The sequence below is a fragment of the Gobio gobio genome (assembly GCF_949357685.1).
Source record: "Gobio gobio genome assembly, chromosome: 3".
Classification (NCBI taxonomy): Eukaryota; Metazoa; Chordata; class Actinopteri; order Cypriniformes; family Gobionidae; genus Gobio; species Gobio gobio.
In genome coordinates, this window is record NC_137099.1 from 28,445,510 (window position 1) to 29,022,225 (window position 576,716).

Sequence of the window (576,716 nt, forward strand, 5' to 3'; positions counted from 1 at the left end):
CACAGTGCATAATCAATTCTATAAAAAACACCTGGGCGAGAGCGTCACCAGATTCACTTGTCTGAAGTAGCTGCGGAGACATACTCAAAGTACGAACGACATGGGAACGACAATACCCACGTCGCCATACTGAGAGGATGCCTGCAAATACATGTAGGTTGTGGAAAGTTGAACAAGCACTGTAATACAGGAAAGACTCACCCCGAAAGAACCTGAGACCCTGGGGCTGAGTCCACATCCACACTATAAAGCTTGATGAATGTAAGCAGCCATCCTGCCACAGCACAAATATCCCCTAAATACGCACCTTTTGCTAGCGCCTTTGAAGCAGCAACACTTTGGGTAGAATGGGCCATGACTCCTAGCGGAGAAGCCACCCCATGCACCTCATAGGCCAGACTGATCACATTTGAAACCCAATGAGATATTGTCTGTTTGGAAGCAGCAGAACCTTGGTTGTGCCCTCCAAAGCAGGCAAGAAGTTGATCAGATTTACGCCACTGGCCTGAGCAGTTGACATAAATATGAGGAGCCCTGACTGGACATAAGTTATTCAGCCTCTCTTGCTCCTGGGTTTCAAATGGCGTAGGAGAAAATGCCTGAAGAACAACAGGATGAAACTGTGAAAAAGGCACCTTATGGACGTAATCCGGCCTAGGGTGCAAAATCACCAGTCCATGGGCAAAATCCAGGCAGGAGGAGGTGATTGACAAAGCCTGCATGTCTCCTACCCTTTTGAGAGAGGTAATAGCAATAAGAAAAGCCACCTTAAGGGTCAGAAGCTTCACAGAGGCTGACTCAAGGGGTTCGAAGGGAGTAGTAGTAACCCTTCAAGTACCACAGATAGATCCCAAGATGGAACCTGCGGTCTGCAGATTGGCCTCAACCGTCTGGCACTGTGCAGAAAACGGGACATCAATACATGTTTACCCACTGACAATCCCTCAATTTGATTGTGGCAAGCGAAAATAGCTGCCACATGAATCTTAAGAGTTGTGGGGGTCAGCCCAGCTGACAGATGCTCCTGAAGGAACTCCAGTAATGAACTAACCGGGCAGTCAACTGGGTTTAGATGGTGTTGCTGACACCATGACAAAAATAAATGGCATTTAAAAGCATACAGCTTTCTGGTAGAAGGAGCCCTAGCATTGACAATGGTATCGATAACTTCAGTTGAGAGACCAGAATCTATTAACTTGTACCCCCTCAGTGGCCAGGCCCATAGTGTCCAAATCTCTGGTCGGGGGTGAAAGATTCACATTTACATTTATGCATTTAGCAGACGCTTTTATCCAAAGCGACTTTCAAGTGAGGAATACAGGAAGCGATCCATCATGAAGAGGCGAAGAAGTAGCATAAGCTAGAACAGGGAGGGAATAGAAGAAAATATAAATCTTTTTTGTTCGCCGAACCTGAGACAGAAGGTCCCCTCCTGGGCGCGAACACTCCGCACCAACACATGATAGCCCGATAGGTCTGGGAAGAAGTGTTTTAGTGCTAAGAACACAGCCCTCATTTCTAGGCAGTTGATGTGCCAACAGATGAAGGCCCTCCTGAAGACCCCGAGCTGAGCAGGCTTCCATGACAGCCCATAAGAGAGGCGTCCGTGTGCCGGCATCGTGGTTGAATCCCAAACCACCCCAAGAAATGTAGTTCTCTGACATGGTAACTGATTGCTTTCCTAAGATTTAGTCTCAGACCTAATTTCTCGATATGAGCGAGGACAACATCTCGATGTTGAACCGCCAACTCTTTAGCCTGGCTCCGCCCTCCTACGTACGTCCGCTCAATTTTCATTTACCTTCAGTACTACGTCTGGGACAGCTGTATATGCTTAGGTTTTCGCTCGAACAATTTTTTACCGGTCCAATCAGCGCACACAGGGAGTGGCTGAGAGCGATGACGTTGATGGTGTGCGCTAGTTTGAGTTGTAGTTCAGTAATGGCGGCAGTGAAAGATGCAAGTGTGTGGCACCGCTGACGAATGTCCAGAAGTTAAAGCCGGAGTGTGGCTAGGTGGACGAGTGAGCGAGATCGGTGTGCGTGATTGAGAATGAGACACTCCGGTCTCAAGTCCTCTCATGAGGGAGCACGGAGGCATAAAAGGATGAGAGACCGGTGAAGGACGAGAGAGGACCTGGCCTGGATTTTAAGTTGTGTTTTGTTTACATTTTGTTATGTATGTGCGCGGCAGTCGTCCATGAGGGGCTGCCACTTTTACTTTCATTTTGGGTTTATTATTTGATTAAAAGTTGTTTAACTTTCGCCGGTTCCCGCCTCCTTCTTCCCTGAACAAACGAACTCCCGTTACACGGAGCAAGAACAATCACTGCTGAGTTTTGTTGGTGGCCATGATGTTGTGGTCCGGGAAAAGTATTTTTCAGCTCGCTCCGTTAGTGGTGAAGGAGTTGGCTGAAGCCGTCCATCTACCACCACCCGCGAGAAAAGCCCAGGCTGAATTACCGACTGCTTTTGACAAACACCAATGTCGTGTGTAGGGATGAAACGGTATGGAAATTTAACATCACGATTATAGTGACCCAAATTATCACGGTTATCAATATTATCACGGTTTTGTTCAAACGAGATGAAAGTGTTCAAAAAGAACAGATGCTCACACTTAAAACATTTCAACAAGTTTTATATTTGAAATTCAACAAACAACAAATAACTAAAGCAGCTCTAAGCACTTTTTTAAGCTAGATTCTGTGGGATTTCCTTCCTTAATGGCCGTCATCAATAGCAACGCATAACACATAAATAATAATAATTTGTCGTAAATATAATCTCTAATATTATCACTGTAAATATATTCCCAAGCAATATTCTCATCAGTGTTCTATCAGACACATTTAAATCTAGCATATTTTGTGTTAGAGCCCAAACAGTATCCTAGTGAAATAATGCATATCCATATTTCCATATGATTTGACAGTTTATTTTATTAAATATCAAAATGTGTGCATCATACCTGACACCTAGATGAACACTTTACAGTCTTTTTATGACTGTCATTCTCTTCAAATGCTATTGAAGTTTGAAACGTGTATAACGTTACCAATGTTGTATGTAACTTTACAGACGGTCCCTAAATTCGCCTGCGTTATGCCAGTCATATCAGATGCGCTGTGGTTCTGCTGTTTTTTTTAAACCATTGTCGCTGCTGAAATAGAACAAAAACAGTCATCCACTGTATGATGAATGAATCTCCTGCATACATCGCTCGTTTATCTCTGATCTGAGTGCAGATTTCAGCGAGTGAGCGCGGCGCGCGCGCTCTGAACAAAACTCCGCTAATCTGAACGCCTCTGATTTAGAGACATTGCATTCATAAACTCAATAGAAACACGTGTAAGTGCTTATAATGCGCAACGCGATTATAACAGATGGCTTTTGAGAAGACTATTATAAGTTCAACAGCCAGAGTGACTAGTGTGCAGCCGAAATAACGTTACACTCGCAAATGGCGGTTGTTAATGTCAAGCCCTGATTATTATCCCTTAAATGTCACCCTAGCCTTGTCTGAATTTGTTCGTTCGCTTCACGTTATTATTTGCCAGACGTAGGTTTGGTATGAGGTCAAAGTCCACTTGCCTTGCGTTCGTAGTTTTGAAGTGTTTTCCCTATTACAGCGACTTTCTTCTGGCATGTTCTGCAGACAAGGTGACCATCTTAGATTAAGTTTCCCTCAGGACTTATGTAAAAGCCAAAATATGACCACGCCTCAGATTTGGTCCTTTTAGAAGGCAGAACAATCCCCCAAGTGCTGTCACTGCTTTCTGCCATTTATTCTCATTCAGAAAACAGCGGTGCGCCAGACTGACGCTGACTGGACAAGATTTACCGCGAGTTTTCACAACCGTGATAATCACACGCGGTTTTAATGATAATAAAATTTTATACGATATTACTAACCGTCACTAAATTTTATCGTGGTTTATCGTGAAACCGGTAATCGTTTCATCCCTAGTCGTGTGGTAATGTAATTGCTCTCCGAATCCACATCTCTGAGTTTTCAAGAATATATCACTTCAAAATTCACTGTTTATATTCTTTTTAGACCCCTGCAGAGCACCGTACGGTTGCATGAGCTGTAATTTGCATTTCTAGACTTGTATTTCTTTAAATGCTGGCAAGTGTTTACAAGAGCAAAAATATTTCATCACCGCTCAAAAAATAAAAGAAGAAAAGCACGTAAACATTTGAATTGGGCTGTTATTTACGGCAGCATTTATTCTTATCATACCAAGCATATGACATTTTATTGACAGCATACAATCATGTTATGATTGCACGAGATATGCACCACGAGAGCAGCGCGTTCCGATCACAAAACTCTCCTCTCCACTGTGAATAAATCACAATCCGAATGCACAAGGTTTTATCACTGACACTGAGGTGGTGTGCACAGTTAATGTGAGAATCAAAGGCGAACGGCGCGTGACATACGTCACGACCAAACGTTAGCGATTGGTTAGGCAGATCCAGAGAGACTCTTGGCAGATCCAATAGTCTTAAACTTCAACAGAGTTCCCGCCTTCAAGGAAGTAAATGCTTGTCAATGGAGAGTGGCCAGACTCTATGTACAAATGAAATGTACGAGAGTCTCGTAAGACCAGGCTACCAACTCTTGCGATCTGGCCAAAATGAGCCAGTCATTGATGTAGCTTTGCAACTGAATGCCCTGAAGTCACAGAAGAGCCAGAGCTGCATCCATGCATTTGGTGAAGGTTCAAGGAGACAAGGCTAGGCTGAATGGTAGAAAACAATATTGGTACACTTCCCCTCCAAAAGCGAACCATAACTTACTGGGAGTGGGTGAAATCTCTATGTGAAAATATGTGTCCTTTAGATCTATCATGACAAACCAATCCTAGGATAGGATTTGAGACAATGAGTTTTAACCTTAACATCTTGATCCTGTATATACACAATTCAAGATCTTACAGATTACAGATCTAAAATGGGAAGCAACCCCCGTCTTTCATGGGAACCAGAAAATATAGACTGTAAAGTCTCTTTCTGGTATGGGAACACGCTCTATGGCCCCTTTTGCCAGAAGGGACTCTAACTCCTGCGCAAGAAACTGACCTTAGTCTAGCTTCACTCTTGTAAAAAGCACGCCTTTGACATGCGAAGGACGATACTAGAACTGGATCCTGTAATCACTCTTTACTGTTCGAAGCACCCACTGTGAGACATGGGGCAGAAGTTTCCACACTGCCAACTTGTCTGAAAGGAAAATTCATTTTACACTTTGGTTTAAAGTGAGGGAGGGAACAATCTCTGTGCCCTGAAACAGCACACTGGCAGGAACCAACCGAGATGAACGAACATTTATGAGTGGAGACGGAGCGGAAATCCAGCCAGGAATTCCCACTCCCTGAAACACCAGAGGTGGCAGAGAGATTCCTGGAAGTAAAATGGGGAAGAGAAGTGGCATGATGGAGAAAAAACACTCCCTTCCTCTAGGGCAGACCCGGAGTGGCCATCAGGAGAATCGGGAGATAAATTGGGCTGGTAGTACTTCAACATAAAGGCAGTTTCACACGGGACATGGAAAGCGCATAGCCTAGTACACAGGACAAGGCAAGGCAAGGCAAGTTTATTTATATAGCACATATCATACACAATGGCAATTCAAAGTGCTTTACACAGAAATGGAATTAAAATACTCATAAGAAAAAAACAAAACCCTGAAACATTTCGGACAGAAGGACTTATTATTCAGGTCAGTTCTGCCCCATGCAGGCTGGGACTGTGAGTGTCGCGAGGACCCCTAATCCCTATGACGGGCCATGAGTTGCAACACTGACCTTCTGTTCATCTCTCCTTGCGCTGGGTGCAGGACGGGAGGTAGAAGGGCCAGCCTGCTGGACCCGGCGAGGGATGAACTGTTGGAATGCCTCGGATTGTTTCTTCGCTGTCTGAAACCTGTCGACGACTGTACTGACAGCATCGCTGAACAGGCCAGATGGCGAGATCGGGGTGTTCAACACAAAAGTTTTCTCTTTTTCCCTGATCCCCAAAAGGTTGAGCAACAGATGCCTCTCTGAAGCCAATAGAGCAGCCATTGAACGGCAAATGAGACAAATCTGTGGCCCTGCAGAGTTTTTTAACCCAGGCCCAGGACTTCACTGTGTCTAGTTCTTTGAGCAGATAAGACTGGTAGGCCTGTAACACCTGGTAGGCCTGTTATACGTTTCAGTGGTTCGGCCCAACAGCTGGTAAGGAAGCATTCATCAAGCTTACTAGGAAGCGCTTCCTTTTCTACTCGGGCTTTGCACACACAGAGACTAACAAGCGGCTTCTGAAAACAAGAAGCTGGTGATGCTCTCGTGCAGGTATCATTTATAGAATTGATTACGCACTGCGTTGCTTCACCTGACTGATTTGGCGTCTACTACACGTGACTCAGACACCAGCACACTCTGAAGGCGTTATAAAGACAGACCCTTTATAAACCTATACTCAAATTAATTAAATTAATTGAAAAGTGTACCATTCAAGTAGTAATAGAAGATGTTGGCCTGAGTCCAATTGATCCGTGCCTAAGCCCACATCTTCAAGTGAGCCAGGGCACGGTACGGAGCAATCACACTAGTCAAACGAACCAGATCTTTGGGTGTCAAACGTGTCATACTCAGGCACGGTTTATATCTCCAGTGTGAGAACACCCTTAGAAAGTGACTCCATGCTGTGCACTAAATTTGGTGAGAATTGATCCAAGTTAAGTCAAATTTTATTAATATAGCACATTTAAAAGCAACAGAGGTATGCCAAAGTGTTGTACAATAAGACAAAGTGCATATAAACGAAAGCATAAAAAGAAATGAGCACATGGTGCTGATTCCTTCAGTGCCCCTAATTCAGATGATCATGCGTATCCATTTCCATGTGAAAACTTTTTTATGCCAAGTTTTTGAAAAGAAAAGAAAAAACTTTTTTTTAACTTGTTTGTCCGTATCATTGTGGAGATATTGGGTGGTATGGTTTTGTGTGTGGCCCTGGCCCATAATGACTAATTGGCTTATATCTTGTGAAAACAATGTCCAAACTTGGTACAAATGGACAACATGCTGACTTTCATGAATTTCAGATTCTCGCCTCTGGGCACTAACAGCATTTTTGGTTGTTGTTGTTGTTGTTTTTTTTTTTTTTAAAGGTCAACTATTTTATCAATGGGAATATGAGAGATGAAGTCGGTAAAGTAATCTTGTCCACCAGAGGGAGACACAGGATAACTAATCGTTTACCAGTATGGGAAAGCCATTTTAATGCAACGCACGTACAGTAGGCTACCCGCAAGTGCTACGCATTATAGCACAAAAAACAAAACAAAACAATATATTGTCTCATGTTGTGTTCTATCATGCACAGTGCATATTTGTGATGATGTAAAATGAATGCAAATGAGCGGAGTTCGATGGTGATGATTTACCTTGTATACGATCATGAGTAAGCGAGCAAATGTGGCCACTGTGAAAGCCCCCCACATTACAGTTTTTTGAAGGGCTGCCAACAACAAAAATACAAATGAAGCAATATAAGAATATATTATAAGGATGTCTCTTTTCAAATACAACTTGGGTCTTTCGCTTCATTAAAATAGACGAATAACATTGTCTCTTCCTTTAATATAGACGAACAACATTGTCTCTTCCTTTAATTGTAGCAACAGCAAATACATTCGTTTAATTTTGGCAACTTGACACGTTTTCAGTATCATCAGAATACCTTATAATTTTGGAAGATCATTGATTTATTTGCAAACAAATTAAATTAGACCTTATTAAACTTTATGAAACTAATACATTTTTTTGCATTTTATTTACTACAAGTCAGTCTATTGAAGCATAGCTACACAGATTTTAAACGATGAGACCTATTTAAATTATGAGAAACTGTGATGTCAGTCATCAGAAAGAGCTTAACCTTTAAATGCTACGCAGTTTTCTTCATCCACGTAGATAAGGAGAAGCGCTTCAGTTTCAACCTCTGTCTAATTTGACAATATTTTTTGACTTGTGAGTGACAGACATAAAGAGGCTGTTCACACAGAACGTGTTTACGCTGCCGCTCAATAGTATCACTGTGCTGACGGATGCAAAAGAGGGCAGCTATATGGTCTCGAAAATGCTTTATTTTTATGTGAGATGCTGAAAAATCAGCGAGATGGTTGAAGACACTCGTCTAGCATGTTTACATAGAAAAAAATAAATACATTTCAAAACACATTCTATGCCCTGCGAAGTGGAACTCACAGGGTATTCCTGCATCTTAAGTAAGAAGTGTAATTTTATAATAATAATAATAATTAATAAATAAATAAATATATATATATATATATATATATATATATATATATATATATATATATATATATATATATATATATATATATATATATATACACACACACACACCGATCAGGCATAACATTATGAACACCTTCCTAATATGTGTTGGTCCCCCTTTTGCTGCCAAAACAGCCCTGACCCGTCGAGGCATGGACTCCACTAGACGCACGAAGGTGTGCTGTGGTATCTGGCACCAAGATGTTAGCAGCAGATCCTTAAAGTCCTGTAAATTGTGAAGTGGAGCCTCCATGGATCGGACTTGTTTGTTCAGCACATCCCACAGATGCTCGAATGGATTGAGATCTGGGGAATTTGGAGGCCAAGTCAACACCTCAAACCCGTTGTTGTGCTCCTCAAACCATTCCTGAACCATTTTTGCTTTGTGGCAGGATGCATAATCCTGCTGAAAGAGGCCACAGCCACCAGGGAATACTGTTTCCTTTCAGCAGTGGACAGCATGGGCAACCTGACTGGTCTGCAGCAATGCAGCCCAATACAGAACAAACTGTGATCTACTGTGTATTCTGACACCTTTCTATCAGAACCAGCATTAACTTCTTGAGCAATTTGAGCTACAGTAGATTGTCTGTATAATTGGACCACACGGGCCAGCCTTCGCTCCCAACATGCATCAATGACCCTTGTCCGCCGATGACCCTGTCGCCGGTTCACCACTGTTCCTTCCTTGGAACACTTTTGATAGATACTGACCACTGCAGACCAGGAACACCCCACAATGGAGTTTTGGAGATGCCCTGACCCAGTCGTCTAGCCATCACGATTTTGCCCTTGTCAAACTCGCTATAATCTTTATGCTTGCCCATTTTTCCTGCTTCTTACACATTAACTTTGAAGACAAAATGTTCACTTGCTTATACCAACCACTAATAGGTGCCGTGATAAAGAGATAATCAGTTGCTATTCACTTCACTTGCCAGTGGTCACAATGTTATGCCTGATCAGTGTGTGTGTGTATATATATATATATATATATATATATATATATATATATATATATATATATATATATATATATATATATATATATATATATATATATATATATTAGCTTATGTCATCGTACTTCTCTCTAACTTTTCTAATATGCAAGATATTTGGTCTGTGTATGATGACGCTTCAAGGTGTTCCAAAGTCTCAGTGCACAGTGTAGGGATTGTTAAATAGACTGTACATTCTCCAGTGTCACTTCTGAAGTAAATTTGTTGTCAATAATTTTAATTGGAAAATAAGACTCATGTAGGCTAAATATTTGATTATGTTTATTTCTGCATAGGGAGGCCATGCATGAAGTGTTTGACTTCCTGGTATCCATGAACCGCTTTTATATTTCTCAAGTAATTTGTAACCTTTTACTATGATTAACTTATGCTTCTGAACATCCATGTGTGAGGCCATGAAAACGAGCTCAGTAGGTAAGTTAAGGCTTTGACAATAGCCCCCTCTTGTGTATAAATAATGTATGTACATTTCAATTTCAATAAGAATGGATGCCATTTAGTGGTGAGATCCAGGACTACGATTTTTGCTGAAATATTTTTTGGGGAAGAAAATTAATAGACTGGAGTTTTATCTGGTAGATATAATGTAAAACGATCAGTGCATTTTTTACATTATACTGCTGTAAAATATATTATTAGGTACATAATGAACATAATAATAATATAATAACTAATATCTGTGGGAAGGATTGTGCTGAGTTAATGAACAACATTCTTACATGTCATTGGGTGTCATTCACTAATTTAGTGGATTAATTCTACGCATAGGAGAACCTCTCACGAAAAATGACCGCCTAATTCACAACACGTGTGAACGCACATTCATTTGTTAATAATTCGTTCTAGTGAATTCGGAGTAGGCTATTCAAAATTAGCTGCCGCTTGTACTAGGTAAATCATTTTCATAAACCACGCCCAAACATATCCATATAAGAGCTTTCAGCACAACCTTTCCTTACAGCCTTACATCGCTCTTTCGATAGATCCCAGAGCAATGCCAAGTGTGCCATTCTCAAAACCAGTTCAAAGTCAAAAACAATAAACACACTTTATACAGACCTATGATCAGCCAGCTGTACACCTGCTGCTTCATAGAAACCTCGAAGCTGAAACTATAACTCTTTCAATTTAGACTTTATGATTAAATATAGCTATTTAAGATTAAATTAAATTGTATTATTAATGTATTATATAATTTTATATATAAATAATATAATTATATTATTATATTAGATAAGGTGAAATATAACATTTTTGCGTAGGCCTATACGTGTGGTTTCAGTTGTTCCTATTTTGTTTTCCTTCATAAAAGAATACATTTTACTACGAAAATTTTGGTGAATCATCATTTGTTTGTGAAAACGTTCTTCAAGGAGGCAGAATGACTTTGTGCACAATTTATCTGGTCTAATGTGGTTGAGTCTTATGTTCTTGAGATAAGGGACAAAACATGTCCCAAACACAAAATCCCTTGTATGGTAAATTTTTTTAATATCAACACAAAAATACTTAAAAAGTCACAACTAAAGGAAATTTGTATAGCCAGGACATTCATTGCTTATACTTTTAAGTAAATTCTTTCTTTAGTATTATTTTAAAAACACACTCTATTCTTGGAAACAAATGTAATTTAACCTGTCCTCAGCATGAGGTCACAATGTAAAACAGCCAAACAAAGTGTTTAAAAATGTTACAAATTAAACAATAGTGTTACATTAAAAGGTGGAGATCTTTAAGATATCAAACCATAAGAAGTACATCTTGAATTATATTTTCCATCAAAAAATGGCTATCAAAGTTGTGTCCTCACTTTGCGTCAACTCCGTCAGGATTGTTTTATAATTGTGAATAAATCAGGCAGGGGCGGCTTTAACTTTGAGGAGCACTTACTGTTTCCTGCTCATTGTGGATCTCACAGTAGGACACATTGTCCTGGAAGTTATATATTTTTTTATATTTTATACAATATTGAAGTCTCAGCGATCACAGCTTTATCATGTCAACTCCGCCATCGCGGTGTAATAGTTTCTGTAAATAGTTGTGGGATAAATCTTGCCATTTTTTATGTTTATTAAGGCAGCTACAACTGAGGAAAAAAAGAATCAAAACTGCTTCACTGTACAACACATGGTTAAAGGGCCCATGGCATGAAATTTTCTTTTTATGAGTTTTAAAAAAAAAATTAATATGAGTTCCTCTAGCCTGTATATGGTCCCCAAGTGGCTAGAAATTTCGATAGGTGTAAACCAAGCCCTGGGTGTCCTGCTCTGCCTTTGAGAAAATGAAAGCTCAGACGAGCCGATCTGGAATCTTCCCTGTATGTCGTCATACGGGGAAACGTTACCTCCCCTTACTCTGCTTTGCCCGCCCAGAGAATTTGGAGAAAATGGATTCCGTTTATCAGTCGCGATGTCAGCACAGGCTTTACAAACAAACTTTTACCATATGGATTCGACAGCACCGCCACAAACAGTGAGTAACAGTGTTCATTAATGCCTGATCTGTGATCAGTGATTTCTGATGTGTAGCTAATCATTCGAAGCTCTTACTGTATTCATGTCGATGTCGTGTTTGCTGTTAGTTGTGGTGAAAGCATTTTGTGAGATATAGCGTTGCAATGACAAGATCACTGCATTCACACGATCAACAGACTGCATGTGTACTCAATGCTCAAGCCTTTCATGTGATGGGGAAAGATCGAAAAAGAATGCTATAATCAACACTTTGACGATTCGTTCATCTCGACGACTGTGATGGTAAAAAAACGTAGTAAAAGTATTCGAGAGGGGTTCCACATGTTACACAGTTTGTAGAATAAGGAGGAAGAAGACAGGGTCGCGTGACTGGGACTCGTGTTTATTCAGAACTCTCAGATACAAACAAAATAAACTTGCGCTCACAACGCTCTCAACAACTCCGTACAATAAAACTTTCTCAGCTATCTTGTGTGCCCAGTCCGTCTCTCTCTGGACTGGCAGTGCTTGCAGAGTCAAGACGGTGCCTCGCTAAACCACGCCCCCTCTGCCACATAATCTAATACTCCCTTCAAATGCAAAGATGTCAGCCAATCACAACAGTGGGCATTTTCACTGAAGTCTCACATCAGACCCGCCCCTTGAAACAGAGCATTCAAGCCAGAGGGCTAATATCAGAATAGAAAAAATGCTTTTTATTTCTAAATTATGACATTTTTTAATGTAAAAACCATACAAACAATATAAGTACACCTCAGGAAACATTATAAAATAATAAAAAAATCCATGCCATGGGACCTTTAAGGTGGAAAAAAATTATATTTTGTCAACTCCATCAGACTTCAACTCTATCAGGTTTTATGTCTGATGGTTGACAAGAGCTATATAATGTGATTTAATGTTTTTTTTATTTTTGTATATGGGGAATTCTTCCAATGCCGTTACATGATTCTATTTACATACTGTATATTTGGCCCCAGCTCGACCTTTGTAAGCACCGTCAGTATTTGTCAACCCCATCAGTATTTTACACCGTCAGGTGAAGGTTTTTGTTCATTTGGGAAGAAATGTCTTATTCTTTTTTCAATGTATTGTGTAAAATTTTTAAAACATCAATGGAACTACATTATATTGTCTTATTTACCTATAAGAACGTTGGTGATACATGTTTAATATTAAAAGGAGGGAGGAGAATTTAGGAACTGGATTGTTCGTAATAGTGTGAAGACAATATATTTTATGACAGCTCCTTTACTGAAAACCAATATTACATAACTGAAGACTTTACACTGTTTTTGGATTAATTAAATTAGCACGCTTTTTAGTGTGTCCGATGGAGTTGAAACAAATTCAGTTATGAAGTGAATACATATACATTCTTAGAAAACATGTTTAGAAATAAGCCTGTTCCCTTACATGGTTCATTATCTGGGACCTTTGTCTACAAAAATACAAATGTTTAATAAAGTAGTGTTAGTTTTCATATTTTAACATCTAAAACATGTTTTGGTCCTTATATCAAGAATCAGTGATGTGCCACACACAGCCTCTCGAAACAACAAATAAGCACTGGCATGAGTGTGATAGGGCAGTAGGCAAGTTGTTGAGACATGACACAAGAGAATAAGTAACAAAATGGGAGAAGAAAAAAACTACACAATTAATTGCATACATAAATCAAATCAAGACAGCGATCTGAGCAGAAGCAATGATATGATATGCCATTTCAACCTATGTTAGTCAACACAAGCGACTTTCATATCTGGTTCTAACAGAAAGAAATTATTGATCTAGGTTGAGCTACACCTCTTTGTTCACGAAGCTCCCCAAGATGTGTTGTCTTACATATTAAATCTATTCCTGTCACCCAGACGCACTTCAAACAGATGAATGTGAACATGTTTAGCTTCAGTTGTCAAATCTGACCTCTCAGTCATTTCATCCGAGCACTGATTCGGGAATGACCTGTGATGGACCTGTTCCAGTAATGCTGCAGGAGACCTCTGTACTCTCAGTTATTGATTTTGGGGGAGGTTCATGGGTTGAGGCTCCAGCAGCCCCTCATCATCACTCCCAACAGCCCCTGTGGCACCCAGCTACCCGCAGCGGGAGGTGAACCACCGCTCTCAGAGGAACCTGCCAAGACTATCAAAAAGAAGAAAAGGAAAGATTAAGGGTGGAAAAAAAAGGATGAAAAAACTGAGGGAATGAATGTGTAACTGAAAGATAAATTGATAAGAGGAACAAAGGGATGGAGGAAAGGGAAAATCCTAGCATTTAGAAGTCCTGATCAGTCGGTCCCCTAAGGTGCATTTCTTAATGAGACATTCACAAGAAGACACAGCAGTGAGAGGGAAAGGTTTCATTCTTTCTTTTAAAGCTTGAAATATTACATGACAAAAAATGGTTGGATTTTAGACGTGGAGTTGAATGTTTCTTTATGTGTGGCTGAGGAAGGCCACGCTAATTAAACCTCAGGGAGTTCTGTGCATTTGAATGTCACAGAAATAGCGGCTGCGGCAGGCGGATGTGCAAACATGTTGACTATGCACTGCAGTACGCATCAGGGCAGGAGACATCAAGTTCGTGCTAATTTGCGTGCAGCTATTCCTGCGCATGCCAGTCCTCTCTGTAGTTTTCCCCCACTGTAAGTTATTAATGTTTGTCATTAGATACATTATGCTTGAGGACAGTGACTAGAAACCAGCACATTTACATGGGACAAATATTTACAATAGCATGCTCTCGAGTATTCGAAGAAGAAAGGATCCAAACTACATTAACGCATGGTAATTAACCACAAGGGCCCCCAGATCCAGGGTGGCAGATAAATTGGTCCCTGAGATGCTTAGGACAGTCTTGAGCTAATCCTTCATTACAAAAAGATAAATGCAAACGACATCATTAGCATAAAACTGATTAGATAAAAAGTTGAATTCTTATAGTTAATTTTTGAAAGGATGGCTTTACAGGGTTTCTAATAGTATGCAAAGGGGAAAGAGTGAATAACAATGGAGAAAGTGAAATCATATATAATCTAAAATGTAAGGATGGTTTGGTTTCATACTACACAAACTCTTTTTCAAAACTGAAATAAGGATTTATTTATTTTATATTTTATCCTCAAAACATAAAAGATCAATATATATTTAATTTTATATTTAAAACATGAATTGCACATCAGTATTTATGCAATTTAAATGTATTTATGAATCCATTTATGCTACCTCTAAGCCACCATTACTCTAGTATACATTTTACATCTTATCTGCACAACCAGAAAATGCTGTTTTAAAATATTAATTCAAATGGAATTATTGAAAAATGGTCTGGTCTCAGTTATGGTGATGAACATGTATACAAGCAAATTTTTGCAACCATCATTTTTTTGTTCATAAGAAGATAATTTACAATAAATAAATTGAAATGGTTGATCCACTACTCACTGACACCAAATATAACATAGTACACACACACACATACACAAATGATCCCACCATAAAGGATCCAACTGAGCAATCACAAAAGACAGAGACGAGCGGAAATATTCTTCGAATACATGTTTAATGCTGATTCTTTAGCCTTGATCATGTGAACTGAAGTTTGCTGTGGCTACAATATACATAGTGGTGTGCATTTACGCTGACATTCCAATGTGTCTAAAATATTCTTCATGGGCAAATCAGGTCAAAACATCAAGTGCACCATTATGTAGGCTACACTCAACTAAAATACTAGCTCAAATAAAGAAACTAATCTCCCCAAAATTTGGTTCTCAGTGGTTTCTGCAATCCGCAAATTTCAATAAAAAAAAAAAAACAAGTAGTTCGGTTTGTAAGTCCTGTATCATCTTTTCTGCCAACAAATCAATGTTTTTCAGAGGCTTTATATTGCATCATTTATCTTAAAGTTTGAGGCACAGGGCTACAAGAGGGTAAGAGCAGAAAACGGGTGGAGTACTGCATAGACAAGGGGCCTCCACTGCCATGCAGGGCACACTCCATCTTACAGAAGTACCACAGTCTCTTGCTTCCTTTCTGTCTTTTTTTTCCTCTGGTCAGGCGTTTTTGCTGACTGCAGCTGTAAGTGCAGCCAGTTCCTCTGTCAGCACTTTGCCCTCCTTCATCTTCACCAGCATGGCGTCCATCAGCAGGCCTGCAGAGGGGATCTAGGGAGAGAGAGAGGGGGAAAGAAAAGAAAACCTGTCAAAAAGAAAAGAGAGGCTTTTTTCCTGTGCGTTTTTTTTGACACCAGACAGCTTCTCCAGGGTGTCTTCGGCTTTGATGACGACTCTAACCTGTGATGAAACTCAGGTTCTTCACTCTGATTAATTATGACAAGGAACAAATTCAAGGAACAGGTCACGGAGGCTTTTCTTCAATCTCCAGAAGAGGATATTTTGTGGAAAACACATTTCCTCAAAAAGTAAATGGGATTGTTTTGAGGTTTGATTTGCTGCCATGCCACTCACGGCCTGCCACTGCTCCTGGCGATGCAAGGATCGAGAAAAGGGATGATAAACACGCAGTGTGTGCGTCAGCTCTGTGCTAAAGCCAAGCGCGGAGGCTGTGTAACCTATACTCTGACTTCGCTTTCTTCTTCCACCCAAAACCTTCTCAAGGACTCTGTGGTAATTAGCATTGGGGATCAAAGGCCTGCATCATCCATAAATATTGAATTAAACTTTTCTAAAAGACACACAGTAACATGCATTTTTTATACTCTTCATTGAGCGACTTCGCACAGAAAAATAAATGGTCTTAACTCCAGCAGAATCCAGAGTGTCAGACCGAAAAGAGAGACGTGTAAACGCAAGTGCAAGAGAGATGCATCGCAAATGAAGAGGAAAGAAAGTCTCATTAGGGAGAGAGGGAGCAGAGTTTTCCCCTGGGGCAGGTAGACTGGAGTTGAAGCCGGTCTTCTGTCCTGACTTCATCAAAAGCCCGCTTGAGCGGTGCTAAACTTCAACTACAGAGGAAAGGGCTGCAGGGGTTATGGCAAAGGAATGTAATATTATTTAATTACTCTTAAAAATGTACCATTTTATTGCACAACACAGAGAAACGCTACAGCATCTGATCCCACGCTAGCCTGGGAGGGCTAAGTCACATCTTGGCTGCGCTCGCTCAAACAGGCCCACAGGGACGGCAGACTCTGTCATTATCATGTAACAGCTGCTTTAGCAGGTAATCTCCTCCCTTTGGACAGCCCTGGTGAGCTGTTCACTATTCAACAAAGCTCTCTTTTGGGCTGCGTTTTCATTAACACGCCCAGGAGTTGATTCGGAATCGACTGGCCTGGCCCGAGGAGAAGAGGGGAAAAAAAACCCTGCAACAATATGAAGGTGTTTTATAGTCCAATTAAGTGACGCTGGTTTCATAGAGTGTGAAGGCGCCTGGGGCGTAGCTACAGGGTCAGTCACAATACACTCTGAGCTTCATCCCGCTAAGACACACACCCACAAGATACTCTCTCTAAATGGATTGATCAGGCTCCTTTTGTTATCAGCCTTAAGATTAGCTTTTGTGGGGCAAACCAAGAGTAGATTGGCGTACAATCATCAAAATGTTTTGGGAAATCTACGTAAAGTGACGCTACAGGTTGAGACAAATATCTATAAAGCACAGTTGCTTCTGGCATCTCCTCCTCAGGTGCAAAAGAAACACTCAAATCTGTTGGCAAACAACTCAACGCATTTTGTCGATTCTCCCCCATCTAGACCACCATGGAGTGTGGATGAAACCCCCACCCCAAAAAATACATTGCATTCTATGATCGTATAAAGCGTTCTGATCTTTGATCTTCCGAAAATTAATTTGAAATCAACATTATTGAACATGGGAATAAAAAAAAAATAAATAAAAACAACAACCAAAACACCCAAGACCTACTAAAGTCTGCATTTGATTAGAAGATAATGAATGTGTCACATGTGGGAAAACAAGAGATCAGGTAAGAAAATCAAGCGTAGCGCCAATCTATTCTTCTGTGCCAGTAATTACCCACCCTGCAATGCCTCTCTTCTCCATTCTCCTTTTCAGGCCACTGGAGACCAATATGAAAGGGAATTGGACACTTGGGGCCACAGATACTTGTAATTAAAACTCCTTTTTTAAAATGTTGTTTCTTACATCGTCAGGTCTATACAACCTGAACCGGTAGATCTGACCTAAATACACAGTAGAATAAATATGGAGCACTCCCCAAGTCTTTGTTCCCTTTCTCTCTCATTAGGAACTGATGGAGGGGAGGGAGCCGAATAAGGATCAAACAATAGCATCACGCTCGGAGAAGAGTGGTCTGTTGACGATGCTGTCATGTTAGGTTCACTGTTGCTTGACATCGCTAGTACTCTTGAATGCATATGGAGTGACGGTCATTATATAGGAAGAGAATGATGACAAATAAAAGGTTCCACAAAAAAAAAATCTGTAGTTTAAAAGCTATTATATATGTACTTTTTGCATTTTATAGAAAAGTTTAAATTGAATGACTGTGGTGTAAACAAAAAAACTTAACATTGTTTCCAAATGTGAGTGCATTTTACTCATTAAAAAACGAATTAATGAATTGTTAATTCATACATAGAACATTTTTTGAATTTTGCAGAGAAAAAGTTTCTCTCAAAACGAATAAGCAGTGGAGCCGTTTTGAAAATTTTTGTTTTCTACTTAAGGTATTCTGTAATCTTCCATTTTTATATTGCATTTCTGTATCTCCCTGAGATATATATTTTACCTTAAAGGGCACTTATGTTCTCATTGTTAACTAAAACTAATCATTATTGTTAACTCAAATCATTTTCAGTAATTGAACTTAAAAAATATCTAAATACTAGATGAAAAAGTTTAGAAATTAGAAACTGAAATTTTAAATACTAAAATGACTTCAACTGAAATAAAAATTTCAGCTATATAGAAATATTTAAAAAACTAAAACTAATAAAATGACAAAAGCACATACAATTACTAAAACTTCCACAAATCAAGACGATACTGACCCCCAGTATATAAAGAACTCTAAAATAACACTGATACCCCCCCCAAAACATGCTCATCATAGAACAGGTGTCATTGCATGTTTGATTTTCTACATTATATTTTTGCACAAATTAAAGGATGGAAAACAACAACAAACAGTTTAAACAAAGAATTGGCTATATATATAAGGTAACACTTTATTTTAGGGTTCAATTCTCGCTTTTAACTAGTTGCTTATTAGCATGCACATTAATAGGATATTGGCTGTTTATTAGTACTTATAAAGCACATAATGCCTTATATTCTGCATGACCTTATTCTACATCCCTTAATCCTACCCAATACCTAAACTTAAACGCTAAAAAACTACCGTACTAAACATTAAATTAGGAGTTTATTGAGGCAAAAGTCAACAGTGAATATGTGTTCCCCATCCTAAAGTGTAATGTAAGTATTAAATTATATATATAATTTCAGTCATTGCATTGTAGCAGGTTTATATCACCCATAAAACAAAGAATCACCTCAAAGCACAAAACAAACATTGCAGATAAGGTCACAAGATGGAGTCAGTCCACACAAACTGAAAAGGCTCTTCTCAGCGCAATCCTAACAGAACAGAAATACTACAGCTGGAATTTGTGGACATTACAATCCAAATGATGCTGGTCATGAGATAATACAAGGATGGAGGGGGGCCACGACTTCTGAAATGACTGTGCTGTCAGGCCGAGATGAATGTGGTTGATAAATGACTAGAGGCAGGGTGGCTCAGTTCATTAGCTCTAACAGTCATTTCCATCTCTTCATAAAGGCCGTGGTGTTATAATTTACCTCTAGTCAATAATTAGGAATCCACAAATAAACGCAAGCAATTAAACGTCTACTGCTACTGGGCGAAGGGGTCCCTGGGCTAGATGAGGGTTTGCGGGTGGACACTCAGCATAGGATGGGTTATTCACGGCCTGACACATTAAGCCGCAGGGAGCACTGTGGACTAAATGCTTATAGGTTGGTGATGTTATTCCCAGGTTGTGACCCTCAAGTGAGGAAGTGTTGTTGTCTCATTAAGAGAGAAGGGAATGAGTTTAGAGGTGCTTGGAGCACGTTGTGGCAAGAAAAGAGGAAAAGAGAGATATCCAAAGAGAGAGATATGTTCATTAATGTTATTTGAAGCCAGCAAAGCGGAAACGCGCTGTGGCAAAGGCAACAGATCAGAAGCAACAGCCCGTAAGCTTTTGTGTGATTTCCTTTCCTGTGCGACTCAGACAGGCAGATAAAATGACATGAGAGTGAAAGGCACCTCTTCAAAACGCGCACACCGAGTCCCAACATTATTCTGACATGCATGAGCTTGTTACGTTGACATGTGGCACTGGAGTGATGGCTGTGCTATTGACAGGGCCACAGCAGTAATAAGAAGTCGTCACAGTGGTACCACCATTAGTGGCTGACAGTGACAGCTCGCGCTATACACAGAGACTGACAGGCGAGAGAAAAGACCTCGCTTAGGTAACACACACGCATGCATATTACCATTTCACCAAAAAGGCCGTAGTACTGACATGGAACTTTGCATACGCCAGTGGCTTTGGAGTATCATATGGAGATCAAACAACTTGGGCTCATTGGAAAAACGTGCCTCTACCAACACTTTTCTCCCAAAATGTACTTACACCTGCAATTCACTGCAGTTTCCAGCTGAAATGAACACTAGAGGGCATTAAGACACTAGGCGTTTTTATTCCCTTTGACACAAATTATGATTATGAGGGTAGATTACTTTTTTTGTGTGGTTTCTTGCACATTACTATGCCATACTACACAATACTACAACCTCACCACAGTGCATGATTTGTAAACAAATACATTTTGACGTTTGCATCACATAACCAGCTCCGCATGTATGGTTCTTCTGACGAATGTTTTACAAGTCCCGTAAAACACGAGTCATGATAAAAGAGCTCAAAGATAAAAAGCACGGTTGCTTCAGTAAATGCATTAAAACCATCGGTTAGGCTTAATCTAGCTGGTACGTTTTTTATTTTAACGCGATGGGGCATTAACCTTTTAGGTCCACTTGTCGGATTTAATTTCTATTTCTGTGCTGATATGTAAAACAATCAACGTTGGGGATAAAATGGAATGTGTTTTTAGCGCCACTCACTGGGCATTTCACTGTGAAAGTGTCGCAGAAAGTGCAAGAAGCAACGTAATAATTTCACAGGCGTGTTTTTCCAATGAGCCTGGGTTGAGATCCAAACATGCAAGTACAACATAAACAAATTGCAACCTTGACCTAGTCGTCTGTTCAAAAAAAAAAAAAACCTTAAAAAAACTCACCTGCCAATAAACTCGCTTGATCACTAGTCAGAGGAAGAGCCACCCTCCCAGTGGAACGCGTTAGGAGACGGAGGGTGGAAAAAAACAGAGGATGAGCATGTTGAAAGAAAAGAAAAACTAACGTGCGGGTCACCGTGTCGGTGTCAGCGCAGCTCTCTGGGGACTCAGGCTGGTCTCAGCCTTGTCATACAGCGAGCAGTTGTGTCGGCCGAGCCGAGAAAACGTCGATAGCAACTTGCCTGTGAAGAGTCTCCTGCGGGCCGCTGCTCTGTTTGTGTGTATGTGTATGTATGCGAGTGTGTCAATAGCAGCCTGCTGGTGGAGAGTCTCTAGTGGAGCTTGGCTCAATCTCCCTGCATCGACAGACCTGCCAGATCAATACTTGGCCCACCACTAACAAGCTGCTTCGGGGTCTTACAGCCCAGCAGAGGAAGCAAGAGAAAGAAAAAGAGAGAAAAAAAAGGAGAGAGAGACCGAGCTGCCTGATGGCAGTCTTCAGAGTCCTCTAAAGTGTCCAGCGGCGAGAGGCAGAGATGTGCAGACTGGGTATAGACAGGTCACAGAGGTCAAAGGTCAAAGCCACTAGCGCTGTAGTGACATGCCAGAGCCCGTGAATCATACATTCGCATACACACAGAGAGCAGAAATCATAAATTCTTTAATGATCTCCTAGATATTGTTGCTAAGAGATTTCACTTTATACATAGCAAACAAATCCTGTATGTAAAAATAGGCTAAAGTTTGAAATGGGAAGAAAGGGAGCTAATTCAGTCAACAACGGTTTCTTATTGAGCCTTTCACACCGGGAGCGAAGTTTATCTTTGGTGAGTATTGTTTCCCCCCCCCCCCACTAGCTATGAAGCGCACCAACCAGTAGGATTTGAGCTCTAGGTCATGTCTTTGGAGTTGATGCAGATACACATATCAGAACATTTGGTGGTGCTCAAGCACTATAAACTGGACACTGGAGCAGCAGTCTTCTTCACACTCCACACATGTTGAGCCCAAGCCTGAAAATGACTCTAAATGAAATGTTTTCAGTTCGCTTTACACTACGCGCGTAATCTACAATTAGGTGGTTTGCATAAAATACTACTCAAACATTCAGTCTCCCCATCAATATTCTTTTATCTCTATTCTGCACATATTTACAATTACCCAAATGTAATGCTTTCACTACAATTTTATATGTGCATTTTGTTCACCATTAATTACCCCTTTTATTAAATAAAAACTAAAAGTAAAAAAATAATTAATTTTATACAAATATTAATAATATTGTTATAATATAATATTGTTAACGCACACAATTCCTTTTTAAAATAAGGGAAAAAGAACAAATATGTGTGAACTAGGTTCAGCAATTTGTTTGGACAATACTGACATAAACATATATCTATATGCATATACAAAAATTGGGACAGAGGTACATTTCTAACATTTTTCTCCCTTGCACAAATATTTATTTTGAGGACTCTATGTTCTATATTTTGAGGATTTATTCAAATAAATGATGCACATTTGTAATAATTAAATGATACATTAAATAATACACATTTAGATATAATTTATGGACCTTTTATGATTAAATTCCACAAGGGAAATGACTTTACTTTAGCTAAACGTCGCATCTGCTACAATTTTTTTTTAATTATTGCTGAAATAATAGTAATAGTCCTGAACTTGCCTCTCATGCATCTGCTCTTCTGATAGCCAGATGGCAGAGCAGCTGAAAGATGCGTTCACGGCGCACCATCTATTGTACCTTGATTTTGCTTTATGTTCAGCCTGACAAATATAGACCAGTGAATAGACCATTCATCTGCGATTTGCTTCGCTTTTTCACGGTGTGAAAGGGCCCTAAAAGATGAATATGTTCATTTTAAAATCTGCAGGATATGTTTAAAAAAAACGTTCATTTGCACTAAAAGCACCACTTTAACAAAATTATGAATATTGATAAAATGTGAATACTAAAATTGGAGAAAAAAAAATGTTTGAGTTGCTAATGAAATCAAACCTGCTGCTGAAGGATGTGTTGTACATGTTCAGTCCAATCTGTGTCTGGCCCACGACCCACACACGCCTCCTCACACTGCAAATCACAAAACATGGCCGGAAATGCTGTTAAAAGCCATGAAGAAAATACTCTAAATTTCTTTTGTGTGGGTGTGTAAGAGTGCAACGGTGTCACTGGATGACCCCAAAAGCGGTCCAGCTTAAATATTTGGAAATTATATATAAAAAAAAATAAAAAAAAGTACTTTAAATACCCATGTGTACAATATTGGCAGGTCTGATCAAAATATTCAAATGTACAAATTATGCCAAATAAATGTTTAGTTGTCAATAGTAATAATAATAAATACATATTTGGAATGTCAGTTTTACTTATTTTTTCATTTGTAATACACATGCTATTCTATCTGTAACTATGTTTTGTTTCCCATAATATTCAGTCAATACTGACCTCATCTGTGTCCAGCATGTCCACCAGGTCGGTTTCTGTCATGTTGAGGATAGACGCTGCTTTCACTAGTGAGCATTTAGACATTCTGTTTCCTTCTTTTTCACTCTTTTTCTTCCTCCTCAAACGGACTTTAGCATCCTGCACATTCTGTGCCAATTCATTAGCCAGTGCCTTAAAAATAACGGTGAAAACAGACAAAAGCATAAACATATTGTCTCTTACAGTAAATGTGTAATGAACATGGTGTGATCAAGAGCTCGATGTTAAAGATGATTTCGTCAAATTGGGAGCGGCATGAACGAGTAGCCGAATGCTCTTGACTTTTGACGCAAGATGCACTAAAATTTCGAATGCTCTCGTGTTGATTTGGAGGGGAATTGCACATAAGAGACGACAAGCTGCTAAAAAACACACACTTTGATTTATTTCCTTTTTTGTATTATCATATTATAAGAGGAGCTCTCAGAAGAGAGTAAATAATGGGGAGACGAGAGGCTCTTAAAATGGCGGTGGGGAACGTTGGGTCTTATTCTTTGTTGCGCCCGTTGAGGAGCGAGCTAAATGGGAATTGTTGCTAAATACTGAGAGACAATTAAATGTTAAAGCTGCCACTGTACATGAGAAAGTCAATAAAGTGAGCTCCCCTTTGTTTCATTTTCAGCTTATTGATCGTAGCAATAATCTCTTGTATCATTCCCCATAAGCCTTGTGAAAACCTGACCTTGGAATGGACAGTCTGTGTGTGTGTGATTCCAGGTTAACCCACAGAAGTATAAGTGAGAGCAATCACACGCGGTTGATCAGAGCACAGTTCTTTGGGGCATGCTCCATTTCCCACATCTCCCCATCACCGTTATTTGTTTCATAAAGCCTCCATCATAAATACTTCAAATGGATCTTCATTATATTTCAGGGGATGCTACTGGATTACATAAAGGCTATTCTTGCGTCCTCATATTCACACACTGCGAATGTGCAGCAATGCCATTAGGAACTAAAGCATTTTAACTAGCAAATGTCTCTATCAGGTGTAAACTCTAAAAACAATCATTTATGTACATTAGGGGGAGAAAAAGATTAGATGTACTTCAAAGCCGAGGTGACTTAACAGGCTGCAATTGAGCGTAAATGTGCAGTTTGCTGCCAAGAAAAAAAAAGAAGATATTTTAAGAGAATCATTGACCTTGACATACAGTCTTGAGAGTGTTCATTTCCAGTTTTTTTTCTAATAACAAAGCTGCTTCACTGCTTATTTTTTGGCATAATATATTATTATTATTTGTTATGAAAAAAGCAGTTAAGCAGTTAAAATATATATTTTTTTCAATATCTTTAATTGCAAGAACTAAAAAAAATATATATATATTCCCCCCCCCCTCTCATCCCCCAGAACAAATAATATGAAAGATAAATAATAAAATAATTAATAATAAATAAATTGTACTTAGTATAGACGATAGTATAGACAACAGTGAGGAAAAAATTTTGTCTGATTTTGATCCATATGCAGGTCTTCTAATTCCACTTATGTTTATGGGGGAGACAGTTATGCCCTTTTCAAAATATAAAACATTAGGTTCTGTACTGAAATACATGTTTAGGGAATATTTCAATTTCAAATAGAGTATCACTCAAAGAAAAAAAACACTTCTCCTCTGGCATTCCAAAAACAGCCATTACAAAACCAGGTCTGATTTTCTTACTACAGTGATTAATTTAATTATAAAAATCATATAAAATGAATTTTTTTCCTTTAAATTCAGCTTTTTTCAATTACGATTTCAGGACATTTATCACATTTGTTTACATTAAATTTGCAAAAACTATTTTTTTTTTAATTGAATTCAGTGATTAGAAAAATGTGTATCATGGTAGATGTATATTCAACAGATAAGAACAAAAAAAGAATGTCATCATTAAGTTTTAAAAAAGATTAGTTAAATATAAATCGTATATTGTATATAATTTATTTCCCCCCTCTTGAATCTCAAAACTGTTATACAAATATGTACACTTTTTTTTTTTTTGTTGATCATCAAATAATGCAAATAATCTTTGTTAGAGGTAGAGGAAAATTCCTGTGAAATTGAGATAAATTGGTCAATGTGAACTTTCACTCCCCTTTCGCTTTGCATTTACATACACTACATAAACATTATTAAACCGGCAACATTGAAAATTCTCCAAAGGAATGCCCAGCTCATCAACAAACTGTCAAAAGAGCCTATGACTTTATTTAAAGCTTAATAGATATTCACTGTCACTAGTCAAAGGGTAGATTCAATTGACCTAAACCCAGCGCACAGAAAAATCCGGAAAGAGATTAAGCGAATTTATCACATACTCTGCACAGCTCCCCTGACCGCTTCCCGAGAGCCAACCGAACTGCAGGATAGTGTGATGGGGGCCAAGAGGAGAAGGGCTCTTACCCACAATCACCTTAGCCACAGGGCCAATTTACCAGTTCTCTTGCAGAGGAGAAGGATTAGAGGAGCGGAGGAGAAAAATTCCTCTTTAAATGACTTACCTGCATTAAACCACAGTGGATTGTATTAGAAGATAAACTATGGAGGAAATTACTGAGAAAATAAATTAGACTTTATCTTAAATCTTTTGTGACATTTGGCATTTTTCACTCTCAACACCATTTGAATGGGGAAGTAAATGTTTACCAGCAACACAAAGTAAAGGCTGGAAACAGTCGTGTTAATGAGGTGTCTTAATGACTCCATGTCATACTAATCTAATACGCTGTCTTAAAGATGTCTTTATTAGTGCAATAAGCATTTAATGCAATTTGAACTATTCCTCGAGTTTAAATGCATGAAAAAACCTTTCTCTGTTACACCTGCACTATAACACACTACATGTTATCAATTACTCATGGCCACATACATTTGCATAATTCAAACAAAGCTCTTCGGTGGATCCCCAAATGGCATTATAATCATCCCAAAAGATCACTCTTGAAGCTTCCTGACAGGATGGCATGTTCAAAGCTCATCAATCCATGACAGGGGGATGTAGGCCAGAGAGCTGGGCCGTCTACAGGGACCATCATTAACACACTAGCAGGAATCAGCTACAGGTTAACTATGTTGACTATACGAAACCACAGGCTACAAAACATGCTGGGTTTTGACGACAGATTTTTGGAATGGAATCCATGTCTTTTTCTCTAAGGTTTACACATTGATCATACCTCATATCTAACACCCTGTTTACACGTTAAGATCTGTTTGAGGTGATCTGATCACAAGTGGAGAGTGTAAATACAGGTAAAAATTTTTTTTTTGTTATCTGATCACTGAAATCACATTCAGAGGTAGCAGAAAATGCAAATGACCACCCTGCATTTGTAATGTAAATGCTAATATGTCCTGACAACAAGGGTTGCCTACTCAACTGTCATTCAACCATAATTTTAAAACAATTTACATGCAGCTAAAAAAAAATATATATATATATATATTTAAGTTAAATATTTGTTTAAAAAAAAAACAAAAAAAAAAAAACAGTGTGATGGCACTTTGATACACCTGATATCAAAATGCAACACACCAAAAAAAAATATCACATTTGTGCTTTACAATTAATTACATTTATTTAATTACTTTAAACAAAGAATTTCTCTGCGAAATTCAATTGCAAATGCTAACAGGATACGCATTTGAGACACGTTACTAGATGAAAACAGTACTATCTTTCGGCTTAAATATTAATATGATTGTTATACTCAAGACAGATCTTAATAGCAAATTTAAATAGCCTAAAGCTAAAATGATGACAGTCTATATGTCGGACAGTCCCGATACCTCAGTGAATGTGCGGAACTGGTGCAGCTGAGACTCAGCGAGGGTGAGCTTTCTCTGCAGTGTTTCCAGCGCCTGAGAGCTCTGCTCGGCCAAACCGTGCATCTGTTGGGACGCAGTCTGCTCCAGCTCAGCCATGGCCTGATCCCGTTCGCCTATCCGTGACTGGAGGACAGTCACTCTCTGCTCCTGGGGATATGCACACAGAAATCAGAAATTCCAAATAAACACTAATATAAATTCTCACAATTATTTCATGATTTAGAATATTACACTATAGATAAATAACAGATCTACAGCATAGATATCAAGTAAAATAATAGACTGAATCCACAGATCAATAGCAGAAGATGAAACTGGGGCAAAGTATGGCATTGAGGCCAAACATCAAACAAGACTAATGGTAATTAGGTGAATAATGGAGAGAAAAAACAAAACAAAAAAAAAACAACTCTTGCAAGACAATGAAGGATGAGCTGAAACAGAGCGCTTCGTTTTCAGAGTGTGTCACTAAAATTACTGTGCGATGGAAATATGGTTGATGCAGATAGTCAAAGCTCTTAAACCTTTTTCTGAAGCTCCTCTTTGAGTTTTTGGCTGGTTGTCTCATGTTGGTTTTTTTCTGCAGTGGCTACTGTCAATCTTCTCTTCAGAGAGTCGACCAGCGCTTTCCGGTTAGTTGACTCATCAGAGAGAGATTTGATCTAACAAAGAAAAGCAATTGTTATTAAATTAGACTGGGGTCACCAAGACCGAAATTTCAATTACTTCAATATTTTTAAACAGACAGTGAAATGTGGAAGTCTAGGAAGTTCAGACTCTGGATGAGTGACACGATCAATAACAGTAGAGAGAATAATTAATTCCAAGGCTGTTGCCATGGCAAGTACAGTATCTGTTGTTCGAGCAGGACCTACTTTCTTCTCCAAGTCTTCAGTTACTGCTCTGTGGCTCCTCTCGGAGTCCTGGCAAATCTTTAGTCTGCTCCGGAGATCTTCCACCAGCTGTCTTTTCATTGTCACATCCCTCTCTAAAACACAGATCCTGTACACAAACACATTCAGATAAACATTTAAGGTTTTGTTTGTTTGTTTTCGTTTTTTAATTTTCAAAGTGAGTTTTTTATGTGGACTCACTCACTTTAAAAATTAACAAATGGAAATGAATAATTAAACAGAGAGAAAACAAATAAAACGCCAGCAGTCTTGTAACCGGATTGCTCCTAAATAGTTTAAACATCTACACATCTCCGAGATATAAAAGTGTTGGAATATGTTAACATTTGAGGGCTGTTTTACGGACTGCCTCCTTGACCAGAGCTGCTGTAATGATGAGTAAAGGTCCTTTTAAATAAATATCCTCAAATTCCAGAGAGAGAGTGCCTGAAGCAAATGCACTGAATAAATGTGAGAGCTTCTTATTGGAGTGACATTAAATTAAATAAGACTGGGTGGCCTGGGGAAATGGAGTCAGGTTACCCAACAGCCATTAATGAGAAAACCCATATTGACCCCGCTGTAGAGTGGACGAAGCTGTTTCTCCTGTTGACTTACAGCCAACGCTTCACCCATCCTCCCCCACTTCACTCCATCTTTCCCAAAGCTCAAGAGAGCAAATGGCAATTAGATCTATAACATTTATTTTAGGGGTTCGCGTGCCCAAAAAGAATAGCGGGATGCTGATACTGATGACCGGCGTGAGCCTCAGAACAGCCCGTCTCGCTAAAACGTTTGCTTTCCTTTGCACTCCCCGCTTTGTCTCTTTGGTGTTGAGGTGCTAGATTGCTAATTCAGAATGCATTTTGGATGCTAATACAGTTGTAAGTGCTTTCACAGATCATGGATGCGCAGTTTGCAGTAGAAAACAAAGGAGATGAATACATTTATGATATGGAAAGACAACAGGCGGCACATGAAAGGCAGGCCTTTATGAATAAGGCAGAGACCTCTGCGCCGGATATTGACTCAGGACATGGCAGCATGCTTTGAAATTCACTTTTTTTGAAGGCAGTGCAGCAGATGTATTTTTTACAGCGTCTAGACATGTATTTCATTTAAACAAGCTGCGTGGCGTAAGGCGGCTGCCGCTCACAGGGACTCCTCATCTGTGATTTCACATGTTGTCACTGACTGGCGTGAAACCTCTGAGTTTTACCTCACTGCGGACACACGCTGTGACATTCACACAGTTCTAAGCATGCACATTCTGGAGAAAAAAAAATCTAATATTCTCAATCCATGCCTTTGTTTTCCAGTATAAATGTGAATGTACTTAAAACAAGAGTTTTCATTGAGAGGAAAAATATGCCATTTGCCTCAGATATTTTGCACTTGTTTCAAGCAAAACCTCACTAAATGTATTATTTACTATGACAGACACTTTTTCCACTGAGATGGCTAGAATCGAAAGACGCAGAGACAGCGGAAGAAAATAAAAAGCACAGGGAGATGGCATCCAGTTAACACAACAGACTGTTAGACTCGGTGCCCAGGGCAAGACATCTTATGACAATAGTGCATAACTACATGGGAAGGAAATTACACCTCCTCTCTCTGCTAGTATCTCTGCACATAGCCAGCTTCACACTTTTCAAAATCTGGTGTTGAAGTCTGCCACATGGTGGAATCAGACACTGCAAATGTGACCCAGAGCACGAGAAAGAGAGGGCAAAGAAGTGAGAATACCTCAAGACTATGAAGGAAAGAGAGGGGATAGAGCGCATTTACCTCTCGTGCAGTTCCTTCAGTGTCTGATCTCTTTCATCTAACTGAGCCCTCAGGCTCTTGTTAGCAGCAGTGTGTTTGCTCATCTCACTGCTGGCACTCTGTGGAGAGAAAGAGTCACACATTTATCCTATCATCTGATATCCCATCGTGCAGGACTCATTTATGAGTATTGAGCCATCGGGATGCTTAATGAGGATGCTGTTTCACAGAAATATACACATCTACATATGTCCTGTGCATTGGCTCTAGTTTCCTTTATAAGTTAATGATGTGACATTCATTTTTTGTCCAGATATATTCAGGTATTTAAAAAAAGATGTATATTTATTTAGATATATTATGTGTGAGGCTTAAATTAAAAGGTGAGGCTTAAAGTAAAAAAAAAGAAAAGAAACGGTCTGGAGATTCTGGCAATTAAGTACAATGTTTGATTAAAATTCTTTAGTTTGAAATATCGGTAACACTTTACAATAAGGTTCATTAGTTAACATCAGTTAACTATATTAGTTAACATCAACTAATAAAGAACTGCCCTTATAAAGCATTTATTAATCTTTGTTCATGTTAATTTCAACATTTACTAATACTTTACTAAAATCTTGTTAACATTAGTTAATGCACTGTGAACTAACATGAACAAACCATGAACAGCTGTATTTTTATCAACTAACGTTAACAAAGATGAACAAGTACAGTAACAAATGTATTGCTCATGGTTAGTTCATGATAGTTAATACATTAACTAATGTTAACTAATGAAACCTTATTGTAAAGTGTTACCGAAATATCTTTTATTATTATTGTGGTAACACTTTACAAAAAAGTTAATTTATTACCATTAGTTACATTAGTTTCATCAGTGAAAAATACTTTTAAATCATTTATCGATCTTAGTTAATGTTAATTCCAACATCCTTTTATTCATTATTATAATCAAAAGTTAATATTCTTTAATGGACCTCGGATTACATGATCTAACAATAAACAGTTGGATTTTTATTAACTATCATTAACAAACATTAATAAAAACTGTAACAAATGCTCATTTTAGTTAATATTAGTTAATGCATTAATTAATGGGACCTCTTTTAAAAAATCTTTAAAGAAGGAGTTTTTTTTCAAGACAAAAAGTGGTTCGAAGGTGACTGTCAGTAAAATACAGTACAAGATGCCTTTTGTTATCATGACAAGAGAACCATGAAGGTAATAAGAATTCCTGTTTCAATAATACATCACAGAGAGGACAGGACCCCTGAAGAACCTGATGAATGTACACCATGGTCAGTATTTTTTATATTAGATTATATAAAGACTAAAAGGTAAGGCTGGTCAAATGGAATAACTACAAGAAAATTCATAATTTGCAAAACAAAAAAATAACCTCAAATATTTGTTTCAGTTTTATTTTTTCAATGATAACGCACAGTCATATATAGGAAAAAAATATTTACTTAATGGTTATACTACTTTTTAGAGCCGATTATATTCAAATTTGGTAGCAAAAAAAAAAGAAAAAAAAAGAGAAACGGTTTAAACTTGATTTTTTCTTTTTCATTTTTTTTTGAAACTCAAAAATACAATATCTACAAATCTAAGAACTTATAGAATTGTATTGAGTGCTTATTTGTCACTGAATCTTATATTATTTATTGTCCCACTGTATATGTATCATTTATAGCATTACTTATTATGCTGGGTTTTGATCTATTTAGTGGCACATTTGCTCAATCTCTGTGAATGTGTGTCAAGGTAAGAGGCACACGCACAGAGCGTCTGAAAACTCTGACGACAGGTTGAGTTGGTGGGATGCCTGTGATCATGTGAATGATGGATATTTGTATGTGCACCTTGTCTTTAGTTGAAAGGAACGGAGGACTCGTTTATGTAGCACACATCCTGACTGCATATCACACACACCCACACACACTCTCCTGTCTCTTAAACATGACACTATCATTGAGCCTAACACAGAAATATAAAGAGCAGTGCCAGAGCCCATAAATCAGTTTGCTGATATAATACACCCAAAAGTGTCACCAGCTATTTAACACACCAACTTGTTTACAGGAGAAAATAAAATAAAATAAGGAAAACACTGTAACAGTGCAGTTAACAAAATTTTTCAAATGGAGACTTTAAAATTTGAACGTTGTTTCATGAATGACAACTTCTGCCCATCAAATCAACAGCATCATGCAAGTGTTCGTTTATGAATATGCATATATATAGCCATATTATGGTCACCATTTCTTTCAAGAGTAAGGCCAAGTCTTTCCTGTTTTATACATTCCTAAAATAACCTTAATTTAATACTACTTCTATTTATCTGAACAGTTAAATCATATTATAATAGACCTAAGATAACTTATAATTGAATAGTTGTACAAATGCAATTAGATGTTGCTTTAGCAAGCACCTCCACTACTGCACTTCACAAAGCTACAGAGTGGAAAGTGGAATAAGATGGAGTAAAATATTCATTTAAATAATATATTTGATTTAATTTATTTTGTAAAATATATTATTTTCTCATCTTACTAGTCTTACTTCTCGTCTACTACTAGAAACCACTGCATGGGTACATAAGCAAATAATACAACTATTTAACATTCTTAAATATTTTAAGGTAACCATACAAGTTAATTTAATTGTCTATCAGTCCAATGTATAAACTGGACCTATTGAACTGAAAATAACTAAGAGACCTTCAGTCGGTGAGTGAGCTGTTTGACTTGGGCCTGCAGGCGCTCCGGGTCAATGGCAGCGGGGTTCACTGGCGTTTGCTGCCGTATACGTCTCCATTGCTCTAACTCCATTTGCAGAGATGCCTTTTGTTGCTCCAGACCAGCCAGCTCGCATGCCTGCTTCTGCTCACCAACACACAAACAACAAATAAACAAATCCACATGTAGGAGCTGCGTAACAAAGGAGCAGATACATATCAATTAAGTGAGCAGCATCACAAAAAGGCAAAAGTCTGATTAAACAGTTTCTGTTTAGTTTTATGATTAAGGAGCATTTTTAGGCTCAGGACTACATAGCAGTTTGCTATTAAAGCCCTAAATCTGATTAAAGCCGTATGCTAATAAGGAGGCAGATCATTCCTCCATTTTTCTGTTGATTGTCAGTCTTAATAGAGCCATTGTCGGCTCGTCCCAGTGCACTCTGGGAGTTTATCAACACTGCGTTGAGCTGAAAGCTGAGCACCAGGGCTAATTGCACTCTCACTCACTAACACACACACACACACACACACACACAGTTACTGCATAGAGCTAAATGAATAACACAAAGCCCTGTTTGGGGAATAAAACCACAGAATTTTTAACAACACTCAGTTGTGATACTTCACTCTCTGTCCAAACATAATGATTTCTTACTGCACCTATCATAAAATATGGGGCAATACGACACACACACACACACACACACACACACACACACACACACACACACACACACACACACACACACACACACACACACACACACACACACACACACACACACACACACACACACACACACACACACACACACACACACACACACACACACACACACACACACACACACACACACACACACACACACACACACACACACACACACACACACACACACACACACACACACACACACACACACACACACTTTGGAACATCTGAAATGCCATTCATGCAACTGCTGATATCTGGGTTCTGACTTTTTAATAGAGCATTCTCTCTGTCTCTCTGTCTCTCTTTTTTTATTTTTTATAGGTTTGTGCTAATGAAAGACATGCCGGCATCACACTAAGATGTATTGATGGTGCTTCCAATAATCTGAGGGTTTATAAATGACTCTGCACTGGAGGATCATGTGGCTTTTTGTCTACATCCACACACATCCACTGGTCCCCTATAAGCCTATTAAAAGCAAAGACTTTTACATTTTATGATGCCATGGACCCCTTTTTTATGTAAAAAAACCCCATTAAGTGTGATATTATAAAGACAAAACTATTTGATGTTACAAAATTAAATAATGTATATTGTCATTGTACTAAAGTCCAAATAAATAATAAAAACATCACTGGAGATCATTAAATAAATAATGAAGTTTTAAAATAAAGATTGTAATTATTATTTCTTAATGTTTACACTAAGGCTGTCAAAAAATAAAATGTGTAAAAAATTTTATAAGTTGTATAATAATAATAATAATAATAATAATACATACAAACCTGATTACAAAAAACATCTATAGTAGTAATGATATACAGTGTGCTAAATGTTCAGTCACAGTAACAGTAACTAAACATGCATAAACATGCATACTTAGTAAAATGCATTAGTGTCGTTTTTCCTCAACGTGGACCCCAATAACCCTTTACAACCCATGCTATAAACCACTGTATGCTCATCATGGTCCAAAGTGTTTCAAAAATATGTGTATATTTTATATAATTTTTTTGCAAGAATAAATTAGCTTGAGCTGATTTGTCACGTCTACAGATCACTGATTTACGAATTGCCATGACCAGTCAGTCACCTGGAGCAGTAAATTAAACTGTCAAGCTTGTTAGAATCCAGTCACACTCGTCTCTCTCACCAAACTCGGACGAGATGTGGGGAGGTTAGTTTGGCTTAACGCTAACAGCTCCTGAAAGCCTCACTGTCAGACGAGTAGTCTAATCCTGAGGTAATCCCGACCCTTCCTAAAAAAGAAACACGGACTACACCTGCAAATTACGCAGATTACAGGCCCGGCCTGTCAAACAGGCTGTCAAGTCCCTCTTCCATGGTGATAGAAGGGGTTCTGCTACATTGCCCTCGTAATCCCACCACTATGATTAATCTGAACGGCTCAAAGGAGTGACAGCCATCTTCATGAGAAGGCTGACCTGAGTGGGGGTAGATAGGTGAATGTGTCTTACCTGTCAAAGTACATTAAGTGTATTTCCTCTGTCATCCGTAACAACATAAGCTTAGATTGAGGACACTTTTGTCACCTACATTTATTGTGTCACAGCACCAGCTTGTGGCAGGAGCACTTGTTGAATAAAATGAAAAAAATATATATGTTGATATTTTATTTAAGAAAAAAAGAAAGAGACAGCAGCTGGAAGCTCTACAGGGATATGCGCTGTGATTGACTGATGAAAGTGTCACTTCACTGTTGAGCATGTGTTCCACTTAGAGAGAACAGGGAACACACACACACACACACACTGCAGCAGATGCATTATATCAGGTGCTGCTAAAACACCCATCAACCACACTTCTAACACATGTAGGGAAGGGAGAAGCCATTCAACTCATCTAATATACATCACAGACTCTGTAATAAGAGATCCATTCTCTTCTAATACTGCATATGACATCCGTGTGATCACTACAGGAGCTCTGTGACACTTCAGCTGTGGTAGCGTATGACTCTTCTGCTTCTAGGTTTAATTGAACTTGGCCGTTTATCACAAAAGCTTTGTCTTTTCTGCCTAGGCAATATAATGAGAGAGAGAGAGAGAGAGACAGAGAGAGAGAGAGAGACATTAAAATGAGCAAAATAAAGGATCGATACCAGACCACAAAGGGCACAGGGATCAATGTGAGCTGAGAGAAGTGTGACACCCGACACGAACACTAATACAGAAGAAACACAGACTCTCACTCACACAGACGGATGGAAAAGAAAAAACAAAACAAAAAAAGCACCAGGACACGAATGAATAAAAATAATGCGCTTTTTTAGTGTGGAACTTGGCTGATAATAAAAAGTTCAAAACTGATGCAATTACTTAAATAAACAAAGGTCAAAATTTGTCAGAAACATAAATTGCACTATATTTTCTTCCAGTTAAAAGAACCGTTAAACATCATACTTGCAATCATGCTGCTGTAATGACAGTCATTTCAATATTCAGAACAAAAGCATGACTGCAAATGTGATTTCACTTTTATACAACAGATCAATAAACAATTTTAAGTTGAGTAATTTACATTTTATGCAAAATTTGACGTTATTTAGTTAATTTTCGCCAATATTATTATACCAATATAAATTGTTCCAAGAAAAAGTTAAAGCAGAATCAACCGGGTCAGTGGTCTTATTTATTATCTTACATTCGGTAATCCACAAAAGGCTGTAGTCAAACATTTTTCACTATCTGGCAGCCACCCTGACATACGCACAGAAAACGGATCCAAATGAAATATCTGTTGTTTGAAGATTTTTTTCTTTCTTTCCTCCTCTTTTTTGACACTATACCTGACCCTGTGAGGCCATAATTATATATTGCAGAATATAATATTTTATCCCATTCCTCCTATTCTAGTCTTTTTTCTCCTCTCATGTAAATTCTTTTATCTGTTTTTAATCAAATATTTGGAAGGAGAGTTCAGAATAAGAATGTGTAGAAGATAATGTGCAAAAATGGTACAGTGGGGATGGAGAGCTCTGTTGGAGCAAGGGTATTGGTTTTGTTTTTGTAGTTGTTATTATTATATTTGTAAAATGAAAATGAAAAGACTTTAATGCAGAATCAACCATTGCATTTCACAGAGCAAAAGCAGGTGTAGTTTTTCCTTTTCTGAATAAGTGTATTTTAACAAACTGGTTGAGTCAATGATTCAGTGACTTAATGCACCACTAATACATAGACTAACTATCTGGAATACTGAAATGATATGAACACTGAAGAGTCCCAGAGCTGTTGAACTAAAGATCAGCACTCTTAGAATGCCACCCGGCTAATGAAATTTCGCATTTATGGACCGAAACGTCATGTGACTTCCCATTTCTTCACTTTTTAAAGTACTACTTCAACACTCCATATAAAGATACTCCATATTTAAATGACTCAATGCACTAAATTATTTATGTTTAGACAACCAATATAATAGTGGTGTTGGACTTAAAGGGATAGTTCACCCAAAAATGAAAATTCTGTCATGAATTACTCACCTTCATGTCGCCCCCCCATAGACAGCTATTTAATAAACACTTTCAAGGCCCAGGAAGTTAAAAGAGTCCATGTGACTCCAGTGGTTCAACCTTAATTTTATGAAGCGACAAGAATACTTTTTGGGTGCAAAAACAAACAAAAATAATGACTTTACTCAACAATTTCATTATAGCCTGTGTCTCCTACACAGTTTCCGTTGTAAATCCAGCACATGCGTTGGAGACTGACACAGACTAGAACAAAATTGTTGAATAAAGTCATTATTTTTATTTGATTTTGCGGCCAAAAGGTATTCTCATCGCTTTATAACATTAATGTTGAATCACTGTAGTCACATGGACTATTTTAACAATGTATTTACTACCTTTCTGGGTCTTGAAAGTGGTAATTAAATAGCTGTCTATGGGGACGTCAGAGATTCGGATTTAATAAAAATATCTTAATTTGTGTTCCGAAGATGAACGAAGGTCTTACAGGTTTGGAATGATATGGGGGTGAGTAATTAATGACAGAATTTTCATTTTTGGGTGAACAAACCCTTTAAAGGTGCAGTATGTTGGATTGACAACTAGCGGTCGAAATAGATACTGCAGTCCAAATTCAAAATACTGGAGAGCGCTGTTTAATATTGGAGACTGCCCCCTCCTCCTCAGACTCGACGCACACATGGGTTTCCAGCTTGAGGACACAACAGGAGCGAGCACAATTGACAATGAAAGCCACACTAAGTTGATGAGTTGATTTTTTCTGCGTTTTAATATGTTCTCGTTCATAGAGGTTTAAGATGGATGCAGAGGCTTTTTAGGTCGGGTAGAATCTGCGATCTCTGACCCAGTTTGTTTGCTGGCTTCCATGGCAGTAATACGCTGTGTTTTCCAGCAACTGGCAACCTGTGGTGTCGAAATACTATTGGGTAAACTGGCAGCGTGCCATTTCGCACAGACCAAAACAAAAAGCATTCCAACACGGAACGCACAATTCAAAGTAAAATAACTGGATGCAGCATTATTTTTCAGAGAAACAATGTGAATATAGCATGTTTCTTTCATGCTTTAGTCAAAGTCAAAAAATTACATACAGCACCTTTAATATTGACAACCATCGGAATGTCAAATTACCTCGGTTACCAATTTAAACGAAGAAACACCCAATTTTCAGGGGTATCTCTTAAGAATGATGATTTTATACGGCGATCTAAAGTGTCCGATAATAGGTGGGTATCTCAAGTGAATGATTCATTTGTAATATGCCAAAAGTACTTTTCATTTATTTAGCTGTAAAAGTTTTTTTAGAGGACAATATTTGTTCTCTTATACCCCACCCGCATCTCCCTCCATCATAGGACTTAGAACATCTGCTGTGGAGAAGTGTTTTGCTCTGAAACCCCCTGTGCTGTGGGATCAGACACTATTCTAATAATTCAATCTAGAATAAAAGACCCAGCATACGGCTAGGTGAACTCATGAATATACAAAAGTATATTTGCATTCAAAGGTGCAGAGCTGGATTTGACACCCAAGTGTTAAAACCCACACTATTCCAGCTGATAGTGTGATGGTGGGCTGCTGTCTTTTTCCCTGGCTGCCATAGTTAGCACTGATGGAGCTTTATATCAACTCGTATCATATCAACATTTGCCTCGCTGCCTAATACGTATTAATGTGTCTCCCTCTCCATTTACCTGTCTCAATCTCTATATCACATTGGCCCTTTCTTACAGATTCACTGGAAACCACCCACTGGACACCCCATTACTAAAATGACTAGCCAAATGTTATAGGACAACTAAACAACACATTTTTCTGTCAGTACTTGAAAAAAAAAAAAGTTTTATGGTGATGAATATTTGCTGTTTAACGTGTTAAAAATTATTAACGATTAATGATCTTTTATTTATTTATTATTGAAGTAGCTTTTAAGATGTCTTTAGCCCACTTTCTTTAGCATTACAGTATGTAAAAATACCTATATTAAATAAAATTACTTAAAGAAGTTGTTATATTTGTAATGTTCTGTAATTTAGGCCTTGCTTTCAATTATATTGCAATATTTAATGGTTATAATTAATATTTGAATCCCCATAAATTTAAACAATTAAAAAACAATTTGGACTGGTATCTGTGATGGCATTCATTCATAGCACTTAGTAAAACGAAGCTAATAACCAAATATTTAAATATTTAAAATACTGTGTTTATATTGTTTCCACATTCATTTGGAGATTAAATGTGAACATATATTTATGACCACACGTTATACGTATGGTACAAAGTTAGGTGCAATTGTTTGTGTTTAAGTACAGAAACCTACGCGATTAATTATTATTTTTCTCTACATCCCAGTCAATACTGAAACAAATGATTGGTGAACTGCTTTAACAGACTGTTTAACAAGGAGGATGTGTCTGGTTCCTCTAAAGGTGTTTTCTTCTCTCTACGGAATTCATTCTGTCTTTCTGTTGAATCCCTGTAAAGTTTTCTTACAGAAAACCATTCTTACACAAGCCAATAATGGAAAAAAGACACAAAACTCTCAAATTAACTTAAAATACAACACACAGTCATGTTCCACACACTACTGTGATTTTCATCACCTAATCAGACGAGAGGATCAAATCTGGACACTCCACCTCTAGCCAATTAAAGAGGGTGATCACACTACAGGGCAGCAGGGGGCAGCATGTAAGGGCACTCAACCTTGCTGCCCTTTCACCACTCCATTAATAATGCATGATTCTGAGTCAAACAAACAAACAATCATATATGCGCATGTGCAAACACACACACACACACACAACGTGTCACTGCAGCAGGGTGTGTTTTGGAAAGAGAGATGGTCTGGACACTGAGGCGTTCATCTTGACCTCCTGTTCCACTCAAGAGTCTTAATCAAATCTCAAATGGGCTTGGCATTTCCAGCCTCACAGTCTAACTGGAGCCAACATACAACACTGTGCATGTGGAAACAAAATTACATGCGTATGAGCCTCATGAAGAGCCTCTTTCCACACATCACCACACAAGTACAGTATGTCCAGACAATTTATCAGTCTCATGGGGAGAACATTTGAAAATAAATGACAATAATACATACATTTGTAATAAATAATATTTTACAATAGTTAAACAAATAGTCCATAAGTGCAATTTAAATATTATGCAAAATTCACTTTTATAAGGTGTTTGGACACAGGTGTGTTTCCACAGTGTGTGTAAACAACCAGCTTATAATGGTAAAAAAATCCCAATAAAGCACAAACAGTCTGTCCAAACGAGCGGTTCCAGATTTCCTCCCACTCTTACGCAGGAGTAGGGGGAAGCCCCACCTATGATTGGTGTTGATCTACCCTATAGCCGCAGCAGTCCGCTATTTCTGTTTCCTAACTGTAGCAACTGGACTCACGGCCTCTGAACCACTGAGGACATTACGGTTGTATTTAATTTATGAAGGAAATGTGCCAAAGAAAGTTGGTAAAGTATTATATATTTGTGCAAATCATTTTACGCTGGACTGCTTCACAAACGATGGTCAGTTCAATGCTGGAATTGCACAAAAGGTTGACATTACGGTACATGCTAGTCAATGAGTTGAATCCACTTCACTCCATAACAACTACATAAATGTATTAAACCATTCAGAATTGTCCAGTTGCATTCTAAAAGTTGTAACTTCTTTTAGTCTCTGTAAAGTCTCTCCATCAGTGTTCGACTCAGGTTCGAACAAAGGCAGAAAACCCCTACTGACAATTTGGCTGCGTGAGATTCTCCAGTTTTGTTGTTGAGTATTCCTCTTCTGGAAAGGGGGCCAGGAGTAGCAGCTCATTTGCATTTAAAGGGACACACAAAAACTAGATTATCAAATCTCTATGCTAGATTATATGTATTTAGTATTATTGTGCTGTAATGGTTAATATTTGAAATATCCAAATAATTGAATGAAAAACTTGCCTTGTATCGTGAAGCTTAATGGTTGTCCTGACTTAAATTCTAACTTACAGTTCAATTTACAATGATTTTTAATACCTTAAAAAAAGTAAAAAAGAAAATAAAGTTACATTACTTAGATTGTTTTTACTTTATATTTCCTAAAATAAAACAGTAGTTAAATAATATTATCCTTAATAATGTTGTGAATCCTGTGAAGCCCTTGGAGCAGGGCCTGAAATTAACACCCGACCACGCGCCAAATATGGGTGAATTTTCACATTGGCAGGTAGCACTGTCAGTCTACCTGCCACATTGGCAGGTAGCCAATGAGAATTGAGTGATTCATTGGGCAGTTTGAGAGGATGCGACTACGTTCATGACTAAGTCTCTGACTAAGTTTGGATGTGCGAGTATTAAACTGTTGGTGAGATGGGACGAGATAATAATGCAACGCTGACGTAGACTATAGTACAATGGCAGTTGCACAGATGTGTGTGCGTCGTGTGCGTGTGTATGTTGGGAGTTGGGAAGCGGTGAGAAAATGTCCGGTGCGCGGTAACTTTACCAGTAATAATAATATTAATTTAGTTCTGTTTACCCATTAATGAACGATCCATCAACACAGCCACAAACACAGATGTGTTCACATACGAGCCGCCAGGCACGTGCAGAGGGGGGGGCTTTGGGTGCTCGAGCCCCTGCCCTTTTTCAAAATGAATCAAAAGTGCCCCTCTCAGACAAATATCAATGATAATATCGTGGTCAACAAAACTAAATAAATGTGATTATTATAACATGACAATGTATACAATAGTAACGAACGGCTCAAAAGTCGGACAATTTCTGTTGAGGCGTTGCCATAACGCGTTGCTATGGATCGCGTGCGTTTTGATTGACAGCTGATTTTCCTCTGTTCGGAAGCGGCTCTCGAGCCAAATATGGTCCTTTCAGAGAGTTTGTGGCCTTACGGGAAAAAAAGTAAACCAATATTTTTTTTCATCCATAATCAGAGCTAATGTGTTGATTTAATTACAAATCTATATATTATATATTTTAAAGTATTACACAATTCACCAATGCCCGTTTGTCATATACAAAGTTCAAATTCCATTGGGCGATGTGAAGTGGAGCGGTAATTTTCTGTTCTTATTCATAAATCGGTTGAAAATTACATGGACAGACGAACTAACGTTTGTGCACAGCAGCAGCAGCAGCAAACGTCGCATTAATGGTAGGCTAAGTGTTAAATTCACTTGTATTTATGTATATTGATACACCGTTTACCATTTCATGAAACTATCAAAGTTAACAAAAACCAAGTGCCACCGGCATACAGGCCTATTATGTGAAGATACGTGAAAGGACTTTATTATATTACCATTTTTGAATATTATGCAGCATTATGAAAGTCTCTTATGTTCATCAAGCCTGCATTTATTTGATAAAAAACAGCAATATTGTGAAATATTATTAAAATAATGTTTTTCTATTTTAAAATAATTTAAAATATAATTTATTCCTGTGATCACAGCTGTATTTTCAGCATCATTACTCCACTCTTCAGTGTCACATGATCATTCAGAAATCATTCTAATATGAGGATTTAATGTCAATGATTGAAACTGTGATACTATTTTCAAGATTCTTTGATTAATAAAAAGTTAAAAAGAACATAATGTAATAAAATTTCACAATATTAGGCTACTGTTTTTTTCTGTATTTTTGATTAAATAAATGCAGGCTTGATGAGCATAAGGATATATATATATATATATATATATATATATATATATTTACATATTGCCCCTTTTTTACATTTGAGCCCCTGCCCCTGAAGAACTCTCTGCACGGCCCTGCGAGCCGCAGTCTATCTCGTCTATCTGGACTCAGATTAGCAGCAGTCAGTGTGACTGTATGTGACACTGGACATCAATGAATAAAACGATTTTTCTAAATGTATATTGTAAGAGTTATCATTACTTATATTGATTTCGTTAATAACTTGACAGCACTTAAATGTGTATTCTTACAAGTTAAAGAACAATATGTGGGACAAGTGGATTTTTGAAGGGGCAAGTGAAAGAGATTTTTACAAGGCAGATTAAAACATCAATAACAAAAAACTAGGGAATCAACAAAAAGCAAGAATGATCCTGCATTAATTTAGCGTAAGTGGCGATCGATAGTGGATAATAATATATAGCCTAATGTATAATAAACTGACGGTAACAATGTTGCACTGTTGACGCTCGCGCAGCCTCTCGAGGAGAAATCAATGTTACTGAATGATTCAGTGTTTGAAAGAGTCGTTTGTATCAAAGATTCAATGACCTATTCATAAACGACTGCCTCATTCTTGAATTAATCAACCGTTTGAATGAATCGACTCAATGACTCACTCATTAAAACGGTCACCTGCTGCCACCTACTGGCGGTTTACTTTCACGTTTAAACATTCTTTCCAACTTTACTTATTTGTATATTCAAAAATATTTAAAACAATCCCATACATTTTTTTTAATGCAGTTGTAATTTTTCAGTGTAAATTATTTCATTTGATTGGTAACAGCCCTACAGTGTCTTATTATATTTCTAGATCAAATTTAAGAATATAAACTGAAAGCTGAAGCATAGTCTATATTTAATAAGATTATGGGAAAAAATGCCCTTTATAAAAGGTAAAAATATCAAAGATATGCAGATTTAATTATGTGTCAAAGCACGTGAACAGGCTTAATGTTGAGGAGAAAAAAATTGGCTGGTAAAAAGTCACTGTGGCAGGTGGTCAAAAAAGTTAATTTCAGGCCCTGCCCAGGAGTGAATAAAGTGTTGGTCACGCAGTACCTTTGAAAACTGTTTGCTGGTTTTGAGTTGCTGGAGAAGGGAGTCTAACTGCAGTTGTGCTTGCTCTTGTCTGTGGTTCTGCTCTGCTGAGAGCAGCTGTGTTGCTTGTTTGTCTGCCTGTAGAGCTGCGACTTGCTGCTGGAGGGACAGAAGACGCTGCTGCAAAACAGCATGGGACTTTGATATTCTCTTCTTCGTCTTCTGCAGGGAGACACCTGAGGGTGGTGGAGAGCACACAATGCTACATTCAGTCTCTGTTAAATTGTTACTAGGGTTAAATATCATTATGTCTTACATTACAAAACCAGTTGAAGTATCACAACACTTTATATCAACAAATTCAACCACTGCTTTGTTATTGTTGACTGTTGTGGCTATAACATTATTTTAGTGAATATTAGAATAATATTATACAAAATAATATCGTTATTTCTATCATTTATAATTTATAAATTAATTTCATGAAGCATTCCTTTCTGGTTAACCCCCTGAGTCTTCATGTTCATCAAAAACTGAAGGAAGATTTTGCTTTAGCAAAATTTGAATCTGAAGTCTTTAATAACAAAATAAACAATACAATATTAAAATCTTTAAATTTTAGTATGAACTTTTAGTATGTTGGGCATGGTTTTCACACGCCCCAGATACTACAAAACAGACATCAGGGCATGTTAATGTCTTTGTATTCCTTAAAATTTTTTTGTTGTGTTTTCATTTAGCTTTACACTACTGTTCTTTTTTTGTTCATTTTTGTGGAAACAGTGATGCATAATTTCAGAATTCTTTGATGAACAGAGTTCAAAAGAACAGCATTTTTAAATAGATGTTTTTTTTGTTGTAAAAACGTAAAAAATATTGACCATTGTTGTTTTTTCTCTTTAGTTTAATGCATGATTGGTGAATAAACACTCCAAAAATGTAATGGTAGTTTAGGTTAGCAAGTTATTAGCTGGGCCTTCTAGTTAAGAAAAAACTCTTTTGAACAAGTTATTATGACAATGGTCTATGGTTGTGATATGCCATTCAAGAAGGGGAACATAATTCTGCAGTGAAAATAGTATTTTGCATAAAACTGGCATTTTGAGCATTAGATACTGTGATATAACCATAATCAACACCAGTTATTTCGTACAACACCAGCAGATGCATGGGAAAACTATTTTACTGGATCTCCGTTTGATTTTGCAACTAAAATGTACCAGCATTGTGAATGAGCCTCTTGATTCTTTCCCCGCCAGCATTTTTGCCAGGGTTTTCACAAAAATGTAATGGCCCGTAGAATATTTTGTTGTATGAATATCTGAGCATGCAATATATCAAAAGGTTTTTATATATTAAACGTTTTATTCTAGCTTCATGCATTCCTTTTTTATCAACACTTAAATATGGGTTAGTTTCATAAAAAAAGCAACATTTTGAACAAAAAGCTGAGAAAATCGTGTTTTTGTCAAAGACTACATCCAGATCAGATTCAGAGTGATGATCGAACACAGATGGAGTAGATCGAGTCCATCAACACCCTCTACTGCTTGCACAGTCCTACAGCTTGTCCTGGGTCGACATTTCATTCAATAACATTAGGCAGTTTTGATTTATATGATGTTTAATGTTGATCACGTAATTTTACATATGTTTTTTTTTTTTTTACGACTTCTTCGTCTGTGTTTTTATCAGGAGATTCTGTACTCATTCAGAAGATGCACAATAGCGCCCCCTAGCGTATAAAAATGAAAACCCGGAAACGCGGAAAATTCAGTGTTTGGTGGGGAAGCGTTTTCTCACAAATAACGGAAAATTCTGTGTTTGGCAGGGAAAGAGTTAAAGGAGTGTAATTTTTGTGGATGATAAAATCATTTCTTGTCTACTTTCATATAGACAACAAAAAGCAAAGTGATCCAATGTCAACTTTTGACTCAAACAATTGTGTGAGTTTCAGGCTGGATTGAACAAATAGATAGAAGTGGGGCAGAAGGGGAAGATTATCTTTGCAATTAAATATTTCATACTTTGTTTTATGAATGACACTGATGAGAATTTGTTTCTATATTTATAATACATTCAGTTTTCTATTCTGTTTCTTAAGAATTTATATGAACAATCACTCATCACGTAAGTGCCTGAGCACAGTTGCGTCAACCAGGTTACCTTGGAATTGGATGTTTCTAGTTTGAGATTCCTCTCCAGGCCTGTCTATGGGGCAGATCAGCATGTACCTGCAGCCCTGCAGGCAGACAAGAGGTGGAAACACAACACATGACACAAAAAGCTGGGGCAACAGTTTAACATAACGTAACGTGGCGGCTCACGGCAGAGTGACACAGAGGAAGCGTTTGTAGTCACATCAAAGAGGCTTTGGCTTTTCCCCTCGTTTGTATCGAACACTATTTAAAAAGGTTTTGATCAGTCTCTCTCTCTCTCTCTCCGTGGGTTTGATCATGGATTTATTCAGAAGCTCTTTAGTGTGACACGGGCGGCGCAGTGCTCTGCTGCACTGTCACGCCGATGTGAGCCAGCACAGTTGACGAGTACACAGAGCCATTCAGGCAGGATCTAAGAGAGGGCTGACAGCTGTAGAGCTGAGAGGAAGCGAAAAGAGGAGAAGATATGGAGCTTCCATGTTCCCTGAGGGGATGGGGGAGAGCAAACGGAGCCCTGAGAGACTGAGGAGAAGAGATCGCACTTTACAGGATCAGACACCTCTGATACACATCTTCTGATCGACACAGCTGCTTAAATTCAAGCAGAAAATGTTTTTTTTTACATTGCAAATGAAAAGAGGCAATTTCCAGGTGAAGAGTGTAATTTGTTTTAACACTAAATAAGCCATTTGTAGACTGATTCTGTTCAAAAGTGTTAAAACTTTACCTCAGCAACACTGCCTCAACCAATTACATGAACTTGGGCCCAACCTTTGAGTAGATGTCATATAGAGACATCATACTACATCTTTCTGCTAAAGAGCTACCCACTTAACGCCCGTTCACACCAAGGATGCTAACAATAACGTTAACTATAAAGTTAAAATAATCATTCTAATTCTATGAGAATGAGACCGAGGAATAGATCTTACTAGATCAAAATTCTGTTTAGACTGAAACTAGGGCTGGGGCTATATGTTTGGCGACATTGGTCGTTTTCAGAAAACTCTGTTTACTCTTAACTGTACTTGTTATAGTGTGATTAGATAGATAAGAATGTATTAATATAAATAATATAATATTAATTAACATGTACTTACAATAGGATTAGGATTATGGTTTGGGTTAGTGTTAGTTGCTTGTAATTATACATAATTTACAGTTATTTACTATAGTAATGCTGCTTTCACATGCTATCGGAAATTTTCTACTTCCCATTTTAGTCATGAGTACGAGCTCGTCACATTCAAATGCTTTGTTGTCGAAAAGAACAGAAACCATGGAAGACACCAGGTTTATTTTTCCCTATTATTTGGGAACATTTTTATTAAAGCCAAAATTATATTTAGCGTCCCATTCATTGACAACCATAAACATTCATCACACTAGTCAGCTTGCTGACGATTCTGGAAATTATCGACTATTTTCGATGTGTATAATACAACACAATACGCTTCAAATGATTAGTCACATGCAAATATGCACTACTTTAACGACAAGACAAGGCGATAAAACGGTTGTGGAAAAAACAAATAAAGTATATCAGTCAAGGCAGCAATCGTTCTTCCCTCCGCCATATTTAAAATGTGTGGCCTGCCCATCTCGGGAACTTGGGTATTAAAATTAACCCCCGAACTTCCCAGTGGTAAATACGACTTGAGAGGGCATTCATGTACAATTTTTAACTCGTATTTATTATAATTCCGATAGCACGTGAAGGCAGAATTAGAACATGAAAAGTGTAGCAAGGACACGGCAAAATAAAGTGTTAAAGTAACGAATCTTCTGCAATTCTGTTTCATTAAGTTGGGAGCACAGAAATTCCATAATGTACATCACCTTTGAAATGTGTTTGTTCCTCATGAATCTATTGACTATTTTGTTCAAAACAAAACCTACTGATTTCTAGACAAATGATAACTAGTTAATTTTAAGCAACAAACATAAAACAGATAAGAAACAAGATCCTAAAAAGAAATAAAAAAAATGTTTAACAAACCTTACGAGTTTTCCGAGAAGCTCGACACGTCGGAGCAGAATATTGACTTTGCAGGCTGTCAGAGAACTGTTCACTGTCACTGTGGAGATAAAGATAAATAGATATATTGGGGACTACTATGCGATGTAGCATTCATGTGAGAACGGTTAATTAGCAGAAAACCAGACAACCCTGAAACTTAAACGGCCATGTGCGGTGCGTAACTGCTGAGGCACAGTCGGGATTTTCTGAATGCTGCGGTGCCTCAATCAAGAGCCTCTTTGAGACAGATTTGGAAAGCTTCCAGCATGCTATTTTGTTGAGGTAGTGGTGCATTTGGGTGAAATAAATCTGTGAACTGGTATCATTGGAAATCATCACACCATCCATCATGTCATAAACTCTGATGTTGTAGGTGACATAAAACTTTCATGAAATAATTACTGAAAACGCTGCTTGATTTGGAGGATGTTAAACAGCTTGTAGACATCTGGTAGAGAGCCGAACAGAGTCATTTAAAATTTATCCCATTAAATTAGAGCAAGTATAGGAAGAGGAGGAGAGAAGGGAGACACTGGAACCACGGTGGAATAGGAACGTCACAGGAAAACTCAGCTGATTGGCCAGGGTTTGCCAGGGACTCCTCCTCTGTCAGGGATGAATATGCAAAGGAATCACAAATTAAATTAACCTGCCAAACTGTCAATTTCAGGGCTCATGACGTTGGGAAAATGGCATTGGGCAGAGAGTGAGGGGCTGCGGGCGGGTTCAGGTGCTTTCTGGCGCCGGTTCAACTCTGCTGCTCAGAGGTGGCTAATTCTACATGCAAATTTCAGTCAATAAGCTCCTAGCAAGACATCCCAGGATAATTCAAAGGATCTGATTTTTTTCCCTCTTTCTGCCCCCCTCTTGCTCTTTTCTTCTCTTTTGAATACCAACTAGACAGAAGCTGGGATTCAATCACCCGTTTGCTTGTGTTTTTGCATATGCGTGCTGTCCCTACAGTCAGAAAAATAATGAGAGCTTGAGAGATGGAAAGCGAGAAAGAGACAAGGATAGTGAAAGGTGGGGGAAGTACCTGTCTGCGCTCATGTCCTCCCAGTCGTCCTTGGCGGGACTGTCCATCCTGTTCTGCGTCGAGCGCATGCGTGTTCTACTGGAGGCATCAGCCCAGGGCGTTTTAGACCTGATCTTGTTGTTAGCCAGCGTGGCAGCTTTCGCCTTGTGTTTAGCTGCAGACCGATGGAAATCCCTCTCAGCTCGAAGGACTCCAAGTTCCTGGCGGAGCTTGAGCAGCCTGTGTCTGGCCTGGACGGCAGATTTCATGGCATTTTTTGCTTCTTTCTCAGAACTCTGCAGATGGGAAAGCAGTCGGTCCCGTTCTTCTCTGGCCTGGGTCTCCTCGGCCTCCTTGCGTTGGTGCAGGAGCTGAACTCTGGCCTGCAGTTCACCTCGCTCTCCAGCCAGTGCTCTGTTCACTTCCTGTAGGGCCCGGTTATCTTCTCGCAGCCGCACGATCTCGTTCTCCAGAGAGACCATTTGACTTTGTAACTGCTCTATCTGTGGGGGTACGCAGAGGCACGTGAAAAACAAATTATCACTTCATCTTTTTGAGACGTTTGTGCTTTAAACTCTCATTTGGCCTTTATGGAGAGGTTCCGTTCCGGGGCAAGTGAACAAGCACTCTGTGATTCCCCCCAAATTTGTTACTCATGGCTAAACATAAAAGAGGGCCATTTAGGCAGCTTGTCAAATCCTGGTGGAGGGTGTGAAAGAGAGGAGGGGATGCCTGCTGGGTGTATACCCCCAGGCAAATCGCTGCCTTTTATTTAGCACTCTCGCTGCCTTACTGCCGCAGCACACCACCTTTCAAACAACATTAGGCCCCTTTACGGCTGGCTGACAACGACTCGCCCCCCTCCCACAACTCCATCAAAAATTATTTCATTTATAATGCGTTTGCAGGAGCACATAAACAGCAGTCTGCCCCTGTGGGTTATTAAGTTTAACATGGTGCTTGTCATTCGGTAATAAAGGCGATGACAGCCCCCATTACACGACCATATGGCAGCTGCTGGCACCACTCACAATGCCATCATCTGCTCCGAATTATTCAACAAACCATTTCATTCCTCTGCTCAGAATGTTCCCTCAGTCCTCACCAGCCCCTCCAGCAACAACCAAGCTAAATGTTGCTTTAAGGGAAGTCAAGTGCTTTTGAATAGACCATGAGCTTGATTTGCTCAGGCTAAATGCTAATGACAGATGATTTGCTTGTACTAAATGAGTGAAGGGCCCAGTGTCAAACATCAGCAGTGTCAGCAAACGCAAACGGAGCAGTTTAGTTTCATTCAAATGAGTCTTAAGTGTGTTTGCTATGCATAGTTTTGCAGGTTGATGGCTTAAATGAGCGACCCATACTACAGGAAAACAGGGTTGTTGTTTTTTTTTTTTTTTTTTTTTTACATCCTTTACTTTAGCACATTGGTATCTCTACGGATGTAATTTACTTTTTGCTAATATACACACATTTTTGTCCTGTAAAGTGCTTAAGAATACACAAAGGAAGTGTAATGTATAATGTAATGTTAACGTATCACGAATAAACATAAATTAAAAAGAACACAGAACAAAGATAACATAATAATAAATAGGGATGCACTGATATGACTTTTTAAAGAATGAGTCCCATAACGATACCTTCATTTTTGGTACTTGCCGATACCTTGCCAATCCATTTGTAAATTTTTAAATATTAAATATTAAATGTTGCAAATGTATATTTTCTTTAGCTATTTTCAAGCCAAATTATGCCTAAAAATGTTGCTGCTTAAAATATTGTGCAGAGAAACCAAAAGAATATGAATTAAATTAGTTGGCTTAGCAAATAACATTTTCCTTTATTATTTTCACACCTAATTCTGAAAAAACGAAGAAAAAAAAAACAGCACCTGAACACACCAAAAGGACTACAGGTGACTGTCAACTAGCACACGCGTTCAGTGCCTGCGTGTAGATATATTCATCTATATTCGTCATTCAGACTGCAGGTATACAAACCATAAACAAAGCAGCGCATGGTTACCATTTTGAATATCAATCATTCTGATCACGTTCTTTATTCCACTCCGCTCATGTTATTATGAAAATATTGCTCAGGTAAGAAGACATAAAATTATAACAGCCTTCAGTCGGTTCAGTTTTGACTAACTTGCTCACTTTCATCACTTTTGCTCTGATTCTCGTGCACTGACTGAGAGCCCATGAGGGTTCTCTCTTTCACCGACGGCCCGACGATTCTACATGTTGAATCGGCCATACAAAAAAACAGACGGCGTCCAAGAAAAAATCTGGCCTGACGTTGCCCGTAGGCCGTCCATTGGCTTGGTGTGTCCCTGGCTTTAAAATCTATAGTAGGAGCTACAGTTCCTTTCACTGTTAATATTATTGCTCTATCCTATTTTATATTTAACTTAATAACACAGTGAATACTTAGAGCTGCTCCAGCAAGGCTCAACGATAAGGATTTTTTTTCTACTAAAATTTTTAGATACCAGTGAATCAGATTACAATTACCTTATTCAATTTCTGTACCTGGAAATCAGATGTAAAATAACACTTCAAAGTCTTCACTGTATATAAAATAAACATAGATTAATCAATATTACAGTTACAAAAGTTATGCAGTCAAGAGCAGTAGGGATGGGCAATATGGACTTAAAAATATCTCACAATATTTTCTGGTATTTATTGCGATAACAATATCAATATAAATTTCTACAAGTGAGAGCTGCATGGATTCTTGAGAGCCTCGGAAAAACAAACAATGATCTAAAGTAAAACGTACCCATCATCCAATTGGCTCCTATAATAAACGGTAAAAATCCAAACACCAGCCATTCAGTTGTAGATATAGGCTACTTTTCTTCTGTAAAAGTGCAGGTAATGTTTAAATAGTGCAACTGTTCAAATCAATGACAAGTTTGAAATACACAGATTCTTTATATATTCATATTCTCGTGGTGCACACAGTAGCAAAAAAGTGCAAACCGCAAAAGTAATAATCCCAGCCATGTCTTCAGATTACAAAAAATTGCAAATAATGATTGAATGACAGAATTTGAATTTAAACTTGGTAATCATGTGCGAATGAAAATGTATGCATGCATATTTGTCATTTTAACTGAACTTAGGACTGGTGGTGGTGCTTAAGACATTGTTGGTCATTCAGTGTTTCTGTAAAACAAAACTAGCAATAATTCTGATAAGATAATACTATTCCTACGAATTCTACTACTAATAACAATATAAACCGCACAAAGTATCCATGAGCTGATGGGTTCATATATAAATCACGTTGTCTGCATTCGCTTAAACTGATTTGTTGAAATCAAAACGGTTACAGTAATAGGTGAGCACCAGCCAATGAGATTGCCGTTTGCACATTAGTTTCTTCTTGTTTATAAAGGCTGAATAGTTCCAAATGAACACAGTTATTGTACAGGAAAATACATCAAAGAATATTGTTTACACGTAGCACGTCAATTCTGCATGGTGTGCAAGACTCTCTCGCTCTCTCTTTGAGTGTGTGAGAAACGGAGCGCGCTCACACTAAAATGTTTACTGCGCGTCAAATACACTGTGCATTAATTGAGATGAACTGAAATAGTGGGCTTTACGGGTCGCTTGACAAAGAATCTGTGTACCAGTTCCAGATTGTAGAGGTAGCTTCTCATTTAGAGATAAATTCGTCCACACTTTCTGCCATAATTGTTTTCGCTCTGCACGTGAGCTGTGAATGGGTCGCGTCATCAACTAGGCTTTATCGTTATTATTGTGGGAAGACTAATTCTTATCTTGGGGAGTTTTTACCGGTATCATGTGTCATGTTAGCTTGTTTATTCATTGGCAATAGTATCGTCGTTCACTTCAGCTTTGATAAAGACCCATTCATTTCCACATCGTATAAGCCTGGAGAGTCTAAACCTCCTCCCCTTTCTGTTTCAAGCGTCAGCTCCAAACGTGTGTCCGAAAAGTAAGATAATATACTCCTAATATATGTTTGTTTCCTTTGGTTCCTCTTTTAGTGATCAATATAACCCTCGAATCTTGTCATAATTGTAATATATTCGTTAACTGTCGTGCTCGTGCTATCGAGTTGTTCAAGAGAACCGTGTTTGTGTTATTGGGATGGAAGGGATGACTTTTTCATTAAACATTCGACCTGGATTACCATAGTAACACACATTGCTTTCACTTATTGATGACATGCCCTCGGCCGGCTGGCACAGTAGATTGCGCCATAGTAGTTGTGTGGGGCGGAGCTATCAAAATAGGTGCGAGACCCTTTTGGGGTAGGGGCGTGTTTGTTTTTGGTGATTTGACATATCAACATCGGTTACCAGAAATAGCTTACCCCACCTTTAAGACTGTATCCCAGTGTTAATTTTGATAGCAATTTTAGATTTAGTTTTAGTAGTCTTTTGACTAAAATGCCATTTAGATTTAGTCATATTTTAGTCATCTACATTTGTTTTAGTTTTAGTGTAAATCTACAGTAGATACAAACTAAAATCTGATGGGTTCAGTAATGTAATGTAAGAATTTCTCTAAAATGTCCAAACCCATTATATACTCCTGGAGAAAACATCTATTAACCTGTTAATATGAATGATATTAAAGTTTGAACATGCAATACAGACAGATTTAACTGATGTCACATATAACATGTCTTTATCTTAAAATTAAATGAAACCATTTATAACATATGGTCTTCATTTCAATTAATTATATATGCATTCTTTTTAACAACTTGCAAACAAGACATTTATTTGTATAAATTAAATATAATAAATGCTTATTAAAGCTATTAAACAGCAGGGAATGCTTTTCTGTTTTTCATTTGTTTTTTGATTAATATTAAGGGCACAGACAGTGACTTTAAGACCGAATGCACAGATCCAATGCACTGACGCACATCCAATATTCTCACAACAGTTTACGTTCTCTTAAGACATAACCGACTGTGTTTGCGTCAATACTCTCACATTTTGACTTAATGTTGTGTGTATTTGTCCAGTCATACTCGCATGCTGTAAGAGGTAGACATGTGTACGGCTGCACGCTTCGTGAAAGAAAACCGTACAGAATAGTGTTCTCTTTTGCGTAGTCACACATATTCAGATCTATCCATATGTCTGCTCTTCTCTTTCTCCCAGACATTTAGATTTTTTATGGAGACGTTTTCATCTAGTTGTCAATAGATTTGTGTCATAGTTTTGTCATTTAAAACTGGTTAAAACTAAATTAACAATGATGTATCCAACATATCGCTATACACGTTTTCTTTCTCAACTGTTTACGTTAATGTCGCATCTTGATTCAAACACCTACGCGATCTAATTTCTAAGTGTCTATTATCATGGCTGTTTCACTCCGCTGACACTTGTGACGTGCAACAGGCTTTAAACCAAAGACTTTAGGGACATTGTTTACTCTTTTAAAGTAAGATCACAGCACTGCAATATTCAAATCTGCAATCACCCATGCCGCTGATCTAGAGAGAGAGCAGCTATATGTACAGATAATTAGCAGTCTTTTGTCAATTTATTCATTTTGTTATTTATGTTACAAACATTTAAATAGCAGGGGGACAAATGTGTAGATTCATGTAGCACTACACAAGACATGAAGGAGAGCTGGGCATGTGCTTCGGATGTTTGAACACAGAAAACTTCTTGAAAATGTCATGTGATTATTGTACCGCCTTCCTATAATGTAGAGAATCACTCGTTATACATAAATCATGTAACAGTTCATGTTTTTACTTGCACAAACTATTTAAAACGCACTCAATCCACTCTGAGTGTTTGCCTTATCAGCTTGCGCACAGCCTTATCGCGTGAATATCTAATTTGTTTAATATTCTGGTAATTAGATACATTTACTTCATAGACACTAGGGATGCCACAATTCTCAATATAATATTGAACCGTTCGGTACGGCCGAAGTTAAGTATTAAGTATTTTTCTACAAATTCTATCATTTGCCTCCATCCCAATATACTGAACAACGCGACATACATTCACATCACACGTTAGTGGTGGAGTTATACTCACGGAACACTAAAGTCATTTACAATCACGAAAGTTCATTATTTATATGCGTTTTAAAGCCTTGCCGGCGTGAGCGCGAATTAAACATGCGCTTTTTCCGAGCGCGCGTACTAAACGCTGGTCAAACACGTGATTACTGGACTGTCAAATACACACAAGGTTAACATAAACACAGTCGGTTATGTCTAAAGTGAAAGTAAAATCGCGTGTGTCTGTATATTAATGCACGGAGGTCTTACATTGACAGCAGCAGCCTAGTGAACACTCTGTCCTTAAAGGGACAGTTCACCTCTAAAATTATGTCATTATTTACTCACTCTAATATTGTTCCAAACCTGTATTCATTTCTCATTTTTGAGTGAACTATCCATTTAATGTTAATACAATAACAAAAGACAAAGAGAAAAATCACTCACTGCTCTTGACTGAAAAACTTTAATACAGTAGATTTAATAAGAATCAGTGTATATTTTATAGTGAAGTCTATGTAGTGTTTTATTTTTACATTTATTAATTCAATTTCATACTTACATGCTGCTGTACAGCTCTGAGCTGCCAGTGTACATCTTATATATATATATATATATATATATATATATATATATATATATATATATATATATATATATATATATATATATATATATATATATATATATATATATATAGGCCTAGTATATTATACAATACATGTGTACAAGGGTTTTTTTAAGTAAAGTTTTAAGTTTAAGTAAGGTTTTTCAATTCCTTTAAGTAAAATAAAGAAAGAGTTTTGCAATTAAAAAAGAATTTTTTCTCCTTAACCTCTTGCTGTTCCTGTCGCTTAAGAATAGAATAACAAAATACTGATGTGACAAGCCATCAGAACCGAACCAAACCGAACCGAACCGAAAACCGTGTTTAAAAACCGATGTATGTATTGAACCGTGGACTAACTGTATTGTTGCATCACTAATAGACACCCTTCTCTGATATCTCCATTGTGCTCTATTCTTGCTTTGTTGTCTATGTTAATTTGTCTGGACGCAAACACTACACACACTGCATGGTATTGGTTTTTGGTATCGGAGCATTTTAATGTATCAAATAACAAGTACACAAGCGCAGTATCACGCCTGATACCGATTCTGCTATCTGTGCATCCCTAATAACAAATGCTAATTTATAACATGCATAGTTAAAAACGAGTGGGTTTTTGTGTAGTCAAGCTATAAAGTCTTTGCCTGTCTGTCCAAGTATACTGCGCACGACACAATGTATGAATTTTTGAAGAAAAATACACATCACACCTGCCTTTCGGAGAAAGCAAACACATGACATTTTTTGAAAGACTGAGGAAACTAAGAAGTTTGACTGAAATTAAAGCAACACTTTACACTAAGGTTCCATTTGTGAGGGAGAATGTACATACAGACGGTTGTTATCACAGAATAAACCCAGACTCTTACTTACACCATTCAGGCATAACATTAAGAACACCTTCCTAATATTGCGTTGGTCCCCTTTTGCTGCCAAAACAGCCCTGACCTGTCGAGTCATGGACTCAACCAGACCCATGAAGGTGTGCTGTTATCAGGTACCAAAGATGTTAGCAGCAGATCTGCCAAAACACAGCCGCCGCCGGCTTTCCTTCTTCCCATAGTTCATCCTGGTGCCATGTGTTCTCCAGGTAAGCGACGTACACGCACCTGGCCATCCACGTGATGTAAAAGAAAACGTGATTCGTCAGACCAGGCCACCTTCTTCCATTACTCCATGGTCCATTGTGCTTTTGGCGGTGGACAGGGGTCAGCATGGGCACCCCGACTGGTCTTGGCTATGCATCCCCATATACGCAACAAACTACGATGCACTGTGTATTCTGACACCTTTCTATCAAAACCAGCATTAACTTCTTGAGCAATTTGAGCTACAGTAGATTGTCTGTTTGATCAGACCACACAGGCCAGCCTTCGCTCCCCACTTGCATCAATGAGCCTTGGCCGCCAAACTGGCTCAAATCCTTACGTTTGTCAATTTATCCTGCTTCTAACACATCAACTTTGAGGACAAAATGTTCACTTGCCCTCTAATATATCCCACTCACTAACAGGTGCTGTGATGGAAAGATAATCAGTGTTATTCACTTCATAATGTTATGCCTGATCAGTGTATTTTGCGATAACAACCAGCTGGATGTACATGATCCTGATTATTACATGGCTGCTTGAAACATAAGTCAATATTTTGTGTCTAATTATTTGCTTGAGTTTAAATATTTGAATAGGTCTTTAAACGCAAAGCTTCCGCAAAGAAAGCAGTTGCTAGCCAGCAGCAAGTTCAAACTAGATGGACATTTTAGGGATACGGTAGAGTCATACCACTTATTACACAAAGAAAGAGATATTGATTTGAGATGAAACTGTTTTAAAATCTTAACTGTTTATCATCTTATAATCTATTACAGTGTACAAAACAATTGTTACATGAGAGTAATCCACGATACCTGGATGACAAATTTAAATAATAAACACAAAATATAACTAATATAAACTAATATTTTATTAGCTCACCAAACGCAAAACTTCCATGAAGAAAAAACGTTCATAGCTAGCATATAGCGCTGACTTCAGTTAATACAGATGAGTCGTATTATTAGGTTTTTTACCGTTTGTTATCTGGGAATAACATAGAGCTGGATGGCACAATTGACCAATCAGAATCAAGTTTATTAATGAATGAATATTAATGAACTACATTAGTTAACATGAACTAACAATGAAAAATACTTTTAAAGCATTTGATAATCTTAAATGTTAATTTCAACGTTTACTAATAAAAAGTTAAAATCTACTGTTTAATGGACCTCAGCTGACAATGAACAGCTGTATATTTATAAACGAATGTAAACAAAGATTAAAAATTCTGTGACAAATGAATTGCTCATTGTTAGTTTTTAGTTAATGTATTAACTAATGCTAACTAATGGAACCCTACTGTAAAGTGTTACCAAAATTGAATTTTTAAACTGCATGTTAATGTTTATTACACCTACCAAACTGAATCTTATTGTAAAGTGTTACATTTCATACATTTTATGTCTGCCAATACTGTGTGTGTCTGTGACTCGATCTCTATGACTTTAGTTCATTGTTCTTCAAAAAATTCAGCTAAAGGCTGAACATTTCCAAAAATGAAAACAAAAGACAGTCAACGGTTGGTACCTTCTTAAAAGTCTGTTCCACTCTTCGGGTGGATGTCTTGATGGGGGTGCTGCTCCTCCTGACCTCCTCCGACGACACTTCCCGAAACAGAAGCTCAGCTGAAGGAATAAAAATTCATACCGTCACCTGACAGCCAATTCAAATAAATTATCGTTAATGACACATAATTTCTGGTCTTTTCAAAGGTATATTCAACTGATTGAGCTCTTAAAGAGGCCTTTAATGGACAGATTTAGAAAAGGTACTCGTAACCACAAATCAAAACCTTGAAGCAATCTTGCAGATTATTGTGGAGTAATACAAATTAATTTAACGTATGATGGAGTTTGTGTTTTTGACTTCATGGTAGGAACTTTGTAGCTATGCTTGTTAAAAATGGGAAAATAAACACATTTGGACTTTCTGCCGCATCAGATTAATAAAAGTTTCATGGTGAATGTGGATGCTCATTTGTCGAATGAAAATGTTGTGAAATATTTACAGTCAGTTTTTTTTTCCTGAGCTGACCTTTGGACAGTAATAAGCAAGGCTGAAATTCTAGCGAGTCACAGACCAGTCTTTCACTGTAGCATCATTCACACATTTGCCAAAATGTGCGCGCACACACACACACACACGCGCGCACACACATGTTTTTATATCATTATGTAGACTTTTTGTAGAGAGTTTTTACAATGTACAAGCTGTATGTTCTATCCCTGTCCCACTAAACATAACCCACACAGAAAACGTTCTGCACCTGAGGACAAATATAATGTAGGTTATAATACTAATTATTCCAAATTTTGCAATCCAAATATATATATTAATAAACATATTTAGAAATTTGGAGAAATATAGTCTAATTTTAAGGGCAAATAAAATATCTTACTTTTTTTGATCACCCTAGTTTTTAGCCACACTTAAAGACCACACCAGAAGGAAAATTGAAGAAATTATTACCTGTTCATTCAACACTCCCAACATCAGAAATAAAATGGGAAAAATATTTTGATAAAATGTAAATTGTATTATGCTTTTTTTATACTGTCAAGCTTTATTCCATTTCAGGACACTTCTGCTCTCTGAGAACCAAAGCTCAACATGAGTTCTGCTTCGCAGTGGATCACCATTGTCACTGCCAATCTAGAACTTCCTTCATGTCAGTCAAATTATTATGCTGTGCACAAAACGTAAAAAAAACAACAACAACCTCTTAATGCATATAAATACACCGATCAGGCATAACATTAAGACCACATACAGGCCCGTGTGGTTTGATTAAACAGACGAGCTGCTGTAGCTGAAATTGCTAAGGAAGTTAATGCTGGTTCTGATAGAAAGGTGTCAGTATACACAGTGTATCACAGTTTGCTGCATAGCCGCAAACCAGTTAGGGTGCCCATGCTGACCCCTGTCCACCGCCGAAAGCGCCAACAGTGGCCATGTGAGCATCAGAACTGGACCACGGAGCAGTGGAAAAAGGTGGCCTGGTCTGATGAATCACATTTTCTTTTACACCACGTGGATGGCTGTGTGCGTGTGCGTCGCTTACCTGGGGAACACATGGCACCAGGATGCACTATGGGAAGAAGGCAGCTGGCGGAGGCAGTGTGATGCTTTGGGCAATGTTTTGCTGGGAAACCTTGGGTCCAGCCATTTATGTGGACTTTTTTTTTTTTCAAGTTCCACATACCTAAGCATTGTTGCAGACCATGTGCACCCGTTCATGGAAATGGTATGGTGGCCGTGGCCGTGGCCTCTTTCAGCAGGATAATGCGCCCTGCCACAAAGAAAAAATGGTTCAGGAATGGTTTGAGGAGCACAACGAGTTTGAGGAGTTGACTTGGCCTCCAAATTCCCCAGATCTTAATCCAATCGAGCATCTGTGGGATGTGCTGAACAAACAAGTCCGGTCCATGTAGGCCCCACTTCGCAAACTTACATGACTTAAATGATCTTCTGCTAACATCTTGGTGCCAGATACCACAGCACACCTTCAGGGGTGTGGACCTTCAGTCCATGACCGGTCCCACCGATTAGGAACTACTGGTCTAAAGTTCACACACATCACAATTCATGCAATCACATTTATCACATCACTAGCAAACTAAATTAGTACATCATTCCGATCCTTAGAGTTTTCAAAAACACAAATCAAAAACACAAATCAAAAAGACAAATCTTGTTTTTTTTTAAATGTTACAAAAAAACAGACTACAAGGCAGTTGTCTATAGAGTTGTCGATATAGTCTACTCATGAGAAATTGACTATACTTGACCATCAGTAAGTCTACATTGATGCATGTGTAGAGTCCACACTTGCAGATCTGAGCATATGATTTATGCAGCAATCCAATGCATTATTCACAAAGTTACACATCCCCCACTCCTTGCGTGTTCATATATTAAATATTTTGGCTAATCTGACAACACGCAAGTCATCCGATTAGAGTGGCATATTCTCAGCTCTCCAGACTAAAAAAATTACTAGGATACCATTGGCTCTTAAAAAGAAACATTTAAGAGCCAAATTACTTATTATGAATGATACTTGTTATTATATTACAGAATTGTGTACATGGATGCTAAGAAGCAGTGTCATCTATGATCACTTTCTATCCCAATTTAACACAGTGGATGAAGTACCATTGGGAGATGCATTAAACATTACATTTTCACTTTGTCATTGCTAGAAGATGATCTTGTATGTGGAAGAGTTGCTAAAGACCATGTAGTACATAGTGTAGCACTAGTCCATAGATAGAAACATGTGCTTCAGTTCAATTACATAGCTCCATGGAAGCCTTATCTATCTTTTTTTTACACAATTCACTGTTTTAAAATTCAAATCGTTTTTTAAAACTAAAAAAAACAAATTTATAAAATGATAAATTCACATTTCTGCCTTTAAATTTTTTTTTAAGATAAAGAATGTGCTGCTTTGAAATGTGCAGGACTCACTTTTAATTGAATTACAGCCTTTTAAAGTTTAATAATTAATCACACTATGCCATATTGCAATTTTTTTTCTTGCTTTTCCATCACCAAATTTAAAGAGAACATATTATGTCCTTTTACAAAGTCTTGACTTAGTTTTTAGAGTCTACTAGAATACGTTTTCATGCTTGAATGTTCAAAACATAATTTTTCAAATATTTTACATAGTTGCAGTATCTCTCCAGGCTGTCAGTAACAATCTGTTTAGTTCCTGTCTCTACGAAGCCCCTCCTTCTTAAAAGCGCAATGTGCTTTGATTGGTCGGCTGGACCAATGTGATGTGATTAGTCAACCGCTATACCGTGTTTCGGAAATGTCACAATCCTTACCATAACAGTGAGTTCCACTACTAACGCCTTTCATCCAGGCCTTACCCGTTTATTTGTTTATGCCTTTTAAAGGGGTCCTTGATAATGATTTCACTTTTTTAACTTTAGTTAGTGTGTAATGTTGCTATTTGAGCATAAACAACATCTGCAAAGTTACGATGCTCAAAGTCCAATGCAAAGGGAGAGATCTGTGATGTGATCTACGAAAACCCATCACATGGTGAAATTGTACCTTTTACAGCTTTTGATACCATATGAAAGCTGGGACCAAGCCCTTTTCAAATATATTTGTATTTCTTTCAAACAAAAGTTATGGTTATCTAAAGTCGGCTGATCGCTATGATTTTTAGGAACAGAATTTTGAGAAAAACAGGTTTAAATAACCGTCATCCCTTTTTTCGCATAGACATGAAAATGGACTATCCAAACTTAAATGTCTGAAATTCAAGCATGCTTTGGAATATAGACCTAAGGTTGGTCTTGTTTTAAAGAAGACACTTATTATACAGGGAGTGCAGAATTATTAGGCACGTTGATTTTCTGATCATATTTTTTTTCCAGGCACATTTGACCAATTCCAAACCACAGTAATCCTAATAACTACTATTGATTTAGTATTTAATAATGTGCATATACACTTTAATAAGTGATATATAATTGTTCATGAAGGCTGGAAATGAAAAACACCTTATATTCAGGTGTGCAGAATTATTAGGCATGTTTTCTTTTACAGATAAATTGAGCCAAAAAAGAGATTTAACTCAGACTGAAAAGTCAAAAAGTATTAAATGCCCATGAGAAGGATCCAATACTAATGCAATACTAGACATTGCAGTTAAGGCATGACCATTGGACAGTGAAATGCTCGTTGGGTCAGCAGGATATTTTATATTTTTATAAAATATATTTTATATTTTTATTTAATTTTTTTATTTTTATCTTATTTCCTATTTTTATCTTACTTGATTTATTTATAACTCTACTTATGTTAATACTTTTTATTCTAATTTTATTCTATTTCTATTTTAATTTCCCCTTGTGTTCTTGTAACTGTTATTTGCACTGTCCATGGAGCGGACCTGTTTACATTTCACTGCCAGTTGTATATTGTGTATATAACTGTGTATGTGACAAATAAAACTCTTGAATCTTGAGGATCTGACAAAAACAGGTGGTGAAGAAAAGGCACCTGTTAACTGCAAAAGAATTAAGAATTAAGGTGAAGAATTAAGGGTGAAACCATCAGGAACCCTTTAGTCTCCAGCGCCACCATTTTCCAGAGCTGCAACCTACCTGGAGTCTCCAGAAGTACAAGGTGTCAGGATCTCAGAGACTTCAGTTAGGTAAAGAATCCTAAAAAATGACCCCCACTAGATAAGAATCACAAGCTGAAGTGTTGTAAAATACATGAAGAAGGTTTTTTTATAGGCTTTATGGACAGATAGGTTGAGAGTGACTCTTGAAGGACCAGCACCACATCCTCTAGTACCACTGTTTGAAGAATTCATCTTCCAGAATCTGGCAGTACGTTTTGGGAGTTCATTTTAGTCCATCCTGAAGTCCGTTTTGCAGAGATGTACTAAAAATGAACTCCCAAAACGTACTGCCAGATTCTGGAAGATGAATTCTTCAAACAGTGGTACTAGAGGATGTGGTGCTGGTCCTTCAAGAGTCACTCTCAACCTTTAAAACCTATAAAGCCTATAAAAAAACCTTCTTCATGTATTTTACAACACTTCAGCTTGTGATTCTTATCTAGTGGGGGTCATTTTTTAGGATTCTTTACCTAACTGAAGTCTCTGAGATCCTGACACCTTGCACTTCTGGAGACTCCAGGTAGGTTGCAGCTCTGGAAAATGGTGGCGCTGGAGACTAAAGGGTTCCTGATGGTTTCACCCTTAATTCTTCACCTTAATTCTTCATTCTTTTGCAGTTAACAGGTGCCTTTTCTTCACCACCTGTTTTTGTCAGATCCTGCTGACCCAACGAGCATTTCACTGTCCAATGGTCATGCCTTAACTGCAATGTCTAGTATTGCATTAGTATTGGATCCTTCTCATGGGCATTTAATACTTTTTGACTTTTCAGTCTGAGTTAAATCTCTTTTTTGGCTCAATTTATCTGTAAAAGAAAACATGCCTAATAATTCTGCACACCTGAATATAAGGTGATTTTCATTTCCAGCCTTCATGAACAATTATATATCACTTATACATTATTAAATACTAAATCAATAGTAGTTATTAGGATTACTGTGGTTTGGAATTGGTCAAATGTGCCTGGAAAAAAAATATGATCAGAAAATCAACGTGCCTAATAATTCTGCACTCCCTGTAGATGTCAAGTAAATTATGAAAGTAAAAAAGTTATAAAAGTTTAAGTTTATGAAAATGTAAGAATATATATTTTATAATAATATTTTATATAATATGTATTTAACAAAACATGTTTTACTCTAAAACTACAAGACAATCAAAGCCAGAAATATGAACGAATTGTGTTCAAAATTTTAGGTTGATATATAAAAAAAATCAGCTTTCAGTAAGAAAAAGTTTGGGCACCAAACTTTTTCACTAGATGACATCCAAACTCCATTACTGACCATAATATATGCACCTCCACTTCGGTTTGAGTGATATGAACCACATATTTCCATAATTTTCATACATTTTATGAAGTAGACATCCTATTCAGAAGCATAGGCAGTTTATCAGTATTTGATTTGAATTCAACCTCTAATAAATATAAAAGAACATGTGCATTATAGCTCTGCATCACAAATGACAAATCTCTATATTTTTTCCCTTTTTTTTCTAAACTTTTTATCTCGAAAAATTGACTGGATGTTATATTTTGAACTTTTTTTTTTTTCTGTGTTCATCGCTATTTCAAAACAAAGGTCTGAACTGAATATGAAAATACGAAAACTAGAATTTATCAGCTGCATCTCTACACAAGGGGACTAGCTAACGTTACTCTAAAGAGAACAGCAACTTCTAACTTTCAACTAAGTAGTGAAATAGGTTTTCTATTGTTTATCATGGGCAGTCTCTGAACTTGTGATCACCTGTTGTATGTTTAGATCGCCCAGCTAGTGTACGTTTAGAATAGCAAGTACAGCGCACCTGCAGCATATCTAACTGACTTCTCTTCAGTAACTTCTCCATCATCCGATCGTTCATCTCTGGGTGTGAAATAATCCATTATTTTATCGTTTAGGGCACTGACATCACCAGGATTAAGCATATTTAGGCGAGCGAGATCATAAAAGCGATCAGTTACTTTTGACTCCTTTGTTCTCTTGTGCTCCACCATCTTACAATATGATAACGTTGTATTAAATAAAAACTTTGCGTGCCGTAGTTTACATAGGACTGGAGGGAAATGTGCTTTGATACACATTTCTTCTACATGTACTGGGTTTATTTTGCTGGGTGAACTGTCTTTGTGGTGTTAAGAGAGCAAAAACTATGGCCGTTTTTTTTTTTTTGCACCTCCGCCGGGCATGATCTAAAACATAGAAGACGCAGTCTTTTCAGGTTTCCGCTATAAATCGCTGTTTTTCTGCACTAAACAAGTGAATTTTGCCATGATATTTTTAGAAAGAAGATGTTATAGAATAATAATGTAAGGAAAACCCAATTTTGACAAAAAATTAACATTCAACCTATTCTTCGACTTTGCTGAAAACGTTCCAGAGCGACATCCGACAGGTCTTCCCAGATCCGATCACATTTTCTTTTATATAAATCCCTTTTAAAGCACTACAACAAATGGCAGGTAGGTACTACAACGAGTTTCTTCCTGGGTTGGTGACATCACAAACCCTAAACATCTACATAAACCCTGCACCGGGAAGACGCAACAAAGGGGGTGAGGCCATGTTGGGCTGCTTTAGAGAAGAGGAAGTGTTGTTGTAGTAGAGTGTTGTTGCCATGCCGCCGAAATGCTGTTATTTTCACCACTTCACATAAGCAACTCAGGTGTTTTGAATGCGCCCCCACAAGCCTAAATAAATGCATGTCTTCTCAAATCATTTTACACCAGACAGTTTTGTGAACGAGGGTCAATACAAAGGGACAATACAAAACACAGGTTTTATTAAAAAGTTGTTACACAAGGATGGATCCGTACCAACTGTTCATGATGCAGCTTATAGAGAGATACTGGTCACGGCAGTCATGAAAGGGAGAACATGCACTTTATTACAGTTCATCTGAGTTGTTTTACGGATATAAAGTTTACCAGTTTATTAAGCACCCCAGAAACGGCATAAGGTCTGTATATATTTGTTTACTGTTAACAATCTCCATACAGCATATATTCTCTGGCTCTGTAGGCATCAATGTCCGACTCTGGTTCGAACTGAACACAGCTACTGATATTTCTGACATTTTCAGTGCATGAGATTGTACTGACACCGGAGCATGAGCTCTTGAAGCTCTGTCCTCTTCTTGAAAGGGGGCTGGGAACACCAGCACATTTGCATTTAAAGGGACACACACAAAAACGATATGAAAATAATACAAAACTGCTATAAAAATTTATATGTGGGGTATTTTGAGCTAAAACTTCACAGACACACGCTGGGGATATCAGAGACTTATTTTACATCTGGTAAAAAGGGGCATAATAGGTCCCCATTAAATGAATATTATGAGGATAATATAAGGAATATTGTGACTTGTACGTTTCTGGAAGACAATCTATGTATTTCAGAAAATTCAGAAACAGTGCTTACTGATATAGAGAATTGTGATAATTACACACTAAAGAAAGTGGAAAATGTAATGTCTTTTTTTTAAGACCTCTTGAAATTATATTTGACTTTTATTATACCATTTAAGATATTTAAGAAATGTTACGGTCTTAAATTCGATCAAACAGAATTTAAGACTTAAAAGAATCAGTTCATAAGAGTCATTTGTTCGCAAATTGGACATCACATCTTCACATGCATTCGTGGTTGCATTCAGCGGGCACAATGCAAAATAAAGCTACAGAATATCCATGGTAGAAAATGGTTAATTATAATAACTATTGCTTCCTCATGACATGGCATGGATTTATGTAGGAATGGTACCAACTTACAGAAATGTCCCTACCGAAATTTGACCAATTTTCCCCAAAGAACTTAGGGTGCTTATACACTAGAGATCGCTCTGATGGAGCGTTTGACGGATAGGAATGTACAAGCTCCTTTCTGAGGGTGTGGAAAGAGCCATGTGAGTTTGAAATCAATTGGGAATACAGCAAATTGGATTTCCGAAAGCACATCTGGACCTACCTCTCTCAAATTCTCATGGGTTAATGGTCATGTCATAATTTTATTTTGTGATTTCACTGGAACAGAAAGCGGATGAAAGATGAAAGTGTGTGTCTGCGGCAGCTGCATGTGGGGAAGGGCTCCATGCTATTGTTGCCCTGTGTCACCTATGGCCTGACTTTGCCACTGACCAGAGGGAAGGATAATACTTAATATAACAAATCTTAAAGGTAGGGTAGGCAATTTTCAGAGCAGCTAGCAATAGCAAGCTAGCTTTGAAAGCAAGAGATCCCACCCGCTCTCCAGAGCGTCCCCAAAGCAACGCCTCCTTCAAAACACATGAAGCAGATTTGGCAAAGTGTCACGAGACGAGAGATGAAGTTAAATTACCTCAAAGCACATAACATTACAATAATAATGAACATAACTTAAAGAGCACTGACCTGTACCACCTGACTGCTGCAGATGAAGTTTCGAGATTGATAGTGTTGCCATTGAAAGGCATAAATTAGAGTCACGGACCATTCCATGTATAACGTCACATGATTTCCATCTCTTCCAAATTACAGTAGTTATAGCATGAACACAGCATAAGCTCCATTCTATTCCATTGTGAAAGTGTCTTTAATCGACTTTAATTGCGAAAGTGAAAGTGCCCTTTTCGATCGTACCACAGTGCCCCCGCGAACACGATTTCTACTGAGGTCCCCCAACAACCAACCTCACGATGCCATCCCATAGAGGCATGAAATCACTCTCAAGGACCTTTTCCTGGAGCGTTCCCACCTGGTGAAATGACCTGCCTATCTCAATTTGCGCAGCCGAGTCTGTAGCCATTTTCAAAAAAACATCTAAAAGACACATCTTTTCCAGCAGCACCTGACCAATCAAGAATAGCACATATCATTATATTCATTTTCTGTTTGTCTATTTATACAAAAAAAAGTTCTGTCCTATGTGTTCTGTGCTAGATTAACTGAGACTTGTTACAGCACTTGCATATTGTTGCCCTTCACTGTTTTAGTTGCTTTTATTGCTCTCATTTGTAAGTCAGTTTGGATAAAAGCGTCTGCTAAACGACTAAATGTAAATGTAAATATAAATGTCACTTGTGATCAATTTGATGCATGTTTGATGATTATTTTCAGATTGAGCCTATTTTCAGGCATTGTGTAATATCATTGCGCCGCTGCACCCATGGTACGGCAATAAAGTTCTGTGTTTAGAAAAATCGCAACTTTTCATTTTCTGTTGGTCTTAGTACATGATGTAACTACAGAAGAGTCCAGTTTTAAATAGGAAAAATATTGAAAGTCTTTGGTCATTTTTGAGCACGATGCTAATGGTCTAATCCGATTCAATGATGCCTTTGTATGCTTAGCTATGCTAAAAGTGATACCGCCAGATACAGAAATCGGCTGAATGGATTCAAAAACGGTAAAACTCAACTGTTTAACACTAAGGGACTTGGAAAATGAGCCTATTTTCAAAAAAAGTGGAGTGTTCCTTAAAAGACAGATACAATTTTCTCAGTAAACCACTGTTTAATAAAAATAAATTAAAAGCAATTTTGTAAAACTACCAAACCCATACCGTACCGTGACTTCAAAACCTATTTGATGCATGTTTACGTACCGAACCGTCAGTCTTGTGTACAGTTACACCCCTAATATATATATGAATAAATTGATAATCTCAGGGTGTCTCCTAGGGTGTTGTATTTTTTTCCACATTTGCAAACGTTTCAGTTTGCCCATATTGAGATTTATTCCATAAAATTCCATAGATTAAACACATTTGCAGAATATGGTCCTAGGCCTCAGTAAAAACAAACCAATTTATTCATGCTGGTATTAAGTGAGCTGGGAATGATCAGTTATATCCTCCCAAAGGAAAGGATTCAGTAAGTCTATAACACAGTGAAACAGCTTAACACTCATCAGCTACATTACAGTATATTTAGCAGTGTAAGTGATGCGTGTGTGTGTGTGGGGTGGAGGGGTGGGGGGGTGGGGTATAAGACTTTGTGATGTGCGTAATACCTTGCGTTTCCTCCTGTTGACACACTTGTATGTCTTGAGCTGCAACTGTGTCCAGGGCTGCATTTAGTTTCTTCTCCAGATTAGCTCTAAACATATCCAAAAGCATCCCAATTAGATTGAGAAATGATCAAACTGTCAAGTTATTTAGATTGACTATATTAGTAATACAACAAGAAATATGGTTTATTTAAATGTCAATACCACTTCTAAAATCTATATAATAGATTTTCCTCACATGTATGCTGCAAATTCAATTAATACACAGGTATGCATTGATTTAAAGAATAAGCTATTGAAGTGTACAGTCCATTTACTGACCACAAACCCAAAGCATAACTGAGTTCAATGAGGAAACTCAAAAGCCCCCTTCCAAGCCGAAAGAACATGAGTTTTCGTTGATTGTATCACAATCGGATTGCACTTGACCACAATAAAACCCAGTTGTAATTTCATCAAAAGACACATTGTGATTGGATGACTAAAACTTTTCTTACTAATCCCTATTAACATGGTGTACTAAGAGGTTAGTAAAGAAAGAAAACAAAAGAAAAGCATTTTCATGCATCCATCAATGTTTTTAAAATGGAAAATAAATATGTTTCATGTTAAGGCAAACTCTCATGTAATGAGAGGGACATGTATGCAAGTAGCGATTAGCTCAGGCTCTATCTGATCAAACTGGAGACATCAAGACACATGGAGTAAATACAGTCTCGCCCAAAAAGCTTCCAGATACTATCCAGATACGAGACGCATGTTAATGACAGGTGTAAAGGAGGCCATAATGTTACTATGTTACTTGAAAACTATGCCTGTTGTTTCTGTGCATGAATGTACTCTATTCATTCTATACATTTTTCTTCTAGACTGTGAATGCAGTAAGTTTCTGTCAAAGTGTGTTAAGCCACAGCTTTTGAAACTTCCTCTTTTACCTTTAAATCACTTCAACTCTGACACCATCCAAATCTCTCCCCCACTGAGATAGAGATATAAAAAGAAACCCCGCTAATTAAATAGCTCTTAATTCACCAAGAAATCAAAGTGCTAAGTGACAAGAAACATAAAACCCCTGGCTGGGGTGTGAGGATTTCTTTTCACCTAGACTGAGAAGGGATTGGGGTGGGGTGCAGGGGGATCTGAACAGACAAGTAGCGAATCTAAACCCAATTAAGAACCACCAATTAGCTGTATGGGTTCTGGAGACTAATTAAAAGGGGCAAAAAGAGGCACTTTCAAGTTATTATTAGGACCCAAAAGAAGCCTGTGGAGGATTGGGGTAGGCCCCAGTGAGACATATGCACCTGAAACACACACCTAGTTCCCCTCCCATTTGTTCTAGTGCAGCGGTAGAAGAACCTCTGCTGAATTGCAGTGGCTTAGTTCATCACAGTGTAACTACTGGCAAAGAACTCTGGGTAATACTCCAGTTGTAACACAACAAGGGACCCAGTTTGTTTTTGTTTTTTTGCTAAGAAATTATCCACTAACAACTTGAGATTGTCCACAGAAATGAACATGAACTTCCTTTTTTAATCACCATGTTTCACCTATTTTGATATAAAACCTGTGCTTCTAAAATCAACTCCTTGTCGTATTGTGCTAGAGTGCAGCATATATAAGCAGCAGTGCAAAATGGTTTATTAGCATTCCAGCTGTGGAGATCAGCTGTAGGTCTCTCATGACCACACCAGCCACTCTATAAAAACTCTATACTACAGCATCTCTTTTCATGTCAACGCCATAGATTTGTATATATATATATATATATTATTTTTTTTTTTTTTGAGAGGGAGTGAAACTCTCCATCAATCCCCTCTGCTTTCCAGTCCCAGTGTGTCTTTGAACGAGTACATCATTTGAATAACAGATGTTTATTAGTATAGGGCGGTTAGCAGGCCCCTCTCTAGAGCTTCCATGCTGGTTGGATACATTTCGGTATAGGTAAAATAACAAAAGCGGAGACAGAAGGAGAAGAATACGTTAAAAAACACTGCGATTGGATATTCTCTGAAAGAGCACAAGGTGCAAGAGCACAAGTGATGATGATACATGTTGGAGGTCCATCATATCGTTTTGTTGAAATAGTCAGAGGCCTTAGAGCAATAACATTTAACAACTATATTTTCATTATAGTTAAAAACAGTAATGCACAATTCAAACAAGGTTTAAACAGCCACTATTTGCACAACATCAAAGGCTACATGGTACTGTACATCATAGCTTGAAAGACAATGAGATGAAAATTAGTATGGAGTATCATTCACTTTTACTGTTAATGTATCAACTACTGAAATGTTGGCATTGTGACACTCAAGTTATTATTTCATTGATTGTAGCATGGATGAATGCTGTATCGACCAATCAGCATCCAGGATCAAACATCTTTGTAAGGAAAAAAAAAATGGAGGGCCATTTGAATGATAGAAATAGAATGCGCACCGGAAGTGTAATAGGCCACTTTGCTTCACGTTGTAGCCGTTACAAATTGGGTGTACATTATTTTTAAATAGTCGAATGGACCCAAGTCAACTATTCCTCTTATAATGAACCACCACACCTCAAGACATTATTCAGGTATTTTATTTCAAGACATTTGTGGTATTCACACAGTAATCGTCCATGTGAGCCACATGAACATGTCAAATCCTTCACCTCGACAAAACAAAAAGCATCAAGGTTCATGTACTTTTCATCCTTTTCATCGCTGACACGCAGTGAGGAATAAGCCAGAATTTACCCGAGAAGAACAATGCGATTCAGCTGCTTGTTCAAGCGAAGGACAGCATTTCTGACGAGTAAGTAATTTATTCTTACTTTAGTTAAAGGTCCCATGACATGAAAATGTCACTTTATGAGGTTTTTTAACATTAATATGAGTTCCTCTAGCCTGTATATGGTCCCCAAGTGGCTAGAAATTTCGATAGGTGTAAACCAAGCCCTGGGTGTCCTGCTCTGCCTTTGAGAAAATGAAAGCTCAGACGAGCCGATCTGCAATCTTCCCTGTATGTCGTCATACAGGGAAAGGTTACCTCCCCTTACTCTGCTTTGCCCACCCAGAGAATTTGGAGAAAATGGATTCAGTTTATTTTAGTCGCAATGTCAGCACAGGCTTTACAAACAAACTTTTGCAATATGGATTCGACAGCACCGCCACAAACACTAAGTATCAGTGTTCATTTATGCCTGATCCATGATCAGTGATTTCTGATGTGTAGCTAATTATTCAAGTTCATACAGACTTTCTTTCTAAATCATTTAATACTGTTTATGCATCAGTGAATCAAGCCAGTGACTAAACGATAGGGGTGTAACGGTACACAAAACTGACGGTTCGGTACGTACCTCGGTTTTGAAGTCACGGTTCGGTACGGATTCGGTACAGCAGTTTTACAAAATTGCTTTTTATTAATTTTTATTCAACAGTGGTTTAATGAAAAAAAAAAATTGTGTCTGTCCTTAAATTAATTCAGTTATAACTAAAAGTTCCTTAAAGATGTAAACTATATAGGGAGCCCTTACTTACATATTGCTATTAAAGATTAACAACAGAGCCCAAACTATTAGCCTAAATTCAGTTGCTTTTTTATTTTTAGATATAATAATCAACACTCATAAGCTTCACATAAGGCAGTTTTTGCATTAACTTCTAAATCTAAGTATTATAATTTTTTCTCCAATTTGTTGTTGAAATATAATCATTTAGTGGCTGTAATTTTCATGACAGGTTTATTTAAACATACATTGAATAAACAAGACATCACTAACAGGCTAAGTAGTATGAATATAGGCTAATATAATGAATATATAGGCTAATATAGTGCATGTATTCAGTGAAAGAGTTAATCTCTTTAGTGAACTAACAGCTGTGAACACAGGTAAACGTGATTCTACACGACATTGTTTATAAGCTGTTTTATTGTCTTTCCGCGGTTGAAACACAGATGGAGCGATTACACAACATATGATACGTTTCAGTAAGTTGTAATGTATCCTCAACATACCTTAAGATATTCATTTATATTTATTCTTTCTCAAGCGGCAGCGCACGGCGCGCAAGTGAAGGCGATCATCTCTTCCTGATCACGTTCACTCGCGCGCCGCCGCTTGAAGTTGAACTGATACGTGTCTATCAGTCACGTCACATTAAAGAACATTAAAGCGGCATTTATCGTTTGAATTTCGTGATAAAATGGACTGAATACTCAATATGTTCGTATGGGATCTAGGATTGAAGTGTGTTCCGCGCTTTAAACAAGCCGACTGTTAACTGTTAAAGATTGCATTCATAACCATTCGGTACACACGCGCACCGAACCGAGAGCCCTGTACCGAAACGGTTAAATACGAATACGTGTACCGTTACACCCCTACTAAACGATAAACTTCACATTGTTTCTCTTAGTAGCATGAAACAAATCTGTTATTTAAATTGTGATTAGACTAGAGAGAGCAATCAGAGAACACTCTGTATAATGTTCGGAGCTGACAATCACACATCACGAGTATCTGCACACTTGCCCAAACTGCCACTATAATGAATGACGCTTTTATGCTGCACAACGAAGCTCTTCCTGTATTAATCAGTCCTTCCAGAAAAATGCGGCTTTTTTTTGTGATTGTTGCGGGCAAAAATCCTTGATTATGCGGCACGTTTTCTTAAAAAATGCGATGAAAAATGCGGGAACTTGCAAAAACTGCGGTTTGATGAGAGAGAAAAAAAGCACTACATCCCAGAAAGTGCTGGAATATTTAAGTTCTCATCTTGTTTTATTGAAGACCTTAATAATGGCTCAAATTTACAAAACATTTAGTCAATCAAGTTCTGTAGCTTTACAAAAGGAATATGCTACAACTTCTGAAAAAATTAATAAATAACTTCCTGTTTTACAGATGTCGCTATACAAAACAGACATTTGAGTGCTTCCAATGCACAAAGTGCAATCTCTTAAAGGGTTAGTTCACCTAAAAATGAAAATTCTGTCATTAATGACTTCCCTTTATGTTGTTGGACACAAATATATTACATATATTTTAGTAATATATATTTAGTAATATTATATTTTATAATATACAAGATATTTTAGTTGAATTCCGATGGCTCAGAAAGGCCTCCATTGGCACAATGTACACTCTCAAGACCCATAAAGGGTAGCCTACTAAAGACGTCGTTACAAAGTCCATCTCACTACAGTGGTTCTACAATAACTTTATGAAGCGACGATAATAGTTATTGTGTGCAAAAAAAACTAAATAACGACTTATATAGTGATGATTTCAAAACACAGCATCATGATGCTATGATTCATCGAGTCGATTCATGATTCGGATCGCGTGTCAAACTGCTGAAATACGTGACTTTGGCGATCCAACCCGCTGAATCGACTCATTGATTCATAACGCTTCAAACCGCTGAATCGACTCATTGATTCATAACGCTTCAAACCGCTGAATCGACTCATTGATTCATAACGCTTCAAACCGCTGAATCAACTCATTGATTCATAACGCTTCAAAGCTGTGTTTTGAAATCAGTCAGCACACAGGGGAACTGCTTTGCTCTTTTGCTGTTATTTTTGTTGGCCAATGGGAGTTTGTGCTTCATCATGGTTTCACCGGTATCTATGGTTTCTCCACGGGGTTTGAAGCTTTTCGATGACGTTCGCGTCGGGTAATCACGTCACTTCAAAACGTTCCCATGGCAATAGGCGGAAATGGCGGCTCTTGTGTGAAGTAAACGAAAATTTTTCAACTTTCTGCTAATATATATGACTTTTTTTGCAACGAAAATGCGGGGATTATGAAATCATGATAGCCCCGCATATTTTGCACGCGGAAATAGGCAATTTATGCGGCGAAAGTGCGGCGTATTTGAAAAAATGCGGCCCCCGCATGAATATGCGGACTTCGCATAATCGCGTTTTCTGGAGGGACTGATTAATGTCGATATTGTGTTTGCTATTAGTTGTGGTGAAAGCATTTTGTGAGAGAAAATTCTGCATTCAGATCACTGCATTCACGCGATAAACAGTCCCTCTACTCAATGCTCATCACAGCAGCCTTTCATGTGATGGGAAAAGATAAAAAAAATAATGCTATAATCAACACTTTCACTATTCGTTAATCTCGACAGCTGTAATGGTAAAAAAAAAAAACGTGGTAAAAGTATTCGAGAGGGGTTCCACATGTTACAAAGTTTGTAGAATAAGGAGGAAGAAGACAGTGTCGGCATGACTGGGACATGTGTTTATTCAGAACTCTCGGATACAAACAAAATAAACTTGCACTCACAGCGCTCTTAACAACTCAGTACAATATAACTTTCTCAGCAATCTTTATCAAGCTCTCCATCTCTCTCTGGCAGTGGTTACAGACATCTGGAAATGTGCCTCCATGTGACGGTGTGGTGAAACACCGTCTTAACCGAAGAAGATGAATGCCTGATTCTGTAGCCCCGCCCACCAATTTGTGCACAACATTTTATAGATAAATAACATAGGCCTACATGGAGCTAAACCGGATCAAACTTCCAAGCAATAAACATGCTGCATAAGCTTCATTCGGATTCCAATATTATGAATGCATGGATAAACTTTATTTTTAATGAATAGTCAGCTCACGTGGGTAAGACATTGCGCGTTTGTTCCTTCATTTCACCACGGCTTTGTTTGTAAACAAGAGACTGGATTTGCAGACAGGATGAGATTACATGAATGAATGAAGCAACACGCTTATGTGAGTAAAAATGTTTTTTATATGTGATAGTATTGCATTGTTACAGATCGTTTGATATCTATTGATTATATGTACGTGTCTAACTGAACATAACTTAACACGCAGTCACAGGCTGGGGAATCCTTTATTTGAGGCGTTGTTGGTTCATTGTGCTGCGATTCGTGATCAGACTCGGACATGGATGGGCCCGAGCTCGCAAAGCCCAACATCCCGGGGCTATGTGTTTTCCAGACGGGCTACCGAAACGTATCACCGGCCTGCCGACAGGCTATCTTAAATAGTAGGGCTGGGCGATATATCGATCTAAAAAAATATATTGATATATTTTTAGACGCAATATGGAATTAGACCATATCGCATATATCGATATAGTTCAAATTTGCGCTGCTCCCCGCGCAACCGCCCCTGGGGGGAGGGGGCAGGCACAGAGCCACTCTTCAACAAACATGGAGGAAACAACTACGTCTGCGGAGCGCGCTGAGGAATTGGTTAGTAAAAGAAAAAGCAGTGGCTCAGTAATTTGGAGATGGTTCGGATTCAAAGTATCAGAAGAGCAACAACATCACGTTTTTTGTAGGGAGTGCAATAAACAAGTTACAGCCAGGGGTGGAAGCACTACAAATCTTTTTCACCACCTAAAACAGTGGCACAAACTGCAGTACGAAGAGTCTTTGAAACTGCACGCTGCAGAAGCCACAGCCGCAAGCCATCGACAACCCGAAAAAGCTCCAGCCCCAAAACAAAGCTCACTGCAAACTTAATTTTCCCGCAATGTGCCTTATGAAAAGAAAAGTGTCAAGTGGTGTACTATAACTAAAGCGGTGTCCTATCACATTGCTAAAGATATGGTCACCGTTGCAACTGTGGATCAAGTCGGATTCCAAAAGCTACTGAAAACTATGGACCCGAGATATGAGCTTCGCAGTCGCAACTACTTTGCACGAGAAGCACTGCCACAAATGTACACTGAAATCAGACAGAGCCTTGCTGACCGGCTCGCTAACGTGACCCATTTTGCGTTGACCAGCGATATGTGGTCGAGCGTCGGACGTGTGAGCCTTACATGAGCGTGACAGTTCACTTCATTCAAAACTGGGAGATGAAAACAGCGTGTCTGTAGCAGTATTCTTTTGTAATGTTCGTTATTTGCATCTGTGGATTTGTTAGAAAGGAGAATAAAATCTGTTATTGGATTTTAATAAGCCATTCATAGCTGTAAAACAATTTTGTTTTGATATTGTACTTTTCTCATAGAAATATATTTATTTCGGAAAAAGATTGGCCTATTTTATAGGCTATTTTTAAGATATTTTTTTTATTTAAATGTGCACCTTATGGAGCTTTGATTTCGAAAAAGGTACTCCTGTCCTATTGTTATACAGTATTTTTTTTTTTTTTTACATTTTATTGTTATTTGAACAGCTGAGCATGTAATTATGAACCAGGTGAAGAAACCTGTGTACTATTTATTCATTTGATTTTGCAACTGTTCACTGAAATGGCCGGTTTCAATAAAACTACTTGTGACGTCATATGTGGCTTTGACTTTGACTGAACATTTGCTCTCACTTTGCGGAAAAAATATCGGGATATATATCGTATATCGATATTCAGCCTAAATATATCGGGATATGACTTTTTGTCCATATCGCCCAGCCCTATTAAATAGTGAAATAACATTCCTTTCTTGATGTGCGTTGTTCACTCTCTTGACTTGATCTTGAAGGAAAAATACAATCGCGGTTTTGAAGTTTTGATCATGCTGATTTGTCTGACTCTGCAGTGAGGCTTGTGCGTGCGTTAGTGATGTACGGTTTGCAGTTATATCCACCGATCAGGCGGGCCAAGTGATAAAAAATAACATTCCAATTAGTAATGAGCGATAGAAAAGATATGCAATATAAACAATACAAATTTGGCCCACGATAGAGATTTTAATTGCGATAATGCATGTTGATGACGCAATCTACCCGCAAAAGTTTGAGCCACGAGCTGCAACTGGCTGCAACGCATCATCGTATTCGTCATCTTGAGTAAACATGACTGAAAGTGAAATGGGGGACCTGGTGAAAAGATCGGTGCAACATCCATTATTTGGACTTGGTTCGGATTTAAGCCATCCAACAAGCAGCAGCAAACTATACTCTGTAGAGTGTGTGGAGCAACAGTTCTGGCTAAGACAGGTAACACAACTAATCTGTTCTACCACCTCAAATAATTGCCTAATACTGGAAGTATTTCCCTAATTCACAGTATCCGTTCCTTTATTAACAGGACACCAGTTTTAATTTCATTAAGAGAACAGAATGTTTAAAACCAAATATGTTACATTAGGATGCAGGTAAGAAACTTTGTTTGAAATATGTTTTTATTTAAAGAATCTGTGCATTACACAAAATAATTTTCTTTTCCTAATAGTTTCCTTAAAGTATTGTCAGTACAGTGTCTGTTCCTTAACTAAAAAGACACCAGTTTTTCCTGTTCTCTGCATCTTGGGTGGCATTTAAGAACCAAGGACATTCAAGTAGAAATTTTAAAAAAATACTGACGCTCGCACGCACTAACAGGAACACACACAGAGTAACAACAGAGCTCAGTATTTTGGCTGAATAATACGGTTTCTTTCTCGCAAAACCTTATAATATGCCCCCTGAACACTTTTCATATATGGCGCGTGTCTCCCTGCATCATTGTGTGATACTTTTGTAACCTTTTTGTAAAGTTTTAGCCTGGTGGCCATTCACTGCCATTATATTCCAATTAACTGTGGGTGGATGAGAGATAAATCATTGTGTTTGTTTGATAAATACATTTTGCAAGCCCTGTGGGCGAATCATTCTGGTTGCCGTTTTCCCACACGCTTTCGTGTACTCACGAGGGAGCCGAAGCTCATTATAATATGCAAAGCTTATCCAATCCTAGCAGTGGGCGTTTACTTCTAAGTCTTCAGTGTGACACGCCCATAAAAACAGAGCGTTCCATGAGAGAGGCTCAAAACCAGGGTAGAAAATAGCCTAATACTTATTCATTATGATGTTTCAAAACAAAATGTGCTTTTTCTTTTTTAAAGAAAACAAACATGATGCGCGATCTGCAGCCTCTCTGTCAATGAAGTCCAATCTGATACTTGTCAGAAAATGAACTAACTTAGTGAATACTTGTAACACAAACATGAGACATATGTCTAAAGAAACATTGAAATGTCAGGTTTTAAAATAATGTAAATCAAATCAAAAGTGTATGTAATCTGTTTGAAAAGAGAGAGATTTCAGTCGTTAGCCAGCCTCTTCATTAGTGCTAATGTGGCCACGCCCACGGAGCATGTGTTCTTTTGAAAAGTCAAATACTGACACGATCCATGCGAACAGAGTCAACGCTCACATCAACTCAAACAAACACATCAGGTTTAGTGCATGCACTTTACATCGTTTTGAGACACAGTGAGGAATAATCCAGTAATAATTTACCTCAGAAGAAAAGCTGTTTATTTCTAGAAGCAATGGATCCAGCCGAGGATTTGTGAGGTAAGTTTATTCTGTTAGTGTCTGTGAATATTAAACCGCAAAAAGACCATTTAAATATGAATCCTGCATGTGTCTGTGTGACGTATGATTATGAAGTGTTTCCTGTAAAATAGCCTAGTGTCACATCAATAAAGCTTTTGTTCGCAAATTTCTGCTCAGATGCTATAAATAGGCTAAAATAGTCTACCAGTCAAACATTTTGTGTACAATACTTCTTGTAGCTATTAAAAACATATTGTTTCATATCGATCTTTAAAATATTATAGCCTAATGTTATTTTTTTATTTAATCTATGTTGATTATGAAAAGTGAACAGCATGAGTAAGAAAAGACACATCATAAGATGTGCAATATGTTGGGAGACATGGAGTGGGTCAGACATGATTTTGACCACTTAATTAAGTTCTGTTTTGTAGAAAGTATTTCTTTAAAGTTAATTTCGTTTTGTAAAACATGTATCTTAATTTGTTTCAATGTTTCGTCAGCCAATTGCCTAGATTGAATAAATAAGAAGGAACTATAGCAGACAATAGCCTATAATATGCGTGATCATGCATTGCATGGCGCGTCTCATAAATGAACCGAAACGCGAAATTATATTTGAGTATTGTGTGTATCGGATAGTTTACAAAATCAAATGATTTAGAAATAATTTTTGCCATTGAAATGACTGGGAAAAAGGGTCCCAATCAACCTGAATTCACCCTATACTCGTTGAAATCATAATTGCATTGCATTATGTTGTTTTAAATCCCAAATATTTTACTTGTAACATTTTTATAAGTATTTATAAGTATTTCACACTTTGCAAATGTCTCTGTATGTCTTCTGCCTCTGGTCCAGACACTTAGAACTTGGTCAACCTGCTTTTGTCTCACTGCCATTAAGACTCAGGACATGCTGTAATTGTTACTGTTTCGCTGGACGAAGACTCTGAATGTAGTGTTTGTTAATGTCTCTGTCCTCACAGACTGGAGGCTCAGATTGTGGTCATATCTATTGCTGCCTCACAAGCTGTAGACTCCGAGCATGGAATCTGTTTGTCTCACCTTTGCAGGCTGAACGGCATATCCGTGATATGGCCAGATTTACTAACAGCTTGCGCCAGCGCAAACCCACTTTTGACTTTACAAAAAAATTACTGTCAGGATTTACTAGAGAACATGAAGTGAAAAATTTGCACTAAAAAGGCACAGTTATTTTTGTGGCTGACCTTATTGCATATGCATTTGAGGGAGTTTCCTTTTCAGACGCAAAATGTATGGGAGGAGAATATTTAAATGATTCACGCAAGGTGATTTACTAAGGTTTGCACTTGTCATTTTACTGGTATTTGCGGCATTACTTTAGCCTGGCTCCGCCCTCCTACGTACTTCCGCTCAACTTTAATTTTCCTTCAGTATTCCGTCTGGGACTGCGGTATATTCTTAGGTTTTCTCCGAACAAATTTTTACCGGTCCAATCAGCGAACAGAGGGAGTGGCTGAGAACGATGACGTTGATGTTGTGCGCTAGTTTGAGTTGAAGTTCAGTAATGGCGGCGGAGAAATATGCGAGCGAAGCCATTCATTCCGTTGTGGCAACGCTGCCGAATATCCAAAGTTAGAGCCGGAGCAAGAGCAATCTTTGCTGAGTTTTGTTGGTGGCCATGATGTTGTGGCCCTCCTCTCCACAGGGTTCGGGAAAAGTTTGATTTTCCAGCTTGCTCCGTTAGTGGTGAAGGAGTTGGCTGAAGCCCTGTTCGGACGATAATTGTTTCTCGTGGGGTCGAAAGGTATTGTCATCATTTACAGGGGCTAGTCAGTGATTGTATTGCCGTCGGTCTCCCACCACCCACGTAAAAATCCCCGGCCGAAAAACCTACTGTTTTAGACAAACACCAAGGTTGTGTGGTAATTTAATTGCTGTCCGAGTTGTCAAGAACATTCATGTGTTCAGAATTCAATGTTTATATCCTTTTGACCACTGCAGAGCACCGTGCGGTTGCACTTCACTGTAATTTGGATGAATTTCTAGACTTATTTTTCTTTAAATGCTGGCAAGTATTTATAAGAGCAATATATTTCAAAAGCACGTAAACATTTGAATTGGGCCGTTATTTACAGCAGCATTTATTCTTATCAAGCATATGACATTTTATTTACAGCATACAATCAACTCTCCCCTCCACTGTGAATAAATCACAATCCGAATGCACAAGGTTTTATCACTGAGGTGGTGTGCAGTGTGCACATTTATTTTTACGGACTTCCATGTGAGAAATAAAGGTGAACGGCGCATGATAGTTTTAAACTTCAGCAGAGTACCCGCCTTCAAGGAAGTAAACGCTTGTCAATGAAGAGTGGCCAGACTCTTTGTACAAATGAAATGTACAAGAGTCTGGTAAGACCAGGCTACCATTATTTACCACCCCAAAAAAAACTTTTGCGCTGCTCTTGGTTGATTGTGTTGGTCATTATGGACATGATCCAGCTGAGCCTGTGTACTTTAATTTGTGCGTCGTCAGTAGATCACGTGCAGAACTTTCCACACCCATCTGTGCTTTTTTGGAATTGCGTTCTCACCAAGAGGCAACCTCCCGCAGTTTCTCTTGAAGCCAATACGGAAGTGACATATACTGCAAACCATCAACTGGCCGCAAGGGACAGGCTCCAGAAGGGAGCAGAATCTCATTGAGCACCATGTTAAAATGGCCAACTTTACAACAGATTAAAACATGTTTACAGCCTGGTTTAAATTGTGGTTTTGGTCTATACGGCTAAGTTTGCCCTTCATGACAACTGTGAGGGGGGTGAATTTTTTTTATAACTCATTCATTTACATTATATAAAGCATTAAAGTTCTGCATAATTAAGGGCTTGGCCACTTCGAGTGACAGGTGGATAGCCATTTATCTGCTGTCTGTTAGTCATCGCGTCACTTCAGCTCCGCCCACGTCCCGCCTTTTTGCCCATTTTCTGTTATCCGGGAGTGACGCGCGATGACGTGCTGCCAAGACGGCAACGGCCATCTTGTCCATACTTTGCGCTTCAGAACGGCTCATCAGAATCCTTTGGGTGACGTCACGGACACTACATCCATATTTTTTTACAGTCTATGGTTCTCACGCTAATTTGCCCTCTTAGTAAATCTGGTCCACAGTCTCCATAGATGGGAGACTCAGAACATGGGTGCATCTGTTAATGTCTCACTGGATGATCCAGAGTCATCCAACAAGGAATGTCTGTTGAAAGGATACATTTATCCCTTTCCGATGAGGAGGAGATTGCAATTTGGCGCTTCTCAATTCCAGTGCTATAATTGGTTGCTAGCATCAGAGTAATAAAAAATGCACTGGGTAGATAAGTTCAGACAACTCATTTATGACATGGTTGACATCTGTTAGTGCACAGTAACCATTTTATCTTAAAGAAACAAACAAAAATAACAACTTTATTGAAGATTTCTTCTCTTTTGTGCCAGTCTCCTATGCTGTTTACGTTGCATCCCCAGTGCAGTGCTTCCGGGTTCTATGTCTGAACGGCGACGGCAATTGGCCAAAGCTGTTCATGTGAGCACGACGACACATGCGTGTAATGCTGACGCAGGAGCTGGCCAATACACTGGCGCTGCACTGTGTTTACTATATGAACAGCGTAGGAGACTGACACCGAAGAAATTAAATTCTTCAATAAAGTCATTTTAACATTAATGTTCAACCACTGGAGTCACATGGACTATTTTAACGATGTCTTTACTTCCTTTCTGGGCCTTGAAAGGGGTCGTTGCGAGGGGATCAGGGAGGGGTAGGAAATCAAGTTTATAGTTTATACGTTATATACCTAGTTTATATACACCACCCCGTGTTTCCGGGACTGTCAAAAGTGCGTGAATATAATGCACACAATTGAATGTCGGTTGCTAAGCATGTAGTTTAACATTTTAACACTGCATTGTTTCAAACTGTAAAAGTTTGGCACCGCAATGCAGAATTAACACCGCAACAGCGGTGCTCCAGAGCAGGGCTTCATAACCCTGGGAACTAACCCCCCTTTTAAATTACATGTGTGAAATGTCCCGGGGTTAAAAGCAGGGTTAAGGAAGACGATAACCCGGGGTTAAGCACAGTGTGAAAAACCCTTATGCTTACTTCAAACATCTTTAGAGACAAATATTTTTTTTCTATTTTTACCAAAATAGGGTGCTCCACAATGCTCATGTTTCATTCATACTCGTAGCTGGAGGGCGCCCTCACACAGAAAGTCCACAAGAGAGTCTACTTATAGGAGTAAGAATACTTATGACGTTCCACTGTAACTGAATAAAATGCAGATAGAGATGTTTTGACTGATTAAACATGAAAAGAAAAAACACACGATCGCGACAGTATATGGTTTATCTTCGAGCCATCTCGGGTTTTTCATAAGAAAATTATATTTATACATTAATACTATACTATAGTGCAATGCTAATCTACATAACCTTTATCACTGTATAGAACACTATTCAATAATATAACTTCTGCCTCATTCTGTGATAAAAAGCCACATCATTTTACAGAACAATATGCTGTAAATGTAATGCAAATGAATATAATAAAATATTGTAAGTGTTTGCTTTGGTATCAGTACAGTGACAATATATAAGCCAATTATTTTGTTTTAGTTACACATTATATAATATCATATCACATTTTCACACAGTATAAATGGGTATGCATACATGAATATGTAGTAGTCTTTATATTTTTGGAAAGGGATCCCTCGCAAAGGTGGTTTTCCCCATGATCCAAAGACATGCTGCATAGGTGAAACTGACACCATAAATTGCCTGTAGGTGTGAGTGAGTGTGTGAATGTGTGAGTGTGTGTGTGCTAACCTTGCAATGGACTGGCCATCCATCCAGGATGTTACCAAGAAGCTGGGATAGGCTCCAGCATCCCCACGACCCTACACAGGACAAGCGGTTTGGAAAATAGATGGATGGATGGTCCCTTGCAAGGAGATCATTAAAATTGGGGGCCCTTAGCATGAAAAAAGTTTGAAAAGCACTACTAGAGGTCATTGACATCACATGCATTACTGTCAGGCAAATTTTGCATGATTTAGATTTAGCCTAAAGTCTTGTTTGCGGCAAACATTTGCACTCTGTGTGAATAGGCCCACATCCATTGCAACGTAACATAAGCATGGGGACAGCATAATCTAGGGAACTGAAAAGTGTTGCCATCAAGGATAGAGTTCCTAAAATTAGCATTTATAAAACTATAAGACACTTCCATTTAAATGTTAACATCCAGAATAATTGAGCTAAGATGCAAGCCAAGATATATTTCATTAACATCTACTACTAGTTTCCTATTCTAAAAATGAGCTAAAAGAAGCAGCAAAACATTCAATCATTGAATGGTGAGCTGCATATTTTAGGGCATCATTAATCAAACAAATAATTAATGGAGGGGGCAAAAGTTGTGCTAGTCTTCAAAACAGACATCAAGCATTCTGACTTTATACGTTCTTCCATTTCTGTCTCTCTGTCTGGGACCCAGGGCAAAAAGACACTCATTACTCCTAATACCTTATAGCAATCAAGATGAAAAGCAAAAAACAGCGGCACAAGAAGGGTAAACTTTATTAAACTTCATTAAAGTCAAAGTCGGGGATCATGTCTGTAATGGTCACACTCAGTGGAGGGCGAGCAGCGTAAATCATCTCAAAGGCTTTTTTCCAGCTTAATGGCTGGGTAATTTATACTTTGATGTCGTTTGAGTGTAGCTATCACTGTCTAAGGGCTGTTTATTCTGTTTATGAGGCCTAAATAATTCCTCGCTCTTTTTACCCATAAACCCTAAGCAACAATTAACAAGTGTGGACATCCCGAGTAGAGAGATGCATAATGAGGAAGAAAGAGCAGATGAAAAAAAAGGCCCTAAGAGTGGGGGGAGAGATTACAAATGGGCACAGTGCAAATGATACCAAAGCAAATCCAGTCATGTTTCGCTACAAAACAAGATATTTTAATCTCAAAGCATCCAACACTCAGCTTTAGTTGCCCCAGCAATTGACTGAATTGCTCAATTGATATTGAATGCTCTCTCCAGAGAGCTATCCAGACCTGTTTCTGACAATGGGTGTGGGTCGGCTGTGCAAGCACTCCTCTGTTATTAAACACAGGCATTCATAGGTCGTTCTGTTTCCCTGCTGATTTTAATTTGCTATTAGCAGTCGGCACATGCGTCCCTAGGGCAAAAAATCTAAATGATTTTCTAAATGCACACAAAAATATACAGACATATAGAGACAGTCTTGCACAAATAAAGGCAATGTGTTAATGTAAATGCTTATTTTTGTCTATTAATTTAATCCAAAATACAAATGCAAAAATGCAATAACATATACTAAGAGTCAAATAAAACTCTTCTGTGATGAGCCTCTTTTTCTTAATTTGTGTATTAAAATTATTTTGGGAGCAGGCAAGAAAATATGGACTGCCTGATGGCCCAGGGCCAGCGTGAAAGACACTCGGAAGTTGGGGCTACATCAAAGAATATGATTATTTTGTACAATTCAATCATAGTCAATAATGTCAGGAATGCCCCACTTTAGTTGCATAAGATGCATAAACTGAAGTTGAAAAGTGAATGAACAAGTAAACTGGAGCATTTGCTAGTGGGCTAATTAACTCACCCAAGCGTATCTTATACATATGCGATAAATCAAATACATACACAACATAACTTGATTCTGCGCAATATGACATAAATGCCAAAGTGAACAAACTAAAGAACGAGTTATAAACCGCAGATTCTGTAGCAGCGCACTACAACGGTATACATATAAATAAAATAAAATAACAAACAGACAATGAACTAATTAACATTGCACTTTTTCATCAGTTATTTTTGATCACTAAAATGACATGCCATTTTAGTCAGACTAAAAGTGAACGAATATTGATTAATATTATTGAAATATATAATATTATTGGGTTATACGTAACCCAAAATCATATGTAACCAACATGAATACAAATATTACATGTATAATAACTCCCCATATATGCTTTTAACTAAAATAATTTTCCTTTTCTTTACCATGTCACTGACCCATATAACGAGATGCCCAAAAAAGACATTTGAACTCCATATCCGCTGGAAAGTGTGCAGAATAGACCGAAAAAAAGCTTGCGACTGTGAAAAGCGCTGGAAGGAAATGAGGGCAGCAAGATAAGGCAGAGGCGGCTTACTGCTGCTCTGTAAGTATCCGGCAGCAATCTCTGCTGGCAATTAAGACAGCCTAAAACTACAGGCCGCAATAAGGTAATTAACCATTAGCAGATCATCGCGATGCTTATGAGTGCAACCTTCACAAGCACAATCATCCTAATACGGTCAGTAAAACGGCAACCTGCCATCTTCTGCCAGCGCAGACCCGTTGCCACGGCCCATCCTTAATTGTCGGCCATCAACAGTAATTTAGCTTGTTGTCCCACATAACAGCTTGATAAACAAGACCAGCCTAATTACATCTTGCACGTTTCGACCCATTCAAACAATAAATAAAGCAAGGTTAAGTGCAAACGAATGGAAGTCAGGAAGAGGAAGAAACCGAGAGCGTGCAGGGGACCCGTGCTTCCATAATCACACAGTCGGTAATGTTCGTCTCGGGCAAGTGGAGATCAAAGACAGTCCTCCCTTTCCACCCCAACATTGTAGGCTTTTTTTCCCTAAAGCCCCCCGAAAGCACGAGTTAGGCCGGCCTAACTTTGCTCAGTGCTCGCTGGAACGGGCATGACAGGGATCACGGCTAACCCCGAAGGACAGGTGCTGCGTGGCTGGAAAGAGAGCAGCTCCCTCGTGCTCCTCGCAGGTCACTTCCAAGCAGCGCGTTAGTGCGAGCGCGGCGGCAGAAGGCCCTTAACGGGGAGTGTTGGCTGCTAGCCTGTAATTAGCTTGGACAGCTCAGGCTCAAAGAGAGAGAGGGAGGCAGCCAGGCTACATCATAATGAGCTCAGCTGGGATTAGGAGGACAGGCAGCAGGCAAGGTGGGGGCGTGAAAAGAGTGAGCCCTCCTGTACGAGCGAGCCGGGGGTAGAGATCAAGCAGGGGAGGGCCAGGCCGCAGTGGCTGGCAGGGTTAGACCCCTCAGCAAAGGATGGGCCAAATGAGGCCTGGCAAGGAAAGGGCCAAGGCGGCCTAATGAAGCGCGACACCTCCAGCAGACGAGATCAGCAGTAATTAACACACACGCGCACACTGACTGTCACCGAATGTACCCCCAAAAAAACTCAAGGGAGCAAACCTCAAGACAGGAATGTCAGTGTGTTTAGCTGCTATAAATGTCTGGAGTTGCACCAAGCATCTGTATTCAGTGTTCGGGTGCTGTTTTTTATTTTATAAAACTTTTTTTATAGCCATGGTGGTATAGAACGTGCGACAGTCAGAAAAATATTTCAATTCCCGGACAATGGATCAAAAGATTTAACCTACTAGCTTTAGAAGTACGTGCAGCGAGCCAAAATTTCAGTCCTGGTGGAAATCACTGTAACTTTGCGTTGTAAATGTGCTAAAAATCTTTGAAATGGACAGCTGTTTCCCCAAGTTATGTTTGAATTGACAATATAATTTGCCTTGAAGTCTTGTGTCTGCAGTCAACTACGTGAATTTGCAGTAGAATCCTGCTGGGTGCTAATAATAACTGTGATGGCTCTACAGGACCTGACAAAACGACAGACACTTACTTGTCAGACAGTAGCTTCTTGTTCTCCTCCTTATAGAACACCAGTTTGTTCCATAAATCCTCGCTGTCCTGCTGAAGTTGTGTTTTGCGTTTTAACCTGAAACATGGAGAGAGAAAATAAACAAACAAACAAATAAACTCAAATTTAAGAATAAAATAAAAATACTGCTCCAAAAACTCCTGCCAAAATAAATATAAGATTATGTCCATACAATTGTTATTATAGGGGCTTATTATATTTACATGCACATATTACCAAACCCTACTAAATGTAGCCTATTTTTTTATTAATTTTCTTAAAGGGAAGAGAATATGCTAAGGCATGATCATGTATGTATTTAGCAGAAATGTATTAGAATACACTATACAGCAAACATTGTCATAAAAACCTCTAATACTACATTGCCTTAAGATTCACCTTCATATACCATTCAACTTGGCTGATTTTCTGATGGTCTTTGCACCAACCAACATCACTTCAGAATATTGGACAATTTGAGAAAAATTAATTCAAGGGCTTGTTTGGTCTCCTTTAACTAGAATGCTAGTTTGCATAGTTTTATTTGTATAAATTGTTGAATTAAACATTAATTTAACCAAACTTCAAGCTATAGAACACAGTTGAATCATTTACATTGTTACTGTCCTAATGAAAATAATATTATAACATGACAAAATCATTGCATAACTACAGTGAATAACTGCACAAGGCAAATTAAGTTGATTGATTCAACATGTGCTTAAAGCAACACTCCACTATTTTTGAAAATATGCTAATTTTCCAACTTCCCTAGAGTTAAACAGTTGAGTTGCACCGTTTTCGAATCTATTCAGCCAATCTCCGGGTCTGGCGGTGGCCTTTTAGCATAGCTTAGCATAGATCATTGAATCTGATTAGACCGTTAGCATCTCGCTCAAAAATGACCAACATTTTAAAAACCTATTTAAAACTTGACTCTTCTGTAGTTACATTGTGAGACCGACGGAAAATGAAAAGTTTTCTTGGCCAATATGGCTAGAAACTATACTCTCATTCCTGCGTAATAATCAAGTAACTTTACAGCCGTACCATGAGTGCAGTGGTGCAATGATATTACGCAGCGCCTGAAAATAGGCGAACTTCCGTCAACATAACAAACGTGACAACCTGCTTACACAGGGAGCGTGCTGGGGACTATTTTCAGGCCCTGCATAATATAATTTCGCCGCTGCACTCATGGTACGGCAGTAAAGTTCTTTGATTATTACGCAGGAATGAGAGAATAGTTCCTAGCCATATTGACCTAGAAAATCACAACTTTTCATTTTCCGTCGGTCTTAGTACACAATGTAACTACAAAAAAGTCAAGTTTTAAATAGGAAAAATATCTAAACTCTTTGGTCATTTTTGAGCAAGGTGCTAACGGTCTAATCAGATTCAATGATCTATGCTAAGCTATGCTAAAATTGCTACCGCCAGACCCGGAGATCGGCTGAATAGATTCGAAAACGGTAAAACTCAACTGTTTAACTCTAGAGGAGTTGGAAAAGGAGCCTATTTTCAAAAATAGTGGAGTGTTCCTTTAATACAGCATACATCTGTATTCAAATTTTAGAATGAACACGTCTAATGTCCTGATATGATGTCTACTGTGATGAGGATTAACATAACTCACTCACACTTTTAATAAGAAGAGAAAATCTCAGACTTTAATATTAAAGGGGGGAAAATGACATGCATAGAACATTCGCATTGAATGAATGTACATTGTAAGAGAGACTTGTTCGGTATGGGTTTACACATTTAAATCAGATGACATCCCATTAATTCAATAGAATGTGTGGGAAACCCAATATGCCAGAGCACTGGCTTCACTTGTTATGATGTCATGTCATGAGTAGTATGTCTAAAATATGACTATTCAAACTAGTCACATTGCAAAATAAAATGCAGATTAGAACTGAAAATGGTATATTCAGAATGTTTTTTGCTGTTCACACTGACAAACAAACAAACAACACAAACAAATAAATACATTGAGCATTTCTCACATGTGAGGGGAAATATTTAAATCAGATTTGGTTAATTATGTTCAGCTTTGTTCATTAAAAATTAAAATGACCAAGTTCCATTCCTTTCATTGATACTGTAATAAAAAGGAACAACAAAAGGTCTCTCTCACTTTGCACACTACCTTTAAGTCAATATTACACAAGCAGAACAGCTCTACAACACAAATACTATTTAAACCCTATTCCACAGACACTTTCCTCTCATCACGTCCTTGAACCTACTGTATGGCAGAGGTGTATGCCTTTGGGTTCTGTGGGAGCAGCCCTACATCATGTGAAAACATTCACCCTGAGAAGCCACTCCTCAGCTAACAGCTTAACAAGCAGCAGCCCGGAGATCTTCCGTCTTAATCCATTGTGAAATTCAGTATTAACGCTGTGAATGGCCTCCTGAAGGACATACTCATGAAATAGACCTTAGAGAAAGACATCTCCATTCCCCTCAAGCCTCCTTCACCTCTATCCGCTTCAATATACAGCGACCAAGTAAACTGCAAGAACTTTTCCGAAAAGGCAGTGGCTAATTTCTTTGATTCAGCGAATCTGTTTATGAGTGCAACTTTGATCAGCGTGTGGATGTTTTAATAAGTTTTAATTTTATTTGCGCATCCCAACGCACCCGGTCTGTTTTACAAACTTGAAAATCCCTTCTGGAGAAAGAGAGGGTATGTTTTTATGTTTTGCTAATAGTGGTAGCGCTAATCGTGAGTGACGTCGTGGGTTACACAGGGCTGCTGCATTCTAATGAGATGTTAGTCTACAGCCAAGCGCCGAGAATCCTGCTGGGGCTTGCTTTCGCTTGCACTAATACATGTGTAATAACGCTAACTCCTACAATATATTTGGATTGATGCACGCCTGACCATCAGAAATGGTTCTTCAGCCAAAAGATGCAGCTTAGGCTAGCGGCTCGCTAAACAATTTTCCACTGCTTTTCAGGCATTAGGCTAATTTGCATAACTGTTCAAAACAAGTTTGTTCAGCAGGTACCCTGCAAACTCAACTCTCTGAGGAGTTAATGGCACAACCAGCTCTGTACGGAATATGAACGTTCCTGTAACAAGACTGGAAAGCTTAATAAAACAAGAGCTCTTTGGAAAAGTAAGTGTTTTTTCTCCCTTATCAAAACTAAGAGGAAGGAGATTATCAGAGACTCTTTCTCTTTTGTGCCTCTGTTACAATCTCACACACACAGTTGAGGTGGGTAAATTCACACTCCTTTCACACGGGATCGCGTTGCACTCCTGTTTTCTTTAATTAACCCAAAGAGAGCACAGCTGACAAGGTCAACACTTGCATCCCATGTGGATACTCAACATACGCTTCCATTATATATGTTTAAAACGCTTGTAGAAAAAAAGGGGAAAATGTTAAGGGGGTTGGGGAAATTGTCATGACATTTTGCTGCTTCTAGGGGTTTAGGTTAAAACCAAAGACTCAAAGGAGGGAATCAAAACCTTTTCTTTCAATCTTAACTCCCGCTTTTTTTCTTCCTCTCTATTCTGCCGATATATAGTCACCTTGGCCTTTTCAGGATGAAGTACTTCTGCAACCCTCTTCCTATGAGTAAAAGCCTGTGCTGCATTTCACAGAGATTAGCGCAAGAGTGGGAGACACTTTTTAAAAGTCAGTAAAAACTAGTTATTAATAGAGTCGCTATCCTCCCATTTTATCCTAAAAACGCAATTACAGGTTTTTTAAAGGGGTCATATAATGGTACATGCACTTTTTAGTTGATTATACGGAAATGTGTGTTGGCAGTGCCTGTACACAACCATCCTATAATGATAAAAATACATCCAGTGTTTTTTTTTAATCTCCTTATATGTTTTCCCCTGTCTCAAATCGAGCTGTCTGATCGTGTGGCGTTACACGGTGTACGCCCCTCCTACGATTGTTAATTGACAGCAGCGTTTCAACACAGACCCGCCCTGAGCGAGCTGTCATCAGTCCGCCATTGTTGATACTCTGGAGCAGAATGGCGTCTAAGCGATTGTGGTGTTGTGTTGTTGGGTGTAATAACGAACACAGCAGTCATTTTGATGTTCCTAAATCCGAACCGCTGAAGACCCAGTGGCTGCTGAGTTTTGTTTGAGAAGGGAATATTCCCCCGATCAACGTCAATGTTTGCGCAAATCATTTCTCAGTAGACTGCTTTATAAACGAGCATCAGTATAAAGCAGGTTTTGCTAATAAGCTGCTCTTGAAAAAAGGATCGTGTTCCTGCTGCACCTCAGGAAGAAGTGAGTGTAACGTTTTATTAACCTTTATATTAATCTTTGCAAATCGCTTGCACACTTCACGACGAATGAGGCTAAAGTTTACAGGGTAAGTTACATTACGGCATGCTTTCTGTGAATGACGTTCTCAATATAATTCATAATCCCACGTTTATAATGAACAACGCGTTATGTTTGTTATTACAAACTGTGTACTCGGGTGATAAAGTTAACGTGGTAACACTACACTAAGCTTACTTTTGTACATGGTTTATAACGGTGTCTGTTACTGATTAAGAAGAAATGTCAAAAAAAAAATCTTATAACATAACATCAATCTGTCAATGAACTAACGTATACATCAGTAAACACATAGCATTCGTATCTCACTACGCTACCCTGCCAGTACAAAGATAGATCAAAGTGACATGACATTAACCAACCATTCAGAAACGTCCTGTTCGAACTTCGTTGGGTTCGTCATCTTGTTCCGGGTCCGACTCCGGTTCAAATTGATAAGGTTGCTCAGATGTGTCCTCAGAGACTCCCGCTGCCATTATTTCTCGAAAATATACCCTCAACTGTTGTCAAGGCAAAACTCCACGTGTGTTGTGGTGGGTCGAACCGAACGCCCCACAGAGCAGAGGGGGCGGGGTGAGCAAAGCTCATTATCATTTAAAGTCACATACACTGAAATGACTTGCTGAAAACAGAGCTGGTTTTGACCAGGTAAAATTAGTGTTTTCTTACAATACTAATGAGAATTTTTAATTAAAGTATATTACAAACTTTTCATTTAGACACTAAAGAATCATATTAACTTGTACAAAAATGGCATTCTATGACCCCTTTAATACATTTATTAGGACACATTTCTCAATACTTGTGTCACTTTTGAAAACTTTTCACAGTCTCTTTACCAACTTTCAGCTTGGCACAGCAATACTGATAGCGAGCATACTGTTGGTGCCCACGATGAATATGTAAATATTAGATGAATACGTAAATATTAGGGATGTAACGATACATCGTATATCAAGTTATCGCAATATAAAAATGCGCCGATATGTATCGTTGATGTAAACTACGATGATTCGCGAGTTTTATCCAAGGCTCAGCTTACTGTATTTATAAGGTATAATTCACTCAAAAATGTAAATTGTCATCATTTGCCCTCTTGTCGTTTCAAACCTATACGATTTAATAACACAAATGAAGATATTTTTCAAGAAACCAGAAAGATTTCTGTACCTCCTGTCCATTCCTCTCAAACTTAAAAGATCCATAAAATGTAATTGTAAAAATAATAAATCTTGTGGTCTAATCCAAATCCAAGTCTTCTGAAGAGACAAGATGGATTTATATGATGAACAGATTTACAGCGACGCATAGGCCTATACTGTAGTAAACACGTTGGACGTTCAAATGATTGCGCGATGCATGAAAATAACATGAGAGTGAGTAAATGCAGAACTTACCATTTACAGTTTGGGAATAGTCCTTTTGACACCCTTTCTTGTGATTAGAACTGTAATTGATTGCATTGATCATCTGAAGCGCACACGCTGCCGGAATGACACACCTCATAGTGAAAGCGCAAACATCCTTTAAAACCACCATATCACATTTAGTTTTAATAGTATGATTATTCAAAGCGTTTTAGATGGTTTATTCTTATATTTATAGTGCATTAATAGCAGGAGAGGTGGAACATAGCGAGCACCGGGAGAGTCTGTGTGCGCGCGGCACGAGTAGGCTACTGTATGAGGGAACAGAGTTTCAGTGACATTACTACATTAAACAACTATATATAATGTTAAATATCACATATAATAATGCAATGGGGGAATATTTGTGTGTCATGATAATAATATAATAACAATAATATTATTTACATAATAATAAAAAAACATCTTTATTTTGACTTAAAATATTGTGATAAATATCGTATCATGAGTTTAGTATCGTGATAGTATTGAATCGTGACACAAGTGTATCGTTACACCCCTAGTAAATATTGTTTGTGTGAACACTTTCCTCTCAATAAAAAAATAAACACAACAACAGCGGTGACAAAACTGCAGTTAAGAAAGCATCTCATCATAGTGACATGGATTTGTTAACATGTGATCTGCAAGCAGCTTTATAGTACTATTAAACTTGAAAAAACTGTGTCAGTGTCACTTTCAATTACAAGTAAAACTTACATTTCTACTATACAGCAGCTCTCTAGTGTGTTCATGTTTTTACTTGTGTCTGACCTGGATGTATTGAACAAAGGAAATGAACTGGAGAAGATGTGCCATGTCAAACAAGGCTGAACACACCTAACAATTACGTAATGACCATGGACCAATGGTAGTTGGAAGGTGTTAACCAGTGTTAACTTTTCTGTAAAGTTTGCTTTGGAAAGCTGTTTCCAACTCCCAAAACAAACTTAGTTTGTTTTGGCCTAATTTTGTTCAAAATGGAAGTATATCAGGCCTTAAAAACACTAACAACAGGTAGCATTATACTATATTTTCGTTTGTACAATTTATTTACAAAACAAGAATGATACCTCATACTATTTAGAATTCACAGCAATATATGTTACATGGTCCTTGTTTACATTATGGTACAACATAATATCTAATTTGTGCCCTTTTGTATAGATGGTCTTTAAATAAATATTAACATCTGTGTAGCTGTTCGCTACATCTAATTGTTTTGATAGCATTTCATAATTTCTTAGATATAGAATATATTTATATGGCATTACTGTAAATGTACTTTACAGTCTTGTTCAGCTTAACTTAAGTTAAACTGTTTTGAAAAAAAAAAGTATGTAACCATGCAAATTAGCCTGTAGGTGCATATAGAAATTTGGTGGTTGAAAAAACATTGAATGTACTTTGTGTCAAAGCAATGGAATATGATCCAACAGTCAAGCCCACATAGAGCTCACTGTGTGAAGAGTTTTAAAAAAGTACATTATATTATTATGTGCAAATATCAAGTTTTAAATTGTAAGTACTTACAAGTCATGGGTATCTTCAGCTTTCTTCAGCTGCTCTGTCACTGTTCTGTAGTTGGTTTGAATGAAGCGTAAACGGTCATGATGTTTGGCATAGGCTCCTCGCAGATCCTCATTCTCTTTAGTCTGTGGATTATAGATGAGCAGGCATACATAAACTTTTGTATGCCTTAGATGAATTCAAAAGCTCAAACGTGCACATAATGATGTCATCACATACAGGTAAGAAATGAGTTCTGTAATAAGGACATGCAGGTCTTAAAATAACAAAAAAATCAGTCTTGAAATACATCATCTGAACAATGTTTTAAGGTGTGTTAACCGTAGTATAAGCGGAATAATTGACTATGGGCTGTTGAATTATTGAAACATAATGCACACCCGAGGTGTAACTGCTTCGCACCGTGGCCGCATTACTACCTCGATTGTGCATTATTTTTCAAAAAATTCAACGGCCCGTTGTCACATAATGGGGAATGTTACATAATGAACATGCACAGTGTTGTTTTTGTGGGAACTTCAAAATAGAGTGAATAATTCCTTTTATTTAGATTTTTATACTGCAGTTTAAGAAGATTTTTACCAGGAGTGTAACGATATTCAAACCGAACCAAAAAACAGCGATACACCACCCACGGTACGAACCGCAATACTCTCATGTCGAACCGAACGCACCCCGCCCCCTGCTGCCCCGGCCCAGCTCTCACTTCACCTTATGCCACAAAATTATTTTTTTCTTTCTTCACATTTGATTAAATAGTAATTAGTACACTTTTAACAACTAATAAGAGCTGTATTTATAATAATAATATTTACAAAATATTGAACCCTGCCTCCACAGCAAACCGAACCGAACCGAGGCTCCAAAACCGTGATATGAACCGAACTGTGGCATTGGTGTATCGTTACACCTATTTTTTACATTTAAATCTGGACTAAAACATGCCCAAGATATTGATTGAAAATGTTATGATTCTTTATTAATGTTCAGTAACACTTTACAATAAGGTTCTATTATTTAACATTAGTTCATTAGTTAACATTGTTGGAACCTTTTTCCTCGTCGAAGTAGAGACCAGGAGACGTTGGGATATCTCTCAAGCAGAAGTTACTCTTTATTGAGTAGTCATCCAAAAAGTCTAACTAAAACAGTATACACTATGGTTTATATACATTTTAGGGGGAGGTATACACACTGTAGAGGTGGAGACAATCTAAACAAAGCAATGAAATGTTGTATCCAGGTAAAGGGACACGCCCCAGACATTAGAGTGTCACCCGTTCTAATCCAATCAGCATAACAGTGTCATCCAAATGCATAGATGCTAATCCAATTACTCTGACAGTATTGCCCATACCTGTCACATCTGTTCTGTGTTTTGCACTTTTGGGACTTTTATGTTGAAGTTATTTGTGACTAGGTTCTGTGTTCTTTTCTGTGTCCTGTTCCTGTGGAAGTTTTGTAGTTCTTTGTAGTTTTTCCATGTCGATTAGTTTTCCCAGGTGTTCCCATTCACCACACCCCTTGTTATCTCATTTAGCTAATCTCCCCTGTGTGTGTATATAAAGCCCATGTTTTCTCTGGTTCTCTGTCGGTCGTTGTTCAACAGTTTAATGTTGCTGTTATGCAGGTATTCGCTGTTCTCGTGTTTTCTTTGTGTTTGTTCAGTGTTATTTTGTTCCTGTTTTTTGATTGTTTATTTAATTAAATTCTCCCCTGCAATTTGGATCCTGTCTCTCTCTACCTGCCGTCTGTTTATTCCCCGTTCCGTGACAGAACGACCGACCCAAGTATGGATCCAGCGGGGAGAATAACGCATCTCTGTCAAGGAGAGCAAAGCACTGAGGACTATGTGCTGGAATTTATCAGGCTGGCACGCCTGACTAAAATGAGTGAAGCATGCCTGATGATCTTCTTTCGTGGGGGACTGTCAGAGCCACTCCGTTCACGCATGCCACTATGGGATCCTGACTGGACACTGGAGTGCTACGCGGCCTGTGCACTTCAGCTGAGCGGCTCAGCATTGGTGGCGGGGGTCACCAGGTCGGAGATACCGGTGGCCATGATCTCAGTGGAGGAGGACTTTAGGGCAACCCAGAGATACGGGAGACTGGCTTCGAGGCTGGAAGACACGGCACTTTGCTCTGTGCGAGCTGCTAACATCCTTGCGGTGAGGATTTCAGCCGGGATGGCCATCACACCTGGGCCATCTACCCGTACCCAGAGCCCAGAGAGGTCTCCGCTGCCTGCACCGAGCCCAGAGAGGTCTCCGCCGCCTGCACCGAGCCCAGAGAGGTCTCCGCTGCCTGCACCAAGCCCAGAGAGTCCAGAGAGGGCTCCGGCCCGTGCAGAGAGTCCAGAGAGGGCTCCGGCCCGTGCAGAGAGTCCAGAGAGGGCTCCGGCCCGTGCAGAGAGTCCAGAGAGGGCTCCGGCCCGTGCAGAGAGTCCAGAGAGGGCTCCGGCCCGTGCAGAGAGTCCAGAGAGGGCTCCGGCCCGTGCAGAGAGTCCAGAGAGGGCTCCGGCCCGTGCAGAGAGTCCAGAGAGGGCTCCGGCCCGTGCAGAGAGTCCAGAGAGGGCTCCGGCCCGTGCAGAGAGTCCAGAGAGGGCTCCGGCCCGTGCAGAGAGTCCAGAGAGGGCTCCGGCCCGTGCAGAGAGTCCACAGAGGGCTCCGGCCCGTGCAGAGAGTCCAGAGAGGGCTCCGCCGCCTGCACAGAGCCCAGAGAGGGCTCCGTACCAGTTTTTGTCCCAGCCCAGTAATCTGCAGTCAGCCCAAGTTCGCTACCAGTCTGTGTTCAAGCCCAGTTGCCTGTTGTCTGCACAGCTCCGTGACCAACCTGTGTCAGTCAAACCACATGACCAGTCTGTTCCTCCCAGGCCACCTGACCCATCTGTGGTATACTGGCCACCTGACCAGCCTATGCCCCCTAAGCCACCTGACCAGCCTGTGTCACCCAAACCTCCTGACCAGCCTTTTCCACCCAGGCCACCCGATCTGCCCCAGGTCCCACCCAGCTTCCAGTGCCCACTCCTGACCCTCCATCCCTCCCCCTGTTCCGCCACCACTTCACCTCCCTCCGTGACTGGTTCTGGAGCGTCTGGAAGCCGCTCCTTTGAGGGGGGGTAATGTCACATCTGTTCTGTGTTTTGCACTTTTGGGACTTTTATGTTGAAGTTATTTGTGACTAGGTTCTGTGTTCTTTTCTGTGTCCTGTTCCTGTGGAAGTTTTGTAGTTCTTTGTAGTTTTTCCATGTCGATTAGTTTTCCCAGGTGTTCCCATTCACCACACCCCTTGTTATCTCATTTAGCTAATCTCCCCTGTGTGTGTATATAAAGCCCATGTTTTCTCTGGTTCTCTGTCGGTCGTTGTTCAACAGTTTAATGTTGCTGTTATGCAGGTATTCGCTGTTCTCGTGTTTTCTTTGTGTTTGTTCAGTGTTATTTTGTTCCTGTTTTTTGATTGTTTATTTAATTAAATTCTCCCCTGCAATTTGGATCCTGTCTCTCTCTACCTGCCGTCTGTTTATTCCCCGTTCCGTGACAATACCTTCACATTATCATAAAGACAAAGGCACTACTGTGCCCTGAGCTTGTCATGCTAAATGGTCAGGAAGTGCATAAAGACAAAAGGACCAATGTCTTAAACACCTGGGCTGATTAACTTGATCTTCTTAGAATGTCGTCAATCTTTACCTCAAAATGTAAAACTCTATGTACATAACGTTTTCAGTTTATATACTATTACATTGGAACCTAGAGAAAACACAGACAGTTCCGTTCATTGGTAGAAGAATGTGAGTGTGCAGAACTGCTTGTGTTTCAGTGCGTGCGGATGGAATAAAATAATTTGTAACTTTCAATGTACTGCACAACTGCTCCTGATGTAAAACGCAACATTTCTGAATTTATTTGACGTTTTAACTAACTTTTTGTGTCATTTTTGGGGAGAAATTTTAATAAACATCCCAATAGTGTGCACTCTAGCGAGTTTGGTTGTTTAGCAAAAGTATAGCAAAACTGATTTTTTGCGAGTGTGATGGCATTGGCTTTATGGCGTGTTCAAAACATAGATCAAAGTGTTAACTTCTGGTTCAACCAATGGTAGGACTTTGGGGCAGGCCACTGGGGGTCAAGGTAGCTTCGGCAGTTACGCTGTTTTCATGTCAGAAAGAATGTATTTATGAGTTAAAATGCACATGAACATCAGCACAACTCGTAATTGTGACTTTTGGTAACTTTGGATTTCCTTAAAGGAACACTTCACCATTTTTAGAAATAGGGCTTATTCAACTTCTTTCCTACATTTAGATATGTGGGCAAATGCATTTTTGTCTCAGTGCATGCATTGTTTTAGTTTGGCAGGGTCGCCGCTAGCTTAGCTTAGCATAATGAATGGAATCCTATGTTGCCAGCTAGCATGTCCCGAGTAAAAGTGATCCCAAAAAAAATTCGTATTTTGCATATTCCTGCGTATTCACAACGAGTACAAATAGCGATGCAGATTAAGACTAGGCGATTTCCTAGGCAGATATTGACTTATTATGGGACTATATTATGTTTGTGACATCAGAAAAAACAGCGATTTAAAACCAAGTCTTATTTTCTAATGAGAAAATACTCAGAAATGGTGTTGACTTATGAATTTGCACATGGTTTGTCTTAAAGCATATTCAAACCAGCGCCGCCGCTCCAACCACGCGCATCAAGTGCAGCGCGTAGGGCACCAAGTGCTAAGGGGGCACCACAAGAAGACCCATTAGCCCCCCCCTTTACTAAAATGATAATTAAGATTTTTGTTAAAACATTTAAGATATTACGATACTTTATTTTGGCCTGAAATTTGACCAGACTCTGGGCTTGAAAAAAGGAATGCCCGACAGTTTAAGCCTGGCCAATTTAAACATTCAACATAAAAGAGAACTCAATCCAGTACTCGTGCACTGTGTGAGAAGTTTTTTGTGTGCACACATCCAGATAGCTGCCTTTCAGACAGCCCACAAATACTAAATTGAGTTCTCTTTCACGTCTTCTTGCACTTGAATGGACAAATTCACACAAAATGATGTCAAAATGCTCATCCTTACCTAGTATCCTAGTAAACATAGTCAGTTATGGCTTAAGTGAACAAACAGTATAGTGGATCATAGCATTCGGTCTTCAAGTGACAGGAGCCTAATAAAACTGCTACTATCTGTGTTATTTTAATGTTAATTTAAAAAAAAAATCACTCACTGCTCTTGACTGAATAACTTTTATTACTTTAATAAGGAATAAATATATTTAATTTATAGAGAGAAGACTTGCATTTGATTACTTTATTTCGATTTCTGAACCTGAAAACTACTCTTAGACCAGCCTGAAAAACCTGAAATGTACTGTTTATATAATGAAACTTTGTTCAATTGTATTTCTTTGTACAACTGTTTGGTTTTCATTAATAGTGTTTGAAATGTATTAGTTAGGCTAGGCTAGTAGTTTTTGCTGTGGTGTCGAAAATTGGAATAGAGAATTGTGAAATCTCACTAGTATCTAAAATTTTGGTAACATGGTAAAATTATTTTATTTATTTATTTATTTTCAAATGTATTTATTATTTTATTGTGGTGGGGCCAGTGAAACATTTAGCAGGGCAAGTAAACATTTTGTAGAAAAAATCCTTAGAGTTGAGCCCTGAAATAGAATTTAAGACATTGTTAAATATGTCACAACTGCGATATGTAATGTCTCAACTGTGAGACATGAACCAAATCATTATGACCAGTCACAGGTGAAGTGAATATTGTTGATCATCTCCTAACCAGGCCACATATTAAAGTCTGGGTAGATTAGATGGTAAGCAAACAATACATTCTTGTAATCAATGTATTGGATGCAGGAGAACTGGGCGGGAAGAAAGATCTGAATGACTTTGACAAGGACCAAATTGTTATTATGTCTGAAGCGTAAAGGCTTATGGGTTGCTCCCAGTCAGCAGTGGGGAGAAAATTAGTGGTCCAAGGAGGGACAAACCACAATCGGGTGACAGGGTGTTGGGCACTCATCAATTCAAAAGGGCAACGAATGCTATCCTGTCTGGTCTGAGCCAACAGGAGGTCTACTGTGGCACAAGTCACACAAAATTGTAATGATGGTTATGGGAGGAATGTGTCACAAACACAGTGCATTCCACTTTGCTGCAAATGGGGCTGCGAAGCCACAGACCAACCAGAGTGCCTATGATGTCTCCGTCGAAAGCACCCACAATGGGCACGTGAGTGTAGGAACTGGACCTTGAAGAAGTGGAAGAAGGTCGCCTGGTCCAATGAGTCCTGTTTTCTTTTACACCACATGTATGTGTGCGCCGTTTACCTGGGGAAATAATGGCACCAGGATGCACTGTTGGGACAATGACAAGCAGGTGGAGGAAGTTCTCTGGGCAATGCTGGGAAACCCTGTGTTAGGCCATTCACGAGGACGTAAATTTGACTCATGCAACCTACCTAAACATTGTTGCAGAGCAGGTACACCCCTTCATGACAATTGTGTTCCCTGGTGGAAGTGGTATGCACAATGCACATTATTCAGGAATGGTTTGAGGAACATGATGAAGAGTTCAGGCTGTTGCCCTGGCCTCCAAATTCCCCTGATCTGAATCCAGTTGAGCAACTGTGGGATGTGCTGGACCAACAAGCTCGATCCACGCCGGCTCCACCTCTCAACCTACAGGACTTGAAGGATCTGCTGCTAACGTCTTGGTGCAAGATACCACAGCACACCTTCAGGGGTCTTGTAGAGTCGATGCCTTGGTTGGTCAGCGCTGTTTTAGCAGCATGCGGAGGACCAATAACAAATTAGGCACGTGGTCAATGTTTTGGCTCATCGGTGTAGTCACATTACAAGAAAGTACAAGATATAGCTGTTCTACATTGACAAAATTACTTTAGTGCCACTACTGCAGTAGAAAATAACAGGAACAACAAATAATCTCATTGGTGGGTCAGTTTTCCTTACAGTCCACCCCCTGCAGCACCTAAAACTGCAGCACAACTACAAGTTTGTTCAGAGAATAGTAAATGCTTAGTGACTGCTGCTTTTCTCACAACAATTCACACAAGATCCCCTATCAAAATACACACAAATGCATCGGTGAGCATTCAACCATCATCTCATGTTTGGACATATGCATTCCACATAATGCCTAGATTGTTTAGAAAGTGTTTTGGAAAGAAAACATAGGTAAAACCTTAAAGGCACTGTTCTAGGGGTGTACTTTAGACTATGCAAATAAGTTCCATATGGAGAAAGAAGGGTGAGCCATATTATAATCTATTCCACATCAGAAAGGGTATGCTTTTAATAAAAGTATGCTCTCAACAGACACACCTTGTTCAGAGTCTCCAGCCTGTGAGGTTCAAACAATACCAGATACAATCATATTCTGAGTTTCTGCTCCCAACCCCACAACAAGGTTATGCTCCCAATAGCAAAATCAAGGAACATTTCTCACCAGTGGAAGATGTAGCCACCAGATCAATCAACCAAGCACGCAGAACATAAACAGCAATAACAAAACCTCTTTCCACAGACCTAGACATTAGCGTTTACGGTCAGTATATAATGATCTAATGTGCAACATCTAATGATATTGCATAACTAATGTCAGTTTGACAAAAAAGTGAGCCTAAGCCCACACACCATGTATGCCCCGTTGTTTTACTTTTAAATGTAAAAAAAACTAAAACAAAAGACAATGCATGAGAGAAATTGTTTGTTTCCCAGCAAATGCAGATGTTTGTTACTGTCATGTTCAGCCATTTGAATGTCAAGCTCTTGACTTATTTGGGATAATGTATTGATACTGTTTTGCAAACACTGGTATTCAAATAAAAAAACACTGCTGTACAAAAGCCCACTTTTTTTTTTTACATCAGGTGATAAGAAGTTTTGTAAGTAATTGTAAGTGTTTTCAAATTAAATTTAATAAAACAAATGCAACCTAAATTTATTTGACCAAAATACAACTTTTATTTGTCAACCTGAATATCAAGAGCAATAACTTAATTCAGTATTTTTTTAGAAATTATGGTTATTTTAATTTTTTTGCTGTGGCTACACAACATTTTATGTTTTTTTTTTTTTTTACTAAGTTTAAGTTGCAAGTAATTTTTTTATGCTATTAATTTTGTTCTACAGACAAAACTGCATCCTATAAATTCAGAATTGGCAGTGATTTCTTTCAAAAAAGAATGTTATCAAGTATTCTTCTATTTTGATCTGCAGTCTAATAAAAGTTAAACAGAAAAAAAGAAAACGGTGGCATCCCTGCACCTGGATACTTATTGATTTAAATATTCTATATAATGAATAAAAAACATGACAATTTTAAATAAAAAAATGATATATACACAATTATTTATATATAATATAGTTTTGTTGCAAATGGATAAAGATTTTTCATATATCGCTTTGAATATATCAGCTCGTCTGTCAACATGCACGCCGGAGTTTGCACTGTTGGCATATTGGGAGAGTTGTACTTTTGCTATAGACTAATAAAATGACAATTCAAATATACACATAACATTTTGAAAATACTTCTGTAGTCATTTTTATTTCGTTATAACCAACCTAAGGTAACTTTGAAACTCTAGAACCAAAAATAAAAAAATTAACCTTACCGTTTTTGCTCAGACCGAACCAATTCTTTTTTCATCCTTGATTTTAGACATACATGAAAAATAAAAAATACAGTATAGCTTGACTACAGGTTTAAAAACAGAGCTACAAATGTTATAATTAAGCAAATTATCATTGCAATTATCATACATTTATCATTCTGACAATCACCACCAGAATGCCACCTTCACCATGAACTTAAAATTGGGTTTTATTCAATTTTCTTCAACAGTTCTCGCAAATTTTTATTTATTTACTTCAAACACAAATTCGATAAGAACAGATTGGAAATTATTAATTATTAAGCTAATGTTTTCTGTATATAGCAATATTTTTTAAGCCGATTATTGCTAGGATATTTTTTACATATAGTCCAGCCCTACTTAACATTTGCTACAACTAAATCGGACCAGATGATAATACCACTGCAGAATATTTACAGTGAATCCGGAAAGTATTTATAGCGCTTCACTTTTTCCACATTTTGTTATGTTACAGCCTTATTCCAAAATTCATTCAATTCATTATTTTCCTCAAAATTCTAAAAACAATAACCCATAATCACAGCGTGAAAAGTTTGTTCGAAATCTTTGCAAATTTATAAAAATAAAAAGGTTTTTTAAAAAATCACACCAATTACAGGCATTTTCTCCCATTCTTCTTTGCAGTACCTCTCGAGCTCCATTAGGTTGGATGGGGAGTGTGTCGGTGCACAGGCATTTTCAGATCTCTACAGAGATGTTCAGTCGGGTTCAAGTGTGGGCTCTGGCTGGGCCACTCAAGGAAATTCACAGAGTTGTCCCGTAGCCACTCCTTTGTAATCTTGGCTGTGTGCTTAGGGTTGTTGTCCTGTCGGAAGATGTACCTTCACCCCAGTCTGAGGTCCAGAGCGCTCTGGAGCAGGTTTTCAACAAGGATGTCGTACATTGCTGCATTCATCTTTCCCTCGATCCTGACTAGTTTTCCAGTTCCTGCAGCTGAAAAACATCCCCACAGCATGATGATGCGACCACAATGCTTCACTGTAGGGATGGTATTGGCCAGGGGGGGTGCTTGGTTTCCTCCAGACATGACACTTGCCATTCAGGCCAAAGAGTTCAATCTTTGTTTCATCAGACCAGAGAATTTTGTTTATCATGGTCTGAGAGTCCTTCAGGTGCCTTTTGGCAAACTCCAGATGGGCTGTCATGTGCCTTTTAATGAGGAGTGACTTCTGTTTGGCCACTCTACCATACAGGCCTGATTGGTGGAGTGCTGCAGCTTGGTCACCTCCCTGACTAAAGCCCTTCTCCACCAATTGCTCAGTTTGGCCGGGCAGCCAGCTGTAGGAAGAGTCCTGGTGGTTCCACACTTCTTCCATTTACAGCTGATGGAAGCCACTGTGCTCATTGGGACCTTCAATGCTGCAGAAAATGTTTTGTACCCTTCGCCAGATCTGTGCCTCGATACAGTCTCAGAGGTCTACAGACAATTCTTTGGACTTCCTGGCTCGTTTAACTGTGGGACTTTATATAGACAGGTGCGTGCCTTTCCAAATCATGTCCAATCAACTGAATTTACTGCAAGTGGACTCCAATCAAGTTGTAGAAACATCTCAAGGATGATTAGTGGAAACAGGATGCACCTGAGCTAAATTTTGAGTGTCATGGAAAAGGATGTGAATACTTATGTACATGCAATTTTTTTTTTTTTTTTAATACATTTGTAAAGATTTCAAACAAACTTCTTTCACTTTGTCATTATGGGGTATTGTTTGTAAATTTTTGAGGAAAATAATGAATTAATCCATTTTGGAATAAGGATGTAACATAACAAAATGTGGAAAAGATGAAGCACTGTGAATACTTTACGTATGCACTGTAGCACCCAAAATCTGGAACAGCCATCCTAGAGATGATCACAGTGAAGCCCTGAATGTAAGTGGAGATCATGACAACTAGACGAGCCCCAGAGATAGATCCTGGACCCTCAGCCAAGACCACGAGAACCAGACATGCCCTCTGCGCAGACCCCTATGGCCAGCGTCACCTCCTCGTCACCATATGCCAGCGTGATGTATCCCAATCTTCAAGAGACTTCTGATAGCCTAGAATCAATTTGGCCAGATGAGAACTTGGGTTTTTTCTCCATTCTTTCACATGATGGAGTTTTGTTTCCTTGCCACTGTCGCCTTTGGTTTGCTTAGTTGGGGACACTTAATATTCAGAAATATTATTGACTTGACTGAACTGAGCTGGAGGACGACATCACTGTTTCTCCAGAGTTGCTTTATAGCTGATTTGAACACATTTCATGATGAACTTTATTGAACCCAACTGATTCAACACTAACACTAACCCAACTGATTCAACACTGAACGACAACACTTTTGTCTTTGTAGAGCTGCTTTACGGCAGAATTGTATTTTGTTTGCACCATTGGTCTTTATTTTGCTTTTTATCACTGTGAAGCTGCTTTAAAACAATCTGTATTGTATAAAGAGCTATATAAACAAAGGTGACTTGACTTAAAGCTGCTCTATGTAACTTTTGGCGCTCTAGCGGTTAATAAACAAAACTGTATGCATCTTGCGGAAGAACATTGTAGCCGGAGCTACTACTGAATCCACTTTTGCTAGTTTAACCCTCTGAACCGAGAAACACGCCTGCGCATTTTGCTGGATTTTTCCACATGGCAGTGTAAAACAACTTAAAATACTCCGTCATTTTTGGCCTCATAGACATGAATGATATGTCTTTACAAAGCTTAAAGTGAAATAAAAATAAAAAAAGCTCAGAATAAAAACTAAATGTTGTTCCTTTCACTAAATAAAGAAAACAAACAGGATCTGCGTTCTCCCGTCTGTCTCCCTGTGATGTCCATTCTAAAATGCATCTGAAAATTAACTCAGAACTCAGAGAAAACTTGCCACACAAACACAACAGATATGCCTTTATAAAGCTTGGAATGTCTACTTTTAAATTAAGTCATTTATATAAAAAACAAATATTCTCTGTTTAAGTAATCCGTAGGAAAACAGCGAGAGGTACAGTTTCTCAAGCGGCTGCTCATTATCTGTAATGTGACCACACCCACGCGCGCGCAAAGCGATTCACATGAAAATCGTCCACCTCAAAACAAAGACTCGTCTGTATTCTTCTGCTTTTCGTAGAGTTTGGAAGACACGCTGAGTTTACCTGGATTTAGGCTACCTCAGAAGAAGAACGTGATTTTAACATGAGAATTTTTAAGGTAAAATATTTCTTCTCACTTATATTAGCGTTACTGATGCATAAACGTCAAATTATAGGCTACTAGTTTAACTATTGCCAGAATAAAATGTGTGAAATCAACGGAAACATGTTGAAATATGAAATAGGTTGGCAACCTTTCAATGCTAAATAAAGATACATGTACGGCAATGCAATTTAAAATGCAATTTATTCTGGTCTTCAGTGTCACATGATCCTTCAGAAATCATTGTAATATGCTGATTTGCTGCTCAAGAAACATTTATGAATATTATGAATGTTGAAATCAGTTCTGTACAAATTTTTCAGGATTATTTAATTAATAGAAAGTTCAAAACAACAGCATTTATCTGAAATAGAAATCTATTGTAACATTATAAACTACCATTCAAAAGTTTGGGCTGAGAAAGAGTTTAGATTTTTTGTTGCTGTTTTGTTTTTTGAAAAAAATTAATAATTGTATTCACAAAGATGCCTTTTATTGATCAAAAAACAGTAAAAGACATTTATAATGTTTCAAAATCTTTTTATTTCGGATAAATGTTATTCTTTTGAACTTCCCTCTGGGTTAACCCTTTGATTTATCAAAGAATCCTGAAAAAATACACAACTGTTTTCAACATTCATAAAGATAAGAAATGTTTGTTGAGCATATATATCAAATCATCAGATTAGAATGATTTGTAAAGGATCATGTGACACTGAAGACTGGAGTAACGATGATAAATTAAACTTTGATCACAGGAATAAATTACAAATGTATTCACATAAAAAAAAATATTTTAAATTGTAAAAATATTTCACACTATTACTGTTTTTACTATTTTGGATCAAATAAATCCAGCCTTGGTGAGCAGAAGAGACTTATAAAAAAAAAGATCTAAAACTTTTGCACGGGATTGTAGGTCTAAAGTCTTTGTAAAGAAAATGTATAGTCAGATTACTTCTTTTAAGTTAAACGTGATTTTGTGAATAAGCTACAAACAATACATTCAATCATTAAGCCTCCTCACATTCATTATAGTTCCCGCTGTCACATTCCTCATTGATATTCAGGGTAGGAGTCGTTGACGCCTCAGGTGTGAATCACTGCAATATTCATATTGATCCACACCCTCCCCGCATACAGCCGATCTGACAATAAGGGTCTTGCAAAAGTTAAATGACTGTATTGTTTTGTATGAATGAGCGATCAAAATGGCTTTCAAATTATTTTGAAGAAAAAACTCTAGGCAACAGCATCCCAGTCTGAAAAGCCTTGTGAACAAATGTTTAAAGTGTGTTAGATAGTCTTATTTCAGAGACTTAACATTTTAGTTTTTTCAAAAACTATGCATAAACATTATTTTCTTAAAACTACAAACTTTTATGTACATGTTGCCCACATATTACTGTAGCCCTGTTTGTGCTGAATACAATGCAATTAGACTTTAGCCATTATTATGCTTTAAAGCAACTGAAAAAAACACAAATGTCAGAGCATGTCAAAACTTCTTCAGGGCCACAAAATAGCCTTAGGGTCCTAAGGGTTAATGATGGGAAAAACGACCGGCGTGCCGGGTGCATGGTCGAAAAAGGGTTCTCTAATTATCTTAATGAGTAATAGGTATGTTTTTGGCATAGCTTGCAATAAACCAATCACAGTCTCATCTCCCATTTCCTTTAACACCTGAACGCTTCTCTAGTGAGGAAATGGATCTGCTTGTCCAATAATGCCACGCCTGCTTGCTCGTCATTACTGCAAATAGGTAGGCTAATTCTGATACATGCAATGACTATCCATTATGACATGTAGGCATTTTTATATTTATGTACACAATAATAATCTTTTACATTTTAATCCTTTAATTTTTCATATTTAAAAATGTGCTGCTGCAAGTCCCTGCTGATAAATCACAAATCAATCAAAAATGTGTATATTATAAAAGTGTTTATTTAATAAAATGTGATGATTTTACAACAAAAAGCATAGTGGGCTTGAAGCGCACAAACTGCATGTTAGCAATTGAATACAGCAAATTAATTGTGTAGTCACTAACGTAGCTAATTACAAAAGTGACTTGTGGAGGGAAATTTCTTTTTTAAACTTCTATCTTAAAAAACATGTAAAATACTTGGGTAGGATTAATTCTTTCCCTAATTACCCACTTTCCTTAATCATCAATCATTCAGTTATTTGTATATGTTGGCATATTTTCTAAATGCATGTTATTGATCTTACGAATGAATCATCATGCATATTTTTCGTTATTTATATTTTAGTCAAAATGTCATAACTCGTCCTTCTGGTGAGACAACAGACTCTCTCTGGTGACATATAACAGACCTATCCAATCATGTCCACTTACACCACTGCCCCTTGCAAGCATTCATCCACCTCCAATTTTAAATAACATGCCCACATCTCAAAACACTATCAACCCAGACAACAGTTTTTTTTCTTTGTCTTTGTCATTAATCTGTTACGCAGATATATGTCACAATATGGAAGAAAAGATCCACTACTTCAGTTTCATTGCGACTATCCAGAACTTCACAAAATCCTTCATGCAATTCAGCTGAAAGAAACTTTAGATTGATATAATTTCTAATGTATTAAATAATCCTCTTTGATCACTGTCATCCTGTTAAGGTGAAATTCCTTTGCTAGTGACCGGAGATAAAAAGAGAGAGGGGTCATTGCACACTCACAAACACTCTAAGTTGTATGACCAAAGTCAATATATCATTGGTACCTTGGTAAAGATCACTACCAAAGTTTGTTTTTCTTTCTGGATGTTCTTTCATCACTTCTCTGGGAACAGGGCACTGATAAGCGTTTCCACGCCAACCTGGCACCTGTAGCATTATTGTGGCCTGACATTTCGCCCATCAGCCAATAGGAAAAGGCTGACTTCTCCCACCACTTAAACCCCGCAGCAGGAGGAACGCCTCAGTAAGCCGGGTCGCTCCCCAAATGCCCGTAAATATTGGTCTTTGCCTCACAGCTATTTGAAAAAAAAAAAATGGGGAGGGGGGGAATCTCAACCAAAGATTACATGGGACTTTTCAGGGGTGAACATATAGATTTTCCTGACAAGAAGGCCCTCTATTATTCTGACCTTAGCCAAGGCGAACTCTGGCAGAGACAGCAAGCGCACCTTTCAGCTTGAGTGGCCAGGGCCAGGAGACTTGTCGAAAGGCTTTCTGAAAGGGAGGAAAGCTTGTTTACCGCTGCTATGACACGGCAGCCCTGCTGGGCGGGAAATGCAGGGCCCTGAACCCTGTTATTATTAACAAGGACAAAGAGAACAAGTCAGCCCCAGACCAGTTGCCAATGTGACAAGTATGGATTTACTGCTCAGAAATTCACAAGAGGACAGTCAGCCTTTAAACGAAAAAGACAGGGAATAAGAGACAGAGAAGTGAAACAAAGCAGAGCGCTAATGAAGGCCTGCTCAGATTGAGTGACCAATGTTTCGTGTCTGAGTGACATCACGGCATACGGGGGGCGTTTAAAGTACCCGGCACGCATCCACCTGGGCATTAAAATCAATACAAACTGGAGGAAGAGTACTCCGCACCACTGGAACCGTTGACTGTCACTGAGCCTTACAAACTGAAGTATCTGACAGACAAAAACACAGACTAGATTAGTTTACTTGAGATTTAAAAGGAGGGAAATGCAGGAACGAAGAAGAGGGCAGCATAGAAGAGAACAGGGTGAGAGATAGAGAGAGAGAGAGAGAGAGAGAGAGAGAGAGGCATGAAAAGTCAAAAGAGAGACATGGATGATTGGTTTAGTGAAGAGCGCGAGTTCTTCAGCAGCCTTCTCTCCCGCTGCCTCATTGCCTCTGCAGACAGTCAGTGTGTGTGTGCGTGGATGATGAAGGATGGAGGTCAGATAGAGGGTAGCGGTCAGAGGACAACATCTGACTCTACCTGCTATGAGCTCCTTCATGCCGAAACTTTAACAGACAGACATACATATATGCAAATACACGTAATTATTGCCTGATATGTTGAAGAGTGGAAAGTGTATCTGACTTTTCAGTCTCTTTTATTTTTATTTTCATTGTTCAATGTTTTAATGTTGTTGGTTTTTTTATATATATATATATATTTTATAAATTATATATATATATATATATATATATATATATATATATATATATATATATATATATATATATATATATATATATATATATATATATATATATATATATATATATATATATATATATATATATATATTATATATATATAATTTGAGTCATAAAAACTGTATTGTAGTTTAGTTTCAGTCCCCCCCCCAATTACATTAAAATGTTATTTAAAATGTTTTATATTTAATATTTTTTATATAATTTTTGTTAACGATAGTTGTATTTTGTTGTATGACACAAAATTGCACTCCTCCTATGTGCTAAGGAAGCAGGAGATTGTCGCCCAAACGTTGACATAAGAACATAAATCTCCTAAGAGGTTTCCAAAGAGAAGATAAGAGAATCACAGTAACAGAATAAAGCAAGTATTTAGTGTTCACCTTAAGCGTGAGTAATTCCTGCAGCCGCTGAATCCTTTGCTCTTGACTGTCTGCTCCATCACTGTTGCCACAACCTGGAGACTGAGACCTGGAGCCCTGTTGAAGACAGAAAGAAAACAATAAAACATCTTTCATCAACACAATAGGCAAGTTTTTAATTATCAAAAGCCAAAGATGAGCAATAGCCCTTCACGTATGAACACACAAACATCAGCCGGCACACTCTCCAAAATCTAGCAGGGGACACGGGCTGAATCGTGAGGAGGAGCACACACGGCATACTGCTGAAAGGTTCTCTGTGCAAGGACCTAATGAGCATGTTCATTTCCATTTACATTGTTTCTTTGACAATAATGATGTCCCATTAGGGGAGACTAAAGGGTTATAGAGTGAGAAACGCGCCAGGCCTCATTACCAAAGGTGGGGAGGGAGGCGCCTTTAATTGCTCTATCAGGGCCCGGAGTTACACTTGATAGGACAACAGAAGCAGACTTTGGGGAGAAAGAAAAAAAAGGAATGAGAGAGAGAGAGAGAGAGAGAGAGAGAGGGCTCTCTCTGAAGTACCTAAAACCAGTGGAGAGAAGTGTGCGACTGGAATGGTATCTGGTCAGGTCGGTGAAGGAAGGCCAGATGGCAGAACAACTGAGAAAGAGTGAAACTACAAAATGGCAGACGCACCACTACAAATTGAGAGATGGAGATCTTCAGGGATCAGATCAAAAACACTTAATCTGGGAAAAAAACACTAATACTTCAGAGAACTGAAAAGATCCTTTAAAAGCTGATGAGCTCTTGAATAGGCAGCCGTTGAGTACAACTAACTAGAGTCACTTGCTTGGAGCTCTTAGTCCAAAAGGATCTACCTATTGATGTGTTGAAGTCAAGTCATTAACAGCATAGCTGAACTTTCCTCTGACACATGTCCCAAAACCAGACTTAACATTCTCAGCATTCACAGGAATAGTGGTGTCCTCATCATCAAAGAACTCAACTCTGCAAGGATTAGCAAAAGAGTGAAATTAAAGCTTACAAAGAAGAAGCAATCAATACCTGAATATGGAGAACAAAGAAACTGTTCCAGCAGTCATGAGTGGCAAAGAAAGCCTTACTCTTCCTGCACTGCCCCGAGTCTTGCTCGTATGCAGGGATGCAAACTCATCAGAGGTGAAAAAGCTGACAAAGATGGAGACAGGCACCCCAAGATTTGTATATATTAACTATTTTAATATATTTTATTGTATATAAAGATATATATCGGTATCAGGCATAACATTATGACCTAATATTGTGTTGGTCTCCCTTTTGCTGCCAAAACAGCCCTGATCCAAAGAGGCATGGACTCCACTAGACTCCTAAAGGTGTGCTGTGGTATCTGGCACCAAGATGTTAGCAGCAGATCCTTTAAGTCCTGTAAGTTGCGAGGTGGGGCCTCCATGGATCGGACTTGTTTGTTCAGCACATCCCACAGATGCTCGATTAGATTGAGCTCTGGAGAATTTGGAGGCCAAGTCAACACCTCAAACTCGTGCTCCTCAAACCATTCCTGAACCATTTTTGCTTTGTGGCAGGGCCATTATCCTGCTGAAAGAGGCCACAGGCACCAGGGAATACCGTTTCCATGAAGGTGTAGGGTGTACATGGTCAGCAACAATGTTTAGGTAGGTGGTGCGTGACAAAGTAACATCCACATCAATGTCAGGACCCAAGGTTTCCCAGCAGAACATTGCCCAAAGCATCACACTGCCTCCGCCGGCTTGCCTTCTTCCCAGGCATAGAGCATCCTGGTTCCATGTGTAGAGCTGCAGTTTTGGAATTTTATGCTCTGACCCAGTCGTCTAGCCATCACAATTTGTTAAAGCTGTGTTTTGCTGTTTGATTAACATTAAATGACAGATAGCAGCAGGTATTTTTAGGCTGCGGTCACTTTAAGACCTAATGCAGGGATCCAATATAATGATCCGATTTCTTTCTCAACTGTTTATGTTCACTTATGACATAACCGACTGTGTTTACAGAAATCTGAGGAGGTGGACTGAGTTGGTTTGCATTCGAACTGTGGCGCAATTCGCATGAATGTGACAGCAACACGGAATCGCGTGCGCACTTGTTCAGGAAGAAAAGTAACCTGTGCATGTGGTTTAGCCGATTAGGCTACGATGTATTTAGTTCAATAAAGGGATGATAGTGTTGATTATTTACCTTGGATACGATCGAGAGTGAGCCTGCAGTGTATTCGCGCCAGAGTCCTACACGGGTGCGGGTACCCGACGGGTGACCTGCGAATATTGCTGAAATGGGTGAAAAACATTCTACTGTGTCGGATACGGGTGCGGGTCAGGGCAGACAAGGGAGAAACACGGATCTAAACAGGTTTTAAACAGTCACGTGCAAACAAATATAGGCCTATATATAAAAATATATGCATGTATATTGTAGATGTGTTCCTAAAAATATGCATATACAAAAATATGCCTTGCCTGTATTTCAAGTTGATAAAATAATTTGTGTTTACAAATAACAGTTTAAATAAATAAATATAATAGTTTATTTGTGACGCGCGCGCCCTCCCAGAAGAATCACAACCGCGCGCGATCTGCCTGCACTGCAGTCGTCGAGATGGATCATGAGGAGTTGAAGAAAAGATAGCCGCAAATGTGGAACTTCATCAGGAAGCACGCAGATAACTGTGGTAACAAACCAAGCTCAAGCAGTTCTATCGAACAGTATTTTTGTTATGTTTCCTGAGTGTGATCTCTTAATAACACTGTCTTAGCACATTAAGCGTTTTCTTATAATGGTTTTCTATGGGAGGAAAACGCTTAACGTGTAATTAAACGCGTTGCGTTCATATTCTGGGCTCATCTGATTTTTTATACATAGTATACGTTATTAGTATTATCAGTTTACTGAGTTTGGTCTCTTAATAACAGTGTCTTAGTACATTAAGCCACGTTAAGCGTTTTTCATGTTAAGCATTTTAGAATGTCCCAGCTGAAGTTGTCCTTGTGTTAAAGGTCGTGTAATAACTTCTGTATGCTGGCATTAAACATTTTTGTAAGGGTGTCTATAATGTGATATGCTAAACTGATTTTATTGCGGGTGCGGGTCGGGTGGGGATTTTAATTAGTGCTGTTGTCGGAAAATGGGTCGGATGTGGTTTTAAACACTGCGGGTACGGGCGGGTGCGGATTTACAAAATCGGACCTGTGCAGGACTCTGATTCGCGCATAGCTTGTGCAATCAGGGTGGAAAATAAATGGCAAGTGTGAAAGCCCCCTTAATGTGCATTTTAAAAACTTGTAATGAAAGCGTTTACAAACCTGTTGTACAACAACAGAGAACATTTAATCGAGTGTTTGAAATAACTTACTTTTGTGATCTGATATGCTTGATCTGTGATCTGATATGCTCACACTCATACTCATTGGTGGTCAAATGTGACCATACACCTTAACTATTTTTCAATTAAATAAATATTCTATATTTTAGTTTAATAATATTTATTGAATATTTTGAGAATATCTTTTGGTACTAAATAGGCCTACTATTTGTGCAATAATTATGGTCCATTAATGACCACTTAAAATGTTTTTTTATTATTTATATTACAATTAGTGTAGTAATCAAGGTTAAAATAGAGAATTCCAATGCAAAGAGGCACATTAGAGTCATTTTGTGGCTGGAAAAATAATCCATTTCATTTGTAAAGCCATGGTTTACCCACTAGGTGCCTGTATGGCTCTTTAATAATTACATGTATCCAGTCTGGTTGCTCATAAAAGTATTGCAGATCATAACTGCTTACTTATTTTTAGGTTTTGCATTTGAATAAATATTTAGACATGATCAAACACTAGATTTCTTTAAATGTGAAATTTAAAAAAGTTAACTTACATCCCAATATTTGTAATTATACTTATATAAGCATACACAAGTGAATATTAATGAATGCAAGGTAATATAATTTAACCCAAGAAATAGTGCTAAAAAGACAAACTTATTTTTCCTTATATGTACAGTAGGCTATATACATACGAATTGATACTGAATCAAGATCGAAATCGATATTTGTGCCAATCACCAAAACTCCACAAAAGACATCAGAGCCAGCAGCAGTTTCCAGAAGAACTGGTCGAGGTGAGGCTGTTTTCAGCAGGGTACGCAAGTGTTGAATGGCTACTAGGCCTGTCACGATAAATACTTTTTGTTTCGCAATATATCGTCCCAGAAATAATTGCGCTAAACAAGATTATTGTCATTTTAAGACTATTTTATGCCACTGGATATATAATCCTAATATAACAGCATAATAATGCAAGTAGACCTACACACTTTCAAATGAAAACCTTTTAATTCTTTAGATCATGGAAATTAAGGGAAAAAAATATATATTCTAAAAAATATATTATCCTAAATAAAAAAAAATAAAAAACTTAAATAGTAAATAAACATTTTCCCTTGTGAAACGGCTTTAACAGTCGTCATTCTGCGTTGACATTAATATGTGCACCGGAACAGGGGATTGCGGCTTTGAAATCGAGTCCATTTGGGCTTATTCTTCCAAACCGTCAGTAGTTGTCAGGAAAACAAAACACCTCAAATGGCACCTTTTTTCACCTGTCGATAACCGCTCTTTGTATGAAGGAACTGCCCGAGAACCACATTCGCCTCCGTCACGGAAAACATACAAGATGACAGCACAATCGAGTAAAATGTTGGTGACATTCATTATCATGTAAACATAATGGGCGATATATTGCATCACAAAAAATTATTGAGGTCATGTACATATATTGTGCAATATATCGATATATTGATTATTGCGACAGGCCTAATGGCTACTGACACCCTGGAGCTCACATCTCAGAAAACTTTGAAGCAAATTTTCAAATAGGCGCCATCTGTTTAAACTTCTACATTCTTGCCTAAAAACTCTTACAACAGTAGTAATTAAAAAATGATAGTGCGTTTGCTTCTCCGCCATGACACTCGCTGTAAGAAATGCTGCAAGCTGACACAAACAGTGAAACGGTTCCCGTGGTGATACTGGTAGAATATTGCATGGCTGGAAAAACCTCTCAGCCAATCAGATTCGAGGAACAAGGATCTGGGGTCTCATTTATAAAACTTTGCATATAAACCTTACTAAAAGTGTACGTACGCACAAAAGATAGATTTTGCGTACGCACAAAAAAAATCTGATTTATAAAACCATGTGTAAATCAGAACCTGCGCAAAAATCCCTTTATAAATGACAGCCAGCAGAAGATTGTGCTTACGTGCATCTCCATCCCGTCTCCTCCCTGAAATCACCATATATGGAGCTTACAACGCCTAGTTTTACTATGCATAACCTCATTTGCATATAATTTGCATGCATATTACCATCCACGTGATACCATGTTTAACACTGTCAAAGGTACAAGGCATAGACAAATATTAGATACAGATTAATGCCATCTGTGCCTTACACTGTACATTGCTGACAATCATCCAATATCTTTTTTATGTTTTAGAATAAATATATCAAAATATCCATAAAAAATAAATTGTATAAAATACTTATCAGATATTTTTAAAAAAAAAAATGAAATGTATTCATTAATTTCCACGGGCCAAATGTTATTTTAATTTAAAATATTTTGTCAATTTTAAACCCTTCAACTCAAATTCATGCAGTTTTGCTGATAATGTGAACATATAGGATGTTTAAGCTATTTTAATTTAAACAGATGGGCCAACTTATTTATTGCAGCGTAAATACAATCGTCTGACTCAGAGCGTCACTGACAATGTATTTAAAAAAAGGAAACATGCAAATCTTAAGTTGTATCCTTCAAATGCAGTGGTATTTTTCATAATTTTGTGAAGATGTCTTTACACTCCATGTCCGTGCAGCTGTGGTTGTAGATTAAAGTAAGCTGTTATCATTGGACCTATTCAAACCGAGTAATGGACCGTTCAACCACCGAATCCTGCAGTGTCTGTGATTTCGAAGTAAGTGTCCATCACTGATCATCGTTCTCACTAAAACATATTTTGTCATACCATGAGATCTGCAGTTTAGTTTAAAGAGGAATTATTGGAATTAACCTATCCTTGCTGTCATTAAAACTGATTTCCTGCATGTCACAGGAAACTGATCAAAGTAGCACCTACACACATCTATCTAAATTCATATAATTTTTGTTTAAATTCTAAGTAATGATTTTATGTAATTTCAGTGCATATCGCCATTAATGAAACTGGAACATTAATGTAAATGTGTATATCAATATGAAAACAGTTTTAAATTGTTCTTACTTCATTACTTTTCTCACTCTAGTAGTTTGTATGCATTTTTTAAAAAATACATTTTGAATTACGTTTGGATTTTACTAGATGTATATAGCCTAAAACAATACTGCACAATATAACACTGTTGGATTTAATCTTCATGATAATGTGGATATAACGTATGAAATGGAGTGAAAATTAAATGTCATTAATTCTTATAATCGTTCTTCTCACATTTATTTTCTACAATCTAACGTCAGTTCACGACCTCACCATCTGTGTCACCAATTCCCTTTGTCTCCAGAATGTGCGTACGCACGGCTCAAAGTTTGCTTAAAAGGTGCGCACATTTTCCCGTCAAGTTTGTTTTTTATAGATCAGAACCTTTGCGTGGGAACTGGCGTACATACATTTCCAGCCCCGTTTTGTGCGTACGCACGCTTTATAAATGAGACCCCAGGTCTGTTTGAATACTAAATTCTGATTGGATAGAATGTGTGCATTAAAACAGTTTAATGCACATGTCGTTCCAGTAGGTTTAATTATCATTCTATATTATTGCACTGCTTTCATTGAAGCACACACACACACCACTCACACACAAAGATCAGAGATCGCGTTGTGCATACACAGAAACATTCAGGAGCACTGAAAGTTGTTATTAACGTTGCACTGCAACTTTTATTAATAAAATAACTTTGATACTGAATCGCTACAGTATATTTCTCAGCAACGAGGGAGTAAACTCGCAACTTCACTATTAGTAGAAAGATGCTGCACAGATGCAAGTAATTCACACATGCATATTTCTCTCTCTCTCCATCTCACTGTCTCTCTCTAATTCAAATAATTGCTATAATTCATTCATTCAAATAAATGTAATCTTACCGCACTACTTTATCTCTGTGTCTGACTTAAAGCATTCTTGATCTATCAAACCATAACTGAGGAATTTTTACCCTTCCAATCAAATACTGCGCTGCAAACATCAATAAAAGCTGTTAGTTGTCAATGATGGCGATTGGCCATGGTATAAGTGTCTTATTGCACTTGAACGGAAAAAACACAGAAAAGTATTTCAAAATGCCTGTTTTTGGAAAGTATCCTCATAAGCAAGTCTAAAATTAGTTAAAAATCTTAAATGACTGTAAATATCCCTATACAATAATAAAATTGTTGTCTTGATTTCTTTCGAGCTGAATCCAGATCAAAAGGTGGACCTGCACCTAGACACGACCACAACGCATCCCTGAAGTGTCTGCAGAGATCCTGTCAACTAGACTCTCCCCCATGAAGGCCTCATCGACACGACAGCCATTGGCCCTGATCCTCAACAAACCCGTCTCCGGCATGATGACTCCGATCTTCAACCAGATGGTATTGGATAAATATCCTGAATGTTCCGATCCAATCTGACTTCTGACCTGTAATACTGTCTGAAAGTACATAACCAAACTAATAAAAGTATATGCCTCTAGCTAAAAGATGTCTGTACACGTACACATGACTTTGTGTCCTCATGCAATTCATGGGTCTACTTTATCTTTTCTAAAAAAAAAAAATTCAGTGTAGTGATAACTTATGTGATGATCACACTGGAAAGAAATGTATGTGTGTCTAGGTCCCTGTCATGCATGAATCCTCGGGATGGAGACACACACAATCACATGATAAACATTACCTTAAAAACTTGAAGGTCTGGAAGGCCATGCATACACTGACACTTTCATTAAGATGGTGAGAAGCCTGGAAAATATTGGTAAGGGCTAGAAGATAATGTTTGCCATGGAACTTATAGGGTCAGCTTTTCAGTATAAAACTATATAAAATACTATTTCAAACAGAAAGACTTTTAATTGTATTGAATAAATTCAATAAATAAAAATCTGTGTACTTAATACTAGGGTTGTGCAATCACAATATGGCTTAGTGTGATTTATCATATTGCAAAGGCTGCATTTAAATTAAATATATGCACTGCGTATATTTCAGAGTGAAGCACGGCATATGTGAGCAGCTCATTATAAGTCATTTTCATTGTCTCGGATTGGCTCGGTTCACAGTAAATTCTGCTCCTCACAAACTCATCTCTGCCTCTGCACTGAGTTTGTGCCGCTTTTAATGTACCTTTTAGAAAGCAATACATGCCAACCATCTTCCCAAACTTGTAATGAGAAGATCTTGCAAACCAGCTGTTGTGAACAAAAGAGAGGCTTTAAGTGCACCCTGCGGTTTTCCACAAAATTAAAAGCTTGATCGTTTACCATAAAACAAAAGAAATGAAGACATCCATAAATATTAGTATTGTGATTTTACAGTTGTATTGAAAAACACAATTATTATTATTATTATCATCATCAAAAAGGCTTTGTGAAATTGTGCAGTCCTATTAAAACAAACAAACAAACAAACAAACAATAATATAACTGAAGTAGGCAGATTTTTCTTTTCATATTGGTGCACTGGGCTGGTGAGATGTTTTACGTGTATTTGAGAGCCTTCTGACAATTTCAAGACAAATATCACCATTAAGAATAGAGGTCAACAAAATGACAAACATTTGTTAAAAACACCAGCAGGTACAATAATAGAAGAAAATGTCTTTCATTCAACGCGCAAAAACAACATTGAAGTTCATCAATTACACAATCAGAAAATGTGAAAGAATTGTGAATCAGTCTAAAACTAGTCATCAAAACTGAATGTCTGGTCAATAGGAGAAGGAAGTGTGTTCACAAAATTGAATTTTTTTTTGGAGAATACTTTCTTTAGAAAACAGGTCATATATGTTGCAAAAAAAAGAAAACAAATAAAAGTGCAATCCCCGAAAGAGAACATTTGAGCATTAAAGCGAAGTGCTAAATTTCAGGAAGGCCTAACATTCCATCACCCTGGACATTATCTCTAGGGGGAATCAGGGTGGTGGCAGAATCATGCTTTGGGGATGCTTCACTGAGGCAGGGAGCGTAAAGATAAAAAAAATAGACAGCACTAAGTACAGAAAAACTCAGGAGTTAATTAAGCTGCAATCAGCATGAGCACTGGGACAATTAATCTTCCATCAAGGCAAAGACCCAAAACACACTGCAAAAGCAGCACAGAGTGGCATATACCAAAAGGTATACATATACCAAATCTTAGAGTGCCCTGTGGAGTACAAACCAACGTATACAAACAGACTCTGCATGGTGGAATCATAGTAATTTTGCCAAGAGATTGAGTAAAACTCCTAAACCAGCTGATAGACTCACTCAAAATGCTGCCTACATTTTTTACAAGTATGCAGTGGCAGGTGAAAACTTCTGCATTTTATGTGCACATATATTAACATTTCCGTTCAAAAGTTTGTGGTTATTAATTTAGTTTTTTGGGGCGGGTACTGGTTTTCTGCCACATTAAATGCCATCATACTAAACAGGTAAACTCATCTAATCACTAGTCCGCTTTCTCAGTCTCATTGTGTTGATAATTACGCTCTTGCAAACCATTCCAAATGTTTATTTTTTTTTTTCAAATAAAGACTAAAAGAGTTGTTGAAAGTATGATGGTGGTGTTAATGACATGCGACCATGGTGTAGTTAATTAGCGGTTTTCTTCTGCCGATTGTATTAGGCTTTAAAAGTCATGTTCATTTGTGACTATCATGACATGACAACGTGTAAAAATCATAAACTTTTGTTGGTCGCAGCATATCCTTTGTAATAATCCAAAAGCCACTGGAAAATCATATTTGGTATATGATTATATGAGAGAACCAGGGTGATGCTAACTTTTGGTTGGCCTACAAAAACTACTCATCACTGCAGCAATCTATGCGCTTACATTCTCTCCTGTTTCCTGCGTTCTAGTGTGTATACAAACTGAAGCAGTAACAGGACAACATGCAGTGACAATATATCGGTTCTAAACTTAATCTTAGCTGCTAACTCAATCAATGGTGAGTTAAATCTGACAATTTACTAGCCAGTGGCTAACGTCAGACATTTAGTCGCTTAGTGTGAAATTTAGAGTTTTTTAATAAGTGATTAACTGCAAATAATTAATCAGATTAACGTGAAAATTTTACTTGATGGACGGCTGTAGTCAGTACATGTGCTGTACTGCATGTACACTGATGTATTTGTTTCAAAAAGAGACATTACAACATTTTGAAGCAAACTCCTATCAAAATAATATGACAAGTGAAAGTGAATCTATCGCAAGCCTGTATCCAGTAAATACCAGAGACGATGCTTGCTTTTGGACCGGATGAAGACAGATGTTACATAATCTTTCCCTTTCTTTATAGACAGACAGCTCTAAGAAAGAGTCTAAAGTTCAGCCGTGTTTCTGACATGTTTGCAGCACCAAGTTTGAAGACTGTGATGACTGGTAATTACCGCCAGCAGACAAGTAGGCCTTGGCACCTGTGTTTTCTCTGAGAGCAAGATAATGAAAAAACAACAGCGCTGTCATCACCTTCGGGTTCCTGATTGCATTATCAAAACTACAGCCGGGCTTGGCATCTGGGCGTGACCTTGTTAACTGCCAGGGTAATTAAGTTTAACCAATTGGGAGAGGGGATGATAAATTATTAGCAGGTAGATTTTGTTCACATTTTATTAAATTGGCCTGCCAAAAGGGTCGGCTAAATTATCTGGGGCCTCATTTGTTGGAGGCCGGCCACATTGGCGCATCTGTTACAATTATTTATAATTTCAAGCAGTTGAAAACCAACAGAGTTCGGCATCAGCCGCGTAAAGCAATTTACAAATGATCTGATGAGGGAGTGTTTGAGTCTTCTCCCCTCATTTCTAGCCAGCAGGGAAGATGAGGGGTGAAGAAGGAGAATAAAAGGGTGAGAAAAAGAGAGAGTGTGAAAGAGTGAGAGAGAGAGAGAGAGAGAGAGAGAGAGAGAGAGAGAGAGAGAGAGAAAGAGAGAGAGAAAGAGAAAAAAAAACAGCGTGCTGTAATTACAGAACACGATTAGGTTGTTCTGGGAGTTTTGCTGGCACTGGTGGTCTCAGTGTAGAAGCAGAGGGAACATATGGAGGGGCTCGTGATTGCTCTCCCCGAGGCCCGTGACCCGTCTGCTGGCAAAGCTGCGAGCTGCATCTGAATTAGACTGTTCTACACATGTACCATTTCTGCCACAAAACAAATCTGATCACTGTTAATTACGAAACAGTTATAATCAGGCCCTTGACTGTATGAAGCCAGTAGATGAGGTTTTCGCTCTGGGCGAGAGCTGCTGTAATGTGTGTGTGTGTGTGTGCGCGCACAAAGTGTTCCCTGCACGGTTAGCAAGAGCGTAATGGAGGTGTAAACACAGAGGCATCTCCGCATGGCTGCATGTTTGTATGAACACAGACGTGTGTGGCTCTTGGGTCAGGGTCGTGTGTGAGCAGGCCTGTGTTTTTAACTGCTGATCAGAGCCCCTGCAGATGGACGGGGACTGAATGTGAGTGAATAAGTGACCAGTTGGGCCTTTAACACATGGCTGGGGCTTATTAATGAGTCTCAGTACACACGCTGCTCAACTGATGAAAGCACTTGAGCACAAGAGGTCATATCATTACAGTAGAAAACATTCAAAACACACTCAACAGCATTTAACAAAATGTTTAAGGACAGCCAGTGGCAGCATTAATTCGACCCAATTCTAATACAGCCGTTTTAAATAGACTGCAGGATTTTATAATGCTTTGAAAAAATAACTACACGATTAATTTCTTTAAAACCACTGAAAGGTAATAGCATCTTTCTTATCATATACAAATCAAATATCATTTAGAATCAAGAAGAAATGTTCAATCAGCTGACCGCCAAAACAACTACATTTAATTTCTCATGAAAATCATGAAAGGGGAAAAAAGTTTTTATTATTAAATTATGAAAATTAATAATTAATATAATTATGTATTATTATTAGATTGCAATATATATTAAATGATGAATATTAAAGTATTATTAATATTATTATTATTGCAAGAGTCATTTGATAGAACAACCTTTATGCATGATCATTGGCCGACTGTAATGGTGCGTTTCCACAGTTATGATTTTACAACATCAAATTACGATGTGTAATCAAGAAAAAAAACGGACACTTACAAAGCATGTAGAAGCCTGTAATTTTTATCATAGGTACTCTTTAACTGTCAGTGACGGAATCTAAAACAAAAATCCAGAAAATCACATTGTACGATTTTGAAGTAATTAATTTGCATTGTATTGCATGACATAACTATTTGATACATCAGAAAAGCAGAACTTAATATTTGGTACAGAAACTTTTGTTTGCAATTACAGAGATCATGTTTCCTGTAGTTCTTGACCAGGTTTGCACACACTACAGCAGGGATTTTGGCCCACTCCTCCATACAGACCTTCTCCAGATCCTTCAGGTTTCGGGGCTGACGCTGGGCAATACGGACTTTCAGCTCCCTCCAAAGATTTTCTATTGGGTTCAGGTCTGGAGACTGGCTAGGCCACTCCAGGACCTTGAGATGCTTCTTACGGAGCCACTCCTTAGTTGCCCTGGCTGTGTGTTTCGAGTCGTTGTCATGCTGGAAGACCCTGCCACAACCCATCTTCAATGCTCTTACTGAGGGAAGGAGGTTGTTGGCCAAGATCTCGCGATACATGGCCCCATCCATCCTCCCCTCAATACAGTGCAGTCGTCCTGTCCCCTTTGCAGAGAAGCATCCCCAAAGAATGATGTTTCCACCACCATGCTTCACTGTTGGGATGGTGTTCTTGGGGTTGTACTCATCCTTCTTCTTCTTCCTCCAAACGCGGCGGGTGGAGTTTAGACCAAAAAGCTCTATTTTTGTCTCATCAGACCACATGACCTTCTCCCATTCTCTCCTCTGGATCATCCAGAGGGTCATTGGCAAACTTCAGACGGGCCTGGACATGCACTGGCTTGAGCAGGGGGACCTTGTGTGCGCTGCAGGATTTTAATCCATGAAGGCGTAGTGTGTTACTAATGGTTTTCTTTGAGACTGTGGTCCCAGCTCTCTTCAGGTCATTGACCAGGTCCTGCCGTGTAGTTCTGGGCTGATCCCTCACCTTCCTAATGATCATTAATGCCCCACGAGGTGAGATCTTGCATGGTGCCCCAGACCGAGGGAGATTGACCGTCATCTTGAACTTCTATTTTCTAATAATTGCGCCAACAGTTGTTGCCTTCTCACCAAGCTGCTTGCCTATCTTCCTGTAGCCCATCCCAGCCTTGTGCAGGTCTACAATTTTATCCCTGATGTCCTTACACAGCTCTCTGGTCTTGGCCATTGTGGAGAGGTTGGAGTCTGTTCGATTGAGTGTGTGGACAGGTGTCTTTTATACAGGTAACAAGTTCAAACAGGTGCAGTTAATACAGGTAATGAGTGGAGAACAGGAGGGCTTCTTAAAGAAAAACTAACAGGTCTGTGAGAGCCAGAATTCTTACCGGAAGTCATACAATAAAATGCAAATTAATTATTTAAAAATCATACAATGTGATTCTCACAGTTGAAGAGTACCTATGACAAAAATTACAGACCTCTACATGCTTTGTAAATAGGAAAACCTGTAAAATCGGCAGTGTATCAAATACTTGTTCTCCCTACTGTAGTTATGGAAGCCCATTTTCACCTAAGACTGAATACTCAGACTGAAGCTGTGTACCAAATGACGCACTATACACTATGCACTTATGCACTATGTACTCAACCATGTAGGGTATGAACTTTACATGGTTATTTTGTCATTCAACATGGGAATCTGGTAGTGCCTCCCCCTCCACTACGTAATTAAAGCTGCGACAGTCGAGTGCATGAAGTGTCCATGTATCCATGTATGAATATCCATGTAGAAAATGAAACATATGCAGTGCTTACTTAGTACTCACTCTCAAGCTAGAATACCGATACTGGTAAAGTTCAAAATACACACACACAACACAGTGTCTACGACACACACAGATACAAGATAAAAACATCAGTAAACATTGGTAGAATAAAAACAAACCAAGGGCCGAAATAAACGTGCAGGTAAAGTTCCCGGTGAACATGGTAAAAGAGTTCAGACAGAGGGTAGTAGCTAAAGCTAACTTAGTTCTAAAAAAAGTTCCTGGATGCGATGTACTAGCTTTTACACATGCATTTTGTTATCTAAAGTTACATTTTGCGAAATTCTACACGACAGCGATCAACTTGAGCTAAGCATATTGAGTATTTATCATCTCTACTAATGGCTCGCTAGGTATATAACATTGTAACTTTATGCTAAGTAATGTTATGTTAGCTATATTAGGCAGCTACGTGTGCTAGTGAGACATGCTTCATGAAAACATAAACCAAAAAAATGTATAATCAAAATGAAAGATTACCTGTCCAGCAGAAATACAGCCTCTTGAACTCAAACGGGTGCGTCAGGTTTGCCAGGTTTTCACAACAAAATTCGCCCAATTGATACTCAAAACTAGCCCAAAACAAGCCCAATCGTGTTTCTCCGGTAAAAATCGCGTTTGGGGGGTAAAATATGTGTCTTTTTAGTAGGGCTGCCTGCTAAAATTCGCAAATCCCGGGGCAAAATATCACATAATTGGGGTCGCTTCAACCCGCGGACATGAAAAACAGCCGCGGCAACAGTGTTTGAAGTAGCCCTTGGCAACACTGGGGCGCATGTGAGCAGATCCTGGAGCAAAAGCGGTAGTAGCCATGGTAACGAGAGAGAGTGACAGGCGCCCAAGCCAATCACTTGATTCGGCCCGAACTAAAATAATGAGCGGTGTTTATTGCAGATTAAAAAGTCTAGAGTCACTCGATTTTTATACTCTCTTTTTCAGAGTACTTAAATTTTAATTATGTATTGACATATAAAGACAGTTTAAACAAATTTGGACAAAAGTGTTTTAGATCATACTTACCTACCCCACCTTTAAGGAAAACAGACATAGTGGTATAACGAGCACACTCTCACCCTCAAGAGAGCAGCCCGGAGCACAGCTGGGAACAAAAAAACTAGAGGTATCTCGCATTGCGTGGAAGGATAGTATTTCTGCCAACAAAAAGGCTTTAAAAACTGCTAGATTTGCATACTTTTCAACTCTTTTAGAAGAAATCAGAGATAATATTAAGAAGAGGAACTACGTCTTCAGGAATCATTAACTCATCATTGTCACTAGGATATTTCCCCAAAAAATGCAATATGAATTATATGTCTGTTTTAAAATTTTCCATAAAAAAAACAAATTCATTTCCAGTCAGAATTTAGACCATAGCATAGTGCTGAGACTGCTCTCATTACAAACGACTTGCTCTTATTATCCAATCATGGCTGCATCTCTATATTAGTGTTACTGGACCTTAGCACTGCATTTGACTCTATCGACCAAACCATTCTTTTGAATAGACTTGAAAATTACGTTGGCATAAATGGAATTGCATTAACATGGTTCAAATCATACTTATCTGACCGTTATTAATTAGTAGCAGTAAATGAAGAGGTATCATATAGATCACAAGATCAGTATGGAGTACTGTGATGATGAACTTGGAGGTCATCACCACGTGAACATTAGTTCACAGTGTTATCAAGTGTTTTGATGGGTTGTTTGTGTCATGATGATGATTTGAAATAAGTATGGAAACAATATCTAGCATTTAAATGGTATTGAGTACAATAATGGAAGAGAGGTTTTGAATTGGTTTTCATATGGTTGTCATGTTTTATTGTTTATAGCTGATCAATGATAATATGCATGATTTGATTTGTGTTTCAAGGTTTCGATAGCACTGTCGGGCTAGACCAGTATTCTTGGGTTATGGGGGAGGAGTCAAGTCTACCCCGAGAGTTGGTATGTTCCATGAGTGTTTTGGCGGGAACTTGGCGGGTACAAGCTAGCGTGTTTGTATTGAGAGGTTAGTTGAGCTAGGAGCTAGGGATAGCTTTGGGCTGTAGCATGAGAGGCTTCTTGGATAGAAGCAAGGCCTAATGCCTGATTTGCTGCTCCAAGCATTTTTATTTCTGTTTGTATTGTATGTTTTCAGTAGTTTTGTTTATTTATTTTTGATTCATTTTGAACTTTCTTTTTGTACACGTGTGCGGGGCAGCTGCCCGAATAAATCACTGGGACCAAATGCTTTGCGACTGTGTACTCGTCATTTCATCGATCCCTGGGCTTGCCGGCAAACAAAAAGGAACTCTACAACTCAGGTAAACTGTAACACCCGGTCATTCGACACCTCGCAGTCAGGATCCTGCAAACGTAAATTGACCGTAGTGGCAACAGCTTTCCGACACATGGTGGCAGCGGTGCTTCCAGGCCTTAAAGGGGAAATGAGTACACCGGCAATTGAAAACATGCAGTCCCAGCTGTGCCTCGTTTAAGTTAAAGCAGCAGACACCGATTTTACGTCGAATTGAAAATGCCGCCAAAGAAACAAGATGGGGCTAAGAGCAAAGACGACGGCAAACTAGCAGAGCTACTGGATGCAACAAGTTCATCTCCAACGGATGACGAAATGGCTACTGTGAGTACTTCAGGACAGATGGCTACAATGTTGCAAACGTTTTTAGATAATCAGCAGCAAAGAGAAGAGAGGATGGAAAAGGAAGCGCAACGTCACGAGCACAAATATCGCGTTCTTCAACACCAGTTTGTACAACTTCAGTCGGAAGTGCATCAAGAAAGACAAGAGCGACTGGCAAAAGGAACGTCAGCGGCAGGTGTTACACCAGTAGCTACAGAAGTGCTTTCTGCTTCAACGGTTCGTCCGAGACGACAACAGGCACAAGGTGAAGTGACTACATCAGCAGCTGTAGACGAACCTGCAACGGAAAGACAAGGTAATGGGTCAACAAGTTTTAACAGCCCAAGAATGCTGTCGTGGTCGAGTGAAGAGGACATTGAGCATTATTTAATGACTTTTGAACGTATTGCTCAAGCGTGCAAAAGGCCAAGACAAGACTGGGTGTTGCATCTCTTACCGCTGCTAACAGGCAAGGCAAGAGCAGCTTATGTGGCCATGGAGCCTGACAATTCACTGAACTATGACTGTGTTAAGCAAGTGATACTTGAGAAGTTTGAAATTAACCCAGAAACTTTCCGACAACGGTTCAGAGCGTACAGTCTACGCGACGATGAAACGCCACGAGAACTGCATGTAAGACTTAAAGATCTGTATGAAAAGTGGATGGTCCCTGCGCGGCAAACCAAGCAAGAGATTGGCGATCAAATCGTGCTGGAACAGTTCCTCAAACTGCTGAATCCAGAAACCAGAACGTGGGTGAAGCAGAACGGCCCTACTTCATGTAAGCAAGCGGCAGAAATGGCGGAGACATTCATGGCGGCGAGACGATCGTTACATCAACCGAGACGGTGGCAAGGCGTCAACCACAGCTCAACCGGTAAGTCTGGGGATGCTAAGGGTAGTGGTCTGACAAATTTTGATGCTGATAGTCGAATGTTACAAACCAGTTCTACACAGAGTAACAATAGGCAGACAGGTGGAGGTAGTCCATACAACAGAAGGTCAATAATTATATGTCATTCATGTGGCCAGCCTGGACATAAAAAAGCTGAGTGTCCTGTGCAAACGTGTTACGAGCTAAGATCCTCTGTAAAATTGAATGAGATTGAACTGAATACCGACACTGTAGTGGGGGTGAAGATTGGAAACACAGTGTTTAAAGCATTGGTGGATTCAGGTTCAAGTCAGACTTTAGTGAGATCAGAATGTTTGGGAAAGTCGAATATGTTGAAACATGATAAGCTGAGTATCCCAAAACTGAGATTGTGATTGAAATTGCAGGCCAGGCCTACAGTTTGATTGTTTGGGTAGTGGACAATGCATCTTATCCAGTGATATTGGGCAGAGATGTACCTGTGTTGGTGGATTTGTTGCAGAGTGACAAAAATGTAGCTGAGGCTATGGTCGTAACAAGAGCACAAGCTAATCAAGAAGAGGCCAGTAGACAGATTTTGCAGGATTTACCTTTTAATGCGGTTCCTAAGGTCAGAAAATCTAAGAGGGAGAAACGTCATGATAAAGTTGTGGGAACGGAGGTAATAGAAAATGTGCCAGAACCAAACACTGATGATCTTGAGCAAATTCAGTATGATATTCAGCAGTTGCAAAGGCAGGATGAAACTTTGAAGCCATTGTTTAAGAAGGCTAAGGCTAGCAGTGCAACGTCCACATTAATTAAGAAAGATCAGCTGGTGGTCAAAGATGACAAGTTGTACTTAGTGAGTGCTGAAAGTGAAAGATTGGTAGTACCTGAGTCAATGAGGTTAAAAGTATTACAATTGGGTCACTCAGTACCGTGGGCAGGACATTTAGGCCAGCAGAAAACACTGTCTAGAATTGCTAGCAGGTTTTATTGGCCCGAGCTTTATACAGATGTGGTCGATTTTTGTAAGTCATGCCCAGAGTGTCAGTTGGTTAGGCCAGCTAAGAAGAGTGACTGAGTACCTCTGGTAAGCTTACCTATCATTGACATACCATTTTCTCGAATAGCAATGGACATTGTAGGCCCTCTTGAAAGGAGTAGATCGGGGAATAGGTACATTTTGGTAGTTGGGGATTATGCTACCCGTTATCCAGAGGTTTTTCCTCTCAGAAACATCAAGACAAGGCCAGTTGTTAATGCACTGGTTCAACTTTTTTCTCGTGTAGGACTGCCTAAGGAGATAATCACAGACCAGGGCACTAACTTTACATCTAGGTTAAAGAAACAAGTTTGCTCAATGTTACGCATACATCCGATACAGACCACTCCTTATCATCCTCAGACTGACGGTATGGTGGAGAGATTTAATCAGACATTGAAGTCAATGCTTCGCAAGTTTGTGTCTGATACAGGTGCTGATTGGTCACAAGGCTCAGTACTAGGACTGTTGCTCTTAACCCTGTATATGCTACCCTTGGGAGATATCGTTAGGAAACTAGGGCTGGTCCGAATACAATTTGAGCTTTGAAGCTTTGGTAGTAATCAACACAGAATATTCGAAGCTTCGGAGCGCTCTAATAAAGGCAGGAATCTCAAGATTCTCAGCAGTGCATCTCACCCGGGCAGGGCTTATATGCTCTGAGAACAGACACTGCAGTAACAAAACACACAGGTCTGTTACATCCCAGTAACAAGCTCCTATATTTCGCAGTAGATTCATTTAGATTGATAATAACGGGTAATATTAGGCTTGCTGCGATAGTCGGTGTAACTGGTGTTCAGGCATAACACCGGTTTACATCACTTGCTCACCACGACACCGCCCCCACATCATTTTGACATTTTATAGTAGTAACATTTTAGTTCAGTTAGAGAACAAATGAACTACAATTAAAAAAATGAACGTGCAGCGTGAGCCGAACAAGAGTCGCAGCACAAACCAGCAGCAGGAGAAAGATTTCATTCATCACGAGAGTGAGGAGCTAAATGACAAGATGATCATGGAAGATTTGGTTTCAAAGCTAAATGTAAAAGTGCCTATTTAAGGGAGTTTGCCATTGTACCGTTTTGTTGTTGTGTTTTTCAATAAGAATAATAGGCTAATGAACCCACCATTCAAGCAACCCGCCCCCGAATTGCCGCTAATTCTAAACCGAAAGTATAAAATGCGCACGGCCGCACTGTCATTCATTCATGGCCGCACAGTGCACAAGTCCCTAACGGGTAACAGGGCTAATACATGTTGATTCTATAATTCTATTTTACACAATGTCAAACAAACGCAGCTTAACCCAAAATGCATATAAGCTTCTTCCATATAAGCTCATGCAGTTGTGCGCTCTAGACAGAGAATATACTCCAGTTGCAGGGAACACTTAGGCTAAGAAGCAAATATTTTTATTAAGTATAACGAGGTTGGGTTCCTATTCAACTGTCCATCCTATTAAAAACGGCTAGGCTATAAGATAATTGTAAAAAAAAAAGAAAGAAAAAAAGAGTATTGTATTTCACCAGATTTTATAGTGTAAACTTATTCAAGCGCGAATGAGAACCATTTCAAGGGGGATGCCAGATGTGCGCAAAAATCAAAACGAAACAAAAAAACTTATATTCGAATCCCAAAAATTGATTATAGAATACTAACCCAACGAACGAATATTTGAATATTCTGGTCCAGTCCTATAGGAAAAATGGCATCAGTTTTCACACATTTTTTTCACACGTTTTCAGTTTTCTGTTACGGTGATGATACTCTCAGCTCTATTTCTTTGTGGCCTAATGAAACATACCAATTCACAAAACTAACAGAATGCATAGTTGACCCATAGAGGTTTTAATTATTGTACCAAAAACCTCTGCACATAATAACCTGGAATTATGTCTAACACTTGATGGCTTCATCGTCTTTATCTTCAGTTATGGGATCTGGCTGCGTTATTTGAAAACAATCTTTCATTTGAAAGCCACATTTCTAGCATTTGTAAAACCGCATTTTTCGATCTTAAAAATATATTTAAACTACAACATATGCTCTCAATGACAAATGCAGAAAAGTTAATTTATGCATTCATGACCTCAAAACTATATTGTAATGCTTGACAAGGTGGTTGCCTAGCAGGCTTAATAAACTCCAACTGGTCCAAAATGCAGCAGCTAAAGTTCTTACTAGAACCAGGAATTATGATCATATTAGTCTGGTTCCATCAACACTGCATTGGACCACTTTTAAACACGGCATACTTTTTAAATCTTGCTGATTACTTATAAAGCCCTTAATGGTTTAGCTACTTAGTCCGTTTGTGAGCTCTTATCTCATTATAGTCCTTCACGATCAACAGAGTTTGAAAAAGTAGGTTTCAATTTGCCGTCTCTGACACCCATACACTTTTAGGGCTCGCGGTTATGTTAAGGGTAGTCTCGCACAGCCCGATTTTCAGACTGACCGCAGAAGGTCTGGACTCCATACCAGCTTTCATTGGCCAAAAACTGCAGAGAGGCCATCTGACTGACATGCAAAGCAACCAATCATGGCAATGAAAATGCAATGTCGATGTCCCTAAAATAACAGACTGGTGTGTAAAACGTATTTTAAAGAGTCTATGCCGTGAACTTTACATACTTTTGAAAATCCAGTGTTTAGGTGATCCTGATAAGTGCTCATTGTCACAGTTGTACTCACAATGGCTTGCTTCTTCCATAAAGGTTTTTTCTCATCATGAAACATCGCCTGGAAACATCTTTGTTTCCAGGCGGATCGTTAAAAAACGTGACACACACGTCTCCTGGAACTTCTGTAAAATTCACTCAATCAGATGACTACTCCTAAAGTGTTTCCAATTTTGTGTGCCATATGCATCAGACATTCAGCCAACAGTACGTGGGTGTACAACAATTCTGAGTTGTATGCCAAGGGGCATGGCATTTTAGAAACACACTGGAAGCAGTTGACAAAATACAACACAGAGACATATATAGTATTAATATAGACATGAACTAAACAGAGCTTTACTGGTAGGAGAAGACCTACTCTAGTAGACCCCAAAAATTAGATAGAGACATTGCAAAAGGGCATAACATGGCCTCTTTTAAAGTCACCATGAAAATAGCAATAGCAATCTACAACAATCCAATCAACTGGACAAAATCAATCCCCGCACTACATTTTTTCTAGTTTGAGAAGCCATTTTGTGATCTGATATACATCACCACAGGGAAGAAAAGAGAGTCGCAACTTCTGTTTCATGCCAAACTGAAAGACACAAAGTCTGTGCTCTGAAAAGTTTAAAAAGCATTTGCAGTGGAAGTACAATAGGCCTGATGAGACATCATCCAGCTAATGTTATCCAAACAAATTGAGTGAAACAAACTGGCAAGGCAGCCCACAGTGATGGAGGCACTGCCTCCTAAAGATTTAAAGCCAAACACATCGGCAGCCTCTCAGTATGCTGGAAGCTCAGGGTTTGAGCGTCAGATACTGATCAAAAGAAACACATCTACTCATCTAAACATGACCCCACATAACAAGCCGTGTGTGCAGGGAGCGGACACTTCAATTATACATCTGACAGCTCGGCTTTCACTAACACTAATAACACGCAGAGGCAGATGTTGAGAGGAGCGTCTGGGCTCTGGAATTGGGAGAAATTGGGAGAGAGACATTGAAATTTCATCACTTGGGAGGTTTCTCTCAATCTCAAAGTTTAATTAAATTCATAACATTCCACCTATTAAATAAATACTTCTATAGGTGATAAAGCTGATTAAGTGGCCCCTAAATGTCTTAGGCTGTCTATAAAACTCTGGCTAAACACAGAAAAAAATAGCAGCATTAATTAATTCTGGGATTAATCAATGAATTCACTCAAAACAAGCTAATACAATCTGCATGTCCAATCAATCCACACTGCAAGATCAATTTGCCAGATGTAGATCCTAGATGAGCAACAAACACCAACCAAGATGTGAGCAGCTATGCGGTTCTAACAGTTCTTTGTCAGTATTCATAATAAAACAATGTCAGTTATAACAGCTAGAGTGCATAGGCAATTGAACAAAAGCTGCAATAAACCTCTTTGCCGCCACCGATCTGCCACATAGAGTGTTAAATGCGTTGCTAATAGACTGCAAGATGCAACACTTCCTCTGTAATCCTCAGGAGGCCAATTCTAGATTTGGTTTTCAATGGCTTTTGACTAGAAAAGGAGAACCTACAAGGCTTAAATGCTGACTTACTGTAGATCAGAGCATGACAGAGACAGCATAGTGACAACCTGGGTCACGTCGTGACATCAGACTGCCGCAGGAAACGAAAATATAAAAGGAAATATGGATGTAGCAAAGCACAGAAATATCCTGAGGGAAAATAGATCACTGGTATTATTTCCAAAGAACAATGACTTAAAAAATACAGAAAAAGCCACAGTGGCCCAGTCAAAGTTCAGATTACAATGAATCCAATCGATCAAATATAGAATTGATAAGTTAAAAAACGTCCCGTTACATCTGGAGTTACAGCAATTTTGCCAAGAAAAAAAAAAAAGTCTACATTGATTATTAAAGCTGAGAATAATAATCATCAATGAATAATGTACTATTGTTGCTTTTGTATGAATTCTAGAGAGGGTACTTGCGCATCCTTGTGTGACAAAAAAAAATCTCTGTCTCTCTGGAAACTTGCATCTGGTCAACTGAATCATTCTGGTCATATATTTTTGTGCTGAATCGTAATGGTCTGTTGACCTAGGCAACCATTTACCTACATACCTGTACTAGTTTCATATCTCTTATCACTTAATGTACTCTTTCTTCTAATGATCATGTATATAACAGTTCTTACTAGTAGTATTAATTAAAAACTAAGAAAATTGTATTACTATTCATGCAATAAACAGTAATTAGAAATAGGGATGAGGACTGTATTTGAAATAAATGTAATAAAATGTACTTGTTTCAAAAATGAATTTATTTTGCTTGTATAGGCAAAGTTTGTATTGAATCTTTAAAAAATGTATTATTTATATGGGGAAGGCCACATCTATCTTTCTAAACACAGTAGAACATGATTCCAGTCAGAACTGGCCTTTGAGCTCTTCTTTAACCCCATCCAGCAACACAATGGGCTTTTTTTGTTCCTCTTGGACTTTCCTTGCTCAATCATTCCTGCCGTATTCAAATGAGAGTCTGGTCTTGCGCAGCTCCCTCTGCTGATCAGCACTTTGATCATTCCTAACATTTAAAATTAAAATAAAGCTCTAACAACCAGTGCATTAGAATTTAACAGGTGTTCAGGAAGAAGCTGATACAGAATTTCAGATTACACTAGAATACACATCCCAGTCAGTGCAATTATAGTGGGGAATGGAAAGCCCTCTTGACTGTGTTACACCTTGGGATAACTGATCAGATCACTTTGATGTCTGTAGGTAAAACTGTTAAGAAACAAAACAGCAAGGCAGCCGCTACATGTGTTCGGTAAACACAATTTTATAATTCATAGCAATACATTGGAACTCTGCATAAAGCATGCATGGATTATTGGTCATACCCAAACATTTTTGGTGTGCATCACTGTAAGGAGGCACATGTGAACAAACAGACAACACACAACTGGCTACATCAACAACACCACAGATCAATAACTATCTACTGTGGGAATAGTTCTGCTTACTAACTGAACCTTCGCTACTCCTCAAGCAAAATAGTCAGTAACAATCCACAAGACTGCTACAAAAACACTAACACTTAATTTACATTTAACCATTTTCCAGTCCACAAAGAAATTAAAGGTGCAGTGTGTAATATTTGGAGGATCTATTGACAGAAATGCAATATAATATACATAACTATGTTTTCATTGGTGTATAAAGACCTTGCATAACGAACCGTTATGTTTTCATTACCGTAGAATGAGATGTTTCTATCTACATACATCGCGGGTCCCCTTACAGTGAAGTCACCATTTTGCGCCTCCGTGTTTCTACAGTAGTCCTAAACGGACAAACTGCTCTACAGACGCTAGCCACTCTCTGCTGTCTCAGACGACGACATCTTTGTCCTGTGTCCCGGTTGGAATTCGCAACCTCACCGCAAGATGGCGCTAAAATTTACACAGTGCACCTTTAAAGCATGGACTGTCTAATAACAGATCTGTGGGAGTCATGATGTTCATGAATCTTTAGTAGTAGCTTTGTAGCAAAATAAAGAGAAAAGTACTGAAACTCCTCAAGTATGCAAGGAGCGCAAAACCTGGACTAAAAAAAACCCAAATTAAAAAAAAGAGAGAGGATGACCGATATTATACTTTTTATATTATATAAAAATTGTATTAATTCTGGTCAATAGCAATGAACAATTTTCATGTTATGATGACCGATAACCGTTAAATGACTGCAATTAAAATGGTATCATTTTGTTTAAATAAATGAAAAATAAAACACTTTAAAATGAGCATGCACGATTATACACACACATATGTGGGGTTAGTATGATTTGTTTTGTTTTTTAAAGAAGACTCTCACCAAGGCTGCATTTATATTCCTGTGATGCAAAGCTGAATTTTCAGCATCATTACTCGGTTACTCATTAGTCTTCAGTGTCACATGATCCTTCAGAAATCATTCTAATATGCTGATTTGCTGCTAAAGAAACATTTATTATTATTATCATCAAAGTTGAAAACAGTTGTGTACAATTTTATTTCAGGATACTTTGAATAATAGAAATACCAAAAGAACAGCAATTATCTTAAATAGAAAGCTTTTGTAACATTATTAATGTCTTTACTGTCACTTTTGATCAATTTAATGCATCCTTTCTATTTCAGATAAATGATGTTCTTTTCAAGTGATCACAAAGGCTTTGATCTAACTGATCTAACTAACTATCTAACTCATCTCAATAAAATACAGTCAACTAAACATATAAAAAGTTACACTGCTCAATTTAAATTGTCCATAGTAAAATCTGTGACGTTCATCGTGAACACCGTTCCACTGTGGTGATATGCCCAGCACATTTTTGCACATATGAAGGATGGTGTTTTACGTGGCTTTTGAAACGCGAGTGAAGTACAAAGAATAGTTTACATAATAAATAATAACTTAGCATCCAAATACAATGCAAATATGGAAACATTTGGATCCGTGCTGAAAGAGAGATGTAGGCTATGTAAGTCCAACGCTTTCAATCAGTCTCACCTTAAAAGGTAGGGTAGGCAATTTTAGAGCGGCTAGCAATAGCAAGCTAGCTTTGAAAGCACACTCCCTTCAGAGTGTCTCCAAAGCCAAACTTCATTGAAAACACATGAACGCACAAAGCAGATTCTGCAAAGTGTCACGAGATGAGAGATGATGTTAAATTACCTTATGTCTCAAACACATATTACAATAATAATGAATAGAAAAATCTGACTGCTGCAGATTAATTTCTGCGTTGATAGTGGGGACATAGAAACTTATAAATACAAGTATGAGGATGTGAACAGCTCCGGGTACACCGTACGGGTTGCCAGCTTAATTATGGTTACGATGGCGTGAACACAGCTTAAGCTCGTTGTTTTGGTTCAGGAGGAACTGTAAAAGATGGTTGCTGTTTGATTGTGGCGTTTGGTGACTGTCTGTCTACAACTTAGTATAGCCTAACGGAACTTGCTGATGACGTGTGATGTCTGCATGAGCAGAGTGCGCGGAGGTATGCAAATGCCAAATGCATTCAGACCGAATGCAATGATTGGATGAAATTGTTTTGGTCCTGAGACTTCCACAGAAGATATATGTACAGCACAGTATGGGTGGGTTGCACCAACAAGGATTAAATTAAACTCATTTTAGAGCTAATCTAGGATTTGTTCATCTAGGCTTTATTTTAAATCGAGTTGTATTGCACCACTTAATTCTAAACCCAGATTAACAAATCAGGGATTAGAATTTAACCTGCAATTAACCTCCATTTATGAGTCATTTTCACTGCCATGATGGATTCGCCATTGACAGCAACAATAGGCTACTAATATTCAATTTCCTTCTTTATTGACCACCAGAAACTCTCTCTCTGACATAGCTCTTGCCAATAAAGGAGATAAAATGTCAGCTGTCTTTATAAAGCGCTGTAGCGCTGTTACTGATCAAGCAGGCAATGGAAACAGCGCGTGCGTAAAATATCTTTATAGTATCAATTAATAATGGAGTATATTGTGGCAGCGTAATTTATGACAAAACAACTGTCATGATTGGCGGAGTGACTATCTCCGCTCTTGACAGCACCACCCATCCCGTTTGATCACAGCGCAGCAGCCACGCATGGAGCGAGGCGCGGCCGCGATCACTGGCTCACTTCTCACCGCTGCCATCAATGCTAAATATACTCCTCTCTTCTTTTGTTTTTTCCGACACCGAGGTGAACCGAGATGAGTGACGGATCCACATCCCGGACTCGATAGCAGATGTAAACTCACGGGCCGCCACGACCCTCACACTCTGACGGCTCAATTTGCTTTATTTTTCATTTTTATTTGTAATAAACAGCTCTCTGAGACCTGACGACTAGGGCTGTACGATTAATCGAAAAATAATCGAAACCGAAATTCAGAACCTCTAACCGACATATTTTTCCCATGTCGGTTATTTCGGTTTCCACGTGACTCCGCCCCGTCAGTCACATCAAGTGCAGTTTGCAGGCACACAGAGAGATGCAGGAGCAGTTATCTGTGTTTATAGATGCCCAGAATAACTATAGTAACTGCATGTTTTACACAGTTTATACAGGTAAGTTAATTGCCGTTCTTCATATAGCCTACTGCTGACACGCGCACACACACACACACACACACAGACGGCGCGCGAAAGCCCCGAAGCCAGATCGCTTTCACTTTCGTCCTCATAAAGTTTGTCAAGTAAATGCGTTTAAAGGCTTGCCAGTTTCAACTTTTAAAGCGATTGTGCACTATTCAAAAACAACAATACGGAAAACTTATCCGTCCAGTGCTCGGTTTTTTTTCTGTGACAGAGCCGAGCCGTGTCGCGTCTCTGACAACGCGCGCGCGCCCTGAAGGCAGACCTCTGTCACCTGCGTCCTCACAAAGCTTTGTCTTTTGTGTTTTAAGGCCTGCAAGTTTGAACAGTAAAGAGATTTTCGACCATCAGATGTGTATTATGTTGAACTAATGCCTGATATATTGTGACAAACGAACACTCAGACAGAAGCTCGCACATCAGGTGAAGATCGCGCGCAGAGACGAGCGCAGAAACGCAGTGTCAACGCCATCCTGTGACTAAAGTAGTCACTAAAGTAGCTTAGAAACTCAACCGTTGTAGGCATAGTATTTTTTAATACCTTTGAAGTAAGTACAAACCACAGCTTCATAATGAATAGAGACGGTATGAGTAATTCACACACACAATCACTCTCTCATTAATGCATTCAGATAAATGTAATGTAGGCCTACTGTGCTAATTTATCTGTATCTGATGTACAACAAGCAGAAATCTGCCCCATAGACAATAACTGCTGAAAGTGAACCGTTTCCTTCAAGTGTTTTAAAATCACAAAGAAATGCACTTTTTCATTAGAAAAAAAAAAAAATCCACCTTTAATAGTAGAAAATATTTACAGTACAAACCTTATCAGTGAACTTACTCAACCTTATGAGGGCAAAAAAAAGCAAAATAATCGTTCATTAATCGTAATCGAGGTAAAATGTTCAATTAATCGAGGTTTTTATTTTTGGTCAAATCGTTACAGCCCTACTGACGACACACCCACTGTTTCTATCTCTGTTCAATCATCTGCATAGTTTAATTGTAGGTGCATTTTACTGTATTTAAACCTCCTCACATGTAAGTTTAAAATTAATGTTTATTAATTATCAAAATTAATTTATCAATTATTAGATAAACCTTGATTTAATCTAGATTTAAGATGAATCCTTGTTAGGCAACCCACCCTACATGTTTTAATATTTAGACCACTTCTATTATTGATTGCTATCAGAATGTGAAGAGTGTTTCAACCGGTATAACAAAAAATGTTTATTAAAAAAATGGCCTAACCTACATTTACATGAATGTTTTGGTTTGAAGTAAATGCCAGGGTGTATAAGCTGCGAATGCTCTGCATACCCAAGCCTTTTGTGGACTCGCTAATTAGTATTAAACACTATAATAATAACTGTTATGTATCGTCATCATTGTCCTGCGTTCTCATTGGTTTTCTGGTATATGGGGATTTCATGCACAGGGAAAGCTGTCCACGAATCGCTCAGCCAAGTAGAAAAGCTCTGCCAAATCTCGATCAACGAAAATCACCTTGTATTTGTAACTAAATAGATTAAATCAAATGAAAAAAGTATGAAACTGGACAGACTGAAACTATTTTCATAGCATTTAATTTTCTCCATAGGGAAATGTATTTTTTTAAGGAAACTTAAGACCTACGGTAAGTACACCTACTGTAACTATTTGATGTTGTTAATCGATAGTCTATGCATTTTTTAAAGTCATTGCATTATTTCAACTTGTCTTTTTAAAGAATACTTGTATTTTTATTTATTATACTATATATATTATAATTATATTCTACTTATTTTATTTATAATAGGCTACTAATATTAATTATATTATACTTTTTTTTTTTTATCCTTAATTTTTTTTTAAACAACTTCCGGCATACATTTAAATTGACACCTGCCATTGTGTTTCTTATTTGTCTTATATATTCTGTTGTGTGTCCTAAGGCTAAGGCAATGCGCCATACCGTTTAAAGGTAAAGTTTGTAGTTTCAGCGACACAAGTGGCACCTAGCAGAATTACAAAAATACAGCATATTTTGCAAATGGCCCTTTCACGCGTCATGCCTCCTTCAACTCAACTCTAACAATCACAGCTCTTATGAGTGCTTAAGGTCCAACATACAGTTTTAGGAATAAATTTAAGCTGTGTCGCTATGTGTCATGAGAGTAAGCAAGTCAGTAGCTAACACTCTGTATATAGAGCAAATGCGAGTGTCTTGCTTATAATGATTTATAGCTACTTTTATTTTTCATTATTGTTCTGAATACCGGTGTTAAATTTAAAGGATTTGTTGTGGAGTGAGGGGAACTAAAATAGCCTATTGCTATGTTTATAATGTTTGTAAACATTTCACTTTATTTAGGCCTACAGGTATTTTACATTAACGTAATAGTAAAATATCACTTATACGCAATTTGTCTGTTTTTCAAAATATCTTGAAAAATTACTTAATCGTTTAACCAATAATCGATAAAAATTCTTCTGTCGGTTAACCAGTTACTTATGAGCATCCCTATGTAATACAATTTTGCAAGATTTCTGTTTTTACTGTAGTTTTGATCAAATAAATGCAGCCTTGGTGACATAGACTTCTTAAAAAAAAAAACATGCAAAATTCGTACTAACCACATACAGTATATGCATATACATGCATTAACATTAGCAGGGTTAAGCCAAATGCTTTGGAGTTGTCAGAGAGCATGAAGACTTACAAAAATGAACAAAAACTCCTGGACATCGCTTCCCATTCATCTCTTACTGAAAGGCATTTCATTTATTATGGATGCGGTTTTACTAAGAGGAGAAAAAGGAAATGAACGGTGTGTGGTTTTGCTGAAGTGCCCATTCAGCTTGCTTTGCATACAAAGGGCATTGAGCATGATGTAAATCTGTCATGGTGCTCCCCACACGGACTCACCTCACAGTGCCCCGTGGCTGCTGTGAAACTCTGCAGCTGTGCCTGGAGTTCTTGGATCTGCTGATCTCTCTGGCTGAGCTGCATGCTGAGGGCTGCTTCCCGCTGGCGGAGCTGTTCCTGGCTGTGCCAAAGGGCCTGGTATGACACGCTCAGCTCGCTGTAGAGCTGTCACAGCAGAAACAGACAGTGAAGGACAAGCTCGGTTAATGCAGTTAAGTCCTTGCTAGAACACAAGTTCACCCCTCCAGGGGGACCACGTTCACTCGTGAGGACAGGCGCTAAGTTCACACAACAGATGCGCTCCTTTACCTTCTGGTAGGAGACAGTGTCTGCCGTGTGGGCCTCCTCTTGGCTGCGCAGGACTCTTTGCGTGTCCAGGTTAAGCCCCTCCAGCTGCTGAATAAGCTGGGCCTGTTCTCCTGCATGTTCCACACTCTGCTTGTACAGACACTGCAAGTCCTGTAGCTCGCGCCTGGACGCACACAAATCACGATCAACTCATATGGTCAGGGTTAATCAAAGCTCAGCCAGATCTGTACAACCACTGCTTACTTGATTTGACAGAGCTGCTGTTCTTTGTCAGCTCCTTCCCTTTCTACAGAGGAAAGCTGAAGGGACAAAGCAGTTGATCGACTCTGAGCCTCTAGCACGTCCTGTCTGCTTCTGAATACTTCCTCTTCCAAATTCTGAAAGAGACACTGAATTTTTATTGGCAGCTGAGACAGACACAACGTTCTCTGGTCTACATCTACCAGTTTATTCAAAAATTCATACATACAGTCATTTACAATATGCAATAAACATGTTTCTGTTTTTAATTTTGGAATTAAAATTAATTCTGAGAAAAAGAATGAAATCATTCAAAAGAAAATCTCAATTTGTTTGTCATCACCTTTTATAATTGCTTCTTTGAATAATAAAAAAGAGAAAGCTGCATCACTGCTTATTAATATTTAAAAAACAAATAGTCTGCCACATCAAAAAGTATACATTTATGCAAGCGTCATAGAAATATGCAGGAAAAACATAGAACAAGAAAATGATAATCAATGTAGACACTAATGACTATGTCACTGTAAAGATTATTATTATTTTATTATTATTATAATTATTAATATAGAATTTGGTCTTTTATGACCAGGCGGTGTTTGTGCAGGTTGTAAAATGACTTGCTAAAATTCATAACAGTATGAATTAATAATTCAAGACGTTTTAAAATGAATTCTTTTGGACTATAATGATTAAAGGGATAGTTCACCCAAAAATGAAACCATTGTAGGGAAAAAATACAATGGTAGTCAATGGTTGCTCTATCTGCTTTGTTACAATCATTCTTCAAAATATCTTCTTTTGTGTTCAGCAGAACAAAGAAACTCATACAGGTTTGGAACAACTTGAGGGTGAGTAAATGACGACAGAATTTTCATTTTTGGCTGAACTATCCCTTTAAGATGTATACGTTCACCTTTATTAAAGGGATAGTTCACCCAAAAATGTAAATGTTCCCATAATGTACTCACCCTCAAGCCATCCTAGGTGTATATGACATTCTTGTTTCAGATGTTATATTAAATACAATCAGAGTTATATAAAAAAAAAAATGTCCTGGCTCTTCCAAGCATTATAATGGCAGTAAATGGCAGCCCAAAATTTGAAGTCCAAAAAAGTGTATCCATCCATTATAAAAGTAATCCTATGAGTAATCCTAAAAGTAATCCTATAAATAGGGAATCTATGGGTTTGTGTAAGAAAAATAATGCACTTTTTTGGGCTTCACATTTTAAGCTGCCTTTTACTGCCATTATAATGCTTGGAAGAGCCAGGACATTTTTTAATATAACTCTGATTGAATTCATCTCAAAGAAGAATGTCATATACACCTAGGATGGCTTGAGGGGGACTAAATCATGGGGTAATTTTAATATTTGGGTGAACTATCCCTTTAAGGAGAAAATGTAATCTCTTTTCACTGGATGGTTACACCACAGGAACCATTAAATGTCCACATTTTTTATTATAAATGAAAGGGGAACATTTCTATGAAAATTTTGGTACACATCTTACTGTATAACTTAGTTTGCTTTTAAACACATTTTGAACCCAAACCAAAGAAATGGCAAAACTAAAATAGATACAGTTTATAAAGCCTACAAGATTGTATTCACACTTGTAATTTGGTTTGTTTATTAGTTTGGTCTGAACCAAAAAAACGTTTACATTGGCATTTTTATCACTGAACCCAAAGGCATAGGGATATGTTCACAACCTGATTGGTCGGCTTTTATGACGCATTGCCTATTTTAAGATGAAACTTACAGAACATCCAAAACAATGCTGTGTGCTGGGCTAAATGCTCATCTTGTATGTGATTTGTAATCGGCATACCGGGTATCTTCCTCTGTGGGCCCCACTTTGGGGCTGATACAAGGTTTTTTTTTTTTGGCCCCACTTTATATTAGGTGGCCTCAATTACTATGTACTTACATCAAAAAATAAGTACAATGTACTTACTGTGTTCAAATTGTATTGCAAAACACCTTTGCTGATATTGAGGTGGGATATGGGTAGGGTTAGGGACAGGTGTGGTGGTATGGGTAAGTTTAAGGGTAGGGTTAGGTGTAAGGGAAGTATCAACTGTGTAATTACAAATGTAGCTACAGAAATTAATTACAGACGTAATTACATGCAGGTATTTTTTAAAATGTAAGTACAATGTAAAAACATGTATGTACACAATAAGTGCATTGTATCAAATGATTAATTAAAATGTTAACACATAGTATTTAAGGCCACCTAATATAAAGTGGGTCTGTTTTTTTTGCCACGGACTGGCCCATCATGCAGGGACAGCGGCCCATTGGTTTGTCATCTGAACTGACAGGCCAAAGCATGAGAGACCTCCCCCCTCCTTCCCCCACATTAGGCGTGGTTATTATTTGTTTTTGTTTTTTTAATTGGAGAACATGGGAAACTGCAAAAAGCGAATACCCGCACAGTGCTGCCGCTGACTAACGCTGCGTTTCTGCTGCTCTATGAAGTGATAAACAGCGCAAGTCGCTTGATCCATTCAGATTTGACTCCGAATTTTGTTCTATACAGTTGTGATATGGGAACATTACAGGTTCTGTGGTGAATCTGGCTGAAAACAGCCGCGACCATACAAATACATGACGAGGTAAATTGGAATACGCCAATACACACAACTACAAGCTTGTCAATGCAGCACCACCACCTTTATAGTAATTTACCTGCAGCTAACTTTACTTGCAGCTAACAGTGAAGAAATACGGTGTTTTGGCAGAAATGTATTTATTAAATATGTTGCTATTATTACTTACATTAAATATTGCTGAATATAAATCACTTCTATAGAGGCTCTTTTCGTATTTTCTACATGTTTACAATATTTCTATTCCAAATTCTATAGTTTATTATTATTTATTTATTTTTAGAAACAATATACCCATGGTAATGAGGAGCATGGTTTTACCGGTGTCTACCATGACAGTTAAATAAAACTACAGTTAAACTCTGGATTCTATGCAAGTACCATGGTACATTTACGGATATTTTAAAGGCAATTAAAGGATAATTTAACAAAACAGTTTTAAAGCCTGGATCACATGAATTAAGGACGTTCCTAGCTCAAAACCAGTGCTTTACTGTCATTTGTGCATTTCTATGTGACAAAAGTCCCTCTCCTAGTTTTATTTATTTATTAATTATTCATTTTTGTATTATTATTTAAGGGCCTAACCCTAGCAAAAACATTCACAGGGAACTCGTGGGATGCATGGGCTGGATTTGTCCAGGGCCGAATTTTAGCCCCAGTCCAGCCCTGTATGTGCGTGGCCTGATATTTTGACCAGCTGAGAACTCTTGAAGAGCTTATAAAATGTGTAAAGGAGTCCAAACGGTGGCAGGAATTCCTCCGTCACACACAAACGTTCTGCTGCGAGGAGACGTGATTCTGATGCCTGTACCAAACATGCCTGTCCTTTTTAGGGTCTCATCTTCCTGTTTTGGGTTTGTTTACATGTCTTTGAATCGTGTTGTATTCATATATCATTCGAACCGCACCAGAGGTAATTTGGAAGCGGACAGAGGTCTCGGTTCGCTTGTTTGGTGCGCATGGATGGCAACGTTCACACTTATTTAAATGAACTAACAGAGTTACTAATAGAGCAATCACACCAGGGTTTGTTTTAATCGAACCAAACATGCCAAGTGTGAACACACCCTAAAAATCTAGGGTGTTACTCTACTGTTTGTAAAAATGCCCCATTCATGCTGCGTCTCCTGCACACATTCACACCTCTCTGTCCAAGATATGCCTCTAATTATGACTATATATTATACATCATATATTATGATAGTTATTTTGTCTTTATATTTACTGACACCTTCCTATTCACACCATTTTACTCCCTCATTTCTTGGACCAAACTTTTCACTTCACTTTTTTTTTTTTGCCTTTGAATCAAATACCATTCTTAAAAGAGAAACATTCCAATGATCTCACATGGATTTCCTTTTCAAATGTCATAAACATCATAAAACAATCACTCCTGGTAATAAGTGCAAAAAGCTAGCTAACATGTTAGCTTAGCTAAGGCCCTTTAAAATATGTTGTATTTTTTCCTAAATTCCATGTTATTTTTTGGGGGGGGTTCCATTTTTTATGGACTCATTAAATATTTTCTAAAATCATGAAACTTTAAATTAAATTAAGAAAATAAAAAGTTTAATTTTTCCATTTCATTGAATTTTAATGATCAAAAAGCATCTAATCAATTGAATTCATAGAACTTTAACAACTATATTTATTTATTTTACAATACTAGGGCCCTATGAAAGGTTTTATTTTTTCAGAAATTGTGTATGAGTTTAAATTTTTCTGGATTTATGATTTAATATAAATGTATTATAAAACTATGGTAATTAAATTTTTTCCAAACAAAATACTGCACAACAGAGCTGTGCTCCGGCGCTGCTCCTGTGCAGGTCATGTTCCAGGGTTATTTTGTTTTAGATGCATTCAGCACATGATGAGGCTCCAGTGAGCATAACAGATTTCACACAATATAATTATATAGTTATTTATAACATTTCATAAAGCAATGTTATTTAATGCTAATTTGTTTATCTTATTTTATTCTCTTCTCACATTTCATATATGTAGATTTAAAAGGTTTTTGAATGAAAATTAGACATTTTCTATATAATGTATTCCTATAATAAACTGCATATGTGATACATCTCATAACAAATGTGGAAGTAAAATGGCTAAACATATAAAATAAACATATACTCTTTTTCTATCTATATATTTAGCATCAAACAAAAAATATAATTTGTGTTCAAGGGAATTAAAAACTGATTGAAGAAAGATTAAACGATTACAAAACCGCCCACAAGGTGACGATATGCACTAGGAATGTAATTGCATAAATCGCTATTAAATAAAAGTTACAAAAAATGCCCTGCACACCGCTACGCGAAATGGGACCGTCCACACAGCGATGACGAAATTTCCAGGTATAAACCAGGTCTGTGTCCGAAATCGCCCACTACCCTCATTCACTATCCCCTAAAATAGTCCACTCATATAGTCCACTTGAGGGAGTGAATGAAAACGAGTAAACAAATGAGAAGTTTAAATAATTCATACGTTTTTCTTCAAATGAGCACACTTTTGACCTAAAAGCCATAAGGTGCGTTGCTTTGTAAAGAGCTCATTGTTAAGTAAATTGATCCAGTTCTTTGAAGCAGGATGGATTCTGATTGGCGTTATCATTCATCAGCTGGAAAAAATTATCGTTCTGAAAGTTATTTCAACGATATTGTTCCTTTGTTTCGTTATCATTAGGGTGTGGGCTTTGCTATTCTTTTAAATTTAGAATGATTTTTAAAACTATCTTTATCGTTATAGTTATACTTGGTGTGAACAAGACTTAATGATGTATAGTTTATTAAGAATAAAGAAAGACTTATTTTTTACTTGTGCAGTAAAAAAAAAAAAAAAAATGGATGTAGATTTTTTAAAGATTTTTTTCTTTTCCTCATCATGGAGACTCTTATTTGTCATAGAACCATTTGACAGGGAGCAGTCTGAACTAATAAGAAACAAAAGAAAGACAACAGAAGGAAAGTAAAACATGAGCAACTAAAGCGGGAAGCCTATCAGCAGCATATCACAGGAACTGATGGAGATAATGAGAAGCAAACAGATGCCGAGCATCAAACACTCAGGCCAGTGAGAGCACAGGCCAGCCCTCATTAAAAACTAGCCAGTGCTGACAGGGGCACTGAGAGAGACAGAGAACGCAGGAGGAAAGGGGACAGAGTCCGAGCACCACTACAGTCTAATTTAATTGGACTAGTTAGAGTATAAGGTCCACACAGACCTGCCTCTGCTCTTCCCCACGGAGAGTAATGAACACAAATCTGTATGTAAAGCAGGTAATCACACAGGTGCTTGAGTGACACTCAACCCAAGAGGACACAGGCCCTATTAAACATACACAAATGCTGAATGAGGCCCTATGGAACATGCTAACAACAGCTCCTGCTCCGTCTGTAGTAGGTCATTATAGCCCAAGTCGCTAAGCACCGCGACAGCAGGAAGGACTGATTCGGGGCCACATGTAAAACAGCTCTGGTCACGCGGCACGGGGTACACTCCCACTGTTGAGTGGGGAAAAGAAAAATTGGGCCCACCATGTTAACCTACCAAGTCATTATTTCACCCCCCCCGAACATTTCTATCAATATTTAACATTTGCGCATTGTGAGACAAGTTCATTTACATGAACCCGCTAAGAAAGTGGCAGAAAAGAAGAAGAAAAAAAGAACAGGGTGCGAAGCGGGGGACCTTACCTTGACTCTGGAACTGCTGACGGCCTCTTGGTCCCGCAATCTCTCCAGCTCTGCCTGAGAGGCCGAATGCTGAGCATCTAATTGTTGCCTGGCTTCCTGCAGGGCACGCCTGCCCTCCTCCTCGCACTCCTGCGCCTGCCTCCTCGCTTCCTGCCGGGGAAAAGAGAGCGAGAGACGGTCGCAGCGCTGGGATGAAAGGGCGGCAGAGCGGACAGGGCCAGAGACAGAGGTTTAGAGCTCACCTGTGTTGGCAAGGCAAGCCGAAGCCCACGCAGGTAGCCTGGCGCAGGGGCCATCTTTAGCTCTAATGACAGCTCTAATGAGAATAGCTCCACTACAGGCCCATTAGTCCTGCCAGCCTGCCTTTGATGCTGATCTCTCGCCCCTTTCTTTTTTTGTCCGTACTATCCTTCCCTCCCTTTGCTAAGAGAGACCCTGCAAAGACACATCCTCCCTAGATCTTCACTTTATCAATTAATCATGCCAGTCCCATCAGAAGGTAATTAAGGAGAAGCCACATCACATACACACACTTTCCTCTGCTCGGCCATCATTAAGTATTTATTGAGAAAGTTAGCTGCTTTTCCGAGCTCCGCTGTCGCTACCACCCCCGCCCTGCTGCCGACCCGGGATTTTGAGGCCTTAGGCGATTGCCTCCAGGGGCTTGTCAGCCACCCCCCCCCACCCTCCTCCCAGTGTCACAGGCACAGAAGCAGCACTTTAAAAGTGGTGCCAGTGGAAATTTGTCCAAACCTTAAGTTGTCGACTCTTATTCCCCAGTCTGTGCTGCAGAGCTGCCAGTTCTTTCTTCATTAGACAGCACTCCTCTTCACTGCCACGCAACCGCTGGACTTGGTTGTTTATCTCCTGCTCTTGTGCCGTCACTTTCTGTTTAAAGAGCCACACGAGTGATCGTGAGAGACAGCCGTTAGTCACAAGCAATCTGGGTATGAGTGTTTACAAGACTGAGCGTTAGGTTTCATTAATAGTCTCTGTAATGGGGTCAGTTGTTGCATGATGCGGGAAAGCATGTCACAGGCGTTTTGTTCGGTATTGCTAAATGTTTGCAAGTGGAACATGGGTTACATGTCCAAGGAATTAGCTGTGCTGTGCTGTGACGTGTCAGCAGGACATGATGAAGCTAAAAGCATGCTTAAGTTGTTTGCTTGCTGCCAAGTCTCACATACAGTGCACATAGATTTGGTCATTGAGAAGACATGAGAGGATTGTGTGAGTGGAAAATATGAACAAAATTGCAACCAAAAAATATTTGCCTGAAATGGTAAAAAAAAAACGAAAAAAAATGTCAAGGGCCAAAATCATTGATGTTTTATTATGGCTTTTCTGACAACACACTGTCTATTTGGTGTGCAAAATGTGGATACGCTACAAGAGGTAAAGTGTAGACGCACTTCACTGTGAGCAAAATTTATGTAAGAGTAGGTGGGTGGCTGCTAAAGAACTTTACTACTACATCACCTTGAACAGCATTAAGAGCTCAATTACCAAAACTTTATTTTAGATTTTCGGCTAAATGCTAATTTCATTTTCGTTGTTTCTGTAATACATTTTTTTCGGTGCATCATTAGTACCATAAAGTAGTCATAGTGTGGATGTGTTGAACATGTCTCATGGATAGTGGAATATACACTCACCTAAAGGATTATTAGGAACACCTATTCAATTTCTCATTAATGCAATTATCTAATCAACCAATCACATGGCAGTTGCTTCAATTCAGTTGCTGTGGTCCTGGTCAAGACAATCTCCTGAAATCCAAACTGAATGTCAGAATGGGAAAGAAAGGTGATTTAAGCAATTTTGAGCGTGGCATGGTTGTTGGTGCCAGACGGGTCAGTCTGAGTATTTCACAATCTGCTCAGTTAATGGGATTTTCACGCACAACCATTTCTAGGGTTTACAAAGAATGGTGTGAAAAGGGAAAAACATCCAGTATGCGGCAGTCCTGTGGGCGAAAATGCCTTGTTGATGCTAGAGGTCAGAGGAGAATGGGCCGACTGATTCAAGCTGATAGAAGAGCAACTTTGACTGAAATAACCACTCGTTACAACCGAGGTATGCAGCAAAGCATTTGTGAAGCCACAACACGCACAACCTTGAGGCGGATGGGCTACAACAGCAGAAGACCCCACCGGGTACCACTCATCCCCACTACAAATAGGAAAAAGAGGCTACAATTTGCACAAGCTCACCAAAATTGGACAGTTGAAGACTGGAAAAATGTAGCCTGGTCTGATGAGTCTCGATTTCTGTAGAGACATTCAGATGGTAGAGTCAGAATTTGGCGTAAACAGAATGAGAACATGGATCCATCATGCCTTGTTACCACTGTGCAGGCTGGTGGTGGTGGTGTAATGGTGTGGGGGATGTTTTCTTGGCACACTTTAGGCCCCTTAGTGCCAATTGGGCATTGTTTAAATGCCACGGCCTACCTGAGCATTGTTTCTGACCATGTCCATCCCTTTATGACCACCATGTACCCATCCTCTGATGGCTACTTCCAGCAGGATAATGCACCATGTCACAAAGCTCGAATCATTTCAAATTGGTTTCTTGAACATGACAATGAGTTCACTGTACTAAAATGGCCCCCACAATCACCAGATCTCAACCCAATAGAGCATCTTTGGGATGTGGTGGAACGGGAGCTTTGTGCCCTGGATGTGCATCCCACAAATCTCCATCAACTGCAAGATGCTATCCTATCAATATGGGCCAACATTTCTAAAGAATGCTTTCAGCACCTTGTTGAATCAATGCCACGTAGAATTAAGGCAGTTCTGAAGGCGAAAGGGGGTCAAACACATGACCCTAATAATGGTGTATGGTGTTCCTAATAATCCTTTAGGTGAGTGTACACAGAAAGACTAGAACACATGACCAAGTGTGAAACACAACAGCAGACTATAAAAGGAAGCATATTTAGGACTTAAGGGTTAGTTCACCCAAAAACCATGAAACATTTGTCTCCATTACCACACATCTTTCGAGGTTTCAAAAAGTTCATAAAGAGGTCATAAAACACATGTTAAGCAAGATTGGTTGTGCTTCCCTATACAATATTTTCTTGAGCTATATCTATATTAAAAAAATCTCTTCTGTTCATCATATGAAGTGAACGTGTCTCTTCAACAGACTTGGATTAAACTGATCGACTCAAATGGATTATCTTTATGATGAACTTTTCAAAGCATCAAAGTTTTGGTGGAATGCACTTTCAGTGGAGGGACAGAAATCTCTCAGGTTTCATTAAAAATATCTCCATTTGTGTTCTGAAGATGAACGAAACGTCTTATGGGATTGGAATGACATAATGGTGAATAAATGGTGAATAATTGATGATAGAATTTTCATTTTGGGGTGAACTAACCCTTTAAGAAACGTTCTGTGTTCAGTGCAAATATTCAGTATCATTCACAGATATCCCTGTACCATCTCTGATATTCAGATAATGCACTCCTATTGCTAACACACACTTTAACCAGTTGTGTAGACTCAACGCTGATATCTCAAAAAATAACCCTGAGCTGTGGGAGGCAATTAATTGCCATGTTGGGGGAAATCACTTGAATCTTTATAGATAGAGAACTTATGTCCAGTCTGTGCACCATGCAAATGCAGGTTTTAATAGAGATTTATAGCACAAGTGAAGCTCAATTCAAAATGTTGATAATGAGGTAGGCAAGCACTGTTTTAACCCCAGTACTTCTCGATTGGTAGGAAAAGAGGTTTAAAGAAGTTAAGAGGTCTAGGACAGAGAGATTAGCATTAGAAATCCCCAGTGCAGTTCAAAAATGAAAGCTAATTATGTTACAAAAATGGAAGAAGAGGGGTAATGGAAGGGGGTGGGGTGGGAGGAAAGCTGGTCAAAGTTAGTGTGGAAATGCAGAGATGAGATGAGGATTCAGCAGACCATCACAGGGCCAAGGAAGGAAAAAGCAATTAATCACATTTGGGTTCATTTGGCACAAAATTTGGATGAGACGAATGCCAGTGGTTTTGAGTGGTACCCAGAATTCTGACTATTAATGAGTTTCTCAAACAGGCCACAATGGCGATATTCCACTAACAGGCCATCAAAACTCAAACCTGAGAGAAGAAAACTTGACTCATTCAAAATTGTAACTTAATGTTTAACCTCTTAATAATATTGCTCTTAAAGCCACAATATGTTATTTTTTGCTGCTAGAGGTCGCTTGTTCAAAACAAAGTCGTAGCTTGATGACTCCTTGATTTTGTGGAGCTTTTATTATGTCGCAGACAAGCACTTCCGCTTCTTCCGCTCACATAAATGTGGGTCTGTGACAGGGGTTTTCAAACTTTATGATGTCAAGGACCCCCAAATATGATGAATCCTTTATGAGGGACTAGTAATGGGCGATAGAAACGATATGCAATATAACAATACAAAATTGGCCTACGATAAGAGATTTTAATTCTATGATGATAATTCCTGATGACGCAATCTACCCACGAAATTTAGATCCACGAGCTGCAACTGGCTGCAACGCATCATCGTATTCGTCATCTTGAGTAAACATGGCTGAAAGCAAAACAGAGGAGCTAGTGAAAAAGATCGGTGCAACATCCATTATTTGGACTTGTTTCGGATTTAAGCCGTCCAACGAGCAGCAGCAAACTATACTCTGTAGAGTGTGTGCACTGTGTGGAGCAACAGTTCCGGCTAAGACAGGTAACACGACTAATCTGTTCTACCACCTCAAATAATTGCCTAATACTGGAAGTATTTCCCTAATTCACAGTATCCGTTCCTTTATTAACAGGACACCAGTTTTCATTTCATTAAGAGAACAAAATGTTTAAAACCAAATATGTTACATTAGGCTGCAGGTCTGCAAGAATCTGTGCATTACACAAAATAATTTTCTTTGCCTAATACTTAAAGTATTGTCAGCACAGTGTCTGTTCCTTAACTAAAAAGACACCAGTTTTTTCTGTTCTCTGTATCTTGGGTGGCATTTAAGAACCAAGGACATTCAAGCAGAAATAAAAAAAAAATACTGACGGCTCGCACGCACTCACAGGAACGCGTAACGAGTAACGACAGTAGCATAGAGTAACGACAGAGCTGAATAATATGGTTTCTGATTTTTGTTTTGTTTTGTTATGTCTCCCTGTATCATTGCAATATACTTTTGTATCCTTTTCGTAAAGTTTTAGCCTGTTGGCCATTCACTGCCATTATATGGAGTGAACGTGCAGGACGTTTTGTAAAATTTCTGCTATTTCTTTGTTAAAGTCTCTGCAGCTATACTTGAATTTTATTTATCTGCAACATTATGTTGTATAATTACAGTTTTGCACAATAAATGTTCTCAAAACTACATACAACGTTTCCTTCTTTCTTTAAAAAAAAAAAATACATTTAGCAGTTTGGCTTTCCTTAGGGTCTATGTAACCTGTTCTGAAATCGTTCTATTATAATTTATATATTGTGATATGTATCGTTATCGCAAGATGCTGCAATGTATATCGCAATATGGATTTTAGGCCAAATCGCCCATCCCTATGAGCGACCACCTTCCTAAAACCCATCTATATATTTTTAAGCATGAAAAAACATTAAAACTGTTAGATAGATATCAAGTGTGACATTATAAAAACAACGTATTGTTTGCAAACTTAAATTGGCTATACTTGATGTTGGATGTATAAACCTGAAGAAGAACATTTTCAATTTAAAAGGATTTATATAAGCAACTTTCACAATAAATGTATGCAAGCAGCTTACGTACAGCGTTAATACTGCCTTACATCCCCAGTGAGCAAGATAAAGGGGACTATAGTGAGTGAGAAAAAAATCACTAGAAAGATACAAAGCAAACATATACAATTCTGGAAAGCATGTATACAGCAAGAAAGGAGAGAAACATTTCGAAATGAAACGGTTATAATGTTTGGTTGACTTTATCCATTTATGCTTTGTCTTTTCTGGGGAACACTTAGAACCTTCTAGAAAACCCCAGTTTGAAAACCCCTGGTCTATGATGTGGGATAACGCAGCGCTGTTTTATCATATTAGATACATTATTTGAGTGTGTTGAAAGTTATGTCATAATGCTACTCTGATGGCGGCTACTATGATACACGCAGTAAAGCTAGATCGATATTAGGCATTGTTAAAACATGGTACTCGCGGTAAATCAAGAAAACGAGATTTAAACAATAAGACTAACTGTGTTGAGCTATTTATCAATGATTAGTTTTTTGTTGATTAATGTACCCAAACAGTTGCTCACCTGTCTAATAAAACACATTACAGTATCTTTGGTGTTTCCATTGTTTCTACAAAATAAAATCGTAAATCGAGGGTAACGCGGGTATGATGTCATTAATAAGCAACGCACAGACACAGTCCGTGTCCTGGTTAAAATTGCTTATTTCTCTGGATTTAAACATTCTTGGAGACATTTGGAATAATGTAAGTACACAAGTCAACTAAATATATAACATCGTTCTAGTGGTTTTTTTGATATTTTAATCCAAAAATCTTACATATTGTGCCTTTAATAATATAAAACTGAAGCAAAGGCCATATATATGCAAAAATCCCTGTATTGTTGTCTTGACCATCGATATTAATACATAGAAACAGCATTTGTTTGCTCTGGATATGTTAACATATCTGCCAACTTGGAACTCTGAAACTTGGAATCAAATTTTGGTTTGTATAATGTATTTTGTGCAATATAAATACTGCAGCTCATATAACCCACTGTATATACAATCTATAATCTATTATCAGTAGTTCATTATATAATTCTACCAATATCTATTCACAATTTACAACTGTATGGATGATGCATCGATATGTGTCCTTCCAAGAGTGTCATGTTTCACAGTTCTCAAAAGATTAAATGTTATACAGTTTTATGATTTATGTTTCATATATAGTGCTGATATGAAATACACCAGAACTGGAATATTTCACTATTTGTATTACTCTGCTTGTATGTTTTTGTAGCTTTCCCAAAGACTAGAGTATGTTGAGCAATGTGAGTGGATTTGTCAGTGTTTTCTATGCTTCAGGATCATTTAGAGCAGGACTTCTCTCCCTAGTGAGTGGAGTATGGGAATTTTCTTTGTTGCTCAGGTCCACTCACATACTCTGTTCCAGTCTGTTTGTTGCTCGGCAACATTCAAAGATTGATGCTATGGCAGAAACATTATTTAATATTAATGTCTTGTTTATAGAATTGTTGTATAAAAGTAACATCACACTTGCAATTGTACTGTAGTACTAAATATCAGCTCACCATGCTGATATGCAGCACACTGCTACAAGTATAGTTTATGGTTTGGAGAATAAATAATAATCTGTCAGCAAAATAAAAACACAACACCACCATAATATGATAAGTCAAGATGAAATAAACGACAAAATCTGTCATGTTACAAAAGATCAGTGCTTCCCAAGGAATATGTGCCGCAAGCTTGCCAATTTCATAATAAGATAAAGAATAATAGATCTCCCAGCACTTTTAATACATGTGAAAAATAAACTTTTGCAATCCAGGAACAAGTAAATGCAAAAAAAAAAAAGTATTCTCTTTAATTTGGTCACTGGAAAGGGAAGCTTTTAATTTTGCTCTCAAAGTGCACCATATTGATGCATGTAACTTGTAACATGTAACTGACATTTATGACAAACCAAATCCTGAGAAAATCGTTAGAAGGGACTGTTACAGCCTGTTGCAAAGCACATCTGTCAATTCACTTCCAGGCAGATCTTGACCTTTCCAATATGACAGCCGCGCAGGCATATCGCTGTAATTAGCAATAGTTTCTAATGTGCCATGTAGGTATTCATATCTAGGGTGCCGGCAAACTACGTGTAATTTCTGCTATAAAAAAAAAACACACCGACTTTCATAATAATTAATAATGCTGTCATACTGTTGCAGCCGAGGCGTGGTGTTTAGCAGGTTCGAGTTTGGTCTGCTATGGGTTGTCAAGCTATTTACACAAACTTGAGCAGTATGAGTGGACATGTTTGCCGGACTCACTGCTGGTGAAGAGACAGAGCAGCTAATGAAGCCGACTGACAGATGTTTCATTAAGAGGCATGATTAAAGGTGAATTAACAACACGGCTTCATCATTAGCTGTCATCCAAGCAGTCAGAGATGCTCATTAAAAAAAAGGAGAAACGAAGGTTTCTCGGACCACATGCATGTCTGTACACCTGTGGCTGTGGTGTAGTTTAAGTTAATTCCAGAGCTGTGTAAAGCTCTCACAGTACCTGCTCCAGCTCTTGGATTCTGTAGTCTTTTGCTTGAAGGATCTCCAGAACTTTCCTGTCCTTGTTCTCAGCTTTCTGCTTCTCTCTAGTACAGCACAGATTGAACAAAAGAGCAAAATTAGAGGCGCAGGCTGCCACAGTAACGGAATACAGAAGAGGGTGAACTGATCCACTGGCCTCAGCGAATGCTTTAGCCATTCACATTTGAAAATCTATTTGGGATGATGCAATGGTGATGCTTGGTTAGGAGATAAAACACTGCAGGATAGACTGGATGCTGTGGGAGAAGAAACAGGCAAAATTGCCTTTCAACCACTCAGCGCGTTCTCTAAGCTTATACCGCAGAGGGTCAACAGGGAATGATGGGATATAACTCCAGTCTCCAGGTATCAGTAATTATCAGGATATCAAAACAGGAACACTACTCACTGGGGAACACAAACACTCCTTTCCTTTCAGCATCTAACCCTCTTTAGTGGGTGTTTGGGGGGAAAAGACAAAAGAATCACAATTGGGGCAAGTTTGTTTGAACAGCCGCCACTCACCTGGGATCCTTCTTTCCCTGGTTCACTTTTCCAATCTCTTCCACCCTTTCTCATTCCATCTCTCCCTGAGGACATCTGACATGATACGGCTCTCCTCAGAGTACACCACTGCCTTGAAGCTTGGTGATGTTAACCATATCCCAAGCCAAGCGTTTGCTCACTACCAGACTGGCCAGAATTCCCAGAAGCCTGTGTGCTTCACAGAGCCAGCACAATTATCATGTCAATCTCCCGTGTGGGGCTATGCTGATATATGCACACGCCCTCAGGTGCATGTTGCCAGTTCTTTGAGGAGCAGCTTGGTTTGTTGGCTGTGCCTGAGGAAGGAGCTCGTGAGGGATACGGGAGAATGCAGCCTGGCTGCCGCTCTTTTATTTATCACCGCTTTTAGATCAAGGAACATATTTTCTATGCTTGAGCTTTTGGTCACAAAAAAATTCTCCATATCTCTAGGGCTGGACCAGAATATTTGAATATTCGTTTGGTGGGTTGGTATTCGATGTAAAATATTGGGATTCGAATATTCGGGGTTTTTTTTACACACTTGGCATCCCCCTCAAAACAGATCTCATTCGAGCTTGAATATGTTTATACTATAAAATCTGGCGAAATACAATACTATTTTTTTTACAATTATCGTCTTATAGTCTAGCCGTTTTTAATAGGATGGACAGTTGAAGGAACCCAACCTCGTTATACATAATAAATATAATTGCTTCATCTTAGCCTAAGTGTTCCCTGCAATGGAGTATTCTCTGTCTAGAGCGCACAACTGCATGAGCTTATATGGAAGCTTGAAAGCGCATGCCTGGGCTTGTATTTTGGGTTATGCTGCGTTGGTTTGACATTGTGGAAAATAGAATCAACATGTATTAGCCTTTTTACCCATTAGGGATGTGACGGTCAGAAAATTTTCCCTCACCGTCACATTACAGTGCTTGTGCACTATGCGGCCGTGAACGAATGAGAGTGCGGCCGTGCACATTACTTTCGGTTTTAAAATTAGCACCAATTCAGGGGCAGATTGCTTAACCCTCATTTGTGCTTTGGGGTCAATATGACCCCAATCGACTTTTCTTTAGTTAAAAATAATGTTTCCCTATATCTCAGTGGAATGAAATCTTGTGACTTTTTCTAAGTTATCTAACTATACACACACAAAAAAACTGGGCTTGATTCGGTTGTTCTAAAGGGATGTAAAAAAAAAAGTCACACTCATGACCTTTGGGGTCAATATGACCCCACATTGAAATGAATGGAAAAATCGAAAAAAATTTGTTTTTTATTTTTCTTTTGTCAAAAAAAATCTATAAATCCAGAATAAATCTGAAAATTTCCATACCACAATGAAGTCCTGGTACTAGAGCACAAATGTAATGTGGAACGAACATGATCACTTGCACACACACATGCTCGCGCACACAAACACACACACAGGTGTGACTCCAATTGAAAGCATTTTTTTTTAGAAATTGACAAATAAAATCAATAATTCCAGCATAAATCTGAAAATTTCCACACAGAAATGAAGGCCTGGTACTAGAGCAAAAATGCAATGTAGAAAAGACATGCTCACTCAAACACACACACCCGCACGCACACATACACACAAACAGGTATGACTGCCACAGCCAAATAAAATCAGCCATAAATGCAGAACTAAGATAAAAGGGGTGAGACCTAATGCACACACACGGGCACACACATACACACATGCGCGCACACGCACACACACACTCGCACGCACACACACACACACACACACACACACACACACACACACACACACACACACACACACACACACACACACACACACACACACACACACAGAGAGAGAGAGAGAGAGAGAGAGAGAGAGAGAGAGAGAGAGAGAGAGAGAGAGAGAGAGAGAGAGAGAGAGAGAGAGAGAGAGAGAGAGAGAGAGAGAGAGAGAGAGAGAGAGAGAGAGGTGTGACTGTCACAAATAGCATCTGTATGGAATTTGTCAAAGGAAATCAGAAATCAGCAAATGAAATCATTTGTCAAATGAAATCAGCTATCAAATGTAGAACACATGTGAGTGAATCAGTGAGACCTAATGCATGCACACACACACACACACACACACACACACACACACACACACACACACACACACACACACACACACACACACACACACACACACACACACACACACACACACACACACACACACATGCAGAGAGAGCAAGGGAGAGATGAAAGGCAACTAACCTGTTCAACTTTGAGAAAGTTTACACTGAGATCTAAGAGCTGCAACTTTGTTTTGAAAATAAATAAATTGTTCCCACACGAAAGGTATACAAGAGGGTCTTTGGTGTCCTGCACACAGTTCTGTGGCAGTATGGCAAAGAAATACACTCTCCTGGAGACTTTGAATTACTTGCTTGATTCAAGAGAAACTTTAGGTGTTTCTTATGTGGCGATTTATGTGGTATTTTGTAAAAACAGACATTTCAAAACGCATCAAAATCTACCAAAATTCTACTATTTGAAAGAATATTTATTTTTAATGTCTTGTATAATGTGTATACATGTATAAATTCACAAAATGTATCACAAAAGTTATGATATGAGCAGTTGGCCACATCCAGTAAAATGAATGGATCCCTATGGCCCTCTGCTGGGTCTCTATGGACAAAACAATTTCTTTCTTAAATTGTAATTCCTTCAGGTTTGTCTTTGACCAACAGATGGCAGAATTGTACAGCTAACACCTAGATCAATATCCAGAAACAAATTATATTTAATTTAGATCATCATTTAAGTATTTTTTTCATAAAAAATTAATATTTCACACGCAAGCTAATGGTATAGTTGAGGAATTGTGTGGTAAATAGGTACAAAAGTACTTTGTATATCCAAAAACACAGCATTACTGTATAGATGAGAAGTAAACAAAAAAAATAATATATTATATGTATTATTAAAAATGTAAAAATTTTTTACAATCATTCTTTAAATTTTGGGGTCATATTGACCCCAAATGCACTGAGTGTAAACAGGAAACTAAGGACATATGAGGGTTAAATGGTGGGCTCAATAGCCTATTTTTCTTCATGAAAAACACAACAACAAAACAGTACAATGACAAATTCACTTAAATTGCCGCTTTTACATTTTACTTTGAAACCAAATCTTCCGCGATCATTTTGTCATTCAGCTCCTCACTCTCAAATGAAATTGGACTCCTGCTGCTGATGTGCTGCGACTCTCGTTCGGCTTTTACACTATATTAGGCAGACACGTTCAGTTTATTTGTAGTTTCTGTTCTCTAACTGAAATAAATTATTTTATTACTATAAAAAAAATCAAAACGACGTGGCAGTGCCACAGTGGGCAAGTGATGTAACCGGTATTATGCCTGACCACCGCTAACACCTCGCAGCAAGCCTATTATCCGTTATTATCAATCTAAATCAATCTACTGCAAAATATAGGAGCTTGTTACTGGGATGTAACAGACCGGTGTGTTTTGTGTCACTAGTGCAGTGTCAGCATATAAGCCCTGCCCGCGTGAGGCGTGCTGCTTCTTGAGATTCCTGCCTTTATTAGAGAGAAGAATATGTTCAACCGCCTCCCTCTGAAGCTTTGAATATTCGGTGTTGATTACTACCGAAGCTTCGAAGCTCAAAAAATGGTATTCGGACCAGCCCTACATAACTCTGACCTTTCATCAGGTGGTGGAAAGGTTTATTTAATATTTACCCAAATACAAACAGAGCCATGCCAATGGCCTAAATTTTCCTCCCATGTGTAAAATTTGCCACTATCTACACCTCATCATAATATTTATTTATTTTTTTAAACCCATGACAATGGCAATCATTCAACATTGCGAATTTGATCTCTTTTTTTCCCTCAACACGTTCCCATGCCACTTTTGTAGCTCCCCACACCCTCTTTGAGGGTCATAAGTCATGTTAAATCTAGTGTATATCCCTCAAAGAGGAGTTTTTTTAGCGTTTAGATGGGAAGAGAGGGAGGGAGTCTGTGCGGAGGATAAGAGGGGGTTTAGATCATCATCTGCTCTCGGGTTCTCTCATAACTGCATTCAATGGCGCAGCCACCCAACACACACCCCTGCCGAACCTTTGCGATGTGTGCTCACAAATCAGGGATTTCTTGTGGCAGAAACAGCATTTATTTCAAGTCTGAGACGTAGGAGCATAATGATTCAATAGAAGAAAGGAACTGGAAAAATCGGTGAAAAGGATTTGCTGTCGTTAATGAAAGCAGGTGACTTTACAATGTGACTCACCTTTCCACTACAAGACTCACTGCCTGAGTGAGGTCTGGACTGGCCACTTGAAGCCGCTTCCAAAGCGACCACACAAACTCCTTGTCTGCCTATTAGAAATAAATACAACAGCAATACAATTATTTTGTTAGTTTCTGAAAGTATATAAATTTCTTCCAAAGTAACATTTATGAGCAACAGATATGGTTCACTGGATATGTATATACAATATGTAGTTTGATATAATTTTTAGTCCTCATAAAGTTTATACTAATATAATATAATATAATATAATAAATATATATATATATATATATTACACATACATATATACACACACACACTCGCCTAAAGGATTATTAGGAACACCATACTAATACTGTGTTTGACCCCCTTTCGCCTTCAGAACTGCCTTAATTCTACGTGGCATTGATTCAACAAGGTGCTGAAAGTATTCTTTAGAAATGTTGGCCCATATTGATAGGATAGCATCTTGCAGTTGATGGAGATTTGTGGGATGCACATCCAGGGCACAAAGCTCCCGTTCCACCACATCCCAAAGATGCTCTATTGGGTTGAGATCTGGTGATTGTGGGGGCCATTTTAGTACAGTGAACTCATTGTCATGTTCAAGAAACCAATTTGAAATGATTCGAGCTTTGTGACATGGTGCATTATCCTGCTGGAAGTAGCCATCAGAGGATGGGTACATGGTGGTCATAAAGGGATGGACATGGTCAGAAACAATGCTCAGGTAAGTGTGCCAAGAAAACATCCCCCACACCATTACACCACCACCACCAGCCTGCACAGTGGTAACAAGGCATGATGGATCCATGTTCTCATTCTGTTTACGCCAAATTCTCACTCTACCATCTGAATGTCTCAACAGAAATCCAGACTCATCAGACCAGGCAACATTTTTCCAGTCTTCAACTGTCCAATTTTGGTGAGCTTGTGTAAATTGTAGCCTCTTTTTCCTATTTGTAGTGGAGATGAGTGGTACCCGGTGGGGTCTTCTGCTGTTGTAGCCCATCCGCCTCAAGGTTGTGTGTGTTGTTGCTTCACAAATGCTTTGCTGCATACCTCGGTTGTAACGAGTGGTTATTTCAGTCAAAGTTGCTCTTCTATCAGCTTGAATCAGTCGGCCCATTGTCCACTGACCTCTAGCATCAACAAGGCATTTTAGCCCACAGGACTGCCGCATACTGGATGTTTTTCCCTTTTCACACCATTCTTTGTAAACCCAAGAAATGGTTGTGGGTGAAAATCCCAGTAACTGAACAGATTGTGAAATACTCAGACCGGCCCGTCTGGCACCAACAACCATGCCACGCTCAAAATTACTTAAATCTAGGGCTGTAATCAACCAAAGAAAATCTTGGTCGACTGAAGTCCTGAAATTTTCGACTAAAAATCGACTAAAAATGACGTTAGGAAAAAAAAAGTTAAATTAATTAGCTGCGCACTGTGCGCTGTACTTGGTAGCCTTGTTGTCTGCATAAATTAATTATAAATAAACATAAAAAACTAGTAGGCTATTTGCAGTATATTAAATCGTTTTTGAGCTGATTATTTTGGACTGAAGTGAGTCTGACACACGAGTCTGTCGGCTCTGACAGCGTCGCATCAAGTGCACCTGCGCAATATCATAGCCTATGACTTCCCAAAATATAGTACTATTGTCAACTAGATATCATCACAAGAACTTTTGAGGAATATGCAACATAATTTAGACAATTGTTTTTGTCATATGTATTATAATAACTGACAGACAGTATAATTTCAGCCGCTCTGTGCAGCTCGAACGTTAGGAGCTCAGCTGAGCTCAGCTTCTCGGCTGAGACACGAATAGACTATTAACTTAAAGCTTTTACTCTTAAACACAAAAGGCACGTCCACTTTAATAAAAAAGGAATATTTATTAAACAAGCCAGATCAAGAGCAGAAAAAAGCACTCTCACAATTAAATAAATAATATAAGTTACAGAAAACTAGCCTTCTTCAATCTGTCTCTCTTCTCCAGTGGGTTGGGCTAATCCAAAAGTGAAAACAATGGGGGTGTTCTGAAGGCAGACTCATACCTGTGAAACAGGGGTGAAGCGTGGTGTTGTGACGCTTCCCCTCATGTGTATGTTGATGGGCGTTCCTCAAGTTTACCGCTATGGGTGTGCGTTTGAGCCAGCGGGGAATGAAAAACAAAGGACCGGCGAGAGACTTCTCTTCGCCAGTTGGTTGGGCCAATCCAAAAGAAGTGAAAACAATGGGGGTGTTCTGAAGGCAGACTGATGCCTGTGAAACAGGGGTGCTCTGAAAACACCCCCATTAGCAATTAGTGCTTTCCACCTGATTAAATGAACGCGGCGCAGCAAAACTGATGAAATGAACGCGGCAAAAACTAATGAAATGAACGCTGAAAAAAATCGACCAATCAAAATTTTGGTCGAGCCAGAACGCATCGACCAATAATCGACTAATCGACTGGGAGATTACAGCCCTACTTAAATCACCTTTCTTTCCCATTCTGACATTCAGTTTGGAGTTCAGGAGACTGTCTTGACCAGGACCACACCCCTAAATGCATTGAAGCAACTGCCATGTGATTGGTTGATTAGATAATTGCATTAATGAGAAATTGAACAGATGTTCCTAATAATCCTTTAGGTGAGTGTATATATACACACACATACACACACACATACAGTCAAACCAAAATGTATTCAGACACCATCAACATTTTCTCACATTATCAAAGTTTATTCACTATAGTTTAGAAAATGGTAATACAATATGACAAAATAAACTGTGTCAGAACAAATGAATCTTGATAATGTCAGATAACTTTGATAGAAAGGTATGTAATGGATTACAATCAACCAATCAGCTGTTATCTGTTACATTTAAATAATAAATTTTAACATCACCATAAATTTGTTTTATCTGGTGCCTGAATAATTTTTGGTGTGTGTGTGTGTTGTTGCTTATTAATATATTTGAAAAAAATATATAGATGAAAAACTCCACCAAAAGTCATGTTGTCTAACCATCATATTCTTGTTCTTCTTCTTCAAAAAAAAAAAAAAAAAAAAAAACCGGTAACAGTAAATTATATCATAGAGTGGACTGAAGCAGAACATTAAAAAGCATGAAACATTTCTGTTCTAACAAATAATACAGAGAGGAATTAAATCAGAGTAATCCTATTCATAGAGAAAAGACTGAACAGAAGGAAAAAGCAAAAAACAAAATTGAATCTGAACTCAGTTGCCTAAAGAATAAAGTGGTGGCAGAGAGACATGCAAGAAACACACTTACAATTCAAAGTGTCTTCGGGAAAAAAATGGCTTTCAAAGATTTTTAAGCTACATTACATTTAATGAGAGACATCTAAAAACTACATTTTCTGACATTAATAAAAAAAACTGAATTATACCAGATCAACTTAATATAAAATTATCTGTTAAATTATGTCCACATCATTATAAGATTAAAGTCATAAATCCCTACAGAATCTGCTGGTGTCCAATTAGTACATGAATTTTAAACCCTATTCAAAAGTGTCTAATTAATTATTTACTAAATGGTGCAGGCAGACCTTGATAGACCATAGGCTAAACATACAAAGTAGCGTGTGCAAGCGAGAGAGAGACTGCGAAATGAATAGAAATAGAGATCTCACTATTCCTAGTCTTCATTGTGTTTAATGACAAATTAAGAAAAGTCCTCCATCAAATAGGTGGTCTCTTCACAAGCACTTAAGCTCACTACATCAGAAGATTGAGCAACTCCCACGCATTACAGGGAGTTTCTCATGGCATGGAAGGTGTTTGAAATGTTGAAAGGCAGTCGTATTGATGAATTATTTATCTTATACAGCAGACCATGAATGCCCACTGGATGAGTGCACTCATTGAATGTTGCTATTTATACAAATATTAATAAAGTAAAACTGCCTCCCTGATAATTCTCAGGTCCACTAGAAACATTTTGCAGTTAATGGCAGTCGATGGATGGGCACTGCGCCTTTTACATAAATGATATGTGATTCTTTATACATACATGCTTGTCATTAGAAGTGAAATGGAGAAAAATCAATTTTGAACCGCAGGCAAGTGAAAAAAAGACAGATTCAGTTGACATCCACTGATGATGTAAACCTATTGTAGGTTTGAGTAAGTCTTATATTGTTTTTTAGTAAGTAAAGGCTACCCACTGAGTAACTGACAGCTATTCTCTATTAGTAGTTACTAAAATCAGTGGTAAGGATGTCTACGAGCAAGATGTGCTCAAAAATGCAGATATATTAGTAACATGTGTCACTTAACTTAATGATTACAAGTTTGAGACACTATTGACAATGCAGGTATTTGTTTTTAAGCACCACCTGGTGGGGCTTTAACAATATGCAGGATGCTTAAGTCAAATGAATGTAATGTTCAATACACTGAGGGCATATCAGATGGAAGTCTGATCATTTTAGCAGTGCAATTGCACAACAAATGCAAGGGCTATACAGGCTTCTGATGTGTTATCTTTGAATATTTGAATATTACAATATTGTTGCAGTAGTTGGAAAACATTGTTAAAAACCATCGAACCTAAAGCCAGAGAAAAATAGACAAATGAAAGATTAATTTGACAAATAAAAGGTTTAATATACCTGGCATTGAGCGAGTTCCTCAGACAAACTCTTCACCTCTTCCTCAAGGAGCAAAACACGTTCACTATCTTTTGAGTCCATCGAGCTCCTAACATAAAAGGTTTCATTCATATCATTGTCATAGATAGATAGATAGATAGATAGATAGATAGATAGATAGATAGATAGATAGATAGATATAAAATATAAATATCGTGCGAATGAGCAACAAGTTAATCTGAATCTGTGAATTAATCAAATTCTCCATCTAACTTATACTGTGTCAAACCACATTAAACAGACACTTAATACAGCAATTCGAATTAAAAGACACTAAAACATTTAAATCATATAACCAACAACAGATACTATGCATTCAAATGTTTAATAAGATACTAAACCAGCTCACTGAACCAAAACAACTGCTCGATTAAATAAAGTGTGTTGTGTCTGACCTGCAGAGCGTCCTTGGATACTGCTGAACTTAAGTTACAGTTTATGTAAAGCGAAGATCTGCAATAGTATTTAAACACCATTCGGATCGCTTCTGACAGCATGTATTCATTAGAAGGTTAAAATGGGAAAAGAGAAAACAGACCTCATTAAAGTGAAAATACTACCAAACGCCTGGACTGTTTCAAATGATGCCGCCAGCCAGTTCCGTGTTTGACACAGAGCCGTTTACCACACTTCACGACAGCCCGGAACACTTTACGGTTTGCCGGTCTCTATGGACATTCTTATTTTACTGTCAATGCATTCTTCATATGAATGTAACATTAACCTTTTGCATGCTATCAGTATGATACACGGAACATATACTAAATTATTTAGCTATTCTTATATTTGATGCTGTTAACATTCACAGACAAGACCTATTGGTGTACAAAAATTATCAAAAAACTAGGCTATTAAAAAAAACTACAAAATAGTTTCCATATAATAACAACAGTTACTACAGCAATTGTTACAACAGTAAATCCCAATGAATTCATATGAGGTGTAACAAGCTGTTGTATTTCTTTCTTTAGGCTACGTCTTTCTTTCAAATTGTTGGTTTATATCAAGTTTTACTGTAGGCCTAGTACAAATAAATAACCATTTTATTTTGCAAAAACTATCATTTTTGCAAAATAATATGGTTATTATATTTACATTATGTATACATTGATGAATTCCCACAAATGGTAACATGTTTAAAGTCGGTAAAATGATAATTCGGCCTATACCTCTTGGATATTACCAAATAATATCACTCATAATGCTCAATTACTCCAGGTGCGCAGCACTGTTTCTCTTGATTTCAAGTCAAATACCTATTTCTCAATGTGCCTATTTAAATAAAAGCTCCTAAAGAGTCTACCAGGGTTGTTTATCTTGTTCACACAATATAAATGATCATTTAGATTGTACTCTCGTATCATTCTGATTTTATTAAGGCGCATCTATTATTAAATTTTTTCATTGCATAATGGTTGTATAATGGAGTATAAACAACTGTGCCTGTCCTCATTGGAGTCATATCATAAAGGCTAGATGATTAAAACCACAGAAACAAGATTAGACAGTTATAAAGGAGGTTGCAGCAGTGCAACAGACAGCAGGTCATCTGCTTTGGAGCTTGCATGCTCTCTTGCTCCAGAAGAAGTCAATTGACTTAGCGTGATTAGGCTTTTCTTTGACCCGCAAACAGTGCCTCTCATTAGGATGCTCATTTGAGCTGCGATTTCAGAGGCAGTAGACTGGCTGGTAATTTACAACATCTGCCCCTTTTAGGAGTGCAGACACATGGCACTTTTGAATCAACTTTTTCTTTCTTGCTCAACAAAGCCCTTTGTTTACTGCTGATAGTTACCAGTCATCCATTCCGAATGTGATTTTACATGCACTCTCTGGCACTAATATCAGTTTCCGTTCAACAGCCTCCAACAGCGGCCAAACGTCACAAATGTAACATGCTCCATTTACAACCCCCAAGGCCTGTAAAAGTTCAGATCAACAGACAACCATGCACATGTTGTTCAAGTATAAATGTAGTCATTTTTCCAGTTATCTAAATAAAATAAAAAATGGAAGAGAATATAAATAGAGAATACAAATAATTAGCCTGTAATAAAAACAAAATATCCTTGAGTGATCCTAATTTATACTGTACAACGCATTCAAATAATTTTTTACCTTAAAGTTATGAACTTTGTCAGACCACTTCATTCATGAGTCTTTTATTGACGGTTTTAAAATCCAGCTAAATCCTGTTTTTACTGTTACTAGGCTATATCATTTAGTTTTCAATTGCTTATTTTTACATTTTATTTTATTTTTTATTTTGTGTATTTAGTGTTTAGTATTTATTTTGCTCTTCACTGGTTGTTCTTGGCTTTGTATTTAGATTTTTCTTTCTTTAATCTAAACCTCAAATAGCAGGAATGTGTGATTTTAAGCATTGACAAATACAGATGCTCGCTATTGTCTTTGATGTTGCCAGTTTTTTTTTAAAGTTTTTTTTTTATGTGATGTAAAATAAAATGATTCCATTTAACTCATCTGTTCCTCCTTCTCCATGTCACTGAGAAACAGAGATGTATTCACACCGAATCACCATGCAGAAAAAAAAAATCAGGAAGCATTGACAATCCCTTGGTGGGCTGAGTAGGCAGAGCACGGGAAGTATCTCACCACAGAGGATTGGGAAAGCCCCGGTTCTCCGCCTGCAATCCGAGGTAGGAGGACTGTCATCTGCTGAGCGTTTACCTTTGATAAAGAAAGGAAGAAAAGAACGTCGCAGTTTATACTGTTCTAAAAACATACAAGACGCTCGCTTTGTCGACATGCTGGCTGCAAACCTGGCAGTGTCACTTTGGAACATGGAAATGAGAGACATTTTAAAGAGGAGCACAACATAATTTCCCTGAGGAGGAACATGTGGGTGTGCAAATCCAGTTGCGATAGTGTAGATGCTTTAAACTTGATTCTGACAGTTTATGTGCCCCAGGATATTGGTTTTTAAAAGGGAAATAGAATTTTATCCTATCCATCTTCCCACGTCCATTGTTTTGTCCTGAAATGTAACCAAGTTACGTTATGCATGTAAGTTCTTTAAAAGTTTGGAGTAATTAAATATGTAAATAATTAGGATGTGAATAAACCAAGTGTTAATGACAAAAGAAGACTTTATGATGATAATAATAATAATAATAATAATAATAAAGTCTAGTCCCGCTTTATACTAGGTGTCTACTTTGTGTAAAAAAAAAAGCTACGTACAATACTGTTAATTTTGATTTGCAAAACACATTTGCTGCTATTAATGTGGGATACAATAAAAGTTAGGACTAGGTTTCGTGGTATGGTTGGGTTAAGTATAGGGTATAGATGTGACTATAGAAATACATTTTTTTAAATATTAGTAGCCAATGTAAAACATGTATGTACACAATAGGTGCATTGACACTATTGATTATTTTAAATGTTAGTCCATTGTAGTCAAAGTGGGTCCTAAACTCTACAAATATAATTGGCTGTAATGCAACTGCAGTGACCCTAAGGCCTTTGCAAAATCCATAGCAGTGACACTCAGTCATTTATTCTGTGGCTTCCATGTCTTGCAACCAACAAAGCTGCATCTCTCCACTTCCCCACCGGCAAACCTGTCATCACGCGCCCATCCGCTTGCGTGCAACACACCCGGAGCTCCCACAGAATGCTCTGCATCCCAGGACAAGCTCCACTGTTGAGCATTTGTCCCCCGTGCATGAGTCTCTGGCTCCATCTGATGACCTTCTAACTGTCTTCAGCAGGCAGTGGGTTCGGATAATGAGGGGATTGATAAGAGGGCTCTCTTCCTGTGGGCGATGGGGGGGAAGGGGAGCCAGTGGGGTGGAGGGAGCAATGCTTGCCCCATGTGTCTCTGTTGAATTGTGGGAAAAAGGAGTGAAGTGATTCCCCTACAGGCTGTATCAGATTTCCCCTGAGAGGATCATGCTGCTCAAATAATGTGAGCCCCTGGCAAACACAGAGAACCTTTTCACTCCTTTGTTTTTGTTTATGCTTATGAATGTGTGCAAAGAGGTGTCCATGGCCATTATCATTTGAAAGTATATGGCATCAAGTGTATGGCTAACAAATATGTACTTTGTTTCCTTCTACCGTGAATCGATGTTCCAGCTAGGATGTTTAGGGAAAGTTTACACAAGACAAGAGATCAATGGTAAAAAATGACGTCCTTATTGAGGCTGGATGGCGAAGTTAGAGCGAACTGTCCATGGCCTCCTTCCATAAGTCAAGCGACACCATCAGCTTGACATTTTCCTCAGTGCCCACAAACAGGAACTACGTGTGGCATTTATTGAACAGACGCACAGTCTATGACAGCTGATGGCCATCCCAAAGGACCAAAACCAGTAGAAGGTTCAATAGCTCATCATCAACTGCCCTTTGAGTAATTAGACAACTGGAAGGGGTCTGACATAAACCAATACTTATATTCAGGTCCCACAGGTGGCTTTTCGCAGCTGATTTCAGAAAGGAAGCTGCTTTAATGTCATGTTTTTCTTGAGCAAATAAAAGAGTCAAGCTGCTGAGTTCATAATCCTTGGACGCCACTTGTTCATTGCACTTAGAGGATGGCTTGCCACTTGATGGGGACGTTTAATTGACTACATTGAGCTTATTTCATGCAGATTAACAAAAGATGAAAATGATGCAAGAAAATCGATTTCAAAACAATTTAATGGCACATCTACTGTACAAGCTAGAAGTTGCATCAAACATCAAAAGCAGAATTATACTAATTTGTATAATAGCTTATCCATTACTCATAATTCTTTAAAGGTCTATCTTCTCCATTCTGTTGTTTAATATCAGGGAGCAATGTACAGTAATATCTCATTTAATTAGGGATTTAAGCTCTCTAACTACCGGGCATATGGTATTTACTCTGCCATGGCCTTGCACATCAGATGAATATGCATATCCTGGGAGTGTGTAGCTTGTTACCCTAGAACGAATTCTACACAAGTTTAATCCCTGATCTATTATTTACCTCTTGACCAAACATGTGAGTGGGGCTTGTAGGCACTCAGCTTGATCAAAATGACTGCCTTGGGATTTAGGGGATTCTATTGGTCCAAAGGAGAAGTCTGTCATTTGACTTTCCTCAGCTTTCACTCTTGAGATTCAAGCTCTGTGCGCACTATAAGGAAAAAAGAAACAAGTCCATTATTAAACATTTATAAGCGCTCTGTTCAGACAGTCTGGGGACACAAGTTTGGGAGATATATAGGAAATCAGTGTCCTCAAAGTAACATCTCTAAAGCAAATTATCTTAGTGATTTGTGTGTGTGCGTATTTTAGGGGTACTCGCCTTTAAGTGAAATTAAAACTGGGCCTGATGTAGGCTACATTAAGGAAGTATTGAAAACGAGGACACAAATCTGACTCTAATACATTCAATATCATTGATTCACACAGCAATAAAAAACACTAGCTCTGTTACTATTTCATAAAATAGGCTTATTATTATGACTATTATGAACACCCCTTAATAGCTGTTGGTTTCCGTTATAGGCTATTAAAATTAAATTTGACATTACATTCAAGATTATTATTATTATTATTATTAGGCCTCTTATTCTGTTTTCAGTCATTCATTTTAAATATTTTATTTTAAAATTTCAGAGCCTGTGTAGAAATGTAAAAAAAAAGAAAAGAAAAAAAAGAAAGAAAACATTTTCAGTGTCTGCAGGATTTTTTAAGGGTTTTGTTACACAGAGCTCTTATCATAACATAACATAACTGTTAGTCTTTCAGTCTTTACACCAACAATACTAGAACATGACCACTAGCCTATAAGATAAAAACAAACTCCTAAGTAGCCTATACCTGAACATAATATAGCCAATAACATAACTTAATATTAGCAAATAGCTACTCTTCACTTGAAGATAGTGTATTAGGCTACTGATCATAGCCTACTAGAATATATAAACTACCAACCATACTAAAAGATAATCATCAACAATTACAACATGATAATGTATTATCAACTATAGCTACTAGAAGATAATGCGCAAGCAACTACACTAGAGTAAAATATATCACCATGTTCCTTTGGATGTAATGCAGCAGTCAGAGAGCTGACTATGCAGAAGAAATAGCCGGGAGTGAGTAGACAGTCAGTTTTCTCTTCCCGGACAGCCAGAGATTTACCCCGCTGCTTCAAACTACCCACCCACTTTAGTCCCGTTTCTGTCCCGCTTCAGTCCCGGTGGAGTGTCTTATACGAGCGGATCTGGAACAGCGGAACCAGCGCTGGGCTTCTGGATCCACCGAAACAGCTTATATTTCAGCCAACGTGCTTCTTTCGCTCTATTGAGACCCGGTACATGCGAATGACGAGAGCGCAGAATTGACTCCGTTTTTTTTTTAAATCAATGTTTTCTAAACGATAGAGGACTGTTGTTCTTGTTGTTCCAGATATTATTAGCGGTTTAAAACTGAGGGGACAAACATAAAGTTTTGAGTGAGTTTAGAGAGATTTGCGTAAAGAAGAGAAGAGGGAAGAGGAGAGAGTCCCCCCACATGAGGGCGAGATCTGACTGAACTTCATTCTGCCATTCACACAATATGAAGAAATGGTGAGTATGTCCGATCAACAAATGAACACTTTACAATAACTCTCATTAATGACATTAACAAACAGTACTGTACAGTATAGCGCTCATTACGATCACTACACGTAGGCTACACTTAAATAGTTACAAATGTCATGAAACGTTGATACAAACAAATGAACTTAAATCTGTTAAGCGGTATACTGTCTCTGAAGTTTATCGAAAGTGTTGGTCAAGTAGTTTAATCAGAAAATCTAACGCCTTGAGCATGTTTACACGCTTGCTTTAACAAGCAAGTTAAAAAATAAACTGCTTTACCTGGGGATTGTTTTTTTTTAATACATTTTCCCCTTTATACTTAAAAACACACACTCACACACACTATAGAAAACAAAAATACATATATAGAAAAAAAAATCAAAGCCTTAATGGCTCTGTTATAGGCTATCATCTGTATTTTTAACTCAACTACAACTATAGGCTAATGGATACATATAAAATATATAACATACAATAACAGAATTTAAAACTAATGTAATATAGAATTGTATGTTGAAAGACTCTCCTTAATATCCTTTTAAAAAATATGTTAAAAACATCTTGAGTTATCCATGAAATAAAATCAAATAACTTCACCCAAATGTTTATGAATTTCAAGATAAAAAAAACGATTCAGCTTTCAAATTTGAAAAATGCTTTTAATGATTTTAAACAATCTAGTTTTAAATGGCAGCAATCATCCAGATTTATTTTGAATGCATTTTCGTACATTAATCATCTGTGAAATACACAAATGCAACTAAATGAATTCATTTTAAAATATAATTTTCAGATTTCTGTGCAACCTGTTGGTGACAATTACAATCTTTTCTGTCATGCTTCTTTTCATCATAATGTTTATTGCTTTCGCTTTTCTGAAAAGTGATTTACAAGGGCAGGTGAACACTGAGGTAGTTTCATTCTCAGAGAACTCCGAGACAAGGGAAAAAATCTCCCCGTTACTCTACTTAAGGATTTATGAGACCGACGCTTTAAATGATTATTATTATTTTTTTTTGTCCTAATCTCAGCGGCTGTCTGTGATGGGGCACAGTTGTTCAAGTGCTGCAGTCAAGAATGCCAATTTGCATTCCAAGAGTGTCATTTGATGACTTTTATCTGCACGGCTCCCCGGACTTTTTTGGACACTTAACATTTCATCTGCTCCATGTCAAGAGTCAAACGCAGTTATGTCCCCTTTCTCTATCTCTATCCTCCTCGCTCTCTTTCCCTTTGTCTTACTCAGTTCCATCTCCTTTTTTCTTAAAAAAAAAAAAGACCATGGGTTCAGGGCAGGAGTATAGGAGAAATGAGAGGGTGTGCAAGAAAGAGGGAAGGAGGTGGTAAAATGAAGAGGTGCTTTCATGTTGCAGGCACAGTCTAAGGCTGAACTTGTCAGCTGTGCTGGTGTGATTCTCCAGGGGCCCTGGCAGAGTAAGAGGGTAGATGATGGTTAGACGGTTCAATAAGCGCATGGACAGGTAGCCCTAGTGACGTCCCCCGGAGACATTGTCTTAATGAAGAGCAGGTCCACTTAGCCCTGTGTTCTCTGACCCTCTGCCTACTCACCAAACACACACACACTGCTTTTGATCTCACAGCTCTCTTGAACCTCTCTGTGAGTTGTGTTGGTGACACATGTAAAATTGTCAGAGTTTCTAAGTAGAAATCTAGGACTACTTAAAAAATGATTGATAATAATAATAATTTGTGCTCATTGTCTTAAGTCAAAAAAGAATAGCCTTATACTAGTGGAGCCTGTAAATGAGGAAAGTGGAATATGAAGCACTGCTGAAACTCATCCATGTCCACGCTGATAGAGAGACCGTTTGTTATGGATGGATGGGGTGGGTAGGTACGACAGGTTGGTCATAACACCTGCAAAACAGCGAGAAACCCAGCAGAGAATAGTGTTTCTTCTATGTGAAGAGACGGTTCTAATTGCTTTTGAAGTTTTGTGCATTTACTGTTAGAAAAGAGGCATTTTCTCCTCCTTTGGCTGTCTGTGGATTCTTGTGATGGACATAATAAGTGAATGTGTGGATGAATGAACTGAAGAAATAGACTAGGAACTTAAATAACACAAGCAGTTATTTAATCGGGAGACCAGAATGATAATTAAAGAAAAAGAAAAAATATATGTTTTAATACGTTTGGTTGACAAACTAGGATCATTTGGAAAAATAGAGATCATTTGAAGAACATGTTACAATAATTAGGCTTCATTGTTTATTTTGTATTGAATTCTTTGTTTTGTAGAAACATCAAGTGTTTTTTAACAATCATATTTATCAGGAAACATACATTTTAAGAAATGTAAGATTCAAATAAAATACAGGTATTTCAACTATAAATGATAATTTTTTAGGTTTTGTGGTTTTGTGCTGGTATGCACACAGGGCACACCATCATCGGTAAAGTGTCCAACATACACACTTTTTTCTATTAAAATAGCATTTTTTTATTTTTCCACAGCAAGAATACTTGTATTTGTATACTCGGTTGTATTTCTGTGATTCATTGCCAAGGGTATTTTGTTGCGGAATAGCTGTAAATGTTGAGGTAAAACAGAAATACTCTGGTGTGTCAGCTGCTCGAACTGGATTGATGACCTGAGGAAATGATAGTTTAAGGGTAACCTCTGCTCTCTTAAAGAACTAAGACAATAATTCACTTCTATTTGTGGAGAGAACCAAGCTGGGCTGGGGATGTTGTGGATCTACAAGCTAGCACAAAACAGAAGCTTGAAGTGACTAAAGTACTCAGTGGGGAGGTGTATGATTATTGTGGGTGATTTATTTTTTATAGTTGATAGGGAGGTACTACAGTATAAGATGTTTCACATTGTGTCGTACAGAATGTGCTGGATACAATGGGATTTCCAGTAGTGCATTTGTCTCTTAATAAAAAAGAACAGGGATAAACCTGTTTAGCAATCCTGTGAGGTCCAAGGAAAGGTTTGATTAAAAAGTGTCACTTCTGACTGAGCTTGGACTAGATCGCTGAAAGAAATCAGATATGACAAGATAAGTGGTAGGTCTTAAATAAATCCTCCAGAACTACACAGCAGCACATGAGCAAGTGAATGTATGAAGCCGAGCTATACTGTATGTTAAAAAGAAAATTATTATTATACATTTTTGTTTGGAAAGTAAGCAAAATATTTAGTTTGTCTGTTTTTCTCATTATTGTTGATGTTGAAGTTGTTAAAATGTCATATTTTTTCAATCGTGTTTCGGAAGACCTTATTATTCCTTTTTTCTAGTGTTTTAATAATTTTTAGAAGATTGTTTACAGAGAGGTTGGGAAACATTATTACATATTAATTGTTACAAACTACTTACTCTAAAAGTGCATTAATGTTCTATGCTTTGAGTTCATATATATACTTTCAATTGGTGATGTGTTAATGATAAATAATTGTATTCAAGTATGTGTGTCTTTCGGTGTGTTTATCTGTGCGTAAGTGTGCAGAGAGGGGGACAGTGCAGCTTTTGAGCAGACAGAAATGCCGCGTCTAAGAGAGCTCTTTCATGTGACTGTAGCATTCCACTAATGCAGTCACAGCAGCGATGCACAAGACGAGACATGCGTCCCGTCCTCCCTTTGCCATCAGTCTCATCAGTCGCTCTCCGTCTCTCTCGCTCTCTCTTTCTATGACCTTAACATTTATCAGAGAAGCCTGTGCAAAATTCCTCTCAGCATCTGTGGAATGAGAGGAGCCAAACATGTTCACACACACACACACACACACACACACACACACACACACACACACACACACACACACACACACACACACACACACACACACACACACACACACACACACACACACACACACACACACACACACACACACACACACACACACACACACACACACACACACACACACACACACACACACACACACACACACACATGAACACACAGTTAAACTTTAAATAATAAAGCACACTGACTCTCACATTAACTCTAATTCTCAAGTCTCTTAGCACATACTGTCTGTTTATTTCTTTAATTTTTTTTATAAAGTTATATTATAATGTTTTTGTTCCATGTTGTTTCTTTCTATCCATTTCATTAATGTACGTATAGCCTCCCTGTCTGAGATTGAGGGAACTATAACAAAACAGCCCCACTGTCACCGTTATTAGATTCCTGCTTTCTTTACCAGGCAACCTCATATTAAAAGAGAGAGAGAGAGAGAGGTGAGGGAAATGAGCCGTGGATAGAGTTTGTTGAGTGTGTCAAGGACATGTGCCACATGTTGATAGCACTGAAGACCAGGGGTGAGGACGACACAGGGAGGGAGAAGAGGGGTCTGGCCAGACGACAACTCCGCTGGAGAAGTTTACTGATAACACAAACAGTTAGTGCAGGAATTCAGTTTTTAATAGGTGTCTAGAGGAAAGGGTGATGTTTGCTCTCACAGGAGGAACTTGTACACACACGTTTCTCTCTTATTCTGAATTGTAAAAAACAAAACAAACAAACAAAAAAGTAAATCGCAATGTACCTCACCATGGCCAAAAAGTTACAGTTGCCTAGTACTTAATACTGCTTTAATATCACTAAAATCTGTGCTCACTGACTAATTGGGACACTTGTTAGTTTTCTCACCTTAAAGCTTAAAGGGATAGTTCAACCAAAAATGTAAACTATCCCATAATTCACACACCCTCAAGCCATCCTATGTGTATATGACATTCTTCTTTCTGATGAATACAATCGTAGTTATATTAAAAAATGTCCTCGACTAATCCAAGCATTATAATGGCAGTGAATGGCAGCCCAAAAAAGTGTATCCATCCATTATAAAAGTAATCCACACGGCTCTAGGGCGTTAGTTTTTGTAAGAAAAATATCAATATTTAAAACTTTATAAAGTAAAATATTTAGCTTCCGGCGGGCCTCCTTCCGTATTCAACTTGCGAAGAAAGTGTAATGCCTCTCGCAGTTCAAAACGCTTATACATCTGACGTTTTGTCGCGTCAATTACGCTTCTGTAAGTTGAATAAGGAAGGCGGTCTGCCGGAAGCAAGAAATTTTACATTATTCTGTAACTTGTTAAATATGGATATTTTTCTTACAAAAATCCATCGATTCGCTTCAGAAGGGCTTTATTAACCCCCCGGAGCCATGTGGATTACTTTTATAATGGATGGAACACTTTGGTGGGCTTCAAATTTTGGGATGCCATTTACTGCCATTTGACATTTAAGGGGGCTGAAACACTCAGTTTCAGTCAATCTCATGTCAATCTTGAGTAGTATTGCATCCTTCATATCTCCGAAAAGTCTTTAGTTTTATTATATTTATATTGCGTACAAGCTATTGCTCAATACAAGCTTTAATCTGCTATTCATCCAATGATAAAACACCATGAGTATCCATCTATGTTAATGTTTGGTTAAACGAGTCTTGGTTTCCAAATAATTTCTTGCATTTCGAAACTACAGTAGATACTAATATCTTACCTGGAAATCCTTGGGGATAAATGCAATAAAAGTCATTTTTCTTTATTAGGTCTTTTCTCTGGGCCCTCTCTTTCTTTCTCCTTTGCTACACGCCAGTAACCCAACACCACCAGAAACAAACGAACAGCTCTGGCACTAGTGAAAATCCTCAAAATGTTTCTCGCTATGAGACAGTTTTTTAATTTCTTCAACGATATATAACTGTGTTCTATAGTGAAGCGAAGTCTGCTAATCGATATTCTCTTATTGGGTGTGTGGTTTTGGTCAAATATCTCTCTTGGTTGTGCCTCAGGTGAGGGGCAGCAGACTAATAAAGCATGTTGTGTCTCAGGGGCAGAAGCAGGGATGAGTATGGATTAGTCAGTGTACCCTTCCTGTGAACATACAGTATACCTCAAATCTGGAGCTTTCTCTCTGTCTCTGTATGGAAGGCTTTATTCATGTCCTAATGGAGCAGAGAGTCAGCACATGTCAAATAGAGATGAAGGAGGTCTGCAGAAATGCTCTCCTGCCTGTATGTTTGTCCTTGGTTAAGTCGGATTAAGTCGGCCTGTGGCTGATGTCTGAGGAAAGTTATGAAAGAAACCATTCTATTTAGTAGCTCTGAACGCAGAGATTAGGACACTGAACTATGCTTTAGTAACATTTATGGTGTATGTAAAGACTGCTTATTGTAAAGGGTTTACTGATGTGTATTATTAAACCTTTATGTACTGAAAAAACAAATGAAACACCAAAGGGTAAAGGGTGTCTGAAGGTTTTAACAATAATAATATGTATATATAGATTTGTACTGTAATACCTGGGTTTTCCGGTTTCTCTTGAATATGCTCAAATACACTTCAATAACAGATCAGAGACACAAAGAAAGAAGTGGAAGTGAGACATAAAGTGTGCCACTCGCAAACCAAGCTGTTATTACAGACTAGAGCACCCTGTCATAAATACTCATAATTAGATGCTTCCAGAGACCTAATAATTTTACAATGTAACACAAAGCATCTTGAGTGGCAGAGTCACTTTCCTCTCTCCTCAGCTTTATTTACTGCTGAAGTGAGCCAGTAGTGTCTGTTTCTGGTTATAACTCGCTAATGGAAGGGTTGGTTAGTACAGTAGCCTGGCTGATGACACCCTATGTGATTTCTCCTTTCAGTGGTGTCATCTGAGCAAGTCCTGTGTTCATGTTTTCACATGTAAACGCCATTCTGTTCCACCCCAGTGCTTCGGGCCTCTTTTACGAGCCTATGAAAATTTCAGCTGCTTTTTTGACGTTAAGAAAAAAAAAAACACATAAAAAAAAAAAATATGTAGCCATTGCTGCACAACTCTTTCTTTTGTTGGCCAAAGGACCTTCATCAAATATTCAACCTAACAAAGTGTCCATCACACAATTCTATACTTATTTGCAAGATGTACGCTCATCTTTCAGATCTTACTGTAAGGCTACATTAAATGTTAAGAGCATATTGGTATGTTAGCATTGTGTCTTTGTAGCTTTCATCCAGCATGTCTTTGTGAAGCTTTAGTTAAAGCAGTCCAGGAGTTCTCCCTGTCTCCCACATCAAAGCTTCTCACATCTTCAGTCCAGGTCCAGCCATAGCCACAGCCCAACTAGCTTATAATGCCAATGCTAGAGTGCAGGTTTCAGTAGCTTTTTCCAGATCTGAGTAAATGGAGCATGTTTAGAGTGCCACCCAATAATGCTAGCAGTTGGTCCATATGCTTTTCTGAGAAGAATCACTGTAGTGTCTACTATGGTATGGAACATTAGACCATATTCCAATTTGCTTGGAGATGCCAATAAAAACAACAGAAGGGAAAGGTGAAAACAACAAAAATGGATATGTGAGGTCAGAACTTTGAAGAAGAAGGAAGTCGCAGTGTGTGTGTATTGAACATGAGTTCATGGTAAGAGTATACTAGAAACTAGAAATGCTCTATGTAAATGTGGAACGTAATTTTATCCCACATTTTAGACTGCAAGCACAGTATGAGGAAGAAGATTCCATTGTCACTGAATATTCATAAGAAGTGATACAGTTTAGCCTTTGAGTTGTTTAGCTTGTCCAATTCGTTCCTCCTGTGGTAGCTTGACTATGCCAGAGTTTTTCAAAAGGCACTAAAAACTTTCCATGTCTTCTTTCATATCACTGTGGAGGCAACAGTGTAACTCAGAGGCCATCAGTCTTAGAGAGAACATTAAACCAGTGGTGGTCATCTTGCTCCTCAGAACACAGGTCACTGTGCCCTCAGGCAGATACAACTGAACATATGCTACAAAATACGAATTCTACAGCACACATAATGGGATGCCACAAATAAACAGCATTTGATCTCCCCTGAAGCTGTGGTAACTGAAATGGCACAATAATCCAATATTCATCCAATATTCACTAAAGGCACAGCGCAATGGTAGGTTTTTCACACAGAGATTCTCAAAGATTTCTGTAAAGTTGTTTTCTGGCATTACGTGATTTTGTTCACCCATGCTGCTACACGTTTCCCAGATTCTGTGCTTTTATAGAGTATGCACATGATGTCACAGTAGGCGGGAGTCACCTCCTGAGTGGCAAAAAGACTGAGTGGCAAAAATGGGAAAGAGCTTTGCGATTGACTGTACAAATAGATTCAACAAGAAATTTGAGCTTTTACAGACTGCCGAAAGCTACAGAAAAGAGAAGCAAATTGATCACTGCAATTTGCAGAAACAACTGGAGTCCAGGCAGTGAAATGTGTATTTGCAGTTCCCTGTTGTAAGAAACACTCTATTGCCAAAAGTTTTGGGACACCTGCCTTTATATGCACTCAAACTTTAATGACATCCCATTCTTAATATGGAGTTGGCCCACCCTTTGCAGTTATAACATCAACTTTTCTGGGATGGCTTTCCACAAGGTTTAGGAGTGTGTTTATGTTATTTTTTGACCTGTCCTGGCTGGCAGGCTCCGCTCTAATTCGTCCAAAAAGTGTTCTATTGGGTTGGGGTGCAGGCCAGTCAAGTTCCTCCACACCAAACTCGCCCATGTCTTTATGGACCTTGCTTTGTGCACTGGTGCGAAGTCATGTTGGAACAGGAAGGGGCTATCCTCAATCTCTTCCCACAAAGTTGGGAGTATGAAATTGTCCAAAATGTTTTGGAATGCTGAAGCCTTAAGAGTTCCTTTGACTGGAACTAAGAGGCCATGCCCAACCCCTGAAAAACAACCCCACAGACAGCCCAGACAGAGAAGCGTGATTCGTCACTCCAGAGAACACATCTCCACTGCTCTAGAGTCCAGTCGCGGCATGCTTTACACCACTGCATCCAACGTTTTGCATTGCACTTGGTGATGCTTAGATGCAGTTGCTCAGCCATGGAAATCCATTCCATGAAGCTCCCTACACTGTTCTTGAGCTAATCTGAAGGCCACATGAAGTTTGGAGGTCTGTAGCTATTGACTCCGCAGAAAGTTGTTGACTTCTGCACACTGTGAGCCTCAGCATGTGCTGACCCCGCTCTGTGATTTTACGTGGCCTACAGCTTCGTGGCTGAGTTGCTGTTGTTCCCAATTGCTTCCACTTTGTTATAATACCACTAACAGTTGACCATTGTTACAATCCACGCCTGTCCCGGACTCCATTTCCCAGGATCCTCCATGTCTCACACCTGAACTCACTTCCTCATCATCTCTCCCACTCTCCCCAGATATCCTGCACCTGGTCTTTGTCATTAGCACTCCCTTTATATTGAACTCACTCCCTGGACTCCTTGTCCGTTATTAATGTTATGCTTACGTTTGTGTTGTGTTCCGTGATCAGCTTTGTAAATAAAATCCATCTTTGTGGAAGCCCCGAAACTTCTCTTCTCTGCTGCACTACACACTTGTGACAACCATAGAATATTTAGTAGTAAGGAAATTTCATGAATGGACTTATTGCACAGATGGCAACCTATCAGGTTTGAATTCACTGAGCTCCTGAGAGCGACCCATTCTTTCACAAATGTTTGTAGAAGCAGTCTGCATGCCTAGGTGCCTGATTTTATACACCGGTGGCCATGGAAGTGATTGGAACACCTGATTTGGATGGGTACTTTTGGGTATATAGTGTATGTTGAATTTTGGGGTACAATTATACCGTAGGTTATTATGGGATTGACAACACATCAATTAAATATTTACCTTAAAAAATATTTACTGATAGTCTCCGTAACTGTAACGTTTTTTTTGTCAGTGTTTATAAAAAAAAAAAGGGATGTGATGAGTGTTCTACAAAGGAGGACAAAGCAAGTTTAGATAAATATAGGATCACAAAAGAGTTCTTAAATTGATTCAGTTTACAGTGAGGAACTCTGTATAATCTTCCTGACGGTAACAGCTTACTGTTATCCAGATAATTTATAAAAATTCTACAAAATATATTGAAACAACTAGAATATCTATTGATGTCCTCATCACTTGTATGTAATCTCGAAGTACGACCAGATGTCAAGTCAAATTTATTAGCCCTTCACAATACACATTGTTTCCAAGCAGCTTTACATAAAGTCATAATGTTATGTATATGATGGCTTAGACACTAGTGATTGAACACGTTTTAGGGATGGGCAATATGACGATATATAACAATGATACAAGTGACCATCCAGATTTAGACCCATATTGTATTTAAAGTGTTGTCTAGCAGAAAAAGCGTTCAGAGGCTTTGCTTTATGTATTTTTTTATGTATTCAAAATCAGGTACATATAAAGGTCAGGAAACCCGGTGTCAACCCCAAATGTCAATGTCCAGGACCACTGGTTCTTTGGTTGTAAGGAACATTGTCAAGTCCAACTGCCTTTAATTTCAACCCTTAATCACAGTTTCCCCTTATGCTTAATTTAGATTAAATATGCCACTCTCATTAATGGAGTTATTGCACTGAAATTACATAAAATTATTTTCTAGAAGTACATTTTTTTTAAATATGAATTTAAATATAAATATTTGTAGTGGATTTGCTGCTGAACACTCTCCCTGTGGCATGCTGTGTTTTAATGTTTTAACTACAGCAAGGATTGCTTGGCGCGTGATAATTTAAATTGTGTTCTAAATAGCAGAACTAAACTAAAATATTTTTGTGCAAATAATGATCAATGATGCGCTCTTGAATAAGCAGATGGTTTAGCAACATAGACGGTATAATGACAGACACTGAAGGACTCGCTTGGTCATTGAGTGGTTTGAATAGGTCCAATGTCACAGTACTGTACAACCTCTGCTGCACGCAGGTGTGCTGTTAGTGTCATGTGTAGACATTCAGTAGCCTAATGATAACCCCTTTCGTGTTCTTTCCAATATTATGAAAAATACCTCTGTATTTGAAGGACAGAACTCGAAGGAAATAACTCTTCTCTCAAAACTTTCTTTTAAACTTTCTTTTATACAAATTTTGATTTAATTATTAAAACATGACAAGGATACTTAATGATTTTTAGCTATGTAATGTGACGGCATAAATGGCTTTTATAGTCTGTCTCATATTTTCGAATTGTCTTGTATTGTTAAACATGGTATCATGTGGATTGGAATATTGATAATGATATGCAGATGATGTTATGCATTGTAAATCTAAGCGTTGTAAGCTCTGTATATGGTTATTTCGGGAAGGAGACGGGGATAGAGTTTTGTGCAGGTTCTAGCGTACGCATGGTTTTATAAATCTCAAAACTTTTGTATAATATTTTTTGTATAATATAAATCTAGCTTTTGTGTGTACGCAACACTTTTAGGATAAAATCTACGGAAAGTTTTATACATGATGCCCCTGATGTCTGTTCATCACACGTGTTTCGGAATTGGTGCTAGGGTCTTGATACCAAGATTGAATTTTCCGACATTCCAACCCCAGCTTGCATTCACATGGAAAGCTCTCCAGCAAGTTGACTGTAGTTTTCTGAAATCCAATGTGATGTAAAGGGAATTTTGTTATTTGGACCCAAACATGAGAAAATGTTTGTGGACCATTAGAAAAGCTTATTGATAAAATGCAACATTTGGCTACTTCCATTGAAGGTTGACTGACTTCACTCTTTTAAAGTGGTAAACAGGAGACAGCATTCAACAACAATTCAGATTCAGTGGTCCACAGAATTCAAACCAGCATTTGTCTCTGTGTCCCAGCTAATGATCTCCTTTGTGAATTCATACATGACAAGAGGAGTGCAGACCCAACCAATAAAACATGATACAGTACACAAACATCTTCCTTACAGTCCAGAGGGACATGATTGCACACCAAGTGGACATCATAGAAAAGATATTTCATTAAAAACATACAGTAAACGGTTCAGAAATGTTCAGGTTTAAATGAACGTATAATGTTATTTAGCTGCACAAATACTGCAATGCAAAATGTGTTTTTACGATTCCCTGTGGTAGTAACGACTACCGACTCTGAATCTGTGAATAGGTTGCATAGGATGAGTCTATTTAATCTTCCCGTCACCTACAGGTTTCCTTTCTAGCCTCTGGCAGCTTTGCAGTCATGTGACTTAATGTGGACTCTGGCTCATGGGCAGGCCAGGGAATTGTACAGTTATGATTTCTTAACACACTCACATTATAATCAGTGTAAGGCTTACTTCAGCCCCTAATCCTTAAGTGGATAAGCTAAGCTTTAATTAGGCTAATCAGCAGTATAATTAGCTCCAATTACATTTTATTGGCCAGATAACAACATATATTTAAGAGGGCTTAAACAGCATCGCAAAAAAGTCTGTTACATGAGAATGCAGTGGCATCTTCACAATCTTTTCACAAGTTCTATATACAGTATTTACTCTAAAGTGCATTTTTTTGTTGTTTAAAAGCTTTGTCTTTTTGTCAGTTTGCTGTGATGCTGTCAAGCTTGTGGACCAGGTTTGTGCTTGAGTTTACTGTGGATCACCTTGACAATCAGGAGGTTCACTCATGTGCCATGGCTTGACAGCGTGTCAGCAGTTTGGTCACTTAGTTCATTAAACCTAGCGAGGTGTGCATTGGTGCATTGAGGGTGAACCCAATCCTGGCCTGACAGCAAGATGGTAGCCCTCCAACTTCTAAGTGTTTATGGAGGATTTCAGAGACAAAAACTCTTTCTCAAAACCCATTGAATAAATGTGTGTTTATCCTGCATGCTGTAGTAAGTATATGTTCATGTACAGCTTTATTGTGAAAATTATTTAAATTCACTAAACAGACTATTCTGTCACCACTTTTGGTTACACGATTATCATTTATAAAAATCAGTGTGTGCAGTATTTGTCCTTGTAGAAAAAAATTGGATGAGCAGCAGGGCAGGATCTTGTCAGTTCTTTATTGGTCACTGCCAAGACAATGAGAGCTGACACCACTGACTTCCTCTGATAATTTCAAACGTGTTGTAAGTTGACTTTGGTTTGGTAGAGCCATTAACTCAGCAAGGAGTTGAGTCGCTGCGGGTTTTAACACCCACCTGCTGAAAGACTTGGGCTGCGTTCCAATTCATTTTTTTTTGCCCTTTGTTCGCTAAATTCCCTCCATCTCACGGACTCGTACGTCATTGCTTACTTGAGTGCCCACTACTGGTGGAACCCTTACAATGAGTTTAAATGGAGCGCCCTAAGCCCTTGATCACTTGAAATGTTGTGTTGCATTGTGGTATATGAAGTGTATGTATGAGTAGACCTCTCTCAAATTCGCGGGGTCGAGGGTCTGTCCATATATGTTTCCCTCGTCTAATTGACGAAGTGAAACGCTCTTCATAATGTGGGGAGGGGGGAGTTAGGGAAGTTCGCAAGAGTGTCAAAAAGCTAAGTGGAATTGTACCCCATGTCATACACACTGACTCTCTGATTCTCCAGCAATTATGTAAATGAGCCTTGAAATCAACAGAAGAATCATCTAGTGTGACACTTGCTTTATATATAGACACTATATAAAAGCTAGTCAATCCCTTAATAAGCACGTAAAAATGTAACACACAGGAATAATGTATGGGAAAAGCTCATAATAAACTTAAACATACTTGCATTCGTTGTTCATACATGCATACGAACATCTGTACATTTGTAGTGGCACAGTCCAACGTTCTGATAACCTTTTCCAGAAAATAAATATTTTTCAAACATTCCTTAAAAAACAGAATGTTAATTTTGACAGAATATTTGGAAATAATGTTAACATAATTTTAAAAAGAGTGTTAGCCAGGATATTAGAAGAAATTTGTCTTTGTTGTAAATTGTGGGATTGCCTTATCCCCATACATGTCGTTTTGCTTCAAATTTTGGCCAAAATTTGCCTGCAGTACTTTTCTTCCTTTTTGAGCAAAAGGTATAGTTTCTTATATTTCGAGACATGCCATTATTCAGCTGACCATTTGTATTTTTGTTAGTTCACAGAGAAGACTGATCAGCTTGATTGGCTTCATGTCATAATCAGGGCTTCCCGTTCCATTTTCTTTTTTTTTTCAAATAATGAAATAATGCTCAAATAGCATTATTGTTGGACTGATGCTTCTAGACTGTGTTGTCAAACATACACAACCAGTTGGCCATCAAAGGTGGTGGGTATAACAGTAACATCTGGAATCTATATCTGATATCACATCCCTTTCACCAGGGGCGCAACAACCCAATTTATAGAGGGTGTGCAACACAAAATTTGTAAAACCAGCCATATAAATCTGTATTTACATACTGGACAAGGATTAGGTTGTCCGCATTTTAAGTAGCTGTTGCATGCTTTAACATAAGGCAGATCTACCGCAGTGCCTGAACTGAAGTAGTCTGCTTGAGATTAAAGCTCCCCTCCCTCAGTCTGTGTGTGTGGTTCTGTTTGGAAAAACTTCAACATGCTCCAACACTGGTTATAATAACGTTACAGGGAAGTATCACATAGCAAGTAGCATGGACCAATCATCTGCCCTAGGCTTTAGCAGAAGTTCCAACACTTTTGCCACTAAACCAACAGACAGGGAGTTAGAACACAACCTCAAGAGCCCAAGTTGTTTAAGAGTTGAACAGATGTCTGCTAGTGTGTATGCATTTAGTGCACACAAATATGCTATTTCTACTTGGCTGATGCCTTTATACTTTCAGTGTGCAGACTTTAAATCCGTGTTCACTATCAGTTGCCACCACCATCTGGACGCCCCACAACACATCCCAGACCCCTCTTTTCTCTCTTTCCCTCATCCTGCCTTCCTGCAGTTCATATTTCAGTTTGCTCCCAGGAGCTCGCAGGTCTGTGCCAGACGGAAATTCGCTGAGGCTGCAGGAGCCCCTCGGAGGCCACACAGAGGAGGGACAGGCCAGGAACAATCAAGCCCAGTGCTCCTGCCTCTCCAACAGCCTGTAAGGCTGCTCAGGTCCTCAGGGTGCCTGGTGCCTTTTTCTAACCCTCACTCCCCTCATGCCCCATCTCACTCTCTCTCTTCCCCTTTCATGCTCGCACTATTTCTCCACCATAACGGCCCTCCTCTGTCTACTCTCCAGGGTGAACCGAGAGGCCATCCAGTCATTCGTTGTCCATCAGATGTGTTTACTCTTTCCGTGACAGCCAACACATCTGGAGCGCATATTCAGGTTATTCCAGTGCCACTAGACACATTCCATGAGATCATTTCAGAGGTTGTTATGGCGATCTTCTCCCCCCAGTTGTATGACAGAAATTGCTGGAAGAGGGTAGGGAGGTGAAGGTATGGGGTACAAATGTGAACACTGGAGCTACTATTGGTGGGGGGTTGGGGTAAGTAATTACAGATCCTGTCGTCCTCCCAGAACACCAGCCCCGAGCTGTAACAAAGTGCTGCAGTGACATTCTTACTCCTTCTTTCTTTATCTCTTGTCTCTTTACCATTTCTGTCTTATTTTTCTTATCCATCGGCACATTTCAGGTCCTGGCCTCTCCCCCTGAACATTCCTGTGCCTGTGTGTGACTGTGACGGCTGTCATCAGGCAGGAATGTCCAGCTCTCCCACCTCGTCCACCATGCTCTTGGGTGAAGCCCCCCTCCCGACTCTCCTTCTTCGAAACGCTCGCCTTCAGAAAATGTGTTCCTGCAGATGTTGTCCATTCAGTGCATACCTTTGATTGGCTGGCTTCCACAACAAGCAGAGTAATTTGCAGATATTCAGTGGCTTGTTTTTGAGCTTGAGAGTGTGCAAGCTATTTTATCTTCTATTGCTTTTACCAGTAAAAGGGAACATTTACCATTTGTTAAACACATAACTCCACACAAATGTGTTGACGAAAATGTTTTCTTCTGGTTTTCAGAGAAGAAAAATACCTTTTTCTCAGAGCAAAAATATCCTGCCCGTTAATAACATATTTGTTCTGCCCTGATAGATAGGGTATGTGCACAATGTAAAGCTTTAATATTCTCATTACTCTAAGGGCAAAATATGATTTCTTCAAGTGAGTCTCAACTTCTGCAGTTTCTAATGGCCTTAATTATCACTGCCCAAATGAAGCTATATTTGTCCAACATTAATTGGCCCAAGTACTTTTGTCTACATTCTACCAGACTTACTGGAGTTTATGTGTTCATATTTTGCAAACACCAAGGTACCCTTGGTAATTCTACTACTCCTTTTTCTACCTCTTTCTGAGTCAGGCCTCTCCCAGGTCTCCTCTAAGTCTTGTTTGGTACCACTGTCCCATGGTACTCTTCTGCATAGCTGAACTGCAAGCCTGTGACCCCCCACCTCTGCACTTTTCCAACAATCCATCACTCCCCCTGTTTTCCTTCTGTACCAGCACAGTTTTCGTGGTTGGGGAGAGCTGTGTGTGATATATTCAGGGCAATGGTGTTCATTTCAACAACACCCATAAAGCCAAAACATAATATTGTACATGGCTTTGTTCCCCAGTTTCTCTTTTTGACCTTAATAAATTATGTAGATTAGAAAAGTAGAAACACATTGTTCTGATAAGAGGTCTGATGCATCTGGATGGGGGGAGTGGTGGTAGGGAGGACCTGGATGATGGTCGGGGGTGGGGGTTGGTCAGAGAGAGACATGAGCCTGTTTAGTCACACTTTTTCTTCAATTCTGGCCCCATATGTTAAGAAGTGAGGAATAACAGTGGTGTCCCAGTTGGAAGAGACTTTATAGGCCACTGCCAAAAGAAAGATGATTGTCTGTGGTGGGAGAGTAAAACAGGGGCCTCGAATGGTAAGGAAAAGCCAAAAGTGTTACGCTGTGGACTGTTAGTGCGGGTGTGCTAAACTATTAGGGGGCGGAAAGCCTTTGTCTGCAGAAGCTGCTGTGTTGCAACACATATGAGAGACTGTAGTGGAATGTGTGTGTTGGAGCATGTGTGATATACAGTGTGTGATATTTATTTAAGAGGGACTCTTAGAGTTTCAAATGCTGGACAAGATACTGTTCCCACTCTTTTCTTTCTCTGGAAGTGTTTAAAGACCACCTGAATCACAAATGTACACACAAAGGGGCCAAGCATTGATCCCATTATGTTCTTTTCTCATAACAAATGACACTGAATACCCTCAGCTCTCTTTTGGGGAATTTTCATTTCTACATTGTCAGTGCTGACTGTGAGAGCTCTCTTTAAACTGACACTCATAGTGAGAGAAAAACACAGGGCTCTTATGATCAGGGTGTGACATAGGTTTAACTCAGAGCCTCACATGTGTTGTTCTCCCTCCTGACCTCCTCTGAGATGCAACTCGGCAGGACGACGGGATAGTTTTCTGTCTTAAGAGAATTTCAAAGGCCAATAGTGAGATGATGAGAGGGAAACATTTAGAAGAAAAGAGAAAGCACTTTTCTTCCTCAAGTAGGATCTTGTGTGATCAAAGACAGGTCCCTGTGAAATCTGTGAACCCCCTGCAGTAAAACTCAACATACTGTCAATTAAAAGACACTAATGGTACAGTGCTATTCCCAGCAGTTCCGGCACTGAGAGCTCTGTGGTTCCTCTGGGGAATTAGTTAGGTGACAGAACTGCAGCATGTTTACCAATCGGCAGCAGTGCTCATGGTTCCTAATGAGAGAGAGAGAGGGGGGGGTAAGAGAAAGCGAGTCACTGTGAGTCATCTTATTCATGCATCATCTCATCCACATGTGTGTGGGGGCGACATACCTGTCTACACAGATGGATATCTCTGACTCGCGTTGGAGGTGCGACTTTGGAAACTCTTGGCAGGTCTAGCAGGGGAAGTCCCCAGGACGACGGATGAGGCAGCGTCTTTGGGTCCTTTTCAAAGGCCGGAGTTTGGAAAGGGAGAGGACATGATGAAGAGATCAGGAAATGCTCCATTTGCATTCCTCAGAACTCCGATGTGATTTCTCATGTGGAAGTTTAACAAATTAACAGGGAGAATGAGATAGGCCTACTACATGAGATTTATATTTGTTCTTAAAAGTGGTGTTAGTAGGCAATTTTTATAGTGCTGGAAAGAAAAAATATTCTGATGCCCTGAGCCAAGGTGATAATGTATTTGAGCCAATTTCCCTGCACAGCAAACAGTATTCTTTGGAGCTGATATGTGCCAAAGACAAAAGATGGAGGAGTATTTTTGGGATTGTGTAGTGTTCCCTCAGTTGAAGGGCTCTCTGTGTGAGGTTTGTTTTGGATAGTGTCCTCACTGCCCTTCCACATACCAGCTGCTGCGATACACCTCTGAGCCCGGTGCAGGGAACACAGAGGGCTCCTACCATGGGTCACTTTATTAATGTGCTCTCTCTCTAGTCTGACATTATTAACCACATCTTGTCTGCACAGGAGACATTCCTGAGAAAAGCCCCCTAACCTGACATTGTCACCATTTGAATTATTGCCTCATCTTTCCAATCTGATGTCTTGAGTAAGAATGCGTTGTGGGGGGTTGGGGGTTAGTATGCCAGCCAAGCAGTCCACTTTTTTATGGGATGGACTGTTGTATAGTGGACTGAGACAAGTATAGTTTTTTTTGTTCATCATAAAATAATTTTACAACACATTGGGTTTGTATATATATATATATATATATTTTACAGAAAAGCTATACTCTTTTTTTTTTTTAAACGGTCCCTTTTTCAGGATTTTAAAGATATTTTTGTAAAATCTAAATAAGCTTTTCAGAGCTTTATTGGACAGTCTTTAAGCAAAATCGTTCATGCTTGTTCACTGACAATTATTGCACGTGCACCTGTGGAAAAGTCCATAAGCCACTAACATTTTACATTCAATAGACAATTAAGGTCACAGTTACAACTTAGGACATTAAAGAGACCTTTCTATTGAAACACACCAGGAGAAAGATACCCAGGGTCTCTGCTCACCTGCGTGCAAATGCCATTGTCCTGCTGCTGAAGGCATGAGGACTGCAGATGTGGCCAGAGCAATAAACTGCAATGTCTGTAATGTAAAACGCCTAAGACAGTGCTACAGGGAGACAGGAAGGACAACTGATCGTCCTTGCAGTGCCAAACCACATGGATCCATGTGTCCACCCAGATGTGTTCGAGATCTTGCAAGTGCCTTGGTGGAAGAGTGGGGTAATATCTTACAGCAAGAACTGGCAAATATGATGCAGTCCATGAGGACGAGATGCACTGTAGTAGCCACACCACATACTGACTTCTGCTTATGATACAGATTGTTCAAGGACTCATTATTCCATTTCTGTTCATCAAATGTCTGTGAAATTTGTTCATTTTATGTCTTAGTTGCTTAATCTTTTTATGTTCAAACAAATATTTATACATGTTAAGACATTTTCTGGAAAAAAGGCAGTTGAAAGCAAGAGGCTGTTCTTTTTTTGCTGAACAGGAAAACAAATGAAAACATCATTATGAAGTGTACTTCAATAGTGTTCCTAAATAAATGAACTAACTTACTTATGTCATTTGGAACAACTAAATCTGCACTTCTTAACGTTTCTATAAACATTGTGCTTAGACATAATTGTGTTATTATATCATGGTAATCACTCATAATTTTTTTATATTATAATTGATGTCACTATCCAATAAAAAATAAATAATCATAGGTTATCCAAATGAAAGAAAATTAACAATGAAAAATGTATTTGTGCATTTACATTGTAGTTCAATGTTGTCATATAGCAGCCTTCATATTTTTCTCAATGTTGTATAAAACTATGTTAGTAAAAAAATTGATCAGTTAACAACATCTGATTAATGTAATAGCCCAGTTAAACTAGTTAAACACCTGGAAGACTAGTCAAGGCCATCAAACCAGCTTAGGCTTTTGTCTTTATTTTTTTTATATGAGAGATGAAGCTCTTACAGCTCTTAGAGTATTCATGTACGGGGTGGAGGGATTGGGCATTAGAGGAAACAGGGACTGGTTTACATGTATCACTAGTTTGTAGGCAGTGAGAAATCTATTCCACAGGGCTGTGCTGCTCAGAGACACACAGCTGCAGGGGATTAGTGACCCTGAGCAAGTCCAGAAACCAGGAATGCACCAGCCCCCTCTTAAAGATACCACCGGAGAAGGAGGTTCACACTCATTCTAGACACTCAGCATTCGCTTTCAAAGACACAAACACACATATATGCTGGACACCAAAAACACCATCAATGTCACATTTGTTTTGCAATTCTTCAGAATTACCCAACAACTTGTGAGGAAATCCCATCCATTGTTTAGTAGTTGTAGAATTATTCATCCTTTCTGGGTTATTACAACCCAATCTCACTCGCCTCAACTCATTTTTTTAATATATAGGCACTACATTTGAACAGAATATGCTCTCAAGAGCTCTTCAAATAAATATGGTTAAAAGTTATGACATTTAATTGTTGTCCTTTTAATTTATTAAAAAATTCAAGCCATACAACTCGAATATACCACTTCGAAAGAACGTTTTTAGTTACTGAAAGAGATTCTTGAAAATAAACCTTATATAATTATTATAAATTATTATATTGATATTTGTTAAAAATGTATTTAGCTTGAGATTTTTTTTCAAATAATGATTGCGATTATTATTATTAAGATATTTACACTATATTGCCATTAAATTAATCAACTTTAGTTGGATATAGTGTAAATAGTTTTTGTAGTGCAAGTGTTTCAAAACCACATAATACCATCATGAATACAAAAAATGACAGTTCTGCAGTAGCAGTCTATGGAAGCCATATAAAAAAATAATTTAAAAAAGGTAACTTTTAAACTTGATATTCTGTCTTTTTTCCTCAGAATTGTGAGTTTATATCCTGCAATTCAGTTTTTCCTCGTCAAATTTGTGATAGAAACTGAGAGATATAAGAGATCTGTGGATCTCGCCTGTTTTCCCCCACTTGTTATCGTTGTTTTTTGGCCACCACAATGCGCATACAAATGCAGTGACGTAGCTGACGTCTGCTCCCAAATGGTCTATTCAAATTTTTTTTTTTTAAATTCCGGACACTCATATGTCACTGACTTATATTTATTTGTAAATGTGTAGCTTGAAAATAAGCCTTAATTCCTTTGATAGCTTTAAATATGTGGTCACCAGTAGCATCTCAGCTGTGTGTTGTGGTGAGGACTGTTTATTTGAAAAAAGCAAGAATTGTGTCTCTTGGGTCAGGTTCTGCCTGACTTGTTCATACCAATTTGTCAAAACATTGTTTGTTTCTCAAACAAATTTTTATTTTTTTGCCTAAATGTCTAGAACCACAGCTAGGAACAGCTTTGGCATGATACATCTCCCTGTATCTGTCCATCTTCTCATATGTCGTGTCCCTGATGGCTTAAAGTACAGGACGTTCTATATTGAAGGTGACACGAGTGTCACAAATCGGCCCTTATCCATATCTTCCTCCAATCGTGTCTTCTACAACATCCTCTCGTGTTGTCCTGGCTTGCTGAGTTGACAGATGTGAGAAGAGAGGCACTCATTTCCTCCTAATGTGTTCAATGGGGCCTTATTGATGCTCTGAAAGGCCAGAGTTTGGCGTCGCTGTAGCGTTAGCATGGCACTACCTGTCACTCAAATGCGTATGTCAGGATTACAACTCAATTACCTTTACACTCCTGCTCCTGCTCTTAACTCACTTCCACCCACTTGAGTCGCAATGCGCTAAAAGGATGCGTTAACCATGCAAGCCCGTCATTAGAGCCTCATATGCCCACAGCCCAGAGAGAGAGAGAGAGCTGGTTACCCTCACTACCTGCACCGGACAGCTCTGATGCCCATCATCTGGAAGCATTGAATGTCAGAGTAAAATATGCATAATTTGCAGACATTTTTTCCGCATGCCATTTTGCTCACTTTTCACACTTTCGAATTACACCTCCTTGTCTCTCTGTGCTCTTTTGATGCTGTTTGCAGGGTAGGACATGATGTCTTTGATTGGTTCATCCTGCACTCAACAGAACCACGTCTGCAGTGTGACTCACCCTCTGCTGTTCCCTCCTAACTTTAGTCACTCCATCTTACAAGCTCAGACACCTTGTGAAGGAGAATATAGATAGGGTTGAGGCTTAGCAGGGGCTTCTTTCAAAAGTTGCAGGTTTTGACATACGCGTCTCATAATCTGTCTTTAATGTCTGTCCTGTCCTCTGTTCTGGGCCCCTCATCCCTCCCAGATACTGCTGTCTTGTCTTCCAGCACAGGTGATATCAAAGTCCTGTTTGGCACAGAGCTGATTGGCCGTTTCTGCAGATTTTATGAAAAGAGCTTTAATTGCAGACAGACATCTGCTTTTATTCAATCAGCTTTATTGGCTTGAGTCACATTTACTCCACTGCCAGCACTTTGTTGCTCATTAAAAAAGTGAAATAAAACAAGCGCTCGAACAAGCCATACACATGTAAATAAATATGAGGGCTGTAACCGTACATTCATGCACACTTACACAATAAGATAATTCAAAAATCCTGAACAATGAATAATGCAAACGATAACAAGAGCCATAAAAGTGTGCGCAGCGATATTTATAGCGGTAATAACAATGGAGAAATGTAATTTGAGGGTCAGTGGGGGCTCCATTTGACTGTGGACAGGGTCTTCTCTGCCTCCTCTGCAGGGGCACGTCGTGAGCATATTGTTCCAGTTGAACATCTGCGTTGTTTAATTTTTGAGCTCCAAATGATTCGGTGCGAAATCAGGGGAGTTGCGGACGCAAGCACACCTCTAAAGGTAGTTCTACAGGAGTTAGTCGTGATTAAATGTTGCAAATCATTTTTTGAAACTGTAATTGAGGTTCTAGATTTAACAACTGTGAGTTCACAGAGTGCTCCTGAACAGATGCACTTCATTATCTCACAGTGTGGCTTTATAATAGAGTCAATGTCCCATTGTCCACTAGCAAGGCACATACAGTATTGAATAAATGTACATGTGACAAAGATCAGTCCATTCTAAAACAAATTGACAGATGCAGGTAGTGGTCAGTGAAGTGTCCTTGCTCTCTGGCTGGTATATGCTGTAGTTGGCAGTAGACGTCACTCACCAACACAGATGAGGTGGGAGTCGGATATGAAGCTGAAACTGATGCTCAAATGATGTTTTTTTAATGTTCTCACATCCTGTTTGTCCCTCCATTAAGGTCCATATACCACAACTTTTACTCATTAAAAAGAATAAAAAGACATCGTAAAAGGCTTCATATGAATTCAGCGGTCTTCTGAAGAGACACAATCGCTTTATATTATGAACAGATATATTTAGGCAGATTTAGGCTTTCATTCATATATAAACATTGATCAATGCATAGTTCATCAAATGTGATAAACATTGAAGCTGAACTGTACTTGCTCGATGTGAAAGAACAAACCTTGCTGCTTCTCACTCATCACATATGTGAACAGAAGCCGAAATTAACCTAAAATGAAGCATAAAAATTGTGGTTGCCTGGACTTTCATTGGAGAGACAGACATTTCTCAGGTTTCATTAAAAATATCCTCATTTGTGTTTTAAACTAATCCTTTAAGAGATACGTTGTTGAGAGATAAGGTGAGAGGCAGTTTTTTACCTACTGTATCTGCAAGTTTGGAAGTTCTTGGGACAGTTCTTACACTAAACACTTGGAGGAGGAGTAAAAAAAATAGATTTTGAAAAGGGATTTTAAAATACAGGCTGCACCTCTTTTAGTGCCGTATAAGGTCTAGCATATTGGTCCTCAACTGGTGAGTCATGATCCAAAATTTAGTTGCACTTTTTTTTCAGTTTCATACACATGCCTTCACAAAGATCAAGGTGTCGCCTTGGCCCAGCTAAAAGTGTAGGAACACAGCCAAAGTGACAGAAGGAAAATAAAACGAGTATTTAGGAAACGGGAAGGATTAAGGAAGGTAACACCTTGAACGACTAGAGAAAGAAGGTTATAGAGAAAGTGAAAAAAAGGTAAAAAGACAAACTGAGAAAAAAAAGAGAAAGAGAGATGATAATGGTTTGGGCGGCACCCCTGGCATGCACAGTACTGGTGTTTCTGTCCAACACCTCCACATGTCTGATCGGTGCATTCCATCCTCCCAGCACACAGCAGCACAGCCACTCCTGCAAACCACGGGAAATCTGCTGGAGAAAGAGAAATCTGGGAGGAGTAACTGTAAATGTGTGTGTGCTTTTGTGAGTTTAAGGGCATGTTTACTTGCCTCTCCCAGACAACTTGGGGCAAGGAGGGGAGGGCAAAAGGGGCAAAACTTGGCCTTTCTCTCTCTCTCTCTATGTTACTCTCCCTCTCTCTCTCCTTTACCGATTGTCACCAGGAGTAGAGAAAACATTCTCAGGGATTTCCTGCCATTCAAAACAAAACGCAGGACCCCCCCTTTCCCCTATCACTCCCCCCGTCGGCATGTTAAGGTCGGAACAGTGCAGCAGCTGAGTACGAGTGCTGATGTGCACTTTCCAGGTCAGGGGCGGAAAAAGGCTCCTGAACCCTCCTGATTGCTTGTGCTGCTGTGTGTTGTTCCATAGCATGCCGCTTACTCACCTCCAGTCACACACAGAGAAAGAGACGAATAACAAAACACCCTGAGAATAACCTGTGTGAGGCTTTAAAGGGTCACACTTCCCTTTGTGCTCAGTGACAAGCCCTGTATCTTCAGTCATTCAGCTGCCTAGATCAGTATATATTAACACGTTTTAGAACATGCCAACACATTCTGTGCAATTGATTGTGAGTGCATGTCTTATCTCATTATACTGTATAGTGTGTGCCAGTACTAATTTGACAGATGCCTCTACAACACAATGTACACTTACACTATTGGCAGATCCTTTAATTAAGTGCTAAAAGCTTGCTAATGTTTGGTTTCTCATATAGAGTAGGTCAATGAAGTGACACTCCTGTTACCTCCTGTTTTTTTGTGTTACCTGTTATCTACTATTATCTACTGTTATCTAATTCTTTGTTTGTCCTAATGTGTTTAAAAATTAATATATGCAATGACTTGAATACAGCTCTTGGGGGCATACATTCAGAAATTCTATGGTGATACAATTGTCCTGATATCATAATGAAGAAAATAAAAGTTCTCATTAAAAGCATGAAACTGTTGAAAAGAATTTGACATAATGTTTTATTATGATTTCTTAGAAAAACATATATAAAAACTTCACTGCTTATTAATATTTGGAGAAAAAATTGACTAGCAAATCAAAAGCCAAATCATGTGGTGCAACCAACATTCAGAAACATACACGGGGAAAAAAAATCAATAATCTTTTAAAATATCAGATATTCTGACCTTTTTATGCAAAGCAACATTAATTCAAGCTGTAAAATGTCACAGAAGAATTATGATTATATGATTTATAAACTGTTTTCCTCACAGAGACCAAACTATTTAATTTTGTCCCCATAATCAACCCATTCTCACTCCCAAGGCGTCAAAATCTGAAGCATGGTCTTAACTCATGTTGCAGTCCAAGTCTTCTGAAGTCATACGATATCTTCATGTAAATAACAGAGTTAATCTTAATGTTTTAATCGCTGAAATGATGATCCCGCCGCTCCGTGAACACACGCACGCAAAGTCATATCTCATTCAAATGATACACAACTCTTTAGCATGACGCAATCGGTCACAAGACACACGAGAGCCAATTACATTTTACAATCAAAGCTGACGTAATGACGCAGTTGGTCACGAGACATACGAGAGCTAGGGATGGGCAACAGTGGTCGAGTAATCGAGTACTCGAACGTGACAGCGATCATCGTTCTCATGATCGACGATGATCGCCCTGAAAAAATATATATTTGTCTCTTTTTTTATTGGTTATTGCGTCGTTTTGCGCGGTACCGGAGGTCTGATTGGTTGGCGTTATACAGCACGCCTCCAGATCGCGGCGAAATAAAGTGAAACTGAGGCGCGCACTGCAGTGATGTCTGGAATCACTGATCATTAAATGGTTAGTGCCAGATGTGCAGCGGCAATCTGTCATAGCCTACATAGCATTATAATGAGAACACCGTGGAAAATGCTGTAAATGATCTGTGCTTAGTTCCCCGTGTGTCAGCTGATCCACAGAGAAACTAGCGAGAACACTCAGACTAGCGCGTGAAGTTCATGTGCGCATTCGCGTCCTTTTCTGCAGATGCAGAAGATTACCTTTATGTTGTCTATCTGATTAATCTAATATAAAACACGTTTGGTTGAGCTTAATAAGCTAGAAAAGCGCTGCCGTTATACCGGCTGTTCATTCTCTTCAGTTTCAGCTCAAATGCATTAATGCTCGAGCTCGACATGGTTTAGAGACAGATATTCTTTTCAGATAGGCTATTTCTTTCTCAGAATCATTGACATTAGTAATGGAGCAGTGCTATACTCTTCTCGTATTTTTTAACACTAGACCTAGTTTATTTAAAGTTGTTTTTCGTTATGGGTTAGGGTTAGGTTTGAAAACGTGCAGTGATGTCTGTAAATGCTTCGATCATGAATAATACAATTAAGTGCATGATGTGCAGAGTCAATCTGTCAAAGCATTATAATGAGAACAGGATTTTAATAAGATGTTGTTTCTGTGTGCTTTCGTTGTCCGTGTATCAGCGTTGTTAAGGGAAGAGCGCATTCAAAATGTTCCGTTTCAAACCCGCCTGTAAAATCTAGCACGCTGAAGTTCACGTGCGCATTCACGTCCTTTTGTGTTGATTTATGTCGTAATAGGTTCATAATAATCTTCATATTAACATTGATATAGGGTGCGTTTGGTTGAGTTTATTAACCAGCTAGCAAGCTCTGCAGGGTGGTGTTATTTCACAGTTTCAGCTCAAAGGCAATGCTCGATATTACTGACTTGGTTATTTGAGACGGTCATTTTATAAAGATGTTTCTTTTTCAAAGACATTTATGCATCATAATCAAGCAGTTATTTTTAGTTTTATATGTTCATGTTTTCATATACCTGTTTTCATGTCACGTTTGTATTTGTCAACAACCATTTTCATAACAGTTTTCATTATCTCAATGACGGACATGCCCCGCCCCCTGCACATGCCCCGCCCCCGAGTACTCGAGTACTCGTTTTTGAGACCTATGGATGATCGAAATTAGAAATTGACAAAAATGCCCATCCCTAACGAGAGCCAATGCAATATCACTATGAAATCTGACGTAACGTTTCTTTGGGCAGCAATTTTTGAAATTTGAATGTGTCTTTACAGGACGGAGACGCTGATTGCTTTTGGGGATTTTCTTCACACAAATCAATCGTTTGGCCTCGGAACACTTGGAATATTTTTACTTTTTGAATAAATTGTGCCTGCAGTTGTATCTGCCTGTTATATCATATAATGCACAGATGGGTAGGTTTAGGGATGGGGTGGGGTTGGGTTACTAGTTCAAACATGTCTAAATAGTAGGGTTGGGTACCGAAATCCGGTTCCAATATGGCACCGGTACTTATATAACCGGTATGTACCGGACCGAATCAGAACGCAGATTTCGGTTCCTCATTTCGGTGCCAAAATTCAAACGTGCTTTCGCGCTTTGGCTGAGCCAGAGACAGACGCTCGCGCTGGTCACATCACAACTCATGACAACTATTCAGTGTTTTCAACGACATCATGTTTATTTCAGGTTTCAGACATTTAAATGCTCATAAGTAGCTCCACTAGCAAAAAACACACCCTGATGTCTATGAAAGCGGCTATGACAATCCTTTCAGACGGTTATAATTTGACTAACGTTACATGTTTTATTCACATCAGATACATGCACATTATATAGTAACTATAGCGTTTACTCTGTTCTTCTTCCAGTTCACTGGTCACTTACTTTCATGTATTTCGTGAGACGAGAATGCTCTCAAGTGTTGTAAATCCGACAGATCCGATTCTGAGGCGCAAACTAACATGGCGCCGCCCATTGCGCTTTATAGATCAACTAACACACATTGACTCACACATTTGAACATCAGATAGTTCGTGACACAGTTAAGAAGTTTGTGAATATTTTGAATAAAAAGAAAAAACGAAATAAACCCGATACAGCTGAGCTGTCAGCGCTATTGCGGCTGCTGTGTCATCATGTGAGAAACATGACGCGTCGCCATGGAAACATTAAGACAATGCGTTCTAAAATATTTAGCCAGAGAATATGATCATATTTCAAAAAAGAGCTGAAGCTCGAAGCTGGTTAGTAGCATACCAAGAATACAGACGACTGCTGTTATTATTGTAATTAAGAGTTATATTAGGCTTGTTGTAGTTGGGTTAGGTGGCTTAGGTTTTACTGTGAATTTGTAAATAAGTCAATTCTAATTTGTAAGTAAGTAAATTGTGTTTTGTTTTTATTTATATTCATACATTTAAGTATACATTAAACTTTTAATAAATGGTTCAATTTAAATAAAAAATAAATAAATAAAAAGCCATTTAATGTCATCCACCTCGTTTTGTGGCCTTTTAAAAAAAAAAAGTATCGGTTCAGGCACCGTTTAGGCACCGGAACCGTTTTAAAAGTATCGGTTTGGCACCGGAATCGAAAAAAACCCAAACGATACCCAACCCTACTAAATAGCGTAAATAAAATAAATATAAATAAATATAAATAAAAGTATGCTGGATGATTAAATTGAGAATCACATTTCAACATGTCACAATGGCAAAATCATAACCAAATATAATTTCATCATGACGATAACATTCTCATGCCCTGTGTATGACGCCAAAGGTTTCTCATTTAAATCAATTGAGTACCCTGCGCGTCAATATAGTGACACCTAGCGGTACCTTTAGCGTCTTCACTTGATCATGCTTCAGATTTTGACGGCTTGGGAGTGAGAACGGGTTGCCATAATGTAGGGTTTACCAGGACCACACACACAAACACACACACACACACACACACACACACACACACACACACACACACACACACACACACACACACACACACACACACACACACACACACACACACACACACACACACACACACACACACACACACACACACACACACACACACACACACACACACACACACACACACACACACACACACACACGTTTGTTTCACTATATTAATGAGGACATTGCATAGACTTCCATTCATTTTATATCAGTTTTTTTCTATGGCCTACCCTAAACCTACCCATCACAGAAACGTGCCAGACATTAGATTTAAATAAAAACATGTTTTGGCTGATTTATAAGCTTTTTAACTAGTGAGGACTAGTAAAATGCCATCACTAGTCGGTTGTCATAATATTTCTATAGGCCTGGTTTCACAGACAGGGATTAGACTAAGCCAGGATTTTAGTTCAATTAGGGCATGTAAGAAGCTTTAATAAATGTGCATTACAAATATATTACCGGTGAGCATCTTGAGACAAAACAATGGCATTGACATTTTAATAAATGTCAGTGCAAGTATTCAGTTAAAACAGCTCAATCATGCATTTTACCATATCTAAGAACTTTCCACATATTTTAAACTAGACTTTTTATTTTGTTTAGAGTGGAAAGTATTATATGTCATTGACCAGTTGATTAGCAGTCAGTTGTTGTTGCAATTTGTTTTTGTTTTTTTCTGGAGATGACCAGTTTTTAATGACACCAGGTGGCATTGTGAGAGGTCCGGTCAGGCCTGGTCTTATGACAGCGAACATAGATTGTGTAGCTGAACGGTAACTTCAGCTGAAGGCCAGCCCAATTATCCCCAATCAGACTCTTAACTGCTGCGGTCTGGGGGTGGGGTGCAAAGCTCCCTGAAGGGCTTAGCCTTCATTACAGGGCAGCACATCCTGCACATTAACTTTCTATCCCCCTCCTTCTACTCTCTCCTCTGTTTCTACTCTCATGCCCCCTTGGCTTCCTTGTGTGGTGTGCAATGATACGGCGAACAATCAGACAGACAAACCTAAAGCACATGGAGAAGGCCACTGAGCTAGGCTAATTCTAGTCGTTATAATAACACTCAAAGAAAACCAGGTGAAATTCTTGACTGCGGTATGATGTCACATGGGCCAAAGGTAGGAGGACAAGAAAGCGTGTGCATCTACGCTTACAGATGATGGGATGTGTCCCCCTACCTCCCCTCTCAAGAGACAGGAGAGACAGATTGGAGCAGAAATCAGCTCAGGTAATTTTCCAGTAGAGAGACAGTGATTACTGCGTGCCTCTCCTGCGGCCCACAGGAAGTTTCCTCTTCACTGGCTTAATGTGTTTGTGAGTGTGTGTGTATGTTTAGAGGAGGGCATCAAACGTTTGCCGCTGTCTTCAGTCACCAACTGATTGGTTGTGGGCCTCTGAGGGCTAGTAGCAGATCTGAGCAGAAACCTTCCCTGCACACAATGCACAAAACGCACTCTGTAACTTATCAGCAGTGGCATGGCGGGAACAGAGAGAATCTCAGTATGACTAAGGCTAGATTAGAAGAGTTTAGTGTGTCTCTGGAGTGGGGGATGATGAGAAGGTGTGGTGCCTGTAGGTGTGCTTGTGCTTGTTCTTGTCAGGACAGGAGCGGCATCAGGGGTCCGTGCGGTGGCAAAGAACTCAGCGTCAGTGCTGTGACAGGTCGCGCCTAATCGGCCCTCAGAACATTCTGTCAGAAAGGGAGGATGGGCAGAAGCCTTTTTTTTCCCGGCACGTTCCAGACTGCTTAAGCAATTTTCATTGTATCAGAAACAAATGCAAACCAATTTTAGAGAACATTTCTCTAAGTATAACATTTAACACATTTAAACAAGAGAAAACCTATGAATGTTTAAAGGTACACTTTTGAAAAACTCCCTGTCCTGCATTCGAAGGTCCAATTATGAAGGTCTATAAAAGGGAGATTTATGCTATAAGTTGAATATCAGCAGACTTTAATGTTGAAAGGCTCATCTCGACTGAAGTGCACTGCTGATCTTCCCTCTACTCAACTCACTGCCGAAGGCACCAAAATGTCTCCACACGTTGGAAACTGAGTCAAACCACATCAATCAGGACACTCATTCCTGCTCCACCTTTTTTTTTTTACACCTTGTCTGCTCTTCTCTTTGCTCTACTCTATTTTTTTTTTCTTCATCTCAGTCGCAGTTTTTTCTTGTCATACTGGGAAAGAACTCCTGTATACAATACATATTTTAGGATAAAAGTGTTAATTGGAGACGCACTTAAATATAAAATTGGTTCAAAATGGCATTTGTGGCATTCAAAGTGGCAAGATATGCCTTAGTGTCTCATCTCTTTCATTAGCTACAAACCGTGCCTTAAATCTTAGGTGCTTATCAGTCACACAGTATATAGATCACAGAAGACCACACTGACACACACACACACACACACACACACACACACACACACACACCATCCTATCGTAATGCATTATTATTATTATCTGCTGAGTCTCGGCTCTGTAAAATGAGTTTTCCTGAACTCCATTAAAAGCAGTGCTTGTCGTTCCCCTGGGTCAGATTTGCATGCACCGCTGCAATGCACCTCAAATGGAAGATGTCCTTCCTCTTCTCTCCTCCCCCAGCCTCATCTGGGACAATAAGTGGACATATGACATTTTACAGAGACCCTCGTCTTCTCTGCTCCACTGCTGTCCCACCTCCCTCCTGTTCCTCCTCCCCAGCCTCTCCTGGCCCAGTCATCAGAGTAGGGGAAGAATATTGCGAATGACACCACCAAATCAGCAGTAAATAGCGGGTAATTTGATTGACATCTGGAAGGCTGTCATGGGCCCGAATGGACTGGCAAGCAGTTAGTTGAGTACAGAAAAAGGTGGCTTTCCAAGTAAATCACTTTTTTGTCCAGTGGGGCTTGTAGCAGATTATAATTGCTTGTCCTTCCCCTCAGTACAATTTCTCCATTACTGTGTGCAGCAGCGTCTTATTGAAAACCAGGTTGTCCCTTAAAAATTCACATGCTGTCACAGGTCAGATGAAACATGTCTAAACATGAGACACATTTCAGAATTCATTATACCATAAATGCTGTTTTCCATTACAATCATTTCAAAATTTTAAATGAAAAGAAAAAGGTTAAATAGTTAAAATTCTCATATTAAATACTGAGTTTGACCTTAAACCAAAATTTTGGCTTTTAAGATCTTTCCCCGCCAGAGTTTTTTGATCATTTTCTCAAAATGTTCATGGCCCCGAGTATATTTTGTTGTATGAATATCTGAACGTAATATATCAAAAGAAAGAACAGAGCCTTTGCTTAAAAAACTAAACAAAAAAAAAACCCTGTTCTATTCTAGCTTAATGCATTCTTCTTCTTTTTTTAAATGTGGGTAAGTTTCATAAAAAAGCAACATTTTGAGCTAAAAGCTGAGACTACATCCAGGTCAGATTCACAACGATCAAAACATAGATGAAGTAGAGTCCTTCAACACCCCCAAAGCTTCCTATAGCTTGCCCTGGGTGGACATTTCATTCAGTAACATTAGGCAGTTTTGATTTATATGCTGTTTAATGTTGATGGTCGCGTTATTTTACATGCAGTATGCCTATGCTTACATAAGGGCTGCATCCGAAACCTGGAAAATGGAGGAGGACACATTTAAAGGTAGGAAGGCATCAAGGCACGTCCGAATCCAATGTTAGCTTTACTTCCTGTCTCCTGAGATGCCTTCATCTGATCGATTATTTAAGGCAGCATAGATGTATCCTTCACTGCCTTTCATTTCCCACAATCCTATGCGTTCCATTCGGTGACAGTTGAGCTAAAAAAAGAAATATGGCGTGTGAAAGTGTGTGTACGTTTTTAACTTCTGATCTCATTTCTAGTGAGAAATTACTATAGTAATTAAATATTTGATTAGTTCTCACCAAAGCTCACTCTATTTTGCTGTTGATCATTAAACTGTTAGGCTGCCTTAGAAGTCTGTCCGAAATCAGTTTTGTGAGGTGCCTTTGTGCGCAAACGCTGTCTGAAGAGTCATTGTCTGATAAGGCAGCGAGGCAACAGGTCAGCTGCCTACGTTTTCAGATGCAGCCATGATATCGATTGTTTCTGCTTCTTCTTCACCTGTGTTTTGATCAGGAGATTCAGTACTCTTTTAGAAGATGTATAATAGTACCCCCTACCGTATAATTGTGAAAACGCGGAAAGCTCGACATTTTCGTCAATGGCTTGGAAGCATTGTCTCATAAATGACGGAAATTTCTGTCAATTGCAGGGAAAGAGTTAAAAAAAGAAGAAAGAAACATGCACTTACAACACAAAATCTTTTTATTTACTTGAGGTTTTTCCTCAAGTAATATGTGATACTTTGCTAAATCGAATTTTATAACACATGACACAGATGCCATTAAGACACCATGTTAATTGGCACAATGGTATACAAGCAAACTCATTTATGATAACTGAAATCCACACCTTTAAAGAACATTATGCCAAGTTGACATGATGTTCTGCAGGTTGGATTCTGAAAAGACACGTTTAAACTTGTTTCATGTATGGCTTAAAATGGAAGAGTAATTCTTTTTTCTTTTTAAAATACTTTCTCCTATCCAAGTTTAATGAGTTAATATCCTTGAAAATTGTAAACACTGTGCTCTGTCTCTTTCAAAACATTGGTCTGTTTGCTTAAGCACTATGACTGGAGACCTGTACTACAGAGTTTAGTTTAGTTGGATCAATCAGCTCAGAGCACAGCGACATATCTCTGGTGCAAAATTCAAGTAAAGCTCACGTAACAGGGAAATAATTATATACACTGACAAAATTGAAGTTACCTAACCCTTTTTTCCAACAATGCATATTTTTGGCAGAGAGTAAGGCTACACATCTTTATATATTACAGTTTTTTTTATTCGCTTTGGTACTATTTTCACAAGTAAGGTGTACATTTTCAAAACTCAGTACAAAAATCCAAACTGATCACACTTGTAACACAGCTAGTCATTCTTTCAAAACCTGATGTAATGCTTTCATTCAGTTGTACATATTTTAAGTTCACATAATCATTGTTTCAAACAAGATTGTTGTAATATTTAATGAGAACATTTGGTTTATTCACCTAAACACAACAGTATGATCTTCTTTCAATTTAGGACTTTTAACAATCAGTTCATTCAACAGCAAATAACGCAAGATACATGTTTCAAATCACCCTTGTTGCTGAATTATCTGCAGTACCTATAGTAACACAGGCTACAGATGCCACATAAGAAAATACGCTTACATGTGTTATCAAAAGGTGTGATGAAGTTACGACACAGCCATGAGGTTCTGGGCTATAGAACAAAGTTTGCTGCCAATACAGTAAATGATATCACTGTACCACATGACTGAATCTACTGTAGTTGACCTTTATAAGGGTGAGTTAAATTAATGTGGCAGTCTCTACCATGGTAATCTGTTTACAGTATAACATGGCATATACTGTAATGTAAAATGCTGTATTTGATGCCATCTGTCTCCCTTCTTCTGATGCATTTCTACTCTATGTTTACTATCTTTCTGGGTATAAGCAGGCATAATGGCTACAAACTGTACAAACTGTATTTTCTCTCCCCTTACACTAACCCTACCCCTAAACCTACCCATCAAAAAAAACAAAAACAAAACCCATTCTGTATTTATAAGCTTGTTTCCTCATGGCCATGGGGACCAAAAAATGTCCCCGCAAGGACAAGGATTTAGGATATTGCTATCTTTATGGGGACATGTTGTGCTATGACAGAGTTTGCTGCCAATACAGTAAATGTTCTCACTGTACCATATTACTCGAATCTAAAGTTGAGCTTTATAAGGGTGAGTTACAGTACACTCACAGAAATATTTCATGTGGCAGACTCTACCATGGTAATCTGTTTACAGTATCACATGGCATACATACTGTAATGTAAAATGTTATATTTGATGCCATCTGTCGCCCTTCTTCTGATTTCTGATCAGTCTGATGTTACACCGTCATTGACTATTTCCTCTCCCTTATACTCTTATAATCTGTCTGGGTATACGTAGGCATAATGGTTACAAGCTATACAAACTGTATATTCTCTCCCCTTACACTAACACTAACCCTAACCCCTAAACCTACCCATCACACAAAACTTTCTGCGTTTTTAAATTTTCAACAAAAAAAACATTCTGTATCTATAAGTTTCCTCATGGCCATGGGGACAAAAAAAATGTCCCCGCAAGGACAAGGATTTAGGATATTGCCATTTTTATGGGGACATTTTGTCCCCATAATGTAGAGTTTACCAGGCCCCACACACACACACACACACAAACTTTGACAAAGTAGTTATAATCTAAGATAAATCGCTTGTAATGTAAAAAGAATTCATTACATATGGTTATCCATATCGGAAATTGCAAACAAAGTAGAAACTATGTCTATATAATCAATATCTATAGAAATCTATAGGTGTACCAAATGATTCATTGATTAACCATTAAGATCAGTTGGATTAAATAATAGACAAATGTTTTAAAGTGAACGAGAAGAGATGCAAATCAAAAGTTTGATAGTAAGAGCTTTATGAAAGGCAGTTACTGTGAATGAAACATTTATAAAGAGGAAACACTTATTTTGTGTAGTGAAAAGGATACTTTGTGGTTTTGTGTATTGTATTAACACATTTGGAAATATGCTGAAATGTTTGAAAAAAGTCCACTTTTGATGATCTGTTGTGATATTAGCACTATGAGTTTTGAAAATGTACACCTTGGTTGTGAAAATAGTACCAAAGCGAATAAAAAAAACTGTACATTACAGTATGTATGCATTTGATACTGTAAACAGATTACCATGGTAGAGACTGCCACAGTAACTCACCCTTATAAAGCTCAACTACAGTAGATTCAGTCATATGGTACAGTGAGAGCATTTACTGTATTGGCAGCAAACTCTGTTCTATAGCCCAGAACCTCATGAACTTCATCACACCTTTTGATAACACACTGAATAGATAGATACTATTACAAACATTATAGATTAAATTACATAAATTAGGTAATGTAAGCGTATTTTCTTATGTGGCATCTGTAGCCTGTGTTACTGTAGATAATTCAGCAACAAGGGTGATTTGAAACATGTATCTTGCATTGTTTGCTGTTGGATGAACTGATTGTTAAAAGTACTAAACTGACAGAAGATCACACTGTTGTGTTTCAGTGATTAAACCAAATGTTCTCATTACATATTACAATAATCTTGTGTTTGAAACAATGATTATGTGGACTGAAAATATGTGCCACTGAATGAAAGCATTACATCAGGTTTTGAAAGAATGACTAGCTGTGTTACAAGTGTGATCAGTTTAGATTTTTGTACTAAGAGTTTTGAAAATGTACACCTTACTAGTGAAAATAGTACCAAAGCAAATAAAAAAAAACTGTAAAAATGCAGAAAGCTTTGTGTGATGGGTAGGGTTAGTGTAAGGGGAGAGAATATACAGTTTGTACAGTATAGAAACCATTACGCCTATGCATACACTATGGGTGTGAGTGCGTGAGTGAACATAGAGCAGAGTAGAGTATAAGGGATGGATAAGACAGATGGCATCAAATACAGCATTTTACAGTATGTATGCCATGTGATACTGTAAACAGATTACCATGGTAGAGACTGCCACATTACTGTAACTCACCCTTATAAAGGTCAACTACATAGATTCAGTCATATGGTAACATTTACTATATTGGCAGCAAACTCTGTTCTATAGCACAGAACCTCATGGCCATGTCGTAACTTCATCACACCTTTTGACCTTTTGAATAGATATTACAAACATTATGGATTCAATTACATAAGTTAGGTAATGTAAGCGTATTTTCTTATGTGGCATCATAGGTACTGTAGTAGATAATTCAGCAACGAGGGAGATTTGAAACATGTATCTTGCTTTGTTTGCTGTTGAATGAACTGATTGTTTAAAGTACTAAACTGAAAGAAGATCATACTGTTGTGTCTCGGTGATTAAACCAAATGTTCTCATTACATATTACAACAATCTTGTGTTTGAAACAATGATTATGAGGACTGAAAATATGTGCAACTGAATGAACCCATGAGATCAGGTTTTGAAAGAATGACTAGCTGTGTTACAAGTGTGAGCAGTTTGGATTTTTGTACTAAGAGTTTTGAAAATGTACACCTTACTTGTGAAAATAGTACCAAAGCGAATAAAAAAACTGTAAGATCTGTTGGATTAAATAATAGACAAATGTATTAAACTGAACGAGAAGAGATATTTTTATAGTAAGAGCTTTATGAAAGGCAGTTACTGTGAATTAAACATTTATATAGATGAAACAGTTATTTTTTTGTGGTGAAAAGGATACTTTGTGGTTTTGTGTATTGTACTAACACAATTGAAAATATGCTGATATGTTTTGAAAATGCACACCTTGCTTGTGAAAATAGAACCAAAGCGAGTAAAAAAAACGGTATTGGTTTGCATTATTTTGCAAGTACATAGGCTGCCTTATGTGGTTTAGCATAGTTGGTAATGAAATACAGAATTGGTTATCACAGTTGTTTTTGTTTAAAGACACTTTTTATTGTGTTCCTTGGTAATTTAGCGACTATAAACTATAAAATATAAATCTAATAAATAATTTTTTTTACATAAATTTATAAAATGCTAGTAAGATACAATTCAAAGAGTACAATTAATTTCAATAAATACAAATGTTAAAATATTACAACCTTAATCAATCCACATTATACTGTAGCTGCTATGAGAAAGGGGTGGGTAAATGCCACCAGAATACCAATGGCGCCTCCAACCCCCTCCTCTCATGGACCATCCAGCTGGCGGAGCTGGCAGAGATATCAACAACATACAGTGTTTCCCTTTCAATAAAAGGAATTCTTGAGGTTATTTCAAATATTGACAATTCTAAATAACATTGTTATACTTCTTTATCAGCTGCCATCTAATAACATCTAATAATAATCTCAGTCTACAAACCGTTTGTGAATTGATATAAAATATATATATATTTTAAATTCTATAATATATATGAAATTATTAATATTTGCTAAATAAAAATGTATGAATAAAATACATTTATATTTAGAAAATTCATACATTTTATAAAATAATTAAAAAAAGTAAAACTTTTTAGCAATTCTATCCCAGCAGTCTTCTCGAGTATTCATGGTATCAGTGGCAATTTTCTTGCTATATAAACATGTTTTATTTTATATTTTTAATAATTAATTTCAATAATGATCTCCTGATTTTCAGAGGAGGCTAGAGGCCCAGAAATTGCACACAGTGTATGTATTGAAATCAATTCGGGTTTCTTTTTATATTTTATTGCTTCAGGAGAAGATCACATACCCATATACAGCATGTTCCTGCATGGCTGTTATACAAATACAAAAAAAAATTATACAAATATATATATTTTTTTCTGATGTTCAAGCAGTGAAAGACAAATATATTTATTCACCTGTGTGTCATTGCTCTGGTAGTACAATTGATGTGAAAGTCACATAGAGCTTTTAGTGTTTAATATTCACACTGTTGTTTCTTGTCTTTTCTCCTGCCATGCGCTCCTGATCCCCTGCTCTTCCCTCTGCTGTCACACTCTTTAAGGTAAGTGTCTTTTCTTTCTCCCTACAGGCAGGTAAGTGACAGAATCTTACAGAGCAGGTTAACACAGAAGTGTTCAGGAAGTGTTCTCTCCTCGCTTGTGTGATGTGGGATTGTGCCAGCAGCAGTGCCCTAGGCGAGCAGGTGCAACACTCTGGGCAATTAAACGCTTGTGTAACATAAGTCAATTCAGCTGCACATGCGAGTGTCAAGTCTAAGCAGTGTATGTGTGTCTGTGGCAGAAAGAAACTGTATGGGCATGACAGTGTGTATGTGTGTGTGTGTGTGTGTGTGTGTGTGTGTGTGTGTGTGTATAAAGGAATATGATAGTTGTTTGTTGTAATTGTCACTAGCTGAGCTGAGTGGCTGAGTTTAATAAGGGTCAAGTGTGAATGGCCCTCTAGTTATGTAATGTTTAAATGAGTCCCAGAGGAGAAGTGTGCACTCTTGTCTCCCTTTTCCTGCCCCGTCTCACACGCAGTGTTCCTGTATTTCATTGAGACTTTTTCAATGATAAGTAGAAGCTAGATTTATGTCATCCCACAATATAGACCTAAGAAATTAGTTAAAACAGTTCAAAAGAAATATTAAATAAATATATCAATAAAGTTAACACATACTGTATATATTTGCACAACATTTTGCACCAAATAAGGTCCATATTTTAGTTAAGCTTTTATTCTGGAATTACATGCTGCATAGAATGTATAGCTATTGGATATATTCATGTAATCAACATATTCCAAATAAACAAAGACATGCACTTTCCCCCGCTAATCTCTTCTGGAAAAACTGCAGATGCCCACTTATGTGATTTATCATGCTGCATTCTAGTAATTTTGGACAGTAACTTAATCTTCTTATTAATCCCAGTTCATGTCCTTAACAGTAACACAGAAGAACGCAACAATTCATATCAAATTTTGGGCCAGATTTACTAACAGCGTGCGTCAACACAAACCCTCTTTTGCCGTTAAAAAACTATTGTCAGGATTTACTAAAGACGCTTATTTTTGCGGCTGACCAAATTGCATATGCATTTGTAGGAGTTTTGTTTTCAGATGCAAAATTTATGGAGGAGAATATTTAAATGAATTATGCAAGGTGATTTACTAAGGTTTGCGCTTGTCAATTTACTGGTATTTACACCATTATCTACTGGCCAAAAAAAGCATGTCTTAAACCAGACACAAATCTGTGCTGCTCTTGGTAGATTGTGTTGGTCATTATGCAAATTATCTGGCTGCGTCTGTGTTCTTTAACTTGCGTGTTGTCAGTAGATCATTCGCAGAACTTTCCACTCCCATCTGAGCTTTTTTAGATTGCTCTCACGTTAATTTGCCTGGTTTAGTAAATCTGGCCCTTTATGCATTCACTTTTTTTTTATTTCTGGCTACTCTTAAGATCATAATAGGCGCTATTTATATTTTATGTTCATAATATATGTGCTATTTAGTAGGGCTGGACCCGAATATATTTGAATATTCGTTCGGTGGGTTGGTATTCAATTTTGGGATTCGGTGATGATTACTACCAAAGCTTCGAAGCTCAAAAAATGGTATTCGGACTAGCCCTACTATTTAGCTGTGTTTTATAGTAAGTTAAGTATAATCCTAAGTATGTCATAACAGGAGTTCTGCCATGACAACTCTCAGAGTGTTTGGGATGGTAATGGATATTACAATGTTGATATGTTTGGTCTTGGCGGAATAGATCTGCTGCGCTGCTACTGCAGAGCAAGTACGGGACTTGCTACTGCCAATACATACACAACACGCTGCTGTGAGCAAGTAAGACATGCTGCTGCTGTACAACAGAGCATACATGAATTACCTGTAGCAGATATATACAGGTGAAGCTGGGGAAGGTGGAGGGTTTCTGAAAACGCGTTGCAACTGCTATAGCAAACGCTAACCAAAAATCTGAAGGTTGAACATGCAAGCTCATTGCTACTAATACAGTAGGAACTACTGTATTAGTAGTGGAACTGGTTAGTGGAACTATAAGTGGATCTACTACTAATACATCAGCTGTGCCCTATATAAAATAAAGGCTGCGTCTGAATTTGCATACTTTCTTGAGTAGGTACTTATTTTCAATAAGTAATTACCGCTAAAAAAGTATGTTCTATATAGTAAGAGTGTGTGTAGTGTGTAATCTGGACATACTACATTTGCCATGTTTGACAGCGAATACATTCGGCAGCAGTATTTGCTATCATAGCAATCTGAATTTGCTATACATGCTGCTGCTGATGCTGAACAAAAGTACCAAGAATTGCTTCAATGCTTCATTGATATATGCGAATACAAAACCGAATGCCTATTTCACTTTAACAAGTTTGCATGCCAGTAATGCCTTGTCACATACTTCATTACTTACTTATAGAAAACATACATATATACATACTTACTTATAGAAATTACATTATCTGCTTACTGCTGCTGCAAAACACAATATTGCATATACGCTAGCTGCTAATATGCTTAGTAATACACTCTAAGCATTAAAACAAAAATTAATAAGTCAGACCATGCAATAATGCATAGTGATATAGCATAAGAGAAGCTGGCTCACTTATCTTAGATGTTAAATTTCAGATGGATTATTAAAGCGTGCTACAACTGCTACAGCAAATGCTGACCAAGTATTTGAAGGTTGAGCCTTGAGCTCATTGGCTACTGATACAGCAAGAACCAATCAGCTGTGCCCTATAGAGAATGATGTGAATGCAGACAGATTGAGTTAAAGGTGCAGTAAGCGATTTCTGAAAAGCACTGTTGAAACCACAACAAACTTACAGCCAAACAGCAGTAGGGGCGGATATACACTCATGATGGGGTAGGAGAGAGAGTGAACAAGAGGGCGATTTGAAGAAAGACTGCTGAAAGAGCGATGGCTGAGAGACATCACAAAAGAGAAAAGGCCAGGGAACACTGGAAAATGAAGGGTTATGATCAGACAAGAGCTTTAGGACCAGCGTTAAAATGAGAAAAGCTTTCCAGCACTGGAGAGACTGAAGCGGAAAGGCCTGAAAATGGACGCTGAGGTTGCGTTGTTTCTGCTCCATATGTGAGTAACATTGGTTTTGACTCTGTGCTGCTGTATATACTCTTGTGTTCCGTTTTTGTTCTTCCTTGTGAACAAAAATTCATCATATTTGCTGTTTTTCGCAAAGCTTTATTTTGCTTCTGCTATAATAAAGAGACATTCACTCTTGCATTGCATGTTCATGCATTTGGGGTGCGGAGCAATGACGGGAGGGGTGTGTTTGTTTGGATTGATTTCAAATATCAATAGTGTTCAATAACGATTCTCAGATATCGCTTACTGCACCTTAAAGGACCCATCAGCCTGCACCATCTAGAGTTTCATGACAGAACTTTGTATATATCAGGTTTAAAGTTGCTGTGTATTTTCAAAATGTTTTTTTGAAAATAGTGTGACAATGCTGCCAAACATGGAAATTAAATGTCATCTTTTGATCATTGAAAATTAGTAAACATTTCTGACTTAATATAATAATTAGCTTTTTTTAATGGTACTGTGTGATGCGGATCGTTTTAGGGGACTCTGCAATCTCGCTTTGGTACATTTCTCGAATCATCCTTAACATTTACGAACCAGTGAAACGAGAAATGTTTGAATGATTGAGGACATTGTTTCGGCTGCACCCTTCGACCCACATCGACCACTGTAAAGCCATGATTGAGAACCAGTATAATAGCCTATATTTTGATCAACATGACATAAGCAATTGATAATGTTGGAAACAGCAGACAATTGTACACCAACATCAATTGCATAAATGTACCAAAGCATTGACAATTTGTTTCAAAACAACAAGAAGTTGCTTTTATGGTGTGCAGAGTGACTAGATGATGTGGAGTTCAAACAAGTAGTTTTGAGATTTTCTTTTGAAATTGATCTAATAAATGTGCCAAAGTGACTGAGAAAAAAAAAAAAAATTTAGCCTACAGCCTTTTCTCTGATTGGAAGTTAACAGATGCACACCCTGAAGATATTAACCATGCTACTCCATGCTAACTGAGCGTTCACAGATCATCTCGTTGAGGTCTGCCATCATTCAATATACAATATGTGACTATCATGCTACTGACTAGGCTAATGGAGGAGATTTGAACCTACCACTGGAGGAAGAGAGAGTGTGAAGCGCTCATTCATAAAGTTATGCACTATAGTCTGTCATGTAAATTTCAACCAACGTTTTATTCAGTGTACAATGACTAATGCACTAATATCATTTATTAAGCATCTATTTATCTCTAATGAGTTGTGAAAGCAAGGGGAAATATCTATTTTTACATGCTATTTAAGGTTGCTTTTGGCTTTTGTTTTACTTAAAGGGTTAGTTCACCCAAAAATGAAAATTCTGTCATTAATTACTTACCCTCATGTCGTTCGACACCCGTAAGACCTCCGTTCATCTTCGGAACAGAAATTAAGATATTTTAGTTGAAATCTGATGGCTCTGAAAGGCCTCCATTGGCACAATGGCACTTTACACTCTCAAGACCCTTAAAAGGTACTAAAGACGTTGTTACAAAGTCCATCTCACTACAGTGGTTCTAAAATAACTTTATGAATCGGCGAGAATAGTTTTTGTGCTAAAAAAAACCCTAAATAACGACTTACATAGTGATGACGATTTCAAAACAAGGCATCATGAAGCTTCGAAGCGTTGTGAATCAGCGAGTCGAGTCAGCGGTTTGAATCACCAAATTTCAGCAGTTTGGCGGTTTGACACGCGATCCGAATCATGATTCGGCTCACTGATTCATAACGCTTCGAAGCTTCATGATGCCTTGTTTTGAAATCGTCATCACTATGTAAGTCGTTATTTAGGGTTTTTTTGCGCACAAAAACTATTCTTGCCGATGTATAAAGTTATTTTAGAACCACTGTAGTGAGATGGACTTTGTAACGACGTCTTTAGTACCTTTTAAGGGTCTTGAGAGTGAACCGCATTGTGCCAATGGAGGCCTTTCAGAGCCATCAGATTTCAACTAAAATATCTTCATTTCTGTTCCGAAGATGAACGGAGGTCTTACGGGTGTCGAACGACATGAGGGTAAGTAATTAATGACAGAATTTTCATTTTTGGGTGAACTAACCCTTTAATGTTTCAGGAGACATAATTTTTTTATTTGTTTTATTGCTTTATATTAGCTTGTATGTTAGTCAGTCATTTTTTAGTCAGTTTTTCTGTGGAATTTATCTATATGGCTATTCCAAACAGGCGTTTGTGATTTTTTTTTTGTCCAGGACATGAGTATATATGACTTCTGTTATTTACATGTGGCATTTTCCGTCATCCCAGGAAGGTTCTAGGTTTGCACAACCTGAATGCAGAGCATGCATTTCTGTCACCATAAATAACGACAGAAGGTACAGACACATCTGTAAGCACTGAGGTGAGAAGAGACGGAAATAAGACAAAGTTCTGAGTACAGCAGATTGAAGAATGAGAGTAGATGAGAAAGGAGAAGGAACAGAGAATGGCAGCTATAGACAATGGTCATTTACCACGATCCCCCCCCCCACACACACACACGTACAGGTAATGAGGGGAAGGACTATTATTCATTGTAGTCCAACTAATCGTCCAGCACTGTGATTTTGTCAACAGCTTTGAAAGGCTAGACAGAGCTGCACATTCACACACACACTCCAGGGACTGAGTGGGAAAGCATGAGACGGCACAGCAGTGGCTGCTCTTGTTAGTCCATTAGTTAGCTATGGCAGCACAGCCAGCTAAAGAAGTGGCCCTAATGGCTCCTCAGCAATAATTACTATCTTTTTGTCCTCATTCGATTCAGAGGGAACATATATTTGCACTCCAACAACCTATAAACATCAGGCATCCTTGGATGGTCTGAGTTCACATACAGCTAGAAGCTGGTCTGTTTGTTGTACTTTTTTCAACTTCTTTTTCTGTCTGTTTCTCTGTTTCTGTTTTTCTTTCAATCTCTAGCTCTTCTTCCATTTACTCTGATCCATCTACTTAAGGACAAAGACGGAAATTAAAGGTTACACATTTGTGGCTCTGGCCCATTCACCCTATAATGCAGGAGTTGTACAGGAGTATGTGTTTGTGTGTTGTCTATATATTAGTGGCTTCCATCAGGGCCATTGAAGTAGCGGGAAACATTGCACATGATTGTGTTTAGGTGTACTTATGATTCCCCTAGTCTATCTTGCAGCATCTGTGGATCTAGTCAGTGTGTGTGAGGTATTCTCCGGCATTTATGAGTGAAGATCAGAGGACAACAAAACAGAAAGACATGCAGCACAAGGATGGAGATTGAAAACAAATGAATGGTGTTTGAACAAATTTGTGATAGAAAGATAGATAGATAGATAGATAGATAGATAGATAGATAGATAGATAGATAGATAGATAGATAGATAGATAGATAGATAGATAGATAGATAGATAGATAGATAGATATAGATAGATAGATAGATAGATAGATAGATAGATAGATAGATAGATAGATAGATAGATAGATAGATAGATAGATAGATAGATAGATAGATAGATAGATAGATAGATAGATAGATAGATAGATAGATAGATAGATAGATAGATAGATAGATAGATAGAATGAACCCAGAGAACCAGAGGGACAGTAACGTCTCCAGGTGGCTCTGTGAGTGCTCTGCTCAGGTAATTGTTTTAGTGGAGCTGTCAGCCTAATTCAGCAGTATTATAGAGCACAAAGGGTCATTTTGGAACTATGAATCATTAGAGCTAGTCTGGCTCCATCTTTTACCAGTGCTATTACATCTACTTCTTGGAAGACTGGCTTAAAAAAGTCAGATAAATTGCCTCTATGTAGGAGCTCTAGTGGTTAACTACGGCAGCTTTTGTAATGGGGGTTTCCAACATCAGACATTTATACAACAAAGTCCAGGTTCAGTGGAATGCTTTGTTACAGATGCATGCACTAAAGAGGGTCTCGTTGTTTTTAGTTGTTTTCTTTGTAATATTGTTCTGAGGTGAACACACTCACATACTTTAACCAAGATAAACCTACATTAGCAATAAAATGAACATTTAACATCAGCCATGAAAACTGCTTAATTATGTTAGTTATCTGGTTAATTATGATGAATTAAAAAATTTAAATATTTCCTACCTATTTTTGGCCCATCATCTTCTTGTGCATTATGAAAGAAGGCTGATCCACTGATAACTGTACTCATGTAATTTGTCAATGTAATTGACATAATATGTAATTTATTTTTATTATCAGTTATTTTTAAAATAATTTCTTTAAAAGAAATCTGTATTAATTATTTTGTCTTGAAATATCAGATAATTTTACCTATGATAATGCAAAGTTAGTATAGCTTGTAAAATGTAATGTGGTATTAATGAATTAGCTATTTATAATATTTGCGTAAAAAACAAGTGTTTTTTGCTAGTTTAAGCCTGATTTGATTATCATTTTCATGTCCTGCCCCACGTTGTTTAAATGGCAAATGCAGTTGCGCCCATTTGTTCACCCATGGGCGTGCTGGTCTGAAAACGAGGTGTGTTTGTTGGCGCGTTGCTATTTTGAGTCAACTGAAATAGACTGCGTCATTGACCAACTGAAACCTGGTCTAAAGTCAATGGCGCAATATTTTTTTTTGTTATTTTAAGATCGCATTAGTAATATGCATCTACAGGCGGGTGCACAATGCGCGTGCACTCTGCTTATTACACACAGGGACGCGCAGCAGCACATTTTTGAATATGAAAAATTAAAGGATTAAAATGTAAAAGATTATTATTGTGTACATAAATATAAAAATGCCTACATGTCATAATGTATAGTCATTGCATGTATCAGAATTAGACTATAGCAGTAATGATGAGCAAGCAGGCGGCATTGGACGAGCAGATCTTTTTGCCGGCTGTTTTCATTGAGAAATATCTCGACGCGTACTGCCGTGCGCCTCTCGGGTGTTTCAGCCTCGCGCCTGTTTGGCTTTCTTCTCGAGGGATGAAAGCCAATTGTATTATAACGGCTTGAACCACGTTGCTGAAGCAACGTGTGGCTTACGAGTCCGTATAAATATAATAAAACAGTATCGTCTGATGATTATGGCTGCATTTCATTCTGAGGAATTAAATGAAATATGATCTGACTTTGAGGAGTTAGATATTCAGCCTATCATTCAGACCATGTTTCACCCTATTTGTGGCTGCATTTAATTTTACGAGGAATTAAATTAAAATATGATCTGACTTTGAGGAGTTAGATGTATTTTTTACTCAGCCTATCATTCAGACCAGTTTGCACGGGATGGGTGATTATGATGACAATTAATTCTGAGGAATTGAGTGTCATGTTGTCTGACTTTGATAAGTTAGATACTTTTAATCGGTCTGTCACCCAAGCGTGTTTGACTTGTCTGGATATTTATCTAAGATGGGAGCAAATCATGCCTTGTGGCCTGCGGGACACATCAGTTTCAGGCAATTGCTAATCGCAGTGTCCGCCCTAGTTTTGGGGCCCTGTCGAGCTGCTCCCTTAGATGAGGCCCCTGCTGGCCAGCCCCCTCTCCCGGGTAGGAGTGATCGAGGTCGCCTCACCTGTGGAGCTTTTGGGAATCGATGCTGTGCTCCCACCGTCTAGTTCGCTTCGGGCCGCATCGTTTCTCCGCGCACACGCGCTGTACCGGCCGCCTCTAGCAAGACCTGCGGCGGTCCAGCAAACGTGTACGCACACCGAAAATCTTCCTCGATTTTACCTTGCCGGTTAGCCGCTTCAGGGGGTCGGGGAGGAGGCTCGGTTGACACCCGAGACTGGCCTTGAGAGGCTGGTTCCCTTAGCAGATTATCTCGGCGCATGCTTATACCTCCGGATATATCTGCATGGGCCCTGCGTACTGTAGAACGGGGTTACAGGCCGCAGTTCAGTTCCCCTCCCCCGAAGTTCAAGGGGTTGGTCTGGACTGTGGTCGGCCCGGAGCAGGTGCAGGTTATGGAACAGGAAGTACACTCCCTGTTGGTTTAGGAGGCTTTTGAACGTATTCCTCCGCCATATAGGGAGTCCGGGTTCTACAGCCGGTACTTCATAGTTCCTAAGAAGGATGGCCAGTTGCGTCCAACTTTATCTCGGAGGTACTTGGATCGTTCTCTGAGGAGATTCAGATTCAAGATGCTTGGGCATTTCCTTGTCGTGATTCAGATCCAGTCTGAGGACTGGCCTGTCACGGTGGATCTAAAGAGGGCGCATACTTCCATGTATCCATCCTTCTGTGTCACGCCTGAGGTTCGCTTTCGGGGGCGAAGCGTATCATGATCGGGTTCCTCCATACGGCCTGGCTTTTTTCCCTCGCGGACGTTTTTCCGCATGCAAATTCGCCATGTAAATAGCGAATCCACAATCGTGGGAGCGCAACAGGCTTTTAAAGGGAATGGGAGATGAGACTCTGATTGGTTTATTGCACGTTATACGGCCAAAACACACCAGTGACTCATTAAGAGAATAGGGACAAATCTTTTAGACCATGCGCCGGGCGCACAGAGCATTTTTCCCTTTCGTTAAACTAGCAAAAGTGGATTTGGACATGCCCTAACTGAACTTGCGCCGTGTGCTTTAGAACATGCGTTTAGATCGTTGAAATAGGGCCCTTAATCTTGACAAAAATATCTTTAAAAATGTTTTTGAAAATAATAATTAAGATGTGTACACTCAAATGTATTCGAAGTAAGTTAAATATATTTCGTAAAAAGTGCAGTTGTGAAACCAGCATAAACACAAAGAGTCCTTTTTTATTTTAACCTATTAAACTAAACCATTAAAGATTTTATTCTTTATCATAAACACTTTCATGTGTCACTGAATATATTTGCGAGAATTCATTTTGAAGAGTTGTGGCGTGAGTGTTTACAAAAGGTTTCCTTTGAGTAATCTTCGTGCTGCAGTGATTATGTTTATGTATTTGTGTATGTGTATGTGTAAGTAAGGGTGTGTGTGTGTGTGTGTGTGTGTGTGTGTGTGTGTGTGTGTGTGTGTGTTTATATGTGTACTGTAGACTCCCTCACACTCTCACACAAGCCAGAGAAAGACCCCTGGATATCTGAAACTCCCATCTCTTCAAACTGCAGTTTGTTTGGTTTAGTCATCTCCTCTTTCTTTCTGTCTCTCTCCTTTTCTGATTGGTTTATACACACAGCCTTCTTCTTCATTTGATCACAGTATGGCAGATCAGCTCAAGACCTTTCCCTTGACTTTGTTTACTACAGCACATTAAGTGGTGTATATGTACCCCCCCCCCCCCCAAAAAAAAGAAAACACTGAATACTCATATGAAAATGAGTATCATAAATATAACATCATCTGAAATGGCTTTCTTTCTCATGTCTTAAAAGTTTAACCTTTTTCTCCTCCCCGTATCCACAGTCAAAGCACTGCACTATAAAATAAACTTTTAATAAATGGATCCTGTGTGAGATTTTAACACTTTAAAATGCTGTTAGAAGTGTGACTTTGTCTAAGGCCCTCAGTCAAACTGAATAATTAGTGGGATTCCACTCTGATTTCAGCATTTGATGAAGAACATATTTTAGGGATTAAACCAGGATGTGTGGTTTGACAGAATAAGACAGAATAAGATGCTTAATTACTGGCTTTGATTTCTGGTTAGGAAAACACATGAAGTATCACAAATGGCCCATACCAAACTGGAGCAGTGATAGCCCAGTGGCTCATGCAGATGTGAGAGTCCTTGAAAAAAAGCCTATTCCTATTGTGCCCTTGATCAAGACCCAAGCGCTCAGTAGGGAGACTGCATTTAGTGGACTGTCAATCGCTTTGGGTGAATTAAATGCACTGGAACTCATTTACCTTTTCCGTGTCTGCCAAATAAAATAGTATAAAAAAGGCAAAAGCCAAATCTTTTCGAAACACATCAAAGGAAACCTATTGTTCATAAAATCTGTGTGGTCTTGATGTTTCATCACAGTCGGGGGTTTCACCAGCTTGTTTTCTTCCATTATTAAACAAGTAACAGCACAAATGATCAGAGCCAGGGAGAGTATATGCCCTCTTTACAGTTAAACAGATCAAAGATGAAGCTAATTTTTGTGCTGGACTCACCAGTTGACCATCGACAACATACAATCTCTTTTACATGTTGATTAGTAAACAATGGAAAATGATTTTGGCTGAACGTCATTTGGCAATTGATGGAATTGGCTGCCAATTTGTATGAATCTGATCTTATTTGTTTTTGTACAGTCTGCTTATGTCCCATTTACAGATTTAATGGTGGACATTCATGCTTACTCCCCAGTTATCATTTTCATGTCCTGTTGTGCGCTCATGGGCGTGCTGGTCTGAAAACGAGGTGTGTTCAGGCACATTGGAGTGTTGCTATTGTGAGGCAACTGAAAACGACCAACTGAAACCTGGTCTAAAGCAATATTGTTTTTGTCATTTAAAGAGCATGTTAGTAATATGCGCCTACAGATCTGTTTCCTCGCTAGAGAAGCGTCCAGTTGCATATTCTACCTGTAAATAGTGAATCCGCCATGGCGCGAGTGCAGCTGACTTTTAAAGGGAATAGGAGATGAGACTCTGGTTGGTTTATTGCGTGTTATGCCCAAAACACACCCATTAATCATTAAGGGAATAGGGACAACCCTTGTAGACCAATGCGCCGGGAACGGTGACGCCGTACGCTTTAGACCAGGGGTCACCAAACTCGGTCCTGGAGGGCCACTGTCCTGCAGAGTTTAGCTCCAATCCTAAATAAACACACCTGCAACAGCTAATCAGTGGCTGTGTCCGAAAACCTAGGCAGCTGACTTGTTGCCTCGCTGCCTTATCAGACAATGCCTTGTAAGGCAGCATTTGTGCATGAAGGCACCTCACAAAACTAATTTCGGACAGACTTCGTTCTTAGGAAGTGTAACCGTTTAATGATCTACAGCAAAATAGAGAGAGCTTTGGTGAGAACTAAACAAACAATTTCTCTCTATAAATGACATCAGAAGTGGAAAATGTTGGTTAAAAACGTACTTTCACAAACAAAATGACTAGCAAACGCAACTTTCAGACGCCATCTTTTTTTCCCAGCTCAACTGTCACAGAATGGAAAGCACAGGATTGTGGGATATCAAAGGCAGCGAAGGATACAAATATGCTGCCTTCAAAAATCGATCAGATGAAGGTATCTCAGGAGACAGGAAGTGAAGCTAACATTAGATTCGGACGTGCCTTGGTGCCTTCCTGCCTTGAAATGTGTCCTCCGAAGGCAGCATTTTCCAGGTTTCGGATGCAGCCAGTGTCTTACAAGGTCCTAGTTAAATACTGATTATTGGGGTTGGAGCTCAACTCTGCAGGACAGTGGCTCTCCAGGACAAAGTTTGGAGACCTCTGCTTTAGAGCATGCGCTTAGATCATTAAAATAGGGCCCTTTATATCACTGCCACAATATATATCACCATACTGCCCAGCCCTAGAACATCCAGCTCAAGACACATAAAATGAATCATCCTAATGTTATATGTGATATAATTTTTAACAGAATAATTAAGTATGTAAAAAGGTTCCCACTTAATATTGTAGTAATATTTAAATGAAGCAGCTGATATAGTGCACTTATTGTGTACATACATGTTTTTTTCAGTGTACTTATATTTAAAAAAATACCTGCATATAATTACATATGCATTTAATTTCTGTAATTAAACATAATTCTCACATCTGTAATTACACTGTTGACCCTATACACAACCCTTAACCAACCCTTAAACCTAACTACCATGAAATCTGTCCCTAACCTTACCCGTATCCCACCTCAATTGCTGCCAAAAAACATTTAAACATTCATTTAAAATGTCTGACCAATACAGATAATACAAATAAGATTAAATAAACTAATACTTTTGATTTGTGACATGTAGCACATAGCTGAGTGGAACTGATGAATGCTTTTTGAAAATATCTCTTTGCACCTGTTCAGCTCACTCTGTTTGTCCTTCTGGTGGACAGACTTGCATTATTAAACAGGTAGCCAGCCCAAGTGTGCATTATAAAACAGACATGCCTTAGCCTACTGGCAATATGAATGCCATTTGTGACGTTAGCACAAAGCTTGTACTGTATATTCTGAGCATTTATGTTTTGAGAATAATAAATGTTTAATTCACCTCCAAAGCCAGAGTTGTCATATTTCATCATTAAAAATTATGTATTTTATGTTCTTCTTACAGTGTAATGTCACAAGTATGAGTAATATTAATTAACATGTAATTGTTTAGGCATATGGTTTATTTTTATTGTTAGTTGCTTGTAATTATGCATAATGTACTGGTATTACTATAATAAATAAATTTAGCATGTAACAATTATACATTAAAATACAATTTGACCATATATTTTAATATAAAATGAGGTGGAAAACAAATGACAGAAGAAAATATATACTGCCATTTTTCAACAGCGACATCCATCCATCCATCCATCCATCCATCCATCCATCCATCCATCCATCCATCCATCCATCCATCCATCCATCCATCCATCCATCCATCCATCCATCCATCCATCCATCCATTCATATTTATTATATAGTGCATTTTAGAATACAACTTGTTTTAAGTTCTATAGCAACTCTACGGAAGACAATGGTGCTGTTAATCAGCTCAATTTATTTCAATGTTGTTTCAAGTTTCAGTTAAAAAAACTGTCAATGTTCATGTTCAAAGTTCATCAATTATCAAAGCAGCTCAGTTCAGCTATAAGCAGCTCTATAGAAGTCAATAGTGTCATTAGCTCAATTTTGTTGTCATTTGATAGTATTAGTGTTGTTAAATCAATAATATTACTGAATAGTCGGGCCAGATTTACTAAACAGAGCAAATTAGCGTGAGAGTGCAATTCCATAAAAGGGCTGATAGGAGTGGAACGTTTTTGCGCATTCTACTGAATATTTATACTGCAAATTAAAGAACACAGACACATTTCCATAATGACCAACGCAATCCACCAAGAGCAGCGCAAATTAGTTTCTGGTTTAAGGGCGTAACTAATGGCGCAAATACCAGTAAATTGACAAGTGGAAACCTTAGTAAATCACATTGCGTGATTCATTTAAATACAATCCTCCCATACATTTTGCGTCTGAAAGGGAAACTCCTACAAATGTATATGCAATAAGGTCAGCCGCAAAAATAACCCTGTCCACGTCTTTTCAGTGCTAATTTTTGTCTTTAGTAAATCCTGACCCGCCAAAAGAGAGTTTGTGCTGACGCAAACTGTAAGTAAATCTGGCCCTTGCATCTTCAAATGGAGACGCAGAGCACAATGTCTCAAACGCATGTGCTTAACCGCTACGCCACAGTGTGCTTAATCATGTTCATCTTTTAGAAAAGGTGCGATGATGTCTCCCCCTCTTCTCAAATAATTTTTGCCCTCCTGTCACTGTCCCAGAGACTCACAGCAGTGGTGTTGAAGAGGAGGGGTGCGTTTACTGAGTGCTGTTGACAGCGTGTGATGAGGCGCACATGAAGCTAATAGCACCTTGTCACCTCGCAATAAAAGTAGCAGCATGCCTGTCTTCTAAACAGAGACTGATGCACAAGGTGTCCTCAAACGGTCACAGACTGCCTGGCTCCACACCTCCGGACCCAACCGCTCTACATGACCTGACCTGTACTTCTCTCATCATGGGGAGGTCATCTATGTTTCACATTCACCCTAGGATAATTTTAATCCCCTTTTGAATTCAATAAAAGCCTCTCTGAGGCATCACCACATATCACACTGAATACAAAGGTCTATATACGTATGCCATTGTTAAGCTGCTGACACGAATGTTGTGCTATGAATGAGATATTGCACATATAAGAAGTATCTCTAGAGAAATGAATTTACCTTTAGAGTCAGTTGGTAAAACTTTATTTAGGTTTAATTTGTTAACATTAGTTATTCTCTATCATTAAATAACAATGAACTGTGCTTTTTAGAGCATTTATTAATCTAGGTTTTAATTTTAATTTCTGCATATATACCTGTTTTTAATGTTTCATATATGTATAAATTAGCTAATGTATTGTGAAAGAACATGAATTAACAATGAACAATTGTATATTTATAAATCAACATTAACTTTTTTTTATATTAAATACTGTTAGAATTGTTGTTTATTATTAATTCATAATAGCCTACCTTAACTAATGTAAACAAATTGATCCTTAATTATTGTGTCATCAATCAACTACATTTTCAGTCATAGTATTTATATTTGATTTGATTTGTCTTTACAGTGTATCATTTTGGGGCGGTGTGAGTTTGATGCGGGACAATCTGTTTGTTCAGACAACGGAGAATTCGGGGAGTGTTTCAAAAAAATTTCTCATTATTTTTAGTGAAAATTCTGCTAAATTATATAAAAAATTTTCTCACATGTTTTGCAACACTCTCACTTCCAGTGAGTGGCTCTATACGAGCATTCCTTTTTATCTGAAACAGATGAATTTGGAAACATTTTATCAGTGGCGGGCCGTGCATTTCACACCTAGGCCTTCGGTATCCTACCTGAATTAATTCACCTCTTAATAAAATCATCATGACACCACGGCTATAGAAACCATTAATATTATACAGAAACGCAGTATAACAGGGCGTTACGTCTCTCATGGAGCGAGAATGAATGATTAAATGATTCAGTAATTTAAGAATTATTAACGCAGGAAACCCAATTGACACAATTCAACAAGTGTCCTTTCACTGCAGCCACAGCTGCGCCACACACATCATATCTAACAGAAGCATCAATCCGATCCGGGTTATCCGTGCATTTGTGTAGTAGCCTAGGCTAACGTTATCTTTTGAGTTCTCCGACCACGGAAAGTAAATTGTTCGGTTTTTTTTGCACATTTTAAACGAAAGAAAATGCAACAGCATAAATGTTCTTGAAAAATCTTACCAACAGTATGACAAATTTATTTCAGGTGAGGTTCAAAGATAATACAAAGTGTTTTACATTTAAACCCCACAAAACTATATTTTAATAGTATGAAAATGTTGTAAAAAAATATATTAATAACGCAAATAAGAATAATAAAAAAATCGATCATAAATTTACAAGAAAAAAATAAATCACATTCATCATGGAAAAACGGGGGAAGGATTAGCCAGCCCAAGGTTGACTGTCTGTAGGCTATAAAAATGTAAATAAAATGCATTATAGCTTAAACTTACTCACCAAATAGGCTATGATTATTTGTACAGAAAACATGCAATGTGTGCAGCTGACCCGTCCTCTCAAATAAATCAAGGAGATCCGCGGGACTTCAAAATCAGTGATGGTATACATTAACATTACAGTCAGTTTGTTTTTAGCCGTGACACACAGCTACCAGCGTTAAGCTGGAGAAGGCTGTATGCGTGAATTTTGAAAATGGCTTTTTAGGTATGTTAATTAATACATTAATTTCTTCTCCTCTGTCAGCCATTGGGGTTTGAAAAAACGCTATTAAAACTACAGATGTTTTATCTTGTGCGGTTTGCTGATTATTCTTACTAGGCTACTAGTACGCTCTCTGACCATCCAATCAAAGGACGTGAAAATGCCGACGTTATTGTACGCCAGCTAGATGGCCCCGCTTTCGCCAACTCGAAATCTGATTGGCTGATTAAATCGGAGTGGTTATCTGATTGGTTAAAGCGCAAAGTTTCATTGCCATTCATTTTAAGTTAGCGCCGCCCACAATATTGATTCTGAAGGCCTCAAGGCAGATTTATTTGACCTGGCAACACATGATGGCTGAAATATGATTGGATAAAAGCTCTGACATAAACAAACACTACTGAAAGCAGCGCAACCAAGAGAAAAAGCTATGAAGTTAAGAAAATAGACTATTAGGAAAAATTTAACCCACATTCATGGAAAAAATATATTAAAATTTAAGTCAGCGATTCTGATAGTCATTAGGCCAGCAGAGAAGGCCTTGCTGGCCCTGATGGCCCACCACTACATTTTATTATGTTGGTTGTTGTCTATATCGCAGGTCAAAATGAAATGAAATAACATGTTTGAAAACTTATCAACAAAAAACTAGCCTACCGAACACTATCCTAGCTTTATCACCTATAAAGCTAACCGATAGTTTTAACAAAAGCAAACTTAAGATGAAAACTTATTTGTTGAAGCAATAATGCGATTTTAGCTTGCTTCTACATCGTAAGCGCTATACCAGGTAAGCTACCAGTACCAGGTTTACTATTTATTATGTTTATTTATATGTGATGCAATTGTCAAAATGCATGATTTACAAATCATGCACTGAGGTAAAAGTGTTTGAGGTCATAATATACAGTAGTATTGTGCAAATAATTGCACACCAATACATCTTTATTATTGATATTCCGCCATTGTATCACTCTTAGGAAAAAAATGTGAATGTCAATATTTTTTTGTCATGATTCGAACGTTTAGAAACAAAATTTATGAGGCAGTTGTCAGATTTCATTGGTGATTTCAAATATGAAATTTAATCATAAGCTTGGAAAACAGTTTTTGGAGAATTTGATGTTTCCCCATTCAAAGAGATAGGAGTTGCATTTGCATGCCCGAGAGGCGTTTCAAAGATGGCCGTCGTGTGAAATGACTTGTCTTAAAGGGACTTTGAAAGAACCTAAAAGGGTTCTGTCAGATTCAAGATTCAAGATTCAAGATTCAAGAGTTTTATTTGTCACATACACAGTTATATACACAATATACAACTGGCAGTGAAATGTAAACAGGTCCGCTCCATGGACAGTGCAAATAACAGTTACAAGAAATTAAAATAGAAATAGAATAAAATTAGAATAAAAAGTATTAACATAAGTAGAATTATAAATAAATCAAGTAAAAGATAAAAATAGGAAATAAGATAAAAATAAAAATATAAAAAATATGTGGATATGATAAGTGAGATAAACTGTAGACTTAAAAATAAGTGGTTAACATAAAATATATAATATGTATATATAAAGAAGTATAATGTGCAAGGTTTATTACAGGTTGTTACGCAGTAACAATAGGAACGTAAAGTGCAGTGCAATTGCAGTATGTGGATGTTAATGTTAAAAAACTGTATGTTTATGCGTGTGTGGGGTGAAGTGAAGTCACGTGACTGAGTTCAGGAGTCTGATGGCCTGGGGGAAGAAACTCCTCCTGAGTCTTTCAGTCTTTGCCATCAGGCTACGGAAGCGCTTACCAGATGGCAGCAGGGTGAAGTGAGAGTTTGCAGGGTGATTAATGTCTCTGATGATTTTAGTAGCTCTACCTCTGCAGCGTTTGGTGTAGATGTCCTGCAGAGGCGGGAGAGCTGAGCCTGAGATGCGCTCGGATAAGCGCACTACTCTTTGCAGGGCTTTGCAGTCGTGACTGGTGCTGTTCCCGTACCACGCTGTGATGCACTGAGTCAGGACACTTTCTATCGCCCCTCGATAGAAAGTTTTCAGGATGGCTGGTGAAACCCTGAATTTCCTCAGCTGGCGCAGGTGGTACAGTCTTTGCCTGGCTTTTTTCACCTGTGTCTGGATGTGTGTAGTCCAGGTCAGATCCTCGGAGATGTTCACACCCAGGTATTTGAAGCTGCTCACTCTCTCTACCGGTGTCCCGCTGATCATGAGAGGGGAGTATGACCGATGCTGTCTCTTCCTGAAGTCCACAATCAGTTCTTTGGTCTTGTTAACATTCAGAGAGAGACAGTTGTCCTGGCACCATGATGTCAGTTGCTCCACTTCGTCCAAGTATGCCGTCTCATTGTTGTTGGAGATGAGACCCAGGACAACAGTATCATCAGCAAACTTGATGATAGAGGTGGAGCTGTGTGTGGACAAACAGTCATGGGTGTAGAGAGAGTAGAGCAGGGGACTCAGCACACAGCCCTGTGGAGCTCCAACACTCAGGGTGATGGAGGTGGAGGTGAACTGGCCTACTCTCACCGCCTGGGGTCTGCCAGTGAGGAAATCTTCAATCCAGAGGCAGAGAGAAGAATTCAGGCCTAGATCCAGGAGTTTGTGTGTTAGCTTAATGGGAACTATGGTGTTAAAGGCTGAGCTATAGTCAATAAATAGCAGCCTGACATAGTTCCCACTTTTGCTGTCGATGTGAGTGAGGCAGGAGTGAAGGACGTGAGAAATGGCATCTTCAGTCGATCTATTGGGACGATAGGCAAACTGAAGAGGGTCCAAAGTGTCAGGAATGGAGGAGCAAATGTTGTTTTTAATGAGTCTCTCAAAGACCTTCATGACTAAAGATGTGAGAGCCACTGGACGATAGTCATTTAGGCAAGAGGGTTTACTGATCTTAGGTACAGGGATGATGGAGGATCGTTTGAAGGAGGTGGGGACAACAGATGTAGCAAGGGACTCGTTGAATATGGATGTAAAGAGCCCTGCGAGCTGATCAGCACAGGACCGCAGAACACGACCTGAAATACCATCCGGCCCAGCAGCTTTCCTGACATCCACACGTTTGAGTGCCCTCCGAACCTCGTCCTCCGAGACAGAGATCACGTGACCGTTGCTGCTCTGAGGGACTCTCTCTGACGCGTCACTCGCCGGAGTCGCGCTGCCGCGATTACCATCAAAGCGAGCGTAGAAAGAGTTTAACTCGTTCACCAGTAACGGATCAGCTCTCACCTCTGCAGAGGATTTAGTTCCAAAAGCACAGATGGTTCTCAGTCCCTGCCACATCCGCCGGGAGTCGTTGAGTTGGAAATGAGATTCCACTCGGTCTTTATAGCGGAGTTTTGCGGCTTTAACGGCGCGCCGGAGGGCGTAACATGAAGCTTTGTACTCCCTCATATCCCCCGTTAGGAGACCGGCATTGTAAGCGGTGGTACGCGAGTTTACTGCAGTGCGAATTGAACTGTCCACCCACGGTTTCTGATTAGGGAAGGACGTTATAGTTATTGTTTGTGTGGCTTGCTCTGTCAGTGTGTTAATAAAGCAGAGCGCCACTTCTGTGAACTCGCTGACGTCTTCAGAACTCGCGCGGAACATGTCCCAGTCGACGTCATCGAGAGCTGCCTGTAGCGTGATCTCTGAATGGGATAACCAGCGTTTGACTTCCCTCCTCACCGGGGGCTCTTGAACGAGCCTTTGTTTATATTCCGGTGTGAGGAAAATGGCGGCATGGTCCGATTTGCCAAAAGCTGGCTGTGAACGAGCTTTGTAGGCGTTCTTAAACGGAGAGTAGCAATGATCCAGTGTGTTTGCTCCTCGTGTGGGACAGGAGACATGCTGGTGAAAGTTTGGCAATACTTTCTTTAGGTTAGCTTTGTTAAAATCACCCGCGACGATGAAAGCAGCGTCGGGGTGTTTGTTTATGAAGCCGCTGGTCACATCATGGAGGGCAGATAGAGCCAGCCCCGTGTCTGCCTGTGGTGGAATATAAACGGCAGTGGCGATGACCGAGGAAAACTCCCTCGGTAGGTAGAAAGGCCGGCACATGAGAGTTAAATGTTCCAAGTGAGGCGAGCAGGATCGCGAAAGAATGGAGATGTTCCTAGGATCGCACCATTTCTTGTTTATCATGAAACACACTCCACCGCCTTTAGATTTCCCGGCCTCGGCTGTTCTGTCCATCCGAAAAACAGAGAAGTTCTCGGACGGCGTCACAGCTGTATCCGGGACCGCTGGCGTGAGCCATGTTTCGGACAGACAATAGATGTTGCAGTCTCTCATGTCCCGTTGAAAACTTATCCTGGCTCTAAGATCGTCCATCTTATTCTCCAAGGATTGGACATTTGCGAGCAAAATGCTCGGGAGAGGAGGACTGAATGCTCTTTTTCTCAGTCTGTTGCGGATCCCAGCGCGTTTCCCGCGGTGTTTTTTGAATCTTCGCCGTCGACTCGAGTGGCCATTGTTCAACTCGGCGTCCCGGCGAATCTCAGATGGAAGATTGGAGAAAGTGTCCTGAAACAGGTCAGTGTAGCGGTAGCCAATTTCCAGAAGTGTTTTGCTGTCGTAACAGATCAAAGCAGATGATCCGTTGGAAAAAATAGAGAGTAAAAGAGAGTAGAATAATAAATAAAAGCAAAGTCTTAGCGGAGCGACCTGAACGGCGACCGAGCACGGCGGCGCCATCTTGCTAATCACTTGCTAATCAGATGCTTCATATACCACCTTGATCACTGTGATTTTGCCAAGTAAGACATGTTCTTGGTTCAACATATTTTGTAGATACTGGAACAACATTCCTGTCTGAAAATGTAGTTCAAACCATATCCCCTTAAACCTAACCATATAACCTATCCCTAAAATGGGAAATGCTAGGTGAAAACACTGATGATGTAGAAGCACCTAACCCTGGTTGTAAGCCTATACATGACATAAACTGTAAACTTGTCCCTAAAATGTTGTTCCAGGATCAACAAAGATGTTGCTACAGGAACATGTTGCACTTCACCATATAGAACCTTTTAGGGGTTCCCATCATGGGATCACAATTATTGTTTTTAATTATAATTACATTTTATGAATTAAACAGCTCGTAAACATGCTTCATAACTAGAAAAACAAAAATAAAGTATTATGCAATAATTTCAATAATTATGCAATAATTTCTCGAACCTTAAAGAAACACATCCTCGATAACCAGCTGTGTCAGCATCAGCACATTTAAATTTGTATAAGTGTAAAATGTTTTTGACTATGTAGTATATATTTTAGGTTGTGATGGTTTTTTGATTAGTGTTTTCCTAATATTGTATGTATTTGTTAGTGCTTCTGAAAGTTATTTGTAATGTAATGTTTTAATGTGTGCACCTGCCCGGGGACTGCAGATGGAAACTAGCATTAGCTAATTCTGGTACAAAACATCTTTTCGTAAGATTAATGTATTTTGTACATTGTCCCTGACAAATAAACTAATTAAATAAATAAATAAATAAATAAATAAATAAATGTAAGACATTTCTCCTTATATAGAACCTTTCTGGCTCAAGTCAAGAACCCTATAGCTGAACCCCATTGAAACTTTTTTTCTAAGAGTGTGGTCAAAATTTGTCTGGAAAAAGAATATAAGTTGTTGGTTTTACTGCCACTAAAGTTTATTTCAGCTGGAATCTGCAGTGTATTGTATGTATAGGTTACGCTTTTTGAGTTTGCAAAAATGTAGGTAGAGGTACAGCATGATTTTCCAAATGAGCACAGGTTGTTATTTTTGCAATATCATGTTCACAAACTGCACATTCCACATTTACATATTTGTGCAAAACCCTTGGCTTTCTATTTCTGTATTGTGATCAGTGCTGGTTCACAGTGTCTTCACTAGAGGGACTGCGTGCTGTCCCGGCATCTGCTGTTCCCATTCAGACTGAAGGAGTGCTGTTATAATACAAGCAGTCAATGGTAGAGTGTCCTTTGTACTCTCTCTCTTTCCTGTAATCTGTTCTTGTCTGCATAGCATCCCTCTATTGTTCTAGATATGGCAGACCACACCTCTGCCACAAACACACGCAGGCAAACATTTCTGTGTGACCAGTGTCTCTTTATTTAAACTAACTGTGCATATAGTTTGTTTCATGTGTGGTTGCAGTTTGTTTTGACATGCCACCTTTGTCAATTAGCCACCGCGGTGAGAAACCATGCCAAAGCGCTGCAATAGTTCTCATGAAGTTTCTCAAAGATTCATATTCTTACATCAGCACCACTGAGCTGTGCTGATTTAACACTCTTTACAAGAGCTGTTTTACTACAGCTGAGGCTCATAAAAAGGCATATTGTAAACATCATTTTAATAAAAACTGTCTTTGAGGAAGCAGTTAGCTTTGACAGTACATCCCCAGACCACCATCCAATCGGCAGCCATTTCGGCTACACATTTTCAGAGCTCTGGGCTTTGTGTTTTGCAGTATGTCAGATTGAGAAGAACTTCCTGCTTATATGACTTCAGGGCATGTTGAATAGTGTCTAGTGTCTTGTGGAGAGTGGCGATTGGGAAGCTTGTGCTGGAAGGATCAAAAGGGGTGTAAGTGTAGTGAAATTGAGTCAGAGAGCCGGAGTGAAGGTGGAGTAGTGCTGTGTGTATATGTGTGTGTGTGCGTATATTGGTGGGAGTCTGAGTAGGGATGTGATGAAAGCATCCCACGTGTTGGAGCACAGGGTAGAGCCACAGCGCACAGCTCTCTCTGGAGGTATGGAAGCAATTACTGGCACTGAGGGCCCACAGACACCCACTGAGAGAAGTGGTCCCAGAAAAGAATGCACACAGTTCTCTGGAAGGCTAAATTACTTTCGTATGAGGACTAAGAGGGTAAGGTTAGTGTTTCTGTTCCTCTGTGTGTTTTTTCTTTTTTCTTTTTTTATTAGGAACAAATACTGAGGGATATTTAATTCAGATCACACATTTCAAATTTAAGAAAACAAGCCACAAAAATACCACTGCTAATTAGACTAATGCTACTCCCCGTGTGCGTGCTGAGGAGGCCGGGGAGAGAGCGATGGCCAGCCGCCCTCCAGGCAAAGCAGACTCAGAACTCTTCTCGCATGAGAAGCGAGGCAATTAAAATACTGATGCCTCGATCCCAAACCCCACACCGCTGGGTGAAAGTGTGCAAGCGTGAGAGAAGCCCTAAACCCCCTTGGATCAACGGTGCACACTGACGTATGTGAACACGTCTTTGATTATTAAACAGAAAACAATCGTTATGGTATGACCAACTCAAAATCATTTGCATTTCTGCTTTAAACAACAAGCTTGTTTAGGCGTCAAATGCTCAAAATGCAATAACCATCTTGCAAAATTATAAACCTGAAAAATATTTAATTGCAACATATATAGAGAAATATTGAACAAATACATAAAACAGAGGCCAAAAAAAGTGTGTGAATGTTAGTCACTTTTTAAAAAATGTTGGCTTATGCACTGATCATTTTTGTTTGTCCAGTGGAATAAATTGTGAAATATAGTGTTACAACCCTCCACACTTACTATAGAGTCATGGTTAGGGTTTGGTTTAGGTGCTTTTTTAATGCATATGCATAATTGACTGTTTTTACTATATTAAGTACATGTAGTAACGTGTAACTACATCACCTTAATATTACCGAAATGTGTGACAATTATAGGAGAACTGGCTTGGATTCTGTAATGCAATAAAATGCAAAACAGGATCACACTCATTTTTTGTCATATCTGAATATAGTAGTTTTTTAATGCAATTTATTGTAGTAGAAAATGGTATATTGATTTAAATATTTTGTAAATATTGTAGTATCTCTCTCTAGCTTCTCTAAAAAGGAATTTACATTATTTTAAACTTTTAAAGTATAATTATTTTTATAACCATTATGGTCTGTAGTACACATAATGCATTACTTTTTCTGTTCTAGACAGGTGACGCTGTTGATCATACCTAGCTGGAGTGGAATTTGAACAAATCTAATGCAGCTGTTAATTTTCACAGCAAGGCTGTTAGTGACGCAGCAAGCTTCAGGGTGAAACACGTCTAGACAAGAATGGAGTAAAACACTGTTTTCCTATAGGCTGTGTGCGTGTGTACTGTATGAGCTGTCTATAGGTCTGCACTGTGACTTTAGGTCTCAGTGTATGTATGTTGCCATACAGGATGTCTCCAAAGGCAACTATCTACCCTTAGTCTGGAAAACATTGATGACTCCATATTAATATAAATATCATTAAGCAGCAGGGATTAGAGTTTTATTTTTTTCCAACCTGCAGCCTGTTAACATTCTGTGTTACAGGATGTTTGCATAAATAATTAATTTACTTTATTTGAATATGTAAAATTACTATTCAATCTGATTGCTTCTTTGAGAGACACACAATTGTTCCGTCTGCTGCTTTTTCTATGTATACTTCATACACGAGAATATGAATTCAATACAAGTGTATTTGTACTATAGCAATCAGGGTCCGTGTAACGCTTGACTATTCTGTTTTCAGGCCAAACATACATTTTTTTCTCTTTACTTCGATGGATATTGCCATTTTCTGCCCTTTTTTCAATTTTACTTTTGCTAAATTGTGACTTATGAAATGTTCATATGAAAAAATTTAATCTAACTGATTTCCTATTTTTCTTTTGTCTCACAATTTGTGCTGTTGGCTGTACCAACTGATCTATATAAAGAATTGATATATAGATCAGTGGCTGCTGTACCATTAGCAAGGGGGTGACTGCTGACTGTTTTACATTATGTAGGCTATACTCTTTTTTTACTGAGTGGACGTTGATAATTTGTTTAAAAGGCTAACACAGAGGACAAACCTTTTAATGAGAAGTGACATAATTTTTATTGTTAATAACTGAGCTAAATTTAAGGCAGGCTCGAACTGGCCACCAGGAGCAGCAGGCAAAATGAAAAAACCTGGTGGCCAGGCTACATATTTTGCCCGAAGTTCTGCTCATTTGAAGCCTATTTATTTACTTATTTCGTTATTAATTTATATTGTTGCATGCCTGATGCACCCAAATAATTTTGTAATTCACCATTTGATAATAAATCAAAACAAATCATGAATCCACTACTCTTGACTTGCAGCACTATAGTTAGATGATAAAGCCTATCATTCGCCTCATCTCCGGCGAACGTCTGCTTTTGATAAATTGATTGTGCTAAATGACTGTGCTTCACACGAGAAGTGGTGTGAAGACTGGAAGTTCAGTGTTGCTGTGGAAATGAACAATGTACTAGATTAATCTTTCAGATTGAATCTCCAAAATAATTTGTTTATTGTCATCTTTTTACAAGCACTTTGAATGAAGGACTGTATCAGGCAAGACCGGTACTCATACTGATGTCTCTACATTGCCTTTAATTATAGTCATTGAAAATTACAGAATAATTGAAAGCTATCATTTTTAACATTTATTAGGTTTTAAGTGAACTTTAAACAATACTGACATAAACCAATTGTAATAAAATGTCACATTTCGATGTGCCTTTAATATATCAGGGCTAAACACAAAGGATTTTTTTCTACTGCCCTGCTAAAATGTACAAAAAAAGTTATTGTTCACTTTCGAGCTGCATCAATGACGCTTTGGGAACGCCCCTGCGTGATTGCGTCTGAAACACGTGTGTGAACTAGTCCAATGGCGAGAGTGAACGTCACGGCCAGAAAATAATAAAGCACTCCCGGAAACAACCGGCATTAGCTTCTGTTCCTCAGCAAGTGCTCTGTGTCAAAACTGTCTCTGTCTATTTACTGTTGTGTTGTCTGATATAGTAAGTTCACTTTATTCATTCTAAATGGCGAACATTTCAGCATTCAAACTGTGCACTTCTCCTTGCCCTCATTTCATCACGGGTGGAGATTTGCATGATTTGTGTTTGATGTGCCTTCAAGGGGGCTGATTGCGAGCATTGTGAGAGGCTGCCGCTTCACACTCTACGCTCTACCTGTTGATCTTCGAGGAGAGTGTTCAGGTTCACGTTCCCTGCAATTCTGGCCCCGTTGCTGCTGAGGTAAGTTAGAAATCGTGGGCTTTGCAAATGGATCTCTCGGCGGGGTTTTAGACGGGCCCAGCCATTTCTCTGCCTTCACCCGACCCAGTGCTCTCTCGCCTGGGTTGGAAGCTCAGAGGGAGAGCCCGGTGCTTCAGCTATCTAGCTCTGAGGTGGTGGATGTGCTGAGCATCGAGGAGGGGGAAGAGAATTCGCCATCTCTTTTCCCACTACTGATGAAGTTTTGGTTCCTTGCCACCGTCGCCTCTGTCACCTTTGGCTTTTGGCTTGCTTAATTGGGGACACTAAATATTCAACTATATTGCTGATCCGCCTGCATTGATACTATATGATAATTGAACTGAGCTGGATGACATCACTTTTTTCTCCAGAGCGGATGTACAGCCGAAACAAATTTTGTTGCATTATTTTCTTGTTACCACTGTGAAGCTGCTTTAAAACAATCTCCATTTGACTTGACTTGACCACAGGGCCTTCAATTCTTTCCCGATCTACACAATGAAATATCAAGGTCATGGAATAAACCATACTCTGCACAAGTGTTTAGTCCCCAAGTTCATACATACTCAGATATAAGGGGACTAAAAGAGTATGGTTATGAGGCGATACCAAAGGAGGAACAGACGCTTGCAAGGTATCTGTCCCCTTGCTCTGCATCGTCCTTGAAGACCCTGACACTACCCACTAAGCCATTAAGAACATCATCTATGCTAGTGGGAAAAGCATATACAGCGCCAGTTCAGGCTGGTGCTTGTTTGCATATTATGGCGCTCTCAATCTTTCAGATATAAATGAGAAAGATAGAGCTTTTTCTCGCCTCCGGGCCTCTACGGTAAGCACAGTTGTCGAGAGGTTTCAGGAGGCCAAAAAACAAGCAGAAGCATTCAAGCGTTACTTCTCTCGCTGCTCCGAGGCCTCAGCAGCCTGAGCCATCTAGCTCCTCATACCGAGCGCATCAGAAGGAGAGTTTTGCTTCCTGCGCCCCTCCACAAAAAGCATGGGGGTTGGGAAGGCACTCTCAGTTGAAGCTTCCCAAGCAGAAAGCGGATCTGAGGACTGTTCTTCTTGTGAAGAAGGCTTCGGTAAAAAAGAAGTCCTGACGCCACTGGCGCCAGACTTCTGAGGGCATCTCCCTTCATGGTGGAATGGTGTACAACTCATCATATGGTGCCCGCGCCACCACGATGCCCTCAGGGGACCATTCTGCCAACCCCACCACCCTCTGTGCTTTGGGGCGCAGCAGTTTCCAGCAAGCGTGTGACTCAAGGATTACTACAAGACATTGCGTCAGACTTGTACCCTCTGAGGAGGTCTATAGAACATTTAAATCGAGTTCCTGCCAGTTTGTTTCAGGTCACCGAAGTGGCTGCTCTGAGCACACCAGAGACCAGTCTCGAGAGGCTGGTTCCATTAGTTGATTATCTGGCAGAATGGACACTTCTGCCAAACATATCTCAATGGGTCCTGCATATTGTAGAGTAGGGCTACAGAATCCAGTTTTGGTCTTGTCCACCTTGATTCAACAGGGTTTTACTCACAGGCTCTGGTGATGGAGCAAGAAGTAAAAACTCTCTTGAATAAAGAGGCTATAGAAAGGGTTCCTCCACCCGACAGAGAGTAGGGCTTTTACAGCCGTTCATTGTTCCAAAAAAAAAAAAGGATGGGGTGTTGCATTCCATATTAGATCTGCGTCATCTGAATCTTTCAGTCAAGAAGCTAAAATTCAAAATGCTGTTATTGAAACAAATTGATTGTGACACAAATCAGATCCGAGGACTGGCGTTGCACGATAGATCTTAAGGACGCATACATCCATGTCTCCATACTTCCAGAACACAGGAAGTTCCTGAGGTTTGCTTTCGGGGGCGAAGCATACCAGCATCAGATTCTTCGCTTTGGTCTAGCTTTATCACCCCACACATTCACGAAATGTGTAAATGCAGCGCTGGCTCCACTCAGGCTTCAAGGCAAACGCATATTGAACTACATAGACGATTGGCTTATTTTAGCGCAGTCGAAGCAGATGGCAGTTCAACATTGAGAGTTCCCCTTCGAGGGAACTCGAACTGCATCGTCGAGTGACAACACTCTGGGAACGCCCACAGCGTTACGCATCTGAAGTATGAATGAAATCAAGCCAATCTGATTGGTGGTGCGTCGTGACGTAGTAGATGACGGCATACCCGGAAGATACAAAAAGGAAGCTGATGCAAACACACACTAGCTTTTTTGCTCTTCAGCGAAGCGCTATATGTAAAAATTGTCTGTCTATTTGGTGTTGTTTGTCACATATATCCAAGTTCAAGATGGCTAGTGAGCAACAGTTCACAAGGTGTGTGCACCCGTGTCCGCGATTCCTTTCGGGCACGGACACACACCTTTTGTGTGTACAATGCCTGGGCGTGCAGCACGCTAAGGCGGCTCTCGAGGGAGCCGCCTGTAGCGAGTGTGAGAAGCTGCCGCTCAGGGTGTTGCGCTCACGGCTGGCTGTGTTCGGCGAGACCGGCCAAGCCCGCGAGCCCCAGGGTTCTGGGCCCGCTGTTGCTGAGGCACGGCGGCGCCGTAGATCATGGGGCTCGCAGCGGGACCTCGTGACGGGATATGGGACTGCTGAGGCACCTTCCCTATCCTCGTCCGAGGATTCCGATGTTCTCCCGCCCCGTGCGGAAGCCCGCGATGCGGCTTCTTCCCGCGGGGTGGAGAACCCGATGCTTCAGCTATCTGGCTCTGAGGAGTCGGATGTGCTGAGCGTCGAGGCGGGTACAGTGGAGCCTGAGCCATCGCTTCACGCACCCGCTCCAGAGGAGCTAGTGGAGGTTTTGTCCCGCGCCGTGGCCAAGTTAAACATCCATTGGCCACAGGAAGAACCGGAAATCCAGCCGCCCAGTAAGCTGGATGAACGGTTCTTCAGGCGCAAGCCTCAACCTCCACGCCGGGGTCTGCCTTTTTTCCCGGACCTACACAATGAGTTGTGTAGGTCTTGGGATAAACCCTATTCGGCCAGATTAACCAGCCCTCCAGTACTCGACTTCGGTAACGTGCTGGGGGCGGCCGAACAGGGTTATGGGACACTGCCTAGGGTAGAGGAGGCTCTCGCGAGCTACCTTTCTCCCGAGGCCGCTTCGTCCCTGAAGACCCCGGTATTGCCCGCCAAACCAGCGCGCGATACATCAGCGCTGGTTGGGTGGGCATATATGGCGGCTGGGCGGGCTGGTAGTTGCCTGCACACTATGGCGGTGTTGCAGGCCTACCAGGCCGACCTCCTCAAGGAGCTCGACGAGGGCGGGGGCCCGTCTCCGGACGATATCCTCGAACTCAGGAAGGCCACCGATTTGTCTCTCCGCATCGCCAAGGAGACGGCCCGTTCCATCGGCCGCTCCATGGCAGGTATGGTGTGTGTGGAGAGGCATCTTTGGTTAAACCTGTCGGGGATGAAGGAGAGAGAGAAACACTTTCTCCTGGATTCCCCGGTCTCGCCTTCTGGGCTTTTCGGCGGTGCGGTTAACACCGTCGTCGAGAGGTTCCAGGAGGTGAGAAAACAGGCGGCGGCCTTCCAGCAGTATCTCCCTCGTCGATCCAGCTCTTCGGGGAAGGCTGTCTCAAAGGGACAGCCTCGGCCGTCTGCTAGCTCCTCGCACCGGCAGGTGCAGAAGGAGAGCGTTGCTTCTCGCGCCCCTCCTGAGGGAGCTTGGCAAAAGAGGCGGCGCTCTCGTGGCAAGCCTTCAGAGCCTAAGGTCGATCTGAGGACCGTCCTTCAGGCGAAGAAGGCTGCCACTAAGCGGTCCTAGCTGCGGCTGGATCGCTCAGAGCTGCCCCCCCCGGGTTGGAACGACCGAGGTCGTCTTCCCCCCGGAGCTCTCGGGAGATCAGTGCTGTGTTCCCGCCGTCACAGACGCTTCGGGCCTCACTGATCTCCCGCACACGCGTGCTGTCTTCGCTGCCTCCAACAGGACTTGCGGCTGGACAGCAAACGTGTGCACCCACCGAAAATCGTTCCCGACTTCTCCCTGCCGGTCAGCCGCTTCAGGGGATCAGGAACGAGGCTCGGTTGACACCCGTGGCCAGCCTCGAGAGGCTGGTTCCCTTAGTAGATTATCTTGGCGCATGGACATGCCTTCCGAGTGTATCTACATGGGTCCTGCAGACTGTAGAGCTGGGTTACAGACTGCAGTTCGGTTCTCCTCCCCCGAAGTTCAGCGGGGTGGTCCGGACTGTGGTCGGCCCAGAGCAGGTTCGGGTTATGGAACAAGAAGTACAGGCCCTGTTAGCCAAGGAAGCCATAGAGCGGGTTCCGTTGGCAAACAGGGACTCCGGGTTCTACAGCCGGTACTTCATAGTTCCCAAGAAGGATGGTGGGTTGCGTCCAATAATAGATCTCAGGCTTCTGAATCGGTCTCTGAGGAGATTCAGGTTCAGGATGCTCACAATTCCAGCCATCGTGAGTCAGATCCAGTCCGAGGACTGGTTCGTCACGATAGATCTAAAGGACGCATACTTCCATATTTCCATCCTTCCAACACACAGGAGGTTCCTGAGGTTCGCTTTCGGGGGCGAAGCGTACCAATATCGGGTTCTTCCCTTCGGCCTGGCACTCTCCCCTCGCACCTTCACCAAGTGTATGGATGCAGCACTGGCTCCGCTGAGACTCCAGGGCATCCGTATACTAAATTACATCGACGACTGGCTCATATTGGCCAGATCGCGCGAGATGGCGGTTCGGCATCGAGATGTCGTTCTGGCCCACATAAGGTGCTTGGGGCTGAGACTCAACACGAAGAAAAGCGTGTTGACGCCCTCCCAGAGGACCACGTTCCTGGGAGTCGTATGGGATTCCACGTCGATGCGGGCACGTATGTCTCCCGCACGCGTGGAATCCATACTGGCGAACGTCTCCAGAGTGAAGTCAGGCCGCAGCCTCACTGTGAAGCAGTTCCAGAGACTGCTGGGGCTCATGGCAGCAGCGTCCAACGTGATACCTTTTGGCCTGCTGCATATGAGACCCCTACAGTGGTGGCTGAGGGCCAAGGGGTTTTCCCCGAGGGGAAATCCGTTTCGTATGATCAGGGTAACGCGCAGATGCCTTCGTTCCCTCGTCATATGGCGGAAACCTTGGTTCCTGTCCCAGGGGCCAGTGCTGGGAGCATCATGTTGCCGGAAGGCCGTTTCAACAGATGCCTCCCTCACTGGTTGGGGCGCGGTCATGGAAGGCCGCTTTGCGAGAGGTCTGTGGGAGACCCGGCATTCTTCATGGCACATCAACTGCCTGGAGATGCTGGCGGTCTACAAGGCTCTGAGGAGCTTTTACCCGGACCTCCGTGGCCACCATGTCCTGATACGCTCAGACAACACTTCGGTTGTCGCGTATCTCAATCACCAGGGGGGTTTGAGGTCGCGCCCTCTATGCAGACTGGCGCATCAAATCCTCCTGTGGTCCCAGGGGAAGTTATCGTCCCTCAGGGCGATTTACATTCCCGGGGACCAAAACCAGGGAGCAGACATCCTGTCGAGGCAGGGGCTGAGGCCCGGGGAGTGGCGACTCCACCCAGAGGTGGTGGAGGCCATGTGCGAGAGATTCGGCCCAGTGGAAGTGGACTTGTTCGCGTCTCGAGAGACGTCCCACTGTCCACTGTGGTTCTCTCTCAGGCATCCAGCCCCGTTGGGACTGGACGCCATGATGCAGACGTGGCCGAGGCTGCGTCTGTACGCATTTCCCCCGATCACTCTGCTCCCGGGAGTTCTGGAGCGGGTCCGCCGGGAGGGCATCAGCCTGCTCTTAGTAGCACCCCGGTGGCCCACTCGAGTATGGTTCTCGGACATCATAGCTCTGCTAGACGGCTCTCCGTGGCAGGTTCCTCTGAGGAGGGATCTGCTCTCTCAGGCAGGGGGCACAATATCTCACCCCCGGCCGGAGTTGTGGAGCCTCTGGGTCTGGCCCCTGAGGGGGCTCGGTACCTAGAGGCAGGCCTGTCAGCAGAGGTAGTCGAGACCTTACTCAGCTCCAGGGCTCCTTCTACCAGGAGACTGTACAGCCTCAAGTGGAACGTATTTTCCACTTGGTGTAGAGAGCGTGAGGTGGATCCAGTTAACTGCCCAGTGGCTTCAGTGCTGGAGTTCCTCCAAGATCGCTTCTCCGCTGGTCTTACCCCGTCCACCCTGAAGGTGTACGTGGCTGCCCTTGGGGCTTTCCACGCACCTCTAGGTGATGGACCTTTGGGGAAGCACCACCTGGTTGTACAGTTCCTCCGTGGGGCTCGGAGGATGAGGCCGGTAGCTCGCTCCAGAGTCCCAACCTGGGACCTGGCGGTGGTTCTGGAAGGGCTGGCTGAGGCCCCCTTCGAGCCACTGGAGCTGGCTGAGCCTAAGAACCTGACCTTGAAGGTGGCCTTTCTACTCGCCATTACCTCTCTGAGGAGAGTGGGAGATCTCCAGGCTTTGGCGGTCACGCCAACCTGCCTGGAGTTTGCCCCAGGCAGAGTAAGGGCCATTCTTCACCCTAGACCGGGTTACATTCCCAAGGTTCCATCTCAGGGAGCCCGGTCTCTGGTTCTTCAGGCTTTCCATCCCCCTCCCCACCTGACGGCGGAAGAGGGGAGACTTCATCTGCTCTGCCCGGTCAGAGCTCTGGGTATTTATCTAGAGAAGTCTTCCCATTGGAGGAGGTCAGACCAGTTGTTGGTGTGCTTTGGCTCACCCAAGAAGGGGCTGCCTGCGTCAACTCAGACGATCAGTAACTGGATCGTCCAGGCTATAGCCACGGCTTATGGGGTGCGCAATTTGCCTTCCCCCATGGCCGTGAGGGCCCATTCCACCAGGAGCATGGCTTCCTCAGTGGCCCTCCTTTCTGGCGTCTCGCTTCAAGAGGTATGCGAGGCGGCCGGGTGGGCCACCCCGCACACCTTCATACGTTTTTACAGTCTGCACCTCCCGGTGACGCCTGGTGCTCGAGTTCTTGCGTCCTGAGTGTGCCTGGGTCTCCAGCTTCACACTGGGACGTGGGGTGATTTCGGTGTGGCCTAGTGGGTATTAACGTTCCCAGAGTGTTGTCACTCGACGACGCAGTTCGAGTTCCCTCGAAGGGGAACGTCTCGGGTTATGACTATAACCCTTGTTCCCCGAGAAGGGAACGAGACACTGCGTCTCGTCGCCACACCTATCACGATTAGAGCGCTTGCTTCATCGCAAAAGAGCTAGTGTGTGTTTGCATCAGCTTCCTTTTTGTATCTTCCGGGTATGCCGTCATCTACTACGTCACGACGCACCACCAATCAGATTGGCTTGATTTCATTCATACTTCAGATGCGTAACGCTGTGGGCGTTCCCAGAGTGTTGTCACTCGACGACGCAGTGTCTCGTTCCCTTCTCGGGGAACAAGGGTTATAGTCATAACCCGAGACGTTCTCTCATGCAAAAACTGGGGTTGAGGCTGAACGCCAAAAAGAGTGTGCTTTCCCCAGCTCAGAGGACCACCTCTCTAGGCATGATATGGGATTCAGTGACGATGCAGGCCATTCTCTCTCCTGCTCGCATTGCTGCTATCCTCACAGCTGTAAACAGATTAATGCTAGACCAGTCACTCAATGTGAAACAGTTTTAGAGACTGTTGGGTCTGATGGCAGCAGCGTCCAACGTGATACCTTTTGGCCTGCTGTACATGAGACCCCTGCAGTGGTGGCTCAAGACCAAGGGGTTTTCCTCGAGAGGGAACCCACTTCGTATGATCAAGATCATGCGGAGGTGTCTCTGCGCCTTGGTTATATGAAGAAAGCCTTGGTTATTGTCCCAATGCCTGATGTTAGGAGCTCTTTGTCATCGCATGATGCTCACAACAGATGCTTCTCTCAAGGGTTGAGGAGCGGTGATGGAAGGCCGCTCAGCTAAGGGTCTGTGGAGGAGTCATCATCTCTCGTGGCACATAAATTGCCTGGACATTATGGTGGTCTTCATGGCACTGAAGTATTAATTTCCAGACCTGAGAGGCCATCATGTGCTTGTCCGGACAGAAAAAAACATCTGTGGTCTTTTACATAAATCATCAGGGGGGTCTTGAATTTGAATCCACTATGCAAACTGGCGCACCAGAGTCTCTGGTGGTCTCTAGGGAAATTGCTCTCCCTGAGGGCAGTGTACATCCCAGGGTACCAAAACATGGAAGCAGATATCCTGTTGAGGCAGGGGCTGAGGCCCAGGGAATGGAGGCTTCACCCCGAGGTGGTGAAGCTAATATGGGACGTTTACGGCCAAGCAGAAGTGGACATGTTTGTGTCGCAGGATATGACGCACTGTCCACTGGCCCCTCTAGGGTTGGACGCTATGTTTCAGGCATGGCAGAGGCTGCGTCTGTACGCTTTTCCCTCGATTGCTCTTCTCCCTGGAGTTCTGGAAAAAGTTCAAAGGGACGGAATAAGCATACTGTTGGTAGCACCGCACTGGCCAAGCAGAATATGGTTCTCGGACCTAGTTTCTCTTCTAGACGGCTCTCCCATGAAGATTCCGGTCAGGAGGGACCTTCTGTTTCAGGCGGGAGGGATGATCCTTCTCCCCTGCCCAGAAATATGGAACCTGTGGGTTTGGCCTATGAGGGGGCCCAACTCATAGACTCTGGTCTCTCAACCACGGTTGCGGAAACCATACTTCATTCCAGAGCTCCTTCCACGAGGAAACTTTACGTTTTGAAGTGGCAAGTTTTCACTTCTTGATTCAGTTTGCGACAGTGGGATCCAGTTAGTTGCCCAGTGGGTCCAATACTCAAGTTTCTGCAAGATAATTTTTCTGCAGGGCTATCCCTTTCCACACTGAAGGTGTATGTGGCGGCCATAACGGCTTACCATGTCCCTTTGTGTGGTATATCTGTGGGGAGAAACCCTTTGATGTCCCATTTCCTTTGTGGTACCTTGAGGCTGAGGCCTGCAATACATACCAGAGTTCCGGCCTGGGACCTGGCAACTGTGCTAGAAGGCTTATCTACGGCTTCCTTCGAGTCCCTTGATACTGTGTCCGAAAAGCTTCTTAAGACCGTGTTTCTTCTGGCTATAACTACTCTTAAGAGAGTTGGAGATTTACAGTCCCTGTTGGTGTCCCCTACGTACTTGGAGTTTGCACCAGGGAGGGTCAAGGCATTCCTTCACCCTAAACCGGACCATGTCCCTAAAGTGCCAACCAATGTACCACGGCCTATCGTTTTGCAAGCCTTCTGCCCTCCTTTCAAAGATCAGGACCAGGAAAAGCTGAACCTGCTATGTCCAGTTTGAGCACTGGATACCTACATCCACAGAGCTGCCCTGTGAAGGAAGATGGATCAGCTGTTTGTCTGTTTTGGGTTGCCTAAGAAAGGTCTTCCAGCGTCCAAACAGACAGTCTGCAAGTGGATAGTCGAGGCTATTTCTCTTTCCTATGAGTCCTCTGGCCAGCTGTCTCCTTTGGCTGTCAGAGCTCAATCTACCAGGAGTATGGCGGGCTCTGATGCTTTGTTTTCGGGTGTATCCCTTCAAGATGTTTGTGATGTGTCGGGTTGGTCCTCTCCGCTCATATTTCTGAGGTTCTAAGACCTGGACCTTGGCGTTTGCCCAGGTTCGCAGGTGCTGTTGTCTTAGTTGTGCAGTTTTTACATGGACAGGCATTTGTAAGCATGGCGTTTTGTCATTCTCTTTCCAAAACGTCATTGATGCAGTGCGAGTTCTCTCGAAAGGGAACATCTCAGGTTACAACTGTAACCCTAGTTCCCTGAGAAGGGAATGAGATGGTGCGTCACCCTGCCATACTTCCTGCATTCCTGGGATCGACTTGCTTCTGCTAATTGCTTCAGACGCAATCATGCAGGGGTGTTCCCAAAGCATCATTGACACTGTTGCTCGTTCCCTTCTCAGGGAACTAGGTTTACAGTCGTAACGTGAGATGTTTTCATTGTTTTTGACCCATGTAATCTTGTAAACAGTGCTTTAAGTTTTTCAGGTAGGTCTAACAGGTAAATATACAGAAATGTAATAATTTCTGCAGATAAACTGCACAGTCTTCACTGCATGAATTATTTATAACTCAAAACTCTTTACATTTATTTAACATTTATCTACCATTTGTTTATTTTACATTAATTTAAAAAAAATTACTCATTTAAATAGAAAAAAAGAATTTTACATAATTTCTGCGTATTTTTGGCTGTTCAAGAGCGAAAGAGAACTCAATGAGTTGCTGGCGCTCTCAGAAGCAGAAACCATTCCTGAATCATTTTTGCTTTGTGGCAGGGCGGATTATCCTGCTGAAAGAGGCCACAGCCACCAGGGAATACCGTTTTCATGAAAGGGTGTACATGGTCTGCAACAATGCTTAGGTAGGTGATGCGTGTCAAAGTAACATCCACATGGATGGCAGGACCCAAGGTTTCCCAGCAGAACTTTGTCCAAAGCATCACACTGCGATGCACACGCACCCAGCCACGTGATGTAAAAGAAAACGTGATTCATCAGACCAGGCCACCTTCTTCCAGTGCTCCGTGGTCCAGTTCTGATGCTCACATGCCCACTGTTGGCGCTTTCAGTGGTGGACAGGGGTCAGCATGGGCACCCTGACTGGTCTGTGGCTATGCAGCCCCATATGCAACAAACTGCGATGGACTGTGCATACTGACACCTTTCTATCAAAACCAGCATTAACTACTTGAGAAATTTGAGGTACAGTAGTTTGTCTGTTTGATTGGACCACACGGGCCAGCCTTCGATCCCCACGTGCATCATTGAGCCTTAGCCGCCTATGACCCTGTCCCCAGTTCATCACTTTTCCTTCCTTGGACCACTTTTGATAGATACTGACCACTGCTGACCTGAAACACTGGGGTGCAGTTTTGGAGATGCTCTGACCCAGTTGTCTAGCCATCCAAATTTGGCCCTTGTCAAACTTGCTCAAATCCTTAAGCTTGCCCATTTTTCCTGTTTCTAACACATCAACTTTGAGGACAAAATGTTCACTTGCTGCCTAATATATCCCACCCACTAACGTGGGATAAAGAGATAATCAGTGTTATTCACTTTACCTGTCAGTGATCATAATGTTATGCCTGATTGGTGTATATATCCAGTTTGGCCACTCCTTTACAAACAGTATCTAGTCAGTATCTAGTGTGGCCACTCCTTTAAGTGCTACAGTGCATATCATCCTCAAGTTCTCAAACACGTCTGAGGCGATACATGGTTACACATAGTTTGGCACTTCAAGGACAATCAGCTGTCCTTTCTGTCTCCCTCTAGCGTATTACATTACAGACATTGCAGTTTATTGCTCTAACCACATCTGTAGTCCTCATGCCTCCTGCAGCAGGACTATGGCATGCTCACGCAGGTGAGCAGAGACCCTGGGCATCTTTCCACTTTTGTTTTTTAGAGTCAGCAGAAAGGTCTCTTTTAGTGTCCTAAGTTGTTGTAACTGTGACCTTAATTGTACACTGCCTGTAAACTGTTAGTGCTATCCCTTAAAAACGGCTATCCCTTAAAGGACTGTTCCATGTGCAATAATTGTTTGTTTCATTGAACATGCATGAAAAACTTTGTTTAAACCCTTTTTTTGTAGTCTGAACTTACATGGTCATCTGATGGCTTATCTAAAAACAATTATTGTTTAACTTAATTTAGTTAATACACAATCTTTGTTTTTTTATGCATTAGTGCATGTTGTCATTAACATTAGCCAAACTTAATAAGTGTTGTAAAAATGTGTTTACCGTTGCCTTTTGTAAACTAATGCAATTAGCTAATATTGCACAATACATTATTGTAACATGTTACTCATTGCATTTGTCAGCTGACTAGATGTGAACTAACAACTAATATGAACTGCTACTTTCCTAATTATAGCCCACAAACGGAAATAAAAACTTTGTTTGAACTGATGGCCTATACAGCGACCTGTCAGCCTTTTTTCACATCTCATTTACATTCAACAAAGAATGCAATACACAAAGTAAATGCCTCAGATATACAGAGATGTTTTTACTTAATGGGCGTCATTGTTCTTTTCCGCGGCAACATTTTTTTCCCATATCTATTAAAAAATATATATTTAAAACATTAATCTCATTACATTACACAATTGCAATTGCTATGCACATGCATTTACTGCCTTCTGACCAGCATTAAACGGCGTAATTACAGAAGCAACTTCAGATGCAGCTTCTTTGTCACCTCTGCAGTGCAAAGATGGCTTTGGTTGATTTAATTGGTAACAGCCTATAGTGTAATTTTATTCTAATTTAATTGACTAAGAATTTAACATTAAAGAAGACATACATATTTAATAAGGTTAGAAAAAAAATCCAATGTAAAGGTAAAAAAAATAAAAAAAATCAATTGCCCCTAATGGGACGACAATAAATACTCTTCATCTCTATTCAAAGTGTTATTTGAAGGTTTTGATATCTTCTTGTAACTGAGAGAGCACTATATCACACCCTTTGTTATACTAATAGTTATTTATTTAGCATTAATCCTAAAAATTTAACAATGCTGAGCATGCTGCATATTCCTTTTTCTAGGAACCACAGCCTCATATTTTGTGTAGTTTATGTCAATGTTACTTCATACAATGATATACGTATGTTGTTCTAGTTAAGGCTGTAGAGTAGGTGGAGGCCAAACAATGACTAGGGCCCCAGCATCCTAAGTCATGTCCTGGGTACATTCTTTTTTATATGTGTGATATTGCAAATTGGAACTAAACTAGTGCACCTTGTTCATCAAATCATGATGTCAAATACACAATAAAGTCAATAAATATTTCAATAAAGTCAATCACTGAAACAGTACTATTTTGAGGAGCAAATAGCATGTATTATATACATCTGTAACATGCAGCGGGATGATTACATATGATACATACATACAAACTTCTCTACGAAAAAAAAAAAAAACCTAGAAATATAATAATGATAGATGTGCTTTGACCGTAAAATACACTGACATAAAATAATGTAATATATTTTCATATCTGTCGTATCATTTTAACCTTGTACAAAACTCAGCATATTGTCTAAAACAAAACTTATGACTGGTGCTTTTTACACTTAAAAGATACTAGTCTGCGCTTCACCACAATGTAATGCAGCTGCTCTGTATTGTCCAGTATGTCGCACAGCAATTAGACTCCCCCTGAAATTACCTCATCGACACGGCATCCTCAATAAACCCGTCTCCGGCGTGATGACTCCGATCGTTCGAATATTCCTATTTAAATTTGTTTAATCGATATGTCATCCGCAATAAACCTGTCTTCAGCCTGACGGCTCCGATCTTTCGAATATTGCAATTTAATAATTGTTTAATTGATACGTCTGTGTTCAGGCATACTAGGCAGATCTGCTGAAGGATCTCGATCAGGGGTAGGTTTGTAACCCCCAGTTTTTGGTTACCTTGACAATTTGCATAAATTGTTATCAGTTAGTAGGCCTCACTTGGCCTCTCTGGAGGGGTGCTCTGAGTCTCAGTCATTTTGACAGTTAGCATATGTTGCTAGCAGGTAGTAGGCCTCACCAGTCCTCCCTTGAAGGCTTGCTATCAGAGAGAAGGCCTCGATAGGCCTCTTTGAAGGTGAGTTCCAGAGTCAGGGGGCTTGGGCAGCTAGCATGACTTGCTATTGGGTGGTATGCCTCACCAGGCCTCCCTGAAGGCAAGTACCGATGTATGGCATCTGGACAACTAGCCTGGCTGGCTATCAGGTTGTAGACACTACATTTTAAACAAAAAAAAACATGAAAATGAAAAAAACCCAAGACACTAGAAATTACAATTATATATGGTAGGCTCCTTTAATATATGCTGTCATCAAACCCAAATTGTCATTTAGGGCCCTTTCACACCTACCTTGTTTGGTCCGGATTTTCTGACTTTTGGTCTGAATCAAAATTACAGGTGTGAAACCTCCCCCGGACCACGGTCCGGACCAAACAGATGAAATTTGGTCAGATGAAAAGAGGTAGTCTCGGTCCGGATCAAACTGAACAAAGGTTTGGTTCGTTTCTAGTGTGAAAGCATTTTCTGTATCGTTCGGACTTTCAGACCATTTACAGGAAGTTCCTGTTTATGTTTAAATATTATAATGTTATTTTTAAATTTCATCTAGGCTATATTGATTATGAAAAGTGAAAAGATGCACAATATGTCAGAAGACAGAAGGTCAGAAATGATTTTGACCACTTCATTAAGTTTTGTTTTGTAGAAAGCCTTTCTTTAAGGTGAATTTCGTTTTTTATAATTTGTATCTTAAATTTTAATCAACGTTTAATCATATAATTGCCTGGATTTAATAAATAAGAAGCAAAAAGTCAATAGCAGACAACAATCGTGACATGCAGACGGGGGAGCGATCACATGCTTTGCACATGAACTGGAGCGCGTCTCAAATGAAACGAAACTCAGTAGGCTACTTGACTCACAGACAAGTGTACTCTGTGTACTCAATGCGCTCAACTGACGCTTTTCATATGATACGAAAATATCTAAAAATAATGCTATAATCAACACTTACTCATAACTCGTTCATCTTGACAGCTGTAATGGTACATTACATGTTACAAAGTTGGCAGAATAAGGATGAAGAAGGACTCAGCGTGACTGGGACTCGTATTTATTCAGAACTCTCATATACAAACACAATAAACTTGCGCTGACAGCGCTTTCACAACTCTGTACAATATAACTTTGTTTGTTAGCAATAGCTACGTCTCTGGTCCGTGATGTCCGGTTCGCGAACGAATCATTCTTTTGAACCGGTTCTTTTTAGTGAACCGGTCGAACCAGTTCACCAAATCGGACTGAATCGTTCTAAACTGTTCGCGTCTCGAGTCAGCACTGATCCATAATTGACTAAAGTTACTAACTTTCTGACATGAGTGACAGTCCCTCCGACTAGAAATAAACGAATAATCTGAAGTATATGCTAGTAACTTCAACAGTTCACTGAACTGAGACGTACTGAGAGAAACTGATGAGAAGTGAACTCTCTCTGGCAGCAGGCTCGTGCCTGGGTGCCTCGTAGACCTCGTTAAACCACGCCCCCTCCGCTACAAGATCTGATACTCATTTCAAATGCAAATATGTCAGCCAATCACAACAGTGGGCGTTTTTACTGAAGTCTCACAGCAGACACGCCCCTTGAAACAGAGCATTCAAGCCAGAGGGCAAACATCAGTATAGAAAAAATGCCTTTTATTTCTAAATTATGACATTTTATGATGTAAAAATCATACTAACAATATAAGTACACCTCAGGAAACATGATAAAATAATAGAAAAATGCCATGCCATGGGAACTTTAAATGAAACAATTCTAAACGAAAAGAAATAGTCAAGCAATGTGCACTGTTCACTAGTGACAACGATATGCGTCTATTCATTCATTCTTGTCAAAGATGCCGATGTCAGACGCAAATCCATTTACAAACAATCAATGTCAAGATGTAGCCCACATAGATGATGACGAGAGGATGCAAGTATGTCATGTATAGTTCTTTAGTCCGCTCGCATAATTGCAATGTGAAACAAAACCAAAACTAACCAAATGTATCAAAACATGAACTTCAGTTCGGACCTTGGTGCGGACTTTCAGGTGTGAAAACGCCCTTAGTCTCACAAGCTCAACACCAAAATATAAATAAGGTGGCAGATCTCTTGCATCTCTTGTACAGTTTTGTACGTGGAAAATAATACACAAATGTAGGTCCTGAATCGGAATTGGAAATGTTACCTAAATAAATGTGTATATGTATACTGAATTAACTGAAATAACTGAATTAAATAGATAAGTGACTCATAGTATTAGATTATGTATAATATTAGTAAAGGGGGTAAGGCAGGGTATAAGGGGAATTTACACATCATCCTTATAATTTCAATTGAGCTATACGAACACGATTGTACGAGTTCATAGACCTAGACTAAGGATACAGATGTATAAAAGGTGGCATATTTTGAGAAAAGGCTCAGCTGAGATTTGTTTTGAGAGCTCATAGACCTGCAGGCATTCTCCCTCACCATCTGAAGTGATTTAATGTGGTGCGCCTATCTCCACTATCTTTAGTAGAATGCTGTAGCGTGAGGAGACTCTCTGCTCCCACTACTCTGACTTAAGGTGCACATCACTCAGCTGCCAGCAGATAAGACAGCCATCCGCTCCTGGAGCCTCCTACTGGAGCTGCCTCATTTCCACAGCAACCTTCTCTGATGTGCTCGCTCATCTAAAGATTTCTCTGCCTCTTTCTTTCTTCGATGTACTTGACTCTTTTCTTCCCTCCATTCCCGTCTCTTTAACCATCCTGTCCAGACACAATGCTGCACATTTCCTTTGGAGTGTTTGACAGTGCAGTCTGGAGGCAAAAAGGCTGTATAGCCACACATTCTAGTAGGCAGAAAATGTGTTGGCTGAAGCACAAATAACAGCACTTGGGGTTAATGATGACTTGTGCAGTCTTCCTGTCCGAATGAGGTGGAAACCTGCAGTGAGAGAAGTTAATAGCTGGAAGAAAGCAGTGTCCTTTCTCCTCCTCCTTTACATGTCCAAACAGAGAGAAAGCGCAAGAGAGGAAACGAAACACATGAGTGAGAAATGGAGAATATGTAAAAAAAAAAAGGGGTTTGAAACTGTTTTGAAAAATACATCTTGATAGTATCCTCAAAGTTAATGGCAGTCTGGACTAAAAACAGTGGTGGCAACATTTGGGCTCTGGCAACGGACAACAGTAATTATTCATAGTGAGAGTGATGGCTTCCAGGGGTTGAAGATTGATTATGTTTGATATGCGATTTTGTGTAATCTGTCTCTGGCTGGGACCCATCCAAATTGGCCAGATCTGGAAAAAGGAGAAGTGTCTTCCCATAGGAAAGAGAGAAAATGAGAGCGGAAGTGTAGCTGGTATTCCTGCACAATGTCTATCTTTAATCAATTGCAGTCAATGAGTTTTAGCCCATAAAGAACTCATGGCCTTACACAATCATTACACTTTTAATAAATTGAAACATGCAGTGAAGACATGAGTGAGACATGTCTTAATAAGATTTGAATAGACATTTCCATTCACATTTCACACAATACTTTACGCGTGTGTGTGCATGAAATAAGAACTAGGGAGGTTGAGGTGATATCATGGTAAATACCACAGGTTTGTAATACTGTGGTTGGGGATCAGAGATTCTCTTAATTTAACCTGAATTTCATGTAGCCTATTAGGCTATGGGTTATGAGACAGATCATCCAAACACATACAATACGTGCATGTGCACACAAGGGTTGTGCAGCATTCAAAATTTAATTGAGAAATTCAATTTCTGAATTTCATTTTGATGTAAACAAGTTATTTAAATGTAAGGACCCTTACGAAAAAGACGTTTATTCAAGTGTTCTATTAGAATAGTTCTTTTAAACTAAAAATAAGAAAGTATACTTTCAGTCTACTTTTTATACTTCTCAGAAATACACCTTATGTACTTCTCAGAAATACAGTACCCTAGAAAAGTATATTTTGATCATCATTCTGAATCTAATCAAGGCGTAGTCTTTGATAAAAATGTGATTTAATTCATGTGTTGATAAAAAAGGATGCATGAAGCTATAATAAAATGTTTTTAAATGAGTTAAAGTACAGTTAAAGGTATATTTTAAGTCTTAAAAAATATATCTACACTTGAACATTGCAGTGTACTGAAAGTGCAAAATAATATATAAATAGTAAACTATAATTATGTTATGTTCACTTAAAGAAAAACGTATTTTTTGTAAGGGGAAGTTTGGGGAATTCAAATCAATTCACATAACTGTCATTTAAAAAAAAAAAAAAAGTTTTTCAAGATTAATTTAATTGAATGTTGGCTTTTGTTTTTTTTTAAATGAGCTTCTTATTTAAATCTTTTGTATATAATCTTTTACAATTGTTTCTTATGTAATATCTTCCTTGACTTCAAAGCCTCTGAACAAACAGAAATTAGTGGTCATCTGCACATGGAATACCATTTATCCAAAATGGTGTCATGTCTGTGGGTAACAGTAGTGACCCTAAGACAGATCCTTGAGGGACATCATGAAGTCGCATGATTATGGTTGTGGGTGTGGCGATTTATGTAACAGACAGATTTAAAATAGGTGCAGAGTTGCAATTTGAATTTGAATGCAAGGAAGTAGAATTAATTTACATCCAATTCAATTTATACAAGTGTTATGTGCTATTTATCCATTTTTAAAATTAAGTATTTTAGCATTTACTTTCCCTATTTAGTTCCATCCAAAACATGATGCAAAGTGAAAATCCTGATCCCAGTTTCTACAATACTACTCAATAAACACATCAAAAATGATGTTGCCTCCCAAGGTAACTCAAATGGAGTAAGTAAATTGGTTGAAAGTTGTGACATCATCTTGTAAGACCTGTGTTGGATTAACTTGTTCTATTTATGTAACCGAATAAGCAGCAAAAAGATTTTATTTTTGAGTTTGTATATTTTATATTTGTATATTTATATGCGTTTATATACACTCAATATATAAAAATACGCTCCTTGTCTTTGTATTTACTGAATAAGATCACTTGTGTTTATTTTTTATTAGATACAATTCAGTAAATTCATCAAGCACATCATTTATTAATGATCAAAATTTACTTTATTGTCATTTAAAATATAGATTCGCAAAAGGGGGAAATATCATGTGGTATTATGGAAATAAAAAAATTGTTGCAAGAGATGGATTTAATATATGTAAAGTGACTAAAACATTATCTAAAGCGAAAGGAAAGATAACCTTGGTCAGTGAAGGAAAAACAGAAAACAAGAAAATAAAGAGCAAGAGTGCACAGGGTTTTCTCAAGAGGCAGAAACACTGGCAGAAAGAGGTGGCAAAATAGCTCATCACCCTTTCTGGGGCGCCCTCTGAATTAACATCAAAAAACTGTGGTGTGACCAGCCCTGGACTGAGCCTAATCAAAATCTGGAGGTTCAGTAAGTTAGAGCGAGTCTGGTCACGGCACGCCTGAGAAAGAGAGCGAGAAAGAGAGGAGTGAAAGACATGGAGTGGACAGTACCCTAGAGATACACTTCTCTCTCGTCTTGTCATGATGCAGCATGGTGGCTCTCTCTCAGTTGTCAGCTCTGTGGCCAGCCCTATTTACACATTTATACACACCTGCTTATTTATTTATTTACTGCCATGACAGAGAGCCACTCAACCGGCTACTCTACACACATACACACTCATAACAGCTTTTTAAAATGCCGGAGCAAAGCGAGAAGGTCTTACAGCGCTGTGGGATGAAAAAACAGGGTGGCGGGTGCATTCAAGAGGCTAACAGTTTTAATGGGTGGCAGGCAGGAGAAGAGTAAAGAGTGGCTGAATTATTCAGTCATGTCTCTGGTGAAAGGGACTGTGGTCTCTGCTACAGCTCTACAGTCCTGTTTCTAGAACAAGAGAGAGTAAGGAGACAAAGGAAGGGAGGGAAGGTACAAATGGGCCAAAACTGTGTGTGCAAGACATTTTAGTTACAAACACACACACACACACACACACACACACACACACGCACGCACGCACGCACGCACGCACGCACACAAACACACAAACACACAAATCAGTTTGATTTTATTTTATATTAAATGATCAAAAACTTTTTTCTTTCTTTCTCTTTTCTTTCTCCCCAAGAAAACATAGCACCTCTGCCTCATTTTCAGATGTGATTCATTGCAGACTTTTGCTCATCAGTACTGTACTGCATGCAGGCCCTTGTTTCCTGATTGTTAACATTCATGTTCTACGACAGCTTGCGCCATCAATAAATGTCCCCTGGCTAATAGGACACACATGTTTTTGCTTCCTCTCAGAGCTCAGGCAGTGGAATCAGATGGCAGACAGCTTTATGGATCTTCCCTCATGAGGTCATTACATTGCAACATTATCAAAAGCATGTAGGGAGAATGGTGTTGGATGTACTATGGACATTATGGCATGATAGTCAGTGCATATCATTTAATTTGAGTTGGTCTTTGAATTTTTCTTTCTTTCCATTTGTCTGTGTGGGCCATACCATTCTCAGTGTTGGAAAACCCCTGTGTGCACCATGAAGTGGACTGGTCCATGTGTCAAAGAGGAGTAATTGATGACAGGCGTGTGAGTGAGTAAACCTAATCAGGAGCTCCAGGGACATGCACCAGTGATTCTTATATGCAGAATAGAAAACCTTCACAATTTGTGACTATCTCTTTCTGACTATCTGTCTCTGGTTGCTTCCTTCTCTAAGTTTTAGGAGTGGAGGCTCCTGTTTGGATGTTGTGTCATGGTATTTTGAGAATAAATGAATGAATTAATGAATAAATAAATAAATAAATAGTTATTATTTCTTAAGTGAAGGTTCAAAGCTTGTACAATAGATTAGAACTTAGGCCTTATTTAGGATGTGGCGGTCACAAGACTTGCTAGCTAGATTTAAATAATTATCTTTGAAAATAAAAAAATATATATAAAGTATTATATCACATGTGCATACTAAAATGTTTGAATAAAAATGGCTTCTTATGTAACCTTTTACAATTGTTTTTGTCAAAATTTTCCAAAGACTGGGGGAAAAAATAATGTCTGTGGAAAACAATAGTGTCCCTAAGAGGACAAATTATCTGATGTATGATTTGGTTGTTGGTAGGGCAATTTATACAATGGCCATACTTAAAAATAAAGTCCAATCAATTAATTCCCATAGAAATATAAGTGGTGCTGACACTTGATATGGTAGGGGTTACCTTATCTTGTTGATATTAGGGATTTCTCATCTATCTTATTGAGTAATCTTTATTTTATGGCATTTAGCACCTTTTTTGTACACACAGTTTTTTGACATGCGTTTGGTTTGTGTTTTTGATGCTATGTTTAAAACTAGGGATGCCACAATTCTCAATATAATATTGAACCGTTCGGTACGGCCTTCACGGTTCAATTCGCGCCTGTGAATTGCGGTTTATCGGTTTTGCATTTAATTAAGTATTTTTATACAAATTCTATCATTTGCCTCCATCCCAATATACTGAACAACGCGACATACATTCACATCACACGTTTGTGGTAGAGTTATACTCACGGAACACTATAGTTATTCACAATCACGAAAGTTCATTATTTGCATGCGTTTTAAAGCCTTGCCGGCGTGTGCGCGGGTTTAACATGCGCTTTTCCGAGCGCGCGTACTAAACGCTGGTCAAACACGTGATTACTGGACTAAGTCGTCTTACTGCGCTAATACTGTCAAATACACACAAGGTTTACATAAACACAGTCAGTTATGTCTAAAGTGAAAGTAAAATCGGCGCGTGTCTGTAGTAGATGCACGCAGGTCTTACATTGACAGTGCAGCCTAGTGAACACGCCGTCCTTAAAGGGACAGTTCACCTCTAAAATTATGTCATTATTTACTCACTCTAATATTGTTCCAAACCTGTATTCATTTCTCATTTTTGAGTGAACTATCCATTTAATGTTAATACAACAACAAAAGACAAAGAGAAAACCACTCACTGCTCTTGACTGAAAAACTAATAGCCTACAGTAGCATCAGTGTATAGTGAAGTCTATGTAGTGTTTTATTTTTACATTTATTCATTCAATTTCATACTTAAATGCTGTACAGCTCTGAGCTGCCAGTGTAAATCTTTTTATATATATATATATATATATATATATATATATATATATATATATATATATATATATATATATATATATATATATATATATATATATATATATATTATACAATACACTAGGAATGTGTACAAGGTTTTTTTAAAGTAAAGTTTTAAGTTTAAGTAAGGTTTTTCAATTCTTTTAAGTAAAATAAAGAAAGAGTATTGCAATTAAAAAATAGTATTTTTTCTCCTTATCCTCTTGCTGTTCCTGTCGCTTAAAATAGAATAGCAAAATACTGATGTGACAAGCCATCAGAACCGAACCGAACCGAAAACCGTGGTTAAAAACCGAGGTATGTATTGAACCGTGCACTGTAAAAAGAATACTGTGAAAAATACAGCAACTTGCTGGCAGCAATTAGCTAGTAAGTTGCTGTATTTCATTTCACAGTATTCTTACTGTAAATGTAATCGCAGTAACTTTAAAATTACTGTAAATTTGTTTACAGTAATAATCACAGTACTGTATTTCATAACTACTACTGTAATGGGGATTACTGCATTAATTTTGTGTACTGTAAAATAAAGACACTGTCACAAATGCCATTTATCTTCTCACTTTTAATTAAAAAAAAATCATAAAATAAAAATAGTATAGCATCATTTTTTTCAATGTTACAATTTTTCTGTGAATATTTAATTTCATCACTTTTCTGAACATACTAAAAACACTTTTCTGAACAAACAAAACAATCAATATTTATTCAAATGTTTGGATAAAATTACAAATGTATAAAAATGTAATGATTTAAAAACAGCAGGATTTCAAACCTATATATTTTCGGAACATATACATTTTTTCAATAAGTTAACATTTCTCTGTGAACAATTCATTTCATTTCAACACTTTTCTGAGCAAACAAAACAATCAATATGTATTCAAATGTTTGGGTAAAATTACAAATCTATAAAAATTAAATGATTTAAAGAGATAGTTCACCCAAAAATTTAAATTGTTCCATCATTTACTCACCCTCAACCTGTATGAATTTCTTTCTTCTGCTGAATACAAAGAAAGATATTTTGAAGAATGTCGGTAACCAGACAGTTGATGAACCCCATTGACTTCCATAGTAGGAAAAAAAAATACTATGGAAGTCAATGGGGTTCATCAACTGTCTGGTTACCGACATTTTCCAAAATATCTTTCTTTGTGTTCAGCAGAAGAAAGAAATTCATGCAGGTTGAGGGTGAGTAAATGATGACACAATTTTTCATTTTTGGGTGAACTATCCCTTTAAAAACAGCAGGATTTCAAACCTGAATATTGTTTTTCTCCAAGAAGTTTTTGTTTTTTTTCATAACTATTATTCTTTTAAAACTTGACCTGGACTTCCTGGGCTGGAGTCTTCTACCCTGTAGAGGAAGAAATTAATTATTAATGTAAAAGTTTAAAGCAAGACAGATGGGTTGATGACATATACATAAAAGTTTTAAATAAATTTTAGTATTTTTTATATGCTTTGTTGGTGGTTTGTGGAGTAGCATCCCTCGGGGCTGATAATTTTTATAGCTTGAATAAAGATGTAAAATGTAAATGTATTTTCGTTAACACAAACTGTAACATCTGTAAAAATAACAACCTATTTTTAAAAGATAAAATGTAAATATTCTTATGGAGTTGCAACTCGACTCTTATTAGACAGTATTGGTTTCTGTCATTTGCCATTACTTTAATATTTAATAACTGTCTACATGAATAATAATATAAAATTATACACGAATATCCCACATTTCTGCCACAATACCATGTTTACAGTTAGTGATACAACAGTGACATTTATGGTAAATGTTTGTGAGTTGTGAATGGAAAAGTATTCTAACTGGCTGGTGTTGTCACACAATGTTCCTCCTGTTTTTCATGTCAGTGTTGTTGAATCACCTTGTGTTGACGCTGTAAAACTGCATGATTTGAAAATGATGCTTGGCAGGCCTAAAGGGAAAGTTCACTTTAAAATGAAAATGCTATTATCATATACTCAACCTCAAGTTGTTTCGAACCTGTATGAATTTCTTTCTTCTGCTGAACACAAAAGAGGATATTTTGAAGAATTTCGGTAACCAAACAGATAACTGGAGCCAGTGACTTCCATAGTATTTTTTTTCTTCTCCCTACTATGGAAGTCACTGGCTCCAGTTAACTGTTTGGTTACTGACATTCTTCAAAATATCCTCTTTTGTGGTCAGCAGAAGAAAGAAATTCATACAGGTTTGAATCAACTTGAGAGTACATTTTAAAGTGAACTATCCCTTTAATAGACAAGTTGCGGGCCACCCCTGACTTTCAACCACCAACTACCCACCCAAACTGGCTTCCAGTTATTCCAAGGTATTCAAGGTAACAATTAAAAGTCTCACCTGGTATTAGTTGTTCTGCCAGTCATACTCAATGAAGTCCCTGATGAATGATGCCACGTGTGGATCGAGGCACTCGTTTTTTTTTTTTGGACCACCTTCCCAGTTCGTCTGCTAATCTGGACCTTTGAATCAATCAAATAAAAGACGTTATAAATGTAATTTCGCCAGATAAGACAAATATTAATACAATATATGCTCCCAAAAGTCGGGAATGGCACTTCAAATTAGGCTATTAACAATCTAACGTTATAGTTTCTGCAGCTTGAAGGCAATGAAGTTCAGAAAAATCATGAAATTATTAAAAATATGTTAAGTAGCGTAGCTTAACAGATGCTACCTCTAGCTGCGTTTTCTCTGCCCGCTTAACTTCAATGTCTGATTCCTCAGGCGGCAACAGCAAGCAAGAGAAAAAAACGAGAGATTATTAAACTGCTACCGCGCCAATAAATACAAAAAATTTGACAATTTTAAATGAATGTCATTTCACAATGCTAACGTTAGACTTTAATCAAATTAAAGACGTTAAAAATGTAATGTTGTCGGATAAGACAAATCTTAATACAGTACAGCCCATGCCATGCTCCCACAAGTTTGAATAGCATTTCACCAATCTCGTTTCTGGAGGTTTACGTTCAGAAAAATCATGATGAATCACTATGAAAAATAGGTTAAGTCTTAGGTCTAACGTACCTCAGCTGCGTTTTCTTTCAGCTCGAGACCATCGAGAGTCGGCAGGCTCACTGCCTCACGAACAAGTGGTGACAGGAAAAAAAAGTGATCATATTATGTGACGTATCTGCACCAAAAGAGATCACATACACAATTCCAATTTAATTTTTATTTAACAATGCTATCCTTCTATAAACTAATGACGTTATCAAATGTTCCCAGACTAGAAAATATATCGAAATCATGCAGAAATATATATTTGTGGTAATAAAATTATAAAATGCACACACAACATGAGACGAGTTTACTACGAAGTGTGCTGCTCATTACTCTTTTCTCTCTCATTGCACTCTTAAAGCTGAACAAACAGGTGACTTTACAAGAGTAAACTTTGGAAATAAATTATGTTACCTTTCTGAAGTAAAAATTCAGATGAAAGTGGGAAATCTCGTAGCTTTCCTTGGCTGAAAAAAAAATCTTCTAGAAATTGCTGTATTGTGATTCACAGGAAAAAAAATTACTGTAGAATTTACCCGCCGTTGAAAAAAGACCATGATGCTTTGCAGATCTACAGCAACATGCTGTATACAGGTTCTACAGTAAGTATTTGCTCATTTTACAGTAATAATGCTGTAAAAACTACAGAAATTTGTTACAGTGTGGACTAACTGTATTGTTGCATCCCTATTTAAAACATTTTTTTTTTCTGAGTTCTCTTTTTCACACATGCCAGAGCTGTGACATTATTCTAAAGGATCTCAAATTGAGCCACTAGTTCCTCTATATTGAAATATATGACCAAAAATGTGTTTTGTTTTGACTTGGTGAAGAGACTTGAGTTTGTGATTTATTGGATTTTTTGGATTCTTGAAGTGTTTATTGTGTTTTTCTCTTTCTTTCTTTCTTTCTTTCTTTCTTTCTTTCTTTCTTTCTTTCTTTCTTTCTTTCTTTCTTTCTTTCTTTCTTTCTTTCTTTCTTTCTTTCTTTCTTTCTTTCTTTCTTTCTTTCTTTCTTTTGATTACATTAATTACATTTGCTTATTTGTATAGAACAAACTGTGTAGTCAAAAAATATTGTGTGTGTTACTTTTTTCTGCTCTTTGGGCCGGTCTGGTAAATATGCCACTGATGCTATACAGTACAGCAAGTACTTCTGCAGTGCCAAGCAAATTCTGTGCCAAATTATTCTGGCAATTTTTCTGGCCTCCACTCTGGCAATTTAGATTTTTTTTTTTTCAAAATCGTTGCTATGCCATGATCCGTAAACGGGCGAGATTGACCTTTGGTGTTTAGGTATTTATCTGAAAGTTTTACCTGAAAGTTTTATCTCCACTCTGCCAGTGACAACTTCAACAAAGAAAAATAAAAAAAGTTATATTATTTAAGATAGTCTGTGTTTGGAATAGAATACTATTCTTACTATTTCTACCATATTGTATGACATGTATAGTAAAAGTAGAATGCTAGTGTGCTATTTCAAATTCAGACTATTTGTTATTGGCTTTTAGCTTTCAAAACAACAACAACAACAACAACAAAACAAAGAAAAAAAAAGTTGGATCTCCAAATTACCCAATAATGAGATATTTGACTTATGAAGCTGCAACTTACTGACAGTGCAATGAACTAAATTAATAGCTAAGGCTGTATATCAACACAATGAGCTGATATGGAAGTGATGTGGTGAGTTATAAGGATTACCAGAAGGCATTGCAATGCAAAACTCACACACCTATTTGGTTTTCAATCCAATTGATAAATATATTATTAATTACAATATGCATTTTTAGTCTCTCTATATATACAAAATCCAAAGGAATGATAGATTAAAGAAAACTAAACATGCTGCATTAAATGACCAAAAAATAAAACTCAAAAGACCACCTCCTAATTAATGCAGTCCTTAACTATTCTATTCTATTTTGAATTATGGTCTAATCTCAGCTGTGACATTGGGGATCAGCAGTATAGACAGGTTTACAAACTGGATGATGCTCTGCAAGTTGAGTCTGGAGAGGCTAAGCCGAGAGGAGGTCAGGGGGCAAGAAACAAAGAGAAAAAAGTGACAGAAAGAGAGTGGACACATGAAAACCTCTCCTTTTAACACTGATGGAGTTCAAGCATTGCTCTTCACCTCAATCAGCAGAGGTGATGTGAGACAACCAGGGATGTGTTTCCTGAAAGCACCATTAGCCAACTATGGTCGCAAGTTCCGTCATTACCTACATAGTTAAACGATTTGAATATTTCCGAAACGATTCTTCTAATGAACATTTGGAAACAGCATCGCAAACTTACGTGGTTGGAACTAGAGCTCTCGAGCTGTGGTTAGAAGTTTCTTGTTAAATGACTTGGACTGGATGTGGATCATGCTTGGGCACAATAAGCAACTCAACATTCAGTAAATTCTATATATTTTATTCTATACAGCCCAGGGAAACTGTAATGCTGCTAATTCTGTTATGGGTGGCAGTGGGTAATACAGTCACTGCAATTGGCTGTTCCTACCATGAGTAGAAGTGAGGAAGGTTGAAGGTTATTTTCTATTTAACTATTTAATTTTTTTATATCCACATGCTCTATGAGTGATTAGAAAGAGAAATGTTAATCGTGCTTTTAAGTAGGCCAGCATGAGAATATCTTTGTTCTCTTTCTCTCTTATTCCTTTGCTCTTGCTGTTCACAATGGTACGTGGAATACTGAGTGATTGCACTATCGATGGCATTTGTATCACGTGTGTCTCTTGAGTTCAGGGGACATTCACTTTCTCCCTCGTTCACTACACAAGTGAAAGGTTGTTTATTCATGGTGTCATATGATGTCTTGTGGCCCTTTTGCGTCTTCCAGCAGAACAGAACAGTGACAGTTCTATCTGGCTGCTATCTGATCGACACACTGTCTTCAAGTCACATGAAGAGTGCAATAATATCCCACTCGTTCATTCACTTGGTGTGTACAGTGTGTGTGTGTAAGCCACTAATTAAGGTATTGTCTCCATCCTCATCTCCTCGCAGACAGTTTATTTAACAGGTTGACCTCACCATCTTAAATGAGCTGGACACTTTTCCTCTTTGGATTAAAAGTGAGATGAGAAAATGGAACTATGGCAATTGTTTTAATAGTGAACCCTAATTTTAATAAGGGGGCTCAGAGAAGAGAAGACTTTCCAAAGCGTAGAGAAATCCTCATCTCAGCCATTGAGTGGGCATCATTGTGCTGGGGAGAGATTATAATCAGTCAATTCACACACACACACACACGCACACACTTCCTGTGAACAGGTTACTGACGTCCTCATTTTATAAAACATTATATACATACATTTTTATGTATCTTATTTTTTCTTTCCATCTTGGCCAATAGAACACAATACAGAATGCGAGACTGTATTTTTTTTCAGGAACAAAATTGCCCCCCCCCGTGATATCTTTCTGATGTCTGCGTGAAACATCAAATAGATTATTATAAGGTAACAAAGATTCCGTTGATATCAATTTGATTTCAATTGTATATATAAATATATGTGTGTGTGTGTGTGTCATTGCACACCTAAAAACAGATAATGAAAGAAAGAAATTTAAAATCAATTAAAATTAAATAATTTAAATAATAAAAAATTAAAAAAAATACAGCACCATAAAAATCATGACATTTACATTTATGCATTGACTTTTTTAATAATGTGACTTACACGGCATTCAAGGTATGCATTTGATCAGTTCATGCATTCCCTGGGTATCACACTCATGACCTTGATTTTGCTAGTACCATCCTCTACAGGAACAAAAATCATCATGTCACCTCATGAATAATTAATTAGGGTTTACTTTGCCATTCACTTGTCAGATAACGATTTTTTTTCTCTCTGTTGTTTACCAGCTTTCCCTCAGAGCAGGCAAAGTTTATTATCAATGTCAAGTCATTTGTAAACAGACATTACATCCACTTTTCACCACTTCTTAGTTCCTTAAAAACCATATGGAGGATCCTTGAGAAATAAAGACACCTTTTAAGACATCTGCAAAAAATGTCACAGACCCCAACAAAAAAACGGACATGGGTCACTAAGAAAAAGTCAATGCCCTCTGTGCTGCCGCAGTGCCACAGCCCCAGGACTCCCAGCATGCTCTCTTCTCTTTTACTCTAATGAGTTGCAACACAGATAATGTGGCTGATGATCTTTCATTGATTTGGCTATCACTTGCTTGTCTGGTAATTGATCCGTAGCTGAGCCTCTAGTTAATTATATCAGCTTCGACATGGCCCTAGTCTTGGGGGAATTTGAAGTCTTGCAGAATAATAGTTTTAATAAAGGAGTCCATTACTGTGGCTCTCTGCTTTCCACGACTACCACTGCTGCTGCTGCCATTGACAGGATCTGAGCTCACCCTTACCCCCAAGAGAGAGAATGAGGACAGGACAAACTGAAATAAAAGGATGGGGATGGCAAGCAAAAAGGGAAAGGGATATTATCAGAGTCCTCTCAAACCCCTCACAAATAACAACTATTAATAGGGAGGTCAGAAGCTGAGCTGCCTGCTTGACTTGAAACACTCTGTAGCACTTGAAAAATCAAGAGACCAGCACATTCAAGAGAGAAAGAGAACTGAAGGGGAGAAGATCATTTGAGATGGGAGATGTGACTGTAGAAACTAAATAAAGAAACAGTTTTCTTTGGTGTATAGAGTTATTGATTATATAAATATAAATTAATAAAAACTATATTTTTTACATGTTTTTGAAGGCATGCTTACTACACATTAACGCCCGTGCTGTTTTCAGAAACAACAATTCATGGCAATTTAGAACTAAGCAAGAAAAAGTCTGTGAGAACAGATGAAATGGAGGGACAAGTGTGTGACAATGGGCTCTAAGCATCTCTCATTAGTGTCCATTTGCTTGTAAAGATGTACGGTCTTTACGTCTTTGGTTACTGCGGCGGCACTCTGCGCTTGACAGAGAAAGAGAGAGAGAAAGAGAGAGAGCGAGAGAGAGAGAGAGGTGAGGAAAAGAAACAATACAGCATATTAAGTTCTTATTGCAGCTGCCACCATTCCTCTTTCCTTTTTCATTCAATCTAAAAGAAGAAGAAGAAGACGACACTGGATTTGATCAGACAAAATGCTGTGCAGATTACTCAGGTAAAGGTTAGCCAGAGCTGTCATTAGTGCTGTACAGAGGCTTTTAACGGACAGTAACAGCTGTCTCCTTCAAATTGCCACAAAATTTCAAGTGGCTTTCTACATACGAGAAGCCATTTAATGTAGCGAAAGGGAGAAAAGTTAATTCCCTTTCTTTCTGTCTCATAGAAGGGAGATCACGGTGACTTCTTCTTCAGACATACTCACATTGTCAAAGACTATAATTTTTTACAGCTGACGTGAGGAGAAGTGCTGGAGGAAAAAGTATGAGAGGAAAAACATGCAATAATAACAAAAAAATAGCTTCATTACACAACACATTTCTCATGTAAAATGTTTTGGCATGTACAATGAGGGAGAGATGCCGCCACTTATTGTAAGTGCATATGTTAGGGCTTTCTTTCTCTTCTCCACCTTTGTGAGACTGTCTGCTGCGGGGACCAATTTGGCAAAAATGGAGCCTCTTCCTCATTTTTTTCTTAATTAAAATCTGAAAGCATCCACTCGAGGTTTCCCCGTGTGTGTGTGTGTGTGTGTGTGTGTTTGTGAGTGGGAGAGTATGTATGATTATGTGCTCTGCCGCACTACTCCACAAGACGGTGTGTGTGTGCGTGCATTCACAGGGGGAGTTGGTGTGGGGTGAGGGGGGGGGGGGGGGGGGGGCGTGGAATGATTGCATAGAACCATTAGCTAGAGCTGTTTAATACAAGGGGAGAGAAAAACAGACAAAGGAATCAGACTTTGTAATAAAAATCAAATGGATGTGTGTCCACTTTAAAACACCTGGCTCTACTGTGGCTTTAGTGACACATTCTGCTTTAATTCCAGGCCAGCCAGCTTGAAAGTAGACGTAAAGACAATGTGTAAAAGATACAATATAAATAATTATTTCTTTTATTTATATGTTTAAAAAAAAATACTTTTCACACATTCTCTTTGTGTTTACTGGCTGTCAAGAGTAAAAACAAAATAAAGAAAAATAAAACAAAGTGCAATTGGAAGGCTCAGAAACGTCTTTTCGTTTAGCGTTGAGGTTATTATAGAAGTTGGAGCTTGTCCAATTGTATTGACAAATGCATTATTTGCTTGGAATAGTTGTGTGGATGGGCCAGTTCTCTATGTGTGTGTGTGTGTGTGTGTGTGTGAGTGCATGTATTAGAGAGTGGCTCAATCCCACTGAGGTCTGGAGTGAAGAAGCATCAGGCATGGAGAGCTGGTAATAAGACAGGGACAACCCTTTCCCCTCCTGCTCTCTCTCTCTCTCTCTCTCTCTCTCTCCTCTCAGTGGGAAAGCAGATCAGTGGAGGAGAGAGAGAGCCGTGTCATTGAGTGCCAGCAAGAAGAGAGGAGCAGTTAACTCAGACGTGCTGCGGCCCGACACACACATGCTCTACCTCACAACAACACACATGTACTCACGGCTGCACGCACATGCACACTGACACAGCGCTAGCTGGAGTTAGTCTGGAAACAGAGGACAGGCATCTCTGAAGGCGAGAAGGGGCCTGAAGAAAGAAAGAGAGAGAAGGAGAAAGAGAAAGAGTGAGAGAGGGAGAGAGAGAGGAGGGGCGGCTTTGGAACTGACACACTCCAACACCTGATCTCCACACAGCTGGGAGGAAAACCACGCTGGACACGCTGGTGAGAAAGGGCACCTTTTGGGGAGAAGGGAGGGACGATTTGTCTTCTGCTCTTGGAAAAATAGTTTTAAAGTCATTTTGGTTGTTTTCTTTTTGTATGAAACTTTTTAAGAGAACTATTACAAGAGGGTAGTCGTGCAAGGAGTGCATTTTAAGTGCAAAATATAAGTGGTGTTTTTGTGCATGTAGAGGTGTGCGAGGGGTTCAAAGGGCAGGTTACGGGTGACTGAGTTTGCTTGACGATTGATTTCTGTGTGGAATGTATGTATGTGTCTATGTCCGTGTATGTTTGGAGGACAGCCCATACACAGCTTGACTGACATTTCGAAAAAAAAGTGTGTGTGGTTGGGGGGGGGTGGGTGCAGATAAAAAAACTACTCTCCTTCACCATCTCCTCCTCCATTTTTCTGCCATCCCCCTTTTTTTCTCTCCTTCCTTCACTTCACTTCAATTCACACCCCCATCCCTCTCTTCCTCCCTCCTTACCTCCGACACTCCGCTCATCCTGCCCTGCTACCACCACATGCCCCAGAGGAAATATGCATTGTGCAGCCCTGCTCCTGAATTAACTCAACACACTCTTCCTGCTACTGGCAGGCAAGACCCTCCACTTTCACCCCTCTCTCAAGAGAAGATAGCAAAGAGAGAGAGAAAAGAAAGAAAGAAAGAAAAAAAGAAAAAAGAGAGCAAGAATAGGACAGAAGAGAAAAAAAGAACAGAGCAGTCACCCTTTGCCTCTTTGAACCTCCACCTTCTTGTACTTTTCTCTCCGGCTCCCCGTCCACCCCCCTTCCCCCTCTTCTCTGCCGGCAGTCTGAGGAGACAGAGTTGGATGTGAGAGGCGGTGTGGTGTGGAGAGAACAAGATCGAGAGAGGGCACGCGAGTCCACGGCCAGAGCCAGCAGCAGGAGCAGCAGCAGCGGTGTAGGGGGAGGAGGAGGAGAAGGAGAAAGCTCCATGCAGTTCAGCACCAGACCGGCCAGCGCCGAGCCGGGCTTCATGGGGACATGGACACAGCAGAGCACTGACAGCAACCTCCTTTTCAGAATGTCCCAGCAGGTCAGTGGGATGCTGTCCCTCTCGCTCAGTGTGTCACTGTGTCTGCTTCGTCTCTGTGCAGCTGTTAAAGTGTGTGTTTGAGCGTAAGCATGATTTGTATTTTTATTTGTTTTTCATTGTTTTAGCGTTTGAATGTGAATGTGTAAAAAATGTTTTGGTTGTTGTCAGTGGTTTTAACGTTTGCTACTATGTAAACTATGTTTTGCTTCACTTCTTTGAGTGGTTTAGTGGCTGATGCCCGTTGTCACAAATTGCAGCCTTCGTTTGAAAGTTTTTGAGTGTTGAAGAGAAAAGAGTTTTTATTAATTGCATTAGTGAACATGTGTCTGGTCGGTCTGGACTGGGGGGTTTTGTTTTGGTGACCCTTTGTAGATCAGGCTGTGGCACACATTTAATTGACTTCATCTGTTTCTGGAGTTCTTAACATCATCAACTTGTAAAAGTATTCCCTAGTTATTTAACATCTTACAGCTCTATAACATTGTGTGTAGTTATTGTAAAGTTCCTGTGCTGAATGCTTTTATCAGGACAGAATGTTTATGGGAGGGGGATCGGGGTCTGTGGAGGGAGAGATGGTGAGCAGAACATTAATCATCAGGGCTGGTTTCTCTGTGCCATGCACACGCTGATACGAGCGCAGGCCCCTGGACTCCCTTTGGCCAACAATGGGGGTCCATCCACATATCTTTCCAGATTCTTCACGAACTTTTTTTTTCTTACTCGATTAGCTCCCTTTATTTGCAACACTGAGATGCGTGTCGGTTAAAATTGAACACGGTAAAAATATGAATAACCAGTTTGTATTTATTTAACATAAATTTGTTTTTGTTTAAACCTATATATTTCTCTAAATAATTATGTGTTATTTATTATTGAAAGGTTTTACTCTGCGCGGTTCTAGCTGACTTAGAAATATAAAATCTGAGTGAGAATAAGATTTGAATGGCACTGATCAGTTGCGCGCTGCGCTGTGCGGCACATCAGGGCTCCGGCGCAGGTGGATTCAGTCCTGCGCTTCAACCATTCACGAAAACACTATGAGCATCAAATGGTTCTTACTTTTCACAAGTTAAAGGATATTCTGAATGGACCTTACGCGCTTAGTAACTATGTAAAATTCTCCACATAAAGTGTTTTGCATTCTTGTATTATGACGCGTCTTTGAACGTTTGTTTGAGTGTTTAAACCATTTATCCTTGACATAAAATATAAGTGACATAAGTCAAATTAGTTTGAATTTAACTCTAAATCACTCAATTATCGTTGAATATAATTATTTAATTAAGAGAGTGTCATTAATGACAGTGTAATCTGGCTGCTATCAATTATTTTGACAGGACAACATTGTCTCAGCTCTTCAGATGCAGTTGTGACTTAAACAAATATCATAATGTAAATGTTGTGCATCCGATCCTTTTTATGTTATGAGTTATGAATCTCAAAGAAATATTTATCGAGCAATGTCAAAAAATAATATCCTACTCCTGTCAATAATAAAATATGATGCGTCTCTCACAGATGACAATAAACTAGTTAGCCACTGATATTTTGTATGTTCTTTCTTTTAAAATGCAATGCGCATGAAATAAGTTTTTTTCCCCCCTCCCTAATATGTATTTTTCCAAATGTGTATTTTTCCCCGAATGTATTTATCTAAAGAGCGGCTGCAAGCATTTCGAGCGTGTAATTTAACTTAAATTTCTGCGTCCTAAATTAATGCCAGCTTTATCAGATCACGACATCTTAATCATCAATTAATATCCGATCCGATTTTTTTTTAATTAAAGGTACACCTGTTCATTTCCACAAATGATACTGCTGACCACGTGAAATGGTCGATATTAATATCAAACCCACATAAGCAAATATTCTGGATGCCTGTGTTAGGGTTTATTTTATGCAATAGCCTATATTTGTTAATGTGGGCTTGGTTATTAATGGGTTCTAATTGCTCAATCTAGACTAATCGGCTGCACTATGAACGAGCACTTAAAGCTTCTTAATTTGATGTGATTCTTTTGACACGCGGTGCTGAAACAAGGCTGTGATCAGTTCACATCGCAAACCCTTTTCAGGTGCTGAATCTGATCAGATCTCCCGTGAAAACTCTGAGATGCATGGCGAACTTCATCACTCTCTCTAGGGCTTCTCAGCATCCTCTCATATTTGAACCACTTGTTATTTCCCCCGGTGTACATTCCACAAATGCCTTTTTTTTAGAATATTTATAAATGTAACATTATTTTACATTGTAGACGATTTTGCATAAAAGCCTTCTAGAATATTTCGTTCAAAGAACGTTTAGCTAATACAACTGCAACGGCATATACATTATTGTTGTTATTGATGTTCTATTGTTTAATAATAATAATAATAATAATTTGAAAACGAATGAAACCGAAAATTAAAGATTTTCTGCAAAACGATTTGCTGTAAAAGCCAGTCTTGTTTGCTAATTAATTTCATCGCGACAACAAAACGTAAAATAGGCCTACTGTAATTGGATAATTTCTTTAATCTGAAATAATGAATATTGCATTTTTTAGACCTTGACTGAAAGATGTAAAAACTAAAAATCTTCCGGTTGCGAGTGCGACATGGCTGTTAAACAGAGATTTATAGTGAAAATATTTAGAAACATATTAAAGGAAAAACAGCCTTTAAAAACAGATGCCCGATTGTGTTCGATTCGTCTGATCATACAGCTGCTTTAATTTAATTTAATTTAATTTATGAACTTTTGTAAATGTTAAAGAAAATTTATATTGAATGTTGTAGGCTATGACATGTAGCCTAGCCTATTTTGATAGGCCTATCTGAAAACTGAACAGTTAGGAATCCTACAACTAATTTTTATATGGGCTCTTATTTAATTATTTATTTATTTATTTATTTATATATATATATATTAAATATATTCTCTCATGTAACAAATAAACAAATAATAATAAAAAAAAAAAAATCCCGTTCAGACTTTGGCGAAGGAGCGACATTTATTACATTTTTCCATTCGTTTTTTTCCCTCCATTTCATTTTGCGGTCTTCTGTACTGATCATGTAGGTTTGAATATCCGTGCATCTTTCTTTCTTTCTTTCTTTCTTTCTTTCTTTCTTTCTTTCTTTCTTTCTTTCTTTCTTTCTTTCTTTCTTTCTTTCTTTCTTTCTTTCTTTCTTGGATCAGGTGTATGTGTGCGTGTATGCACAGGAGCGTGTGTACATGTGATTATAGTGAAGTGTCTGTTTTCCTTTTTTCCCCTCTCTGTGCTGCATGTGTGTGTGGGTGCGAGATGAAACGACTCTTGGCTGGCCTTGGTTGAGAGAAAGAGAAGGGTGGAGTGGAGGAGAGGAGAGGAGAGTGAAAGAGGATATGTGGTTAGGGAGACACCCACCATCTTTTCTCGGCAGATAGAGCAGAGCCCAGGGCAATGCCAACATGATCGGTGCAGCTAGTGCTGACTAAGATGGAGCAGTCACAGGAAGTGTGACTGTTTCAACCTTTGGTGACAGGAAGGTGCCTGTCGCAGGTCATTGTCAAAACCAAGCCAAGTTGAACATATGCAATATGTTGGAAAATAAATAAATGTGTAAAAGAGCAACTAAAGGGGGGAGTTTAATTTCAAAGACCGTAAGTGGCGTCAGTTATTGCGCCACTGTACAGAAGAGAGGCTGCTGGTTCAGGGGTCTTTGTGCTGAACGGATCTGGCTCCTCTAACTACTGACCCTGTTAAGTAATGGACTCAGTTGAGAGGAGTAATCTCACCTGGCTCAGGGATGCTTTCTTTCCTAATTCCTCTCGCTTTCCCCGACAGACAGCCTCTTAATGTTTTCAAGGAGAAATTGGAATGAGGAGGAAGCAGAGAGGGTGGGGAGAGGATCAGAGAGAGAGTGGTAAACTTTTTCTCTGTTTTTGTTGTAAAGCGAGAGTGCTTGCTGGCGTGTTTTATTGTGGAAGTCAAGAGTTACAAAAAGGTGCATGTAGAGGTGATGAGCAGATGAGAGAGAAAAGGCAGAGAGATGTTTGGCGACTGGATTCGAGAGTTCTGTACTTTTTGAGTGTGTGTGAATGTGTGTTTTCCATGCCCGTACATAAGCGATACATGCCAGTTATTGTGCTGCCTACACCTCTGCCTACATCCCTACTGTCAATGTGAGTTGTTGGAACTATAATTTTTTTCCACCCGGAAAAAAAAAGCTATTCAGAATTTCTCATTCCATTTAAGTGATTACATAATTAGTGTATTAATCAATATGCTGCAGTTATAGCTTTTAATAAACATGTTGTTTGTAGCGTTCTCTATGTTAAATTAGTTTTAATATTCATGATTTAATTCCCTAAATTTCACTGTTTACAAAGCAATGTTAGAATATTAAACTAAAATGCTCATGAGGAATATCACTGCACTCTGTTATTGTTTTCAACATTCCTTGCAAAAAAGTTTTTTTTTTCTTAAATGTCGATATTTTACCAGCTTAAACCCCAATTTTTAGTCCTTTTAAAAAAAAATTTTTCCCTCAAATTGCTGTTTGCTTTTTAATTATTTAAATTTTTTTTGTTAATCTTAAATATTTAAAAGCAAAGAGAGGAAGCGCAAGATGAAAAGAGAGAGCGAGTGAAAGTGTGGGACATAAGCGGGTTGTTTTTGGGGAAGGGGAAGTGGTCCCTGGTGAGTAGAGAAATTCACTCTTCTGTGATACTGGCTTGCAGCCAGTTTGGAGGCAGATTCATCAGCACTTCACAACGGGGACAAGACCCCCCTCCCCCTCCCACCCAAAGTCCCACACTGGAAAGCACACAAATCGATCCAGTTAAGATTTTCATTCAGCCTCACTAAAGATTTGGTTGCTATCTTTCCTTTATTCTCTGGAGCGATGAGTGGATATGAGTAGGTGTTTGAGATCTGTGTGTTCCTTGGGCTATGATCAATAGCTGACACTGGGCACATCACTCACATGCTTGTGCAGTGCCTCTTCTCTGCTCTCTGTCTGTCCTCAGGGGCGACATGGCCACTCACATGTTCATTCTGGAATATATTTCTGGAGTGTCAGAAAACGGAGCAATACTGTCTCCAGCGTTGCACAGGAGAAAAGAGGTGATGTTGTGCTCTCTGTGGCGACACGCAGACGGGGTCAATGCCATGGACATAGACACGATAAAAATGTGAGACCATCTGCTCTGCTCTTATCAAGGCGATGTGCGTTGAAAGGTAGCCATGCTTTCCCGTGGGTAAATGCAGATTAAATTGTTGACTTGACTATAAGACACTTGAAACTATTAGGTCAAAAATGATTGAATACTTGTATTACAAGAATTCATAATTATTTAAAATAGCACTGATTTCTTCTGATTTCCGCAGAATTCATATGTTTAGTGAATGTAAAACAACTTGTTAACCTCTTAATTTTAAGATTTTAATGATGCAGACTGATGATGATTTGCTTCATTTTATGAAGAAATAGTTTCACTTGGTTGTTTGTCTAATGTTAACATGCAATTGTTACCTTAAAGAGCTATTTCTAACTGATTTAACCCCGAAAAATATTTTTGTTGGTATAAATTAATGTATTTAGGTTGATTCCGCGGAATTAAATAATATTTTTGACCAGTTATATGACCAATATAACTAACCAGTTAATTTCGATGTTACCAAGTGTATTTTTGGCCCTTGTCAAGTTAGTCAATGCTCTGAAAAGTTTTTCTTTTTTTTTAGCCCTGGAATTTTCTCCCGCCCCCTTTTTTTTCTGAACTGAAGGGAAGTCCTGGTTAAAAGGGAAACTGCTGTTTCAATAGTCTTAGAGTCAGGATGTCACCACCCCCGGCGTGGCGGTAATGAGGGGACATTACCATCATTCTGCGTCTTGTTAGTTCCCTGAGCGCCTGACACAATCAGAATGCACCAGCTGCCCTTCAGACCTCTGAGAGAAAGAGAGAGAGGCCTCTCAGACCTCAACTAGAGACATAGAGATCTGATAGGCGAGACCTAAGGGACAGTGTTCCCAGAGATGAGACACGTTCTACCTCCATGTAAATATAAAATGAGCCGCTCCGAAATTTGCATAAACATTGTATTTATTATACTTTGCAAAAAGAGAATATAGCACGCAGTTACGTTTGTTGTGAATATATGTACATTTTTACACAGCTATTCAACAGAACACATGAAGGCCCGTGGCAGAATCCTACGAATGATGCGATTCGTTTTTTCTTGGTACAATTATAAATATGCATAAATGTTCATAAGTGTTAAGACTTGATCTCAGTTCCTAAATTATTTAAGAGAGTGGAGAGGTATCATAACCTAGTTTAAGAGTTGAAAGATGGCTGCATTATGAACACAGAGGCGGAGACCACACACTTCAAAACAAAGAAAGAATGTTGGAATTACTGTATATGATGACAGTGAATATTTTTCTTTTCTTTTTTTTGGATTGGGGGGGATGTGCTGTACAGCGGTTTAAAAAAAATATTTAATGAATACATTGACACTGATTCAAAGATTTTTATATTATGTTAAATTATATATAGACCTGTGTTTTCTGCACATACTGTAGTGCTCAGTACTGAATAAGAAAACATCAGATTAACAGAGACAATTTTCAGATTTCCTTCTAACCTTAGTGCCTCCGGTGCAGTCTGTGCCTGAAAGCCTTAGTCCCGTAATGCCGGTAAGAGGTTCCATTATGATTTGCTCTAACAAGAGTCAGTTAGAATCACTGGAGTCAGTTATCATGTCCCCTGAGACCTTCACTGGTGCGGAGTTATGCCACGTCCAATCCAGAAAACACCTGCCCTTCCGCAAAGGTCATTCAAATCAGACAGTCAGACCCCAAAGCCTGCTGAGTGTTTTCACTTTACCGCTGGGCTTCAACTTTAACTCTGGGACGCTGCAGTCAGTCTCACATTTCAACTTAACACCACCTGAGATCCTGAAAAATTATGCTCTTCAGGCTCTCACATGATTTTATTATCACTTTTACCACATTTAACAGGTGTGAGAGCCTTGTGGTGATGTAAAACGAATCATATGTCAGCACCCCCAGTGATTGATCATGTCGCAAATGCTCATTTCCTATCTGTACAGAAATTGTTAACACAGTGTGTTTAAAGATATGAAAATCATTTTGGCAAATTTATGTAGAAATCTAGGTAAATTCAAAGGGTGCATATTTTTTTTTCTTCCTGCACCTAAAATAACCTCTGATATTATTTTTAAGGAAAAAAATTATAAAAAATTAACTGCAACTTCGAAAACCACCAACTATACTCAAAGAATGTTACACCTCTGTTTTGGGATAATGAGCAACAAGTAAGGCTACAATATTTGGAAAAACTCTGCATATTGATGACAATGTAATGGGAACATGGGCCATGAAATGAGGGCATGACTTCTGTTTCTTTGCTTCCTGTTCTCTTTTTTTTCTTCTTCTTTGCTGGATTGTTGCCAATGCCACTGGCACATTCAGAGGCCGCTATTTTTAAGCTGTTAGTCTACCTCATCTTAAACAGCTAAGAGGGCAATTTCTCCCATCAACAAAACACAGACAAGAAAATCACACTCCCCTTTGCAGGAGTCTCTCATTTTCAATTTTGCTGTGTGGTTTGACTGTGTCACCATAATTTCATCTAATGTTGTGGCTGATTTACCATTATTATTATTATTATTACTACCTTCCACCATTATTACTGTTATAGTTACATATGTCCGCAGATAATGACAGTAATTTCAGTTGCTCACAGTGGTTTTCCTCATTAGTGACACTACACTGATGTTGTTGAGCATGGGGAAGTAAAGCACTCAGTCCAAGTCATATAAAAATGTCCATACTGATGCAAAGAAGAAATGTTTTTCTAGCTGTTGGATTGACAATATTTTATGTATTTTCTGGTTTGAGTTCCTAAAGACTAATGCCAGGTGTAAAGTCAATATATATATATATATATATATATATATATATAATTTAATTTTTGAAAGAAACAAAACTTACAAATATTTTTTAATGAATCCATTTATGCAAGGAATTATTTTCATTTAATAATTTGCTTTAATTTTACTTTATATAGAATAGCCTTATTGATCTTGTGCAGCTTCAAAATATTTGAAAATGACCGTTAAAAAAATTCAATCTCTTTCAAAATCTTTTATTTATTTAAAATGCAAACATGGTTTGAGGTCTAGGTCTATTTACAGAAATGAGACAAAAAGTGCCCCCACCACCATGTTCTGTATCAAAAGAGATTTACTGAGCATGCATACATTTGTTTGATCTTTTCCTGCATGCATGAAATATTTCAAAAGTTAGATTAACTGTGAAATGCTTTTGTTTTATGTGTGTTTTCTGCGTTTTACCCAATAAATTATGACCAGCATTTGTACAAAAGGTTGACGTGCGTGTGTGTGTGATTGTGTATATGAGGGCTTGTGCTGTCATCAACCACAACTGCAATCAACCAGAGGCGTATTTTATATCAAAATCTTGTGTGCAAGTGTGTGTTGTAGCTCTAGCTCTAGGCTTGAGGGAAAAAAGGTTTTTTTTTTTTTTGCTTTGCTTGGAACTGATGCTGCTCAGATCGTGGAAACACAGAGGTTGGACATTCATGAGGCATATCTCAGGATCACTCCACTCCGCACACATACCATATGTTAGAAAGTCTACGAACGGGTGTATTCCACATACTTCTCTCGTCTGCCAAATTAATTTATTCTGTTTATTTGGTGATTTAGTAGTAGAACACATGTGTAGGAATTATATGATTTTTTTGAGCATTTTAAAATTCATCCAAACCAGGGATGAAAAATATTTGACATCGAGGATTATAAGAGTTCCATTTTACTATGAATTCACAAACTACAAAAAAGTATTCTTTTTCGGAGCATATAAAAATGTGCATGTTATATAATCAAATTCTATAAAATGCACAAAATGCCACAGCGCATGTTCCCAGATGCACAGCAGATGTGATTTACGGTGGGTTTATTGTCATATATTGAGCGGTACTGCTCTTCCTTCTCTCCAATCCATGGTGTCAATTAAAGCTCAAACAAACTCATTTGCTCTTGTGATAGACTCCAAATGAAGTGGCCAGTGTATCTAGGCAACCGAAGGGGTCAGAGTTCCCTGTCCTTATCATGAGCTGCTGACTGTAGCAGAGTGGAGACACTCATAATGCGCCGTTTTCAAGCGCTAAAGAGGATTTGGGTTTTGATATCAAAAAGAATATTTAAATATTTGATTTATTAGGACAGTCTAGCATGTGAATCCAAATTTGCTTAGGGAATGGGTTGCGCTTCGCATCGCATCGACCCGTGCTGATAAATCCGTCTCACGTTGCGTGAGATGTACATGGCCAGTTAGCAGTAGGCAAGCCTTCTGTTATTTCAGCACTATTGATTTTCACCCATTCAACAAATATTACACGATTCAAGGAGTAGGGATTATAATCATGTGAAGTGAAACTCTATTTCCAGGAGCATATGTGTGGGAGAAGAACATTATCTGGTCTTAAAGTCAATTGATAATACCCATGGCAAAGAGGAGATTACAGATAGAGGATGCATTTAAAAGTTTAAAATGCTGTCTGATCAGCTAAAGGAAGGGTAATTCCTTTCAGGTTGAAAGCGTTAATAGCATCACCGGTAACGGTATCCTTTTTGAAGTGAGGGCTGAAAAGACACGATGCACGTCTGTCTGTGTTCGTGCGGGTGTGTGCTTGTGTGTGTTGTTTAGAGAAGAGTGAGCACATAAAATAAAGTGCCCAGAGGTTGCTCCTGGCATTTTGTGGTCACCAGACAATTGTCATAACTCACAAAGAATAAAAAAGCAAGCATGCGAGCTGTGTGTGTGTGTGTGTGTGTGTGTGTGTGTCAGAGGGGGTGGGAGCTCCCGTCCCAGTTCAACTTAGATTGCGTACCAATATTTGATCTTCTCTCATTAGAGTGAGGAAGGGACCATCAGGCCACCAAACATGCTGTGTCCATTGTGCCATGAATGCATGTGCACACAGACGCATACATACTCCCCCTCAACCTCATTTCATGCACGACACTCCTGAGGTAGTTTGGGGAATAGAAAATTGCTTTCTAAGGAAGGCTCTGGCCAATTAAGGCCCTGACCGTATTGAATGTCAAGTGTTAATTTAGGTTGTCTCTCCTGTGACCCCTCCCCCTACCCCTTTTACTAGCAGTTGAGCCGGCAGGGGTCTTCAGATGAGCAAATACATGTGAGGTAAAAGTTGATTGCCTGAAGGACCTCGGGTATTATGTGTCATGGACAAGTGGCAAATGTGTTCTCCTTCCAGCATTTCCCCTCCCCACCTCTCTGACACCCCTGAGGGACAGAGAGGCAGGATTAACTGTACTGCAGCGATAAGAATGGGCGGTTTACTTTGGGGAAAAGACGACCGTAATCACCTCACGGGCAGATTGAGGATGGACTCTCTCTATCGCTCTCTCTGTCTGGATTCAACTTCGCTGACTTGCCCCTAAGTCTAGACAAATGACTTGAGAAGTAAAGGAATTCTGTGACACAAATGGTGTGTTTTCATCTGTGTTGATTTCTCAGAAGCATACACACGTTTTATGGGGACATCCCATAGACATAATGATTTTTATACTGTACAAACTGTATATTCTATTCCCTAACCCAAACCTACCCCTAACCCTACTCATCACAGAAAACTTTCTGCAGGGACCAAAAATAAAAAAAGGACTAGATTTTGGATAAAATTCATAGCTAAGGAGACTTAATTGAAATTCATTTAAATAGAAGAATAAAAGCAAGCATATTATACAATTGTTGGCATACAGTAAGAGTGCTATGGAATTTATTTTAAAATTAAAATCCTTTGAAAATTGAAATTCTAGACGAGACACATGTGAGAACCTATTTCTTATTAAATGTATAAGCTATTGTTCAATTACCTCAGCGTATTCCTATAGGCCAGTGTACTTATAGATACAGTGAAAGGATGCATTTTAATGCCTCTTATATATTCTTTTAAGACACACTATTAGTCTTAATGACTTTATTATCATCATTGTGAAGCAGAGGCCTGTTTTTTTTATTTTTTGAAAGGTGCATTCTATGTTCTTTCTCTGGCTGTGTAGAATAAATCTTAATGCATTTTTGAATTTCAGCGCACAGCTAATTCACACAGCCCAACGTGCCTTAGACCTGAAAAAGGCCCCTGGCTACATTTGTTACTAGAAGGAAACAGCATGAGCTACGTTCTCTGATCACACAGACAAGAGTGATCATGTTCTTGTTTCGAAATTGAATACATAAGAGTATTGATAAAGGTCTTGTGTGTGTTATTAATTCCTACAGCTGCTAACGGGAGTGGAGGTACACAGGGGGTAGGCTCCCATTCACATTTAAATAAATGAATGAATGAATAAAAAAGATTATACTTTTAAGTATTTAATTTTATTTATAGAGTGTAAATGAATGTAAAACCTGATGGGAAATTACGCAAACAATCAAACAACATAATAATAATAATAATAATTATTATTATTATTATTATTTAAAAACATCAACAACTATACAGTCTATAGAAATATAGACACCTCAAAAGGAGTATTTGTCTGAATGAGGGAATAAAAGACAAAAACGCATGATAGACAGATGATCACAACCTCATGCCCCATTCGGTATGACCCCACTTCGCTTCTTTTGTCCCTGATTTCAGTCAAAAGAGCTGTAGACTAGAAAGAAGGAGAAAAGAAAAAGTGAGCTGCAACAGAAGGGAACATTTTTACTTCATATTCACAAATGGAAATAGGTGAGAGTGCAAAAAAACTCTCAGGTGTTACTGGACATAGACAATTATCCATCAATTGCAGCCAAATACATTTTTGTCATCACTTGTTTTGTCTAAAAACAACCATGCCAATAGAGTACTTTAAAAATAGTCTTTCTTTTCCTGGATAGACCTAAATATAGAACCCAGGACTCCATTTATCATTTATCACTTTTATGTTGAGTTTTCTTTGTTTATGCCATGGTATGAAAAAGAGGGACATTCCTTAAAATTTCTTTTTGTGTATTCTATAGAAAATTACAGCACACATGTTTGGAATGACTTAAGGGTGAGGAAATAATGACAGAAAGAGGTCCCGCTAAAACACTATAACTCTTATAGAAAGATTTGTGTGTGTACATCAAAACATGCACACAGAGAGGCTTTCTGAATGTGATGTGTTGGGAAAGTACTTGTCAAGTGGCATTGATTTGTTAAAGTGCTGAATTAGCACAGTACGCCAGCTGCCACCGCCCGCTCACTGTTGTGCTGCCGTGGGCTCATTTTCTCCTTAACAACTCTTTCCCATTTCCCCTCAGCCCCTCTTTTGCTCTCTCTCTCTCTCTCTCTCTCTCTCTCTCTCTCTCTCTCTCTCTCTCTCTCTCTCTCTCTCTCTCTCTGTCGGGCCACACACGCTCTTTCTTTAACTCTTGTTAATTCTCTCTTACACACACACACACACACACACACACACACACACACACACACACACACACACACACACACACACACACACACACACACACACACACACACACACACACACACACACACACACACACACACACACACACACACACACACACACACACACACACACACACACACACATATTGCAGACACACCTCAGCTGTGACCCATAGCAAACTTAGCTTCTCCCTGTCTTGATGACACACAACCACACCCACACAAACACTTACACAATCTCTTGGGGAGAAAAAAAAATCACTTGTGTATTGTTGTACATGACCATGTTGAGTCCATCAAATGTAGATGGAGTTCTTCCCGTTAAACTACAGTAATGGGATGAAACTGGGGGAATAATTAAGACTAACTCAGCGTAAACTCGGCCGGTATCTGTTATGCCAGGATCTAGTGGAATCTGTGTCTCCCAGCTGTGTCTGACATTGACTGCGAGCTGTAGTCAGTCAGAATAGGATTTTGGCTTCTCTGAGAGTCCACATTTTTATTAGGTAGCCAAAGTGTTCCATAAGCAGTTCTCAAGGTTCCCTTGGAGAGAGTGGCTGAGTCATATCCAGACTGTGTCAGGCCACACACAGTGGCAATAGATTTAACATGAGCTCAGTTCAGCTCAGTTCACAACTGCATTCAAATATTATTAGTGTATACATAGGCCACAGCATATATGTTTGCTGATGAGTTACTGGCAGGGCATAATCTGAAAATTTGGAGTGGAGGGTGGGGTTTGCTTCCTGTCAACTCCTCAGTTTGGACACCGTGCCAAGCGTGGCTAGGTTCAGCATAACCATTTTCTCTGATTTAGATATATGCACCTGATCCACATTACAGTTATTTTAATTCTCAGTGTTAAACGTGATACCATATTACACTGAAGTAGGCTGCTTTTATGTTAACATTTATTTACAGTAAAACAAATTATTTACCATATTTGGCAAAATTGCAATTCTTTGGAATACTTAAATTGGAATGTCACTTTTTCCGTCACTGTAACTTGTAAGACTGTTACACTCACACACACACACACACACACACACACACACACACACACACACACACACACACACACACACACACACACACACACACACACACACACACACACACACACACACACACACACACACACACACACACACACACACACACACACACACACACACACACACACACACACACACACACAATAAATTAAATATGTAAATTAAACATGTAAATTAAATATTAGTTTATATATACATATACACACTTCACAGCCGTTACATATCACATACACAGCATTTGATTCGTCCTGCTTAACTATACTTCACTAAAAATCTCCCACACCTTTCTTTCTTTCCTTCCTTCCTTCTGACCCACATATTATCTGCAGTATGTGTCCACAGATAATATAACCGCGATCCATGCATCACTTGTGCACGTTCACGAACGCACCACGACGAAACGCATGCGTGTTTTGTTGATGCGAGGGCAGACATTGTTGGAGATTCATACTTTTTTAAAAAGTGGAAAATTATGTTTTTTGCACAAAAACAAAGCACTGGTGTCGCTCAATAAAATTGAGGTTAAACCACTGGAGTCACTTGAATTATCTGAACAGCGTCACTTCAAGTCGAACACACCTTAAATCTGCAGTGGTCAGGTGGTACAGCGGCCACAAGTCGTAGCTCTTGGAAAATTACTGTTACACGTTTTACACGTTTTAATCATGTTATACAAGTATGCATGAAAGCTTTTTCAAGTTAAAAAATTTCTTATTGGTTTGTCAAGAATCAAGACTAAATAAGAATTTAAAATGTTACAAAAATACAAACCTACTTCGTTCTTGCTGCATTTCTTTTTTACTGCTCCGGACAGATAGCTTTGTTTGGAAGCCATATAGGCATACTGTATGTCAAGACGCATGCCGTTATCTGCAGCACTGCATGATGCCCAAGTTCAAAATAGTTATTAAATAAATATAAATCATTAAGTATTAGAAAAAAGAAATATCCACATTACTCCGCTAAAGTTGAATCTTCATTTGTATTTGCATGTTATTAAAAATATGTTTACATTATATAGTGATACTTAAATAATCTTTGAGAGTAAGGGGGCCCCCTGGTAGTTCGGAGGCCTTACCCATCTTGCGTAGTTGCCGGGAGGACCGGCATTGGGTATATTCAGAGTTTAGAATAATTTGAAAGGCTTTTGAAGTATATCGACAGCAACGAGTGGAGCAAACTACACTTAAAAATTGGTAAATTAACTGATTTTATTAGAGTCAAACATGTTATTTTGTATTGTTGAATTAATCTAAATATGGGTTAAATAAGGTAGAAATAATTATTTAGGTAACAATTGCAGGTTACAACTTTTTACAGTGTATAGCAGATGTCTCTCCTCTAAGTGATTTGACATATCAGACGTATTTCTGTTTCTGTCAAAAGCTTCACTGTCTTGACCATATTCACACCTTTTCCATGAGGTGCAGATGTTCTGGTGACCCACCACTCACTGTAGATGTAGTGACTGTGTGTGGGAGACAGTTTGTTTTTGGATGTGAACTTAGCCTAAATACCCTCCATCTGCTGACCTCTGCACACATACACACATATACAGTACATGCATACACAGTAACTAGTGCTTGCTGGCATTAGTTGTCTTGTCTTATTTCTCTCTCTCTCTCTCTCTCTCTCTCTCTTTTTGTTTTGCTTTCTTCTCTTTCTTTGGTGGAAGAGGGACCCTCCTCCCCCACAACATTTCCCCAGTGTGTCGTGTGATTAGACTCTGAAAGGTTGATGCCGCTTGCTCTGTCCACAGTTCCCATAAAACACTCAATAAAGCACCAATCTAGAGCCTGAAAGCACTAATAGAGAAACACCATTCAGGGAAGAGGTACTCTCCAAAAGCAGCCCGAAAAATTTGTAACTTTGCAAAATAAAAACACTTTTCCTTCAGCTGTACAATTTCTTGATTATATTATTATTAAGACATAACCGTAAAAGAGACCGCAGCTGTTTTTACATGAAAATGTATGTATTTGAGTGTGTGTGCAGTGTCTGCACATGTATGTGGGAAAGAGATGGGGTTGTGAATGTTGAAAAGATCCATGCATTACAGTATTGTGAGGTGTTGAGGTCAGCCAAAGGGTCACTTGGACTTGGAAATCCCTAGATCAGTGTACGGGAGTGAATATGTGAGCATTTGTCTGTAAATGTTGCGTATGTGTGTGTGAATGTGTGTTTTGTGTGTGACAGTAGGTGGAGACAGTCACCGGAGGAAGTCAGAAATGGCCCCTGTGCAAACTCAGCATGTATGGGGCTTTGTGCGTCTCTTTCTCTGTTTCACCATTTTTTTTCTGTGCTTTTCCCGTCAAAGGCAGCCAAGCAGAGCCAGAAAAGCAGTTCCTTGGCAGGGCCTAATGGCAGTATGATGTAGTCTGTTGTGACTAGTGCATTCCTTTCAGGTTAAACCAGGGAAATTGCATTGTGTTCAGATACCAAGTCGCATGAATGTTTTATTGCCACAAGAGTGTCAAAGGTCCTTGTCTGGGCCTCAGGAGAGTGGCCGAGGAAGCCTTTGACTGAGCTCTTCAAATGGGAGCGAGAGAGAGAGAGAGACATGAAAACACTTGGTTGAACAAATGGTGGTTGAACAAAAATAGGAGTTGAGGTTAATAGATTGTGGCAGTCACTAAGAGGGATTTCACTCTCTTTAAACTGTGACTTTTAAGAAAAAAACACATACCCTGCGACAATAGCTGAAGAAAATTTGACAAGACACATGTAGAGAGGAGGAGAGAAACAGAGGAACAGAGGATTTTGGTCTGCCTTCTCTGTCCCTCCCCTTCTGAGAGGCTGTGTGTGTGTGTGTGTGTGTGTGTGTGTGTGTGTGTGTGTGTGTGTGTGTGTGTGTGTGTGTGTGTGTGTGTGTGTGTGTATTTACTATGCGTGAGAGTGTTCAAGTGTTTGAGACAGTGAGTAGGTGTTTGCTTTTGGCAAGTTCCTGAGGAGGGCTGGGGCATTTTGAGTGGGGGTTGTGGTGGGGGTATGAAACTGTTATCTGCACAGCACTGACAGGAGGGCCATCGCTCCCAATGGTACCTCGTGTTACCGCTTGCACTCCCTCATTCCTGCTGTTGTAACCTAACCTGAGAGGACCAAGGGAGGCAGAGGGTGAGGACGAAGAGAAAACACGGCCCAGAGGAGAGAGTTCAGATGGGGAGGAATTACAGCTTTAAAAGATTTCCCTACATAATGTATCACAAGAACATCCAGTCTTACGTTTTCTCACAGTACAGTGACTATGACTCCAATACAGTGTATTCCAAACAGATTTTTTTTATTATCTTATTTATAAGAAAAATAAAGTAGAATTTGGTATGACATGGCATGCAGTTCTGAGGCATTGTGGTCAGAATTATTTTAAAACAATTCTGCTATGACTCCAAGACAAACATATATTAATGAGTGTTGACAAAAGTCAATGCCAGCTATTAATGTGTTGGCCTATTTGTTGGAGCATGTGTGATGGGGCAGATAAAATGGCAGATAATGTCAGGAGAATTAACTGGATTAAAATCCAGGGTACTGGCTCAGTATTAGCAAGCAAACAAACAGGTCGCTGCTATCACCTCTTGCTGACCTCCCTTCACAAAATCTTTTTCTGATGAAAACTAGTCCATCAGTTATTTCATGCTATTTCAATTTCACAGGACAAGAGTTTTTTAATATATGGATCAATGACATAAGATTGTCTATGTTAACGGATAAAATAAATGTGTTTTAAAACACATGCACCACCGTTATTTAAAATGTCCTCTTTTGAAGAAAAAAACCCCCAACTATTTAGTGATTTGATAAATGTAATCATTCTAAATGTTCATGGGTTCTATCCATCAAGTAAAAACATTTTCCTTACACTTTGAAAACATTAACAGTGTACACTTAATCATTATTTTCTTAATCATTTATTTTTTCAGACTAAAATTATCATGACTTATGATACTACTATACTACTATAACTATCATTATTCATAAATACTGTCATTCTTAGTGGAGACACACCATGAGATTTCTTTAAAGTAAGTGTACAGTAAGGGGTCCTTTCTATGATATAAGTTGATTTATATTTTTATGTTGCATACATAACCTTTTTAATAAGCAGTTAACCCCCCCCCCCCCCCCCCCCCGCCACCGCCGCCCCAGAAATATTGATAAAAATTACGTCTAAGTGATTAACAAGGTTTTCTTTGTAATAATTTTTTTCTTTAAACGAGCCTTTTCCCCTCTTCATTATGATCATTATGATATCAGGGCAGTGGTGTCACCCTGACATTTTTTGAGTTTATGTCTCAAATAAATAAATACTTAAATAAAATGCTCATTAAGAGGTACATTCAAATGTTTTATCATTTTTGGATTGTGTATGGATATGATTAATGGATTAGATTTAATTAATGGATAGGATGAAAACAAATAACTTCACGACATTGATCCACATGTTATATTTCACCAGTTAATGAAAAATATTTCGTTTAAACATAATTTCCATCAGACATACTGTACTCACAAAGGATCTCTATCACACTGTATATTTATTTTTCTTTGTCTTTCGAATGCTCTGTTCTGAATTATGGCCCTTGATGAATAACCACAAGCAACATACTCCACAATATCTCAGTTTTCCTCTTCTTCTGTAAACTAAAACTTTTAAGGTATTTTAACCTTGATCAACAGTGTTTGCTCTTGTTTGATTGAATGACCTCTTCACGACAGGCGATGAATGTTTTATTTGAGTCAGTATAGGAAAGGAGGAGGGCCTTAGACTTTTCCGCACATGTTTGTTCCCTGGTGCTTGTAATGCAGAGTATGTGTGGATAGCAGAGGAAACAGACTGCATATCACCACACACTTTTTTTTTTTTACTGAAGCCATAAATATGGTAGAGGTCAAAATGGGTCATGAACTGCACACTTGATTTCCCATAAACTCAGTAAAAGACTTCAGTCTATACACAAACCCTGTCATAGTAATGAAAAACGACTGGGGAAGGGGCAGTCAGTGTCAGTACATTATGTGATGACATTTAAAAGGATTTTAAATTAAAATTTCATTCAGATTAGTTTGAGTGACCAAGCTGGTGTGTTTTGATGTGATCAGTGTGTATGTGAATTATTTAAGTATGATGCATCTCTTCTGCTTTGACCATGGTGTTGGTACTCTTTGAGGAAATAAATCTTGTTTGTGTCTTGTTAGAGTTGGATTATCCCACCTAAGAACCCACCACTCAATATACATTACAAACCTACTACTACTACTACTACTACTACTACTACTACTACTACACACACACACACACACACACACACACACACACACACACACACACACACACACACACACACACACACACACACACACACACACACACACACACGTTTGTTTTTGTGAAATGTGAGGACATTCCATAGGCATAATGGTTTTTATACCGTACAAACCGTATTTTCTATCCCCTTACACTGCCCCTGTCCCTAAACCTAGCCCTCACAGGAGACTGTGCAGTTCACTTTCTGTGAAAAAAAACTTGTTCTGTGTGATTTATAAGCCTTTTGAAAAGTGAAGACATGGGGAACGTCCTCATATTTCACCCTCTTTTTGTAATACCTATGTCATACCCATGTCATTATACACATTTGTGTCCTGATATTTCACAAAAACATGCCCCCACACACACACACACACACACACATACACACACACACACACATTCATGTTTTTCTATCCCAATGGGGACTTCAACCTGAATGCACATTCATGGGGACTCGTGTCACCATTTGCATCACCTAAATTGAGATTCCCATAAGGAAGCTTATATACAGAATGGGTTTTTTTTTTTGTTGAAAAATGCAGAAAGTTTTTATGGGTAGGTTTAGGGGTAGGGTTAGTATTAGGGGACAGAACATACAGTTTGTACAGTATAAAAACCATTATGTTTATGGAGAGTCCCCACAAAGATAGTGAACCAGACACACACACACACACACACACACACACACACACACACACACACACACACACACACACACACACACACACACACACACACACACACACACACACACACACACACACACACACACACACACACACTTGTATATGTGGTTTACAGGCACTCTCAATAGGCGTAATGGTTTTTATACTGTACAAACTATAAATTCTATCCCCTTACTCTAAACCCACCCCTAAACCTACACATCACAGAAAACCTTTGGCATTTTTTGAATAATAATAAAAAAAAACATACACACACTGTTTAGTATGTTTTTTTTTAATGTTTTTTTTATGTTTAATACCCACATGGTTAATCCGGCCCTGCCTACACACTGACCCGTAGCAACAACATTCACTCTGTGTTTGCAGTATACATTTCCTCATGCTGCTGCATGTAGCAGTGCATGGCTAATTAAATTAATTCACATGCCTTTAATGACTTATTGCCATCTATTTTTAATGGGCAGTACATATCAAAGAGCATTAAGTATTTCACATCTCAACAGAGTGGCGTAGAGAGCATTTGGGCTCATGCAATCTCATTGCGGATTTCACGGCCAAGCTGAGTGTTAACACATGTCCACAGCAATATCATTATTAAAATTTCCTACACTGTTGTACTCTCTGACTGAGTATGCGTTGGTAATTGTGCTTATTGAGCTATTTATATTAAATGGGATTTTGTGTCTAGCCTAGAAAATGATGGAAAGCGAGATAAAGAAAGTGGCAAAAATTAATCAACTGTTTTTTTCCCCGTGATGATCGCAGCGAAGTGTTAGGCTAATGGGTTAGTGGGAAGAAGCCCACCAGGTTATGATAAAACGTCTTGTCTCCTTGGGCCTGCTTGGTTTAGCATTACCCTCCTCTTTGGGCCCACCAACCAGGCCTTTGAAAAATTTGAATGCATCTGAAACATCCCTCATATTTAATATACTGTATATTTCAGTCTGTCTATCCATTCTGATAAAATGAGAGGGAGGCTCTTTGTTGATGATGTCTGTGATGTTAACACATTCATGGACATGGAAAGCACAATGGCCAATTAAAAAGAGACACCTTGTCACTTTCTTGTAATTGTGAAGGTTTTAGATTTTAGTGTATTTTAGAGCAACAATGCAAATCTGAATCACACACACACCTAATGTAAAAAAAAAAAATTAAAAAAAGAAGAGAAGAAAAATCCCAGCATTTGCATTTGACTTACTGGACGGAGCTCGTCTCCTCTCCTCAATGTCAGACTCGTTGGGGTTCCGTGCTCAAGTCCATTTCTATAAAATATTAAAGACTGGGTTTCCTGTAATTAAAGGAGTGTGTGCATCTGTTCGGACTCTGCAGTGCTGTAATTAGCCCTGATCAGAGTTGTTTTGTGATGACAGCACAGTGCAAACACACTGGCACCACGCAGCAAGGGGCAACAGGCCATGGAACTACACACATGTGCGAACCAATACACAAAGCTACACGCCCTTAAGAGAAGAACGGGGGGCTTCTCTTTGTCTTTCCCGGTTGTAGAATTATCTTCATTGCTATCCATTTATTGATCTGTCTCGTACTCATATGTAATTCTCTCCATCTGTCTTCTCCTCTCATCTAATCTGTGCCAGCTCTTAATGGCTACTATTCCCGCCATGAACAAGATAGTAATGTGCCCTGGTAGCTGTTATGATGTGAAATGACCCTATTGATTGCTTACCCTGCTGACAAAGAAGGTGGCAGATACCACTTATTACTGTTAATGAGGTGCAGAATGCCTTAAGTGAGTCCTCAGTCTGAACACTAACAATAGCACTGCAGCAGCTCGTTAGTGATGGGGACAGCAATCAGCTGTGCATATAAAAGAGAAGGTGTTGCAGATGGTACAGAATGACTCTGAGGTGTGTCGGTTTGTTTTTGTTCTGGAGGTTAATGTGCCTGCTCAAAAGGTAACACCAAACGTATTGTAATGGTCTTAGTTTCTACTGATCATGATATTCTGTCAGAAAAAAAATGTACCTTTACATCTTGTACCCTCAGAGTGACAAGGCAAATCTCTTTGTACCATACAAGGGTAATTTTTGTACCTTATCTACCCCTAAAATATTCATAGTAGCACTGGGCACATACAATCTGTAGGGACTTGACATACTCGACTTTTCTAAGGTTCTTACTTTTTAGGGGTAGATAAGATAAGTTGTCACTTTTAGGATATTTGCCTCAGTGACAAGCTTTCGCATTTTAATTTTTTTTCACGTTTTTCACTTTTTTTCTGACAGTGTAGGTTTGCAACAGCATGTCACTGTCACAATAAATTTTCCAACTCTTATTTAAAGGAATTAAATAATTAAATGAGTAATGGTAATCGAGAAAATTAAAGAAAAACCGTAGTCAAGTCAAATCAAGTCACCTTCATTTGTATAGCACTTTTTACAATACAGATTGTTTCAAAGCAGCTTTACAGGGATAATAGGACATGAATGGAAGAAATATTGTTTTGGCTGTACAGCAGCTCTAGAAAAAAGGTATTGTCCAGCTAAAGTACGTTTTTGATTGATTCATTTCCGTTGTAAAAAATCCTAAGTTATTTACTTTGAGGCTAAAATAGAAAACTTTTAATGCGAACGGCCGAACTAGAACGGCGTATGTGCGCAGATGCATCGTTTTTTAAAAGAACTAGATTTTACTGTTAAGTAATCCATTTGAATTATATTTAAAATAATTTAAATAATATCTTCATTTTAAAATATGCACACACACCCTCTCAAATATGCAGAAAACTGCTCTCTTAATGTTTCTTCTCTTATCACATTAAGTCATGAATTACATTAATAGTGTAATTGATTCCATTTCAGTTCAAAACTGCAAAAATGTATATGAAAGTTTAGTTCGCATCACTGGATATTAGTCATTTCTATCGTAAAACAGTTGTCAAATATTAAATATTTAGCTACATCTTACCTCACGGTCTTTCACTGTAAAAACTGAAGCATCATGCCGGAATTCATGTTCGGCTTCTGTGAACAGTAAAGCCCGTCGTCTTTGATTTTATTGGCCCTCAAAATCATTTTGACATTAAAGAGTTGTTAGATGCTAAGGCAGACCAATTTAAAATGTTAACTTTTCAAATATTTTGTCATCCTAATAACAGGCAGAGCAGTGCGTAATGAAATGCAGCAGACCAGCATCAAGAATATAAAATATTGGGGAAGACAATTTGCCCATATCTGATAACTGTGGAGGACTTGCCCCTCTCAATGTTTATGGTGGTCATGGCCTTGCTTTAAGATACACCCACTGATACGCCTTTATCATCATTTGAAAATGTCTTTGTACCATCCAAAGGGTACATATTATTATGCCGTAAGGTGAAATGAATGTACAGAAGGCCCCAGTGACAAGCACAATTATTTTATTTTTTTTCTGAAACTGTACTTGATTTTTTAGTACGTTTTTGGACAAAAAGTTTTGGAGAGGTGCTCATTTTCTTTCCCTCTTCTCTGTGTTTCATCTGTGAACTTCTTGTCTGTGAGAGCTCAGTTTTCTTTCCCTCTTCTCTGTGTTTCATCTGTGAACTTCTTGTCTGTGAGAGCTCAGTTTTGGGGCTGTTGATGAACCCAAATGCAGAATCCTGTTACATAGAACAGTCCCTTAACACACCGCAACAACAGCGCTTCCTTGCCAAATTACTTACTCAACTATCAATGGAATGCAGAATGTCATTGTTCATATTTCATAATTAATCATATACAGCATTACAGCTCATGTTTTCTTCTGTGAAAGGGGCCTTTCCTGTATTGGAAGCATTTATATCCAGAGGAGCAGTTCACCGTGTCCTTAAACATTAAAGGAACCGTGCACATATGTCATTTATCATAGACTTTAATACAAGCCAGTACAAACCACTTGTAAATAATAGATCATGCCATGTCACTCTCACCACAAACATGTTTATCAATATCATCCGCTTGCAATAACATAATGGCTTAATATATTGCTTGTTTATCCGTTTTGCAAATGAATAAATCCATGGCTTATTGAATGCTGTAAGGTTCCTGAAATATTTTAGCCCGGGCAGGGTTAGAGAAGTAAATGCCTGTGGGAACTGTCGATAATTTCATATGTTGGGTAGTGAAATGAATGACCCAATCATCTCCATAAGAAAGCTTGTTTTAAAGAGTTCCCCATTCACTGATCAATGCATTTCTCATAATCTTTATCCGTGTCTTTTAAACAACCAGACCTAAACAACTCCTTCATGTTATTATTCAAATTTAACCCTGTATTCCACAAATGCATGTACTTACACTTATAAACCACGCAAAGACCAGTGTATACTGTATTGCATAAAAAAAGCGTGATCTAGACCAGCCAATTGTATACAGTGGAATGGAAGGACAGAAAGTTGGATCCAATTTAAGAGATTCCTTCTGCATCAATGCAAATTAAAACTACATGATTAACCTGGCACTGCACTTCTTTGAAGTGTTTCATTAGGAAAATTAAAGGAAGTAGGAAATAATCAATAGCATTTGAAAATTAAATTAGCCATTTTGGGTGCATCAGAAAAACACAGATTTGCACATTCAGTGGTTTTATGCTAAGAGAGAGATGTTATAGAGTTATATGTCCTGGCATCACTAGAATGTTACATTTTTGCCTTAAGCTCAGGTCAACAATATATCCCAAACAGGTAGAGGGAAAATAACCATCAACATAATGTATACAATGTGTGGTACACTTAAATTGATCTTTGATACAATACTGTATTTTAAAAATCCCCTTGTCAGTGGTTAGCACTTTCAGAAGAGACTTTAAACGGGTCATAACAAATTGCACATGTACATATAAGTTATATTATTTTATTTAAATCATTTATTTAAAAATAATACCAAAATTTGTAACTAATCATTAATTCAGCATGACATTCAGCCCTGTATCTGACCATCTAAATAAAACTCATATTTTGGTTCTACTTTAAGACTTTGTATATTCCTGCTATTCTAAAAGCTTAATAAAAAAGCAATTTAATAAAATTATAATTAAAAATAGTATCCTTACAAAGGCTCTTAATGTCATTACTGCCCTTACGAAAAATAGGTTTAGTATAGCTATTAGTATACTTATTTTAAACTAAAAAATAATAAAGTATACTTTGTCTACTTTTTATGTACTTCTCAGGAATATACTTAAAATTGCACTTAAGTATACTTGACTTATACTGACAGAAAAGTGTAAGTATCTGTAATATACTCTATACTACTATATGAGATATACTTAAAACTATACTTAAGTATTCTAAAAAAAGTATAGGCCTACTTGGCTTGTAGTTGAGTTTAATCTTTTGATTGAGTAGAACATCTTGACTCATAAAGAAAACATGTTTCTAATTCTGAATATCTGAATTTTTGTGTAGGCCAGTTCACTGGTAGTGTACATAGGAATTTTTCTTTAAATCTACTTTGCTCTTTCCCCGCCATTGACAGAATATTCTGGATATCCATGTTTTCACTGTTATATGGTAGGGGGCGCAATTACACTTCTACTAAAGAATCTCCACATCAAAACACAGGTGAAGAAGAAGCAGAAACAAGTGATAGAGGATTGTTCATGCAACTGTAAAACAACACAATCATCAGCATAAAAATCAAAACTGCATAACGCTACTAATGAAATGGTGAACCCATGAAGAGGAAACGATTGTGAAGCTTTGGGGTTGTTGATACACTCAATCTACTCCATCTGTGTTTTGATCATCATTCTGATTCCCATTCAGATGTAGTCTTTGACATAAATGCGATATTCTCAGATTTTTGTTTAAATTTAGATTTTTGCTTTTTTATGAAACTTACCTACTTTCAAGCGTTGATATTGATATTGTTGACATTGATATTAGTATACTTACTACATAAAGTATGACATAAAACATTACTTAAGTTTACTTCATAAAATTAACTTCGTAAGGGTGGATCTACTGAAATCTATTTTTTTTCCGTTACCCATATTACCAGTTTAGCTTTTCCTATTAATTTGTTGCCTTTCTAAAGCAATATAATTTGGCCCCTAAAATTAAAACATCATCTTTCAATTCTTCAAGATTTTTTAAATCCATCTTTCTAACTTCAGAACTCTGGAGTTCTAAAAGAAAACTGTATTTATCAGTCTTTTTTTTATTTAATTACGCTTCTATTGACCTCCGACTCGAGGGGGTTAATGAACTGAAGGAAGAAAAGAGAATATATCCTCCATTTCATGAATATGATGGGCTTGATTCCTGTCAGATTACACATTTCCCATGGACTTTTCCACTCATATTTTTAAAATAGATTATTTTTGTGAACTTTTTCTCATCTCAGTTTTGTTTAAATTTTTTTTCAGTCCGAATATTTTCCTTCTGCTTAACTCTCTGAAACTAACAGTCTGCTGTATCTTGACTGCTAAAATCAAAATCCTGTCATAAAACTGTAACATCTACTTTTCGTCTGATCTAGAAAGTCATTAATTTCCTTCACAGTTTATGATTGATTCTTATCATAATTGGAGGGAATGTCGGGCATAAAAAAAAAAAAAAAAATTAAAAAAAATTCATCATCAGCCTTCTCTTCTGTCAAATCAGTGCTCTCAGTAAGCTGAGACAGAGATATGTTTTCAGCTGGATTCTCAACATCCATATCAGTACAATCAGAAGTCTGAGACTGAGTTACAAAAATTCACAGCACAGCTCCCTTAGACTGAGTAAACCCAGCCTGATCTGCCGGCGATTTGATTTCGCCCTGCAACTCAGTCTGGAAACCTGTACATTCATTTCTACTGCTTCTGTTACACTTTTGCCGGAACCAATCACAGACTGGCTTATCCACCTGGCACGCTATTGGCGGGTTTAACACGATGACAGATGACACGTTGATCACACCCCTTGTGGTCTGATTGGAGTCATTTGAATTATGCTCGTTGATCAAGCCTCTTGTGGTCTGATTGGTTGAAGGACTATCCAATTGCGTATAAAGTCTTTTGAATTATGCTTGTTGATCACACCTCTTGTGCAGAAGAAAATACAGAGCAGACTCCCCAGACCAATGTTCAATCTTAAATTGAACTTGGTCTGGTGATAGCCAGACAACAGCTGGTCCCTGACACTTCTTCACATTCTCTAGATTCACTTAATTCATGAGTCTGGTTATTAGTCTGGTACTCGCTTGTCTTTTTCAGTTTCATTCACTCTTGCCTGATATTTGCTTTTATCTTTATCTGCCGCTTCACCAGTGCCCTTCGATTCAACTTCATGCTTTATTAGCATTGCTTTCTGCTTGCATTTTATGCCATTTTTATGCCCGATATGGCCACATTTAAAACATTTCAAATTGTTGGTACTTATCTCGGAATGAGACATCTAATGTTGGTGATTCTAGCAACATAAAAACCTGACGTCTAAAAGACAACACGTTCCAACAAAAAGGGAAAAAAACAAAAATAAAAAAAGAACAGACAGAACACCAATTGTGATTTCTTCATAAGTGCACTATAAATATTTTTCTAGAGGAATGAATTTTATCCCACTCACCATTTTTTCCAAACCTCTGTAGTATATTTTCAATGGTAATCAATTAGCCAAAAAACCATGGTTACTATATGTTTACTACAATAAAACCATAGTAAACAATTGATTACCAATTGATTACCAGTCTGTCAGTAACGGTGAATATTGCTACTTTAGGTGACTGTGAAATATATATATATATATATATTAGTGCTGTCAAACGATTAAAATATTTAATCGCGATTAATCGCATTAATGTCATAGTTAACTCACAATTAATCACAATTAATCGCACATTTTTATTTATTCTAAATGTCCCTTGATTTCTTTTTGTCCCATTATTTTTTCTTATTTTAATGCTCTTCTCAACATAGAAAAGTGGATCGGCTTGCTTTGTTCAAATGTTTGTTTTATTGAAAACAACATTGGCATACTTTAGTGTTCGATTTCACACCAACATTCTCACTTGGAGCAAATAATCGCTCACACAATGTAACACTGCCCATCAATAAAAGGGTGAAACAAATACTTTGTTGCACAAACAGCCCCTTCAACAGCCCTTTCTAAGGGATCAAAACAGGGTGATACAAAATAAAATTACAAAGTGCACATGCAAGGTAAACTAGGACTCCGCCTATAGTGCAGTTAAACCAGGGGTCGCCAACTAGCGGACTCCGGTCCGAATCCGGACCGCGAAGCCTTTTGACGTAATGAAACAGTTAACGTTGCAATGCTCAGTTACTACGTTCAGACCCAGACGCGCGGTCAAGCATGCAGTGAAGAAGAGACTGATGGTGCGTTCACACCGGACGCGAATGACGCGACATGCACGCCGCTTAATCCGCGCCGCAGAATGTCTATTTGCGTCTTTGCATTGACTTAAATCACTCGCGCAAAACGCTTCATTCGCGCCTGGTGTGAATGCACCATCAGAGCAGAAAGCAGCGCTCAAGACAAGCACTTTTAGTTGAAGACCCCTGAGTTAAACCATGGCTTAACTCATTACGTTTCTCATTTCGGCGTCTCACGCTTGCCATCCACGTCTACTCTTTTAATGGCCCAAATGAGTGCGGGCAGCCGCAGCGTGCCTGATGTTTTGTTTCCGGTCTAGCTACATCCGGAGTGGTGTTGTAGTTTTTCTAACGTTACTAGTTGTTGCAACAGCATGTGAAAAAACTACAAAGTTTGTTAGACCAAAAAGAACGTTAATCTCGCGATAAAAAAATTGACGCCGTTAAAATAGGTTTATATATATATATATACATAATTAACGCACCCCAATCTCCCAGCAGGCAAAGCGAGAGAGAGAGAGAGAGAGAGAGAGAGAGATAGAGAGAGAGAGAGATACTCTGCAGTCCCTGAACATCTGGCAGCGTGTCATAGGGATGTTCAGTGGCTGTCATTGATTGTGATGAAATAATTTCAAAGCATCATGATTTAATAAGCCTGTTAAGAGACAATTACCCATTACAATTGTTGGGTGACAAGGAGGTTTGGTTTTGAGACCGTATATTTCTGACAGCTGTAAAACAATGAAAATACAGTGCAAGTGTGAGCATGACACATTTGTTCTCTCACATCTTAAAAAAGGGGGTTATTTAAATGTGAGACTCTGCAGTATGGATAATACATTAGTGTGAATACAATTAGAAGAATACAGACTAGAGAGACTAGTGTGGGTGCTGGTGGATATTGAGTGGAGATAAGTTGTGCAGTCAGAGACGAAGTATACTGTAATAGGGCTGTCACAGTTAAGGAATTTCCCTTGCTGTGATTTTGAGTGGCTCAATATCTCAATATGGCCTTTTTTTTTAAACATTGTTATTTTTGCTATATAAATAAGTGTTACGATGTGGTCAGCATGCACAAAGACTATGGAGATTCAAAAACAAATGGAAAAATATTTATTATTAATCTTTATTAATAATCCAAACACTCTGATTGAACATGCAGGAAAATAAAGCAAACCACACTCATAAACGAGAACTGACGAAGATCAACTAAAACACAGGGCTATATAAACAGGGGAAGAAAAAAGGAAAGTAAACTAGACATTTGTGAAACTAATACGTAACTATAGTAACAAACAAGGACATAATCAGTCATCTCTGTCAGTAACCAATGAAACCTAAACTAAACAGAGTGGGAAGCAGGAATTAAAGAAAACAGAACAGAATGTCAAAACATGCTGTGAGCATGTAAGACATGCTGCTGCTACTGTGGGGTGGGCTACATGCAGCCCACCCCACCCAACATCTTTTCCAGATCATTTACAGGTAAGCAATGTCGCATAAAGCTGCACTATGCCAAATGTCGCATAAAGCTGCACTATGCCAAATGGCTTAGCTCTTGTGGCCAATGACTATGTGTGCCTAGTCTACAATGCCGAATGGCTTAGCTCTAGAAACGTGCCCGAGAAATGTGTAACATCGTGGTTGCAGCAGTTACCCTTACCAAAATTAACCATGGTTTTATTGTAGTAAAAATGTAGTAACCATGTTTTTTGGCTAATTGATTACCATTTATATAACCACAGTTTTACCACAAATACCATGGTTAAACTATGGTAAGAGTTGCAAAACCATGGTTAGTTTGTGGTTACCATGGTTTAACTATAATAACCATGTTTTTTTTGTTTTTATTTGTAGTAAAACCATGGTTCATTTACTAGCATTCCTCTGCGGTTGGCTTGTCAGTATTGTGATATTTAAATTTTGCAGTTATCATGACAGCCCTATACTTTAATTGTTAGAGGCTTGTCGAGGCATTTGCAGTGCTAATACTTTAGTTGAGTGAACAAAAAAGTAGCTGAGGGTATGCCAGAGTAGTTTGGAGTGCAGTGTAGTATTAGTGGTTCTAAACAAAACAGAAATAACAATATTCAATTAGTAAATTAACTCAATCTGTCACTCATACACATATAGTGATCGATTCAGACATATGGGGACTAGAACAACAGAACATTCTCTGACATGTGCGCTCAGGAGAATCGATATATATACCGTATATAACATGAACGATCCAATTTATTCAGTTAAGAATCACATATACATATTCAAAATGATTTGCAATATTTACCAATACCAATATTTAACCAACATACGTAATTATAACTAGCAACTAGTATCAGTGTACTGCGTCTTAAAGTCACAAGGGGGTGCTAATGTCTCTATTCTATTACTGGACAGCAGTCCTTTTCTACAGCTGCTCTCACATTTGCAGTGTAAATGTGTAACTCAGAAAAGGCACTTTCAAGTACGGGATAGTACTAACAGGAACTCAGTCGAAGACGAAGATTTCATTCTTGACTTCCTGATCTTCTCTGGGGAAAACTTTCATTACATGTCTCATTACTTATTTTGCCCTGGATGCTCAAGGGATGCTTAATGTTGAGAACTATGGGGTGAATGGTGGATTCTTCTAGCTGCTCTGTCTGTCTGAGATGACCACCAACTCTTATGAGGTATGGAGCAAGGCACGGGAGATGACTGCTCATTGGTAGAGGTTTACCTAACTTAAGATGAGCCGTTGGTAATGGGAAGTTTAAGTCCACAAAATGTCCATAACATATGACATAATGCCAGGCCTCTGGGTCTGTCAGTTTCTGTATCTCTGCTACTCTTGTGCCAACACAGACTTTAAGTCAGCTTGGATCAATGTCAGCACGGGAAGGGCCCAGTGTGGGACCAGGGAGGAGAAGACAATTAGTTGACATTCTTCCTTCCATGTTGAAATAAACAGTTGAAGACGACTCTGTTCTTACCATTATGCTGTGTCATCTGGTGGGGGATGTACCACAACTCTTCAGCTATGATCCAATTGGTTGGGAGGTATCATTTGTGCATATCCTGCCTCCTCTATCTGGTTCATCTTCACCTGGTAGGTTGCTGCTTGTGCTGTATCTCTGGCTAATCACCTCTCTATACCTCTGAGACAATGCATAGTTATATCTGGGGAGGTTCGTAGGAGAGGCATATGTTTCATTCATAACAAGAGCATGGCATATCTGACTACTTCGTCCACTGTAAATCTACCAGAGTTCTACTACTGTCTTGGACTCGAGCAGTGGAATGGCCTCTTGATGTCGCTTCGAGCAGGGGTTTCTCATGCAGTAATGGAGCACATATACAGTAGTTGCCATAATCTCTCTACTTGTAAGTACAGGTCAGTATACAAGCCTAAAGTAGCTGTGAAGAGACACTGTTGGCTGGGAAGGTGATGCTTAATCTCTTGACTGGGACCTTGCAGGGTCCAACCCAGGTGGGTCTTGATGGTGGCTGGACTGTTAGGTGGGCTTAAATAGACTGGCTCTACTGGGGTAATTAGGTGAGGGTAATCCGACCCTATGAGAAGGAGTGGTTGGACGGATTAAATCGGTGGCAACTTTAGACCCTATAGATGATGGTTTTTATGTTCTACCTCGTCAATGGGATATGTATGATTTGCTAATCCTAGTGCCTCTGCGGTAAATGTTTTGTGAATTCTTAATTAAGTATTGAGATGGGATGCTGGCAACACTGTGAAGGTCATTGAAGCACCTAGCAGAATGTGGAGGTCTTGTCTGACTGTATATGAGACAAGCTCTTCAAGTCAATCAGTCAATCCGAGCAGCTGGGCTGCCAAGGAGGATGGTGCATTCAGACCCATCATCCAATAGGGCGTATGTCTCTAAGCAGTGGTTGCCATTTCTCGAGAGTACTTTAAAGATCTTCAAAAAGACTCATGGGCTGTCGGTTGGCCGATCTAGGTGCACACTTTCTGCAGTCGTTTCTACTAAGCTGCTCTCAGAAGGTCTAACCTTAGGCATCTCAGGCATCTCAGACTCGATCGTTAACCTGGTGGAAGACATACAAGTGTCAACAATTACAACTCTTGCAGAGAGTCCTGAGGTTACACTGAGCAGCCTGATGGGCTTTTCCACAACGCCAACATATGATTACATCACTGCACTTTCTGATCTCGGTTCAGTCACTGGAAACAGGCACACCTGTTCAAGAAGTGGTCTTAAGCATCACAATATGACCAGAACTTCTTCCTGTCTCTTGGCTTGGGGTCAGGAGCTTTAACTGGCATGAATATGTAGCTGGGTCCAGCTGTAGCTGCTATCATAGGCTCTGTCGTAAGATCTCTGCGGGAAGGACTGACACTGTGTAGGTCAGGCATGAGCTGGCTGTGACGTCATCTCCAGCCGCTGAAGCCTCTGTTCTAAGTCGTGCAGTACCACGATATCACAAAATTTTTGAGGCAGCTCGGGTCAAGGCAGAGGAATGGGCTTAACATCTTTAGTGATCTGCGGAGTTTTGACACAGAGTTGAGGAACAGGGGAGGAGGTACTCTGTGGATGGTGACTAGACCGACTAGCCTCTCCTTTCCTCCAGTTTCCTTATCTTCTCATAGGAATCGCATAACAGTTCCTCTGTCTCCTTCCACAACTGCTGGTGCTGGTGGATATTGAGCAGAAATACATTGTCCAGAGACAAAGTACACTTTAATGGCTTATGGCTTGTAGAGGCTTATACAGTCCTAGTACTTGGTTGAGTGAACAAGCAAAGTACACATAATTTGGAGTGCAGTGTTGAATGAGTGGTTCTGAACAAACAGATATAACGATACTCAATTAATAAATGAACAAGAATAACAGGAATTAACTCAATCTGTCACTTATAGACATATGGCGATCAATTTAGACATGTAGGGACTAGAACAACAGAACATTCTCTGATGTGAGCTTGGGAGAATTGATACATATGGCGTATATAACATGAACAATCTCACTTATACAGTAAATAACTGCATATACATTCTCAAAGTCACGTAATTTACAATATTATATACACTTATCACTAACCATCTCTCATTTGCATTCATTAGCTCTGGATACGGATGATGCAATACACAATGCGCAAATCGCACATACATAATTATAAACTAGCAACTAACGATGATACATCAAACATATACATTCAGAATACAGCTTTTAAAAGGTAATGAATAACATAAACAAAGTCACTCACTTGTACAGGTATATGAGCGCACCCCATAACAACAACAGCGAGATGCTGGCAAAGTCTCTTAACTGCGTCCTGTGAATACGATCCATTAAAGGTCATCAGCGTAGTGCGTCTTAAAGTCACAAGGGACTTATGTCTCTATTCTATAACTGCATAGTGGGCCTTTTCTACACCAACATGCATTATCTGGTGTTCAGTTTTTGTCAAATTATCTAGGTATTCAGCTCTAGAGAACTGTCAGAAAAAGGATCATGAAAACAGCAAAGTAAATTGAACTGGCAAATTGTAAAGGTTTAGCTCAGTAATATCTTTCTCTTTCCTCACAGTCTTGTCAGATGATTACTTTTTGATGCAGTGCTGCGTAGGACAGGCATTAGGAAATGTCATGTTAAACATTAATTCTGTCTGTTTCCTCCACCGTTGTCTTTTTTTTACGCATGTGCCAATTTGTATGAAGCACAAGTAACATTACAAGTTATAAGAGAATTCAACAGGTAATTTAATTCTAATAAAAAAAAAAATTGAGTGGATGGCTTGAAATGTTCAACTTGAAAAGATTTATAATTTAAAAAAATAATTTAGTCAATTTAAAAAGTGTCCGAAAAGTTTAATTTTAAATACAATGCAATAAATTCTCAGTAATAACTAAATAAACAGCCTTAATTATTGTTTTCTATTTATAAAACCTGTTTTTTGGGGTGACATATTCCTTTCTTGATGAAACAGACATCATTAAAATGACATCTGACAAAAACAAACCATGTCAGTTTGCACTATTATAAGATGAAGTGTAAAATCTAGCAGATTTAAGCTTGCTCTGTCACTAACTAAATTAATCTTTCTCACTTTATATTAATAGCGCTTCTAGTGGCCCATACTGTGTGGCCTGTACAGGGCAGGAAATAAGGAGGTGTTTCTCTGAAAAGGGCAAAAATGCAAGCAAGGCCACCTCTGAGTGCTGAGTGTGTGTTTAGGTGTGTGCGTGCATGTGTGTGTGTGTGTGTGTGTGTGTGAGAGTTTGTGTGTGTTTGTTTTAGTGAGAGTGTGCGTGTTTCGGGGAGGTGGGGGGGGGGGGGGGGGTAAAACTCTCTTTGAGCTGAAGATTATTGGTACGCCACAATTTACAAGAGATATGCCGTCATTAGAGCTATAGTTGGTGAAGGACCAAACCACTGGGTAAATCTGCCATGAAATACTAAACTGAGGCAATAAAACCTGAGCATTTGCAAGAAAATGGAAACAGATGAGGGGCCGTAAAGGATAGTTGATGAATGTTTGTGAATGTGTATGAGAAAAAAAAGAGAAAGGAATGTGAACTGTTAGAAAGAGAATATGCAAGAGAATATGAATATACTTGTGTGTATCAGCTTGTGTTAGTGTGTGAGTCTTAGTGTGTGAGTGTTAGTGTGTGTGTGTGTGTGTGTGTGTGTGTGTATGTACGCGTGTTAGTGTGTGTGTGTGTGTGTATGCGTGTTAGTGTGTGTGTGTGTGTGTGTCCGTGTGTCTGTTTGTGTCTGTGTGTGTGTGGTTCAGGTATACCCCACAAAGATAGCAATATCCAAAATCCTTGTGGACAAATTTTTTGGTCACAATGAGGAAAACAGCTTATAAACCATACCAAGTTTTGAAAATCTAAAAATGCAGGAAGTTTTCGGTGATGGGTAGGTTTAGGGTTAGGGGACAGAATATACAGTTTGTACAGTATAAAAATCATTATGTCTATGGAATGTCCCCATAAAACATGGAAACCCAACACTGTGTGTGTGTGTGTGTATGTGTGTATGTGTGTGTGTGTGTGTGTGTGTGTTTGTGTGTGTGTGGGGGGTGTGTGTGTTTGTGTGTGTGTGTGTGTGTGTGTGTGTGTGTGTGTGTGTGTGTGTGTGTGTGTGTGTGTGTGTGTGTGTGTACTATGGTATAGCAGTCTTTGTGAGTGTCACAAAGCCACATGGAAATGTTTGCCAAAACCAGCAAAATCTTTGGCACAGAGACACTAGTAAAGGGAGGGCATGATTTTGTAGAGGACATTCACCAGACAGCCTTACCACCAGCCCCTGTTATACAACATATTCAATAAATGCAAAATATTAGCCTTATTAATTTATACATCAAGATAAGTATTCATATATATTTAATCCACTAATGCATTTAAAAAGAGATAGCAAAAACAGTCTCAAATGAGAACATTATGTTGTCAGTTCTTAGACATACACAATTGTGCTTTAGTGTATTTATTGCAACGTTTTCTTGAGGTTATGGTGTCTTGTTTCCACTCCACTGAAATGGATGTTTTTTTCTGTCTTTTTTCTTCTTCTCAGTGAGACCACTTATTTCCAGTTGGTGGTTCTTGTGTAACATGTCATTTAATCATTTCTGAGTGGGTTAAGTTCCTGTATGGTGTCCTCAGCACACTCACACTGATACAAGTTTCTGCAAAATAATCTAATTGTAAATCAAACACATGCAATATTTATTTACACTTGTAATAAATCTGACTTTTTTCAGGTCCCATTATTAACAAAATGAATGAATAGTGTCCTCTCATAACTCATAATTTATAAAGGATCTTCTTCAAATAGATAGATAGTTCATGAAGTACAACAATACTTAAAAAAACAGGAGACCCTATGATTTTAAAAACCATTGTCAGCGCAATGTTCATAAAGAGCCACTGTAAGTATTTTACAGTATGACCAGACCATTAAAGGGATAGTTTACCCCAAAATGAAAGTTTTTTCATAATTTACTCACCCTCAAGTTGTTCCAAACCTGTATGAATTTCTTTCTGAACACAAAAAAAGATATTTTGAAGAATGTTAGTAACCAAACAGTTTATGTAATCATTTGATACAATACACTTATTGTGTACATACATGTTTTTACATTGTACTTACATTTTTTAAAATACCTGCATGTAATTACATCTTTAATTAATTTCTGTAGTTACATTTGTAATTACACAGTTGACCCTGCCCTTACACCTAACCCTACCCTTAAACTTACCCATACCACCACACCTGTCCTTAACCCTACCCGTATCCCACCTCAATATCAGTGAAAGTGTTTTGCGATACAATTTGAACACAGTAAGTACATTGTACTTATTTTTTGATGTAAGTACATAGTACTTAAGGCCACCTAATATAAAGTGGGGCCATATATATATATATATATACAAACATATATGTAATCTATCCCTTTTCTCTTTTAAGAGAGAAGTATAAGTATAAACTATTTCTGTTTGCTTAAGCAATGTATGTGCAGCTCAATCTTTGTTTGATAAGCTGATAGTTTAGTGAAGGTGGGTAACAAATACAAGTCCAATTGAGGATGTGCTTCACCAATGGCTGAGTCCATGGCAAAATTCTGGTTCTAAAGTGAAGGCTTCTGTCTTCATTATTGAAACCATACTTGAGGAAATGTTTGGCTGCTTAGTATAGCAAACACTAACCATGGTTAATAGACAGGCAGTTTAAGGGTTAACCTCACAGAGTGATTTTTAATGTCCCTGTTGGATTTAAGAGCCTATAGGCTAGAAAAGCCCAGGTTACGGTCTCATTGTGTCCTATGCTGACTTAAGTGAATTTGAATTTTTTAATGAATGGTTCAATATCCAATTCATTAAAGTGGCTGTTTTATTTGATGCATTTTCTGTAGGCAACTGGAGAGAAATGAATTGCAAGCTTAATGTTTATTGGAAGGGATGAGAGTCTGACCCTTTCTTGATAGGATCATAGTCACAGAAGCTCTACTCAGTGTGTCCCTAAGCAACAGACATTTTGGTCGATTCTTGGCTTACCCCTTTGCATGGGAAAGAAAGTGATAGGAAAAGAGAACGCCATTGCAGTATTTCATTTTTAGGGGAAGGTGACAATTTGGGTTGTCTTCTTCTTCTTCTTCTTCTTCTTCTTCTTGTTTTTAAGATTAATATACCAATTTAATTGATAGCTGCTATTTCACTCACACTCACACATATATAAATATATGCACAATAGGTATATGCATTATTATTCTAAAAGTTCTGTTTATGTGAACCCTAAATTTTGCCATACGATTAACATATTTGTTTACATGTTCATTACATGTATTCCGCACAAAACTTCAGCAAATATGTAGTGTCCAGTCGGTGCTTTCAGAACTAGAGAAATCGTCTCCGGTTACGTATGTAACCTAGGTTCCCTGAGAACAGGGAACGAGACGCTGCGTCAGCTGACGCTATGGGGAACGCCTCCAGCGTGACAGGTGTCTGAACTACTATCGAATCACAGCAATCCTATTGCCTAGCGACAGCCTATGATGTCATCAAGGTGCGACCAGGAAGTATATAAGGGCGCCTTGCCAACATGACACCGCTTTTCGTCTGAAGGGACTGCTTGGCAGGCAAGCCCTGAGGCATGGCAAAGCGACGCAGCGTCTCGTTCCCTGTTCTCAGGGAACCAAGGTTACATACGTAACCGGAGACGTTCCCTTTCAAAGGGGAACTCGCGCTGCGTCAGCTGACGCTACGGGGAACGATATACCCACGACGCCATGCCGAGGGGAGTGCATGCCCACTGGCAGTGACAACTGTCTGGACAAGCAAATTCAACTGAAATGCCTGAACCACTCCCCCTCTGGTCACATTAGGCTGTCAGTGACAGCGCTCTCTACGGTCAAAGCCCAAGCTATAAGCCTCAGGAGGAACCTTCGCGTACTGCATGAAGTCCTACCCTGGCCGCTCGAAGGCCTGGAATCAGCCCATTCAACAGAAGAGGTTCCTTTAAGGGAATGTGGCTAGGGGACCCGAGGGAACCCGCACCAGTCACTATTCGTGAAGAATGCACCGAATGCCACCAGGGAGGCCTGACCTAGCGACCTCTATGTGGGACACATAGGTTCGGCCAACCCTGTCTGTTGAAAACAGAGCCTCTGGTACTCGCCTCCGAAGAGACATCCCGCTGAGGTACTGCAAAATGGCAGTGTCCTCCACCAGCCGGACCTCAGAGACAGGTTATCCTGGAGAGCAGCGCTCAGCGAAGTGCTTTCTAACCCTTGCTAGTGAGGGGAGTTTAGCCGCTCGATCCTAGGATCTACCAAGCACTTATTTTAAAACGTGCTCAGGAGGCCGAACAGGCCTACGGGCTGATCCTAGCTGGGAGGCCCCAAGGGGCCTACAACCGACGGATCAGTGCCAAGTGGCTGTAAGCTCACAGAAGACTCACTTGAAAGGAGCTCCTAAGCCTGCCTGTTAGGTACCCATGCTGTAGGCGACCTATGCAAGTCCCTGGTCCTGTAGTGACTGCATAGCAGCAGCGTCGTCTCGTCATGCTAGGGTATGAACACCGTCTTCAGGTGCTACCGGCTAGAAACCGGAGCCTGATAGCAGGTGACCACTAGCTGTCAGCGTAAAGCCAGTTATGTGTTCCCGCCTAGGGAACTCGTTCCCCAGGGAGGCTGGAAGGGGCCTCCACCTGGTAACCTGTGCTGACTGCTCACGCGTCCAAACAGCAGAGCTCGCCCTCAGGGAGGCCTAATGAGGCCTACTACCAAACAGCAGTCGAGCTGGCCCTCAAGGTAGCTGGAAGATGGGACTCGTTCCTTCAGGGAGGCTTGGTGAAGCCTGCCACCTGACAGCAGACCATGCTAGCTGTCCGAGCGTCCCGACTCCGGGGCTCGCCTCCAGGGAGGCCTGGCGAGGCCTACCACCTGGTAGTAAGACTTGTTAACGGTCCATGCTAGTTTGTCACAGTGACTGGAACCGGAATCCCCTCAGGGAAGCCTAGTGGGGGCCTACAACCTGATAGCACGTTAAGCCAGCTAACCGAGCGTCCAAGCACAGGGGCTCACCCTCAGGGAGGCCTGGTGAGGCCTACCACCTGTTCTAGCCATTCGTGCAAACCGTCAGAGATGACTGAGGTCCCGGAGCTCGCCGTTAGGAAGGCCCGCTGGGGCCTACCACCCAGAAGCGAGTTTTCAGGGAGGCCTGGTGAAGCCTACTACCTGACAGCAATCTACTGCTAGGTGTCCAGTGACTGAAGACCAGGAACGTGCCCTCAGGGGAGGCCAGGTTGAAGCCTACTACCCAATGGCGAATCCCACAGGGAAGCCCCGTGCAGCTTGCTACCTGTTAGCAACCCATGCTACCATCTGTTAACGAAACTGGGGACCGGGGAACGATCTGAGGGAGGCCCAGCGCCTACCACCTGATAGCAGAACGCTCACTGCCACAGAGATTGGGAACCGGGAACTCGTCCTCAGGGAGGCCGGGTGAGGCCTACTACCTACTAGCAACTCGTGCTAGCCATCCAGTGACTGGAGCCCGGGAACGCCCACTCAGAGGAGGTCAAGTGAGCCTGCTTACCCCACAGCAGGCCCTTAGGGAGGCCTGGTAACGCCTACCACCTTCTAGCAGCTCGTGCCAGCCGTCGAGGGACCAATGCCCAGGAATACCCCCTCAGGGAAGACCGGGCAAGGCCTGCTACTCACAGCAGGCTCTCAGGGAGGCCTGGCGGGGCCTACTACCTGAGCCAAGGTGACCCAAAAATGGGAGCCTACCCCTCAGGGAGGCCTGGCAGGGCCTACCTCCAAATAGGAGGTCTGCGGATTCTATGAACCCTGCCGCGGTTAGAGGAAGGCTGGCTGCTGCACCCGGGCTGACGGTAGCTGTCTGCTGCTGACGAAGAACTGGACATCCAGTTATCACCTGGGAACTCATCCCCAAGGAGGCCAAAGAGGGCCTACTAGTTGACGAGGTTTCTGCTGAAGCCGACATCGATTGAGAAAATCCTCCCGGGCACACTTACGGGCTGCGACGTCGAGACTCTCTTGCAAGGAGGCCTGCTGATGCCTACCACCTGTCCTGGAGTCTGCTGCCCAGACTGCCCAAGCTGGCTACTCAGAACCAGCTGGCCTTCACACGCCTGCACCTGGGGCTGGCTCCATCCCAGAGGCTCAACCCGAGCCCTAAAGAAGGTGGATCAAGGGTGTAAATATCATACAAATATGCAACCCACTGGCCGAGTCATCCTCCAGGATGAGGCCGAGGACCGCCAGAAGGTGGCGGCCACACAAGCTCTGAAAGGCGGTGTATAGCAAAACTAAAGTCTAATCGCACACAAGCGAAAGATGCTTAACCCCGCCCCACGACCACTGGCAAAGTTGCTATCCCTGCTGCAACACCTACACTGCATTACAAAATAACCAGAGAAGAGAAGGGGGCGGGCCTTGGCCAGACGACTCTGTAATAAGAGGAGGCTGAACCAAGGATGCAGAAAACAAAGCACTGTTCTTATACTTAAAAGACAGGCCCGGGGCAACAATACCTGCCTTTAAAGGAAAGCGTCCCCCACCCCATTACACTTTAAGCTAGGAAAACACAACTCGCCCCAGCGCGCCACAAGCCCGCGGGCAAGAGCGGCAACTTCCACTACTCACATAGATGAGAGAGATAACACGGAGAGGCGGCTATTCTCTTCTAGCTAAAGTATAGCATTTATGCACCAACATATAATGTTGCAAAAAATATCATTCTTAACTACTCACGGGGAGCTGCTGGCCCTGTGGTGTCCGACGATGTTTCATAATCCCCAAACCCTCTCAGGAGAGCGAAAGAGGGTCCTTCAAACTTTGAAAAACCAGCCATCATGCTAGTGTCGACCACCATCCTGAGGGGGCGCTCTCACAGACCAGCCAGGCGGGGCCTAGAATATCATCATCACGGGACCACCCCAGGCCGGATGTAAGAAGCGCCTGGGGAGAAGATGAAGTAGAGGAGTGAGGGTCAATGCAATTCTTACTTCAAGAAGGAGACCCATCATCAATGCATTTTTTTTGACTGCGATTGTGATATAGAACTCCTACTTCCCCCGGGAGTCCGCCTCTGTGCACCCCACCCTCCACTGAGGGGGCGCCCAAGAGGCGATGCTGGCCCTCAGGGCCCGTCTTCGGTCCTTGGACCATGACGCCTCCCGCCTGCCAGGGACCCGGATCTCAGTGGATCTCAGCAATGATGGTCCTCAGACACCGTCTCCGGCTGGTGCACCACCACCGCATCAGAAAAAAATCCCCTGATTGAGATCCTCAGCAGATCTGCCTGGTGCGCATCTTTGCAACACCGCCATGGTGAGAGAAGTAGCTCTGGGCTGACCTGCTGCTGTGTATGTCCTGCCAATAGGTTTGCTTCAAAACATCATTTTGAAGAATTAGATGGCAGGGTTGGAGCTCTCAGTGTCCTCGCCCACCCAGATACGAGATTGCACCCGTCAATCGGTGGCGACGACATATACCCATATTCTCTTATCCTCCCAATGTCAGCGACATACCGCTGATATCAGTGAACAAGCCAAACATGGGTTATTCCATGCCCTCTCGATCTAAACAGGAAGATCAGGAAGGAATGAAAAAGCCCAACTGAGCCGATGATTATGGACGGGGAGAGACCAATCGCTTAATCTAACACGAGCGATCTCTCCTCTAACGCACCAACATGGCAGCTGCAGCCCGCCTGCAGCGCGTTTTATAACATTCAAAGGCTCAGCATACACAGTCTGGATGGCCGAGAAGATTAATCTCCCTTCTCACCACCATCCCTAGAGCACTTGCAGATAAGTCTCGTCAGCCACCTCAGCGAGCTCTATTAAAGAAGCCCGTGACATGCGTCCGCGCTCAGCCTCGGCATGATCGGGACCGCATCATCAGTCTCGGATGCCAAACCCTCTTCCCTCAGGAAGAGAACCAGACGAGAATGGAGCGATCTTGGATTGACAACCGCTCACATACACAAACAAACAAACAGCTCCATAAGAGCTGAATGAGCATGCCCTTGATCCCCGGCAGAAATACACAAATTTGGATTACTTTAACTCGAAGCATTCATAAAAAATTATCCCTGAAGACGAAAAAGCGGTGTCATGTTGGCAAGGCGCCCTTAAATACTTCCTGGTTGCATCATAGGCTGTCGCCGGTCAATAGGATTGCCGTGATTCGATAGTAGTTCAGACACCTGTCACGCTGGAGGCGTTCCCCGTAGCGTCAGCTGACGCAGCGTGAGTTCCCTTTCGAAAGGGAACTTATACGACCGGAGCTACCGTGGATATAATTGTCATTTTTTCTTTGATGACATAAATATGTCAACAAAGCGAAAGTGATATTTTTAAGCAAATATTTAGTACATTTTCAACCTCATCCGCTGACCAGTTTGTAAGATGTAGGCTAAGATGTAAATAAACATATTTTCTTATAAACATGTTTGAAAGATGGCACTACGCATGTGCACAAGGTATTTTCAAATTCAATTGAGAAAATAATTTTACAGATTTATTTGATTGTTAGTAGGGATGTAAACATTTACACCACCTACACCACCCTTCAAATCTGTTCGAAATTTCAATCAGAATAAGCTCAATCTAATTGATTTGTGTTTACATGAAAGATTTTCAGTCGGATTGAGCCATTAATTTGATTACTAATGTATTATTTGGCTGCATGTAAACATAGCAAGTGTAACACATTTTTATGTTCCCCATATGTGAAACACAAATTTAACAAAAAATGTAGGGATTATGATACTTGAGTCAGAGATAATAGGCAAAAGAGGAAGGGAGAGTCAGATATGTGAACTGAATGTGTATCAGATAGAGTTTTGATTGTCTGACATTGGCTGGAGACATGCCAGATGTCAAGGAATGGTGTTGTTGTACACTGAGGGCACAGCCACAGTCCGAAAGTATTGATTTCCCTGCTTGTAGGAAGCCAGTAACTGTCATGTGGAGAGGCCTGACCTTGGAACAGCCAAGACAACTATTCCCCAATTCCCAGCAGCCTGACTGAAGCTCAGAGCAATGTACTCAAGACAACAACACAGCTCTGCTTTATGGCAAAGAGCGTGGGCTCATCTCGCAGTAGAGAAAGAATGAAGAGTGAGAGAGAGGGAGGGAGAGAGAGGGAGAGAGAACAGTCCACACTATCCAGTTCCCCTGAGCTCTTCATGGGCAGCCTTGAGTCTAGTTATCACAGTGTTTGAAATGACAGTAGCTTGACTTAGATTTCCCTCTAGAGACTCAAATCTGGTCTATAACTCCGAGACAGACAGAAAGAGAGAGTGATATGGAGGAGGGAGAGGTGTATGAGAGAGAGCTAGGTTAGGAGGTAGAGGATGTACGACAGAAATGATTCATGTGGGAATGTGAAGCTGAATAAGACACAGTCCTGACACCTGCAGCCCTTCCTATAGACTCATCAAGAGGACAAACGCTGCCTTCAGAACTTCAGAATACTGTTCATTTCACTGCGATGACACTGAGTATACCCAGACATTACTCCAATTACTACAGTTGTTTCAGCACATAATCGCCAACTCCATTAAGGCATTTGCAATGAACCTGTCCTCCTCTTCAGATGGCACTTCCTGTCTTCCTGTGTGCTTCCATAAATTGTACAATGATCTTAAATTGAACAAATTACTACACCTGGATTGTTTCCTTCTCTTATCTCTTATCCCAAATACTTCCCTCCTCTCTCTTTTTTTTAATTGTTTTACCTGTTCTAACTTTATACAATATTTTATGGTCTTTTGGTGATGTACAGCGTCTGGTAAGTATAATCCTTTCTATTCTGTTCTTTGTGATGGCCAATGATTCCATCTTTTCCGTATTACAGCCTAATTCTACCGGTGGTGATTTTTTTTTCTTGTATTTTCTTGACCGCAAGGCTACACCTATTGTGCTGCCATTCTTTTTTATTTTCAGGACAGAATGCAACAGAGAGCTATTCATGTCTATTCTTCATTACACTGTCTTTTTTTTTTTTTGAGGAATGTTTGAGGGCTGTCAATGCCCATAATGCTCTTCTTGCTTCAAGAAGCCCTCATGTCCGGGTTACCTTCTGCATATACCACATTATGGTAGCTGGAGTTATAGCTGGAGTTAGCTGGAGTTTTACTCAAGAATAACCAGAACTTTTATTTGAGATTTATTACCACAGATTTTTTTTCTTTGAATGAGCACTCTGAAGGACTAATGTTTTTCTAATTAAGACCATTTTACGCATAAAGAAATTAACAGCACTTCTGAGAAACTCAGTCTTCTAGAAAAAGCATTACTCTTCATATATCAGTGCATCATGAGCATTGACATGTATACATGATATTAATTTTCTTCATAAAGTGACAGTCAGTCACATACTTAAAAAACACATACTATATGTAATATAGACACAACATAACAATGGAGTCAACAGCATAGTCAAAATGTCCAGCAGTCCCTGAGTGATGAAACAAAATTTGACGTCCCATAGATCCCACACCACAGTACAAGGATAAATCAAACGGTGGGACGTCAGCACTGAACACGACCGTTCAACACACAGATGTTCAGGGGAGAAGAGCTTGCAGCAGACCGGTGCAATGCAGCAGCCAGCTGCCTACCAGCATGAACCACCAGCGATGAATGAAAATATGGTAATAATAATCTAGAAGAAACATCGACAAAAAGAAACATAACAAAAGATAAACAAACAGCTTCTGTGTGAAACAGCAGCAGTTCGTAAGCAAACTTCATACATCCACAACGATAACGGATTGCATAAAATCAAAGAATGCTTGTATTTCTGTTATTATTGGAATGAATAAAAGCAAGCTAAATGTAAGCAAAAACTTTCTGAATGCAACTTTAAACTCAAAGATTGAGTCTGAGTTTTCTCATTGTGTTTCCTCTCTTCATTCTGTTCAGAGATGTTGGAATACTTGGCTGATAAGCAAATTAAGAGAAAGAGAGATGGTGGTTTATCTTGTAGGTCCTGGTGGAGCTTAGCTCAGCATCGATTTTAAAGACACGGAGTCATTCTTAAATCCCAACCTGTGTAAACTCCCCTGCAAAAAATACTTTAAACATAATTTTCAAAATAATCACAAATAATTACAAAGAAATGGAAAGTAACACATTGAATTAAACATGCAATTTTGAAGTAGAAAAACTGAAATAGTATTTTTTTAATTTACTTCAATAATCTTTATTTAATCTTTATAGTGTATGATAAAATGCGAGAATAATCAGAATAACATATTTTTGCCATCATATAATATATACACATTTAAAAAAATTCAAAGATTTGTAAATAACTAAATACATACATACAGTACACACTTACATACATAGTTACATACTACATACGTAGGAAATGTATACATAATCCATTCTGTTTGGAATATAGTGTGGCATCAAAGTATTTCAGGAGAGCTATAGAAGGGTGAGACTTGAAAAATGTATCCCAAAAACAGCGAATGTGTGAAAGCATTGCTGTCATCCCTATACCTTGTCATTGACCTTGTTTACCAACACTGACATAGATCTGCTATCTCAATTTGCACTCAGTGCTAGAGTGTGGTCCTGTTGGTCTGAATTATACATGATGTGCTACAGCAAATGTGTGTCACCAGCTGCCTAAACTATTTCACACATTGATAAATTTGTTAAGCAGCAGAAATACTGGTGTCTGTGACACTGCTGCTTCCCCTGGGGAAGGCAAGCCGTCATATGTTGGCAGAGTACACTGCAGAGGGCTGGCAGACAGGTTGCCTGGCAAACAGAAATGGGTCATTTGCATGGTTCCTGCCCCACCATTTGTCTTTAAATGAGTGCACTTCACACACTAATGATTCCACAACAGAGCTACCCATGTCTCTGTAGACCAGAACTCTAAGTTCCACTTAGAACAGATTATTAGGCTGTGGCACAGGCTTAAAAGCCTTGGGGTGGGGGGGAACCTCAAGGAATACTGAAGTCAGTGGAGCACTTCTCTACACGCAAACACTCTTTCCATCTCAGCTGAATCTTCCTTTTCCCTGACACCAGCAGTGACTTGTTTTTTTTTAAGACAGATAAAAGTGTGACTCTGAACTGTACTATATTGATTTAGTTTATCTGGTGCTACTCACGATTTTTGTTTCTGTCACATAAAAATAAAATAAAATAAAAAGAAAATGCTTGGACATGGACAGGGAACAGTCCAGCAGTTCACTCATCTACGTAGCATTGTAACTTCCATGTTATGCCCAGCTCCTGCGGCAGTTGGCAAATTCACTACCAGGAAATTGCGTTGTTTGTAGTTTGTAGCTTAAAACAATGGCTGGGTGGTTTTCTGACTTAACTACCATGTACTTACATCAAAAAATAAGTACAATGTACTTATTGTGTTCATATTGTATTTAAAACACTTTTGCTGATATTAAGGTGGTATACAGGTAAAGTTAGGGACAGGTGTGGTGGTATGGGTAAGTTTAAGGGTAGGGTTAGGTGTAAGGGCAGTGTCAACAGTTTAATTATAAATGTAACTACAGAAATGAATTACAGATGTAATTACACTTGCTATAGTTTGGTCTGTAACTTAAATTAATATACCCGTTTCAACTATATACGTGGCAATTAAAGGATATCTGTTATATACAATGATTTCACATTTTACATTTAAGAGGTTAAGGTTATTCCTCATTGAAATCTTCTTATTTCAATTGACAAGCATTCCTCTGCCAGCTGTCTTAATGCAGAAAAGTGTGTCAGACACGCACACACACTTCAGTAGTTGCACTTAAATTCATGATAATATAAATAAAAGGTTTGAACTACAATAAACTGTTTTTCCATTAAATAGTCAATATTAAATTGTATTATGCTGACTTGTAATAATTTGCAGTTCCTCAAATTGGAGTTTGAGTTTAGAATGAAAAACGCCTAAAGTCTAAAGGGAGAGATTTTTTTTTTTTTTTTTTTCAGTTGGGACATAATTTAATATGTGAAATGCAGGTTGTTTTCAGTGGAAATCGTAATGCACAGGATTACTGTCAGGTGTATTACATGTAATGATTATCTTTTTTTCCTCCTTTTTTTTTAAATACAGTTTCTTGATTAAAAATTTCAGCTTCACCGCCTGTCTAATTAATTACTGGGGCCATTCTGAGCAGAGCTGCTGCTCTAATTAGTCTGAAACGGGCGCTGATGCTGATCATTCTGTATGTTACAGCTGTCACTGGCCTCTCCCTCAGGTGCCCCATGTTCAGCACACGAACATACCGGCACTGCATGGCATGGGACTACCGTGAGGCAGAGCTGCCCCAATTGTCCAGTGACCTCTTGCTGAATTGCTATTCAAGCAATGTGCAACATGAAACAATTTTGTTACCAAATAGAAGCAATAAAAGAAATGAATAAGAGAAACAAGTGGGTTCATTCACACATGTATCGATAACACGTATATCGTATAGATAGCACTCTGTTCTATGTGTCTTCTATGTACCACATGTGTATCCCTTCTTTAAAAAAAGAAAAGAAAATTACTACAGAAATAATATATTTGTGTGAACTGAATGTATTGTTTTCAGACTAATTGCATGTTAGTTGAAAATATATGTGTATATGAAAATATATTTAGCTCAAATTTATGCCATTTATATAAAAATATATACATTTTGATATGCAAGTTCATAATTATTTCTGTCGAAAAAAAAATGGGTAAAGTGTACTGTCAAATGTTCAGACAAGCATTTATGATAAACTAAAGTATAACTTAATGTAATTTTTTCTAATTAATCTTGTGTGCATTTAAATATATTTGTAATTACACATTCATAATGATAAATTTGCAATTTAGTACAAATACAGTATCGCATTTAAAATGAATATATCGAATAACACACTACAAAAAAAATTATAATCAAGAACTTTACATGTGCTTTATTATGTTAGTCAACTGATCAAATAAGCCTACTTCTTTAAAGCATGCCAAACAATTATTTAAAACAAAATGATTTTAAAAAAGCACTTTAAAGTGAAACTTTTAATTTGACATTACTAGAAAATGCACTTTTTAAAAGTGTACTAAAGCGTGTTAAGAAAGTGTCCTCTGTTTAAGTATACTTAAATGGCATTTTATGTAATACATATTATATTATCTGAAATTACAGTTTATTAAAAATATACTTTTAAGATTTGAAGTACACTACACATGGACATTCAATACATTTGAACACACTTATTTTTCAGCACACTTATTTTTCCCCCCACAAAATCTGTCTACTCACAAACAATTTCCTATGGCTTCCTCACAAGCACTCTCTGATTGTCCTTGTAAGGTTAATAATGCACTTTTGAAAGGACCCTTGCAACAGGAAACACTGATATAGATTCGTGAGTTAAGCTTGACAAGAAAAGAAAAGAACAACATTAATTAAAAAGGCATAAGCTAGGGTTGAAGATATAACTCTATTTCATCTGCTTCTTTCATCTTGCCTCTCTACATAATGAATATCATAAGGGACTTGACTAAGGCCCAAAGCTAATTGTAATGTCCCCTCTGAAAAATCTAGCATTGCGGGTCACCAGCAAAAGGTATGTTTTGCATGCTGGGACCCTGGGATGGTGGTTGCTGGTATGTTGATCCCCAGCATGGGGAGTGGAAGTGCTGGTGGACCAGCTACACCAGATTCGTTTTACTTGAGAACAGCATGGCCAGCTCCACCAGCACTATTCCAGCATTATATCAGCTCTAACCAGCATAAACCAGCCTAGACAAACATGGAATTCATGCTGCTTTATGCTGGATTTTTCAGCAGAGTCATGCATACTAAGTAATAGAACACATGGATACTAGTTATATTCTTTAATATATTGAGGAAACCTTTTGAGGCAACATTTGCAGTTAAAGTGTGCCACAGAAATGCTGTGTAGATAGGTAATTAGTTGTTTGTTTGATTGTGTGTATGTTTGTTTTTGTACATGATGGACACTACAAACTAATAGGTGTAAACATTATCCAAGAAATGTTATTTATGACAGTAATGAATAAGTCATTTTTTTTACTTGTAAAAGACAAAGAAAAAAAAAATGTTTTCCTTTGTTGAAATAATGTTGTATTTCAACAATCTCAAAGTGATTTGTTCAATCAACGTTGTTAAAGTCCACTCACATATAAAACTTCCAAAAATATAAAGGTTAAAAACGCAAATGAGACCTTGGGTTATTATTTTCCAAAGCGTGTTTCTGACATTTTGTCGACATGAGTAATTAATTTAGTCCCTTTTTTGGGTAAGTCCAAAGAGCCCAATTAACATGCCTAATGTTGCTGCATCGTGTAAAAAACATTGGTTTTTAATACCCGGAGAATAGTTAAATGACTTCCCTTCATTATTCAAATGTCTATGCAAAGTCGCCACATGGGGATGGCACAAACACGATAATCATGCAAAAAACATGAATGGAGAAAACTGAGAAAAAGGGGGGGGGGGGGGGACTAGACTTCTAGACACCACAGACATTCACACTTCCAAGTAATTTCTTCTCTTTCGTCCCCCATACAATAAAAACCCTATTATCCTATAATCATTAGCCAATAGGCGACACATGTTCCCCCTCTCTCCTCTTTTCTGTTTTATTGCAGTTTTAATCTTGGTGCTTGACTGGGTGTTTTAAATTGTGTTATGGTGAATATTATACACCTTATAATGTCAGCTAGACCTGACACAGTTATGTTGCAGATAAAATGTATTTGCTAGTTTGAATATTTGCTTGCAGCTTATAAACTACACATGTGCTTAGAGTAAGATTATGATAAATTAGATAATTAGATAATACAAGTTGCAATTAGCAGGAAAGCATGTGGATGTTTTAGAAATAAATGTTACAAGCAAACCATCTAGAGCAGGAACTTGATGCCGGAAGCCAAGAGATGGTGTTGAGGGACAATTTATTATTATTATTTTTTTTTATATGATTTGACGACTTTTGTGTGCTCTTTTTAAGTTTCACAGTTAATATTTGTTTTTTTAATGAGGGCGATAGGCCCCCATTAAAAGCAGCGAAAGCAGCATTTGGCTGTGCTATCCACTTCATATTGCCCTACAAAGTAAATATTACAAAGAGGTAACACATGTTGAGGTATGCTCAAAATTCAGCACATGCTGAGGTCTTGGATTTGAGGCAGACCCACAGCGTCAAAAGAATGTGTCCTTCCCAAATCATTGTGGCTTAGTGAAACCTTTACACCAAGGGAAATTTACTCTTCCAAGATTTTTAAGAGCTATAAGTAAACACATAAATAAAGAGAGTGGAGTCTAATGACTGCTTGTGTTAATTCACTTGTGTGTGTACACAAGAACGAGGGATTGTGAATGTGCTAAGCCATATATGTGTGCGCACAAGAAGAAAAAAAAAAGACGTTTGTTTTGTTTTTCCCTTACCTCAGCACATCTGAGAGAGGTTTTTGGAACTGCAGAGCCCTGTCAAAACAAAGATGGCCAAAAGAGGCTGGAGAGGGACAGGGGCCTGAGAAAGAAGGAGCCACTGAGAAGGCAGCTGGAAACAGAGCGTGTGGTTTCCCCCTGAGTACAGCTGCATTCACATGTGTCTGACTTTCTTACTTTCTCTCTCGTTCTCAGTCTTTCTTGCTCTCTTTTTCTCCTGTTCTCTTGTTCGCTCTCAGAGGAGACTGTCACAGCTGGTTGTACTTACAGCCTTCTGCGGTAACGTGTGTGTTTCATTATCCTTGGACGTGTGTTTTGCACCAGTTCTAGTCGTGTTATTGTTAGGATGTGGTAAAATTATAAATATGGGATGCAGATTGGGGGAGGGTGGTAGTTGGAGTCGATGCTTGGTTGGGGGGTTGGGGGGTTGGATATGTGACTCGTTAACTCTGGGCCACTGCTTGTTCCCATGACTGTGTGGCAATAAAAGGTCTGCCACAATTTGTAGTGCTAATGACTTAATACTGCACAGCCTAGAAGACGTACAAACATCCATCAATAGCTTTATAATTGCATTGGGCCATCTTAGTCAAATGAAGTGGACCATTGTAGGATCCAGGGAGTAGGGTGGTAATTTTGTTGAGTCGATTGCTGGATGGCAATCAAATCGTTGGCAAATATTCCCTGTTGCATATGTGCAAGAAAAAAAAAAAAAAAAACTTGCTATAGCTTTAACTCTTAAAAAAAAAATCCAACGGATTGGACATTGGTAAAATTAGACAAAAATCATCAATCCATAAAAAAAATCCTTAAGAGTATCCTTAAAAGTAGACAAAAGTAATCTGTCTACTGCAAATACCATTGTTAAAGACATGTTCTGTAACATTGGCACCCCACAAAAAAAAAATTAGGACAAAACAAATTCATGCATTGTCTTCATGCAATGATTGACCTGTGACAGGCAGATGGTCTTGTCTCGTCTTCGTCCCCTCTCTATCTCTGAACTTTGTTTGGCCTGATAAAGAGAGTGTGATGGACTTTCATTGAATCTCCCTCGCTCTGTATTCATGCACACACATACAATACACACATTTCAGTATACAGCCCGCCAGAGCATGGTGGAGTGGGAGGGACAGTCTCACAGTTGTCACTGTGGTCATGTAGGAGTGCAAGTGAGATCAGGATGAGTCTCTATCTATATTCTTTTTCTCTCTCTTCATTACTCGTCTCATTTCTTTCCTGTAACAATCTGATGCAATTTATGCTAATGAAGAAACACAGTCTTAAAGGAGCAAGGGGCAGCTGTCAGAAGTTGGCATTGCATCATGCAGACCCAGGTAATGCACACACATAGTGTATGTATTTATTATATTTTCTCATATTGACATTGTTGGGTAGATAAATTATTATCAACAATAGTAAAAAGTTCAGTGACACTGCCCTGAAAAAACATTTTTAGATTCCAAATGTTTAAATTAACAAGACACAATGCGTACTTGTGCGTTGTATGACATAAATGTAATACTATAAAACCAGATCCACACATAGCATTTTAAAGAGAAGAATGATTCATTATGAGGTGAATTTAAATAGATTAAACAACAAGTGTGTTTTGAGATTGTTTATAGAGAGTGTATAGAAGAAAGAAGATCCGAATATATTCTTGAAGACCCAGAGGTCTTGTCTGTATGTCTACACATCCTCGCTGGTCCTGTGTAGTCAATATGTAGTTGTCCCCTCCTTCTGGGGTCAACCTGGGTGCAAAATGCTTGTGCTCTGACTAATGCTACTACTGTGGTGATATGAGGAGATCCACATTTACACAGAAAAACAAACAAACTGTTGCTTTGCTCTTTGTCAGTTGAGTGGAGACTTCATTTTATACATTTATACAGTGTCTGTGTTTGCAATACTGAGTGTGTGTATTTGTTTTATTAGACTTTTGTTCTTTGTCCAGTTTACTCTTGTCTTGGTTGCTATCCCACACAATCTTTTGTGGGGTAATCAGAGCAGGTGGCAAAGCCTGCTGGGAATGAGCCTTTATCAGCGGAAGACTGATAAGAGTCAAGGAAAAGACTCGAAACATGCAGAGTGTTCTACAAACCTCTGTGTTTTATTTGTGACATGTATGCAACACATACAGGCTATGACATAAGACGTACATGTAAATAATGTTTAGCTTGCACATATAGGATGGTAACAGTAAATAGATTACATAGAGTTTAACTGAACAGGGATTAAAGGTTTGTGATGTTACCCAGTATTTTTAAACTTCTTTAGAAATACTTTCTGTTTTGTGTGAGGGTAATAAATCAAGAGAGAAACACCTGGATCTTTGAAAAGTGATCAGCTTGAAACTTTGTAAGGGAACAGTTAGTATAACTTGAGCAAGAATCAACTTCCTGGTATTTGGAGGAAAATCTGTTCTACAGACTTAAAGGCACCTAATTACTGTTGGTTTGCATCTATAAAAACTTGTGCAACATAGTCAACTTACATAGTCTGCTGAGGATTGTCTTTGAAACACAGCATAGAAACACGTAGCATCTTTACAGTATTTGCAGGTTTCTTACAATGAATTTGCAATTTTAGACGTGCCATACACATATAAAATACATGCAAACAGATATGAATGTTTTATGGACAAGACACTTGGACACAATGAACTGTAATTCATCATGAGCCTCTTATTGTGCCACTTGTATTATTTCTTACAGGTGGTACATTGAACATTTAAGAAAACAATTCACATACATATTTCCCAGTCAAGTGAGCAACACGTGGCTTATTTATTAAGTTGTGTAAAAAGATATTGCGCCACTTGTATTATTTTTTATAGGTGATAAATTGAGCATTTAAGAAAACAATTAACATACATATTTCACAGTCAAGTGAATAACAAATGGCTTATTTATTCAGTTGTGTAAAAAGATATAGGAAAATACAAAATAAAGAAAACAAGAACAAAATCAAATCAATCAACTTAGTACACTGTTGCCATATTTAAACTTATAATACAGAGCAAAATATTAAAATTTATTTTCCCATGTTCCAGTCTTTTTTTAACCGGTGGTCCCCCCTTCTCAGATTCTGTGTGTCTCTCTTGTGCACCCTTTTCAGATCCATGCTGGTAGGTAGATAGATGTACAATATATAATGCAATAAAATATTTCAACATGTTTTTTCTAAACTTTTTTTTAGAAAAAAATAATCCTGCATCTTTTTATCTTAATCATTTTGAATGTTAACATTGACCTACCCTGTTTGAAAGGAAGTGCACACACGCACAGCAGCTCTCCTGAGTGCTGGGGAGAGGTATGTGGATTGGCGTTGTCCAAAGAAGGCCTGTCCACCATCTGGCCCAGGAATGTGCAGCCCCAATCAAAAGAACTGACAGAGGTCTCTCTTTGTCTGAATGCTCTGTGCCTCCAGATAGCTATAAAACACCTGGATCAATCAGCGGGTGACAGCACAGAGACAACGAGAGAGAGAAAGAAGATCAGTCGCTGGCAGAAGCGGCTCACCTCCCTCCCTTGTCCTCCTGAGGCGGCCGCATGCCCCCCTCCCTGTGCCCCTCTATCCAGCACTTTGAACACAGTTATGTCTCTGGATACTGCAGCAGGCTGTCACTGGTTTGATCTCTGTCAGCTGAGTCTTTGAGAGGAGTTCACAGGGTCCTCAGTGGTCCAAGCAACAATCGCCCAGGACTTCTCTTTGTCTCGCTCTTCCGCTCAATGTCCACTCTGCACTGCCTTCACTCTGATTGATGCTCACTGTGCTTTATGTTTAGCTGGACACGTCTGCACTGATGTGAATAGCAAAGCAGAATTATTAGTAAGTTGAAAGAATAAACTCTCTGACTAGAACAGGCTAGGTCATACCTATAGCCAAAAAGGATGTTGTTCTACAGTCTATAAATGTTCAGAGAAAGTTTTTTTCCCCTTCACAGACATGTGTCCTCTAATCATCAGATAATCCCCATAATGGTAAATAATAGCAATGCTCATAATTAACTGGTTAACCGCTAACCAGCAGTAAGGACTTTGACCGATTAATACTATCGGTCATTTTTCAATTTTTTTTGAAAAAATACAAAATTGGGTTTTTGAAAAAAAAACAAAAAACAAAAAACAGATAGTTTGCGGAAGTCACATTTTATTATTAGCTACATTAATGGAAAATACTGGTAAATAAAGTGAAATATTTAGAAACAAACATACTTTAAATATAGCTATAGGCTATTTTAATTCCCCTCGCTCCACAATAAATTCTTTCAATTCAACGCCATTCAGAACAGAATAAGAATAAAACATAAAATGAATAGCAGCCCAGCTATTAAGTAGGACTGGGGTTGAGGGTTGCATTTCATACTCCGGCAGCATTGCTAGATGAAGATTCGCTATACCTGTATTGGCAACTCTCAACCCGAAGCATTTACTTATCGGTACAGCTTCTCACCACAAAAACTGGTTGACTGTGTGGGGGAAGCTACGCAAGCCGATACACACCACTCCACGGTTTTGACATATCAATGTGGAAATACGGGAGAAGCGAAGGCTTGCAGAATTGTATGAGGGCACTCATTCAGGTGGAAGCACCCATCGTCGAGCGGGCTTCCTCACCATGAGAGCAATGGAGCTATCTGGGAGAGTTTGAAAGAGACCAAATCCCTCATCAAACTCGTCAACCAGTTTATCCGCGGTCTCCACAATCAAAACCATCGCGCTTGCCTTAGCAAAGCACAGGATCTGAAACGCGAGGTGCAGACACTCGACACTAGACACACTTTTGATCCCTCAAAAAAAAAAAACGAATCAAGTGAGAGCAGAGTTTCCCCACCATGACTCATTGCAGTGCATGCCTCTGCCCTTGTGTGTCTTGACACAGAAAGGGCTGATGACGTCTAATGCAGGCACATTTTTATACTCACGGGCGCTCCATGTGACCTCATAGGACTGCCGTCTGCCAATTAATTGTTTCCACACAGGCTTCAGACATGGTCACGCAAGGGTTGTTCCCATTGCGTCAACGTCATGACGCAGCGTTGAGTTCCCTTGAATGGGAAAAAACAGAATGATTCTTTCTGCCATCTCGGTTTCCTTTCCATGAACTTGTTGTTGGAAGGTGTCACAAAAATGAACTGAAACTCAACATATAGCCTACTACTTGTCGCACAGTTTTTTTTACTTTTCTTTAATTTTGTAAATCTGATAATTATATAAGAGAAATATATTTTGCATTTTTATTATGTTTTATAGGCTCACGTTTTGAGTTTGTTTTCAACTTGTTTTCCTGTTGTGTTCTTGTCTGAGTTTTAATGTTAATCTTCTAGTTTGTTAATTAGTTAAGTTTTTCTCTGTCCCCTTCCTCTTTGTTTCCATGGTTACTGATTTGATTAGAGTCCTCAGTTCAGGTGTGTCTAGTTAGGTTCTCCCTTTGTTTGCTCTGTCTGTTTAAGCCCTCAGTTTCAGTTAGTTCCTTGTTCTGCATTGTTTTTCATGAGTGTTTTGCTGGTGGTGTTTCTTTCTCCTGTGTATCCCTGCGAGTTTCTAATTAAAGACTGTCTTCATGAGCTATCTACTATAGCCAACCGTGATAGCTGTATGATTAGATTCTGAATGAAATTACCATACCTAGTAAGTAACCACATAAGTCAACATATCAATACATTTTATACTAAATATGTTTGCTTTTTTATTATCCAAAATTCATGTATATAGCCTACAATTATAATAGAAAACAGAGAAGACCCAGGTGATAGATTTTTATATTTAAAGTTATTTCCCTCATAAAAAAATATAATGAAATGTCTCATATACCAGTAGGATGTCTCCCAGTGATTCAGCTGAAATGTTACAGTAAATATTACAGCTGTAACTTAAGGCTGGTATGTGCCTGTGCCATGATAACAAGATTCAGGCCTCAGGTAAATGGCAGACTGTTTCACTACAATAATATCACTGTTGGCAATGCCCATTGAGTATAGCATAGAAGGACCAAAGACTGGAAAAAATGTTGCCATGTTCATTATTCATTAATCACGCTTATACCACATATGTGTAAAATGACACAAAAAATTACTGTCATCCACTCAATAATTTATCTCTTTAAAAAAAAAAGAAAAACAAATAGGCATTGTAAAAAAAGAAAAAATAATAATAAGTAAAATATTTAATGGGAAAGAGAGTTGCATTAAAATAATCAATCAATCAATCAATCAATCAATCAATCAATCAATCAATCAATCAATCAATCAATCAATCAATCAATCAATCAATCAATCAATCAATCAATCAATCAATCAATCAATCAATCAATCAATCAATCAATCAATCAATCAATCAATCAATAAAGGGAATTAGGGAATTAGAATTCAAACATTTGAATTGACACAAAAACATACAATACCAACATATGAAACTTTTTACACATGCACAAACCATTCAATATGTTTACAAATCCTTTTTGGCTGATACAATAAGGAATAAATTGCATTTATAGGTTGATTTTAATGTATTTATAATAAATTACATTAGCTAAATTGAACACTTTTACTTATTTTGACATTAAAAATTGTCATTCTTCTCTGCTCAGAGTGTTAAAAAGTTGTACCTTTCTAAAGTACGTACAAAGGGTTCACATTTTAGTTTCACAGTATGCCAGTGTGTTAATATTGTTTTAGTGTTTTAGTGTGTACACTTTACAAATGAATACACACTTTACACATAGAAATGCAAACGAATGAGATGCTGGTCTTGCAGAAATATCTCAATAAAACAAACTCTAAGGTTGTTTTTTTTTTTTATACCTATTTTTACATTTAAAAAGTTGCTGCATGCCTAATAAAGCATATCATGGTGCACTGCCTGTTTTTATTGGTTACATGTTTTCCTGCATACTTTGCCTGTACATTTATGGCAGGATATCGACAGCATTTTGAAAGCTAAGCCTTGAATAAGATCAAATCTTGTGGGTGGCAGAGAGTGCAAGATGCTTTTAGTGTTTGCCAGTGACCTGGCGTCAGCAAAGTTGGTCTGTGAGGCATATGTGTGTGTGTGCTATGGTGTAAATGTTACAAACACAGGAATCAATAGAGGTGGTTGAATAATGCTTTAGAATCTGAACTACAGGTTTTGCCTATAATCATACATTATTTTGGGTCCTTTCCATATAATGGAGTGCGGAATGCTTTAGGAGCTGTTCTATACTACACTAACAGCACTGGCACTGCTGAGCTGTTAATTGAGCTCCTAATTGAGCTCTTAGTTATTTAATTAAACAATTAACTATCGCATAAGTTGTCAGACCCCATATTTGATGTTTATATTTTTCTCTTGTTGTTCATTTATGGTCTCTCTCTCTCTCTCTCTCTCTCTCTCTCTCTCTCTCTCTCTCTCTCTCTCTCTCTCTCTCTCTCTCACACACACACACACACACACACACACACACACACACACACACACACACACACACACACACACACACACACACACACACACACACACACACACACACACACACACACACACACACACACACACACACACACACACACACACACACACACACACACACACACACACACACACACACACGTGTTTGTTTTTGTGAAATGTGAGGACATTCCATAGGCGTAATGGTTTTTATACTGTACAAACCGTATTTTCTGTCCCCTTACACTGCCCCTGCCCCTAAACCTAGCCCTCACAGGAGACTGTGCAGTTCACTTTCTGTGAAAAAAACCTCATTCTGTGTGATTTATAAGCATTTTGAAAAGTGAGGACATGGGGAACGTCCTCATATTTCACCCTCTTTTTGTAATAACTGTGTCATACCCATGTCATTATATACATTTGTGTCCTGATATTTCACAAAAACATGCCCACACACACACACACACACACACACACACACACACACACACACACACACACACACACACACACACACACACACACACACACACACACACACACACACACACACACACACACACACACACACACACACACACACACATAATGGCTTGTGTAATAAATGACTGTGATACAATAAGTCCCATTCTTCAATGAATCATACATGTTTAGACCAAATGCCCATAAGTCAGCCTGGCTTGTAAACTGATGTCATAGCAGCAGCGATTTTGTTTAATTGATTGACTCAGGGTAATTTTTCAACTTTTCATGTTTTTTTTTTTTTTCTCAATAAAAAAAACTGCAAATAAATTATTTTAAATTACCCGACCAAATTGTAAATAAACAGATCAAGAAGGAACAGGAAGCTACTGAACTGAATTCAGCAACCCTATTCCTAACTACATGTTATATACATATGATTAAATACACATATTGTTATTGCTGATTTATTATTATTATTATTATTATTATTAATATTATTATTATTATTATTATTATTATTATTATTATTATTATTATTATTATTTTATTATTATTATTTCCTGAGCAATTTAATATTTGCATGTGTTATATGTCACATAACACAGCATTTCTTTTCTTTCTTTTTTTCTGATGAACCACAATAGGCTTAATGAAATCTCTAGGATTTATCACTTATAATTAATCAGTACCGTAATCTGTAACAGTAATATGTAATCTGTAATCTGATTATACATACACAGTGCACAAAACAAATCACATAAAAATGCAGTTACTCAATGTTGAAAAAGATAACAATCAGGAAGATGAAAAGTTTTTTTTAATTATTATTTTTTTACTTTAAAATGAATCTGATAGACCTTGACAACAGAGGTGTGAGAGAACATGAACAATGTGGCCTCCCCACCTTTCCTCTCTTCCTGCCGGAGTCTTTTCAGTAGCGGAGTGATTAAGGAGATGTCTTATCACACAATGCCATTGTGTTGTCCTGCCAGGCTGACTGTCTCGTTGGGACACTTAACCCCTCATCGCTAAAAGCTTTTGAGGTCAGCTCCGGTTCAGTCTCCACATCAAGTAATGGCGGCTTTTGTCAAAACAAAGGAAATTCAAATGGGGCAAAAGCAGGCCATGTTTCAGGTGAGAAGTAGGAAGAGCTCGTCTAAATGCCCCTACATGAATATGGCACAAGATACAGAATGGATGCTTGTTAGCACAATGTCAGTCAGCAACATTAGTGCGACATGAGGGTGACTGCATTCGTTTAAGACATAATTCACGTCAACAAATTACAACATTCTTTGAGTGAAAAACATATGTTGGAATATTTATTTCAAGGAATATTGTCTTTAACAGAAATATTGCATAATTCAACAAACTAAATTTGTTATATGCATTAAAAGGGTGAAGACTGCATTGGCTGATAATCACAGCTATTATTATAATCTAAAGTATAACAGTTTAAGAATCTTTAAATGATGATTATTTGCTTGTGCATTTCCAGGCCATCCGCTGTACTCTGGTAAACTGCACATGTGAGTGTTTCCAGCCTGGAAAAATCCACCTGCGGACATGTGACCAGTGCAAGCATGGATGGGTCGCTCATGGTGAGTATCAGTGAGTGTATAAACCAGCCTGGTCATAATTGCTTATAGGTATTCATACGCATGTCATGTTTAGTTTCATTGTCATGTTATGTTTATGTTTTAGGTCATGGTTTTCATTGTCACCCTCAACTCATTACCGCAGTTCTCATTCTTTTTTTTCTTTTTTTTACTATGGGGACTTTCACACTAACAGTTCAGTTTGGTGCACAGTTTGCATGAAAAATTGCTAATGTGAAAACTGTCATGCGGACCCCGGTCCACACTGGGGTACCGAACCTGAGACTACCTGAAGGAGGTGGTCTGAGTTCGTTTGCACTTGAACTGTGGCTGGATTCAAGTGAATGTGAAAGCTACATGGACTTGGGTGTGCACTTGTTCAGGAAGTAAAATAGCTTGCACATGCATTTTAGCCAATTACAATGTATTTAGTTTAATATGACACATGTAAGGGCAGGGCTGGACTGGGGATAAAATTCAGCCCTGGCAAAGCCCATCCAGCCCATGAGTTCCCCCGTGAATATTTTTGCTGGGGTTTGGGCCTTAAATTGCATTAAATTAATAAAACTAAGGCCGGGACAAATAATGATGGATATTATTGAATACTTAATATTGCACTTTTGTCACACAGTAAAGCACTGTTTTGAGCTAGGATGCAGTAAAGTAAATGTACTGCTTTTAAATGCTGTCATCATTTACTCACTCTTATGTTGTTCCAAACCTGTATGACTTTCTCTCTTCCGTGAAACACAAAAGAAGATATTTTGAAGAATGTTGGATACCAAACCATTTTGGTTAGGCTGCCATTGAATATTGTATGGACAAAAACAGAATGATTTTCTTTTATGTTACACAGAAATAAATTCATTCAGGTTTGGAATGACATTAGGGTTAGTAAACAATCACATTTTTTGTTTGAACTACCCCTTTAAAAACATTTAAAAAAATAACACCTAATTTATGTAAGACACTGATATCTATCTTTCATGAGGTTCTTGAAATAACATTTCAATCCAGGCTTTAAAGCTGTTTTGTTGAATCATTCTTTAATAATTTACATTTTAACTGAGTTTAACTGTAGGCTAGGTTCATTTAACTGTAAGATCCTGGTAGTCACAGGTAAAACCATGCTCCTCATTACCATGGGTATATGGTTTCTAAAATAAATAAATAATAATAAACTATTGAATTTGTAATAAAAATATTGTAAACACATGTAGAAAATACAAAAACAGCCTATATAAAAGTGATCTATATTCTGCAAAATTTAATGTAAGTAATAATAGCAACATACATACATTTCTGCCAAAACACCCTATTTCTCCACTGTTAGGCCAACTGCAAGGTAAATTGTGGTTGTGCTGAAGTGACAAGTTTGTAGTTGTGTGTATTGCCATTTTCCAATTTAACTCATCATGTATTTACATGCTCGCAGCAATTTTCAGCCAGATTCACCACAGAACCTGTAATTTTGCCATATCACATGATTGTATAAAACAAAATTCAATGTATCAAAGTGCCGTTCATCAATTCATAGAGCAGCAGAAATGCAGCGTATGTTCGTCAGCGGCAGCAGTGTGCGGATATTCGTCTTTTGCAGTTTCCCATGCGCTCAAATAAAATAAAATAAATAAATAAATAAAAAACTGTGCCAAAAATGGACAGTCTATGAATATGGTGGAATCTAAGGTCTTTCTCGCTTTGGCCAGTCAATTCAGAAGACAAACCAGGGCCGCTGTCGCTGCATGATGGGCAGTCTGTGGCAAAAAAACCCCAAAAAAACTTGTATCGGCCCCAAAGTGTGTCGGCCCACCGGGAAAATGCCCGATTACCAGTCCAGCCCTGTGTAAGGGACACATCAGGGTGGCAAATTAATAGCAATCTACTGTCCCCTCAAAAGAGTCCATATGCAACCAACAGAAAGCCGCCTTCATACAGCACACATAGAGTAAACCTTAGTGTTGTTTACTCAGCTGCGTATAATAGCACCAAATTAATAAAAAAACACAATATATTGACCCGCATTCTGTTTTCTATCATGCGCTGTGCATGTTTGTGATGACGAAAGATGAACACAAATGCACCAGGGTTCAATAGAATCAAGCTGAGTGTGAAACCAGACTAACGCAGCTGGGGGCACTGGGAAGAAGCGCACTCAAAAAAAACATGCCCAGTATGAAAGCCCCCTATGATTTCTGATTAGTGCAAACCTGTTCCTTGTTTCTTTGATTGTCTGTCCCTGTGTATTTAAGCCCTTGGTTCTTCTGTTCTGTGTTCTGTGTTAAAGTCTCACATTTCATCGGTCATTCTGCGTCATGCATCTCTTTACTGGATTTACTACACACAACCCATAACAAAACATGGGACCTAGATTAGATTAAATCAGCAGAAGAAATGGATAAATGGATATGCCTGATGTACACCTGTTACTGCTTGAGCAGTGGGTTCAGTTGACGGAATTTCTAGATCTGACATGCCTCACCCACATTTTTGACCACTCACTATGCATCTTCTACAACTATGCATCTTCTACCTGTGGAAGGTCCTTGAGGGAGTTTAGCACAGTATGTGAAGTCAGCCCCGAATCAACTAAAGACCCGGGGCCCTGCCAGCATGTCTGCTATCTTTAGCCAGAGCCCACTGCAGACTCAGAGCTCAAGCCCAACATAAAGCAAGAGCCAAAGCATTTGCCAGAGGCCAATTTTGGCCTCCGATAGGGCAAGTCCGAGCCCAATGCAGAGTCTGACCAGGTGCATGAACCGGCAGTCGATCATCGAGGGTATTTTAGTGGAGTTTGATGGGATGGATTGGAGCACTGCCATTACTGAGGTGCGTGCAATGAGCTGTGTTCCCACAGAATTATTATTTGATTATCTAGATAATATCATGTTCCAAGATCTCCAGTCTCTTCTTGTCCCATCCAGTCCCAAGTCGTCTTCGTCTCTGCTGGTTCAGCCCAGTTCCAAGACGTCTTTATCGCCAGTGAATCAGCCCAGCATCAAGTCACCTTCATCGCTAGTGAATCAGCCCAGCTCCAAGTCTCTTTTGTCTTGTATGATCCAACCCAGCCACCTCTCCCTCCTCCTCTGCCAAAGCCATCCAATTCATTGGCCTCACCTCGGCTGTTTTCCTTCAGCCCATCAGCTGTGGTTCTGCCCAGCTGCTTGGATCTGCCTTGGGCAGATGGGGAAAAAAAAGTAAATAAATGACAAGAAATTAAAAAAAGACAACCATCTTCTAATCTTGAGGGCAACTTCAGACAGTTCATCTTCCTGGAGGAACTCTCTCCAGTTAAGGACTTGTGCTCTCTGCACAAATAATTCATTATTTTGTATTGTTAGTAGCACATTTTGTAAGTTAGTAAACTCTTGATTCTGCACAATGGTCTTGGCTAGTTAGTACATAAGTCAGTGTGTGTGTGTGTGTGTGTGTGTGTGTGTGTGTGTGTGTGTGTGTGTGTGTGTGTGTGTGTGTGTGTTGTATGTGTGGGGAGTAGGGTTGGGAATCTAAAATCAATTCCAATTCTTGAATCAGATATATTTAATGTCAGGAATTGGATACTTGTAATAAAATTAAAATTTAATGTGATTTAAAACCATTTTAACTGCAAGAAGACTGAAATCCATACAGAATCAGACGTTTAATTGATGGTACGTTTTGACTGTCTATTTTGTGCATACAACATGGATAAGCTACAATAGTTAAAATGTCAGCTTTGTGGACATTAGCTCTGGATTGACTATTAATGTCTCGATTTTAGTATTATCGGTAACTAAATGGTTTCTTAAATCTAAAATCTTTTATTCTGTGCTGTTTTCTGTTGATGCCTAGTAAGAACATTATATCGCCTTCCATCCAATAATCACAAGAAGCTTTGTGCTTTGTTGTTTTTAATATGAAGCAAAGTCTTAACTTTAAAATTCTGTTGATTTTATATTGAAATCCAAACAATAAATGTAGTTTTGGCACTCTTTAATACAGCGTGACATGCCGAATCAGCTGCATGGATCAATCACACGTGAACTGATCATCTCTTCTCCTCTTTACTACATCACAAAATAAACATGGGTGAAGAGAAAGCGAGAAAGGGGGAACAAGATGCTGCATCATATGCTATGGGAAAACATCTTTGTTTGACAGACAGTGAAGCATGTGTGCAAACATGCCAAGAACCTGGCTTTAAATAACCTCTGACCACGATGTCATTGGAATCCCATGAGTGAGAGGCTATGAATAGACATGAAACAGGTGTGCCTTGAGGTATAATTTTGTCTGAAGAGACTTCTGGACATGCCCCTAGTGCGGCATTGAGGTGCAGCATTTTGTTCCCACTTTCTCGGAACAGGGTTAGAGTCAAGTAACCAGAGACAAAGCGGCCTCGAGACTAGTCTTTACGAAAGGGACTCACCACACTCTGCTTCTGGGCCTCCCTCCGTTTGGGAGCTCCTCATATAACCATTATCGTATAACCGTGTACAATGCAATGTATATGGTTTCCCCCATGAACAAGTTAACTTGTCATGAAGGTCTTCAAAGAAGGGTAGAGACAAGGGTCGCTCAGGCCCCTCCCCTTGGCCATCGGACAGAAATCTATCCTCTAACTTTGAGCGCTTAGGGGTCTCTTGTTCCTGTGCCCAGTCCAGTTGTAACCTGGCTACTGCACGAGTCACCACCTTGACAAAACACATCGCTCTCAAAATCCATCTCACCATAAACAAGAGATGTAGTGTCCTCTGCACACTCCGAAGAAGCCACCGGGGCATGCTTCAGAATCGGACGAGAGGACATCCCGATCTGGAGAGAGAATGAGAGAAAGAGAAGGACTCATCTCCTGATCCTCAGCCAGACACAATCTTAATGTGGGAGCTTGTCCTTGAAAATATGCGTGACGAGCACAAAGCACTTTAATTGAGAATGACTCACAGTCCTCACACTTGCACTTATGAGAATTATGCGTATCATAATTAGGGACGGACCATGAACACAGAGGCATGCATCTCCTGATCCTTTGCGACATGATATTCTCTTTTTCACACTGAGAAATTTCTGCATACTGTTTACTGAAAATCTGACTCTTATGTGTGTGTGTGCTATAGAGAGTGTAGCACACACACACACACACACACACACACACACACACACACACACACACACACACACACACACACACACACACACACACACACACACACACACACACACACAATTGTGGTCTCCAAAGACAAAGAAATATGAAAGTGCACCTGTTTCATCTATGTATTGCCTTTTTTATAGCACGCATTCCAATGACATAATCAGAGGTTATTTAAAGATCTTGGCATGCTTGCACACATGCTTCACAACCGGTCAAGCATTTTCCCATAGCATATGATGCAGCATCGAGAGTAGCTTTTGAGTGCATCTATACATCATATTACTGCTCCACACGGCTCCGGGGGGTTAATAAAGGCCTTTTGAAGCGAAGTGGAGCGTTTGTGTAAGAAAAATATACATATTTAAAACTTTATAGACTAAAATAACTAGCTTCCAGTGGTCAGTGGTACGCAAATCGACTTGCGCTAAAAGAGTAATCCTTGACCCTTGAACCCTTGACGCATGCGTATTGGCGAACACAGAAGCGCAGAGGATAGAGCAAAAGAAAAAACGTAGCGGCGGGGGGTTACTCTTTTACCGTAAGTTGACTAGCGTACTGCTGACCGCCGGAAGCTAGTTATTTTAGTCTATAAAGTTTTAAATATGGATATTTTTCTTACACAAATGCACCACTTCACTTCAGAAGGCCTTTATTAACCCTCCGGAGATGTTTGGAGCAGTTATATGATGGATAAATGCACTTTTATGGACTTCAAAAATGATATAACCATTCACTGCCATTATAATGCTTGGTAGAGCCAGGACATTTTTAATATAACTCAGATATTCGTCTGTATATAAATATATCATCGCTGCCCGATGAAACTCACGTATGTCCAAAACGGTTACTTTTCAGGAAGTGAAAAAAAACACTGTATTTCAAAAGCAGTTGAATGTAGCGTTGTCATACTTGGTACGGCATCTTTACATGTAACCATATTCTTGCCAGTGTAATGATATAATCCACATTTGACCAAAATTGAGTTTAAATGGACATACGTGCATATTTTACAGTAACGGTGGTCGATACGCGTTCTTCCGATCATTGATTAGAATGGCCAAGTCGCGTTTCATATTGACAGAGGAATACGTGCTGGACATTCTCAGCCTCTGGCAAGCGGTGATAGCAGTATGAGTGAGGCATGTTCTAGTGACAATCATGACAGTAGCATTACAGGCTATAATTTGATCAGTTTGACTAAGAAAAAAAAAGTTTGAATCTTATAATGAGACCGAGTTTATTTACATACTAGCAAGCAAACTAATCTGTGAAGAACTAGATTTGAACTAAACTGTGGAGAGCTTCAATGTCGTACTTTCGGCTATCCAGTGCTGAGCTTCGATGAAACTTCACGAGACCGGCGAGATGCTTCCACAGGGCGGGAGATACGCGGCGTGATTGACAGCTTTGACACCAAATGGATATACTTGAAAATCAGATGACATGATTTCACAACTTTTCATTGGCCATTTAGATATGTGAAGCATACTGTATGCGGAAATGAACCTGGACATTCAATCCGTCGAAAAATCTCAAAATCGGCAAAATGGACATACGTGGTTTTCATCGGACAGCGACGATATACTAAATATAAGCACTGTATGACTTTAATATATTTTAAATTAGCCTGTTAATGATCTATTCCTTATTTAATGTATGTTTGAATGTCATGAAAGCACGTTTCTATATATAGTTTATTGTTGCGTAAATGTTTATATTTCACCAACAAACTGGAGTAAAAACCTTTTTTTTAGATTAAGAATTTTTTTTAGATAAAAAAATTTATATAAAACCTGCCTTATGTGCAATTTAAATGTTTGTACAACTCTAGCTTTTTGAGTGTTGATTAATAAATAAATTTGAGTAATTAATTGATTATTAATTTATTCATTTTTGGTTTTCGGCAAAGTCCATCTTGAATTTTTGGTTTCAGCCCAGAATTCGGTAACAGTATATTGGATGCTGCCTGTGGCTAATAAACCTGCTGCAGTCTGTGTCATTAAGTTTAATCAAAGAACAAAAGAAAAAGAAAATCACTCACTGATCTTGAATAAATAACCTGTGTTACTTTAATACAGTTTAATCTTTATTTCATTTATAAAAAGAAAACTATGCAGTGTTATTTTACATTTGATTACAATTTTTGTAAATTTTTGTATTTATTTGTGCTATTGCTAATTTGTTTATTTGTTCTTATTTTATTAATGTTTACTTGTCTTTAATAATGTTTGGAATTTATATTAGTTGTTTTTGTTGTGGTATTTTTTGGGGGTATTTTGTGGTATTTTACAACCATAGGACCATAATGTTAGAGTTGATTTTTGTTCATGGAAATCAGCTGCAGCTAAATGTTTTGTCAAATGACACGGAATAAATATGTTTGACTAAATGTTTTTACCTTACTGGAATTGAAACTGAGAATCAAAATGAATCAGAATCGATCGATCGCTAAAATCCAAACCATACCCAAGTTGGGAGGGGCCGGGGGCATGAGTTTAACCTGATCTGTCTTTATCTGTCCTTTTATCTGGTCCCCTTCTTTCTCCTCTGAGCCCAGTGAAGTTATGGCTCCACATAAAACTGCCTCTTTAGCCAGTCAATATGCTCTGACTTGCATATCCATCCTTATTCCCTCATTCTACTCTGCCGGCTTCTGTGTCTTTATTCCCCCAGCTTTTAATTCAATAATAACTGTCTTTTCACTTATATAGTTATTTCATTATACTTAAAATAAAAAGCATAGAAAGGTCAAAAGGTAGCTGAAGTGCTAGTGAAAACATAAAATGAAAGAGATGACAGTCAAAAGGGATAAGGAAAGACAGAGGGAGAAACAGACAGTTGGTTTCAAAGAGAGACAAAAGAAAACACCTGTTGGGTTGGGATAAAAGGAAGAGAGAGACAGGCCTTAAGGGACCATCACAGGGGCCCTTCACCTAGTTTTAATTTCACTGTGATCTGTCAGACGCTGTTCTTCCTATCCTCCTCTTCTTTTCACTCCTCTCTGCCATATACTTCTCATTTTGTCTGTAGTGTTGGCAGCCATTCTGACAAGTAGTTCTTCATTTTTTATTATGTTCGTGTCTAGCAGGGTCTGTTGTCAGGCAAAGACCTAGTCAGCACAAAAATCAGTCCTGGACTGAAGAGGTGTCACACAGACAGCGTCTGAGAGAGAGAAAAAGTTAAGAGAGAAATAGCAGATTATACTAATGCCACTGTCATTTCTTCATTGAATTGTCATTAGCTGAGTGTGCATTTCATTCACACAGAAGATATTAGACAATATCAGTAAACTGAAGAATGTGTGTGTGGACACATCATATTTCCAGTTAAATGTTTCCTATAAAAGACAATACACATTTATCTTATTTTGTGGGTGACTTGTTACAACCAGATTTGTGTAGGAGATTTAAAACCTGTTAAAATAAAATATGTATATCACTGCCCTTTGATCATGACCTCCTGCACTTCAGATTTCTCTCTGATGTGGTAGTGTTTTCACAAAAAAGTGTATAATTTCCCACATTTTACATGTACATATCAATATGGGTCCATGCTTGACTGTACATGCTAATGTAATTTATTACAAGTTCATAATGTAAACTAATAATTTAAAAAGAGTGCTGTAAAACACACAAACCACATACAATTACACACTACTTAAATTGTAAATACACTTTCAGTGTAATGCAAAGTGTGACTATATATTTAAATATAAGCCTGCTGATGAAACGGTACTGAATAGTTTGTTTAAAAAATCTTGAATAATATAAGTTTGGTATTAAGGCAAAAAAGTTGATAATTGTTTGTTCATGTGATAAGTATTTCTGCTTAGTTGGATCCCACTTTATTTTAAGTGTCTTTAATTTCTAAGTATAAAAAATATGTACATATATGTTTTTACATTGTAATTATATTTAAAAAATACCTGCATGTAATTACAGCTGTAATTAATAGTACATCTATAATTACTGTTGACCCTTCCCTTACACCTTAGCTCACCCTTAAACCTAACCACACCACAAAACATGTCCCTAACCTTACCCACCTCAACAGCAGAAAAATTACTTTATCAACACATGATCGTTTTTTTTTTTATGTAAGTACATTATGGTCAAAGTGTATATAGTGTAAATCTTTATTGCCAAAATCAGACTTTTCTTATTAAATATTGCTATATTGTAATTATGTCTTTTTTTTGTGTGTGTGATTATAGCACTAGACAAGCTGAGCACACAGCATCTGTACCACCCAACGCAGGTGGAGATCGTGCAGTCCAATGTGGTGTTTGACATAAGCAGTCTGATGCTGTATGGGACTCAGGCAGTACCTGTGAGGTTGAAGATCCTGCTGGATCGTCTGTTCAGCGTCCTCAAACAAGAAGAGGTTCTGCACATCCTCCATGGTCTGGGCTGGACCCTGAGAGACTATGTTAGAGGCTACATACTACAGGTAAATTAAAGTGTAAAATAAACATACACAAATGTATGTAGCATGAAGTAGATAACATACCTGAGGTCATTAAAAAATTAACACACAATCACTCAGAAACACATGTACCTTAATAAAAAATCAGATAAACATATTTACATATCTAAACATGAATATTAAAAGCCATGCATAAAATAACCCCTGAACAATGGATTTTCAGTTCTGTGAATTCAGTTCTGTTTATCCGTTTTCAATAATGTTGAAATGATGGGGGGGGGGGGAATAAATAAATACTGGGGAGAAAAAGAGAGAGAGATAAGAAAACTGTCATGACCGCAGCCAATAACAGACTAGAACCACCATGATGCTTTCCCTCCCTCTTGCTCCTTTAATTGGAATCAGACACATTTCTTAATCAAAGGTACAGGGCTTTTGGGTTCAAAACAAAACCAAAGTGTTCCTGTATGAATTAGTTAAGAGCAACTGAACATGTGCTTGTGGTTAGCCTTGTGTGTCCGATGCCAATAGCAGAGCGAGGTGGATGGCTTTGGTTTGGAGACCATGCCTAAGTGGAACAGCATGCTGAGCTTGAAGGCGGTTTTGAGGCCTTGTACGAGGAAATGGCTTCTGTGAGTAAATCTCTCCCTCTCGCACACTTTTTCTCTCATCATTTGACTGGAAGGCGATGTGGAAGGCTTTTTCGAACAGTTTTTTTTTTTTTACAGTTCTACAGTCATTTGTTGTGTCTGTTTGTGTTACTCATTGCGCTACCCCTGATGCCTGATCGGAAAATCATTTAGACAAAGCAAAATACTGACCACTGTATCTGATGTAGTCTGAAATTTGAGGATTAAATAACGTCTCTCTGCAGTGTCCCGATTTTTTGTGGAATTGCAGTCAAGTAGCCTAAAGACACTTAGTTGTTGTTTTTATTTAATATTTTTTCCCAGATGTATAAATTGGTAGTATGTATAAAACTTCAGACATTCAGGCTCTTAGCATTGATATTAGTATCAGTTTTGAAAATAATTAAATTTGTATGTGATACTGCTCTTATATAATTATAGTTCAGTAAGTATTGCCTATAGTCTGTAAAAGATAACTGAATTAATAGCTATCAAATCATGGCACCCACCCCATCTACCTTAATGAATTACTGAAAATGTTTAGTAAAGGAAACCGTGCAATATATTCAGCTTCTTAAAAACAAAACTTCTGGTATTGACCATATAAATGTTCCACTTCTCCTTGTTCCGTCCAGCATCTGCTCTTCTTTACAAAATGCAGGTAAGAGTTCTGATTCAGGACTGACAAGTAAAAAAAAACAAAAAAAACACAACATTTCAACATTGGCAACCGGACTAATGAAAGTTCACTCTCTCACTCTTTCTCTCTCTGTGTCTCTTTCTCTCTTTTGCTATCTCTCTCTCTCTCTCTCTCTCTCTCTCTCTCTCTCTCTAACATTAGGATTTTTTTTCACATAAATTTACATACGTAAGAAGATAATTTGATGTTTGTGTGTGTGTGTGTGTTTTCCCATGTGTGGGTGACAGTTAGCTGGAGACTATCAGTTTCCAGTATTTTGTGTCTAGCATTAATTCACATATGTACAGTGCCACAGTGGCAGAGCAGTGCAATGTGTTCTGTTCTTTATTGAGTGAGAGTGTTCATGGGTCATTGTTAACCTCTGTGGTTTATGAATAATCCCCTTCTGCTCTTTGCTCTCTTCGTTTCCTTCTGTCTACTGTCGAGCTGTCTCTTAGATAGCATACCTGTCACCACTAATAAGTCAACAACGCTTTCTCTCAGAAGTCAAACCTGCTGCCTGTCATACTTTTCTCTGGTGCATCCTCTGCTAGATAACACACACACACACACACACACACACACACACACACACACACACACACACACACACACACACACACACACACACACACACACACACACACACACACACACACACACACACACACACACACACACACACACACACACACACACACACACACACACACACACACACACACACACACACACACACACACTGTGGCAACTGGCATTTGTAATTTACAGGGACTCTCCATAGACGTAATGGTTTTTATACTATATATATATATTCCCTTAAACCTATACCCATCACAGAAAACATTCAGCATTTTTTGAATTTCAAAATACACAAAGGATACACAAAGGTCTACAAAGGACACAGGAAATATCCTCATAAACCACTTTTATGTTGTAACACCAATGTTATTATACAATTTTGAGTCCTCATAAACCACATATGACCAATCACACACACTCAGACACGCACACACATCTTTTTTTATTAAATACATGTTTTTTATCAGATACACTAGAATTGTACCTCTCCTCTCTCCTTTATTTATTTTTTGTTCTCTCAGTCTTGTGTCTATTTCTTTCATTCTTTTCCTCTTATCTGTTCTGACCAAAATGTTTCCTCTCTTAACACTTTTTTGAACATATGGAGGCATCTGTGAAGGGGGAAAAGCATTTCAAAATGCTCAAACAGGATCAGTCTTATAAATAACCTCATATGGCGTTTGTCTGTTCTCATTTTAATGAATGCAGTATCAATCATGTAATTAATAATATTAATCAACCAGTTAATGCAAAATCAAATTTTTGTTTTTTCTAATTGTAAAAGTTAAAATGAACTGTTTAATGTGAGGCGTACACTATTTGAGTAGTAAATATTATTCTTTTAATTATAACAGAATAGTCATATGCTCTGTCAATACTTCCTCTACAACTTTACTAAATAAATAAATACTGAAATAAATCAATATTATTTCAAAACAAACAGAACACACTTATACTACAGCAGATCTGATAGAAACATAAAATAAATTAAATCTAATAAAAAACACAATAGCTACAATATTTTTTTTTAGAAAACACAAATGTCAAAAAACTGGCTGGAAACATAGAAGTTTTAACCTACTTTTAATTTCACAATAATTATTTAAAAGTATAATAATTAAACTAAGTATAATCATTTACTTGTGATATTAATTCAGCCAGTACCATTCCAAATCATTCAAAACAGCAAACTAATGAAAAATGGATGAAAATTAATTTTAAAAAAAAATATCCTCATACCTGGGATCGTTTAACCTGACTCGACCGGTGCAGTTACATTTTTAAGCCCGAACCCGACCCAAAGCCAAGGTCAGTTTCTCACAGCAAATACCTTTTTTTGCAATATGCTGTAGGATTGCATGCAATGATCAGTAAACAAATACATGCAAACAAACACAGTTTCATCAAGACATAGCATCCTCCTCAGCAGTCAGCGCTGCAGAGCAAAAGAGAAAAAGCAAATGGGTGAACAGGTGTAACAGTCACATAAATTCCTCTGGAGCTCTAACTTCAAAAGAAAGTTTGCGCATTGTTGACAGTAGCAGGAAAACACCACTGTTGTTTTTCAACCAACCCAAGAGATCCCGCTCATCTTCCATCATCTCATCTAATCTTATATTCCTGTATATATACCCACACCCGAAGCTATTTATGAAACATTTACCCGAACACGCAAGTTTTTTGGAATCTGTCGGGTTCGGATCGGGTAGGGTAGTAGACCTCTAGTTCACCCTGGTATTATGTAGGTTGCAACAGCACTCTTTGTACTTTTTACACAATTTTGGGGTACACAGTTAATCTAAATTACTTCGACTAGTTTTTATATATGGGAATAGTATATCAAAGTGAGAGAAAAATGACAAAAATAACATGTTAAAATATTTTACATCTCCACCATTTAGTACAGTACTCTTAAAAAAAAAAACCTAACAGTAAGTAACTGAAAAATATTTATGTGCATTTTTTATTATTGTGTAAATTTGTATATAATTGAATTTTTTTTGTAATAATGTATAATAAATGCATTTGCTCGCTATAATACTAATAAAGGTACAAACCATATTCCTATTTTTTCAGCAGTATTCATTTTCTTATCTAAATCAATAATTCTGTCACCAAAAAAAATTCCCATATGCTTGTAACATTTATACATAGAGGTTTTACTCCCATCAGCCCCCCCCCCCCTCCCCCAGAGTCTGTGAATAGAAATGACAAAAGGCTGTTTTTTTTTCAAGATTAATGCAAGATATGAAGTCTGAGTGATCCATAGAGTGAATATGATGATCAATAGAGAATAGTTTGGAGTATACTCGCAAATGGGAGTAGAAGAGCATGCACATGTGCATGTTTGAGCGTGTGCTGGCTGCCAAGGTCTTGCCTGCTGGCTTCACGTGCTCCTTTGTTCTTTTGCTTTTGTTCTGATCTGTTGTCCGACTCTTGACTGCAGATAACTATGTGCTCTTCTTGGGCTCTTCAGAAAAGAGTTGTGCGTGTGTGAGGGGGTGTGCATCTTTCTAGACATCTCCTCTTAGGATGTGGGGTGATGTGTGAAAAATGGACGAGAGGCCTAAGAGTGCCAGCACACTCTAGTCCCTTGCCAGCACCCTCTACTCTCCCTCATCCTCTCCCAGCTGTAAGATGTAAGCTGGAACACCAGCCTGACAGAAATGGAGACCAGATGCCTGTATTTCTCCACTGTCACTTGGCTGCTCCCCAACAGATGGAATTCCGATCAGTCTAGGCTGTCTCTTGTTCTTTTGGAAAGAGGGAGTGAGGAGGAGGAGTAGGGAAAGTGGAGGAAGGGGCCATGGCAGCCAACTTGTGGATTCGCCCCAGGCTAAGCGACATTCCCAGTAATGTTCTTGTCCTTGTAGAACATTCAGCTTCCGCTGGCTTCCTGTAGCTCTTTTATGAGAAGCAGTTTCTCTCACTCTGACATTGATTCCAGGAGTGCCAGATGGAACTGCTACGCTAAGCGAACTCCTTCCTTGCCCTGTCCTCTTCTCTCCACTTTTCTTCAGCACTGAAACCCCCTACAGCATTCATTTACCCAGCCTCCCCCTTTTCTCCCTCAGGAACAGACCAGGGTGTCCACACAATGAGCCTATTTTATTCAAATAAACCTGACATCTGGGTGCAGTATGCTTGGCCCATCTTGCGTAGCGCAAAGGAATTTGTTGGGGGCACAACCCATCGTGCTTCAGTGAGGCACAATATGCTCCCTTCCTGATACATTTAATGAAGGATGTCCTCTAGCCAAAAGACATGATTTGATTAAGAGAGGAGGTAACAGACCCCAGAAAGCAGCAACCACAGGCTGCCTGACAGTCATTACACAGACAAAAACACATCACACAGTAGCCCTTCAGTGCCATAAGTGCATTTCGCTCAAGCATATGTGCTAAAAAGAAAACACTGACAATCCCTATTCTGTGAAAAATATTACCGAATAAACATGCAATTAAATTTGGGGGGTCTAAGCAAAAGTACATTTCCTTTTTTTCTGCAAGTTTATGTATTTTTTTTTACAGAGTATTAAAATGTTTCAATAATGACAAAAGTTAATTTACAAGTGAGTCAGAGTGTGTATTTTCAACTCTCCTCAAATACAGAAGTCTCACCAGTCTTCCATTACAATCAGTTTCAGGCAGAGCAGCAATTCATTTAGACAAGTCATTATATATCTCTTTGATAGTGATTTACATAGCATAATAATATACCAAAAACAATTTTTTTTTTCATTTAAAAAGTATTATAGATTACTGGCATTTCGTTACGCATGCTAGTGGTGCCAAATTTGATTAGAATTCGTGATGCATGAGACAAACCCCAACTGTCTGTGTTATGAAAAGTACGGTCAGTACAAGTATTTTCAGGCAGTTTAATTCAAACCTCTCAGTCTCACTCATTTTTCTTGCTCTACACTTTACCTCGCTCTACCTCTAATCACTCCTGAGAAACTTCCATTTTAGGTAGTCTAGCACTGTTCAGAAATTTTGGAATTGATCCTTAACCAAACCTTTTATGCACCGCATACCTCCTGACACCCCCATCCCCAGTTCGTGCTATGACCCATCCCTTTACCTCCATCTCCTCCTCAGACTCCCACCGTCATCTAACCTGGTCTTTGTTATCGCTGGCTAATGCCTTGTCCACGGGCTGTGTGGAGCCACAGTGTTTCTGAAGGTGGAATTCTTGCATATGGTTATGATTTCAGTACGTCAAGCTGGATTTAAGTTTTTAAGGCATATGCTTTGCTCAGGGCTAGCCAAGTCAGCTTCAGGCACATCAAAGGTTCGCTGCACTGAATCAAGGTGATTTCACCAACCCGATCTCCCCTTCAACCCCTGCCTGAAGCATCTTCCCACCCAGCCAAACATGTGGCCAGCTGCAGCAGAACTCACACATCAGTTATCCCAATCGTCTTTACTTTTCTTTAGTCTAATGACACCTTTACTAACACACCACATTTCTTTAATTTTTGTCTACTTTCTATCAAACCAGTATGTCTTTCGAGAACTATTTTCTTTTGCCAGTGTTTAGAAAGCGAATCTAAAACTTTTGTTTTCGGGTTCCTCATCATTTAAAGTAGTTAATTTTATAGTCAAGCTACATTTTCTAAAAAGAAGTTAATAAGATACACTACACGATTGCAAGGAAAAAAGTAGATAACTACATTGAAGCTATGAAAGGGGCAATACATTTTTAAAATATGTATTTATCCAATAATTGTATTCATTTATTTGTTGTTAGAACAGTAGGCTATTTATCAGGCATACGAACTAGATAAAGGATAATGATTATGACAGCATTAAGCATTAAATATATACACTAAAAACTGATAAAACTAGAAAAACCCTAATGATGACACCTAGTGAAGATACTTGCCCGAACACTGACAAAAATATGCAGCCTACAAAGTTATTTGATGGAAAAAGCAGTATGTTTCAAGAAAAACAGTGTTTTGAAAGCAGCTGATCTACTGTAACACTGCTACGAAATGTAGCGTAGTTGGTAGCATTATTGCTGCTTTTAGTTAGGGGCTCCCTAACACTTTAAGAGAGCTAAATTGTTTACGTTCTTATCGCAATCAAGTTGATTTCAGCTTTTTGCCATTTAATCGCTTTTCACTATGTTTCCAGGTTGTTTATATAATTGAACCCAAAGACAGATGATGGGATGTTTTTGAAGTTTGGAGGGTTACATGCAGGTTAGAATGTGCAAGGGAATTTGGAAGTAATGCTTCTAATATTGGATATGCACACAGCTCCATTCTGCCTTATCCATAATAGTTTGCATAAGTACACGGTGATTCAGGGAGACTACTGGAAACAGGAAGCAGAAAGAACTATTAGAAGATCAGAGGAGAAACAGCGGCTTACATTTGCTCCACTTTGGGAAAGAAAGAAAAAATGTAGGGATGAGAGCTCTAAATGTGTTAACAGTGTGATCATTCAATTTAGTTTAATAGGAGCAACAGATACACTTGCCTCAAAACAGAAATAAAGCAAGATGCCCCCACCTAAGGGTAGGGTTAGGTGTAAGGGAAGTGTCAACAGTGTAATTATAATAATTATTTAATAATTACATTTTATAATTACTGTACAGATGTAATTACATGCAGGTCATTTTTAAAATGTAAGTACAATGTAAAAACATGTATGAATACAATAAATGTATTGTATCAAATTATTCATTTAAATGTCATTACATAGTAGTTATATCTTAAATATTAATATATATTGTTGTGAATTGCGGTTTTTCGGTTTTGCATTGAAATAATTATTTTTGAACAAATTCTATGATTTGCCTCCATCCCAATACTGAACAACACTACATGCATTCACATCACACGTTAGTGGTAGAGTTATACTCACGGAACACTATAGATATTCACAATCACGAAAGTTCATTATTTGCATGCGTTTTAAAGCCTTGCCGGCTCATTCGCGTGCATGGTTTAAACATGCGCTTTTCCGAGCGCGCGCACTAAACGCCTGTCAAACACGTGATTACTGAAAGTAGTAGTAGTCGTCTTACTGCGCTAATAATACTGTCAAATACACACAAGGTTAACATAAACACAGCCGGTTATGTCTAAAGTGAAAGTAAAATCGCGTGTGTCTGTATATTAGATGCACAGAGGTCTTAAATTGACAGCAGGGCAGCCTATAGTGAACACGCTGTCCTTAAAGGGACAGTTCACCTCTAAAATTATGCCATTATTTACTCACTCTAATATTGTTCCAAACCTGTATTCATTTCTCGATGAAAGAATTTTCATTTTTGAATAAACTATCCCTTTAATGTTAATACAACAACAAAAGACAAAGAGAAAATCACTCGCTGCTCTTGACTGAAAAAACTAATACAGTAGCTTTAATACGAATCAATGTGTATTTTATAGTGAAGTCTATGTAGTGTTTTATTTTTACATTTATTTATTCAATTTCATACTTAAATGCTGCTGTACAGCTCTGAGCTGCCAGTGTAAATCTATATATACATTTATTTTATATTTTACAATACACTAGGAATGTGTACAAGGTTTTTTTTAAAGTAAAGTTTTAAGTTTAAGTAAGGGTTTTCAATTCTTTTAAGTAAAATAAAGAAAGAGTATTGCAATAAAAAATAGTCTTTTTTCTCCTTAACCTCTTGCTGTTCCTGTCGCCTAAGAATAGAATAACAAAAAACTGATGTGACAAGCCATCAGAACCGAATCGAATCGAACCGAACTGAACCGAAAACCGTGGTTAAAAACTGAGGTATGTATTGAACCGTGGACTAACTGTATTGTTGCATCCCTAATATATGTATATATATATATATATATATATATATATATATATATATATATATATATATATATATATATATATATATATATATATATATCGTTCGAAACCTCGTTTTGAGGTGAATTGACCTAATACAACCCCAGCAGTCATTATTACCATGCTTGTGTGTAAATACATCTCTAAATGCATAAGTTTGTGTTTTTAGTTTGTACTTTAATGAGGTTTATGTGCAAGACCATGTGTGGTCAGTCCAGGCATGTCTCTGCAGAGCACTGGTCCCTAGCAGCATCACATAGTCAAGCTTTGGATCTGGCCTTCATTAGTAAGACCTGAGTCTGAGCAGTGCCTGCTGGACCCCTGTCATTGATTCTCTATGGCAGTGAGAGTAGTGAGCTCATTCAAGTCACGTCATGGTCCCCTCTGCTCTGAGGAGCAGCTTTTCCTATCATGCCACTGACAGCTGCATCTCTCTCTCCCTTCACCTAACACACCGTTATTTATTTTATTTTTTTTTAACTTCAGAGCATGTTTTCCTTTTCTTTTTTTTTGTTTGTTTTTATTTTTCACAAAATTCACAGCCCTATTCGTTCACTAGTTATTTGTTACATATTTGTCACATATGAACACACATACCAGTCATATGTGCAGGCAAATGTTGTATGTCTTTGTACCCCTGTATTTGCGCTAATGAAGTGAAGGGGTCTAAGATGATTTGACAGATGCCAGATCTTCTAATCGTGATAACTGATCTCTGGCTAATTTGGTTCTTCAAACAAAGTTACGGATTTGATTAATTTATAATCATTTAATTTATAATTAATTTATTAATTTATATATTTATCTGGATTAAGTTGTCTGAGCTTACAGCACATTCTCGTGTTCCCTGAGGGCAGATGCATCAATAATCGAACCCATGATCAGCAATGCAGCGATTGGCAGGCGGCAAGACAGCAACGTAATGACGTAATAGAATTAAAAAACTTGATGAATTTCTGGACCTTTGTAAGGAAACGGCCAAGAAACCAAAATGACATAAAAGTTATAATAGATAAATGAAATATGCACTTTTCTTTTTTTAAATTGATTGATTAAATAATTCCCAATTATTTATATTCACGATTTCTAGTGTTTGTACAGCCTTTACATTTGTATTTCAATGTTGTAATTAGCAATTCATTTAAATCTGCTTCAAAATATAAAATTGTTACGTGACAGCATTAATTAAAGTTTCTTAAGGGTCAAGATCAAGTTATCCGCATCTCCTGCGCTGCATCAAGCCCTTCCTATAATATTTGTCACCACTCAAATGAATGTACAGTTTAGATTAACTGTACAGCATTGTGTGTAAGACTCCAAAAAAATTATAAAGTAATTATTCCATCACAAATAAATCTTTCAATCAGTAAAACTGACTGTCTATAGTATTATAGACTACACAACATTATAAAAAAAAAAAAAAAAAAAAAATTCATATTATTATATTTATTTTAAATGATTTTTGCTCCTGGTTCGGTAAGGAACTAATACTAAAAAAGTATCAGTGGCTGGGACATATTTTAAGTATCAATGCTGCTTAAAAATTGCTGTCTAATCCTGTTTACAAAGATGCAAACTAATCCTGGAATAAGCCTTCTCCTGAGCAGGTTTGAGTTTACGGACCTGTTGCTGACAGCAAGTCCAGGATGAGCTACGAAGAACCAAATAATCCAAGATCATGCCAAATCGTCAACCATCAAATCTAGCTAACAGAGTTAGCGACATACGAAGAATTGACCCCAGTTATGTGTGTTCAGAGTTTTGTTGTGATCTGGTTCTCCACAATGCACACAGAGCCCTTTTATCAATGTTGACAACACAATATTTACAAGTCAAAGTGCATAGGGCCCTTCTTTATAAATTCTGGCTGATAAAGATAAATTATTTTCAAGAGTCTGCTGACAGTAAATCCACTCAGTGAAAGTAATGTCAAAGGCGCAACTCCATGGTTTGTGAATCTCCAACCTTGGGGGACCCTCTCTGCAACCATCAACCATGTATCATCAATACAGAGCTGAAGCTATCACAATAAAGTGTTTTTATCTATAGCTCCACCACTCTCACTGAAAGGCTTTGTATTTGAAATGAGACACTCTAGGCTGAACAAGTGCATTAATGTGTTTGTGGCCTACTTCTGGTTACAGTAAAGTATGGTTGACTTCCCTGCAGGGATGCATTTTATGATGTCACTTGCTGTTAGATGCTAAAACATGAAGTCAATATTGCAGGGTGCCGTAAATGACCACATAAGTTTGGTGGCAGCAGGACATTAGAAGCAGGACAGTAGAATATTTCTATGTATTTCAAAGCCTTGAAACCAATATATCAGGTTTGCCATAGTCACTGGTTTGGCAAGCTGCACAGAGTAGCCCCTTTCTTTTTGTTTCTCTTTATTTATAAGATAAATGGAAATTGTGCCACCTACCTGTAATATATGAACAGTTGCTTTGTTCACTAATTCTGTCATTATTTACTCACCCTCATGTTGTGTAACATTTTTCCTTTTGGGGTGAATAATTTATTTACCTTTACCTGATTTCACAGTTTCATTTAAACTGATGAAATACTGGTCAGAACTTGCCAAAACCACAAAAGCGGCTGCCGTTGTGCTTTCTCTTACCTGTAAATGATGAAGAGCTTTCTACGATCAATTATCTATTAAATAAAAAGTTGAGAAGTTGCGAAATAAATGTAAAGTGATTTTTTTTTTTTTGTATGAACCACAAGTACAATTTTCCTTTGTAGATTTAATTTTATTTTTGTAAGATTAAATCCTGGTGAAAGTTGTTATTTTTGTGGACTTGCACTGAGTTCAGGCTTGCTTTGCATTTTGATGCATTTTAAAGATATAAATGTACATCTGGATCTGAATATTCGGTCTTGGAGTGAATAGGTCTTGGTCCAACTTCCTCATCGTCTCCTAGTTTATGTTAGTGGGATCTGAGTCTGAAGGTATATTCACTATTGTTTAAAGGGGAGTAAAACATTATTAAATAAGCATTTCAGATTTTGTTAAAAAAAAAATGTTTTCTTTTATTTTGTGGATGCAATTTCGTGCTTGTATTCAGCAAGGAAGGAAATGGCTGGTGGGGCAGAAATGAATGTCATTGTTGAAGGGAAGGAAAATTGAATTTTCTTCAGGGTCAGCAACATTAAGGATAGTGGGAATTCAGAGATCTTTTCTTAAAGTTGCTGGGTAGGACTAGTTATTGATTGGTCAGCAGCATGGTTGGGGTCTGTCACAGGCTCATCAGCCCGAGGGAGACAAAGCACCTCTTTACTGTTCACTCCATAGGGTTAATTAAAGCATTTTTGTATGTAATGTACAGTGGGCTCCTCAAATATTGGCATCCTTGGTAAATATGAACAAACTTGACTGTGGAAATTTGTTTTTGAAATTTCAGTCAAATAGTTAAAAGAAAAAAAAATCATCACACTTTTTTCCATTAAACATATATTCCACAATTATTGGCACCATTTTATTTACTACTTTGTGGAACCTCCCTTTGTCAAGATAACTGCTCTGGATCTTCTCCTATAAAGACCAATTCACACCGCACAGACAAACACCAACAAACAAGTTGGCTGTTGGATTTAGAATTGTGTCATGTTCACCCTGCCACAACAGACACTGACAAACACTGATTGAATATGTTCAGTCGGGTGAAAACAAACCCTGATCTGACAAAACCCAACAAACATGTTTGTTGCCATTTGTCTGTGCTGTGTGAATTGGCCTTAATGCGTAATAAGGTGTTGGAACATATGGCAAGAGATCTATCTAAGACAGGGTTCCTCAAACTCGGTCCTGGAGGGCCACTGTCCTGCAGAGTTTAGCTCCAACCCTGATCACACACACCTGAGCAAGCAAATCAAGGTATTCAGGATCACTAGAAAATCACAGGTAGGTGTGTTTGATCAGGGTTGGAGCTAAACTCTGCAGGACAGTGGCCCTCCAGGACCGAGTTTGAGGACCCCTGATCTAAGAAGACAATTTCTCTATACAGAATCTCTCCAGGTCCTTCAGATTCCTTCAGGTCCATGCTTGTTGACTGTTTTCTTCAGCTCATCCCACAGGTTTTTTATGGGGACTGCTATGTCCATGGCAAAACCTTCATTCTGTAGTCAGTGAACTGTTCTGTTGTTTATTTTTGAGAAGTGCTTTGGATCATTGTCATGTTGGAAGATCTAACCATGGCCCCGTTTAAGCATCCTGACAGGGTCAGTCAGGTGTTGATTTAATATCTGCTGGTACTTGATGGAGTCTATGTATTCTAACAACTAATCCAGGGTCTTTGGAAGAAAATTATCCCAACAGCATTAAAGACCCACCACCATACTTCACAGTGGGGATGAGGTACTTTTCTACATGGCTATGTTTCTTTCTATGCCAAATCCACCTCTGGAGCTTTTTTTTCTTTTCCAAAATGCTTTATTTTGGTCTCATCTGACCATAAAGCCCAGTCCCACTTAAAGTTCCAGTAATGCTGACAAACTGTAGGTGCATGAGATTGTCACCATTGTTTTATGTCACCAAAGGCTTTTATGGTTATATAGGTGAGGTCTAATCATAGTTTTAGAGACTTTCTGACCCCAAGACCCAACTAGCATCTGCAGTTCTCCAACTTTGATCCTTACAGTTTGTTTGGTGACTCAAACCATCCTCAGTGCGTGTGGGGCCAATATATTGTATGAAATATATTGTGCGTGTGGGGTTAAACCAGTAGTTATAGTTATAGTTATAGTTAGTTATAGTTATAGTTAAACCATGGTAACCACAAATGAATCATGGCTTTGCTACACTAACCATAATTTAACCATGGTATTTGTGGTAAAACTGTGGTTATATAAATGGTAATCATTTAGCCAAAAAACCATGGTTACTACTCTTTTACTATAATAAAACCATGGTTAATTTTCGTAAGGGTAGTAAACTATAGTAGTGTCACATGTCTAGTCTGTCTCTGTTGTGTTTTGTTCCATACACTCCCTGGTTTCATTTGTCACATGTTCCTTTGTCTGAGTTTCCCGCCACTTGTCTGTTTCCTTGGTAATCCTCATTAGTCTAGTTCTGTTCAGCTGTGTTTAGTTAATCACCTGTCCCTCATTTATTCAGTCATCTGTGTTTGTATTTTAGTTCCTCTTTGTTCATTAATTCGTTGTCTGGTCTCCGTTATGTGAAGTTCCCGTTATGACATTATGTTATACAATCCCTGTATGTGTTTCTGAACTTACCCTGAGTAAACCACGTTTGAGATACTCCTCTGCCTCTCCTTGTCTTCCTGCCTGAGCCAAACCGTAACAGAAGACCAGACCAAAACCGAACGAGATGGCAGAGGGATTCCTTCTCTCCCTCCGGCAGGGTGGTCGTCTGCTGGAGTGGTATGTGGAGGAATTTCTGGAGTATTCCGACCTGGTGAGCTGGAGAGATCCGGTGGTCAATGCTTGTTTTTGGGATGGACTGGATGATGACTTGTTCTTCCCATTGTTGTCTCCTGAGCTCTGCGAGAAGTCTGTAGCAGACTTCATTAATTATGTTCTCCTTCTAAATGATTCTGATTTCTGTGTTAATGCTGTCGATGAAGACAGCTCAAGTCTGCATCATCCAGTCCATCCCCACAAACCAGAGGACTTTCCAGCTCACCCGAGTACAGAACCCTACACATGCCCTTCCAGCGCGACTACCCTTGTCAAGAGGGTCTCTCCCACGGAAGAGCCTGCGAAGGAGGGTTGGTTCATCGATTTCGGGCTCGCTCCATGTCTCCTGGATTTCGCTCCAGTATCTCCTGTTCCCGCTCCATGTCTCCTGGATTCCGCTCCAGTCTCTCCTGTGCCCGCTCCGTGTCTCCTGGATTCCGCTCCAGACTCTCCTTTGCCCGCTCCGTGTCTCCTGGATTCCGCTCCAGACTTTCCTGTTCCCGCCGCCCACGAGGCCGCTCCTGCCGCTCAAGGCTTCCACAAGGCTGCTCCAGGCTTCCACGAGGCCACTCCAGGCTGCCACAAGCCCACTCCACCTCGCAGGGCAGCTCCAGCCCACAAGCCCGTCCCATTCTACGAGCCCTCCATTCCACCCCGGAATTTCCCAAATAAATTTTTTTTGGGGGGCTATGTACCTGTGGGTGGGAAACATGTGGGTGGCACACATGTGGGTGGGGCTCTGGTTCTGCCCACCCAGGTCTCCTGCTCCCCCTGAGGCTCCAGACCTGCCCAGGTCTCCTGCTCCCCCCGAGGCTCCAGACCCGCCCAGGTCTCCTGCTCCGCCCGAGGCTCCAGACTCGCCCAGGTCTCCTGCTCCGCCCGAGGCTCCCGACCCGCCATGGCCGCCCGCTCTGCCCGAGGCTCCCGACCCGCCATGGCCGCCCGAGGCTCCCGACCCGCCATGGCCGCCCAAGGCTCCATCCTGGAGGCCCCCCAGTCAGGTCCCGGTGCCCCGAGGACTTCAGGGTGCCCTCCTCCGACCCCCTCCCCCCTCCACAGTTGGACTTTTCATGGCACGAGGACGTGCTTAACGGGAGGGGGGAGTTATGTCGCAGCAACACAACGACACTTTCCAGCCTACATAATCCAGTGCATGGCTTAGGCCGGTTTCACACTGCACGCGTTAGCAGCCCGTATTTTTATCGCCGCCAGATTAGAGCATTCACACCGCATGCAGCGGCGGCGCAGAGTCTATTTTTGCCGCGCTGCTCACGCTGAATTAAAGCCACAGTGCATTGTTCTGATCAAAATGTACCTCATTAACATGAAAAATAACAAATTTCACCATGAAATCATTTAGTGAAGTGTTCTGTGTGTTTCACAATCACCATATGACATCCATCGCTGTAAAAATAATAATAATAATAAAATACACAAAAACACAACACTGCCAGAAGTTTTAGCCCAAACTTCAAATGCCCGTTTAAATGATTAAAACTAGAAGCTTATCTTAACTTTAAGGTTACTTTTATCATGTAAAGTACCTATATACATAGATATATATACATATCTATGCCTATATACAGCATGTTATATGCATATGTGTTTTGGACAGCGGGGGAGCAGCAGATATGCTGCCCATCATAAATCAAAGCACGAGACAGACAGGGGTCGGGGGAGAACACCGGGAAAGGTGACACAATGGACGATATTCGTATGTATTTGCAATACACAAGCCGCGGTTCAGCTGTGCGTGATAAACGCTGCCAGTGTGAAAGCACAACGGGCGCGCGCTGCTCCCGCTCTCCATACACACTGCTCCTGTGCTGCCAAGCGTTAGCCGGCGTTAGACATTAGACATTTACAATACGTAACTACAGCAACACTTCATTTTCAATGTGTGTCTGCTGCATGATTTGTGAGCATGAGACGCACTGTAATAATTATTATTTAATCAGATTTTACTCATTAGAATTTGTTGGGGTGCCAATAATTTTGGCACACGTACATTGGAGAAAACATATTTAATCTAATCTAATATAATTTATTCCAGATTTATATTTTGTGTAAATGAACTTCAATTAAAGGTTATATTTTTGTGAATATTATGAATGAAAGACAAAGAGAAGAAATGGCAAAAACTATTTTTACAGTTCTCACATATTTATTAAGGGTACCAATATTTGTGGAGCCCACTGTAATTCTGTGTGGTAAATGTAAATGACTAATATTATTAAAAGTTATAGTTTATTTTAAACTATAACTTATATATTAAAATGTTAAAGTGTTGTACTTTACCCATACTACTAAATAACTTATTCTATAAATACATATTACAACATAATAAACATAAAAATCTATTATAAATGGGAAAATAATTTTTTTATGTAATAGCATAAAATGTGTATTAATGCACAAATATAATTGCAATGAACAATATTTACAGTGTGAATGATCGGCAGCACTCCTCGCACACCCACATATTATTTTGTTTTAAATCCGGAAACATCAAGCTCCCTTGCTGAAACTTGAATTGGTGATTTCCTCAGTTCTGTGAGGTGACATGCAAAGATGGCATATTTCAGTGGCAATAAAACACTACTTCTAAAGTCATTATTACTTACAGGAATCTAACACTTCAATACTTCAGTATTCTAAACTTCAATACCGCTGCAGTCATGCTTGCCTTATATTGGAATTAACAGTGTATTTTGGCTTATTTCATTGGTCTTTAAACCAATAAACAAATAAAATGTCTATAAAGAAACCTCTGGGGTATGAAAGCTGACCATTAAGATTAATTTATTTAATATCACTCTATTGAGCTTTATTGAGCTCAATCCCCTGGTAATAAAAGTCTAAGAGTAAACTTAAGAAGCTTAGATACACCAACAGTTAATCAGTTACGATTACGTGAGGAGGCAAATTGGAATCACTTCATTCAGATTTGCAGGATGAATGTGCAAAATGAGCTATGAAGCACAATACTCAATGATTATTTCTCTCTCTCTTTTTTTTCACCAGTTTCTCTGCCTCACTGTTTGTAGTAGATAATTATGTCTCCATTATGGGCGGCCCCAGCATGGTGCTTGGTTGATTGTTAGAGTATCATTTAGAAGGCTATACAGGCAGTGTAATGCTCTGCTGCTCATGAGTGCTATAGGCCTGTGCAAACAGTGGACTGATGCAAAAAACACCAAAGTGCATCATTGCTCAAGAATGAAAGGTTACTGTGGTATTAAGCCTGTTAAACGCTGACCACGAAAGGACACACTTATGATACTAATACACAATGTAGTTTTACACAAAGGATTGGGAGGAGAATATTTGTAAGCTTCTTGATCAAAACCTGATGGTATAAATGGATGCTTACCTCACACCTGTAAAAATTCCTCCTTCTTCTTGTTCTTCTTTGACATTTTATGGCAGTTGGCAAACCAGCTTTTGTTGCATATTCTGCATATTCTGGGATGGAGTGTGGAGCGTTCATCATGACGGGAAACTAAATAATAACAACAACAACAACAACAACAACAACAACAACAAAAAACCCTGTACATGTACATATTCAGTCTTAAATCCTCTTTAAAAACTTTATTAGATATTGAAATAGTATGAACACTCCTGCATTTTTGTTTAACAAATTCTTCCGTGAAAGCTAATTAACTCATCATTTTGAGCGTTGTAGTTGTAATCTTTCATTATCATATCCTTTACACTTTACTAAAACATGCTCGACATACAAATACATTTTTTCCAATTAGGGCTGGGCGATTAAACAATAACGATAATTATTATACAATTTTAACAAAAGTTCTATAAATGTTCGCTTATGCAGCAAAAGCGGAACGAAACAGTGCTACTAATTCGAACCGCGCCACACGGACCATTTATCCGTTCAGCTCAAACGGCAGCTCAAACTTACTAGAGCACAAATGTTTTTACTCACTGATCAGTCTCAATCACGAGACCACTAAACAGCGCTGTAAGATCCAGTGAGAAGCGCTTGAATTCAGCAAAGAACATGAATGAAGATGATACAATGCTGACATTTTTAATACAATCAGCACTGACAAACAAGAAAAGCATTGTGCCATGAATGATCCAGTTAGAAAGCTTTTAAATCTACAAATCACCATCATTACCAGGGATTTACTGTAGTAACACTATCTGGCCGGTCAACATTTTACCACGGCCCACCAGGAAAAATCCCAGTGCTCCAGATGGCTAGTCCACCCCTGAACTGTACTATGGTATTGTGGCAGAAATTAGACATATTCATATCGAACGTGAATGTAGACTAGGCAGGTATTAAAGGAGTAATGGAATATAATTACTTTTTTTTTATTAAGCTATATATTCACTCCATTTAAAAGTAGCAGTTCTTTGCAATATGTGTAAATGCTAATTACATGCAATTTATACTTTATTTTGACAGATACATACTATTTGCACCTCAGTATTGTACATTAACTGGATGCAATAATAACATAGAGTGTAAATTATTATATTTATTAAAATTGTTAAATGGATGCTGCCTTAATAGGATAATAAAAGCCCTCATTACACCAACCCCTAACCCTACCCAATAAATGCTTTTATTATTATTAAACATTTCGACATTTCGTTAGGCACTTTATTTCCACTTTTAGAACATTTTCTTATTTTTTTATAGAAAGTAAATGCCTTTGTGTGGTGTGATGTGATATGTTATGGGAAAAGGGAGAAGAGCAAGCTCGGCAAAAGGTGGATTCGAACCCGGGTCGATCGCGTCAAAACCTATATCCTTAAGCCTTATGCTTTACTGACTGCACCACTAAAGATGTTGAAATATTGTGTGTTGTTTTTATCTTGTTTGGCCCAACCAGGTATTGTTAGGCAGAGCTAGTGTGAATAGCACTTGCCAACAAGGCACGCTATTTACACTTGGTGTAAATAGACACTCCGTTATTGTAATGTTATGGACTTTGAGACACGAGATAGCCTAGTTTAATGTAAATTCTCGTCTTTTGACGCTTTGCAAACTCTGCTGTTTGCATTCATGTGTTTTAAAGAAGGCATGGCTTTGGAGAGCGCTCTGAAGGGAGAGTGGGATCTCATGCTTTCAAAGCTAACTTGCTATTGCTAGACATTTGAAAATGCCTACCCTAACTTTAAATATGTTCTAACTATCAAAGCCAATAGCCTCGCAGGTAGTGCTTCAAGATGTAGTTCGGTTGTGCTTCGGGTGACTAGTGTTAAGTAACGGCTCATCACATTTCTCGATCCTCCAAAATAAATATTTAAACATCTTCTAATTAAAAAAAAAAACATTATTTTTTATTTTCAAATAAGTGGAGTAAATAGCTGATTAGAGAACATATTCAGTGGTTGACCATTGCTAAAACAACTTTTACTATGCATACAAATGCAAATCTGAACAAATCATATAAAGAGTGTGCATAAATGCCAGCCATCTCTGAGAGAGAGAGTAAGACAGAGAATCATATCATACAAGGTTTAAAACAAAATGTGTATGATTCAGTATCTTGATTATTACTCTTGACAGAGAGATGGTTTGGTTTCTGAGAGACGTGCAGAAATGGCAACATACGCAGCTATTTCATTTGCGATCATGCAGTGCTTATTTAATTCATTCGTGTATCATATCATACAAGGTTTAAATAATTTAAATATACAAATCAAGTAGTAGAACATGTGTATGATGTATTTGATATTTCTCTCGCCAAGCTCTGATTTCTGAGAGACATACAGAGACGGCAAATATTTGAACTATTTGATTTGCACTCAATTCATTTTTACTCGTTCACTTTACACACTCATTATTGCGTAGTGATTTTAGAGGTAAAATGTATATTAGGATCAAAGTGATGTGGGTGGGCAAACCATGTAATGCCAGAATAAATAAATATTGCCTCAATAAAATGAAAAGAATAATGAAAAAAGGACAATGATATTAACGTGTCTGAGTAATACTGAGTCTTGAACAGTAGGCTACACTCTTAAGCGTTTGCCTTATATGTTGGTTATGTTTCAGAAGGACTCATGAGCAGCAACCTTTTTACTTTGGGTATATCATACTCGGTTTCACTATCTTTGTGAGGACTCTCCATAGGCATAATGGTTTTTGTACTGTACAAACTATTCTATCCCCTACTCCTACCCCTACCCCTAAACCTGCCCATCACAGAAAACTTTCTGCATTTTTATTTTTTCAAAAACATAATTTTGTATGTTTAATAAACCATTTCCCTCCTGGTGACCACTTGCTGTTCCCCACAATGTAGTTGATCTCAGGCTTTACTCTCCTTATGTATTTTCAAGGGACATCAAGGTAATTTCCAAAAAATAGGGTGAAGAAAATACTTGGATGATATTATACAATGCATTCCTTTAATAGATAAATTAAGAATTAAAAGCAATTCAAATATGTTTACTTAATATAACTCAATGAATAATGTGACAGTGTGAACTGTCACATTATTCATGAAATGTATTCCATGAAGGACACACCTCATAAGAAAAAAAAAATCACAAATCATTACTATCTCTATTGATTCGCCTAGACAGAAGTGAAATAAAATTGAGAGCAAATGCAAATGTTTTTTTTTCCGAAGCCTTGCTGCTCTGCTGCTTAGATTTTTCTCAGAAAATCGATTGATTATTCAAATTACTTTCCATCATTCTCTCTTCACAAAGTCCTCAGTAAAGGTTGTTAAATAGGCTTAGATGTGAAAAGGGGACAAACAGCTCTAAAGCACTCTCTAAGGTGATGAAAACAAGATTGCAAGTGTAATCCAGTAAATTAATTAGCTAAATAATAGAGTTGATTAAACTGAATGTGCAAATTGCAAGAGTGCAATGCGAGCAGAATGAAAAGAAAAAGTCACTAAAAATATTAGCACGTTTGATTGTTTATTTAGAAACTGCATGTGCTGCTCTTATCAAGAAGATCTTCGAGACATTATGCCAAGCTGCGCGCCATCTCCTCTGAGGAACGCACTTCCCTTCACGTGATTTAGAGATTAAAGCAAAAATGTCCACTGCCTGGCCCCTAGTGGCACTCTGCTCATTAGTGGTATACCATAGTCGCGTGTCAGGACAGGGCCATGGGTCAGGCAGCACATATAGGAACTGAGTGGTGACAATATGACATGTGCCTTAACAAAGTGTTAATTTGTGAAAATGCTAATGTGTTCTGTTAACAGATCCTCAACAAGAGGACTTGAGATGTGAAAGCATATTAAGGATTTTAACTTACTGCCAACATTCCAAGAAAAATATGTAAATTAAATCATGAAAAAGGCAAATTAATTTAAATACGAACAAGCGTATATATTATAGGATGCAAGTGGCTAAACTATGATTCCATAAGTTTTCCTTTTATATTTAGCTAATAATGTTAATATTCATGCTTTACTCTAAGCAGGTGTTGTATCATTATTGTTTTCCATGTGTCTTGTCAGCAGTGCTGTGTGTCAGTACTATACAGTCAAGAGCAGACAGCATAAACTTAAACTTAAGTTTACTTAAGCTTTAGGTATAGATTATCATTATAACAGCTAGTTCAGTAACAATGTAAAAACGTGCAGAAAGGGGTGGATTTTCAGTGAAAGAAAGTGTGTGAATGCTGTGTTCAGCCTGTAGAGGGCCTCTCGTGTCTGTGTGCATGTGGCTGAACTTGATTTTTAGAAGTTAGTTTCTGAGATTGTGTGTGAGAACATTCTGCTAAGCTATAATAGTGATGTAAGGAGGGATTAACTCTCCTTCACAGCTTGCTGTTTCCATATCTGACAATCTGGAGATTGAAGCAGTGGCTGTCCATGAACCTAGAGATGTTGCAGCCTCTCTTTTCCTAGATCTTTAATAATAATAATAATAATAATTTGTTACATTTATATATCGCTTTTCTGGGTACTCAAAGCACTTTACATATAGAAGGGGGAATCTCCTCAACTACCACCAATGTGCAGAATCTACCTGGATTATGCAATGGCAGCCATATTGCGCCAGAACGCCCACCACACACCAGCTTATTGGTGGAGAGGAGACAGGGTGATGAAGCCAGCCAATCAGTATATGGGCATATTAGGAGGATATGATGGACAGAGTCCGTTGGGAAAATTTGGCCAGGATGCCGGGGTTACACCCCTACTCTTTTTCGAAGGACATCCTGGTATATTTGATGACCACAGAGAGTCAGGACCTCGGTTTAACGTCTCATCCGAAGGATGTTTAATCACTCTGTTTTTTTCTCCTCTCCAGAAGCACCCCTCTTTAAGCCAATACCCCTGATTAATTTGAACTCATCCGTGCACATTATGAAATCATAGAAATCTTCTATCATCAGGATAGTAGAACTGCACATATCCTATCACAGAGAGAAGCACTCTTTAGAGATATGAGATATAGAGATGTGTTCATCTCATTTTAATTGATTTAGGCTTAGTTTAAATAGACAGAGACTAAATAAATACACAAATCTGGTCTGATATAAGGGCTCAATGCCTCATCTAGACCCAGTGTACACAGTCAGTTCAGCTCCTGTAAGAAAGTTCATCCTTCAGGTATCTAATGAAGTATATAACAGTGCGTGACCCTACCAATTTGCTCATCTTTTGCTTTAACGTTTCACAGACAGCGCTTAGATTAAGCCAGGGTTATGCTTTAGTTCAATTAGGCATTTAAGTAGGTTTTTATAAACGTTCCTTTGAAAAGAAAAAAAAAAAATATTGATTGGCATCTTGGCACTGGCATATTTTAAGATAAAAGATTTAAGTTAAAACAGCTCAGACATGCATTTTAGTATGGGACTAAACAGGGGGTTAGTGTTTATAAGTTTGTAATTTTCACAAGGTCTACACTGTGCCACTGTGTGCAAACTTTGTCAAACCAGTAGAATTAAATTGGAATGCAGTCCTGGTCAACCATGATATTTTTTGGTGAAGTTTTGAATATATATTATTTATAAAATGTATCCAAATAATCAGCTTAAACAAACAAACAAACGCTCAAATGGATACACTTAATTTCGATAGTCGATAGTTTAGACATTCTACTATCTATAAGTAACTTTGCAATTACATGGCAATTAACTTTCCGTAATTTGCAACTACATGTCAACTGACTCTCATTAGAGTATTAGTAGAGTGTTATGTCAGGATTAGGGTTAGAGTTAGAAGAATAAATTGGCATGTACTTGCGAAGTTAAATCTAACCATTAGCAGATTTGTTTGTTTGTTTATCCAATTAGTAATTTGCTATAGAGGCAAAATCACTAGCATACGTCACCTTCCTGACTTGACAACTGAAGTCCTAAGTCTCTGTGTAAAAATACTATGGAGATTTACAGGGGTACAAAAAAAATTGTTAGTAGAATGTCTGTTGTAAAGCAGCAAAGCCCTTTAACAAGCCCACTGATCGGGGCTGTAAACATATATATATATATAGGCAAAGTCTTAATTATTATTTTAACTTCAGCAGCATGTGACAGTAAAATTAGCTACCTCTCAAGATTCAACTCTTAGGTCAGAGAAACACGAGTGTATGTCATGGGAAATAGATCCCTGCGGTGCACTCTCTGACAGGCACAACTGTAAACATCATTGACGTGATGTGATGCAAGTTCACATTTGTGTGAGTTCCAATTGAAGCATTCTAAATATTTTAAACACATGTATTTCAGGCCGGAGAATGTCAGTCTTCACATCTCTGAGTTGTCCTAAGACTCATTTCTTTTTTATATTTCTATATGTAATATATTAGTAAATAGAAGAAATAAGCACATGTCAGGGTATGTCACAACACCTCCACGGCCCAGAAAACAAGGGTTCAATTATCATATAAGTACTGCTTCTTTATATTATTAATACATTAATAAGAATATACAGTACGAACAATATATGGTTAATTTTCAGATTCTAGTTCAGATTTTTTTTTACAAATACATATGCACATTTTCTCTATAATTTAGTGATCTTCTTTCGCCATGACCAAGTTTTAGAGAGTACAAAAGTCTACAAAAATATTGTTTAACCGTGATCATACACTGTTTGTATATACTTACTAACAGTGTAGAGACAACGTTTTATCAATTATGAATTTACTAATGAAACACTTTCTTTCATCTTTCTTTCTTTCTTTCTTTCTTTCTTTCTTTCTTTCTTTCTTTCTTTCTTTCTTTCTTTCTTTCTTTCTTTCTTTCTTTCATATTATAGAGATATATGTTATCACAATTAACAACAACAACAACAACAACAACAACAACAAAAAGACACATTAAATTAATACAGAGAGCAGTGATATTGGGAAAAGGGGGTTCAGCCTTTGTCCCTCATATGATGGCAGGAGAACACATACTGCGCTCCCAAAATATACAAGAGTTTTATGTGGTAATTCTTTTTTGGTGAAAGAGGGCAAATGTCTGAGTATCTAAGCTCAGAAAAAAAAAAAAAGCTGAGCTATTTTCAGCATGTCAGACTTGGGCGACGACATGCTATCAAATTCACATATTGCACACATGTGACAGGATGAGAAGCTGGAAATGAGAGAGGGAGGGACGATGTGGGAGGTAAAGAGAGAGAGAGAGAACTGTACTGTTGTATGTTGCAGTGACTGTTTCTCTCTGATCTTTTATTATGAGAGATAAGGAAAGGGCTTTGGTGCGTGTGCAGTGCTCAGGGGAGCTCCCTTTGGGTGACAGTCTATGATGAGAGACAGCGCTACACTGCTTCTCGCCAGGGTGTTTCCGGCTGGCTCCAATTAACCTTGTGCTGATTGCCCCAAGGAGCTTTGCACACTAATTAGAGGCGAGAAATATGTCTCTGATTCAAAACGCCACAGAGACATAGAGGCACTGTTATCTTAACAGACAAGCCAAGGTGTGAGAGAGACCTCCTCTATTGTGACTGGGAGCTTTCAGTCTTCAACCCAGCTGGTGACAGTTAGCAGCCCTGACATCCTGATGATCACACTGTCTTTCTCTCTACCAGCCATATGGATGACATCCTTATCAGTGCAAGGCTAACAGTACTTTACAGTAAAACCCCTGATAGCCATTTATTTTGACTCTAATAATTGTATTATGGCCAGAATAAATCAAAGTTCCAAGATGCTGCAAGTTTGTTTTTTCCTGTATTCCTTGTATTTTTCTCTGAAATGTCATATGTTTTAAAAAGACTTCCAGCATACCCATTCTACCCTTGCTGATTGTCTATTCCCTTTGAATTTATTCTTAAAAAAATGATGAGCCTGTGAGAGAGGAAGACATGGAGAAAGAAAGTGTGTTTCTGCGGTTTCAGAGAGTTTGCAATCAGAACAAAATACTGTTTTCTTGTATTAAGGTATTACAGTTTTACAATTACATACTTTTGTAAACAAGTGGTACACTTTTTTCCAATTCCTCACACATTATTTTTCAACATGCAGCTTGAAACCAAAATGCCCTATGTAAGGTTGGTTCGTGTGGGTGTAGGAAGGAAGAAGACAGGGTCGGCGTGACTGGGACTGCACTCTTTATTAAACAGCAGTTTCTGAAACAAAAAGTACGCACAGGGGCGTTTAACTCTCAAATACTCAGATACAACTTTTCACTCAGAATTAGCTCAGGTTCTTTCTGTAGCGGTAGGCAGCACAGCAGTCCCAGTCAATATCTCTCTCTCGCCGCAGCGGCTTAAATGCGGTCTCTCCACGCCAATTGCAATCAGACACAGGTGTTATTCATCTGCACTTGACCTACTTGCTCGGCTCCGCTCTCTTTCTCCCGCTACAGACCTCGCAAAACCACGCCCCCTCAGCCACACCCTAAAATCCCCAAGACACTACATACCTGTCTCTCTTTTTATAGCCAATATAGCCGATACGATTATTATTATTATTAATTTTTTTTTATGTCCAAATTAGTATTTTTCTATTTTTCTGTTTGGCTATTTCTGTTGGCTATCTCCCTTTTTCAGAATCAGAAAGAGATGTATTGCAAAGTGTGCTTGCACACACAATACATTTTTCTTGGTAAATGAAGCTTCACTGTATCACATCTTAAAAGTGCATCTGGAGACCCTCGTGTTCTGTGCTGCACTTTTTTTAAACCAACCTAAGGGCTGCATCTCACATTTCTAGATGCAAAATCATGTTCTGTGTGAATGGCCTCTAACACTTTTTTTTAAACTTTTTTTTTATTAGTGTTTGATTAGTGATTCGTTTTTATAAAAGATTAGTCAATATACTTTTTAGTTTTCATTACAGAGTTTCAACATGCAACAAATTAAGCATATTTGAATGCAGTATGTCAACTCTAAACATAGAGATGAACATATATATGGAAACGGTAATGCTAATCAAGCAAGGCCTTCTTAATTTGGTCACGTCATTTAAGTCAGCATGAAACATAAGTTGTGATAGTCTTTCCTATATTGTGATGTATATCTAGGTGAAACAGCTTCTTGAACAAGAAAAATATATAGAGCCAGATTTGATTTTGACCATCAGGGATTGATTGGATCATTGGATCACTGTGGTTTGCTATTGCTGTGATCTCATGTTAGTGACAAGTTGTCCTTTCCTCACACCAGTAAACATCCTCAGAGAAGAGAAGAAATGTCGCTGCAAGAGTGAGGGGAAGTTATTTTGATTAAATATTATGTGAATAACATGAATATGAATAATAAAAAAGAGATACACGGATTAATCATTAAAAATAAACACTGAAATATTCCATAAAAATAAAAAAATAGACATTTTTTAATTTGTAATTACTTTAAATATATCACACCATTAGTCCACAATCTTCAGCAGATATGTCCAGACATTCAGCATTCATTGTATTCAGGAGGGATGCATCATTATTGGACTGTGGCCATACTTTGCACCTTCATGAGAGAATTAATTTACCTTTAGCTTTATTTTTTTAAATGAGGAATGACTATGCAAACAAATTGCGCATATCAAAAAATGTTTTACTGTTATGTTTTGGACATATATTTATTTATTGAATAAAAAAATGCAGTATGCAATCGAAAATAAATTAGAATGGTACTGTTTAGTCCACAGACTCTGCTGTTGTGTCTGAAGAGTTTTGAAAATGTACTGTCAAAAAGCACATAATTGTGAAAAAAAGGACACATATAGAGGGAGTATGATGTTCTAATGGCACTCCTGTGACTTTACTTTGCAACCTCCATCTCGGTTGGAACCATTTGTGAATAAGAGTGGCCTGTCTCTTTTTGTTTTACATGCTGTTAGCGAAGGCAGCAGCTGATACAAACATGTTGTGGGAGTTGTACAGCAAACAGCCATTTGTATCTGCCTTTGACCAGAGGGATTCTTGAAAGGGAAACAAGGGAGGGGTGTAGAGAGAATGTCTCGTGCTTAATAGCTCTTGAGTACAGTGGCTGCAGCTCAGTGATGTAGTGTGTCAACTCCCTCCGGATATGGGCACTCCCCTTTATGCACCTTGGCATGACTTTTCACTTTGATTGTCAGGCAAGACTGTGTGCTTCAGTGACTCCATATCCCAGAAGCCCCTGGGACAACAGAAACTGAATATGTGGTAGCTGAGTGCTGTGCAAATAATTATAGGCGGTGCTTCAGTAGCTTAGGCCAATACATACAACACTGTATATTTATATTTGCACTGTATTACAGATTATTATGCAAGTGACATATCAGTAGGATTTCAGTACAATTAAAATTCAGATTTTAGTTTTTCCAAGAAAGTGTTTTCTCTGTATCTTTTTAGATAACTGGTATCAATATCAGACAGGTTTGTTAAATAGTTTGCGAGGTCTACTTAGGTAAATGGAAACCCTACTTACAGAGGTTGTTCCACATTATTAAGCAAGTAACAGTTCTCATGCAATATGGGTTTTAGAATGGGCATCACTGTCTGGCCTCCCTGTCAGATTTTGACAAAATCAACAGCTACTTTTTGGAAAAGCAGTGTTTTATTTTAGGAACAGACCTCTAACACAAACAAGTCTGCCGACCTTGCGTATATAGCTATGTTTAAATAAAATGTAGTTACTACAATACAAGTTTGGGAGTTTTACATTAATATCCACTTTCAGCGTGACCAATTATTTAAAATGAAAAATGTTACAGTGACAATAATTTATTAATTTATGTCAGGAGTGCACATCAATCATACTCAATCAAACCATGTTTATGACTATTTAACATAAAAAACAAGCATACTTATTCAGTTGTGCCTGCTTCCATTTATTTGTGATCACATGAATGCACAAAACAGAATTTCCCTTTCGAAAGGGAACTCGCACTGCGTCGATTCGACGCTATGGGATATAACATCACAGCATGACAGGTGTCTGAAATCACTATCAAATCACGGTAATCCTATTGACCGGCAACAACCCATGACGTCATCAACGTGCGACACAGAAGTATATAAGGGCGCCTTGCAAACACACATACATCTTTTCATCTTCAGGGACTGTCTGTCTGTAAGGAGCGCTGTCAAGTTACAGGTAAAGAGAAATGAAGAGTTCTAAGAAGGCACAGCGCTTTCTGAAGTGTGCAGACCTGTGCCCAAGGTTCTTGTAGCCGGGTGACACACATGAACTCTGTGTGATGTGTTTGGGTGAAGAGCATGCACAGGCAGTTCTCGATGAAATTGCCTGTGCAAATTGTGAGCGTTTTTCCCTAAAAACGCTTCGCTCTCGTCTGGCTCTCTTCTCGAGGGGATCTGGACCGCATGGCCCTGGTCCCGCTCTCGCTGAGGCGGAGTGGCGACGGGCGTCATGGGGGTCCCAGATGGAGCTCGCCGATCATCTGGAGAGGAGTGTGAACCTTATGGATTGATCGGCGGCTGACGAGGGTGAGCTGCAGGTCGTGGTGGAAGATGATAGTCTTCCACCGAGCTCTGCAGCGAGTGCTCTGCTGGACGAGCAGGAGATGGCTGATGAGGGTGGTGATAGTAATCAGGAAGAGCCTGAATCCTCTCAGCCACCCTGCCCCGCGTATGCTGAGTTGCTGGATGTTGTGGAGTGTGCCACGGGCAGGCTGCAGCTAAACTATCGTGAACCATCTCGTTTCTGGACGGACATCGGCACTGAGAGCTCCGACTCAGCTGTCCAAACCGCTAAAGGCGACTTTGCGGTTGAATGGCAGAGCGGACGCGGTAGCGGGTCAGGCTGGTGCTGCCCTGCACACGATGGCAGTGTTGCAGGCGCACCAGGTGGATCTGCTGGGGGATCTCGACCAGGGGGCGGGGCTGTCCCTAGAGGCGGTCGTTGAGCTGCGCCGCACGACAGATCTGGCTCTCCGGGCCACCAAGCAGACTGCTGCCGCGATCGGCCGATCGATAGCGGCGATGGTGGCCACGGAGAGGTATCTGTGGCTGAACCTGGCTGACATCGGGGAGAAAGAGAAGGGCTTTCTCCCCGTTTCGCTGGTTTCACCATCTGAACTTTTCGGCACCTCCGTGGCGGTGGTTGGGAAGTTCAGTGAGGCGAAGGCATGCTCAGCTGCATTTAAGACATGCATACCGCTGAGATTCGCGTCCACACCCAGGCAGGCGGGGCCTGGTCCTTCACGGCCCGAGGGCCGTAGGCAGGACCAGAGGGCTAGCGTCTCCTCTCGTGAGCCTCCTCCGTGGAGGAGTAAGGCTCAGAGGAGACGAGATTCCCACCGGAAGAAGGATTTGAGGGAACACGGTCGGCGTTGGTGATGGATCACCTCCCTTGAGGGCGTTTTATATCTTAGCCCTCTCCTTCTTCCATTTTAATCTTCCATTTTTTTCCCCAGGCGTTTCTTACATCAGGCCTGAGGTGAACCTATGATGAGTGGAACTATGTTCTGATGGGCCGCTTTGGGTTGGTTAGTGAGAGCGCCGCTTTCAGGCATGCAAGGGCGATAGACATCGCGGTCATATGAGAACTGTGTGGTGAGTCTTCACTCTACATGCCGCAGGTGAGATGAGTTGGTCTATTTTGTGTGGATAACACTAAAAGTATGTATTTCTTACATACCTTCATTCCCTGTATAGAGTATGGGTTTTATGTCAACCGTTAGGAAGATAGGAAGAAAGTTAACTGAAGGTTTTCCCTGTAGGTGGCTGAATACAGCGGCAGGTTTTTGGGCTGTGTGTGTGAGTATGTGTTGGCTTTCCCCTTTGAGGATTCACGGGGCAGGCCACCGCTCATGTTGTGGATGTGTATGTAAACTTAGGCTTCCTCTCATGGCGAGAGTTATTGTTGAGGCTGCCGCTCATTTCCACTGCAATTTTAGCGAAGTACTAAGCGGTAGAACGCCCTTCTAGGAGAATGTAGTGTTTTGCTACTGCTTGAGCTTGCTTTACTATGTGTCTTCAGTTCCCTTAGCCACCTCAGGTTAGAGTAGTCTGTCTCTTCTAGAGTGTGTTTACTAGAGACTGACGCTGGAGCTTCAGTTGGGTATGCTGGTTTAGTTGGCCTAGGCTGTTAGGGATGATGGAGGTGCGTTGCTGAGGCACTGTCACCTCTGGCTGTTCACTACGTGAATTTGAGCTCATCTACCATCCCTGTGTTGTCAGCCTCCTCTCATGTGAGAGTCGTTCGGTCAGAGCCCATCCTCTTTCTCTGTCTGGGGGACATGTATAGCAGCTGCGACCAGGTAGCTAGCCTTGAGAGGCCTCCTGTGGGTGGCCCCAGTTTGTGTGAATTGGTGTGATATGCTTCCCAAGGACTTTGGTTTTGTGAAGACTTGTTACCAGCTTGTAGGCTCTACGAAGCCTCTCTGAGGATGAGTCTCCATCAGTGATGGGTATTTATTAGTCAGCCAGTGGTCTAACTGTCAGGGTTTCATAGCAGCCAGTTGTAACTTGCTACCAGGTGGTAGGCTTTACCAGGCCTCCCTGGAGGCGAGTTCCAGATTTGGATACTCGTGTTGCTAGCATGACATGCTATCCTTGAAGGCGAGTGCCGATGTGTGGCATGTGGACAGCTAGCCTGACTGGCTATCAGGTGGTAGGCCTCACCAGGCCTCCCTGAAGGCGAGCCCACAGGGTCTTTTTGGTTACTCTGACAGTTTGCATAAATTGCTATCACTTAGTAGGCTTCACTAGGCCTCTCTGGAGGGGTGTTCTGAGTCTCAGTCACTTTGACAGTTAGCATATTTTGCTAGCAGGTAGTAGGCATCATCAGGCCTCCCTATAAGACTTGTTATCAGATAGAAGGCCTCGCTAGGCCTCTTTGAAGGTGATCCCCCGAGTCAGGGTGCTCGGGCAGCAAGCATGACTTGCTATCAGGTAGTAGGCCTCACTGGGCCTCCTTTAAGGCGAAGTTCCCAAGGTTAGGCACTTTCTATTACCAGTTATTTGCAGAATAGAACCTATGATAGTTTAGCTTACAGCTGGGGGTTACCCACCAGGAAGGCTCAGGTGCTCCCCTCACTGAGGGTTGTTTATGAGCACACAGCCGCCTGAGTCTGATCAGACGGTCGCAGGTCTCTCGTGAGGCCTACCTGTTAAATCAATCTGTAGGCCTGAACAAGGGCAGTTTAGAAAAGTTTAAAAATTACAATTGTTCAATGTTTTTGAAAGAAGTCTTCTGCTCACCAAGGCTGCATTTATTTAATAAAAAATGCAGTAAAAAAGTAATACGGTGAAATATTATCCCAATTTAAAGCAGCTGTTATCTATGTGAATATATAGTAATACGAAATTAAGTAATTTATTACTGTGATCAAAGCTGAATTTTCAGCATCCATACAGTCTTCAGTGTCACCTGATCCTTCAGAAATCATTCTAATATGCTGATTTGCTGCTCAAGAAACATTTATGATTATTATCAATGTTGAAAACAGTTGTGCTGCTGCTTAATTTTTGTGGAAACCATGATACTATTCAAACTTTTGTGGTAAGAATAAAAAAAGAGAGAAATTAATACTTTTATTCATCAAACATGCATTAAATTGATCACAAGTGACATTTATAATATAACTAAAGATTTCTATTTAATAAGTGCTTTATTTAATGCAAATAAATGCTGTTCATTTAACTTTCTATTCATCAAAGAATCCTGAAAAATAAATGGCATCATGGTTTCCATAACATTTTTAAGCAGCACAACTGTTTTCAACATTGATAATAATCATAAATGTTTCTTGAGCAGCAAATCCTCATATTAGAATAATATTTGAAGGATCATGTGACACTGAAGACTGGTGTAATGATGCTGAAAATTCAGCTTTGATCACAGGAATAAATTACACTTTACTATATATTCTCATAGAAAACAGCTGTTTTATATACTAATAAATGCAGCCTTGGTGAGCAGAAGATACTAAACATTAAAAAGGATGTCAGTTAGCACTGCATTATTCATATACTTTATTTGTCAATAAATACCTTGAGATGGCTTGAAAAACACACATGAACCATCTATTGTCGAAATCATGTGTTTCATCAGTCATAATTATTTTTATTCAGCTGCTGGTTCAGTGATGTGAATTCCTTTGGAACGTGATTACTTCTACGAATCCGTTTGGGACTTTCTGTGAGAGAGCGCCCTCCGGCTTCGAGTATGAATTAGAGTGTTGCACGAGAGTGTTAGCACTCCATGGTGTTCAGATCGCCTCGTTTTTGGATATGAATAAAATGGCAGGTCATGTATATTTTATTTTGTGTCTTTGAATTTAAATCTAGATTTATTCACATTGGCTTCTACGTAAACAAACCTGCCCGTGTAACAGACATAGGCCAGTAAGAGCGGTGCGACTAGACGCCGTTTCGAATCCCCCACGGAGCGGGCCGACTAGGACCGGTGAGACTCTGTAAAGTGCGGGGGACGAATGTACGTTTTATTAAAAGTGAACATTATTTAAAACATTATTATCTGTAATCCACAGCTTCAAACAGTCAGCCCAGGCTCATTAGAAAAACGTACCCGTGGTAACATTTTTGTAAAACGAAAATACGTAGCATCATGCATGTCTCGTGACAGTTTCAAAGTACATTGTCCAGTGAGTGGCGCTAAAAGCGTGTTCAGCTTTTTCCGAAACAGATAAACATGAATATGGTACGTTTTTATCATGTTAGTTTTGTACGTATCACCACAGTTCTGATTTGAAATGTCCAGTGAGTGCGCTAAATGCTTGCTCCATGACGTTTTGAAATAACTTTCCACCAACACTACACCTAAACCTACCCGATAGTGTTAACGAAAGCAAATGAGACATTAAAACACATTCATATGCATTCCATTTCAGCTTGTTTTCATTTTTGTTCTCTCGTCTTTGAGCTCTTTTATCGTGAGTCATGCTTCACGGAATTCGTAACCAAGCTCTCCACATCCCAAGTACTATTCTGTACCAGCTGAGCTACCGAGGAAGCTTGTTACAACAGAAAAGCGAAACATTTGGATCTGGTTAGTAAGTCCAAAATGTATTTTTTTTTACAAATCATGCACTATAATAAAAAGTGTTTTGAGATCATAACATAATATTGTGCAACGAGATGTGAAAACAAGCCTTTATTAATCGAAAAGGATTAAAAGTGCTTGCTGTTTTACTGCCTCTTTTGTTAATTTATGTTGGAAACTGCAGTAATATGTACGTATTGATACGTATTTTGCGTTTTGCAAAAATGTTCCCACAGGTACGTTTTTCCAATGAGCCTGGGTTGCAAACAGTCCTGAGTATGTGCATGGCAGTCTGGAGAGCGAGCTTCCTGGCGCATAGGGCTGGGCGATAAATTGATTTTATCGATTAACATGAATGTGTAGTTTACGTCGATTTGTTTGAATGAAAATCGGTTCTCTCTTTAATGCTCCCCTCTGGGCTCCCGTAGATCTGAATGGGCTCAGCTCTCCCTCCGCGCATTTGCCATAGAGATACACAAACAACAAGGACAGTGTCATCTTACAACATATAGTGTCATTCGTAATTGGTTCGGTTTTTCGGCGTCAGTCGCAAAACAAACAATACCCCGCTGCAAAGTGGGTTTGAAGTCTGAACGGAACCACGCTACTCATTTGAGCTGCGCTGCATGGACCGTTTATCAGCTCGGAGCAGTAATAGACAGCGCAGCGCGAGCTCATACACGGCCGATCTCGCGACACCGATATACAGGGCGGGGAGATCCAGTGAGAAAGAGTTTGAATTCACCACGGAATGAATAACATCACTTCTGTGAGATCTAGTGGAAGCATTCGGTGCAGAATTCTCTGTTATAAATCACAGATATCAGATCAAACAGCGCTGACGTGGAGACCAGGAGAAACCATTGAGCGAGGGGGCTCAGGGGTTTCAAGTTCAGGGGTTTCAATCCGCAAAGCATGAACATTCACCATGGATTTAATGTAGTAACACCACATAGTATTGTGGAAGAAATAGTAAAATGTTTTTTTTTTTTTTTTTTTTTTTTTTTTCATTATTCATCTCAGGGTTCGTACAACCTTTTGAGATTGAAATTCAAACACTTTTCAAGTGTTTTCAAGTGCTTCACACTTTTTCCAGCACTTCAGAGCTCTAAATATTATCCAATTTTAACGTTATTTTTAATGTGATAATTTGTAAAACTAAATTTTAAAGGTGTAGACCACTTTGTGGCAAACAAGCACTTTTAATTTCAAAAATACATGCAATTACCACAATAACCAGTAGATGGCGGGATAGGAGCACTTATTGACTTATTAGCCATTTCCACTCCCTAATATATGGACAAAAGTAGGAAGTCACAAAGTCTTTTCTTCAAATTGTGACTAAATTACCCAGAAACCAAGTAAAGAGCGCTCCTTTAATAGTCACTGTCGGTCAGTTCAGTGTGATACTATAAAAGAACAATGATAAACTATATTTAATTAGAGCAGAATAATACATTTTCCCTATACTTTTTTGCACATTACTGTTGTTAATAAAAGTTAATTTTATCTGCATATCAATTCATAAACCTTTGACTAGTTTATTCACATGCTGAAAGCTTTGGACCCCAGGTATTTGCTACCAAGCCGCAAATATTTTACAAAAACAAAAATATTTATTTGTCATCTGCAAATTGATTTTAAGCAGGAGAGAAAAATTCGATTTAAATCGTAAAATCAGATTTTTTTGTGGATTTTTTTTTTTTTTTAGGCCATATCGCCTATCCCTACTGCCCCCCTGCTCAGACGTTGGGAATCTTTTAAAAAGTCTATGTTCCTGATTGAGATTGCACAAGCAAACGTAATCTTAATTTTTTATATAAAATGTGGCATCCAGGATAAGCACAAGTACCACTTTGATGAACAATACAACACTCGCATCTTTCCTCTCTGTTCTAAACAAACACAGCGTCAGTGTGAGTTTGCTCCCACACATACGTCATTATATGACGTAAGCTCATGCTCCAGACTGCCATGAACACACTCAGGACCGATTGCAGAGGCAATGGATTACAGGTAATAATGTTGTAAGTAATGTTCAGTTTCTTACACAGGCCGTTTGTTTCGCTTCATAAGACATCAATGTATCGTCAGAAGACACAGGTATTCATTTTTTTTTTTTTTTGCCTGTTTATGCTTTTTTATTTTTACTCTCAAAGTAAAGGTAGCCATTGACTTGTATTAAATGAATCACCAAGGACCACGGTTTCAGCTAAAAATCTTATTTATATTTCTACTGAACAAAAAAAGATGCCTACATCTTGGATGGCCCGAGGGTGAGTAAATTAACAGCAATTTGAATTTTTGGGGTGAAATATCCCTTTAATTTCAATATTTACTCTCATAATCCAGCCATATGCAAAACATGCTGGAAACTAACAATCCACCACCCAGTTTAATTTATTGCAACAAAAATCATTTGTGCAGTCTCAATACAAATGGATTTCAAATTTTGGTGGATTAAAGTAAATTAAATTGAGTTTGGACAAAATGTATAGCCATTGTTTTGGTTTAGCTCATTTTAATTAAGTAATTTATATATATTTTTATTTTATTTTTATTTCATTTTATATATAATTTATGACATATGTGGATTTAGAATTCCAGTATTAACAAAGGCAAAGGTGCACTGTGATAAGCAGTGAGCACCCGGCCAGAAGGTTTGACTACCGTGTAACCACAAGAGGTTCTGGGCACTCAGTATTCTGAGCATACAATAGCAGGCCTATGTTGCATTTCTATAAAAAATCTTATGCATTTTTTGTGCATTAGAGCATATTGCAGTCACTCTTATTGTTCCCTGTGACATTTTACTTGTTGTAACTTCACTGCTTGGCCCAGCTATATTATATCTTACAGAAATAGTTATCATTCTTGGTGTGAACAGGCCTTTAGTGTTTGGTGGTTCAGATAGTGGACAGGGTTTGAACAACTGTTTCTGTGCTGGCTGGCATGTACTGTAGACAGACAGTTAGATGAAGCAATGCATGATGTTAATATTGTTTATTTTCACTGGAAGTAATTACAGTGTAATAATGTCTGCAGTGATAGACTGGCCTGTTTCTAGACCTATGTCTTCTCAAAACCCTAATACAACTTCTTATTATTCTTTTGATACCTACCCACAAAGCACTGGTGGTAATATCCACCCTTCCAGAGATATACTTAGGTCAATTACTGACATATATCTAGATGGGATGTTTAATGGGTCTGTTTAGCTGAACCCCTGGCCCATCCACATTACTTCCATTCATTCTTAAATGCATTTGAGTTTGTATGTGTGTCAGCAGTAAATAATGCTGTTGGTGACAGTCACAGCTATGTTTGCTGGGTCTGTGAGCTATATCTCCGGAGGCCTGAGGACAGGAATAGCTCAAGAGATGCTGCTGAAGCAGACAAGGGAAGGAAAAAGCCACCTCTGAGCTAATGGCCTTGCATCTTCCTGGCAGCATGTCAATAATGGCTCTTATCACATTAGGCAAAGAGTCCATTAGCTTATTCTCTTCGCCTGCATGTGCTGTGGCAGCGCCAGTTTGTACATAACCTCTCTAATAGTCTGTGTGTGTGTGTGTGTGTGTGTGTGTGTGAGAGAGAGAGAGAGTGGGGGGGTGCTATCTAGATTATTAATCCACAAAATGTAAAACATGTGGCTTACTTCACAGTCAAATTAGGATCAGAGAGAAGATTTAAAAATGTTTTGTTTGACCTGCAACCAAAGAGGCGTAGATTTTATTTAAAGCAAGAAGTTAGGTGAACGCATACATATCTTCTCTCCATGTTTTCATCTGATCTCCTTCCAGCTGAGCTAATCTTTTGAAGGTTACTCTTTGACTTCTTTTTAATAACAACAATATTATAAGAGCTTTTGAGTAAGAGGTGTAAGCACTGAAACACCTCCCAGTATCACATTGATACAAGACATGACAGCCAAGAAGCAAATTGTGAGCATATGTCACACCTTTTTTAAGCATTAGCAAGCAATCACTAGGGTGATAGAAAGAAGATGTGATATAATAAAGAATAATAATAATAATAAATAAAAAAAACACACACACACAGTTGCACCAAAGACCCTCAGACGGGACATTTCTCACGCACTCCCACTGTTCCCCCTACAGAACTCCATGTCCACCTAACATCTGCTTCCCAGATCAGCAAATCCCTTCTATTCCCTGACAGAAGGAGATCACATAAATCCTCCACTCGTTTCCCTCAGTCCCACTACACCTGAGTGTTGCTCCACATCACAGTGACTTGTGTTACAGTCAAAATGACAATGATGCAAATCCTTTGAACTTTAATACAACTGTATTTTAAAAGGTTCATTTGAATGACAAAACCACAATTACCAATTTATACTCTCTTTTAAGATCACATTCCAAATATATGTTTATGTTTTGTTTGTTTTTTTGCTACACAGGGAATCTATTACCAAATAAAATAATTATTCACAGTTTCTGTCACACTTGTATGAGGTAGACTTTTTAAATTACATCTATCAAAATGTCTGAACAGGAAAAATCCTCATGACTTTGGTCTGCATTGGATGTATTTTAGTCTGTTTTCTGCATTGAGAAAATGCTAGGCAATGCAATTAGAGTAGTTCTGTTCCAAATTATAGGGGACAAAAAAGATTGTTCACAGTGGGCCATGGGTGTGTGTGTATAATAGGCAACACCTTATTTGGACAAAGTCCACGTTTTTCGTTAGCTTGGTCAGTGTAGACTAATTTCCTCCAGAGATCACGAATAGTCATTTATGATTTTCATTTAGCAAGGAAATCTTCTTCTACATTTATTTCATGTGTCATCCAGCACAATGTCAGATAAACAATGTGTATTATTGGATGGCTGTGTCACACACCTCCCTAAAACCATGCATTTTTAGATATATTAGCACCATTTAACTGTGGTTTGCTATTAAAAAAAAACCCTCAAATTTGCATGTCCACATTTGACCATCTAAGAATAGAGAGCTCTATGATAATCATTATAGGCACTATTTGACCAATGAGAGTTATACAAGACTCTTATGAGCTCTCCCTCTGATGTCATGGCTCCAGGCACTGGGCTTTGACTGAGCCTTTCCCCCTTTTTTGCCACTTCCCTACTCAATTATTCATTGCTTAAAATAAAAAGGTCAGAAAGTAGAATACTGAGCAATTCATGGGTTCAAGACCTTCTAAGATCACAGGGAAACCTCTGCTTAACCTCCCTTGAAGTAGTGAACACAGGGGATGGAAGTGTTTTTTTCAGTTTTTTTTTTCTGGGATATGATAGCTACCCCTTGATCAATAGTGAATTCCTGTTGTGTCCACTGGGAGTCAGTGGATCAATGTGGTTCCCAGACCAATTGTCCATGGTGAATTAGATGTTTTAGAAATGTCAGTTCTATATTAGGTAGGAAGAAGCAAATGTTTGAAATGTGTTACTAGAATAGTTTGATCAAAATAGAAAATAAACAAATGAAATAGAATATATATATTTTTTATTAATATTTTATTTATTAAAATATTCAAGTAACTTAGTATCAAAAAAAAAAAAAAAACCTAGTGTGCTGCACAAGAGCTATTCTACGCATTTACCTTTTCTCACTCTGTGCCCACTGTAGAATATATTTCTTAGAGCTTAATGATCCCATGACTATGATAAGTGATGATTGCTAAAAGGACTGTATTCAGTGGCTTAATTTTCAGCTTGTAACACAAGACTGGGGGTATGTTAATATGATAAATGCATAACTGACTGATTTTTTTTATGCTGAGAACATTGGCATGGATATTTGGCCATCTTTTGGCTGTCCTCAGAGACCCTTTACAAAGCTCAAGCCTCCAGCATCATTACTGGGTTGCAGTAAGTGACACCAGAAGCAGTGAGATAAATACAGCCGTCACAGTTGACACATTTGCAGCATTTGCAGACTGCACCATGGATAGATGAGACCTGTGACTTAATGCTATAATTATTAACTAATTGTCTTTAACCTCACAAACAGTGTTCAGCCACATTATGTAAAGGAGTAAGGGATGTGTAATGACAGTGTAATCCATCACAGCGTTGGGGGCGTGGGGGACGGTTCTAATGAGATTTCATTTGAGTATGGCAAATCTGCAGAATGCATAGATAGAAGCCACATTAAGCTAATTGGGAGATGAGTGCCTTGGTGTAAAAGTGCTTCTAATGGCAGGTTTGTTACCTGACTAATGCAGGGGAGTTGGCTAAGGACCTGAAGCTGATTTGTGGGCACACATACTAATATTTTATTGTACCAGTCAAATCTAAATGTACCCTCTTCACTGCCTTTAGTTTTAGTTTTAATCCAGTATAATATTTCATGAATCAAGAATTGAATGCTCAAAAGGATATAGGTATGGGAAAAAGCTATCACAATAATGAAAGGTTCCTAAAGCTAACTAAAAGCACATTCTTTTCTCCAAGCAAAGCTCTAATCAACAGCCCTCTTTTCATCCAATCTTGAGTTTTTCTGTGTGTTTGAGTGTGGTTTTAGCTTTGGCTAACTTGGATCTAGATGTCTCTGGAAATGTAGGTGGGTGTGTTTGCATAGTCCATCTTAGGCCTTGTCCACACTAATACGTTTTTGTCTCTTTTTCTCTTAGTTTTGGCCTTGCGTCCACATTGAGACGCCGTTTTTGCATATGCTCTCCCAAGTGGATAAACCTAAAAATGCTGTTTTCGCATTGTAGTGTGGACTGTGAAATTATGTATATTTAGTCATGTGAGGCATATTGTACCCATAGATATCTAGGGTTATACCGGAATTGTTGTGCCTGCCATATGCTATATGCTAAAGATAAATGTTCCTTTGTACAGTCTTCCTATTGTATTCCTGCAAAGATGGCTGAAAATGTACCCGCAATTGCTGTCCATGCATATGAAAATGTGCATATATGAAATATCAATATATGGAATATGCTAATATAAAGCAAAAACATACACAAAACCTATTGGAATGATTCCATATGCAAATATATCTCATATACACTGAACAAAATTATAAACGCAACACTTTTGTTTTTGCCCCCATTTTTGATGAGCTGAACTCAAAGATCTAAGACTTTTTCTATGTAAACAAAAGGCCTATTTCTCTCAAATATTGTTCACAAATCTGTCTAAATCGGTGTTAGTGAGCACTTCTCCTTTGCCGAGATAATCCATCCACCTCACAGGTGTGAAATATCAAGATGCTGATTAGACAGCATGATTATTGCACAGGTGTGCCTAAGGCTGGCCACAATAAAAGGCCACTCTAAAATGTGCAGCAATAGTGTTCTCCTAGTGTTAAAAAAAACAGGATTACTGTCAGGATTTACTAAAGACACAAACTGACAAATTAGCACTGAAAAGACGTGGACAGTTATTTTTGCAGCTGAACTTATTGCATATGCAATACAAATTTATGGGAGGATAATATTTAAATGAATCATGCAAGGTTTACTAAGGTTTACGCTAGTCAATTTACTGTTATTTTGCGACATTATTTACCGCCCCAAAAAAGCATGTCTCAAACCAGATGCTAATTAATAGATTGCGAAATGATCCAGCTTTGTCTGTGTTCTTTAATTTGAGCATCGTCAGTAGATCATGAGCAGAACTTTCCACTCCCATTGGCACTTTTTTAAAATTGCGCTCACACACTAACTTGCCCTGTTTATTAAATCTGGCATATAGTATGGATTTTGCATATAAAAAAATTTAATGAATGCAAAATATGTTTTTGATAAATATATGGGATATATATAAAAGTAATTTCTGGAAAAAAAAGCATGTATGTTTCAAAATCGTACAGTGTGCACCCGGCTTAAGGAGGACTCAAGGATGCAGAGGTTAATGGGCTTTTTTATAAAAATAACCAAAACAAACAAAAACTACCCCCAAAGGGAAAAACAGTCACAGTATAGTAAGGCACAGTACAGAACAGTACAGTACAGAACAGTACAGAACAGTACAGTACAGAGCAACACCTACCGAGAAGCCATACACAACAGGAAACAACCACAGCAAACTGGCACAGGACTGAGAACACAAGGAGAATAAATAAGGAGGGTAACGAGGGAGAGCAGGTGGGGCAAATTAACCAATAATCCGGTAAAAAATAGGGGAGTGGGAGGTGCTACACCGAGCACAACATTAATGTTTGCGGCCGATGGTAAACAGGAGCTGCGTGCTACACAAAACACAACAACACACAGACAAAAGAGCGTAGTACCCAAGCAAAACTCAAAACCGCACACTCACACAGAAACCAGATGATAGGAGTGTCAGAGCTCTGTCACCAAACGAAGAAATAGAACCCGTAGAAGTAGAAAGAATAAAACCTGACCGAAGTGACATAACCCTGATAACTTAAATATGTAAAATAAATGTTCATAATGTCTCAAATTATTTTATATTAGCATTTTATATAAGCATACATTGCATATATGCTGTTTAAATAAACTTATTATATATAAATGAGATATATTGTTAACATATGGCTTTAACATACAGTCCTATATAAACATATATGTCCTGTATGTATACTAATTTTACTATAGGTATTTTATAGATGGTATAAACCTATATAAAACCAATATAAAAATGGTAATATAAGGTAACTACGTGGGTTCAGGTTAGGTTTTGGGGTAGGTTCAGGGGTAGTACCTAGTTATTGCTATAACAAGTACATAGTATGTACATGGGGAACAGGACTGCAAAAGTGCTACCGATTTTTCATATGTGGTATAAATCTATATCAAATCCTATAAGCATACAGAAAGAATGTTTGCATGTAAATTATGTTCTATACATTTATAAAGTTGCATATATAAAGTAGACATACGTATAAACCTATAAAAAAACCTTTCTAAAATCCTATATAAGCATACTGAATGTTTTCTCTGAATCATCTTGTGAACTTTTAGTATGTTTTACGCATGTGCAGTAAGGTGATTCATTTAAGCATTTTCAGATATTTCAATGCGGATGAGCAACTTTTGGAAAACGCCTGAAAACGCTGGTGTGGACAAGGATCATTTTGAAATGAAACCGCCGCTTTCAAATGTATCTGGATTAATTTAGACATAGCCTAACATTGGCCTTCCAAAGAGTGACCTGTATCGTGACAGCTGACTGGCCCCAGCATTTCTAAACTCCATTTGGTAAACATTACAGTCCAATGTCTTGCTTTATACTTATATGAAAAATGTGAATTTGTTTTTTGATAAACTCATAAGTGATACATGGCCACATTATATTCGTTTTAAAAGTGGCAGCGGTCCAAACAGTCAAAAGTCATTCCTTGCTCAACTTATAGATGCAAATGGCACTATTTGACCATTTATTGTGAGATAGTTAATAACAAAAGTAAAAAAAAAAAATAGTAAAGAAAACCCATTTTAGGTTCATTGGTTTTGAATTTGTAGCTTAACGTTTTGATATTTTAACAAAGAAAATTGCAAATTACCAACTTCACCTAATTGAACCATACAATATCATTATGAACTTGGACTATTTTTCAAAGATATAACATGCAACTGTAGGGCATTTAATCTACCCACTCCAAGTCTAATAGCACACACTGCACTGAAAATGGTGTGCCTGTGTGCACAGACAGAACACGTGTTATAACTGAGCCTGTGATTAGTGATTAAGATCAGCCAGTTTTTAGCAGTTTTTAGTTTTAGTGTAAAGACAGAAGGAATGTAATACATGTCCAGAAGTAAGAAAATAGACAGAATGAGAGAATTGCTCAAAAATTCCACAGTATTTATTTTTTTAAAGCATTTTTAGTACATCTTTTAGTTACTATTTAAATATTCACTTTGTAATTTACTTTTTCCCCCTTTACTTATATCAAATTGAAATACAGGAGTTTAAACCACTATGCCATATAAAATAATATTGTTGAGGCTGAAATTTAAAGTCTTACCTCCAGGCTAAACTCATACTCAAACACGGAATGAAAGTGTAAAATGTTTTTAATGTATATTTAACAACAAATACCCCAGTGACTATTGATGTGCTGTCTCTAAAGAATTTATCTTGCTAAAATTTCTGAGGCCATGCTGTTGTGAAACCATTCTGTATTCCCACCTCTCATTTTCTCTTACTATCTTCTTTTTTCTTCACTTTCTCTCATTCTCTAACTCTCTTACTCTCTTTAAACATTTATTCTCTGTCTGTGCCTTAAAGGCCCTTTGTGCTTTGTGCTGTTGATTTTTACAGCTCTTAAAATCCAGAGTAACCATTTATCATTCATAGATCCTAGCAGGCTGGGGCAGACAAAGCCTTGCCTTGTGTCATCTCTAATTGTCATCAGAACAGCCATTGCTCCCTTGATGTTGCTTTATTCTGTATAAATGGAAAACTGGATCATGTATGTGAAGAGCAAACAAAATGTATCTCCCCTTAAACTGGAAGTGCCATTTATAAACTTGCATGGTAGCAAGGGCAGAGTGGCACACTTTTGGCATCACAGCCTGTTGCAAATACCAATGAACATTTATAGACAATTTATAGTACATGAAAGGTTATGCCTGTTAATTTACATGACTTAAAAAGCCTGCTTAGTCACATGAAGATGATACCAGTGATAAAGCAATATATAACAGTTGATCTTCAGTTTTCAAACTTAAGTGCGGTTTAGGAACCACATACTTCAGAGTCAAATAATGCAGGTACAAGAAAGAGGGAACAGAAAACTAATTCACATATTTTATGTTTCAAAGTTACAAGCCTGACCGCAACACTAAAAGATATGGCCAAGATTCCATTCCCAGAATCTCTTGCCATATCTCAGCGTCTGGCAGTGGGCAAGTGTGCAAAGCTCAAACTGTTTTATTTTTCAGTGGTTAATAATACCATTACTTAGAACACTGGCCGAAGAACAAACTCTTTGGAATTGGTGCTTATTTCTCCTCCTGGAGCAATACTGCTCTCTCAAGATGGAAAATTCCCACATCCCATGGTTCCGTGTCTGCAAAATAATACATAAAATAAATAAAAATAAAAAACAAGGTCAGTTTTGGATTTGTTGAGATTTACATCATTCCATACTTGTGTGCCTGAAGGCAAACCGTATGTAAGTTAAACATGAGAGAAAGTATGACTTCATTAATATTTAATTTAGTTTGAGACATGCATCCTCTAAATTCCAATTAACATATATTCAGTTAATACTGATCTGCATCCTGCTTAATGAATGTAATGCAAGACTGCTGTCACCTCCAAGGCTTCTTCAAAGACATGGTTAAATAAACATGATCTGTTTGTTTTTCATGTCCACCATTGCAGCCACATAAATACATTTTTTTTTTAAATTGACTTATTTATTTTTGTGAAGTTGTGAAGCTTCCTTTTGATAAAATTACTTATTGTAAAACTACATTTGACACAATATTCAAAGCAGAGATATTCAAAATAAATCTAAATAATAATAATAATAATAATAATAATAATAATAATAATAATAATAATAATAATAATAATAATAATAATACTTTTATTATTACTCCCTTAATTGAAATAATCAGAGGATAATTGTGGGAGAGGCACCAAGGGTCACATCTTTCTCATAAGTTTTGTTCATTGTCTTACACCAAATTGATTGAGTCATTGGGACTAATAAATGAACACTGGTGGCTTTTATTTGTTGGCTGAAGACTGAAGACACCTAATGACTACATTTGCATGGTTGTTTAAGGAAAGAAAAGACAAAGTGTAGAGAGACCTAGATATTGTCAGTTGAGAACCATATTATCAGTCTTTATATATTTCTTCATGTGCTCTTTTGGGCGATATCCCCTTATCCTTACAATCCCCATCACCTCTATCTTCTCAGATAATATGTAAAAAAAGTATATATATTTTTTGTTGTTCTTTGTTGTTGTTTTGTTTTTTTAATCTTTTCTCTGCTATGGCCTCTAGGATGCTGCAGGCAAGGTTCTGGACCGATGGACTATAATGTCCCGGGAAGAGGAGATCATCACTCTGCAACAGTTTCTGCGCTTTGGTGAAACCAAGTCTATTGTGGAATTGATGGCCATCCAGGAAAAGGAGGGTCAGGCAATTACAGTGCCCTCATCAAAGACTGACTCTGGCATCAGAACTTTTATTGAAAGCAACAATCGCACACGTAGTCCTGGCCTTCTGTCGCACCTAGAGAACAACAGTCCCTCTAGCATTCACCATTTTGAGAACATCCCAAACAGTCTGGCCTTCTTGCTACCTTTCCAGTACATCAACCCAGTGTCAGCTCCCTTGCTAGGGCTGCCACCAAATGGACTAGCCATTGAGCAATCAGGTCTCAGAATGCGAGAGCCAAATCTACCCAATCAGAGTGAGCAGGTGGAGACCAGTGAATCTGAAGTGTCCCTCTCACCGTTTCGTAGTGGTCAGAGCCCAAGTCGAGGAGCAATGGGGACCTTACCCAATGCCATTGAACCTAAGACAGAACCCAACAGTGCTTCACCCATCTCTCCAACACCATCTACACAGCATTCCCAGCAATCACATACACCAACACAGCAACCACAGGGGCAGCAACAGCAGCAGTCAAGCACTCTGAACAACCACCAGATCCATCACCATTTTGAAAAGAATGAACAATCAAAAACCATTACACACTCTTCTTTCTCTTCCAAAATGCACCGTATGCGTCGTATGGGTGCAACCTCACGTAAGGGTCGTGTTTGCTGCAACTCCTGTGGCAAGACTTTCTATGATAAGGGCACTCTAAAGATCCACTACAATGCTGTGCATCTGAAGATTAAACACCGTTGTACTATTGAAGGCTGCAATATGGTCTTCAGCTCATTGCGAAGTCGTAACCGCCATAGTGCTAATCCCAATCCTCGTCTACATATGCCTATGCTGAGAAACAACCGGGACAAGGACCTCATTCGCTCCAGTTCTGGGACTGCCACACCTGTCATATCAAGTGCCAAAAGTGGCTTTAATATAACTAGCCCAGGGCGGCCACCACTAAGCTTTGCCACCCCTCCTCTTGACCCCATGATACAATCACCTCTGCAGAGCCCTCTTGTCTTCCCGTCCCTGAAGTCTGTGCAGCCAGTGCAACCTGTGCCACCCTTTTATCGCACACTGCTCTCTCCTGCTGATCTAGTTAGTCCCCCAGTCTCTCTGCCCACCAGTCCAATTTTGCCTTCCACAATCAACAGCACATCTTTGACGGACCAGCAACAGATGTTAGCTGCTAGCTCCCACAACATGGATGTATCTGAAACATCAACATTTTCTCATCACCTACCCACAACTCCCAGTACCCAAGATTCCATGACTCTCGACCCTATGCCTAAAAAGAAGCCTCGCAAATCCAGTATGCCAGTAAAAATAGAGAAAGAAGTGATAGATGTGGCAGATGATTATGATGACAAAGATGATGATGATGATGACGATAGTTGTCACCATCACCACCACCAGCCACCCAACATTCATAACAATGTCAATGGCAACTGCAACAACAACAATAACAGCAGCAGCAGCAGTCATCATTGTGGGGGTAGTGGACATCAGTCTCCATCACACGATGAAATGAGTCCCAGTCTAGCCCTTAGAGGCATGCTCCATCATGACCAAGAAGAATGCAGTGGGAGTCATGGGGGTAGAAGCCATGGCGATCTGCGTTGTATTGACAGTTTTACCTCTGAGGACCAAGATCATGAGCGTGACTTTGAAAATGAGTCAGAGACATCTGAATCCAAGATGCTGTACCGCGATGAGCTGATGGACACTGATGAACATCAGCCTGGCCTAGAGAGAAACCTGGATAAGGACCACCAAGGGGTAGAAGATGAGGGACACCTCCAGAAAGATTTGGAGAAACATAGGCATTCCCCACCTTCCCAACACCAGCCTGTTATCAAAATCAAGGAAGAGATCAATGATCCTACTTATGACATGTTTTGCATGGGTCAATATAGCCTTTACAATGGGGGTATGGCAGCTGCCGCTGCTGCTGCCGCCAGCATGGCGGCCTTACATGAAAGTTTCATCTCTTCTATGAGCTACGGAACAAGCCCACCGAAGTTCCACTCCCAGTCCCCTGAGGGTGATCTCTGCTCTAGTCCTGATCCCAAGATCTGCTACGTCTGCAAAAAGAGCTTCAAAAGTTCATACAGTGTTAAACTGCATTACAAGAATGTGCACCTAAAAGAGATGCATGTGTGTACTGTGGCTGGATGCAACGCTGCTTTCCCCTCCCGACGGAGCAGAGATAGGTGAGACAAATCACTTTAATATTCCACTGAAATCAATCTGATGTATGCTGAAATAAATATGATTACTGGTAAACATAAAACAGGCAGTTTTGATACACGTATATATTTTTTAAACAATAATGAATCAACATATTTATAATTCACTATACTATACTATTTTTAAGTGTATTATTTCAAATTGTGTCCATTTAAAGGTAGTTCTATCATGACCTCAATCTTTAATTTTTATATTTTATAAAGTTAGCATATATATAGACAGGTATACTGTGTGGAGAACCTGTTAAATCTTCTTTCTTGCTAGTTTGAGGGGGGACAAATTATGAAAAAAGATGTTAACAAATTATGCATTAACAGGAAGAATGTGTTGATTGTACATTTCTGCAGACACTTATTTAATGCATTAATGTGCTGTTTACCTATACTTGCTCACCTGTCACACACAGGTAGACATGCATACATTAGCAGAGGCTGCAGCTTGTCAAACCGCTGCATTCATTATCGCATCAGGAGGTGAAGGTTTCTCCGACTGCTAGTTAACACATTTACCATAAACAGTCCCAGAATACATTTATGCTAGAGGGCAGGCAACAAATGGATCTTCAGTCGAATGTAGACTTTCCAAAGCTAATTGTTTTGGCTCTACAAATAAAATGCATTCTTAAATGCTATACAAGTCGGCCATACCATAGGTGGCATAAAAGTCACTATTGCTATAATTTAGCAGAAAGTTACACAAATTTGTTTCATTTAGTGCCCCTCTCATATACTCATACTGTAGGTCAATGTATGCAGTCTTTAAAAACTGCTCCACCTCAAGGAAGTCCATAAATAGTAAGAATATATTTTGTTTCAAAATACAGAAATGTAAAAAAGCTTGATAGACATGCACATTCAATTATTAGTCCCTCTCAAGTACAACATTCACTGTTGTGCAGTGAGACAAAAGCATCTATCCTTATTTTGTTGCCAGAGGAGCAGTGCATGTCAGAAAGAGCTCTCTAGACACAGTCAAACACTCTAAAGAGAGAAAAAATAAACCTCATCCATCTCATTCACTCCAGAGGAAGGACAGATAAGAGCCTGTCTATTATCACCCTCTCTGGTCACAAGTGACCGTTTTATTTAGATAACAAATGATTGAAGGCATGTTAATTTGCATGTGTGTGTGTGTCTGTGAATTTGTGAGTGTGTGTGATACCTTACCTACTTAACCATATTTTGATAACAAATTTGTACACAGAAGTGAGCTAAACCTGACAAAAAAACTCAACCAAAACCTCAGTTTGAGTATGTCCTCATTTGTAAAAAGTAAATGCATGTTATTTAATTATTTATTTGTTTGTTTATTGTTTAAATGCAGAAGGTTTTATAGTAGAGTTAGTGTGTGGGTTAGGTTATAGTATCTAAAACTAGCTGCATATAAAACCCATAGAAGTCGATGCAATGTCCCCATTTAGATAGCTAAGTAAATGTGTGTGTGTGTGTGTGTGTGGTTCAGGTATTCCCTAAAATATAGGGACAAAATGTCACAACAATGATGGCAATACCAGAAATCTTTTGTCTGCAGAAAGTTGTCTGTGATGAGTAGGTTTAAAACTACTTAGATACTCCTTAAGGAATAGAATGGACAATTTGTACAATATAAAAATGTGTTATGTTTATCGAATGTCCCTATATAACATGAAAACCCTACATTTGTGTGTGTGTGTGTGTGTGTGTGTGTGTGTGTGTGTGTGCGTGTGTGCGTGTGTGTGTGTGTGTGTGTGTGTGTGTGTGTGTGTGTGTGTGTGTGTGTGTGTGTGTGTGTGTGTGTGTGTGCGTATTCATTCCACTTTACTGGAGATTACAAATGAAAATGAAGATGTACCCAGCCCCGATATCTTCTCTGCATTTTTTGAGTTCCTGTGAGTGGTGGCACCTGTTCCCAGCCATGTTTGTTCATTATTACACTGTAAACATCATTGGTGACAGAGAAGAGTAGAGTGCTGAGTAGTGAGATGTTTGTCAAGCACTGCTGTGTGTTTTTATACTGAGGTGCTGCATTAACTTCCAACTGCCTGTGGAGGGAAGCCCCCCTTTAAAAAAAAAAAAAAAAAGTTTATACTGAACATTTATGGAGCAACAGATTTGTGTGAAAATAAATGATAAAAGTGTTTTTTTTATTACTTTTTTTATCGTTTAAATGTATGAGGTGGTGAGGGGGCAAAATTATTTTAAAAAGTAAAGATTCTGAAAGCATTAGATATCCTATAATAATTTAATATAGATTTACAGTAGTAACAATAAATTATATTTTACTATATGATATGATTCATGTAATATTTTTAAATATGATGGTTTCATTATAAATATGGTGATTATCTCTAAGGTGGACACCCAGCTTAATATATGATATTTACCATCTGAATCTAATCATGCCAACAAATGGAAAAGTCAGGCAGCTATTTATTATCATGTTAATTATTGTGCCTTTTACCCCAAATACCATACATATTCTTCCGTTGTTGAAAAACTTTTGCTTTAATTACCTTGAACAAAATTGAAAATCCTTAAGAAGACATTTGTCTCAAAATCTATTCAATAAAAATCTATTCAATAATTTTAACGATTCTCATTTGCTAGCCTACTAAATCTACAACATTAAAAACAAAAACGATCACGTCAAGGATCAGCCAAATTTCCACGTGCGTCTTGAAAAGCAGATGTTTTGGAAAGTGCTACAGCAAGTTTTTGTGCTATGTAGTGGTTTAGAGGAAAATAACACCAAAGGCGTCTTTTACCCTGGGTAGCCTTTAGCATAATGACTTTATAAACTGTTTATATTTATATACCATACCAACTGTACTATCAACTTACATTACCAATATTTTTCATAAATTTAATTTCATAATTAAAGAATTGAATGTTTTACAATCATTTACAACTAATAGTTTTTAGTAATTTAATAATTTGAATAGCCTACTACTTTATAAACTCACATTAAACATCTTATCTTCCAACATTCTAATTAAATGTATAAATAACAAACTGGAATGATTTAAAAAAAATTGTTGAATATCAGTTTGAACATAGATGGCTTTAAAATTCAAATAACAAATGCTAATGTGGCATCTAAATTCAGTGTTAAAAGACTTCTCTACACTGACTTTTAAATGAGTTCTTGACATCCCTGAGTTGGAAGTCAATTTGATAAATTGCATCCTGTTCAGGTATCTCAAACAAGTATCCATCTCCCCTTTAAAATGAATAAACATTGGCTTGAGGTTTCATTTATGAAAAGATAAAAAAAGAGTTTCAGGGATGTGGCCGGATATTACTACAGCAGGTACACAACATTTATTGTTGTTGTTGTTTGGAGCCAAAAATTTTTCTGTAATTTAACATCATTGCATGTTACTAAATGAATTTTAGCTTAAAATGATCTTTAGCATGAGTTACATGGAAGTAAATAAAATTGCATAGTTATGTAAAGGGTTTGCAGGTGGAGAGAAACAGTGTGACCCCCCCCCCCCTTCTCATTCATGTATGCATGTATGTATGTATGTATGTATTTTCTTGTTATGTTTTCCTCTCTTGCTGAGTGATGATGACCCTGAGTGTTTGCCTGTTCCAGATTCCCATGGTGTGCTAATATTCAGTCTACAGTCTCACACAAGCCAACTGTGGTTAGGGAGAGTGAAGGTTAATTCTATCTCCCCATTCCTCTCCTCTCTTCCTGTGGCGTTGAGACATATGATGTCAGGCTTAGAGAATTCATCTCTTCAAACTATGACTAAACTTTTTCATTTGTGTTAGCTGTTTCTTAGCTGCTGCAATGATGGCCTTGAGATAGAGAAAGTGATCTAATCTTCAGCTGCCCACTGCACATTAGAGGAAAAGATAAAGACAAACAAAGCACCTCATCATCTAATGTGACTCTCTTTCCCTTTGCAATTGAGTATTACAACTCATTTCACAAATGTGCACACTTGGCAGGAACCGAAAGGGCCATCAAATCCTAAAGATGATTAACATTCTTAGGACAAGACACATTAAGAGCCATACCTCTCTCCTCTGCAGAGTAAAAAAAGGATTCTCAGGAGAGGCTGCCTCAAGCTTTGGGCAAATTGGTTTGGCTGCTACATTAGAGGTCGGAAGGGAGGGAGAGAGAGCTGAGGAGGTGTTGGGGGAGGGGACAGAGGGGCATAACTTAGTTGTGGCCTGAAATGAGGTTGCAGGGGAGAAGGAAATGAGGCAGAAAGGCTTAACCTGATAAATGAAAGGGTAGACTCTCTACTATGGAGTGTTAGGGCTTGGGCTTTGTGTTGAACTATTCTTAGTCAAGCTAAGTGAAATGTACTACTTGCTTGGAATTCCATTAAAACTTGGAATGTCACCATAAAACATGGAAACCTAACGTGTGTGTGTGTGTGTGTGTGTGTGTGTGCGTGCGTGTGTGTGTGTGCGTGTTCGTATGTGTGTGTGTAGGCTACTGGTTTGACCTACATTATGAGGACCCAAAGTCACACCCATTGTGGCGTGTATTCAGGTTTTAGGCCACGCCCCCTACATTATGAGGACATGCCGATGATTATGTTTTATTAACAAAGTTCGGGAGGAACATGTTCAATTTGCCTAACCAATCAGCAAGAGATGAGGCCTATATATATATCCATAGCTGACTCGCCTATGTTCCTTGACAGTTTTCTGGATCCCACCACCACCCCGTCTCCTCGCCTGGTTACTACCCTAACCAGAGATACGGGAGGAGTACTCTGGGTTTGGGCCACAAGCTCTGAGCCCTCCCCTCAACAGCATGCCAAATACGCATATGTTTTATTCTATCTGATTATTAAGTGCGAACGTACTTAATAACAATTTTAAAATGCAGAAAGTTTTTACTTTAGGAGTAGGGTTAGACTAGGGGATTGTTAGCTCAGTATAAAAAACTAAAAAAAGCGTCTATGGAATGTCCTCATAATGCTAGGTGTGTGTGTGTGTGTGTGTGTGTGTGTGTGTGTGTGTGTGTGTGTGTGTGTGTGTGTGTGTGTGTGTGTGTGTGTGTGTGTGTGTGTGTGTGTAAGTGAATGTAATGTCAAGTCACCTTTATTTTTATAGCACTTTATCCAATAGAAATTTATTCAAAACAGCTTCACATAATAAGCAACAGAGTTAATGATAAAACTTCATCAAATATGTGTAACGTTGTGGCTATGGAATGTGTAATCATTATGTTGATGGAATGTCCCCATAAAACATGGAAACCTAACGTGTGTGTGTGTGTGTGTGTGTGTGTGTGTGTGTGTGTGTGTGTGTGTGTGTGTGTGTGTGTGTGTGTGTGTGTGTGTGTGTGTGTTGCCAATTAGTTATGAGCTTAGAGCTTATGAGCAGTGTGAGGGTGCAATTTTGAGGTATGGTCACATGCTGCAAAAGGAGCCGTCGACTTAAGCATCATCAGCTGCATAAGAAAGAAAATCAGTCACAATGAACAAGCTCTAAATAGTTGCAGTGAGTTATTCAAAATAAAACTAGTTGTCCCCTTAATTTTAAGATATCATTTAAAATAGTTAACTTCTTCCTATCAGAACTGAACTGGTCTGATATTGTATAAATACAAACAAAATACAGTAATGGTCATGTGAACACAGGCATTAATCAGTATGCTGTTTTATTGAATGTTGATGATGCTTTGGTGGTCCACTCCAATATACCTAATATCAACAGAAAGGGTCCCTCTATTGAATTTATTTTTACTTCTTGCAGGAGAATGTCGGATAGGGAACTAAATAATTAAAGAAAAGGGACCCTTTTTGACTGCATCAACCATGGCACTGCTGGTAAGCTCTACAATACATTGTACAATCCATTTATCAGTCAAGTTTAGGTGACTATTTTAGTTACTTTTAACCCTTTTGCATGGCCTGGGATCCATGTGGTCTTTTTTATTTTATTTTCTTGTATCTACATTACTATTGATTTTAGACAGAACATGTAGTGAGCACTTGTAGTATGGCACCCACAGAGGCTCAGTGCACACACATACCTTGGTGGTTTTATTTTGGTTTTGTTACTACATGTACTAGCCAATGTTGCTGTGTTTTCCATGACACTGGAATATTTGTTTAGTTGTTAGTTGAACTTAATGAGGATTGACATATTACATAGTCTAATATTTGAGGGACTTTTGAGCAGTTGTCTAGAGGCAGATCAAGTTGTAAGAAAACAAATCAAGGTTTAGATTAATTGGTGCAAAGTCACTTTCTCTTGCTATGTGTTATGTGATCCTGGATTGGGGTGAGAGAAAGCCCATCTTTATTAAAGTGAAGCCTAAATGAACAATATCCTTATGGGTCTCGATTAAACTACCTTCAGGAGTGAGTAAACGTGCTAATGCTATCCAAGTCTGAGCTAATATGCTATCAAGTTTCCCTCTATTATTGCATTACCACAGCTCGAATCAATTGATAAACTCCCATTCAATGTGGTGGAGTATTTAATTGAGTCAGAGTCAATTGCATTTGTGCATGCCTGCAGACATGCTGACAGGAGTAAACACTTTAGCAGGATACTGTCTAAGCTGTGTTAGAGTTATTGAACTCTGATGTGTCAGAAAGTAGTGTGCTTTAACACACATTCATGCAGTCACTCAAATAAAAGCATGACAATGCAGGAAATATATTAGATAGATCCCGAGTATAGTTTATAGATTGATCCAGAGTATAGTTTATAGATTGGAGTAACCTGTCAACATAATTGACTACGTTGATTACGCACTGTTTATGTTCATCCCTAATCCCCTGTCATGTTTCACACAAAACAAAACTCTAGAGCAGATGCTAATGGCTAGTATGGCAGCACCGCTTAATACGGTTGCGTTCATATAGTGTTTTGTTTTTTACGAGCATGACAACCCTATTCAATAACCGAACTGACACCTGCACATTTTCAGGACTCACAACAGCATTCTCGACAAATCCGGGCCAAATGAACGGAACTGCACTGGACAACTAGCTGTCTGCCACGTCATATAATGTGAGAGCCATGGGGAAATGGAGAAATTATTTGTGTTCATCCGCAGATCCACCAGAGCTGCAATGGATGCGAGCTGCAAGGTGCAGCTCAAACAAACTCTCTGCACTTGTTTACTTTGCATTTAAATTCCTTGTTCGTTGTTTAAAATATCTGATGGATGAACTCACGCCTCGACGATTGGACTCGTTTATTTAATAACAATGTCAGTTGTGATAAAACTTACCACTGTTATGTACAGATTGTGGTTGTGAGTCCTGAAAATGTGCAGGCTTGTATTAAGCGGCGCTGCTATACTAGACATTAGCATCTGCTCTAAAGTTTTGTTTTGTGTGAAAAATGACAAGGAATTGGGGAACATACACAGTGCAATTACTTCAATGTGTCATTCCAGCCCTAGTAATTGGAGATCTTGCAGTAACAAAATTTTACGTACAGATAATTTAGAAGTACATTTAGTAAACATTTACTGAAAGGAAAACAAACAGAGTCTGTCAACATTAATGTGAAAACATGTTTAGTTTATCACTGTTGTTTTGTTGTTGTTGTTTTTTTGTGTTTTTGTATGTATGTTTGCAGATATTTATGTTTTCAGTTCAAATAAATTGCTACAGGAGCCTTTTCTCTCTTCCCTGCAGACATAGCTCCAACATCAACCTGCACCGCAAACTACTGACCAAAGAGCTGGATGACATTGTCCTGGACCCCCAGCTTACGACCTTGCCTAAAGAGCTGCGTGCTGAGTTCCTATCAAAGATCTATGCTGACCACCACCTGGGACTGGAGGGGGTGGGAATTGCTGCCAGTGGACCACCACGAGGCAAAAGACACCAGGGAATGAGATCGCCAGTCGCTAGAGAATATTCACACAGCAACGGCTATTGCCATGGTCCCAATGATGACTACATGGTGCTGGACCTGAGCACTGCATCTAGCGTACAGTCAAGTGGCAGTGTGCAATCCTCACAGGAATCTGATGAGGGCAGCGATGACGGCATCCTGCTGGATGACCTGGAGGGTGCTAGTGACACTGAGGACTGCAACCCTAGTACTGAGGCTCAGAGACTGGCAAGGGAGGGAAATGATGGGGAAGAGGCCAGGAAGGAAGGAAGAGAAGGAGGCACAGGGGAGGGGCTTCTGCGCTGTGACCCTTCCTTCTCACCATCCGTCTTGACATCCAGTGGAGGTAATGGTACAGGAGGCATCATTTGCACCATCTGCCACAAACTGTACAGTAACAAAGGGACCCTTCGGGTGCACTACAAGACTGTCCACCTGCGTGAAATGCACAAATGCAAAATACCTGGCTGTAACATGATGTTTTCTTCTGTGAGAAGCAGAAACAGGCATAGCCAGAACCCAAACCTACACAAAAATGTCCCTTATACCACATTGATTGATTAAATCAATTCACATAACATCCACACAACAACCCCCTCTCCATTCCCCACAACAATCCCATATTGCTATAAAAATAGCATTGTTTCTCTTAAACATCTTTTCAAGTATGAAAAGTTAGAGCAGAATTGTGCCCTTTTGACATTTCCGTTTTTGGAAGCAAAGGACTGAACATACAGTATAACACCATACATCCCTCAATCCCTGACACAAACTTATTTTCAATCTCTTATTTGTGACTCTTGCCTGCAGAAATGATCATGGAAAAAAAAAAATATTGCATTTGTGTAATGATAGCTTTTAAAAGAATCCCATACAAGAGCATGACTGGCTTAAATATGTAAATAATGTTGTGAGGGGCTTTGGTGTGAAACAGTTGCATCGATGGTTGATATTTTGTTAATTTGTTTTTCTTTTTGTTTAACTGTAATACTTTCATTTTAATTAGGTAAGGTAAGCAAGACAAAGTAGCATCTGCCTAGCTTGATTCATTTATTTTGGCTTTAAAAAAATGTTTTAGAAAAGAAAAAATATGTGCAAAAAAGAAAAGTAAAATATGTGACTTGTGACTTGTTTTATCTACCTGTTAGATATACAGATGGAGCTGGCATGCTTTAGCTCTAACAAAGTACTTTTTTTATTTTCTCATGTTTATAGCTTTAGTAAAAAAAAAAAAAAAAAAAAAAAAAAAAAAAAGCACTTTGCAACTATAATATGGGACTTGTAATAATATTACAAGGATAACACTTTACAATGATGGTTGTCCAACATGAAAAATACATTTTTAAGGATACAGTGCCAAATGGTAATTACTGTACCTTTAACAGAAATGTGCCAGATCTTTATATGAGAATAATCTCATTTGACATGATTAAACCCAATATTCATCCAATTTAGTAAGTGTTTCAGGTATATTCATTTGAATGCAGTAAATAAGTATTACTGACTCTGATCATAACATTTGAAGAGTATAAGTGTATGGTTAAAGGCTGAGCTAGCCCAGAGGTTAGGTAGAGAATCTTTCTACTGCATGTAGTATTACTTTAAAAGAGTTAGTATGTGTCCTGTAATTTATTTTGTCTCTTTAAATTTGAGCAATTTTAACATTTACAAATGCCATTGACATTTCAGAGTGCCACAAAAGAGAGGCTCTAAACTGTGACCAAAATCAAAGACGTTCCAAAACCCAATGAAAAGAAATGACATTGAGAAGAAGTTACAGTAGTTTGTTATCTCCTCCAATGCATTACTTCCAGACATTCATTTACTGTTGGAATTTTTTATCTTTATCTTGTTCATGGCATGCATTGTCTATTGGCCACACAATAACAATACAAAGAAGAAAGCACTATTAAATTTGAACCAGTTAGAGGGTATGTAGATATGAGTATTTATTTCTAGTTATCTGTTTATAATAATTAATTGAATGCAAATTAGCCCTTTGATGTCTGTTGCTGTCAATTGGAATAAATGAATTTAAAGATAATTATGAATGAATGAAATGTAATTTACAATACTGGAACTCCATGCAGTTCAAAAGGTTATTAATGTTGGACAAAGACTAGAATTTGCTCCCTCCTTTATGTGCTATTATAGTAGCGTTGCTGTTGTTTTCTGAGAAAAAAAGCAGATGGAAGATATGAACTATATCAGCAGTGTGTATAATTAAAATGTACGGATACACAGAACCTGGAGGTATTTCCACCACTGACCTGTGGCAATTCAATAAATTCAGTGATTCAGTGAATGTTGCTGACAATACTGCATCATGGAGAGACCCAAAGTTCTCTTAGTGGTTTAATCTTTTCTTTACCGCCTCTGTTTTTTCCTGCTCTGCCACCACTCTACCCGCTACCTCCTACTCCATCACGGCTGCTGCCACAGTGGGTGGTCCTATAGGGACACTGGCTAATAGTTTTCACTTAACTTCACTGGCTGGGACACAACACAGAAAAGGAATTGCAATTGCCTGTTTATTCCATACGAGAGGGGCATTGAGCATTTACTTTCCTAATATCCAAAAGGGCTTTGAAAGAAAACAATGTTTTTGAGTTACTTTGTAAATCTTGCATCAATAACTGGTCAATAAGATGACAGAAACATTATGACCTGTTAACCTCAAAACAGAAAGAATTGACTGAAAGGACTGACAAAGGCTGGTGCTTCATTTTAAACCCAAATAATAATAATAATAATAATAATAATAATAATAGTAAATAGATGAATAGATGGGTGACATGATATCACAAAGTGAAGGACGTTATCAACCTCATGGCCCCCTACTTTTCAGACTGTTGCACCAAAGACTTCTAGAGAGAGACACAAACTGACACAAATCTGATTCCCTGAATACTTACGCATTGTGGTTCTGAGTTAGAGTTAAATTTATCTGGTGGTTTAAAAAAATGTACATTGAAGAATCAGGCAGTACATTAAATGGCCAAGTAATATATAAAGGAAGGGACATTGTCAATCATTTAACAGGAGAGAGGTATGAGAGAAGATCTCTAGTGCACAGTCATTAATGTCTTGCATTGTCCCCACAGCGTTAGGCTTTTACCATGAAGCCATTGGCTAAAAGAGTCTGAGTGAGCCTTAAATATTTCATTGCAGCTCTGAGGACAGGGCCATCACAGACCATTAACATTGAATGCAATATCTTGCAAAGGCGATCTGTAAATTTGCTGTGTTAACACTGTTTCTTCTTGGACTGATATAGCAAAAAAATAAGATCAAATTGAATTGAAACTGCATAATAGAAGACTCATGTCCAACAAAAATATCCATTGTAATGTCAAATACAGAGGAGCATTCTGATCAGTGTGATCAGCTATATGATGTCTCAATGATTTAAAGAAGAAAAAAAAATCCATAATCCACAATTAAATCCTAGTACAATATATTCTGTGTTGTGCAACCACAAACAATGAGAAATAAGCCTGAAATATTTTGTTGAATTTTTCTGTTGATCTAATTTGATGTTTGGTGTAGTTGTCTTGTTTGATTGTCCTTTTTGGCCACTGAAGAAAAGTATATCCACATCAGAGGAATTTCACATTTTGACTTATAAAGGGTGATATTGATTGCTTAACAATGCTACTTTAGGTCTAAATTGTTTACCCCCCCCCCCCCATGAGACCGTATGATGTCCTCCTTGAACAATACATTTTTTTTTTATCTTTTGTATCATAACCTTTTTTTGGACATAAAATGCATATGGTTTTATCGTATAAATTGATTTTTTTGTACAAATCAGAACTCTTGTACAATTTTATATTAAAGATTTATGAGTCACTGGCACGTTGAAGTATTTTATTCTTTTGGAACAGATGATAATTTCAATAATTTCTTGTGAATTTGACGTATTATGGTAATGCAAATGGTGTGCAATAAACATCTTCTTTGATGCGTATTTGTGCCATTGTGCAGTAGACAGAGAATGCAGGTTGGCAAACGTCAACTAGTAAACTTAAAATGAATGACAGATGTAAGATTATGTACATGCTGTTGTTAGCATTGTGTTTGGCTGGATTAAGATTATTCCGCTTCCTTAAAAGACCCAAATATAGAAAAAAACACCCCCCCCCCCCTTTTTTTTTCACATGTTGTAGGAGGCCTCTAATGCAGACATAAATGGATTTGTACGTTTTTAAGGAAATGTTATAATATTGCAACGTTGGGCCTGTTGGGTAGCAGAGTTTCAGTTATTTCACAAACTGTCTAAACAAACGTGTCTAAACAAAATAATCCCAAAGGAAGTTAATGTCCTCCGAGAAGCAGAGGCGGACATTAAACTTGCTGCAAAGTGTGTTGGTTTAGCCTTTACCAGAGTGTCCGCAACGTCCTCTATTTTATTCATATCTTCTGACACAAACTTTCGGAAATACTCCAGTGGTGTATGAAGTGAGATGGCATCATTAGTGATATCCTGACCTGAAAAATCAGTGTTGGGACTGATAAAATCCTTTTCAACCGGGGATACCTGTCACGGGGCATGGTCTGTGTTCTTGAATGACTTGATTTTGTTGGCATGATGTCCACATCAGATCAGAATCCATTTCAAAATCACTGTACCCATTTTGGATGGCATCAATGACATCATAAACTTTGTAGATAATACAATCTTTCCTGGCTGGTGGCATTCTGAAATGGAAAAATAATGGTTATTTTCCGTATCCCAAACATACGCACAAATTTTAAAGAATTCACACATTCCACAGAATTCACACATTCCCCCGAATTCATACAATCCACAGAATTCACACAATTTGTAGCCTGTCCAAATATCCACACTTGCGGTAAGTGCGCACGACTATCCCATGTCTTAAAATGCCAAATCGCAGTGCCCTTAATGCACACATCCCATCATGCATTATGTTCGGGAACTCACGTGCCCCGGCATTATGACATGTCGAGGAAAACAGTCCACTGTAAGTTAAAATAATTAGATATTTAAATATATAAAATATAAAGTGTTGCACATTTTATTTCGTGCAAAGATGAGTAGGCTATGTGTATTTTGAACAACATTTGCAACTGCTTTTTATCACTTAATTAGAAGCACCACAACTTTAAAATTGCATCTTCTGTTAGTTACATCGCAACTACTGAACGACATTTAGCATGCAAAGTATTGAAAAAAAGCTTTGTAAACACTTATTATTGCAGTTATTTTGCAACACTATAAGTGTGTCCTCTCGGGCAATCAAAAGTTATATACACACAGTGCCGCCTCTCCCACCACGCGCTGCGCGTAGGGCACCAAGTGCTCAGGGGGGCACCACAAGAAAATGCTCTCTCTAGCCCCCCCGTTCTACAAATTCGCAACCGCCACCACCACGGGCAACATAAAGTTGCGCTTAGGGCATCAAAACGGACAGCGACGGGACTATATACACATTTGCTGTCTTCACGCCTACTTGAACATTTATAAGTCATGTAAGTAGACAAGTGGTCAAGTGCAAAGACCGCAAGTGTGGGTATTTGGACGGGGTAACTTTCTGGCTAGCTTATTGTGTCCTCTATTATCATGCTAATAGCATTTATACCCCCCACATTTCAGAACATTATCACCTGTCCCTCATGCAGCAAGCAGATATTTGGGCAAAAAAGTATTTTATAAATTATAAGATACAGACAGTAATATAGCTACACAAATACTTTTTTAAATTCTCAAAGAAATAATTCATTCCTTAATTCAACTTGAACTTATTTGTCAGAGAGTCAGCCACACCCTCAGGGGCGCTGCTAGCAATTTTGGGCCCTATGAAAGAATATGTTGTTGGCCCTCTACCACACCAACCTAGCTATCCAAAATCTGTCTGCAATTTAATAATACTGACCGTTTAAGCTCTGCTTGCTCAACCCAGAATGCCCCAATTGGCTGATGAAACATTGATTAAAATTAAGATACAATTTCTACAAAACAAAACTTAATGAAGTGGTCACAATCATGTCTGACCCACTCAATGTCTCCTGGCATTGCGCATCTTATATGTCCTATCTCAGGCTGTTCACTTTTCATAATCGAAACAGATTGACAACATGGACATAAACAAATAACATTATAATATTTCAACATAAATATAAAAATAAATACCATAATGGCTGCAACAATTAAAGTACAGAGAAACTTCATGTCGGAGTGGGATTTGAGCGTGAGCAGTTCATGAATGGAGCGTTTTGCTGGATTTTGCCGGAAATGCAGAAATAAGCCATCTTTTTATATTTGTAACTCTTTGGTAGATTATACATTTATAATACATTACTACTAGTACTGTTACTACTAATAAACCAATCTCTGGGGGCCCCAAAAGTGTGTGGGCCCTTAGAATCGTCCTAACTTTCCCCCCCTTAGCGGCGCCCCTGCACACCCTCAGCACCAGATCTCTACACTCCACCCACTCGTTTCTCAATCACCAGAGTTCTGATAGGCAGCACCTGCATTCACTCATCACCCACACACTATAGAGAGTATGCACGTGACATCACCGTCGGCCGGAGTGACTGCAGCTATGCCCACTGAGTGGCAAAAAGACGGAGAGGCAGTATTGGTTTTTAGCGTGAATTTCCACCGAAAAACACACAAAACAAGGCGTGGCGCCAAAGGGGTGGTTGCGTCTTGGCCCCCCCTTGGACATACCTGTGCCCCCCTTCGGACCGAGGGAGACAGTCTTGATAATATTGTGTAATTTTCTCACTCAAGCTTGAGGGAAAAGCTGCCTAACTGCTGGTCTAGGATCGGTTTTCTTCGTGATAATAGCATATTATTAGCGAAAAAGAGTTGGCAAAAGATCCAGTGTGTATCTGTATTTGTGCTAGTCATCTTATTAAATTCCCAACGTGTTTTTGCTTCGGTGAGTAATGTAGCCAATCATAGAGATGTTTGTTGAATTCTTGAACGCAATGGCCAATCACAGGTGTTTAAGATAGAATCCACTCACCACTCAAGTTTTTGTCCAGTGCTAAGTTCTGCACGCGTGCAAATTCTCTCTAACAAAGTGTGAACATTATGTAAATAAGAGATTCATTGTGTAGTCAGCTTCACTAATTAATATAACAGAACTTTGTGAGATCGCGTTCATTGAATGAATGTCAGCTTTTAGTTATTATAAAGGGAGCGCTCTTTGCGTGCTGTCTAGGCGATATAAAAAATAATGAATAGGCTTATATTAAATTGTATATATAAAACTTTTGTTTTACATTCTTAACAAGCAGCCACATACACGCTTCAATACATAGGCCCATCCACATATAAATGGGGGATTTACTCTCGAAATTGTAATGACTGACAGTGATAAATATTTATGTATTTATGTATCGAAATCAGGCTTATATAAATGTTAGGAAAACACGATTCCTGGCTGCATGTCAATATCCATGGATCACTGGATCTTTGGTAAGTTGTAAGGAACACTATATCGAGTCCAACCTTTAGTTAAAACTGATAACGTTTGTTTTACTTGCGTTTTCCCCTATTAAATCCAGTCAATCAGCAGCTTTTCTGCCACTCAGTCCCGGCTGAAAGGGCGTGTTCCGGGAAAAGTGATGTCAATCATACCCTCTATATTTAGCAGTCACCCATAAGTTCACCATTGTCTGGTCTTGTTGTTTCTAACCTGAACTACTTACCTGACTACCTACATCTGAGACACTGTGTGATCCTCTCAGCTCGTCTTCAGTCTACTCCAGCGATTCAGTCATCTGCTATCCCCATCTGAAATAGATAAGAACTGTCATTCACCACTACATCAAAAGTACTTATCCATTTACTCTGTTACTCACCTGCTCATGTCGCTTGTTTTCTGCATACCTGCAATAAACCTCTTGTTTTGGATATTACCTGTGTTGAATTATTTTGTTCTGACAATTTAATATTAATACAATTTTCATTGAAACTCAAAATTGTAACAAATAAGACATTTAAAATATGTAAATGATCACAATGTGAATGAGGATTTCTATTAGTATTTATGTCACATGGAACAAGATTAAAATAAAAAATGTTTTTTACACATTTAAAATGACAGTAAAATTACATTACACACTCAAAATCTAATATGATTAAAGCGTTCAACAGTACCTTAATATCTGCATGATTGACCTTACTAATCACATAAAAAATATTTTTTATATAATAATACAATATATATATATATATATATATATATATATATATATATATATATATATATATATATATATATATATATATATATATATATATATATATATATATATATATATATATATATATATATATATATAAATGTATTTTGGGCATTTTACTTTCATGAATGTTGATTTTATCCAGTCCAGTAAAACATGATGACAAGTTTGCAGGTTGTGTGAGCTCATGGCCAGGTGAACAGGCCAATTCAATCTATCTTCCATCCAATAGCAGTTAAAGGCTGAACAATGGGACCTATTAGTAGGGATGGCTGATGCGAAACTGACGTTTCGAAGCTTTGGCCCTGTCCCAAATGGCACACTTCATATGCACTTTCGGTCTTGTGGACTTACAATGGTCTTTGTGGTCCGTTAAGTCCACGAGACCGCATAGTGTCCCATTTTCATTTTAGGTCTCAGAAGGGTGCTCGCGAGCGCCCCCTTTGCGGTCGATATGCGCCCTCGATGCGCACTTCTGCCGAGCCTGCACTGGTGCGGGTTACGAGAGTAGAAGCCGCAGATTCGGAGCCTGCTGCAGCTACAGTCCCGCACCCAGAGTCCCGCATTCTCAGACCCCTCGTTTTTTTGAGACAGCGCCTCCTATCAAATTGGATCGGGTAAACATCTTTGCAATGTGTTAAGGACTTAGGCCGAAACGTGAGTATCATCGATTTTATTTAACAAATTTCTTTTTTAATCAAACCACTTTATAGCTCATCAATACACCAACATGAATAGCTCATTTAATATGTAAAGATAGTTTTTTCCCGAAAATATTTTAATAGCTTAGCTAGCCTTTAAAGCTACACTATGTAACTTTTCCGTCCACTAGAGGTCGCCTGTTCAAAACAAAGGCGTAGTTTGATGACGCCACGTTTGAGCGCAGAATCTTGGGACATGTGGTCTTCACCTCACAGCCAGTGGAAAAGAGTCAGGATAGGACTCGGGCAGGAATCATGTTCATGGATGCGATTATTAATATTACTGTAGTATGAAGCAGAGCAGGACCGAGTGTTGTGGAGCTGAGCAAGGCCGCAGGAGCAATTGAAGAGCGGGACTGTTATTATGGCATAGTCGCCGGCGGGACTTTTATTATGACATGGTCGCCGGCGGCACTTCCTCTTTTCCAGTCATGAGTATGAGGTAACGCAACTCTGTTTATCTTATTAGATATATCTGAGTGTCACTGCATGAAAAGTGGGATTTTCGTCAGTATGTGACACTGTAGATTGCCGTGAAACTTCAGGTTTACGACTGTGCACAGCAATTTGCAGGCAACACCGAAAACTGCCGTAAATTGTCGGAAATTGTCGTGGGCCTTGCTTGGCAGTTGTCCCCCCATGACCCCCCCTCCCCTTAATTCTAGGGGAGGCTTTATCATGTAAATGAACATGCTGTGAGCTACACAAATGCAAATCAGAGTAGCAGCAGGGGGAGTTTTATCTAGGTTCTGAATTTTTTTGACTAAAACAAGTTTAAAGTTTAAGTTAAAATGTTAACTTAAATTTAAGTTAAATGTACTCGTTTTAGTACACATTACTAAATTTTTAGGGCAACCAGTTTGCTCCAATTTTTTAAGTAGATTCAACTTGTCCGGGCTCACAGTGTAGATGAATTACTCTGTATGTCATTAGCAATAACCAATGTTATGTAAAAAAAATAAAAAAATACAGGACAGCAGTTCATGTCTTCAACCTTTAGAGAGGTTATGTGATGCAACAAGACAATGAACCAAAGCACACAAATAAATCAAGTAAAGCATACAGTTTACATACCAACATTAATTTTTCCACCCTGCACTGTGAATGATTTTTTAAATGGCTATTAATCATAAATGTGAAAAGTACAAGTTTGTTTGTTTATAGTTAAGTCAGATTGTGTTTTTCTGTAATTGTCATTTAAATTGAGCTCACACCACATTTTATGAATTATCAATGCAGATTTTCAAGAGGTGGTTTCCTGGACAGGGTTTAAATTATGCCAAGAGTAGGCCTTAATCTATTTAATCGTGAGTTAAAAAATTGTTGCCTGGAACAAAGATTAAGCACAGATTAACACCTGGACTATGAGTCCTGAACTAAAATAAACTGGATTCATTTACAGTTTTATCTAATTGCTTACACACAATTTCTGAAAATATGGCTCCATTTCTTGTAACTCTACACACAAAACATCAGACATCTCTTGCAAAAGCAACACTTTGTGCAAAACTATTTTAACTATTTCCAAAAATGTTGTTTTTGCATATATCTAACTACACAATGCACAACTGAGGAATTTACAGTTGAACTGAAATCAACTGAACTGAATCAACACTGAAGTCACTTGAGCTGAATATTGACACTATTTGGCTTGTTAGAGCCGGTTTACAGCAGAATTTGTTTTGAACTTGTTACTGAAGCTGCTATGAAACAATATATTTTGTTGTATGCATATTCTTTCTTTCTCAAACCTTAGTTTTGATTTCTAAGTGATCAATTTATGTATAAGTGTTTTCACACATGATCATTGGCTGTATAGGTCCTCAGTAAATGAATGTGGCATTTAAATGGCAAAAGTTATTCTTGTCTCTATAACTTATGGCTTCCTAAAGACACGTTTATGGGTAAATAAGATATTAATAATATAAATAAAATGAATAACAAAAACATATTTTAAATATAATGAAGTCATTTTATTATAGCACTCATCAGATGTTCCTGGAAACAAAACAGAGACAGAACAGTATAAACAAACTAAACACCAAATTACAAAAACATTATTATGTGAAAGTGAATAAAGTTGTGTGTTTTCAGTTATAAATATGTGCTGTGTAAATTAGCCTATACTTTTAGAAATTATATATAGCCTAACTTTAAAAAACAAACAATAACCCATATAGATAAATTATAATAATTGTATAATATTAAGCATTTACTTAATATACATTGTAACATTAGGCTACTTTACTCTAGCACAGTAGTCAGTTAAGCAATTAATTAATATCTTATATTAATATGTATGTAGCCTAGGCTATATCTAAAGGTAAGTCTGCTTAAAAAAAAAAATATTACACTTCGACATGTACAGAATGTGCGCGTTAAGAAACACGTTCAAATGTTTTTCTTAACATGTTAAAATTGTGCGTGAAGCGGAAAACAGGGCGTGTTGAAGGTTGAAACGATCATAAGTCACGCGTTTCGTATAAAGAGATTTGGCCCCAGGCGCGTTCCATATCAGAGCCCTAGTCCAATGAGGTGCGAGGTCGAGGTCATGGCCATGACGCGTAGAAGACGAGCTTTAAACTAATTTTTTTATGTTTTTTTGCTGCTTTCCTTTTTCGTGATCAACAATGACAGGACACCGTCTTCAACTCAATCTCTGCATGGACGCGACGAACTTTTTGGACTCATTTTCAGGAGGCTGTCTTCGTCTTCATAACTCTGAGGCAAACTGCAGTCGCTATGAACCAGAGCATGGGTAATGTAACGTTACGATTTAAAGAATATGCTTTTATTCAGCTGTATAAGGAAATGGATGCGTTAATAGATCCGAGCTTAAAACTGCACATTTTGTTTACACAGACTATCCTCGCCTCATAACGAAGCCGTGAGCTCTTATCTGCTTGGAGCGATTTCCGCGAGTCCAGATTTAACCGCTGATCACGACGAAATTGTGTGTAAGTAACTTCTAATGTGTTTCTCATTCCTTGTTTAAGGCGAGACACTACAGGTGAATAGGGATTTTTTTTTAATTACAAGATATCACTGTGAAACTTCTCCAGTTTATTACTGGCATAAACATAAGAAAAAAATGTATTACAAGTTTTGTGTAAATTAATTTTGTAATATGCAAATTAGGCCTTATATACTTAAATATACGCTCATTTGCATACATTTCCAAAAACAAAATCTGGAAATTGGAAAGGACCATGTTTAAAATTCTTGGTTCTATTTGTTGACATATTAGAAGAGAAGGCTTTTACAGAGGGGATTCTGGATATCTTATTTTGTGCTTTAGTAAATTAGAGAATACTGACAATAGCCTTAAAAAAATTATTTTCGCCATGTTTTTTGGAGTAAAAGGACCTATAACTCAGGATAGGAATGGTATATCAACAAATCCTTCTGTAAAAGCCTTCAGAATATAGTTCAGTATAAGACTGCAAAAGTTGGTGCTTGTAGGTGCTACTGAAGTGGATATATCTGACTCTGAGTGCGAGGAAAAACTCATTTTGAGAAAACGGCCTTTAAAGTTTTATATTGTATAATTTAATACATTTCTATTGATACCCCCAACCTACAAACAAAATATACATTCAATTAATTAATATAAGCAGTATATAATATTTAAAACACATGGAAATTGATAAATGATCAAATTATTAATAGCAATAGCCTTAAGCTGAAGAGAACTACCTTAACAAATACACAAAAACAGTCACAAAAACTGCAGACGAATTGTGTCTGTTTGTTGTATGTCCATCTATAACTAAATAAATTTAATAAACAGCTCCCTGTCTATTTACAGCCTAAATGTCCATGCCTGCACCATATGTAGGCCCCTCTTCGATCTCCTGTCGGTGTCTTTTCACCTTTTTGGCTGTGCTTACGCTTTGGCGCCTGCGTTTCACACGGGTGGACTGAAAAATGTTCGCTTTTGAAATTCTAACCATGTCAGTGTAACTGCATGTATTTACAGTGATAACTGTACACTGAAGCCACAACTTATCCATGACAGCCAGCATGGCAGAGGCACCTTCATTAAAAGTGGCAATAGCCATACTGGCTGCAGCCTCAACCCTGCTTTTCCCCACAAATACTGTTTTTGGACATCGGGCCCATATGACAGAGTTGAGGCACTCATTTGCATTTTGAGTGCCTCCATGCTGCATGCGCTTTAGCAGACTGTCACTGGACATTCGGTGGTACACAGGGATAAGCTTCTTTCCCACTTCACGTGACAAAAAGTTTTTAGTGTGATGCTTGTGGGACTCTGGTGTTTCTCCATTCTCCTCTGCTCTCCTATACCAACACCACGATGGACTGCACCTTGTATGTAATGGATTGTCATCACTAGACATGTTGTGAAGGAGACCTGCCCAGATCTCAGCTTTCATTTTATCCACGGAGCCCTGGTTGTTAATAATAGCACCCCTGTAAAAATTTTGCAAGGATTTACATTTAGGGGCAGTCAGCTTGCCCAGACCCTTGCCCCCTAATTTACCTAATTTACTTAGTTTCCTAAGTGCTGTACCCATGCGCTTATGGGCATGATTTATGCACTCCAATTTCAGAATTTCATGTTCAGGGTATGGGTTAAGGGCAACCACCTCCTTAAATGCAGCACTATCTCCATCTGACAGCATCTCAGTATATCGCACCTGGTAACGACTGACTGACCTGGCCCACATCCTCTTAGCTGCCTCCTGCTCCATTGCTTTACTTGAGCCTGCAAAATTTTTAGCACAGTCAGTGTGTGTCTCCCTCCAGCTCTCAAATTCCTGGCCTGTTATTTTTCCTTCTCGCTTGGCACTTTTCTTTAAGGCACATGCGTGACAGTAGGAGGACAAGACCTCAAAGTCTATTACTAAACCTGTAAGGACGTCAATGCACACACCGATGCCATAATTTGATGTGAAACCTCTTTTATGCCAGGTTCCATCAAAAGACACACTGATGTTTATAACTGCATCTTCATCCTCCATCAGTAACTTTGCTACATCTGCATCAACCTCAGCATAAGCCTGCCTGATCTGCTCCCTGGCCTTGTGCAGTGACCCCAAGCCTCTCTCAATTTCTGCAACTACAATGACATTTTTTTTAAAATCATGTTTTATTCATAGTGCACATATAACAACTTACTTTGTAAAAGACAGTGGATTCTTATATGATTGTATTGTCCATGTTATGTGTATGTGTGCGTGAAAGTAAATATGTCCAACAAAATGTAGCCTACTGAATATCATAAAATGTATTTGTTAATATTTTATTTATAAATATGTTTATATTTTTATGATCTAATGTACATTATGAGGTGAAGTGTAAATGTAAAGTCACTATATCCACAAGACGAAATCATTTAGACACTATACTGCGTGGTTTTCTGGCTCAACCTTTTTCATACCTGTCACTTTTCTGTTGTGTCTCTGATAAGTCTTAAGGTGAAGGGAAGGTATCCCCAACACCTTGCTGATTTTTTTGAGAGCTGCATACCCCATTCCTAATTCATGTGCTAAGAGCACCATCCGCACATTCACATCAAATGCAACGTCGTTCCTGGACTCGTCTTGCAGACGCGTAGATGTGTAAACACTTCTGCAGTACCTATCTCTCTCACACAGACTACACTCCAGCAACACACTGCTACAGAACCCATGATTCTGTGGATCGATGTCAATTTTCAGCCCTGATCCAGCACATTTAGGACAACACAAATCACTGACTAATGCATTCAATCGTGCGACGTGAATTATGAGCCATTCCTGTGTGGCAGGGCTGTCATTCTCTCCAACAGACTCTCTCTTTCCCTTTCCAAAGGATAGCTTTCGCGATGAGGCACTCGCTGACGGGGTTTCATCGCATAATCTGTTGTTTACTTTCTTTTTACTATCTCTTGCAAGTGACAGCTGTTGCCGTCTTTTCTGTGAACGTTTATTAGCTGATTTAGGTGTTGTCGGCATTTTCTCTGAGGCGCAGAATAAACAAAGAAGCGTAACGCGTGAGAACCAATCATGTAGTCGGAAATTCACATTGACCAATCAGATGTGGGTTTCGGCTATAGATTCCCCGGCAAACTTTCGCGGTTGGTTAGTTCTACAAAGGAAATGCCCATATTTGGATAAGATAGTGCTGTGTATGAGACTGAGAGCTTTACAATGATACCAGGCATGGCGTGTTTCTGTGAATGGAGACGGCACGGGAGCTCGCGTTAGAACGCTAACTAAATTTCCGGTAGAAATCTAAAGGCGCAAGTTGACAAAATATAATGAAATAACCCCCTTAATGTGTAATGTTGACATTTATTTTATGTTGACATGAAAGCTTACATGTTAAGGGAGCAAACTGGCCCAAAATCTCAAAATTGACCACTGCATGAAAAAACGATGTTTTCACCTGCCGTGTCTCGCCTTAATTTTATCGTGACTGTTTTTATTAATACCAGTCTCATGTAATTGTTATCCAGCTGCCTGTAAGACGTATTATGAATCGACACGCCGGAGCTTCAGATACAAACAACCTGAACTTACATCGCAGGCGGAAACTGCGAAGTTTAGCTCCGAGTCGATCAAGAAGAAAAAGGGTAAGATTTATTATATTAGATCCGTTTTTTGTCAATGTGAGTATTTTTCAGGCTGCTTATTGTCTTTATGGATTGTATTACAGTTGCTGGAAGCGAGAGTGTGCTGGATGAGGTGGACGTTTGGAAGTCCGCGACCATTGAACTCATATCTGACGAGGAAGACGGCTTTGTTGACGGGGTGTCTGGATGGATTGTGCGGCCACCGCCCTCTCGCAGCCCGGAGCTCGCCGAACTTTACATTACATTACGAGACATTACTGCTGCACTGTACATAGTTGTATGTTTAACAATAAAGCTCTTTCTTTGAGTAAACCGCTGTGTTTTATAAATGAAGCCCTTTCTTTGAATGAACAGCTGTATGCTTATAAATGAAGCCCCTTGTTTGAATAAACGGCACGGTCCGTATAATTTTCCCATATATTCCTTGATGGTATGAATACTTCATAGCACAATAACATTAATATGAAACAAATTATTACAACATAAATTATATATTTATTATTATTATTGGGGTTTACATTTATAATGAGCAAGGGGGACCAATAATGATTGGTTTGCAGTGATCTGCCAACCAATCACGAGGGATTTTTCTTTTTTAAATGTAGTGGCTTCAGCCAATAGTGAGTGAGTAAATTCAAGTCTGGCCGTTGACTCTCTGGTTTCGCTCAGAGCCATAGAGAGAGAGAGTTGCGACAACGGAAGTTCAAAACGCTTGATAGTCACGTGATTCATGTAGACCTCGAATAGTTCCAGGAAGTGCTTTGACGGGCAATTCAAATTGATAGTCACAGTGACAGAACTGCGCTTTTTGGTAATTAATAGTCAATAAATGCATTGATTTTCAATAATTTTATTACACATCGACTTGTGTATGTAGCATGAGTATGTAGTTACAGCGATGTTGTTTTTAAAATATATATATTTTTAATGATGAATAATCTACACAAGCAGGCTTTAATGTACAAGTTATTTTGATTAAAATGTGCTGATCATTTAAAATCTTACTGATTAAACGTCTTACCTTTTAAAAGTGCATCACAAACGGTCTGTTCTGCTGTTCTCTATGGCGTGGCTGCTACTTCCGGGAACTATTGAGAGTCTCCGCGAGCCGCCATTGCTGTAAAAAAAAACCGTTCCATTGGAGTCTATGGAGTTGTCGCAACTCTCTCTCTCTATGGCTCTGGTTTCGCTGCTATTCATATGCAAATTAGAGGCGTCGCACCTCCGCGGGCTCTCTCAGCGGGGGCTCTCCACCTACGTCATGGTTCGTTTACGACAATTTGTGGAACAGACGAACGCGACGTTCGCTGCCTCTAAATTGTCGAAAACTGCCGAAAATTAGGGAGATTTCCAGGAGTATACAGGCGTTTACGGGGTCGAAAATCCCACTTTTCATGCAGTGTGTGTTGAAAAGGAAGTTATGACGTTCGCTCTGCGGCTGCTATGACACTTGTTCATACTGCAGTGAGAGTACAGCGTTTCTGCTAAATAAAACCGGAAACCGAGGGTAACGCAGATATGATGCAATCGACAGGCGACTCCCTCACACACATAGCTCACACATCCCGGTTCCTTGGTTAAAATAGCAATTTCTCACGATTTACAAATAGTTGGAAACATTTGAGATATTCTAAGTACTCAACTGAACAAAATATATAACACTGGCCTAGTGGTTTTTGGATATTTTACTGCAAAAATCTTTTAGTACATAGTTCACCTTTAACCTTGGACTTTTGGTAGACAAGCCATTGTAAAATCCGTTTAAAATTAAGGTAGACCAATTAAATACATTGATCAAGATTCAAGAGTTTTATTTGTCACATACACAGTTATATACACAATATACAACTGGCAGTGAAATGTAAACAGGTCCGCTCCATGGACAGTGCAAATAACAGTTACAAGAAATTAAAATAGAAATAGAATAAAATTAGAATAAAAAGTATTAACATAAGTAGAATTATAAATAAATCAAGTAAAAGATAAAAATAGGAAATAAGATAAAAATAAAAATATAAAAATTAAAATATAAAAATATAAAAAAATAAGTGGATATGATAAGTGAGATAAACTGTAGACTTAGAAATAAGTGGTTAACATAAATATATATATATATGTATATATAAAGAAGTATAATGTGCAAGGTTTATTACAGGTTGTTACGCAGTAACAATAGGAAAGTAAAGTGCAGTGCAATGGCAGTATGTGGATGTTAATGTTTAAACTGGATGTTTATGTGTGTGCGGGGGTGAAGTGAAGTCACGTGACTGATCAAAGAATGTCATCATTAATTATTTAATCAGATTTACAGTTTGACCTTTTTTTTAAATTACCTTTTATCTTAAAACTATAAATTGAATTAATTAATGTCAGATGGAGTAATTATTTTACTTTATATAATTTATGTAGCCTACTTAAATTAGTACTTATAAAACTTACATATTAAAATGAATCCATGTTAATTAAACTGTGATATGAAGTTGTTGATATGAAGGATCCTGCAAATGGTGAAATATTGAATATATAAATATATATATATATCATATGAATATAAACTATCCGAAACTATCCGCTCAAGATGACGTCGAATTGTTTCTGCAGATGTTCGAGAACACGGCGGTTCGGGAGAACTGGGATCGTAGCGAGTGGGCGCGGCTGCTGGGACCCCTGTTGACTGGTGAAGCTCAACAAGCTTATTTTTCCCTTCCTGTTGAGAGCGCTGACAATTATGATGAACTAAAGAAAGAAATCCTCGGACGCCTCGGGCTGTCCGCCATCTCGGCGGCACAGTTGTTCGACGAGTGGGAGTTCAAGCCCCGACGCCCAGCCCGCGCCCAAGGCGCTGAGCTCTCGCGGCTCGCCCATCACTGGTTGCTCGAGGGAACACCCACCGCGGGTCAGGTTGCGGAACGGGTGATCGTTGACCGGATGCTCCGAGCTCTCCCACCGCACACCCGGCAGGCGGTGGGAATGACGAACCCGACCACCATCACCGAGCTCATCGAGGCCATCGAGCTGGCGGAGGCGGCGATGCACCGCGAGCCCGGGGAGCGAGCGCAGTCCTTCCCTCGGAGGGTGGTCCAGAAGCGACGCACGTCGGAAGGTACCCCGCAACCAGTACACAGGCCCGCGGCTCTCGGCCCAGTCGACGAACCGATGCCCACGGAGGAACCTGCCCCGCCAGCGTGCGCGTGGTTGGCTGGCTGCAGTGTACATCAAGACCCGCCCAGCGGGGCTCCGCGAGCGGAGGTGAAAATCAACGGCCGATCGGTTCTGGCCCTTCTGGATTCCAGAAGCTCGGTCAGTCTCATCCAGGCCACCATCCTACCGCCGCAGAAGACTTCCAAAGCCCAGTTGCCTATCACCTGCGTGCACGGCGACACTCGTCACGTCCCGGCCCGCCGAGTGACGATATCTGCTGGTCCCGGCGCCTGGCCGGTAGAGGTTGCCGTTGTAAAGGATCTCCCTCTTCCCGTGCTCCTCGGATGGGACGGGACTGGCCGGGGTTCGAAGAGCTGCTTCGGGCCACAACGCAGCCAGCCAGCCGGGCCGGGAGCCGCCACCGCAGCAGCCGCAAACCGAAGGAGAGCCGCCCAAGCCACCCTGCTGGTGGCGGATAGCGGGAGAGATGGTGAGTCCCCCTCCCAGGCTTCTAATGTGTTCTTTGATGTCTTCCAACAGGTCCAGGGAGGGGGCTCATTCGCGAAGGCTCAGCTGGAAGACGATCGGCTCAAACACTGCTGGTCTCAGGTTCGTACCGTGGATGGCCAAGAACACCATCCAGCACCCCATCCTCTCCCGCACTTCGTTGTGAGAAATGGCCTGTTGTACTGTGTCGCCCAGCGGAGGGGGGAGGTAAAAGAGCTGCTCGTGGTGCTCTAACAACAATGAGTTTCGGGGAATAATTCATTCAAATGGTATGAATATTCATGAGTCTATCACGTCCGTGGAGACAGAAGGCGCGAGTGTTCCATTGTTCTGGATACCCCTCCTCTGGGTTAATCAATAGGATGGTAAATTTTAAGCCGCTATTTCTTAGAAAGCTGGTACTTCTGTAATAATGCATCTTGTTGTAATTTGTGAACGAGATTCGGCACAGTCGGGTCTCTGCGATAACAGAGATACCAAGAACTGTCATTCTGCGACGTGAGCGTACAGATATACAAGATTATCACAGTTACTGGCATACAGGATTTGATTTACATACAGTAAACATCCTAGTTATTCTAATACATCGTATAAAGACATTAAATCAACAAAATATATATATTTGAACATTATTGAGACAAGTTTTGGTCCACATGGTTCAAATAACGCGTGTGTGTGGACGTGAAGTCATGTGAATGTCCATTTGTAAGAAGGGTGTGTGTGTGGACGTGAGGTCATGTGAATGTCTCGGGGCTATAACAATCAACGTTCCATTCTCTTGCGAAGCCATCGTGGCTCCTCGGGTTATTTATGGCTGATTTGATTAGGAAAGTCAAAAGTTGGTGTGTGGAGGTCCATACGGTTGATCACTCGGACAAAAGTCTGATTGAATCAGGGCATTGTTGCTACTGTGCCGAAGACGAAAGTGTAGATGATCATGGAGCTGGCCCACAGTCATCCGATGGCCGGCCACCTGGGGACCGCCAACACCATCAAGCGCATCCGGGACCATTTCCACTGGCCGTGCTTGGATGGAGATGTGAAGCGGTTCTGTCAAGCCTGTCCAACCTGCCAGCGAACCGAACCACGAGCTCCTCCCCCCAGTCCATTCATTCCGCTTCCCATCATCGGGGTACCTTTCGAGCGGATTGGAATGGACCTGGTGCGGCAAAGAACATCGCCAAGGAACTTTTCCTCCTCTGCACCCAAGTCGGCATCCCAGCGGAGATACTGACGGACCAAGGGACCTCCTTCATGTCCCGACTAATGGCTGACCTCTGCCAGCTACTGCAGGTAAAACAGCTCCGAACCACTGTATACCATCCCCAGACGGACGGCCTTGTAGAGCGGTTTAACCAAACCCTGAAGCAGATGCTCCGGCGGGTGGCAGCCGAAGACAAGAAAGACTGGGATCTAATGCTACCCTACGTCCTGTTTGGAGTCCAAGAAATTCCCCAAGCTTCTACTTGTTTCACCCCTTTTGAGCTGCTCTTCGACCGTCAGCCAAGGGGCCTCCTGGATGTGGGCAGTGAAGCCTGGGAGCAGCAGCAGCCGGCACCTCTCCGCTCTGCCATCGAGCACGTGAGCGGATCGAGAGGGTCATGCCATTAGTCCGGGAACACCTCACGAAGGTGCAGCAGTCCCAACAGCAGTTGTACAACCGGGCCGCTCAGCCACGAGAGTTTCAGCTGGGCGACAGAGTCATGGTGCTGGTCCCCACCTCAGAGTGTAAGTTCCTCGCGACCTGGCAAGGTCCGTTCACCGTCGTGGAGCGAGTGGGTCCTGTCAATTACTGAGTGTAGAACAGTTATACAATATCAATCTGTTGAAGAGGTGGGTGGGGACCCGGGACCAGCTTGCAGCGCTGGCCTCTGTCGAACCTCTGGTGGTGGACGTTGGAGAACAGCTGTCCGCCAACCAGAAGACGGAGCTGAACCATCTGGTCCGTCAGTTCTCCGTGTTCTCCACACGTCCCGGGCAGACCAACGTCATCCAGCACGACATCCGCACGCCACCCAGACTCATCGTGAGGCAGCGGCCCTATCGGGTCCCAGAGGCTCGGAGACAAGCCATTGAGGGTGAGATTTGTGAGATGCTCAAGTTAGGGGTAATCGAACCATCACGCAGCGCCTGGTCCAGCCCCATCGTCATGGTACCGAAGCGGGATGGCACCCTCCGCTTCTGCAATGACATCCGCCGGCTCAACGAGGTCTCGGAGTTCGATGGCTACCCGATGCCCCGTGTCGACGAGCTACTGGAACGACTGGGGAGGGCCCGGTACATCTCGACACTTGACCTCACCAAAGGATACTGGCAAGTTCCCCTGACAGACTCTGCCAAGGGGAAAACGGCGTTCTCTACTCCCAGTGGGCACTGGCAATACCGGACCCTCCCCTTCGGCCTGCACGGGGCACCCGCAACGTTCCAAAGGATGATGGACGTCCTTCTTTGTCCCCACCAAGCGTATGCAGCGGCCTACCTTGACTATGTGGTCATCCACTCCAAGACCTGGCAGGACCACCTGGAGCGGCTGCGGAGGGTACTCCTGGAACTCCGGCGGGCTGGACTGACCGCCAACCCCCGGAAATGCCATACCCTGGTGGGTAGAGGACTGATCCAGCCCCAGAAGAGGAAGATCGGCGCCATCCTGTCGGCGCCCCGCCCGGAGACCAAGACCCAGGTACGAGCCTTTTTGGGGTTGGCGGGTTATTATCGCTGCTTTATTCCTAGCTTCTCCACCTTAGCATCTCCCCTGACAGACCTGACCAGGAAGGTGCAGCCGGAGAAGGTAAAATGGGACAGGACCTTGGACGGGACCTTCCGGGACAGTAAGACCGCCCTGACCACGGAGCCAGTCTTGAGGGCGCCCGACTTCAACTGCCCCTTCCTGCTGCAGATGGACGCCTCGGACACGGGCCTGGGGGCGGTCCTCTCCCAGGTCCAGGAGGGTGAGGAGCACCCCGTCATCTACATCAGCCGTAAGCTGACCCCAGCCGAAACCAGGTATGCGGCGGTGGAGAAGGAAGCCCTGGCCATCAAGTGGGCAGTCCTCGAGCTCCGCTACTACCTGCTGGGACGCCGCTTCACTCTGATGACGGATCACGCCCTGCTACAGTGGATGGCCCGCGCTAAGGACACCAACGCCAGAGTGACGCGGTGGTTCCTAGCGCTCCAGGACTTCAATTTCACGGTGGAACATCGGGCCGGGTGACAAGTCTCCCGAGCTCTCGTCAGCGTCGCCCTGGAAACAAACAAGGATCACCTGTAAGCACTCAGCACGGGCCGGACCATCACAGTTGCAGGCGATCACCACACAGCATAAAACACAGCACCACAGGACTTCAGTTTGAGCACTACACTCCATGAAGCGCCACGCTAACCCTTCTCTCTCTCTCTCACCCAGACAGCAGCCTGTGACACTCCGGCCACACCGTCTCACTGACGTCACCGTGAGCCACCTGCACCAGAGGAAGAAAGGGAGCACAGCGCACCAACACTTCACCGCCTCAACGTTTGTTCACTATTACACAATAAACCCACCCTCCGGGGGCTTTGCACTGAATCCTGTGTTGTGTGATTCTTCACCCTGCCACAATATAAAATAACACTTTTTGTTTGCCCCACAGGATGTTCTCAATGGGAAACCAAAGTGGTTCCCCCCAAAGCCATGTGTGCCTGTCTACATGGACAATGAGCAGCAGCTAGCCATTCTGCACCTCAAAACTCTGCTGGATAAGTCTAAAACTCAACTGAACTTCACAGATGAAGTGGAGTTAATTTGTAGTTTTCTTTTCCTGAGGTGGGCCCAAACATATTTGTCAATTGGATTGTTTCTATTATTGCCATATATGCAATGTTTTATATGTTAATTAATTAATTTATTGATTTATATGGACAGGCCATCATTCATGGCCTATGTGAGATGCAGGCATTGTCCTGGCAGGAGGCTGAGGAGGTGTTCCTCCGTGGCCTTACTTATCACCCTAGGTATGCTTGTAATTTGCATTTGCAAAAAAGATATAATTTATTATTACACAATATTTTTGACAATGGCAATTATTTTAGTGAAGTCGAGGAATTTGACAGAGCAATTGCCAAACGAATGAAAAAACAGTCACCTACCAGAAAGTAAAGTTATTATTTTACCTTATGCAATTGAAGATGAAAAGTAAAGTCACTAACAAAATTATTTCTTACTTTTTTCTTTGCTTTGTCCTTTTACAGCAAGATGATGTTTAGGTGATCGTTAAATAAAGTACAGAATTGTTTATTATTGGTGTTTTGTCAATTCTTATTTGAGTTTAGCTTTGCAGTGCATTAAAAATATCAAAAAACAGGTTCACTTTCGAAAGGGAACTCGCGCTGCGTCAGCTTCGACGCTACGGGGAACGCCTCCAGCGTGACTGGTGCCTGAAATCACATTGAATCACGTCAATCCTATTGACCGGCGACAGCCTATGATGTCATCAAGGTGCGACCAGGAAGTATATAAGGGAGCCTTGCCAACATGACAGTGGCTGCGTTCGAAACCGCATACTCTTTGAGTAGGTACTCATTTTCAATAAGTACTTACTTAACGAGCTCTAAAAGAGTAGGTACTATATTGCCTGATCTCGTTAAGTATGAATGCGATCCGCACTTTATGCGCCATGTTGACGTCATCATGTGACCTACGACGTTATCTCAAGCGCAACGACTTGAAAGACGAGTGACAGGTTTAATTCATCGATCTATAAATATCTTAATATTGATTAAACTTGCTACTTGTGTGGGCTTGTTGAAGAAACAGCTGCCCATTTATTTTGTGATATTAACCCTACTAATCTGACCCAGTTTTATCCTTACCAAAACCCACAATCGTGATCTCTTAAATATGTTGTTAATTTCTTTATTTTATATGCAAAACATGTCATCCACAAGCAAAATTGGCCTAAATCTCCTTTATATTTTCCTTTTTAAATTTAACTCCTGTTTTATCCCTCAATCCCTTATTCAAAGATATCTAACCTTGTTATTGTTTTTTCTTTGTATATAATGTATGCAAACCCATGATATTTGTTTTATTATTAGGATTGTTAAAGATACAACCATGTAATTATAAAATAAAAGATAGGCCTATGAGTGACAGGTGCAGTAACAGCTCAAAGCATCAATAACTCCACAGCCCGACCTGTGCGGTTTCCCTCAGAGTCTGCAACGAGGACGTCTTTCAGCTGCTCGAAGATCTCACCTTGGGAGAACACTGTTGATTTTATACTCTTAAAATGTAAGTTATTACTATTCAAAATTAAGATTACCCCAGAATGAATTGCATTGCTAGCCCACTAAAACACTTACAATAATAATAATAACAAATGCTGACCAATACTTAATTATATTACTTTTTTTTTTACTGAAAATTATATTGTTTTAGTAAAACAAGCAAAATGCAACTTGTTGTCATATGACATAGCGATGCATGAAAATACACTAGAACAAATGCAGCCGATGTGAATACCAATTTTCAGTCAAGCAATGAATAAATGCATGAGTTAATAAAATATTTTATTTACTGACAACAATAGGAAACATGAATTAATGAGTAAAAGAATGAATAAAAGTAAACATCACAAATGAATAAGTCACCATGAAACAAAGCTTTATTCAAACGTATTGTTCTAACAAACCATCACACATTTACAGACGGTGAACCCCACATCTGCTGCCATCTCAACACAGCTTGATGAAGCAGTTGACCACCGTGAACACCTTCGCCTGTCCTAGCCGTCCCTCCTGTCCCTTCTGAACCCCACAACCTTGAAGCAAGAGTGGAGAACATGTGCGGGACAATCTGACTGCTGATGTGTCTACTCCAAACATCCGTGTGCCTGCTCTCCATCAGCATGACTACTTAAAACGTTTTACAATTCATGTTGTCAGCATCCCATTTCTTGCCATATTTGATTTAATATTTTTTACAATTACATGCTACTTGTATTGTAGCTTTATGACTTTTGTGGTGTAGTGGGCTAAACACTGAACTGATAAGCAGAAGGTTTCTGCTTGGATCTCCGCAGCCGTCACCACCACCAGTGTGTCCTTGATCAAGGCTCAACCACAGAAGCTCTGCAGCAAATGCAGAGGTGTCAAAAGTATTCACATTCATTACTCAGGTAGAAGTATAGATACTAGGGTTTAAAAAGACTTCTGTAGAAGTTGAAGTATCAACTCAAGCTTTTTACTCAAGTAAAAGTGTAAAAGTACTGGTTTCAAAACTACTTAAAGTATAAAAGTAAAAGTAATGTAAGGGGAAAAAATGCCATTAAAGGGGTAGTTCACCCAAAAATGAAAATTCTGCCATCATTTACTCACCCTCAAGTACTTCCAACCGGTATGAGTTTCTTTGTTCTGAAGATATTTAGAAGAATGTTTGTAACCAAGCAGATAGAGAAAGCATTGACTGCCATAGTAGGGGCAAAATGCTATGGCAGTCAATGGTTGCATATAATCTGCTTGGTTACAAATATTCTTCAAAATATCTTCAGAACAAAGAAACTCATACCGGTTGGAACAACTTGAGGGTGAGTAAATGATGACAGAATTTTCATTTTTGGGTGAAGTATCCCTTTAAGGACAAAAGATTAGGCCGTGCCACAGTGCATACCCCACCTCCTCAAAAAAAAAAAATGTCTAAAGGCCATAATGACTATAATGTTATATTAAAAATGTAATGTTGAATTTTTTTAGATGCATAGGCTACCCGTTTCAGCTGCATATATTCCCATTGAAAATCAACGCATTTTAGGACAATGCAAATACATTAAAGAACCACATGTGTACTGAGCAAAAAGTCAAAATTCAGAGGCATGTTATCAATAACCATTTTTTGAATGTGTGATCAGTGTGGCCAGATTGGGTTGACGATTTCCAGCCCAAAAACTCACCAAATGTGCATTTATATTCAAAAATGGTTATTGATAACATGCCTCTGAATTTTGACTTTTTGCACCTTTACAATATAGGCAACTAGTCACTCCAAGAAAAATCCCAAAACTTTAACTGCCAAAATAATGTGATATTATTTTATTGCCATTACAATCAATGTTGATAAGTAAGTTACCATTTTATCTCCTTAAAACATAACATTGATGATAAAAAAAAATCCCAGTAAAACGGATCAAATATGACTATGTCCAGGTAGAAACTGTCAAAACTACAATCCCTCAGAAAAACACAATGTCAATAGTAAGAAGCCAATTTATGTGCAAAAAGTGCCCAATATAGAGATTGGAAAAAGCAATGTAATTAACAGGCATTTCACACGTTAATGCACACACCACTGCCAAAATGCGTAATTCATTGATACTGTACAATAATCCGGCAACAAAAAATAACAACAATGCGCTTACCACTGTACACTTTGCTTTGACAAAACTACAGTACGTCTTTTGTGAAGTACATGGCACATACACTTAGCACAGTCAGAACGGATTAATCGTTGATTTTAACATCTTTCAGCATCTGTCGGTGCTGCTAATTGCAGATGTGTGTGTATGACGATGGACAGGAGTCATGGTTATATTTATAAAGAGTCTTCGTGTCACATGTGTAATTCACGTTTGAGAGTTGAGTCACTCTCCCACTCTTTACTGTAGATACAACTTACTGTATAAATGCCACTGGCATAGCGATCACTGGAATATACAGCTACGAGTCATCGCGTTAAAAACCCGGCTAAAGTCTTGAATGAGCTCGTCTGCCTGCTGATCGCTGATTGGCTGAAAGTGCTCCTCGGCGAGAACCTGCCCTATCCGGCCAGATGGTGTGTGATTTGTGCAGGTGCAGGCGTGATTGATCGCCTACAACCCAATAGGGTGTCGGAATGGTTTGTGTTTATCCTTCTCATCCAACCACAATCAAATTCACTCTATCCGGATGGCGCGATTTATCTGGATACAGTGGATAGTTTTTTTTTTTTGACAAGCCGGAATGAAAACATGCCGAAATGGAATAGGAGTAACGAGGCTATTATTAAAATGTAAGGAGTAGAAAGTACAGATAATTGCTTGAAAATGTAAGGAGTAGAAGTAAAAAGTAGGCTGAAAAATAATTACTCCAGTAAAGTATAGATACCCAAAATTTCTACTTAAGTAAGGTAACGAAGTATTTGTACTTCGTTACTTGACACCTCTGAGCAAATGCACAGACATCAAGAATCAGAAAAGTGCTGAAATAACTCTGTTTGAAATTAAAATAAAATACAACTTAAGATTTAAATGTATGTTTTATTCATTTCTGTAGTATACTCAAAGCCTTTGATAACAGGCTTCCTTCATCAGCCTCTCTCCAGTCTCCACCAGATAAACACACACGTGCTTTTCTGCTCCTGTAACATCAGACAACTTTCATGTTACCTGTATCTTAAACAACACCTTGATAAAAGCATAAAAGTTTATGTGCTCAATAGCCTTAAATGTTGAGGTAGTTGCTGATGTGTTAATGTTCCTCAATTCATCAACAGTACTAATGGACAAATAAAAAAAGATAACTTATGTTTAGTTACTTTATGTAGATCTATTAACATTACTGACGTTCATGTAAAGCAGTGTTGACCACAGTGAACTCTACATTATAGCACACACACATCACTCTGATCAGATGTCTATTTCATGCTGTGATGTCATCTGCAATACTTATCGAAAATGTTCCTGTCAGATGTTAAATAAACATTTAGTAAGCATCTTTATCTTTAAGTATATCGTTTATGTAAATCCACTTTGGAGACGTGTGTGTGTGTTACTGGAGCTCATACATAATAAAACGTGTTTTTACAGCCCAATCACAACTACACTATACTGTCTGTCGTCTTTACACTTTTAACAATTCAACGGTTTAACGTTACTCTACAGTAGTCCAACAAATGCGATTTTAACACAAGGAACAGTGATTTTGGTTTGTAATACTCACATTTGATTGGCTTTTCTCCGCCTGACGTATCCTTTCCTGTGGCCTCATGGGAAGGCAGGGATAGAAAAGTATCCGACGATGGGTACTTCACAATCTGGGCGGAATCAGTAAGCCATCCGGGAACTTCTCGCCTACTCTTTTATGATTACTGAGGTTTCGAACATACTTCTCCTTTCACGTACTGTTTTCGCCTACTATATAGTAGGTAAGTAGGCATATTCGAACGCAACATCAGTATACGCACGTCCGAATCTCGCGAGAAATACTCCAAAACCCTGGTAGTTCTCGCCTACTATTTTATGAATACAAAGGATTCGAGCATACTCTTCGCTCGCCTACTGCTTTTTACATACTATATAGTAGGGAAGTATGCGGTTTCGAACGCAGCCAGTATCTTTTCGTCTTCAGGGACTGTTTTGCCTGTCTTCACGTGAAACGTCTACAAGAAGGATAACAATGAAGTGTGCTGATAACGCCACTTCTGCAGGTGTGTTTTGAATGTGTATCTTGCGCTTTGGATACACACACACTTTGCGTTTACTGTCTGGGAGAAGAGCATGCATGAGAGGTTTGCGAACCTCTTGTGAAAGTATTTGTGAGCGTTGTCCTCTGGAAACGCTCCGCTCTCGGTGAGACCTCTTCTCGAGGGGAGAGGTTTCAGCATCTGGGAACGGCCACGCTCGAGCTGAGGCTGAGCGGCGTCTAAATACCAAAATCGCTTCCCAGATGGATCTGGCTCGTCGCTTGGAGACAGTTATGGTTCTTGAGGACGATCCAGATCGCGAGAGGCGGACCTCGGAGGAAGGAGCTGGATTTATGTTCCTCCTCCTCGTCTGCTGCTCTTCCACTCGAGCAGAGGATGGGTGAGTCAGTTAAAAATGCTGAAGCTTTTCTTACCATCCTGTCCCATGCACGGGAGTTGCTGGAAGTCATGGAACGCGCTGCGGGTAGACTGCAGCTGCCTTTGCGGCGCGTGAAGAGAAAGGCTGAGCGTCCAAACAGTTCGGACGACCGTTTTTTCTCCGCCCATGACCTCCCAACTCCTGGGAGTCTTCCATTCCTTCCAGATCTCCATCAGCAGATCTCGAGGGAATGGAAGAAACCATACTCAGCCCCGCATCTGTCGACATCGGCGAGATAAATGTCGCTGATGTCGAGGGACTGCCTGGCTGGGTATGTGTCGATGCCGCCCGTGGACGAGATGTTATGTTTATCTCGCCTCTGGGCGGCCGGCGACACTGTGGCTCCCACCCTGCCGGTCTAAACGCCTGAATGGTAGGGCGTACATGTCAGTGGGTCGCGGCGGCTTTGCACACCACAGCTGTGTTGCAGGCTTATCAGGCGGACCTGCTGAGGGACCTCGATCAGGGGGGAGGGACCCCCTGAGGCGGTAGTCGAGTCGCGCCGGACCGCGGTTTTCACTCTCCGGGCCACCATACAGATAGCGCCGATGGCGGCGAGGGTGGCCACGGAGAGACATCTGTGGTTAAACCGTTTGGACATCGGGGAGAAGGAAAAAAATCCTTTCTCCCTGATGCCCCGGTTTCGCCATCTGAACTTTTCGGCACCTCCGTAGAGGCGGTGGTGGGAAAGTTCGGAGAGGCGAGGGCGCGCTCGGCGGCATTCAGGACATGCATTCCGCTGAGGTCCGGGACCGCGCCCAGGCAGTCGGGTGTCCCCGGCCCGTCCCAGTCTGAGGGCTGGAGACGGGAAAAGCGAGCCAGCGTCGCCTCTCGAGCGCCCCGCCGCGGAGGACTGGGGCGCAGGGGAGGCGGGACACCCGCGACAGGAAGAGGAAGGAAGCCGGGGCTGGTAACCGGAACCAGCGCAGGCAGCAGACTCCACCCCCCGAGGAGCGCGGAGATGAACGCTGCCTTTTTTCCCTTCCTCTGGTTTTTCCCCCGGGCGCTTTTACATCAGGCCGGTGGCCTATGATGAGCAGAAAAGGTAAGATTCTGCCGGCTCGCCTGGTTTGTTTGGTGAAAGCGCCCCCCTCAGGATGGCGGGCGGATACTAGCCTTATGGCTGGCTGGAAGCACCGCTGGGAGCGATTGGTGAGTCCCCCTCTCTGAGGGTGAAACATTTTCAAAACTATGTTTTTCAGAACTCCTATACCTTCGCTCGCCTGAGAGGTTTTCTGGGGAAATTTGGATCGCCGCTGGATCTTCGCAGGGCCTGCAGCTCCCCGTGAGTAAGCTAAGAACGATCTTCTTTGCAACATTATGTGGTTGTGTGTGAATACCTCACTTTCTGCTAGTAGAGTCTGCTGCCTCTCCGTGCTATGTTTTCCCCCACTATGTGGGTAACTGAATCGCGCTCTTGCCCGAGGGCTTGTAGTGTAAGAGGCGAGCTGTGTTTTTCCTAGCGTAAAAGTGGGAAGTAGCTGAAGACCGGGTATGCACTAACGCACGAGCTGTAGTGAGATCTGCGCCCAGCTCTGCGGGGCTTTGGGAAAAAGGGTTTTTGGGGCCTCATTGTGTATATTAGAGGTGATAATATTTCTTTCCCGGGCCCTGAGTGGATCTAGTGCGGACTTATGTCGCACCACTTGGCCTAGGCTTTGTCAAGGATGGGGGCGTTCCCTTTTAATGAAGTTGTTCGCCCCTGGCCTGTCTTTTATATAAGAACATGGCGTTGTTTATGCATCCTTGTTTCAGCCTCCTCTGTTACAGAGTCGTCCGGCCAAGGCCCGCCCCCTTTCTCTGCGTTCTGGGGTCACAAGGAATGCAGACGAGGTGTTGCAGGAGACAGCGACTTCGCCAGTGGTCGTGGGGTGGAGTTAAGCGTCTTTTCGCCGGTATTGCGATTAGACTTTATCTGCAGTGTCCGCCTTTCGGAGCTTGGTGGCCGCCACCTGCTGGCGGCCCCCGGCCTCTTCCTGGAGGATGGTACGGCCGGTGGATTTCATATTTCTGTGATATTGTTCCCTTGCTTTATGTCTCTGCTTCACCTCCTTTAGGGCCCGGGTCGAGCTGAACATCGGATAATCCTTTTGTCTGTACGGTTCTGGTCGGATGCTCCCCTGAGGCCGAGCATTGCCAATGGCTGACGCCCTCGCACTTATGTTGGCCGCTGCATGGAAAGTAGGCAGCCGCCCCTATGCAGGTGACGTAAGTTGTACTCCCCTCGCTTTAGAGGGTCTTTGTTTAAGCACTTCCGCTGAGTACACTGCTGTTGGCAATGTGATTAGGTCTATGTTTGTAGGCACTGCCCGAGAGACTGCGCCGTCCTGGGGGCCCTAGGACACGGCGAAGCAGTTGTACCTAGCTGCCTCTGGGATGGAGCCAGCCCCAGGTGTGGGCATAGGAGCCAGCTGGCTGTGAGCGTCCAGCTTGGGCGGTCTGGGCAGTAGGACTTCAAGACAGGTAGTAGGCGTTAACCGGCCTCCTTGCAGGAAAGTCCCGACACTATGGCCCACGAGTGGGCCTCGGAGGCTCTTCTCCACTGGTGTCGACGTCAGCAGTGACCCGTCATTGGCCCTGGGGATGAGTCCCCAGGTGTTAAACTGGATTTCCAGGCCTTCTTCAGCAGCAGACAGCTGCCGTCAGCCCAGGTAGCAGCAGCCAGCCTTCTTAGAAAGTCACGGCAGGATCCTTGGAATCTGCAGACCCCCTATTCGGGGGGGTAGGTCCTGCCAGGCCTCCCTGAGGGGTAGGCTCCCGGTCTGGGTTACCTTCGCTCAGGAGTTAGGCCCTGTCTGGCCTCTCTGAGAGCCTGCTGTGGTCAGCAGGCACCGCCTGGTCTCCCCCAAGGGGGCACCATAGGCATTAAGTCCCTCGACGGCTGGTACGAGCTGCTAAATAGGTGGTAGGCGCTACTGGGCCTCCCTATGGGCCTGCTGTGGGGTAAGCAGGCCCACTTGACCTCCTCTGCGGATGGCGTTCCTGGGCCCCAGTCACTGGATGGCTAGCAAGAGTGCTAGTAGGTAGTAGGCCTCATCCGGCCTCCCTGAGTGACCTCCCTGGAGGCAAACTCCCGGTTCCCAGCCACTGTGGCGGTGAGCATGAAGTGCTATGAGTAGCACTTTCTGCTATCAGGTGGTAGGCACGGTGGCCTCCCTGACGATGAGCTCACGGTTAAAAAAACAAAGAAAACGGTCGCCGTGGCAATGAGCATGGAGCGCTATGGATAGCACGTTCTGCTGTTGGTTGGTAGGCACTGTGGCCTCCCTGACGACGAGCTCTCGGTTCCCGGTCGCTGTGGCAATGAGCATGGAATGCTACGAGTAGCATGTCCTGCTATCAGTTGGTAGGCACGGTTGCCTCCCTGAGGGCGAGCTCCCGGCTTCCGGTCGACTGTGGCAATGAGCGTGAAGTGCTACGAGTAGCATGCTCCGCTATCAGGTTGGTAGGCATTGTGGCCTCCCTGAGGGCAAGCTCCCGGTTCCCAGTCACTGTGGCAATGAGCGTGAAGTGCTACGAGTAGCACGTTCTGCTTTCAGTTGGTAGGCACGGTTGCCTCCCTGAAAGCGAGCTCCCGATTCTCTGGCGCTGAGACGACTAGCGGAATGAAGAGCTATGCGCGGCGTGCTCTGCTATCAGTTGGTAGGCATTGTTGCCTCCCTGAAACGAGCCCCCGTTTCTCAGGCGCGGAAGTGAGACGGTTAGCGAAGCGCTATGGACGGCATGTTCTGCTACCAGGTGGAGGTATTGCGCCTCCCTGGAATCGTTCCCCGGTCCCCAGTTTCGGTAACGGATTGTAGCATGGGCTGCTATCAGGCAAGCTGCACGGGCTTCCCTGAGGGGATTCGCTTTGGAGTAGTAGGCCCACGTGGCCTCCTCTGAGGGCACGCTCTGGCTCGTGGTTCCTGGTCAGTTCCAGTCACTGAGCAGAGGCCGGCTCCCCGGCCGCTGTGGTGGATGTGAAGTGCTATGAATGGAAAGCACGTTCTGCTATCAGATGGTAGGCATGGTACCTCCCTGAAGCCAGCTCCCGGTCCCCAGCCGCTGTGGATGAGCATGAAGTGCTATGAGTAGCACGTCCAGCTAAGCTGTGACAGAGGAATGCCCGATTTCTTTAGAGTTGGTAGGCCCGCATGGCCTCCCTGGTGAAGCGAGTCCCTGGTCTTCCCAGCTACCTCGAGGGTTAGCGAGACTGCGATCAGGTATTTGGCCCGTTTTTGGCCTACCTGAGGGCGAGCGCTCCTGTTAGATGCGCGAGCAGTCGACACATGTTACCAGGTGGAGGCCCCTCCCGGCCTCCCTGGGGAACGAGTTCCCCAGGCGGGAACACATAACTGGCTTTACGCTGACAGCTAGTGGTCACCCGCTATCAGGCGCCGGTCTCTGGCCGTTCGCGATTCCTGAAGGCGATGTTCTTACCCTAGCATGACGAGACGTCACTGCGGCTATGCGGTCCATGCAGGAGCGGGACCTTCATAGTCTGCCTACGGCATGGTTTCCTACCGGGCACGCTTATGAGCTCCTCTCAAGTGAGGGTCTGCTATGAGCTTACGGCTGCCTGGCGCTGATTTATGGTTGTAGGCCCCTCGTGGCCTCCCTGGTGTATCAGCCTGTAAGGCCCTTTGGCCTCCTAAGCACGTTTTAAAGTAAGTGCTTGGTAGATCCGAGGATTGAGCGGCTTGACTCCCCTCGCTAGCAAGGGTCTTATAGCACTTCGCTGAGCGCTGCTCTCCGGGATAACCCGTCTCTGAGGTCCGGCTAGTCGGTGACACTGCCTTTCTTGCAGCACCCTAGCGGGATGTCTCTTCGGAGGCGAGTACCAGAGGCTCTGTACTGTACAGACAGGGTTGACCGTATTACGTGTCCCATAGCAGACTGGGTCACCAGGTCAGGTCTCCCTGGTGGCATTCGGTGAGAACCTCCCGAATAGTGACTGGCATAGGGTTCCCTCGTAGTTCCCTTGCCACGCTCCCTTAAAGGAACCCCTTCTGAGTCGAATGGGTTGGTTCCAGGCCTTCGAGCAAGGCCCGGGAGGGAACTCATGTGTGTGAAGGTTTCCTTCTCAGGCGATAAGCTTGGGCTTTGACCGTAGGGAGCGCTGTCACTGACAGCCTAACGTGACCAGAAGGGGAGTGGTTCAGGCATTTCAGCAAGATTTGCTTGTCTTGACAGTTGTCACTGCCAGAGGGCATGCACTCCCGTCGGCATGGCGGCGTGGGTATATCGTTCCCCGTAGCATCGAAGCTGACGCAGCGCGAGTTCCCTTTCGAAAGGGAACGTCTCAGGTTACGAATGTAACCATTGTTCCCTGAGAACAGGGAACGAGACGCTGCGTCACTTTGCCATGCCGCAGGGCCTGCCTGCCAAAAGAAAACAGTCCCTTCAGACGAGTAGATACTGTCATGTTGGCAAGGCTCCCTTATATACTTCCTGGTCGCACCTTGATGACATCATAGGCTGTCGCCGGTCAATAGGATTGACGTGATTCAATGTGATTTCAGGCACCAGTCACGCTGGAGGCGTTCCCCGTAGCGTCGAAGCTGACGCAGCGTCTCGTTCCCTGTTCTCAGGGAACAATGGTTACATTCGTAACCTGAGACGTTTTTTTAATGTTAGCATGGTATGTTAATTAGACCATTAGCATAGGTTGAACTGAAAGAAACATTGGAATTTGAATTTAAAAAACATTGAGGCAATATAATATCACACAATATTAATATTAATAATAAGATAGTTCAAACTGTAATTGTATCTCTTCCATCAGTAATTTTCTTTCAATTAGGCTACCACCCACACTTTTTTGGCACATGCACTGAGCAGGGAACGCAAATATGTAATTTTGTCATTATTTTGTGTGAATTTATTTGGAAAACTTTAAAAGAAGCGAGGCCGTAATATTGCATCTGGAGAATGCGGGACTCTGTGTGCGGGTGTTATACGATCTTCCGTACAGCAGGAGGCGTTGTCTCGAAAAACAAGGGGTCTGAGAATGCGGGACTCTGGGTGCGGGACTGTAGCTGCAGCACGCTCTGAGTCTGCAGCTTCATGATGTTGGGTTACGCAGCGGACTTCTTCCCGGCAGTCAAAGTGGCTTTACGTCGAGAAAGTGCGGACTCAGAGGAAGACCGTGAAGGTTTAGGGTGCCATTTGGGACAGGGCCATTGTCGAGATCCCGAAGCGCAGATGTTTCGAAACACTGCTCCGAATTGTGATTCGAACACCCATGTCATGTGATTATGGCTAAATGAAGCTTCGAAGTGTTTCATCAGGTGGCGCCGGTCGAAACTGCTTTTGATTGAAAGAGGCGGGAACAAATCGTCACACATCCCACAGTTTAAAAGTGAAGTTAATCCATCTTCACCTCGTGGGTTTTTGTAAGAGGAGAGATATTTTGTGATAGCAGTGATTTTGTGATAGCAGTGATTTTCCCCTCATTTGTATGTACTTGCTAAAAAAATATTTGTGCATGCCAGCAACAAGTGTCCCTTGTGAGAGGATTTTTAAATTATAAATTAAATTATATGTAAAAAAAAGATGTCAGCTAAGTCCTTCAACAGCAGAGCAAATAATATTTTTTGTTAAAAGTGTTATGTAAGAAATGTGACATTGTGGCTTTATTTATTTTATTAATGTTCATTTTTCATGACCAAAAAAAAACCCTATAGTTATTCACAGTGATGAGGCTACAGGTTACAAAACCAAGATCATGTAGTTGTCAGATAGAATTAGGTTCATACAGATGTGTGACTGTGTGGTTTGTTCCCGCCCCTTTCAATCAAACACAGTTTCTACAGGCGTCACCTGATGAAACACTTCGAAGCTTCATTTAGCCGTAGTCACGTGACATGGGTGTTTCGAATCACAGTTTGGAGCAGTGTTTCGAAACATCTGTGCTTTGGGATCTCGACAAAGCGCCGAAATATCAGTTTTGCGTCAGCCATCCCTAGTCAAGTCAAGTCTGTTCCTAAGTCAAGTCAAGTAAAGTCTTAGTTTGTTTTGTATCTGTTCACATTTTTAAATAAAACTGCACTTGAGTTCACAGCAACCTTGCCTACAGTGGAAATCTGTTACAGAATACTCAACCTAAACCATGAACTCAGCAGTTTGTTGTCTCCTGTAACTTCTTCAAGGCGACCAGGCCATTGAGGACTATGTCCAAGAATTTTGCGAACTGTCCAATCAAGTGGATTTTAATGATGACATTTTTAGATTTGGTCTAAATGAGCCCATTTGTTCACGACTGCCTGGAGGAAAAATTCCCTGGCACAATATATGGATCACACCCTTCAGTCCTCCATATATTGATCCAGTTGACACCCTTCGGTTCCTCATTTACGATGATTACGGTGGATGAGGAGCCCCATAGTCCCACAGTGTCTGCAAAGCCTGATTTCCTTCACGTCATGCCTGCCCTGCCACAGCCTGTCCACGTCCATAGTCCAGCGACTGTCCACGTCCAGAGCCAAGCGACGTCTCCCGTCCACGTCCAGAGCCAAGCGACGTCTCCCGCCCTCGTCCAGAGCCAAGCGACATCTCCAGTCCCCGTCCAGAGCCAAGCGACGTCTCTAGTCCCCATCCAGAGCCAAGCAACATCTCCCATCCAGAGCCAAGTGTCATCTCCAGTCCACATCTAGAGCCAAGCGACGTCTCCAGCCCCTGACCTGCGCACAGAGAGGGCTCCAGCCCCAGACCAGCGTCCAGAGAGGGCTCCAGCCCGTGACCAGCATCCAGAGAGGGCTCCAGCCCATGACCAGCGTCCAGAGAGGGCTCCAGCCACTGACCAGTGTCCAGAGACGTCTCCAACCCCTAACCAGTGTCCAGAGAGGGCTTCAGCCCCTGACCGATGTCCAGAGAGGGCTCCAGTCACTGACCAGTGTCCAGAGAGGGCTCCAGCCACTGACCAGCATCCAGGGAGGGCTCCAGCCAGGGCCCCCTGAACAGCCTGTACTGCCATGGCCCCCTGAACTGAATGTTATTTTCATTTTCTATTAAAAAACCTTCAAAGTTATGTATTGTTTTTTAATCAGACAAAAAATGACTGGGTTACATCTTTTTGAAGTCGATAGTGTCAGCATTGTACATTTTTAGAAAAATTTAGTTAAAGTTTTCTGAAGGTTCCAAAACAAAATTACCTAGCAAATATATCTTAAAAACCCTGGTAATAACACCAAATTTGACACACCAAGTCAACACCAAATATTGATAGGAAAAATATATATTCAACCCCATGATACCACAATTGTTTGATTAACACTGATGAAACAGACCCACTGTACTGCATGGATCTAAAATAATGTAACACATCAGATATTTTTCCCCAAGACCCCAACAGTTAACCAAACATTCACATAAGACATAACAGATAATGTTTGTGTGAATACTCACCAAGACAGATATTTTGAAATACTATAATTCTGTGTATAGTGAGATTGCGCTCTATCTGAGGCATCTTTGTGCGCACACTTCGGATCTGTCAGTCAGCGTCAGTGACAAAGTAAAGGTAGCCTACTCCTCTCCAAAATCGTACAAATAAAGATACTTTTAGATGTTTAATTGCTATTTGGAGCATTGGGGTCACTAGACGAGGGCTTAATTAACAATTTTTTGTGAAAACAGCAAAATCAACATTTTCACTTGTTTTCCTGTAGCTCGAAATTATAACGTGCAGATTTTCCGACTCCTTTTGCTAGCACGGGTCACATATGTTGACTAACTGATGAATTACTGATAATTTCAAAGTGCTATACAAAATAATGCAATTTGAACGGTAGTGGATCACTTTTTTGAGTAACAATGCAAACAGGAGCATAATGCATGTCGTGAGAGAGTGTGCTTGAGTCCAGCCCTATTTGTTCTTTGTCACTCGTTGCATTCTCATTCAATGTCTGTCAATACATGGTTGAATAATAGAACTGAGGCTATTGATTATCCAAGGGTTGTTAAAGATTTTTTTCCACCGTTCCACTCACTGCCACAAGGATGACAGGTCCACACAAGGGACACAGAACTGCTGGCATCCAGCAGACCTGCAACATAACTTACTGTGTTCCCAATGAGACAGCATCGATTGAGCACAACCAATACATCAAGCCCAAGCCTGAGTCTTTCTCTATAGAAGAGACTGTGTTGTGAACAGTCAGCAAGGAGGTCAAGGTTATTGTAACAAGTGATTCAATAGAGCCTCAGTAATTATGTCTATGTCAGGCTGCTGTGAAGATTGTGTAGCATTACAATTTAGTAGTGAAAATCAGTTGTGTATGAAGGGCTGATTATGGATTTTGTTTTATTTGACAGATATACTGAAAAGTTGACAGGAAAAAAAAGGATTGCTAATTTCTTATATCTTTTAAAGGGACTGATAAGATGTGTAATAATTTTTCACAGTGAATAGGATAGGGGAGCTGAGGACAGAACAATATATGCGAAAGAGAGAGAGAGAGAGAGAGAGAGAGAGAGAGAGAGAGAGAGAGAGAGAGAGAGAGAGAGAGAGAGAGTTGCTCTCAAAAGCTTGATAGAAGCTGTCTGTTCAGCAAGACCATCATAATTAGCAACCCTCTCCAAAGAATTCCTCTATGAAGCACTTCATCAAGACTGACAGCCACAGGAGGACCCATCTGCCATATTATGCCACCACCACTGTCTAGTGATCAAGTCAGATTTAAAGATAGGCATTGTGAAGACCCATATTTAGCTATTATCTGTAACAGATTTTAAAATATAGATGAAATAATTGTGACAGCATTTAACAGATTATTTGCTAGAAAACTGTGTCATCTTTGTTGAAAAGGAAATAAATAGTGTCATAAAGAGTTCTATTCTATTCCTTTTTCTCACATCAACATACACACTCAGCCCACATAGCACAAATAATATCCTTTGAATGCTAATTATTTTAAATTAATGTAGTATTAGGTGAGAGAATAGGCCAAATAAAGTGAGACAACTGCACACGCCATCTGTACCATATGTTTAAGAAGCATCAGTGAGCTGATTTTCTCATTTCAAAACCAATAGAAAAAAAATAATATCAGTTTCAGAAAGAGACATAATAGATCTAAATCAAGAATTAAATTCTTACTAAGGGAGCCTTTTATTCCACATTATTTTTACAAACTAATTTTTGGTAACTCAAGCTTGCCCAAAGATGGGCATGTCAACATATTAGACTTTTAAGTGAATGGTATTGATTCTGTTCTACACCAGTGAGGCCTGCTATGCTGGCTAATGCTATTGACAAGCCATCGGTCTTGTATAAAACTGTGGAGGTATGCGGCTTCTTCTAGCAAACAGAAAGAAGAGACAGGAGGAAAGAGAGTAAGAAAAAAAAAACATCAATGGACAGTGATGGAGAGCAGAGACCAGGGCCAAGATGCAAGCACAGCAGACACACTAAGGACCGTATCTATGGTTTGGGAACCCTAAATTAGAGGAAAGACAAAGGTAAGGTGAGAGAGAGACTGTAAACAGCTGTATTGATCCTTCAGTCAATCAAACCAACATGCATGGCCACAGGGTGCCAGGTTTGTGGGGCTTGCTTGACGTGCAGGTGTACATTTTTACACAAACTTTAAAGCATTACTGGAAATTCAGATGAATATATATTCTTTTCAAGACACAATAACAGGTAGAGAGGATCCTGGGTGGTGAAAAGGATTGTGTAGCAGAGGCTAGAATTAAGGGGATGGGGGCAGAAGAAAAGCTGAAATCATAACAAACCCTTCTCCCAGATCCACTGCATTTGCTGTAATGACCTCAACCAGACGGGAATTCCTTTTAATTAAAGTGGAGGGAGATCAGTTAAGCAGATGGTTGTCGACAAATATTAAGGGAAATAGACTATTTAATGGTCTGTGCACTTATCACTCCTATTTTCTGTACCCAGCACAAACTGATAAACAGGAAAGAGTGTTGTTAATCAACCTTGAAACCTTTAAAGCCAGAGATAAGAAGAAATTTGGTATCTTTGTAAATTAACTTGAGATTTGGCTAAGACTGGTCTGCTTATGTTCACATAGTACATAGACTGACATAAATAGGATCTCTATCCGTCTGATGGCCTCTGTGTTCTGGTGCGGAAGTTTGGGACAGAAAATATTCATACACAAAATTTGATGTAAAATTTACCTTTTGGTGGATTAAAGAAAAAAAATGTATTGACAAAATGTACATATCATTATCAATATTTACTAGTTTGATTAAAAAGTAATAAACAAAATCTAGTGATAAAAATATTGTTAATGGAATTTCCAGAAAATTGCCACTTTATTAAAAAAATATGTTATGTGTCATGGCCTGGTTGTATTGCATACACAACGAAGTTGTAAATAAAAAGTTTAATTAACAATCCGCTTACAGTAACAAAGAAGAAGGAAGGCAAATCAACAACCGTTAAACATAGACAACCGAACAGAAACTTAAATACAAGAGACAAACAAAAGGTAATTAATCACACACAGCTGAACAGAATGACAGATCAAATTAGTAACCATAGTAACTAATAACGAAACTGACATTCAGGGAGAGAGCAAAGACAGAAACCGTCTCGGTAAACGCCCCCTGAAAAAGCAGGAACGAGATGCTGCGCTTGATTTAACCGCTATGGGAAAAAATTTTGTTTGCCGGTTGTGAACACACCAAGAATTTTGCTTAAATAACCTCTGATGATGACGTCATCGAAATGGGCTCATCAGGTCACTTTGTCTGAAGAACATCCTGGAACCACCCCCCAAGTGCAGCAATGAAGCGCAGCATCTCGTTCCAGCTTTTTCAGGGAACAGGGTTACAGTCAAGTAACCCGAGTCATTCCATTTGAAAAGCTACTCTCAATGCTGTGCTTGATTGAAGCACTATGGGAGCGAGAATACCAATGCCGCCGCACTGGAAGTGTCTGGACCCTGCTACGTCATTGTAAACGGAGGAGGACAAAAGTCTTCAAGAATGACCAGATGTATAGTCGAAAATGGAACTTTGGGAAGATAGTCGGGGTGAAAATAGCCTTGACTAGTTCAGGAGCAAAGTCTAAGCAGGATGGCGAAACCATCAGAGTCTGTAAATCTCTTTAGTGATGAGATAGGTATAAGGAAAACCATCTTTAGTCAGAAGCTTGACCGGCGCTGACTCGCCAGTGGTTCAAAGGGGTTGTCGACTAGCCCCTCAAGGACCACGGCAAAACCCCATTAGGGAACTTTTACTCTGACAGGTGGTCTAATTCACCTAGCTCCATGAATGAAGTGGGCACTCAGAGTGTGTTTCCCCACTGAAACCCCATAAATCAGAGCATTGCAAGCCGAAATGGCAGCTACAAATACTCTAAGAATAGCAGGACATGTGCCTTCTGACAGCTTTTCCTGCAGAAACTCTAGCATTGAAACAATCTGGCAGTGGACTGGGTCTGCATGATGTATGGTACATCACCTTTCAAAGACTTCTCCGGACTCTGTGCCCTCTCGGAACTCCACGGCAGAGCAAGGCGTCTGAGCGGCGCTGGTAGAGCATGATGCCTGGATGACACGTTTGAGACTGCAGCAACCTCCGGGACGGTCTCTGGGCTTGGGACCACCGTTCCAACAGTTTTCTAGCAAATAATCTGTTAAATGCTGTCACAATGATTTCATTTCTATTTTAAAATCTGTTACAGATAATAGCTAAATATGGGTCTTCACAATGCCTATCTTTAAATCTGACTTTATCACTAGACAGTGGTGGAGGCATAATATGGCAGATGGGTCCTCCTGTGGCTGTCAGTCTTGATGAAGTGCTTCATAAAGTAATTCTTGAGACCAAATCTTTTGAAAGTCTAATTCTGACTCAAACCATGAGAGTATCCCCACCCACATCAACTCGAAAACACACATCAAGTTTAGCACATGTACTTTACATCGTTTTGAGATGCAGTGAGGAATAATCCTGGAATAATTTACCTTAGAAGAAAAGCTGTTTAATTTCAAATAGCAACGGATCCAGTCCGAGGATTTTGAGGTAAGTTTATACTGTTAGTGTCTGTGAATATTAAACTACAAAAAGACTGTTTAAGTATGAATCTTGCTGCGACATAAAATGTCATAGAATTAAGACTGTTTAGACAAGATTTATTTGGCCTGTTTTGGACAGATTATGAAGTGTTTACTGTAAAATAGCTTAGTGTCACATCAATAAAGCTTTTGTTCGCAGATTTCTGCTCAGATGCTATAAATACAGTACCAGTCAAACATTTTGTGTACAATTGGCTACTGGTAGCATTAAAACGTATTTTGTTTCATATTTATGTTTAAATATAGTTTAAATGTTTATAGCCTAATGTAATTTTTTTATTTCCTCTAATTAAAAATTAAGAATTTGTGTTGACACATCATAAGATACACAATATGTCAGAAGACATGGAGTGGGCCAGACATGATTTTGACCACTTTACCACAAGTTATGTTTTGTAGAAAGCCTTTCTTTAAAGTGAATTTCGTTTTGTATAACCCCTAGAAGTCTGCAAAGATTTTTAGCATGAGTATTCTTTCAAAAACATTAAAAATAGTAATGTCAAATCTTTTGATGATTTAAAATATAGTATTCCTTTGTAATGTAACTTTGGCTCTCACATTATATTGTTAACTATATTCTAAATGAACTACAAAAATATATTTATTTTGTAAATTAAAAAAAGAGTTCCCCTCTCAGTCATATATGTACCTGACTCAAAGGCTCATTCATTATGTGGCTCATTATGTGGTTCTTTTGTTCTCTCAGGTGTAAATCACAGCATTATTCATGATCATTCACGCCTCTTTGCATATGGGCTTTGTAAAGAAAAAGTGTCTTACAAAATTTGAATCAATATATTGTTTTATGTGAATGAGTAGGCACAATGATTCACATCAGTTTGAAGCAAAAACTCTAGGCAATAACACCCATTAGTCAAAAGTCTTGTACATATCTATTGTGTGTTTTGTGGCCTTATTTTGTGTCTTAATTTTTTTTTAAACATGCACAAACGTTATTCTCTCAAAAATACAAGCATGTACATACATGTTGCTCGCATATTATGGTAGCCCAGTTTGTGCTGAATACAGTGTAATGACACTTTTGCCATTAATATGTTTATAAGCAACTGAAAAAAGCACAAATGTAAGAGCATGTCAAAACTTCTAAAGGGCCCCAAAAATGTGCAGTCCTATAGGGGTTAAGTGACGATGAGCTCCCACAATTGTCTTTTCCAACTGGGGCATCATCTTATAACCATGTGCCCTTGCACCCACGGTAAGTCGACGTCGACACAAAGACATGTGAAGAATGGGAGAGACCGTTGCTGAGGCCCCTCCCCCTGGCCACCGAACAGAAATCTGCTCTAAATTTTAACGCTTTCTCTTACTCCTGTGAGCAGTCTAGCTGTAATCTGGCCACTACACGAGTAGCCAAAGAACAGCCAGACAAGATATTAATATCTAGCATCTAACTTTTCAAATGAGATGAGTATTAAATAATTTCTCAGAATTAAATGCAACCAAATATCAACTAGACAAGTAAAAATGGTCTGGATGAAAGGCTGAATATAATTATTTTCATAATAGAGAAGTTTCAACAAAGAATCATAAAATCATAGTTTGCAAACACACGCAATTCGTTTGCACGTGATCATGAGAACAAGAGCGTTGCCATGGCAGATGCAAGCTCTGAGCCACTAGATTCTTTATTGAGAAGAGAACCCACGCGTCATCTTCAGCAGTGGACAAGAGCACGTCACGATCCAGAGAGAGGACAAGAGAAAGGGTAGGACCTGTCTCCCACTCCTCAACATACAAGCCCTGTGATTTCATCATCAAGGACACGCAGGCTCGCTCTTCCCAAACAAAGGCGACTTTCGAGCAGAGCACTTTGATGGGGAATGACTTGCAGTGCTCACACTCTGTGTCCTCGGGGGCTGCTACAGCGTGGTTTTCCCCCATACACTCAATACAAAAGTCATGCGGGTCATCATCCGAAATGACGGTGAGCAGGGCGGCACGCATCTCTTTGATGATTCTCTCAACATGATTTTCTTTTCTTTTAAACTCTTTTCTTTTTCTGAGAAAGAGGAAGAGAGTGAGAAAAGGCTTTTTCCTGCTTGACGAGCACTGATGGAGTTTTGGTTCCTTGCCACTGTCACCTTTGGCTTGGCTTGTTCAGTTGGGGACACTCAATTTTCAACTAAATATCCAAATAAATTGAATTACTAAACTAAATGAAATACATCAATTAGATTACTGATCTGCCCACATTGTCACTGTATGATAATTGAACTGAGTTGATGACATCATCGTTTTCTCCGGAGCGGCTGTACAGCCGAATCAAATTCTGTTGCATTATTTTCCTTTTTAACACTGTAAAGCTGCTTTGAAACAATCGGCATTGTAAAAAGCGCTATATAAATAAAGTTGACTTGACTTGACAAAACTAACTCCTAGCAAAAGGGATAGTTTGAGAAGAGGTTTGAATAGCACACACAGTACACAATGCGGTTCTGAAGACAAAGGAACCTGATGAGCACAATTTAATTTCTTGGCGTGTTTGCCACACATGCTCACAACCGTTCAAACAAAGATGTTTTCCCATAGTGCTTAAATCAAGCGCAGCATTGAGAGTAGCTTTTGAAAGGGAACAAACTGAAACTTGTACAGTCTGGACCAATCAGACACACAATTATTCATTATAGTTAATAAATAATTCATCAAACCCCCTCACCCAAAAAAAGCAAACTATAAGAGTGTAAACTTCGACTGCGGCTTGATATAACTGATCAGCTAGAGTTGTCGCGTGCAGCTAGGGAGGAGCTGAATACGAAGCCGTCAAGTTGGACACTTTCTGCTTCCCTGAGTGACGCTCTTTATCACAGCTGAAGTTAAATAAATGCAATATTTGTCAAATACACAGACATTTGTACATCTGTTTGTACAAGAAATAAGTACAATATAAGCCTATACTATTAAAATACCAATAAAGTGATTACTGATATAAAAATACAGATTTGTGAGCATTAGTGGAACTGAAGGTGTCAGAATAAACACGACCGTGCTGAAAAATCCAGCATTCCTGGTCACCAGCATAAAGTAGCATATGTTTTGCATGCTGGGACCAGCTTGGGATGCTGGTGGACCAGCATGTTGTCTTTTGGGTGCTGGTATGATCCAAGCAGTTTCTTAGTGTGTGTTCGTAGTTAACCCCTAGGGGCCTAAGCCAGTTTTGGGGCCCTTAAGAAGTTTTGACATGCTGTGACATTTGTGCTTTTTTCAGTTACTTATTAACATATTAATGTTAAAAGTGTCCACTGCATGAAAACACTGAAATCCGGCAATATCCGGTCATGGTAAACTCCTGTGTTATTTGATGTTTACCGGATGTATGTGGGAAAAAGCGGATCAGAGTAACACGGAACAGTATATTTCCAGAAAAACCCGGAAACCTCACATTTGCGGACATATACAGCTGAAACACTCCTGTGTGAGCTAGGACTGAAGACTGTTAGGTTTGAAGAAGACCTTTCATATGTTAATGACAGACACTGTGCTGGCTGTTCTCAGAGGGAGGGGTGGCAGGGGAGGACTTCAGGATTGAGAATTATCTCTGGTCTACTGTAGGCTACAGTAAACAAGCTTTTTTTACAGAAAAAATAAATTCTTAAGGCCCTGAAACACTAAACCGAACTAGCAATGACTAAAGCCGACTGTGGGGTTGGCTCACGTTGCCTGGGTCTGGGTCAAACCGTAAGAATGGTGTGTCAGGGCCTTAAAACCACTGCATGAAAAGAGTCTCTTAATCAAATATTTTTTATAAAAACAGTTTAAAAAAAAAGGAAAATTAACCAAACATTTTAGACTATCCCCAAAAAATTATTGCAAAGGAATGTAAAAAAGTTTGTTTTAAAAACACCAAAAACTGATATGCTCAAAATAAAAATATGGAATAAAAAAGAGGGGGGATTCACTTGCACACCACTTTAAGAAACACAGATCTTTCAGCTCTTAACAGAAAGTGTCACTCCAAGATTCTTAACTTTAACACGCTGCAAAAAAAGCCAAATAAAAACCAATACGGTTACACTGTAAAAAAAAAAACTACCTAATTTTACGGAAAAAAACTAAAGTTTGAAAAATGGGATCACGAAGAACAGGACCTTTAATGACAAATTAGCCTACAGTAATTCTATAGTAGTTTTTTTATACAGGAACATCACTGTATTATTTATACAATATGTTTCTGTTTTCATAAATAACATACAAATTCATGTAAAATTACAAACAATATCTGTCAATTAAGAACTTTTAACAAATAACTTTTACAATTAACAAATATTATCATTAATGACAAATTACAGTAATTTTCATTTTTTATACAGGGAAATTACCCTATTATTTATACATATTATTTATTTTCATTTTCATAAATTACATATCATTTTTTGTAAAATGACAGAAATAATCTGTGATAAAACATTTAGCTCATTATATTAAAGGTTTTTGTCCATAACATTATTCTTTGTAATTTTAAAGTAAATCTTATTAGTTTTATATTTAGACTGTACAAAATTAACCTTTAAAAAAAATGGTCAAATGACTGGCAGCTACTGCTGCCAAACAAAAACCGTAAAATTTAAGTAAAATATCTTAAGTCAAATAAAGTAAAAAAACTTGACAGAAATTTACATTAAAAGTTTTAGAGAAAACACTGTTAGTTTACAGATTTTTTTGTTTTACAGTGTAGGTGTATTTTTACATTCAAACTGTAATTCTGGATACAAATATAACAAACTATATTATAAACTATGTATAGCAAACTAAATATCAAACAATGATTGTTTTTAAAGAGCACAAATCTGCACTGGTCTCCAGGTTGAAACTTTCAGGCCTCTGCCCACACCACAAAACACCATTTGACCAATTAAATATAACAGCAAATAAAAATAAATATACACATTTCGTCCCCTTGGAATTATAAGGTTCCATCTGAGTTCTGAGCAGTTTTGAGATATTGAGCTTCAAATTTTGCTAACTGTAGTTTAAAGGGTATCTAAACCCCAGCTCAGAGCTTAACTCCACCCACTGGCAATTTTTGAAAAATGCTGGAAAAGTGTGCAGAAACCAGCGGAAACAGAGGTGACGAACCGAGGGCGGGGCTGAGCGGAGGGTGTGCACCTGAGACCCGCAGTGACGGATTGATTGACAGCTGTCTGACTCGCGAGTCGCAAAGATGGAGAATGACTGGAGTGACGCCAGCTTTGCAACAGAGCGGTCATTCTCCTACCTTCACCTGAAGTGGAGGAGGGTGAATTGTCTGTAGACACAGACCCAGAGCCTTATCAATGCGAGCCGCTGGCTCAAACTGCGTTAACTCCCGATGCTGACGATGCTAGTGAAGCAGCAGCGCAAGAGAACTGACCTAATCTATGAACAGTCAAATCCTCACACTGAATGCCACTAAAAATAGATCAGATATCTGATATACATACAATGTATTTTCATTCAAATTAACTGAATCAATAAGCAGCGCAGGACCAATAAGTTCAGACCTAAAAGCCTATTATAAACGGATTTCCTCAAATAAGTTAGACTATATACGCCAGCACGTTACGGTATTGTTGTTCGTTACCATGGCAACCACTTGCGTGTCAGGGTTTGAAAGCGCGTCTCATGTATGAAAATTACCTGTACACATGGCATAATATCGCAAGAAAAGCCTGACGTGTACTGACAACTGCATTATTTTAACCGTATTTTCTTCATTACAATGTTAAAGCAAGTGTCAAGTCAGTTTCATTCATACTTAATTTTTCTACTTCATGTAACATGACAGTGCATACTGGAGTGAAACCGTTCTCATCATGTGATTGGGGAAAACATTTCTGAGGGCGTGGTGAGCTCGTGCCAGGGGCACAGATAGTGAGCTGTTGGAAGTGCCATCCTACGTCAAGATGTACCACAACGTCCAATAGGAAAATTCAACTGCAGTAGCCATCGTTCAACTTTAAGAGGGCAGCACTCGGTTTTACACCATATTTTATAGAATTAAAACACTTTATACTCAAATGTTAAAACATTTACTTGAATCAGTGAACAGCATTAATAAAGCCCCAGTATTACAGATCATTAACTAAAAAAAGTTGGTTTAGGGTTTAGTTACCCTTTAAAACAAGTTATTTCTATAGTTGCAAAGCTATTTGCTGTCTTTCCGTGTTCTTTTGAGTGGGTTTGGTCAATCTGAACGTCATCCAGAAATCTGGCCAATGACAGTGCGCGCTTTCTACCGATCAAGTTTGAATATACACCCGTGCCGTTGGAGTGGCTTGCGGGCGTGGCTTCTAGTTCTAATCTGCAACAGGACTGCTTCGTCGGTCCATTAATGGATAATTTTACATCTGTTAAAATCTTATTTTGGACGAATTTTGATTGTGGGATGTCGACTGAGAACGAAAAAACATGAATACTGTGACGAGCGTCCTCGGAGGAATCAGCGTCACCCTGGCAACCAACACAAAACACCTGCACACCCTCACCGCCGGCTGATCGGTCACAGCTGCTCCCAATCAGCCCAAAGCCACATAAGCAGCACATGCTGAGCAAACGGGGAGACTCAGGTCTTGAGCCGACTGAAATGCTGGTCTAACCTTTTTTCTCTGTTCTCCCCAGAAAGCAGTGAGTGACCGACAGCCCACCTCTTGGAGCACGTTTTGGACACCCACTTTCGTTTGGATTGAGCACTGAAGAGCACTTAAAGCACCAGCCATTACGCACCGGCTTACCATCTTTCACCAGTTTGATTTCACTGTAAATAAATCTAACCTCCGGGGGCCTTTTCACGAAGCCTGCCTTGTCGAGTGGTTCTTCACCCCGTGACAGTGGTGGAGAATAAGGGCATTTTCGTGAGGAATTTCGTGGCGGATCTCTGTAGGCTGCTGTGGGTGAAGCAGTTGAGGACCACGGTCTACCACCCTCAGACGGACGGACTCATAGAGAGATTCAACCAGACCCTCAAGCAGATGCTTAGACGCGTGACGGCGGAGGATAAGCAGGATTGGGACCTCATGATTCCCTACGTGCTCTTTGGGATCCGCAAAGTTCCCCAGGCCTCAACTGGCTTCACCCCCTTTGAGCTCCTGTTCGGCCATCAACCATGTGGGCTCCTTGACGTCGCCAGGGAAGCTTGGGAGCAGCAGCCTGCCCCTCATCGCACCATCATCGAACACATTCGACAGATGAGAGAACGGATCGATCGAGTGATGCCATTGGTCCGGGAACACCTCAGCAAGGCCCAGCAAGCGCAGCAACGCCATTACGACCGGGCAGCCCAACCACGGGAATTCCAGCCCGGAGACCGCGTCATGGTACTGGTCCCCAGCTCTGCCTGCAAGTTCCTGGCCTCCTGGAAAGGACCATATACGGTACTGGAAAGAATTGGACCAGTCACGTACCGGCTGAGGCAACCTGGACGACGGCAGACAGAGCAACTCTATCATATCAACCTCCTGAAGAAGTGGGTGGGGACCCGGGACCAGCTGGCTGCTTTGAGTCTCACCGATCCCGTGGTTGTTGACGTCATCCCTCATCTCTCGGCTGCCCAGAAGGCGGAGCTGCAGCACCTGGTCAGTCAGTTCCAGGATGTGTTCTCTTCCCAACCCGGGCAGACCAACGTGATCCAGCATAACATCAAGACACCCCCAGGAGTCATCGTCAGGCAACGGCCCTACCGCGTCCCGGAAGCTCGTCGGCAGGCTATTGAGGATGAGATCCAACAAATGCTGAAGTTGGGGGTAATTGTCAGCGGGTTGCTCTTTTTATTGAGGCTGGGCTGTGGAGTGGGGAAGATTGGAGTTGTGGAAGAGGAAGGAAGGAATGAAGTATTTGGCAGCGAAGACTGGAGGAATATCGTCCGTAGTGAGAAAGACGCAAGTGATGAGTATTTGATCCGTTGTTTATATGCACTAACACTGAAGTGGTGTGGAGAGTTTGGAAAACGTTTGGCACGAGTGAACTATTACACCGAGTGAATTAATGATCTGTCTCCAACTTCTGTCCTCTCCTTGCCGAATGTGGTAATCGCTGCATCATTCTTCTGCTTTCCCGGAGCAAAGTCAAGCCCTGATCGAGGACGAGATCCGATCTGGTGGGAGAAAAGACCGGTGGGTGAGTGCTGGCCCGAATGCACGGTGTGCGAGTGGAATTGCAGTGCCTGAAGTGAAGATTTACACGGTTTGTGCTGTGAAGTGAAATTTGTGTGTGGAGAAGTAATAGAAGTCTGCCGTGCACTCCTCTCCTACAGTCTTCCACCCGCTGTCTCTAACGAAGGGTCTTGATAAAGCAACTGCCCAACTTCCGGCTTGAAAAGACCCAGCCCCGCTAGTGCTGAGTGCTTCTTATATCCTGTACTGTTGAAACTGTGCTGTGTCTGTTCTAGTGCTCAGCCGAAGTGAGCGTCCCGCTCTAAGTGTCCTCCCCGCCTGGTGGTCTCCACACGCCCTATTGGAAGCCTTTACCCTGTTCAGAAGAAGAAAAGGTATATCAGTTGCAAGCTTCATGTACTGTTGAACCGTTGAACTGTGCTGTGTCTATCCCAGTGTTCAGCCGACGTGAGCGCCCCGCTCTAAGTGTCCTCCCCGCCTGGTGGTCTCCACACGCCCTTATTGGAAGCCTTGATCCTGTTCAAAGGAGAGAAGGTATATCAGTTGCAAAGCTTCACACACTGTTGAACCGTTGAGACCTTGCTGTACTGTTCCAGTGCTCAGCTGAAGTGGAGTGCTCCACCCAAAGTGTCCTCCCCGCCTGGTGGTCGAGTGTTCCGCCCAAAGTGTCCTTCCCGCCTGGTGGTCTCCACACGCCCCTATTGGAAGCCTTTACCCTGTTCAAAAGGAGAGAAGGTATATCAGTTGAAAAGCTTCCCATACTGTTGAACCGTTGAGACCTTGCTGTACTGTTCCAGTGCTCAGCGGAAGTGGAGTGTTCCGTCCAAAGTGTCCTCCCCGCCTGGTGGTCGAGTGTTCCGTCCAAAGTGTCCTTCCCGCCTGGTGGTCTCCACACGCCCCTATTGGAAGCCTTGACCCTGTTCGAAAGGAGAGAAGGTATATCAGTTGAAAAGCTTCACATACTGTTGAACCGTCGAAACTGTGCTGTGTCTGTCCCAGTGTTCAGCTGACGTGAGCGCCCCGCTCAAAGTGTCCCCCCCGCCTGGTGGTCCCCACACGCCCTATTTGGAAGCCTTTACCCTGCTCAGAAGAAGAAGAGAGGGGCTCGCTTGCCCCCACCTCTGAGTACCTCCCTCCGGAGTAACCCCAGTGACTCGCTTCGCCCTCGCATCGGCATACTTACCTGGTTCCAGTCTGAATGGGGTGCGTATGACCACGGCCTCCCCTCTTGAGTCCCGTAGAGGAATACTCACCCTGTGACCTACCTGGACGGCGCGGGGATTCCCCCCTGATTCCCCTCCGACGAGCCTCCGGTCCGCCACGAACGTCCCTCCCCTCCCGTCCCGGGAGGTTGGTAGACTCTTGAACTGTCCTGGTGGCAAGAAGAAGATTTTAATTAGGACTTATCCAATTCATTGACCTTTTAACTATAATAAATAAACGGTATTATTTTATTCCCTTGTCTGTCTGGTCCTTGACACGTTCCTCGGGGTGGTTCCCGGGTTTCCAGGGGTGGGTGCAGTCTGGTTTGGCCCGCCCCGACCTGTGACAATAGCGTATATAACGTAGCACTGACTGTACTAAAACTTTTTGACATTTTGACAAAGAAACATGCATGAATATAGAATAATGAGCGGGACATGCATGTGTTAAAATAAGCCTCTCTTAAGGTTTATACTTCTGCGTCGGACCTACGCCGTATCCTCTACGGCGCAAGTCACGCGTTGGTTTTCATTTATACTTCTGCGTTGTTGTCTGCGTCAATGTGCAATTACACATGCAGACCGCTAGGAGGCAGTGTCCACGGGCATGTTGATGGTAACCCACAGTATCAAGGCAAAAGCCGAAGAAGAAGCAGTTTGTTTATTGTTTACATTGTCGGAGATCAGCAGCCGTCATTGCGTCAGATAGCGGCTTTTCTTGCAGCTTGAGTTGTTGTATGTAATACAACTTAAGCATCTCTAGTTGATTAGTAGAGTTACATAAGAGGCGATCTGGCGCTGGAATGCGTTTTTAAATCATGCAGAGAGTTCGTGGTGCTTTTTTCAGTATCGGTGGCTCGTGGACGTGCGCTTCAATCGATTGCTGTTGCAGAGATTATTCATTCCGTTGAAATACACAAAACGAAATGCACCCTAATGTGTCCCTGTTCTTGATATACAATCACTGATTAACATCTTTGGTTTTAATGAGAAAATAAATAAACTATACTCAGCGGATCTATGTATTTATTCACTAACATAAACAATCTCTGGACTACACAATATTGTGTTATATAGCAGATATAAGGATGAAACTATCATCCCATTTCTGGACACACACTCCTATCGCAGATTTTTTTATTTATTTATTGACCTGAGGGAATGATTCTGGCAGACCAATCACAGCGCTTGCGGTCCGCGTAGAATTGATGCGTTGTTACATTTTTGTACACTGTCACTGTTTGATAATTGAAATGAACTGATGACATCAGCATTTTCTCCAGAATGGCTATACAGCTGAATAAAATTATGCTGCATTATTTTCCTGTTTAACACTGTAAAGCTGGTTTGAAACAATCGACATTGTTAAAAGCGCTATATAAATAAAGTTGACTTGACTTGACTTGACTTGACATTTTTGGAGAGGTGCGCGTCAGGGTACGTCGTAGGGTACGCGCGCATCACACAGCCTACGGCGTAGCTATGGCGTACACTCGACGCAGAAGTATAAATTGGCCTTTAGACAGCATGCGATCCCGAAATCAATTATCTTTCTGTAAAATGCACACGATTATCTCAAAATCCCTGTCATGTGAGGTATTCACTTGATTTAAACAGTCAGTTATGTCTTAAGTAGAGTTAAACAGTTCAAGTTAACGTGGGGAAACCCGGATGCGTGTCATTCTTTGCATCCGTTCTGCTGTCTGTCATAATTTGAATCAAACAACAAAAGACTAGAGAAGACCTTCTGCTTCTTTAAGAATCAATTGATATTGATTCATAGAATATCATACAGTGAAGACTTTTAAAGCAGTATTATTCTGTAGCATTTTAATAAAATATTTATCAAAATAAAATAAATATATTGTGATATCGTTATTGTGAAATAAATTGTCTCATGTATGTAGAATAATATGGTCATAATGCCCATCCCTACTGTCAGCTAGTTTTAAGATCAAGCTTGTCATAAAATGTAAAGGAGCTTTGGAATGAGTAATCTGAGAACACTGTCATGTACACTCGTTTGACAGAGAGGACAGGAAACCACCATCCTTGGACTCTGAAGAATTATAGGCAAACCAGGATTTTGGATCTACTGTGAAGTTTTTGTATGGACCTGGAGAGTATGTTTTGCAGGTCCATGTCTCTGTCAGTAAGTTGATAATTAGGGCCCGAGCACCGATGGTGTGAGGACCCTATTGGAATTGCTCAGTTTATTATTATTATTAGGGCCCAAGCCCGGACAGGGCGCAGAGCCCCATTTAGGGCCCAAGCCCTGAAAGGGCTCAGAGCCCTATTGTTCTTCTAACGGTTATTATTAGGGCCCAAGCCCTGAAAGGGCGCAGAGCCCTATTGTTCTTCTAACGGTTATTATTAGGGCCCAAGCCCTGAAAGGGCGCAGAGCCCTATTGTTCTTCTAACGGTTATTATTAGGGCCCAAGCCCTGAAAGGGCGCAGAGCCCTATTGTTTTCCGTAGGGTTATTATTAGGGCCCAAGCCCTGAAAGGGCGCAGAGCCCTATTGTTTTCCTTAGGATTATTAGGGCCCAAGCCACACTTGCACGTACATGTATAAAACTGTACACATATAGACCTCTTCGGGCCAAACAACTTTCATGCTCATAGTTATGCGTCAGCCCAACAGGAAGTGAGCTATTATGGGTTGTTCGGAAAACGCATGCTCTGGAATTTAATATACTCCTCCGAGGCCATTGTTTCGATCAGCACCAAACTCGGTCAGCATGAAGTGAACATATTCAGGATGCTAAATTGCGAGCGGATTTTTGATATCTCAAATGGTTTGGCCGTGGCGAAGCAACAAATTTATGGTGAGAAAAGGGAAACAGGAAGTGTGTTATAACTTGTGCAAACATTGACTGATTTGGATGAAACTTCAGCTGTGTGTTCATTGTAAGAGGCCGATCACATGGATATGACTTTTGTGAGTCAAAGTTATAGCGCCACCAACTGGCAGCAGGAAGTGTGTCACTTTAAAAAATGCTTTGAATCACCATCTTTTTTTCACCCGATTGACTTCAAACTTCATCAGTATAATGAGAAAACGTCTCCGGTTACGTATGTAACCTAGGTTCCCTGAGAACAGGGAACGAGACGCTGCGTCAGCTTGACGCTACGGGGAACGCCTCCAGCGTGACAGGTGTCTGAACTACTATCGAATTACGGCAATCCTATTGACCGGCGACAGCCTATGATGTCATCAAGGTGCGACCAGGAAGTATAAAAGGGTGCCTTGCCAACATGACACCGCCCTTCGTCTGAAGGGACTGTTTGGCAGGCAAACCCTGAGGCATGGCAAAGCGACGCAGCGTCTCGTTCCCTGTTCTCAGGGAACCTAGGTTACATACGTAACTGGAGACGTTCCCTTTCGAAAGGGAACTCGCGCTGCGTCAGCTTGACGCTACGGGGAACGAAATACCAACGCCGCCATGCCGAGGGGAGTGCATGCCCACTGGCAGTGACAACTGTCAGAACAAGCAAATTCAACTGAAATGCCTGAACCACCCCCCCTCTGGTCACAGAGGCTGTCAGTGACAGCATTCCCTACGGTCATAGCCCAAGCTATAAGCCTGAGTAGGAATCTTCGAACACTTAGAGAAGTTCTACCCAGGCCGCTCAAAGGCCTGGATCCAACCCATTCGAAAGAAGGGGGCTCCTTTAAGGGAATGTGGCTAGGGGGCCCCAGGGCGCCCCAGCCAGTCACTACTGCCACCAAGGAGGCCTAGCTTGGTGCCTTTTTTAACGGGCGCTTCAGCCGGGCCATCCCTGTCTGTTCGATAACAGAGCCTCTGGGTCCTTGCCTCTTGGAGAGGCATCCAGTCCAAGGGACTGCAGAATGGCAATGTCCTCCTCAGACCGGATCTCAGAGACGGGAATCCTGGAGTGCAGTATTCTGCATAGCGCTTTCTACCCTTGCCAGCGAGGGGAGTTAATCTGCTCGATCCTAGGATCTACTGAGCTATTATCAGATAGAAACACTCAGGAGGCCAGACTGGCCTAAAAGCTGATCTAATTGGGAGGCCACCCTAGGGGCCTACGACCACCCGATCAGGCCCAGGCAGCTTCAGCTCACATACGACCCTCCGAAAGGAGGGGAGCTTAAAGGGGGCTGCCCAGTAGGTAAACCAGGTTGCAGGCTGAAATCCCCTCCTTGGGGACCAAGTAGCAGAAGCAACACCAGTCGCGCCAGGGTAAGACTTTACCAGATGCTGCCGGCTAAGGGCCAGATCACTGATAGCAAGTCACCACTGGCTGTCAGCGTTACGCCAGTTAGCAGTACTCGCACTGAGAACCAAAGACCCGTTTAGGGAGGCCTAGTGAGGCCCATTGTATAATAGGAATATATGCCAGAGAAGCCTGAGAAATCAGGCTCAGGAACTCGCTTAGAGGGAGGCCTGGTGAGGCCTGGTGAGGCCTACTACCTGATCGCAGTTGAAGCCGACTGTCAAGGTAGCTGAAAAACGGAAACTCGTTTTCTCAGGGAGGCCTAATGGAGGCCTACTACCTGATAGTCAAGCTACAACAGTTAACCGAGCATCCTGACTCGGGAAGTAACCCTCAGGGAGGCCTTGTGAGGCCTACTACCTGATCGCAGTTGAAGCCGACCGTCAAGGTAGCTGAAAAACGGAAACTCATTTTCTCAGGGAGGCCTAATGGAGGCCTACTACCTGATAGTCAAGCTACAACAGTTAACCGAGCATCCTGACTCGGGAAGTAACCCTCAGGGAGGCCTTGTGAGGCCTACTACCTGATCGCAGTTGAAGCCGACCGTCAAGGTAGCTGAAAAACGGAAACTCATTTTCTCAGGGAGGCCTAATGGAGGCCTACTACCTGATAGTCAAGCTACAACAGTTAACCGAGCATCCTGACTCGGGAAGTAACCCTCAGGGAGGCCTTGTGAGGCCTACTACCTGATAGCAAGCCCTTAGGGCCTGTTTAGCGAGCCTTAGGGGAGGTTTAGTGCTTAGGCCTACCGTCTGGTAGCAAACTAAGCCAGCTGCCCGAGCACCTCTGACTCGGGAACTCACCCTTGGGGAGGCCTGTTGAGGCCTACCACCCGATAACAGGCTTTTTAGGGAGGCCTGTAGAGGCCTACTACCTGACAGCAAGCATTGCTAGTTACCCGAGCATCCTAACTCAGGAACTCGCCCTCAAGGGAGGCCTAGTGAGGCCTACTACCTGATAGCGGGCCTGCAGGGAGGTCCAGCCTGCTACCTGCAGACGACTCGTGCTAACTGTTTCTCATTTTGATGATCCAGGAGCCCAGAACATGCCCTCAGGGAGGCCTGGTGAGGCCTACTACCTTATACTAGGAGTTGAATAGGCCTAGTAAGGCCTACAACTCGATAATGGTCCCTTAGAGAGGCCCAGCAAAGCCTTACAATCAGTCTACAGGGAGGCCTAGTGCGGTCTACTACCCAGCAGCAGCCTAGCAGTTTGTGTGCTAGCTGGCACGGCGACTGGCAAACAGGAGCCCTCCTTCAGGGAGGCCCAGCGGGGCCTGCTACCTTACGACCAGTCTTCAGGGAGGCCTAGTGCGGCCTACTACCCAGCAGCAGCCTAGGAGTTTGTGTGCTAGCTGGCACGGCGACTGGCAAACAGGAGTCCTCCTTCAGGGAGGCCTGGCGAGGCCTACTACCTTGTGACCAGTCTTCAGGGAGGCCTAGTACGGCCTACCACCCAGCAGCAGCCTAGCAGATCCTTTGCTAGCTGACACGGCGACTGGCAAACAGGAGTGCTCCTTCAGGGAGGCCTGGTGAGGCCTACTACCTGCCAACGGTTCATCACAACCCACCAAGTGACTGAGCCCAAGCCTGCGCCCTCAAGGGAGGTCTGGTGAGGCCTGCTACCTCATGCCGAGTCTTCAGGGAGGCCTGGTGCGGCCTACCACCCATCAACAGCTTAGCAGCCCATGCTAGCTGACACAGCGACTGGCGAATGGGAGCCTGCCTTCAGGGAGGCCCGATGGGGCCTACCACCTCACAGCAGGCCTGCAGGGACGGCTTCCTGGTGGCAAGAGTGAAAAACTGTTATGCTGTTATAACCTTGGGCTGACAGTGGCTTCTCTGCTGGCTGACAAAAATTAACATCCAACTGCTAAATAGGGTTATTAGTTGGGAAATTCTGCTACTTGAAGCCGACATCGTTGGGGAGCAATATATACCGCAATACACATGGGGCCGAACTTTGCAGAGGCCTACTAAGGCTGACTACCTATTTTCCAGGTTGCAGCTAATAAATTGCCAACCTCCCCAACCGTCGGGACTCACTCGCAAGGAGGCCTGTCTGAGGCCTACTACCTGAACTGGAGTCTACTGCCAAGACTGCCCCAGCTGGCTACTCACAGCCAGCTGGTCCTACAATCCATCCCAGCCTAGCTGGGTGACCCATCCTGGAGGCCTCCAATTCCTTCTGGAGCCAACTGTATAATGGTGCAGTCTTATCGGCAGCGCCTACAAGCACTGGAACCTAATCACATTGTCCATAGCAGGGTACTCTGCAAACCAAACGCCCTGTACCCCCTAAGCGGGGGGAGTACCACATACGCCACCCACCTCATGGAGGTCCTAGCTTTAATAGCGGCCTACCATACCGTGCAAGGGCGTCAGCCATGGCAATGCTCTGGCTACAAGGGAGCTCACGACCAAACCAACATAAACAAAGGGTTGAAAAGTGCTGCTCGACCCGAGCCATGGGTGAGGCAGAATGATACAGAGCTAGGAGTGGAGGTACTCAAATCTACCCTGCCTTGTCAGGGGAGTACTATCAACTGGCCAGGGCATATACAGGAAGGGCCAGCGCCTGCCAAAAAACTGGCGGCCTCTAGAAACTAGCTCTGGAAAGCCGGGCTGAGCTATGCATACGGAATTTTCGTATCTGCATGAAAAACGCCTCAACCCTGCCCCACGACTACTGGCTAAGTCGCTATCAATTCTGCACAGCACCAACCTGCATTACTAGAAAAAGCCCCAGAACGCAGGTAAGGGGGCGGGCCTTGGTCGGACTACTCTACACAAGAGGAGGCTACATTAGGGACAGTAATAAAGCTAGATTCAGAAAAGGAACAGCTACTTTCTTTTTTTGTCAATGTAATTTCTCATCTCACCCTCAGGGAGGAGATCCATCATGAACGCTGACTGCGTTTTGTGATACACAGCTCCTACTTCTCCCGGGAGTCCGCCTCTCTGTGCCCCACCCCCGACTGTGGGGGCGCACGAGAGGCAATGCTGGCCATTGGGCCCTGTCTCCGGTCCTAGGACCGTGACGCCTCCCGTCTGCCTGGGACCCGGATCTCAGTGGCATGCAGGTCCTCAGACGCTGCCAAATGTTCGCTATTCCTCGGCGATGCTGGCCCTCAGGCCCAGACTCCGCCTGTTGTGCAACCACCGCATCAGGAAAAAACCTTCCCTGATCGAGATCCCTCAGCAAACCGGCCTGGTGCACATGAAAACCCCGCCATGGTGTAAGAATTAGCACCGGGCTGACCCGCTGCTGTGTATGCCCTGCGATTAAAAATGACACATCGTTTAGGTGGCAGGGTTGGAGCGCTCAGCTTCCCAGAGATAAACATCCCATTAATCGGAGGCAACGACACATACCCATATTCTACCATCCTCCCGACATCAGCGGCACACTGCTGATGTCATACCGCTGATATCAGTGAACATGAACCGAACATAGGTTATTCCATGCCCTCTCGATCTAATTAGGAAGATCAGGAAGGAATGAAAGCCCAACTGAGCCAATGATTATGGCTGGGGAGAGATCGATCGTTTATTCCAACATGAGCGATCTCTCCTCTAACGCGACAACACAGCGGCCGTATAACATTCATAACATTCATCGGCTCAGCAAACACAGTCGGGATGGCTGAGAAGATTAGTCCTCCTTCTCACAGCCATCCCTAGAGCACTTGCAAACAAGTCTCGTCAGCCGCCAGATCGTCAAAGGGAAGAATGCCTTCCCGTGACGATTCAGCGAGCTCTATCCGGGAAACCATGACGTCCGTCCGCGCTCAGCCTCGACATGAGCGGGGACCGCATCATCAGTCTCGGATGCCAAACCCTCTTCCCTCAGGAAGAGAATCAGACGAGAGCAGAGCGATCTCAGATTGACAAACGCTCACATTAAACAAACACACAGACAACTCGATAAGAGCTGACTGAGCATGCTCTTGATCCCAGGCAGAAACACACAGCTTGTGTGTATACAATAATGAATTTGGATTACCTTAACTCGAAGCAATTCAGACAAAACAGTCCCTGAAGACGAAGAAGCGGTGTCATGTTGGCAAGGCACCCTTTTATACTTCCTGGTCGCACCTTGATGACATCATAGGCTGTCGCCGGTCAATAGGATTGCCGTGATTCGATAGTAGTTCAGACACCTGTCACGCTGGAGGCGTTCCCCGTAGCGTCAAGCTGACGCAGCGCGAGTTCCCTTTCGAAAGGGAACATGACAGATAGAGACGTATGAAATGGATTCCTGATATTTTAAATACTGTTGCCATGGCAACGTGTCAAAGATTAATAATCTTTTGGCTGTTTTGAGGCCCTTAGCAAGCTTGAAATTGCTTGAAACTGCTTGAAACTCAACACACACATCAGAGATGTCAGTCAGTACACATGGGCAAAGCCTCAGAAATGGGCGGCGATGAGGGGCTCTATAGCACCACCTTTTGACAAAAGTGGGGGGGGGTAGTTTTATCTTCAGTCAGCAAACTCTGTACATATATCGTTCTCTTTGAGCCGGACAACTTTCTAATTTACAGTCATTAGCTCCGACCAACAGGAAGTCAGATATTTTGGTTTGAGCGTGAACATTTGGATAATTCGGGCTCTGAGTTTTTACGTTCTCCTCGTAGGCGATTTATTCAATCTCCACCAAACTCGGTCAACATGAAACAAAGATACGGAAGATGCTAAAATGCGAACGGATATTGGATATCTCAAACGGTGTTGCCATGGCGAGGGATTAAATAAGGACAAAAAAGGGGAACAGAAATTCTCTCATATCTTGTAAAATAATATTTTGATATAAATTAAATTAAGATTGTATGTTCGGTAATTGAACCTGGATTAATTTAAAATGACTGTCCTATTTTTCAGATCAATATATTTATTTATTTAAATATTTCTTTGAATAATCTATTCTGTGTCTGTGTGTGCTGCTCTCCCCTCAATGAACAGAAGATGGCAGCATTGTGTTAGTTTTGAAGCAGGATAAGAAAAACCTTGTTTCTCTCACACACACACAGAGAGAGAGAGAGAGTGTGTGTGCTTATGTGATTTATGAGGACATACATTTGTAGACATTTCATGTGTCCCCGTAAATTAAATAGCCTTAAAAACATACTAATCAATGTTTTATTAAAAATTTAAAAATGCAGAATGTTTTCTGTGATGGGTAGGTTTAGGGGTAGGGAGTAAACTCTTGTAAACTCTTGAAACTTTGAACACGAGTCGGAATGCGCGGCCATCAGAGCCGGGCTGAAGCGGGTACCAGGGCGTGGCAGGGGGGCTCGACAGCGCCCCCTTAAGTGGGGTCTGAAAACTTGGTCCATATATCAAACACACTTGCACGTACATGTATGAAACTCGGTACGCATATAGACCTCATCGGGCCGCACAACTTTCGTGCTCATAGTTATGCGTCAGCCCAACAGGAAGTGAGCTATTATGGGTTGTTCCGAAAACGCATGCTCTGGAATTTAATATACTCCTCCAAGGCCATTGTTTCAATCAGTGCCATACTCGGTCAGAATGAAGTCGAGACACCGAGGATGCTAAATTGTGAGCAGATTTTTGATATCTCAATTGGTTTGGCCGTGGCGAAGCAACAAATTTATGGCGAGAAAAGGGAAACAGGAAGTGTGTTATAACTTCTGCAAACATTGACTGATTTGGATGAAACTTCAGCTATGTGTTTGTTGTAGGAAGCCGATTGCATGGATATGACTTTTGTGAGTCAAAGTTATAGCGCCACCAACTTGCAGCAGGAAGTGTGTCACTTTTTTAAAAAATGCTTTAAATCACTGTCTTATTTTCACCCGATTGACTTCAAACTTCATCAGTATAATGTGAAAACATGGCAGATATAGACATATGAATGGATTTCTGATATTTTAAATACTGTTGCCATGGCAACGTGTCAAAGTTTATTAATCTTTTGGCTGTTTTGAGGCTCTTAGCATGCTTGAAATTGCTTGAAACTGCTTGAAACTCGACACACACATCAGAGATGTCAGTCAGTACACATGGGCAAAGCCTCAGAAATGGGCGGGGATGAAGGGCTCTATAGCGCCACCTTTTGAAAAAAGTGGAGGGCTTCGTTTCATCTACAATCACCAAACTCGGTATATTGTTCTCATCGAGCCGGACAACTTTCTAATTTACAGTCATTAGCTCCGACCAACAGGAAGTCAGATATTTTGGTTTGAAGGTGAATATTTGGATAATTCAGGGTCTGAGTTTTTACATTCTCCTCGTAGGCGATTTATTCAATCTCCACCAAACTCGGTCAACATGAAACAAAGATACGGAAGATGAAAAATGCGGACGGATGTTGGATATCTCAAACGGTGTTGCCATGGCGAGGGATTAAATAAGGACAAAAAAGGGGAACAGAAATTCTCTCATATCTTGTCAATTAATATTTTGATTTAAATTAAATTAAGAACGTATGTTCGGTAATTGAACTTGGATTAATTTAAAAGGACTATACTATTTTTCAGATGAATATATATATATTTAATAAATATTTCTTTGAATAATCTATTCTGTGCCTGTGTGTGCTGCCCTTCCCTCAATGAACACAAGATGGCAGCATTGTGTTAGTTTTGAAACCGGATATAAAAAATATTCCATCTCTTTCTTTCTGCCACTCTCTCTTAGGCTTTCACAAATAACTATCACTTGAAATAAAAACGTCATGTGCTGTGTTTGCCAAGATCACATATGATGCATATGTCTTTAAATGAATAATTTACTGATATAATTTAAATGTATTAAAATGTAAATTTCACATGGTTTTCTAAAAGTGGCTGTTTATAATAAACTTCCATAAAATGTAGACACGCATCTTACTCTTACCTGACACTGATATTAAAATCATCTTGGCATTTTCTGTGATTTGGCTCCATTTATTAATTTTGTTATAAAAAAAATTTATTGGACCACCCATATTGAAATGAAAGCACGCTTTATGGTGCACAACCGGTAGCTAAGGTAGCTCAAAAAACACATGAAGAGAAGTGTTAGAATAAAACAACATCAGCATTCGAATGGTATTCTGAACTCATTACGATTTGACCTTTGACATCATCTGACATGAAATTAATTTAAATGTAATTGATCTCATAGATGTGGCTGTTGTGGTTTAACCTGCCTCTCTCTCTGTCTTTTTGCCTCCTGCTCTCTTTGTGTGTGTGTGTGTGTGTGTGTGTGTGTGGGGGCATGTTTTTATGAAATATAAGGACACAAATGTGTATAATGACATGGGTATGACATAGGTCATACATGGGCAATATACGGCCTGGGGGCCGGATCCGGCCCGCATAGTGCTTCAATCCGGCCCCCGCGATGTGCTCGATGTGCTGGCAATTTGGATGAAAGTTGAATTTTTGTATTCAGGATTACAAGAGAAATGTTTAAGCTTTTGATCGTTATGGTCGCACAGGCACGTGCAGAGGGGGGGGCTTTGGGTGCTCGAGCCCCTGCCCTTTTTCACAATGAATCAAAAGTGCCCCTCTCAGACAAATATCAATGATAATATCATGGTCAATAAAACTAAATAAATGTGATTATTATAACATGACATTGATGACAATGTATACAATAGTAACGGACGGCTCAAAAGTCGGACAATTTCTGTTGAGGCGTTGCCATAACGCGTTGCTATGGGTTGCGTGCGTTTTGATTGATTGCTGATTTTCCTCTGTTCGGAAGCGGCTCTCGAGCCAAATATGGTCCTTTCAGAGAGTGTGTGGCCTTACGGGAAAAAAAGTAAACCAATATTTTTTTTCATCCATAATCAGAGCTAATGTGTTGAATTACAAATCTATATATTTTATATTTTAAAGTATTACACGAATTACAAATCTATATAATATATATTTTAAAGTATTACACAATTCACCAATGCCCGTTTGTCATGTATATACACCAACCAATCGTGATCTGGCAAAGCAAGTTCAAATTCCATTGGGCATGTGAAGTGGAGCGGTCATTTTCTGTTCTTATTTATAAATCGGTTGAAAATTACATGGACAGACGAACTAACGTTTCGGGCTTTCGGTACGGTGCGCGCGTGTACCGAACGATTATGAATGCAATCTATAACAGTTAACAGTCGGCTTGTTTAAAGCGCGGAACACACTTCAATCTGAGTTCCCACACGAACATATTAAGTATTCAGTCCATTTTTTCACGAAATTCAAACGATAAATGCCGTTTTAACGCTCTATTATGTGAAGTGACAGATTGACGTATCTGTTCAACTTCAAGCGGCAGCGCGAGTGAACGCGATCATCTCTTCCTAAAGAAATTAATATCTAAAGGTATGTTGAGGATACATTACAACTTACTGAAACGTATCATATGTTGTGTAATCGCTCCATCAGTGTTTCAACCGCGGAAAGACAATAAAACAGCTTGTAAACAATGTCATGTAGAATCACATTTACCTCAGAAGTCATTCAGTGTCCACAGCTGTGAGTTCACTAGAGAGTATAACTCTTTCACTGAATACATGCACTATATTAGCCTATATATTTGTTATATTAGCCTATAGGCTATATATTCATTATATACCACTTAGCCTGTTAGTGATGTCTTGTTTATTTAATGTATGTTTGAATAAACCTGTCATGAAAATTACAGCCACTAAATGATTATATTTCAACAACGAATTGGAGAAAAAATAATAATAATTAGATTTAGATATTAATGCAAAAACTGCCTTATGTGAAGCTTATGAGTGTTGATTATTAAATGATCTAAAAATAAATAGCAAATGAATTTATGCTAATAGTTTGGGCTCTGTTGTTAATCTTTAATAGCAATATGTAAGGGCTCCCTATATAGTTTACAGCATTATCTTTAAGAAACTTTTAGTTATAACTGAATTTAATTTAAGGACAGACACAGTTTTTTTTTTTATTAAACCACTGTTGAATAAAAATTAATAAAAAGCAATTTTGTAAAACTGCTGTACCGAATCCGTACCGAACCGTGACTTCAAAACCAAGGTACGTACCGAACCGTCAGTTTTGTGTACCGTTACACCCCTAATATATATATATTTACATATTGCCCCTTTTTTACATTTGAGCCCCTGCCTCTGAAGAACTCTCTGCACGGCCCTGTGGTCGCATATATGGGATTTTTACTTCTGTGCCCCTGAGAGTATCCTACGGTCCCACATGGTATTTAGAATGTTCAGTGACGTCGCATGACTGCCGGATTCAACTGAGCCAGAGACGGACGAGCTCAGCCTCAGCGCTGTCATATATCACAACTATGCAGTTTTTTTCAACCTCATAATGTTTATTTTAGGTTTCAGACATTTCAATACACATAAGCATGAGTAAAACAATACATTTGGAGTTTGTAAAATACACACTGATGGCTGTGGAAGCAGCAATAACAATCTATTCAAATATATTTTTTCCGAAGTGATATTATACCAGACAAACATAGTGGAAGTAACTATTAAGTTTACTCTATTCTTGTCACAGTTCACCGGCCACTTTCTTGCACGTATTTCGGGAGAAACTGATGACCCTGATTCTCTGGGAATAAAAGTGATGCATCTGTAATACAGTGATATTGTGGGTGCGGTGTCACGTGACAAATATGACGCATCGCCATGGAAAGATTGGAACAATCTAAAATAGGAACCGCCTTGAAAAAACTCACTGGGGAGTCAGTTAGAATATTAAAATTAATCGTGAAAGGGTTAATATATGCATAATAAATGACGCTGGCTTATCTTTTTATTAAGCTAGTTATCAGTGTGTATTGATCATTGATGGTATAAAGTTAACAATTTCACGTGCCCCATTTCATACTGCATTTCATACTGCAGCCGGACACACACGCCACCTTTATCTGACAATCCAACAGATGTCGCTGTGTGAAATTACAATTTGTGACTTTACAAAGTTCCATTAGGTTACCCTTGATTGATGTTATGTCAGTTTCATGTTGCTATTTCTTATGCATGTCCTGTAGATGGTGATGATGATACAGCTAAATCAAATTTAAATTCTGTGAGACTTGTTCTTTATCTTTCAAGCAAACATACGTGTGATGAAGTTGATCTGCACTTAAATTGTGTTCTATTTTATAAAAGATTAAAGAACTAATTTAAATGTGGCATATTCGAACAATTTTAAAATATTCTCCTGTTTAAATGCCTATTGCCTGCCGTGCACAGTTATGCTGATGCCACCGGCGTGGCGGTGCCACCGGCTTGGGCCCGTCATCGCTGCTCACAGCTTTAATTCTAATTCTAATTTTAATTTTCAATTGTTCCATTTGATATTTTCTTTATTCCTATGTTAATATACTTATACTTTTATTGGTTCCCATATATAGAATATTTACATATATTTTATGTACAGTGGCATGAAAAAGTATGTGAACCGCTTGCAGAATCTGTGAAAATGGGAATAATTTTAACTAAATAAGAGGGGTCAAACAAAATGCGTGTTATTTTTTATTTAGTACTGTCCTGAATAAGATATTTTACATAAAAAATGTTTACATAAAGTCCACAAGACAAAAAAATTGCAGAATTTATTAAAATAACCCTGATAAAAAGTTTCTGAACCATTGATTCTCAGTGCTGTGTGTCGTTCCCTGGATGATCCACGGCTGTTTTTTTGTTTTGTGATTGTTGTTCACGAGTCCCTTGTTTGTCCTGAGCAGTTAAACTGCCCAATGTTCTTCAGAAAAATCCTCCAGGTCCTGCACATTCTTCATTTTCATCATTTCATCGTTTTCCCAGCCTTTTTTTCATATTTGAACCCTCTCCAGCAATGACTGTATAATTTTAAGATCCATCTTTTCACACTGAAGACAATTGAGGGGCTCAAACACAACTACTAAAAAAGGTTCAAACATTCACTGATGCTCCGGAAGGAAACAATGCATTAAGAGCCAGGGGGTGAAAACTTTTTGAATTTGAAAATCAAGATAAATTGTACTTAATTTGTCTTCCGGGAAACATGCAGTTATCTTCTGTTGCTTCTGAAGGGCAGTACTAAATAAAAAAATAAAAAATTTAAACAAAATAAGAAAAATTTGGACATGTTCATCCTGTTCAAAAGTTTTCACCCCCCGGCTCTTAATGGGTCGTGTTTCCTTCTGGAGCATCAGTGAATGTTTGAACCTTTTTTAGTAGTTGTGTTTGAGTCCCTCAATTGTCCTCAGTGTGAAAAGATGGATCTCAAAATCATACAGTCATTGCTGGAGAGGGTTCAAATATGAAAAAGAGGCAGGAAAAACGATGAAATGATGAAAATGAAGAATGTGCAGGACCCGGAGGATTTTTCTGAAGAACACTGGGCAGTTTAACTGCTCAGGACAAACAAGGGACTCGTGAACAACCATCTCAAAACAAAATAACAGCCGTGGATCATCCAGGGAACGACACACAGCACTGAGAATCACTGGTTCATTAACTTTTTATCAGGGTTATTTAATAAATTCAGCTATTTTTTTGTCTTGTGGACTATGTAAAAATGTTTTACGTAAAATATCTTATTCAGGATAGTACTTAATAAAAAAATGACATGCATTTTGTATGATCCCTCTTATTAAGTTAAAATTATTCCCATTTTCACAGATTCTTCAAGGGGTTCACATACTTTTTCATGCCACTGTACAATTTTTTAATTTATAGATTTCTTTGTCTCGTTTTATATTGTATAATTTGTATATTTTTTCCTTTTTAGATATCCATGTTGCTTTTGATCTCCACGTTTTGTATTGTTGTTCCTTTTACGTCGCCTTCCTTTAGATGCATTTTGTGTCACTTATCTTTTCCCCCATTAATTTTAATGTATGTTTATAATGCTCTTTGTTCTTTTTACTTGGTTATATTGGTTACTTGGAATATTTACGTGTATTTTATATACACTTTTTTTTTTGTCTTTTAAATTTATTGTTCTCATTTTATATTGTTTATTTTGTATATTTATTCCTTTTTAGATGTTCCTTTTAATCTTCACTATATTTTATTCCTTTACATCTCTGTCCTTTAAATGCATTTTAGTCACTTATTTTGTTTCTCCCGTTCTGTTTTCTTGGTTGTTTATAATGCTCTTAGGAATGTTTTATATACCTTTTTAATAAATATTTCAGACTTTCTCAAATTGTTTTGTGTGTATTTTTCTTTTTTTGGGGGAGGGGGGTTATGATTTATATATATATATATATATAATATATGAACAAAATCTGCATAGCAGGCCTATAACCAATTAAGTCACTATGCTACAAACTAGCCCACCCTTAGACTTAAAAGTAACCAATAAAATCACTTTACTGGGTCTTCGATTTGTCCTGTCCTCCAATAGCAGTCTGGGTTTTGGGAGTGGTTTTAAAAAAACAACCAATCCAGTTTGAGATGAAGGACCAATAGGGGATGGAAGGCAAAGCTGTTTAGAGGAGTGAAAATGTCTCCTGGGAAAAACTTGATGGGATTATTTGCCATGGCAACAAATGGCTGTAGCATGGAAGTATACGGCCACAACATGTATCCGATTTGGTATCATTGCGGATGTATACGGATATATACGGATCCATGGAATTTGACCTATCCGGCCAGTATACTCCCGGATTCTTCCGAATTTCAGCAGTGTATACAGGAGTATACTGGTCCGGATACACCTTTTTTCATGCAGTGGTCATTACACTGCATTCAGCACACACTGGGCTACCATAATATGTGAGAAACATGTATGTACATGTATTTTTGAGAGGATAACGTTTAAGCATGTTAAAAAAAAAAAAAAAACGAAACAAATTAAGTAAAAGAAATAAGGCCACAAAACGCATAGTAAATATGTGTCAACAAGACTTTTGACTAATGGATGTTGTTGCCTAGAGTTTTTGCTTGAAATTAATATGAAAATCATTGTGTCTACTCAATCACATAAAACTATATATTGATTTGAATTTTGTAAGACACTTTTTGTTTACAAAGCCCATATGCGAAGAGATGTGAACAATCATGAATAATGCTGTGATTCACAAATGAGAAGACACATAACTACATAATGAGCTGCATAATGAACAAGCCTTTGAGTCAGGTATGTGAGAGGAAACTATAAGAAAAAATATGGGGACAAAAAAGGTTTATTTAGAATATAGTTAAACATATAAAGTGAGAACAAAAGGCACATTTTGAGTACACAGTTATACCAAGGAAATAAATTCTGTTCAAAGATAGTAAACATCACATACCTGGCATTTCCAAGGTGTTTGTTGAAAAAATAACATCTGTGAGGATATTGATAACAGGATCATAGTTACTGTTGTGTTAACCTCAATGTATTGTCCACTCTTAAAGTCCCAGTGAACCGGAAGTTGCAACCGGCTTTATTTCAGTGATTTGACGTATTTCCGAGAGAAACGAAATACTAAATGAGCAGAACAGAGGGCGTGGTTTGTTTTTTCCTCCCTGTGACCTGATTGGATAAAGAAACGTAGGCGTTTCATTCAGAAAACGCTCCTCCTCGCCATCTCTGTTTATTAGCTCGCGGGCAGCAGACTGTCAGTTGGATGGGCGTGTTTAATGATGGCATGTCGGCGTCAAAGCCCAAGCCGTCAAACAGACGTCATCAAAAAAGGCCAACCAATGTAGAGGGGAGGAGCATTTTCAGATTTTGATTAAAGATTACGAAGCCAAATAATTTTTTGATGCGGATTGACTTGCACGGATGGATTGTTCACCACAAAACTAGCAATTTGAGCTAACAAAGTAAATATGGTCAATTTTGATTTCACGAGGACTTTAACAGAAAACATGTTTTGTGTGATCTCATGCATGCATGTATTATTGCACAGCATGTGAACAAAATTTTGTATAGGCCTATTATATTTTAAATTATCAAAAGATTTGACACGTTTTCTAATTAATAACAGTAATATTGTGAAATATTATTACAAATTAAAATAATGGTTTTCTATTTTAATATATTTTGAAATATAATCTATTTTGCTAATGTAAAACGTCTCGGTTACGACTGTAACCTTAGTTCCCTGATGGGAACGAGACGCTGCGTCACCGCTTTGGGAACGCCCCTGCGTGATTGCGTCGTGAAGCACGTATGTCATCAGTCCAATAGAGAGACGGAACGTCATAGGCGGGTGATGTCATAGACCCGGAAGCTATAAAGCACACCGGCAAACACACGCCGTTAGCTTCTGAAGAAGGCCTGAAACAAGGCGCTTGCGGGCATGCGAGGAGTATGGCCGGGTGACGCAGCGTCTCGTTCCCATCAGGGAACTAAGGTTACAGTCGTAACCGAGACGTTCCCCTTCAAGGGAACTCGAGCTGCGTCACCGCTTTGGGAACGAGAATACCCACGTCCCCATGCGAGTCTGGATGCCCGCCTGTAACAGCTACGAGGCGAGCACCCGAGACCCCGGAGTAGCAGAAACATTTAGTTCATAGAACCTGACAAATGTATGCGGTGAGGACCACCCCGCCGCATCACACACTTCCTGCAGGGAGGCCCCTGCCAAGAGAGCTTGAGAAGCAGCCATACTCCTAGTGGAATGGGACCGAACAGCCAAAGGAGAGGGCTGTCCGGCCGCCACATAAGCCAGTGAGATAGCCTCGACTACCCACTTGCTCATCCTCTGCTTTGACACCGGACCCCCACGGGATGGAGGTCCGTAGCAAACAAACAACTGATCAGTTTTTCTCCACAGGGCAGCTCTGTGGATATAGGCGTCTAAGGCGCGAACTGGACAAAGCAGATTTAACTTTTCCTGGTCTGACGTCAAAAAGGGAGGAGGACAGAAGGCCTGGAGCACAATAGGTCTCACAGGATTAGTGAGGACCTTAGGAATATACCCGGGCCTCGGAGAGAGAAAGGCCTTAGCCATACCCGGGGCAAACTCCAAGCACGAGGGTGCGACAGAGAGGGCTTGCAAGTCCCCAATTCTTTTAAGAGAAGAAATAGCAAGAAGAAAAATAGTTTTGAAAGTGAGAAATTTCTCAGGAACTTCCTCGAGCGGCTCGAAGGGAGCCTCGGAAAGGCCTCGAAGGACGATGGATAAGTCCCAGGCCGGCACCCTGGTGCGTGTCACAGGTCTCAGCCTCAAGGTTCCACGGAGGAAACGAGTTACTAGAGGGTGTCGCCCTAATGAAACACCACTCAAAGGAGTGTGGTAAGCAGCTATGGCCGCCACGTACACCTTTAGTGTGGAGGGGGCTAACCCAGCAGAGAATCTCTCCTGCAGGAACTCCAGCACCACGCTCGCAGGGCAGTTAACTGGATCCCGCAGGCGATCTCGACACCATAAGGTGAAGAGTCTCCACTTCAGGTAGTAAAGTTTCCTCGTAGAAGGAGCTCTGGAGTGTAGAATGGTCTCAACAACCTCAGTTGAGAGACCGGAACTTATGAGCTGGGCCCCCTCAGAGGCCAAGCCCACAGTTTCCACAACTCCGGGCGGGGGTGAACAAAAACTCCGCCCGCCTGAGAGAGAAGGTCCCTCCGGAACGGAATCTCCAGGGGAGAGCCGTCGAGGAGAGACACCAGATCCGAGAACCATACCCGGCCCGGCCAGAACGGGGCTACTAGAAGGAGACGGGCCCCGTCCCGGCGCACTCTCTCTAGAACTCCCGGAAGCAGAGCGATCGGGGGGAAAGCGTACAGGGGCAGCTTGGCCACTCCTGTACCATCGCATCCTGTCCGAGAGGAGCTGGAGGCGACAGGGAGAACCACAGATGACAATGAGAGTTCTCGTGAGTGGCGAACAGGTCCACTTGGGCCCTGCCAAACTTCTCCCAAAGGAGCTCCACCACATCGGTGTGGAGTCTCCACTCCCCGGGCCTTGGCCCCTGCCTCGACAGGATGTCTGCTTCCACGTTCAACCGCCCAGGAATGTACATAGCCCTGACTGACAGCAATTTTCCCTGAGCCCAGAGGAGGATAAGGCGCGGCAGCTTGTATAAGCGACGAGACCTCAAGCCCCCCTGATGGTTGATGTAGGAGACCACCGATGTGCTGTCTGTGCGTACAAGCACATGATGGCCCCTGAGATGCGGCAGGAAGTGCTTCAGAGCCTGAAACACCGCCAACATTTCCAGGCAATTTATATGCCATGAACGCTGGTGCTCCTGCCACAGACCCTGGGCCGAGCGACCACTCATGGTCGCCCCCCAGCCCGTCAGGGAGGCATCCGTGGTCAGAGAAGTACGCTGACACGGTGCCCCCAGCGACGGGCCCTGGGTCAGGAACCTGGGGTCCTTCCACATAACCAAGGTGCGGAGACACCGCCGCGTTGCCTTGATTACGCGAAAGGGGTTCCCCCTCGGGGAAAAACCCCTGGTCTTGAGCCACCACTGTAGCGGCCTCATGAACAGCAGGCCCGAAGGAATAACATTGGACGCGGCTGCCATCAGACCCAACAGTCTCTGAAACTGCTTTACAGTGAGCGGCTGGTCTAGCTTCACCCCTTTCACGGCTGAGAGGATTGACCCCAAGCGAGGCTCCGACAGACGAGCCTGCATAGCGACCGAATCCCAACTCACCCCGAGATAAGTGATCTTCTGCACAGGAGAGAGAACACTCTTCTTGGAGTTGAGCCTCAGCCCCAACCTCCTCATATGCGCGAGAACAACATCTCGATGCTGAACCGCGAGACGCGCTGACTGTGCTAGTATCAGCCAGTCGTCGATGTAATTGAGGATGCGGATCCCCTGCAAACGCAAGGGGACCAGAGCAGCGTCCACACACTTCGTGAACGTGCGGGGTGAAAGGGCTAAACCGAAAGGAAGCACCCGATATTGGTACGCTTCTCCCCTGAAAGCGAACCTCAGGAACTTCCTGTGCTGCGGAAGGATGGAGACATGGAAATACGCATCTTTGAGATCTATCGTGACAAACCAGTCCTCGGACCTGATCTGAGACACGATCTGTTTGAGTGTCAGCATCCTGAACTTGAGCTTTGCCACGGCTCGGTTCAGGACGCGAAGATCCAAGATGGGGCGCAGCCCACCATCCTTCTTTGGCACCGGCTGTAAAAGCCTGACTCCCTGTCCGGGGGGGGAACCCTCTCTATAGCCCCCTTTTGCAGCAGAGTCTGTACTTCTTGAGTCATCACCAGAGCCTGCACCGGGTCCACCACAGTGGAGAGGACCCCGTTGAAGTTGGGGGGACGACATCTGAACTGAATCGCGTACCCCAACTTTACACATCGCAGGACCCAACGAGATATGTGAGGCAGATTTTCCCACTCTGACACAAAATCTACTAAGGGAACCAGCCCCTCGAGGCTGGTCTCTGATGTACTCTGCACCGCGAGTGCAGCGCCCTGAAGCGGCGAACCGGCAGGGAACGACTGACTCGACGGCATAATTTCCCTCCGAAGAGGGTGCGGGCCATCCTTGAATGACCCGCGGGGCCCCTCCGCGCCCCGGCACTCGGGCGGGGTTGGCGGACTGACCCCGTGAGGGTACCGCGGACGCACGGGTACCGTGTACAGCGGTAAGCACCGTGCGCCCGCGGAGGGGACCACCCTCACTGTCCTGGGCCCAGAGGCGTCAGGACTTCTTTGACGCAGCCTTCCTCGCCACAATGACTGTCCTCAGATCAGCCCTGGGGTTAGAAGGCTGCGCCTGTGAGCGCCGCGCACCCGACGACCCTTTCTGCGGGGGTGTACGAGTGGCGACACTCACTTTTTGCTGCGCCCTGTGCGAGGAGCTTGTACTCGGCATCTGCTGCTCCCGCCCAGCAGCAGACGAGACCTGGGGCTTACGGGGAAGGAACTGCTTGAGCGCCGCTGCCTGTTTTTTCGCCTCCAGGAACCTGTCGGTAACCGTGGTGACAGCGTCACCGAACAGGCCCTCCGGAGACAACGGCGCATCAAGCAAAAAGCTCTTGTCCCTTTCCTTAATATCTGTAAGGTTTAGCCATAAATGCCTCTCCGTGGCCACTAGGGCTGCCATAGAACGGCCGACGCATCGAGCCGTCTCCTTGGTGGCACGGAGAGCGAGATCGGCAGTCGATCGAAGTTCATTAATAGTATCGACTCCGATCTCGTGGCTTTCCCCCAGGTCCCTTAGCAGATCAGCCTGATATGCCTGCACAATAGACATCGTGTGCAGACACGCGGCGGCTTGACCTGCTGCCGAGTATGCTTTGCCCACAAAAGATGATGTCACTTTAAGAGGCTTTGTGGGCAAAGACGGAGCCTTTACGGTCGACGCAGACTCGGGTGACAGATGGCTCGCAAGCGTCTGTTCAACCCGAGGCAGCTGACCATAACCGTGTCTCTTACACCCCGCGATATTACTATACACGGACGTTTGCGGGGTGAAAATGCGTGCAGACACGGGCCGCTTCCAAGACCTCGACACCTCGGTGTGGAGGTCCGGGAAAAACGGCAGACTCCTTCGGGGAGGCTGAACAGAGCGCGCGGGGAGAAAGCGCTCGTCGAGTCTGCTTTTTACAGCAGCTCGCTCATGATGTTCATGTGGCCAGTCAATGTGAAGTCTGGCCACCGCTCTGCTCAGCACCTCCATGAGCTCCTCACTTGCAGGGGAATGAAGTGACGAGTCTCCACCCCCTGCATCGATGCTACAGACATCAACCTCCTCGGAGGAAGATAGCTGCAGTATCGCGGCCGCTCCCCGGGCGGGAGAAGCCGCAGAGCGGGCTCCCGAACCCAGAGAGGCAGCGCTGGATCTGGCGGGTGAAGGAAGAGATAGGGCGGGGCCCGTCTCCATCCCCTCCGTCAGATCCTTTTGCGAACCCCACTACATGAGTCGCCGCTGAGCCTCAGCCGCAGCGGGACCCGTGCCGTGGGGAGCGTTAACCGGGACGCCCTCCTCGAAGAGCGCCCGGCGGGATCGCAGCACGCGAAGAGGCAGAGCCTCACAATGCTCGCAGCCGGCACCCTCGAGTGCCGACTGCGCGTGCTGCTCTCCCAAACAAACAACGCACATCAAGTGTGTATCCCCGCTCGGGATGTAGCGTGAGCAGGGAGGAACACACTGTCTGTAACGCTGTTCGCTCGTCATACTTTTTTTCTCTTGTATCAATGTGGTGAATAGTGCAAACGTAACAAAACAGTCTGAACTCAGACACAACACAAAGACACTTGGACAGAATAACACAGAGCGCTTGTTGAAGGCAACAGAAGCTAACGGCGTGTGTTTGCCGGTGTGCTTTATAGCTTCCGGGTCTATGACGTCACCCCCCTATGACGTTCCGTCTCTCTATTGGACTGATGACATACGTGCTTCACGACGCAATCACGCAGGGGCGTTCCCAAAGCGGTGACGCAGCTCGAGTTCCCTTGAAGGGGAACTGAATTTTCATCAGCTACTATTCCAGTCTTCAGTATCACATGATCCTTCAGAAATCATTCTGATCATGCTGATTTATTATCAATGTTGGAGACTGCTGTGCTTCTTAATATATTTTTTTTATAACCTGTGATACTTTTTTTCAGGATTCTTGGATGAATAAATGAAGTAATGGCTGATGAAAATTCAGCTTTGCATCACAGAAATTAATTATATTTTACATTATATTAAAATAGAAAACCATTATTTTAAATGGAATATTGTGTTTTGGTCAAATAAATGCATGATTGATAAGCATAAGAGACTTCAAAAACATTAATTAAAATAGTAATGTGTCCAAAGTTTTGACTGGCACTGTATTTATAGCATCTGAGCAGAAATTTGCGAACAAAAGCTTTATTGATGTGACACTAGGCTATTTTACAGTAAACACTTCATAATCTATCCAAACTGGTCTTATGTCTATGACATTGTATGTCTTTTTTTCAGTATTTATTACATATTTTATTTGATTTCACTCATATCAGTATAACAATATTTGGGAAAAGCCCATATGCTCCATTCATTCACAAGGAGACAAACAGAACATGCAGGATTCATATTTAAAGGTTCAGTGTGTAGTAATTTACGAGGATATATTGACAGAAATCCAATATAATATACATAACTATATTTTCAGTGGAGTATAAAGACCTTACATAATGTACTGTTATGTTTTTATTACCTTAGAATGAGCCATTTCTATCTACATACATCACGGGTCCCCTTACAGTGAAATCGCCATTTTGCACCATCATGTTTCTACAGTAGCCCTAAACGGACAAACTTCTCTCCAGAGTGCTAGTCACTCTCTGCTCTCTCCGACGACGTCATTTTTGTCCTGTGTCGGCCCCGTATTATCTTATGTGCTCCGAAAGGGAGGGGTGAGGATTAGGGGGTGCAATTCACAACCTTACCGCTAGATGCCACTAAAATCACACACTGCACCTTTAAACTGTCTTTTTGTTGTTTAATATTCACAGATTGTGACCTACCCGTCACAATCCTCGGCTGGATCCGTTGCCCTTGAAATTAAACCAACTCTTCTTCTGAGGTAAATTATTCCAGGATTATTCCTCGCCGTGTCTCAAAACAATGTAAAGTACATGAATCTGACTACAATTTATTCAGGCGGGGAGTACATGCAGCTCACGAATGACTGACATCTTTCTTTTCAAATAGGTTAAATAAACAGTGAATATTTGTTTCAAAAGCTACTCTCAATGCTGCATAAGCTTATGCATATGGTAAGTGTCTTATCACGACCAGCTGTTGAAAATAGTGTGAAAACACATAAATGAAATTGACCCAGAGGTTTTTATAGCCTTGGCCGGTGACGTCATAGGCGCACCTGCTGCCCGAGGCTATAAATAGATGAGCTCCATCTGTAGCCATCAGGTCATTTTGTTTTCAGACCAACTCTGTGTTATGGTGTGTTACAAAGTCTCTGAAAAAATCTCTCTCTCTCTTTCAAGACTCAACTCGAGATCTTTGTTAGACATTTACATTTACACTTATGCATTTGGCAGACGCTTTTATCCAAAGCGACTTACATTGCATTCAAGGTACACATTTTACATTTTTTTGTCAATTCTTGCTTTCCCTGGGATTCGAACCCATGACCTTGGCGTTGCTAGTGCTATGCTCTACTGTTTGAGCTACAGGAAAGCTAGCTTGTTAGGAATTAGTTCCCTTTCGAGGGAACTCGCACCGCATCTGAACGACACTTTGGGGATGCTCCCTTAGCATCAGCAAATCTGAAGTCAGAATGACAACTAGGCCAATCTGATTGGCGTGCGTGATGACGTAACTGTGACGGCATACCCGGAAGTATAAAAGGGGATCTGGAACGTAATGTCGGCAGTTATTGCTCTTCAGCATAGCGCTCTCTGTTGAAAACAATTGTCTGTCTATTTACTGTTGTTCTGTCAGAGTGAAAGCAAAAGTGTGTGAATGAAGGAAAAGAGAGAAAAATAAGAGAGTTTAAGCAGTGTGTGCATCCTTGTCCTCCCTACATGGCAGGCTCGGATACACACCTGCTGTGTGTGCATTGCCTGGGCGTTCAGCATGCTCGAGCGGCTCTCGAGGGAGCACTTCTTAAATATGCAAGATTCCATCTCGCGATTGCTGAGGCAGCGCGCAGTTTATGGGTCTGCAATTAAAGTGAACACACGCGATCGGTGTGCATGAGATACTGGTTGGCTTAACGGCTTGAGCCACGTTGCTGAGGCAACGTGTGGGTTAAGAGTCCGTATAGTACGATAAAACAGTATCGTCTGATGATTATGGCTGCATTTAAGTCTGAGGATTTAAATGATATATGATCTGACTCTGAGGAGTTAGATATTCAGCCATTCAGACCATGTTTCACCGTATTGTGTGATACTGTTTGGCTTTTTTTCTCGAGGGATGAAAGCCAATTGTATTATGACGGCTTGAACCACGTTGCTGAGGCAACGCTGGGTTTATGACTCCGTATAAATACAAATAAAACAGTTTTGTCTGATGATTACGGCTATATTTAATTCTGAGGAATTAAATAAAATATAATCTGACTTTGAGGAGTTAGATATTCAGCCTATCATTCAGACTATGTTTCACCTTATTGTGGCTGCGTTTAATTCTGAGGAATTAAATTAAAATATTATCTGACTTTGAGGAGTTAGATGTATTTTTTATTCAGCCTGTCATTCAGATCAGGTTGCACGGGTTTGGTGATTATGATGGCATTTAATTCCGAGGAATTGAGTGTCAAGTTATCCGACTTTGATAAGTTGGATACTTTAATGCTGTCACCCAAGCGTATTTAACTTGTGAACTGGATATTCATCTAAGAGGATATTCATCTCCTGAAGTTGATGTCGTTCTCGCCGCCTTGTGGCCTGCGGGACACATCAGTTTCAGGCAATTGTTAATCGCAGTGTCCGCCCTAGTGTTGCGGCCCTGTCGAGCTGCTCCCTTAGATGAGGCCCCTGCTGGCCAGCCCCCTCTCCCGGGTAGGAGCGATCGAGGTCGCCTCCCCTGTGGAGTTTTCGGGAATCGATGCTGTGCTCCCGCCGTCTAGTATACTTCGGGCCACATCGTTTCCCTGCGTACGCGCGCTGCACCAGCCGCCTCTAGCAAGACTTGCGGCAGTCCAGCAAACGCGTACGCACACCGAAAATCTTCCTCGACTTCGCCCTGCCGGTTAGCCGCTTCAGGAGGTCGGGGAGGAGGCTCGGTTGACACCCGAGGCCGGCCTCGAGAGGCTGGTTCCCTTAAGCAGATTATCTCGGCGCATGGTTCTGCCTCCGAATATATCAGCTTGGGGCCTGCGACTGTAGAAAAGGGCATACAGACTGCAGTCCGGTTACCTTCCCCCGAAGTTCAGTGGGGTGGTCTGGACGGCAGTGGTCCCTGGGCAGGTTCGGGTAATGGAACAGGAAGTTCACTCCCTGTTGGTAGGGAGGCCACAGAATGTGCTCCTCCGCCAGACAGGGAGTCCGGGTTCTACAGCCGGTACTTCATAGTTCCTAAGAGGGATGGCCAGTTGCATCCAACTTTAGACCTGAGGTACTTGAATCGTTCTCTGAGGAGATTCAGATTCAAGATGCTTAGCAATTCCTCCATGGTGATTCAGATCCAGTCTAAGGACTGGTCTGTCACGATGGGTCTGAAGAGGACGCATATCCCTGTATCCATCCTTCTGTGTCACAGGAAATTCCTGAGGTTCGCTTTTGGGGGCAAAGCGTACCAATATCGGGTTCTTCCAGGCGGCCTAGCCCTTTGAGACTCTACACGCAGTAGCGCGTTGACGCCTTCTCAGAGAACTGTGTTCCTGGGAGTCGTATGGGATTCTCTGCGTTGTGGGCACAATTGTCTCCCGCACGTATAGAGTCCATACGGGCGGTGGTCTCTAAAATGTAGCTAGGCCACAGCATCACTGTGAAGCAGTTTAAGGACTGCTGGGGCTCATTGCGGCTGCGTCCAACAGATTATCTCTTGGCCTGCTGCATGAGACCCTTACAGTGATGGCTGGAATCAAAGGGTTTTCCTCAAGGGGAAACCATTCTGTATGATCAGGGTAACGCGCAGATGCCTTCGTTCCCTAGTCATATGGAAGAAACCTTGATTTCTGTCCCAAGGGCCAGTGTTGGGAGCGACCTGTTGCCGGGAATCCGTTTCAACAGACGCCTCCCTCACTGGCTGGGGCGTGGTCATGGCGGGCGCTTTGCGAGAGGTCTGTGGGAGACCCGGCATTTCTCCTGGCACATCTACTGCCTGGAAATGCTGGCGGTCTACAAAGCTCTGAGGAGCTTTTTCCCGGACCTCCGCGGCCACCATGTCCTGATATGGAAGTGAACCAGGTGGCTTTCCTTGAGGGGAAATCCATTCTGTATGATCAGGGTAACGCGCAGTGGCCTTCGTTCCCTAGTCATATGGAAGAAACCTTGGTTTCTGTCCCAAGGGCCAGTGTTGGGAGCGTCCTGTTGCCGGGAATACGTTTCAACAGACGCCTCCCTCACTGGTTGGGGCGCGGTCATGGACGGCCGCTTTGCGAGGGGCCCGTGGGAGGGCCGTCATTCCTCCTGGCACATAAATTGCCTGGAGATGATGGCGGTCTACAAAGCTCTCAGGAGCTTTTTCTCGGACCTCCGCGGCCAACATGTCCTGGTACGGACAGACAATACGTCTGTCGTAGCGTACATCAACCATCAGGGGGGTTTGAGGTCGCGCCCTCTTTGCAAACTGGCGCATAACATTCTCCTGTGGTCCCAAGGGAAACTGTTGTCCATCAGGGCAATGTATGCCCCGGGGGTCCAAAATCAGGGAGCAGACATCCTGTCGAGGCAGGGGCTGAGGCCTGGGGAGTGGCGACTCCACCCAGAGGTGGTGGAGGCCATATGCAAGAGGTTCGGCCCAGTGGAAGTGGATTTGTTTGCGTCTCGAGAGACGTCCCACTGTGGTTTTCCCTCACGCATCCAGCCCCGCTCGGGTTGGATGCCATGGTTCAGACGTGGCCGAGGCTGCCTGTACGCATTTCCCCCGATTGCTCTGCTCCCGGGAGTCCTGGAGAGGGTCCGGCGACAGGGGGTCAGTCTACTTCTGGTAGCACCCCGTTGGCTGACTCGAGTTTGGTTCTCGGATATCATAGCTCTGCTAGCAGGTCAGCCGTGGGAGATTCCTCTGAGGAGGGATCTCCTATCTCAGGCGGCGGGTACGATATTTTACCTCCGCCCGGAGATTTGGAACCTGTGGGTCTGGCCCCTGAGGGGACCAGGTACCTAGAGGCTGGCCTATCAGCAGAGGTGATAGAGACCTTACTCAGTTCCAGGGCACCGTCTACGAGGAGACTGTACAGCCTCAAGTGGAATGTATTTTCCACTTGGTGCAGGGAGCGTGAGGTGGACCCAGTTAACTGCCCAGTGGCTTCAGTGCTGGAGTTCCTCCAAGATCGGTTCTCTGCGGGTCTAACCCCATCCACACTCAGGGTGTACGTGGCTGCCATTGCGGCTTTCCACACTCCTATGGGTGATGGGCCTCTGGGTAGGCACCAGCTGGTTGTACAATTCCTCCTTGGGGCTCAGACGATGAGGCCTGCGGCTCGTTCCAGAGTTCGAACCTGGGACCTGGCAGTGGTTCTCGAAGGCTTGGCTGAGGCCCCCTTCGAGCCATTGGAGTCAGCTGAACCAAAGAACCTGACCCTTAAGGTGGCTTTTCTCCTCGCAACATTACCTCTCTCAGGAGAGTGGGAGATCTCCAGGCCTTGGCGGTAACGCCAACCTGCCTGGAGTTTGCCCCGGGTGGAGTAAAAGCCATCTTACACCCTAGGCCGGGCTACGTGCCTAAGGTGCCATCAAGGGTGGTCAGGTCATTGGTTCTGCAGGCATTCCATCCTCCGCCTCACGTGACGGTGGAAGAGTAGGGCTCTCAGAGTTTATTTGGCGAAGTCTGCACAGTGGAGGAGATCGCAACAACTTTTGGTGTGTTTTGGCACACCCAGGAAGGGATTGCCTGCGTCTACTCAGACAATCAGTAATTGGATTGTCCAGGCAATTACCATGGCCTACCAGGTGCGCAGTTTGCCTTCACCTGTGGCCGTGAGGGCTCATTCCACCAGAGGCATGGCCTCTTCGGTGGCCCTTCTTTCTGGGGTCCCCTTGCAGGATATCTGCGAGGGGGCCGGGTGGGCTACCCCACACACCTTTATCAGGTTTTATAGCCTGGATCTCCCTACGACGTCTGGTGCTAGGGTGCTCCAGTCCTAGTTGTGCCCGGTCTCCGGCTTCACACTAGGGCAGGCGCTACCCTCGGTGTGGCCTAGTGGGTACTCGTTCCCCAAAGTGTCGTTCCGATGCAGTGCGAGTTCCCTTGAAAGGGAACTGCTCGGGTTATGTATATAACCCTTGTTCCCTGAGATAGGGAACAAGCACTGCATCCCGACGCCACACCTCGGCGTGCCTGGAGCGCATGCTTCAGAGCAATTACTGCCCACATTACGTTCCAGATCCCCTTTTATACTTACGGGTATGCCGTCACAGTTACGCCAATCGGATTGGCCTAGTTGTCATTCTGACTTCAGATTCGCTGATGCTAAGGGAGCATCCCCAAAGTGTTGTTCCGATGCAGTGCTCGTTCCCTATCTCAGGGAACAAGGGTTATATACATAACCCGAGCAGTTTTCAACTGGCAGTGTGCAGATTTCTCTCTTTCTCATCTCTGTTACAAAGAAACATTAGTGGAAAGAGTTCTAGTTAAAATAAATCTAATCAGTTGGAAACGAGTCAGCAGAGTAAACGCTGTGTATCCATGTTCTCTTTCAAGTAACAGAACTGGATGCACACGTTTATTGCTGTGTGTGTTTGGGGAAGAGCATGCGGAGTCAGACGAGTGCAAGCATTGTGAGCCTTTTCAGTTAGAATGCTTTACATTTACATTTATGCATTTGGCAGACGCTTTTATCCGAAGCGACTTACATTGCATTCAAGGTACACATTTTACATTTTGTCAGTCACGCCCTTTATGCTCATCTTGGCTACTTTCAGTCCGCACCCGTGTCCGGGGCTCTCAAATGGGTTTGTTGATGAGCAGACTGGTCCCTTTCGCTTGCACGCTCACCAAATCTACATGTTTCCCCACGTGATCCCAAAGCACGCTTCAGCGTTTCTTTGGCTCGCAGGGGGAATGATGATGAATCTCTGGGTCCATTTACTTCACATGTTTTTGTGCCCTTGACATCGACATTTTCGACTATCAAGGGTGCGAAATCGCGTGGGTATGTGAAAATACCCCAGGTGGAAGAGACGCTCACAAGCTATCTCTCGCCTGGGTCTGCATTTTCATTAAAGAGACATACCTCCCCACAAAGCCATGTAGAAAATAGACTTCAGCTTTCGTGGACAAAGCTTATGTATATGAATTATATATTATATATTATTTTATACGGAATAAATATGGGAAATATATATTGCATATGATTTATATAAGAATGATAAATATAAGGGGACAGGCTGGTGCTCCGCTGCACACAATGGCTTTTTTGCAGGCATATCAGGCTAACCTTCTGACAGATTTGAGTGGTTAATTTGGTGACTCAGTTAACTCTGTAGTGGCCAGATTTAAAGGAGTGGAAGAAACATGAGGAAGTGTTCACTCAGTTTCTTCCTCAGTGTACTCAAGGGGAGGGGCTATCAGCCACACAACCTCTCTTCGATCCTTCAAGATTTAGGGGGGTAATAAGCAGAGTGTGGCGAGTCGCGCTCTCCCTGGTAAGGACTGGAGACCGCCTAGTCATCCTCAACAACCTCCCAGGGCAGACCTCGGGACTATCATCAATATAAGAAGTCTGATGGTTGGGTGCCCAGTCTGCCCCCACGGGACAGGGCGTGTCAAACATTTGCTCGCCCTGCCCCGTTATCCTCAAAACCACTCCATCCCCGCCGCCTCTGGTGATTCGGGGGGGCAGTGGTTTCCAGTGAAATGTTAGACGTTCTGTGTTTAAATTCTGCTATCATCCAGGACATAGAACATCTAACATCCCCTCAACAGGAAGTGTTAAAATTGTCACTCTCAGAGTATGGCAGCGTGGAACTTCTGCCAGGCGTTTCTGCATGGGTGTTAAGCAGACTTCTGACACTTAGAATTGTTTTTTCTTTTGGCTACAACTTTCTGCAAGGAATTGTCAACAGGCACTTGCCCCTCCACTCTCAGGGTTTATGTGGCCGCTCTTTTGGCTAGCCACGCCCTGGTGGATGGGGTGCCACTTAGGAGGCATCCTCTGCCTGCTCACTTCGTTGTGCCAGGCAGTTGTGGCCTCCAGTAAGAACCAAGATCCCTTCATGGGACTTAGTTTTAGCCCTCGAGGTCTGGTTGAGACCCCCTTTGAATCTCTAGAATCAGCGTCTGACAAACTTCTGACTCCAAAGACGGTTTTTCTTATGGCTATAACTTCTCTGAAAAGATTTGGGGACATGCAGGCTCTGTCAATATCGCCATCCTGCTTAGACTTTGCCCCAGGCTTGGTGAAAGTGATTTTGCATCCTCATCCTGACTACCTGCCTAAGGTTCTTTTTCGACTGTACATCCTGTCACTCTTGAAACCTTCTGCCCTACGCCGTTCACAACACCGGATCAGGAGAAACTTCATAGACTGTGTCCAGTCCGTGCTCTTCAGGCCTACGTCCACCACACTAGCCAGTGGCATAAGTAAGAGCAATTGTTTGTTTGCCATGGGGGCCGTAACAGAAGTTCTGCCACCACCAAACAAACAATGTCTCATTGGGTCAGGGATGCTATTGCTCTTGCCTATAGGATTAAGGGCTCACTCCACCAGGGAAATCGTCTCTTCTACTGCGTTAGCAAGGGGTGCTCCTTTACAAAGTGTTTGTGATGCGGCAGGTTGGTCCTCTCCGCACACATTCATAAGATTTTATAGCTTGGATGCTCATGCCACTCCGGGTACTCATGTCCATGAGTCGATATCACAAGCTAATGTCTGAGGCTTCTTGCGTTCTTGTGCACACCTACACAACCGTAAGGGGTCCAGACACCATCAAGCACGGCGGCGTGGGTATTCTCTTTCCCATATGCATAAGCTTATGCAGCACTGAGTGTAGCTTTTGAAAGGGAACACTTGGGGTTACTTGACTGTAACCCTGTTCCCTGATTTAAACAGAATGAGATGCTGCATCGCTAGGCTGTGCTGATGATGTTCCAGGCAGGGGCGATCCTAGGATTTAAATTTTAGGGGGGCTCAGCCCCCAGTGAGGGTATGAAAAAAATGGTAACACTTTAGCATAGGGTCAAATTCTCACTATTAACGTCCGGTTACGTATGTAACCCTCGTTCCCTGAGGAGGGAACGGAGACGTACGTTAGTGACTAACGAATGGGGGGTTTCGCTTAGAAGCCAATCATCTTCATCGTATTCAACAGCGCCCAATGGCAGTGCCAATGCCATGGGCATGCGGAATTTGCATGCGTAACTCCGCCCCACCTCGTGGGTATATAAGGAAGTACGCTGCGAACATCGCATTATGTTACTGCTGCAGGAGCCAAGACTGAACTCCTCGCGTTCCAGGCAGCACAGCTGACGTGGCTAAGGAAACGTACGTCTCCGTTCCCTCCTCAGGGAACGAGGGTTACATACGTAACCGGACGTTCCCTTTCGTTCAGTCACTACGACGTACGTTAGTGACTAACGAATGGGGGAACCTGTAAAACAGCGCCACTCAGCTGTCATCCAGTGCCCTGCGTAAGTGTGAGATCCCGCCACTTAAGGCCCTAGGACTCCCACTTATCACAGGATTACCAAGGTACACTGGGAAGCATATCCCAGTGAGGGAATGCCAAGGTGCCTACCGTAGGGAGGACTTAGAGAATACACATATGACCCGCTGAGGGTTGCATATGGAAGATCTCTAGGGTACCAGCCGAAGGTGGATTTTTAACCCTAGGGGTGGCAGGGACTTGCCAAGGGAAAGACACCTGCTCACTGAGGAGGCTTACGGTGGGAATACTCGTGTGGGGGTCGCCAGAGGGGAACCATGCACACGGAGCACCTGGCCGGACATGAGGGTCTGGGCTCGAAAGGGCAGACTGAACTGATGTCGGCGTCGACAGTGCTGGAGGAGCTCAGGGCTCTCGGGGAGCTCACCTGAGGAAAATATCGCACGTATCCAGTCATGGGAGTGGAATGGCGAGCAAGCGAAGACACCTGAGCGTGGTCCATTACCGGCCCCTCGGGGGGGCGAGTACAAAGTCGGACACTGGCTCCACTCGGAGATTGTAGAATCTGGCGAATGTGTTGGGTGTCGCCCAGCCTGCAGCTCTGCAGATGTCTGTTAGCGAGGCGCCATGCGCTAGAGCCCAAGAGGAGGCCACACTCCGGGTGGAGTGTGCCCTCACACCAAGGGGACATGGTCGACCTTGCTGCTGGTAAGCCAAAACAATGGTGTCCACCACCCAGTGAGACAACCTCTGCTTTGAGAGAGCACTTCCCTTCCGCTCTCCACCATAACAGACAAAGAGCTGGTCTGAGGTCCTGAAACACTGCGTCATGTCTACGTAGGCGCGGAGAGCGCGTACTGGACAGAGCAATGCCAAGGCTGGGTCTGCCTCCTCCAAAGGCAGCGCTTGCAGGTTCACCACCTGATCTCGGAACGGAGTGGTAGGAACCTTGGGCACATATCCGGGCCGGGGTCTCAGGATCACGTGAGAGTTAGCCGGCCCGAACTCAAGGCACGCTTCGTCAACCGAAAATGCTTGCAGGTCCCCGACCCTCTTAAGCGAGGCTAATGCGGTCAGCAGAGCCGTCTTCATAGACAAGAACTTAATCTCGGCCGACCGCAAAGGCTCAAAGGGAGGCCTCTGCAGAGCACTTAAGACTACTGAGAGGTCCCAAGAGGGAACGAGAGGAGAGCGAGGAGGATTCAGTCTCCTCGCTCCCCTCAGGAACCTGATGACCAGGTCGTGCTGACTTACCTTTTTGTCTCCCAGGAGATCGTGGTAGGCAGATATTGCGGCCACGTACACTTTCAGGGTGGAGGGAGACAGCCTTCGCTCCACCCCCTCCTGGAGAAACGATAGCACGGACCCGATCGGGCATTTCCAGGGGTCTTCTTGGCGGGAAGAGCACCATGTGACGAAGAGGTTCCACTTCAACGCGTAGAGACGTCGTGTAGACTCAGCTCTAGCGGAAGTGATGGTAGCGACCACCGCAGGTGGAAGGCTACTCAAACCTGCCGTGTCCCGTCCAGAAGCCACACGTGGAGCTTCCAGAACGCTGGACGCGGGTGCCAAAAGGTGCCCCGTCTCTGAGTCAGAAGGTCTGGTCTCAGAGGGATAGGCCAGGGAGGGGCTGTCGCAAGGAGTAAGAGTTCTGGGAACCAGGTCTGGCCGTGCCAAAGCGGGGCGACCAAGACGACCTGCTCCTTGTCCTCCCTGATCTTGCACAGTACCCGTGCAAGAAGGCTCACTGGGGGAAACGCATACTTGCGTAGCCCGGACGGCCAGCTGTGCGCCAGTGCATCCGTGCCGAGGGTGCCCTCGGTCAGGGAATAATACAGGGAGCAATGGGAAGAGTCCTGGGAGGCAAACAGATCTACCTGTGCGTCGCCGAACCGTTCCCATATCAGCTGGATCGTCTGGGGGTGGAGTCTCCACTCTCCGGGGAGAGGCTGAAACCGTGACAGCTCGTCGGCTGCACAGTTCAGGTCTCCAGGGATGTGGACAGCACGAAGGGACCTCAGGCGCTTCTGACTCCACAAAACGAGATGGCGGGCGAGTTGAGACATACGGTGGGAGCGTAGACCGCCCTGGTGGTTGATGTACGCTACTACGGCCGTGTTGTCTGTCCTGACTAGCACATGTTGACCCTTCAGCAACGCTCGGAAGCGGTGCAGGGCGAACCGTACAGCCAGTAACTCGAGGCAATTGACATGCAGAAGGCGCTGGGGTCCTGTCCAGGAGCCCGCGGCTGCTTGTCCATTGCACATGGCACCCCAGCCCATGGATGATGCATCTGTTGTCACAACAACATGCCTGGAAGCTCGTTCTAAGGACACTCCGGTCCGTAGAAACTTGAGGTTCGACCACGGGGTGAGTGTCTGTAAGCAGGCCCGAGTCACTAGTACCCGGAGCGTGCCAGACCGCCATGCCCATCTCGGGACTCGATCGCGTAGCCAGTGCTGAAGCGGTCTCATATGAAGCAATCCGAGCGCCGTTACCGCGGCTGCAGATGCCATATGCCCCAGGAGCCTCTGAAAATGTTTCAGTGGAACCGCACTCTGGCCCTCGACTTGTCGAAGGGCAGTCAGCAGAGACTGCGCGCGCTCGCTCGAAAGCTGCGCGCACATGGCGACCGAGTCGATATCCATACCGAGAAAAGAGATCCTCTGCGCGGGGCAAAGTTTGCTCTTCTCCCAGTTGACCCGAAGGCCCAGACGGGCTAGGTGATGGAGCACCAGATCTCTGTGTCCGCAAACCTGCTCTCGAGAGGGACCCAGTATGAGCCAGTCGTCGAGGTAGTTCAGGATGCGGACCCTGTGCTGCCGAAGGGGCGCAAGGGCTGCCTCGGCAATCTTCGTAAAGACGCGAGGGGACAGAGATAGCCCGAATGGTAGAACTGCGTACTGATATGCCCGCCCCTCGAAAGCAAACCGTAGGAACGGTCTGTGTCGAGGCAAAATGGAGACATGGAAGTAGGCGTCCTTCAGGTCGATCGCTGCAAACCAATCGTGTGGACGAACGCATTCGAAAAGGCGTTTCGCTGTCAACATCTTGAACGGAAACCGGTGAAGGTAACGGTTCAGGATGCGCAGGTCCAGGATTGGCCGTAGCCCACCGGTCTTTTTGGGTACAATGAAGTACGGGCTGTAAAACCCGCAATTCATCTCGGCTGGAGGGACAGGTTCGATCGCACCCTTCGCCAGTAGGGTGGCAATCTCCGCTCGCATGACGGGGGCGTTGGCCCCGATCATGGTGGAACGGACTCCCTGGAAGCAGGGAGGAACCCGTGCGAACTGAATCGCATAGCCGCGCCTGACGGTCCGCTCGACCCAGCGGGACAGCCCTGGAAGCTGAAGCCAGACATCCAGAAACTGCACCAGCGGGGTCATACGGTGTACAGACGTACCCGGTGTGGGCTTGCAGCGATGCAGCGTCACCGGCCCGGACATGGGAGGCTGTGGGGCGTCCCGGTGCGGGGGAACGGTTGACAGCTGCGTCCTGACAGAGGAGACCAGGGAAGGACCAGCGTTCCACTGGGGTCTGCTCTGCCAGGAGGCTGGCGACAGAGTGGGATGCGAGTGGCGGGACCCGTGGGTGGCGCGCACCGTCATCACCGGACTCTGTGGGCTCAGGGATGGGAGTGTTAATTCTTTCTTTGACCAACATAGGGTGCTGCTGACCCGGGGGCCAGCAGCTGAACAAAGGATTCTCCCCCGGCCCTCCACCGGGGGAAGGAGTGGTCCTGCTACCATCTCCTTGAAAGAATTTCCCATCCCTGAGCCGTCCGTCTCAGGAGCGCCGCTTGGCCTGGCGTTTAGCGGGGCGCGGGGCGGCCTGAGGGGACTTGGACGCCTTCCTACGGCTTCCTCCGCGACCCGGCCCGGGTGAAGGCTGCTGCTTGGACCGGGTGGGAGGGGCGGGAGCCTTAGGAGGGCGTCCTCGGCGTGGAGTGGAGGCAGCAGCTGGCCGCCGGGGCAGTACGTGCTTAATAGCCTCAGTCTGCTTCTGGGCGATTGAGAACTGTTGGGCGAAGTCCTCAACCGCCCCGCCGAAGAGGCCGGCCTGGGATATGGGGGCATCGAGGAACCGGGTTCGCTCGGTGTCCCGCATATCGGCCAGGTTCAGCCACAGGTGACGCTCCTGGACCACATTTGTGGACATCACTTGACCCAGGGAGCGTGCGGTCACCTTCGTCGCCCGGAGAGCGAGGTCGGTGGCGGCACGCAGCTCATTTAAGAGCCCCGGATCAACTCCACCCTCGTGCATGTCCTTGAGGATCCTGGCCTGGTAGACCTGGAGGATCGCCATGGCATGCAGCGAAGCGGCAGCCTGCCCCGCGGCTCTGTGCGATTTCGACACCAAGGTTGATGTGAATCGACAGGCTTTGGAGGGGTGCTTAGGATCACCACGCCAGGTTGAAGCGCTCTGAGGACACAGTTGCATCGCAACAGAACGTTCAACTGGAGGGACCCCAGTGTACCCTTTAGCTGCCGCCCCATCGAGGACCGAGAAGGCGGAGGAAGTCAGTGAACGGTCACGGGAAGACAACGGGGACTTCCAGGACCGCGTGAGTTCCTCATGCAGCTCGGGAAAGAAAGGTATTGAGGGCAAGGACTGACGGGTGTCAGCGCGAGCCCCCAAAAACCAATCATCGAGCCTTGAGCGTTCGGGACAAGGTGGAGGGTTCCACTCGATCCCTAAACTCGCGGCTGCCCGAGACAACATGGCTGTCAGCTCTGGATCTGACTCGGGCAATGCTGGCACGCCCGAGGGCGGCAGTACAGCCGAGTCATCATCTCCAGAGGACTCGAGCCCACCTTGTGATGCGGTGATCGACATCGCATCCTCCTCTGGAGCGCCAAATGAGATGCGCGGGGGGGCCGGAGCCGGCCCCGCGATCTGCATCTGAACACTCGCGGGTTGCAATGTGCAAGACGGGGGTGTGGCCCGAGGCATGAGCGTCGGGGCTTTGTTCCACACCGTAACCGTCAAGTCACCCTGACCACCAGCCGAAGTACTGGGCCTCTGGGACTCAGTAGATCGGGATGTGGTAGAGGGGACTCTCACTTCAGTACGAAGGTCATGGAGTCTTGACCGCAACATTGCGATGGTCATGTTCCCGCAGTGAGAACATGACTCATCCGCGAACGCTGTCTGAGCATGCTGAAAGCCCAAACATATCAGACAGTGTTCGTGCCCATCAGAAGAGGAAAGCAACCGACCACACCCAGAAGTACACGGACGAGACATCCTGAAAAGGACGCGTCACGTGTAAGCTCTTTTATGAGAGGAAGCCTCGCAGAGAACGCCGAAGCGCCCAGGGACCACACACCAGCTGTCTAGCGGACCACTGCGCAGATCAGCAGGCAGGCAGTATGATGATCACTGGAACGCGCCGTAACACCAACGCCTCTGGAAAGCTGCTCGTCTCGAAAGCTGTCGATGACTCAGATCAGGCTTGTAGGAGTGAAGAGATCCTCTTGGCTCCAAAGCAGAAACATAATGCGATGTTCGCAGCGTACTTCCTTATATACCCACGAGGTGGGGCGGAGTTACGCATGCAAATTCCGCATGCCCATGGCATTGGCACTGCCATTGGGCGCTGTTGAATACGATGAAGATGATTGGCTTCTAAGCGAAACCCCCCATTCGTTAGTCACTAACGTACGTCGTAGTGACTGAACGAAAGGGAACTAGTAGCTTATTAGTATGCATATTAGGAAAATTGCTGTTTATTATTACTTATAAAGCAAATATTAATGCCTTATTCTGCATGACCATATTGTACATCCCTTAATCATACAATGTAGGCAGGTTTATAATCACAGGGATCCCAAATGTGAGGTAGTTAGGGGGGTTCGGATGCTTGCTCCTCCGAGAAATGCTCTGAACGCCAAAAAATAGATAACAACAGCTTGAAAACCATGTCAATGGGCAGATATGACTGATAAAGTTTTTCCATTTTTGTCAGTGAAGACAGTAAACATATCTTTAACTGATATTCATATGTTTTTTGAATCATTTTCGTAGACATGTTAATTTACTGAAGGCTAAAGGGAAAGCTAGGTAACTAAATTGATTAATTGAATTCACAATATGCACACGTTCATTATTAATCTTATGCCTTATCTGAAGAAAACGGCTTTGTTAATATTTCTTGTTTGTTAATTATATTATAAATGACACATAGGCCTATTTCAATTCAAAATGGCGAAATTAGACAAACTTTATTCATTTGCCTGAATATTTTTGTCATATGTTAAACTTTTCTGACTTAAAGAAGCAGCTATCAAATATGAAACGTTTAGTTTAGCTACATATCTCTCATTTGACGTCGAGTCGTGCAGCTAAAATTCACGCTCAGCCTCAGCAGCTTCTGTGAACATAAAGCCCGCCTACTCTGATTTGATTGGTTTTCTCAAATATGTTGACATTGACAAGCGGCGACAGACCAATGAGAGCTCAGATCAACGCACACATCTCTGCTTCTGACGTGCGCTCTGTTCGCCGCCGCTGCGGATGGAAGAACACGCTAATTAAAAGACGGGACGAAGCCGAAGCCTCTTGCCAGTTTCATATGTTATAAAGGTTAATCACACATTTTTTGGGGGGGGCTGGGCAGAAGTTTAGGGGGGGCTGAAGCCACCCTAAAAAGGGCCTAGTGACGCCCATGGTTCCAGGACTGGTCTTCAAACAAAAGAGATCTGATGGCTACAGCTGGAGCTCATCTATTTATAGCCTCGTGCAGCGCCTATGACGTCACCGGCCGAGGCTATAAATACCGCTGGGTCAATTTCATTGACGTGTTTTCACACTTTTTTCAACAGCTGGTCGTGATAAGACACTTCCCAAATGCATAAGCTTATGCAGCATCTCGTTCTGCTTTATCAGGGAACAGGGTTACCCCAGGGGGAACCCCAAGTGTTTTCGATTAAAAATTTTCAACGTTTCTTTAGACATTTGTTTCATGTTTGTGTGACAAATATGCAGAATTTTGTCTTTGAAATAAAAGGACACTTTCATTTTATAATTTGTCTTCAATCCCATTTTGTTAAAGAAAACATTTGTGAGAAAATTGTATCTTGAAAACTAGTATTGTGAATCGTATCACATCGTGAGTTGAGTGAACCGTTACATCCCTACTGAAAAGCGAGGTGGTATTTCCGGAGCGACTGCCGACCTCTAGGGGTTAAATGAAGCCCGGTTTTATTCAGTTGGTTTGTTAATATTATTTTTGAATATTATATATAATATTATCATATAATATTATAATATTATATCATCGCGATTAATCTTTTGACAGCCCTAATATATATATATATATATATATATATATATATATATATATATATATATATATATATATATATATATATATATATATATATATATATATATATATTTATTTATATATATATATTAGGGCTGTCAAAAGATTAATCGCAATGAATCGCATCCAAAATAAAAGTTTGTGTTTACATAATATATGTGTGTGTACTCTGTTAATTATTATTTATATATAAATACAGACACATTCATGTATATATTTAAGAAATATTTGCATGTATATACTGTATATACATTTATATAATCTATAATATATATATATATATAAATATAAATGTTTTATATATAAAAATTATATTTTTTTCTTAAATATATACATGCTTGTGTGTGTATTTATATATAAATAATAATTAACAGAGTACACACACATATATTATGTAAACACAAACTTTTATTTTGGATGCGATTAATCACGATTAATCTTTTGACAGCCCTAATATATATATCGTCGCTGTCCGATGAAAACCACGTATGTCCATTTTGCCGATTTTGAGATTTTTCGACGGATTGAATGTCCAGGTTCATTTCCGTATACAGTATGCTTCACATGGCCAATGAAAAGTTGTGAAATCATGTCATCTGATTTTCACGTATATCCATTTGGTGTCAAAGCTGTCAATCACGGCGCATATCTCCCGCCCTGTGGAAGCATCTAGCCGGTCTCGTGAAGTTGCATCTTCATTTTCACTTTTCTTTTCTGCAATACATTGCCAAATAAACATAGCCTGGTGAGACAATGACTTTCCTTCAACGAGGTAAACGTTTCCCGCCTGACGCCAGACGTACGTCTAGGAGTGACAAAATTACGGTAGGACTGTACAAACAAAGTATCTGTCTAGCATTACCATGTCAGTGTATTTATTCATTGTCCCTTCATAGTTTGCAAGAGACATTTAATAAATGTATAATTAATATTAAATAAACTAAGCGTATTTAATAAACTAAGACGTAGGCTATTTAATAAACTGAGCGTATTCCTCTGTCAATATGAAACGCAATTTGGCCATTCTAATTAATGATTGGAAGAACGCGTATCGACCACCGTTACTGTAAAATATGCACGTATGTCCATTTATATCGTTACACTGGCAATAATATGGTTACATGTAAAGGTGCCGAACCAAGTATGACAACGCTACATTCAACTGCTTTTGAAATACGGTGTTTTTTTCACTTGCTGAAAAGTAACCGTTTTGGACATACGTGAGTTTCATCGGGCAGCGGCGATATATATATATATATATGTTAGGGATGCAACAATACAGTTTGTCCACGGTTCAATACATACCTTGGTTTTTAACCACGGTTTTCGGTTCGGTTTGGTTCTGATGGCTTGTCACATCAATGTTTTGCTATTCTATTCTTAAGCGACAGGAACAGCAAGAGGTTAAGGAGAAAAATGACTTTTTTATTGCAATACTCTTTCTTTATTTTACTTAAAGGTCCCATGGCATGGCATTTTTCTATTATTTTATAATGTTTCCTGAGGTGTACTTATATTGTTAGCATGATTTTTACATCATAAAATGTCATAATTTAGAAATAAAAGGCATTTTTTCTATACTTCTGTTTGCCCTGTGGCTGAATATCCTGTTTCAAGAGGCGTGTCTGCTGTGAGACTTCAGTAAAAACGCCCACTGTTGTGATTGGCTGACATCTTTGCATTTGAAATGAGCGGAGGGGGCGTGGTTTAATGAGGTCTACGACGCACGAGCTGCTGCCAGAGAGACGGATGGACCTGAGTTCACTTCACATCAGTTCTCAGCATGTCTCAGTTCAGTGAACTGTTGTAGTTACTAGAATATACTTCAGGTTTTTAGTTTTTTTCCAGTCGGAGGGGCTGTCACTCATGTCAGAAAGTTAGTAACTTTAGTAAATTATGGAACAGCACTGACTCGAGACGCGAACCGTTTAGAACGATTCAGTCCGATTTGGTGAACTGGTTCGGTTCACTAAAAAGAACCGATTCAAAAGAATGATTCGTTCGCGAACCGGACATCACGGAGACGGAGCGATTGCTAACAAAGTTATTTATAGTAACTACTGAGTTGTGAGAGAGCTGTCAGCGCGAGTTTATTGTGTTTGTATCTGAGAGTTCTGAATAAACACGAGTCCCAGTCACGCCGAGTCCGTCTTCATCATTATTCTACCAACTTTGTAACACATGCAATGTACCATTACAGCGAGATGAACGAGTTAGTAAATGTTGATTATAGCATTATTTTTAGATATGTTCCAATCATATGAAAAGCGTCAGTGACGCGCATTGAGTACACAGCGCAAACAAAGACACAACAGCAGTAATCGAATGTAATCCAGTTTATTGTGGGGAAAGCTGGCTAGCTTATCCGGATACCCTCACGCTTACCCCCCTTCTGCTTAATCTCGCGTTAGGTGCCTCCGCTGTGGGCCAGATGCAGTACTGGGGGTCGGGGATGTTGAAGGCCGACCGGTCAGTGCAGCCCGAGCCTCGGCGTGCGTGAGGTTTATCTCTAAAGAGATGTGAGTCTGCCGATATTGAGCAAAAACTCATGACTGTATGCACATTGTAGAACAGATAGACGCAACGAGGACGTACAAAAACACTGACTCACAAGATAGAAAACACGAAAACATCGTTCTGTCGGGAGAAAGCCGCAGTGTGTGCACGAATAATAAATAATTAGCTACACATAAGAAATCACTGATCACAGATCAGAAGGAACTGAAAAAAGACTTCTGTTTTCATTTGTACATCCAAACACTGAGAAACTGCCAGCATTCACTCGTTCACAAGCCATGATCTCTCCAGGACAAACAAATATGGCGCTCGCATGGGCGTGATTTTCAGGGTGGAGGAAAGGGAGGTAACCGTTCCTGTGTGGACGTCAAAACAGGAGACTTCAGGATTGGCTAGTCTGGCCTGTCATTTTCTTAAAGGCAGAGAAAGACAGCCAGAACTCGGTTTTACACCGATCAACATTTCTATCCACTTGGGGACAATTTTCAGGCTAGGGGAACTCATATTAATGTTGAAATACCTCATAAAATGAAAATTTCATGCCATGGGACATTTAAAAGAATTGAAAAACCTTACTTAAACTTAAAACTTTACTTAAACAAACCCTTGCACACATTCCTAGTGTATTGTATAATATAAAATAAATATATTAAAAAATTTACACTGGTAGCTCAGAGCTGTACAGCAGCATTTAAGTATGAAATTGAATGAATAAATGTAAAAATAAAACACTACATAGACTTCACTATAAAATATAAATTGATATAAAGCTACTGTATTAAAGTTTTTCAGTCAAGAGCAGTGAGTGATTTTCTCTTTGTCTTTAGTTCATTAAAAAATTAAAATTCTGTCATTGAGAAATGAATACAGGTTTGGAACAATATTAGAGTGAGTAAATAATGACATGATTTTAGAGGTGAACTGTCCCTTTAAGGACAGCATGTTCACTCACTAGGCTGCGCTGCTGTCAATTTAAGACCATCACATACACACGCCGATTTTACTTTCACTTTAGACATAACCGACTATGTTTATGTTAACCTTGTGTGTATTTGACAGTATTAGTGCAATAAGACGACTACTTAGTCCAGTTATCACGTGTTTGACAGGCGTTTAGTGTGCGCACTCGGAAAAGCGCACGTTAAAACAGTGCATAAGCACGTGAATTAAATGTTTCACCTTTAAAACGCATGCAAATAATGAACTTTCGTGATTGTGAATAACTATAGTGTTCCGTGAGTATAACTCTACCACTAACGTGTGATGTGAATGCATGTCGCGTTGTTCTGTAAATTGGGATGGAGGCAAATGATAGAATTTGTAGAAAAATAATTAATTAAATGCAAAACCGAAAAAAACGCAATTCACAAGCGCGTATTGAACCATGAATGCCGTACCGAACGGTTCAATATTATATTGAGAATTGTGGCATCCCTAATATATATATTAGTGGTGGGCATAGATTAATTTTTTTAATCTAGATTAATCTCACAGTAATCTTGGAATTAATCTAGATTAAAATGGCTCATTTGAATTCTGCCGAAGGCATTCAGCATATGTGTGCTCGTAAGTGATTGTTTGTCTTTTTGTAGTTTGAATAATAAATAACTTATGTCCCTTTAAGACCTGGCGCACGCATGGATCCCACTGTTCCTGTGAGCTGGTTACGACTGTGTTTACGTTAAAACTCATGCAAGATTGCCATTTTTGAGTGTATTTGACCATTAATAAACTGGAAAAAGGAGCTCATTTTTGGATTTTCACTTTTCTTTTATTTAGCCTACACATTTCAAGTTAACGAAAATGAACAATAGACAGCAATTACTTTTGTTTAATTTACAAATAACTTGCATTAAATAATAATAATAATAATAATAATAATAATAATATAGAGAAATTGTTCTGTGCATCCCGGCCACGACTTTACATTCAGCCTTTAGAGGAGACTTTCGGTAGACTAATGGACTGTCGTCAGTGAGCGGCATTCATTCATTCATTAATTCATTCATTCATATAAAATACTTTATTTTACAGTACTTTATTTTAGCTAGTAAAGTCAGCAGTTTTCGTTTATTTGCATTTTGACTTATAGTTTTGAGTGACAGATGTCGCATTTGATTTAGCCTATTTTTGTCTGTGACAATTTTTAGCTAGGGTGTTGACAGTAGAAAAATAAATAAATTAATCATCTTTCGTATGATAAGAAAAATAAATAAATGATTGCATGGCCAACATAGCCTATTACTTTTGTTATCCCCAGTCTCTCTCTTTCTGTAGGGGAAATTTAAAAGAGAGATCCTGGAAACAAAATCTAAATTTAGCTGGATCGGTCGGGTCGGGAATAAAATAATTTATAGCGGGTGAGCACGGAGTAATTTTGAAGCGCGAGCGGGAGGGTGCGGTGCGGAATAGATCCTATTGCGGGAGCGGTACGAAAAAACAGCCCCGCACAGATCTAATTTGTATTTAAAGAAAGTGCAGAAAAAAGAAAGATAAAAGAAAAAAGAAAGAAAGAGCGAAAAGGGAGAGAATGGACTGATTCCTCTTCTTGAGAGAATGGTTGAGAAATAAATAACATTTATGCAAGTTAAAATTGGGAAATTAAAGTTTTGCCAGGTTGCTCAGGGCAGGGAACTAAACGTTTTGCACTAAACGTTTTGTTCACTTCAAGTTCAAGCGGTTGCTGTTGTGTTCAATAGTATCCAGGCTAGACTTGAGTTACCGACCGCTACCGTCTTTCACTGGGAAATTTAATCCTGCGCCGCAAGAAATCTGATCGAGTGCCGCGGGAATGCGGACGAGTCAAATCCTGTAGTCACCAGTGTGCTATGAATTCTGGGATAGGGTAGGCTGCGAAATTGTGCGAAGGTTCCATCTGCTGTACCCTTCCTTTGCCTGAGAAACGGAGGGCGCATTTTGAAGTCGCGTTCGAATTGCGGCAGCCTTCATCGCGCCGCTGTGACGCAATCACTTCAAATGTGGCCTTCAGAGGTGCAGCTTTCACATTGGGACACCCTTCGTAGTGCTGCTGTGACGCAATCAAGAGCCTGCAAAATGTAACGTCAGTACTATAACTTCAGCCTACATGTGAACTAGTATATAACATTAACTTTACACGTTAACTCATAACGTCAGCAGTCATAACTTTGTTTTAAGCATTGTAAAAATATTTGTAAAAATATAATGCGTCACCGTATTTTACAACGCGCAAATATGTTGTTTGTACAGTACAGTCAAGTTTTTTTAAACAAATTGACTAGATGCCTTGTCAAATGACTATCATTTCAACTTAAGTGGTGGAGAAGATAACGTTAGCTAGAAGGAACGAGTGAACTATACGCATCTAAACTATAGTTAGCTCCTGAGTTATGTGTTGATGATGAAATATAGGCTAAATTATAATTCTATCCGACAAAAGGGATTGCCATATGTATCTACGATTGTATTTTGTAGATTTATATGACAACACTGGCAGGAAATAATATTAACCTTTGTCATTTGACATTTGTCATACTGTTATGTATGCTACTTGGAGTTTCCTATTGTTACTGTACTAGCATCTTGCATTGGATCTAGACAACACGGGATATTGTCGTAAATGTTGTCTCACTAAGAAACTTTCAATTTAATCAGAAATTGTTTAGACAGTCAATAAGTGGATAAAATCAACTTTGAATTAAAAAGTTGCGGTGTCCGGTTATAAATAAACATCAACCATGCCTGTTGACAGTTCCCTTTCGAGGGAACTCGCACAGCGTCGGAACAACAAATTTGGGGATGCTCCCTTAGCAACAGCGTGTCTGAAGTATGAATGAAACTATTCCAATCCTGATTGGTGTTGCGTCATGACGTAGATGTGACGGCATACCCTGAAGATACATAAGGGGGGCCGGCTCATAGTAACGCCAGTTATCGCTCTTCAGCATAGTGCTCTGTGTACAAAACTGTCTATCTATTTGGTGTTGTTTGTCACAAAAAAGAATATATATATAAAAGTGAAAAGGATGGCGACTCAATACTAGCATTGTGTGCACCCGTGTCCCTGTTATATGTAAAAGATCAGGCACGGACACACGTATGCTTTGTGTACAGTGCCTGGGCATGCAGCATGCTAGAGCGGCTTTCGAGGAAGCCGCCTGCGGCGATTGTGATAAGCTGCCGCCCAGGGTGCTTCGCTCACGGCTGGCCGTGTTCAATGAGGCCGGCCAGCCTTGGAGCCCCGTGATCGGCGATGCCGGTCATGGGGCTCACTGATGGACGTGTCAGCGAGATTTGGGACTGCTGAGGCATCTTCCCAGTGTTCGTCTGACAGTTCAGATGTTCTCCCTCCCCGCGTGGAAGCCCGCGCTGCGGCTTCTTCCCCCGGGGTGGAGGATCCGATGCATGAGCGGTCTGATTCTGAGGAATTAGACATGCTCAGCATCGAGGCAGTTGAAGTTATAACGAGAGCTCGCCACTTCTTAATGCAGGATTCAATCTCACGTTGCCGAGGCAGCGTGCAGGTTACGGGTCTGCAATTAAAGTGACACACACGATTGGTGTGCATGTGATACTGGTTGGGTGCGAGGCATGCAGTCAGCTCCTGAGGGTGCTGGCTGTTTTCATTGAGAAATATCTCGACGCGTACAGCCGTGCGCCTTTCGGGTGTTTCAGCCTCGCGCCTGTTGATGACTTTCTTCTCGAGGGAGGAAAGCCAATTGTATTATAACTGCTCGAATCTCGCGTTCTTGAGGCAACGTGTAGATTACGAGACCGTACAAATACTTATTAACCCTTTGACATGTACGATCACACCCATGTGATCAATCTAGGCTGGTCCCTGGAGCGTACGATCACACGGGTGTGATTAGAATGCTCAGTGATCAACTGCCAAATTCAAAATTTAAAATCTGCTTTAGTGCGCTGACTGGCACTGAGCCAAAGACTGAGTGAGTGAGAGACTGACTGAGCTCAGTGTCTTTTAATGTTTATTTTAGGTTTCATACACTTCAAATTACATTACACAACCACAAAAAATATCAGCAAAAACTAAATATAGTTTGTAATTGCATTCTAATATATATAACAGCAAGATATCAGTGATGTAAACATATAATGGCCAGTGATAACATTACAGATCAGATAAGACAATAATTTTCTACCCTTTGACGCGTACGATCAGTCTAGGCTGTTCCCTCACGTAATGTCACATATATCAGGAGAAGTGGGTGATCTTGTATTGTAAATCCAGCAGGCTTCGGCTCCCTGGTACTGTTGTAAACATATAATCGCGGCACGAGCACCCATAACGTTAGCTCGCTATAACATTACAGATCAAATAACACAATCATTTTCTACCCTTTGACGCGTACAATCAGTCTAGGCTGTTCCCTCATGTAATGTTACATATCAGGAGAAGTGGGTGATCTTGTGTTGTAAATCCAGCAGGCTTCGGCTCCCTGGTACTGTTGTAAACACATAATGGCGGCGCCCCGCCCACAGCTCGTGATAACTTACCGATCAACTAACATATATATTTTTAATAAGTATATAAACCATAAGGAGTTCACTTGCATGCATTTAATTTAGTTAACTAGTTTTAAAATATTTTGTATAAAAATAATAACAAATAAAACATTTGAACAGTCATGCATTGCAAGCATTTTTTCCCGCTGACAAGTTGTCACTGTTGACGTCACTGTTACCTCACACTCGCGTTGGTACCAACTTCAGACACAATTTTAATAAAATTTACCAGATTCTAACTACTTCAGAGAAAATGGCAGACAATTTATTTAAAAGAAGACAACTGACAAGTGAGGAAATAGAGGAGATTTTTTTTTATTCTGATGAGGAGAATTTTGACAGTGAGGCAGAGAGTGACAGCGATGAAGACCTTCCCCCGAACCTTGAAGCTCTTGACAACATTGAGGGTGAAGATAAGACTTCTTCCACAATGCCAGAACATATTTTACCTTCAAATGACGCAGCTGAGGTAAACTCGTCATCCTGGAAGGTAACCAACCTCTTTAATCCTCCTAGCCCAGGCAATTTTGACGACCAACAGTGTGGTGTGCAAAATCCACCAGAATCCCCCAGTGAGGTCAATTGTTTTAAATTGTTCTTCACTGAAGAAGTTGGCGGAGAATTTGTGGAGGAAACAAACCGCTATGCCTCTGACTTGAAAGAAAAAGAAGTGAGGGGAAAAATGGTTAAATGGGTTCCAACAAATATCCCTGAAATGTACAAATTTTTAGTGGCAGTTCTCCTAATGGGGGTGATCAAAAAACCATCCCTTCGGGATTACTGGAGCGCAGACCCCATGCTCTTGACACCATTTTTCGGGTCTTTGTTTTCACAGGACCGCTTCCTTCTGCTCCTCCGCTGTCTTCACTTTGCAAACAATGCAACAGCAGTTTTCAATGATTTTTTTTGTGAAAAAAAAAACAGAAATATTTTTACGTCTCTCACCTCCTCCTTTCTTCGCATTTTTGTGCCATACAGGGATCTGTGTGTTGATGAATCTCTGATGAAGTGGAAAGGCAGGCTAGCATTTCGTCAGTACATTCCATCTAAACGGCACAGATTTGGGGTCAAGTTTTTTGTTTTGTGTGATGTGCTCACTGGCTATGTGCAGGACATGATCATTTACTCCGGATCTACCAGTGACATACAGCACTACCAAGGACTTGGGATTTCTGGGTCTGTTGTAATGACACTACTAGCACCTTACCTCAAAAAGGGTAATGTACTTTATGTCAATAACTTGTACAGTAGTCCCACACTTTTCCAGCACCTCTTGTCTCTTGGCACTGGAGCTTGTGGGACTGTGCATGCAAACCGGAAAGGGATGCCAACATTCACCTGTAAAATGACAAAGGGTGAGGTGGAATTCAAGGAAAATGGATCACAGTTGGCAGTCAAATGGCATGATAAGAGAAATGTCCATGTCCTTACCACAGTCCACCCAACTGGTATGGCAGCCACAGGGAAGCTGGATCACATCACTGGGCAAGCAAAGATCAAGCCAGTCTGTGTGCTGGAGTACAACAAAAAGATGGGAGCAGTTGACAAAGCTGACATGATGACTGGTTTTCTTGAATGCACCAGAAAGTCTACCAAGTGGTACAAGAAGATCTTCTTTCACCTACTTAACACGGTTTTACTCAACAGCCACATTGTCTACCGGCAAATTACTGGTAAGTTATTTCTATAAATCAAAGAATATAAACAAGATAAAAAGTGATTACATTTTCAATTAATGTAAATATAAGTGTTATAAAGGGTATGCATGGATGTCACTTTCCTGACAGAGCATGCCCGTCTCAGCCTGAGTGAGTGGCAAAAGAGCTGCTGCGTGACTGGATTTAATAGGGAAAACTGCGAAAACAACGAGTAAAAAAAGTTTCAGTTTAAACTAAAGCTTAGACTCGATATAGTGGTCCTTACAACTTACCAAAGATCCAGTGATCCATGGATATTGACAAGAACATTTCCTGACATTTATACATGCCTGATTTTGAGGCCAGTAAAATACATAAATCTAATTTGCCTGTGAATGCTTTAAATAAATACAATATACTAGGGGTGTAATGGTAAACAAAACTGACGGTTTGGTATGCACCTCGGTTTTGAAGTCATGGTTCAGTAGAGCAGGGGAGAGAACCTTTTTTGGTAAGGGTCCAGAATAATGCATTAGTTAAGCATTAATTAAGGGTTAACTTGTGCACAACTGAGCATTAGTTAAGCACGAACACACTAGTAATTAATGATTAACTTTACATTTAAAGGGTCCGTAATTATGCATTAGTTAAACTAGTAGTTAATGATTTGCTTGTTCACAATTATGCATTAGTTAAGCATGGACACAATAGTTATTAATGATTAACTTAACATTACACTTAATAAGCCATATATTATTTTTCTGTAGCTATGTAATTATATGTCTGTATTTTCTGTTAAGTTAACTGAACAATAAGCTAGTAATTATGTTTAATTACTGCTGATTTTGCCGTTATAAATTGCTAAAATAGTGTAATAAAGACAATTTGAGCCCCTATTCTGAAGTGAAAGTTTTATTCCCATTAATTATTGCACTTATCGAATGATATTTAAGTTTATTAACCAGAATAAGCCAATAATTAAGCCTAACTACCATTAATACAGTACTAATAAAGGAAATTTGACCCCCTATTCTAAAGTGAAAATTTAATCCTCATTAATTATGGCACTTATTCAGTGATATTTAAGTTTATTAACCAGAATAAGCAAATAATTAAGCCTAACTACCATTAATACAGTACTAATAAAGGCAATTTGACCCCCTATTCTAAAGTGAAAGTTTAATCCTCATTAATTATGGCACTTATTCAGTGATATTTAAGTTTATTGACCAGAATAAGCAGCTTTTACGGACACAAAACATACTTTTGTTGTATATTTGGATAAATGGTTTAAGGTAAGGTTAACATTGAAACAAACGTAGTATGTATTACAGAAAAAAAAAACACGAAAAATATATTTTATATCATGAAAAAAGATGTACAATTCCCCTTTTACCATTTTATAGATACATGTTATATCCCTAAACCCAAACATAACAAACAGAGAATAAAAAATGACAATACAACTTAATGAGCAGAAATGTTTTGGAAAATTAAAATTTTAGTAACAATATAGCATTACAATTATATGCTGAGCCACTAATCTCACTCAAACCTCTAAACCTACATATAAACATTTCTTAAAAGTATGTAACGTTAGGGTGAACCTATGAAGAAAAAACATAACAAAAGTGTAATCACAATAATTTCTTTATTGTGAAAATGTCAAAAGCGGTACCAATAGTAGTCCAAATGACGATGTGTCGCAGTCGGAGTCCTCTCTGGCGATATAGAGAATTTAAGTTATTTAATTTAAGCTTCACTCCACTATTTGAAGGCGCGCGCGTTTCTCATTCAAACACTAAAACACGGCATGTCGCAATCTGTGACGAAGCAGGCGAGAGCCAATGAGCGTTTGATATCACTGCCGTAAAGCGAGTTTTTTGAATTCATAACGTGCGCAGGCTTTGTTTACGGTCGCTGTTGAACATGAAGATGAAGATCGCTGGATAAAGATCATCATATGGATTCTAAAGATGTGGATTACAGGGAACAAATTAAATTGGTGTATTTTGTGAATTTATGTTGCGTTTTGGTGTACTTTCTAGTCATTGTGTCCACGTCAAACAAAATAAGTATTACATGATAAATAATGGTTAAATGATTACAGAAATGTTATTCATCTTAGAGTTTTAAAGTGAAGTTTTGTTTAACGTAATCCTTTGAACCGAGTTTGCAGCAGAAATCACAAACAGCAAAATGTTTAGTGATAACTCATACAATAAGTGCCATAATTAATGAGGATACAACTTTCACTTTAGAATAGGGGGTCAAATTGCCTTTATTAGTACTGTATTAATGGTAGTTAGGCTTAATTATTCGCTTATTCTGGTTAATAAACTTAAATATCACTGAATAAGTGCCATAATTAATGAGGATTAAACTTTCACTTTAGAATAGGGGGTCAAATTGCCTTTATTAGTACTGTATTAAAGGTAGTTAGGCTTAATTATTGGCTTATTCTGGTTAATAAACTTAAATATCACTGAATAAGTGCCATATTTAATGAGGATTAAAGTTTCACTTTAGAATAGGGGGTTAAATTGCCTTTATTAGTACTGTATTAATGGTAGTTAGGCTTAATTATTGGCTTATTCTGGTTAATAAACTTAAATATCATTCAATAAGTGCCATAATTAATGAGAATAAAACTTTCACTTCAGAATAGGGGCTCAAATTGTCTTTATTACACTATTTTAGCAATTTATAACGGCAAAATCAGCAGTAATTAAACATAATTACTAGCTTATTGTTCAGTTAACTTAACAGAAAATACAGACATATAATTACACAGCTACAGAAAAATGATATATGGCTTATTAAGTTGTAAATAATGTCTAATATGCCCTTACTGTAATGTTAAGTTAATCATTAATAACTATTGTGTCCATGCTTAACTAATGCATAATTGTGAACAAGCAAATCATTAATTACTAGTTTAACTAATGCATAATTACGGACCCTTAAAATGTAAAGTTAATCATTAATTACTAGTGTGTTCGTGCTTAACTAATGCTTAGTTGTGAACAAGTTAACCCTTAATTAATGCTTAACTAATGCATTATTCTGTACCCTTAAAATAAAGTGTTACAAGATTGGTTTAAAATTCTCTTCTAATGCAATTTTTATTGTTTGCTAATAAGTTATACCACACTCAGATAGGCATACATTATGCATGTTACTGGCCATTGTTTTAATCTACTCGCATTAAATTCAAAATACATTTTTATGGCCGTACAAGATATTATTCAGCACGTGATGAACATCGCAATGCTGGGTTTGCCTAAGCTGTCGTCACGTTGTTCTTGCCGTCTGGATGAAGATAAGGAGCAGAGACTGCACAGCGAGTTGTGTTGACAGTGTTTAGTGATTTGGAGAAGAGAAAACTTCAGAATAATGTCACAGAGTTGAGAAGTTGTGTGAACAACGCACAGCATCCGTATACGTCTGCGCACATGCACACTTTGGTCAGAGCGTCAGAGCCTTTTTAATGAGATTAAAATTGGAGCTTAATCACATTTTAATCGAATTCACTCCAGCTGACAGTGATGTCACATGCATACCCTCTATTAACACATTTACAATAATAAACAGACCACACTGTCACATACTATTCTATCCTCTTCCTTACGCCCTATTGATGTGTTCTACTGTGAGTAGGAAAGGAAATCACCACCCTGCAGTTCAGGGCGAACCTGATGAGAGGGCTGCTGGAGGAGTACAGCACATCGCGGTGTCCATCCAAAGGAGGGCGACCTGCCTTAGACACTCCTCTGCGTCTTAAGTCCCTCAGACCACTTCCCAGGGCAGCAGGACCAGGCGACACTGCAAGGTCTGCCTCTCCAGCACACGCAAGAGCAAGCAGAGGCGCCTCACCAAGCACATGTGTGAGTACCACACACTGAAGAATTATTAATCCTGTATAAAGTCAGAGTTTATTTATTTATTTGCGTTTATTAATTGTAATTATATTTGTAATTTGTTTAGTATAAACATACACTGCATGAAAAGTGGCATTTTCGACCTCGTAAACGCCTGTAGACTCCCGGAAATCTCCCTAATTTTTGGCAGTTTTCGACAATTTAGAGGCAGCGAACGTCGCGTTCGTCTGTGCCACAAATTGTAGTAAACGTACATTTACGTTTAATGTAAATGTACGTGAGAGTCAGCGCGGAGGTGCGATGCCTCTGATTAGCATATGAATAGCTGCGAAACCAGAGAATCAACGGCCAGACTTGAATTTACTCACTCAGTATTTGTGAAGATTCAGAGACGGATACAATTGCACGTAAAAGATTATTTAATGATGCTGACAAATGAACACAGGTCGGAGACACAAACACTCAGATGGTCGATGACGCAGGGACTTCAGTGGGCAACCCGGTGAATGGTGCGTGGTGCTCGGCGTGCTCGGCGTGCTCAGGAACCAGGAAACAATAAACAATCCAGACGGCGGTGAAAGACAACAGAAGCGGGTCCACGGAGAACGAGATCCAACACACGAGGAGATGAGAGTAGACACGGAACCAGGACACGACACGACACCAGGAAAACCACAACGATCTGACAACATGAGATGGGAATTACTGGACATAAAAAGGAAACGGGGATTGAACACAGCTGGCGACAATCACGAACACAATGAGTAACCACACCCACACACAGACACACACACAGACACATAACAGAAATGAGACAGCTGATTCATGAACCGTGACAGTACCCCCTCCCCTAGGAACGCCTCCTGGCGTTCCCAGACAACCCTACCTGTCGATTGTAATCATCGATAAGGGAGTGATCCAAGATGTCTCTAGCAGGAACCCAACTTCTCTCCTCCGGACCGTAACCCTCCCAGTCCACCAAGTACTGAAATCCGCGTCCCCTCCGTCTAGAGTCCAGAATACGACGTACCGAATAAGTGAGTTCCCCATCTACGAGTCGCGGCGGGGGGGGAACCGGGGCTGGCGGATTAATGTGAGAATAAAACACGGCCTTGACTTTAGACACATGAAAGGCGGGATGAATTCTCCTGTACGCTGGAGGAAGTTTGAGTCGGACTGTCACCGGACTAATAATCTTGGTGACAGGAAACGGGCCGATAAATTTGGGAGCTAACTTGTTAGAAACGGAACGGAGAGGAATATTTCTGGTAGAAAGCCACACCTTTTGACCCACGACGTATACGGGAGGCTTTGACCGGTGGCGATCGGCCTTGGCCTTCATGCGCCCCCCCGCTTGGAGTAGAGTCTCACGGGCTCTAGTCCAAGTGCGGCGACACCTCTGGATGAAAGCGTGAGCGGAGGGGACCGCGACTTCGGATTCCAGACTCGGAAAAATTGGTGGCTGGTACCCTAAACTACACTTAAACGGAGAGAGGCCCGTAGATGACACTGGTAACGAGTTATGGGCGTACTCCACCATAGAAAGTTGTTGGCTCCAGGACGAAGGATTCTTGGCTACCAAACATCGCAACGTTCTCTCAAGATCCTGGTTGGCTCGCTCAGACTGACCATTGGTCTGGGGATGATAACCCGAAGACAGACTAACCGTGGCCCCCAATAATTTACAGAACTCCTGCCAAAATTTGGACACAAATTGGGAACCCCTGTCAGAAACCACATCTGTCGGGAGGCCATGTAACCGAAAGACATGATCAATGACCGCGACCGCTGTCTCCTTGGCTGAAGGTAATTTGGGCAAGGGGATGAAATGTGCCGCCTTCGAAAACCGGTCCACTACGGTTAAAACAACCGTCATGCCTTTGGAGGGCGGGAGGGCGGTGACAAAATCTAGCACGATGTGGGACCAGGGTCTCGAAGGGACAGCCAGCGGTCGAAGTAACCCATCTGGAGGTCGATTAGATGTCTTACCAGTGGCACATACAGAACAAGCCAAAACAAAATCATGAATGTCGCGAGCCATTAACGGCCACCAGAATCGTTGCTTAACTAAATAACTGGTGCGAGTCACTCCCGGATGACAAGCCACGTTGGAGCAATGACCCCACCGAATAACGTCGGACCGTAACCCCTCCGGAACAAACAAACGATTCGGTGGACAACCGGGCGGAGGCGTTACCCCTTCTAAAGCCGTCTTGACCTTCGACTCGACCTCCCATACGAGTGTGGAGATAACTACTTTCTCAGGTAAAATGCACTCGGGAGTAACCGGGCGTTCGGATGGATCAAAAATACGAGATAAAGAGTCGGGTTTGATGTTTTTGGAACCCGGGCGGTACGAGAGAACAAAGTCAAAACGTCCGAAAAAAAGTGCCCACCGAGCCTGCCTGGAGTTGAGTCTTTTAGCAGTTCTAATATATTCAAGGTTCTTGTGATCGGTCCAAACGATAAAGGGTACCCCTGAACCCTCTAACCAGTGAAGCCACTCCTCCAACGCTAACTTGACTGCCAACAACTCTCTGTTACCAATGTCATAATTACGTCCAGCAGGCGATAGTCAATGAGAAAAAAACGCACAGGGATGCATCTTGTCGTCTGAGGAAGCACGTTGTGAAAGCACTGCACCTACTCCCACCTCTGACGTGTCGACCTCCACCACGAACTGACGTGTGGAATCAGGGGTGACAAGGATGGGAGCCGAAACGAAGCAACCTTTGAGGTTGGCGAACACTGCCTCGGCAGTGCTCGACCACCTGAACGTCGTTCGGGGGGAGGTCAAGGCAGTCAGAGGTGCGACTAGTAGGCTGAAATTGCGAATGAAACGCCGGTAAAAATTGGCGAACCCCAGAAACCGCTGTAGGGCCTTACGGGAATCAGGACTTGGCCAATCTACCACAGCCTTAACCTTGTCAGGATCCATGCGCACTCCCTCAGAAGAGATGATGTACCCTAGGAAAGGAACAGACTGTGCATGAAACGTGCATTTCTCTGCCTTGACAAAAAGCCCATTCTCTAACAGTCTCTGGAGCACTCGTCTGACGTGTTGAACGTGTTCCTGGAGAGACGAAGAAAAAATCAATATGTCATCCAGGTAAACATATATGAACTGATCGACCATGTCTCTCAACACGTCATTAACGAGTGCTTGGAAAACCGCTGGGGAGTTGGAGAGCCCGAAGGGCATGACCAAATATTCAAAGTGCCCCCTAGGGGTATTAAAAGCGGTTTTCCATTCATCCCCCTTCCTGATGCGAACCAAATGATATGCATTACGTAAGTCCAATTTCGTGAAAATGGATGCTCCCTGCAACCTCTCGAAAGCTGAAGACATCAATGGCAAAGGATAAGAATTCTTTACCGTGATGTTGTTCAGCTCTCGGTAATCAATACAAGGTCGCAGAGATCCATCCTTCTTCCCAACGAAAAAGAACCCCGCCCCCGCAGGAGAAGAGGAAGGCTGGATGAACCCAGAGGCTAGAGAATCAGAAATATATTTCTCCATGGCCTCCCTCTCGGGAACAGAAAGAGAGTAAAGTTTGCCCTTAGGCGGAGATTTACCTGGCAGTAGATCTATCGCACAGTCATAGGAACGATGCGGAGGAAGAGAAGCAGCGCGAGACTTACTGAACACTTCCTTCAGGTCGAGGTACTCCGCGGGCACGTTAGATAAATCTGCTGCCTCACTCTGAAACACAGAACCAGACACAGACGAACAAGCAGACAACAAACATGACTCATGACAACGGTTACTCCAAGCAGAAATGGAATGATTGTGCCAGTCGATACGGGGGTTGTGTTGAGTAAGCCACGGGTGCCCTAAAACCACTGGTGCTAGTGGTGAGTCCATGAGAAAAAAAGAAATGATTTCCGTGTGGTTGCCAGAAGTAATGAGTGTGAGAGGTTCAGTAGAGTGGGAGATTCTAGGCAGTTCTTGTCCATTGAGTGCGTTGACGGAAATCTTGTGAGTGAGAGACGTGATGGGGATCTGAAGTCTGTGTGCAAGTCCAAAATCCATAAAATTACCCTCTGCTCCCGAATCAAGCAGTGCTTGAGTGCGGTGCATGGAAGCTGCCCACTTCAGTCTTACCGGGAGGAGGGTTGATGATGGTGATGAGGTCTTCTCGGCGGAGATCCCACCCGATAGTAGCCTCATACTTACTACCGGGCTTGATCTTTTACCGGACAGGAAAAGAGAAAGTGGCCAGGCTTGCCACAGTAAAGACAGAGTCCTTGGGATCTCCGCCTCTCCCTCTCCTCCCGGGAAAGCCGAGCTCTCCCCACCTGCATGGGTTCATGATCTGAAGCTGGGCTGACCGCGCTTCCACCGCTGGCTCCTCCGCTGGCCCGTGGATTCTCAGTGTGGTACTGGAGTCGAGTCTGCTGTTCATGAGCGGTCACACGATTTAGACGAGCATCAACCCTCAGCGCCAGCTCCACCAGGCCATCCAGGGTCCTGGGAAGGTCCAGGATGTATATCTCCCTTTGAACGCGGTCAGCCAACCCATGCAGAAACATGTCCCACTGCGCCTCCTCGTTCCACTGGCACTCTGCGGCCAGGGTGCGGAACTGGATGGAGTAATCCGACACCGAGCCATTACCTTGACGTAGATCAGCGAGTAATCTGGCCGCCTCCTTACCCGCTACAGCTCGATCAAACACTCTTCTCATCTCCGTGGAGAGTGCCAGGAACGAGGCGCAGCAGACGTTTTGGTTCTCCCACACCGCCGTTCCCCAGAGAGCCGCCTTCCCAGACAGAAGTGTCAACACGAACGCCACTTTAGACTGCTCCGTGCAAAAGGTTCGTGGCTGCAACGCAAAGTGCATGGAACATGCTGTGAGAAAAGCCCTACAATACTCGGGCTCACCTGAATATTTCTCAGGCGTGGGCAGACGAGGCTCCGGCTGATTATCTTGTAGCGGCGGGGAGGGCTGAACGGGCGGTGTGGGCGGCGCAATGGGAACATGAAGAAGTTGGAGCTGTTGGGTGAGCTCGGACACCTGCGTCACGAGTGCTTGAACCGCCAGACCTGTGTTAGCGATGTCCACTCCTTGTTGATCCATTCTAGTGACGCTATGCGTGAGGAAGTCACTCAAAGTGATCTCACTTGCTGCATCCATGATGTGGTCAGATCGTTCTGTGAAGATTCAGAGACGGATACAATTGCAAGTAAAAGATTATTTAATGATGCTGACAAATGAACACAGGTCGGAGACACAAACACTCAGATGGTCGATGACGCAGGGACTTCAGTGGGCAACCCGGTGAATGGTGCATGGTGCTCGGCGTGCTCAGGAACCAGGAAACAATAAACAATCCAGACGGCGGTGAAAGACAACAGAAGCGGGTCCACGGAGAACGAGATCCAACACACGAGGAGATGAGAGTAGACACGGAACCAGGACACGACACGACACCAGGAAACCCACAACGATCTGACAACATGAGATGGGAATTACTGGACATAAAAAGGAAACGGGGATTGAACACAGCTGGCGACAATCACGAACACAATGAGTAACCACACCCACACACAGACACACACACAGACACATAACAGAAATGAGACAGCTGATTCATGAACCGTGACAGTATTGGCTGAAGCCACTACTTTTAAACAAGAAAACTCCCTCGTGATTGGTTGGCAGATCACTGCAAACCAATCATTATTGGTCACCCTGGCTCATTATAAATGTAAACCCCAATAATAATAATAATAATAATAAAAGTAAATATATAATTTATGTTGTAATAATTTATGTTTTATATTAATGTTATTGTGCTATGAACTACACTATTCATACCATCAAGGAATATATGGGAAAATTTGCCCGGACCGTGCCGTTTATTCAAAGAAAGAGCTTCATTTATAAACACACAGCTGTTTATTCAAAGAAAGAGCTTCATTTATAAACACACAGCTGTTTATTCAAAGAAAGAGCTTTATTGTTAAACACACAACTATGTACAGTGCAGCAGTTATGTCTCTTATGTTGCCCTCCAAAAACGGGAAACACAGGCGTATATGGTGAGTTGCCCTGTATTTCGGTATCGCCTCTAATCTGGATTGCAAAGTGGCACAGAGTTCGGAGAGCTCCAGGCTTCGAGAGGGCGGTGATTGCACAATCCATCCAGACACACCGTCAACAATGCCGTCTTCCTCATCAGATATGAGTTCAATGGTCGCAGACTTCCAAATGTCCATCTCATCCTCAGCCAGCACACTTCGTCTTGCTTCCAGCAACTGTATTACAATCCATAAAGACAATAAGCAACCTGAAAAATACTCACATTGACAAAAAACGGATCTAATATAATAAATCTTACCCTTTTTCTTCTTGATTGACTCCGAGCTAAACTTCGCAGTTTCCGCTCTGGCGTGTCGATTCATAATACGTCTTACAGGCAGCTGGAAAACAATTAAATGAGACTGGTATTAATAAAAACAGTCACGGTAAAAATTAAACAAGGAATGAGAAAAACATTAGAAGTTATACTTACACACAATGTCGTCGTGATCAGGGGTTAAATCTGGACTCGCGGAAATCGCTCCAAGCAGATAAGAGGTCACGGCTTCGTTATGAGGCGAGGATAGTCTGTGAAAACAAAATGTGCAGTTTTAAGCTCAGATCTATTAACGCATCCATGTCCTTGTACAGCTGAATAAAAGCATTTCCTTTAAATCGTAACGTTACATTACCCATGCTCTGGTTCATAGCGCCTGCAGTTTGCCTCAGAGTTGTGAAGACGAAGACAGCCTCCTGAAAATGAGTCAAACAAGTTGGTCGCGTCCATGTAGAGGAGTTGAAGACGGCGTCCTGTCATTGTTGATCACGAATAAGGAAAGCAGCAAAAACATCGGAAATGTAAAAAAAAATGTTTAAAGCTCGTCTTCTATGCGTCATGGCCATGACCTCGCACGTGATTGGACTAGGGCGAGAAGCTCTACTATGGAACACGCCCGGGGCCAAATCTCTTTATACGAAACGCGTGACTTTTGACCGTATCAACACGCACTGTTTGTCCGCGTCAACGCAGCAATTTTTTACGTGTTTCTTTTGTATGTGTAGACACGCACATTCTAGGCGTCAGTTGTCGTCGCGTTACTTTAGTACGTGTAAAGACGCACAGTTTTAACATGTTAAGAAGACACATTTGAACATGTTTCTTAACGCGCACATTCTGTACATGTCGAAGTGTAATATTTTTTTTTTTAAAGCAGACTTACCTTTAGATGTAGCCTAGGCTACATACATATTAATATAAGATATTACTTAATTGCTTAACTGACTACTGTGCTAGAGTAAAGTAGCCTAATGTTACAATGTATATTAAGTAAATGCTTAATATTATACAATTATTATAATTTATCTATATGGGTTATTGTTTGTTTTTTAAAGTTAGGCTATATATAATTTCTAAAAGTATATATAGGCTAATTTACACAGCACATATTTATAACTGAAAACACACACACACACACAAAACTTTATTCACTTTCACATAATAATGTTTTTGTAATTTGGTGTTTAGTTTGTTGTATAGTTTGTTTATACTGTTCTGTCTTTGTTTTGTTTCCAGGAACATCTGATGAGTGCTATAATAAAATGACTTCATTATATTTAAAATATGTTTTGATATTCATTTTATTTATATTATTAATATTTTATTTACCCATAAACGTGTCTTTAGGAAGCCATAAGTTATAGAGACAAGAATAACTTTTGCCATTTAAATGCCACATTCATTTACTGAGGACCTATACAGCCAATGATCATGTGTGAAAACACTTATACATTAATTGATTACTTAGAAATCAAAACTCAGGTTTGAGAAAGAAAGAATATGCATACAACAAAATATATTGTTTCATAGCAGCTTCAGTAACAAGTTCAAAACAAATTCTGCTGTAAACTGGCTCTAACAAGCCAATATAGTGTCAATATTCAGCTCAAGTGACTTCAGTGTTGATTCAGTTCTACCAGAAAGACTCGGAGATAGAAGGATGAATGAAGCATACATTTATTAACAGCCCAGCAAGCATAATAAAGTTTTGGCGTAGGCCCCATCCATAGTTTGTAATCCGAGGGTAGCGGATCAGCATATCCCTGCCTGAAGATGAAGGCAGGGGCGCAGCCGACCCCCCTTTAGAGGTATGGACGGAACCATCCTGGTGGTAGTGGGGAGGGTGGAGGTTGTTGTCGCATCGGCATCTGCGAACTCAAACATGTGTAAGTACGACTTTTATACAGAAAATATGAAGACGTGATTGGATAGAGATGAAATTAATAAGTGACGAAGTGAATAGGTCTTCCTGGCAGAACTTAAGCTGAAGCTTCCATTTCAGTTGATTTCAGTTCAACTGTAAAATTCCTCAGTTGTGCATATTTGTGTGTAATTAGTTATAGGCAAAAACAAAATTTTTGGAAGAGTTAAAATAGTTTTGCACAAAGTGTTGCTTTTGCAAGCGATGTCTGATGTTTTGCATGTTGTGTGTTTTGTGTGTAGAGTTTCAAGAAATGGAGCCATATTTTCAGAAATTGTGTGTAAGCAATTAGATAAAACTGGAAATTAATCCAGTTTATTTTAATTCAGGACTCATAGTCCAGGTGTTAGTAATCTGTGCTTAATCTTTGTTCCAGGCAACAATTTTTTGTTGACCAGCAGGACGAACAGGTACTGGCTACTGCTCGGGCTGTACAGGTTTTGGTGGCGCAGGTGTCCGAGCTGACTACCCAGGTTCAACATCTCTCTGTACCCACTGCGCCACCCACACTAACGTCACAGGCCAACATGAACCACGCATTCCGACACCTGAGAGGTACGCTGGTGAGCCGAATTTGTGTAGAGCATTTTTGACAAAGTGTTCTATATTTTTTTCTCTCCAACCTCAAACTTTTGCTACAGAGGAATCGAGAGTGGCGTTGGTTATGACACTACTATCAGGACGTGCTGCTCTGTGGGGAACGGCGGTGTGGGAGAACAACCATCCTTGCTGCGCCTCGTTCCTTACACTCTCCCAAGAGATGAAGAGGGTTTTCGACCGGGCTGTCGCGGACCGCGAGGCGGCACGCAAGCTTGCTGATCTTCGTCAGGGGAGTGGTACCGTCCAGGACTTTGCGATCGAGTTTCGCACGTTGGCGGCAGAGTGTAAGTGGAACGAGGAGGCGCAGTGGGACATGTTCCTGCATGGGCTGGCTGACCGTGTTCAACAGGAGATTTACACCTCTGAGCTTCCGAAGAACCTAGACGGACTGATTGATCTGGCGCTACGTGTGGATGCACGTCTGCAGGAACGTATGGATTGTACGCGGTCAGGTTCAAGGTTCGAGGGTCTGGAGAGTGCTGGACGCAGCGGAGGTAACACGGTCAGCCACTGGGTCGATCACGAGCCCATGCAGGTGGGTAGGGCTCGGCTCTCTCGGGAGGAGAGAGAACATCGGAGAGCACGAGGATTATGCATGTACTGTGGCAAGGCGGGACATTTCCTGAAGGAGTACCCCGTAAAAGACCCAGCCCGGCAGTAGATAATAGGTTACTGTCGGGTAGGGTGTCTATGGAGAATTCCTCGTCAGCTACCCTCCTCCCGATGAGACTGCAATGGGCAAGGGGCTTCCACAGATGTCAGGCTCTGGTGGATTCGGGGGCGGAGGGAAACCTCTTGGACTTTGCTCTTGCCAGCCATCTGAACATTCCCATATTTCCACTCCATCATCCCATCTCTGTGCACGCTCTGAGCGGACAGAAACTACCGGCCATCACTCACACCACCGGATCACTTACACTAATTACCTCCGGTAATCATTCCGAACAGACTGTGTTCTTTGTTTCCAGGTCTCCTCTCGTGCCCATCGTACTGGGTCACCCGTGGTTGGTGAAGCACAGACCCAGAATCGATTGGGGCCAGGGTTCGGTGTCGGAGTGGAGCGAACAGTGCCACGCAGCTTGTTTAATGGCTGCTTGTTCGTCTGTATCTCGTTCTGTGTTACAGGAGGAGTTGGTGAATCTGTCAAACGTGCCGAAGGATTACCTCGACCTGAAGGGAGTGTTCAGTAAGTCCCGGGCTGCTTCTCTTCCTCCTCATCGTCCCTATGACTGTGCTATAGAGTTATTGCCAGGGAGTTCTCCGCCTAAAGACAAGTTGTATTCACTTTCTAATCCAGAAAGGGAGGTCATGGAGAAATATATTTCTGATTCTTTGGCAGCGGGGATCATCCGCCCTTCCTTGTCACCCGCTGGTGCAGGATTTTTTTCCGTGGTTAAGAAGGATGGTTCTTTGCGACAGTGCATTGATTATCGAGGACTGAACAACTTCACGGTGAAGAATACTTATCCTTTACCGTTGATGTCTTCGGCCTTTGAACGGTTGCAGGGAGCATCTCTTTTCACGAAACTAGATCTGCGCAACGCTTATCATTTGGTCCGCATAAGGGAGGGGGATGAGTGGAAAACAGCCTTTAATACCCTCAGAGGGCACTTTGAATACTTGGTCATGCCTTTCGGCCTGTCCAACTCGCCTGCTGTTTTCCAAGCACTCGTCAATGACGTGTTGAGAGATATGCTTGATCAGTTCATTTATGTCTACCTGGATGACATTTTGATATTTTCTTCTTCTCTCCAGGAACATGTTCAACACGTCAGACGAGTGCTCCAGAGGCTGCTCGAGAAGGGGCTTTTTGTTAAGGCGGAGAAATGCATTTTTCATGCACAGTCAGTTCCGTTTTTGGGGTATATTGTCTCGTCCGAGGGAGTGCGCATGGATCCTGACAAGGTTAAGGCTGTGGTAGATTGGCCAATCCCAGATTCCCGTAAGGCCCTACAGAGGTTTCTGGGATTCGCTAATTTTTACCTGCATTTTATTCGCAACTACAGCCAACTAGCCGCGCCTCTGACTGCCTTGACCTCCCCCAGAACGACGTTCAGGTGGTCTAATGCAGCCGAAGCAGCATTTTCCAACCTCAAAAGCCGCTTCGTTTCGGCTCCTATTCTGGTAGCACCTGATCCACCATGTCAGTTTGTGGTGGAGGTCGATGCGTCAGAGGTGGGGGTAGGTGCAGTTCTTTCTCAGCGCACTGCCGCGGACGACAAAATGCATCCATGCGCGTTTTTCTCTCATCGCTTGTCTTCGGCCGAACGCAATTATGATATTGGTGTCAGAGAGTTGTTGGCGGTCAAGTTAGCATTGGAGGAGTGGCGTCACTGGTTAGAAGGGTCGGGGGTACCTTTTATCGTCTGGACCGATCATAAGAACCTGGAATACATCCAATCCGCTAAACGAATTAACTCCAGGCAGGCTCGGTGGGCTCTTTTTTTCTGTCGTTTCGATTTTTCCCTTTCCTATCGTCCTTGGTCTAAGAACATCAAACCCGACGCGTTATCCCGCATTTTTGATCGTTCCATGCGCCCGTCTACTCCCGAGAGCATTTTACCTGAGAGACTTTTTGTCTCTTTACTCTCATGGGAGGTTGAATCGAGGGTCCGCACGGCCTTAGAAGGGGTAACGCCTCCGCCCGGTTGCCCACCGAGTCGGTTATTTGTGCCGGAGGGATTACGGTCAGACGTAATTCGGTGGGGTCATGGTTCCAATGTGGCTTGTCATCCAGGAGTTGGTCATACCAGTTTTTTGGTCAAGCAACGATTCTGGTGGCCCTGTATGGCTCGCGACATCCGGAGTTTTGCTTTGGCTTGCTCAGTATGTGCTCGTGGTAAGACTACCAACCGTCCGCCAGATGGACTTCTTCAACCGTTGCCTGTCCCTTCGAGACCCTGGTCCCATATAGCGCTAGATTTCGTCACAGGGCTCCCTCCCTCACAGGGCAATACGGTCATTTTAACCGTAGTGGACTGGTTCTCGAAGGCGGCACATTTTATTCCCTTGCCCAAATTACCCTCAGCCAAGGAGACAGCGGTTGCTGTCGTAGATCATGTCTTTCGTATTCATGGCCTCCCGATAGACGTGGTGTCCGACAGGGGGTCTCAGTTTACTTCCAAATTCTGGAAGGAGTTTTGTAGATTTATTGGGGGCGACTGTTAGTCTTTCTTCTGGTTTTCATCCCCAGAGTAACGGACAGGCTGAGAGAGCCAACCAGGATTTGGAGAGAGTGTTGCGATGTCGGGTTACTCAGAATCCTTCCTCCTGGAGCCAGCAACTCTCATGGGTAGAGTACGCTCACAACTCGTTGCCAGTATCATCCACGGGTCTTTCGCCATTTGAGTGTAGCATAGGATACCAGCCATCTATTTTTCCCAGTCTGGAATCTGAAGTCGCAGTCCCCTCTGCCCACGCCTTCGTCCAGAGGTGCCGTCACACATGGAGAAGAGCCCGTGAGACTATTCTCCAGGTGGGCGCGCGCACCAAGGCTCAGGCCGATCGCCACCGGCTGAAGCCTCCCGTATACGTCGTAGGTCAAAAAGTGTGGCTCTTTTCCAAGAACATTCCTCTCTGATCCGTTTGTAATAAGCTTGCACCTAAATTCATTGGCCCGTTCCCTGTCACTAAAGTTCTTAGTCCAGTGACAGTCCGCCTCAAACTTCCTCCTGCGTACAGGAGAATTCATCCCGTTTTCCACGTGTCCAAAATAAAACCTTTTTTTCATTCACACATTAATCCGCCTGGTCCGGTTCCTCCCCCGCCGCGTCTCGTAGATGGGGAACCTGCTTATTCGGTTCGTCGTATTTTGGACGCGAGACGGAGGGGATGCGGATTCCAGTACTTGGTGGACTGGGAGGGTTACGGTCCGGAGGAGAGAAGTTGGGTTCCACCTAGGGACATCCTGGATCACTCTCTCATTTATGATTACAATCAACAGGTAGGTTCTCCTGGGAAAGCCAGGAGGCGTTCGTAGGAGAGGGGGTACTGTCACGGTTTATGGGTTCATTAACTCGCCCTTGTGTTGTTTGTTGGATTGTGTGCGTGAGTTGAGTGTGGGCGTTGCCTTGTTGGTGACTGATTACGATCAGTGCCAGCTGTTTCTCGGTTAGGCTGCCTATTTAATGTGTGTGTCTACGTGTCCTGTTTGTCAGTCGTTGCAGGCATTCCTGGTGTGCGTGATGTTGCCTGGTTCTCTCGGTTCCTGGACTCTGTTCTCTGTTCGTGGATGCCCTGTTTTCTGGGCTGGATTCTTCTCTGTTCCGGTTGCCCATTGCAGACCTGCGTCACCAGAATCACCACCTGCCAGTCCTTGGCCACCTGACTTTCTCCGTCGCTGATCTGAGTCTCCTACCAGTCACCTGCCGCATCGACTATCGCTACTGCTGTTCTGAGTACATTCTGTCAATAAATCTACCCTGTGAACTCGCTATTGGATCTTCTGTGTTTTCTGATTTAACAGCTCCCTGACAGGAATGAAATGGCATTTTATCTGACTTTGATAAGTTAGAAATTTATCTGAATTTTCATCTAAGAGTGGGAGCATAACATGCATGGGCAGTTCCTGAGGGGGCTGCTTTAATGCATTGTGAGGTTTTCTCCTCCTTGGAGCCCTCAGGAAGTTGATGTTGTTCTCGCCGCCTTGTGGCCTGCGGGACACATCAGTTTCCAACAATTGCTACTCGCAATGTCCGCCCTAGTTGTTGCGGCCCTGTCAAGCTGCTCCCTTAGATCAGCCCCCTCTCCCGGGAAGGAGCGATCGAGGTCGCCTCCCCTGTGGAGCTTTTGGGAATCGATGTTGTGCTCCTGCTGTCTAGTACGCTTCGGGCCACATCGATTTCCTGCGAACGGACGCTGCTCCATCCGCCTCTAGAGAGACCTGTGGCTGGCAGCGAACACGTCCGTGCACTGAGAATCATTCTCGACTGCTCCCTGCCGGTCATTCATTTCAGGGGGTTGTGAGTGAGGCTCAGTGGACACCCGAAGCCAGCCTCGAGAGCTCAATGGGGTGGTCTGGACGGCAGTGGTCCCTGGGGAGGTTCGGTTAATGGAACAGGAAGTTCACACCGTATCCAGATCAGATGGTGGACCTGCGCCCAGACATGACCAACGCATGACCCTGAACTGTCTGCAGAGACGACACGGCATCCGTGTCTATAAACCCATCTCCATCGTGATGACTCCGATCTTTCGAATATTGCAATTTAATAATTGTTTAATCAATACGGCATCCTCAATAAACCCGTCTCCGGCGTGATGACTCCGATATTTCGATTATTCCTATTTAATAATTATTTAATCGACACATCATCCTCAATAAACCCGTCTCCGGCGTGCTGTCTCAGATTTTTCTATTATGACCTCTGACCTGTAAAGTTGCCAGAATAATAATCAAACGCTGTTTGTTAAGTGGCCATAGGAGAACTGGTACCCCGACTTAGCCTGGTTTCTCCTAAGGTTTATTTTTCTCCATTAGGTCAGGGGTTTTGGTTTCCTTGCCACTGTTGCCTCTGGCTTGGCTTGCTCAGTTGGGGACACTCAATTTTTCAACTAAATATCCAAATAAATCGAATTATTAAACTAAATTAACCATATAAACTAAATTACTGATCTAATTACTGATCTAAAGCCAACACTGTCACTGTATGATAATTGAAATAAACTGATGACATCACCGTTTTCTCCGGAATGGATATACGGCTGAATAAAATTCTGTTGCATTATTTTCCTGTTTACTACCTTTCTGGGCTTTGAAAGTTGCAATGACGTTGCTGCCTACGTGGTGCAGAAACCTCTCGGATTTCATCAAAATCATTTAAAATCATCATATGTGTTCCGAAGATGATGTCTTACAGGTTTTGAATGACATGAATGTGAGAGATTAATGACAGAATGTTTTATTTTTGGGTGAACTAACCCTTTAAGAAAAGAAGCTGTTAGTCACCATATAAGGTCACACCTGACAATGCCTCTTCACAGCCTTCTTTTTTTCCCTTTTTATTCTCCCTTCTTTTCCCATTCTACACCTCGTTCCCACGCAGAGAGCATCTGGAATCAATTGCCTCAGAAAGTCACCCAAAGTCATAAAGCTTTCAAAGCGCCGCAGAACACAGGGGTGTAACATCAAAAACAAAACAAAAAATGCTTGCAAAATTGGCTGCCAAAAGATACAGTCCTTGTCCAATATGAAAAATATGGAGGATTTTTTTAAATATATATTTTTTATATATACAGTTTTGCCACCTGGATACAGGGTCAGAACATGTCCACAAATAACCTTAAATTAATGCTTATTACACATAAATTTAATCTAATTTTTTTATTATAAATACCACAATTAAGATGTGCAATATTTATAACTCCTATCTATGATAAAAATAATTTCTAACAGGCTGAGGGCATGACAAATTTTTGTCATCAGTCCATTTATTCTAGACATTCAAATCAATAAATGCATTAATTTGACTTCATTGTATAATAGATTTCTGCATCTGACTGTTTTATCACAGTTAATTATATCTGGACTAAGCTTACAGCCTAATTACAGCCAATTTCAGTCTAAGTTTGCCTCATATGGAGCACCACAAATTTTGTGTTTTAGTCATGTCACTTAAGGTGAGTGAGAGTGTCAGATGATTCCTTCCCAAGTTACCGGGCACCAGCCAAGGATGCAAAAAAAAAACCTATCCTGGAATCCTGGGGGCGTATTACAGAAACATCTTAACTTTAGAATCCTATCTTATCTGTTTGGTAACCATGGCAATTTCAGTTAGGACCGCATTTAGGACAAAGGCTTTTACAGAATGACATTTCTTAAGTGCATAATCTTATCTTAACTATGGATAGGAAATGGGTATTACAGAAGCATCCTAACTCGACAAAAAATCCTAAAAGCTGTCTTAACTTTAGGACAACCCCACTGGTGTCCTAACTTCAAACCTTTTTGAAATCCAACAGTAAAAATCACAGTACAAAAGCCTTTTTCGAGAGAGCGTTACATTTTTTAATTATATAAGATGAAGAGAAGAAACGTTTTGATGGTGGAGATACTTTTGGAGGACCCAGAGGATGTGCTGTGCTATGATGATAAAATGCTTGTAAATAATTACAGACTTCCATGACACATGGTTTTGCAGTTAGTTGACGAATTGCAACCAACATTACAGAGGCCAACGAGCCGTCACGGAGCATTACTGGTCATTCACTGGCATAAAGTTGGTTTTACGATGGACGTTCGATATTCGCAAATTTAAGGACCGCCTCTAAAGTTACATACGACATTGGTACCTACACATTTCTAACTTCAATAGCATTTGAACAGAAAATGTGTAAATGTGCATTTGCAAAATATGTGCTTCATAGCTGAAAAATCTGAACTTTGGCGGATATTCGCGCCGCGTTAACCAATCAGGAGCTTGCTATAGTAGTGACAATGAGGAGAAAATCTGGTTTACATCATATATTAATATCTGGTTCAGACAAGTGTGCATAAGATTATCACTGTGATAACATTAAATGACATGAAACACAACCAAGTCTCTTTTTGTTAAATGCAAGTTTATGTATGATCAACAGGCTAATACAAAAGTAAAAGTAAGTATAGGGTATAGTAAGCTATACATGAAATAAAGCAAACAATTTAGTCAAACATTCCAAGTCACTGCTAGTAGGCTACAACAGTAATATAAAGTTAAATAGCATAAAAATAAAAAAGTAATGAAACTTAACTTTGCCCTCAGCCTAAACGATTTGCCAGGGAACAAATTATAGATCCATGAGACCAAAGATCGCCCGTTACATATACACAAGATGAATTATAGCTCGAGACATCTCAGAGACATCAGAGCCAGTGGCAAATGTCAGAAGTACTAGCCGAGGCTGCTTTCGCCGGGGTTAACGAGCACGGAGCGCCGCTCATCGGCTGGATCTCACACCTCCGAAAACGGCAGGTAAAATGTTCAAATAGACACTCTTTTTATAAATAAACCACAAATTTGAGCTTTAAACAACTACATTATCGCCTGAAAAATTCTTAAAACTAAGTTTTGTCACACATTAACAGTAGTATTTTAATAAAAAGACGTGTAAACACAGCCCATGTCAGCCATTTCTCAACGAGACTAACCGCCTGGCAGAAGCCCCTCCCATGACGTGAATTCGGATAAAAATTATATAAATTGGAAGGAGTTTGTCATCTGACTAATTGGAAGAATTTGTGAGATATCGAAAACTTGTAGAGATTATTGCAGGAAGACACAAGTGTAATGTAAAGTTATCATGGAGTATTTAAAAACATTACTACTAAAAATGTTATCTGCCCCTTTAAGAGAGTCGATTGTAATTTACATGTGAAAAATGTGGGTTTTACAAGCAAGGTAGAGTTCCTTTTATTCATTGGTGTATAATTTCATAAGCCCGCCTGATCCATAGGTAGAGGTGATGTATTATTGGTTCTTGTGAGTTTGGGGGAGGGGCAAAGAGCGAGAGAGAGGAGAGCGAATGCGGAAAGGTGTTGAAAAGTGAAGTGCACCGCTGTATGTGTCAGAAAATCATGATTATTCTGGCCAGGATTTAATTTATTTTCTTTAACAAAAAAGTCGTTTATTCAGCAGATCGCTGTTTAACTTTATTTACTTTCAAGAGTTTGTGTGGGCTCGAAGATAAAAGATTAGTCATCTTTCAGTTTTGTCATCTACAATTCGGTGAGTTTCAGACAAGTTAGCGGTTTCTAATCGAGTATTTTAATACCGAAGTGGTGGACTTTATATATCAATGTGAGTAACTGTGTTGGGGATTAAAGTTTCCCAATGTGGGAGAATGCATCGCTAAGGATTTAAGGATTAAATCGTTGCGTTTAAGGATTAAGTAATCAAACATTAAGGACGATGGGCGAGAATAAATGGTGATAATATTGTTTGGACTGCTTTTTGCTTGTTATGTTGGTTGTTTTGTTCCTGATATGTTCCTGTTCTTGAGAGTCCTGAGTGTTTTGTAAAATTTCTAGTTTATTTCTGAATAAAGATTGCTGCACTTAGATCCTGTAGCCTCTCTGCTGCAACCAATGGTGACATAGCCTATATTAATTCTAAAACAAAACAATGATACTAACTTATTTTTAGTAATGTAATACGACATTGTAACAGTTTTGGGTCTTTTTGTGTCTTATGTGTTCCTTTTTGTCATGAGATCATTGTCATGTGATTCCCTTGTCCTCATGTGTTATGTTAGGCTTGTTCGACTTCACCCAGCGATGCACAGACCGATCGGCGGCTGACTTGAAGCAGTGCATGCCGGTTAGAAATTTTGTCCGACTTTTGACAGCGCAGACACCACGTGACAGTGACGTATGTCAACAAAGTGCCGCGAGAGCGATTCGAGAGCAGCCGGCTAATACAGCCGGTGCAGTTTCTCGAAAGTGACTGCACGAGGCTGCACGGACTCTGATGACGACGCCGCTGTTCCACGATTGGCCAGATTCTCCACATGACAGCGATCACGTGTGTTTCGTGTTTATTCTAGAACCTTCAGTTCCATGAATGCGCACAAATCTGTTTTTTATAACAGTAAAGCCTCCTTTCATGTAGTCACAATGTTATATTGTCATGTTTATCAAAATAAAACTGATAAAAAACGTAAAACCCACTTCATTGATAGTGTAGGCTTATACGTTAAACTTGTCTCTGAAACATCCGTGTATTGCCAAATATTGCATTTATTTCACTTCAGCTGTGATAAATTATGCAAACACAGCGCAACGGTACTACTACGGGACGCAGAAAGTGTCCGATTTCACGTCTACGGTTGCAGCTCCTCCCCGCCTGCATGCGGCTACTCTCGCCGATCGGTTGCATCCAGCCGCAGCCGATGTCGAACACACCTGTTGTCATTGGTTGATTTAGTCATGTGTTCTTAGTTCAATTCTATCATTAGTTAATTGTCTTGATTGTTCACAGGTGTGTCTTGTTTAGTCATTAGTCTTTGTGTATTTAAACCCTCATGTTTGCCATGTGTCCTTGTTGAGTATTGTTCCCTGTAAATCACTGTTGGTGAGTTCTCTGTTTCTAAGTCAAGTCAAGTCAAGTCAAGTCAAGTCTTTTGTTTTACTTTGCATCTGTGCACGCTGTTTAAATACAACTGCACATGGGTTCATAAAGCTTGCCACCAGTGGATCATCTGTTACAGACATTTATCTCATATTTTTGTAATGACTTTTATCTATTCCTACTATTTTAGATTAAAGAAAATAGTCCAACGCAGTGGTACAAGGTGCACACTCCGGCCATTAAAACAGCAGCCAGAAAAATGGAGCGCAGCTGGAAGAAAACCAAACTGGAGGTTTTTCACATTTCGTGGAAAGAGAGCATGTTTGTGTACAAAAAGGCCGTAAAAACTGCTAGATCTGCTTATTTCTCTACTCTCTTAGAAGAAAACAAACACAATCCTAGGTATTTATTTGATACAGTGGCTAAATTAACAAGAAAGAAAGCTTCAACTTCTGACGTTTGCAAAAAGCAAAGCTGTAATGACTTTATGAACTTCTTTACGTGCAAGATTGATAATATTAGGGAGAAAATTATAACTATGCAACCATCTACTACAGTATCAAATCAAACAGTGCATTGTAGGGCCACTGAGAAAAAAATCCATTCATTCACTGCTATAGGAAAATAAGAATTGGCTAAACTCATTAAATCATCAAAATCAACAACATGTATGCCCGACCCTATACAGAGTAAGCTACAGAAAGAGATACTTCCAGAGGTCATAGATCCACTTCTTAATTTCATCTTTGTCATTAGGATATGTACCGGAAACTTTTAAGCTGGCTATTATTAAACCTCTTACAAAAAAAAAAACGCAACTTGATCCTACATAATTAGTCAATTACAGGCCAATCTCAAATCTACCCTTTCTGTCAAAAATACTAGAAAAGGCAGTATCCTTACAACTTTGCTCCTTTTTAGAAAGAAATTATATTTGATTTCCAGTCAGGATTTAGACCATATCATAGTACTGAAACTTCTCTCATTAGAGTTAAAAATGATTTGCTCTTATCATCTGATCGTGGTTGTATCTCACTATTAGTGTTATTGGATCTTAGTGCTGCATTTGATACCACCGACCACAACATTCTTTTGAATAGACTCTCAAATTAGGTTGGCATTAGTGGAATTGCACTGGCATGGTTTAAATCATACTTATCTGACCTCTATCAGTTTGTGGCAGTGAATGAAGAGGTGTCATATGGATCACAAGTTCAGTATGGAGTACCGCAAGGCTCAGTGCCAGGACCATTGCTTTTCACCCTGTACATGCTACCCTTGGGAGATATCATTAGGAAGCATGGCGTTAGTTCTCATTGTTATGCTGACGATACTCAGCTCTATATATCTTTGTGCCCTGACAAAACTTACCAATTCACAAGATTAATGGAATGCATAGCTGATATATAAAAATTGGATGACTAGTAATTTCCTACAACTTAATTCTAAAAAAAAAAGAATTTTTAATTATTGGACAAAAAAACCTCTGCACATAGTAACCTAGAATACTATCTAACACTTGATGGCTGCTCTGTCAAGTCTTCGTTGTCAGTTAGGAACGTGGGTCTGCTCTTTGATACCAATCTTTCTTTTGAAAGTCATGTTTCTAATATATGTAAAACTGCATTCATTCATTTTAAAAATATATCTAAATTACGACCTCTGCTCTCAATGCAAAATGCAGAACTGTAAATTAATGTGTTCATGACCTCAAGGCTAGATTATTGTAATGCTCTACTGGGTGGTTGCCCTGCATGCTTAATAAATAAACTCCAGCTGGTCCAAAACGCAGCAGCTAGAGTTTTCACAAGAACCAGGAAGTATGACCATATTAGCCTGTTTCTGTCAACACTGCATTGGCTCCCTATTAAACATTGCATCAATTTTAAAATCTTGCTAATTACTTACAAAGCACTAAATGGTTTAGCTCCCCACTACTTGAACAAGCTCTTAATGCATTATAGTCCTTCACGTCTATTGCAATCTCAAATCTCTGGCCAGTTGATAATAAACCTAGAATATCAAAATCAACTACAGGTGGTAGATCCTTTTCCTATTCAGGCAGCGGCACTGTCTATTATTCAAATCAGTTAAATGATTGTTAGGCTGCATTAACGAGATCAGCCGGACTTGTTACATCATAAGAAGAATGGCATCTACGCTAATATTAGTCTCTATGTTTATCCCAAGGCCATCCACACACTGTAAAAAATATTCAGGTCTCCAATTGAAAATTTTCTAGTGACTGATCACATCAAAATTTTTCAGTTGGCCAAATTGAATTTCTGTGAATTGATGCAATTTAATTTAAAAAATTAGATGTGATTAGTCACTAGGAAATGTTCAATTGGAGACCTGATTTTTTTTACAGTGCATGATTCATCAGACATGCCACCTTCTTCCATTGCTCAGTGGTCCAGTTCTAATGCTCGTGCCACTGTTGGTCCTTTCAGCGGTGGACAGGGGTCAGCATGGGTACCCTGACTGGTCAGCGGCTATGCCGCCCCATACACAACAAACTGTGATGTACTGTGTATTCTGACACCTTTCTATCAGAACCAGCATTATCTTCCTGAGCAATTTGAGCTACAGTAGTTTGTCTGTTTGATCGGACCACACGGGCCAGCCTTCGCTCCCCTCGTGCATCAATGAGCCTTGGCCGCCCATGACTCTGTCGCCGGTTCACCACTGTTCCTTCCTTGGAGCACTGTTGATAGATACTGACTACTGCAGACTGGGAACACCCCACAAGAGCTGCAGTTTTGGAGATGCTCTGACCCAGTCGTCTAGCCATCACAATTTGGCCCTTGTCAAACTTGCTCAAATCCTTACACTTGCCCATTTTTTCTACTTCAAACACATCAACTTTGAGGACAAAATGTTAACTTGCTGCTTATATATCCCACCCACTAACAGCTGCCGTGATGAAGGGATAATCAGTGTTATTCACTTCACCTGTAATGTTCCTGATCTGTGTATTTGTCAATTTGTCGTTCAGCATCTGTAGTGCTTATTTTGATCGTTACTGTTTGACAACACTATCTTCCTCCACTCTTTGAACAAAAATTATTATTAACAGTATTCGTTATTCACACCCGCGTTATAACACATAGCCTACCATGAATTGTCCCCTAAACGAATGCTTTTTTGTTCATTACCATTTTTAATGAAAACTCAACTACAAAAATGTACAAAAAAAACCTACTTGCGTAGGCTATATTAAACTTTTATTAAAAAACGAATAATACGGATGACATAAACATTAATAAATAAAAGATCTTTGGAAATTCCCCTTTAAAACGAATGCTCAGTTTGTGGTTCACTATTATTTGACTGAAAACAACAACAATAATAAAACAAAGAACAAACTCTTATATCAAACAAATAAATATTTTTTATTAACAAAAGTTATCTTGTGCTTGCCTCCGCTATCGTCCTGTCAATCATCTCGCTAGCTCTCTTTTGCTTGCGGCTATGATTACAGTTACAGTAAAATTTTAAATCACCATCATCGCTATCCACCCTCTGCCGATATGCATTACAGTATTTGCAATGACTATCCCTTGTCCAAAACTAAGCGTATTGTAAAGAAAAGTTATGACTGCTGCGTATTTACACTTGACTGAACATTGGTCTGTGCTTTTTGCCTGCTCTTCGCTGTCTTGCGCAGATTCACCACACATATTTAGCCTACTCCACACAGCTAAATAAATCAGGCTGGGTGCAGATTAATATTTAATATTTCTGATATAATTTTTTCTGTGAAACACGTTAAGTTGCACAGAAGAAAGCTCAATCTAGGACATGCCCTGTACAGTTTAAGAAGACTATTATTTTGTTACACGGACCTGGGGAAGGGATGATGACGTCACATGCTCATATTTGCTTGACCAATCGGCAGAAAGGGGCGTCTCATGACCGCCCACATGTGGAAAACGAATTTTGTAATTTATCTGTTTTTTACCCATGAAACAAAAAACTTCAATTTCAAATAGGAAATCAAACTATCAAAACATACACGGACCAATGAGCGGAGAACTGTGACGCTCAGGGGTGCATTTCCCGAAAGCGTCGTTAGCTAACTATGGTTGCAAGATCCGTCGTTATCAGCATAGTTAAACGAGTCAGTGTTTTCAGTCAGGGCCTTCACTAACGATCAACACACCCCACGCCGCTGCCATAACAACACCATACACACACACACACACCGATACATATACAATACAATCATGCACTGTATGCACTACTGTTTCGAACCCCGCTTTCAAAGTGCTCATTGGGAAGGGGGCAAGCAACATAAAAGGACATGCGAGACAAAAAAGGCAATTTAACTATTTATTGATATCACTGCACTCACGCGTCACCGTTTAGGTAACTGGTGAAATGAATCAAAATCAACTCACTGACATAAATACTCTTAAACAAACAAACAAAAACAGAGAACAACAAGAACATCAAAAGAGACACAAATAAACACAGCTTGTCAGCTAACGTTACCGGTTTGACATCAGGATGCACATAAAGCTCCGCGGCCCGTCATCCGCAGCGGCCATAGCTCACTTCACATAGATCGCTCACAACCCGCGAAAAGTTCAAACGACGGATGACATCAGCGGGGGGTAGCGCCGACACATCGCTGGGCCTTTGGGGCGTTCTATCACTACACCTCAACATTTGATTGGCTGATGACCCACGTCAGTCAAAGTTATGATCCAATGGAAAATGGCAGCTTCAACTGAAGGCTTGCTATTCTACTTGTGCTGGTCCACGGAGCTGTGATGCGTTTAGATGATGAAAATACAGCTCAGCCTCACAAAAAATAACCACATTCTTTCTGGAAATATAATTGTAACGTACTGAAATAGAGAGCAATTGAATTTAGATAGGTTCAGACGCACATTAATTTAATTATGAAAAATATATATAACTTTGATTTTGACTGACTGCCCACCATTTGAGTATTGTGTGTAATGATTCTGACAGTTTTTGCCATTGAAATGACTGGGAAAAAAGTGTCCCAATAACCCTGAATTCACCCCATACTCTTTGAAATCATAATTACATTGCATGATGTTGCCTGAAACCCCACATATTATAACATTCTTCATTAACAATTATTCAGTTATTTGTAACAATCTCCTTGTAAAAAAAAAAAAAAGTAGTTTCAATGTAGCTAGCTACTTTTTGATAGTAACTTGTAGTGTAGCTATTTTTTCAAAAGAGTAGCTAGAATGTAACTTAACAACTTAAAGTAGATTTTTACTACAACACTGTTTTTTTTAAGATTAGCCACAGCAAAAAAAAGAGCCACACAACAGACAGGACAGACAGATTTTTTCCTTTTTCTTCTCTGTAAAAGTATGCTGTAGGTTAATGTATAATCAATTTGTTCTGTTTAGACAAAATCATGCCTCTACATAGTGCTTTAAAATTGTGTGTGTGTGTGTGTTTGCAAAGTGTCATATAGATGCATTTTGACTTAATACAGAATTAATTATCAACCTATACTCAAAGACAAAAAAGAAATCAAAAACAAAAAAAAACAAATGCTGATGCAGAGAGAGTGTTCCCTTTCGAGGGAACTCGCACTGCATCGAGACGACACTTTGGGGATACTCCCTTAGCACTTGCGAACCTGAAGTCAGAATGACAACTAGGCCAATCCGATTGCCGTGCGTGATGACGTAACTGTGACGGCATACCCAGAAGTATAAAAGGGGATCTGGAACGTAATGTCGGCAGTTAATGCTCTTCAGCATAGCGCTCTGTGTCACAATATTGTCTGTCTATTTATTGTTGTATTGTCAAGTATGAAAGTGTGTGAGAATGGAAGAGAAAATAAGAGATTTTAAGCAGTGTGTGCATCCTTGCCCTCGCTACTAAACTCCAAGATGGCGGCGCAAGTAGTTCGCGAGGCTCTGGGTCTCTCCAGATTCTGCAATTTTGCGGTATTTTTCCTGCTCATCTCGGGTCTGTTCGTTCAGAATAGTTGTGCCTTAACATCGTACACCCGTGGTGAGATTTTGGATATTGGTTTGCGAATTTCCGACAGTTTTATGGACAATCTTCGACTCCTTCCTGAGATCGCTAGGACACCCGAGGCTATGCACTCTACCCGGCCGGGCGGAAGTGCTCGCAGGCGGCGCCGAGATTGTAAACAAAGGCGGGGAAAATGCGGAGGTCTGAGAGCTAAGCTAAGGCTAAAGCTAAGGCTAACCCCACATCGGCTCTCTTTACCCAGTATTTTCCTTGCCAATGTACGGTCACTAGTGAACAAAATGGAGGAGATTCGACTCAGCATCACACACAGCAAGAAACTTTTGAACTGTAACGTCCTAATCTTCACGGAAACCTGGCTAAACGGCGGAATACCGGACACCGCTATTGAGCTAGCGGGATGCCACACGCTCCGGGCGGATAGAACATTAGATGGCTCCGGTAAGACCAGAGGTGGTGGATTGTGCATTTACATTAACAAAGCCTGGTGCACAAACTCTGATATTGTTGGGAGTCATTGAGCAGCTAACCTCGAGTTTCTCATGGTTAAATGTAGACCGTTTTATCTACCGCGGGAGTTCACTTCCACCATTATAACTGCAGCCTATATTCCCCCGGATGCTGATGCCAAGCTTGCTATGAAAGAACTTCATGCAGTCATCAGTAAACAACAGACTGATCACCCGGAAGCTGCTTTTATTGTTGCAGGTGACTTTAATAATTCAAACTTAAAGTCAGTGCTACCCAAGTTTCACCAGCATGTTTCCTGCCACACCAGAGGAAACAAAACCTTAGACCATGTTTACACAAACATGGCTGGTGCTTACGTTGCGACACCCCTCCCCCACCCGGGACAGTCAGATCACCTTTCTTTGTTCCTCATCCCCAAATATGCACCCCTCATCAACCGTGTGAAGCCATCAGTGAAGACCATCAAGGTGTGGCGTGCGGGGGTTGATTCCACACTCCAGAAAAGGTTTCTACACACAGACTGGAGTGTGTTTGCTTCTCAAGCCACCAGTGGCGCTCACACGGACATTGACTTCTACACCTCCTATGTATTGGATCATATCAATACCCCCATTGACAGTGTTACAACCCAGAAACAGATCACCACATACCCAAATCAGAAGCCATGGATGAACAGGGAAGTGCGACTCCTGCTGAAGTCACGCAATACTGCCTTCAGATCAGGAGATGCACAAGCCTACAGTACAATCAGAGCAAACCTGAAGAGGGGCATCAAAAAGGCCAAGCACTGCTACAAGCTAAAGATAGAGGGTCACTTTTCCAACTCTGACCCTCGACGCATGTGGCAGGGCATCCAGGCTATCAGTGACTACAAACCCCCCCACTCCACCCCCCCAGCCACTGATGTCAACTTCCTGAACGAGCTAAATCACTTTTATGCTCTCTTTGAAAGAGACAACAGAGAAACTGCCACCAAGCTCAAACCCTCAGCTGACCCACCAATCACACTCTCCACCACAGATGTCTGCAAGTCACTGAGCCGGATCAGCGCGCACAAGGCTGCTGGACCAGACAACATCCCTGGTCGTGTTCTCAGGGCATGTGCGGAGCAGCTCGCTGAGGTTTTTACAGACATTTTCAACCTGTCTCTTGCCCAAGCAGCTGTACCATCATGCTTTAAACACACTTCCATTGTGCCAGTGCCAAAACACTCTAACCCGAGGTGCCCTAATGACTACCGCCCTGTAGCACTCACACCCATCGTCATGAAGTGCTTTGAGCGGCTGGTCCTGGAACACCTAAAAGACTCTCTACCATCCACATTGGACTCACACCAGTTTGCCTACCGCAGCAATAGGAGCACAGAGGATGCCGTTTCCATGGCACTGCACTCTGTGCTCACTCACCTGGACAATAAGAACACTTACGCACGCATGCTGTTTGTTGACTTCAGCTCAGCATTCAACACTGTCATTCCAACCAAGTTAATAGCCAAACTTGGAGACCTGGGCATCAATACCTCAATGTGCAACTGGATTTTGGACTTCCTAACTGACAGACCCCAGAATGTTCGTTCAGGATTCACCTGCTCCACATCCATCACTCTTAACACTGGTGTACCACAGGGCTGTGTGCTAAGCCCGTTTCTCTACTCCCTCTTCACCGCCGACTGCAAGCCTGTGTATGGATCTAATTCTATCGTCAAGTTTGCGGACGACACTACGGTGATTGGTCTCATCAGCAACAACGATGAGACTGCCTATAGGGAGGAGATCCAGCACCTGGCCACATGGTGCACCGAAAATAACCTGCTCCTCAACACCACCAAAACGAAGGAGCTCATCGTGGACTTCAGGAAGGAGTCAAGAGGCACACACGACACCATCCACATCAATGGAATGGCTGTTGAACGTGTCTCCAGTTTCAAGTTCCTGGGGATCCACATCTCGGCGGACATGTCGTGGACGACCAACACCTCCAGCCTGGTCAAGAAGGCTCACCAGCGCCTCTTCTTCCTGAGGACACTGAGGAAGAATCAGCTCTCCTCAGCTATCCTGGTGAACTTCTATCGCTGCACAATAGAAAGCATCCTGACCAACTGTGTCGCAGTGTGGTATGGGAGCTGCTCTGTTGCGGAGCGCAAGGCACTGCAGCGAGTGGTGAAAACTGCCCAGCGCATCACAGGGACTCCACTACCTGCCATCGAGCACATCCAGAGGAAACGCTGCCTGCATCGAGCTCGCAGCATCCTCAAGGACTCCTCGCACCCAGCCCACAGACTGTTTTCTCTCCTGCCCTCCGGCAGGCGTTTCAGGATCCACCGGACCAGGACCAGCAGACTAAAGAACAGTTTTTTCCCCAGAGCTGTCTCCTTACTGAACTCAAACCCCCGTTGATCCACTCCCCTCATATACTGATAACTCTCCTACCTCACATCCACCTTCACTTTGTTATTTGCACTACCGACTGTTTATTACAGTACCAACTGTTTACTTATGCATTTTGCACTACCATACCGTAACTGGATTATGCTCATTTGCACTGCCGACTGTTTTTACAGTACCAACTGTTTACATTTGTATTTTGCACCGTACTTCTAACTGTAATATCGTTAGCCTCATAGCATAATTGCCTAAGTCTTTTTTTGGCCAAATATGATCTGGGCAATTATGCTATGAGGCTAACGATATGCAATCACTTCCACTGCACTTTTACACTTTTTTTTCGGATAGCTTCTGTCCATAATTTATTGCACTACCTTAATCCACTGCCATATTCCTCATTTTAGCCTAACATATCATTGTATACCTCTATCTGTAAAATTATGTTTATAGTAATAGCCATCTGTATATTATATTATATTCATAGTACATATCCACCTGTAAATTCTGTTTATAGTAAAAGCCATCTGTATATTATATTCATAGTACATATCCACCTGTAAATTCTGTTTATAGTAATAACCATCTCTCTATTTATAGATATATTTATATATACTCAGTACATATCCATGTCCTGCACTTATGCAAACGTTGTATATCCTGCACTTGCTACTATTGCACTTCTGGTTAGACCTAAACTGCATTTCGTTGCCTTGTACTTGTACTTGTGTAATGACAATAAAGTTGAATCTAATCTAATCTAATCTACATGTCGGGCTCGGATACACACCTGCTGTGTGTGCACTGTCTGGGCGTTCAGCATGCTTGAGCGGCTCTTGATGGAGCCGCTTGTGATCACTGCGAGAAGCTGATGCTCAGAGTGCTCCGCTCTCGGCTGGCCGCGTTTGATGAGGCCAGCCAGCCTCGTGAGCCCCATGGTTCTGGACCCGCGGTCGCTGAGGCGGCTCGGTGTCGCAGATCATGGGGTTCACAGCGGGACTTGTCAGAGGGTTTCGGGACTGCTGTGGCACTTTCCCGATCCTCCTCTGACAGTTCCGAGGATCTTCCTCCCCATGTGGAAGCCCGCTCTGCGGCTTCTTCCCCCGGGGTGGGAGGTCCGATGCTCATTCTCTCCGGTTCCGAGGAGCCGGAGGAAGTGGGCATCGAGGCAGGTGATGAAGCAGGAATTGTTTCATCGCTTCATCCACCCGCCCAAGAGGAGCTTGTCGAAGTGTTGACTCGGGCTGTGGCTAAATTAAAAATCGATTGGCCACAAGAGGCTCCGGAAATTCAGCCACCCAGTAGGCTGGATGACCGGTTCCTCTCGCACCGGGTCCAAACACCTCGCCGGGGCTTGCCTTTCTTCCCGGAGGAAGCCCTATTCCTTGCGTGTCTCAAAATCCTCCAGTATTGGATTATTCCAATGTTCTGGGGGCATGCGAGGCGGGCTATAGGACGATGCCTCGGGTAGAGGAGGCTCTCGCGAGCTACCTTTCACCCGACGCTGCATCGTCCCTCAAAGCTCTGGTTTTGCCCACCAAACCCTGTCGGGATACCTCATCTTTGGTGGGCAAAGCTTATATGGCGGCTGGACGGGCTGGTAGTTCCCTGCACACTCTATCCATCTTGCAGGCCTACCAGGCTGATCTCCTAAAAGAGCTAGATGAGGGCGAGGGTCCCTCTCCGGAGGATGTGCTGGAGCTCAGGAAGGCTGCAGATTTGTCTCTCCACGTCACCAGGGAGACGGCCTGCGCTATTGGCCGCTCCATGGCTTCCATGGTGACAGTGGAGAGACATCTCTGGCTGAATCTGTCGGGGATAAAGGAGAAGGATAAAACCTTCCTCCTGGACTCCCCAATCTCGCCTTCTGGTCTGTTTGGAGACGCGGTTAACGCCGTCGTTTCCAGACACCAGGAGGCGAAGAGACAGTCGGCAGCCTTCCACCAGTACCTCCCTCGCTGCTCAAAGCCTGGGAAGGCTGGCCCTAGTGGGCAGCCTCAGCCGTCAGCCAGCTCCTTGCACCAGCAGGTGCAAAAAGAGAGCGTCGCCTCTAGAGCCCCTCCCCCGGGAGCTTGGCAACAGAGGCGGCGCTCTCAGCAGCAGTCTTCCGCTCCTAAAGGTGATCTGAGGAACGTTCTTCAGGCGCGGAAGGCTGCTGGGAAGAAGTCCTAGCTGCGGCAGGGCTTCCAAGAGCGGTCCCCACCGCGAAGGAACAACCGAGGTTGTTTCCTCCGCGGCGCTCTGGGGAAATTGATGTGGTAATCCCGCCGTCTATGACGCTTTGGGCCACATCGATTTCCCGCGAACGCATGCTGCACCAGCCGCCTCTGGAAAGACTTGCGGCTGGGAAGCTCGCGCGTCCGCACACGGAGAACCGTTCCCAACCACTTCCTGCCGGTCAGCCGCTTCAGGGGGTTGGGAACGGGACCCGTGTAACACCCGAAGCCAGCCTCGAGAGGAGAGGGAGTCTGGGTTCTACAGCCGGTACTTTATAGTTCCCAAAAAGAATGGAGGGTTGCGTCCGATTATAGATCTGAGGTTTTTGAATCTGTCTCTGAGGAGCTTCAGATTCAAAATGCTCACTATTCCCAAGATTGTGAGTCAGATCCAGTCTGAGGACTGGTTCGTCACGATAGATCTGAAGGACGCATACTTCCATATCTCCATCCTCCCATGTCAGAGGAAGTATCTGAGGTTCGCTTTCGGGGGCGAAGCGTACCAATATCGAGTGCTTCCCTTCGGCCTAGCCCTCTCCCCACGCACGTTCACGAAGTGCATGGATGCAGCTCTGGTTCCACTGAGACTTCAGGGCATCCGTGTGCTGAATTATATCGACGACTGGCTCATATTGGCCCAGTCGTACGAGATGGCGGTCCGGCATCGAGATGTCGTTCTGGCCCACATAAAGTGCCTGGGGCTGAGACTCAACACGAAAAAGAGCGTGTTGACGCCGTCCCAGAGGACAACGTTCCTCGGGGTTGTATGGGACTCGACGACGTTGCGGGCACAATTGTCTCCCGCGCGAGTCGAGACCATACTGGCGATGGTCTCAGGAATAAGGCTAGGCCACAGCATCACTGTGAGGCACTTTCAAAAAGTGCTGGGGCACATGGCAGCAGCGTCCAACGTGATACCTTTTGGCCTGCTGTACATGAGACCCATCCAGTGGTGGCTGAAAACCAAGGGGTTTTCCCCCAGAGGGAATCCTTTCCGTATGATCAGGGTAACGCGCAGATGCCTTCGTTCTCTAGTCATATGGAAGAAACCTTGGTTTCTGTCCCAGGGGCCAGTGTTGGGAGCGTCCTGTTGCCGGAAATCCGTTTCAACAGACCCAACCTCACTGGTTGGGGCGCGGTCATGGACGGCCGCTTTGCGAGGGGCCCGTGGGAGGGCCGTCATTCCTCCCGGCACATAAATTGCCTGGAGATGATGGCGGTCTACAAAGCTCTCAGGAGCTTTTTCCCGGACCTCCGCGGCCAACATGTCCTGTTACGGACAGACAATACGTCTGTCGTAGCGTACATCAACCACCAGGGGGGTTTGAGGTCGCGCCCTCTTTGCAGACTGGCGCATCGCATCCTCCTGTTGTCCCAAGGGAAACTGTTGTCCATCAGGGCAATGTATGTCCCGGGGGTCCAAAATCAGGGAGCAGACATCCTGTCGAGGCAGGGGCTGAGGCCCGGGGAGTGGCGACTCCACCCAGAGGTGGTGGAGGCCATATGCAAGAGGTTCGGCCCAGTGGAAGTGGATTTATTTGCGTCTCGAGAGACGTCCCACTGCCCACTGTGGTTTTCCCTCACGCATCCAGCCCCGCTGGGGTTCAGACGTGGCCGAGGCTGCTCTGCTCCCGGGAGTCCTGGAGAGGGTCCGGCGACAGGGGGTCAGCCTACTTCTGGTAGCACCTCGTTGGCCGACTCGAGTCTGGTTCTCGGATATCATAGCTCTGCTAACAGGTCAGCCGTGGGAGATTCCTCTGAGGAGGGATCTCCTATCTCAGGCGGCGGGTACAATATTTTACCCGGAGATTTGGAACCTGTGGGTCTGGCCCCTGAGGGGACCAGGTACCTAGAGGCTGGCCTATCGGCAGAGGTGATAGAGACCTTACTCAGTTCCAGGGCTCCGTCTACGAGGAGACTGTACAGCCTCAAGTGGAATGTATTTTCCACTTGGTGCAGGGAGCGTGAGGTGGACCCAGTTAACTGCCCAGTGGTTTCAGTGCTGGAGTTCCTCCAAGATCGCTTCTCTGCGGGCCTAACCCCGTCCACACTCAAGGTGTACGTGGCTGCCATTGCGGCTTTCCACACTCCTACGGGTGATGGGCCTTTGTGTAGGCACCAGCTGGTTGTACAATTCCTCCGTGGGGCTCGGAGGATGAGGCCTGCGACTCATTCCAGAGTTCCAACCTGGGACCTGGCAGTGGTTCTTGAAGGCTTGGCTGAGGCCCCCTTCAAGCCATTGGAGTCAGCTGAACCAAAGAACCTGACTCTTAAGGTGGCTTTTCTCCTCGCCATTACCTCTCTCAGGAGAGTGGGAGATCTCCAGGCCTTGGCGGTATCGCCAACCTGCCTGGAGTTTGCCCCGGGAGGAGTAAAAGCCATCTTACACCCTAGGCCGGGCTATGTGCCTAAGGTACCATCAAGGGTGGTCAGGTCATTGGTTCTGCAGGCATTCCATCCTTCCGCCTCACGTGACGGCGGAAGAGGGGAGACTTCACCTACTCTGCCCGGTTAGGGCTCTCAGAGTTTATTTGGTGAAGTCTGCACAGTGGAGGAGATCGCAACAACTTTTGGTGTGTTTTGGCTCACCCAAGAAGGGATTGCCTGCGTCTACTCAGACAATCAGTAATTGGATTGTCCAGGCAATTACCATGGCCTACCAGGTGCGCAGTTTGCCTTCACCTGTGGCCGTGAGGGCTCATTCCACCAGAGGCATGGCCTCTTCGGTGGCCCTTCTTTCTGGGGTCCCCTTGCAGGATATCTGCAAGGCGGCCGGGTGGGCTACCCCACACACCTTTATCAGGTTTTATAGCCTGGATCTCCCTACGACGCTTGGTGCTAGGGTGCTCCAGTCCTAGCTGTGCCCGGTCTCCAGCTTCACACTAGGGCAGGCGCTACCCTCGGTGTGGCCTAGTGGGGACTCGTTCCCCAAAGTGTCGTCTCGATGCAGTGCGAGTTCCCTCGAAAGGGAACTGCTCGGGTTATGTATATAACCCTTGTTCCCTGAGAAGGGGAACGAGCACTGCATCCCGACGCCACACCTTGGTGCGCCTGGAGCGCATGCTTCAGAGCAATTACTGCCGACATTACGTTCCAGATCCCCTTTTATACTTCCGGGTATGCCGTCACAGTTACGTCATCACGCACGCCAATCGGATTGGCCTAGTTGTCATTCTGACTTCAGATTCGCTACTGCTAAGGGAGTATCCCCAAAGAGTCGTCTCGATGCAGTGCTCGTTCCCCTTCTCAGGGAACAAGGGTTATATACATAACCTGAGCAGTTTTCTGCTGTGTGTGTGTGTGTGTGTGTGTGTGTGTGTGTGTGTGTGTGTGTGTGTGTGTGTGTATATATATATATATATATATATATATATATATATATATATATAATTTTTTGTGGCAATTTTGGTTGGCCCCACCAAATCTCACTCTAAGTTTTTTGAAAAGTTGGCAGCTCTGATTATAAGAATACGATACATTTAACACAGATTTCAATCAAGCCATCCTCTAAATTATGAACAGAGATTTACACTCATACCAGATACTTTCAATCAACCATTAGTTGTAACAATTACAGGAATTGTGAGCTATCTAAGCATAATGGACACATATATTAGGTGTTGACATGATATATAATTATACATTTCAAGGGTGTTTGATTATAAGTCCAGCTATCATCCCTTTTGCATGACTTGATGCAGTTTGTATGTAAAACAGTCTCTGTTGGTTTTCTTGTGGATTTCAATTCTGTGGTAAAAGAGTTCACTCAAAGGTCATCGAGAAGATCTGTTTTGGATCTTTTGTCTTGTGGTCAAACAACCTCTACCGTTATCTGGGTGTGGCTCAAGTTGTGCCCTCTCCAATCCAATCCGTCTGCCTATGGTTGACAACGCTCGTCCTTTTGCAAGGCCATAAAGTATTTAGCTCAGACTGGATGGAACCCATTTAATTTATGGTCATAAATTGTTGATTTGGGGTCTGGAGTGTTGAGTTGTTTTTTTTTGTGTGGAATCATGTTTGAATGAATCTTCTGGAAGATTAATTTGTGTCTGGTGCGCCCTCAAATCTTACAATGATAACGGTATCATTTCAAAACTATTTCAAAACCTGTTTTCGGGGTTTGCATTCTCTAGCTGCCGGGCACTGTTGCTGTGCAGATGAGCGGCCGGAATGCATTGAGAGTTTTCTATTTTGGTTGAAAATGGTGTTGTGTAAGTGGCCCCAAAGTAAATAACTAATGATTATTTACAACAGCAATGAATCAATCAAAAAGGTACTTTAAGTGGACAATAACTTTTTTCTAGAGCTGATGTACAGCCAAAACAATCTCTCTTCCATTAATTTCCTATTATCACTGTAAAGCTGCTTTGAAACAATCTATATTGCGAAAAGCACTATATAAATGAAGGTTACTTGACATGACTATTTATAGCCCTGTACACTCCTTTCAAAATATAGACAGCATGTTTACACAAAAATGCATGCTAACACACTTAAACCCATTCAGATGCATTATGCAATTACTTGCATGAAAGTGGGTATGAAGTACTAGTTCCTGTTGTCCTTAACTCCCATGTTTGACTCAAAGTTGTAATGCCATGCATTTGTAGTCATCCATTCCCCATCTGTGGAGTGCTATCCCTCTCTATATGCCATTGCAGTGAAGAAAAATAAATCCAAATAAACATGTTCACCACTACACCTGCCTATTTAAAGCTAATGGGCATAGCATGGAAAGGATAAGCAGAACAGGGATGTGCACAACTAAGTGTGCTAATTAGCTATCACAACAACATAATGCTCAAGGAAATGCAGAACCTAAAAATGAGTAAGAATTCAATTAAAATGACTTTTAAAGCTGTTTGTTAGCTTCTCAGGTCAGGTCAAATAAAAATATTTGTTTTCACAAGCAGTTGCTCTGGTTAAGATCTAGCAATTAAATATACACATAAAACCAGAGTTGCTGTTCTGTGTCTTGTGAAAAAAATTAAAAATAAATACTTATGTCTGAGTGTTGCAAAACTAGAGATGTGAAGTACATATCCACAGAGAAGTAGATATGGCAGGCTCTTCTGTGTCACAAGTTTCACCTCTTATCAAAAAGAATGCTGTAATATCTCCCATGTTTCCACATATGTTCAAAACCATGAGTGCTGCCAGTTACAGCAGAGAGGAGAAGGATCAGAGAAGGTGTGCTGAAAAAGAGGGGAAGAATCACAGTAACCCCTAAGGGCTGGCTCTGGTGGAGGAACTGAGAGGTGTTTGGCTTGTGTTGCATTCTGGGGGAGTGCAGTGTCTCCCAGAAGGAGGCTATAAAAAGACAAAAGAGGCAGCAGGCCATGTGGAGTGACTGTTGAATGTGAGTGAACACCCACTCCAAATCCCCTGCTACCAGAGACACACATTTATACAACACACACATATACAGTGGACACACACAGTGAGCTGGAAAAGTAGAGTCATTAGCGCCCTCTTACTTACATAAGGGATGTAAATAGAGATCAGTGCTCAGCTTTCAGAACATCAGTGGGGAATATGAGACTCAATCATAAGGTCTCACTGCACTTAGCTCTCTCTCTTTCTCTCCCTCTCGTGCGCATGCGTGGGTGTTTGCTGAGTGAGTGGAGTGTGAAACAGATCGTGGCTGTGGAGTTTTTTCCCCATTTCTAAGGTCTGATTTGCTTAAGTGTTATTTCTCTCACTGTTTTCACTTAAGTTTTTTTCACTGTATATGGTTACAAATCCCTGACAGTATTGTTGTGGGGGATTGTGTTGACGATTGCGGAGAAGGCGAGTTATGAGTAACTCACCTGGCGGCATGGAAGAATAGTGGTGGTATTAGATGAATGCTCAGTTGAAGAATATGTGTTAAGCCGCACCCTCAGTCAGGTTCCATGGTTGAGCACATTACATTTCTAAGGACTCTGTAACGGTTGTGATATTACGTCACACTCTACGCTGTCTTTTTTATGAACATCAATTCAATATATAACAAAAAGTATTACATTCAAATGCAAAAAATATATAACCTACTTGACTTTACTGCAAAAATATGCATTCTTTTAATTCAGCCAAGAGGTCACGTGTCAATCTTGTACTGTTCACATGTCTTCCCATGATGCAAATTTGCAGGTCAGAGTTCATCAAACTTGAACTTTGGAACAAATTTCTGGTCTGATGCATTTGAATGCGTATGAATGGAAGTCAATAGAATGAAATGTGTAGTGTTACTGCCCCTTTAGCGGTAAGAGAGGTGTTCGGCCACATTCGGCGTCAAGAATAAAGGGTGATGTGGTGTTATTGCTGGATAAAGTTGATGAGATGGTTGAAAGTTCATGACATGAAATGACATGAAATGTGATGTGATGTGATCTACGAAAACCCATCACAGGGTGAAATTTTACCTTTTACAGCTTTTGATACCCATAAAGCTGGGGTCAAGCCCTTTTCAAATATATTATTTCTTTCAAGGCTTGTCTGAAACAAAAGTTATGGTTATCTAAAGTCAACTGATCGCTATGAATTTTTAGGGACGGAATTTTGAGAAAAACAGGTTTAAATAACTGTCACCCTCTTTTTTTCGCATAGACTTGAAAATGCACTATCCAAACTTAACTGGCTGTAATTAAAGAATGCTTTGGAATATTGACCTAAGGTTGGTTTTGTTTTAAATAAGACACTTGGCAGATTATTGTAGATGTCAATGATTAAAGTAAAATAGAAAAAAAGTTATAAAAGTTTAAGTTTATGAAAAATGTACAAATATATATTTTATAATAATATTTTATAATATTTATTTTACAAAACATTTTTACTCTTAAACTAAAAGACAATAAAAGCCAGAAATATGAACAAGTTGTGTTCAAAGTTTTAGGTTGATATATTAAAAAATTAGCTTTCAGGAAGATTTTGTTTGGGCGCAGAACCAAACTTTTCCTCTAGATGACATCCAAGCTCCGTTACTGACCATATAAGGGCACCTCCAATTTCATATGGTTTGAGTGATCTGAACCATATATTTCAATAATGTTCGTACATTTTATGAAGTAGACATCCTATTCAGAAGTAGTATAGGCAGTTTATCAGTATTTGATTTAAATTCAACCTCTAATAAATATAAAAGAACATGTGCATTATAGCTCACCGCTGCATCGCAAATGGCAAATCTATATATTTTTTTCCTTTATATTTAATACATTTCCAGAACTTTTTATCTCAAAAAATGGACTGGGTGTTATATTTTTAACTCTTGGCATGAAAACAAATTGGCTGTCTACAAATCTTTCTTTTTTTTCTGTGTTCATCGCTATTTTAAAATAAAGGTCTGAACTGAATATGAAAATATGAAAACTATAATTTATAAGCTGCATCTCTAGGGGATTAGCTAACGTTACTCTGAAGAGAACAGCAACTTAGTAAGTAGTGAAATATGTTTTATATTGTTTATCATGGGCAGTCTATGAACTTGTGATCACCTGTTGTATGTCCATTATTCCCTAGTGAGCTAATTTAAATGTATTAGTATATGTAGCAGAGTATTATATTATTATTATTATTATTATATATTAGTATTATACATATTATTTGGTGGAGAATGCGGGCAACAGAGTACATGTAAATTACAGTACATACCATTGAGACATCCTGCTGTAGTCGTCATTGCTGCTTCCCCTGTTCAATTTCAGCCACTAGATCTGATTCTGGATCATATATGTATGGCTAAATCTGATTGATTTCAATGGTTTATTTAGGATAACGTTTTTTCTCCACGCTTAAGGATGTCAGAGCTTTCAGACGCTCTCAACGCAATAGCTGCGCATGCTCGTCACTTCTTTAGCTCCACCCACACGATACGCCCCCAGCCGCTTGTTTTTCTTTCCGGAAAGACTCGGTACAGCGTATCTTTCTTTTATAAATATAATAAAACTAAAGACTTTTCGGAGATATGAAGAATGCAATACTACTCAATAGGTACTCTGAGTGTTTCACCCCCCCTTTAAACTTTGTTTTGTGAGCAACGTTGTCAATTTTATGCGCATATCTTGGTATTAATTTTGATATTTTGTATGCGCGCTTCAGAAGTGAGAAGTCGCAAACGCGAACTTGCGTATCTGGTAACTGAAAGGCCCAAAGCCGATTTCATTTCAGTACGTTAACAGATGCTATTTTGTCAAACATTTTAGTCACTTTTAATTGTTAAAAATAAACTGCAGTTCATAATATTAAAAAGGTTTCTGTAAAGAGAAAAAAACTCTTTACAGCACATTTTAATATTATCAAACCCACCTGTAAGAACAAAGAAATCTTCTTTCAGTGTGATAGAATACTGATTTGAGCGATACTCCTAATTTAAACTTTGTAAGGCCTTATTAATATATCGCTAGATTTGAGTCATTGCGTGTATCAATGTTATTCAACTAAGCGATCTCACTCCTTTAGGTTAAACTTTGGCGTAGCTAACCAACGGCATACCTTATACAAATGAATCAGAAAAACTGCTGGCCAGTGTCTGATTGATGTGTAAATGGGAGTATTTTGATCAAGTTTAAAAGTTTGTAACAGAAAAAAACCTTCTGTTGCATACATTTGCGTGTACGTTCGGTAAAAGAAATCCAACTACACACTCATGCTGCAAGTTGGCACAAAAGGATACACTGATATTTGAAAACAAATTCTCGTTTCATTTGTGATTGATGCAGTAAATTGCCACGTTTAGGAAGAGGATAAACACTTCCTCTCCTCAAACACTCAAATTTAAATCACCCTCTGTAGGTGTTGTAATACCTCTGACTAACACAAGAGGGCATTTTATTCAATCTTTCTGTTTCACTGTCTTCTCACACTTATTAACCCCTTTGGGTTGAGGCACGTTATGCTCAGAATCACAAGTCTGTACTGGGAAATGGCTTGGCTGCCTGTCAAAACTGTTCTGATAACACACCAGTGGCCACGCTGGACACAGAGGAACCCCAACAACAACAACAAACCTGTCACAGGTACTTTGAAGAGAATGCGTGTCAAGGAATGCCCACCGCCTACGTCAATGGATGCACTTACAACCAAGAGGGCATCTTAAAAGCAGGTGCGGGCGTAGGCTGAATGACCAGCCTTGCCCTCCAGCACTTCAAGTTGGGCCCTCAGTCATCGCAATATGCTGAGGTAGCTGCCATTATAATAACCCTCCAAATCGCATTGGCCCACAATATCAGAGAACTCTTTATTTGCACAGACTCCCAACACCTGTTCCAAACGTGCAACAACATCACAAGAACACAAAACATGATTGTCTACTGGAAAAAGGTGAAAGGACATTCAAGGCAACCAGGCCTTGACAAAGACTTGAATGACCAAGCTGATGCCCTGGCCAAGACTGGCACACTTCACGAAAATCTATGATTACCTCCAACTAGAGGTCTTCACGGAGCCCCCGAGACCCGTGGACTTGTGGACCCAGGACCCGTACGGGTTCGGGTCTATATTTTAAATGATCAGCCGGGTCCGGGCCGGGTCCTAGTCTATTACTTCGGGTCCCGGGCCTATTTAACATTTGTGTGTAATACCCGAGTCAATCCGAACTTGGAGAACACCTGCCCGTGATAAGAGTCAGTCAGTACTGCTTGTGTATTTTTTGTAACTTGCAACTTGTAAAACTAGGATAAGAAAAGTGTGAGCCGGGAAATAAGGTTTAAAAAGAAAAAAAGAAGAAAAAACACGAGCAATCTCTCTCTTTTGCTTGCTCGCCTCGCGCTCGCTCTCAGCCGTTGCAAGCGCACGGTAATAATGGTTACCTTCATGAGTTATGTGCGAAAAAAGCTAAAAAACAATGAATATAAAGAAGTTAAACCCACGGGAACCTCTTCAGTCTGGGCATCCTTCATGTATATTGTGGACAAACATGAGAAAAAAGTAAATGCTGTCAAGTGTATTAGCCTACGTGTGACGCACTGTTGAAGTTTGATTAGAACTTATATTTAAATAATATATTTCAAATCAGCAACACAATCTCAGGTGAACTGTCACATAAATGTTTTCTATGACGTTCAAATTGCGTAAAAAAGCTAATATTTAAGGTTCTAATATTCCAGCGTGTCATGTTTCTATGGCAACCCGAGCTTCCGCTGGGACTGACTTTAATAATAATATGAATGAACCGTCTTATTTAATCTTAAAGTTTTGGTGAACAGACTCGGCTCACAGAGATGATAGCAAATAAATAATACTGACGTCAGCGGCCACCGAACGAGCAATCGTTATTATACTTCAAAAAGGCAAACAATCAAAGTTATTATGCGAGTTAACGTCTCGGTTACGTATGGTAACCCTCGTTCCCTGAAGGAGGGAACGGAGACGTACGTCGGTAATACCGACGAATTGGGATCACTTCAGAGAGCCCCTATCAGCTTCGAGAACTTAAGAACAGGCCAATGAACAATTGGCGTGCGAGATTTGCATCTTGCGCTCCGCCCCGCGCCGCGGGTATAAACAGGAAGCGAGAGCATCGCACTGACGTTTTTCACTGAGGAGCCGAACCAGTGACCCGGCCAAGCAGTGATGGAAGGAACTGTGGCGACGGGACGTACGTCTCCGTTCCCTCCTTCAGGGAACAAGGGTTACCATACGTAACCGAGACGTTCCCTTTCAGTCGGTCACTGCGACGTACGTCGGTAATACCGACGAATTGGGATCCCTATGGAAAACGCCACAGTTACTACCACTTCCAGCGCCCAGCGAGAGCCCCTCAGACCCCGTTCTGAAGCGGGCGGGAAGATTCACGCCAGAACAGTCATACTGCTGTTCCGCAAGACCCATTCAGCAGACTTGATTGGATAACGCTGGGAAGCGTGCCCGAAGGACGCTGCGGGAGCCACATCATGCCCAGAGGGAGTTACCATGTGGAAAGAATACGAATGGGCTGGCCGTGGGCAGGTCAACATACGAAGTCCCAGGGGAGGCCCCGGCCTAATGCAGGCGGTGGACGACACCGTACTGAGACGGCAGAGGAATTCTGCCAAGGGAAAGACACAAGCTCGCCGTAGGGAGCTGTACCGTGGAGAATACACGTATGGGACCGCCGTAGGAGTCACGACATACGGAACCCAGCCTGACACAAGTTCCACCAATGCATACGAGTGCCAGACCTGGCGTCGGACGCTCCGCAACATCCGACTGCCGAGAGGTGCGGAGGACTCAACAGTGTTCGCCAATCCTGGGGAACTCGACTGGAGAAAATAAGCGCACGTATCCGTTCCAGGGGAAGGGAATGGTGCAGCAAGCCGACACTAGAACGGGCACTTCAGTGAAGCTGACTATGGGAAGCGAGCACACGAGAAGCCACCGGCTCTACACGCAGGCTATAAAACCTAGCGAACGTGTTGGGTGTCGCCCAGCCCGCAGCACTACAAATGTCTGTCAGCGAGGCGCCACGAGCCAGCGCCCAGGAAGAAGCTACACCCCTGGTGGAGTGAGCTCTAACCCCGAGCGGGCAGGGCACGTCTTGGGATTCATACGCCAAGACGATGGCATCCACTATCCAGTGGGCCATCCTCTGCTTGGAGACAGCCTTTCCCTTCTGCTGTCCTCCGTAACAGACGAAGAGCAGCTCTGAGGTCCTGAAGCTTTGCGTTCTGTCCACGTAAGTCCGGAGAGCACGGACGGGACAGAGCAAAGCTAGGGCTGGGTCTGCCTCCTCCGAAGGCAGCGCTTGCAGGCTCACCACTTGGTCCCGGAAGGGAGTAGTGGGAACCTTGGGCACATATCCAGGCCGGGGTCTCAGGGTCACCTGAGAATCACCCGGCCCGAATTCCAGGCACGATTCGTCGACCGAAAATGCCTGCAGGTCCCCTACCCTCTTAACTGAGGCCAATGCAATCGGGAGTATTGTCTTTAGAGACAAGATCTTAAGCTCTACTGACTGTAAAGGCTCGAAGGGCGCCCTCTGCAGTGCGGTCAGCACCAGAGTCAAGTCCCAAGAGGGTATAGAGGAAGGGCGAGGAGGATTTAGTCTCCTCACCCCCCTTAGGAACCTGACGATCAGATCATGCTTGCCTAAGGACTCACCATTAATGAGGTCATGGCTTGCGGCGATGGCGGCAACATATACCTTGAGGGTGGAGGGAGACAGCCTTCGCTCCAACCCGTCTTGAAGAAAAGATAGCACAGATCCGATCGAACACTTCTGGGGGTCTTCTCGGCGAGAAGAGCACCAGTCGACGAACAGGTTCCACTTCAACGCATATAGCCGTCTCGTAGAGGGGGCTCTGGCGGAAGCGATGGTGTCGACTACCGCTTGCGGTAGGTCACCTAGAACCTCCGCGTCCCGTCCAGGGACCAGACATGGAGTTTCCAGAGGTCTGGACGCGGGTGCCATAGGGTGCCCCGTCTCTGAGACAGAAGGTCCTGCCTCAGAGGAATGGGCCAAGGAGGTGCTGTCGCGAGGAGCACTAGTTCCGGGAACCACGTCCTGTTGGGCCAGTACGGAGCTACCAAGAGGAGATGCTCCCCGTCCTCCCTGACCTTGCACAGTGTCTGTGCAAGAAGGCTCACTGGGGGAAACGCATATTTGCGCAGAGCCCGGGGCCAGCTGTGTGCCAGTGCATCCGTGCCGAGGGTCCCCTCGGACAGGGAATAAAACAACTGGCAGTGGGTCGTGTCGTGGGCGGCAAACAGATCGATCTGTGCGGCCCCAAAGCGACTCCAAATCAGCTGGACCACCTGGGGGTGGAGTCGCCACTCTCCGGGAAGCACTGGCAACCGTGGCAGCTCGTCGGCCGCACGATTGAGCAGGCCCGGAATGTGGACAGCACGAAGGGACCTCAGATGCTTCTGACTCCACAGGAGGAGATGGCGGGCGAGTTGGGACAAACGGCGGGAGCGTAGACCACCTTGTTTGTTGATGTACGCAACGGCCGTCATGCTGTCCGTCCGGACCAGAACGTGCTTGTCTTTGAGCGACCCTTTGAGGCGGCTGAGAGCAAGACGAACTGCCAGCAACTCTAGGCAATTGATATGCCATTGCAGTTGGGGCCCCGTCCACAGACCCGATACTGCAAGCCCGTTGTACGTGGCACCCCAACCCGTGGGTGAGGCATCCGTGGAGACAACATGATGCCTGGACACTTGTTCTAGAGGCACTCCTGCCCGTAGAAATGAAGGGTCCGACCACGGGGTGAGGGTTTGGCGGCATCTCGGCGTCACTTGGACACGGAGGGACCCGCTGTGCCACGCCCATCTCGGGAAGCGGTCTCATGTGGAGCAGCCCTAGCGGCGTTACTGCGGCTGCTGCTGCCATATGCCCCAGGAGCCTCTGAAAATGTTTCAGTGGAACCGATTTACTGCGTTTGAGCGTACTCAAGCAGCTCAGCACCGACTGGACGCGCTCCTCTGTGAGGCGCGCAGTCATGGCGACCGAGTCGATCTCCATCCCGAGAAAAGAGATCCTCTGTACGGGACAGAGTTTGCTCTTCTCCCAGTTGACCCGAAGACCCAACTGGCTGAGGTGCCGGAGCACCATGTCCCTGTGTTCGCACAACTGCTCCCGCGACTGGGCAAGAATCAGCCAGTCGTCGAGATAGTTGAGGATGCGAACACCACGCTCTCTCATGGGAGCAATGGCCGCCTCCGCAACTTTCGTGAAGACACGGGGCGACAGGGACAGCCCGAAGGGCAGGACTTTGTACTGGTATGCCCGTCCGTCGAAAGCAAAGCGTAGAAACGGTCTGTGTCGAGGGAGAATCGAGACATGAAAGTACGCGTCCTTAAGGTCGATCGCTGCAAACCAATCCTGGGGACGGATGCACCTGAAGATGCGTTTCTGGGTTAACATTCGGAACGGCATCCTGTGAAGGGAGCGGTTCAGGTAACGCAGGTCCAGGATCGGTCGTAACCCGCCACCTTTCTTGGGTACAATGAAGTACGGGCTGTAGAACCCGGACTTCATATCGGCTGGAGGGACCGGCTCTATCGCGTCCTTCGCCAATAGGACAGCGATCTCCGCCTGAAGCACCGGGGCGCCCTCCTTCAGTATAGATGTGAAGTGGACACCCCTGAACTTCGGGGGACGCCGGGCGAACTGAATCGCATAGCCGAGTCTGATGGTGCGGATGATCCAGCGAGACGGGCTGGGGAGCGCTAGCCAGGCCCCCAGAGACCGAGCAAGCGGGATCATCGGCACCACGGACGTACCCGGAGCGGGGCAGCGCAGCGGAAAGCAGGGGCCCCAGGACGACATGGGAGTGGTCCGTGCAGGGGTCTGGGTCTGACACACGACCTGCATCCGCTGAGGGGACGGGCGAGCGTGGGGAGGCACATTGTGTGCGTCCGCACAACCGACGCCCCCTGTTGGCGAGGAGAGAGGTGTCTGAGGGGTACGAGGCATGGTAGCGTCGCATACCGCCAGACGCGCTCTCTTGGCACCCAGAGAGGTTAGAAACTGCTCTTTTATTGAGAATTTGGGGCCAGTGGCGGAACAGAAAAATAAATGGGGTTCCCCCGGCCCTCCACCGGGGGAAGGAGTGGTGCTGCAGCCATCTCCCGAAGAGCAGTTTCCTCCATCTCTGGGCGGCCCGTCTCAGGGTCTCTTCCGACGGCGCTTGCCACCTGGCTTGGCAGCGGCCTGAGCGGGCTGGACGTTCTTCCCGCGACCGGCTCCATGCCCACGACCGGTGGAAGGCTGCTGCTGGGCTGGGGCGGGAGCGGGGGCGGCCGCAGGAGGAGCTGCAGCCGGCGGCTGGGTGTAGGCAGCAGCGGGCCGCCGGTGCAGGATATGTTTGATGGCCTCCGTCTGCTTCTGGGCGGCCGAGAATTGCTGGGCGAAATTCTCGACTGCGTCGCCGAACAACCCGGCCGACGATATGGGGGAGTCCAGGAACCGGTTCTTGTCAGTCTCCCTCATGTCGGCCAGGTTGAGCCAGAGATGCCGTTCCTGGACCACTAAGGTGGACATCGCCTGACCCACGGAACGGGCGGTAACTTTCGTCGCCCGGAGGGCGAGGTCCGTCGCCGCCCGGAGCTCCCGGAGGAGCTCTGGGTCAGACCTACCCTCGTGCATGTCCATGAGTGCCTGGGCCTGGTGCACCTGGAGCAACGCCATGGCATGCAAGGCGGACGCGGCCTGTCCGCAGGACCTGTAGGCCTTCGCAGTCAGACTGGACGAAAGCCTACAAGCTTTGGACGGGAGACGAGGATCACCGCGCCACTCGGAGGCGGTCGCCGGACGCAGCTGCATCGCGACGGCGCGTTCGACTGGCGGGATCCTCTCGTAACCCTTGGCCTGTCCACCGTCAAGGGTAGTGAGGAGGGAGGAGCCTCCAGGTCTGTTTCTGGCACTGAAGGGTGTCGTCCACGACCTGGAAAGCTCCTCATGCACCTCCGGGAAGAATGGCACTGGGGCGGGACGCTGAGAACCAGCGCGACCCCCCCCCCAGAAACCAATCATCCAACCTAGAAGGTTCGGGACGTGGTGGAGGGTTCCACACAAGCCCGACCTTTTCGGCGGCCCGGGAAAGCATAGCCGTCAACTCGGGGTCCGACTCAACCGTTGCCACTCTCCCAGAGGGAGGCAGTACAGCTGAGTCCTCATCCTCCGAGGACTGGAACTCCCCCTCCGATGCTGCGATCGACATCTGCTCGTCCGCGGGCGCTCCGAAAGAGATGACTGGGCGCCCGTGGGCGGGACCAGCGATCTCTTCCGGTGGCGCCACCGGCAGCGGTGCTTGCGAGGGTTCAGGGACCTGCGTAGGAACACTAGGCGGGTTTGTTCTGAACGTTATCCTCAGATCACCCCGGTCATCCGTCGAAGTAGGTCTATCCTGGTTAGGGATAGCTCTAGATCGAGGTATGGGGAGGGGGACCTCGCCTTCCCGGAGGTAGGTGAGTCTTGATCTAAGCACCGCAATAGTCATGTTCCCGCAGTGAGAACACGAGCTATTCACAAACGCTGCCTCAGCGTGCTGTAAGCCCAGGCACGTGATGCAGTGAGTGTGGCCGTCAGCGGGCGAGAGGGAACGACCGCATCCAGAAACGCACGGGTGGAATGACATCTTGAAAAAGACGCAGTGTCACACCCGTGTTGCTCTTTTTGTGAGGAAACGCTCTTTTAAGAGAGTGCTGAAGCACCCAGGGAAACCGCGGCAACACACAGGGGATAGTGCAGCCTGTGTTTGCACTCAGAAAGGAACGCCCACCGATACCAACAAGCTCTTTTGCTGTGACAACAGCAGTTGTTCCTCGCAGCTTTGAGTTTGCGGTCCCGCTGGAAAGTGCCGTAACACCAACACACGATCCTCTTCTCTCTGTTCTTTCTCAGTTTTCTTTCGCTGAATACAGGAAAGCAGTCTGTAACTTCAAACGCCGGTTCGGCTCCGAAGTGAATGACGTCAGTGCGATGCTCTCGCTTCCTGTTTATACCCGCGGCGCGGGGCGGAGCGCGAGATGCAAATCTCGCACGCCAATTGTTCATTGGCCTGTTCTTAAGTTCTCGAAGCTGATAGGGGCTCTCTGAAGTGATCCCAATTCGTCGGTATTACCGACGTACGTCGTAGTGACCGACTGAAAGGGAACTAGAGTCGAAATGCAAATCTGCAAAGACGCATTTGTCATCCGTCACCGTGACATAAAGTGGACTTTTAAAGCTGAAATGATGAGTGAATTACATCACAATAAAGTAACGTTACAAGGAAGGAAGACGAAGGCTATAGGTAAGACAAAAAGTTATATTTTTCGCAACTTGTTTATGGACTTGTTAATATCAGTTTATTATGGAATATGTGACAATCGGGTCCAGTCGGGTCTGTGTCTCCACGCCGAGTTCGGTTCCAGTTTTTAAATAATAGACGGGTCCAGATCGGTTCCCGGGTACTAAATTTTTTCTTCACAGGTCCGGGTCCAGCTTTTGAAATAATAGACGGGTCCGGGTCTGTTCCGTTTAGCACATTACGGGTCTCTTCGGGTTCGGGTAATAATTTTTGGACCCGTGAAGACCTCTACCTCCAACCCACCCAACCACCCTTAACCCCCAGGAGTCTGAGCTGTTTTGGGGCCAAGTTTTGACATGGTCTTACATTTGTGCTTTTTTCAGTTGCTTATAAACATATTAATGGCAAAAGTGTAATTACACTGTATTCAGCACAAATTGGGCTACCATAATATCTAAGCAACATGTATGTACATGCTTGTATTTTTGGGAGAAATTGTTTATGCATGATTTTTGGAAAAAAATAATAAAAAAAATTAAATTAAGTCCTCAAAACACACAATAGATGTGTTCACAAGACTTTTGACTAATGGGTGTTGTTGTCAAGAGTTTTTGCTTCAAACTGATGTGAGAATCATTGAGCCTACTCATTCACATAAAACAATACACCGATTAAAAATTTGTAAGACAGTTTTTCTTCACAAAGCCCGTATGCGAGGAGCCGTGATATCTAATGAATAATGATGAGATAACACCTGAGATAACAAAAGACCGCATAATGACCTGCATAATGACCTGCATAATGACTGAGCTTCATACCTGACTGAGAGAGGAAAAAAATGCTCTTCTTTAGTTGAAATTGTACTTATCTAGTAAATGCATCTTGATTTAAGAATGTTTAAATATTTAGATTAGAAACAAGACAAAAATTACTAAGAAGAGCATTTAAAAAAAAAACTTTTTTGTACTATTTTTTTGTTTTTGAAAGTAGTCTCATGCTGAAAAAATAAAAAATAAATAATTAAAATTAAGATACAATTTATACAAAACTAAATTCACTTTAAAGAAAGCAATTCACTTTCTACAAAACAAAAACATTCACTTTCGACAAAACAAAACTCCAGAATAATTTATTTAGAATGTAGTCAACAAAGGCCCATTATATTTTAAATGATCAAAAGATTTGACTACACTTAAAAAAATGCTTTTCTTATTTAGTTGAAAATTGTACTTATCTAGTAAATGCATCTTGATTTAAGAATGTTTAAATATTTAGACTAGAAACAAGACAAAAATAACCAAGAAGAGCATTTTTTTCTACTATTTTTATGTTTTTAAAAGTAGTCTCATGCTAAAAAAATTAAATAATAAATAATTAAAATTAAGATACAATTTATACAAAACGGAATTCACTTTAAAGAAAGCAATTATTTTTCTTAAAAAAAAAACAAAACAAAAAAAACACTTTCAACAAAACAAAACTCCAGAATCATTTCTGACAAACTTTGATATTAAATAAAAAAAATACCATTAGGCTATAATATTTAAACATCAATATGAAGCAACATATGTTTGACTGGTACTAAATTTATAGCATATCAGCAGATATTTGCGAATAAAAGCTTTATTGATGTGACACTAGGCTCTTTTACAGTAAACACATTATAATATGTCCAAAACAAGCCAAATAAATATTAGCGGATAATGAAGTAGCTCGTGGGTGACTGACATCTATCGCTTTTCAACCAGATTACATAAACACAGCATATTTGTTTTCGATTTGGTTTACATTGTTTAAAACCTGACATTTCAGCGTTTCTTTAGACATATGTCTCATGTTTGTGAGACAAGTATTCACTAAGCTAGAGTTCCTTTTCTGAAGACTATCTGAATGAATGTCTTTGAGAGAGAGGCTGCTGATTGCGCATCATGTTTGTTTTCTTTATTTTGCAAAAAGCAAAACATTTTATTTTTATTGTGACTGTACACAAAAAAATAGAAACTTAACAGATTATAATTATGTATAACCCTTGCCAGCATGATACAAAACGACAGAGATATTTGAGTCTCTTGGGCAGTGATAAGAAAAGAAGAGAGCCGATCCCCGACTCGAGGGGGTTGATGAGGCAGTGATAACCCGCAGCAAGAGAACTATTCCTGCGACTCTGCCAACATCACAGGCGCTTATGCTGCCACCACAAATTTACAACAACGACATAACTGATATGCAAGCCTATGACACTGCCATTCAAGCCATGCTAAACCACCTCTCAGACCCCTCCAACCACCCTATCACTGCGTCTGAATTCACTGCTGCCTCAGATGACTGCATGACGTCAAACACATGCTGCGTGTGAAAGACAACATTCTTTTGTTTGCCACGGATGACCTCACAGCGCTAAGGCTTGTGGTGCCACATTTCCAAACGGGGAGTCATGCTAATGTATGCCCATGACGCACCATGTGCCGGACATCACGGTACCAGAGCCACCTACGAGATACTGAAACAAGTGGCATACTGGCCGGGCATGCAGCAAGACATGGCAGAATATGTCAGAGAGTGCCTGGTTTGCTGCCAATTCCAACCAGCAAACCCAAACCATAGAGCCCCACTGCAACGCAGAGGAGTCACATTCTCAGTGTCAGACCTCCAAATAGACTGGGTAGGACCCCTGCCTAGATCGATGAGGGGCAACGAATACTTCCTCACGGTTGCGTGCCAGTTCATTGGGGTCTTCCAGCACCCAACGACACTGCCCAGCCAACGGCATACTTCCTGACGAACTATATCTTCTGCAGGTTTGGACTGCCACTTAAAGTGAACTCGGACAGAGACACTCACTTTACAGCTGAGATCATGCAGCCGTTTTGGAAACTCCTGGGAGTACAAGCGCTGCACACCAGTACAACTGCACACCAGTCACCATCCCCTTGCACATCGATTCTGAGCAAAGTGAGGTGGCCCGAATCAAACAACATCTATAACCTCAAGGACATGGTCAATGTCGGGTTTTGGCAAGGTGACACCCAGATCAAGATACACACCCCAGATGTGTTGGCCTACCACAACAGCAAAACACAGCTGTACTTGGCCCCCAACCTGCGTATTTGTACTTTGACTAAGGACATTCACTACCTCGGCCCTAGCAAGCCATTCCTCAGAGACAACACCCGAGGAATCTGCGGGTTGCAGCCCATGAGAAGCGACACCCACCGCCCTGTTGAGGCCATGCCTCGCACCCAAGTCATTGAGACTTGTATCGAGATCGTGGGTGACCGGTGGCTTGTCAACACTCCCACTCGTACGGCCACCCTGACTTACGATCAGCATGGCACCGCCACCTGCACCAGCCTGCCCAACCAGAGCATGTGGATTCGAGTACCAAAAGGTGCCATCCTCCACCTCGATGATCTGGCATTGTACCACCTCTCAAGTGAGGAGTACTGGTCAGAGCTGGAAACCCCATCCTTCTTCAAGAATCACAACTTCACTCTAGATCCAGACCTGGAACTGAAGATTGAGAAAGGGGGGGTCCTAGTTAATTGACATTACTCCCATCGACACGGCCCTCCAAGAACTGTCCCGGCTGCCCTTGTTGTCCAAGCTTGGACCGACACAGCGCTTTGCCTCTCTACGGCATTAGGCTACACCCTGACTCTGGGCCTGGCCTTCATCCTTTTCAAGAGGGTCCACGAGACGTGAGAGTCCATGACCAAGAACACGGTCGCTCTCCCCCTAGGTTTCAAATGAAACCCACGGAAAAGAGGTCCAAGACAGAGACCATGCCAAACCTCATCAAGATGGACTCTCATTCTGAAGAACCGAAGGCTGAGGATAATTAGAAACCACCTGCCTCCCGACCATCATGATCCACCTGCCATCCGACCATCATGATGACTGTCGTCCGACGATGTCACACAAACTTCCACTGCATGAAAAAAGGTGTATCTGGACCAGTATACTACATGTATACACTGCTGAAATTCGGAAGAATCCGGGAGTATACTGGCTGGATAGGTCAAATTCCATGGATCCGTATACATCCGTATACATCCGAAATTATACCAAATCGGATGTATGTTGTGGCCATACTTCTATGCCAGAGGTTTTCAAACTGGGGTCCGAGGACCCCTAGGGGTACTCCAGATGGTTCTAAGGGGTCCCCAGAAAATTTCAGAGAATAAAAAGACAAAGCAAAAATGGATAAAGTCTACCGAACATTCTGTTTCATTTCTAAATATTTCTCTCCTTTCTTGCTGTATAGCCTACATACTTTCCAGAATTGTGTATGTTTGCTTTGTATCTTTCTAGTGAGTTTTTCTCACTATAGTCCCCTTTATTTTGCACACTGGGGTTGTAAGGCAGTATTCCTAACGCAGGACGTAAGCTGCTTATATACATTTATTGTGAAAATTGCTTATATTATTAGGAAGGGGGTCCCTCATAAAAGGTTTATATTTGGGGTCCTTGGCATTATAAAGTTTGAAAACCCCTGTTCTATGCTACAGCCATTTGTTGCCATGGCAAATAAACCCATCAATAGTTTTTCCCAGGAGACATTTTCACACCTCTAAACAGCTTTGCCTTCCATCCCCTATTGGTCCTTCATCTCAAACTGGATTGGTTGTTCTTTTAAAACCACTCCCAAAACCCAGACTGCTATTGGAGGACAGGACACATTGAAGACCCAGTAAAGTGATTGTATTTGTTACTTCTAAGGCTAAGGGTGGGTTAGGTTTGTAGCTTATTGACTTGATTGGTTATAGGCCAGCCATGCAGATTTTGCTCATATATATATATACATATATATATATATATATATATACAGTGAGGAAAATAAGTATTTGAACGCCCTGCTATTTTGCAAGTTCTCCCACTTAGAAATCATGGAGGGGTCTGAAATTGTCATCGTAGGTGCATGTCCACTGTGAGAGACATAATCTAAAAAAAAAAATCCAGAAATCACAATGTATGATTTTTTAACTATTTATTTGTATGATACAGCTGCAAATAAGTATTTGAACACCTGAGAAAATCAATATTACTATTTGGTACAGTAGCCTTTGTTTGCAATTACAGAGGTCAAACGTTTCCTGTAGTTTTTCACCAGGTTTGCACACACTGCAGGAGGGATTTTGGCACACTCATCCACACAGATCTTCTCTAGATCAGTCAGGTTTCTGGCATGTCGCTGAGAAACACAGAGTTTGAGCTCCCTCCAAATATTCTCTATTGGGTTTAGGTCTGGAGACTGGCTAGGCCACGCCAGAACCTTGATATGCTTCTTACAGAGCCACTCCTTGGTTATCCTGGCTGTGTGCTTCGGGTCATTGTCATGTTGGAAGACCCAGCCTCGACCCATCTTCAATGCTCTAACTGAGGGAAGGAGGTTGTTCCCCAAAGTCTCGCAATACATGGCCCTGGACATCCTCTCCTTAATACAGTGCAGTCGCCCTGTCCCATGTGCAGAAAAACACCCCCAAAGCATGATGCTACCACCCCCATGCTTCACAGTAGGGATGGTGTTCTTGGGATGGTACTCATCATTCTTCTTCCTCCAAACACGTTTAGTGGAATTATGACCAAAAAGTTCTATTTTGGTCTCATCTGACCACATGACTTTCTCCCATGACTCCTCTGGATCATCCAAATGTCATTGGCAAACTTAAGACGGGCCTGGACATGTGCTGGTTTAAGCAGGGGAACCTTCCGTGCCATGCATGATTTCAAACCATGACGTCTTAGTGTATTACGAACAGTAACCTTGGAAACGGTGGTCCCAGCCCTTTTCAGGTCATTGACCAGCTCCTCCCATGTAGTTCTGGGCTGATTTCTCACCTTTCTTAGGATCATTGAGACCCCACGAGGTGAGATCTTGCATGGAGCCCCAGTCCGAGGAAGATTGACAGTCATGTTTAGCTTCTTCCATTTTCTAATGATTGCTCCAACATTGGACCTTTTTTCAACAAGCTGCTTGGCAATTTCCCCGTAGCCCTTTCCAGCCTTGTGGAGGTGTACAATTTTGTCTCTAGTGTCTTTGGACAGGTCTTTGGTCTTGGCCATGTTAGTAGTTGGATTCTTACTGATTGTATGGGGTGGACAGGTGTCTTTATGCAGCTAACGACCTCAAACAGGTGCATCTAATTTAGGATAATAAATGGAGTGGAGGTGGACATTTTAAAGGCAGACTAACAGGTCTTTGAGGGTCAGAATTCTAGCTGATAGACAGGTGTTCAAATACTTATTTGCAGCTGTATCATACAAATAGATAGTTAAAACATCATATATTGTGATTTCTGGATTTTTTTTTATAGATTATGTTTCACAGTGGACATGCACCTATAATGACAATTTCAGACCCCTCTATGATTTCCAAGTGGGAGAACTCGCAAAATAGCAGGGTGTTCAAATACTTATTGTCCTCACTATATATATATGTATATATGGAATGGTCAATGTACAGGGCCAGTGTCAAGTGAATTTTCCCCCCAGGCAGCTGTGAGCACAAGGGCTCGTTTAACCCATGCCTAAAAATGTCATTAAGCGCCACGTCATTAAAACCTACCAAGTCACAAAGTTTGATTAAGTCTTGGACAAAATCCTCAAGGGGGATTCCCCTGGCGTAGATGCAGGAGTTGAAAAACTGCTGGGTTCATTGTTATGGTCAAGTATTCTGTAATGTAGTGATCCACTGGAGGCAAGTTGTAGTGAGGTAAAGTGCAGTTTATTTACAAACAAGGTGACAAACAGAATCCAATGATGATTTGACTTGAAATATAAACAGACTAGAACAGACTTGAATTGAAACAGACTTGACTAGAACAGACTTGACTTGAAACAGACTTGACTAGAACAGACTTGACTTGACACAGAACTCACCAACAATGGGTTACAGGTAACAAACAATACTCGACAAGGGAACAAGGCAAACATGAGGGCTTAAATACACAAAGACTAATGACTAACAAAACACACATGTGAACAATAAAGACAATGAATCAATGACAGAACTGAACTAAGAACACATGACTAAAACAACCAATGAGAACATAATACATGAGACTAGGGAAGCACATGCCATGATCACATGAGGGTACAATGGAATCACATGACAAACCAGGAAACAAGACAATGAACATGAAACAAAAACAAAACACTAGACATTACACTCTGTTAAAGAAAACTAATTTGGGTTCTTAAAAGTTCAAGCATCAAACAGCACACACCGCAATAACTACAGTAATCCATACAACCCCTATGGATGAATCAATGTCTTCTGAAGTGAAACGAAAAGTGTTTGTAAGAAAAAAAACAATATTAAAAAAAAAAAATTAAACTGTAAACTATCACTTCCGACCCACAGTAACCTACGCATCCATGAGAGGTTACGTTCACGCTTAATGTAAGATGTAACATGAAGCGTGATGTGAGCGCGCCAATAAACTCTAGTCACGCGGATGTCGGATGCCGTCGGTTTTTATTTTGCTTTATTTTTTTAATTAATGCTCACAACAGTATACAAACAATAACATAATATATGATAATAACAATGAGAAACAAACAAGACAGGAATACAGAGACGCCAGTTCTCACGTGAGTTTCAGATGAAACTCGCGCAAGAATGTCATGAAAGCTTTAAGCTTCACGTTGCTCATTTTGCACGCGCTGGTAACAGTTGGTTGGAAGCGAAAATATAAGTCAATTATGAGAGCATATCTGGGTGTACTTTTTATTTTAATAAATATTAATACACAATAGCAAATGACATGGGATTCCTTAAGTGGAAATAATGAAAATGAAGAAGAGGAACAGGAACAGGAAGAGGAGAAGCCAAGAAAGAAAAACAAAAAAGGGACAAAACATGCTTTTTTTCTGTCAGGACGTTAGTATTGAAATGAAAAGTTTATTTTAAAAAATGAATAAGATGTGTCAAATCTAATTTGAAAGTTGTTTTTCAAATAAATGTTTCTGAGTGATATCAGATTGTGTACGTGTTTTTATGGTATTTATCTACATGAAACAAGAGAGGAACAAGCACCACTTTAATTTACAGCCCATAGATTCATACTTACCCTGTAACTAGACGAAACAAGAGAGGAAAGAGCAGGGCCGGCCCGCGGCATAGGCGGAATAGGCAAATGCTAGGGGCGCCACTCATCCATAGGGGCGCCAAAATTAGTGATTTTTTTTCCAGAAGCTTTCTGATGCAGGGAAGATCGGGATAATGGATAAAGACAGAGGTAAAGTGATGTAATGAATGAACAGTTTATCTAATTGCATAGTAGTAATTGCAGTTATTTTTACCTTAAATTTATGCAAGCACAAGCAGCTTCTCCAGAGGCCACAGACATTGGCCCTCATTTATCAATCTTGCGTAGAAACGGGCGTATATGTTGGCGTAAGATTATGCTTACACTCCTCTCACCGCCTGATTTATGAAGCTGTGCGCACCTCTGAAATCCAGGCGTACGCAAAACCTGCCTTTGATAAATGCCGCGGCTGAAAACGATCGTCATTACAATAACACGCCCCTATATATTCAAGTCTCTGCCTCCCCCACGCCCTCATTTTACGGCATGAACACACGGAAGACGGCAAAGAAGCGAAACTTCTCTGACGAGGAGATCGAGACCATCACCAGGGAAGTGGATAAAAAATGACATTGTTTTATTTGGGAGTTTAAAGAGTGGGATTAAAGGCGCCCACAAAAAGGTGTACGGTGGAAATCCAGTTTAAATAGCTGTTTGGATGAGAAATTACCTATCACAATTCATTTTACAGCACGTGTTTTGAAATAATTAGCATTTGATTTCGTATCACGTCACATGTATTGGGGTGTACAATAGTGATGATGATGTGATGTGGAGTACCATTCATTCACATTAATAATTGCATGACAATTTGTAAGATCTTCTTCTTCTTCTTCTTATTATTATTATTATTATTATGATTTGTATTATTAATGACGCGTATTGTTATTTAGAAGAAGAATGTTGTTGTTGTTCTTATTATTTATTTTATTATTATTTAAAAGAAGAAGAATGTCATTTTTATAATTTTGTCAGTCTGAATTATTTTCAGTCCCAGTCCGTGCTCAGCTGCCGGGCCTAACCAACGTCAGGTAAAGCGCACAGGCTTGCAACTGGAGGAATACATACGCCTACAAATCAAATACTTTGGTAAAGTCACACAAATTAAACATTGAAGTCCATGTTGCACAAAAATAAACACTGAAGTTTTATATCCCTATTCGCACGGGATCTCTGGTGATTTGTAATAATTGCAGAGAATGTCTGTGATCTTAATCCCGTGCGAATCGGCCATGTGTGTAATTATGTCAAGTAAAAATTCCCCCGCAAATGACCTACCATAATTCGCAGAACACCGAGGTCCTGTGATAATATTAGTCCCGTGCGAATCGGCATCTCTGTGATCTGGCCGGGATTAGGCGGATCCTATATCATTTTTGCAAGGTTTTTGTGTCCTGTGCGCATTTCTATCTTTATATTTCACGAAGAATGGAGCTAGGCGGCATATAATGCACACCGTTATGAATTCATGAGCGGCCGCGCGGATACTTTCACTTTAGAATGAGCACCAATTTGGGAGTAAATTGCTTGAATGGTGTGTTTAACGGGAGATTGACAGACGGATCGGTGCAGCTTCTGCAGTAATGCGGTCGTTGTACCGGTCTGTCGTGGTGAAGAAAGAGCTAAGCTGTAAGGCGAAGCTCTCGATTTACCGGTCAATCTACGTTCCTACTCTCACCTATGGTCATGAGCTTTGGGTCATGACCGAAAGGACAAGATCCCGGATACAGGCGGCCGAAATGAGCTTTCTCCGCAGGGTGGCTGGGCGCTCCCTTAGAGATAGGGTGAGAAGCTCAGTCACTCGGGAGGAACTCGGAGTAGAGCCGCTGCTCCTCCACATCGAGAGGGGACAGCTGAGGTGGCTCGGGCATCTGTTCCGGATGCCTCCTGAACGCCTTCCCGGGAAGGTGTTTCGGGCATGTCCAACCGGGAGGAGGCCCCGGGGAAGACAGAGGACACGCTGGAGGGACTATGTCTCCCGGCTGGCCTTGGAACGCCTCGGTGTCCCCCCGGAAGAGCTAGAGGAAGTGTCCAGGGAGAGGGAAGTCTGGGAATCTCTGCTTAGACTGCTGCCCCCGCGACCCGGCCCCGGATAAGCGGAAGAAGATGGATGGATGGATGGATGGATGGATGGATGGTGTGTTTAATATTATTCTTAATGAAAAACATAAAAACAGAACAGTACAATGACAAACTCGCTTAAATGGGCACTTTTACATTTAGCTTTGAAACTGAATCTTCCGTCGTATATTGTTATTATTGCCCAGTTACGTTTTTAATTGCGTCTGTTCTCTAACTGAACGAAATTATTTTTATTACTATAAAAAAAATCAAAATGATATTGATACGACTGTTTATAATTTCATACAGCTATATCTATAACGAAAGAACATTTTCAAGTCTTTACATCATATCCGGGAGAAGTCAGTAAATTCGAGTAAAATCACAGCTTATCTCGTGCGAATGCGCCACGCAAAATTCAGATGTGGGGGAGTAATTTCTAAATCACACGAGGTCCCCAGATAATAGCCTACTTATCCCGTGCGAATAGGGCTTTAGTTGTTGTTGTTGTTGTTTTTTTACAGTGGGTCATAATATAGCATATCTTTGTCAGTGCGTTTTGTGGTGCGTACACCACCTCCTGAGCTGGCGTAGGATTTGAGCATGCCGTACGCCAACATCCATATCGATAAATCTCAAAGTCACCGTGGTTTTGGGTGTACGCCAGGTGTACGCTTTTGATAAATGCTTTTGATAAATGAGGGCCATTGTGATTTTGTAAAAAAAAATCATGTCAGTTTTTAATAAACGCATGTAATATTACTTTTTTAATAGAAAATTTTGTAATATTAATTTTTAATATATATATATATATATATTAGGGCTGTCAACGCATTAACGTGTGCGGTTAATTTTAATTCCTTAACGCGTTAAAATTATTTAACTCAATTAACGCAAATAAATTACAGAAGTACGTGAAGCTACATTTAAGTACTTTTCGTCACGCAGTTATTTGATCTTAGAAGTCGGGAGTTTATCACAATCCCACTGAGCATCTACAGCACCTGTAACACTGGTAGGAGGAGATTTCCATTCTTTAACCCAATTCTCCTTCTCTGCTTGTGATCAGGCCATTTAAAGCTGTTAAATTCTGGGAAAGTGTTCAGTGATCCAATAATCAAATTCATTCAAACAGTCCAAAACAGCGCTAATGCAAAGAAAGCCAGGCTGATCACATCAGATATATCAGAGAGAATAGAGACTCACATCGCGTTTTTAGTGAATAATTCATTTCAATGTATGCTTTGCTTTAAAACACAAGCTCTGTCGTATTCTGTCATTGTTTCTGAAGAGCGCAATGTTGGTGACTCACAGCAGTCGTACGGGATGCAAAGATGGCGACCGGTCATGAGACGCAGACAAGTGGAGAGCCTGCTGTCTCTCTGGTGAGACAAAAACCTGAGATTTACACAGCCTCCGATGGAAAGATCATTTTGGAGGATGAGTTTTAACATTTTTTAGTAATTTTTTAAAATGAAGACAATGGCACAGGACGAACTTGTGTTGTTAGCCACATGTCACTTCCCAACCGAGTGGATTACGAGATCAAGAAAAACCCTGTTTGAACTCTGCCCGGGGTCTACACAGTGCTATATTAAACACAGAGGGGAGCAAAAGGACATCAATAATGTCAAAAGCTGCCTTGCGCTGCTAAATGAAAGTGGAGACAAAATTCCACACTTTGTCTCACATCACCTGGATGAGCTGCCGCCTGTGTCCCTCAACAGTATTGACGTCTCATGCTTGCTCTCTAAAATTAAGCGACTGAGTATGGACATATCTGCTATGAAACAGGGAATGAATGCACAGGTGAAAGTCTCCACTGATCTTTGCGTTGCATCAGAGGATCTCCAGCGGCGCCTGTGCGAGATGGAGCAACACGGCCCTGACACACTACCGCAGACCTCTGATCAAGTTGCAGAGGAAAGCACGTCAGCACAGCGGCCAAACTGGAGCGGAAATGGTCTGAGAAGCGCTGAGCCTCCAGTGGAAGGCCAGGTTGAGGAGAGTGCTAATGCTGTGGTGACTACAACAACTTGGAGCACCATTGCTAAACGTGGAGAATCCCGGTTACGGTCTGCTACCGCGGCTGAGAGATCCAAGCCCCGGGTAAATAAGCAAACTCAGCGGGATAAGAGAAGCGGTATCGTAGGAACCGGCTCTGGGAATAGTATTCGGACTGTGAGGATGAAATTGGTGAGTGTTTTTGCCACAAAGTTCACACCGGACCTTGATGCAGACACGCTGTTGCTTTATTTACAAGAAAAGCTTGGTCGCAAAGTTACGTGTGCAAAGATAGTCTCCCTGCAGAACCGATATAGTTCATTTAAGGTTACTGCGGAGTGTGACAATGTTAAAGAAATGTATGACCCAGTTTTGTGGCCAGAAGGGGCATTTGTACGTCGCTTTTTTGAAGAGCGTAAAAGTAGGGCTGGGGTGTTTCCTGGAGTTGGCAAGCCAAATGTAGACAATCTGTAATAGATAATTTAAACTTTAAACTGGGACAAACTGCAGTGGATAAAGCGTGACGTCTTGTTGTTGATTGCTTATTTGAGAACACAGACATTTTGTATATACAGGAAACCTTCTTGCCCAAACAAGAGATGGACTAACTTAATTCTGTTAATAATGACTTTCACAGGGCAGGAGAGTCCACAACAGATTTGAGTCTGGGAATTGTGCATGGCAGAATACCTGGTGGAGTGGCCATATTTTGGCGCAAGAAATACGATTCGGTTATCAGTGGGATCAGATTGAATGTCAATTGGTGTATTGGAATAGAAGTTTCCATTAATAATAATGTGTTCATAGTTTTAAATGTTTACACACAATATGAAAGTCCTGACAATGAAGTAGAGTACTTTCAAAGACTGGCTTTTATTAACTCTTTTATTGAAGAGAGTGAATGCACTTGTATTTATGTGATGGGTGATTTTAACGCAGACATATCTGATGTGAGGTCCTCATTTGGTCAGCATTTAACCCAATTCTGTCAGAGTAACAAGCTATGTTTGTCAAGTAAGGCCCTCTTGCCCTATGACAGTTACACATATGTGAGTGAGGCTTGGAACACTACTTCATGGCTCAACCACTGTATATGCACCACTGATGCTCGTGGAAATATTGTGAAGGCTGAGATTTTGTATGGGATGGCCACAACAGACCACATACCTGTCTCTTATATGTTGAATCTGGAGAGCCTGTCTGAGCTCATTGATAAGGATAACCATACACAAAATGTGAAAGTTGAGTGGGCTAAACTCACTGAGTATGATCTACAGTATTATTACAGTTTGACTGAAAATTATCTAGGAAATGTTCAAATTCCTCCTGAAGCGTTAATTTGCAGTGATACCAATTGTGTTAACCAGAATAATAAAGATGTCCTCTGTCATACGTATGATGAAATAGTGACATGGCTAACTTATGCTAGTAAATCATTCTGTAACAGAAGGTATAAGCAACAAAATGTCAGACCAGGATGGAATGCATATGTGAGGGAACTTCATAAGCATGCCAGAGAGGCCTTCAACAACTGGGTTTCTGCTGGTAAACCAAAAAGTGGCCCTGTATGTGAAGTGAAGAGACAAACAGTTAAACATGCTGTGTTTAAACATGCATTATGTTTAAATATGCTGTCCGATTCATCAAAAATAATGAGCAAACATTCCATGCTGACTCTTTAGCCCAAAAACTGTTACAAAATGGCAAGGCAAGGCAAGGCAAGGCAAGTTTATTTGTATAGCACATTTCATACACAGTGGCAATTCAAAGTGCTTTACACAGAAATGAAGTTAAAATAGTTATAAGTGAATAAAATAAAAATATATATAGTATAATAGTTATAAAAGGAATTAAAAGGAAATTAAAAGGAAATAAAAATAAAGATGAAATCCTATCTGGGGTGGAAGAAAATGGAGAGTCAGGTTTACTTTAAAAATATATTTGTCAGGTAACTGTGCGTTTAGACAGTACCCTTACAGACAAATCTTCTTGGCCTAACTTGAGGGTGAAGTGCAGAATTTCTGGAAAGAAGTGAAAGTAATGAATGCTACTAAAGTACCCCAACCTTCTACCATTGAAGGGGTTCCTGGGCCTGAAAATATTGTTGAACTCTGGAGAAAACATTATAATGATTTATTCAATTGTGTTTAAAGTGAATATTTTAATATCTGTGGTGTCTGTCATGAAGATGTGTTAGTCACAGTTAAACAAATTAATGCTGCAATTAAAAAATTAGCCTTGGGTAAAACTAGTTGCCTGGATCAGATCTCAGCAGAACACTTGAAGTTTGCCAGTCACAGACTGGGGGTAATGCTCTCATTATGTTTTACTGGACTTCTAATGCAAGGTATATTGCACATTTATAACAGTTTCAGCGTTATATTTGTGCCACTGATGAGCAGTTTGGTTTTAAAAGTAAACACGGAACTGATATGTGCATTTACTCTTTAAAAGAAGCAGTAAGTAAGTACAGAAGGCAGAACTCCACTATGTTTCTGTGCTTCTTGGATGCCTCAAAAGCTTTTGACCGCATTAACCATGGCAAACTGTTTGAGAAGTTGAAACAAACAGGGGTTCCTCCCTATTTAATTAGAATCATACATTTTTGGTACACACAGCAAACAATGAAAGTAAGTTGGGGAGCTGTAACATCCAAACCATTTTGTGTGTCAAATGGAGTGAGACAGGGTGGGATCCTGTCACCTTTGTTGTTCAATTTGTATGTGGACGATCTTTCTCAAAAACTCAGACAATGTAAAACAGGTTGCATGGTGGGTGAGAGACTCTTGAACCATCTACTCTATGCTGACGACCTGTCATCATAGCCGCGTTTCCACCGAAATTGCCCGGAACAATTTGTACCAGGAACTTTTTTTACAAGAACATTTTCCCCCCAGATCTGCTACTGTCTGCGTTTCCACTGCAGTCTAAAGTACCGGGAAGATTAGGCAAATTAGTCCGGTGATGTAGGACTGCGCACGGCGCGACTGCTCCTCCCAGTCTGCGACGGACAGGAATCACTTTTGTGGGATACTGTCTGCAACAATAACAAGTATGGAGGAGATGCAAGCAGCGCTGCTTTTAGTAGTTATGTATTGTTTTAATAAAGAGGTCATTAACAAAACGGCGGAAAAGAGACGAGCACTGATACTAAAGCGTATTCTGAAAGCTCGTAAAGCTAGATTTAAAATAAGACAACGTATGTTATTATCAGTTATTTACAGACATTGACCGTGCGATGGCTGAGACGACATCAGACAGAAAGAGCAAGCCTGATATTTACTGAACGCAGAACGAACCTCGCAAAAGACTTTTGAGCTCAACCAATCAGCATGTTCAGCGCCCAAGTCCCACCCACGAATGTCCCCGAACTTTGAAAAAGTACTACCCCGGGAGCAGGGCCGTTTGAAGGGGGAAATCTTTACCCGGAACTTCATTTAGACCCTGGTTCCTGCGGTCGAAACACACCGAGTACCACCCCAAAGTTCCTAGTTCCTGGGGAAAGTTCCTGCGGTGGAAATGCGGCTCATGTCTCCTTACTTTGTAAGACTACAGCAGCTGCTGAGAGTCTGTTCGGACAATGGAGAGCAATACGACATCGAGTTTAACTCTAAGAAGAGTGTAGTAATGGTTGTAAGAACAAAAGAGAACCTTAAGTCTGTGTTTCCTGTGTTTTACCTCTCTGGAGAGGAGCTTGCTGTTGTGGAAAAGGTCAAATATCTTGGGCACATTATCAGGAGTGACCTCTGTGACGATGACGACATTCAGAGACAGTATTGCAAATTGTATGCACAAGCAAATATGTTGGCATGCAAATTTCACAAGTGTGCAAATAAGGTAAAAGTGTGTCTGTTCAAAGCTTACTGCACACCACTTTACACTGCCCAGCTGGTGCAGTTACAGTAAAAGTAAATACAGGAAGCTGCAGTTTGCATATAATGATGCACTTCGCATTCTTTTGAAGGTCCCTCGATGGACAAGTGCCAGTCTGTTATTTGTTCAAAATAATGTTCCCACACTAAATGCGGGGATTCTGAATTTTGTGTATACATTTATGAAGCGCCTTGAGGCTTCACAAAATGATATTATAAATGCTTTAACAATGCCTGAGCAAAGCACTGTCAGATTTAGCTCTGAGCTCTGGAGACATTGTAGAAAGTGCTTATATGGTTTTTAATTTGTTATTGTATTGTTTCGTCTTTTACTTGTTGTAAATGTTTTAATATGGACCTTTTATGAGTCTGAAATAAAGTTTGAATTGAATAAGCACGCAAGAGTCTGTTATATTGATACGCAGAGAACGTGTATGTGCGTGCTATCAATCACAGAACACTGCATTCATGTACAGACACATTTCAGTACATTTGCGTTGTTTCCACACACACATTCAGGAAGGATAATGTTTGATTTGTCATGTCTATGTTAGTGATTGTGAATTTAGTGTTCTTTTGAACCGGCTCTTTTTAGTGAACTGGTCAAACGGCAGTTTTCTGTTTAGCTCAGGGGTGTCCAATCCTGCTCCTGGAGGGCCGCTGTCCTGCAGAGTTTAGCTACAACACCAATGAAACACAGCTGAACCCGCTAATCAAGGACTTACTAGGCATACTAGAAACTTCCAGCAGATGTGTTGAGGCAAGCTGGAGCTAAACTCTGCAGGACAGCGGCCCTCCAGGACCAAATTTGGACACCCCTGGAAATCCACAAATTTCTAAATTTGTTCCATTTTTAACGTGTCTAACTCTTCTTCTGAATCGAAATAAACCAAGTTATTCAGTTACTCCTACACTGACTTAATGCCGTCAAAGCGGTTGATTTAGGAGTTTTTTTGGGGTGTCTCCGTGTGGTTCTGTTCGGTATCGCAGCTTGACCCATCTACATTTAAATTTACCTTTTACATAAAATGTCTCAAATTAAAACAATCTCGTTGTTGTTGCTCTGTACACATACTATACACTGTAAATTCTGTAAAGTTTTTTTGTTTTCATGGGTGCTTAGGTGTGTATAAATATGGGGCGCCGTTTGTAAAGCGGCTCACGCTGAAAATAACAGCAACATTTTGACACATTTAGCTTCAAACAATGTTTAAAAAACTGGTATGAATTTTTGGCGGTCACTTTTTTAGCACATTTACAACAATATTTGTCAACTTAGAGATATTTTAAATAGTTAAATCTAAATGTTAAATGTTAAATCTAAATGTTAATTGTTAAATCTAAATGTTAAATCTAAATCTAAATGTTAAATCTAAATCTAAATCTAAACGTTATATCTAAATGTTAAATCTAAATCTAAATGTTAAATCTAAATCTAAATCTAAATGTTAAATCTAAATGTTAAATCTAAATCTAAATGCTAAATCTAAATCTAAATGTTAAATGTTAAATCTAAATCTAAATGTTAAATCTAAATCTAAATCTAAATGTTAAATCTAAATCTAAATGCTAAATCTAAATGTTAAATCTAAACGTTAAATCTAAATGTTACATCTAAATCTAAATGTAAAATCTAAATGTTAAATCTAAATGTTAAAACCGGTTATCTGCATTCTGAATTTGCATATTAGTTAAATATTTAGTTTCACCCGAAACATTTAGATTCAACATTTATATTTAGATTTAACATTTAGATTTAACATTTAGATTTAGATTTAGATTTTGTATTTAGATTTAACATTTAGATTTTACATTTAGATTTAGATGTAACATTTAGATTTAACGTTTAGATTTAACATTTAGATTTAGCATTTAGATTTAGATTCAACATTTAGATTTAGATTTAGATTTAACATTTAGATTTAGATTTAACCTTTAGATTTAGATTTAGATTTAGCATTTAGATTTAGATTTAACATTTAGATTTAACATTTCGATTTAGATTTAACATTTAGATTTAGATTTAACATTTAGATTTAACTATTTAAAATATCTCTAAGTTGATAAATATTGTTGTAAATGTGCTAAAAAAGTGACCGCCAAAAATTCATACCAGTTTTTTAAACATTGTTTGAAGCTAAATGTGTCAAAATGTTGCTGTTATTTTCAGCGTGAGTCGCTTTACAAACGGCGCCCCATATATAAATGTAGTAAATAATAGAATTATATGGACTCCTTATATTTGGTTATAATGTGTCATATGTCATTTGAAAGGTCTCACGGAGTAGAACACAACAAGCCTAATTGTTTTGGGCTCTGACTAAACTTGAGCGAGTTTTGTGTAAGTTAATTCCTGCAAGACCCATATGTAAATAATATACTGATGTGGCATTCACGTGGCGCTTTTCACTCGTAACTTTATGAAATGTGGAAAATTGCTCATCGTTTTTTACAGCAGATCTCACGATTAAAAAGAGCCCAAAGTCACCACAATCTGACTTTTAGATCTAAATATATTCGTTGTTGAATCATAACACACAAAAAACAGCACAGACGCACATGAGCAGAGTATAAAAATAACAGTTGCTTAGACTTGGCGTTTTCACTGGTAACTTCATGAAACATTGCACATCCTTATTTTCAGCAGATTCTCAAGATTAAAAAGAGACCAAGGTCACCATAATCCGCCACTTGGATCAAAAGTTATTACTCATGGAGTTATATACATGTAACCTGACAGGGGCATATAAACTAAGTAAACAGTAGCTCTAAAGTGGCGTTTACGCTTGTAACTTCATGAAAAATGCTCCGATTGTTGAAAATGGCACATCAGTACTTACAGTTGATGCTCCCGATTGAAATGAGTCCAAATAACTCAGCACTCGTTAAGAGTTGGATAGATGCATTGGAAAGCTGAGATTCTAAGCTTTAAAATGATATATATATATATATATATATATATATATATATATATATATATATATATATATATATATATATACTCACCTAAAGGATTATTAGGAACACCATACTAATACTGTGTTTGACCCCCTTTCGCCTTCAGAACTGTGTTAATTCTACGTGGCATTGATTCAACAAGTGGGGGCTTGACTGTGGGGGCCATTTTAGTACAGTGAACTCATTGTCATGTTCAAGAAACCAATTTGAAATGATTTGAGCTTTGTGACATGGTGCATTATCCTGCTGGAAGTAGCCATCAGAGGATGGGTACATGGTGGTCATAAAGGGATGGACATGGTCAGAAACAATGCTCAGGTAGGCCGTGGCATTTAAACAATGCCCAATTGGCACTAAGGGGCCTAAAGTGTGCCAAGAAAACATCCCCCACACCATTACACCACCACCAGCCTGCACAGTGGTAACAAGGCATGATGGATCCATGTTCTCATTCGGTTTACGCCCAAATTCTGACTCTACCATCTGAATGTCTCAACAGAAATCGAGAGTCATCAGACCAGGCAACATTTTTCCAGTCTTCAACTGTCCAATTTTGGTGAGCTTGTGCAAATTGTAGCCTCTTTTTCCTATTTGTAGTGGAGATGAGTGGTACCCGGTGGGGTCTTCTGCTGTTGTAGCCCATTCGCCTCAAGGTTGTGCGTGTTGTGGCTTCACAAATGCTTTGCTGCATACCTCGGTTGTAACGAGCGGTTATTTCAGTCAAAGTTGCTCTTCTATCAGCTTGAATCAGTCGGCCCATTCTCATCTGACCTCTAGCATCAACAAGGCATTTTCGCCCACGGGACTGCTGCATACTGGATGTTTTTCCCTTTTCACACCATTCTTTGTAAACCCCAGAAATGGTTGTGTGTGAAAATCCCAGTAACTGAGCAGATTGTGAAATACTGAAGCAACTGCCATGTGATGGGTTGATTAGATAATTGCATTAATGAGAAATTGAACAGGTGTTCCTAATAATCCTTTAGGTGAGTGTGTATATCTCAGCTTTCCAATGCATCTATCCAACTCTTAACAAGTGCTGAGTTATTAATCTAAACCGGAGTGTACCGCCTGTGGGCACCACCTAGCTGCTTTGTTTTAACACTAGAAGTCCCAGAGAGCAGCCGTTTGGCTTTTCTACCTATAAAACCCGCAGGACAGCCGATGGGCTGGAAGGCTAATATCCTTAATCAGCTGTGAACAGTTGCTTTTGTTATGTAAACGATGTGGGGCCATGCTGAGCCACTTCAAGGAAACTTGTGTTTCACTTTGCCATCTTAGGGAGAAATCAACACACATGTTTTTTTTCCTTTGTTGCTGAGATTTATTGATAAAAACAGTACAAAATAAAATAAAAAAGAAACCAACCATTTGTACACATATTTACAAATAATATTAAAAAGTGAGTGAGTACATTCCAGCAATCACTCACAATCCTGGCACTGCCATGGTATCTCCCGTCTGCATTTACCACATGTGTATCTGTAGCAGTGAACACATTGGACAGTGGCATGATTGTTCTTGCATTGGTGTTTGACCTGACACATGGCTCTTTTTCCAGGGCTAGGTGTGGAGGGTTGTGTCCGAAGCAATTGTTCTTTTCTTGCCTTCTTCGCACACATATGAGAGTTAGCCAACTCTCTTGCAAGCTCCACCAGGGAGTCCACCCGTCTTTCCTGTCTTCCGGTGCATGCTTGATACAGCACATGTACATTCAGTGCTGCCATGTCAATCATGTTATAGAACACGACAACTGGTCAGCGCCGTGTCCCTGTGCGGACAGTGTACTCCCGCACCATCTGGTCCATCACATCCACGCCGCACTTTGTGGTGTTGTAAAGGGTGACAGTGTTTGGCTTCCTTTTGGTGATATTATCAGTCTGAATCACGCTGTGCATGCTGCTAAGAATGTAGACGGTCTTCTTCCGTTTGGCCGCATACGCCGTCAGCGTAGCAGCAGTGGTTGAAAACACCTAATAAATAAGATAAATTGTTATTTTCAAAGCACTTTTACACACAATGACACACTTGGCGGTGTTGATTCTAAAAATTAGAAACACATAAACATAGAACCACAAAAGACCTGCAACATACCTGAGTGGTGAATTCATTGCGATCTGTGTGTCTAGAGGATTGAGGGATTTCCCGGCGAATCTTGTTGATTGTGCCGAGGATGGTGGTTTTCCGGCTAAGAAGTTTATGCGCAAGTGACAGCGATGTGAAGAAATTGTCCGTGGTAACATTTCTCCCCTTGTCTAGGAATGGTTCCATCAGCCTCATCACTACATTTTCAGACAGTCTCTCTCCACTGGGACAACTAGGGCCCTTGCCAAGATATGGGAGGACATTACAAATGTACTTGGATTTTAGGTCGCAAGCCACCCAAAACTTGATCCCAAACTTGTCAGGTTTAGTTGCAATATACTGCAGGAAACAGCAGCGAGTCTTTGACGGGAAAAGCTGTTCATCAACGGTGATATGTAGACCAGGGTTGTAGGACGTGATGCAATTGGTGACAAATGATCCCCACACACTGGAAATTGCAGCAAACTTATCAGTCTTTGCTCGATCACTCCGGGTGGACCTGTCATCAAAGCGTAGGTGTCGCATGATGTCTTGGAAGCGGTTTCGCGGCATTGTTCCAATGATATGTGGGTTTCCCAGGTTTGCTGACCAGCAGTCACGTAGTGATGGAACCTTGGTAAGCCCCCGGAAGACGACAATTGCAATAAATGCCATTAGTTCAGGGAGGGCCATGAACCAATGCACATGCTCCGTTTCCTGTGCATGTTGAATAGTCCATTCTTGAATGCTATGAAGCATGTCAAGAGTGATGAAACACAGGAAGCTCTGAAGGCGACTCGAGATCCTTTTCCTGGCCTTAGCCGTTGGCTCTCCATCTGCAGCATACGCTTTGATTGGGGTGAAAGGGAGACGCGTCCCCACCTGTTCTTCACGCCACACTGTGCCATCTTTCGCTGTCTCTGTCAGGTCAGTCCCCAAACGGGCTCTCTTTTTTGGTAGAGGAGCAGTCTCCTCATCTGCAGTGTGAACAAATTCAAATTGTGAGCAATGGAAAAGTCAAATGATATCACAAATGCATGCATAGATACTAATAATAATTCCAGTATCTCCTTCTCTGTATCGGAAAAATGTCTGAAATATCTTCCTAAATAAAAAGATACAACTAAAGCAAAGAAACAGCTAATAATGTTTTGCACTTCAGATGGCAGTGAATGTCTGCTAAGTAGTACAAACAACAAAGTGGACAATACAAAAAATGCAGAGCAAATATTTATGTCACTCCACTCTGCTTTTTTTTGTGTTTTTCTCTTACTGGTTTGAAATGAAATAGGAAATAATATTAAATGAAACTTAACCTGAAGACAAATCAGACAGCTCTGAGTCCGAATCCGGCTGAAGTTCTATGTCTTCTCCATCTGAGTCACAAGGGTTTACTTCACTCAGGATAATTTCCAAGGCCTGCTGAGTGGTGAGTCTTGTCTGCATTTTCTTTTCTTGGAGAGGAGGTTCGTACACCACAGAATTCTTGAGGGCACTGAAGTAGTAGGCTATGTGCAGTGAGATTTTATCCACCTCAGCACAAAAGGATTAGATGTGCTAATTCATACCTGTTTACACCTGGGCAAGACCCTACATGCTTATTTGAGACATTATCAAGTTCTCTGCTTTTGGCAGCCCTCCCTCCCCCACACATACAAACAAGCCACCAGCAACCATTCACACACACACACCCAACCCCCCTGCAGATGGCTCAGGTAATGACCACATTTACACATGAATTGATGCTAATGATAGCCAAAAGACTAGCCAGTTAGCATCCACTTGGCTAAAGGAGGGGTAAAAATCTCCGGGACTTCTAGTGTTAAAGCATAGAATCTCAGCTTTCCCATGCATCTATCCAACTCTTAATATAATATAATAGTATAATATAATGATTTTTAATAGGACTGGTTGTTAAAGATCCCTAACCTTCAGCACAACTATTGAATGGGGATGTCATCTTGTGTGGGGTGAAATTTGGCACAGATCTCATGGTGCCACCAGTGCGACACATCTTCAGTAGTGTGCCCGACCTCATTGGGTGTTTCGGCCACTTATCACAAGACACCCTCTGCCGGGATTGGCCCACCACGAGTTGATCAGACCCGGGTGTGTGTCGCACGGTGGTGGCACCATGCAATCATTTAGCAGCCCATGTTGCGTCCATACGTTTCAGCCACAGCCAGTGACTGCTCCGTTCCGCTGCAGTGGCAAGTTCTTTGATTGCCCTCCTTTGGGACTGCCCTCCTTTGGGACTGCCCTCTGATCCCTACTTCCTTCAAGAGCCTTGTGGTAGAACTGGCTACAAAACCTCTGCATCCCACCTCCACTGGCCACACCTTCACGTTCCAGCCCCGCCCCTCTGCTTCAGCTGCTAAATTGGCATATCGCAGCCTCTTCCATTCAAATGCCTCGTCGATGGCATCCTCCCATGGGACAGTCATTTCAACGATGAAGACACACCGGCAGGACTTGGACCAAAGGACAAGGTCTGGGCGCAGGTTGGTTGCTGCAATTTCGGGTGGGAAGGTGAGCCTCTGGTAAAGGTCTACCCACATTTCCCAATCCCGGGCTGCGTTCAGTGGGCCAGATTCTGGGAGTGATGGCTTAGTACACTGTTTTTCCCCTTCCCACATGAAGGTTGTTCTCCGCGGGATGATAATTTGGGCATTTAGAGGCGCGGCGTTCGTGGTTATCCTCTTGTTCTCAAGTTCGGCAGCCAAACACATATAAACACACACATATAAATAATATAATGTCTTTTATCAGCAGTTTCTCAGCATCAGATTGTCCAAATGTAATAAAAAATATTTTCTAAAAATATAAAAAGTCTTCTAACAAATTATGCATACTTTTGGACTGTCCTTGCTATAGTTTGAGTTATGAGTCTTTAAATGTGTGTATGTCACTCAGAAAACAACAGCTTTATAAATGTCAAGGACTGAACAAAAAGGCTACATTTGTTCCAAATGCTGTAACTTTTGATTACTTTATGATATCGCCATAACATTTTATTTAGGGGACCACATATAGGGGAACCTCACCAAAAAAAAAATGTTGCTGCCCTATTCCCTTCCTGAATTAATGAATGTTAAAAAAAGAAATGTTTGTAAAATTATTATTTTTTTAATTGTCTTTTATCAACAGTTTCTTAGCATTAGACTGTCCAAATGTTAAATATAGACAATAGATATATATTTTCTAAATACCTACTGTAACGATTTCCACTGGAGAGGCAAGTTTAGAACCAAAGTGCAGTTTATTCCCAATTATAAACATGAAAACAAAGACTTGGCAAAACAAACAATAAACTTGGCTTGATTAAACTTCTTGGCAACAGACTTGACTATAACAGAAAACTCACCATCAGAGGTTACACATACAATAACAGACAAGGACACATGGCAAACATGAGGGCTTAAATACACTGAGACTAATGACAAGACAAGGGACACCTGTGAACAGTGATTAACCAATGAACCAATGGCAGAACATGACAAGATCACATGAGGGCATGGGAAATCACATGACAAGACCAGGAAACCTGACAGAACATGACAAACTTGACAGTAAACATGACATTGAACATGATAAACTAAAAACATGAAACATGGGGCCTGTACCATGATGGTAGTTTAACAAACTCAAAGTTACAGGATTAGTTTCGAGTTGACAAAACCAAACCAATCTATTCAGGCTTTGTTGGTCCCATGATGTTGATCATCAGCTTTCTCTGTCAACTCAGGCTTTGATCCTGAGTTTAGGAGTTTAGCTGTGACATCAGTAGTGAACAGTAGTGAGATTCACTTCTCGCGAGAGAAGCAGCGAGATAAATTTCTTTCTTCTGCAGAATATTACATTATTGAAAAATATTAAGAATTTAAACTAATTTACACAGCAAGAAGAAAAGACCTGTCTATAAAAGAGTACAACTTAAAGAAAATATTCACTACGTCAAAGCAAGTAAAAGTTATGAAGTTAGTTTAGTTGATATATAGAGAATTGAACATTTAAGCTCGCATGTAGTATATTTGTATAGCTTTATTTATTGATTTTAAAGCTTAGTTGAAATTAATATAAATAGCCTATACAAAGGTCATACAAATAAGTGCCTATTAATGATTGATTAACTAAAATGATACATGTGTAATTGATTACGGGTATAATAATTACATAAATGATATCTAAAACATTCAAAATTATTATTATAAATAAGCATTGTAAAAGCCAGACGTTTTAGTCTTTAATAGCCATTTGATATGTAGTGACCTTTAATTTGGAGTAGAAACAGGGGGAGTGACTTTATTGCATCAGAGGTGTGTCACTTTGCTCACAGCTGATTGGTCCAATTTCAGTTTGATCTCTTATCCAGAACATAACCTGCCCTGGAGCAGGTTAGCCGTGGAGCTTAAGTTACTATGGAGATGAACACTGCTAAAAGCCAAACCACTTTAATGGTACCTAAAACCCAGAATTGGCACAATCTAAGCTTCAACATATCAGGCTAGACAACTAAACCGGCTTCATGGTATAGGCCCATGAACATGAACCAACACCAAAACACCCTGTGACACCTACCATTTGACTCTCTGTGGCAGGATGAGTAAATTCCCTCCCACGTATTTATTGAGAGCCTATCAGTAACTCGATTCCTTCCTATATAAGAACTTTGTTTAGCCTACCGGGGTATGCGTCATTGTTAGCTCCGCCCCCCGTGGCGCGGCCGCGCTGCCATTCAATGCTGCACTAGTGTTTGGTTTGCGACTCCGCGGTGGTGCGCAGGCTGTAATTACCCCCAGGTAGGTTGAGTTTACATATTTGTTGTGGAACTCGTGGTGTTTGTGGTAACTCGCGTCAATTTTATTCCAGTTTGTTTCCTCTCAATGCATTCATATGCGCAAGCTGCTGTGAAAAACTCTGCAGCAATAGTACGTTCTATGCAGTTGTGATCACCTGGTACGTATAGATATTCTTTTAACTTCATGTTACTCATTTGAGCTAACCAACTGATGTTTTTAGCAGGATGCTCGATTCCTTTGAGGGTGCTCCGTCTTAGTGGGAGTGCTGGGGAGATCGTTCCTGCATAAAGGCGCTATTAAGACGGCGCTGCTGTTCTGCTGTTCTGCTGTTATGCGTATGCGTGTTTCTATTTTCACGCTAAAGCTGTTTGATCTGGAGTAGTACTCCGCGGCAGCGGAAGCGGCAGCCCTCGTGTGAAGCCCTCCTCGTGTGAAGACCGAAGAGTGTAAAGACCATTCGACTCTACTCTGCGCGACTCCACTCGAGCAAGGACACCGACAAGGCACTTGAGTATAGCTATATATATATACTTTGTCCACTTTTGTGTTTTTGCTTGTTTTAATCTGCTAATTTCTCTGACCCGTATTCACAATGTGCTTCCAAATCTCTACTATTATCACACACACCCGTAAATCACGCTCTGTACATTCTAGACGCCGTAATCCTACTAATCTGCGTAGTGCACCCATTTCCTCTGCTACATTAATGTCCATTCCAATTGGTCTCTGGAATTGCCAGTCTGCTGTAAACAAAGCAGACTTTATTTCATCTATTTCCACTCATTCACATCTCAGTCTCATGGCTCTAACTGAAACCTGGATCAAACCAGAAGACACTGCCACTCCTGCGGCCCTCTCAAATAATTTCTCTTTTTCACACACCTCTCGCCAGATTGGGAGGGGCAGAGGTACTGGTCTGCTCATCTCAAAGGATTGGAAATTTGAGCCCATCCCTTCTCTATCTGGCAACTGCTCATTTGAATCGCACTCAATCACTGTCACTCACCCTGCTAAAATCCATGTTGTAGTTATTTATCGTCCTCCAGGTCAACTGGGTAACTTCCTGGAGGAATTGGATATGTTACTCTCTCACTTCCCTGATATGGCACTCCTCTGGTACTGCTCGGTGACTTCAACATTCACCTTGATAAACCCCAGGCTGCAGACTTCACCACTCTTCTGACCTCATTTGATCTTAAGCGAGTATCTACTACAGCTACTCATAAATCAGGTAACCATCTTGATCTGATCTACACACGCTACTGCTCCACAGACATCACTTTAGTTACTCCTTTACACACCTCAGATCACTTTCTCATCACTCTTAACCTCCTACTAACTCCTAACACAACACACACTCCTCCGCTGATTACCTTTCGGCGTAATCTACGCTCACTCTCTCCCTCCCGTCTATCCACTATAGTTTCCTCCTCACTCCCTCCACCTGCTCAGTTCTCAGCACTGGACACTAACAGTGCTACTGACACTCTTTGCTCCACTCTAACATCTTGCTTAGACAACTTCTGTCCCGTTTCATCCAGGCCAGCCCGCACCACTCCCTCTGCCCCCTGGCTGTCTGATGTTCTCCGCGAACATCGCTCTGGGCTCCGGGCGGCAGAGAGGAAGTGGCGCAAAACTAAAAACACTACTGACCTGACCCTGTATCAGTCTCTTCTCACTTCTTTCTCTAGTAACGTCTCCACTGCTAAAACTACATACTATCACAACAAAATACACAACTGCTCTGACTCTCGTGCACTCTTCAGAACGTTCTCTTCGCTCCTCTGCCCCCCCCCCCCTCCTTCATCAACTCTTACAGCTGATGACTTTGCATCATTTTTCACACAAAAAACCTCCTCCATCAGCAGCCAATTCTCCGCACCACAAACCGACACGCACATCTCAACAACCATAACACATACACTCCCCTCTTTTTCTCTGCTCTCTGAAGCTGAAGTCTCCAAACTCATCCTTTCGAACCACCCCACTACCTGTCCGCTTGACCCTATCCCCACTCACCTCCTTCAGGCCATTTCTTCTTCTGTTACTCCTGCACTCACTCACATTGTCAACACCTCTCTTCACACCGGGACCTTCCCCACAGCATTTAAGCAGGCTCGGGTAACCCCACTGCTTAAGAAACACTCTATGAACCCAGCACTTTTAGAAAACTACAGACCGGTATCCCTTCTGCCTTTCATTGCAAAGACACTCGAGCGAGTTGTTTTTAACCAGCTCTCTACGTTTCTTGAACAGAACAACCTCCTGGATATCAACCAATCAGGCTTCAAAAGCGGCCACTCAACTGAGACTGCCCTGCTCTCGGTTATGGAGGCACTGAGGCAGGCAAGAGCGGCTTCCAGATCCTCAGTACTTATCTTACTGGATTTGTCTGCTGCTTTTGACACAGTTAACCACCAGATCCTCCTGTCAACTCTCATGAAGATGGGCATCTCAGGAACTGCTCTCCAGTGGCTCAAGTCTTACCTCTCAGGTAGGTCCTTCAGGGTGTCATGGAGAGGTGAAGTGTCTAAGTCACATCATCTAGCCACTGGAGTTCCACAGGGCTCAGTGCTTGGACCACTTCTCTTCTCCATCTACATGTCATCACTGGGATCGGTCATTCAGAAACATGGCTTTTCCTATCACTGCTATGCAGACGACACTCAACTCTACTTCTCATTTCAACCAGATGATCCCACGGTTGGTGTTCGTATTGCTGCCTGCCTAACAGACATTTCTGCCTGGATGAAGGAGCATCACCTGCAACTCAACCTTGCAAAGACTGAACTGCTTGTGGTCTCAGCCAACCCAGCACTTCATCACAATCTCTCCATTCAGCTAGGATCATCAACCATAACTCCGTCCAGGACAGCCAGGAATCTTGGAGTTGTGATCGATGATCAGCTAAAATTCACTGACCACATTACTGCAACAACCCGGTCCTGCAGATTTGCATTATACAACATTAGGAAGATTAGAGCCTTCCTATCTGAGCAGACCACACAACTCTTGGTCCAAGCTCTTGTTCTCTCTAGACTGGACTACTGTAATGCTCTTCTAGCAGGCCTTCCGGCATGCACTATCAAACCCTTGCAACTG

At 40.6% G+C, this 576,716-nt stretch overlaps 2 protein-coding genes and 1 long non-coding RNA gene across 9 annotated transcripts; 1 reads left to right on the top strand and 2 right to left on the bottom strand.

Moving 5' to 3' along the window:
- Positions 1–15,397: 15,397 nt before the first annotated feature.
- On the bottom strand, positions 15,398–167,308 carry cntln (centlein, centrosomal protein). Of its 2 annotated transcripts, none has more exons than XM_079811926.1 (26): positions 167,085–167,308; positions 166,651–166,738; positions 162,012–162,100; positions 157,182–157,266; positions 149,652–149,786; positions 148,899–149,048; positions 142,572–142,705; positions 142,329–142,491; positions 142,020–142,184; positions 111,621–111,716; positions 95,213–95,334; positions 87,923–88,018; positions 68,950–69,035; positions 58,334–58,431; positions 49,094–49,575; positions 48,037–48,115; positions 46,045–46,120; positions 43,900–44,114; positions 32,889–33,050; positions 30,184–30,281; positions 28,375–28,501; positions 28,024–28,161; positions 27,461–27,646; positions 23,646–23,816; positions 23,196–23,270; positions 15,398–16,020 (listed from the first exon to the last, which is right to left on the bottom strand). In XM_079811926.1, the coding sequence occupies exons 2-26, from the start codon at positions 166,729–166,731 to the stop codon at positions 15,910–15,912; spliced, it is 3,420 nt and encodes a 1,139-aa protein (XP_079668052.1). In that variant the 5' UTR covers positions 166,732–166,738; positions 167,085–167,308; the 3' UTR covers positions 15,398–15,909. The 2 variants fall into 2 exon arrangements, with proteins under 2 accessions (XP_079668052.1, XP_079668051.1); XM_079811925.1 differs by having other exon boundaries at positions 167,228–167,302.
- A 5,442-nt stretch (positions 167,309–172,750) lies between these two features.
- bnc2 (basonuclin zinc finger protein 2) lies at positions 172,751–397,597 on the top strand (the record flags this gene model as incomplete). 6 transcript variants are annotated; one of them, XM_079813041.1, is made up of 7 exons in its annotated part: positions 172,766–173,008; positions 173,104–173,264; positions 270,430–270,675; positions 330,326–330,428; positions 339,773–340,008; positions 385,402–387,713; positions 395,360–397,591. In XM_079813041.1, the coding sequence occupies exons 2-7, from the start codon at positions 173,262–173,264 to the stop codon at positions 396,123–396,125; spliced, it is 3,666 nt and encodes a 1,221-aa protein (XP_079669167.1). In that variant the 5' UTR covers positions 172,766–173,008; positions 173,104–173,261. The 6 variants fall into 6 exon arrangements, with proteins under 6 accessions (XP_079669168.1, XP_079669167.1, XP_079669166.1 ...); XM_079813043.1 differs by adding an exon at positions 393,456–393,529 and having other exon boundaries at positions 172,795–173,264; positions 395,360–397,597; XM_079813042.1 differs by lacking the exon at positions 270,430–270,675 and having other exon boundaries at positions 172,751–173,008.
- Positions 261,033–262,597, bottom strand: LOC307123571. Its single transcript, XR_013816178.1, has 3 exons — positions 262,505–262,597; positions 262,168–262,289; positions 261,033–261,165 (listed from the first exon to the last, which is right to left on the bottom strand). It is a non-coding gene; the product is annotated as an uncharacterized lncRNA (long non-coding RNA).
- Positions 397,598–576,716: the final 179,119 nt, after the last annotated feature.

Coding starts and splice junctions, on each gene's coding strand:
- cntln (XM_079811925.1), bottom strand. Junction 111,717..142,019: donor CAGCCACGGGGCACTGTGAG/GTGAGTCCGTGT, acceptor TGTCTTCAACAG/GGCTCCAGGTCTCAGTCTCC. Junction 23,271..23,645: donor ACATGCTGGACACAGATGAG/GTCAGTATTGAC, acceptor TGTGATTTGCAG/TGTGAGGAGGCGTGTGTGGG.